Genomic DNA, 541237 nt, shown 5'->3' with positions numbered 1-541237 from the left:
GGGAGGGCATTTGTTTGTCATCCTTCTTTCCTCTCCAGTCCCCTCCATCATTCCCTTCTTGCTTCTCCTTCAACATTTACTGAATGCCTGATGTATACCAACCATCTTGGACAAAAAGATGATAAAAAGCCTGTTTCTTGGGCTGAGAAGCTATATACATAGTCTTTGGTTAAGCTAATTTTTGTTGCACTGTTAAAAATCATATTCTGAGTTCCAAACTCTGGTACTTTAAAAAAAAACAAGCAAAAATATCAAACACAAAGCTAGACTGTGCCACTTTCAATATAATACTGTTCTCTTGCTGAGGAACTAGTGAGGTTAGGAATGGTGGGGAGATAGGCTGGGAGATAGAGTCAGTCTTAAAAGAATTGAAAATTTTTCTCCTTTAGTGTATATTTCTTTTTTTGGGCTGCACCGTGGGGCATGTGGGACCTTAGTTCCCGGATCAAGGATCAAACCCATACCGCCTGCATTGGGAGCACGGAGTCTTAACCACTGGACTGCCAGGGAAGTCCCTTAGTGTATATTTCTTTTTATCCCTTAACCATTTTCTTTAAATGTTCATGTTTCCGCCTATAAAGCTCTACAATTATCTTTTGCATGCTTCCTCTGTGTTCTATAAAGTTCCACAGTCCTTTAAACATTTTTTTTAATTTGGTGAATAGGCAATAAGTTTACATGGCTTAAGATTCAAAACAGTTTAAAAGGATATACCCGGTGAAAAGTTTCCCTCTCCCCTCTTTCCCTCCCCGTGGGTGCCTCAGCCACCCAGCTCCCTGCCCTGGAGACAACCACTGTCACAGATGGCTTAGCTCAATGTCAAACAACATAGGATAGTCCAAATGTGAAGCCATCATTGCAACACACATGTGGAACATGGGAAGAACAAAGTGTGACCGACCCTTTCCAGTTGGGCCCCAACAAGCGTCTTCCTGCCCGGTGTCGTTTGAGCTAATAGAAAGAGACCGAGTTCGGTTCAGAAGCAAAGGACAGTTTTATTCTTTGATCAGAGACTGGAGAGGTGAGAGCTCGCGCTCTAGAGTCTACACCCTCCCTGACAGGCCGTGATCAGGGCTGCTTTAGAGGGTTCTACTGGCCGGGGGAGGGGCTGGAGCAGAGCTCTCACGGGTCAGGCCCTGGCGCAGGCGCCGCTGTGCTGCTGGGGCTCCGGGTCACGGGGCGGGGTCGGGGGATGGGGTGGGCGGGGTGGGCAGCGTCTCTGCACACGCCCGCCGCCATCTTGAATTGCGGTGTCGAGCGCAGCGCTTCTGCGCAAGGTCGCCGAATGAGGTGTCTGCAAAGCCTTTTGTCACCGGGACCTCTGGTCTGAAGGGCAGGGGCAAGGCCTCTGCACGCGGCACCCTGTGAGCAAGTGAAACTAGACCAAGCACAAAGGAAAAGGAAAAACAAAAGGTTAGACTTTATTACCTGGATTCTATTTTTATTTCCCAGGAATTGTTGATGGGCTTTGCCGGTAACAAAAGAACCAGAAGTGAGAGGGTCCCTCCCAGCACCATCAGGACAGCTCTGACTTAATCTGTGTCTACTTCTCACTGTTAACCTAAAAATAATAATAATGTTTCCTTAGCTATCTCCCTTGGAATGAGAGTCTATTGAGATGATGTGTATAAATGCGTTTTAAAAGATTGTTCTGTAAGGGAAGAGAAAACCCAGAGCCTAAAGCTAAACCCATCAGGCATATTTGTCATGGGAAAGAGTCAAATCCTCCAGGCTATCGTCCAAGAAAGTCTTTCACTTGATTTCAAAACTTCCAATGAGGAGACGTGTAGGGGCTATTGGGCTCAGTAGGGAAAGGTAAAGGATGGATTTATTTCCTGTCAATTTTCAGATTCTTTCTTGAGTCCTCCCATGACCTAGTGGAGGCAGTGCCCTTTCTTAGGTGCATAACTAACCAAAGAATGCGACTCCTTTTGTAGCTGCCTGATCGGCCACCTTTGGGATCAGCTGAGGCTTATTTCCTGGGCTGCTTAATTCCTTTCTGGTTCGTGGAGTGGTTTCCAATCGAGAAAAGATCTGGTCAGGGTTACTTTGAAAAACATGTGGGTTTGGGAGAAAAGATAGATTGCTGGAGGACTGTTTCTTCAGGGTGGATGTCACCATCCTCCCTGAGGCAAGGCGTGCCCTTTACTTGGGAGGAAGTTGTACTTCTGGAAGGAATGCGGACCCGGTGTGCCGTTGAATATGCATGTGTGAAGGGGACTTGGCCTGAGAGCCCGGGCTGGAGCCCTTGTTTATCTACAGAAGATAAGAAGCAGGGACGGAGATAAGGCAGGCTTTGATGTGTGTGTGCCTGCACCTGGCCCCGGAAAGGCTGTGTCTAGTGCAGATAGCAGCTCGGGTAGGCAGCCCACTGAGTCTTGTGTAGTGACAAATAGCCCTGCAGTTATGTGGACGAGACCGGTGTCCTCTGGTCAGTGAATTCTGGTGCCATTTTATCAAAGGATCCCTCAGCTTATGCCCTTCATAGACTTTTTTTTTTTAAAGAGAATTATTAATATGTACATACTCAATAAATGATAAACTTGTTTTGAGCATTAATTTTCCTTTACAAAGCAGCCTAAGCAAAACCCCTGGATGCCTGGGAGAGTGTCCGAGGTTGCAAGACTTTACTGCCCCCTATCTCCCTCTTTACCCTTCTCCGTCCCTCTGTGGCGGGAAATAAAGTTTATTCCACAGGTAACTGTCTGATGGTGTCTGTGGTTTATGTCTTGACTTTCGGGTGCTGGGAATTAAGTCTTATGTGTTAAGTTTTCTTTGAAGTTATTTATCTTCCATATATTAGGGAAAAGTCAGATACTTTTCAAGGAGAGTCTTTTGGTGAATCATATTGGGATATCTGGGTGGACAGACTGTTTCTATTCCTTGCTCTGTTAGGGGATCTCTGGAGAAGTTTAGAGTCCCCACTGATTGGAAGGGATTGGTGGCTTTTTTGGTCAGTGTTGAATATAAATCAGAGCTCTGAACACTGTAATTCTAGGAGAAATCATAGTGACCAGTGAACAAAACAAGCTTGGTTAAAGTTGCTTTAAATGCACAGACACCAGGAGTTTTGTAATGGGTTTGATGATAATTAAAATAGTTAAAATGCTTCTGTGCAGGGAGCAATTAGTCTTCAGGAAAAACACAGAGAATGTGTCATTTACACCACTGTCTTCAGGCAATCAAACCTGCCATCTGTATGTGAGATGGTTTTAGCTTTTTCACAGCAATGGAGCTCAAGGCACATAGGTCAAGCCCTAGTAGCCTAAGAGATTACCTCCTTATGGCCCTGGTTGTCTTCAAAGTCTTTCTACTAGAGCATCTTTGCTAAAGGGCAGGTGAGGATTGAGAGGCTTAGCTGGGCAGCTCCATCTCCCCAGTAGTATTTCAAAAGGATATGGCCAATGCAGATGATGGAGCTGGCTGGATTTTTGTTATCGTGCCTCAGATGGGTCTAGGAGCCTACCTTGGGTATTGAGGTTATTCCCTTCTATGCCTCTGGATGTATTGAGTCCTTGCATCTCTACTGTCTATCAGCACCACTCTATCTCCCTGTTGATGGCCAAAGATGTGGCAGGTAACAGCTCTACTATAAACAGGGTTAGCTACTAGATTTCTAAGTTTCTCTTCACTTTTAAGATTCTGGGCCCAGAAAGATCCCAGAGGTGGTACAAGCCAATCATACATCACACAATTCAGGGTGTTCCTCCCTATTCTCTCAATGTATTTTGGACCAGGGATTGTGTGGCTAAAATGAGTGTCTGTGACAGCTTTTATAAACAGACCAAAAACATGAGTAGTAGGAGAAACAGTTAGGGGATAGAAGGTAGAGGCCAAGCATGAGGAAATTCAGTGAGCTGCAATGCTAATGATAATAATTACTCGAATATACCAAATATTTAATAGGCTGACATTGTAATAAGTGCTTTTTATGGAATATTTCATCTTCATGGCCATTCTATGCCATTTTACAGATGAGGAAACTGAAATTCATGGAGACTAAATGAAGTAAGTGGTTTAACGGTGAATAATGTTAGATTTGAACCTGCATTTGACTGATGACGTCTGTACTTTTGACCATTATGGTCTACCAATAGCTATTAACTCTTTTCTCCTATGGACTGTAGGTTTCTCCAGGATAAGGCCTCTGGCCCATTTATTTTGGTGTTCTCAATACATAATTATATTGTCTGGTTGTATGGAATTAAATCCTGTTCTCAAGAAACTTTTCTCCATTGACATAGAACTGCACATTGTCATGTCCAGAGACAGCTCTGAGAATATATTCAGAAAATTTATCTGGAGGAAAGGAAGGAAAAAAATCATGGTCAATGGAAATGTGAGTGAGAACTGTTTCTGCTGGCCATGATGTTTTCACGAGCCCTCTGCTCACCAGCATTCTAGTGAGAATGAATGGACAAGGACCATCAAGACTCAGAGAAAAATTATATAAACCCTATGGATTTACTTCAAATGCATTGTCACTTTTTACTTTTTGTGAGCAGGTTGTTATTTTCTTCCTTTCTTCATGCTGTAGACCCAACCTAGACCTGGTTGCAAGATTTTTATCATATTTCTTAAATTCAAAACCTTAGGTCAAGAACTCAAATTTTAAAATTGAGGAATTGTTTTCCCCTTAGGGTTAGCTCCTCTGTTACCTACAAGCTCTAAAAATAATGCTTCGCCTCAGAACCTGACATCCGCTGTGTCTGTTTTACTTTTATCTTATCACTGGCTCTCCAGCTCAAGCTGTCCACTGAGGGAAGTGAAATGCCAGAGGGGGTATGTGTGGTGCCCTCACTCTCCTTCAGGCAAGTAAGGCCAAGTGTGCTACAAGAACACTGTTGACTCTGTCTCTACAGAGAGAATAGACCATTCACTCCATGTTCTGTCACTCAGTGCATCTGTGACAAGGTACAGATAAAAGCACCTCACAACATCCGGAGGGTCTGGGTTGGCCCTGCTCACAGGATGTGGCCAGTCACTGCCAGAGGTGAGGACAAGGCCTGGGCTCTGTCCAGCAAGCACACAATAGATTTGTTTCAAAGTTTCCCTTTTTTCTTTTGATCCAGAAATGAATCCCCCAACTCTGATGACAGACAATGCCCCATTTTAAGGGCTGATATAAGTCAGTATATTAGATTTCTGAGTTGAGCAGCATTTTGAGAATGCAACGTAAACCACTGTGGTCTGCTTTTAGATCAGAGGACAAATGGATTGTAGTTTCTGTGCTCAGGGAAAGGGAATCACTTGGTGTCTTAGTCTGTTTGGGCTCCTATAACAGGATAACATAGACTGGGTAGCTTATAAACAACAAATTTATTTCTCACAGTTCTGGAGGCTGAGAAGTTCAAGATCAAAGTGCCAGCAGATTCGGTGTCTGGTGAGAGCCCACTTCCTGTTCATAGATTGTTATATTCTCGCTGTGTCCTCACATGGCAGAAGGGGCAAGGGAGCTCTCTAGGGTCTCTTTCATAAGGGCACTAATCTCATTCGTGAGGCTCCATCCTCGTGACCTAAGCACCTCCCCAAAGCCCCACCTCCTAGTACCCTCACATTTAGGATTAGGATTTCAAAGAATGAATTTGGAAGGGACACAAACATTCAGTCCATTGCACTTATATAAATGAAAAACATAAGACTCACATTCATGGGTAGTTTCAATCTTCTTCCTCACCATATCTTTCTAAAAGTTGCCAAAAGGTAAGTAGCCTCTTGTTACTTGGAAGTGCTGGTGAGTAGCGCAGGGGCTTAATGAAGGACCGCATGATGTGAGATGAGAATCACGGCCACGGCCATGGGGGAGCCGCAAGGTAGGGGGAGGCTCAGCCCTCTGGTGCTTTGCTGTTATCACCCCAGAGCTTGTTAGAAATGCCTGATCACAGGCCCCACGCCAGACCTGCCAAATCAGAATCTGCATCTTAACAAAATCCCCAAGTGATTTATATGGACATTAAAATTTGATAAGCACTGCTCCAAACTCAAAACAAGTTTCCATTAATACCACATATGTAACAACTATTGTCTAATAGCAGAGAAGAAAGATGACTAAAGTCATTAACATAGTTCGTAAACTTTTGTTATCAAGGTTAATTATTTGTTTATTTAAACTAAAATGGCCTACTCTCTCCAAAACCATTTATTATACATCAGTAAATCACAGGCTTCTTTTCTTTTCCCTGCATGCTTCACAATCCTCAGAATGAACCAAGGATCAGTCAGTTCTTTCAGTTGCTGATGCCTGTAACCAGTTCAGTCTGATACTCGAATTTGTTGGTGTCCTTCTTTGCCACCAATAGCCAGTGTGTAGTCATTACACTGTTAGAAGATAATGGCTGTTGTGAACAGCTGTTGGTCTTGCCTGCCCAGAGGCCCATTTCCCTTTTATTTCATAATAACGTCTTCCTCATCAGAGGCCTCCAGATTGGTGGGGCTGTCAATCAAGGTCCTCTCCCCTCCAGTGACCAAGAGAGTTGGTGTGTGACCAAAGCAGGGCCAATCAGGCACTCTCTGATTGTGAGACTGAAGCTCATTTATTCTATCATAAGAGCTGAGAGGACCATTGCTGCCTAGATCCCGGAGTTTCTGGATTACCATCCTGTCTGAGGCTTGACTGTTCAACTTTTTCTTCTGTTGCTATTCCATGTTCTTACAATATAGTCCATTTTTATTTGCCTAAGATAGCCAGAGTTCCTTTCTGTTGATACAAACCAAAGAACTCTGGCTGAGCAAAGGAGTCTAAATATGTTTCATGTTGTGGAAAACCAATTTTGTTTTTAATGAGGAGGGATGGCGCTTATGAATCACCACAACTTTCCACTTTGTTTCATTGACTGGGTTGTGTTCTGTAGCCAGGTGTAAAAGATTTTAAGGTTGTTTAAATGTTATTTATAACTTTTATCCTGTACCTTGTTGTAGTTTTTTATATATATGTATGTCTTTGCAAAGGCTAATATTGATCAGTAATCACCAGGATACAGGTAGGTGATACTTCCATGGCAACTTCAACCTTAACCTCAGTATGTTTGTTAGTTTTTAAACTTATGACTTTGGTTTTCATGTGCTCTTAGTACATCCTAAGTGAGTTCAAAATTAACCCCAGGGAAAGAAAGAACACATGTATAGCTTATCAATCTATTGTACAGAAAACAATACTGTTAGTATAGGCCATCCACTTAACGACCGTCAAAGGATGTTACTTAGTGGACAGATTTTGGTTTTATCTATTCATAGAGCTGCATAAAAACTCACACACTTTTCCCACAGATGTATTTCTTAATTGTATTAGTGAACACAAAGGACTGAAGGTGATACAAATTAATCAAATGAATAAATGATACTGCTATATAAACATTCAATTGAATCAAGCCCAGAGGATAGCTAACATGTAGTTACTTATTTTTTAAATGCCTTTGGAAGAAAATAGAAATGGATCCTGGTGAAACATTGGTTGTTTTAATGTCCTAAATAAATAATCAATACTCTTCAGCCATTTAAAAAATATTGTAGATTAATATTTGTTGGACATGTGTTATCCATGATAGATAAATGAAAAAAGGGTATGTACCATGTGATTGCATTTTATCATCTGTTATTTGTAATGATGTTACATATACACAGAAATATTGCAGTCTCTTACAGTGGTTATCTCTGCATAGTTTTATTTTATCTTATTTTATTGATTTGTTTTATTTCCTTCCAATTATGTGGTTTTCTGATTTTTCTATAAAAACATGTTTTGCTTTTATAACATGAAAACAAGAAAAGCTTATTTTTAGTTAAAAATAAATGAGAGACTCAGTGAACTTTGTGTGTAAATTAATATGGGGAGATATGTCAAGGATTAGATATCTAGACTAAACCTTATTATACAATGTAGAAATTATATACAAAAATACTAAATTTTCCTGAGAATGTGGAAAGTCTTATTAGCTTTTATTTTTAATTAACCGCATTCAGTGGAACTTAAATTAAGAAAATATTTCTGCAACAGTTCTGATTTTGTAAAAACATCCTGCAATTGGGGATTAAAAAAAAGAATAAATTAAACTTGTGTTAGAACAGAGGTTTCTGTTTTCTAGACCAGAGCTTCTCAAATCCTAATGTGAATCCCCTAGGGATCTTGTGAAAATGCAGATGGTCTGTGGTGAGGCCTGAGATTCTGTATTTCCATCCTGCTTCCAGGTGGAGCCCGATGCTGCTGGTCTGTGGCCACACTTTGAGTGGCAAGGGTCTCTAGACCGAAGTTGTCATTCTTAATGACATTGGAAGTCATTCCAAGCCAAGGAAAAATAAACAATCACTGAGCAAAAGCTTTTAGAGTCCAGGCCAGAAAGCTGGGAGGATTTGAGCCTTCTGGGTCTGGGACTTGAAGGTTTCATCAGAGTGGAACTGAGGTCAGAGTTCTAGGAGTAGGAGTGAGGGATGAGATGGTGGATCAGAACATGGGGAGGTGGGTCGAGGGGGGACCGTGCAAGGAGGGAGACCATCCTACTGATGTTGCTGAACCCTAGTTTGTGTGCCGGATGCACAGTAAGGCCAAACAAACCAAAACATCGGGGTTTGGAGCAGATAAATTTTTATTTCAGGGCCAAAGAAGGAGAATGGTGATTTGTGCTCAAAAGGCCTGAACTCCCCACTGATTTTGAGGGAAGAGTTTTTATAGGCAAAATTTGGGAAGAGGAAGGCAGTGTGTGTGACCTTGCTCTGATTGGACGGTAGTGAGGTAACAGGGTGGTGTTGCAGGAACCAGACTTCTGGGTCCACGCGCTTATGCTCAGCCTGAAGGTATCATCCTCCACCTGGATAGGAGCCTTACTTCCTGTAGAAGAACTCAGAAATATCGCTCCCCTAATTAGTAATTATTTGAATCTGCCCTTTAGAACTCAGGGAGGGTTTAGGAGGCTGAAGCCTTTTCCCTACTAACAAGAAATGGGGGACATGGAAAGGCTTTTGTTCCCAGGAGAGCCCCACAGGGTCCTGCTTGGTTTCACTGACATGGCTCTTCCTGCAATATTATTTGATATAACATTCCTGAAGATGCCACTGATGGTCTCCTTCAGCCAGTGGATTAGAAAGAGCTAGAGGTTGGCCACATTTGGAGAGGATACTTTGGGAGAAGTGGCAGCTTGTAAGCATGGGAGGAGGGGAGGGAGGAGGTGATGGTGACGGCTGATGTTGGTGCTGACTCCTGAGCAAAGGTGGGCCTGCAGTGGAGGGACAGAGGGACCAGGCAACAATTTGGGACCCTTGACCTGTGGGGTATCTGAGGACAGCCCAAGGCACCTCTAAATGTCTGCCTATGTGCCAGCTGACAACCTGGGTTAAACCAGAGCTCTGCGGACCCCTTTTAAGAACATGGGAACGGTTCCAGAAGGATTAGTATCTTCTCTTCTCAGAATGGGAATTAGAGTACATTAACTACACTGCTGCCAGAGTCACCCAGAGCTGTGGGCTCCTGGATTGAGGTTGTGTAGGGGAAATAGAGGCAAGAGCTATTAGACTGCATTTCCCAATCAGCTTGCCTCCTGAAGCTGAAAGGCAGTGTTATAAGAAAAAATTAATTTGCCTCCACTATACAAAGAAAGTCACAAAGATTGGAGACAGTCTTTTAAAACTTTGTGTTTAATAAACTGTGACAATTTCTGACAAGATAATAATGGTCAGTAAACCATAAGGGGCAAATTCTATTTTGAGAGCAAACACCAGATCAAAAACATGGCTTCTGCAGGCCAAAGAATCATGTAAGTTAGGAGGCCCAGTGGTTTTCATTCTGTCTCTTAATTGTTTGTTTCAAAGCCTTGTTTTATGTTTGCTTACTACCTTTGATGCAGAGCAGGGATAGTTACAAAGGATAATTAACTTGATACTAGAACAGAACTTGCATTTACTTTGGAGGTGAAGACTGATCCCCTGGGCGGGGGTGGGGCCCCTGCTTTGAGTCTAGGAGCATCTAGATTCAGCTGAGACCCTCATCTGCGGATAAGTACAGAGTCACCACTTATACTCACTAGGGGACAGAGATGACAGAAGGAGAAAGTGAAAGGGTAGAAACTAGTTCCCAAAGCTAGAAACCACTGACCATAGTTCACTCACAAAAAGACGTGAACTATTTGCCTATGAAAAGGAGCTCTAAAAACCCAAATAATTGAATCTGAAGCTTCTTTTTTTTACTGTTAAGTAAATAGCTTGACAAGACCACCTACTATAAAGGGAATCTATTAACTAGAGTACTGTAAAGGAGAGATGATACTTGGTCCAGTCATCTGTTTCTTCTGTCATGATGTCCACTGAGCCTGGGCCTGGAGAAGCTACAGGGCTCCTGTAAGATGCAGGCAGGACTGAGCTGAATCCCACCAGCCTGAGTCCTCAAGTAGCCCTGCTACCCAGCAGTGTAAAGGATGCCCCCTTTGTGTTTTATCCACTGACAGTGACCTTCTCGTGGTACATTGGAAGACTCCAAACCAGAAAACAAAATAATCTCTCCTTTAATTCTGGACAACCACTGGCTAAATTGTGATTAAGTAGGCTTGGTTTAATTCCTGATGCCTCTGTTCACTACTATCAGCACCTTACTTAGTCCTCTCTGGGCTTCAGTGTTCTTAACTGTGAAATGGGAATAATCATAGTACCTATCTCATAGGGCTGTTGTGAGGATTATAAATTTAACACATGTAAAGTGCTTAGGAGAGTGCCCACACACAGTAAGTACTCAAAAGATAATACTTTATCATCAAAATTGTATTATTATTACTCTTTAGCTCTGCAATCAAAGGCAGATTGTCCTGTTTCTCTGAAGCTGTTCCTTATGTGTACAATGAGGATAGTAGTACCTATTTCATGAGCTTATTGTGGGTAAAAAAGGATGGATGCTGAGGCAGATGCTCAGACTATGGGCAGGTGGAACTCAGATGGTATTGGGCAGAGTTGCCTGCACATTTACGTTTACACAGGAGTGGAGATTCCTTAGAGAAATGGACTAGGATTCAGACCTCCTCCCTTATTGGATGGCTCCAGGGACCAAGATCAAGGCCAGACTGTAAAAGTAGGTGAGCAAGGAAGCCCTCTGGAAGAAACACATTTTGCAGGCCAGTATCAAGGCTGGCCTCTGCCGGCTGGCCAGGGTGAGCCAGGGGTGCCCTGGGGGCCAGAATTCATCCTCTCCTGCCTTGTAGTGAGTGAATCACAGGCCCATGCTGTTTGGCGTGACTCTCTGTGGACTGAATATACTCCTCAATCGGAATACTACATTCTCTTGCCTAGAGATGATGGAAACCCCGGGTGAATTGTCAGACCTACCCTGAGGGTGAGACAAAGGGCAAACTACATGGTGCAGTAGAGGTGAGGCTTGAAGTGCCCTCTACCTGAACAGCCAGAACATTGGCTCCACTAGCCAAGGTGAAAACAAGGTGCATTACTTAATGGCTGGAATGTTGGGGGGCCTGAGCAACTCCCTTCAAAACTTTATTTTTAAAATAATTGCTGTTTTGTAAAATATACATAGTAAAATGTGTACAACGTAAGTATATTGTTAAATAATTATCACAAAGTAAACGCACATGACTCATGTAACCATCACTTAAATCAAGAAATAGAATATTGCCCAAACAGGAAGCCATCCATGTGCCACTTTCCCAACACAGTTGCCCTGGTGCCTGTTAAATGGAATCAATACCCTGACTTTCAGGTAAGCGCTTCATTGCTTACCTTAGAGATTTACCACCTAAGAGTGCATCTTCAAACACCATGGTTTGGTAGCTTGTTTTGCTCAACACTTTTGTAAGATTCATGTATATTGTTGCATCTAACCAAAGTTTGTTCATGTTCTTTGCTGTGTGAATATACTATAGTTTACAGTATTTATCAATTCTAGCAATGATGGACATTTGGGTTATTTACAGATTTTGGCATTCATGAATAATGCGGCTGCCAACATTTTTTTATGTGTCTGCTGATAGACGCATACATTCGTTTAGTCGGGTTTATACCTTGGAGTTGACTTGCTAGGTTATACTGTATGCGTATTTTCAACTTTAACAGGTTATGCCAGATTATTTTCCAAAGTGGTTGTACCAATATACCTTCCCACCAGAAGTGATTAAGAACTTAATTGCCCCACATTCTCACCAATACAATCTTTTTAATTTTAGTCATTTTGGTAAGTGTGTGCTAAGTGTGCTGTGTTTCAACAATTTTTTTTAATAATAGTTTTATTGAAATAGAATTCACATACCACACAACTCACTCATTTCTTGAATGGACAGTTCAATGATTTTTAGTATATTCACAGAATTGTGTAACCATTACTTATTGTTTGTAATTTTTATTTTCCTGATTTCTAGTAGATGATCACCTCTTCACATGTTTATAGATCATTTGGATTTCATCTGTGATGTGTCTAAGTCTCTGCCTCATTTTTGGCGGTGTGTTGTCCATCTTTTTTTAATTGTTTCATGGGAGTTATTAAAAAATTCTGAGTCTGAACCTTTCTTCAATTTGTGGCTTTTTACTTGTTTAACATTACTATCTGATAAACAGCTGTTTTCATTTTTGTTACATATAAATTCAACAATTTTTTTCTTCATGGTGAGAACTTTATGTGTCCTGTTTTAGAAATACTGTATTTTCCTAAGTCAGGTCATGAAGTTAGCCTCCTATATTATCTTCTAGAAAATCTGTTGTTTTGCCTTTCACATTTAGAGCTCTGATTCACTCAGAAATAATTTTAGTGTATGGTGTGAGTTAAGGAGATCAAATTTTATTTTCTTTCTGTTAAAATATCCAGTTTTCCTAGCACTGTTTATTTAAAACATCATCCACTCCCCACTGCTCTGCAGGGCAACATTTGACATAAACCAAGTATCCATTTATGCACAGGTCTGTTTAAGGCTTTTTCTATTCCATAGATAGAATTGTGCATGTTTGGGCCAGTACCTCACTGTCTCAATCACTGTAACTTTAGAATATGATTTGATATTTGATATCTGGAAAAGCAGGTCATCTTCTCTTTTCTTTTTTGTTTTTATTCAAAACAGCATTTTGACTATTTCTAACTCTTTGCATTTTCCTATGAATTTAAAAATCATCTCATCAAGTCCCACAAAAGCGTCTGTTAGAATTTTGACTGAAAGACTTTCTTCATTCCCTCTTTTTTTCATTTTTGTGGGTTTTTTTTTCCAGTTTCACAAAGTGGATCCCAAAAGAATTGTTTCTTCTCACTTTGTGAGTGACCATATTCCAGGCACTACAGCTATGATGGTGGTGACTGCGGTCTGGCATTGGCTTTTGTAGGAACCAACCTCCAGACCAGCAGTTGTGGAGTTATCCAGAATTGAGGGCTGTTGGAGTTCCTGACCTATGGGAAGAGCCAGGACTCATTTAGGAGATGAGTCAGCATATCTGGGAATTCTTGGACACATGAGAAGAGGACCACAGGAAAAGGAGAGAGTCTGCCAGTTTGGGGAGGGAGAACCTGGAGTCACTGTAATTTAAGGTATCAAGGTGTGTGCCTGGAAGCTGGTGAAATCCAATCATTCTGATTCCTTGATAACTGAAAGAGTGAAGGGCCTCTGTCAGCACCAAACAATGCCAAGTCACAGAAGATGTTCAGTAAATGAGTTACCTTCCTCCCTTCTCTTGCTTTGCCCCAACTACCTGAAAGGCTGTGCTTGACTGAACACATAGCAGGACTAGGATGCAAATGTTAGGCAGCCGTAAACCAATGGCTTGGTAGTTTGTGATCAGATATAGGAAATTCCTTTGAGCAGATGTGTTGTCTGTGATGCCAAAGAGAGAAAGCTGTGAGCAACCACTAAAATGCCAAACTTTTACTGACTGTACCTTTACTGTTTCTGGGAGAATTCCAGGAGAATTGGAATTCTGGGAAAACATCCCTAAAGCAATAATTATTTGGGTTTCTCTGATTTCTACATAGTTTCTTTTTCTTAAAAGAAGCAAACTTCTTAAGAAACAATAAAACTTCAACATTGAATTGTACCTAAGCGATCTTGCTGTTTTAGTTGCTTTGGACCTGTCTGAGCCCTGCAATTGGAGACAGCTGGCAAGCTGCGAAGCTGCATGTTATCCCAGCTCCCCTTTGTTAACAGCTTCATGCTGGGAGCTCTCCATCTGCTGCTGCCAGCAGGGTGTCTCTGTTTCCGGAACCTGTCATCTAGGACCTGCCAGCATTCAAAGGCATCGTCTTCTCTGGTTATTGGAAACTTCTAAGGAACAGTTTTTCTTTTGTTTTTGAAGGCCGTAACTGTGGACATGAGGGAGAGATTGACAATAGTGATACCTTTGGTTTCTGTAAATGAAGCAGGTTTCTTCCTAGTTTCATTGAAACAGAAAAGGATCTGTCATAAATGCCCTGTTAAAGTTACCTCTGTTTTTGAAGAGTCAAATAGAGGAGTTAAGGTATGGCTACTTCCCAATGGATCGCTCTGGGAGGGCTTGGGGGCAATTAGGGAGTCCTACAAAAGTAGAACCACATGGATCAAAATACAAGCAAACACAACAGATGACACAATAAATAGTAGCCATGGGTCCCTTTCCTTTTCTGAATTCTGGATGGAAACTCAGTCAGGAGAGGGGGTCTAATCTCTGGAGACAGTGATGGAGATGTGCTGCCCATCAGAGAACGAAGGAACTTTCACTTCTCTTGCTTTCTGTCTAGGATTCCCATATCAGAATCAAGAGACATGTTGGCTTCCATAGCAGTTTCCAGTTTGCTGCTTGTGGTTAGGGTCCAGAGAACTTTGGAAGCTGCAAGGCTTATCCTTGCTGCACAGACACCCTCTTCCCTTGTTTTTTGGCCCAATATCACTTACCTGGTATTCTCACATGTTCTCTTTCTCCAAAATTTGAATAAAATTGACTTTCAGATCTTATATTCATCCTAAGGGAGAGATGTTTGCAAAACCAGATGGACTCGTGAGATCAAAAACCAAAAATAAAGGAATGAAGCTCTGAAGGTAGAATTCCAGGAATCATCCAATTGGTGGGAAAGTTTGTATGGTTTTTCTCTCCTTCCTCCCTTTCCCCCTTTCTTTTCCACGCCTCCCTTTTTTCCTACAGGAATCATAGACCTAGTGCTTTTCTTCCAGGAACTTAACTTTCTAGTTGGTTACATCATCACGCATAAACCAAATTTGAACAATAATGGCAATATAACAGCACCACTTATTCAGCATTTATATAAACAATGTGCTAAGCATCTTATATGTTTTACTACATTTAATTCTTACAACAGTTCTGTGATGTTAGTAGTATTATTTCCCACATTTTTACAGATGGGGAAGCTGAGGCCGAGAGAGGCTGAGCTTGCCTAATAACCATACACCTACTAAGTGGAGGATCCAAACTGGTCTGACTTCCAACTACTTTGATAATTCAGCCCTACACTCTGACTTATAGGCTACAATAATTCAGTCTGTAAAAGAAGGAAATAAAATGCCAGTGAGTGAAGCTTTGTGGAGTTGATGGGACTTGAGTTGGTGAAGAATATATGGAGGAAGTAGGCAAGTGAGTGTCATTTATGGCCTTATTATGCCCTCAATTCTGATCAGTTCTTTCCCTTCAGAAAAAATAGTCATTCTCATTGACAGACATGAGTGTTTGGAGTGTAGTAGTTTTCCACTTTAAGTAAAAACTGGTTATCATTAATCAATGCGTGCAGCCCTGTTTCCTCTGGGGGGCTTCCTTTGGATGCCCATAAATTTTTCTAATTAGCTGTAAAAATCATGTAAAGTAGATGTCATGGTTTTTTTTTTTTTTTTTTTGGTTGTGCTGGGTCTTAATTGCAGCAGGCAGGCTCTTTAGTTGCAGCTTGCCTGCTCCTTAGTTGTGGCATGTGTGCTCCTTAGTTATGGCTGGTGGGCCCTTAGTTGCGTCATGCAGGCTCCTTAGTTGCGGCAGATGGGCTCCTTAGTTGTGGCATGCAAACTCTCAGTTGTGGCATGCATGTGGGATCTAGTTCCCTGAACAGGGATCGAACCCAGGCCCCCTGCGTTGGGAGCTCGGAGTCTTAACCACTGCGCCACCAGGGAAGTCCCAATGTCATGTTTTAATCATAAGCCACTTGGGCCATTGGTATTCGTGTGATAACTTGAATTCTTATTTTCCTTTACCAAATTGCTTTGAATTTATGACATTTTTAGTAGATCTTCTGTAAGTCCACAGACCTCAGGATTGCAAAAGCTATGCATTGTTTTCAGTAACTCAATCACAGAAAAGCAAAGCAAAAAAAAAGCAAAAGAAAACATTGACACATTGTCAGTAGTTTATTTTCCCATATGTTGATGGGCTATTAAAGATCTTTGAAATCTCTGCAGATAATTCAATGCAGGCCTGGTTCTAAGAATAAAAGCTGGCATACTGATCAGTGAAGGAGAATTTTTTTTCTCAGAAGCTAAAATGAACTCTTCCAAGAGTTGGGGAGAAGAATATGGGATTAGAAGTCACATTACAATTGGCCTTTAGTGTTAAGATGTAACATCAGATCAGGTTCAGAACATAATGGCCACAGCTGGAAAAATCAAGTGTCAGCTAAAGTTTTCTCCACATCTTGGCATATCAGTGGTTCTCAAATTTCAGCATGTATCAGAATCATTTGGAGGGTTTGTCACAGCACAGATTGCTGGGCCCCAGGCCAGAGTTTCTGACTCAGTAGGTCTTTGATGGGGCCTGAGATTTGCACTGCTGATGTTCTCAGGTGATGCTGATGCTGCTGGGGCAGGTACCAAATTTCAAGGGTCTAATTTACAGTCCCAGCTCCGTGCTATCCAGCTGTGTGATCTGAACACTTCTTAGTGTCTTGTGTCTTTTTCCTTGAATCACTTGCACCTAGTCTAGTGCCGGTTTAGGAACCACTGTAAAAACCACTGTGATATATCTAATAGCATCTGCTGGGATCCCAGCTGATAAAAATATTTATTTCATTGTTCCTGGGGAGTTCTAAGGATTAACTAATGCTGTTCTTCAGTATAAGGTCATGTAGCAATGTTGAACTTAGTGCATGAAGCCTGATAATTACTTTCAGCACTTATATTCTGAAAAGAAAACACTATTATTTCTGAAAGTCACATACTTGTGTTCTTGTCTTTTTTTTTTTTTTTTTTTATTTATTTATTTTTGGCTGTGTTGGGTCTTCGTTTCTGTGCGAGGGCTTTCTCTAGTTGCGGCGAGCGGGGGCCACTTTTCATCGCGGTGCGTGGGCCTCTCACCATCGCGGCCTCTCTTGTTGCGGAGCACAGGCTCCAGACGCGCAGGCTCAGTAATCGTGGCTCACGGGCCCAGTTGCTCCGCGGCATGTGGGATCTTCCCAGACCAGGGCTCGAACCCGTGTCCCCTGCATTGGCGGGCAGATTCTCAACCACTGCGCCACCAGGGAAGCCCTGTGTTCTTGTCTTTGTGTATGCCACAGCACCTAATAGAATGTGTTAAGTTTAATAGGTGTTCAATAAATGCTATTAAGTTGAAACATTGGATTTTAAATTTAAACTAGGTGCCAAGAATTCATCTGTTAAATTATAGCCTTTGTGTAGATAGAAATAATCTGAATTTTGTACACTTTATATGTGAATTAGAATTTATACAGAATTGGGAGAAGAAATTATCTGTCTTCCTCAATCTTTATAAAAGTTGAATGTAATGATTGAGCATTTGGGGCTCAGATCATAGAGGATCCTATTTGAGGGGTATTAGTGTTCCCCTTACCAGGATTTCTAGGAGTAACCTTCTGGCTCTGTGCCTCTTTGGGAGGCTTTTCCCTGTAGCCATTGATGGCTGGATCCTGAACATTGTTGGAAATGCAGATTTGTGTCATAGTAGAAATGCTGTGTGCCCCAGTTGAGTACCACCTCAGAAGGATTTTTGCTCACTCTGAACCCAGGAGAATGAGCACTCTCCCTGAGTCTTCACTCGTGAGGACTCAACGAGAGATTACTGAAACCACTCTCTTATAAAATATAGTCTGAATCACTGCACCTTGCCACCAAATACACGTGGATAATTCCATTTTCTATTTTTAAATGTTAGGGCAAGTTCCTTCATTTCTCTAGTTAATAAATGAAGTCCTCTAATGAGACATTATGTGCGACCCACTCTTGTTATCCATTCTCAAATGGAAACATGAATTGCAAAGTTACAACATAAACCCACTTTGGAAATAGTTCCTTGCCTCATACTCAATTCATGTGACATGAATATAAAATAATTCCTATTCTATTATCCTGTATACAGTTAGTGAGTATCAAAAAGTTGACTGGTTAAGTAATAAACTGATACTTTTTAATTATGAGTATGTTATTATATTCTTTTTTAGTGTCTTAGGGAGATATTTTTCTTGGATATAAATATCAGGAATATCAGTGTTTTTCCTGAACAACTGGTTTCTTTTAAACAATGTGAAATTGTTGCTAACCAAGTTTCCATGCTCACAGTAGCTATTAGACAGTTTGGGCCCTATTTGTGACTAGTCAATCAGGTAACTTACAGGATATGTGCTTTTGCCTGTGTGTGTGTGTGTGTGTGTGTGTGTGTGTGTATGTGTGTGTGTGTGCGTGTGTTTCCTATTCCTTTCTCATGTACTTTATAAAAAAGACTATAATTGTAAAACTGTTCTTGTTTATCTTAGACTAATTGGAAAATATGGAAAAGCAAAAACAACAAATCCAGAATATTTTATAGTCTTTTTCTATACATATATACAAATTTCTATTCTAATAAATTGGCACATTAGTATGTAACTGTGTTATAAGCCACTTTTTTCTTTATACAGCACGTCTCTCATCGCTTACTCTTAATGTATGCTATCCTTCTGTGTTTATATATCTTTTAAACTACCTAAAATCCTTCCAGAACAAGGAAGGGTAAATGTGAATTAATCACACTTAAAAAAACAAACCTGTATCTGGTGACTAGATACAGATTGATAAGGAATGATCGTGATCAAACGAAAGGTGAAAAATACAATGAAATCCCCTGTAGTTTCCCTAAGCAATGATGTTTGTGATGGAGAAATGAATAAAATATATATCCTTCATATATAGGCCACCCTTCATATCAAAATACATTACCGACCTATCCACAAGAAAATATGGTCTCTAAGTGGTGTTTTCATGAGGGTGGCAGATCTGTACCACACTTAGGTCTTGACACAGCTGGGACAAAGGTCCACTCCACAGTCAGAGGTCCCACAGTTGGGGATCAGCAGAAAGCTCACTGGTCCGCACAGTGTTGAGGCCCAGTTTCATTCTTATTAGTTGCATGCTAACCCGTGGAGCCAATCAGCTTAGCCTGCGGAATTTCCACCTGCCCTCTGGCTAGCTCTCTTGGGGATCCTAACAGTCCTTGCAGGGGTAACAATGCCATATCTCAGCTTCCTGGGATCAATTTGTGCACAACGAGTTTTCAAACCAAGGATTCATGCAACATGCTGTGAATTGTCCTTCCAAGAGAAAAGGCACAACTTGTGCCTTAAAATCATCTTTTGTAAAGATGCCCATGGTTGCAAATGTATTCCTGAATATTCCAAGGCTGATTACATTAATAAGTAAAACCAGCCAATCCTTCTTCCTCTCTCTACTCCTCTGCCTGTGCTCTTTGCCTCAGTGCCCTAAATTTGCATTTTTACCAGGCTAGTCCCGAGGACAAGCTGAGGTATCTCTTCTGCCAGAAGGTCTTGTCTACGCTTCTGCTGCATGTACTCCTGTGCATATGGCTTACACAGCACTTAGTACTTATTACACCATAATTGCTCATAATCCTGTGCCCCACTGGCACAGACTACTTATTATAGCAGCACACTATTTGTTGAATGGATAAATGATGTGTAGGTTTTTCTCAGCAAAATGGACTTCTTGGGGGTGGGGATAAGTACATATAAGCTAAAATAGTTTGAATAGTACCTATAGCTAAAAGAAATTATCAGAAGGGCCATTGCAATGGAGAGAAAAGGCATTAGGGTCTAGCGGTTATCCCATTTTTTTTTTACTATTAGATCCCTGGAACAATGTCTGTTTTTCTACACTGTTTTCTACACTGCATCCAAAATAACAACTTCTTAATTTCTTATTTCAGTGAAACCCAGATAAATAGGAACTTAAATAGGCAGAATCCTTAATTAACTGGATCCTACCTGAACCAGAATTTGGGGAAAAATACAAAGAGCAAGTAATTAAAGAATTATTTTCAAGACAGGCTGCCAGAAAAAGTCTGAAGGTCAGTGCTCATTCAATCCATTTCTTCATTTATTGAAGTAAATACAAATAATCAATTTTCATGGTGATGTTATATCATCAAAATTTTCTTAATTTTTGGAAAATAATGGCTGATAAGAGGAATAATACATTTTAGAAAGGTTCTCAATAAAAACTCAAAAAATCATTTAAATGTAAACAGAACATCGTATTTTGGGAATCAAGTTTCCTAAGTTAAGTGCTAAATGCCAATTAAATGCTCTGTATAAAGAAAACACTGTCAATAAATTAATCATGGAGACATATGCAGGACACCTTAAAACAATTGCTTTTAACTCTCTTATTAAAGGAAACTTTCAAGTTTCCATTTTCAAGAAGTCAGAGAGTAAATGACTATGTGAGATCCATAAGTAAGGCTTTATTTAAATGGTACCTCTCATCTCTCTACTGCTAGGAAATAGTAATATATTAGGTAATTAACCCTAGGTGCTGCAACATGCAAATTTCCAAATCTCAGTAACTTAATGCGATAAAGTTTGTTTCTTGCTCACACGGAGTCCAGTTTGGGTCGGGGAGAGCTTCTCCATCTGGTCCCATCCCATCTGGACCACAGAGTCTCCAAGGTCACTCTTGCAAAGACGGAGGAAGATGGAGAAGACACATGAGTCTTAGTTGTCTCGGCCTAGATTTCATTCATCCCCTTTTTCTGCCTGCTTAATATGCTACTAAAGTTGATGAGGTAGGAGTAGGAGGTGGGGAAAAACTGAGGAAAAGAAGACACAGGTTGTAGATATTTATTATCTCATCTGGTAGCAGAACCCACATTTCCTTATGAGAACGAGCTGTCTTCCAATTTTGGTTCATATAGCTCTGGCTTGACCTTTCCTTTCCCTCCAGGGCTGAGCATGTGCCCTACACCTGACCAAGCAGAGACAGCGTGAGACAGGAGAGCCCTTCTTTCAGGCCTCCCTAGCTTTAAGTGCTCTATACGCCTATAATGCCAATAACTGTGCCAATACAGTGCCATCATTGGATGTGTCTGCTTGAAAATGAAGCCAAAGAAACTGTAGAGCAAGAGAAAAGAGACAGGATTTGGATGACATTGAACCCCTGGAACGAGCAGTGCCAATTCATGCCTTGGCTTTACCAGTTATGTAAGCCACGTATTCCCTTAGTTTGAGCTAGGATGAGTTGGGTTTCTGTAACTTGCAACTAAAAGAGAAGAGCTAGTTATTATCACTCTACAAAACTCCAAAATAGCATCCTTATACCCCTTTGTCTTTAAACCCAAATAACTAGCAGTTGCCTAAGAAAGTACTGATAATTATAACCCATACATTTATATCACAGAAGTGTTGCTTTTGTAATATAGATAACCATATAAATGAAGAGTGACTAATTGTCCTGTATGTGTTTCTTCTAATCCTAGTTCAACTATTAGTTGTTATAATTACTAGCTGGCTGATTACTATCTGAGTCAAAATGGATTTAATTCTGTTAGTTAATTATTTCCACTTGTGACAAGTCAAATATTTAAATCAGCTTTAAGAATATTAAGGGAGAAACTCCCCTCCATCCCTATCACCGCCACAAAAATCAGACTGTTAGTTAATAGAATGTTTTGCAAATATCTAAAGTAAATCTGAGTAATGTTTTCTCTGGCCATAATACCACAAAGGTATAGATCCCATAGCCAGAACCAAACTTTGCAGACTGTGTCGGGGGATTTGGCCCAGGTGTCTGTCCTATTTAACCCAACACTTCTGCAGAAAAGTCTGAAAGAAGATACGCAGTAACTTTCTGGTGACCCAAACTATTGTAACCTCAGTCTCTAAATCACATGACATTTGCTTACTTTCTTTCCAATAGGCTGATTAATTATTTATCTTTATTTAGTGTTCTCAGTCAGGAGCCAAAAGAAGTTGAAGCAGCTGGGGCCAATTTTTAAATTTAAAACTAACAGAGCAATTTGGCTGTCTGATGTGGAACCGAAGAGTGACTTTCCTTTAACATTGTCATCACCACAGTGTCCAACATACTCTGTTTCAGATGTGCAACATCTGGGCTTTGAAGAGTATGATTAGGAAATCAAACAAGACACGTGGACAACCAAAATGAGATAAGAGGCTCCAACAGATCACTTTCCTTTCTTATGTAGTTTCTTTCATCTGATCTGTTAAAGTTTGCTGGAAACCTCTACCTGGAAAACAGAATTCCTCCTCTTTTACAAGCAAGGCAGCAAATGTAAAGAAAGTTTTATTGTCCAAGATAGTTAAATGAACTGAATAAGAATCCACATGAAAAAATCCCCTAAATCCCTCCCCATAGATTTTCCTCAGGTAATAAGTTGAATTAAACCAAAATCCTCTTACTGGCTGGACAGAAAGTGTTACTGGCCCTAGAGGGGTGAGTGGGAGGAATCAAGTTTCCTCTTAGAAGACATTTCTTTTCTTCCCAGATTGGGGCTGTTTTTCCTTCAACGTATATAAAGTAAACATTATTTTCTTCCCTATGTTAGAGTGGAGACTTAACAACTCAGCTGAAAACTTCAAATGACAATACTTAATCTATAGCAACTTCAACTGGGAAAGGCTAATGTTAAACTTTAAGTGGGATTCTCTAGGGGTAGAGAGAGTGTTAATCATTTGACTATTAGCCTGTTCTTCATTACAACTCTGCTTCTTATGTGGTTAACATAATCTCCTCATGTCTAAAAAATCCTGAAGTTACATAAACCAAGTCTGGGTTGAATCTAGTCGTCTCAGTTGAGTATTAGCATATATATGGACATATGGGATGGAGCACACATCCTTTGAGTATTTGTTGAGGATACCCTTCATGCTCACATGGTACTAAGTGGATGGGGGCAGTGGATCAAGTCCCTACCTTATCGTAATCTAGTTGCTGAGATAATACTAGCACAGATTAATGGTTACTAGTAAAAGGCAGCATACCACTAAAACTGTGTTACGTGATACAGACTAAAACTCTTTAGGAGCTCAGAAAACAAACTATGGTCATGATATATTGACAGTGAGAGTGAGGGATTGTTCTGGGATTTAAGAAAGGTTTAATCACAGACCGTGCACCTCACCCCCTATGTGTGCCTGAACAATATACACCCTTAGTCACAAGGTAGACTGGTTTGGGAATATGGGAAGCCTCATGCTAATGTGTCATCCCCACCAAGGAAACAGCATTTGTATCCTACTTATTGTGGCTTCGTTGCGTACATTTTATGCTCATTGGAGAGAATATTTATGCATAGTCTATCCTATTCTTTCTTATTCTTATAAAAGAGATCTTGGAAAGGTAAGATAGTCACTTTCCTGAGGGAAGTATAGGACTCAGTGATGAAGGGCACTTTGGGATTGGGAGAATTGCCTGTGAAATCAAATTTAGGTAAAAAGATATCCCAGCAGCCATATGTAAATTGTTCCCTCATGTAGAAACAATAGTGTGCACCGGATAATTCAATAGAAAACATTAGTCATTTATCATCCTTAATTATCAGTCATCTCTAACTGCATCTGGTTTGCATTTTTTATTAGAAACTTTTTTTTTTTGAGTTGGATCCGGGCATTTTTTTCTTCCGTTCATGATTTCATTTTGTTATTCTTTTAAAAATTCCATCACTAATTCCCATGATGTGAGGAGGGTTCTATTTCATAAGGCACAATAAATCAAGCAGCTCCTCTGTCGTAATGTCGTCCTTACTGTGCATTTGTCATAGGCCCTGGATCGCTGAGTTTACTTAAGGTTAGAGAGTCAAGCTGCTTTGAGGACAAACTCGGCCAGCACTGAGGGGTATGCACGTAGCCCTGCCAGAGGAGCCAAAGGTATACAACTTCAGTCAGCTTGAGGGGGAACAGCTGCTTCAGAAAAGACAAGTGGCAAAAACTGACCCGGGGACATCTGGAAGTTTGCATGCTTTTGTCCTGCTACTCTGGACAGTGTATGGTGGCTGAGGTGCACTTTTGTGTGTAGAATTGATGCATAATATTCTTCTCTTATAGAGTAATGGTAATAGCTAATATTCCTCAAATTTTTTCTATATACTCTGCATCATGAAATGTATTACTTTTATACATTATCACATTTAATCCTTACAACTACCATTTGAGGGAGGTAAATATTATTTACATCTTTCAGATGAGCAAACTATGACCCTAAAAAGGTATAGTTGCTTGTTAATTTTTTGACTGGGGAGTTCCTGGACCATAAAGGTAGAATAAATCAGAATCTCAGACCTGCATGAGGTAGCCAAAGAGAGAATCATTTTTACTGTGAAAATCCCAGGACACGATAGGACAGTTCCTTCTTTTTTCTCCCCATGATATGGGGTTTCTTTTTACTGAAGGTGTAGGCAGCAGGGACATAGTAATCATCAGAGTGCATTGGACTGCAGAGATCTTTGGTGATGGCTAATTGATCATGGTGTCCCTAGGAATGAAATAGGAATGAGCAGTATACTAGAGTATTGCTTGATCTATATAATAGAAAAACTCTAGTTCGGGTAGCCAAAAGCCTGACTGAGTTGCCACAGTGGAGAGTAAAGGCCACTCACCAAGTTTTCTAACCTAATCCAGTTCACAGATTCAGAGTCCCTTGATTGAAGGAAAGGCCAGGCCCCCTTGAGCAAGGACACCTCATTATTGCTTCTAGTAAATACCATAGACTTCCTGCAAGTCTTTTCCCAAAGGGACCTGCAGCCATTTGATAGAATGAAGGTGCATTGTGGAAAAGGAAAAAGAAATACCTAGGTCTTTCAGGAATTACTAGATACTGGCTCTTAATTATGTTAATTCCTATGACCTAAACTACCCACCATAGCCCACCAGTTAAAATAGGGGTTTTCAGTGGTCAGGAGACAGATGAAATCTGAGCCCAAGCTTAACTCACTGTGAGCTCAGTTGTTCAATTGACCAATTTTGTGGTTATTTCCCCTGAATGTATAGTTGTAGAAATTGGAATGTATAATTGGCAGCAGTCAGAATCCCTGCTTAGGCTCTCTGACCCATGGAAAAAGGGTCATTACAATAGGAGGAGAAAAGTAGAAGCCCCTGGAATTTCCCACCCCTACAACTATAGTAAACCAAAAGCAATATCACATCCCTGGGGGAAATTGCAGAGATTAGTGCCACTATCAAAGGCTTGAAAGGTGCATAGTGCCCATTCTCGTGCCCATTTAACTCACCTGTTTAGCCTATGCAGACATTGACTGGATCTTGGAGGATGACTGTGAATCATAAATTTAAACAGGTGGTAACTCCAACTGCAGCTGCTGTCCCAAAATGTCTAGAACAAATAAACACAGGCCCTGGAGCTTGGAATATAGCTATTGACCTGAATAATACCTTTCCCTCCAAACTATTTTGCAAGGATCACCAGAGGCAGTTTGCTTTTATCTGGCACAGCCAGCAGTGGACCTTCACACTCTTGAGTCAGGGCTATGTCAATTCTGCTCTCTGCTGTAAGATAGTTTGCAGAGAAATAGATTGTCATGACATTGAACAAAACGTTACACTGGTGTTCTACATAATATCATGTTGATTGTATCTAAGGAGCAGAAAGTAGAAATCAGATGCCTTAGTAAAAAAAATGTGTAAACGAGAGAGTGGGACGTAAATCCCACAAAAATTCAGAGGCCCAACATTTCAGTGAAATTTCTGGGGGCTTAATGGTCTAGAGTAAGGTGAAAGATAAGTTGCTGCACCTTGCACCATCCGCCATGAAAAAAAGAGGTACAGTGCTTGGTGTGTGGTTTCTGAAAAAAAAAATTGAGGTCCCATATACCACATTTGAGCATGCTCCTAGCTATGTGCAGAGTTACGCCGTAAGGCTGCCAGTTTTGAATGTGAACCAGAGTACGAGAAGGCTCTGCAGCGATTCCAGCCTCAGGGCCTGCTCCACCACCTGAGCCTTGTGATCCAGGAGATCCAGTGACAATGTGTACATAGCACATAGGGATGCTGTATGGAGTTCTGGCAGGTAGGTCTCTAGGCTTTTGATGCAGATCTGTGCCTTCCTCTACAAGTAATTATTCTTTTGAAAAAGCTACTGATTTGCTACTGCACCATGTAAAGACTGAAAGTTCAACCACGGGACACCAAATGAGTATGTGGCTTGAGCTTCCCATCATGAACTGGATGTTGTCTGACCCACGAAGTTGGGTGTGTACAGCGCAGTCTATCATCATGTGAAAATGATATATAAGAAACCAAGCTCGGGCAGGTCTAGAAGGTACTGGTAAGTTGCTCTAGCATGTTGTTCAGACTCTCAAAATTGAGTCCTCATCCTCGATTCACGCCTGTGACCTCCAGTGGAGTTCTTTAAAGCCAGCTGAACAAAGAAGAAAAATCTTGAGCATAGTTTACAGACGGTTCTGCATGTTATGCCAATACCACCGAAGTTGGACAGCTGCATCATTATACCCCTACTTAGGGGTGACTCTGACATATAAATATGTCAGCAGGTTTCTGTTTCTCTGAAACCTGGATAATACAATAGATGATATTATTGTGATATATTATATTGTAATATATTGTCAATATGTTATTGGGTATTTATTGTATTTTCAATATTAGGAATTGTAACATCAATTGTATATTGTTAATATAAATGTAATAATGTAATATCAGTTAACCATTCGCTCTGTGTTCTTTTCTTTGAAGATTTGGTTACCACACTGTGGAATCTTGCACCAAATTATGATCATGTTTATTTTTTATAATTTGCTTTTCATTTTGAAACTTGGTCTTTAGGCATGTCCTGTATTCTCTGACATTCTTTAACTACTATCAATTTTGATCTACTTTATATCAGGTTTCCCAGTGTTCTAGAAATGAACCAAGAGACTCTTATTTCATTTTATTTTTTAACATTTTGGAATTTCATATCCTCATATTTAAATTATTCTCTAGGTTTCAATTCAGAGATCACTGTTTTCAATGCATAATGCAGAAGCAGGTGAAAGATTCACTCTCATCCACTGATCTTGTTTTTAACCATGATTTCTGCTGATCATTCTTTTTGGAAGCCTCAGCTTATTTAGAGAGCTTCACTTATCTGATATGCTTTCAGACCTTGACAAACTGATATCCCATCATCATCTCTCTCTATGAGGCTCTCCGAGGCACATTATTGAGTTTATCAGTGGTAGTTTCTAGCCCTTCCTTGTTCCTGGAGTACTCTTCCTTTTCCCTGATCCCAGTTTACCTGAGTCTGAGCATGAATATGCTCACAGAGATTTTGCTCTGAGAGATTTCTATGACCCTTTGCACTAGATTTGATCCCTTAAATGAGGTCCTCCACTGTTTACTTCCATTGTCCTCGGTACCATTTTCCAAATTTTCAGCAGATTTTCATCATTGGTTAAACGTCTGTCTTTTTCACTAGCCTATACTTTCCACTAGAGCAGGAATCTGACTTGGTTCCTGACACATAGTACTGATTAACATATGCCAGGAAGTGGTTTAGTTAGTCATTAGTTATTCATGCATTAGTGTATTAGTTATTCATGCAATAGGTAGTTACCCATTCTTATTTCATAGGAGACCAGGCCCATTTACCATTTTCCTTCAGTCTCTTGCCATTTCAATTTCCTTTATTTTCTAAGCATATCAAACATTAGAAAAATTTTGATATGTGAGGTAGCATAACATATTTAATATGAGGAAGGCTGCTCCTTGTGGCCCTGAATGTGTCTCCATGTCTTCTTTGTACTCATGAAGGCCTATAGCATCAGTAAGCTACAATAGGCCAATCCTTGACACAGTGGATTTCTTCAGTCAGTTGACATCCTGGCTGTGTTCAAGGTGATGCCTGCCTGTTGTCCCTTTTCTGGTCTCAGAGGTTAAACAAATGGTTTCAGAGGTCTATGGTTTTCACAATTGGAGGAAAATGTCCTTAGATTACTCACATGAGAAGGGTACATTTTCTAGTCTCTAATTCCTGTGCTGATTTATTGAAAAGTAATGGATTCAAATTAAGAAATACTCAATACAAATATCATCCAAATAGAATCACAAATGAAATTTTTCCCATTTTATTCATTGAATCATGAGTGAATTACTTAAATTCCCATTATTACTTAAACACATTTGCTTAGCTTAGTTCTGGGCAAAATTTCCTTAAGCCACAATGAGTGTAAGAGAGGAATGTTTAGTTGGTGCCACAGTGGGCAGTTGCTCAAGCTGGAAACCTAGACATCATCCTTGACTGCCTTTTTTCCATTCCCATATCTATCCTCATCGAATCATTCCATGTATTCTGTCAATTCTATCTTCTACTGCCTCTCAAATTCATCCCTTTTTCTACGTATGAATTTCTACTCTTTTGGTTCATAGTCTCTTTATTTCTCACTCAGATCACTGCATCTGTTTCATCTGTTCTTCTCCTTGTCCTCAGTCTGTTCTCCAAATCACAGACATATTAAGCCAGATCATGCATCTTCCTACTTAAACTTCTTCAGTGATTCCTCATTGTCTGTAGAGTTAAGTTCATGCTTTTTTGGTACCACATACTTCCATACTTGGTTCTTGTTCATCTCTTCAGTTTTATCTTGGGTTACTTCTTCCATGCTTTGAGCTTCATGATCTCTTGTGATGTTAGGCCGTTGTACAAACCGCTTCCTCTGCCTGAGGTGACTTTTCTCTCTTATTTGTGCAGCTAAAACCCTTTGCTTTTACTACAGTTGAGGCACCACTCAGGGATGGGATTATCCTCCCTCTGGGCTTCCCTGTGCTTACCTAAGCATAGCTCCCTGTGCTTACCTTTGTCATGCCATTATTCACATTGTGTTTGCACTCTCTATTTTTCTGTCTCCTCCCGACCACAAAAAGAATCATAAGTTTTCTGGAGGCAGGAGCTGAGCCTTATTTGTGCCTAACCTGGTGCCTGATGCAGAGAGGGTGTCTCAGTAAACATTTGTTGAGTAAATAAATTAATGAATAAAAGGAATAGAGTGTACATCCAAAAATTTCCTATTCTATATTAGTTCACAAACCTAGTTGTTAGTAGTTTTCCAATTATAAACCATCACAAGCTCAATGCAAGAACTCGCTTTTGTTCTAACTGAATACACTGTTCTTCAAAGACACAAATGACATTAAATATTTTGTAAACGGACCCACTGAAGTGCAAGAAGGAATATTATATTGGAAAATATTAAACAGATCATTTCCCAACCACAAATTGCAAATTAAAGAAGAAAAATCCTCAACCAATATTAAAACCTTTAAAGTAAATACTGCTAGCATTTTAAAGGCAGGACACAACCAAATCCAGTGAGCAAGACTGTAGACTGAAGACAAATGGTAAACTAAAGAACATTAGCCAAGAAAATAAAATGTCAGGAAACCCACTTGGGAGTGAGTGAAAATGGAATAAACTCAAGAGTGTTAAAAATGTCTTGATTTCTACAGGGTTGTTCCATTGTTTTTGGTTTTGCTTTTCCCTATGAACTGATCTCAGAGACTTTTTCTTTGCAGAAAGAGGCCATGGCTGTCATTTTATCATGGTGTGTGTCTGTTCATATCCTACACGGGCACCAAACTGTGAAGAAAGGAGAGCCTTGTTGGAGGCCAAGGGCAGGCTGGGTATGCCTTTAAACTAGACAATGATAAATAAGCCCAGCTAGAAAGATGACTTGAAAACTGGATTCTTCCCAATGTACATCCCCCAAAAGAAATGCTGAACAACTTCTCCTTTTCTCTCTGCTTTTACAATTCTTACCTTTTAAAGATCTATGTCAGTTTCCCCCAGTGTCCTTGAAGCGTTCCCTAGAAATTTAGCCACTTTGGTCATTTCTCCTGACCTTCCTGAGACTCTAGAATCAGACCATTCAATTACTCATATTATTATGTTATAGCTATCACTAATTATGTTTTTGTGTGTGAATGTTGTCTTCCCAATCAGATTATTTCCTCTGCCAAGAACAGTGTCACTGACTTTAAAAAAATATTCCTGACAGTTATTAGCACAATGTACAGTGCACATAGCAAGCACTCAGTAAACATTGCCATTAAACTGAATTAAATTAAACAAAAGACATTTTATGACATTATTTTTCCCTTGCAAAATTATTAACGGAACCAAAAATCAGAACATGACCATCTTCAAGTGTCCCTGTATATAACAAATAGTTTCTTTTCTCTCTTTCTTGTTTTCAGTATTATAAGAGGGCATTATGCCACACCAGTGGTTTTAAATCTTGGATGCACATTTGAATTGAGTGGGGAATTTTTGAGATGCAGACACCAAGGCTGCTATCTAGACCAATTCAACCAGAAGGCACAAGGGAGCATAAAGGGATCCCCAGGTGATTTTAATACAGCCAGATTAAAAAACACTGTGCAATTGCATCAGTTGAAGAGTCAGTCAATTGACAGTGCTAATTATTAAGGTGTTCTTGGAAACTGCTCTTGTGGGCTTCTACTGGTTGCCTTTTTTAAGTGTGCCATGCTGTTCATGAGTTTTTAGGCTTCTCAAATATCTCAATATCCCCTTCTTTGGTGTATAGGTACTTTTTCTTTCACTCATCTATTTATAATAAACAATACAAGCAACGTTTAACTAAAGAGTAATTTGGTACAACCAAAATTCAAAAGTTTAGGGAGTTTAGTGAGAACAGAAGTTTAGGTTGGTTCTATACACTTAGAAGAAAAAAGAGAATTGACTTACTTTGCTAGAAAAACCAAACCCCAAACCATTTTCATCTGAAACCCACATCCTTTTAAATATCTAAAATAGCTGTTTTCTCAAAAATGAGAATTAGTTCACAATTACTTGGATGCTTACATAAACTCCTAATCTTGCTTGCAGTTACAGACCAGTATTGTATTGTCTTGTTTTGTTCTTAGTTTTAAATCATTTATTGAAATCTTACTACATGCCAGACTCTCTGCAATGCTCTTTACATATAATCTCATTTAATTATCAGACTATCCATTTGAGGCGTGTGTTGGTATAACACAAGGAAACGGAGGCTCAAAAAGGTAAGAAACTTAGGGTCACATACTTACTGAGAAACAAAGGCAAGATTCAAACCCAGGTGGGAACAGGTCCAGAGTTCTTAATCTTTGCACTGTGCTTCAGGAATAACTTCTACCATATGGTGCTTCTGAGCAAAGAATTGAATTAAATGCTTAACCTGAAATCCAAGGGTGATGGAAAAGAAATAAATTGGAGGAGTTTCTTCCTATTGAAGTTCAATTGTAAGTCATTTGTGAATTTATATCTACTGTAATTGTGTTTGTAACTTTCCCCTAGAATGTGTTTTGGATGATCTTGTAAAATTTCAAAGAAAATTCATGGGATTTTTTTTCTCAGTATTAAAAGATGGGGAAAAACCACAATGTGGCTTTAATGTATGGTTTATTTATAAGGAAATTATAGAATATATTAACACAACTGTTCTGTATTTAAATCCAATGACAGTTCAACTACTGGTTCTTGAACATGCTGTGCTGTTTCTTGCCTCTGTGAATGTGCACATGCTGTTTGCACTACCAGGCCCTATGCCCTGCTATCCTTGGTCATGTCTACTTGTCAAATTCCAGCTAATCCTCCAAGATGCTCAAGCATCTTTCCCCTTGTTGAACTCTTTTCACTACTACCTGCCAGGGAACTAAATAACATTTTTTCTTTGTTTCCCTAATTCAGCCTAGACCTCATGACTTTCTCTGTTAGTTTCTACAGTTCTCATGACAGCCCTTTCTCACTTGTCTCTCCTGGGAAACTTCTTTGAGGCAGAACTGTTTCTTGATTGTCTATCCACAGTGCCTAGCACAGGGTATGTGCTCAGGAGATGGATGGTTGAATTTTTGAATGAATTGCGATTTAGACAAATTGGAATTGACCAAAAAGACCATGCTGTGCAAGGAGAGCAAAGCTTCCATCCATTTCTGATTAGAATTCTGTTCTGCTTGAAAACCTGTTGCCTCCCCAAAAAAATTTTTTAAGGGAAATATAGGTATACATATATAAATAAACACATTTACTGTTGATCAAAGATAAAGCCTTCTCTGAAAGCAATTAATTGATTTACAGTGCCATTGGTAGCAATGCTTATGTACGTGGGTGTGTATGAATGTAAGTCTTTATCTCATGTCATCTGTTTATCTCTTGATATTTAATTTAATTTAGTAAACCAAGACATCCTTATATCACTGTTTGCTCTAGTACATAAGACTGGTTCATCCTGACATTCATCTGTGCAATTTCTGTGACTAAAATAACAACTTTGAGAGAGACTCCATATATGTGGGGTGTGGGTGTTAGTTTGTTAATATGGGAAACAGCATCTGAATCCATCTTCTTCAAAGCTTTCCTTTGAAACAGATGTGCTCTCTCACACTGAGGAGAGATATTTGGGGCAATGTCTCTTGGGTACACTGGGTCAGGTCCCATCTGCCTGGCACTGTGAGGGTCCTCAACCTCAAAGGGCATGGTAATCTAGTGTGGCAACTTGATTGTTTACATAGAAGCCTAAGGAGCACTGGTTACCTTCTTTGGGGTTGAAATGTTAAAACTCAAACAGTTATCTCAGTCTACAGAATATTGTGCATTTTGATGACACATTAATTGCTTTCCATCAGTATATTCTGGCCTTAAAATGACTGTATGGAAATTCATTCAATATCTTGAGATTTTTTCAGTTTGCTCAAATTCTGGCTTCTTAACTTATTAATTCGTATTCCATGTTTTTAAATTACTCAGAAGAGAGAAGTTAAAAATAACTCATCACTGTGTTTACAAGTCCTAAGAAGCATTTAAGTTATATACAATCATATGATCTCAAAATTTAAGAAGCTGTGCAAGAAACAAATAGCCAGTTAAGGTAGTTATTCAGATGATTCAAGTTTAGTCTTATAAAAACTTTATTTGGTGTGATTAATCATAATTACTTGCTCATAGTGGTTGAATTCTCTGTGCAGATTTAGTTTTCATTTTCATTTAAGTACCACACCTGGTTTTCTAACTGTTAGAGGAAATGAAGCACACAGTGAATACAATCTGAGGCCTTTTGCTCTTTGCTGTGGCTGGTCCATATGTTTGTTTATTTCTTTATTTTTGTTATGAAATTTTTAAAATTTAATTTTTTTTATACAGCAGGTTCTTATTAGTCATCCATTTTATACACATCAGTGTATACATGTCAATCCCAATCTCCCAATTCATCACACCACCATCCCCCTTCCCGCCACTTTCCCCCCTTGGTGTCCATGCGTTTTTTCTCTACTTCTGTGTCTCAGTTTCTGCCCTGCAAACGGGTTCATCTGTACCATTTTGTTATGATATTTTGAGTCTGTGGTGACTGTGAAATTCTGCATTTGTCTTGGTGATTTCTAGAAGTTTCAGGGACTTTGACCAATTCAGTGTTTCTACTTCCAAAGATTTATTTGTTAGCTGATCAACTGGATACCGGAATTCTCACAAATAAGTAAAAATGACACATTCTTAATTTGTGACTCAAAGTATGTGAGCTCTGCCAATCTTGGTGGAGCCAAATGATACAGTTCTAGAAACTGTACAAGAGTTCTAAGTTTACCCCAATGTACTCTGGACCCCTCACTCAAATCTCATATGTGCTAGAGTTTGTTTGAAAAGGAATCTTACATTTTAATCTGCTCCATAAACTGTTTCTTACTTATGAAATACTTTCCACATTGCTTATTTAATTGAGGTGGAAAGAGGGAGATATGTTCCCAGAAAGGTGTTAAATTATCTTTTTAAAAGTCCAAGTATAATTTTGAGAGTTTTATGAGTTACCTCACATTTGTTTGATCACAAATCTGAGTTATGTGGGTAAGATAAAAACACATAACAAATTAGTGATTTTTCCTAACATGTCAACTCCATCACATTGCCTACTTTGAACTTCAGACACCTGAGAGGAAGATGTAAACGCCATTGGCTCTGGTTTTCTACACTATAAGATTTCTTTCCTTGTTGCACACTCTCTGTATGTTATATATTTGGAATGTCAAGATAAATTAACTATAAAGATAATTCCAATGTAAGTATGTAGGATGAGAAGTTTGGAGACCAGTAGAAAGGACTTATAACTCCTTTCTTCTGAGTGTAACTGGGTTCCAGACACACTAGGGGTAATGCTGCTTCAGGCTTCAGTACACTGGCCAAGATTGTTTCATTTGGTACCCTAGTACAGAAAATAGGACATATTTTTTTTTCCCCCTAGTACTGGATGATCAGTTGGGTGCTGCAACTTTCTCAAGAACTTAGAAACAGAAAATAAGAGGAACTCTGTTAGAGAGTTAAATTACAGAATTTACACAGGTTAGTGGGAGAGTACAGTTAATCAGGTACTTGAGTAGCTTGAGGCCTACAAAACATATATATCTCCTACAACTAAGTTAATTTAGCAAGTTCATAGGACATAAAGTCAATATATAAAAATAAATTACATTTCTAAATACTAGCAATGAATAATTGCAAATTTTCTGAGTTAGTAGACTTATCCAGGATGCTTCATCTAGCTCTAGAGTTTTTTCCAAAGTGTGATGTAAGCAGCAGGAGCACTGAATGCTTTCTGGAACTGTTTTTGAGCTGACTTTCGGGGTGGTATGTTCTTGAACAGTTTTTCCTTGATTCATGGTTATTTAAGTGGTGGAATGGAAAAAGTGATGGTATACATGGGACATCACTAAGCAAACTAGTAGAGCTGTCTGTTGAGTTTTCTTTGACTACTATGTTTTTGTGAAGTATGCCTGGGGAGGTGGTATTCTCATATTCATAGTCATTTAATTTTGTTTGTGCTTCTCAGAGTAATAAACTCTCATGTGTCATTTTGAGCATGGTTGTATCCTTTAATCCTGTGTGGAGGTAGAAACTCTGTCAAAGAAGAGCATACATCTAGTAGGATGGAAAGGGATGTTCCTTTAGAAGGGAAATTTTCTCATTTAAAATTATTGCAATGTTATATATTTTATATATTTATATGTCAGTGTTGACATAGTCTCAAGGAGCTTTAAAATTACTGCCCTGGTTGCCGGGATTCAATACTTGTGATTTTGTCATGGAGAAATAGAAAACCCTTGGTCTGTTGTGTCTTCCAAAGGCTTTATGCCCAAACCTTGGGACACAGTAGACATGTCATAGGAAAGGTTATTCCCTGGCTGATGGGCATGGAGAATGCCAGGGATCTCATAGGCCTGACCTGGGTTTGAATATAGAATGAAAAAAGACGATGGTTCTTTTTTGTGCCTTTTAATTACTATGTGTGAGCTGAATGTTCAAGAACAGGCTTGGGGTGAACACTGTAGGTCACATTAACTGTGGTCTATTTTCTACTTAATTAATAACAAGTACATTATGTAGAGTCTTTTCAAAGAACTCTCACATATGTTTATTCCACCAACACATTCTGCCTTATTTTACCCTCACAATGAATTTGTGAGGCAGGTGGAGATCTGCCTTTTGAGGTAGCTAAAGAAGCTTGGATTGAGAATCAGATCTAGATTCTAGTAATTAATTTTATGGCCTAAATCTCCTCATGTTTAAGATACTTCAAAAACTCTCATTATAATATTTCCACTCTCTAAAGATAAACTCATAAAACACAGAGTTAAGTTATTTCTTCAAGATCATGCTTTTCCATGCAGTTTGGGCTGTCTCTGAGCTTATAGCATTCACCTATAGAATTTAAAAACAGCATGCTAGGAATGTCGATACTAGCAGTGTTGGTAAACAGATACTAGTGGTAATCAATGTGTAATGGATGAGACTGGCCCTCCTATGTGATTATTTAAGCATGAAGCCTTCACTGAGTACAGACCTGGAAAGTAATCTCTTCAGTTGTATTGCCTACTGAAGACTGATGAAGAGTTGCGTTATTTGCAGTAATCTGTCAAGGTTTTAAACATACTGTAAGGGAGAGGAAGCTGTGGTCACCCTGGTCCTTGTGTGAGGTAATGGTCTAGAATGGAGTTGACTGCATAATGCTAGAATGGCTGGATGACCTCCTGTTCATTAAGAATATTTAATTCCCTTGCTTTTTTTCTTTGTTTGCCATATAACTTTTCAATGCCAACTTGGCTTTTCATGTAGAGTCACTTATTCAGTCAGCAAAAAATTTTTTGAGTCTGCCAAATGCTAGGTCCATATATTCAGAGTTGAGCAATGTGGTCTCTGTCCTTGTCCTTGTTCATGACCTATTTGAGGTGGGGGAGGGGGTGATAAATCAAACGTAAAAAATAATTATTTTAGCATGGGATACCTGCTATAACAGAGATATGAACAGATTGTAATGGGAGCAATTAACTCTTCTGGGCCCAGGTTTAAGTGGGAAAGAAGGAATAAGAAAAATTTTCACATGGGAGGTAATACTTAATCCAAGTCTTACAGTATGAGAAGGGGAGAAGAACTTTCTAAATATAACCATTTGTTAAGGGATGGAGGCATGAGAAAGCATGGCTTATTAAGGAAAGAATGACAGATTTCGTGTGATTGGAGCTTGGTTTTTGGGGGGTTATGGCCAGGTGTGGGAGAAAAGAAGAGATAAAACTGGAGTCAAGGTGACATCAGACATCGAGTGACTGATTCCCAGGCCAAGGTTTTTCTGCATCAAATGATGAGCCAACAAAGGGAGAAGAGTTTGCTATATTTAACCAGTAGGGGAATTCTGGTTGTCTTGGAAATTAACTCTTGACTACAGAGTAGAGTATTTTGGTTTTTAGTGTAGTTTTTCTCTTGGTTCAGTACACCCATAGAATTCCAGGTTCATTGGCAAGTAACCTGATCAGTGCAAATAGGTAAAGTAGTGTTCTAGTTTACAATTCAGTCTGTTCTAAGTCTTGATACTTTCAGTCTCCTTTGGGCCTGATCAGTTCTGGGTAATTCCACAAAACTGTATTTTTTGGATCTGCACAATGGAATACCCTCCTGGTGATCCCTTTGTGATGTTTCCTATGTCCTTAATCAGCTTATCTCCAACTCTCAATTGGTAGCAGATTGAGGTTAGACTCTAGAACCTCTTAATCCTAACTAATTATTTATAGACGTCATGCTGTCTCTAATTTCAAAAGCCCATGTGAATTAGATTTCAGTCTCTTTCTCATGAGAATCAAATACTTTAGCTAGCATGGTGATCATGACCATGAGGGCATTGTTGCTGTTTGTTGCCTTGTCTTTAAACCTCTGTAAATGGAAATGGGATTTATTAAACTTTGTATTTCCCCCCCCACCCCCCATCATGCCTAGTCTTGTGCATGTAGTAGGAGCTCAGTAACTATTCACCAAATGATGACTTCACAATCATATTTCTTCTATAAATAATTTTTGGGTTGCATCTGGAATCTGTCTCTTGCTATTTTGCATTACCTATTAATATGAAATTGATTTAAATTGATCCAACTCTCTTGGAGAATTTCCTTAAGAAGAGGCTTGTTATATCAGAGCTATGAAAGGCTAAAATTTGGAGAACAGAACACAAGGCAGTGAGTCACTGCTACAGATACAAGCTTGGGGTTTATAACCACAGTCAATGGCTGGAACCATTTGTAATTACAGGGAATGTTATTTGTTTCATCAGACTATTCCGACTTGCAGGCTTTTCTTCCTCTCAAACAGCTTAACTTTTATTTGACATTAATGTATCAAAACTAAAGATGACTAGATACATAAATGAGTGGGTTTATGTTTTCCCCAAACTGTGTGATTTGACGGTGATGGCTATGAAACAGAGGAACCTTCTGATGGTATTGTTAGAAGAAAAGTTATTAAATTCAGAGTTCTAATAGAGTATCTAGATTGGAAAATAACTTTCTCTCTTGGGAAGGTAATCTTCCTGACTCACCCTCTGTTTGTTAGCACTGACGGTGTCTCATTAGCTGCTAAAAAGCAGCAGCAATAAATAATGTTTACATCACGGGACCTCCATTCTGTATTAAAAAGACCATATAGTAATAAATGATAATTATTTTAAATACTACTCAAGGGAAAGCAAAATTCCAGAGAATACGTTTTTAATGTGCCAAGCTGATGAATAAAAGGAGCATTTTACATCATTTTAACTTTCCTTTCCTTAGGGCAATAGTATATTATGGTACTTGTCTGAGAAATATGACATAATCTTTATTTTATTGCATGCATATTGAGTGTGAAACATTCCCATATTTTTAATGGTTTCTGAAGCATGGTTCATGAATTTTTTTGTAATATCCTGGGTGTTCTCAAACTTTTTAATCAATTGAAATTTTAAAAAAATCTGAACTTGAGCCAAGATTTCTTCATCTCATCTTCTTTTGCCTCTAGAGATTTAGTTGGCTTATGAGGACTAAAATTTGTTTAAGCTCTTTATTTCTGAACACTTTAATTTCTTTACATTTCAATATGTGTGTGTTCTTGGGGCAAGGGCTGAGGAGTGTGGGCAGTAAGGAGAGGAAGTGGAGGGAAGCACTTAAAAATGCCTCTTATCCTTTTAAAGAAACATCTCCAAGCTCTCTTTGTTTATTCTTATGGTAAGTGGTTTTACAAAGTGCTGGGTAGGATAATTTCCCTGAAATTTTCCCTGGATTTTAATGACCTGAGAATTATTCAGAATTTCTTCCAGAACACTAAATGGAAGGGCATGTGGTCTAGTCTGGAGTTTCTGGACAGATCACACCTCTAGACTCAGCAGGCCACCCCAGAGGAGATGTCCTTCCTTCCTCTCATTGAAGAACCCTTCTGCCTCCCCTGCCCTCTAGGCTATTATTTGGGGTAATTACGTATTGCATTTGGTGTCCACTCACTCTTGTCTCTGCTCCCCTCCATGTCCTCTTTGCTGCTGCCCTCATTTCCCTAGTCAGGTGCAGCACAGCCTCTGCACAGGTGTTCCTTACTGCACTATGGAAACTTTCTCTATAAGGCCTCCTCTCAGTCTTGCCCACTCTGAACTTCCCATTACGTACGACTTGTCTTCTCTTTGTCTTGGGTGCTATTTAAATTTAAAAGAATTATTCAATTATTCATATATATTCCTCTTAGATATACTTGCCTTTTAATTAAGAGTACGCGTCAGATGCATTATTGGAATGCAAAGAAATGAATGGTGGTTACTTTGGGTTCCATAAAAGTCTGAGCTTTTTATAAGTGTGCCTGTATCACTCCATATAGGCCACAGGTGCCATACAACCCGTTTGCATTCCTGCCTCAACCTGCTTCTCTCTTCTGCAGCAATTCTATCTTTCCACCAACATAGTTGCAATCATCTCCTTTCTTTAGCCTTCCTGTAGAGATCTGAGAAACAAGATTGAGAGAGAGGAGGGGGCAGGGCAGGACAAGCTGGAGAACAGTATAGTTAGTAGAAGCCCAGTAAGGAATATTAATATGTACCAGTCCCTCACTTTAGTGATCAGTTTCCCTCTTGATCAAATGGGCCTACATAAACAGATGCCTACACTGTTTTGCTCTTTCATGTTTCAGCAGCTTAAGAAATGTCCAAAAAGGGGATTTTTTTTTTTAAAGGGATGGGTAAAAAATTTATGGGTTTAAACTACTAATTAATTTAGAAAGTGTAGGTGTTCAACATTCATTAACTCTACAAGTATGTATTGAGTACCAGTTATGTGCCAGACACAGCTGGCAGATAATTAAATTAGGCAGCTGCTCACGTAGCATTAAATCTACCGAGGAGTTGCTTCCCAAACTCCCTCTTCTGGGAGTTACTTCTCACTGCTAGGAACTTGGTAGCACCCTTAAATTATCTGTAGTCAATGCGCATCATTTTGTTGCCTTTTAAGAATATATTGCATTTGTGTATTCTGCTTCGAATGTGTTGTGTTTTGAATTCAGGAGGGCAAATTTCCCCATATTTCAGTAAAGCCCTACTCTTTGGTGTAATATTAATACCATACCTCTTAGCCTTTACTTTCACATTCTCTATATCCAGTCACACCACCTGTTCAGCAAAATTCTCTGTCTAGATGTCTTGTTCCACATATCTCTGTCAAAATGAAAATAAATTTTATTCATTACTCAAAATTTGTCCACATGCTTGTGAGTTGATATAAGAACTAATAGACTATACGTAATTGACTTTCTATGTGTTGCTAAACGAGACTTAATGCTGAGTGAGATCTGCCAGGTAATTCTGATCAACTTCGTGCATGGGAAGTTGGATCCCTGTACTTTTCCTGATAATAATAGCAGTTAAAATTTATTGACATCAACTAGGCTGGGCTTATGTGCAGTATCTCATTTAACCTATGCTAGTCCTGTGAGGATGGGTCCATTTTCTTCCCAATTTTACATTTGATGAACTGAAAACTTAGGTTAAGTCATAATGATAGCAAGTCAAATTTAGTGGATGTATTTGGGAGTGTTAGAAAAATCAGATTCTTCTTTAACATCTGAGACGTAATAAAGGTAAAGTAAGATAATTTTTTTCTCAATATATTTTGAGAAAGAAAAAGAAAACGAAATACTTTAAGGATTGTGAAATCCTTCCCACATCTTTGCAACACTGAGTGCAAAAACAAGGAGGGCAGGGTTTCGATCTTAGTTAAAAAAAATCTGTAGATATTATTAAATCTCTCTTCATTTTGATATATTGTATAAGTCTGATTATTACACAATGCCAAGTATTAGGCCATTTTTCATTTCTCCAATGAAAAGATAATAAAATCAGTTTTGTGGCCAATTTGAACACATAGCTCTTTTAGGGATAGATAAAATAGATAATTTGTGCCTATAATAATGATTGATTAATTAGTTGTTCATGCATATTTGAAATAAAATAATATATTGATTTTAGAGTCAATATGTTGATATGAAATAATACATGAACTAGTATATTGATTTAGAAATGATTTTTTCCACACTTACTTTTCATGAAACAATTTCACTTAAACGCTTCACATACATCTTCAACATCACTTTTTTATCACTAGAAGAACCTTTGAATCACCTATCAGAGTTTTCCCAACAACTTCATATTTACCTGCACCTAACTATTGAGTTATAACATTGTTCGATTTAGTATATGATGCCGATACTGGAAATTTTACGCTATTTGTAATTTCTGTATTATAATAACTTACTTTCAAAAAGCCTACTTACAATGTTAAATCTGTATTAAGTTTCTTTGCCTCCTACCTAATTTTTAAAAATCAGTTCTTTCAGGTGACCTCTATAAGCGTTGTCTGATACAATTTCAGCCAACATTACTTTTGTTCAAACTAAAACAATTGAGAAAGTGCCCTGCAGTATGAGAGATATTGTAAGGTCTTCAGTATATGATGATTCTCTCATTTCTGAAGTATAGTTTTTGAGGGAAAACAAAAGCTAGATTTATATTCATGAATATGTTGTTGTTCCAGAAATTTCACTTCTGAAGCACAACCATAGTAATTTATGGATGTAAAATGATGTGGAAACTGTGTATCAGGTCCAAAGGACTCTATAATGTCTATACGATCCAACCTTTTATTTTAAGCTCTTTGCTTACAGTGAAGACACCAAGACCAAAGATAAGATGTTTACAAAGTTTCTTGGGTAAGAGTAGAGGATAAAATAGTACATGGAGAGTCAAACTTGAATGCAAAATGTATTATCAAAAAGGAGGCACAGAAGCTGTCTTTTCTAATTCTGCTTGAAAATCATGATGAAAATAGGCATTGCCCTTCATGTGAGTACACCTTATACCCTCCATTTCATGCTTCTTTGTTCTCATCTGATGCCAAAAACAAAAATGCAAGGGGAGGCAGCATAACTTACCTCTCTGAGGTCAACAAGAAGACTGACCCCTGCCCATGAAGAGTGAGCCACACCTCGATATGATCGAGGAAGTAGCTGGAGGAGTATCAGGACAAACCAACTCTCTTTTTTGGTAAAGATCTTGCAGTTTCATATTAGGCACTTTTAAGAGCTGAGTATGTGCCTGGCACTTGGCTAGGTTTTGGTCGCTGGTGGTGGTGGGTATGGTTTGACCCAAAGAAAAATAAAAATGCTCTCCCAGTTTTCAAGGAGCTCATGGTCTTAGAAGGGGAACAAGCCTCAAGATCTGAGCTATGAGAGGAATTCCAAATTCCTGGTCTCCAGGAAGAGGGTAGGGAGGATAATTTGGTTAATGCTTAAAGTGGAGGTACTTCAACAAGGGAAGACAGACCAGGTAGCTACTCTGGGAAAGAGGTTTAATGAAGGAGGGTGGTACATGGGTAGCTCCAGAATCAAGGGAAGAAATGGCCTAAGACTTTTTTGTTGTTGTTGTTTTTAATTCCAGAGATTGAAAAGGAAATCAATCAGACTTCTGAGGTGATATTTGGGATTGGAAAGAAACATGTGGTTGTGGGTCTGGAAAAGATGGGCCTCTGTACCAGTCTGGGCATGGAGCCTTTAGAGCAGCAGGGACTTTGGAAGGGCCTAGCTGAGCATGTGCCTGGCAGGTCTGGCAGCCTGGGTGGAGTGCGGTGCCGAGAGGGTAGTGCTGCTGACAGTTTTCCCTTTTTTCCAGAGGCCATTGCAACCTATGGCACTTTTTGCATGCTTTGGATTGGAAGTTAGGTGACCCTCCTAATTGGTTTTTGTAAACCTGGGGTTCTCAGATAATGCAGGGGAAGGAGAAGAAGGTGAAGTAGAAGATGAAGCCAGTATAAGATTCTTGAGTTCGTTTTAATCCTATCTGGTGAAATAAGAGAAAGGATCTCATTTGTACCCAAAATTTTATAAGCATTTCAAACTAGTTCCATTTTATAGATTAGGATTAAAATTGTGATTAGCTCAATGTCACATAACTAGTAAGTCACAATGCTGAGATTTCAACAGCTGTAGCCAGATACTCTAGGCAGTCTCATTTCTTATCTGTTAACATTCCTTCTTTTTGATAGTCTTCCCATTTTGAAATTCTCCCCTTTTCTTTGTATCCTTATCTCATTATTGTCTCCCTTATGGTTTTAGAAACCTTTCTTGTTGCAGGTGACAGAAACCCAACTTAAACAAGCTTGAGCAAAACAAAATTTGCTAATGGAATCTACTGTATAGATGTGGGGGTGACTTAACATACTCTGAGGGTAAGAATGGGACTGAGCCTCAGGAACATTGTCCCAATCGTCTGTGGCCGGGAGGACTCATCCTATACCAACATGGTGGCTTCCACACTACAGATGAAGTCTGGGCTAGGGGAGGGGCAGGGGGGATCTGAGGCAGAAGTTCCCAGAAGAAGGTATTCTCTTTGACCGACAAATGTTTATTACAGTTAATAATAATTTTGTATTTATTATAATGTATTCCCCACTTACAAAATGATTCCATGAAGCTAATAATAATAATAATATTTTATGAGGCTATACAGATCTTCCTCAACTTCCAAAGAGATTTGTCCCAATAAATCCATCAGGAGTTGAAAATATATAAGTTGAAATGCGTTTAATGCACCTAAACTACTTAACGTCGTAGCCTGGCCTACCTTAAATGTGCTCAGAACGCTTACATTAGCCTACAGTTGGGCAAAATCATTGAACACAAAGCCTATTGTATAATAAAGTGTTGAATAGCTCACGTAATTTATTGAATATTTACTGAAAGTGAAAAACAGGATGGTTGTGTGGGAACAGAATGGTTGTAAGTCTATCAGTTGTTTACCCTCCTGATCATGTGGATGACTGGGAGCTTCAGCTCACTGCCACTGCCCAGCATCATGAGAGTATCATACTGCACATCACTAGTCCAGGAAAAGATCAAAATTCAAAATTTGAAGTACAGTTTCTACTGAGTGTGTATTGCTTTGGCACCATCATAAAATAAAAAAGGAGTCCAATCATCATAAGTCAGGAACCGTCTGTATACGTTACATGATCTAATTCCAAATCACAACTACTTGATGCAGTCAAGTGGCAGGTGTGCCTGTTCCCATTTTATAGATGAAGAAACCGACGTGCAGAGAGGTTACAGTTTGCCCAAGGACACACAGCTGGTACGTTACAGAGATGGAACTCATGCATTCACCACCACATCCTCCTCCTGGAGGCTTTAATTCTCAAAATAAATCAACTCTGTTGTTTAGGTCTTTTTCATTTATTTGAAGGAAACAACATTCTGGATTAATTTTAAGTAAAAGTACACCAGAGGTACACTGAATTTTCAGACGTGGACAGCTGATTATCTGATGGAGCTATAGTGTTTCCATTTCTCTTTTGGTTGGGAGAAAGGCCATTCTCCATGCTTCTCTTTTCATTTGATTTCCTATTGGCATCTCTATTTCCCTCTATACTCTTCAACAGTCAAGCCAGATGCCAATTGTCTGTGTGAAGACACACTGCTTCTCAAATACACCAGGATGCCAAATGTATGCGTAATATTTGACCATATGTAACTTTCCCAAGTAAACTCCTGGGTACTTATGTTCCAGTGTCAGCACCGAACAACAGGAAGACTGTAAATTCCATCACCTAACCAGAAGACTCACATATACCTCATATTTATAAATTTTCAATAGATGTAATGCAGTCTAAATTTGACTTTTTAGTATGATAGAGATGTTGTATGCTTTCTCCATGGAGGCAGTGAGAGCTTGCAAAAATACAAATCGTTGGGACCTCAACAGGTTATTGCTGTCATTATTGATTATAGCAATTGATTATTGTGGAGAAACTTGCAAGCAGGGAACATTTCTCAAGACGGATCCTGAAAGAAAAGAAGAGAAGAATGTGTAAGTGGTAGACAATAGATATGCTACAAAAAAATAAAAGGTTGAACTACATATACTAACTGGGCCAGGAAAATTCCTTGCGGCTGGACAGGGTAGGCTTAAATTCTGGAACTTCAAGCAAAGTATTTCAAAGGACCTAGGATAGAGGCTAGAATTTTAAGAAATGTCTTTACCACCTCCCACCCCCTCCCAACTCCTGAGATGCTGCCCTAATCATCATTGAAAAAACAAAAACACAAAACAAAACCCCTTTAGGAGAATTTACTACATGCACAGCTTTGTTTGGGACCTGGTGCGAGTTAAGATGAAATAGGCCTTTGTCCACAAGTCACTCGTGGTTTAGTACAGGGAAACTTCATTGCCATCAAAGTGCCTAACAACACAAGGCAGGAAGCCAGAGTGGAAAGCAACATTTATTTGAAATGGCCCCAGTATTGGGAGAGAGGCTGAGACTCTCAGCTTGCCTCTGAGCTGGCTAAAAGATCTGGTGAAAAGAGAGCTATCTGTTGAACTGCAGTCTCTTCTTCTAGCAGGTATTAACAGTCCTACTGGTAATAAAAGAGCAAGTATTTATCAGGCACTTACATGTGCTAAGCACTTTAATTCTTTTTTTTCATTTGACTTTCAAAACAACTTAATGGAGAGATACCATTCTTATACCTGAATTACAGTGAAGTGAACTGAGGTTTCGAGGATAAAATAACTTGTCAAGGTCATATAATTGTAGGATCATAAAATTGTTGATCCCATAGAAAATTGCATTTTCATTCTACAGAGATGGGGATGTGTTAACCATTCTCTAAAGGAGGTGTACTTCGAGTCACAAATGTGTTACTTTTCACCTCTGCCAAGGCAAACCCTATTCATCCTGCAAGAATTGTGGGACTGGCTCAATTTCCATCAGAAACTCTTCCTGGGACCCAGTGACCTGTCTTTCCAAATAACACCTAGAACACTTGTCCCTGCCTCATTTATATGGCAATTAATTATGAACTGCCCTAAGCTCTCACTTATCACACAATACTGTTTAACTTCATTTAATCTTTCCATCTGGCTTGTAAACGCCTCCAAAGTTGGAGGCTTTGTCTTAGGAATCATAAAAATAAGGCTTCTATAGCATCCACCACACTGTCATTGTAATCATTTTTAAAATTTATTTGAATTAAAGTTGTATTCATTATCTATTGGGGCTTAACAAATTACCACAAACATTGTGATCTAACAATTTCTGTGGGCCAGAAGTTGGCCACATCTTGACTACGTCCTTTGTAAAATTGCAACTGAGGTGTCAGCTGGGGCTCAGTTCTCATTTGGAGGCTTGCGTGGTGATGGTTATGCTGTCACGCTCACTCAGGTTGTTGGCAGAAGTCACTTCCTTGTGGATGTAAGACTGAGGTCTCCAGCTTCTTGTTGGCTATCAGATGGAGCCACTCTCAGCTCCTATAGGCTGCCCCCATTCCATGCTACATGGTTCTCATCCATAGATCCTCTTCCACAATTGCAGTTCCCTTCTTCAAAGCCAAGCAACCGAGAGCCTCTGGAGTGAGTCCGTTAGTAAGATGGAGTCTTTCATAATGTAACAATCCCATCATCTTTGCCATATTCTATTGGTTAGAAGCAAGTCACACGTCCTGCTCACTCTCAAGGGGATAGAATTATTCAAGAGCTTGAACAACACGAGTTGGGGATCATGAGAAGCCCACCTTTGAGTCTATCTACTGCAAAAGTGAGAGAAGCAGAAAATGCACAAATATTTGAGACTATCAAATTCATCTAGCAAATCAATAATAGTACTTGAAGTAGAATTCAGAAATCCAACTCTGATCTTGTTTTAGCTACTAAATCATCACCATCAATAGTGAAATGCCCTTGGCCTCATAGTCAGTTCTGGCTGGTGGAGACAGAGCCCAGGAATTAATCAACTAGGGGTGTGTGTTGAGGGAGATAACTTGCTGTGAATAATCACTGTCCAAAGTGGTGTGGTCAACTCAAACTTCACTCTTGCTGGAGCTGAGATACAATGTCATCTATCCAGGAGTGGGCAGCAAAGATCTGAGTGTATTAAGGTTGCGGTTCATTCAGTCTCTCAGAGAGAGAAGTTGGAAAGGTCCAACTAGTTTGTCAGGACCTTAGCCTGAAAGGACCGGGATATAACCTAGTGGAGGATTCAGCTGCTAACAGGAAGCTGAGATGGAGCCACAGCTATGAAGAATGGAGAAACACACATGTAGGGTGGAGGTTGGATTGTGGCTCATTGCGCCCATTCCTCGCTCACAGGACTAGCATTTGGCTGCATCTGTGGGCAGAGGGAAGGCTCCTAATGTACTCCCTGTGGAGGGCCTCACTGAAGGGAGAAGCTGAGAATTATCTCAAGAAATGTAGGCTCTGATTCCATATTGATCAAATTTGTCAGATCCAATACATATTTGCATTTTGTTTTTATCTGAATATAAGACACATTTTCTTAATTATTATTATTATTTTTTAATTATTTATTTATTTATTTATGGCTGTGTTGGGTCTTCGTTTCTGTGCGAGGGCCTTCTCCAGTTGCGGAGACCGGGTGCCACTCTTCATCGCGGTGCGTGGGCCTCTCACCACCGCGGCCTCTCTTGTTGCGGAGCACAGGCTCCGGACGCGCAGGCTCAGTAATTGTGGCTTGCGGGCCTAGTTGCTCCGCGGCATGTGGGATCTTCCCAGACCAGGGCTCGAACCCGTGTCCCCCGCATTGGCGGGCAGATTCTCAACCACTGCGCCACCAGGGAAGCCCTTAATTATTTTTAATGATTTCTTTTTCCATCTTCCTTTCTCTTCTCCTTTTCTTTAGACACTTTAACTTTTATTAAAATCCTTGGATTACTATCCACTTATTCTTTTTTCATTGAAAATCTAATGATAAGATATAATCCTATCGATTGAACAAATTGTATCAGATATGCTTTTTTGCATATTGCTTATTTATTACAACTTTCTATACATTTTAAAATAACACATGTTTTATAGGGTCTTTCTCCCATGACTCATTTTTGGAACTGGTCCGAGAAGGAGTTATTCTCCAGACATGGCACCATTGACCCTCATTTTGAATTACATTTTTAATTTATTTTTAAAAAGATATTTCATTCACAGAATCCCCACTGAGCTTTTTATTGTGGAAAATTAGGGCCTGTAAATCATCCCCCTCAGAAAACTATAAATTTTATACAATTGAAACATTCCATGGACTGGGCTTGGCACTTTGATGAAATCACTCCTTTGCTTCTCATAATTTATGAGCTTCCCCCATTCTCCTCCCTTCTGTGCCATCATCACCTTGCCCTCCCAGCAAGAGTGGGGGGTGGTATCGTGCCTTTAAATTGCTCACTGGGGTTTATTGAGTATAATTTTTGAGTGAATTCATATAAACCCACAGTATTACAACCTATCCAAAATTATGAGTAATAAAACTTTTCATTTTCTCCTGGCAGGCAGAAGGGACTTGGTTGATCACGAGGGAGGTAGCTCAGCGCGACGCACTGAGGAAGGACAAAGTCCCTGGAGCCAGATGACATGGGATCTGCGAGTGGCTTCCTGAGTCCCAGGCCTCAGTTTCCTCAGAAATTGGTAGGTACAGATGGGTGATTTTTAAGGTTCCTTTTAGCTGTCACTCATTTTGATTCTATGGCTTGAAGATGGTTCTTGGCATGTTGCTTCTTTTAAAGGGTAGTTAGGAAACCCAACAAGATATATCTCAAAGGTTTGATGTGCTATCTTGAATGTGGGTGGTTAACTCTCATTTTTTAGGGGAAAGCACAATAGTAGTAAAGAACAAAGCACTCCTGGTTCTTGTCTGTTGGTTTTGCACTGGATTGTGAGGTCTTGGAAACCAGGGGCTGCGTCTTATTTAACTTGGAAACCCTGGCTTTTAGTATAGAACCTGATACTAAATAATAATAAAAGCATTCAATAATAAAAGCATTGAATGAACACAGAGAATCCAAAGGTGTGTTTCCTCCATGAATTCAAGTGCCTGGAACAGTGCCAGACACACAGTAGGTATTTGATACATATTTGTTGAATTTCCAACAAATGGGCTACTTGCCATCATTGGGATGTTCGAATTTCCCTGTGTCCATTCCCAGTCCAATTGGAATCTTTATTTTTATATCTTAGTGTTCTTCCTCACTAGAACTCCAGATGGGTCTTTTAAGAAATTGCTAGCTTTACGGCATCACTAGTACTCACAGTCCTGGGAAGAGTTTTGCTGCTGGAGAAACAGGACAGAATTAGAAGATAGAAGTGGTATGGCAGAGTGCTGAACTTGAGCTTTGGAGTGAGACCTGGGCATACATCTTAAAATCACTGTGACCTTGGGTGGAATATTCCCTCTGCTAAGCTCACTCTCTCTATCTGTTGAATGGCGGGGGGGGTGTCATAATTGTATAGCATGGTGGGGGTCATAATTGTACTTATCTCTTAGGGTAGAAACGAGGATTCAAACAGATCATCTATGTCAAGTGCTTAGCCCAGTGCTCGTATATAGTAAATATTCAGTAAATGTGGGCTATGACTTATTTTTAATTATTATTAGTAGTATTGGTGTATACATCAGTACTTGCTATAGTTTTTACTTTTGTGTTGAAATTCAGATTCTTTTGTGGCAGTGTAACTACTGTCCTATGTAAAATTTGTTTCAGTTTTAATTTAACCATTTATTTAGCTTTTCAGGGCATATTTTGAGATCTTTGCATTAAAAGAAAAGAGTATCTCTGATACTCATTTAAAGAACCTCACCATTTTGGATGGAGAGTGTCACTTCGATTTCTTGTTATTCTGAAATACAGCTTTTGTGATTCCAAGCTTTTGAGAAAGAATGAGAATACAGTGCTCTATAGAAAGGGTCTGGTATCTCTTTTTTCCCATGGAAATTTTTATCCCAGTAGTTGTCAGTTATGACTTTGCCTACGTGCAATTATAATATAACACACTACTATTTAAGGAAGAATATTACTTAGGGTCAAGAATGCAAAACTGTCTGAAATACTACTTGAAAATCAAGGTGAAGCCAGTTGCCTTTTCTTTGACCTGCTTGCAGGATACCCTGACAAGGTATGAACTAGAATATGTGTCTTGGAAATATTTACCCCCTAAATATTAAAAACATAAATAAGCAGTAGAGTTTGGGGTGACAGTGGATCTAAAGTGATGGCCGCCCAGCCTTTGCTGGTCAAATATGGCTTACCTAATAACATTTCAGCCCTAAATCACTTCACTGCAGGCAGGTTTGCAGCTGAGGTAGTTGCACAAAAACATTCCTTCAAGACCATTTAAAAAGGCTGAATAAGCAAAGTATCCTGTGTGACAACACTCAGAATATCAAAGGGGCATTCAGGTACACATATTATTGCCCATGGCTCCATGCCCAATAACCTTTTCCTCATAGAGATATATTCCCTGGACAGAAAACAAATCTCTTTCCAAGTCAGAGAACTTTATCAGATTTATCTCTCATTGTCAGATCAGCATGTAGGAAACAAATGAAGTCTGCAGCATGATTCAGATTAGAAGCAGAGCAATTTACAGCGTTCACTGGCTTCTCGTAAACCTTATTAATGTTTGGCATGGGGTGCCAAGGAGCTATAAAGAATCGTCCAGCTGAACATTTATATCTGCTTAGTCTCTTATTATATATCCTCAAAACAGCTTAAATAATGGCAGCCAGAGCATCTCGTGAGCAGGAAATGAGAAAGTTACACGTTTTTGTCTCATAATCAAATATTCTTCCCTATCTTTTTAAAGTCTCCCCCTGGGAGGCAAAGTACTGTTTTTTTGGTTTTATTTTTCCTTAAGCTGTTGCCTGTAATTTCTACTTTGTTTTAGATTTGTCACAGCTCTATAATGGAATTAGTTTGCTTATTTATGCTCATGTCTTCTATTATTTTGGATTTGGGGCATTTCTTAATTCAGTCATGGCTATGTAGTTGCTTGAATTCATATTCCCTTTTGAGTTCTAGCCCATAGTGTCCTAACAATGTGAACACATTATGGATAGCACCAATTATTCATTTATTAGAGTCAAATTTTCTTTTTCTTTAAGGTCCTCAATATATTTAACCTAATAAGACAAATAGGTAACATTTGTAGAATACTTACTATATGGCAGGTATCTTACATTTTAATCTTACTTAATCATCATAAATAAGGTAAGAACTAGTATCATGAGGTAAGAACTAGTATCACCTTCATTTTAGAGATGAAAAAAAAAATCGTTTTCCTGGGACACACTGCTATAAACAGAAGAGCCAGAAATTGCATCCTGACATCCTGCTCTTACCCACTGCATTGCACTCCATCTCTGACACTGTAGTTCATTGAATGCAATGCCGTAGAAAGCATGAGTGTAACAGAGAAGATAGGAGGAAGATGCGAAGAAAGAATGTTAAATGTGGAAAGAGGAATAACATGGAGTTTTACCAAGAGTGGAACTGAGGGAATCTTAGTCACACAATTGGCTCTTGTTGAACTGAATTGTCTTCTCAGGTGCCTTGTTAATGGGCAGTGATGTGGGTGGGTCATTCACACATTCTGATTGCTAGAAGAGGACAAACTTATGCTATAGAGGATTACATATTTTTTAGTACTTTTTTATTTTGAAATAATTTTAGACTCAAAAAAGTTATAAATAAAGTACAGAGAACTTCATACTCCTTTACTCAGTCTCCCCCAGTTATTAATATTTTACATTTGTTTTTATCATTTTCTGTTTCTTTAGATACTTAATATTATTTTATGAACCATTTGGGAATAAGTTACATACACAATGGCGCTATACCCCAAATACTTCGGTGTACATTTTTTTAAGAATAAGTAAATTCTCTTACATAACCACATTATAATGGTTATCGTCTGAAAATTAACACTGATTCAATGCTAATGTCCAATCTATAGATTTTATTTATATTTCACCAGTTGTACCAATAAAAATATTTTGGGAGGGTGTGTTCCAGCACCAACCTAGGATCACATGATGCATTTAGTTGTCATGTCCCTTTAAGTCAGGAACAGTTTCTTTGTCTTTTTCCATTTTAACATTTTAAAAAGGAGTTCAGGTCAGCTGCTTTGTGAACTGTCTTTCAACTTGAGTTTGTCTGATGTTTCCTCATGATCGGATTGAAGTTATACACTTTGGGGGGGAATAACACTGAAGCAAAGTTGTGTTCTTCTCAGTGCATTGTGTCAGGAGGCACATGATACTAATTTGTCCCATTACTGCTGATATTAACAGGTTTCTTTAGTGTAAAGTTGCAATTTTTCAATGGATTAAAGTTAAAATTTGATTTAGATGCTGGTTTCTGGGAATTTATTTCAAAGAAGGTCCATTACCCGAGCAACTTTGAATATTCTGAAAAATCTAGTTTCCTGATCTCTAAATCTCAGGAACACATTGCGAAAAATGGTGATTCAGCTGAGATATTCCTTTAGGGAGAATTAACCTAAATCCCACCCCTGTCACCAGAATCTCAGGTTGTGCTTCTGTTGGTACTTAAGGAAGTGTCTTGGTATTTGGTGAATCTTTAATAGATACAGGAAATATCAAAATATTTCTATGTTAAAACAAAATATGATTTTTACCATAGATTCAGATTATGGATGAGCAGAGTAATTGCTAGAGCAATTGCTCTTGGGGTGGGAATAGGGGGGTGTGATCAATTAGCTCTGAGCTGTTGTTGGACAAGGAAATAGATGCCTTCCTATCTAGTCTGAAGGCCCAATTCATTGCAGCAAGATTAGGCTAAGTGGGAAGGGCTGACATCTGAAACGGCAACCTTCCTTGAAATGGAGGAAGCTCAGTTTGGCAGAACATCATCTCCTGGAAGGCAGTAAGGGATAGTGCTACTTGTGAACATTTGGGGATTATATTAAATGATGGAGGTGTCCAGACAGCAGACAGTTGGGTCTACCAGCAGCCCGTGTATGTGTGTGTGTGTGTGTGTGTGTGTGTGCGTGCTTGTATGTGTCATGGGGAAATGGGGAAGGTGTGTAAGTGGGGGTGGCACAGATAGAGAAGAAAATTAGAAAAGGAAAGGCAGATGAGGACCCAACTGTCAAGGGCTTGGGGCATTAAGCAGATGCACAGACTGGTACTCCAGCCCAGGGAAACAAATCAGAAGACTGTAGAACTGGACTACAAACCAAGTCTGGGCTGGTACTAAGTATCACTTGAAGGAGACTCCTGACAGAGAGGCTAAAGAACTAGTGAAATTTTTAGCCTAAAGTCTGGTCTGGTCTTAGAGATTGAGGAAAAGAAACAGAGAATTTCAGCTGGTGGAGAAGCAGGGCACAGGATCTGTGGACCAAGTGTGATGGCTTATGCTGTTACAGATCTGAGGCACATAATCAGCATTTAGGCAATCAGTGTGAGCAGTTGTATTCACCTCAACCAAGCTACACTCACCTTAGGGTTGCACTGTTATTGGGTGGGGTAGGGTTTTTTTGCATTTTATGAAAATTTCTCTCTTTCAAGGTTATCCTTCAATCACATATCATTTGCACAATGTGTTGGGGCTGAGAAACACATAGCATGATTTGGTCTGGTCTCCATACCCTTCCAAGAAATACCTTAAGACTGAGAAACATGGTTTTCTTTCCATACATTTGAGTTGGGTGACAGTAGAAGGAGAAAACCAGAATGCTCAATGAAATACGTATTGTTAAAGAACTGTCAGAATAAAATTATTTTAGAAAATAATTGCTTTAAAAAAAATTGGGTAAGATGTAGACATAGAGAATGGAGTTGAGGACACGGGTGGGGGGAGAAGGGGAAGCTGAGACAAAGTGAGAGAGTGGCATGGACATATATACACTACCAAGTGTAAAATAGATAGCTAGTGGGAAGCAGCCGCATAGCACAGGGAGATCAGCTCTGGGCTTTGTGACGACCTAGAGGGGTGGGGGATAGGGAGGGTGGGAGGGAGGCTCAAGAGGGAGGGCATATGGGGATATATGTATGCATATGGCTGATTCTCTGTGTTGTACAGCAGAAACTAACACAACATTATGAAACAATTATACTCCAATAAAGATGTATTTTAAAAAAAGAAAATGATTGCTTTTAAAAAAAATGCCCGTTCTTGCCTCTGTAATTCTGTTCCCTTTCAGCTTCCTTTTTTAAAATCCCTTTCTTCTCCCATGACATTTCCTATTCATTTAATTTAAGCAATGTTCCTAGAGAGTTGTATAAACATAAAATGGGGCAATGGAAACCCATAGAAACACATGCGTGTGTGTATATAAAGCATTTTTGGGGTCAAAGCTTTGCAGGGCTCATGCAATTGGGAAAAAGAAGTGTTTCATTGTGATCACACTGCTATTTGAATCTAGGGTTGTTGTCATCATGATTTAACATTTATTGCAAGTCTATAGTCCCCTGGACAAGACCCTGGAATTAAATGTCAACTCTGCTTAGTGAATTTATGCTTGAAACTAGATAGCAAAGCCACAAAATGGAAAAAGATAATACTTCCAAAACAGAAATATTGAATAATGCATTCCCAGAAAAGGTAGGTAAGGAGAAAATGAGTTTGATCCAGGCAGTTAAGAATGAAGCACGTGTGAGAAGACTTAAATATAGAGCTTAGGGATGGTTTGCAGCCATTTCCAAGAACGCTGGGAGGGACCATGGAGACTGCATGACCTAACACTTTAATCCTCCTCTGCCACAGCTCAGACCCCATGGGGAGGAGTCTTGATGAGGAGACTCCCTGTCTTGGATAATAATAACAAGCTGCCCTCTCTGTGGCAGATTTTCAGGTGGAAGTCTTACTCTGCTCTTTGCATAACCAATGCAGCAAATAATCCAGTCCTCAAACTGGGAGGGAAACCCTGAGGGTTTTTTTAAGGATGTAAATGTCATTCAAAAATAAAGATAAAATTTCTTAGAATAAGTTTTTTTTCCCTTTAACATGTGCGTCAGACCATCTCTTTCCTACCTCAGACACCCCCTACACTTTTGAATATTAAATGTCTCTTAATAGCAAAAGTAAACTGCATGTTATTTATGGAAACTGCACAATATTAACTTTGCTAATTACATGGTTGCTCACTTTCCCAGGACCCCGTCACCTCCTGTTTATTTCCAACTGCTGTGGCCACCATGTGTTTTAAGAGTAAGACAGAAATAATAAACTGCAAGTTTCACATGTTATTTCTGCAGCTCACACAGGGAATTTGCCATCTGGGTTTGCAGGGTGCATCATCTCAAGACTGAATGGAGTGAGTTGGGCTTCCCTTTTCACCTGCCTGTATAACTTCGGGGAAATTTCAAATGGAGTTTTGAGGCCAAAACAACCCAGGTTCAGAGACCTGGTATGGCAACTTACTTAGTATGTGAAATCTTCAGCAAGTAGCTTCTCTGCCTCTTGGCTCTCTGTATATAAATTAATGATAATGAGTCCTAATTTCTAGTGTGGCTCTGAATCTCAAATGGTGTGATACAAGATGGTGCCTGGGTGCTTGGCATAGGGTAAGTTGTCAATGAATGATGGTTCTTAGTTTCTTTCCATTCCATTTTATGTTCCTTCAAGCTTTTGAATGCTAAACTGAGAAGGCACAAAAGATGGCATATATACCAGCCTTGCTCTAAATCCAGAATTAAAAGCTCAAACTGGGCTACGTTCTGCAGGGGGATTTGCTGTGTCATGAGAACTACTATTTGCCTGGTGTTAACTATTCCTCCCATCCCCCCTTGGTTAGTGAACTGGTGCCATCACCTGCTTATTGGAGAACTGGGCTATTTGTAGAGGGATGTACATCTCTGGACCCCAGAACTGAGCTTGACTAAACTGATAAGTCAGTCAGCAACCCTTTACTGAAGTCTACTAAAAATGGCAGGAGTGGTTCAGCCTCTCCAGATCTGTGAAATAGTTCCTGTGGTTACATCAACTTGCGTCTTTGGATCTATAAATTCTTTCTGTCTTTTCTGTTTTTTCAAGGGCTTTCTACTTGAATACTGTTTCTCCTCAAACAGCCTGTTCCATTCTGACAGAGTGGAGATATGGAGTTTCCCTCAACTGACACAGCTTGGCTAAGTGCCAGCCAAGAGTTCCTCCAGGGTATTTTAGCTGTGGGATAAGTTACAGATAGCTTGGCCTTGCTATCTGCAACGATCATTTGTTGTAGTAATAACAATCACTGGGTACATAATTGGTTGTCTAAAAACGTGAACTTTATTAATTACCCTCAATTTCTGCTTGGCTGCTGGCAACTATGTCTAGACTCTATTGGCATTCTCTCATCTGCCATTTCTACCACAAATCCTTTACTGATTTTTAGCTGCCTACTTTCCTCTATTTCATTGTCTGTCTTTCACCCTCTGGCTTTTACTGTGATTTTTCACTAAACCGGAGATTTAATGTCCTCCTCCATTGTAAGGGAAAGAAACTGAGTCCCCTTGAATCAGTATCTCCTCATCTCTTCTGTTTTTCTATGTCTGCTAGAGCCCAATAACCTATTACTGAAGTAGGCTATGCATTTCTAGACTATCAAATCCATTCAATATACACTTATTGAACATATGGCCTCAACTAGTCAGGCAGTAGGCTTGCAGCTGGAAACAGAGGTGAAACCCCCTCTCTGTCCTTGAAGAACTCGCATTCCATTTGGGAAGTTAGGCATTTAAACAAACAACCACCATACAATGTGCTAAGTGCTATAACTAAAGTATAAACAAAGTGGCTTTTGGGGGTGTGATGTTGCCTCCATATGCATCTGAAGCAAGCTATAGTATTTTGACCTCCTCTAGAGGAACTATATATCTCTGTTTGCCCAGCAGTTCTGACTTATTAATAGGGTCCTCTTTCACTTTTGGTGTCTTTATTTCAAAGATAAATTGCATGGTTTTCCTATTTATAAATCAAAGACCAATATATGAGGCTAGTTTAGTTGAGGAACAGTTACATTGGTACTTATCAATCATTTTTGAGTTGCCTGGATTTACATAAGTGGTTGAGGCAATGGGGTAGGTTCCTGATCTGGTTCACCTTTCTCACCAGCAGTAATACTGTACTTTTTTCAGCTTACATCAAATGTAGGGAGACAATCCTTTGCCCCAGCCTCTTTGTGTTCTTTTAATAAATAGATTCAACAATAGTACGAGTTTCCAAAAGCATTTTTCCCTCACCCATTTGAGTTTTAAAATAACTCCCCAAGGAGCTGACTAAATATCTGGGGGAAAAAATAAAAAGACTAGTCCATTGAAAACTATTTTAAAATAGAATAGAAAAGAAAAAAATTGGAGTATCCTTCATGCCATGATGATGTGTTATTTTATGAAACTTGTCTCAGCTTTTAATATACACACACATATATATGTACTGTCTTGATGAAAATGTATTTCTTTTCTTTAAAATTTTTAAATTTAATTTAATTTATTTTTTATACAGCAGGTTCTTATTAGTTATCCAGTTTATACATATTAGTGTATACGTGTCAATCCCAATCTCCCAATTCATCCCACCACCACCACCACCCCCGCCCATCACTTTCCGCCCGTGGTGTCCATACGTTTGTTCTCTACATCTGTGTCTCTATTTCTGCCCTGCAAACCGGTTCATCTGTACCATTTTTCTAGGTTCCACATATATGCGTTAATATACAATATTTGTTTTTCTCTTTCTGACTTAATTCACTCTGTATGACAGCCTCTAGATCCATCCACGTCTCTACAAATGACCCAATTTTGTTCTTTTTTATGTCTGAGTAATATTCCATTGTATATATGTACCACATCTTCTTTATCCATTCATCTGTCGATGGGCATTTAGGTTGCTTCCATGACCTGGCTATTGTAAATAGTGCTGCAATGAACATTGGGGCACATGTGTCTTTTTGAATTATGGTTCTCTCTGGGTATATGCCCAGGAGTGGGATTGCTGGGTCATATGGTAATTCTATTTTTAGCTTTTTAAGGAACCTCCATACTGTTCTCCATAGTGGCTGTATCGATTTACATTCCCACCAACAGTGCAAGAGGGTTCCCTTTTCTCCACACCCTCTCCAGCATTTATTGTTTGTAGATTTTTTGATGATGGCCATTCTGACCAGTGTGAGGTTATACCTCATTGTAGTTTTCATTTGCATTTCTCTAATGATTAATGATGTTGAGCATCCTTTCATGTGTTTGTTGGTGATCTGTATATCTTTTTTGGAGAAATGTCTGTTTAGGTCTTCTGCCCATTTTTTGATTGGGCTGCTTGTTTTTTTAATATTGAGCTGCATGAACTGTTCATATATTTTGGAGATTAATCCTTTGTCCGTTGATTCATCTGCAAATATTTTCTCCCATTCTGAGGGTTGTCTTTTTGTCTTGTTTGTAGTTTCCTTTGCTTTGCAAAAGCTTTTAAGATTCATTAGGTCCCATTTGTTTATTATTTTTTTTAATTTTCATTACGCTAGGAGGTGGATCAAAAAAAATCTTGCTGTGATTTATGTCAAAGAGTGTTCTTCCTATGTTTTCCTCTAAGAGTTTTATAGTGTCTGGTCTTACATTTAGGTCTCTAATCCATTTGGAGTTTATTTTTGTGTATGATGTTAGAGAGTGTTCTAATTTCATTCTTTTACATGTGGCTGTCCAGTTTTCCCAGCACCACTTATTGAAGAGACTGTCTTTTCTCCATTGTATGTTCTTGTCTCCTTTGTCATAGATTAGTTGACCATAGGTGTGTGGGTTTAACTCTGGGCTTTCTATCCTGTTCCATTGATCTATATTTTTTTGTGCCAGTACCATATTGTCTTGATTACTGTAGCTTTGTAGTATAGTCTGAAGTCAGGGAATCGGATTCCTCCAGCTCCGTTTTTTTCCCTCAAGACTGCTTTGTCTATTCGGGGTCTTTTGTGTCTCCATACAAATTTTAAGATTTCTTGTTCTAGTTCTGTAAAAAATGCCACTGGTAATTTGACAGGGATTACATTGAATCTGTAGATTCCTTTGGGTAGTATAGGCATTTTCACAATATTGATTCTTCCAATCCAAGAACATGGTATATCTCTCCATCCGTTTGTGTCATCTTTGATTTCTTTCATCAGTGTCTTATAGTTTTCTGAGTACAGGTCTTTTACCTCCTTAGGTAGGTTTATACCTGGATATTTTATTCTTTTTCTTGTAATGGTGAAGGAGATTGTTTCCTTAATTTCTCTTTCTGATCTTTCGTTGTTAGTGTATAGGAATGCAAGAGATTTCTGTGCATTAATTTTGTATCTTGCGAATTTACCAAACTCATTGATTAGCTCTAGTAGTTTTCTGGTGGCCTCTTTAGGATTCTCTATATACAGTATCATGTCATCTGCAAACAGTGACCGTTTTACTTCTTCTTTTCCAATTTGTATTCCTTTTATTTCTTTTTCTTCTCTGATTGCCATGGCTAGGACTTCCAAAACTATGTTGAATAATAGGGGTGAGAGTGGACGTTCTCGTCTTGTTCCTGATCTTAGAAGAAATGCTTTCAGTTTTTCACCATTGAGAATAATGCTTGCTGTGGGTTTGTCATATATGGCCTTTATTATGTTGAGGTAGGTTCCCTCTATGCCCACTTTCTGGAGAGTTTTTATCATAAATGGGTGTTGAATTTTGTCAAAAGCTTTTTCTGCATCTATTGACATGATCATATGGTTTTTATTGTTCAATTTGTTAATATGGTATATCACATTGATTGATTTGCATATATTGAAGAATCCTTGCATCCCTGGGATAAATCCCACTTGATCATGGTGTATGATCCTTTTAATGTGTTGTTGGATTCTGTTTGCTAGTATTTTGTTGAGGATTTTTGCATCTATATTCATCAGTGATATTGGTCTGTAATTTTCTTATTTTGTAGTATCTTTGTCTGGTTTTGGTATCAGGGTGATGGTGGCCTCATAGAATGAGTTTAGGAGTGTTCCTTCCTCTGCAATTTTTTGGAAGAGTTTGAGAAGGATGGGTATTAACACTTCTCTAAATGTTGTTTAGAATTCACCTGTGAAGCCATCTGGTCCTGGACTTTTTTTTTGTTGGAAGATTTTTAATCACAGTTTCAGTTTCATTGCTTGTGATTGGTCTGTTCCTATTTTTTATTTCTTCCTGGTTCAGTCTTGGAAAGTTATACCTTTCTAAGAATTTGTCCATTTCTTCCAGATTGTCCATTTTATTGGCATAGAGTTGCTTGTAGTAGTCTCTTATGATGCTGTTTTGTATTTCTGCAGTGTCCATTGTAACTTCTCCTTTTTCATTTCTGATTTTATTGATTTGAGTCCTCTCCCTCTTTTTCTTGATGAGTCTTGCTAAAGGTTTATCAACGTTTGTTATCTTCTCAAAGAACCAGCTTTTAGTTTTACTGATCTTTGCTATTGTTTTCTTTGTTTCTATTTCATTTATTTCTGCTGTGATCTTTATGACTTCTTTCCTTCTTCTGACTTTGGGTTTTGTTTGTTCTTCTTTCTCTAGTTCCTTTAGGTGTAAGGTTAGATTGTTTATTTGTGATTTTCCTTGTTTCTTGAGGTAGGCTTGTATTGCTATAAACTTCCCTGTTAGAACTGCTTTTGCTGCATCCCATAGGTTTTGGATTGTCATGCTTTGTTGTAACTTGTCTCTCGGTATTTTTTGATTTCCTCTTTGATTTCTTCAGTGATCTCTTGGTTATTTAGTAACGTATTGTTTAGCCTCCGTGTGTTTGTGTTTTTAATGTTTTTTTCCCTGTAATTGATTTCTAATCTCATAGTGTTGTGGTCGGAAAAGATGCTTGGTACGATTTCAATTTTCTTAATTTTACCAAGGCTTGATCTGTGACCCAAGATGTGATCTATCCTGGAGAATGTTCCGTGTGCACTTGAGAAGAAAGTGTAATCTGCTGTTTGTGGATGGAATGTCCTATAAATATCAATTAAATCTATCTGGTCTAGTGTGTCATTTACAGCTTGTGTTTCCTTATTAATTTTCTCTCTGGATTATCTGTCCATTGGTGTAAGTGAGGTGTTACAAAGTCCCCCACTATTATTGTGTTACTGTTGATTTCCTCTTTTATAGCTGTTAGCATTTGCCTTATGTATTGAGGTGCTCCTATGTTGGGTGTATATATATTTATAATTGTTATATCTTCTTCTTGGATTGATCCCTTGATCATTATGTAGTGTCCTTCCTTGTCTCTTGTAACATTCTTTATTTTAAAGTAAATTTTATCTGATATTTGTATTGCTACTCCAGCTTTCTTTTGATTTCCATTTTCATGGAATATCTTTTTCCATCCCCTCACTTTCAGTCTGTATGTGTCCCTAGGTCTGAAGTGGGTCTCTTGTAGACAGCATACATATGGGTCTTGTTTTTGTATCCATTCAGCAAGCCTGTGTCTTTTGGTTGGAGCATTTAATCCATTCACGTTTAAAGTAATTATCGATATGTATGTTCCTATTAACATTTTCTTAACTGTTATGGGTTTGTTTTTGTATGTCCTTTTCTTCTCTTGTGTTTCCAGCCTAGAGAAGTTCCTTTAGCATTTGTTGTAGGGCTGATTTGGTGGTGCTGAATTCTCTTAGCTTTTGCTTGTCTGTAAAGCTTTTGATTTCTCCATGGAATCTGAATGAGATCCTTGCTGGGTAGAGTAATCTTGGTTTTAAGTTATTCCCTTTCATCACTTTAAATATATCGTGCCACTACCTTCTGGCTTGTAGAGTTTATGCTGAGAAATCAGCTGTTAACCTTATGGGAGTTCCCTTGTATGTTATTTGTCATTTTTCCCTTGTTGCTTTCAATAATTTTTCTTTGTCTTTAATTTTTGTCAATTTGATTACTATGTGTCTCGGCGTGTTTCTCCTTGGGTTTATCCTGCCTGGGATTCTCTGTGCTTCCTGGACTTGGGTGGCTATTTCCTTTCCCATGTTATGGAAGTTTTCGACTATAAACTCTTCAGATATTTTCTCGGGTCCTTTCTCTCTCTTTTCTCCTTCTGGGACCCCTATAATGCGAATGTTGTTGTGTTTAATGTTGTCCCAGAGGTCTCTTAGGCTATCTTCATTTCTTTTCATTCTTTTTTCTTTATTCTTTTCCGTGGCAGTAAATTCCACCATTATGTCTTCCAGATCACTTATCCGTTCTTCTGCCTCATTTATTCTGCTATTGATTCCTTCTAGTGTATTTTTCATTTCAGATATTGTTTTGTTCATCTGTGTTTGTTTGTTCTTTAATTCTTCTAGGTGTTTGTTCCTTAATTCTTCTAGGTCTTTGTGAAACATTTCTTGCATCTTCTCGATCTTTGCCTCCATTCTTTTTCCAGTGTCCTGGATCATCTTCAGTATCATTATTCTGAATTCTTTTTCTGGAAGGTTGCCTATCTCTACTTCATTTAGTTGTTTTTCTGGGGTTTTATCTTGTTCCTTCATCTGGTAGCTAGCCCTCTGCCTTTTCATTTTGTCTATCTTTCTGTGAATCGAAGATGTATTTCTTAATGTGGGTCTAAGCCAATAGAAGTTTGAATTAACCGCTCTAGACAAGCTTACCTAGGCACAGAATGAAGTGCTCAGAGCTGATTGCAGGCTAGAATATAGAGGTCACCCAAAAGGGATTCTGTTAACATCTGAACCATCCAGAATCCTAGTGGAATCTCCCAGGGAAAAGTAGGATATTGGTGCTAGGGACATTCTCTATCAGGGTACCAATTTGTGTGATGATTAGGTCATGAGATACCATGTGTAACTGTATGTGCCAGTTAACATTAGGTTTTCTTTTTAAATTAATTAATTAATTAATTTGGCTGCATTGGATCTTCGTTGCTGTGCACAGGCTTCTCTAGTTGCGGTAAGCGTGGGCTACTCTTCGTTGCAGTGCGCAGGCTTCTCATTGCAGTGGCTTCTCTTGTTGTGGAGCACGGGCTCTAGGCGCGCAGGCTTCAGTAGTTGTGGTGCATGGGCTTAGTTGCTCCATGGCGTGTGGGATCTTCCCAGACCACAGATTGAACCTGTGTCCCTTGCATTGGCAGGCAGATTCTTAACCACTGCGCCTCCAGGGAAGTCCCAACATTAGGGTTTTTTTGCATGACCAGATATTTTGGACTGTGAACTCTTTGAAGACAGGGCCTGTGTGTTATTGCTAGAGGCTAAAACAGTGCCTGTACCATAGCAGGAGTTTCCTGTGTACCCTGACTTTTGTTTCCTTCATACTACGCAACATACGTATGTTGCCATTAAAGTCCTTTCTGCCTCATCCACTGGGAACCATGTCTTATCATCTTTGTTTTTTTCTAATGCCTAATTCAACACCTAAAAGTAGGTATTCAGTAAATTCATTCATTCAATAAATGTTTTCTCTTATTCTGCAGAGTATTTGCTGTCAGCTGTGCAACAATAGTTCTAGAAGGCACACACGTGAACAGGTTTGATAAATAGCAACTCTGTGAAGAACAAAGTCTACTGTGGCCTAAATGGCATCATACTGCATAGCAACTCACATTTGGCACTGATTTTTACACTGTATTATTTTACTTTCCATTCCTTTTGCTTAAAGTTTTGGTTTTTCTCCAAAAGTTTTGTGTGTCAACCCTATCTCCTACCGTCAAGCATTTCTTACTTCGTGTGTGTTTTTTTCCATATACTTTGCCCCCTAGATCACTATGGAGCTGTAATAACACGGTCTAAACATCTATCTTCTGACCACTCTTACCGAGGGCATCAGCTTTTTCTATGCTGCAGCTGGGGAGCCTTCATGGCACAGAGCTTCCTCTCCCTACCAGTCCCACCACCAGATCTACCTCTCCAGCTTCAGTGATTGCTGCTGTTTCTAATCTCAGGTGATTCCAATGTGCAGTGAAATTAAGAACAACTGCTTAAGCAGAGAATGAAGCCACTTCATATTTAAAGTTCAAGAACTTTCTTCAGCACTCAAAATATGTTTATGTCTCTTCTAGCCTTGCCCAAATCTGACAGTATTCATATTGCTGTTTGAGGTAAAGCAGTTGGAATGTATGTTACCCAAGGGGGAAAAGGCATTAAATCATTACTTAACCTCTCACCTGTGCTGGTTATTAATCTATTTTCTTACCTTCCAGATACCATTTTATATTCCACTTGGTGATGCTGGGGCTGGGAATCTACAAATGACAATTTTTAGCCATCTGGCTCCTTGGGGGTGCTAGAGGAAGACCCTGTGGGAGGGAGGAGGAACTTGCTTCTTCCTGTCTGCTTTCTGTTCCTTCAGCATCACCCCAGCACTGACCTTTCGCCCTGGAGTGGCAGGAGGTATTAGTTTCCAGCTTCTTTGGGTGCTCCCAGAATCAGTCTCACTGCACCCTCTGAGAGGAACTGGCAGCAATCAGGTGTGGATCCCAGCCTGTGGGCATCTCCTCCAAGATTCTAGGTTACTGTAATCTCCTGTAGTTATTACCTGTGTTGCTTTAGTGTCTTAAGAAAAAAAATCTTTCAATACTTGTTTAACCAGTTTCCTATATTAAATTACTGTGTGCAATATCTGTTCTTTTCTTCTCTGACTGGATCTGACTCTTAAATTGCCTTACTTCAAATTAGTCTTCAGATTATCCAGTTTAACCAGTATGGCTCTACAATGAGGTGGGCTTTCAAGGGAGGCAAAAAACAAGAAGGCTCAGGTAGCTTGTCTCCATCTGGGGCAATGCTAGTGTGCTGGAAATCTTCCTAGGGGCCAAAACTGGGGGAGAGGATGCGAGAATGAAGAAGAGGTGGACAGACATGGGGGATGAAAGTACACTGGGTACAGTCCTTCATAATTTTGCTTGATCTGTTTTAGCTGAGAAACTCTGGGAGTATGAATCAGAGATAAATGGTAAGCAAGGAAGAATCCATAGTAATCCACAGTGACATTTGTTAGTAATACAAACCTTATGTCCTCCATCCCCTTTCCTTCCTATAGGCCCACAGTTCTTTTCTGTATTTGTGGTCTCATCCTTAATCACAGGGCAGTGCAAATTGCTAATCTTCTTTTGGATGTGCGATTCACTCCTCCTACTGCTAAGAGTAGACCATCCTATCTGTTCTTACATAACATGTAGTAAATCCATTTGGATATGTTTCATTAAGTCAAAAATTTAGGTTCTGCTTTCTCAGATTTGTTTATTTTGGTCAGCAGTATCTTAACTCTAAAAATAAGGTGGGTTCTATTTGGTCCAATTATCTCTACCGCATCTAATATATTTAACGTTAAAACCATTTTTATATAAGCAATGAGGTGACTCACATACTGTCATGAGTGAAGTTTGGGCATTAATGAGGGAGAGTTAAATTCACACACCACTTTCTTATACTGTTTCATTGTCTTGAGACTTTGCTATTATTAACTTTTTTTGGAGTTATTTTGTGCTAAAACTGAACAAATATAATCACCTCCTGAGTATATTTTTGCATATGCAACAATGTAAAGAAAAAGCAAATGTTACTAAGATGCAGAACCTAGGATCAACAGCTAGTCTAGAGGTTCAACCCTAGAAGGGTTCTGAATCACAGGCTCAAGCCTGTGATTCAGATTGTTACGCCAAAAAATTGCAGAGGTGAATTTTGGTGGGGTTACTTATCAATAACTGAAACCACAAATATTAACTTTAAGAATGTCTGGGTGCTACTTTGCCATAAGTGCACCAACTGTCAAGATTATATATTAAATTTTTATATTCATGCTAAAGAAATGGGATAACTATTCGCCAGTATATTTAGGGGAAATTTAATACAGCCTAGATCCTCTACCATGAATTCTGTATCTCCTGGCCTCTAAAAAGATCTTTATTTCTTGCTTCTGATGCTTATTACTAATTATAGAAAAATTTTTAGTCTTAATATCTGTTGAACTGGCTGAGCAATACTGCAGCTTTCTTTTCCTAATCCAAAGAACCTCCTCTGCCTGTTCTTTGATGAGTCTGTCTCTCTGTATGATCAGCACTCTCTAAGGTGTTGGAAGGGATGCTCTGTACCTTCTTTGAAAGGGAGAGTCAATTCCTGTTTGTCATCTGAAAATGGTTTCCCTATTGTATGATAACATCCAGGAAACAATCATCCTTTTTCTCTCACCTTGAATGGGTATGTTGAGCCACATTGTTAATATTGTCTAGTTTATTCTTACGTTGATTATGTTAGTTTCAGTGCATAGTGTAATGGAGACCTTCAAGACCTTCAACTGAACCTTTTATTCTGACCTGTGATTATTCTGCAGGACCATTCATTAACTTAAAAGGAATATGGATGACTAACTGTAACCCTACCATCTGACTGGGAAAACAAAAAAAAAAACAACAATGATAATAAACCCTTCAAAATATTTGCCACCAGGAAGCAGTGAATAGGAGAAAGATCACTGAAAATGGAGTCAATAGAGTTTCTAGTCAAAGTACTACTACTTATTAACTGTGTGACCATGGGCATTTCACTTAACCACTCTGAACCTTAGTTTCCTATTCTGTAATGCAAAATGTAAGTTATAATATGCATTTCTTCTACCTCACAGACGATGAACTCTTAAGAGCCTGGAAATTCCCCAACTCTTCTAGGCAGGTTGACTTTCTGGTAAAGGGCTTTATTTTCAGAGGATTTGATTATTGAGTTATCTTTATATTCCACTGCTGTCAGTAGATTTACCATAAATGCTCCCTAAGAGTCTCTCTCTTGAAGAGATTCAGGCCGCAGTTAAGTTCATCCCAATTAAAAATAGAACCCTGAGAAGCAGCAGCTGTAGCACCTCTTAAACCTCTTCAAATAACATTGAATGACTAAGTGCCTGCTACTGTGGAAATAGTGCCCACAAAAGCAGCAGCAGGCCCTCTCAGAAGACGATAACACTTTAAGTGGCTGTCAGTCCTTAGTAATTTCTAGTAGTTCAGGGGATGCTACCTTATCTTCTAAGAGTTCTAAAAGTTCCTGGGTTGGGGAGGGGGGAATCGCATGTTTGTTATTTAAAAACAAAAAAAAACAAAGAACTCCCTCCCCACAACAAAATCTTTCAAAACAATACTGAACAAATAGGCATACAAGTCATAACGAAGTTCTGTCATCTGAACGGAGTAGGTAGCTGTAGTTATGTTGATGTCTGGCAGGTTTTGGGTAAAGGGCTGATGAAACGATTGCATTTAGAAAATGAGCACTGATTTCTAGGAAGACGGAAAAATTTACTTCCTTTCTTCCTATTTCTTGAAGAAATTACTAGCTTTCAGAAACATGACTCAAGAATTGAATTCAGCTCTAATGGATTTTCTTTTGTTTCTTTAAGAAGAGTTTGAAAACAAACTTTCCTTATCTTCTCCATAATAGAAATTTTGACTATTAAGAAATTACCAAATGAAAAAGTATAGAAGGTACTGTGTTTGTAAGGCAAAGCTCAGAGGAAGATCTCTATTGTATTTCAACCAGTATTCACTGTGGAGACATTTCTTTTCCCTTTTCTTAAATCTAAATTGCATGTATTCATTAATAGAAAAATGACAACTATTTAGGCTGCCAAATCACTTTTATAAACATTTCCTCAGGTAGGTATGATTTTTATATACTTTCTGAAAGGACCAAGTTGACAGATGTGGACTTTTGCTTCATTACCACAGAGCTCTGAATCCAAATCCCTGAGTCAAAATGTATGCCATTCACTTCCTACATTTGGTTGTGTGATCCCTCTGAAGGTTGACCTAAGAGAGTCCTTTCTGATGAGACTTTCAGCACAAGCATTAGTCCCTAGATAAACATGGGAATGTAGTCATTTGCAAAGTAAAAGCTCCCGAAGCAAAGGTTTGTCCTTTACAGTAAGAACAGGTCCAGTTTTCCTTAAAAGCTATGTGGTGTGATTTGAGAAATCTTGAACGCTTTGTCCCAAGTACATTTCCCGTTGAGCTCTAAATTTTCACAAATAGTGTGTCACTAAGTGGGTTAAATCTGTTTTTTCCAGGCCATTCTCTTTAAAATATGGCAATAGCTCTGGAAAGGTTCTGACACCTTAGTGTGCTTGACATCTAAGATCCTTTCTCCTTTGACAAAAGAGAGAGGGTAGGATGAGAAAACTGGATGGCTGGCAGGGAAAACATGTTGGAAGAAGAAAAATGATGCACAGAATGGAAAATGAAGTGCCATTGTGCCGATGAGAGTCAGCCTGGTTCTCTATCAGATGTCCTGAATTTATGAATGAGGATTCAATATGCCTATGCCCTGTGTTAGCCTTTGGAATGTTCCCATGAGCATCTGGCTGAGTGTAAATTGAGAATATCTTTCTGGAAAAACAAGTTGGAAATATTTATCAAGGGGATAAATAATATTCATATATATAGAAACAATAATTTCAATTGCAGGACTCTATCCTAAAAAGTAAACAGCAGTGAGCAAATTTGGACCCAAAGATGTTCATTGGGACATTACTTATAATTGCAAAAATAATCGAACAAGTTAAATGTTTATTAATAGGAGAATGAATACTATGAGAATGAATTTATGTCATGGATATGACTAAAACAGTATAAAAAATATACTAATAATATGATCTCAAGCATATAAAATACATATGCATAGATAAAAGAATAGAATTTTAATTAGTGGTTGTCATTTTTCTTTATTCCTTTTGTAATTTCCAAATTTTCCACAATGGTCATTTATTACTTTAGAAACAGAAAAAAATATTATTAAGAAATTCATCCAAAAGCAAATATTTGTGTCAAGGTTATAAGCCTAAAATATAGTGTCCTCTGAGGAGGTTGTCTATTGCTGTATAGCAATTTCCCAGTGGATAATTAAAGATCTGTCAGACTTTCCCTTATGTATGGGTCCTTTATATTCAAGGGCTATAAGTCTACATAAAGATGTCTACATAGGATGAAATTTGGCACCGAATGTTTGACTTTGGATAGTATTATAGCTTGCTGTGGCCAAATTTGAGATTAAAAACAAATCGGATGGAGTTTAGTTTTCTAAGCCATTTTCTTACAACTGGACAATGGCAGATACATGTGAAAAGCAGAGGAAGCTTTGAGTTAGGTCTCAGCCCAAACATATATGTAATGGTTTCATTTATTCACTGGACATGGACTTGGGTCATCAAACTCTTTTTCCTAAGTTTGGTTTGCTTTCCATGTTTCAGGCACATTTGATATATCTGAAGAGGGGATCTGTACTCACTGTCTTGGTACCATTTTGGTGGTCTTTCCTCCACCTGGAATGCATCTCACACTTATCCCCTCTCATGTTCTTTAGGCCTAAGTTACATGAAAGCTCTTCCTTGAAGCCTCTCCTGCTGCCCCAACGAGTGTGATCGCCCTCCTCCTTTGAGCCTCCATGACACACATAGTGTGTTTTTACATTAACTTTCTATTAGATTGTCAATTTTTTAAGCACAAGGGCTACTATCTTTTATTCCCCATGCCTTGCCCATCTTGGCAGAATTAAACTTATCTATTTAATGAATCAGGTGTTAATTTGGCTGGCCCAATGTCTCCCTTCTCCCTTCCTCTCTTCATGCAATTTAGATACGATGCCCGTCTATCAGCTCAAAAAAGTCACTACAAGTAAAGGTAACAATGAAATTTTCAAAACTTCTCCATGAGGTATCTTTCTAGAGTAAACTATTTATAGATGAAAAACATGGAGTGCAGAGCTACAAACTTCTCATGATTTAAGTTACCAGGGCTCTCTACCATGTTTTATTTAACTTTATAATGTGGAAGAATGATGTGGGCTTTAGTGTTAGAAAGAACTGGTTGAACCTAACCTTGACGTTTATTGGCAGTGGGGTAAATAATTTATCCTCTCCATGCCTCAGTTTCTTGATTTGTAACATGTGAGGTTAATTAATGGCTGTCTCCCAGCCTTGTTGTGAGGACTGTGTGAAATTAGGCATGAAAGCACTTAACATAGTGTCTGGCACACAGATTTAAGTCTCTACGTTCATGAGGGCAGAGGATCCATCATGTACTGGACAATTTATGCCCTCCTGGAAAGCCAGGGCTAAGCTCCCTAGAATTTGTAGGGCAGTATTTACTTAATTTCTGGGTCTGTTGCTCTGAAATTACTGTTCACATAATACAGGCCCCCAAACAGTGGCCCCTTTTGAAAATTGTGAGGGAACACCAAGATGGAATATTGAATAGATTTCTGCAGTTAAAAGCCTATTTAGCTATAAGTATGTAATCTATGAATTTTTTATACTCAAAGCAGGAGAGTTTAGTGGGCTCCAGAGCTAAACTGCTTGGGTTAAACGTCCTGCTGCTGTGTTGACCCTCTCTGTTTCTGAGAGAGGTTCTTATCTTTAACAAGAACTAATGATAATAATAGTAGTAATAATAAAATACCTGCCACAAAGAGCTGCTCTGAGGATAAAATGAGTGTATGTCTGCCAAGCATTTAGAACAGCGCCTGGCACATGGTAAGCGGTCCACCAAAGCTAGCAACTCCTAATCAATTGATTTAAAAGATGGAGCTCTTCAAGGACCATGCTGAGCCAAGTATTCCAATATTGAAATGAAGCTTTTGTTGTAGCCCTGGTGTCCTCTTTGAGGGGAGGAAGGGAGCGTATACTTTGGAGACTTGTGCCTCACAGTGGTTTGGACTTGTTAACAGCACTAGTCAAGGAACACAGTGTGCTGAAAAGGTTGCCAGACCCCAAATGAGATAAGGAGCATCCTGTGAGCAGTGACAGACTTGAACACTCCCAACAAATAGACAAGGAAAGTGACGGCTCTGCCTAAGAAGTCTTGTCCTTCAATCTTGACATCACTGATTTTTTTTTTTCAGTTGCTGCTGACCATATAAATAAACACAGGAACTTCCTGATAATGGAACATCTTTACTTTCTAATGTAATTTCCACCTCTACTTACAACACGGGCATTTCATATATTGGAAATAAAGTGGTATGCCTGTGTGGATAACCAAGTAACTAGATTATCTGATCTTTTTTTTTTTTAATATCAATAACCTTTAATATATCAAACAAAGACCAACAGACCAAATGCTAATGTACAAAATGGTATTCCAATGATGACAAACAATGAAAGTTCCACAGATATAAATATCAGTGAAACAAATTCACCCTCACAAACTCCACAGTACTTATTCTTCAGTTGAGAAGACTAAAACTCAAAACATAATGGTCATAAAAAAATCTGTGTTTAGATTCTTAGTATAAATATACTTACTACTAGGGGTCTCAAACTACAGATCCTTGGTCTGAATGAGCCCAAAATGTCTTTAGTCAGGTGGTTTCTAATAGAATGTTGCACGTTAGGTATATTTTAATTGGATATAATTAATGTCTAATCAAATACACAGATATTAAGTATTTAGTGGATGAGATTTTTTTTTTTTTTTTTTTTACTTTCTGCTTTATAACAAAGTGAATCAGTTATACATATACATATGTTCCCATATCTCTTCCCTCTTGGATCTCCCTGATCTTAATAAATAAATAAAATGTGTAATTTGCTCTGATTACCAGATCTGTACATTATGGCTAAGTCATTTGATGTTTCAGGGACTGTCTTCCTGTAACTAGCCCTTAACTTTCAGATATTGAATCTCCTCTAATGATCTATCAGACTTTTTTCTTCTTTCTCTCCTAATGTTCTACCTCTTGTCTGTTGTCCTTCTTTTGAGTCTTTTTTAAACCTAATAATCTACTAAACTTTGATTGAATATCTATTTTAGCTATTATAGTTTTTAATTTATAATTTGACAGATTATTTAACAGGTTTTTAAGTTTTTTTCTTCTCCACACTGTCTCTTCTTCCTCTGCTTTTTTTCGGTTGTTGTTTGTTTGTTTCTGCCTTTTGTGTTAGGAGATTTCTTCAAATATCTGGTGAACCTAGGTTGTCCATTCATAATTGTGAGACAATAAAAAGGTATATTGACATTGTGATTCACAGAAGATTAAGGGAGTAAATCAGATTTCTCATGGGAGGGGGGAGTCCCCAAAATGTCCCAGTCTTAGTTCTTCTCTCTTTCAGTCTCTGAAGAAGAATGTTACACTGTTTGGGAGGTATAAGGTTGAATGCTAGCATTCTCAGAGCTGAATGTGGGCATGGAATGCGAGAGGCTCACTCCTCAGTATGCAGACTTCTACCTAATTGTCCTCACTTTTTAGTCAGGTGTGACAGATTGAATAACAGCACCAATTCTTTATACATCCCTATATTCATGCCCTTTGCTGTATGACTCTGCAGTTCCTCTCACCTCAGAGGTGGAGTCTCTTTCTCCATGAGTTAAATCTGAGCTGGCTTGTTACTTACTTTGGGCAATAGATTATGGCAGAATTGAAAGTGTGGCCTTTCCAAGCCTAGGACTCCAAAAACTTTGTGAATTTTGGCCTGTTCTCTCATACCTGTCATCAGTACGAGGACATTTTGAGCTTTCCTGCTGGAAGATGAGAGGCTTGTAGATCAGTATAGAGTCACTCTGGTCATCCTAGCCCAAGTGAGCCTAGATCAGGCAATCAATCTCCCAATGTGTTTGCATCTCCTGCTAACTCCATATTCATAAACAATGAATTGTTATTGTTGAATACCACTGTGGTTTTGTGGTTGTTTGTTACAAAGCATTATTGCCATTAACAGATAACTGCTGCTACAGGGTTTCACCCTCCTCCTCAGGGCTGCAAACCTCTTCAGAAATTAACCTCTTGCCTCTGCCCAGACTGGGGGTAAGTCACCATGTTATATACAGCAGAAAGGAACTGGGTTGATTAATTGCACCTTATTTGTACTAATCTTCAACCGATCCTCTTGAGTCACACCCTGGGCCTCATACTCAGGTGTCTCTGATGTGATGATTCCTGAGCTTTTCCAGGGCTCTGTGTCATAAGTGGAGTTGTTTCTTTTTGAATCTCCCTCCGTAGGCACCAGGTTTTGGCCTTTTCCTGTTGGCTAAGTCATCTGCCCATCCACTTCCCAGTGTCTGAGATTTTGCTGCTCATTCTTCTCTACCTTCAATCCTCCTTGGTTCATTTTGTCCTTTGGGGTTTAAACTCCTTTAATTCTTTTCCTCTCACATAGAAAGATTTTAGGAGGAAGTGTGGATAAATGCGTGTTTCAATTTCGTGTTTAGCCAGAAATATCTCCAGTTATTTATTTTTTCCTCCCTGATTCTATGTCTTGCTTTGTTGTTTGTTGTTTTCTTGTGATTGTTCATCTGCTAGGTGTGCTTTACTTCAGGGTGCTAAATGATATGATTATAAACATCTCTCTGGATAATTTAATAGTATAATGATAATTGACTCCTTTACTAATGCTTTCTCTTGTCTGTGTTGAATCTCATATATTAATTCATTCAGTGGCTACTTATCAAGGGTCTACTATGGACCAAGTATTGTGCTAGCACTGGTGAAACAGTGGAGAACAAAATAGACGTGGTTCCTCTTCTCAAGGAACCTACAACATAGAGATCTACCAGTTGTCTGCCGTGAACACTTCTTTCTGCATTGTCCTAGTAAATATTATTATTATTTTTTTAAATAAATTTGTTTTTATTTTTATTTATTTTTGGCTGTGTTGGGTCTTTGTGCTGCACGCGGGCTTTCTCTAGTTGCAGCAAGCGGAGGCTACTCTTCGTTGTGGTGCGCGGGCTTCTCTTTGTAGTGGCTTCTCTTGTTGCTGAGCACAGGCTCTAGGCACGCGGGCTTCAGTAGTTGTGGCACGCGGGCTCAGTAGTTGTGGCTCTCAGGCTCTAGAACGCAGGCTCAGTAGTTGCAGCTCACGGGCTTAGTTGCTCAGTGGCATGTGGGATCTTCCCGGACCAGGGCTTGAACCCATGTCCCCTGCATTGGCAGGTGGATTCTTAACCACTGTGCCACCAGGGAAGCCAACCTAGTAATTATTATTGAGGTCACCCAACAGCTACCTCCGTTGCTCACTGGGGTTTATAATGTGCTGAGCCAGTTTAAGAATGGAGTCACATAGTTGTCAGCTTAACTATTGTGCAGTAACTTACCCTCTTTAACTCTTGGGATCTTCAGTGTAGTGCAGAGTCCTAAAAATAAATTAGAATATCTGGTTAACGTTTAAAAACTAGGATTACTCTTCTCTTTCTCTCTAACACATATACACAAGCGTGCATAATCATGCATGCACACACGTACACATTCTGATTTCCAACTTCTTTAGAAAAATCAAAAGATGCTGCAATATCGGGCCACCTTCCTGCATGGCAATGTTAAGCAGAACTCATAGGGGCTGACCTCTTTATTTTTTATTTTTTAATTTTTAATTTTATTTTTGGCTGCACCACGCAGCTTGTGGGATTTTCATTCCCCGACCAGGGATCAAATCCTGGCCCTCCACAGTGAGAACGCGGAGTCCTAACCACTGGACCACCATGGAATTCCAGGGGCTTACCTCTTTAGATAGGGTATGATCTGTCTCATTTGCCAAGGTCCCCACAACCTCGCATTGTAATAGACCTGTCTGTTTTACACGTTTACAGTATTTGCCTGGCCTCTGTGGGCATTTGAGTTTTCTACATGCTCTGGAAATTAGGAAATTGGAGACCTGTATTTAAAATATTCCGGGGCTTCCCTGGTGGCACAGTGGTTGAGACTCTGCCTACCAATGCAGAGGACACGGGTTCGAGCCCTGGTCTGGGAAGATCCCACATGCCGCAGAGCAACTAGGCCCATGAGCCACAACTACTGAGCCTGCGCGTCTGGAGCCTGTGCTCTGCAACAAGAGAGGCCGTGATAGTGAGAGGCCTGCGCACGGCGATGAAGAGTGGTCCCCGCTCGCCACAACTAGAGAAAGCCCTCGCGCAGAAACGAAGACCCAACACAGCCAAAAATAAATAAATAAATAAATAAAATTTAAAATATTCCTAAGGAATATTTAGTTAATCCGTAACTTTCAAAGACATGAGACATACTATTACTTTTCCCAAATCATATTCTTTTTCTATTATTAGTTAGATATCCCTAAATATAAATGTATTTATTTGTATATATTTTTAAATGTATTTCAATATTTGTTCCACCAGTATTTGTTAATGACTAGGTTGTGGATTCTGAACAGGTTTTCAGCCTTCTTAGGTATCTGTGAAATCCCTAATCTACCTGATTTCCAGCTCTTTAGGCCAGATCACTGTCCACAATTGATCTGGTCTATAGCCCCCTCCAAACTGTTTCTGTGTTGTTTTCATTTTCATGTAGTCTCCACACAGTTCTGAACTCATGACTCCATTTGTGCAATTTCATGCTCTCCCTTCAGAACCAGTCTTCATATTTGCTCTCCATGATATGTTGGCTGTGAATATTCTTTAAAGACTTTAGCCTGGCTTATTCCTCCAGTCCCTATTGCCTCCTATTAACTTTGGTGGTTCAAAAGAACTGTTCACTCTGCCCCTGCATCTCTGCAGAATGTTAGCTGTTTCAGCCCTGCTGAGGCCCACCCCTCCCAAGATCAAAAAAGGGGGTTCAGACATCCTGTAACCCTAGGATTCTATGATAGTTACATTGAGCAAAGCACTCTTGAGATATTAAGATAGATTTGAACACTTGAAATAAACTTTATGGTTGGTTTCCACCTATGGAAACTCGTGAAGAGGGATTGATTCTCCTCACCTCCTTAGGAAAAATAAATAAATCTTTGTTCTTTAGATACTATATGGTGCCCTTATATTTTGCCTGATTCCTTCAAGAGATACGAGATTAATAAAAGCAAATATGATCCTAGGGTGTGGAAGTAGGAGGACAATATTACAAGAAAGAGGCTGGTCTCATTCTTCCCTGCAGTGTTCAGTCCACTTCTGGGCATTGTGTTTCCACCTGCACACCATCAAATAAGGGGGAGGTAGTTAAGCTAAAGGGTGTCACCACGAGAAACTTTAGGATAAATTGTGGGAACCCAAAGCCATATTATGTGAGGAAAGGTTGAGAAGAGAAGACTTGGGGATGGTTTGAGAGAGGACAAGGAATGTAGTTATCACCAGAACCATCAAATTGCCATGTGGAAGAGAGGGCAGATGACTCCACGGAATTGAAGATGGGTCAATGTGTAGGAACCTAGGGAGACATATTTGAGCTTTTTTTTTTTTTTAAGAAGAATAGTTTAAAGCTGAAATTTGCTGCCCAGGGAGAATATTCTGGACCTCTAAGCAACCAAGCATAAAGTGGATGACCACTTGGTGGGGATGTTGTAGAAGGGATTGACTCATTGATGGGATGGTTGGACCAGATGATTTTTAAAGTTTCCTTTTATCCTGAGATACTAGAGTGTTTGAAATTGTCATGGCAGGTGATTCCTGCACATTAAAAAAATTAAAATCACAGTATTGTGGCATGTTTTTACATAACCTAGGAATTTATTTACTTCTGCTTATTATAATGGGAATAATAAAATATTAATGTATGAATATGTTCTATTTACTCATATAGCAGATTAGACTTCTTTTTTTGTTTTTTGTTTTTTTTGGTCAAGAAGTGCCACAACACGTTGAAATAAATTTGGCTTTTTTCCCCCCACAAATTAATCACTTGGTCGATTAAGATAAGAACATAACAAATGTCAGCTTTGGCCACAATTTCTGGGTTAAAAATAACATTTATTCCTCTTCCTTTTTCCTTTTCTCCTTCCAAATTAGTAGAAAAAAGATATAAATACTCTTTTCATATTATTGCTGAGAGTTAAGAATATGGTAAATCTGGACAATCTAGTTAGGAGGACTTATAATTGAATAATTCATTCTCATCTCTATCATGTTGGATGAACCTCAGCCTTATTAACGTTTCTCCCCATAGCCTTACCTAACCTTCTCAATCTGAATTCTTTCCATTTTCTTCCATGTCCCTGGACCACTTCCTGTGTTTTGACTAGGGAGCGGCCATTTGTGAACATGTCTGTTGCCCCCTGTGGATGACAAAAAGGAATCTGTCTTGTACATTTTTGTAATCTCCACAACACCTATTGCCCTCTCCTGCATGAAGTGATTCTCAATAAATGTTTGTGGTTTTAAATGATTTTTATCATAAGCTCATTCCATTTATTCACCACAAGTCTGGTCTAGCAGTTAATATGCTAGCACTCATTAAATAGCTCCTGTGAGATTGTGATGAACTCACTTTGGAAGTTATAGATCACTACCATTATGTGAAAAGATGACAAACCTGATGGCTCTGGACATGTCGGAGCATGGCTGAAAAGGAAATGCATATGATTTTTTTTTTTTTTAAACAGTTTTAAAGAGGGGCCAGCCTTTTCCTGTGGTCTGGAGCCACTGTCTCCTGCGCTTATACAGAGTTGCGAAAGAACAGAGAACACTTGAATCTAGTCCCAGCTCTACTACCAATTAGCAATGTTGCATCGGGGCAAGCATTGAGTCTTTCTGGTCTTAGGTTCCTCATCCATAAGACAAAGGAGCTGAAATTCACTGGATTTCTAGTCCCTACCAGCTCTAATATTCCTTGAGAGTAAGTTGAGAGATTCCCCCTATGGCAGACATTGTTCCCTTTCTCTACCCTCTTTACAATGTGTGCGACTGCAGACGAGTGATTTAGCCTCGGTGTGGCTCAACTTCCTAACTTATAAGATGGGGAATACCTATTTCTTAGTGTTGTGATCAGAATTAAATGAGTTGATGCATGTGAAGTATTCAAACAGTGATGCAGAAGCAGCACCAACTTAATGTTAGCTCTTTTATTTTGCTACTTTGCTGAAAATATGTTAGCTCATCACCAACTGTTAAAATTACAAATGAATTCCTGACATGGTGCCTGGCACAGGGAGTACACCCAATATGGGTTTTAAATCTATTTTCTATCATTCCTCTTTCAAGAAGCATTATATAAAGTTGTATTTCCATCTGTTCTTAGAATATGTTGATCACTCACTCATTCTGGTTCACAATTTGCTATCTTCATCTCCTACTCTGTGATGCTCAGCATGTTTGCTTTTACACAACCAAACTTTGGCTCCTGGCTCATTGTCCTGTGTTCTGGGAGAGACTTTGGCCTTGCCATTTCCATGTTCATAGAACTCATCAGCAGCATGGATGGAGACATATGGCACAAGAGATGGTGTCTTTGGAATATCTGAGTCTAAGAGTCTAATGGAAGGTTCAGCATGAGAATGTACTGATCTTCCAGAACCTTTATTTTGGCTTGGGGCATGATGTTACATTGCCATAATGGAAGGTCAGTCATTTCAGTTCAATACATTAGAAGCTTAATTAAATCTATTGAGCATTTTGATCTGTGATGAGCTCTGTTCTAGTTTCGTGAATGTGAAGAAATATATTCCACTGAAGGTTGGAGAGAGAAAGCTATGAAGGAAACAACAGTGGGGCCTTTGGTCTTAAAGAGTTTGCAGTCTTATTTGATGTGGTGTTCTAGGTATTCTGAGAACAGTTTGCCTTAGAACATGATTACTGACACAAACTCATTGCATACAAAATCCTTTAATACATGTAATATCCTTTAATCCTTTATTACTATTATTTGATTTTTTAAATCAAAGGGTCAGTTGAACTTGAGAGTTTAAATAAGGTACCAGCAGGTAGCCAAGCCAGAATGTGAACTTGGGACTTCTGACTCTAGGGTGTGTTCTTCAAGGTGTTCAGAGAGGAGAATGTAATGACATTTCTGCCAAAGAAACCTTGGGTAAAATGTAGAGCTTCCTAGTACATTTTACTGGTTTTATTGTTAGTCTGCAGCACATCTCTGATTCTCTAAAGTGATCCACAGTTTTCCAACTATGAATTTTGACAGAGTCATGATTTAAAGCTTCAAACATATGATTATGAGATGGTGGTTCTCAACATTTACCACAGCCTTCCTGCTAACCACACAGCAGTCAACTCTCAAGACTTCCTCTAGAGGAGCAGAGGGATTTTTCTCCCCATAGGAGGTCCTGTTCCATGGGAAAAAATTAGCAGTGACAAATGACTCTGAATGAGTGCTCGAATCTGAGGTAAATTTGAACCTTAGCTCTTCCATAAGAGGAAGCCACCATCAGAGTATTTTCCATGAATAAGTTTGAAAGACATCATGTGAACAATTTTGGTGACTATCTATTAGCCTTTGGGAGAATTGCTGTAAATTACTCAGCATGCAGTGGGAAATGTTATTTCTTGGAGTCAAGTCTATTTACATGGATATTTATAGATATTTATATATATTTCCTTCAGCAGACGTGGACGAACACATTTTTGAAAAGCCCTTAAAACCTGTGGAAAAACAAAGCGGAATATACTTAAAAAAATCTACCACAGAAAGGATAATAATAGCTTCCATGTCTGAAGACAACAGACAGGCATAAAATATAAGGGAATTATTTCATCCTGGACAAGAGAATTGCTGTTACAGCAAATTTTGACCCTGTCACAGTCGGGATAACTCTTAGGTTTAAAACTTCCACTCCCACAGACCCCAGTCCACAGAGGAGATAACTGATCTGGGGCTTAGCAGTACTGGCAAGGTGGCGTATTATGGGATTTAGCTATAGAGTGTTTGCTCCCCAAGAGAAGAACTGCAGGAATTTTAAGAACTTACATCAATTCCCTTGGGTAGAAGCAGTATGTCTAAGTATATTTCAAGTAAATCCTCAACTCAACACATAAAGCTGCAGTTACACCACGCCTTTAAAAGGAAATTAGCACGGGAATGAGGCCAGACTGACCCTCCCAGAGACAAATCCACCATTTATCTCTTCAGTTGCCCTGTCAGTCTGTTTTAGTCACATGTTAGAGAGGCTATCATTTTCACTGAAAGCACATTCACCTCCCCTCCCACCCCCTCCACCACCACATGGGTTTCAGGTTCCTGAATTTTCTTTTAGGCCCCTAATAGCATACTGCAATTTGGATTGTTTCTTTAGACATTGTTTCTCTAGCAAATTGTTTCAGGTCACAACTCTTTGTTCTGACACATTTTTAAACATTGGTTATCATTTCTTTTTCTTAAAGGAAGTCCTCAATAATGGTCTTAGGAAGGTAGATTTGATTTACCTCAGTAGATCTGATACAACCTCAGTCTTCTACAAGAGAAAACAAAGACTGGTGAGGATGTGGAGAAAATGGAACCCTTGTGCACTGTTGGTGGGATTGTAAACTGGTATGGTCACTATGGAAAACAGTATGGAGGTTCCCCAAAAAATTAAAAGTAGAACTATCATATGATCCAGCAATTCTACTTCTGGGAATACATCTGAAGGAAATGAAAACATTATGTTGAAGAGATATCGGCACCCCCATGTTCATAATTGCATTATTTACAATACCCAAGACATGGAAACCACATAAGTGCTCATTGATGGGTGAATGGATAAAGGAATTGTGAGATAGATAAATATATATATATTTGCATATATATATAAGATTCAGCAACAAAAAAGAATAAATAAAATAAATGATAAATAAGTAAAATAATAATAAATAAATAAAAATAGAAAGGAATAAAGAAAGAAAAACGGAGGAAATTCTGCCATTTGTGACAACATGGATGGACCTTGAGGGCATTATGCTAAGTGAAGTAAGTCAGACAGGAAGACATAAACTGTATGATCTCACTTATATATAGACTCCAAAACAAAACAAACCAAAATAAAAACAAACTCATTCAAAAAGAGATCAGATTTGTGGCTACCAGAGGCTGGGGGCAGGTGAAGCCGGAATTGGTTGAAGGTGGTCACAAGGTACAAACTTGCAGTTATAAGATAGATAAGTACTAGGCATGTAATGTATAACATGATGACTATAGTTAACACTGCTGTATGGCATGTATGAAAGTTAAGAGAGTAAATCCTAAGAGTTTTCATCGCAAGGAAAAAAAATTTTCTCGTATTTTTTGTATTTGTATGAGATGAGGGATGTTAACAAAACTTATTATGGTAATTATTTGACAGTATATGTTAGTCAAATCATTATGCTGTACACCTTAAAATTTACGCAGTTGCTGTATGTTAATTATATACAATAAACTCAATAAAAGGTGGAAAATACAGAAAAAAATCCCTCAGTCTTTGAATAAATGCAATATACCTTAGTGGCATAACAACTAGATTGCTTAGATGAGGGTGCTTGCTAATTATGGCAACTTAGCATAATGACTAGGGTCCTTTATTCATGTTGCTGGTTGTTTTTCAAATGTAACCTGGGAGAGAGTGGCAATAAATAACCGTTCTAGCTTCTTCACTAGAGATGGTGAGATCCTATGGGTTTATGTGGAAAAAAATGGGATAACAACACAGATGACGTCACAAATTCATAAAGCTAATGGTTTGTCTATCTGATACCTAGCAATTTTTAATGGTTTTAGCCCCAACCACACATTAGAAGTAAATCTCATTGACTGCAGAGTTTAATGATAGCACTATCATCTGTGTGTGGGAAGTGGCACCTTTGAAGACAAATGTAAGACATGGGTGGCACAGGTTCTAGGACCTGTCACTTGATGGACCCACTTCTGGATTGGCCAGTTGCTTTTGCTTCTAGTCATCTGCATCAAATGAGTACATTTTGAACTATTCAAAATTATTTGACACGATTCAAGTTGTGGTGTGGTGTTTCTCCCATTGACCTTTTGCCTGTTACTTGACCTTGGTTAAGTACAGAGTCACAACATGGATATCCTGTCATTTCATATTCTGGCCAGGTCTTATATCTATCTCAATGTGTATCTACGATGTGGTCTTACTGTCTAATAGGGGTTAATATGGAATATATATTAGGAGTTTGAAACAAAAACAACTATTGTTATTTTTGTAGAGTGATGACCAATAAGCCATTCACTCTATATGACTGTAACTGATCACAGTAGTAGGTTATTGTCTCTTCAACACTCTAATGATACCATGACTGTTTTTAATGATTTCCAACATAGGAAGAAAAGCTAAGAACTCAGAACTCAGGGTGGGTGTGGTAGGGGAATTGTAGTATAAAATCCATATGTTTTAGACTTGGTTGTACTATAGGAGGTTAGAAGAGCTCAGGTATGTTTTGGGTTAGTCTAGTCCCTCAAACTATTTCTTTCAAATGTTTTCTCTCAACCAAATCTGAAACACATTTTGCCAAAACCTTTTTTCCCTTAATTTTTAAAGCCACGTGTATTTAAAGGGACATTTAATCCATATGTTTTGGCTCATTTACACTTAAGTCATCAAGATATTGTTTTTAAGAGCTATTTGAGCTCCACAAGACTCATTTTATAAGTCTTTTCTTCCGCAGTACTAGGAAGTTGTGTTTTGCTGGAAACAGAAATGGAACCCACAAAATAATTAAGTTTGGATGAAAAATGAGAATGTACAATATTTTTGAGAGCCACCAAACTTCACTTGGAAGAAGCATGTTATTTTCTTGCCCTTTTTTAGTTCTTCTAAGTACAAATATGCTTTGGCCAAGCTGCTAAATTTGATCATCTATTAAATCTTTATTTCCCAGTTAAATGTCTTAATACGTATTGCTCAAAATATCTTCTTTAGTGTAAAGGATAAAAGCAAGTTCAAAAAATAAGGAGAGCCCAAGATGCCAGCGCCCGAGGCCTGGTGCGCCCGGAGTTGCTGGTTCTGTGCGGTAGCGGCGGCAACGACCATGGAGACCACGTCCCGGGAGACGGCGCCAGCGAAGAGCTCGGCCTCGGGCCCCAGCGCTCCCCAGCGCTCCCCCCGCCTTGTTCGAGCTGTGTGGGCGGGCGGTGAGCGCCCATATGGGGGTTCTGGAAAGCGGGGTGGGGGCCCTCCCAGGCCCAATACTTCAAAGCATCTTACCTCTGCTCAATATATATTACTTGGAGAGGATTGAGGAAACTGCCCTCAAGAAAGGCCTCTCCACTCAGGCCGTTTGGCGCTGACTATGGGATGAGCTGATGAAGACAAGGCCTTCCAGTTGGGAAGTAAGTTAAGGCCCCAGGTAGAACTCTGGCCTGACTTCACACAGTGAAAGCAGGAATAATAGCACACAAACACAAGCTGGGTACTGGTAAAGTGCAGGGGCAGGCATGGAATGAATTTGGGAAGAGGTCTCTGATGGCTTGTCACAAAGTTCTTTTCATTTGACATTTGTCACTGACTTGCTTGTTCACCATGTTTGCAGGTGACACAAAACAGGGAAAGGTAGTGATCACAATGGATGGCAGAACCTGGATTCAGGTCTTGACAGGGCTGGAGCAATGGTCAAACCTAACAAGATGAAATTTAGCAGAATAAACCAACTCTCCACTTGAGTCTAAAAAATTCTAATTGCATGACCTCAGGGTAGTGGGTGGAGGGGTCTGGCTTAGCAGCAGCTAGTATAAAAAAGATTAAGGGGGTTTAGTCTACACTGTGCTAAAGCCACTCATATAATGACTGTATCCTGAGCTGTGTGAACTAATGTAACTATAATGTAGACTGAAAGACAAGGGGGATGATAGACCTGCTTGACTCTGCAGTGGTCAGGCTACCCCTGGAGTATGGAGAAAGAAGTCAAAGCCACATCATGTGAGTCACATTTGGAAGACTGGAGATGTTTTTCCTGAAAAAGAGAAGACTTGGGGAACATGAACTGTCTTGAAATATTTGAAAGAGGGATTAACAGACTTGTTCTGGGTGGAAGCTAAAGGAGGATAAATTTTTGCTAAACTGTAGAATTTTTAACCTCTGAGGTTATTGGTGATGAAACAAGCTAATTCCAGAGGTAATAAGCTTCCCATCACTAAGTGTTTAATAGAGTCTGGATAACCAGCTGACACAAGGGCACTGTATCAATAGAAGAAGTTCGGCATTGTTGGAGATATTGGACAAGGTGACTTTTAGGGGTCCTCTTAGCCCTTAGAATAATAAGATTCTATTATTCATTGGTTCAAATATAACTCACTGGAGCTCTCATTTAAACAGAATTCCTTTTGCTGCTCCATAATTAGGTGACAGGACAGATTGAGTTCAATAAACATTTACTCAAACTTAAAAAAAAAAATAAGGAGAATATACAAAGAGTGAGCTCTACACTCCTTCTGAAGTTGATGCAGAGCTATAAACTTGGACCTTCAGGCTGCCTTTTCTTTTCCCACCTGCATTTCCATAGAGTTTTCTGCCTGCTCTGTCTCTCAATGCTCCTTCTGCTGTGTTTCAGGGAGATGGGGAGCTACTGTTGTCTATATCTTCTGCAACTTGAGAATCCTCAGATTTTTCCTACTAGGTAGAGGGATGACTCTATGACACTTAATAAACATGTAGTAGGATTGCCCATCTGTCTAGTATTTCCCAGGAAGTTCAAGTCCTGATGATATTCCTGAAGAGATTTCAAGAAAGTCAGTATATGCCTTAAATTGGGCAGTGTCACTGAATAGTTATGAGGGTGATAAAGCCATTCAGATCAGTAATGACTTGATGTTAAAGTCTCATCATTTCAGGGAGGACTTGAGCAACTTTGAAACAAATTTTGTCCATTGAGCCTCAATATCCAGTGAAAATGAATGACTCTCAACAACAAAAAAATGTTCTACAATTCAATTCACATGCCTCAGAATTCTTTGATCAACATTTCTGGAGTGAGTTGAGTTGTCAACACTCTGCTTTTCTTCTCATGTTTGAGTGAACATATGAGTAAAAATCTATTTCAGTTGAGAAGTCAGTAAAAATTAATAAGATTTTATTTCATAGTAAAGTATAAAAATGTGTGTTATGTTTCTATATTGTTACAAGTATATGATACTTATACCAGTGAGTATCGATTGATATAAATAAAAATATTTAATTTGTAAAAATACATCTCTGAATCTTGTTTGCTAGTATTTTATTCAAGGTGTATATATCTTCATTTATAAGTGTTATTGGACCATAATTTCTTTTCTCACGTTTTGTCTTGTTTTGGTATCAGTGCTATATTTGCTCAGTAAAATGGATCAGATGACTTGTCATCTCTTTCTTTGCTCTGAAAAGTTTATATAACATAAGAAATATCTGTTTCTTAAGGGTGTGATAAAATTCCAAGTAAAAACTTAGGTTGGGTGCCTTTTGAACTACAATATTTTGGCTATTAGTTTAATTTCTTCAGTGGTTATTGATTTGTGAAATTTTTTAACACTTTTGTTTGAGTCAGGTTTGGTGATCCACATATCTTTTCTGGAAAATTGTCCATTTCAGCTAAGTGTTCATCTAAGCATGCAAAATTTGCCACCTGAAAATGAAAGATGCATTATTTCTTTCCCACATCACAAGCTAGAAGTAGGTAAATTGCTTTTCTTGCTGAGTTAAATTTAACTTTTTTAGCAACAAAACAACCAGTTTTTGTTCTGTTTACAATGAAGTAAGTTATTTTGCCATCAAATAACTGTAGGACATTTTGCTTTTTTTTTTTTTTTAAACCAGGTGGCAATGCATTTAAATAATGCCACCCCTAACTCCAGAGTCAAGAACCAGAGATTTCCAAAATGCTTCTAATTTTCTTAAACTCTGTACTTCCTCACCAATAAAATTGAAAATAATACCTTGCTATCTCATAGGGGTAGCTATGTTAAAGTATATAATGACTCTACTAGCCTCCATCCAAAGTTTGTGTGTGTTAAGTTACAGGGATAGGTTTTTATTAATATATCCCTCTGCTTTAGAGAAAATGTACTTAGTGAAAACTGTTATTTGCCTAAGAGAGTTTTCCTCTATGTATAAGCAATTAGAATTGAGTCTGGGGCTTTGGGCTGTTGTTTCATCATCTTAATTAACAGTGTAAAGTTAACTACTTTGTCTAATTTGAGTTATCAAACAAGTAGACTGGCCAGATTAATTAAAAGCAAAACAAACAAAAAGTGATTATACCTAGTTATAGTTCTAATCAATTCAATAAGTAAGTTAAATAGTCAAAAGTATTTGTGTTTTTACACACATCTTAGATCAGTGAGGATGATTTTGCTGACTTACTAGTGATTGTATGGAAGTAGCAGGTCTGAAGATATTGTTCAGCCATAAATCTATAGGTTTTCTGCTGCTGCAAAAGTTAAAATGCATTTGGCATGGAGAGAAACTTCTCTACCCTAAGCCTGGCAGAACAGTGAAGGTGATGTGAGAAGAAAAGTTCAGGAGATGAAGTCAAGAAGCTAAACTAGGTGTTCTGTTAAGTTTGGGACACACAGTTAACTAACTAAAATCATTCTTTTGGAAAAGGAGATTATATTCAGTATCAGCTCAACACCCTCTCTTTAGCAACACTTGATTGGTTTTGCCCTTTATCTTTAAGTTCTTAACAAGATAAGCGTCTTTTATATTGAGCATAAGTGAAATCCAGTCTAGTTAAGTAACTTTTTCTTTCTGGTAGCATTGCCTTAGACTTCATTTTTCCAAGACTCTTTCTGTCTCGATTTTCTTGTCAATTTGAGTATTCCTTTCTCTGTTAAACCCTACCAGGGAAAGAGCTTCCAATTTCTCCTAGCAGGACCATTTGTCTTACTGACTAAAACTTCAGATCAAAGATACAAGATTAGGAGATCAGAAGTTTGTGTCCTTTTTATACTTCCTTGCATTATTCTCCTCAAGAAAGTTAAACTGTATCACCTAGTAATAAATCTAAATTTTATCGGTGGGGATCTCTGACCTTTTTGTGACCAGCAGATTTGTATATCTCACCTAACTCTTCACCCCTGGAAAAGAATAATATGTGATAGTGTTAAAATGAGTGGAATTTTCTAAGCAATTAAATTTGAATTTTGTGCAACAAAGACTGTAACTTCCAATTTGTAGGTAGAATTGGCATCAAAAAATAATGGGGGCTTCCCTGGTGGCGCAGTGGTTGAGAATCTGCCTGCCAATGCAGGGGACACGGGTTCGAGCCCTGGTCTGGGAAGATCCCACATGCCGCGGAGCAACTGGGCCCGTGAGCCACAATTACTGAGCCTGCGCATCTGGAGCCCGTGCTCCTCAACAAGAGAGGCCGCGATAGTGAGAGGCCCGCGCATCGTGATGAAGAGTGGCCCCCGCTTGCCACAACTAGAGAAAGCCCTCGCACAGAAACGAAGACCCAACACAGCCATAAAATAAAAAATAAATAAATTAATTAATTAAAAAAAAGTTTGAAAAAAAAAAATAATGGAAAGAACATGGATTGTATAGTCAGAAATCCACACTGGAATTCTAGCTCTGCCATATTTTCAGCTGGGTAAATTTGATGAAGTCACTCAAAATTTCTGAATTTTGGTATACACATTCATAAGAATAATAATAATCCATCTCATGGAGTTATTATAAAGATAAAATGAAAATCCTTTTTAAAGCACCAGTAAGGTGTCTAACACATAGAAGACTCTCAGTATCTATTAATTCCTCTTTTTCTCAGTAGCTACATTAACAGGAGACTGTTCTGTTCCAGGCTCTATTTCTCACAAATGATATCACCTTGGTAGTTCCTATAAATGTTCCAAGCTCCAGTTTTCTTAACTGTAGAATGGGAAGAAGTATGCTCCCATATGAAAGATCTGTCTTGGAGAAATTGTGTGGCTATCAAATGAGAAACTAATATGCAGTAAACTTTGAAAATTATAGAGTACTAAGGAAATAGAAGCTATTCTCTTTTAAGTAGGTATTAATTCAGGCACTGATATTGTATATATTGTATTTTACCACAAAAACACACAATAGATAAACATTCAGGAAAGAGGGGTTCTTAGTATCCAAGATCATATTCCATTACATTTATCCTTGGTCATTTTCTAAGTTCATGTGCAAACAGAATTCTAAAAAATGATTTTTTTCTGACTATTGACATTTATTCTTTTACAAATATAATTGTGGGTCACTGAAATCCCCTTAGCTTCCCAAGAAACAACTAAGAGCACATTGAATCTTCTCCTAGGGAAAAACAGTGTGTGTGTGTGTGTGTATGTGGGCAAGAAAAAAATCAGTTTTATTTTGAAGGAAAATAAGTGGAAATTTTTAGGTTGAAAGGATATAGAATTATTTAGCAAGGTGAAATTAAAATGAATATTGTTAGAAGTTTTTTATTTTATTATTTTTTTAGGATACTAATTGTCTGGATAATGTCACTTGACAGAATAAATTTGCTTGAGTGGAATAAGATTTTCTTTTGTTTTATTTTTTGATAATTGCATCAGATTTGGAGAAGAAATAAGAATTGTCTCTGTTATTGTCATGTAGCCTCTTTTGAACAATAGAACTGATTTACCAACAAGCCAAGTCACTGACCAGAGCCATAGAAAAGAAGGGTTTGACTTTTGTTTTCAAAATTAGGTTATGTATAAAAGTTTGAGAAATTTCAGCATGTTCCTCATAATCCTTTTTTTTTTTTTTCTGGAAATTGGAATAACACATGACATCACTTTACATGATTAGGTGTCACTTGGTTGCATACATAAGCTTTGTGCTGATATGTGGAGAGTCTGTGATAATGCTTAGAAATACCTCAAATTAGTTTCTGGGCTTTAGGATGGGGCCCCTTGACTCCCTGTGATCTGAGTTGGAACACCCCGTTTTATTCCACAGCCATCTAGATGGAGAGTGTGGAAGAACAATCTACTAGCCAAGCAACAAAGCGATTGAGGTAGACAGAAAGTAATTAGTTTTTAATGATCTTTTGGAAATCCCATGAATAGATTGATTTCTGTTTTGATCTTGTTTGAATTAATAGATGCTTTTGAGTCTTCAGTCCCACTCCAGCACACATTGTTTCTCCATTTCACAGTCTGGCGCTCCCACTGTTTAGGGTTTACTTGGACCATTGTTCCGTTTTGTAAGGCTCAGCCCAGTGTTTTGTGTTCTTCAGCTTTAAACATTGTTGTGGTGTTTTCCTTTTATTTCTATAGCTGTTTCCTCTTGGGGATTTGATGGGGTTATTATCACTCACACGGGACTAACATCCAAATTGGAGGTTCTTAGTCAATTCGTTTCTCACTAAGAACCTCCGTGCTCCTTGCGAAGAGACATCTCAGCCCTGTCTTGGTTACAGCCCCAACTTTTCCTTTCCCCCTTTTTGGATTATGTGAGTTATTTAGAACCAACATTAATGAGGCTGCAAGGAAGCAGTTTGTATGGCTGGAGTGGCTGTTATGACGAAAGGCTTTTCTCTATAATACACAGTAATTTGCTTCTCCCCAAAGCTTTCCGGACAATGACAACATCCCCAGTTTTTACTTGAGTGTTGTCACCAGCTCCCTGTCTCACTGTCAGATGGATGTCTACATTCTTACACTCTGCTTCCCGCTTGTCCACCCAATTTTTAGACACTTTTCCTTGTCAGGAAGGTAGTAAAGGATTATAATTTTTTTCATTCTTTTTGTTTGATTGTTTCTTTTTGGTCAATCAAGCTATGCATGTATATTTCTTTAAAATTATTTTTCAAGAAAATGTGGAAAATGGGAGGAAAAATCGCCAATTTCCCACCAACCAGAGACTTTCAACACTTTAAAGCAGATCTTCTGGTTTTTATATAATTATATTCTTTGATATGTGACTATTTTATGTGAGTATGCTTTAAAATAATTTTTCACTTTAAAGTGATCATCTTTCCATGTCAAAAAAAATACAGATCTCCATGATAATGTTTAAAGACTGCCAACAAAAGTATTGTATCTTTATGGTCCTGGCTTTAGGAAGAAAACAGAAGTAATTTAAAGATAGTAGCAGAAGATCAAATAAATACCACTACTAAAGTCCTCTAGAAAGGAGAAATGAGAAGAAACAGGCTTGAAAAGTTCAAAAGAAATTACCTTCTGGTGTGAATCAACAGAACACTACCTAAACACTGCACTAACATTTAAGTGTGAATTAGCATTTTGGAAGTTGAATCCATGAGTGCTGGGATTTCAAGTCTCCTCAGTCTGTCCCTCACCTCCCCTAACTCCACAGGACAGAGGAGGGCAGTGGGCAAAGGAAGAGAGTGCAGGATAGAAGTAGAAGGTAATGTACAGGAGCCACATTGGAAAAGAGAGGAGAAGGCTGGGCTAGCAGGTTGGGAGAAGCTTTAAGAGAGGAAAAGGGAGAGGGGGCTTCAGGATATTTACAGCCAACATTCCACTTAGCACCAGGCACCCAGTGGAGAACAGGCAGTTTATCCTTGTCATAGACCTGGCAGCACTGCTTCTCCAGCCGCCAGGCATTTTGTTCCCAGAAGAAGGGGCTACCCAGGAGTAAAGGGAAGGTTGCCGGTGAGGGTAAGGAAAGGCTTTCAGGGCCAGTAGCACCTTTAGTCCTTTTCAGGTTAGATTACAGCCTTCTCACTTGGCCTTCTGTATTTGTTTATTATTCTCTTTTCGTTTCCGTTTTGTGTTTTGTATAGTTGGGTATCTCTAGCTCTCTATTTCCTTCTTTTAGCTAAGTGTGGTCCTTTTAAAAAAAAAAAATTAAGATCCTCTTCTAACTATGCTAACTATAAGTTCCTAACGGTTTTTTCCTTCAATTTTTTACCTCTGGGGGAACCTAACCTTCACCAAAATGACCAGTGGTTGCTTTCTTATGTACCAATGACTAAGTTTAGATACACATAATGGCAAGTATGCATTTGTTCATTGTGACCTTTGGGGTAATTTGGACTTTTAGAGTTTTTCCAAAATAAGGAAGGAATTATAACAGTTGCTTATTGTTCTTATGAATTCAACCTCATCCTTAATCCAGCATTTTGGGAATTTTCTACCTTTCCCGGTAGAAGTTGTCAAGCTCTAGTAAAGACACTTAGTATCCTAATCACGAGACATATTTTGTGTAATATGGCCTACTTGCTCTGGAGGGAAAGAAAGTGGCAGGATTAGGCAGTGGATTTAAATTCCAGCTCTGTTTTCTTCTAGCAAAATGGTCTTCTAACTATAATTTGGTTTCCTCACGTATTTAATGAGGAGATAATAGTATTTACCTTACAGGATTGTTGTGATAACTAAATGACACTTTATATGTGCCTGGCACTTAATAAGTTCTCTGTAAACAGTAACTGCTGGCTTTATTATGATTGTCTATGTTATTAATAACTATTAGCCATAACTTCAAGATGCTTATATTTTGTTTACAGGTTAAAATTATCAGATGCTAATCACCTAGAGCATACTTAAAGGATTTTTAAGTGTTAAACTGTATGATAATAACCATATTTTCAATTACAGGCACGCAGGTGAAGAAAAGATTTATGTGGACCAGCAGATGGGGAAAAGAAGACCTCCCTGAAGAGGTGAGGACTGAATTGGGCCTAGAAGAGTAGACAGAATTTAGAATACACAAAAGGGGATTTAAGGTTCAAGAGAAAGGAGGTCAGGGAGCAAAGTATGAGTAAGCATATAACCGCGGGGGCGGTGGGGGGAGTGTGGTGAGGACGCTACAAATGCAGCGAGTTAAAAACATAACCAGAATTTCTCTCTTTGCCAGCTGTAAAGGGAAGATTAAGGAGGCATTTTAAAAAAAAATCCTGAGATTGTATGATGCTTTGTATGATAAAATTTAGAGAGGTAACATTAAATTGTACCTAGTGATTTATTCATTTAGTTTGTACTCTACTGAAATATTGTTTGCTGCCACTCCTGGTGTTGCCCCGTGGGCCTCTCAGTTAGCCTGGTTCATGACCAGAGCCTGGCCAGCCAGCCCATGGTATCCTGACCAACACGGACTCATCAGGCAAAGCAACATGGTCTCCTTCAATGCCCAGCCTATCCACCCAAGTGTAGAATCGATAGAAAATATTACAAACGCATTTTTACCTTTAGCTCCTTAATTAAATGTAGGGGAGGTTTATGTGATCTATTTAATTACATAATTCTTTCCAAAAGTACTTTATTTTCCATGAAAGCCCCTGTAATGAAAGATTCTGCTGGCCACTGTATCTCAGCATCACTTGGAAGTATATTAGGAGAGGCAATATAGTTTAATGTGTTTGAAACTAAACAGATATGAGTTGAAGTTTTGTCTCCACAACTTATTAGCTGTAATATTTGGGGTAAGTTATTTAAGCTATCTAAGCTTGGTTTCTCCCTGGTAAAATAGGGATAATAACAGGATTTATTGCAAAGTTTTTTTAAAGATTAAAAGTTTAAGTCACCTAGTAGAAGGATTGATACATAGTGAATCACCATTAAATGAGATTGATAATAGATAATAATAGTGACTATTAATTTTGAATGTAAGTATTAATATATTTGCATTATTAATATATTGTTTAATAAATATAGTGATTAACATTAAAAATACGTAATGTTAGCTACTGCTACAATTATTATCATAATGCTTGATTCAGTTAATTTTTATTGGTTTCCTCATCTGTAACGTGAGGATAATATTACCTATAGATTGATGCTGTGAACTACACTGACATGTGCTGTGAGAATTAAATAAGAGACTGGGTGTGGCTGTGCTTTACAAACCGTAAAATAATTTTTTTTTTTTTTCACACACACACACTGTATTTTATTTTTACAAGAGATAAATAGACTGACACCAAGCATTGTACATGGATGACCACAACAAAAGCAACAATGATTGCAATTACCAAACATGAAACACACTCATACTATGTCATAATATTGACATTCAGTCCAGTAATCCTTCACCGTAACAGCTCCTTTACTTTGCAGTGAAAATTGATTTGTATATTCTTTGCCTCTGAGTCCTTGTGGGATTTTTTTTTTTTAATTCAGGCAGAAAGTCACACAAATTATACTCATCCTCATCAGTTCACTCAGTCCCATGTAATTAATTTTTTTTTCATCTTGATCTTTTGTTAGCACTTTTATGAGTTCATCAGTTTTTCATTAGAGTTCTGAAAATGCTTATTCATTCAGTTCAGCAGTACAGTCAGTTACCAGAAACCTGTACTTGTCAGAGTCTTTTCCATGAATTTCTTGAAGATGAAACCCTTTTATAGGAACATATTTGCAAAATCATCAGAGTACACCCAGAACTGTCTGTAAATGACAAAAGACTTAAAAATGACCACGGTTAAAGATTTGATGAAAGTTCATAATAATGCAGTTGACAAGAAAATTATTATGGCAGAGCTGAAAACAAGTAGAAGGTATCTGGTAGCACTTCTCACCTTTATATGACCAGAATCTGCAAAACAGAGTTTTGGTGAGTGCTCATCTCTTAAGAGTTCAGGCCAGTGTTTCTGGAGAGCCAAACGGATGGTTTGCAATGGAGCAGGATGTTGTGTCCAGAAAGGCTGGCGGAGCAGCTTCCAATTGTGCTTCCTTTGCCTGGCACAGTCACTGTTGTCACTCTAGCGTTGTTGTAGCTACCATGGAATTCCAGAATTAGTCAACTTCTAAACAAATTACTTTGCTAAGGAACATTCTTTCTTCTTTTTCTACTTTTGTAACTCTGTTGGGATAAACTCACTGGGCATCCACTTTAAGCTAGATACTTTTTGAGGCAGTTTTACCTGTGTTATTTAACAGTATCCTTATAACCATCCTCTAAAATGTGCTTTATCACCTATATTTACAGACAAGGAAACTGAGGCTCACTAACTTGCCTAATAGTAAATGGTAGAGCTGGGATTAAAACTCTTATCAAACTGAAGCTAAGTCTTTTTCCTTTCCACTACCTTAGTTCATTGGTGCTCATGTTGTTTAAGCACAAGTGTAGAAAAAGGGCAGCAAAGGGGAGTGGTTCTCAATAGAGACAGATGCTGTCTCCCTATGGAGTGTTTGAAAGTGGACTGGAGAACTTTTGATTGTTACAGTGACTGGGGTGATGGGGTGCTGCTGGATTTGGGGAGTAGGGACCATGGATATCAAATGTTCCACAGTGCTCTTGACAGGACAATGAAAAATTGTCCCACGTGAAATGCTAGTAGTGCCCTTATTGATAGACAAGGGACTAGGTGATTCAGAAACATCTCTCCCGACTTCTTCTGAAGTGATAAAAGGGGCCCTGGCTGTGTTAGTAGTTATATTTTATAATTTTCACTTGTATACTTCTTACAATGTAGGAAAACCCAACCCTTACTTTCCAAGCAAGACTACATTGTTTTTCTTTAGGTGTTTTGTTTATATGCCCCTTGTAACCCTTATCACAATATATTAATCACTGTATCCCATACCACAAAAACGTAAGCGTGGATACCATTTTATTCATTGCTGGTTTTGCAGTGCTCAGCGAAGAGTCTGGTTACTAGTAGGTGCTCAATAACACTTGTTAATATGAGGACATAGCAGTTTCTCTGTCATCTAGAAAGCCCAGGAAACAAGCTTGAAAGCATGAATCTGTGTTTACTGCACCTCCTCCCCATCTCTAGAAACCCTAGTTTGTCATAGAAAACATTAGTGTTTCAGTGGTCATTAAATACATCACACGTTTTCATTCTTGAATTCTTGCTCCTTTCCCGACTGAGGAATACTCTGATAACTTGGGGTTCTCATTTGGTCACCAGCAACCTTCTAAGAAGTAAAGTTCTGCTTTTTGAGTCTGGCCAAGCGACTGTTGGCTTACAAGGATTAGTTTTCACTTCAGCTCCGTTAAGTTGTAGCTCCATTTCCCCCCTGGGTACTTTGAGTGATAGCGCTATTACCAGACTCAGGATCTGTTTTCAGAATGTTTGGCCAGAGTAAAAGCACCACATCTGATTTTTCAAGCAGACCCTTTAATTCATCAGAATTGTTAGTTCTCATTTTCTACCTGTTCAACTTTGAAAGAGTATTTATTTTCCCTTGTGGCATTTGTATATACATCAGTATTATTTTCCTCTTTCTTATCATTCCAATAGGCTTTCATATATTTTAATGTATGGAGCACTTCAGGTTGGCACTGGCACTTTTTCTTACTAATTAAAACACCTCAAACCTGCTTTGAAAAAGAACTATCTAATTTTCCATCTTATTGATGAGGCTTCAGTTGTCATGTGACTTGCCTAAGATCCCTTAGCAAGTAAGTTGAGGGGTTAAAATAAGAACTAAACATCCTTGATTCCTAGTTATTTGACTTTAATGCTTTTTTCTTTCCACCTCTTCCTTTCTCCCTTCCTCCCCGCTTCCCATTCTCCCTCCCTCCCCTCTTCCCATTCTCCATTCCTCCCTCTCTCCTTTCCCCTTTCCTTTCTTTCTTTCTCTTCAGGAACTTCATTATTTACTTTCTTCTATATCTTACATGAAATTGCTAATTTTCTCACTATAATTATTGCCTTAGGCTTAGCAGTCAGGGTAGACCCAAGTAAAGATTATTAACTTAGGTTAGACAGTCAGCATTATGGAATCTGCTCACCCTCTCTCTCACCTTTCCTTATACTTCTCTCTCACCTTTCCTTATACTTCTCTCTCACCTTTCCTTATACTTCTCTCTCACCTTTCCTTATACTTCTCTCTCACCTTTCCTTATACTTCTCCCATATTCTTAATACCCTCTTTCATCAATTTCTTAGAAAAAAAAATGGCCACTTTTGTCTATTATCTCCCACGTTTTCCCATTCTTTTATTCACTATTATAACCTTTTCTCACTAAAGCTTTTCTTTCTTCCTTCCTCCCTCCCTCCCTCCCTTCCTCCCTCTCTCTGTCTCTCCCTCTTTCTTTCTTTCTTTTTTTCTATTGCAGGCAGCATATATTCAGGTTTTGTGTTCTCTCTCTCCTTTTTTGGGGATGAGGGCAGTATGGTGGTGGGGTATGTGTTTCCACAAAGAAAAGTTTAAAAGTGCTGAATGAAACTTTATGGCATTCTAAAATGTGGATTAGGTTGTGGTGTACTGGTTCTTTTTGAATTAATGTAGTTTCATCAAATGGCTGAAAAAAAATCAATCAGCATACTTAAGAAAATGTATAATGAATAAACAGACAGTGGACGTAAGTATACTTCAATCTCTATGTGGGTAAAGAGAATTATCTTTAACTTGATAATGTGTTTGAGAAAAGGACAAGACATTGACTTGGGAAGTCACTGCCCTCCTCCCTGGGAGAAATCCAAGGATTACTGGTATTATGAGGAGAGATTGCAGATTAAGGTTACTGAATGGAAGGATTACTGAGACACACTTGCCTCGGGCTCAAAGAAGACAATGGGAATTAAGAGACTACAATGAATAGAGAGTGGTATTTACTGTATTTCCAAGGTTGAATACTTTACAAAAGAAATAAGAACAACTATTCCTCAGGCCTAAGTTTGGAGTGGTGCTGGAGCTGAGGTTGCTTTTAAACATTCTTTCTACCTCTGACTCCAGGTCTTTAGGTTCTGCATATTAGTCTAAGGAGAAAGATGGCAGTCGTGGTGATTTGGATATTGTTTCAAAACTGTCTTAATTTGTTGTCTTAACGCATGCACGTTTTGCCCGTCCTCAGTCACTGCTGTTACAATTCAAATAGTGAAGAGTGATGTAAGAATCGTACCTGAGTCAGTTATGGAAGAGAGTGTAAGGTCTCTGGACTGGTTTTCACAGACGTGGAGTCTAAACCCATTTCTGACCCAAAGAATGCAACTGAATTTCTCAGACCTCAGATTCTTCATCTGCAAAATGGAGGGAATGATGCTAGATGATTTTCACAATTCCAGATATTGTTAAAAATATAGGAACCTCTCAAAGATCTACAAACATATTAATTGGAAGCATTGAAAATCTATTTAATTGTTCAATGATATTATATCTTGGAAATATCAGACAAAAGTTCATGAATGTCTTCCCTTTAAGAAGCCTCTAACATTTATGAGATTTATACAAACCCTGTTGGGACAACTGATTTCCTTTTAAAAGGTCTAAGAACTTTTTATTTAAGAATAATAAAATGAATTTAAATATAAAACATAAAACGCTTAAACATGTCCTTAAAGTGTGTTTTAGTCCAAACATTGCTAATTCGTAGGAATCAACAGGCAAAAACTCTTGCCGTTGAAGTAAACTAAAAATGAAGTTGTCTGATCTAGCTTTCGTCTTAGTTATTTCATTCAGTTCTGAAATTCCTGTAAGAGTAAAGCCACATTTTGATAATGTACTTACACTTGACATAAGATTAATATGTAAAGAACAAAACAATAAACAAAACAAAATGAGAACAGACTCATTCATAGATACAGAAAACAAACAGGTTATTGCCAGAGGGGAGGGGTGTGGAGGGGGGCAAAATAGGTAAAGGAGATTAAGAGGTACAAACCTCCAGTTACAAGATAAACAAGCCACGAAGATGTAGTATACAGCCTAAGGAGTATGGTCAGTTACATTGTAATAACTTTCTATGGGGACAGAAGGTTACTAGACTTATCGTGGTGATCATTTCATAATGGATGCAAATATCAAGTCACTAAGTAGGTATACCTGAAACTAGCATAATATTATATGTCAACTATATTTCAATTTAAAAAATGGGAAGTAAAGTTAACAAAATATATTGGTATATTTATTTTTGGCTAAAACCCCAAAATGAATAAATATTGATAACAGAAAAAAATTATAATATAAAAATTATAACTATGTAGCTAGAAGATACTACTGCTACTTTAAGTCTTTCTTTAAAAAATACTAGGAAACCGTTTAGTGGTTGTGCTTTCCTTATTTAGTTGGGTTAACCTCTTAGTTGCTAAGGGCAGACTGATTTGTTTATAAACTTGTTAAACCAAATCTGCACACAACCACATCACAGATGATAAAGTGGGAAAAAAACATTCAACTTGTCAGTCTTCACCCACTTAACCATCTCGTCTTATTAATGCCTAATTTAACTTTTTCAGCAATGTATTGCACATTGCATGTTTTGCACATTGTATTTTTAAATGATGTCCTGCTGCTGATTGTTATCTGTGTGTGTGAGTGTGGCTGCAAAGACCCGATGTGTGACCAGAATTCCTTTCCCAGTGACATACGCAGGCTGGGCTATTGTCAGTGAGTCATTCTCACTGCAATGACACTGGAGCTCCATGTGCAGTCTGATGTGTTTGAGACTGCCTGGCAGATGCCAAACATGTTTATTCCACATCAGGACCACTAGCGCTAGAGAGGAGTGTATGCCACGCTTAGGTTACTGGCAATTAAAACTTTCCCTTGATATCTGCCTCTTTTTAAAAGCTTCCTGATTTGGGAATAAATAAAACCAGATCTTTCTACTACCACTCATCTAATGAGCTTTCAACCTTTATAGTGTATTGTCATCTAACACATGGAATTATAAAGTTCGTGCGATTTTAAATTTCTTTGTGTCATATTTAGTTTTCTTAGCAATTTTTATGAGACTATTGTTGTCCTGATAGGTCAAATATCAGTGCTAAAAGGCAGCAAAGCTTGTGTGATTGTGTGTGTGTGTGTGTGTGTGTGTGTGTGTGTGTGTGTGTGTGTGTGTTTAGTGGAAATTTAAAGAGTAGGCGAAATGACTTTTTGACAGGTGATAGCATTAACCCAAGTATGGAAAAGTTTCTATCTATTGTAGCAGATTGAAGTTTATACACCGCAACTTAAGAAGGCAGAAATGTGATTTTCTTTTCTAGAATTAGAGTCTCAGTTTTACTTGTGAGGCCCTGCTCTACAATGACAAGATAATTTCTCCCAGCCCAGTATTCTCAGTTTCATCCAATGATTTTCAGCCAAAATTAAATATCTTAGGCACCGTTCATTTTGAAGCTGGGTTGCTTTTCAGCGAAGGGCAGCTGGAAGGATTTCTTTCCATTTCCTCAGTGGCGTCTGGGCGCAAGGGAGAAGTCGTCACCATCATGGCAGTGGCAGTGGACCAGCTGTCCTCCCAGTCCACGCTGGTCTCACCCTGCAGTGCCTGACTTGCCTGGTGCCAGCACGTGACTCATCTCTGAGCGTCCTGATCATTTCTGTAACTTACGCTTAGGCACCTTTGATACTGAGACTCTTGATCAATGTGGAGGGTCCTTTTTGGACTCAGGTCCTGAGCACCTCAATATTCCCCATTAGGACTTCTGGTTTCTTTCTCCACCCCTCACTGGAGTGTGTGAACCCCCTGGGGCTGGTCCTAAAATTCACATATAGGCACCTTCCTCAGCTGCAGAGACTGTATTTCACCACCCTCCTGTAGCCATTTTGAATGCTGTGTCATTTCAAATGTAGAGCTTTTAAGAAAGGTTTGTGTTGGGTCCAGTCTCTGCCCTGCAAAGCAGAGGCTCAGTAATGGCTCCTCAGGTGCCCCCAAACCTAAGTGGGTGCTACCCTCTGTCCCTGAGATTTGACCCCTGGGCACTCGGTTGGGAAGCGGACTTCTCACATCTGATTCCTTGTCCTTCTCTTTTTCTTGCTCTTGCTATTTCTTCTAGCACAGAAATGGTTTTTCCTTTACAATTTCTGTCTTCTAGAAATTGATTCTGGGTCATAGCCTCTTTCTTTTCTGCTCTAGACCATTTAACTCTTGATCTGAGTCCTTCAGGCTTGATATTTATATACAAGATGCTCAGCTTTGGGAAGTTTCAGTAAAATTATTTTCTTCTTCAAGAAAGCTTTTGCATTCAGGCAGTAGTCTTGCTATGAATGTAAAATCTCGTATTGTAAAATTGTAAGCTGATTGATGACTGCTGTTCTTGGCTGTATGTTGCCCTTTTCTTGAAGCAGTGAACTCCAATGAATTAAGGGGGTGTGGGGAATATGGGGAAAACTACAGGAACATGAGGATGTAAGGCTTACCGGGGATGAAACTACATTGGTTTAATAGTGCAAAAATATTGTACCCATTACAACAGCATCATCTCTAAGTCACCAGTTTACCATGGAGATGTTTTAGATGGGTCTGATGAAAAGGAATGAAACTCACATTTGGATTTCTATTAATGAACAGTATATTTTGTGAAAGAGTCACTATAGTCTTCTTTACCTTGCTGTTACTCAGCCATTTCTTTCTTTTATAATTTAGACTTTAAATTTTTAAATTATAAAATAAAATGCAGATACACACCCTCGCAAATGAATGTGTGTATACATTAATGAATTTCTTAATAAATTTTAAGGTGAACACCTTTGTAACCATCACTATGACAAGAAATAGAACTTTGCCAGCCACACAAAAGTTCCCTCTCTATGCTACACCCCTCCCTTCTGCTACATGTAACTATTATCCTGACTTTTACAGTAATCACTTCCTTGTGTGTATGTTTAGTTTTGACATTCAAATGTGCATCCTTAGACACTAGAGTTTAGTTTTTCCCATTATTTAAAATTTGATAAGTTTTTAAGACTGTTTTAATCTATGGTTCCTCCCTCTACCTCTTTCTTTTCCTTGTTTCTGTTGAAGACCTGGACTGTTGGATCTGTAAAGTTTCCCACAGTCTGGATTTTGCTGATTGCATACTCATGGTGCAGTTTAGTATGTTCCTTTGTCCTCTTGTATTTTCTGCAAATTGGCAGTTGGATCCAGAGGCAATATTAGACTCAAGTTCAATCTCTTCCGCAAGAATAGAGGTGGTGTTTGGGAAGACTACAGGAGGCACATAATGTCTGATTGTCTTTTTATGACATTGGAAATTGTTGATGTTTATAGTGCCTAAATCGATTATATACTATACTCTCTAGGGCCACTCTCATACCCGGATCATTAATATATATGCAAGATTCCGAAAACTGCAGGCAGATGGAAGATAAGGTTTCCCAAATGGTACAGCAATTAAAAAAATTTCTAGATGTGCTTTACTTACTTTTGTATTTGGTATAAACTATGTTGCCAAGGTTACATCGAGCTTGGAGCAAATACAGAGTGACAATCGCAGGGAAAAAGCAATTTCTCTGGGTCTATCCCCCACCTGCTATTGTGGCACTTCTCCTTCCTACAAAGGTCTCTTCCTCTCACCGGATACTACTGGAAGTCCCCAGGTGGTGTCTCCTGTATGCTCTGGAACACAGCATTCTCAGCTACCATGGGACATCTTTCTGCCTCTTCCCTTGTTGCCCAGCTTTGATTCCCTTTGGTGATGTCTTCTTTAAAGCTTCTGGAGTCCATGAAACCCCACATCGGTGGCCTCTCATGGCTGCTGCTACTGCATTGATGTGGGAGACATCTTCCACTGATGCCCAGGGGCAGAGTCTGCTAATTGTTCCCCAAATATCTGTTTTCTCTTCCTCCTGGATATACAGCTATATTACATTACTCAGTCATCCTAGCAGTTGCTGTGGCCACATAACTGATTTCTAGACAATGCTAGATACTTGGAAGGGATACGTGGCATTTCTGGGAAGCCTGCTGTGCCCCCTCCACGTTCGCTTTCCCTTTGTGATGGCTAGATGCAAATGACGATGATGCTCTGGGGCAAAGTTCTGTACATTTTTTCTGTGAAAAGCAAGCGTGTAAATATTTTAGAGTTTGAGGTCATATGGTCTCTGTTACAACTACTCAACTCAGCTGTTATTGTGCAAAAGCAGCCAAAGACAATGGGTAAATGTGTAAGTGTGACTGTGTTCCCATCAGACTTTATTTACAAAACAGTGGGTGGGCTGTAGTTTGCTGGCACCTGCCCTGGCAGAGCCACAAGATGTAAAGAGCTTGGATACTAAGTATGGAGGAAGGCTGCCTATTGACCAGGACCACCTACCTTCAACTGTCATGTGAGAGAGAAATCAGCTTTTGTTGTATTTGACTCATGTATTTGTTATCTAGGGCTGCCGTAACAAACAACTACAAAATGGATGCCTTAAAATAATGGAAATTTATTGTCTCACAACACTGAAGTATAGAAGTCTAAAATCAAGGTGTCTGCAAGGCTGTGCTTCCTCTGAAACCTGTAGGGAAGAAATCCTTCCCTGTCTTTTCCTAGCTTTAGGTTGCGGCCATCTGTCTTTGGTGTTCTTTGGCTTGCAGCTGCATCCCTCCAGTCTCTGCTTCTATTGGCTCATGACACTCTCCCTGTGTTTCTGTCTCTGTGTCTCTTCTCCTCTCTTATAAGGATAACAGTCATATTGGGTTAAGGACCTACCCTACTCCAGTATGATCTCATCTTAATTTTATATCTTTATTACATCTGCAAAGACCCTATTTTTAAATAACTACCAAGGGTTTGGACTTCAACCTATCTTTTGGGGCAACTCAATTCAATTTACAAAAAGCTATTATATATTTTGCGGGGGGGGGATTTATTTATTACTGATGCACACTTGACTATGACCATGTCAGTGGCATGCTGAACTTGACTGATTTGGGGAAAATTTATTTTTCATACCTTTGTACCTCACCCAATGTATCTCAGAATATTTTTTTTTTTTTTGGAAACAACTTATTCTCCTGAAAGAAGAGCCCCTATCTTTCTAGAACTCATGTCCCAGTCCATGGAGGGCTGGAAGGAAGCCAGAAATGGTAATGGAGAGGTAAACAATGACAGCCCTCTCAACCATGGACAGGCTTTGCGTCTGGGCATTGTTCTACCTGCTGTTCACCCGGCTGCTTAGCATAAACTGTTTCCAGGGGGCTCATTAGTCAACTGTTCTCTTGGCAGAACCGCTTCTTTCTCTCCTGATCCTCCTGCTAACACCCCCGCAGACACGACCAGATACGTTTAATCTTTTTTTTTTTTTTTTTATTCATTTATTTAATTTTTTTGGTTGCATTGGGTCTTTGCTGCTGCACACGGGCTTTCTCTAGTTGCAGTGAGCGGGGGCTACTCTTTGTTGTGGGGCGCAGGCTTCTCATTGCAGTGGCTTCTCTTGTTGCGGAGCACGGGCTCTAGGCGCACAGGCTTCAGTAGTTGTGGCACACGGGCTTCAGTAGTTGTGGCTCGCGGGCTCTAGAGCGCAGGCTCAGTAGTTGTGGCGCACGGGCTTAGTTGCTCTGCGGCATGTGGGATCTTCCCGGACCAGGGCTCGAACCCGTGTCCCCTGCACTGGCAGGCGGATTCTTAACCACTGCGCCACCAGGGAAGCCCGATACGTTTAATCTTAACCTGAACACAACGGACACTACTGTTTGTTACTGATACTTCTGCTGAGAGCTATAAAAGGTGTTAAAGACACATGATAATTAGAACTTCACCTCCATCTCCAACCGACAGCCTTCTTTTTGGTAAAGCTTAACAGAAGTAACTGGGAGACAGGACACTGTCAGGAAACTGATTTAGATGATTTCTTTCAAGCAAACTTTTGAAACAAAGGTACAAACCAAGGTGAATCAAAAGGTAAAAACATTGATAGCTACCACCTGGTAAACTTGTCATTTTAGTTCTTAAAACATTAATTTGCTATTCTGTGGACAGTCTAGATACAAAATAAACGTGGGAACCGGTGAATATTGAGAAGGTAATGTTCTTGTGTTTATGTCTGTGTTTAATCATTAATGTTTCTCAAATTTATGCAGATGATCAGCACAGAAGTGTGTTTCCTATTCTTTATACTCTTAGCAGGCCAGCCTTCTTTCTCACACCTCAGACATGTGTTTCCAGGCAGGTTTGCTGATGTCTAATCAGTCAGCTGAGATACTCAACTGTTACTTAGCTCTCCAGCCCTGTCTGGAGGAACTCCAGCGTGGGAGAATCTAAACATATCATTCAAAGGCCTCTGATGTTGCAAAGAAAGGAGGTTTTAGATGATTTTTGTTTTTCTTTGGACTTGGGTCAGTGCCTCCCATTTACACCTGGAATGTGCACTGGATGGTGTCAGATGTGTTTTGGAAGACTGATGTGGGCCTCCTGGAAATCAGCTACAGTGGGGCCCCAGGAGACTCTGGAGCAGGTTATCACGTTAAGAAACACATCTCTTTTTATCAGTGAATATGGATACTGAACAATGAGGCCATGGAAATTCTCCACCTCCACTGGCAACCTTGGGCCTCCCAGACAACCTGCATAGTCAGAATGAGTGCCAGGGTGAGCTCTTCTCTGTGGCTTCTCCATCAGGCTTTGACTCCAAATAAAAAGAGTTCACCCAGGGGATTTCAAGTCAAAATCCAAGAACCAAATTATTCCTATAACTGACATGAATGACCTATCGTTGGTAAGTGGAAAGAAAATGGTCCCAATGTATAGGAGAACTATAGGAACAAATGCTAGTAAGTAGGTTAATGTTTTGCCAACAGCGTCCCACCGATCCTACAGGCTATCACAGACAATTGCCATCTTACCACTTTCCTAGGATGAAAAGATGTCTTATAAAAGTATGACTCACTCTTGCTTTATTTTATGGGGGGGGGGATCTACCTGTGGTGAATACACTTGTCCCATACCATCATGTCTACCCCTTTATCTTTTGACCCCCCAGTACAACTTTCCACCTTCTTTAAAGAAAATGCAGAATCCAAAGGAGGATTGCAAACAGTTATTCCAGAACCAAACCAAACCAAACCAAACCAAAAACTAGTTATCAATATTTAGAAATCAGGAGATTACACCTAAGAATCTGCATTTCTTATAAAACGAGTCTGTGACAGCACCAGGCCTGCATTTCTGCATGGCAGCAACACACTGGAGCCACATTTAAGGCGGGCATGTGCTCTTATTAATACAGGCCAACTTTACTCATTAACACGACCAGCCCCGTCCTTGAAGGCATTCGAATTTGCATTGCCTGGTCCATAGGAAAGGAAAGCAAGCTTCAACAATTTTCATTTTCTTCCTTGGGATTCTAAAGTGTTTTTTTTCTTTTTAATTAAAAGAAAAATTTTTTTTAATTGGAAATGAGCCACAGCCAGTGAGTGGAAATGGCCAGTGAAAATGTATAAATAAGTGGGCTTCCCTAGAGCTACCATTAAGTACATTCAACAATAACTAGGTTCAGTGTTTCCCATGTCTGAAAGACTGACAGAACCACCAGAACTAGGTAGGCAGTACGTGTTTAGTCTGTAGATATATTGCAAGGGGAGATGTTTCCCAGAAGATGGTAGTGTTGGTATTTAGTGCCTGGAACTATGGCTTTAAAGGAGCCTGTATCCCGTTATGGTCACCTAGCGAGGGAAGAAAGTTTCTGGGTCTTGTAATATTACACAGGACAAGAAAAACGGGATGCTCTTGGATTTAGTTAATTTTTATTCTCTCTTCAACTCCTTCTCCATAGAGGATATGGTCACCTGAGAGGAGTTCTTGCTTCCTCTCCCAAGACGTCTTTCAGGTTCCAGAGAAATTATAATTTCTGGTTATGGAGAAATTATAATTTTCTTTTGCAAATATGATTAGAAAAAATATAAAAATCATGATATATGAAATGCAACCTCTTTTCTGGTTTTTAATACTAAATGAGACAACATTTTTTTTTATACATGTCCCTGTTTCTAACTCTCTTAAATGCTTCACCTTCCCATGCTTTCTATTCTCTTGCAATTCATTTTATATGGTCTTTTTCCAGGAATCTTTCCATCTCATTAGGTGTTCTGTTCTTTTTTTTTCTTTCTATGATGCTGCATTTTCCTTTTATTCTAAAATCTGTGTTTAATTTTCCAGTTCTCTACTTTTGTTCTTATTTTCCTTTTGGCAGCCCAGTCTCTTTTATTTTCTGTCTATTGTTTCATTTTCTCCCTCTTGGTGCCCTCATTCATGTGCTATTTTACATGGTCTGCTTATTTCTCTCTTCTTTTCAGTTTGTTTTCTTCTCGTACTGTTTATTTATGCCTCCTGCTTAAAACCAAACCAAAAAAAAAAAAACCACAATATGGATTCTTACTTGTGTTAATTACAGTTTTCTTCCTAACTTTTTACACTAACTCCACATTGTAAATCAGTTTTTTATACTCTAAATTGCCAAAATCCCATTATGAAATAAAAATTTCCCCCAGTTTTCTATAGAAAATTAGAAGTTTGTTTGTCTCTTAAGGAATGAATGTTCTTTCCACGTGGTGGCTGCTGTGTGATGACCCTGGGCTGCAAGTCATCACGTCAGCCCTGATCCTATTTTGTCCCTTTACTTGCTGTGTTACCTTCAAGAAGCCACCGTGTCTCTGGGTCTTTTCTTCATCTGTGAAAGCTAAGGGGGGAAGAACTTCCCTGCTACTCAAACTCTGGTCCTCTGACTAGCCACATCAGAGTCAGCTGGGAGCTTGTTAGCACTACAACAAGCTCAGGCCTCCCCAAAACTTCCTGACTCAGAATCTGCACTTTTACAAGATCCCCTGGTGATTTGTCTGTTCATGGAGGTTTGAGAAGCAAACTCGGTGATCTTCAAGGGTTTTGCCAGCTTTAACTTTGCTGAAAATAAGTGCAGACTTATTTTAATAAGTGACAGTAAGTGGGAAAATAAAGTGAAAACTACCTTGCTCGCAGGGCACAGTAAAAATCACCCAAGAATCTTTGATAAAAGGCCAATGCCTTGGGGTCCTTCCTCAGATCAACTAATTCAGAAACTCTGGGGATGGTATTTGTTCCTGCCCAGATGATTTTAATGAGCCTACTGAGAACCACTCAGGTGTACTACTGAAACTTTTACCTCCTGTTCTGATACCATTAGCACTGCTTTCCTCTGGATGGGAAGTAATTACTATGGGAAGAGAAGAACTCCAAACTATTTGTTTTTTACCTACTTAAACCCACCAAAAATTATTCTGGGGAGGATAAGGAGTTAAGGAGATAATTATTGAAGGTGACTATATACATTTTTATAGCTTTGTGGGAGCAAAAAGTAAGGTTCACTTTTTTTTTTTCCTCAAGCCTCGGTCAGACTTCTGCTGACAATGGGAGTGTTTGTGGTAACAAGAAGGAAGGAACCCCTGGCGAGTGATAGATATGACATTGTACCCTGAGTTGTGGGAATGGGGGTGGATATTTCAGTAGAATGGTTTCATTTCATCATAATTTGGTGTTGCCTGTGTCAGCACAATTAGCCACAGCTATGATTGGGTTACCAAACATTAAGTTCCCATTTACTTTTAATTACTTTAGGTTGTTGAACTATAGCTGATTTAAGAAAAATTGAAACCAACAGATTTTTTTTTTTCCTAAAATGTCCATTAAAATATTTTTAGTGTGAGAACTGGGGAAGTAATAGTCATCAAATAGTTTGTCACAAGAGTGGAAGTTATACCATTATGGGGAAATCTTTTATGTTATAGTTTTCCAAGTTAGATCTTGAGGAACTTTCTTTAAAGATTGTTTACTTTTCCTTAAGGTTATTTTTTTTCTCCAGTGCTTAATGAGAAACATGAGCAAATGATTACATTTTTGGAGTGATCAAATTTTTTGATCAGAGTAAAGAAAAAATGTATTTTCCTTAAACATTTTTCGCTTAGTAAGTACACCACCTTCTTTTCTCAGTTTTCATGTCCTGAATTATTTCTGCATCAAGTTTAGCTGAGGGGTCCAAATTCGGTCATTGTGGGGAATTTCTGAGGTGTCACATCAAAGAAGAGAGATAGCAGAATAAGATGTCATTTTGGTCTGTTACTTGAGTGTTACTCCAAGAAGTTATGTGAGCAGAGAAATGCTGATCTGGGTGGACATCTGTCTTTCCCACAGTGTGACAGAACCCCAAGCAGAATCTTTAGTCAAGGCTGGGCTGTGGCCTCATTATGTCAGGTCTTCAGAGAGTCTCTGGTAGTTATGGGGTTCTTACTTCATACATTGCTCAGAGTCTCGTGAAGACTCAATGAATATTTCCTCAAAGATTTATTATAGCCCTGGTCAAAATTGTGAAGTAGGAAAATTTTCTTCAGTTGTATCCTCTCTCTCATTGAAACATGTCTCCCTAATGTTGGCACTACTTTGTTTCCCTTCTGCTGCATCTTTGTCCTACTTAGAACTAATGTAGGGAATCACTGCAACAACTTCTTCAAGCCACTCTGTTACTATTCATTTTTTTCTCAATAGAGAAATCTCTAAATTGACATATTTTTCTTATGGACAGAAGATCTTTCTTTTACGTTGTTTGATACATCTCTTCAGTTTTTCAGTTCTTTTGTAAAGGGGAGGAAGTTGAAGAGCTTTCCATCAAAAACTTAATTGGGACATTCCAGTATGGCTGTTTTATTTGATTTTGGGAAAAAAGTTCTAAAATTAAAAAAAATTACCCCTCATTTAAAAAATAATCTATATTCCAAAGCTATATAAAAGTGTCAAGTTTCCCCATTTTCTTAGAACTTTCTAAATAGAAAATATCTTTCCCAGGTTTCTGTTGAGATAGGATGAGGAGGTGGTGGTATTGGGGGTACCTGAGTGGTAGGTGGTGCAGAAATATGGGTTAAGCTTGGAAATCAAACAAATCAGAACTATTCTTTTTCCTTACTTCAATTCTTAGGTTATTTTTTATCTTCTGAGTCTTTGAAATCATGATGTCAGATGGAGGTATGTTTTGTGATGTTAAAATTTAGCTACATGAAAAAAATAGCAGATAACTCCATCTTACATTTAATACAATACCTGTTGTATTATACGTAAGTATACATACATATATATGTCTATTTATGGGAAAGAAGTTGAAATGGGAGCTGCTTCATGTAAAATATACAATTTGTCTTGGCAAAACTCAAAACTATATATATTTATGTATATATATATAATATATCTTAACGATAAGACTGATTCTTGCAAACATCAGTTTCATGGGTCTGGAATCTTTCTGATTGTAAATTATTAATACCTTCTAAATTTATAATCATGGCTTTTGAGTCAATCTGTACATCAACAGATAGCAAAAGTAGTTAGCTTGAACCAGTGATCTGGACCAACAAACTCTGAAGCATTTAATAAGTTACTTCTAGTGCTTTTTTTCTTGAGGCTGCTGCTGAATTGTGGTGTAACCACTTCAGTTAGAACATACTTGAGGCTTATGAAAATTCTCATACCCTCATTAATGTTGTGGAAAATTTAGGGAACAACAGAAGTAGGCTTGGTGCTGGTTAGAATGTGATTTCTCCTGAGAACATTTGGAATTTGATGTGGGTTAATGAAAACTTCAGTTGCCATTCCATGTCACGTGGTTTCTCACTGGATGGTGGGATTTTTCCATTGTTTCCAGGCTGCAGAAGGAAGTATGAAATAATGGACTCAAAGTTTGAAACAGGGTGGCTGATTTTTTTGTCTAGTTGTCAGGTTCAAGTATTTGAGTTGCCTGACTTGTTAGCACAAGAGCTGGTGGAGAGGACGGTCAGCGTTCTGATTCACACGTCTCTGAACCAGAGTCCTGCTCAAAGAAGAAACCTAACAGGTGTGTCAGGAGGAGCCGTCCTTTGTTTGGGAGCCTCTTCCACTTGGGATAGAAAAAGTAATCCACCTGGCACTACCTAGTGCTATTTGAAGGTAGCGAAAACATCAGCAATAAAGCTCTCCCCTACATTTGTTTTGCAGGCTTAAAGGTCCCATCTTTAGAGCCTCTCCTTTTAGTTAGTGTCATTGGTAATGTGCAAATAGGTATCTGAGAAGACCAAATGCTTTTTTGTTCATGGATTAATAGGTTGGATTATTTTGCTCTTAGAAAGAGCTCTGAAAGGAGGGGACGCAGGAGAGGTATATTTTGCTTGTGGAGTCAAAGGGAGAGTCCAGAACATGGGATGCTGTAAAAAGATGTCAGATCTTGGTAGGTGGTGCAGGAAAAGGGGTACTGGGCAGCCCAGGGCTGCCCCAAGGAGATGAGTTTTTTTTTTTTTTTTTTAATGGGATCATAAGTACCATTTTGCACCTTGCTTCTTTTTCCCTTAAACGCATAGATGTATTTTTTTTTAATTTATTTATTATTTATTTATTATTTATTTTTGGCTGTGCTGGGTCTTCGTTTCTGTGCGAGGGCTTTCTCTAGTTGCGGCAAGCGGGGGCCACTCTTCATCGCGAAGAGATGAGTTTTTAAAGTGGATGATTCTCAGTTATTTCTTAGCTCTAATGTGCCATAAAAGTATTGTGTATTTCTTAGCCAGCTACCAACAGGTATTTACTGAGCACCTACTATGTGCCAGGCATTGTTCTGAGTGCTGGAGGTACAGCAGTGAATGAGCTGACAGAATTCCTGCCTTCAAGGAGCTAACATTCTAGTAAAAGGGTCCTTTTGCCCTTGTTAAGTTTGAAATGCCTGTTTATGGCAAAGAAGTTTAAATGGGAGATGTGTCATGTAAAATATATGCTTTGTCTTGGCAAAACATCCTTAAGGAGAGATTAAGACAGTGGGGAAAAAAGCATTGAGTAACATTCTCTCCGTTTCCACCTTTCTGTCCGGTCATAGATATAAATTACAATTCTGGCCCTCGTTCACCCTCACATTGCTCTCTGGCACCCTTCCCCATTCTCTGAACATGAGAGGAATGAGGAGGTTATTTGGAAGGTCATTGTTCTGGGGAGTTGTCCTGCTACAGTTACAGGAGAATCTTGAATTTCATCTGGAGAGACTGAAAGGCAGCAGGGGCAAACACACGATGAGGAGTCAATTGGTGAGGAGACCCCAGAGATGAGAAGCATATGGAAAGTCAACTTCATGATTTGCTTCTTTGAAAAGAATAGTCTGTGGAGGATTTTAAATCCTACTCTAAATACAAGCTAGCGTCAGCGGCTGTTTTCAGGAAAACCAAAGGAACTCAACATTCCCCAATGTGTTACAGAGGCCGTGTGGCCTCAAGCAGTAAAGTGAGGAACTTGGTTTGTCTTCTTTCTCAGACACCCATCCTGGAACGCAGCAGAATTTCTGGCCGTGCATCTGGTCGTTCGTGTGCTGCAGAAGTGATTAGTGTGTTACTGTGGGCTCTTTCTCTGGCCCAGGAAAATTTTCTCTTGTCTGAGAAAAATAGGAGCAAGCTCCTGCATGGGATTGGGTGGGTGGGGGAACTATTCCTTCTTAATAGGTAACGTGAGAAGCCCTGATCCAGGGTCCTCGTTACTCAAAATGTGGTCCTGGGAGCTTATGAGACATGCAGAATCTCACATCCCACCCCAGGATCAGGAGGTTAAATTTGGAGTACTGGCCTAGGCAATGCCTTTTCTTTTCTCACCTTTCTGTGCCTCTCACTCCCCACTGTCCCCCGTTCCCCAGAGGCTACTGTCAGGAATGGCGTTGGCAGGGTTCTGGGTTAGGCAATAGGCCACAAGCATTCAGTTCTTCTTTATTAAGCCGGTATTCCAAACCCAGAAGAGTGTAAGTCACAGAAAACAAAGGAATGGTCTCATTTCAGACACATCTAGAGTCTTTGTTGGTTAAACCTCAGGAAGCCCACAAAAAGCCCCCAGACATGTTAGGGTATGAATTTTGAATCTGTACTTCTTCACATCTGTTTGGCTGCCATGACCTTCAATTTACTAAAATATGGAAACTTCATTATGGCATTCTACCCATAAAATGAGGAAATCGCTGATGTTTGTCTCAACCTCAAGCCCCTTAAGGAATACTATCCCTAACCACACTTTCCTATATAACACTTTACACAAAAAAATGAATCAAGATATCAGTTCCCTGGAAGTTAATATAAGTGAATTTTCCCTTCTTGTAAAATAGAAACAGTATTGAGTTCTTTTGATTATCACAGACCTCTTGAGTAGAAGTCAAAACTCTTCAATTAAAGTTTTATCTAGATAAAGGGATTTCCTCCTTGGGGTATATCCCCACCTTGAATGGTCCTGCCCTTCTAGATCTTTGTGGGTGAAAGGTAAAGCCACCTTTGCAGTTTTATGCTATAATTGTGCTTTGGGGGTTTTTAGAAGAAACAGTTACAGTGCGAGAGCAAACTGAGAAGCAAGAGAGTGAGAAGCAAAGACAGTGAATGAGAGGAATGATGCACTGTGTTGAGCCCCAACAGAAGTAAAGATAAGTGATTTTTTGTAGAACACTCTATCAAAACAGTCTGTTTGCAAGGTTGAGGCAGCTTTCCCAGGTTGGCCTCAGATTATCCAATCATGATATTAATACATGATCTTCAGACAGTAGGACATATATTTTGGAATGTTTTATATTGTTAATTACTTTTCTTGTGTCCATCAACAGTCTCAAACTCATAGTATTGTGACAATAATGAACCCAGGTCTTCCTGTCAAGAGGCAGTTTTTCAGAAGTAGACCAAGGTATAGAAGAATGAGACCTTGCTCTAGCTTGGTCTATTTTGAGATTAAAGTGTCCAGGATCCTCTTCACTCCTACACACTTGGCTCTTTTTTTGACATAGGTTTAGTATGTTTTGTGTGCACGTGTGGACATTTTTTCATTCCTAGGCTTTTGGCTTCATTGAGAAGTCAGATGAGGAGCCAAAAATACCAGAGAGGCTGACCATTTTTGTAGTAGGAGTTAGTTTATCTTCTGTTTGGGGCTGAAAGAGAAAAAGCTTAGAAATACCCCTCTCCCCCAAAATCTGATTTAGCTGATTTCTAGGTTATCTAAATCAACCTGAAAATTTTGAATAAGCATTGTTTAGGCACTAAAGGCAACAAAAATCTATTCAACTGTGTCTGCTTTTATACCTGGCTCAAGGCTGACTGCTTTCATTCCTTTCAATCTTACTAGAAGCCTGAGGAGTGAACCTCCTAGAAAAGGAATTTCACTTAGTTACCATCCAAAGGCATGAACAGGGACAGCAAAGTTCATGTTTTTGAATGGTAACTACATGGTAACATCAACTCATGTATTTTCTTTCAAGTTAATACCCCACAGGCATTCTTGTTGGCATATTTTATTCTGGGGAATTGTTAGAACTGAAATTAGCCTAATGACTTAGAGCAGTGACTTTTGTAAGGGTCTCCTGAAATGAAGTTTTGGTACTAAATGCCCCGGAACTGATTTGACTACAGATATTAATGAGAATTTCATTCACTGTTGTTCATCAGAAAGACAGCCTCAGTCTCTGTTCTCGTTCCCTACCCCTCTCAGAGATTAACTGAGGAAACATTTTAAAAAGTATTCAGTTTGAGTTAGGAAATAACATTACTAAACAAGTTTTGGTGGGTGGTGGGTAATCACTGAAAGGCTGATTTGTTCAGGAAGCAGGAATTAACACCTCTAGTCCAGTGGAAAAAAAAAAAACTGGTACAAGACCTTAAGTAATGAGAAATGATGGAGTTTGGATTAAGCCCTTAAACAGAGGAGAGGGTTGGAGGGAGGGCAGCCCTGAGTTGGAGACCCCGTGAACAACTGCTAGCCCCTGGTTAAATATCTTTTTATCTTGACATAGAGAAGTTAAAAATACCAGCACAATTCAATGTAACCTTCCCCCTTTATCCCAAAGGCCAAAGAATTTATTAAAGAAAAAGAATCCATTTGGCCCAGCCATTATACATGACTCTACAGTTCTTGGAAATAAACCACAAGTCAGCTCTGGAAACAGAAAACTAATCCAACTGACCACTTGAGGGAGGTGGTGGGTTATCTTATTTGGAAAAAAGGAACCCAGTTCTTTTTTTTAATAATGTACAATTTTAAGAACTTTGAAAATCTCCTATGCCCTATGGGTGACAAAGAGATAACAGGAGCCCAGACGACGGCCTTTTTTCCACTTGGATCCATTCTCTAATTTTCCTATTAAAATACAGGAAATAAAATAGATTTACTGAACACTTGTGATGGTCTGTTTGATGGATCACTTTAAAAAGAGAGAAAGGGGCAAAGTATGGGTAGTTTATTTTCACAAATCAATTTTAGTTTTTTTTTTTATGAAATAAATGAACAAGAAGCCCATTAAAATGGTGGTTACAATTCTTCTTTTTAATTGTTTACTCTATTAAGGTGACAATACTCGACAGTTTGATATATGAACAGTGTTCCCTTGCCTGACATAAACATAAATTATAACATGAGAATGTGATGATCCTGCAGCCCTTCATTCACTCACCCAGGTTAAATGTAGAATTTGGAGAGAAATCAAAATTAAAGTTACATTTACCTAGATTCCAACAGCTGTTTCTTCTTGTTTAATGGTGGCTGAAGAAAAGTTAGATGAGATAAATGGTAAAATGGGTCAAGTCCAGCAAAATCATTGTATTTCATCAGAGCCAAGATGGGAAATCAAATCATTAAAGCCAACTTTACTGTGCAAACACCATCAGTTCACAGATTTCTTTTTTCCCAGATATCATAAAAAATACTTGAACTTGGGATCATTCCTCTTGGGTTGAATTGCAGCATTATAGATCAAAATTTTCAAAGGGATTATATGTAAAATTATTATAGAAACAGGAATTTTAATTAATATTTTATTCTGTATTTAATGCAGATATATAGTGTATAGAGTCAAATAATAGAAAATTTATGATGAAAAACAGCAGTATCCTTTTCCACCACTTTTTATGCCCAACTCTTGATGCACAGATAAAACCACTTTTGATTTATTTAGCTCTTTCTTCTGGCATATAACTCCACATGTCTAAATAACATGTTTATACAGTACTTTCTTGTATATGTGTGATTAAGTTTTAGATATTTTCTATTGCTTCCACTTATAGTAGGAAAGAATCCAGCCCTGTCAATTCTCTCCACAAGACTTGACGTATACTTCCTATTTCCTCATCCTTTAAATATAGTCAAATCATCATTTTTAGTTTAACCTATGTTCAGCGTCAACTTTATTATGACTATATAATAAACGCTGTACACAGCTAAGCTAAGCAGGGTGCTCTGACCTTTCAACTTTTTGTTTTCCTAAATGAAGCGTTGCATCATTTTTTCATTAACTTATTTTTATGTACTTAGTACTGATTCATCCTCTAAATCGCAGAGAGAAGTATACAGCCCCCCTCAGTAGAATCAAACCATGAGTTTCCTTTTTTGACCATCCCTACCTTTACCCCCCAAGCCCTCTGGCTGTCTCCTCAATTCCACAAGCCATTCCCTACGCCTACTGCTAAGCTCTTGTCCTGGGTTTTCCCTTCCCTATCAAACTGGGGATTCTCTTTATCCTTTTCTGTCTTTGCTCCTGTTTCCTGAATCACATGCTTTTCCTGGTTTATTCTTTCCTTTTTTTGGGGATTCATTCTCCAGCTACTTCCTAAGAAAAGTTGGATGAGAGGAAAATGTATTTTTTTCTACCTTCGTATTTTATTAAAGCTTGGCTACTTATGGTATTTTGGATGGAAATTATTTTCCCTCAGAATTTTAAAGATGTTGTTCCAATTACTTTCTATCTTCCACTTTGTTGTTATAAAGCCCAATGTTACGTTAATTAATAATACTGCACATGGGATTTACTTTTTCTCTCTGGAAGTTTTTAGAACCTTTTCTTTATTTCTGGAGTACAGAAATTTCACACAAAAAATATATCCTTTTTCCTCTCATTTATTGTTCCGGAGATTTAATGGGACTTTTCAATCTGGAAACACATGCCCTTTGTGATTTTGTGGTGTTATTTTTGTGTATTAGTTATTTGATAATTTCTTTGCTTCATTTTCTCTATTCTCTCTTTCTAGAACTTCCATTATTCAGATATTAGAACTGAATTGTTTCTCTAATTTTTCAGGTTCCTTTTATTCAAGCTATTTACTAAATCTTGTTTTATTTTATTTTTTGGGAATATTTTGTCTACTTTATCTTCTACCCTTTCTGTGGAGTTGTTTTAAAATTTCTGTCATTATATACTTTTTAAATTTTTAAATTTTTTTTTTTCCAAAAATTATTTTTCTTTTTTGGCCACGCCACGTGGCTTGCAGGATCTTAGTTCCCTGACCAGGTATCCAACCTGGGCCCCAGCAGTGAGAGTGCCGAGTTCTAACCACTCGACCACCAGGGAATTCCTGCCATTATTATATTTTTATATTTCAAGAGCTCTTTTGTGTTCTCAAACTACTCCGCATTAAAAACAAAAACAAAACCTCCATAGCATTCTTTTTTTGTGTTTCACTAGATGTAGAAATAACTTCTTTTAGACTAAAAATATTTATTACAATTTCTCTGATGTTTTTGTGGTGGCAAATGGGATGCGGCACCCAGGTCCCCCTCCAAGGAAGGACCCGTTGCCCCCACTTCTGGGAGTGGTGTGAGAGAATCTTCAGCTGTGGGCCCTTCAAGGATCATCTCAGCTGCAGAGAGATGCTTCATGAAAGATCACTCCCCTTTCTGGGATGGCCCACATCCAAAGAGTGTTCCATACTAGGTATGAATGCTTGGGCATCTTGGCCCAACTTGGGATAACCCTGAAAGGCTGTTGTAGCCCCTGAGACTGAAGCTGAGTCTGTCATGGGTCTGCCCTTGCAGCTTGATTTCTCTCTGCCCACTCTTGCTTTCGTCCCTTCCAAGGATACTCTGTAGTAAGCATCCTGCCCACTTAGCTCCATCTTAGAGTCTGCTTCCCAGGGAAACAAAGCTGCAACTGTTCTCTTCTCCATGCAGCATATCTCTTTCTCCTAAGTTATCTTTATTCTGCTTATTCATTTTGGACTTTGACTTTCGTGATACCTTCTGTCTGATCTTAATTGAAAGCTGAATTGATGGGAAGCTTAAGTATGCATGGCACTTGTGTCCTTAGGGTCACCAGGTAGAAACCAGGGAACCAGCTGTTTCTTTGGTGTCTGTAGGTCTTTTGGCCTGAGGTGGTTTCCTCCTTTCTCCTGCTCGGAGAGCATAAACCTTGGTAGCAGCTTTCTAGGACCTAATGGCAGAAAGAGCTGGGAGTCCCGCTGTTAGTATAAACATTGTAATGTAATATTCTAAGTTTTTAGTCTGGGATCTCAGCTCCAATTTCAGCTCTGCCTGGCAAATCTACTAAATTTCTCTGTTATGAACTCTCTAGAGAATTCTCTTTACTCTTTCCTCTTATTTTCTACTAGAGTGTGGGAGGGGCATTCTCAAGGTGTATGGGATTGGGAAGTTATTTGGGGCATCTGTCTTTTCCTTATACAAGTTTTCACCCAGTTACTTTGTCTTCAGCTCCCCGACCCTCCAGAGGAACTCCTCTAGTACCTGATCCTTTCTAAGTACTGCAGTAGGAATCATGTTGCTTCTTGTGGACTGTCTTCCCTCTGTAAACTTGGGGCTCTCTCTTCTCAGCTAAGTCAGTCACTGTTCATCCATCAACTTTCCATCTTCCAACGTTTTGTTGATATTGCTCACCTGCTGTGGTCTCTTCTTCCATTCTCTATGTTTTAGTGGCTTCAGTTCTCTTTTTATTTCTTTATTGTTATTTAAGTGGAGCTTGAAAGAGAATGGGTATACACATAGGCTTTGCTTAAACTAATTTGAATCAATCAGAATACTCTTACTATAGCGAATCAATGGCATGTTACAATGTGGATCATGTCTTCTTTTTAGAAACATGTTCTTGTTGGTGTCCAGGACAACACAACTGCCTGGTTTCTTCCTACTTTGCTGGCTATTCATTCTCACAGTATGCTTTTTAATCTCTCATTTTTCCAAAGACAAACTTAACATGAAAAAAAACCCCTCAAAACAGGACAGTTCTAGTAAACAATATTAACCAGGATAGGTATCTTTAGATGACACATCTGAAAGATTAAATGCCAGATTTCTAATTTAAGGTTTCTTTTTAAGACTAAACAAACAGCAAAGATTAACTAAGACAATTCACAAATAAAAACGAAGAACATAGTTCTCTTTTCAAAGGTATTCATTTAGCACTCAAACAAGTGAAAATGAATTTAAAATTTCTCGTTTCTGAAATATCATGAAATCTAAACATTTGAAAATATGAACACATTTTTATTTATTGATCTATAATAATTAAGGAAAAAACTTTAAAAATCACACAAATTAAGACTCATGCTTTTCTGAGTTTCTTTTCAGTTATAGGTAATTTTTGTAAATGATAGAATTTTGTCAAAACTGTTTTTGATACCAGAAAGAGCAACAGAATTTTTGTAAACTTTGTAAAAGTAAGAACCAACATGCTTGAATCAGTACTAAAAATTCAAACCTGCTTTGTTCAAATAGAATACACTATGTGATAAAGTGATTAAAGGTAGTTTGGAATGAAAGAAATAGGATAAAATACAACTTTATTAGAAAAAAAATCAGTGATTGTATTTCTTGATCTTTGACCTATGAAATCGTATTTTGAGAAATATTTGGTTATCTTAGATAATCTGCACAGATTACCTATTGTGAATATGTATTTAAAATTTTTAAATATATACCACTATATTTTATGCCTTTCAAAATGAAATGTGCACCTGAGAGCTAGATATTGTGTACCATTAGTACGTAACTTTTCCCTGAAACCCAAACCATAGTAATTGTTGCCATTAGCTAGGTAAACCTGATATTACCTTCACTCATTGGCTAGTTTATCATGTTTACAACAAAGAAACACTGGCATGGGAACTTTAGCGTTAGGTTTATAAACAAAATATTTCCTAAAATGTTAGTTCTTAAATTGATTAATTTAGAGAATGGAACAAGTTTAATGCAGAGCTATAACATGTAGAAGCAAGAAGGATACATATGCTTTCAAACAATTGTAAAATTAATGAGTAGTTGTTTATTTCTCTTCAACAATTGCATATGCATGTAGTGATATGAGTCTGAGACAGGTGCTGAATCTTCAGTCACTTGGCCACAGAGTTATATGGTTAATAAATTATGAAAATTGCTTGTCTTAATCTGACTGTTAAAGCTCTATCCCATTGTCTTTTCATGTAACAGAAACAAGGCTTGAATGACAAAACCCAACTACTTACAAAATTTAATTTAATAGTTTAAAGCGCAAAGGGCATTCCCTATGCAATAAAATCTTTTGTTTGGAAAATTTTAAACAAATTATATTTTACTTTATGTTCATTATTTACGTAATAAGAATTTACAAGAACACAATTTTCTCAAGATTTAAACTGCTCATTGTTCCATAAATAGGACACACATTTAGAAAGATGAGTTTTTTTAAAAGGAATATTTTACTGATTAGTTCTGGCTCAAGACATAAAACTCTTTTATTGCTTGATGTTACTGGAATTTTGCCGTAGATTATTTTTTGAATCTCTTCTGTAAGATTAACAATAGAAGTATTTTCATCCTCAATTACTTCTTTGAACTACTACTTTGAATTTAAGTTTTGTATATGGATGAAATTTCCTTCTGGCTTAATACCTGAGCTGGTAGAAATGTCTCACCTAAATCCTCTGTCTTCTTTTTGTTAGAAAGATTCATAATCCAGAGCCCTAATAGTTGGAAATGCATGTGATGACCTGTAGTCTCACTCCTGTCCCTGTTTTTTAATTCCCATGACAATTACTTCACTAAATATTATCACCCAAATTCTGTTTGATTACTTCCAGTGACGGGGAAATTTCTCTTCAATTTAGGCATCTTGGGTCATGCTCAGGTCATTACCAACTATTTTCACCTTAATACAGATTCCTACCTATCAAAGTGTTTTGTGGGTTGGACCATGGAGCAAGAAGACTTAATCTTAAAAGGTTCAGGAATGTAAATTGACCAAGGTGAACTCTGACCTATAAGAGAAGGGTACCATTGTTCCCATGAGATTGTGATTGTGGTAGCTAATAGAAAAGATTGTCAGCCATGCTGGCCCTGGGAGTGGGGCAGGGAGTATTTCCCAAGACTGGTTAATGTCAGTATCCAGTGAGTTGATAGTATTCTGTGATCTGGCCTGTTTTCAGGAGAACTGAGGCAACTGAGACAGCTTACTGAGCCAGGGTTCTCACTACTATTATTTTCTTTTCTTCACTGATTCCTTCATTTTAATGACTTTTTGTCAATACTTAGAGGTAAGAAATAAGATCCACCAAAAACACAGCAAGTCATCCTGGTGGACAACAGACACTTTAAGAGCAGACTCCTTGGGGTAAGGAGGGAAATTTAGAAGAAATTGTAGACAGTTTCTACTATCAATGAATTTACAAACTGATGGAGATAAGGAAGAGACAACCAACTCATAAATAAGGCATGTAAAACATGAAAGTTTTATAACTTTATAGACTGAAGTATTACATACTGACATAAACTCTAGAATGCACAGATTGATCAAAGCAGAATGGGGTTGAAAAAATTTCTACAAAAGAGAGGGAAAGAATATGATTTTACAGGATCGAGCGAAAGCTTTTGGGGAAGGAAGAGGTATTGTTTAGTAAGGCAAGGGTATCCTTAGATGATCTGCAAATCCCAACAGAGCAGAAGTGTTAAGGAAGTTAATCTATGCCCAGAGCCTTGCTGTTTGGGGCAACATTTCTTCTTTCCCCACTTTTTGGTGGTCTTTTTCTCCAGAGAATTTGGACTCCCCCTACCACTCAGGGGGATCTGGAACAGAATTGCTTTGCCTTGCACATGGGCTGATGGGACTTGATTGTTGATGTCTCCAGCAGTCTCTTTTGGGAGCACTCTGTGTCATTTTCCCCTGTGGTAGGTGCTTGAGACAGCATGCCTGCTTGAGCCCCTTGCCCTGTAATATGGCTCCTCTTCTGAGGATTTAAACTCCTTCCCTTGGGCACCTGTAATAGGGCAATACCCTTCCTCCTGATGTGAGATCTCTGCTTTCACTCCTGGTGCAGGTAGGTAGACAGCTTTATAAATTCACTCTTAGAGGAATCATTTTTATGACTCTTAGTGTTCAGGCCACATCCTGAGCTGAGCGTGCCTATTCAGGAAATGAATCGAATCATTGTCTGTGTCTTTTGACCCTCAGATCACCTTTATTATTTTACAGTCTCTGCCCAGTCACTGAGGATCAGCCTGGCTGCACACACTGAGAATGCCTTTATATATTCTGTAATTAAAAAGCCCAATTTCAAGCCCATTTTAAAACTGGGGATGTTGCACTTCACCTACCCCCCTGCAGGGTGATGAGGTTGGTGACACTGGGAAGACTTAACAACAAGAAAATTCACGCATCCCTCCCCCAACACCACTCACCCCCAAACTGCAGGCTTCTTGGACTGATTGATGGCATTTCCTAATATAGCAGGGGTGAGATGACTTATTTTGAAAATAGAATTAAAACTTTCCCTTTTTAGGAGCAAGCTCCACGTTGGCAACACCATCAGCCCCAAACACATTAGTTCTTGTGGTCAAAACATTAACAGGGTGCTTTGTTAACAGTATGTTCAGGTCATGATAAGGCCAACAAAGGAACTGTTAAGACTTTATGAGCTGAGTCTTTCCAAATAGTGCTCCAAATCAAAAGTACTGAGAGTAAAACTTTCTCCTGTAAACAAGGCCCGAAGGAGCCAGGGTGAGAGTTTTCATGAGTGGGCTGAGGTGTCAGGGTGTCGCATTGACCAAAATAAGCCACCTCATGAAAAGTAGGAAACGACTGATGGGTCCACAAAGTATGCAGTTCTCTGAAAGTTTCCAGCAAAGGAGCTGAGATGGGCTTACTAATTAGCCTTCTTGGACATAGTAGGAGAGCGGGGAGCCCTTTAAAGAGGTCCCAGGGAGTGCTAAGTGCTGGGGAAGTTTATTGCTGTGCTCATAAACAATGTCCATGGACAGGGGATTGAAAGGAGATCCTGTGAGCTGCAGGGGCACCTGCTGTGGGAACTCATCTTTATGAAACCTTCCCTGACTGTAAACTCTGATTACTGTCCTACTCAATCACCTTGGCATTTTAAACAAGAAATCTAGATTAATTTTTACTGTTTACTTGGTGCTTTGTCTGTTTAATGAGAGGGAGAGAGAGAGAGAGAGTTTGGGGGATGGTTGATGCCCACACCCTGGGAGATGCATCTTTAATCCTCAGTTCAAGTCCCAGCTCTCTGGGATTCTGTCTTGTCCTCTGTAAAATAAGGGAATTGGACAAGATATCACTTTGATTTTCAAAATCACTGCTGATTTCTTACGTTTTTGAGTGCCCCAACACACCTTATTTGGCATTATAATAATCCTTGAGGTAGGTGAAATAGAAAACATTGTCTCTGCCTTAAAGAGGAGTAATCTGAGACTCAGAGCAGTCAAATGACTAACTTATGAACCACAGCAAATACATAGTGCAAACTGGGTCAAGAACCAAGGAATTTTGATTTCTACCTCTTTCTACACCCCTCTAAACTACAACTGTAGTTCAGATAGTCTAGAGTTCTTCCTTCATCAGAGTACTTGAAGGCAAGGAGAACATTAAGTATCTACTGTGTAGCTGCTATGGATCTGGCTCTAATTCTCCACAGCTTAATGAATGTTGCTCACTGCAGCTTAGGAGACAATGTTCTTACTCTGAAGTCCAGAGTATAATAACGATAGTAATTATATATTTTTGAACTGCTACACTGTGCCAGAATCATTACATACATCATCTCATTTGTTATTCATTTTGAAGAGGAAGCACCTAAAGCTCAGTGGCAAGCCAACTGGGTGGAGATGGAATGTGGTCGAGGCTGACCTTCTCTCTCTCTCTCTGTGTATCTTTCTCTCAGTTCTCCCTCCGGCTCAGAATTCAGACCTTCTCTGGTTCTCTGAATTGAAGGAAGGTATCTAGGAAAGAGTATAGGCCCTGTGAGCGTTGCAGGAGGATTCAGTAGGATACGTGGGTTCTAGGAACTAGGGGAAACTGTACCTGGCTCTCCTATAGTGTTGCTATGGAGGAGAAGTTTTTCCCCAAGAGGAAAGGCTGCATAGTTAGTAGAGTGAAGCCAGACCATATGTAACCTCAGAAAAGAGTTTCTTGCCCCAAAGCATGGCACAGGGACGGTAGCTTGTTTAGGATCAAGCAGAAAGGAGTGACGGAGTTTCCAGTGGCAATCTGTGAGGACTGATGTTCCAGAGCTGGGTCCATCTCCCTACCTCCCTGATGCATTTGAACAACAAAACACCCAGTGGCACTATTCCAGGGGGTGATCTCCTGGAAGTCTGAGGTTTTATTTGTGCTGCTAGCCTGGTGGAATGGGCTTCTTACACTCAGAAAGTAATTTGAGATATAGAAATTAAAATTTTAATTTATTGTCTGTCTCAGATTATCGATTGTGATATGTATTTCCTATAGACGATTTCACAGTCCTTCATGTAGAGACTAGTGATGGAGAAATTGAGCCACCATTCAGTGCCCTATACTTCAGGCATGCTGGACTCAAAAGAACTGATGCCATAGGAATAAATGTATATCGATGTTTGACTAGCAACTAGTGTCCATCCCTTTAAATTAAACCCTTTAACCTTTAAATTAAGGTTGTAAATTTGATTTTCATTGGCTTATTATTTCATTTAACTTAATGTAAGTTGTATTTGGCGTCATAGTTTAAATTGACTTTATACTTTAAAGTTTAAGAGTTATAAATATAAAATATTTATATCTGGTTTTATGTTCACACATATTTAAAAAACACTAAGTATATCTAGTATCAACATTGGAATCCTTGAAATTATCTCTTTCTTCATGGCCCACTAAAGTTTGAGGAAAATTGTTCTAATTCAAGGGAATGATTCTAATTGTAGTTGTTGAAGGTCAAGAAGGAGGAGAAAACGTAGTAGGTCAGTAGGGGAAGTATCTTGGGACAGTCCCTGGAAATAAGTCACCTTTAATCAAAATGTTCTGCAGATAACTTAGATTTGCTTTGAAATATTTATTTGGTAATATCATTTATTTCTAAGTAAGGAGTAAAGTCAGTAGGACTGGCTTAGCTAAGCTGTTAAGGTCAGCAAAGTTTATCTTACTCTTTCAATCTTCCTCAGGATGCCATCCCAAATCTCCCCTTGGTGTTCTTTACTCTCCTTTTTGGAGACCCTTCACCTTCTGGAGTGGTGAGCAATGATCTGATGAGGAGCCAGCCCTCCTCTGCATGTCCTAGCCCCAGGCTGTCCTCAACATCCACCTAAAAATAAATATTGCAAGTCTTCTGAGCCTGTGTATTCTGAGAGTCACTTGTTTTCTCCTACTGATATGCTTTTCTAATTTAAAAAAGTTCTCCTGTTCATTAATACTTAATTTTCCTATCTAATGTTCTTCTATTCTCTTCCTTTCTGCTTCCCAGGGTAACACTTGCTGATTTAATAAATGAAACCATAATTTAAGGTAATAGCTTTAGGGTTTAGTTAGCCCTCCATATTGGCATGTGCATTTTTAAAAGAGTCTTCTGAAGGAGATGCTGTAATCCCAAAGATTAACTTCAATTGCGAGACTTTGGGTCCTGTGGTTTTTTTTCTTTGTTTTGTTTTGTTTTTTGTGAGGTAATGAGGCCTTCCATGGCTTGCCAGAAAACATGACACAGGCAGCTTACTGGTTTATAAGATAGAGGACAGAGCATCTCCATTTATTTTGGTTAGACACATGTATCCTGGGCCCAGGATAACTATATCTTTATTTCATTTCATCTAACTTAAGCATACAGCAGGATTTTCTTCATTAAATTGCAAAACTACATTTCTTTGGGATCTACAAGAATATCTAAATGAAACTTCAAAAACAACAGTTTTTTTTTTTTTTAAGATTCCATATAATGTGTTAGAATACGGTATTTGTTTTTCTCTTTCTGACTTACTTCACTCTGTATGACAGACTCTAGGTCCAACCACCTCACTACAAATAACTCAGTTTCATTTCTTTTTATGGCTGAATAATATTCCATTGTATATATGTACCACATCTTCTTTATCCATTCATCTGTCGATGGGCATGTAGGTTGTTTCCATGTCCTGGCTATTGTAAATAGTGCTGCAATGAACATTGTGGTACATGTCTCTTTTTGAATTATGGCTTTCTCAAGGGAAAAAAAAAAACAGTTTAACTGAATTCCTAGAATGTATTATGGTGCAAGAAGTAGGATATTAAATTAAAAAGCTATACCAAATAATGATTTTGGAAAAGAAAGCAATGTAATACTTTCATTGCGACTAGGAAGCATCTGTTATGTTGTGTGACTTCATCTGGCCACTTCCTCTCTCTAAGCCACAGTTTCTCATCTGCTCCTGACTGTCTCGCTGAGTGGATGTAAAATTCAAATAAAATCAATTAATTTGGGTGAAAGGGTTTGTTAACTTTCACAGCTGCTGGAATTGGGTTTAGAAGGTGAAGGGGACCGGGGTGGAGAGCCACTGGAAAGGACAGAGGAGCAATTGATAAGGGGAAAGGATGGAGGGGAATGCTTTGTGAAAGTGGCCACCCCCATGGAGGGCTAAAAGTGGGTGGGGTGGGGCAAGGAGAGATGTGGTCTGTCCTGCTCAGCCCTGGGGGCCCCTGGAGCCCTGGGGAGGGCTCTGCAGCTGGCTAGGTGCCAGGTGGTCACATCCTACCTTCATTACCCTCATAACTGAGAACCCAGATAAGGGACCCCAGCAAGAACCTCCTATTTCATTCTCTGTCAGGATGGCCACTGGATAGAATGTTCCTATGGGGGTTACAGGCATTGCTTCTTCTCTCCTCCTGCCCCAGGGTCTGCTAGCTGAGCAAATGCCTATTGCTTTATGTAGTTTATGTGGGGGGCAGATGGAGTGGGTGGTGGAGACCTTTGCTCTTTGACAGGTCAAGCTCCAGGACTGGGACTGTGTCCAGCTAATGTCAGGACAGGACTCCCACCTTCCATCCTCACAGGCTGAGAATAATAATAGTTAGTGGTGGATTAATAGCCATCCCCATTTGCTAGGCACTAGACTGGGTGTTTGTTACAGCAACCCTGTGAGATGGGATCATCATTCACATTTCACAGGGGAGGAAACTGAGGCTTCAGAGGTTAGGTAAAAAAAAAAATTTCATTGCATTTTTCAGGTGTCTGTAAAATGTAGACTTGAACATTGAAAAATTACAATTAAATATCACCTAGCATAATGGCTATTTTAATTATATTAACTTAGAAATCTTACCCTAGTATATAGCAAAATTATCTTCTTACTACCTAGGAGTCTTTCAAGTATGTTGTAGGAATTTTGTTAAATATCCCCCATAGACCTTCGTAATGTCTAATCACTTTTTTCCTTGATGTTATATTTGTTGAAACAGTTCCAAATTCTGCATTTGGCTCTTTGAATGAATCCCTCATGATCTTTAGTTTTCTGATCACAAGAACTCATAGACTGCTGGATAAAATTAAGGAAAAATAACCCTGAATTTTGAATTTCAGGGATAAAAGAAGAAATACACATCTAATAAGAAAGTCAATGCCCTTTTTAGATAAAAAATACTCTGCAAATTAAGACAAAAATGAAACTTTATTAGTTTGCTAAAGGCATCTATAAAAAAGCCTATAGTTAATATTTTATATAATGGTGAAATACTAAATAGTTTTGCCTAAAATTGAGATATAGGCAAGGATATCTATTTCTGTTACTTCTACTCAACTAAAGTCCTAACCAGTATAATAAGAAAAGAGAAAAAAAAGTATATACAGATTTGAAAGGAAGAATTAAGATTGTTTTTATTTGTAGATGATATAATCATGTATAAAGAAAATCTTATGGAATTTACACAAAGACTACAAGAACTAATAAGATAATTTAGCCAAATTGCAGGATATACGATTGATATAAAACCATCAGCTGACTTGTTATATACTAGCAGTTAACAATTAGAAAACAAAATTTGGAAAGCAGTACCACTTTCACTTGCAACAAACAAAACAAAACAAAACAAAGTACCTGAGAATAAGTCTAATGAAAAATGTGCAAGACCCTACCTTGAAAGTTATAAAGTGTTACTAAAAGAAATGAAAGAAAACCTAAAATAATAGAGAAATACCATTTTTGTGGATTGTTAGACTCAACATTAAGATGCCCATTTTCACCAAACTGATCTACAGGGTCAACTCAATCTCAATCACAGTCCAAATAAACTTTTTAAAAGAAATAATAAATTTTAAAACTTTTGAAAAAGTAGGCAAATTCTAAAACCTATATGGAAATGAAACGAATCTAGCATAGACAAAACCATCTTGAAGAACGAAGTACAAAGATTCATACTACCTGATTTCAAGACACATCATAAAGCTGCAATAATCAAGACACTGAAGCCTTGGTGGAAGAATAAATTAAATATATCAATAAAACAGAATAGAGCCCAGAAATAGACTCACACAAATACAGTCAATTGATTTTCCATTAAGGCACCCAGTCAGTGAGGAATTCATTGGGCAAAGGAAAATCTTTTCAACAAATGGGGATGGAACAACTGGGTATTCATGTGTAAAATTGTAAGCCTCAGCCTCTACCTCACACTATAAATAAGAATGAATTTGAGATGGATCATAGACTTACACATGTAAAAGCTAGAACTATCAAACGTCTAGAAGAAAACTCAGGAGAATATCTTTTTGACCTTGAGGTAAACAAAGATTTCTTAGGACACATAAAGCACACATTATGGAAGAAAAAAATTTATAAAATAAACTTCATCAAAATTAACAATCTGTTTATCAAGACACCAACCAAAAAAAAAATAAGTAAACCACAGACTGTAAAAAAAATATTCACAATCCATACGTTTGACAAATGACTCACATCCAGAATAGATAAGGATTTCCTACAAATTAAAGATTTCTTACAAATTGACAATAAATGGACAACTCAGTAAAAAAAATGGGCAAAAGTCTTGAACAAGCACTTCACAAAAGAAGATATAAGAATGGCCAATAGACATATTAAAATGGTTCAACACTGTTAGTAATGAGGAAATGCACTTTAAAACCACAATGTGATATCATTTTGTACCCACTAGAATGGCTAAAATAAAAGTTTTACAATTCCCAAATTGTAAGTTGGTAAGGATGTGGAGCAACTAGAATTAATTTGGTGCTATTGTGAAATAAGTTTAAATTTCTGTTCAAAACAATTCAATTTATGTGATTTTTTTTTTCTAGAAAACGTTTATTCATCATGCACTTACCAACAGCTATGTATTTAGAGTTCACGATGGGTAAAACAAAGTTCTTGCCTTTAAGGAGCATGTAGACAGTTTGCAAACAGAAGACTTGTTCAGTTAGCCACCAGATAGCTAGCGTTATTTACTATATTTTCTTGATTCCCAAACACGTGTGTTATCTTACAACCAATTTCAAAATAAATCTGACAACTGATTGAGCTTCTCACAAAGGCATTTTTATTGAATCAATGGTACATTTTACAGTTGAGCAAATGCTCTTAGTAAATCTAGCTGTTATATTCATATCAGCCAGCTGTTCTCCCTGGAGGAAATTAATTTGAAAGGTTAAAAAAAAAATAAAGGAAACAACTCTCTCCTTCTGATTAAAAACAAAAGTCATAGGAGTTGTAGGTTTTTACATTTAATCAATCAATCAATCAATCAATTAATTAATATTTAGGGATTGGTTCTTTCTGGTTTCTTTCACACAGAGACTGAAAGCAGAGCCTTTGAGTGCCAAAAGGTTGAAAAGGTGATTTGGTGAAGGGGTTAAGAGATGTACTGTGGGGTCAGATAGAGCAGAGTTCTGATTCTCTAATTACCAGTTAGTTGAATGCAGACTAGTTGCTTACCCTCTATGGGCTCAGTTACCTGATGTATAATGATGCAGGGTCCGATGGGCAGTGGTGGGGTTTAATGAGGTTTTATTTAGAAGATGCTCAGGATGGTGCTTCACATATTATAGGTGCTCACTAAATTGTCAATCTTATCATAAACTAAAATCTTCCTTCTGATTAATATCAGAGTCTTAGCCAAGGTGAACTGAGCATAAGACACTTATGGCTAAGGTAGTTTGTTCAGTACTTAGAGATTGGTAGCCTGTCAGAGGCACCTTCATTAGTGAAACAAGAATGAATTCCGAGGATAAAATTTTGCCTCTCAGTTGAGATTCAAGGCTGATTGATTAAGGAAAACTAAGAACCAGAAAGTCTCCAAATCTTACCAGGATGTCACGTTTGCTTCACTAATTCATTAAAAAAATATGTAATGATTTGAAAGTTAAATCAGTTTAGCAATTTTCAAAAATGACTTAAAAATAATAATAGATGGTAGGAAAAGTTTACAAACTTGACAGCTGAATCTGTCTGTAGCCTCTGTTCTTAAACCTCACAGCCATAGCATAGAGTTACTTGAAACTTGAGGGTCTGAGGATTTTTGTTCTTGTTTGAGAGATGAATAAAGCTTCTTGTGATGTTAAGTTCACATATGTAAATAGATACAGCCCCAGAGAACCAAATTACTCTTTTCAGAATATATTAATTTTATTTTTAATGATTATAATATATGATTGTTTAAACAACTTCCTGTCCTGGCATTTTCCAAACACCAGGCAGAGAAAATTGCACAGATTTGGCCAAGTCAGTCTTTTTCACCTGGGTATTTTTATTCTGTAATGCCACAGAAACACATTGAGGATTTCTGGAACAAAACCATAAATGTGCACCTGGAAACAAGCTATACTAGAAAGCAGTATGAGTGGCTTTGGATTTGTATACAAAAGAGTTCTGGTCCTATTAGTATATATTACTGGCTCTGTTGTGGCTTTTTGATCACACAAACAAATGGCTTAAGTTTTCTGAGCTTCAGCTTCATCTTTACAATTATATATATCCTACAGGGTTGCAGGGAGGAACATAGGGATGGGAGTTTCTCCTGAGATGTAAATTACTTTCTTGAAATGAGAGGTACTTGAAAAGAAGGACCTTACTGAGGAAAGACACTCCTTGGGAATGAAGAGGAAAGCTGGATGACATCTAAGAAATGATGTCAGGGATCCTGGGGGCTTCATGGTATTCCCATGTGTGTTGTTACTGGCATTTATTCTCTTACTCACTGAACAGCCAGAGTTGGGGCCTTTGCCAAGTTAAGGCACTTTGCTAGATACTGAACATACAAAGACAACTGAGACTCCTTTCTTTTAAAGATCGTATAATGTACTTGGGAAACAGCCCAGTACTTTTACAATACAATGTGATAAGTGCAATGGAAACATTAGGGCAGGATGAGTTCTTAATTTAACCTGGGTAGTAAAGATAGGCTCTTTATCCTTGAAAGAAAGGAGTTACTTAGTACAGAATGGGGAGGCCATTGCAGGGGAGGGAGCAAAATGTATCAATAAAAGAAAAAGATGTGTAAAGTTGCCTGGTGATGATGGATTTGGTGTGCCTAGTGGGTGGTAAAGCTGACCAGCAGGCAAACCCTGTGGCCACTCAGCTCACTCAATGTACAGCTCTGATGAGAACCAATGACTTTTCCGGAGTTTCCTCTGTGTGTGTGTGTGTGTGTGTGTGTGTGTGTTACTTTGTAGAAGGAGAAAATTGGAGAAATAACCATGGAAAATCCCTGTCAACATTTCCCATTCAGAGATTTTGGGAAACACATGAAATAGGCAATGAAGTTTTTCGAGAAAGATGTCCCTAATTCTGAATGTAATTTGCAAGTCAGTGATGATGACTTGATGAATGACTTAACAATGATGAATGTTAGTGTTTCCTGCTGTGAGATTTACCAGGACAAAAGGATCAGAAATCATTGGTCTTGAATTTAAGAAGCCTGAGTAGAGCTTAAGCAGAACATCCATCCCTACAATGGAACATTCATGATATAGCTTTTTCATTGTGTTTGACTTCATGTCTACAAATGCTCACAAAGATATATTTGTGTTTTCTTTTTTTTTTAGTATTTATTTATTTGTGTATTTATTTATTTTGGCTGCCCTGGGTCTTAGTTGCAGCACGTAGATCTTCGTTGTGGCATGTGAACTCTTAGCTGTGGCATGTATGCAGGATCTAATTCCCCGATCAGGGATCGAACATGGGCCCCCTGCACTGGGAGCACGGAGTCTTTCCCACTGGACCACCAGGGAAGTCCCTGTGTTTTCTTTTGAATTTTCTTTTATCAGTAAGTTTATGAGTGCCTCAAAACCTAAAGAAGATGATGGTGGTGCCACTTTATAATCTTTGTCAATTTGACAGGCAAAAATATCTTACAGTTCTTTAAAAAATAAATCTATGAACATCCTATTGCTTTATTTATTCAAATCGTCTTTTGTGCTTCCCAATAAAATTTTATAGAAAATGAGAAAATTTTTACTTAGTTATTTCCCTGAGGGCTAGGAAAATGAGGCCCCATGTACCTGCATCAGGTACTGAGGTTTCTGTTCCTTAAATGGCCAATAAATGTAAGAACAGATTTTACTTTGCCTGTAGTTCCTAACATTGATTCTCTGAGTTTTTTTGTGGTCGAGCAGGGTTGGGATAGTCCTGGTCTAGCAATATAATAACATATTATATAGATTTGCAAGATAAGTTCATGTATAATAATTTAACATTAATAATCCTCGGGGGTTCCCTGGCAGTCCAGTGGTTAAGACTCCGCGCTTCCACTGCAGGGAGTGCGGGTTTGATCCCTGGTCTGGGCACTAAAATCCCGCATGCTGCGAGGTGTGGCCAAAAATTTTTTAAAATATTTAACATTAATAATCCCAAATTCCTACTTGTCCCTCAAAACATTCATTGTTTGTTTATATATTTCTAATCTCTGGTGTTTATGTACATCTTTTACTCTTGTCATTAATGAGATGTAGATAACTGTATTATGTTTTTACAGATTGCACAGCACTTTATCTTTTAAATCACTTTTGTTAGAGGACCCTGGTATCTGGAAGAGCTTGTGTGATAGCTGGAACTCTTTTTAACCTCATCTGTATTTCTGTAGTACTCGTCAATTTAGGGCTATGTTGCAGCAAGTGCTTTTCTTGCAGAGTAGCTTATCAGTGTCTTCACTTGGCCAAGGTCTTGTGTTAGTTACTTGATGGACATAGCCTCTAAACCCTACAATGGCTTTCTTTAAGTAGTTTTTATTGCCCCATTTTATTGAGGACTAAAATTAGTTCCTTGGAGAGATTAAGAGAATAGCTCAAGATTATAAGTAATGTAGCCAGGATTCAAACCCTGGTCCACCTAGTCATCAAATCACTTTTCTCCTCAGTGTACCACACTGTCTCCATATATCTAATACCCTAGCATAGTTGAGGCAGTATGTTGTATGTAGCATTTAAAAGACATGAACACTGCCTGGCTTCAAATTTCAGTTCTGATGCGTACTTGCTCTGTGACCATGGATAGATCATTTAACATTTTCATTGCTTCAGTTTCATCACTTTAGGGTTTTGGGAGCATCAAATGAGTTGATGTACCTAAAAGCACAGTACTTGGCATAGAGTGTGCATAGCTGCTTTTTATTCTCTGTTTGCTTTGGTGCCTGATGTTAGGTCCTTCCTTTCCAAGCAGTGGAAATGTCGAGTGGTCACTCTTTCCTTTGTGCTACTTACCAATTTCACTGATGATACACGTCACTGATCATTTATATGACAATTCAATTATTTCTTCATAAAATTCGTTCCTCTTGCATACTCCCTGAAAGCTTATCTTATTCATCTCAACCCTGTGACGTTCACTGATTTACAGATACATTAACAAATGTAATTAATATGGGTTTTAGAACCTAGAGTGGACTACCAATCTGCTCTAGACAACTTTTTGGATTTATACCTTAGAAAAAAGTTTTATTGTAATTTGAATGGGATTTCAGGTTGAAACAAATATAAGTGAATTGTTCAGTCTGCCATGTTTTATGCAGAGGTTGACAAACTGTTTTCTAATTTATATTTTTCACTTAAGCATATAACAGGAACATTTCCCCATTTTGTTAAATGTCCTTGATCATCACACATTTTAAAGGCTACATAGTATTTCACATTATGGGAGATTATTAGTGCAATTTCTAATGACTGGTCCAATCCATAAAGATTTCTACATGTTCCTTAGATCATTTTATCCATTATTTTCACTGTCTCAAACAAAGCAGACCTGCTCCTTTTCCTTTCCTTCCACATAAATCAGCTTTATTATATCACCGACGAGATCATTTATGAATAGGAATGCAATAAGGACACAAATATGTAGATTTTCTTTTTTTGACTTCTTTCCTATGAGTGTCATATCCTATCACTTTTGTGTGGTTAGAGATATCACAATCCTGCTGCCCAGCTGCCCTCGGCTCTCCCAAGGTGCAAGCTTGTAAAATCCAGAAGGCAATGAAGGACTAAGGGAAAACATGAACACAAAGGACATACACCAGTCTAACAAAAGGGCCTCTCATAACAAGTAGACTATTTCTTATCCAGGTGAGAAGAAATAATAAAACTCCTTATCAGTCAACTTGATCTTGAGTGGAGAAGAATGAATGCAGTCTTTGAAGCAGCTTAATAAGACAGAATAGACTTGGTGGGAACATTTTAGACATAGCTTACATTCTACTCTTAACCTTTCAGGACACAGTCACTGCCCTCTGTCAATTACTGCCATCTCTTCATTGACAAGTCTGATGGGTTATAAGTACAAGAATCTTCCAGATGCATGGCAGAGGAAAAAAATAGACCTCTAACACTGGGGTGGTGCTTCTGGTTTCAGGAACTTAGGGCCAGAAAGGGAGGAAACCACTGTAGGGAAAGAACGAGCCTGAGAACTGCTCTCTATCAAAAAAAAAAAAAAAAATTGTCAGTGTGTCCATTCTTATAGTGAGCATATGTAAGGTTGTTGCTGTTTCTTTTTTCAGATAATTTAAAGTGGGTCTTTATGAAAGCTAAGAAGAAGTTTGATTTCTTCTACTTTTCTCTATTTCTATATCTTGTTTTCAGATAAATCTTCCAATGGATTCCTACCTGAACCTGATCCTAATTCCAGAAACACAAAGCCTGGTTTCTTTGTGTTTACCACGCTTATTCTGTCTTTCTATGAGCTAAGGCTGTAAATCCCACAGTGAAGCATGCATAAACACAAACTAGGCAGGATTAGACCACACTATTTAGTTAATCTCAGTTTACAAAACCCCTTCTTTCTTTGTGTGACAGGCTGCCACAGAAATTCAGCAAATGCAATTTGCAGACCAAATGTGAGAACTTTCTGCATTATGGGTAGAGAGACGGTAAAAAATAACTACTCGCTGTCATAAGCTCTCTCTCTCTGAGAAACCTTAGGGATGTTATTCAGGGTGAAGGATCTCTACAGTTAATTCTTCAAATCATCATCATGAAGGAGAAGAGCACACAGTGTTTCCTTCCAAAATTTAACCATAACCTCCAAGAATCTTGACATGTGTAACTAAGACTACCAAGAAAGAAGCCTCTTCCCGACGTCCACCCTCCAATTCACCCCCCCTCTCCCCATGTTTAAAGAATTTGTGTTTCTGGATCCAATGACACTAATACTGGGAGGACTTTAACCAAAGTACTTTGAGTTCTAGGAGGAGAAACAAAGGATGGTTTTCTATAGCATGTTCATGTAAGTGAACATCCATTAAATAATTGGTGTGCAGCTGGGAATAAAAATGGCTTAACAGAGAAAAGTTCCTATAACAGATGTGAGCACAAAGCCAATGAAGGACTTGACGGCTGAGCACTTCTAATATCCTGTCACAATCACCTGATGTCATGAGCACCTGCTTTATAGGAAAAGCACTGTGGTAGAAACATCCATATATATATGTTTGGTGACAAACATTCCGTTTCAGTTCTGTATTTAGATGAAAGATGCTCTGGGTGATTTATTTTCTGCAATCCTCAGGCCTGTGGCTCTACAGACTGCTCTTTGAACGTCCTCAAGGATCATGTTTGCTTTGGTCAAAGATCAGATACACATCCCAATGTTCACATTTTCTTCTCTCCCAAGTTGGAACGATTTGAAGTCGCTTTCAGAGTCCAAATGTGTTAGACTCATCCAGAGCTCTTAAAGTGTGTTCTAAATTACAGAATTTAGTTTGTCACAGAACAAAACTTTACTTCAGTGAAAACAGTGACTGTTATGGATATATATTATGGGTTGCTAATCTCCTATAAATCAAGGAGAAATTAAAACTAGCAAAAAGTCCTGATGGTGTTAGTGGTGGTAGTTGAAGGGGTATGTGTGTGGCTGATATAGTAGGAAAGAGAACCACATCGAGTGGTAGACTGTAATTATAATAATATTCTCTGGCCTTAGTGTTTACCTTCTTCTCCTCCAGAGAACAGCAGTATTATGTTATTTTAAAATACAAAAAGTCAGAAATTAAAAAGACCCACCACCATGTTTTAATCTCTGGAGTTTATACCTAGTTACGAGTTCACTGCTAAGCAACATATGTAGTGACAAAATATGACTCTTCAGGGTTTAAATCTCCATCCTGGTCTAATACACATTAATAAAGAAAGACTGACTCATCACTGGCTTGTCCTGATTTTTCTGACTGAGAGTAGTTCTCTCTATTGAGGCAGTGGTTTTTAGATAATGGTGCAAACACATATTCTTAAAGCATTGAGAATAGGGAGTGTTTAGACAGAGATTGTGGGGATTTGTCTGCTAACATGGTTTTGAATGAAAACTCAAGTAACTATCCAAAATGAGCTGCCTGCCAATATCATATTCCATAAGAAATCTTGGCATCTGTAACAAATGATATATTTATTGATTCAATCTCCTTGGTAACTACTTGGTCCATGGACAAATGCTTCTCTATATCTGGGACAGCTATGACAGTGCTCATCATAAAAATGTTGAACATTGGCCATTGATTTTAAATAATGAAGGTTATGTTTCAAATTTGCTTCTCTTAATAAAAAGAAAACCTTAATAGGAAAAATTTGACATAGATTTTATTCTAAATTATTCTTTGGGATTATTTTCCTTAGATAAAACAAAGGTGTAAAAAGTTGGCAGTTATAAGGAATGCAATCTTTAGATTGTACGTTCTGCATGCTGCCTGTTCTATGTGCTGTTATCCTACATACTCCATATGGGACCATCGCCTTCCAAGAACTAGAGAGCCTTTCCACAGATATCTTTCCCTGTAGATTGGTTCTAATTCTTTCAATTCCACAATGGACCCAGGAAATTATAGAATAAGCCTACTGTCCTGTTTTTTTTCAAATGATATTTCACAGACCTCCATTTTTCTCTGTTTCTCTCCTCCTTGAAGCATTTGACACCAGTCTTTTTGATTGTTCATGATAATTTATATCTTGGTCCTCTTCTCCTTATTCCTCTTCTTCTCTACACTTCTAGAAATTTTTTCTTCTATTCTCTCTTTACTTATCTTTTTTTCCTTAAATTATTTGTCCTCTTCTTCATTCTCTCATTTTCTTACTCACATGATTCTGTTATTTCTTTTTTTGCCTACTCTATTTTAGAGTTCTTTCATATTCTGCATTAAATTGTAAGGAGTATAACTGTGGACATGTATAGCCCATTCAATGGAGCCTTATCCTATAGCATTAAATTGTAATTATGAATGCTCTACCTTCTCCTCCACTGTTCCATTTTATACCCCATAAAAATAGTCTTTATTTGTTTTTATGTTTGTCTTTGTATTTTGCCCAAGTCCTCACAGAGACAATGCCCTATAAATGCTGGCTGAATGCTGAATAAGTTAACATTCTTTAACCTTTTTGCCAGCCACAGAAATGAACTAACCCAAACTCCACTGTAACCCTGGTGCATAACATGGTACCTGATATATAGTAGGCACCCCATAAAGGTCTGTTTAATAAATAAGTAATCAAAGTCCAAGATTACACCTAAAGCCTGTTTTAACATACTGTTGTTCACATAAATGTATATTCTGTCTTTTTTAGGTTGATATACCCATATTTAGAAACTGTTTTACTCTCAAAGAGTATTCGGAACTTGATGGGCCAGTCAGAATTTCATTCACTTTCTAAGACTTGCATGTGCCTCACCCATATTTCAAATCAACATTTCTTTTGACTATGTATCTACATGTATTCCTACTTTTTTTCCTGTAGTTAAGACCACAAAAAATCTTGGCTTGCAGCAAATATACATTTCCATGGAAACCAAGCCAAAAGCACTAGAAAAAGAAGGCATTAAATATAAAATGTCTCTTGGCTGCCAAACTTCAGACCACTGCCTGATTTTCTTTAGTTTTGTGTTGATTTCTTTAATTCATTGTGAATACACAGACCAGGACTTTTTAAATTAAAAACTATTTTTTGTTAAAGTATACTGTGTTTGTTGATTTAAAACATATACTTACAAACATACACATATTTGCAGGGTGTGGAAAAATAGCATTAGTGAATGAGGTTTGTGTTTCAGTGTTATTTTTATAGAAGCTTCATCTTTACTGGGTTAAGGGCATTTACTGTAAATTTAAACTGTTCACTGACAGATGAGGACATTATTCATTTATAGAATGAAGGCTTTTTTCCCCTATGTGAAGTGTAAGGAAAGTGTAGTCGCATATTATTAAGAAGTAACAAATGGTTACATCAGCAATTACATAAAGAATTCTGGGGGGCTTCCCTGGTGGCGCAGTGGTTGAGAATCTGCCTGCCAGTGCAGGGGACACGGGTTCGAGCCCTGGTCTGGGAAGATCCCACATGCCGCGGAGCAACTGGGCCCGTGAGCCACAATTACTGAGCCTGCGCATCTGGAGACTGTGCTCCGCAACAAGAGAGGCCGCGATGGTGAGAGGCCCGCGCACCGCGATGAAGAGTGGTCCCCACTTGCCGCAGCTAGAGAAAGCCCTCGCACAGAAACGAAGACTCAACACAGTCATAAATAAAAATAAATAAATAAATAAAAGAACGTGAATTAAAAAAAAAAAAAAAAATTCACCAACAACTTTGACTATGAGTATTAAAAAAAAAAAAAAAAAAAAAAAAGAATTCTGCCTGCTCTTCAGGCATGAATGTCTGAGGAATGAAACAGATGATCTGAAAACTGGTGGTGTATGACCGAGTAAGTGATCATGGCAGATAACTTCTGGGTGAGCACAAGCCTAGGGCCATTTTCTGCACCTGAGAGTTGTACACTTGCACAGGGCTGCCCTGGCCTTGGTTTAATGCTCTGTTGTTGCATCTTAGCATTGTCAATAATTTTTGAACAAAGGGTTCTACATTTTCATTTTGCAGTGAGTCTTGCAAATTATCTAGCTGGTTCTGCTAAGACTTACCCTTCACACCATCTTCAAAGTTAGGGAAGACTACTTGGATTTTCCATAACCGTTTTAAGAGTATAAGAAAGATTCCAAAAGGGTGAGTAGAAATATTAGTGAAAGTGTAGCCTTTTATCTGAGACCTTCCAGATGTACTAAGAGTCTGTTTTATTACCTCAGCCCACCCTGGTCACCACTGGTTGAGAGCAATCCATCTCTTTGGCAGTGAAAAGCAATTTATATGGTGTTAATGAAAGGCTTACCTCAAAACCAACTTATACTGTTGTATCTCAAAAACCTTGAAATATACATACCTATTAACTCAGTAATTCCACCACAGGATAAATGGTGCAAAGCTGTATGTACTTTACAATATTACTCATAATAATAGTAAATAATTGGAAATGATCTAAGTGTCTATCTGTGAATAATTAAATAAATTACATGCTACTTGATGGTATATGAAGTAGCCATTAAAATGATACTGTAGATGTATACTACTAAATATTAAAATTATATTACAATATACTATATACAGCATGATACATTTAAAAATCTCTGCATAGATAAAAAGTTTACAAAGTTGTCTAACACAAGGTAATTATCTCTGGGTGGTGAGATAAGTTTTTTTTTTAGCGTATTGATACATTCTAATTTTTCTAGATTAAGTTTGTAGAGCAAAAATATTAATAAAAAAGAATGAGATTCTGCCATTTGCAGCAACTTGGATGGACCTAGAGAGTATTATGTTCAATGAAATAAGATAGGGAAAGACAAATACTCTGTTATCACTTATATGTGGAATCTAAAAAATAAAACAAATGAATGTATATAACAATACAGAAACAGACTCACAGATATAGGTGAGTGATTACTAGTTGGGAGAGGGAAGAGAGAGGGGTGAGATAGGGGTATGGGATTAAGAGACACAAACTATGTATAAAATAAATAAGCAACTAAGGTATATCATACAGCACAGGGAATATAGCCATTATTTTGTAATAACTTTAAATGGAGTATAATCTATAAAAATGTTGAATCACTATATTGTACACCTGAAATGAATATAATATTGTAAACAACTATACTTCAATTAAAAAACACAAAATATACATACAGATAACAGCAAAAAATTCAGTCAAAACAACAGAGAAAAGCAAACCAAAAATAATCATCTATTGCTAAGCTTTGTTTCCATGCTCAAGGAAACTATGACTTTTTATTATTTTTCTTTATAAACTATAGGCACTGAAGAAACAACCATGTGTTAAAGAGAAAGTTTCAATAGGATATTATTTTCTTCCCATTGAAGATATCGTCTTCATGTACTTTTAGTTAGTCAGCTATAATTTACTGTTCTTTGGCCTTCCTCAGAAACTTCTCCAGAAGCTGTGGCAGGTGCAGAATGCATCAGCTCAGCTGCTACTGCATAAAGGTGTGAGAGAAGTGGCAAAGCCCCCATCTGTGAGGCACACTGCTTGCCAGCTTGATGAAAGGATTCCAGAACAGATCCTTATTTTCTGCTGTTAGACTATGCCTCTCTCTCACAACCACTGAGGAAGAGAAGTTACTGTATATACTAGAAGGCCTATGAGTATTATATTCTTTCCATTTTTCCTACCACCACAGGCTATCCTGATGGATACAGTCCATTTAGCTCTGAATTTTACCTTAGAGGGCAGTGACAAGGTTGAAAGCTTATAAAATCATCCTGTCTGTACTTAGATGTATGTGTTCCCTCCTAACAGATCTTGATTCCATAGGTCAATTACAGCTTAATATGATAGGCTGGCAAGAGCCCATCTTGTCTCGTGGTGGCCAAATTTCATTTCCTTGGGTGTTGATGGAGGTGAGTTATGGTTCACTGTTTCTGCCTGAAGCTTCTGCCAACATTATGTACTGTGTACACTATGTAGCAACTAATGACAATATCATATATTATAGCTTTGTCTCCAGCTATACCAAGACCTGTTTGAGCCAGGGATTAGTAAGCAAGTTGGGCAGGTCTAGTTGTCTAAACCTGTTGGCTTTTTGCTAGAATCTTTATGGTAACTGGATTTGTTAATGTTTATTGTAAAATATTAATAACTAGGGATATCATCTCTTTCCATTCAATCTAAACAAACATTTCTTTTTTAAGAAAAGGCATCTGAGGAAATTTGTAAATATATATATTAAATTTTATATAAATATATATTTATATATAAACAAAATATACATATTTTAATGAATGATGAAAATTCTACTTTTTTTTTCATAACCAAGTGAGTTTATTCCAGGATTGCAAGGTTGGCTTAACATTAGAAAATCAACGTAATTCACGTTAACATGTTAAAGGACAAAATTAATACAGTCATTCAATAGCTTTAGAAAAAGGGTTTGAAAAAATTTAATCTCTATTCATAATTTTAAAAATTAGCAAATTAGGTAACTGAAGGAGATTTCTTAATTTGATAAGAGGTATCTACAAAACCTACAGCAGAAATAATATTATTTAACTATACCTCCGTATCTCTTTTCCTGTTTGTCACTTATAATTAATATAGCTGATTTTATTCCTCCTCATTTCAGAGCTCTTCTCAGAACCATCCTATGCAAAAAAGACCACTCAAAGCGGTTAAAAGATAAATCCTCTCATTTTCCCTGCTAACGCAGACCTTCTCATAGTCCTTGAATTGGTGTGTATTTTAAATGCTGAAATGAAACAGAACATACTTGTTATATTCATTTGGACCAAAATGGCATAGATTACACAGCTCTCATAAGAATTCCAGTTCCCTGAGTCTGCCGAAGTGACATTGCCATGTTTTGGAAGCATCTTCCTCAGAATATGAGGTTTCTTGTTATATAGTTTAGTTGGGCTTATAGAACCTTCACATTTCCTCTCACCCACTCCTGGCCCTTAATTACTCCCTACTTACTTCACAGTTAATCCCAGTAGGCATACCCCCATCCCACTTGCTCTCACCCACCTGTATTCTGTCTTTTCTTTTGCTTCTTTGCTTTACCTTCCTGATATTCTTTCCCACGCTTTCCATCACTCATGTTCGCCTAATTCTCTGGCTCATCAACCCTACGTAACACTTCCCAAACAATTTTCATGGCACCCAGTCTTTCCCCAGCTTCCATTTGAAGCTGTTTTCAATGGAATAGGCTCTTCCCCATTTCCAGCTTTTTTTCCACTCTTCTCAATTCTTATCTTAAACTTTTATCAAACTTTATGTCAAGTTATACACCTATGTACCTCCCCTTTCTCTCTCTGTACTCACTACCACCTCCTACCCTGGAATTGATCTAAAGCTGCTTCTACCTGGCCCATGGGGCCCCCAGATCAAAGCAGGTCTCATAATGACAATTTAGAGTCACCACTCTGCAGTAATGTTGGGGATGTGGCAAAACCAGTTACAAATCAAGTAACAGGAGCTGTGCCTGTGCCCTGTGGCCTTCCTAGCCCAGCAGGCCTATCCACCCAGCTTGCAACTTCTGTCCTCCTCACTGTTTTGCATTTTTATTCTGTTTCTGATCAATAGAGATCCATAGAACGTTTCAACCTATATGTGTCTTTCCCCCTTTTTTATCAATATATTAATCGATCATTTCTATGTTTAGAGCAGTATAGATTAAATACTTATATACTCATTTACCAAGAAGCAATCTGCCAAGCTGGTCTTCAGCATTCATTCCCTAACTGATCTATTTAAACTTTTTTCTATTCTCTGGATCGTCTGTGTTTCTTCTGGGGGTCAGATCATTGTTACTCTTGCCCCTTTTCTTTCATGCTCTGCTTTTTCTAAATTGAAGTATAGTTGATTTACAATATTTTATTAGTTTCAGGTATACAACATAATGATTCAATATTTTTATAGATTATACTCCATTTAAAGTTATTATTATTATATTGGCTATATTCCCTGTGCTGTACAATATATCCTTTTAGCTTATTTATTTTATACATGGTAGTTTGCACCTCTTGATCCCCTATCCCTACCTTCCCCCTCCCTACTTCCTCTCCCCACTGCTAACCACTAGTCTGTTCTCTATATCTGTGAGTCTGTTTCTGTTTTATTATATTCATTTGTTTGTTTTATTTTTTAGATTCCACATATAAGTAATAACATACAGTATTTGTCTCTCTGTTTCTGACTTATTTCATTTAGCATAATACCCTCAAGTTCCATCCATGTTGTTGCAAATGGCAAAACTTCATTCTTTTCCTTGATGAGTAATATTTCATTTTATATGTATACCACATCTTCTTTATCCATTCATTTGTTGATGGACACTTAGGTTATTTCCATATCTTGGCAATAGTAAATAATGCTGCTGTGAACATTGGGGTGCATGTATCTTTTCGAATTAGTGTTTTCGTTTTCTTTAGATGTATACTCAGGAGTGAATTACAGGATTGCATAGTACTTCCATTTTTCATTTTTTTAGGAACTTCCATACTGTTTTCCATAGTGGCTGCACTAATTTACATTCCCACCAACAGTGTACGAGGATTCCCTTGAAAATTCTATTTTAATTTTGCAGTTATCAATTAGCAATAATTTAATAGGATTTTAGTGCTAGTGTACTCAGACACCAGTTTAGATTTGAACAGATACACAAGTTTGAAATAAGTGCATTTATAGTGAGGGGAGATAGAATAGGAAGACTCAGCCATTTTTCATTTTCATCTCCAAGGATGAAAAAAGGTAGAAAAAATTTATTTTAAAAAGTTAAGATAGGAGCACATTATATTTCAAAGATGGTTGTCCACTAGTCATTAAGGGAAATTTACTTTATCATAACATTGATTTGAATTATAGTCAATTAAACTGTGTTTTGATTTAGAAAATACATAGACTCTTTTTTAGGGGTATAAAGGATAAATTGAAGCAATATTATTTGGCCAGGTATCCTTTTGTCTATTTCTTCCTGGCACAAGTTGGAGGGAAAGTTGTGCTAGAAGACGGCAGTTATGGAGGACATCTAGGAGATGGGGATGGGAGAGGCAAAAGGAAGATGGCAGAAACCACAGACAGACACATAGATAACACACTCGAACATGTGTGTATGTGTGCACACGTGTATACACACACACACACACAGGAGTTGAGCTTCCCACTCAAAACACTGTTATTAACTGTGGTTCCCTGTGTCAGTGTGTAGATGTGTCCCCTTAAAATACTGTCTTAATAACAATGATCCCTGATATTCTTTTTGGGATTTGTTTCTGTTCAGAACTCTTCCTTTTAAAACCTGCAGTGTAACTTAGAAATTGTCATACTTCTGATTATTCTTTGTCAGGCTGGCAAAGTCCAGGTGAGTCTAGATTGCTTGACATAATAACCTAGCCTGCCTCTGAGCTGATGCCTGCATCCCTTAGGTTTACTCTGGATCAGTGCTTCTCAAACTTTAATGTCTCTGGGAATCTTGTCTTTGGGGCCCTAGATTCTGCATTTCTAACCAGCTCCCAAGTAATACAGATGTGGCCAGTCTGTGGACCACAGACTTTGAGTAGCCAAGATTGGATTGCTCTACTTTAATTCACAGCACAAGAGCTGTTCAGTTATCTTGTTCCTGGTATTCTCAATATCTTGTAGGGTTGGCATGTGAAAAGGATTATATGAAGCCTGGCTGTACCTAGTCATCTAACACTCAAAACATGTCATATTTTTGCTTACAGCCTTGGTGGAGAAGCTAATTTTAATCTGCGTTGAGTTATTTGCTGAGTGCTGCTGGTTCAGAACTCATAATACTTCTGGGATTCTTTAGGGCCCTCTTGGATTTGGTCTCTATGCCAAAGCAAGGCTTCCTACCAAAGCACACTGGTGTTTGTAAATAGGCTTCTGGGTACCTTGTCAATGAGAGAATATTTGACCACTAGTCATGTCTTTAAGGGAAATTCACCTTAAGTAAGCATAACTTTGAATTAAACTCTGTTTTGATTTGGAAACTTACCTACACTCTTTTTTTTTTTGAGTGTAACAAAGTAAGAATTATTTCATTGAGGAAAGAAAATGTATTGGTTTGGCCAAAAAGTTCATTCAGGTTTTTCCATAAGAGGTACAAAACCCCAAACGATCTTTTTGGCCGGCCCAATATATTCAAACAGTATCTTTTAGCCAAGTATCCTTGTCTCTATTCTTGACAGGAGAAGTTGAAGGTCTCATGCCATATAATTTAATGTTAACTTTCACATCTATGATGTTTAATATCTGTGATGGATATGATGTCTTTTGTCCAAGGTACTTCCCCCTTTCTCTGAGAATTTATTCTCTCCACTTGTAATCAAGTGATTCTGGTAGGGCTTCCTTTTGTGGTGCTCTGCCTTGTATCCACAACGGTGAACACATGACCAATTGCATTGCTGTATTCCCCAGTCTAAAATGATTTAGTCCAAAGAAGGGTAAGTGACCCACCTGAGCCAGTTAGAGGCCTCCTGGGAATTGTTCTGTCTGGAGCTGCATGTGTAGTGAATTGTATCTGGGCCGTGCAGCTGCTAGGAGGTGAAGCAGAAAGCAAGAAGCTACTGATTCTGTAGGGGAGAATAAAGCCACTCAGAGACAAACAGATGAGAGACAGGTAGATAGAGAAGGGACGGAGCAAGGGACATTGAGTTAGTAGTTCTAAGTCACTGAAGATCTCAGAGTCGTCTTGATTCCCTTTGGCTCTTCTTTCAAATCTCTGGGCTTCTCAGATCTCATGAGCCATTAATTTCCTATTAGTATAAAGGCAATTTGAGTTGGTGTTCGAGCTGTTAAAAAGAAGCCTATTAAATATCTAACACACATTTCTTTAAAACAGTAAACTGAAGAGGTATCTCAGTGAGGCTGCTGTACCTCATGGCCGTGCTGCCGTCAGTGTGTGTAAACTCGATTTGCAAATAAGAATCAGAATTAATGAAGAACAACTGAAACCTGTCTTTGTTTGCCAGCAAGTGCATTACATTAGTAAGTGATACCAAAGGGCTGAAAAATAAAAGGTAATAATCACTATTATTGTCACAACAAGTTTGAATGAAGATGAACATTTTGAATACAAAGTGCATAAAATGAACATTAACCTTAAACTAAAGACACTGATTAAAGAAATAGAAAAATAAATCTGCCTGGCTCAAAAAGTAAATGAGGTCAGGCCATTGTAAGATTGAATATAGAAAAAGAAAAGCAGCTTAGACCAATTTTAATGGAAACAAAGGATTGTTGGTGAGTGATGATTTGCCACAAAGAAGAAAAAGTACTCTGGAGTTTGTTTTACTCTCAATAATACATGCATCAGAACATTTACTAATAGTATCTAGGGACCTCAGTGAGGAAGAGGGAAAGAAGAATAAGCAGCACATACTTGGGGGTAGATGTTTGAATCACCCAGAGGGCTTCCAGACTACACATGCTGCTTTCCTCACTCCCCTTTTTCGAGCTTCTCATAGGCTTTTCTAGGGACTGTTTTTTCCCATGCCAAGTCCCACTCTCAGGTGAGAACTCAATAAGGGAACAATGGTTACTAATGGGAATGTATAATGTTTCTCAGATGTGTAAAACTTTATTAAAGACTGATAAATTCAGACTCAATAAGAAAGCTGGTTCTTATTTAATGAAAAATGGAGTAATTTATAAAGCATACATAATGCAAACAAGGACAGAATGGCTCCATTATTTACAAAAATGTCTACAAGTATGACAGAAGGCTATAGCTGCCCATGAAAGAACCAAGAAGCAATGGAAGGAATGTGGTCAACACACTGAGAATCTATGATGTACTCTATGGAGTACATAACATCTGTCATTAAGTTATCATAAAGTATTATAAGTTAGGCATTCTTTAAAAGACTGCTCAGTTTGTTTTTTTTTTAATTTATTTATTTATGGCTGTGTTGGGTCTTCGTTTCTGTGCGAGGGCTTTCTCTAGTTGTGGCAAGCAGGGGCCACTCTTCATCGCGGTGCTCGGGCCTCTCACTATCACGGCCTCTCCTGTTGCGGAGCACAGGCTCCAGAGCACAGGCTCAGCAGTTGTGGCTCACGGGCCCAGCTGCTCCGCAGCATGTGGGATCTTCCCAGACCAGGGCTCGAACCCGTGTCCCCTGCATTGGCAGGCAGATTCTCAACCACTGCACCACCAGGGAAGCCCCAAGTTAGGCATTCTTATACGTGTTTAACAGATAAAACAGATACAGAGAATCAACTTGCTCAAAAACCACAGAGTTGTTATATGCTGGACTCATATCTACTATTGTCTGTTTCCAAGTCAGTGAGCATTCTCGTCCTCCACAGATGAGCAACAAATAGCTACTGAGTGCCATATAAATAAAGGACTGGGAGGAGACTAATATAGATAATTTATAGCATAATTCAAATGTTTTAACCAGAAATAGATACAATATACTTGCAATAGAAAGGAATTTACAACATAGTTCAAGTGTTTGCAGGAGAAATGGGGACAACATTCTTGCCATAGAATAGAATAATATATAATCAACTAATGTTTATGGCTGCTTGGATGAGTTATATAAGGGAAATTATTGAGGAAAAGTTTGTGGAACAGTAAGGAAAAAGATTTTCAATCTTTTCAAATAATCAGTTTAGAGTATGTTAACAATATACTATAAAATGGTATATTTGTTTGACCCTTTGCATGCCATTTGAAAGTGTAATTGGTAAGATGAGAGAGGGAATTTTATGAGGATTGTCTCTAGAAAACAGAGAATCTTAGGGCTTCCATGCTGTATCCTAAGGTATGGATAAAATAAGGAATTGTATCTCTTAAATAACTTTAATTTTATTGACTATAATATTCTGCATAAAGCTTTATGACCAATCTTAATCTCATGGAACAGACTTAATAGTTAAAGAAAAAAATAAACAAACTGATTTCAGAGTCAGGAGATCTGTGGTTCAGCCCTTCACTGGCTGAATGACTTGGGCAAAATCATTATTATCCATATCCTTATTGGTAAAGGAAGGAGGTTTTATTATGTCATTTCTGACTTTTACTCTATTTATGAGTCTAAAATATTGATAACCTCAGTCATATCAAACTTCTTTATTAAGTTGCAAAATCTGAAATAGATCAGTTATTTCAGATATTTGGGTGTGTTATGGTTAAGCATGTTGGATGTTAAATTATAACAAAAATAATAGAGCTTCTACTTCTCTATCTCAATCTCAGATACTTCTATCTCATCATTAAATACAGGAAATCATAATTGTTGTTTTCCTAGGTGCTGTGCTCTTCTCACTCTATACTTTCTCTCTAGGATATCTCACCCTTGGACATGCGTGGTAAGCAGAAGTCTAAGGTGGCCCCCAAGATTCCCACCCCCTAGTATACACATGCTGTATATTCCTCACCCCTTAGTATAGGTGGGACTTGTGAACATGATGGAGGATTTCACTCCTATGATTAAGTTATGCTAAATGGCAAAGGTGAAAGAATTTTGCAAATATAATTGAGATCCCTAATAAGTTGGCTTTTGGTTAATCAAAAGGGATATTAGGTTGGTCAGCCCTGACCAAATCGAGTGAGCCCTTGAAAATTCAGAGATTCAAATTGTCTAGAGATTTGAATTGAGAGAGCTTTGAAATGAGAGAGATTGGAAGCTCTCTTGTTGACCTTGTAGAAGCAAACTGCCATGTTCTGGAGAGGGTCACATGGCAGGAAACATTAGGTGGCCTCTAAGAGCTGAGGGTCTCAGTCCCATGATCACAAAGAACTGAATTCTGCCAACAACCAGTGAGTTTGGAAGAGGACCCTGAACCTCAGATTAGATTGCAGTCCTGGCTGACACTTTGACTGCAGCCTTGTGAAACCCTGAGCAGAGGACCCAGTTTATCCCTGCCTGGACTCCTGACTCATGGAAACTGACATAATAGATGGATGTTATTTTAAGCTGCTAAATTGTAGTAATTTGTGATGAAGCAGGAGAAAATTAATTCAACATGATTTCAGTTATCACCAGATGACTTATAAATTTATATATCCAGCAAGACCTTCTCTTGCATATCCAACTGTCTATTTGACCTCTTCTCATGGCTGTCTCAAAGGTATTTCAGGTTCAGTGTGCCCGGTACCAGACTCATGTTCATTACTCTTGAGCCAAGTTCAGTGAATAGCATTTATTATCCCTCAAGTTGAGAAGCAAAAAACCTAGGAGTCATTTTTTTATACCTTTTTCAGATTTATACTTTATATCCAGTGCATCAAAAATTCCAATTTATTTCACTTCCTTGTGGAAAGTACTTTAGTCTGATTCATTCAACATCTACTCTATCCCCATCTAATATGCCTTCGTTATACTTTCAAGGATGACAAGCTAAAGATAACATTTATTTTTCTTTCTAGCTGAGAGTTCTCATGACACTTAGCTTCTGTGAGACAGATGAATTTATGTGAATTTGGTAAGATGAGCAGTGAGAAGTGGCAGCTGTGTATGAGAAGTACAGACCATCTAGCAAGCATGTTGAGGAGATGATTGGTTTTTCTGGGGCGGCTGTGTCAGGAGTTGTACTATCTGGTCCTTAGCACCTTGAGGGCTGTGACTAGAACAGTTCCACTAGAACAATCAGTCTTGTGTGGTTGGATGTTTCTCTTTGTTGCAATGTTTCTGGCAGTGGAGCATTACATCTTGGTGATTTGACCCTTTTAGAAATTCTGTAAGTTACCTAATACCTTGAGATATATCCCTTTTTTGCTTACAATAGATTAGGTGAAAGGATATATATTTTTAAAAGCCAGCTAATCTATCTTTTCTCTCCATCTCTACCACCACCATTGCCACCATATTATTACAAGTTTTCATTATTTATGGCATGAACTCTAGCAATAGCCTCTTAGCTGGTTAACCTCTGTATTCACCATGCCCTCTTATAACCTTTATAATCCAATCTCTACTCTTCAGCCTGAATGACCTTTCCGCATGTAATCCTCTCCCACGTAAAACATCTCCCCATTGTTTTCTGGATAAAGACCCAAATCTTCACTAGCCTATAAAGCCTGGCCCTTACCACCCTCTATCCTAATTTTGTACTTCTTTTTCCCTTAGTCACCACTCCAGCTGGAGACTTTTAGTCTCTTGTAGGTACCGTGCACCTCACCTGCACAGGTCTTTGCATACAAGTTGCTTCCTCAAGAAAGGCTCTTCCTTCCCAACTTTCCCTAATTAACATCACTCTGTGATTTCCAGATCTAAGCTAAATCCTCAAGGAAGCCTTTGCTGACTTCCCTACTTTGGTCAGTTATCTCATATGCTTTCTTGTGCCATCTGCTCCTTAGGGATTCCGATTTGCAAAGTTGCAGTTTTATATTTGTGTCATCATTCGACTAACAATTGCTTTTCCCAGTATATGGTCAATACCATGTGAACAGGTACTTTTTGTTTTTGCTTTCATCATATTCCCTCCACCTAGCATAGGATTTGGTACATGGTAGGGACTCAAATATTTGCTGAATAATGAATAAATGAAGCATTTATAATGTTCTAGGTGTTTTTCTAAGTGATTTATACTCAGTTTATCCTTAACAAAAATATTATGAACCAGGTAGGATTATTTTGTCAGTTAGGATAAGCTAGGCAATGCTGTGGTAACAGATAACCCCCAAATCCAGAGATAACATCACCTAATTCTTCATGCTTATGCTTCACGTATAATTATGGTTAGCAGGTAGAAGTCTTTATCATAGTTACTCAGGGAACCAGGTCAAATGCCCCATCTTGACACATGCTTCCACAATTATTGCATCAGGGAGGATAAATGATGGAGAATCATGTACCAGCTTTTAAATGCTTCTGTCCAGAAGTGTCACACCAGGGCAAAGCAAGTCACCTGGCCATGTCTAATGGGGGCAGAGATGTACAGTCGTTTCAGGTGCCTGGCAGGAAAAGAATCAGAAATACTGGTGGTTGGATAAAATATTGGTCTACCACATTTATTATTCCCATTTTATAAATGAGTAGACAGACATAGAGAGAAGCAACTTGCTTGAAAGTGAAGAAGCCAGGGTTTGAATCTGGGAAGTTTGACTTCCTCCTCCCCCACCTAGAGTTCTATGTTCTTCTTTGTCCACATTGGGACCTAAACATTCATGAGAATTCTAGGAACAAACGGTTAACCATGTTTCTATCATTGCTTTTGCTCCCAAAAGAGAAGAGTGAAGCCAATTGCTGCTCTAGCCAGAGTTTCACTCCCTGAAGATAACAAAAATGAAGACTTTTCTTTTCAGGAAGACCCTGGCCAGAAGCTGATACACCAGCAGTCTTTTTTTTTTTTTTTCCTCTGTTCTTTTGAAAGAGTCCACTTCTACCACCCTTATATAAAAACACTGTAGATAAAGAATGATTTTGTCAAGTCTATGTAGCCAAATGTTATCCTGAAACAGAAACTTTAAACAAAGCTGATCTTATTTAGGTCTTTTTCTGGTTGTTTTTACCTTTGGTTTGCAAGAGTCTGTTATGCTTTCTGTTTTTTCAATCAGAAAAACATTTCCTTGGGTAATGTTACTTTGGACTATTAAATGAGTTTGAGAAGATGATGAATAATTATCTCTGAATCTCTAAGTTCATTTGGGCTTTTATGAAAATAAAATCCAAAACTAGTATTTTACATAATGGAGTAAAGCAAAAAAGTTAGTTTTGTTTTTTGGTTTTTTTTAACCATGGGATAAGAGGAATAAGAGGGGGAGGCTTGAGTGTGTTTTTATTAGTGAGGTACTAGCCTTTGAATATTATATAAAATAAATTTGTGATTTTGACTCATGACTTATTAGAATTTATTTTGTCAATACAGAAAATACTTTTTTCAAAATACAGAATTTCAAGCAAAGAAATAAATAAACCTTACTAACTCCAATCTCAATTATTTAAGGATATGGTTTGTTATGTATTCAATGAACATTTGGTAAACATTAGTATTTTGCTGAAACGGTCATATTACCTGCTAACAATATCTTCTGTGCTCACATTAGAGTAATTTTTCTTACTTTTCTTCCCTTGGTAACAAAGAGAGATGAATTATAATTATTCCTACATGTAAATGTTTATCAAATGAAGTTTGCTGCCTATTATAGGAATACAAATATTACAGTAGTTGAATAACGTATCTGGGACATATTTTCACTAGGAATAGAAGAAGAATAAATAAAGCTCAATAACATGGTAATACTGAAGAAATTGTTTGCATTCATGTGTTCATTTGTTGCTAGCATACTTTTTTTTTAGTTTGAATTCCTAATTTACACAGGTACATTTTTAATGGACCAAAGTGTAAGACTATTTATTTATTTTAAAATATTTATCCTCAGGTAAATGCTAAAATAACTAGCAAAACCTCACAAAGGACTAAAATAGCTCTGCAATAAAGGCTTATAGTCCAGGCTTCAGTGTTTCCTTCATAGAAAAAGCAGGCAAATGTGCCATTTTTCCTCTCCATGGGGAGAGGAATATATCTGAGAGATCAGGTTGTCTTTTCTGAGTGACATTGTCAGTACCTGGTACTCCAGAATTCTAGGTGCCAGGACCAGTTTAAATCTCAGCTAAACATAGGAGACTCCCACTGAAATGAGCCAGAGAGATATATGAGCATCTTATCCAAGCAGAATGATCTTTCCTCTCTACCATAGAGCCTGATTTTGAGCATACTTACATACCTCTGTAGAACATTTGGCTATTTAACCATTTGAGAAAATTGCATAAAAATCCGATGGTGTGTTTTGAAGAGAAGTTTAATCTCACCTTCTCTAATATTAATAAAATTCCCTTCTTCCTTCTGAAATTAACTCCCCAGAAGATATTTACAGTGTGCTTCTGTTTTGTTACCTGACGCTGCTAGCCCCTCCTCTATTTTAGTTTAGCTAAGCCTTCCCACTTTAACACTATTCACAGGCCAGCGTATCTGTTTCTCATCTCTATTTGTCTCTGTCTCTATCTGTCTGTCTGCCTCTCTGTTATATCTCCTTTCACATGACACTAGACTCTGCAAAACCACCCCCCCCTTGGAAATGAGACTACTTCCTGTTAAGTGATCCTGGGGTCTGTGGCATGTAAAAACAACTGAGAACAATGTAGTGTGTTCTGTTGTAAAGATACATAAAAGCCATAAAACACCAGAGCAGGGGGTGGGGTATATGTGTATGAGTAGGAGAAGAGGATGCTGAGTTTTGAGATGTGCTGTTTCCCTCTAGATCTGTTTTTTAAAAGTCACTTCTGGCCCCTTGGCCAATCTGCACTTAATTACCTGTTCCTGCCCTATTCCCCAGGCAGTGTGGCCAGTCTATTCCCCATTCCCTCTGTGAGGCCCAGCTCTGGGGCTGAGCTGATGCATTACAAAAGCCTTGTGGACCGAAAAAATGTATATGTCTGATGGGATTTTCCCTAAGTGGTCAGGATGCCAGCCACAGTCCTGATCATTTTAAATGGCTTGCGATCTGAGGATGGGGAGATGCTCATTAGCGGCTGTAGGAGCCCGATATCAGGAACAGATTGAACCAAGATGCTCTGCCAACACAAGCATTAATAGAAAAGAGCGCGTCAATAAAAGTTCCCAAGATGAAGCCATAGAACGAGGCACTTATGGACGATTATAAACATTTTGCCCCGTGGTGACTCTCCTCTATCAAACCTATTCCAAGCCTGATAAGCGCTGCCTCTTTAGGGGTCATTAATTTCCCTGAAAATTTAAACAGCTGTCACTTGTGATCCTCCTCAGGTGCTCATGTGGGAGAGATTAGCCTGTGTTTATAAGCCAGTGTGTTCATTAAGCGCCTGCCCATGTGGAACCCCCTCCACAGGCCTGCAGATCGCCCACAGATAATTGGGGGCAGCAGCGAATTACACAGAGGCATTGCAGGCAGCAAGAATGGTGTGGCCTTATTAATATCAGCTGGGGAGAGTGCACCATTTTAATGATTTCCAATAAACCAAAGCAAGCCCTCAGAGTTTCACAAGCATTTGGGCATGACAGTTAAAAGGACTATACAGGTTTGGGTTTCCTGTAGCTACTATAACTTCTTTCTCATTAACACTGAAAATCTTGGTTTAACTCTTTGCAATGCAGTGATTCTTCCGTGGTCAGCTTCTAAGTTCAAGTTACTTCTGGTACTTTTAATGCCTACTGCATCTTCTGGCAGATTTAATGGCTGTTACAGTAAGAAATAGATACTTCATGAAGCTATGTGGCTCCAATGTAGCACATCTGGGCTGTGTTTCTAAATCAAGATACTCATGTTTTAAATAGCATTCTCCAATTATATAATCTTTTAATGAAATTTGGTATACCGTATTTCTGTATTCTCGGACATTAATAAGTTCTTGTAAACTAATAAAAAATGTTATAGTTTAACATTTTTAACGGGAGTTCAAAACTTGCTGAGAAGTCTTTGTTTGGAAGAACTTTAAATGTATTGGACATTTTCCAGCCCAATCAACATGTAAAGAAAAGATTTAGGGACATTTTACAAATAGATGACACTTTTTTTTTTTTTAGTAATAGAATTCTATAAGAGTAGAAATATTTCCAAATACCTTTTTCAAAATGCTGTCTCCATTGCAAGATTTGCTTTTGAAAAATAATCACTCATCCAACTTCAAATCCAACAGGCAGACTATATGTGTTTATATTTTTAAAAAATCTTCTTGGGAGGACACTATGGGCAGTCATTGTAATCACAGTAAAAAGTTTGGCAAATTTTACACATTTAAAGAAATATATTCTGTCTTTAAGTTCGACAGTTCTTTTAAGAACTTTGCTGTGAGCTAACAAGCAAAACTTTGAGAGCCAAAGACTTCCTTGATTTTTCCTACCTCATGCAGTATATTCTAAAAATTCCATTATTTTAAAAAGGCTTATTTCTACAGAACTTATCATACTTTTGACATCCTATGTCTTGAAGGGCATCTCTGGCTTTCATTTCTTTGCTATCACACTTGGCTTATGAATGAGGCAGGAAGCAGTCCCTTGTACAGGGCTATCTCTGTAAGCTTAACCTTGAAGTCTTATATTCTAGTAGATGCAGTGGCTTCAGCAATGGCAATGACTGTATTATATAGTTGTATAAAGCATTGTTTTATTAAAGAATTTTTGTACTATTGAGAATCTACCTTCTCTGTTTCATCTTTCCTTTGATAGCTTATAAAAAGAAGTAGTTCTTTGTGTATTTCATTTAAACAAAATCTGACAGATATTATAAGCTGTGCATGAGGGAATATTACTCTGCTCATCCAACTCATAGCAAACCTCTTATACTTCATAACGTGATCTGATGGTTGATTGGCCAGATCTTTAACAATGGTTTCTATGCACCTTCCAAATCTATTTGTTGATAAAGGAGTGCTTTGTAGCTTGTTCAGTATATTGATTTCTATAAATTGTATCATACATTTTTATTAGGAAGAGAAAGTGTTTCCCCAATTGTATGTGGCTTTCACTATTAACTAAGGAATCACAGAAGTGGCTCCTAAATACTGATCATTAAGTTTAGTAAAATGTTATAAACTGGTGGCTTGAGGATAGCATGGCTTTAAACATTGCTGAAAAAAATGATTATGCTATATTTTACATGCTTACATCATGAGTTAATATCTTAATGTACAATGTGCCTTAACGTGAGACATTGTGGCTCATTGTGTGATGAAAATTGTGGCTGTCCATTGTTAAAAATAATGAAAGAAAACCCATATTTCAAATAGTGTTCTTGATAATTTTGAAGTTTTCAGACAGATCTTCTTACACAGGACTAGACGGTTTTTTAAAAATATATAATGTGGCTGATTAAAAAATAATACTAGGAGCTGAAATACTGATTTTGCCATTTTCTGGTGGTTTGCTTGTATTTAAATTACTAGCATTTTTCAATCCATGGGTTATTTGCTGAAACTTTTTAACCTACTTGACATTTTGTGAGGATAGATTCATTCAAAACCCAATAATTTTTAAATTCATTTAACTGGATCCACAAAAATTATAACAATAGAATACACTGGAAACAAGCACATGAGGCAGTACAGTGCTGTCACCCCTGATGTGTTTTGAAACTAGTCCCTTTTTTATTTCTCGATATCTTGCTCATTGCATGTGGTAGAAGTCTCTGCATACCGACTGAATAAGGGGAATGGTGTTGATCCATGTAATAAAGTGTAGTTACTTGCTTATTGCTTAGATAAAAGATAAAGTTCTAATATTTTCCCCCACACTATAACAAATTATCTTCCTTAATGCCACTTTGGGGGCTACTCCTGGAGAGAAGAGTATCTTTGCCTCTCACTCCCTTACCAAGCTCTGGCTCTGGCCACCAGAGAGTCTTTGTGACAGGATGGGCAATGATAGACTTCGGTTAGAGGTTTTCTGTCTTTGTGGATCAGCTTTGATCTTAGGAGATAAAAATATATAATCACAATGTAAATCTTCTGGTGATACTCCTATTGCTATATCTAAAATGAAAAAAAAGTTGGAGGTTTGAAAATATTTATTATTGGAAATATAGTAAATATAGCTGAATGCTGCATATTCCATGTATATATATGTGAGGGAGAAACTCAGTTTTTTAAAAGACTTCTAAGATGATCTGGACTTGCCTAAATAAAGTAAGAGATTCCCCAGGGAGCAAGTGACATCTGTGTTCTTTCATTTTGTTTACACTAATGAACAGTGAATGGAAGAACCCCCCTGCCCATTTCAGACTCATTGAAAGAGTCTGAAATAGACTCTTAAATAGACTCATTAAATAGAATATGGCTTTTATACAATAGTAGAAAACTTTGTTCTCTTTCTGGCTGCTTTGAAAGAAAAGACCCAAGACTCAGGTGTATATATGAAATATCTTACTTTTTAAAAAGTGAAATTCAGTTAGTAACTAGACTGTTTCGTGTATTCAAAGAACAGAAGTAGTTGTTTGGGCAGGGGTCCTGTTCACCCTGATGGACACACTGATAAGGCAAAAAAGTACTCAGGAGGGATGAACCTATATCCTGAGGGTTAGAAGGAAACAACTGGATCTGTATTTGGAAATTTTTTATTTTTTAATTTTATTTTACTTATTTTTATACAGCAGGTTCTTATTAGTTATCTATTCTATACATATTAGTGTATATATGTCCATCCCAATCTCCCAATTCATCCCACCACCAACACCACCCCCCCCCACTTTCCCCCCTTGGTGTCCATATATTTGTTCACTACATCTGTGTCTCTATTTCTGCCTTGAAAACCGGTTCATCTGTACCATGTTTCTAGATTCCACATATATGCGTTAATATACGATATTTGTTTTCCTCTTTCTGACTTACTTCACTCTGTATGACAGTCTCTAGGTCCATCCAAGTCTCTACAAATGACCCTATTTCTTTCCTTTTTATGGCTCAGTAATACTCCATTGTATATATGTACCACATCTTCTTTATCCATTCATCTGTCAGTGGGCATTTAGGTTGCTTCCATGTCCTGGCTATTGCAAATAGTGCTGCAATGAACACTGGGGTGCGTGTGTCCTTTTGAATTACGGTTTTCTCTGGGTATATGCCCAGGAGTGGGATTGCTGGGTCATAGGGTAATTCTATTTTTAGTTTTTTAAGGAACCTCCATACCGTTCTCCATAGTGGGTGTATCAATTTACATTCCCACCAACAGTGCAAGAGGGTTCCCTTTTCTCCACACCCTCACCAGCATTTTTTGTTTGCACATTTTCTGATGATGCGCATTCTAACTGGTGTGAAGTGATACCTCATTGTAGTTTTGATTTGCATTTCTCTAATAATTAGTGATGTTGAGCAGCTTCTCATGTGCTTCTTGGCCATCTGTTTCTCTTCTTTGGAGAGATGTCTATCTAGGTCTACTGCCCATTTTTTGATTGGGTTGCTTGTTTTTTTAATATTGATCTGCATGAGCTGTTTATATATTTTGGAGATTACTCCTTTGTGCATTGATTCATTTGCAAATATTTTCTCTCATTCTGAGTGTTGTCTTTTCGTCTTGTTTATAGTTTCCTTTGCTGTGCAAAAGCTTTTAAGTTTCATTAGGTCCCATTTGTTTATTTTTGTTTTTATTTCCATTACTCTAGGAGGTGGGTCAAAAAGGATCTTGCTGTGATTTATGTCGAAGACTGTTCTTCCTATGGTTTCCTCTAAGAGTTTTATAGTGTCCGGTCTTACAGTTAGGTCTTTAATCCATGTTGAGTTTATTTTTGTGTATGGTGTTAGGGAGTGTTCTAATTTCATTCTTTTACATGTAGCTGTCCAGTTTTGCCAGCACCACTTATTGAAGAGACTGCCTTTTCTCCATTGTATATCCTTTCCTCCTTTGTCATAGATTAGTTGACCATAGGTGTGTGGGTTTATCTCTGAGCGCTCTATCCTGTTCCATTGATCTATATTTCTGTTTTTGTGCCAGTACCATATTGTCTTGATTACTGTAGCTTTGCAATATAGTGTGAAGTCAGGGAGTCTGATTCCTCCAGCTCTGATTTTTTCCCCTCAAGATTGGTTTGGCTATTTGGGGTCTTTTGTGTCTCCATACAAATTTTAAGATTTCTTGTTCTAGTTCTGTAAAAAATGCCATTGGTAATTTGATAGGGATTGCATTGAATCTGTAGATTCCTTTGGGTAGTATAGTCATTTTCACAATATTGATTCTTCCAATCCAAGAACATGGTATATCTCTCCATCCGTTTGTGTCATCTTTGATTTCTTTCATCAGTGTCTTACAGTTTTCTGCATACAGGTCTTTTACCTCCTTAGTTAGGTTTACTTCCTAGGTATTTTATTCTTTTTGTTGCAATGATGAAGGAGATTGTTTCCTTAATTTCTCTTTCTGATCTTTCATTGTGAGTGTATAGGAATGCAAGAGATTTCTGTGCATTAATTTTGTATCCTGCAACTTTACCAGATTCATTGATTAACTCTAGTAGTTTTCTGGTGGCATCTTTAGGATTCTTTATGTATAGTATCATGTCATCTGCAAACAGTGACAGTTTTACTTCTTTTTTTCCAATTTGTATTCCTTTTATTTCTTTTTCTTCTCTGATTGCCGTGGCTAGGACTTCCAAAACAATGTTGAATAATAGTAGTGAGAGTGGACACCCTTGTCTTGTTCTTGATTTTAGAGAAATGATTTCAGTTTTTCACCATTGAGAATGATGTTTGCTGTGGGTTTGTCATATATGGTCTTTATTATGTTGAGGTAGGTTCCCTCTGTGCCCACTTTCTGGAGAGTTTTTATTATAAATGGGTGTTGAATTTTGTCAAGAGCTTTTTCTGCATCTATTGAGATGATCATATGGTTTTTATTCTTCAGTTAGGTCACATGGTGTATCACATTGATGGATTTGCATATATTGAAGAATCCTTGCATCCCAGGGATAAATCCCACTTAAACATGGTGTATGATCCTTTTAATGTGTTGTTGGATTCTGTTTGCTAATATTTTCTTGAGGACTCTTGCATCTATATTCATCAGTAATATTGGTCTGTAATTTTCTTTTTTTGTAGTATCTTTGTCTGGTTTTGGTATCAGGGTGATCAGGGTGATAGTAGCCTCGTAGAATGAGTTTGGGAGTGTTCCTCTGAAATTTTTTGGAAGAGTTTGAGAAGGATGGGTGATAAATCTTCTCTAAATGCTTGATAGAATTCACCTGTGAAGCCATCTGGACCTGGACTTTTGTTTGTTGGAAGATTTTTAATCACAGTTTCAATTTCATTACTTGTGATTGGTCTGTTCCTATTTTCTATTTCTTCCTGGTTCAGTCTTGGAAGGTTATACCTTTCTAAGTGTTTGTCCATTTCTTCCAGGTTGTGTATTTTATTGGCATAGAGTTGCTTATAGTAGTCTCTTATGATGCTTTGTATTTCTGCGGTGTCCGTGTGACTTCTCCGTTTTCATTTCTGAATTTATTGATTTGAGTCCTCTCCCTCTTTTTCTTGATGAGTCTGTCTAAAGGTTTATCAACTTTGTTTATCTTCTCAAAGAACCAGGTTTTAGTTTTATTGATCTTTGCTGTTGTTTTCCTTGTTTCTATTTCATTTATTTCTGCTCTGATATTTATGGTTTCTTTCCTTCTACTAACTTTGGGTTTTGTTTGTTCTTATTTCCCTAGTTCCTTTAGGTGTAAGGTTAGATTATTTATTTGAAATTTTTCTTGTTTCTTGAAGTAAGATTGTATTGCTATCAACTTTGCTCTTAGAATTGCTTTTGCTGCATCCCATAGGTTTTGGATTGTTGTGTTTTCATTGTCATTTGTCTCTAGGGATTTTTTGATTTCCTCTTTGATTTCTTCAGTGATCTCTTGGTTATTTAGTAATGTATTGTTTAGCCTCCATGTGTTTGTGTTCTTTTATGTTTTTTCCCCTGTAATTCATTTCTAATCTCATAGCGTTGTGGTCGGAAAAGATGCTTGATATGATTTCAATTTTCTTAAATTTACCAAGGCTTGATTTGTGACCCCAGATGTGATCTATCCTGGAGAATGTTCCATGAGCCCTTGAGAAGAAAGTGTAATCTGCTGTTTTTGGATGGAATGTCCTATAAATATCAATTAAATCTGTCTGGTCTATTGTGTCATTTAAAGCTTGTGTTTCCCTATTAATTTTCTGTCTGGATGATCTATCCATTGGTATAGATGAGGTGTTAAAGTCCCCCACTAGTACTGTATTACTGTCAATTTCCTCTTTTATAGCTGTTAGCATTTGCCTTATGTATTGAGGTGCTCCTATGTTGGGTGTATATATATTTATAATTGTTATATCTTCTTCTTGGATTGATCTCTTGATCATTATGTAGTGTCCTTCCTTGTCTCTTGTAACAGTCTTTAGTTTAAAGTCTATCTTACCTGATATAAGTATTGCTACTCCAGCTTTCTTTTGATTTCCATTTGCATGGAACATCTTTTTCCATCCCCTCCTTTCAGTCTGTATTTGTCCCTAGGTCTGAAGTGGGTCTCTTGTAGACACCATACATATGGGTCTTTTTTTTGTATCCTTTCAGCAAGCCTGTGTCTTTTGGTTGGAGCATTTAATCCATTCCCACTTAAGGTAATTATCCATATGTATGTTCCTATCACCATTTTCTTAATTGTTTTGGGTTTCTTTTTGTAGGTCCTTTTCTTCTCTTGTGTTTCCCACTTAGAGAAGTTCCTTTAGCATTTGTTGTAGAGCTGGTTTGGTGGTGCTGAATTCTCTTAAAGGTTTTGATTTCTCTGTCGAATCTGAATGAGATCCTCGCTGTGTAGGGTAATCTTGGTTGTAGAGGTTTTGATTTCTCTGTTGAATGTGAATGAGATCCTCGCCGTGTAGAGTAATCTTGGTTGTAGGTTCTTCCCTTTCATCACTTTAAATATATTGTGCCACTCCCTTCTGGCTTATAGGGTTTTTGCTGAGAAATCAGCTGTTAACCTTATGGCAGTTCCCTTGTATGTTATTTGTTATTTTTCCCTTGTTGCTTTTAATGATTTTTCTTTGTCTTTAATTTTTGTCGATTTGATTACTATGTGTCTCGGTGTGTTTCTCCTTGGGTTTATCCTTCCTGGGACTCTCTGTACTTCCTGGACTTGGATGGCTATTTCCTTTCCCACATTAGGGAAGTTTTCAACTGTAATCTCTTCAAGTATTTTCTTGGGCCCTTTCTCTCTCCTCTCCTTCTGGGACTTCTATAATGAGAATGTTGGTACATTTAATGTTGTCCCAGAAGTCTCTTAGGCTGTCTTCATTTCTTTTCATTCTTTTTTCTTTATTCTGTTCCACAGCAGTGAATTCCACCGTTCTGTCTTCCAGGTCACTTATCCATTCTTCTGCCTTAATTATTCTGCTACTGATTCCTTCTAGTGTATTTTTCATTTCAGTTATTGTATTGTTCATCTCTGTTTGTTTGTTCTTTAATTCTTCTAGGTGCTTGTTCTTTAATTCTTCTAGGTCTTTGTTAAACATTTCTTGCATCTTCTCGATCTTTGCCTCCATTCTTTTTCCAATGTCCTGGATCATCTTCACTATCATTATTCTGAATTCTTTTTCTGGAAGGTTGCCTATCTCCACTTCATTTAGTTGTTTTTCTGAGGTTTTATCTTGTTCCTTCATCTGGTACATAGTCCTCTGCCTTTTCCTTTTGTCTATCTTTCTGTGAATGTGGTTTTCTTTCCACAGGCTGCAGGACTGTAGTTCCTCTTGCTTCTGCTGTCTGCCCTCTGGTGGATGAGGCTATCTAAGGGGCTTGTGCAAGCTTCCTGATGGGAGGGACTGGTGGTGGGTAGAGCTGGGTGTTGCTCTGGTGGGCAGAGCTCAGTAAAACTTTAATCTGCTTGTCTGCTGATGGGTGGGGCTGGGTTCCCTCCTTGTTGGTTGTTTGGCCTGAGGCAACCCAACACTCAAGCCTACCTGGCTCTTTGGTGGGGCTAATGGCAGACTTGGGGAGAAGACAATATGGGAAGGCAGTGAATAGAGCATAGGTTTTGAATATGGATAGGTCAGGATTGACCTTTGCTATGTTTTAGTTTGTACTAAATCACATTGAGAAAAATCACATCTGTGCCTCAGTTTCCTCAGTGTGAAAGGTGATTCTATTTGAATATAGGTTTGGCTGCATGTAACCAAGTCCCCAAATAGCCGGGACTTAAACTGAATAGAACTGAATAGAAATTTATTTCTCATTCATATAAACTCTGGGCTGGTATTGTGACTGCTCTGGGAGGTCATCAAGGCTCCATGAGACATCAGAGACCCAGGCTCTTGCTGTCTGATTGTTCCAGTGTCCCTAGAGTGTTGTCCCCATTTCCATAGCCTGAATGACTCACTCTTTTTTATTTTTAACTTTGGGTTTATTTATTTATTTATTTATTTATGGCTGTGCTGGGTCTTTGTTTCTGTGCGAGGGCTTTCTCTAGTTGTGGCAAGCGGGGGCCACTCTTCATCGCGGTGCGCGGGCCTCTCATTATCGCGGCCTCTCTTGTTGGGAGCACAGGCTCCAGATGCGCAGGCTCAGTAGTTGTGGCACATGGGCCTAGTTGCTCCACGGCATGTGGGATCTTCCCGGACCAGGGCTCGAACCCGTGTCCCCTGCATTGGCAGGCAGATTCTCAACCACTGTGCCACCAGGGAAGCCCACTCTTTTTTTTTTTTTTTTAAATTATTTATTTATTTATTTATTTATTTATCTATTTATTTATTTTTGGCTGCGTTGGGTCTTCGTTTCTGTGTGAGGGCTTTCTCTAGTTGTGGCAAGCGGGGGCCACTCCTCATCGCGGCGCGCGGGCCTCTCACTACCGCGGCCTCTCTCATTGCGGAGCACAGGCTCCAGACGCGCAGGCTCAGCAATGGTGGCTCACGGGCCCAGCTGCTCCGCGGCATGTGGGATCCTCCCAGACCAGGGCCCAAACCCGCGTCCCCCGCACTGGCAGGCAGACTCCCAACCACTGCGCCACCAGGGAAGCCCCACTCTTTTTTTTTAAGATTTTTTTTTTCCTTTTTGATGTGGACCATTTTTAAAATCTTTATTGAATTTGTTATTGAATTTGTTATTGCTTCTGTTTTTTGTTTTGGTTTTTTGGCCGCGAGGCATGTGGGATCTTAGTGCCCTGACCAGGGATTGAACCCGCACCCCCTGGATTGGAAGGCTAAGTCTTAACCACTGGACCACCAGGGAAGTCCCCTGATTGACTCACTCTAACCACAGCTGAATTCCAAATGCAGGGAAAAAGACCACGACCTGGAAGTTGTGACCATTGCTCGCATTCCATTGATGAAACTTGATATCTGGCTGCACATAGCTGCAAGGGAGGCTGGGAACTGTAGACTTTATCTTGGATGGCCATGTGCCTGGCTAAAAACTGGGGGTTTCATTATTCTAGAAGAAGAGGTGAATAGCTTTGGGGGATTAACTAGCATTATCTGCCATAGGCAGGGTTGACATATATTAGCCAGTAGGCACAGTAGTACCTCATGCCTACAATACTTTTAGGGGTCCACAAAAAGATTTAAATTTTAATTTCTTTTAAAATCAGGAGAAAAAATGAATATGATAATAATGGATATATAATAATGGAATCCAGCCTGTATTATATTTTCCTTTATTCCACTGCAGTCATAAAATATAATTTTTAATATTTTCTTAAAAAGGAAGAGGACCACAAAGGAAAAAGTACCTATGGACCACAGAGCCATGATGTAGACTGAGCCATAGGGATGATAATAAAACCTTCCATACGGTATTGAAAGGTAGAGATATAATAGAACAAAATAAGATAATTACTTTTCCTTCATTGTCATTTTTACTTTAATTCTTATATTATCATTGTTGTATGTGTTTACTCTGAAGATACTAACTTTTCTGAATTTATCACTGTCATCTTATTTTCCAGTGAACCTCTTCTCCCATATATAGTCCTATCTACATCCCTAATGGGGAGACAGGTTGCCTAATTTGAGGTCGACCAAAAGGCATGTTTGTCTCCAAATTTCTCATCGGCTGACTTGCCCTATTAGAGACATTCCTTGGCTTAAGACATTGACCCTGGGATGCCCTAGTTAAAAGTTCAACACACAATTTGAAAAAAATTTCAAAACAGAATGTGAAATTTTAGATCTTTATCTACCCGGAAAGATAAATGTCTACAAAATTTCCATGGCAAGGTGGGATTTTATTTACTGTTTTCATATTTATTTAATTAAATAATTTAAGTGACTTTTAAAACCAGAATCACACAATAATTATAATTTTTAAATTTAAATATATTAATCAATTAGCAGTTACAACTCATTAGAATTTGTTTTATTGAGTAAGATGGTTGTCTCTTGACTGAGAACAGGCCCCAGGGATAAGGAATCATGGAATAAATGCATGTACTTCTAAAAGGGAATTGAAAAAATACCAGATTTACAAGGATAGTCTGTATCACCCTTGTTCTTTGTATTTTCAGAAATTTTAACCAGTAATTGCAACTCATTTGTGCTACTGAAGAAACTGGGATATGTTTATTAATATGTAATATTCTGTAAATATCAGTATTTAAATCTTTAAAAATGAATATATATTTTTTTCAATCATATCAGTAGCAATTACAATGATAACCTATTTTATCCATGCTTTCTTCAAAGACTGTGATTAAACCTCTAATAATTTAAAATGACCCAAAAGCCTTGCTTTCCAAGCTAGTGTGTAGTCTTGATGTATTGATCAGTGCTTGAAATCACAGGCTCAACACAATACATCTTTCTGAGACAGAAATTTTACCCTCTATTATATTTACATTAAAGTATATTACAAAAATATTGTGGAATAGAGCAAGATATCCACATGAATTGTCAAAAACAAAAAACAAAAAATGGATTCAAAGAAATTCAACATGTGGATGAAAACTCTTGGGTCTGCCTATAGAGTTCTTACTTTCCTTGTCCTTAAAATTATTTCAGTAAGAAAGTTTGAGAAGTACCACTTTAAATATTTAAAGTACCACTGTAAATATTTTAATATCACGTTCCACCTGATCCAGCTTCAGAACATGAATACTGCATATAGTATGAATACCTAGGTGGGCCATTTGAAGCAAGAGACCCTCACACAATCAATTAGAAGATAGCCAGATGCCCGTTATGATGTAAGAGTCATGACTTACTGAGGAGGAGACTCTATCTCATGATTGTATCTAGAGATGAGCTCACCTAAGCCAGAGTTTCAGTAAAGCTCTTTACTTTGTAGTTGAGTACATTATCATAATTTTGCATCCTTAAGAACTTAGGTTATCTGTAACATGTTCCTATGTCCTTAGAAAAAGAGCAAGTGTCAAAATGCCTGAATACTACATTACTTTTTAAAGACTCTTTTTGGTGAGTGGATATTTTAAACAAAATTGAGTTCCTGCTTTCAAAGCTTAACAAATTCACTTTTTTTTCCCCTGGCAACCAAGTAGTACTTAGCAGTTTTACTGGCTCTAACCAATCTCTTCCAACTAGGCAAGGATAGCTGTTTTCTTTGGCCTGACTATTTGGAATCATCTGCAGGAATTTGGTTGGTCGAAAATATGCTTGACAGTTGAGTCCCCCTTCTCTCTGCCTTGGCTCTGTAGGCAGAGCTTGTTAAATTATTCTGTGTGAGTGTGTTGGTACCTGAAGTATGCGTATTTGCACATGCCACAGGGGTCTTATTCAATAATTTATTACTTTGATTCCTTAAGTAGACACTTGTGACCTGAGTAAAAATTCCTCTGAATGGACTTACCCAGTTATACTTGGGAAGTAAACTTTCTCTTGTTTGGAAGTTTAGGTTTAGAAAATGTTTGCATTAGCCCTTAAGTATTTAATATGGTATAGGATATAGAACGTAGTATAGAAAGGCAAGATTAAACAAACTACAGGCCCTTCTGTGATGGATTCTCCTTGAAACCTTTCATTGCCTGGTTTGGTCTAATGTTTATGTCCTTGAGTGATGTGGGCTCCACTTCATCATGAATATGATTTCACATTCTTGTAATCTATTGTTACCTTATTAGATTACTTGATTAATATATAAATTTAATTTTACTTCTTTGTATCTAACTTGTATTCAGTCTCTATAAGGTAAGAAATTATTCTACCATTAATTACTATGAACACCCATTCTTCCTAATCACTTCTTAGATTGTAAAAATAGATGTAGTCGGGATGAATCTCTGACTATAAAATTGAGTGTAACAATATAAGTTTAGGGCTTCCCTGATGGCACAGTGGTTAAGAATCCTCCTGCCAATGCAAGGGACACGGGTTCGAGCCCTGGTCCAGGAAGATCCCACATGCCGCGGAGCAACTAAGTCCGTGTGCCACAACTACTGAGCCTGTACTCTAGAGCCCACGAGCCACAACTACTGAGCCCGTGTGCCACAACTACTGAAGCCCACGTGCCTAGAGCCTGTGGTCCGCAACAAGAGAAGACACCACAATGAGAAACCTGTGTACCGCAACAAAAAATAGCTCCCGCTCGCCGCAACTAGAGAAAGCCCACGTGCAGCAACGAAGACACAACGCAGCCAAAAATAAATAAATAAATTTATTTAAAAAAATATATATATGTTTAAAATTTTTATATAATTCAGCTTACTCTCTATGTTGCACTCTCTTTCTCTTATAGTGGGGTAGAATATTTCCATTAATTTGGGATTTCCCCTCCTTCACATTTCTTTAGGATATATATTTAAGAATATATCTAAGAATTTGGAGAGGATAAAAGACATTGGGAGAGGGGATCCATGTGGTCTCTCTGTCATATTTTTTTTTTCTAGAAGAATAGCTTATGATCTCTTTGCGTTCTCCTAAGATTTTTTTTTAAAATACATGTGCCCTAGAATATCTTTTATTTTTATTTATTTATCTATTTATTTATTTTTAAAATATTTATTTTTATATTTTTTAATTTTTTGGCTGTGTTGGGTCTTCGTTTCTGTGCGAGGGCTTTCTCTAGTTGTGGCAAGTGGGGGCCACTCTTCATCGCGGTGCGCGGGCCTCTCACTATGGCGGCCTCTCGTTGCGGAGCACAGGCTCCAGATGCGCAGGCTCAGTAGTTGTGGCTCACGGGCCTAGTTGCTCTGTGGCATGTGGGATCTTCCCAGACCAGGGCTCGAACCTGTGTCCCCTGCATTGGCAGGCAGATTCTCAACCACTGCACCACCAGGGAAGCCCTCTCTGTCATATTTGCATGGAGATAGCAAATGAGATATCTACTCTCCTAATTTGTCCTAAGTTATCACTCCACTTGGTTTGCTGCCAAGATGTCCTCAGCTCCCTAGGCATACTTTCTTTGGTTGTGAGGGCTCTTTTTCCTGATTCTGTATCACTCATAGGAGCAAGGAATCTTTCTGCTTCTCTCAGCCATCTCTGTGAGGCTGTTCATGGTCTCTTCAACTGAAGGTGTCACAGAGCCTTTCCCTTTCTAGGTACTTGTCTACCTAGAGAAAGAAAGAGAGACAGACCGACAGACTGATTATTGACGTGTGTATCTATAAACAACTCTTAGAACAAGTATAGACAGTTTGTTGTTTCTGGAAGCTTTTCCTAGGAACCAGGTACCTTTTGTTTCAGTGCTCCATAAACACTCAGATCTTTCTGTCTCCCTTGGGCTTTCCTCTGAGAAGTGGGGTACAAGATCCTCTCTCTGGGATCCAGGGAGGTTTTTGCTCTCATTTGACCTCCGTTCCATCTTTCTCCATCTCCCCTGCTGGAAAAAAGATTTTCTAGTCTGGATAAAAGTCAGATTACCTTCAATTAAAAAAAAAATCTCTTTAACAACAACTAGGAAAACTTTCCTTAAATCAACCCTAAGTCAAGGAATGTGGAGCAGACGATCTGCTCAAATTAGGGAAAAGGAAAGCAAGAAATTCTGGAAGGAAAAAAGGAACATGGGTGAATATCACAGAAGTACTATCCCACCACATTTAGGTCTTAATTGTCTATACAAGTTACCCCTATCTGAGCCTTGTGAAAAGAAAATTAAAATCTCTATTTTTTGGGATATTTCCTTGGAATTGAACCAGTTGATTCAGTCATCCAAGGGATGGCTTTCTAAACATCTTGTCTCTTATCTTTCTCCCTTATGCTACTTCTTTCATTAAAAAACAAAACCAAAAAACTCCATAAGTGTGTGGGAGAAGGAAAATAAAGTAGAACAAAAATTCAAATCACTCTAGCTGCCATCTTGCGTCCCCGCGTGTGTGCGCCTTATCTGAGCTGGTCTGCCCGAGACCCCCTGATCACCTACCCTAGTCCCCTGCACGGCCCCATTTCTGCTCCAACAAGATGAAGCTATCATGAACCAAGAGAAACTCACCAAACTGCAGGCACAAGTGCGCATTGGTGGGAAAGGAACTGCTCGCAGAAAGAAGGTGGTTCATAGAACAGCCACAGAAGACGACAGAAAATGTCAGTTCTCTTTAAAGAAGTTAGGGGTGAACAATATCTCTGGTATTGAAGAGGTGACTATGTTCACAAACCAAGGAACAGTGATTCACTTTAACAACCCTAAAGTGCAGGCATCTCTGGCAGCAAACACTTTCACCATTACAGGCCATGCTGAGACAAAGCAGCTGACAGAAATGCTACCCAGCATCTTAAACTAGCTTGGCGCAGACAGTCTGACCAGTTTAAGGAGACTGGCTGAAGCTCTGCCCAAACAATCTGTGGATGGAAAAGCACCACTTGCTACTGGAGAGGATGATGATGATGAAGTTCCAGATCTTGTGGAGAATTTTGATGAGGCTTCCAAGAAAGAAGCAAACTGAATTGAGTCAACTTCTGAAGAAGATAAGTCTTGGAGAAGTTACTGGGAGCTGCTATTTTATATTATGACTGCTTTTTTAAAATTTTGTTTATGGATCTGATAAAAATCTAGATCTCTAATATTTTTAAGCCCAAGCCCCTGGACACTGCAGCTCTTTTCAGTTTTTGCTTAATACAAATTCATTCTTTGCAGCTAATTAAGCTGAAGAAGCCTGGGAATAAAGTTTGAAACAAAGGTTAATAAAGTTCCAAAAAAAGAAAATATTCAACTCACTAGTAGTTTTTTCTTATAAGCTAACGTAGAGAAAGACAAATTGTTGGCAGGGTTTGGTACAGTCTGTGACTTTCTCTAACCTAAATTATGCTTTTTCTGAGAGTTGTTTATAAATACACAGGTCAATAATCAGTCAGTCAATCTCTCTCTCTCTCTCTCTCTCTCTTTCACATATCCCAGGAGGGCAAGTACCTAGAAAAAGGTCCACAAATTTAATGTGCTCATAGTTGACATCTTTGCTCATTTTGGCACTCTGTCACCTGGAGTCTGGTGACCAAGTTTTTTCAACAGTTATTCCATGTAGTCACTATCAATCACAGTTGACATACAAGATGAAATCTGTTTGATATCCTTGCCTAGTGGTTAAAAAAGTGTGCTCTGTTACCAGACTGCCTGTGTTCAAGTCGCTGTTCTATCATTTATGAACTGGGGAAACGGTTTGGGCAAGACATTTAACTTTTCTAAGCCTCAATTCTTTATGGAGTAATAATAAGAACTACCCAAAAAGTTATTGCAAAAATTAAATGGAATAGTCTATGTAACGAGCTTAGAGTAGTGCCTAGCCCTCAAAATACTTTAGCTTTTATTAACATTACTACTATTATTCATATGAAGTGTTTTCTATTTAGAATATCCAGGGAAATGTTGACATATGATTCCAAATCTGTGAAAATTCTATCTGCCTACAGTTTCTCAAATGTAAGAAAGGTTTTATGATGTAATTGGGAGAATATGTGAGTAATCATTCTTGGAACCCTTGATTGTGGGGGCAGATTGGCTGCACCCATTAGTGATTAGAGCTGGAACAAGAGCTATCACTGTCTACACTACACCACTTTATTAGGGGTCAGTGTGGACAAAAAACCTTTTTTTGTTGTTTGTTTATTTGTTTGTTTTTCAGCACCTAAAGAATCCATAGTTGTGGGGAATCTTAGCTAATTTGAAGCTTTTCCTCATCCTGACAGATTGGATAGAATCTATGCCTAGTATCAAAAGTTATTATAGTTGAAATGCTCAGACTAGAAGAGTAAATGTTATTAGCTTTTCTTCCATGAGAAATCAGGCTTAAAAAGGGTAATTTAAACCCAAAACAAAGGGCAGACTTGCAGAGATACACATATCCACTTAGGGACAGATGGATTGAATCTACTCTTGTATTGGTAGCCAATTAGGTAAGTGAAAACTTCTGCTTTGAGTGTTTAGCTTTAAAAACTTGATATAACAGAAGTTTGATTATAATAACTGAAATTAGAAATAGAATTACAATGCTATATTGTAACTGGAAACTGAAAACAGGTGTGGTTCTTTGCTCCTCCCAAGCAAAGAACCAATTTTTGAGAGGGAGACATATATGAAGTTTGAATATATTGTATTACTGGAAAATAGATTATATAAAAATTTTTGTAAAGATAAGCCCCAGGGTTGGCCTCACACCAAGATGAGCAAATAATTCATCAATTATTGAACTTGTGAAAAGTAATTGGGAAATACTATGGTGTAGTAGAAAGATTATCTTAAAACCAGTTCTAGATCCTTTAAGCATTCACCAGTTAATTAATTAATTAATTACAATAGGATTGATTGTATGCCATTTCCTGATTGGATGAAAAAATTAAAATGGTATTAATGACAGTAGTGAGTAGAAAACACAAAACTGGAGTCCAGAAGAGAGATAAGAGCTGTCATGTATAACGGGTTCACTGGCTTAAAGTGGTAGTTAAATTCATGGGAGTGAGTGAAAATCATCCACAGAAAACAAATAGAAGAAAAAGAGGAGATAGACAAGGATGGAGCATCAACCTTCAGGGAGGAATCAAAGAAAAGAAGGCAGAACTAACTGGGACAAATAAATGTCAGAGAAGTGGCAGAGAGCAGGCTGGGGGGAGAGGACTTTGAAACTGAGGAAGTGAGGCATCTGGTTCAAGATGACAGGTTGCACATACGTATATCTCTTCTTCCAGAAATCCCATTAAAATAAAATTTAAAAGTACCAAGGGTAAGAAATTTATAACAGTTCTCCAATGAGGCAGAGACATACTCAAACCATTAACCTCAATGAGTTTCTGGAAGATGGAAAATATGTGATATATTAAGGAATACAGGAGCAGAAGCACAGCCAGATGTGCACACCCAGAGGCTGCTGTGGAGGCGGGAGCCAAGCTCCCTAATGGTGGTGCCTCCAGAATGCTTCCAACCTAGAGATAAAAGCTCCAGTTTCACGAGGGGGTGTGGCTCCGATATCAAGGTTGATGTTTGTCTCTAGACGGTTGTACAAGTTAGCACCTGTTCTGTAAGCACTGCTTGCCAAAGGAATTGGTTTGGGATTCCCAGAATAAAACCCAGGTGGTGTGGGCCTAGCTTGCTCCCTGCTGTCCACGCACACAGTTTAAAGGAAAGCTGTCTGTGGGCTCAGAGCTCACAGTCCATCGTCTCACTGAAGAGAGGCCTGGTGGGGAAGAGAACTGCATGCCAGCAGAGGGAAACCAGGTCAGCAACGTGTACCAAGTAAGTAGTCCTCAGTTCATGAGTTTAAATGGACACATATCATATTAGAGGAAAAATAATCATACACACATATGCACAGTGCCAATATGAACCAGGGAATCAACTTTGAAAGCAACTGATTATTCAGGACACAGAATATAATTTCATATATATCTTCATAAATACTAAGGAACAATAAAGAAATATTGGAAATTTTAAAATATGATGTCTGAAATTAAGAAAAATTAAAAAGAAGTGCTGGAATAAAAAACCTGAGGAAATCAAGAAATTAGGCTAAAAGAAAAATAGGAATGTATAGAAGAAAACTTTAAAGTCTTAAAGGATCTATCTAGGAGAACTACAATCTTGCAAAAAAAGTTTCAGAAAGAAAAGGGAATATTTTAAGGAAATTATCAGAGAAATAATGGATGAAAATATATTTCTGAGACATAAACACATGCATCCTCAGCTTGAAAGGGCACACAGAATGAGGAGGACATGAATGAAGAAGAAAAACCATACCTAGACAGAGATTCAGGAAAAGTAGAAAGATCCCAAAAGCCTCCACTTACTGCCTCTAATAAATGGAAATCCAGCTTCTCATCAGAGACACTATATGCTTGAAGACTGAGGTCTGAGAAAAATGCGATTTGTAATCTAGAAGTAAATGCTCAGCCAAACTATCAATTAAGAGTTCCAGTAAACTAAGGATGTTTTTAGCTATGCAAGACTTAGAAAATTTTACTGCCTGTCAACCATCCTCTTTGGAAGACTTACTCTCTATTTATCCAACAAAGCAACAAAGGAATGTGAGAAAGAGGGAAAAGAAAATGAGATCCATGAAACAGAATACCTAATCTATTGTATATTATGGTTGTGTAGTAGGATCCCTGTTTTGTAGGAAACATACACTACAGCATTCAGAAGTGATAGAAAATTGAGTCAGCAACTCACTCTCAAATGATTCAGAAAAACATATGCTTTGTGTTGTACCTTCAACTTGTCTGTAACTTTGTGATTATTTTGAAATTAAAAAATTAAAACAAACAAACAAAAAAAAAAACGAAGAAAAGAGACTGTACAAGGTTAAAAAACAAGCCCCCTCACCCAAGGCATGGCCTACCTAAAACTCCATCCCCATCCTCCATTCCCCAGCACTCTCTATCCCACCTCCCTAGCATCAATCAACAGTTGACGTACCTAAAAATGTATTCAATTATTTATATGTTTCTTATCTTTTGCCTCTGCCTCACCGCTGGAATAAAATTTGTGAGGAGCTCTCTTCATTGCTGTATCCCCCGAACATGGAAAACTGCCAAGAACGTACTGAGTTCTTGATAAATATTTGTTGAGTGAACTAATAATCTTGTTATTACAAACACTAGTAATAAGTAAAATGTCATTCTTTATAAAATATTAATGCTTTCCAAATACTAAAATTGCAACTACTCAATATTGCCTATTAACTGAGATTACAAATTTTCACTTCAATTTCTGTGTGAAAAGAAATCTACTCCAACACCACTTGTAAGATTATTGTCCCCTGAGATTTTCTTGAAAATGAGATGTCTTCTGCAAGTCAGTCCAAGGGAGGAAAATTTCAAATGCTAGATCGCAGTCTTAAGAGTATTGAGAAGATGGTTTGCTACATTATTTTTTTTCAGAACAAGATATCAATAAAAATATTAGGATTGGTAGCAGAAGATTTTAAAAAAGGAAAAATAATTCCAGGATGACAGTGACATAGTAGGTTTAGAGTGCAAATTAGAACAGGGAATAAGATGGCTCCAAAAATAATTTCCTGTAATAAAATGTGATTAAGAAGCTAAGTGACCTTAGTGATAAAAAGAAAGTATAGCATCATAAAAATAAACAAACATAAGCAATGTGCCTTGCCCCCTTCCCTGTTTGTTAGTTATGTGCCCCTTCCAGCTGAACAAAATTAATGGCCCCTGCAATCCCCGTCTCCACTCACTGTCCAGTCACTGTTTGATTTTGCAGGGAGCTATATCTAAATAATTATAATATTGTAAATGCTGGGGTTTTTTGATTAACCTACAGACAAAGCAGAGTTAGTTACTTTTAGTTCTAAGAAGAGAAGACGAATGATATAAAATCAGATGTTACAAAGTATGAGACAGTGCCTAAAATGGATGAGTCAAGAAATAGAAGGTTGTGTTTTATTTGAAGACACACATTAGCAAATTTTAAAAACTTAATAAATAAAAATAGACCTTTAGAGTTTAAGGTGTGAAATCCTTGTGGGAATAGGGAAGTGAGAAAGCAGTGTAAGTCAGCAAAACTCCTCATTCTTCATGGTATAGGTAGCAGTTAGATATAGTTTAAACTGATAAATAAATAAATAAATAAATATAAACATTATGGATATAACCACCAAAAGAAACATAAATTTGTATAAGTGGTTATCAAAAATGAGGAGTAGGATTGAGGGTGAAGGATAGTTTATTCTTTAGTCTCAAATCCTCTTTCAGTTTGGATTTGAAATTTTACATTATATACTAGATGTGCACAGAAAAATGTCTGGTCTGATGAGCCTCAGCTGTGAGCATTGGTTCCCCCAAGTGGGATGGAGGGGTAGTGAGGAGAGGACTTTTTATACTCTTCAGTATAGTTTTCAATTTTTTTTTTTTGCAATAAGTATACATTATTTTGTCATTGACTAAAAATTACATATCTAATGATATATATGTACTATTAGGTAATAAGGTGTATAGGTAACAGAGGTAAATGCTAGATCAGATAAGAACTAAGAGTTCATTGGATTTGCAGCTGGGGAGAGACCCAACGCGTGCAACTCCCATAGATGGCAGGAACACAAGTAATATTGCAAGGGAACCCCCTTCTCAGTAAGGAGTACAGAGGAGTAGGGGCGGCAGATACAAGTGTAAACTATTTTCAAGAAGTTGTGATGAGCAAGGGAAGGGAGAGACATTTAATAATCACTTAGACTGTAAAATAGACTGTGTCGTGTTGAATAGCTTTAACTTAAAATGAAAGGATCATGATATATAAAGAGCATTAAATGGTCACATAAAGATTTTTCCAAGAAAAGATTATATCTACATCTTTCCATTTTGGATGAGGCAAGCATCCAACACATTTTTATGGAGGCTTATTTTTACAGTTTTAAGGCTTTTCCTGTCTTCCTCCCTTTAGTCCACTCTTTCAGAAATGCCTTTTGTAGACACTCTCTACAGAGGCTTTTAAAGCTATTGAGAAGTAATTATGTCTCTATATTGTACATGATTGAGGAGTCTTTGACTATATCTGACTATTCACACATATTTGTGAAAAGTGAAATATCAGTGTTTTATTTCATTTCATAAAGTTATGCTACATTAAACTCCAGTCCTTAGTCATTATGACAAATGTGCTAAATTGATAAACCATCTATCTTTGTCATCCAGAAATAACTACTGAATGAAGCTTGATTGTCTTTAGTAACTAGGTCACTCTTTGGATGAAACCAAGGTACCTCTGCCATTTCAGGGTGGCTTTCTGGGCCAGATATCAATTTGCACAGTCAGATCGGGTCAGGGAAAAAAAATCTGAGATAATTTTTGGGTTTTCTGGGCCGCTATTCTCTCTTGTTCCCATTCTTCCTCTATCCTCTGTCCTTTGTGCTGCCCCTCAGCTTATTCATGCCTAGCATCCGGATATATTTAGCATCTTGCCCAGTGTCCAGTGCCTCCACAATACAACTTCCAGCAAAACCTGATCTCCAGAAGGAATCAGAGAAATTCATCCAACCTGAGATAAAGCTAGTACAATGTCTTGCCTCATTAGGCCCTTGATAAATGTTAAATGCATGAATAAGATGCCGGTGACTGAAAATGCTTCTTCTGGTTGGTGATTGTTATGTAACAAACTACCACAAAACCGAGTGGAGTAAAAGCCATTTTATTATGCTCATGGATTCTGAGGATCAAGAATTCAGAAAGGCACAGAAAGGGCTGCTCTTCTCTGCTCCATACGTTTGGGATCTCAGCTGGAAGGACTCAGATAGCTGGGGGTGACTCAGATGTCAGGGCTGGGGCAGCTGGGAGTGGGAGGCTCCCTCTGAAGATGGCTTCTTCACATGTCTGCTGTCTGACTGGGACAGCTGAGGGTCAGGCTCACCTGGGGTTGTCAGCAAGAGGGCCTACATGTGGCTTTTCCATCATGGTGGCGTCAGGGTAATTGGATTTCTTATAAGGCAGCTCAGTGCTCTAAGAGTGAGTGTTCCCTGAGTCCAAGGGGGAAGTTGCATGGTCTCTTATGCACTAGCCTTGGGACTCACATAGTATCATGTCCAGCATACTCTATTGATAAAAGAAGTCAAAAAACCCACCACAACTTGAGGAGAGGGGACCGAGGCAACCTCTCAATGGGAAGAGTGTCAGCAAACTCGTGGCTGTGGTTAACATAGTCACAATGCTTCATCAGTTGCTTGAGATGATTTTCGTCTTGTTACAGAGGATAAGAAGTGAAAAAAACCAAACAGTGAACAGAAGAAATACCAAGAATTTATGAGCAGGTGGAGAAAAGATTTTTAAGAAAGGGATCATTTTAGTGATGCATAAATGATTCAAGACAATTTCAAGAAGCCTGTCTTTAGGATTTTAGAATGACTTTATTTATTGAACGTTTTCAGACTACTGAACGTACTGTCATACCAACTTCTAAGTTTCTTTATGCATTTTCAAACATTTCTTCATGAAGTAAACGGGGAAAGGAGAAAGAAACTAACATTAATTGAATTCCTTCTGTGTTCCAAGATCCCAAAGACTGCACATTATTTGCAGACTGGAGAGTCTGCAAATCCTGCCTTTTAAAATATTTAACAGTCCTTCCTTTCGGTTCTCTCTTCCCTTATATTTTACTATGAGCAGAAGAAGCAGCCAGGGGGCACTTTCAACACTGCCTGGAAATCTCCTGGGCTCTATCACCCAGTTCATTAGTTACAATTTTTATATTTCCATCTAATCATAGTCAACAATGTTGCTAAATCCTTTGCCACAGTATAACCAAGATACTCTTTCTTTTTCCAACAGCGTTTTCTTTATTTCATTTTTGCCCTCACTAATAACCTTGTAGTAGACTCTCAGACTCCTTATCAGTTGTTCAAGACTCTTTAGGTTTTTCACAATCTCCTCAAAGTCCTTCCAGTTTTTGCTCATCATGCAGTTTCTAAGCCACTCCTGCAGTTTTAGGTTCTTGTTATGGCAGCAACCCTACTTCCAGATAACCAAAATGTATGTTAATCATCTATTGCTCTGTAACAAAACCCAAGAACTTAGTGGGTTAAAACAAAATAATCATGTATTATTTCTCACAGATTCTGTTGGTTAGGAATTCACAGCACAGAGGGGATGATTTTTCTCTGCTCCATGATGTCTGGGGTCTCAGCTAGGAGACTCAAAAGTTGGAAGCTAGAAGCATGTGAAGACCTGTTCATTTGCATATCTAGTAGTTGATGCTGAATGTTGGCTCTAGGTCTAGCTGGAGCTGTTTGTTATAACAGTCACATGTGGTATCTCCTTGTGGCCTGGACTTCTTTACAAAATCGTGGCTGGATTCCAAAAGGCAAGCATCTGGAGAGCTGGATGGCAACTGTATCCTTTTAATGACCTAGCCTTGGAAGTCACAAAGTATCACTTCTGATGTATTACATTGGTCTGGTCAGTCACAAGCTCCCAGGAAGATCTAAGGGGAGGAAGAGGAAACATAGATATCACCTTTTCGTGGAAGGAGTGTCAGCCTCATTGTAAAAAGAGCACGTGGATGGGATTTGTATAGGTGTTTCCATTTTTGGAAAAATATAATCTGCCATAGCCATTAAAGCTTTAAGTTATGTCAAGGATGAAAACATTCTCAGGCACATCAAGCCATACATAATATGCTTCCAATTTACTCACAATAGTGTGTGTATATATATATATATATATATATATATATATATATATATATATATATATATATATATATATACACACACACACACACACACACACACACACACACGTGCACTATTGTGAGTAAATTTATATATAAACTATTATATATAACTTTATTTTAAAAGTAGATTGTCAAATTTTACTAATTTTGTCGAAAAATTAAAGGAATCATGGATATAGCATTGACAAATAACTGAAGGTAATTTAATAAAAATATACATTTTTTACTATTATGATCAATGGTAAACATTTAATTTAATAGAATTCCAAAATATAAGAGCAAATGTTAAAGACTTGCCTTAAAAATATTGAATCTTTGAGAAGAATTTTACCAAATATTCAGAATAATACACATTTTTTAATCTTCCATTTAGAACATTATATAAAATTATACTAAAGTTGAATTTTTGTTTTATACTTATATTTGCACAGTATATAGTTAATCTAAATAGAGCGCAGTACTGAGTACAACTCCGTGTCGATGGACATATGCACGAAAAGGGAAATCTCAGCTATTTGTGCATGTTGATTCCACGATCCCAAATATATAGACCCATAGAGTATCTACAAGCCTCTGCATGGGAAAGACGTTATCATCCATAAACAACTTGGTGGGAAATAGGTACTCTTTGCATTTGACTTTCACTGGTTATTTGGCATAATACAGACCCTTACAATTCAAAATGTGGTTCGTGGACCAGCAGCGATAGCATTATTGTTAGAAATGAAGACTGTCAGATCCTCCTGGAACCACTGACCCATAATCTGCATTTTTTACAAGATCCCTTAGTGATCTGTGGGTATATTGAGAGCACTGTGACAGACAACATTCTATAACATGATTATGTTAAAATTTGAAGATGGGCATGCAAATTAATTTATGGACTGACCTTTACTATAGTTTGATGGGATTATTTTCCTGTGTTTCAAATATCACTGACTTTTGATTTGCCACTTAGCCACATGAAGCAAAAGTTTTCTAATTCCAAAGTATTTTTTGACCAAATCGTTTTTAACCAAATTAATTAACACATATACTGACTGCCTAGATTCAACAGTACATTTTTTTGCCATGTTTCCTTTAACTTTCTGTAAGTGTGTAAGACCTTTTTTTTTCTGAATTATTTAGAAGTAATTTAAGAACATGATAAAACTTCATCGATCACTATTTTCTCATACTTCTTCTAAGAATAAAGATGCTTTCTATTCTGATCTTAATACCATTAGTGTAACAGGGAAGAGCTAAACCAGACTCCACGTTTGATCTGTTTCTTTGACTTTAACCTTTGCTTTTTATTGCTTTTGTTATTGTAATCATACATAATGGCCTGCCTCAGGGAACCCTGCCCCTCTGCCTGAATGTTAAACTAAAGTGTCTCTGTTCAGCTCACAGGGAGACAATTTGACCCTGCCCACCTGTGGATGGCTGCAAGGAAGAAATTAACACATCCCCTCCCCGAGGCTGGCCGTTCCAGGGGATATTTGCAAAACTTACGGCCTTTTTACTTTACTCCCTCACCTCCTCCCCCTCTCTGTGCTATAAAAGAAACTGGCATCCAAACCCCGATAAGATGGTTTATCGGAGACACTAGTCTGCCTTATTCTCGGTCTGCCAGCTTTCCGAATAAAGTCATATTCCTTGCCTCAACACCTCATCTCTGATTCATCGGCCTGTCGGGTGGCGAGCAGAGTGAGCTTGGACTCAATAGCATTAGCACACCTGATACAATTAGCAGTAATTGCTTAATATCATTTAATATCAAGTCCATGGTCAAATCATCCCAAGTGTCTTTTATAATGTTTTTAAATCCAGGAGCAGAGATCATTTTTGTTTGTTTGTTTGTTTGTTTGGATTGGAAAAGAAGGACATAACATCAAGTTTAGTTTTAAAACCTTTTCTTTGAAAAATGGTTTCAACCTTTGGCATCCCAGTTTGGGTAGAAGTTATGGAAGGAAGAAATTTAGAGGCAAAGGTTTTGGAAATGATTCAGGTAGGGAAGACAAATGTGGACCAAATCTTTACAAATTAAGAAAATGGAGCATGAAAAGACATTGAATCTCAGCAAACATTTTTAACAAGAGTCCGTCAGATTTTCTTAAAGATAAATATTTGTATAGTGTTCCTGCACACAGGAGCCCTGTTGGCTCTTTCAAATACAAAAAGGGGAAAAAAGGAGGCATTACTATTCACTATCTACTATTCATTACTTTTTACATTCTTTTTATAGACGAGAGTCACAGAATATATATTCTTAATTGAGAATCTTCACTATGCATAATTTTTTAAAGGTTAGAAGTACTAGCTGAAGTGAACATGGCATCATACTAAAAGAGGCAGTGTGTTAGAGCAACAATTTTGAAGAGCAAACACTTGAGGTCCATAGAAGGCCACTTCTGTAGGCTCATCTCTTAAAGTAACTTTAAACCCTTTCTCCTCTAGCTTCACAGCTTGGGAGGTCATTAGGGAAGGAAGAAGGTGGTGAGGATTTGGGAAAAAAGGTGAGGATTTTATGGGATACTGATTTTATGTATAAAAAAGAGGGAAAATACCTGGGCCAACACTTATTCTGGCCACTCTCAAAGCACTGATTTCTCTAATGAGACTAACAGCTTTGAAAAATTGACTGAAAAAATTTGTAATTAAAATACAGTTTGATAAAATATTCACTAGGCTGATATGGTTTTATTTTTAAGACATTGACACAAATACAATATACTAGTTTATTCTTTTTTTTTTTTGATTGAATATTTTGGCATCACATGGATACAAACTATATGAGAACGTTTGCTAGAAATTGTAGGCCTTCTACTAAAAGGATAAAGGGAGTAATACAGTGGAAAGGCATTGGATTCTTGATTTAGGCAGTTTAGAATCTTTGCTCTGTTACTAGCTATAAACCTGGGTAAGTTATTCAGCTTCCCTAAGCCTCACTTATTAAATGGGGATAATAATACTTACCTCCAGGGTTCTTAGGAATGCATGAAAAAATACAGAGCACAGTTCTGGCAAAGGCAGGTACTCAAGAATGTGCATCAGCCTTGCTTTCATTATCCTTATCAATTTTGACAATTTAATATATCTGATCCTGGGACCACCAAACTGTACTCAGAGGGATAATCTGAAACACTAGGTCTTCAAAATCAGATAATTCCTGCCACTCTGAGAAAACTGGTAATTGGTCTATTGTCCAACATGCAAGTTAGATGATTCTAGTAGATTCTTCAGTTTTTACTAGTTCTCTGTTAAACTCTAATTCTACAAGACACTCTGTGACAGAAAACTCTATGGGCAAATGATGTTGGTACACTTTCTAGACCTTATTTTTGTTCAGGTGCATCTCAATTTGACATATTGCACTAAATGACATATTTCCTAATAAAATACCTTTTAAAAACTCCAAATCTGTCTCCTTTGTCTGCTCTACAAACACCCTAGTGTGTCACTATCTTCTCTCACCTGAGCACTGTTAGTACCTCCTACTTTGTCTTCAGGCTTCCTCTTCTGTCCCACAGAGCAGGCTGGGTCATTTTTTAAAAATGTAAACCAGATCCTACTATTTACTTGTTAAAAACCCAAAAATGCTTTCCATTACTCTTAAAATAAAACCTAAATGCCTTTCCCTGCCTTACAAAATCCTACATGATCTTTCCTCAACCCCACACTAGGAGCGTCCCATCTTCCTACTCATCCGCTACCCCAGGATCATTCCAGTCCCACTCTGTACATCTTAAAAGTACAACATTTGCTCACCTTGGGGCCTTTTCACTAACTCTTTTCTTTCTACATGAATTAATTCCTCCCTAATTTTTACATGGCCTGCTCCTTGCTATACTTTAGACTTGGCCATTCTTCAGAGACGCTTGCCCTGATTACCCTGTTTGAAATAGTCTTCTGGTCACTCTATTTTAATTCTTTGCATAGCATTTTCTTCTAATATTCTTCACATTTATACCTACCTACCTACCTTTCCATCTCCATTTATTATTTCTCCCACTACCATGTGTGATTTATTAAAACAGGGACCTTGCATTTCTTGTTCACCTGGACTAGTGCTTGGGATAATCAGCAGCTTAATAGATACACTTGAAGAACAAAAGGCATGACTCTCCTGCCCCCGTTCTATCTTTATTCTTGGATAGCAGAGAAGTAGTTTGATACAAAGAGGAGAGGCTAGGAAAAGCGCAATGGAGAAGAAAAGCAAAGATGCCATGACTATATCTAAGAAAGTTCTGTTGGTTAGAATTTAACTTGAAGACAATTTTATGCTACCAAAACAAACAAAAAAATTCTTGAAAGGAAGTTTTATTTTAATAAATAATTGTCTTACCACCAGCAGCCATATCTTGCAACTATTAATCTGATGAAGCTTGACTTTCTGAGTGATTGCAGATGTGCCGTGTTGTTTGCCTGTAATTTGATAATTAATTGTTGAGCTATCTGAGGTTTACAAGATACAGTCTTTTTCTTTTCTCCTTTTCCATTTCTTTTCCACCATGCACTATTACACAGTACATGGTGAGTTTTACCTATAGATGATAAATACCTGAGAATCAAACAGCATGTATTTTAATGACAATGCTCTACATCTGTGTTCTACTTCGTACACTGCAAAATGTTCTCACATTTATTACCCCATTTGTTCTTCTAAAATATTTTATTTATGAAATGTGTTTCTTTCCTTATTATCAAAGAAATACATATATTTCTGGAAATATTATGCATGTATTTTTCTTCTAAAAATTTAAAAAATTAAATTTTTTCCCATGTATGGAATTAACTCAGGTTTTCTAATGTGTTTTACCCTTTGGATCTTTTGCCAATGCTTTTTGAAAAGTGTATGGCAATTTTTCCATGTCTATTACAGAGATCTTTAAGTTCTAGTCCAGTGTTCCTTGTTTCATCTAATTCTCCCTCTTTTGTTTACCAAATCCCCATGAAAACCTTTTTGTAGCTTTTGCACTCTTTTCTGTCTGATGTTTGGAACTTCTACCTTCAAAGCCTCTTGCAGTGGCAGAGATCAGGCATGGTCTCTGACATGTTTTAAAAGATTTCTTGCAAGATTTTAAGTATTTTATATTGCTCATCCTTTAATTCTACAAGTTTTTACTTTATAAGTAGAAATTTTTTTGTATATATCTTGACAATGCAATCCTGGCTTTTAGTTTTTGGTCTTTTTAATTTAGTTTGTGTTTTCTTCAACAGACCTTTTTAGGTATTGCTATTTCTTATAATGAAATAGTTTGTCTTATTGGAAAACTCTCTCCTCATCTGATTTTTAACAGAGCAGGAAAATTTCATTTCTGACATCTCTCTCTCTCTGCCCCTTCATCTCTTCACATGACTGTGGTCTTCTTCCCTTGAAGAGTTTATGCATCAGAACATTACACTGTGTCTTAGTAAGTTCGAGCTGCTATAACAAAGAATTTTAGACTGAGTGGCTTATAAACAACAGAAATTTATTTCTTACAGTTCTGGAGGCTAGGAAGTCCAAGATCAAGGCACCAGCAGATTTGGTATCTGGTGAGGGCTTGCTTCCTGGTTCATAGATGGCCGTCTTCTCTTTGTGTCCTCACATGGTGGGAGGGTCAAGGGAGCTCTCTGGAGTCTCTTTTGTGAGGACACTAATGCCATTCATGAGGGCTCCACCCTCATGACCTAATCACCCCAAAGGCCCCCATCTCCAAATACTGAGTCAGGCTGGGACCTGGGACCCTTTGCTGCAAGTGCTGCAATGCTTGCACCTGGACAAACACCTCCAGCAACAAAACACAAAGAAACAATATGGGACTAAAAATACCTACATGCACCTGCAGTTGTGCCAAATTCTGGATAAAAGATACGAAAAGACAAAAAAGAGACCAACTGCCACTTCTGAAGAGCTGGGAGCAAAAGCAGTGTACTGAGCATGCCCCCTGCACTCAGCAACACCAGAGGGGTGGGCAAAACACCTAAGCCACCCCTTCGGCTGGACCCCTGGACACACCCCTACTCTCACCCCATATAAAGAACCAGCCGCCCCACCTTGGGAGCAAGCAAGGGAACCTGTTACTTGTTTTTGCTCCCCACCTGCTGCAGCAGAGGCCCCAATAAAGCCTTGCCTGAATTTCCTGTTTGGCCTCTAGTCAATTTCCATTGATTGGGGAAGGCCAAGAACCTCTGGTCACAGTATCAATACCATTACATTGAGGATTAAGTTTCAACATATGAATTTTGGGGGACACGAGCATTTAATCTGTAGTGTGTAGTAAGGCAATTTTAAATTGCTACAGGGTAACACTTCTCTGTAGTAAAGGTAAAGTAAATGTGGGTTGCTTAGTAAGTTTGTCTTTACTTTAATCCATGGAATGGGCCATTAAAATGTCCACCTATTCAACTGATGGTTGTCATACAGAGATAACATGCAAGAAATTGCTTAATCAGTCTTAACCATTTTTTCCAGCAGTCTTCCCTACTATTTGCTGAACTAACTCCTGTCTCACCTTCTACAACATTTTCTCTGGGAAGCCTTTCCTGACACTTTAAGCCTGGGTTAGATACTCTCCCTCTATGCTTCCACAGCACCCTACACTAACTCATCATGGCCTTGATCACATATCATCTGCTTCTTTTCTCTTTTTCTACATTTGTTGGTAGGCACCGGGAGGGTAGGGAAAATACCTTGTTTGCAGCTATATTCCTAGTCTTAACAAAATACTTGCACATACTTGGTACTTAATAAATATTATTAGATTAAATTCTTCGGTTGTAGTTGGTGAGACAGGTAGTTCTTTGGTTATTTATGCCTCTCAAGAATATCTGTTACCCTAAGCCCTCTTTTAGTCTTGACAGACTTTTGAGCAAGATTCATGAAAGAATCTTATAATCGTGCTCGATAACCTTCAACCTTATAATCATGCTCAATAGCCTTCAGTTTCTAATATCTTTTTTCTTTTCATTTATAAAATGTGTTGGTTATTTATCTTTTTCAGGATAATTGACTGTCAGAGCTCTAGAGAATTTAGAGGAAAATTCACCTACCAATCCCCTTTCCTCATTTTAAAGTTGAGGACACTCAGGCCCAGAGATATCTGTGTGAGTATTAATTAGTTAATTGACAGCTTCAGCACAAGAACCTAGCTCCTCTGTCTCTCACTGCCTCACACTGCTGTATGTCACTCAAAACAAGAGCCAATGACTTAGGGAATACTTATAAGTCACAAAAAAATAGTAAAGTTATCAGAAGCAGGACTGTTTCTCTTCTTCAACAGTCTGATAATGCTACTCATTTCTTAAACTGTGATATGTTCCCCTAGATGATTTACTTTTTGTAAATTTTTGCCTTGACCTTGGTCTACAGCATTCCCTTTTCTTCCTCCTACAACAGAGGCAGAGGTTTCCCTCGTGGGTAGAGAATCATACCTAGATGTTGAATAAGACCTACTAATTGGAAGATGGACTCGCACTGGGGTTCTTCAGGGTAGTGCTATGCTTTGAAAGAAATGAGATCATTGATAACGTAAGCAATGATTGTGGCAGATCAATCACAACACTAACATTGCCCACATTTTTGGCCTCCTTTCGCACTCTCACAACTGACTTAGCATCTGCTGATCCTGTGCCTCCAACCGTTTTGCATTTGGGTAGAAGATCAGCTTTCTTCTTACTGTAACCCCCTCCTGTATATTCTGGGCTGCCCCTTCCTTGCTCTGTTTTGACCACGTCAACACACTTCCATCTTATTTCTGATTTGCATCCATTTTTTACAGCCTCCTAACTGCTATTATCCCTTTCCTATTCTCTTCACTGTCAAAGGTTTATCCTTCACTATCATTTTATTGGGATCTCTAGTAGGAAAGGAAAGTTGTGTTCAGCTTAGTTTCCATCTTGAGCAATTATGCTTGTTTTTTTAAAATTTTAAATAAAAACAAATTAATGTTCTTCATTTTCCATCTGGATTCTGAAACATTACTCATGCTGGTTATGTTGGAAAAATAATGAATCATTGTTCTGTATCCTGTGCCCCCATCTGCCATAGAATTAGGTGATCCCCATTTCTAGATCTAAAACTTGTATGTCTTTAATAAAATAATATGTGTAATTGGCAAAAATAGAAATGAATCAGTTATCACTTCTTTATTTCCTCTTTTGACTGTAATTTAAATAATTAAAATATGACAAAACAAAAATCTCCACAAAAACATGCAAAATGTCAGATGTGTAATATCTTAATGTTGTGTGAGATCCAGATGTGCCTAAGAAATGAAGAGCTAATTAGAGGTAATATTTATCTCCAGTTAAAGGAGTTAATATCAGGCAAAACTTGGAAGGTTCAGTTCAGATAACCATCCAAGTGCTTGGCTGCTGATCTCAAACCTTATCTGAACTATCTGAACCTCTCAAGTCTTGAAAACTGGGCTGGACGTCTCTATGAGAACAGCCTCATCTGGGGTATTTGGGTATGTTTGATTCCAGCTGGAACCCAAAACTGCAGAGAGAGGCAAAAATGAAGAATAATTGAGGGGAAACACTGAACTTCCTCAAACCTCAGAAAGAGGCTTTGGTTAAATTTGTAGCAAAGGTAGGGATTATGAGCAGCTTCTATTTTATGTGGCTGCATTCATTGAGCCTTAAAAAATCCTATTTTAATCTTCCAAATGAAAGGTCATTAATATTTCTTTGTTTTTGACTGGGAAATATAATGAAACATCTTTAAAAGAGTGAAACTCTGCTGGTTTTACATGACACAGGTAAGAATTTGACAGCATATGATTGCTTCAAATGGTAAAGTGCATGTCACTGATCATTGACACATACCTAGGTTTGGTTTGGGGTATCACACCAAATGGAACCTTCAATCAAGCTGTAAGAACACCGTAAAATATAGTCCACTGTAAGCACAGAGAGTAAACAAGAATAAATTATTCTCTACTGTGTTGTTATTTATCAACTGTGAGGATTACACATATTCAAAACACACTTTTTTTTTCTTTCATTTTTACAGTTTCATTTCACTTTAAATACATCAGTTACAATTCAGGGATTTTGAACATATGAATATGTAGATGTAGCACACTAAAATTTGTTAATCGCCTACTATGTGTTAACTATATGTGCATAATCTCATAACAGCTCTAATAGGTAGATATTATTAACCTAATTTTACAGAGACAGGTTCAGAGAGGGCTGCTTATTTGCTCAAGACTACACAGCTAGTGTGATGGTTAATTTTATGTGTCAGCTTGGTTGGACCATGGTGCCCAGATAGTTGGTCAAACATTATTCTGGATGTTTCTGTGAGGGTGCTTTTGGATGAAATTCACATTTAAATTGGTGGATCTAGAGTAAACCAGATTGCTTTCCATAATGTGGGTACCTCATTCCATCAGTTGAAGACCTGAGTAGAACAAAAGACTTCCCTCCCCAAGCAAGAGGGACTTCAGTCAGTAGACCGCCTTTGGATTCATCTGTAACATCAGCTCTTCCTGGTCCAACAGCAGATTGCTTTTAGACTCTAACTGTAACTCTTTCCTGGTCTCTAGCCTGCAGGCCTTCCCATCCCCTGTTGGACTCTCCAAGTCTCCACAGTTGTGTGAGCCAACTCCTTAAAAATTAAATCTCTTTCTATATATATACACACATCCTATTGGTTCTGTTTCTCTGTAGAATCCTGACTAATACAGCTAGTAAGTGGGGAAGCCAAGGCTCAGACCTCATTCTGTTAACTTTCAGAGGCTTGCACCAAATCTCATTTTATATAAACACTTTTCTTTTTCTGCTGACTGAATTTATAGTTCAGTTTGTCAAAATGTGAATTATATGATCACATTTACATTCATATATACATGTACACCTGTATGCATGTCAATATATAGTTATTGAGTGTGTGCTATGTGGTCTTGTTTATATGTGTATGAGTTACAAAGTTTTGGCTTTTGCTGTGGAACTCCTTAATCAAGGAGAATGATGAATCTTGTCCTCAACATATAATTAATCTTGTGACGACAGACTCATTTCACCATACTTACTATTGCATAATGGTAATATTTTCCCCCTATGGCATTATTATTGGCTAAATTTATCCCTAAAATCTGAGGTTTATACCTGAATCCTAATAATTGGAAATATTTTCCTGAATTTCCCCCAAATTTTGGCTTCATGGAAAATATTCAAAATTTTTTTACTGTTAAAATAATCATAATTCTATCTGATTATTCAGTTCTCATGTACTCTTCTTTTTTTACTAGATCTTTATTGGAGTATAATTGCTTCACAATACCATGTTAGTTTCTGTTACACAACAAAGCGAATCAGCCATATGCATGCATATGTCCCCATATCCCTTCCCTCTTGAGCCTCCCTCCCATCCTCGCTATCCCACTGCTCTAGGTCATTGCAAAGCACTGAGCCGATCTCCCTGTGCTATGCTGCTGCTTCCCACCTGCCAACTGCTTTACATTTGGTAGTGTATATGTGTCGATGCTACTCTCACTTTGCCCCAGCTTTGCCCTCCTACACCATGACATCAAGTCCATTCTCTATGCCTACCTCTTTATTCCTGCCCTGCAACTAGGTTCATCAGTACCATCTTTTGTGTGTGGTTCCATATATATGCGTTAGCATACGGTATTTGTTTTTCTCTTTCTGACTTACTTCATTCTGTATGACAGACTCTAGGTCCATCCACCTCACTACAAATAACTCAATTTCATTTCTTTTTATGACTGAGTAATATTCAGTTGTATATATGTGCCACATCTTCTTTATCCATTTGTCTGTCGATGCACATTTAGGTTGCTTCCATGTCCTGGCTATTGTAAACAGAGCTGCAATGAACATTGTGGTACATGCCTCTTTTTGAATTATGGTTTTCTCAGGGTATATGCCCAGTAGTGGGATTGCTGGGTCACATGGTAGTTCTATTTTTAGTTTTTTAAGGAACCTCCATACTGTTCTCCATAGTGGCTGTATCAATTTACATTCCCACCAACAGTGCAAGAGGGTTCCCTTTTCTCCACACCCTCTCCAGCATTTATTGTTTCTAGATTTTTTGATGATGGCCATTCTGACTGGTGTGAGGTGATACCTCATTGTAGTTTTGATTTGCATTTCTCTAATGATTAGTGATGTTGCACATCCTTTCATGTGTTCGTTGGCAACCTGTATATCTTCTTTGGAGAAATGTCTATTTAGGTCTTCTGCCCATTTTTGGATTGGGTTGTTTGTTTTTTTGATACTGAGCTGCATGAGCTGCTTGTATATTTTGGAGATTAATCCTTTGTCAGTTGCTTCATTTGCAAATATTTTCTCCCATTCTGAGGGTTGTCTTTTCGTCTTGTTTATGGTTTCCTTTGCTGTGCAAAAGCTTTTAAGTTTCATTAGGTTCCATTTGTTTACTTTTGTTTTTATTTCCATTTCTCTAGGAGGTGGGTTAAAAAGGATCTTTCTGTGATTTATATCATAGAGTGTTCTGCCTATGTTTTCCTCTAAGAGTTTGATAGTGTCTGGCCTTACATTTAGGTCATTAATCCATTGTGAGTTTATTTTTGTGTATGGTGTTAGAGAGTGTTCTAATTTCATTCTTTTACATGTAGCTGTCCAGTTTTCCCAGCACCACTTATTGAAGCAGGTGTCTTTTCTCCATTGTATGTTCTTGCCTCCTCTGTCATAAATTAGGTGCCCATATGTGCATGGGTTTATCTCTGGGCATTCTATCCTGTACCATTGATCTATATTTCTGTTTTTGTGCCAGTACCATACTGTCTTGATTACTGTAGCTTTGTGGTATAGTTTCAATCGGGCAACCTGATTCCTTTGACTCCATTTTTCTTTCTGAAGATTGCTTTGGCTATTCAGGGTCTTTTGTGTTTCCATACGAATTGTTAGATTTTTTTGTTCTATTCTGTGAAGAATGCCATTGGTAGTTTGATAGGGATTGCATTGAATTTGTAGATTGCTTTGGGTAGTATAGTCATTTTCACAATATTGATTCTTCCAATCCAAGAACATGGTATATTTCTCCATTTCTTTATGTCATCTTTGATTTCTTTCATCAGTGTTTTACAGTTTTCCGAGTACAAGTCTTTTGCCCCCTTAGACAGGTTTATTCCTGGGTGTTTTATTCTTTTTGTTGCAATGGTAAATGGGAGTGTTTCCTTAATTTCTCTTTCTGATTTTTTGTTGTTGGCGTATAGGAATGCCAGAGATTTCTGTGCATTACTTTTGTATCCTGCAACCTTACCAAATTCATTGATTAGTTCTAGTAGTTTTCTGGTGGCATCTTTAGGATGTTCTATGTATAGTATCAAGTCATCGGCAAATAGTAACTGTTTTACTTCTTTTCCAATTTGTATTATTTTATTTCTTTCTCTTCTCTGATTGCTGTGGCTAGGACTTCCAAAACTATGTTGAATAAGAGTGGCAAGAGTGGAAATCCTTCTCTTGTTCCTGATCCTAGTGGAAATGGTTACAGTTTTTCACCATTGAGAATGATGTTGGCTGTGGGTTTGTCACATATGGCCTTTATTATGTTGAGGTAAGTTCCCTCTATGCCCACACTCTGGAGAGTTTTTATCATAAATGGGTGTTGAATTTTGTCAAAAGCTTTTTCTGCATCTATTGAGATGATTATGCGGTTTTTATTCTTCAATTTATTAACATGTTGTATCACATTGATTGATTTGCATATATTGAAGAATCCTTGTATCCCTGGGATAAATCCCACTTGATCATGCTGTATGATCCTTTTAATGTGCTGTTGATTCTGTTTGTTAGTATTTTGTTCAGGATTTTTGCATCTATGTTCATCAGTGATATTGGCCTGTAATTTTCTTTTTTTGTGATATCTTTTTCTGGTTTTGGTATCAGGGTTATGGTGGCTTCCTAGAATGAATTTCAGAGTGTTTCTCCCTCTGGAATTTTTTGGAGGAGTTTGAGAAGGATCGGTGTTAGCTCTCCTCTAAATGTTTGATAGAATTCGCCTGTGAAGCCATCTGGTCCTGGACGTTTGTTTGTTGGAAGATTTTTAATCACAGTTTCAATTTCATTACTTGTGATTGGTCTGTTTATATTTTCTATTTCTTCCTGGTTCAGTCTCGCAAGGTTGTGCTTTTCTAAGAATTTGTCCATTTCTTCCAGGTTGTCCATTTTATTTGCATAGAGTTGCTTGTAGTAGTCTCTTAGGATGCTTTGTATTTCTGCAGTGTCAGTTGTGATTTCTCCTCTTTCATTTCTAATTTTGTTGATTTGTGTCCTCTACCTTTTTTTCTTGATGAGTCTGGCTAAGGGTTTATCAATTTTGTTTGTCCTTTCAAAGAACCAGCTTTTAGTTTTATTGATCTTTGCTATTGTTTTCTTCTTTTCTTTTTCATTAATTTCTGCTCTGATCTTTATGATTTCTTTCCCTCTACTGACTTCGGGTTTTCTTTGTTCTTCTTTCTCTAGTTGTTTTAAGTGTAAAGTTAGATTGTTTATTTGAGATTTTTCTTGTTTCTTGAGGTGAGATTGAACTATAAACTTCCCTCTTAGAACTGCTTTTGCTGCATCCCATAGGTTTTGGATCATCGTGTTTTCATTGTCATTTGTTTCTATGTATTTTTTTGTTTCTTCTTTGATTTCTTCAGTGATCTCTTGGTTATTTAGTAGCACACTGTTTAGCCTACATGTATTTGTGTTTTTTACAGTTTTTTTCCTATAATTGATTTCCAATCTCATAGCATTGTGGTCAGAAAAGATGCTTGATATGATTTCAATTTTCTTAAATTTTCTGAGGCTTGATTTGTGACCCAAGATATGATCTGTCCTGGAGAATGTTCCATGAGCACTTGAGAAGAAAGTGTATTCTGTTGTTTTTGGATGGATTGTCCTATAAATATCAATTAAGTCCATCTTGTTTAATGTATCATTTAAAGCTTGTGTTTCCTTATTTTTTTTCATTTTGGATGATCTGTCCATTGGTGAAAGTGGGGTGTTAAAGTCCCCTAGTATGATTGTGGTACTGTCGATTTCCCTTTTTATGGCTGTTAGAATTTGCCTAATGTATTGAGGTGTTCCTATGTTGGGTGCCTAAATATTTACAATTGTTATATCTTCTTCTTGGATTGATCCCTTGGTCATTATGTAGTGTCCTTCTTTGTCTCTTGTAACAGTCTTCATTTTAAAGTCTATTTTGTCTGATACGAGAATTGCTACTCCAGCTTTCTTTTGATTTCCATTTGCATGGAATATCTTTTTCCATCCCCTCACTTTCAGTCTGCATGTGTCCCTAGGTCTGAAGTGGGTCTCTTGTAGACAGCATACATACGGGTCTTGTTTTTGTATCCATTCAGCCAGTCTGTGTCTTTTGCTTGGAACATTAACCCATTTACATTTAAGGTAATTTTCGATATGTGTGTTCCTATTACCATTTTCTTAATTGTTTTGTGTTTGTGTTTGTGTGTCTTTTTCTTCTCTTGTGTTTCCTGCTTAGAGAAGTTTCCTTAGCATTTGTTGTAAAGCTGGTTTGGTGGTGCTGAATTCTCTTAGCTTTTGTTTGTCTAAAAAGCTTTTCACTTCTCCATCGAATCTGAATGAGATCCTTGCTGGGTAGAGTAATCTTGGTTGTAGGTTTTTCTCTTTCATCACTTTAAGAGTATCCTGCCACTCCCTTCTTGCTTGCAGAGTTTCCACTGAAAAATCAGCTGATAACCTTATGGGGATTCCTTTGTATGTTATTTTTTGTTTTTCCCTTGCTGCTTTTAATATTTTTTCTTTGAATTTATTTTTTGTTAGTTTGATTAATATGTGTCTTGGTTTGTTTTTCCTAGGGTTTATCCTGTATGGGACTCTCTGTGCTTCCTGGACTTGGGTGACTATTTCCTTTCTCATGTTAGGCAGGTTTTCCACTATAATCTCTTCGAATAGTTTCTCAGTCCCTTTCTTTTTCTCTTCTTCTGGGACCCCTATGATTCAAATATTGGTGCATTTAGTGTTGTCCCAGAGGTCTCTGAGATTTTCTTCAATTCTTTTCATTCTTTTTTCTTTATTCTGCTTCTCAGCAGTTATTTCCACCATTTTGTCTTCCAGCTCACTTATTCTTTCTTCTGCCTCCCTTATTCTGTTATTGATTCCTTCTAGTGTATTGTTCATTTCAGTTATTGTATTGTTCATCTCTGTTTGTTTGTTCTTTAGTTCTTCTAGATCTTTGTTAAACATTTCTTGTATTTTCTCAATCCGTGCTTCCATTCTATTTCCGAGATTCTGGATCATCTTTACTATAATTACTCTGAATTCTTTTTCAGGTAGATTGACTATTTCCTCTTCATTTATTTGGTCTTGTAGGTTTTTACCTTGCTCCTTCATCTGTGACATATTTTCTTGCTGTCTCTTTTTTTTTGTTTTTTTTTTTTAATGAATAGGATTGTGATCCTGTTTTACTGGTTTTTGGCCTGAAGCTTCCAACACTGGTGTTTGTAGACTCTTGGGTAGAGCTGGGTCTTGGTGCTGAGATGAGGAACTCTGTGAGACCTCACTCTGATGAATATTCCTGGGGTCTGAGGTTCTCTGTTAGTCCAGTGGTTCGGACTCGGAGCTCCCACTGCAGGAGCTTCCTCCTAACCCTGGGCTCACAAATCAAGATCCCACAAGCCACATGGGGTGGGAAAGAAAAAGAAAAAGAACAATAACAAAGTAAAAAATAAAATTAGACTAGGATACTAACAGATATGTTAGAAAGAATGTAAAAGTAAAAATATAGATGAATCAACAAAGGGGAGGTACATCAGTACCACAAAGTAAAAAAGAGGAGGGAAAAGGAAAAAAAAGGATGGTGGGGGAAGGCCTTGGCTGTGGTGGGCGGGGCCTAAACAAGGGCAAGGTTTGGATGGTGGGCGGGGCCAGCGTTCAGGACCCACAGGGCTGGAAAACGTCCTGGGGGCTGTGGGGGGTGGGGCTTAGGCTCAAGGAACAATGAGGTGTAGGCGTGCCCCCCACCCCTGGTCTGAGAGGGCAGGAGACCTCACCTGGGAGCCCAGCAGGCTTCCTGGGCTTGAGTGGATGGGGCAAATGCCCTCCTCTCCTCTCCTCTCCTGCTCCTTCATTCTGGGGTATGGGAAGGCCCCACCCACCTGCCTCTCCTGATCTCCCCACCCTCCCTCCTATGCCCCTAGGACCAATGCGGGTGGGGGGGGAAGGGGGGGCCTTTGATGGCAGGGGGTCAGCCTGGGAGCTCAGCAGGCTCCCCGGGCCCCAGTGAGTGGGGCAATCACCCTCCAGTCCTCTCCCGCTCCTCCTGGATGGCCCCTCCCACCTGCCTCTCCTGATCTCCCCTGCCTCAGGGGCGCCAATCTTGTCTGGCCTCCACTTCTCCTCCCACCTTGGTCCCCCTGTGTCCTATCGGTTCACTCTGGGGTTCCTCCCATATCCTTGGGGGTCAGAGTCCCCCACCTGTAGCCGGCAGGCTCCCTAGAAGTGGAGAGACGCTCACTCTGTGTCTTCCCACACCGCCATCTTGACTCCTCCCCCTCTCATGTACTCTTATGACTATGAAACTGAAGCATCTAAACCAAAAAAAAGAAAAAATTAAGATACGAAACAACAGTGAAATACTATGGAAAACTCTAGAACACTATTTTCAAAGGTCCACTAAAAATTGCCTAAATAAGGAAAATTTAAAGTAATATTACCTGTAGCTACTAATCTATCTATCTTGCTAACTAGGTATGTAGTTGTTTTTCAATCTCTGTTTTTTTTTTTTTTTTTTTGGTATATCATGGCTGTTTCAATTCCAAATTGTTATATCAATTTCAGATTAGATTTATGCTTGACAAACAATACAATTTGGGTGAGACATAGTGGTCAAAACTAGGGTGTGTAACATAGCTAAAGAGTTTAGGTGTGTGTATGTTGGAGGGAAATGGTTGGTGTATATTTAGTATTTTTTCCTCATCTTTTATATGCCACATATGTTTATCCCCTTAATTACCTAGTATTGTGAGATGGAAATTACCATCCACATTTTACAGAAGAGAAACTTAAATTTTGTAGAGGTCTGTCCAACATCAAACATCTAGAATGTGGTGTAGGACAATATAAACCTGTGTCTGTTTAATTCTCAAATTCAGTTTTCCAATTCTACCATGGTAAGGACATGGATACTACTGAAGAATATGCCACGAAAAAATGCTTCTTGCTCATACCCTCCAAAATGGCCTTTGGAATAATCTGAATCTACCACCTTTGAAGTTGTCTTTTCCATTTTGGCCACAAGTACTGGTTCTCATCTTCAGCCTTGTTTATTTTTCACATCTAGACACTGAGAGACCTTTGAGTGAACATGCTGTTCCATCTCAAGATACCCTTCCGTGAGCCCTTCCCTCTCATGAATCTTCTCTCTCTCTTGTTCTCTATCTCTCTCATTCTCTCTCTCTATCTCTCTGCTAGATCCCTTTCACAGGCATTTAATATGCTCAGATCTTCTGCATCTATTTAAAAATAATTCTCCTTTGACACCACTTTACCTTTCAGCTACTTCCAATCTCTTTGCTCCTTTAGTTATCAAATTTCTGGGAAAAAGTTGCCATATCCATTTCCTCACATTCTCCACTAAAATGTTCCTGCTAAGGTCATCAATAACGTTGTCAATAAATCTAATAGAACTTTTAAAATCCCTAACCTTTCTTGAACTTTCAGCAGCACTCAATGTTATTCATAGAATCTCCTTCCTGAGAATTTTGCTATGTGTAAGAAGCTTAAGTTCCTGATTTTCCTTCTACCTCTCTGGAAACATCTTCTCAGCCACTCATTTCTTCCTTTCTTCAAATACAGGGGTTCCTCAAGCACCTCTCTAGATCCTTTTTTCATTTTCTACTCTCTTGTGAGATTATTTCATTTCTACTGATGACTTCAATTAACATTAGTACACTTATAATGGGAATAATATTCTTTTGTGATCATGTAGAATCCACAAAAATTGGCCATATATTATTCAAACACAGATAAATTTTTTAATAACAAATAATTAAAACTAGAAATTAAAATGAAAACCCCATTCACGATCACTTAAAAGGAAATTATATTATCTCTTTTAGGAAACAGAGTTCAAGTATATCAAATTAGAACTATTCCACCAATTATGTTACTAGGTCTTCTATATCTTTATTTAGTTTTTGTCCACTTGATCCAATAGGGACTGAAAGAGGTGAAGTTTACTTTTACTAATGTGTTTATATATATTTATCTTTGTATTGACTGTAGTTTTTTTCACTATGAATGTTGAAGCAGGTTATTTTGTTCTTATGTGTTCATACCTGCTTTATATATTCATTGTGAATATATATTCATTTCTGTAATAAGGTGTCTTTTTTGCTGTTGTTTACTATCTGATGGCCTAAATTCAATGTTAAATTGATATTAAAATAGCTTCCTCTATATTAGTTTTCTGTTGCTGCATAACAATTACTATAACCTTAGTGGCTTAAAATACCACCCATTTATTAGTTCACATTTCTGTATGTCAGAAATCTGGAACAGTGTTGCTGGGTTCTCAATGCTGAAATCAAAGTGTAGGTAGGGCTTAGTACTTGTCTGGAGACTGGAGAAAAATCTGCTTCCAAGTTTATTCTTGTTGGCATGATTCTGTTCTTTGTGTTTGTACAACTGAGGTCCTTGTTTCCTTTTGGGCTGTCAGCAGGGAGCTGCTCACATCTCTTAGAGGCTGCCAAGTGGCTCCTTTCATTTTCAAGCCAAAAAAGGTGCATTAAATCCTTCCAGTGCTTCAGGTCTCTGACTAAGTCTTCTTTCACCAGCTGGAGAAAACTGTGCTTTGAAAGGGGTTGTGTGATTAGATTAGGCCAGCCTAGATAATTTCTCTATTTAAGGCCAGTTGTGCCACAGAACATAATCATGGGGGTAAAATTGATCATAGGTGTAGGAAATCTTGGGAGCTATCTCAGGATTCTGGTTACCATACTCTGCTTTCTTTTTGTGTACATTTTAAAAATGTTGTGTCTAAAATTGTCCTTATTAAGCTTTCTGAATCAGTTTTTAAAATTTGTGTTTAATGTAAATAACATTTACTAGGGTTTTACTTTGTGATCCAAAATGAGAGCTTTTTCCCCTCTAAAATATTAGTTTAACCCGTATTGATTTATTGATTTATAGACATGTGGTCTTAATTCTTTCAGCATAATTTAGGTTATAACTTTCTATTTTTGCTGTTCCCATAAAGAATCTTCACAATTTTATCTGTAGGTATTCTTTTTCACATTGACTGGTATGTGTTTCTTCTAATAATTTATAAGCTTTGTATTTAAATTTTTCATGTAACCTTAACTACATATCACTTTATAGTTTTATAATTTATAGTTTTTACCTTTTATGTATAACTTTACCTGATAAATTTAATCTTCTTTTTCTTTTTAACAGCAGTTACTTACTAATTTGACAAAAATTTACCAGGTTAATTAATACAAATGCAATGATCCTTGCTCAGAGCCAGGAAATTTGACTTTACCATCAATAATATTCACCTTCGTATGCTAGTTGTGAAAAAAGAATTATGTTCTAGAGACATTATATGTTCTTTTTTAAGCCACATTGGCAGGATATAACTTTGTAAATATTAAGGTTAAAAGGAACATATGTCTGAATTTGTTGGAGTTGTCTCTAAAAGTGATCTCTTCTCCATAAACCTTTAGCCTGATTTCCTTTCAGGTAACAGAGTCTAAAGAACTCAGAATTATGAGTCACTCTTTTAAACAAAAATTCTTTATTGCCAAAATGTAGCTCACAATCAGAATTTTACCATTGCAAATGATCTTAGATGATCTCTAACCTAATTATTATTTAAATAATAATTATTACTTAATATAAACAATAATCTAGTGTTTTAAAAATTTTTTTTAATTAATTAATTTATTTTTGGTTGTGTTGGGTCTTCGTTTCTGTGCGAGGGCTTTCTCTAGTTGTGGCAAGTGGGGGCCACTCTTCATCGTGGTGCGTGGGCCTCTCTTGTTGCGGAGCACAGGCTCCAGACGCGCAGGCTCAGTAGTTGTGGCACACGGGCTTAGTTGCTCCGTGGCATGTGGGATCTTCCCAGACCAGGGCTCGAACCCGTGTCCCCTGCATCGGCAGGCAGATTCTCAACCACTGCGCCACCAGGGAAGCCCTAAAATATTTTATAGATAAAGAAACTATTGCCCAGGTAGGGTGATTTAGCTGGACTGAAACACAGTTTGTCTGACTTTTAGTGGATGTTATTTCTTCAAGAGAGTGTGTTGCCTTCCTGAGAAACTCCAAAATCAGAAATATTACTTGGTTGCTTAGAATGTGAATAATAAACTTTTAATCTATGACCTAAGTAGTTTCTTACCACGTTCCCATTCAGCGTCAGAGCTTTCTAACGTACCTGCCTGGGTGCGCTCCCTGTAAGGCTTTTGTACTTAACCGATAATTTAACAGCTAGTGGCAAGTTTTCTTGTGTTGTTTTAAGCATTTTAAGGTCTTATGAACTTAGACATCCCAGAAATTCTCTATTTCTGTGCTTGATGCAAAACCCTTATTTCAGTTCTTCTTATTTTAGGTATGAATTCTTTAATATAAGACTGTTCTCTGTGTGGGGTTTCCTTTTTATAAAAGCTATCCATCTTTTTATCTTGTAAGGAATAAAACAAATGAGGTCCAATGTCTCTTCCTCTCATGTTGTATTACTATTCTAAACTGCATGTTAATATTGTCTCAAACAGAATCCAATTTTATTTTCATTGCCTTAGTGATTGACTGCTTTTAGAGGTTTCACCAATTTTTCCTGGCTTCATCCTGTATCTAAAAGGGAATTGTTCTTTTACAATGACTTCCTTTCATGCCTAATCATAGTTTCTTTATAGTCTGAGTTAGAATCATGACAGCATAGGTAACGAGTTAAAGATTATAGACAATCTTCTTTTGCACTCCGCCTCCTTTACTTGTACAGATAAAACAGTATCATGAATGTGTTGGTGAAAATGTACTGGAAATAAGAGTGACATGTAAGTAGTTCATTATTATTATGATTAATTTTTACTGTGGTAAAATATTATTGCATATTTTGGTATTTCAAGTTTTAGGCCCGGTTTCCATAGCAGCCTGCCCATTGCTAGTTTGGAACTCCAGAGTGAGCATAGCCTTTGGGAATGAATTTTAACTTTGCCACATGCCAGCTGTGTAAGCTTGGGCAAGTCGCGTAAACAACTGGGGGTCACAGTTTTCTCATTTGTAAAAACATGAATAATAAACTTTTGTATCACAGTTGTAAGTGTGAAATGATTTAATGTATATATGATATAATGATATTATGAAGGGATTTACTGGAAAGCCTGACACATTGCAGGGCTCAGCAAGTATTAATTTCATTTTCTGATTAATCTCTACTGTTGCCTTTAATGTTAGGATTTTTCACTCGTGGTCCATTATGGCCCACCCACCTGAAGGCCTTGTAGTGTTTCTTACGGGTTTTTTTACACTTGCAGGTGGAAGATATTATAGCCAAATTATATGCTTGAAAATGAATGTGTGTGCATCTTGTCCCCAGTTAATTTCTCCTTCCATTAAATTATTATGATGTTTAGGATTAACTTAGTCACTGTGCTCAACCTACAGCGGTGAAAGAATCCAGTGAGAGACACAATAGGAAAACTCTGTACTGAGTTAGAAGATGGTTAGGCAGTTCTGTTTGTTTAAGGAAAATGAACAAGAAAATTTTGCATAATGCCTTTTGGAGCAGTCTTGTTCTTCATAATTGCTTGAGATATTTCAAGGTGCTTTGCTATAAATCTGAAGACTTAAGAACGTTGTTTTATAGTCTGGCCCACTAAGAATAATGACCTCTCCAGTTCCTTGTTTTTCTGGGTGATTAAGGGTTTCCTGGCTGGCTCCAGGCCATCTGCCCTGACTTTTTTTTCCCCAGGGATTTAGAACCATATTGTCAAAAATAATCTCTTACTCTGAGAGATTTTCTAGCCCCAGAAGATAGAAAGTGTTTGCTGTGTGTGCTCAAACCTTGCATGAAAAATATTGCAAGTGATGCTTCTTATTGATGGGACAAGGCAGTCCCATCATTTATGCTCCTTTAACTAAGTTAGGTGTAAACTATTTCAAGGAGGCCAAAGTTCTTCTCTGTGTCCCTGTGAGGATAATTTCACAAATACACAGCAGGTCCCTCCAACTACAGATTTTGGCCAGGGAGACGAAAACAAGAAAAAGAAGAGGGCTATGGCCTGGGGCCAGTGCACACCTCTCCACAGGGGGTTTCCAGCATGTGGGTGATTTTTAACCAAGCTGATATAAATCAGACTGTGCAGAGCAATGACATTCGGATCTCTGTGCTGGGAGATGCCTGGATAGTGTTACGCTTCCCTCATTAGGAGAGACTGGAGTTGAGCTTTTAGCTGTATCAAAATAACAGTGTGGGAGCAAAGAAGAGGCTGGGGTAAGGGGGTGTACAGACAGGTTATGTGAAATGTCCTGAACTCTCATCCTTTGAGATCATTTATTTGCAAACTGAGCTTGATGCAATCAAGAAGAATTTGGTCCATGAATGCCATGGTTTAAATTTGGGCAAGACTGTAGCCTCATTCTTTCTCAGCTGGGACATCCTGCCGCAGTAGCTGGCCTACACTCCCAAGTCCTGTTAAAACTAAGTTTGTAATCTGTTATAAAAGTGTCTGTTAGCGTTCAGAAACAATTTTAACCGAAGTACTCGTTGCTTATTGTCATTAACTTTCTGTGAAAATTGGGTGCTAAAACCCAAAATTTGGCATATAGGACAAAAATAAACTTCCTACACCAAATAAAAGTTTAAAATATAGCAAAGAGTCATACCACTAGGAGAAGGAAAAATGGTAAATACAACATTGTAAACCAAGTAATTATAACATAAAATAATATGATAGAGTTGGTACAAAACATATCAGTCATATAAAAAATGTGAATGGGTCTAAATCACCTATTAATGGAAAAAAGAATTTCAAATTTGTTGATAAAGCAACCGATGTTTATAGGAGACATACAGACAGTAAAAGGAATGGAAATAAAGGTATGGGAAAAAATGTACAAGGCACATAAAAACAAACAAAAAAAATCAGAAGGCTAGATCTTGATATGAGATAAAGCAGAATTGAACAAAACTATATATGCTCTTACCTTTTGGCCCAGCAATCCCATTTTTAGGAAGTTACTCTGAAGAGACACTTCCAACTCTACACAATTCTGAAACTACTTGTTGTTATTAAAGAATTAGGCAAATGGGTACATGTGTTGATGGTGGGAGCCAGGGTTCTCACTTTGGAGGAAGGGTGACAAAATATAGAACAGGAATGGCAAGGAGGAACCTTGTGAGGTTGGACTGTAGTTGGTGGTATCAGAATGACCCCATGGTTTCTAATATACATCTTTTCCAAAAATGTCAATGCCATGAATGACATAGAAAGGCAGAGATACCTTTCCAGATTAAAGGAGACTCAAGGAACATGACACCTCAGTGCAATACATGATCCTAGACTGGATCATGGACTAAAAGGAAAACATATTAAAGTCACATATAGCATTCTGAATTTATTCCCTCATATCTTGTTTGCTAAGAAAAATAATATGCATTTATGTATCATTATTTCACTTTGTTATTCTCTCACGTTTTTCAACCTTTATCCTTTCCGTGAGTTTGTAAATACTTGAAAAGCAAATCATGTGTTCTTACTTTTCAGAGCTTGTCATTTTCTGATTCTTTTGGTTGCATTTTTCATATATTTATTGATTTAATTTTGTATACACATAAAACAAGTATTCCTGAAGGATAGTCTCTTAATTGGCTCCAAACATGTTCTCCGCACACGTTTTTTTCAAGAATAAAGTCTTGTCCCATAGAAAGTAAATCACATGGTTTTGGTTTGGGACATAGATTTCAGGAATTTTACTAAAACGTGAGGGCAAGACTGACGTATTTTAATAATTTCTACTTCCAATCATTTTATTTCTTATTTTCCAAATGGTTTACATATAGATAACCCATGTTTGAAACTTCTTATAGAATGTTAATGGCCATTAAAGATATATACCAAGAGAAATCACAGGCAAAAATATATTTTTGATAAATATAGTAAAAATGTATCCTATTAAAATCTGCTGAAAAGAAAATTTATAGGCTATTTACCAAAATATTGGATTTAACATCTTACATATGTCATCCATATAACGTTGGGCATTTAGGGACCAACACTGTTGTCAAAGAGTGTAAAATGGATTGCACGTGAAGTGTCAAGGGGCTGAGTAAAAAGGGGATCCATTTTCAATTATGACTCTAGGAAGGTCATGATTTTATTTTACCTAGCAAGAGAGGATAAAAATTCTCCACCAAAGTTATGCAGCTTGAAAAACAAGACCTCAAGGAGGTCACAAGTAAAACAGCTGTAGGACGCTTAACTTTCAGAGAGAATGCAAACTCAGAGCAGTTGTCTGAGAGTCAAAGAAAAGTAGGACCAGTTTTCTGTGTACACTGCTTAGGGCCCAGAACCAAGAAGAAGAATCGTAAAGGCCAGACTGCACTAGACAAGAACAACACAGGACATTCAAAAGATGATCTGGAGGGGACAAGGACTATTTCCAGACCCACACTGGGTATAGATTATCACCAGTTCCTTAGGAGAAACTAGAGACAACTATCAGAATGCTGAATGTTATATAGTCAATTTATATAGAAGTACAAATTAGAGGAGTGCCGGGAGCAGCGCGTCTCCACGCACCCATGGAGCTGAGGTTCAGTGCAGCCATTTCACATTAGGAACTCTGGTCTGCAGCGCCCAGGGCAAGGCCTCTGCACGCTGCACTCAATGAGCAAGTGAAACTAGACGAAGCACAAAGGAAAAGAGAAAAAAGCCATGTGGCTGACAGGGTCTTGTTGCTCCGGCCGGCTGTCAGGCCTGAGCCTCTGAGGTGGGAGAGCCAAGTTCAGGACATTGCACCACCAGAGACCTCCTGGACCCATGTAATAAAAATCAGCAAGAGCTCTCCCAGAGATCTCTGTGTCAACGCTAAGACGCAGCTCCACTCAACGACCAGCAAGCTCCTGTGCTGGACACCCCATGCCAAACAACTAGCAAGACAGGAACACAACCCCACCCATTAGCAGAGAGGCTTTCTAAAATCATACTAAGTTTACAGACACACCAAAACACACCACCGGACGCGGTCTGCCAACCAGAAAGACAAGATCCAGTCTCATCCACCAGAACACAGGCACCAGTCCCCTCCACCAGGAAGCCTAGACAACCCACTGAACCAACCTTAGACACTGGGGGCAGACACCAAAAACAACGGGAACTATGAACCTGCAGGCTGCAAAAAGGAGACCCCAAACACAGTAAGTTAACCAAAATGAGAAGACATAGAAATATGCAGCAGATGAAGGAGCAAGGTAAAAACCCACCAGACCAAACTAATGAAGTGGAAATAGGCAGTCTACCTGAAAAAGAATTCAGAGTAGTGATAGTAAACATGATCCAAAATCTTGGAAATAGAATGGAGAAAATGAAAGAAATGTTTAACAAGGACCTAGAAGAACTAAAGAGCAAACGAACAATGATGAACAATACAGTAAATGAAATTAAAAATTCTCTAGAAGGAATCAATAGCAGAATAACTGAGACAGAAGAATGGATAAGTGACCTGAAAGATAAAATAGTGGAAATAACTACCACAGAGCAGAATACAGAAAAAAGAATGAAAAGAATTGAGGACAGTCCCAGAGACCTCAGGAACAACATTAAATGCACCAACATTCGAATTATATGGGTCCGAGAAGAAGAAGAGAAAAAGAAAGGGACTGAGAAAATATTTGAAGAGACTATAGTTGAAAACTTCCCTAATATGGGAAAGGAAATAGTTAATCAAGTCCAGGAAGCACAGAGAGTCCCATACAGGATAAATCCAAGGAGAAACATGCCAAGACACATATTAATCACACTATCAAAAATTAAATACAAAGAAAAAATATTAAAAGCAGCAAGGGAAAAGCAACAAATAACGTACAAGGGAATCCCCATAAGGTTAACAGCTGATCTTTCAGCAGAAACTCTGCAAGCCAGAAGGGAGTGGCAGGACATATTAAAAGTGATGAAAGGGAAAAACCTACAACCAAGATTACTCTACCCAAAAAGGATCTCATTCAGATTCAACGTAGAAATTAAAACCTTTACAGACAAGCAAAAGCTAAGAGAATTCAGCACCACCAAACCAGCTTTACAACAAATGCTAAAGGAACTTCTCTAGGCAGGAAACACAGGAGAAGGAAAAGACAAACACAAACACAACACAATTAAGAAAATGGTAATAGGAACATACATATTGATAATTACCTTAAATGTAAATGGATTAAATGCTCCAACCAAAAGACATAGACTGGCTGAATGGATGCTAAAACAAGACCCGTATGTATGCTGTCTACAAGAGACCCACTTCAGACCTAGGGGCACATACACACTGAAAGTGAGGGGATGGAAAAAGATATTTCATGCAAATGGAAATCAAAAGGAACCTGGAGTAGCAATTCTCATATCAGACAAAATTGACATTAAAATAAAGACTATTACAAGAGACAGAGACGGACACTACATAATGATCAAGGGATCAATCCAAGATGAAGATATAACAATTGTAAATATTTATGCACCCAACATTGGAGCACCTCAATACATAAGGCAAATGCTAACAGCCATATAAGGGGAAATCGACAGTAACACAACCATACTAGGGGACTTTAACACCCCACTTTCACCGATCAACCAAAATGAAAAAAATTAAGGAAACACAAGCTTTAAATGATACATTAAAAAAGATGGACTTAATTGATATTTATAGGACATTCCATCCAAAAACAGCAGATTACACTTTCTTCTCAAGTGCTCATGGAACACTCTCCAGGATAGATCATATCTTGGGTCACAAATCAAGCCTCGGTAAATTTAAGAAAACTGAAATCGTATCAAGTATCTTTTCTGACCACAACGCTATGAGATTAGATATCAATTACAGGAAAAAACTGTGAAAAATACAAACACATGGAGGCTAAACAATACACTACTAAATAACCAAGAGATCACTGAAGAAATCAAAAAATACCTAGAAACAAATGACAATGAAAACATGACGACCCAATAACTATGGGATGCAGCGAACGCAGTTCTAAGAGGGAAGTTTATAGCAATACAATCCTACCTCAAGAAACAAGAAATATCTCAAATAAACAACCTAACCTTACACCTAAAGAAAGCAATTAGAGAAAGAAGAACAAAGAAAACCCAAAGTCATTAGAGGGAAAGAAATCATAAAGATCACATCAGAAATAAATGAAAAAGAAAGGAAGAAACAATAGCAAAGATCAATAAAACTAAAAGCTGTTTTTTTTGAGAAGATAAACAAAACTGATAAAACATTAGCCAGGCTCATCAAGAAAAAAAGGGAGAAGACTCAAATCAATAAAATTAGAAATGAAAAAGGAGAATTAACAACTGACACTGCAGAAACACAAAGGATCATGAGAGATTACTACAAGCAACTATATGGAAATAAAATGGACAACCTGGAAGAAATGGACAAATTCTTAGAAAAGCACAACCTTCTGAAACTGAACCAGGAGAAATAGAAATATAAACAGAGCAATCACAAGCACTAAAATTGAGATTGTGATTAAAAATCTTCCAACAAACAAAAGCCCATGACCAGATGGATTCACAGGCGAATTCTATCAAACATTTAGAGAAGAGCTAACACCTGTCCTTCTCAAACTCTTCCAAAATATGGCAGAGGGAGGAACATTCCCCAACTCATTCTACAAGGCCACCATCACCCTGATACCAAAACCAGACAAAGATGTCACAAAGAAAACTACAGGCCAGTATCACTGATGAATATACATGTAAAAATCCTCAACAAAATACTAGCAAACAGAATCCAACAGCACATTAAAAAGGATCATACACCATGATCAAGTGGGATTTATCCCAGGAATCAAGGATTCTTCAATATACGCAAATTGATCAATGTGATAAAACATATTAACAAATTGAAGGATAAAAACCATATGATCATCTCAATAAACAGAAAAAGCTTTTGACAAAATTCAACACCCATTTATGATAAACACCCTCCAGAAAGTAGGCATAGAGGGAACTTACCTTAACATAATAAAAGCCATATATGACAAACCCACAGCCAACATCATTCTCAATGGTGAAAAACTGAAACCATTTCCTCTAAGGTCAGGAACAAGACAAGGCTGTCCACTCTTACCACTATTATTCAACTTCGTTTTGGAAGTTTTAGCCACAGCAATCAGAGAAGAAAAAGAAATAAAGGAATCCAAATCGGAAAAGAAGTAAAGCTGTCACTGTTTGCAGATGACATGATACTATACATAGAGAATCCTAAAGATGCTACCAGAAAACTACTAGAGCTAACCAATGAATTTGGCAAAGTAGCAGGATACAAAATTAATGCACAAAAATCTCTTGCATTCCTATACACTAACGATGAAAAATCTGAAATTAAGGAAACACTCCCATTTACCATTGCAACAAAAAATAATAAAATACCTAGGAATAAACCTACCTAAGGAGACAAAAGACCTGTATGCAGAAAACTATGAGACACTGATGAAGGAAATTAAAGATGATACAAACAGATGGAGAGATATGCCATGTTCTTGGATTGGATGAATCAACATTGTGAAAATGACTATACTATCCAAAGCAATCTACAGGTTCAATGCAATCCCTATCAAACTACCAATGGAATTTTTCACAAGACGAGAACAAAATATTTCACAATTTGTATGGAAACACAAAAGACCCCAAATAGCCAAAGCAATCTTAAGAAAGAAAAATGGAGCTGGAGGAATCAGGCTCCTGGACTTCAGACTATGCTACAAGGCTACAGTAATCAAGACAGTATGGTACTGGCACAAAAACAGAAATATAGATCAATGGAACAGGATAGAAAGTCCACAGATAAGCCCATGCACATATGGCCACCTTATTTTTGATAAAGGAGGCAAGAATATGCAATGGAGAAAAGACAGCCTCTTCAATAAGTGGTGCTTAGAAAACTGGACAGCTACATGTAAAAGAATGAAATTAGAACACTCCCTAACACCATACACAAAAATAAACTCAAAATGGATTAAAGACCTAAGTGTAAGGCCAGACACTATAAAACTCTTAGAGGAAAACATAGGCAGAACACTCTATGACATAAATCACAGCAAGATCCTTTTTGACTCACCTCCTAGAGAAATGGAAATAAAAACAAAAATAAACAAATGGGACCTAATGAAACTAAAATCTTTTGCACAGCAAAAGAAACCATAAACCAGACGAAAAGACAACCCTCAGAATGGGAGAAAGTGGTTGCAAATGAAGCAGCTGACAAAGGATTAATCTCCAAAATTTACAAGGAGCTCATGCAGCTCAAAATCAAAAAAACAAACAACCCAATCCAAAAACTGGACAGAAGACCTAAATAGACATTTCTCCAAAGAAGATATACAGATTGCCAACAACCACATGAAAGGATGCGCAACATCACTGATCATTAGAGAAATGCAAATCAAAAGTACAATGAGTTATCACCTCACACCAGTCAGAATGGCCATCATCAAAAAATCTACAAACAGGGGCTTCCCTGGTGGTGCAGTGGTTGAGAGTCGGCCTGCCAATGCAGAGGACAGGGGTTCGGGCCCTGGTCTGGGAGGATCCCACATGCCGCGGAGCGGCTGGGCCCGTGAGCCGCAATTGCTGAGCCTGCGCGTCTGGAGCCTGTGCTCCGCAGCGGGAGAGGCCGCGATAGTGAGAGGCCCACGCGCCGTGATGAAGAGTGGCCCCCGCTTGCCGCAACTGGGGAAGGCCCTCGCACAGAAACGAAGACCCAACACAGCCATAAATAAATAAATTTAAAAAAAAAATCTACAAACAATAAATGCTGGAGAGGGTGTGGAGAAAAGGGAACTGTCTTGCACTGTTGGTGGGAATGTAAATTGATACAGCCACTATGGAGAAAAGTATGGAGGTTCCTTAAAAAACTAAAAATAGAACTACCATGTGACCCCGCAATCCCACTACTGGGCACATACCCTGAGAAAACCATAATTCAAAAAGAGTCATGTACCACAATGTTCATTGCAGCTCTATTTACAATAGCCAGGACATGGAAGCAACCTAAACGTCCATCGACAGATGAATGGATAAAGAAAGTGTGGTACATACATACAATGGAATATTACTTAGCCATAAAAAGGAATGAAATTGAGTTATTTGTAGTGAGGTGGATGGATCTAGAATCTGTCATACAGAGTGAAGTAAGTCAGAAAGAGAAAAACAAATACCGAATGCTAACACATGTATATGAAATCTAAAAAAAAAAAAAAAGAAAGATTCTGAAGAACCTAGGGCCAGGACAGGAATAAAGATGCAGACGTTGAGAATGTGCTTGATCACACCAGGATGGGGAAGGGTAAGATGAGACAAAGCGAGAGAGTGGCATTGACATATATTCACTTCAAATATAAAATAAATAGCTAGTGGGAAGCAGCTGCATAGCACAGGGAGATCAGTTTGGTGCTTTGTGACCACCTAGAGTGGTGGGATAGGGACGGTGGGAGGGAGATGCAAGGGGGAGGGGATATGGGGATATATGTATACATATAGCTGATTCACTTTGTTATACAGTAGCAACTAACACAACAATGTAAAGCAAAAATACTCTAATGAAGTTAAAAAGTACAAATTAGAAACATAAATCACTACTGTTATAGAATATTGGTTTAGTCATTAATCCTTTAGTCATTCTTATAAAGTTCCTACTTAAAAGCATATGTAAATATTTTATATAGATGCTTGGACTGGGCAGAGCTTGCTTTATAGGCAAAATTCTGGGCCCAAAGTAAACTAGACCAAGTAAGTGACCCTCCTTCAGAATTGCATGTTCAAGTGGCTTCTTTTTAAAAAAATTTTCTATATATTATATCTTGTTCCTTGAATATAGGTGTTATAAGACTTGACTTACTTTAAAATAAATTTTTTGACTTTTTTGATATTGTCTTAAAGTTAACCCTTGACGATGGATTAGTGAGGTCTTTTTAATGTTACACACTTTATGAAAAAGGAATAAATGAAATAATACATATGTTGAAATGTGTATGTTGCCAGAATGTTAGCATGACTGGTTTTATGCCATATAATTTAAAACAGAGTAAAGGCATTCTAATAATCAGAATCTTTTGCATCACACAGGCATTTCTTTGCCTACTAACCTAGAAGGTTCCTGTATTATATAAATAAAAAACACCACCTGAGACCAGTGGTTTGTTCGGTAAAATGTTCTTTGATTGTTGATGAAGTATATTGTTTGCTTTCTCTTGCAAGTTTTTATTGGTTGTCAAGTAATACAGTGAGTGATAGAAAGCCCAGTGTATAAAAAAGGAAAAAAATAATTTGAGTAGGACAGCAAAAAATTCTTTTTGTCTTTTACATTACCCTCCACTGTCCTCTTTTTGTCTCCCCAATTTTTAGTTCTAATTTTCATGGCTTGTATACCTTCCTTTCCACCTCCTTTTTGTTATTACCTTACTCTAGCCAGATCGTTTGAACTGGTGTTCAGCAAAAATATGTTCTCAGGAATGGGGATGAGTGGGGAAAAAAACTAACATTTACTGTGTGCAGAACACTTTACATAGATTATTTCATTTACTCCACATGGGAACTCTATGAGTTGAAATTATTATCTCTGTATTACAAATGAGGAAACCAAGGATCAGAAATGTTAAGTGAATTGCCTAAAGCTAACAGTACCAATTGAGGGAGCAAAGATTCCATTGAGAAATGATCTGCACACAGACATTACACCCAAACTGGCTACTTTCCCAGCACCTTTAGAGTTGAATCAATCTTACAGCATTTTCACTTTTAATCGTTGACTTCTGCACAGTCTCCAAGGGGTCAAAGTCTAAATCAGAATCAGAGAACCAAAGCAGTCCATGTAGACTGTGTGTGGTTGGGACAGCTTTGAACACTATTTTGAAGGTAATATTAAATGTTGATTCCACAAAAAGGCCTATTTACTGAATCATTGCATGTAGTCACACCTTGGATTTTCTTTGGTGGTCTTCCTTCCAAGTAATGACAAAGTAAGACCTGATTTATTTTATGAGGACTGAGAAAGTCAGAGCACAGGGTGGCCTTAAGTTTCAGAAAAGTTTAGCTTTTGTTAACATAGATTTTTTCCAATCCTTAAAGTTACACTTCTATGCATAAACAGAAGTTTTAAGAGTCATATGTTTTCAGTGGGCAATGAACTCTTCAGTAAGCACTCCTAGACATTTGCATTTCAGTCATGGTAACTGAATAGGCTAGACCTGTGATGAAACTCACCATATTTGAAAATCAGTTGCTCTCTGCCAACTTTTCCTTAGACATAAATTTTATGGATTTTTAAAGTTACCAATAGATGTATTACTTAGTTCCACAAACTTGCTGCTTTCTGATTAATTTTTCACTTCAAACACAAGAGAACTGACTTTCTACATTCCAATATGTATTTCCCTAGGCATAACTGGCTGAAAGGAATTAAATTCCACTAATATTTTTTATTTCTTTTTGGCTTGAAACACTCCCAAGGCTTTGCGAAATGTGGGCTCAGGCTATATTTATGGTCAAAATAAAAAAGACATTCAAATACATATTAAGTTGCAGAGTCAGATAATGATTACAGCATACATCTATTAAATTTGGTATATTTGGGTTTATTTGAATAAATTTAAATAATTATTAACCTAAATGCTTTATAATATTTAGTCATAATCAGTATGCCAGGTATTTCCCTTATTTACCTCCCATTAAATATTGTAATAAATAAGAAACAAAGTAATAGGCAAAAGACTTCTTTTTTATAAGATAAAAATATTACAGATTTCAACTTGATTGATGATTATTCCATTTAACATTTCAGGTAAATTAATAATTATAAATAAAATAATTACACATTTATTTGTAAACAATATTTTATTGTGTGTATTTCCTATTAAGTATTTTTTTTAATTTAATAAAATACATGTAGTTAATCACTCGTCACAAGAGTACTTTCAATAAGATTTCTCATTTGGGATAAGTATCTCTTTCTGTCAGAACCTCATTAGGAGAGAAAAACCACACAGTAATTTGAATAGAGAAAGTTTAAAGTAACAGATTATTAACTATATCAGGGATTGGTGTAGTGTGGGATTGGCTAAGTAAGAAGTGGAGAGAACTCTAAAGAATATATGAATAGCAGATGTAAGAAGCAAGCACTCTACTCCTAAGCCTGAGAGATACTCAATGAAAAATCCCCGTTCTCTTAAGTTTGAAATACACGTCTTGTTGGAGAGTGCAGAGACATGGCTTACTGGATGGCCAAGAAGTCACTATGATGCCACACTCGTGGAAGGTGCTAGAAATCCACCCTTTTGTGTGCTGGGGAAAGCTTTTCACGGGGAGGTGTCTCATCAGAAACCTGAGGGCTGTGCTGTGGAAAGCTGATGACGACTGGAAGCTGCCGCACTGTAGGAGCCTGGTGCTGTGGTGCTGTGGGTTCCTGCCTAGTGAGAATATGGAAACTAAGAAAGGAAACGCTTTTCCTCCTGCCATGCCTCTCCAGCACCCTCTACTGAGAGAGCTTCAGTGCCAGCTGGCAAAGAACAAAGTATTTAAAGGATCCAGGCCCGTTTTCACAGAGCATGCCAAAAAGGGTGAATTTGGAGCAGAGAGGTAATGAATCAATAACTGGCATAGTATTAGATTTTTTTTTTTTTTTTTTTTTTTTTTAAACATCTTTATTGAAGTATAATTGCCTTACAATAGTGTGTTAGCTTCTGCTTTATAACAAAGTGAATCAGTTATACATATACAATATGTTCCCATTTCTCTTCCCTCTTGCATCTCCCTCCCTCCCACCCTCCCCATCCCACCCCTCTAGGTGGTCACAAAGCACCGAGCTGATCTCCCTGTGCTATGCGGCTGCTTCCCACTAGCTATCTATTTTACATTTGGTAGTGTATATATGTCCATGACAATCTCTTACCCTGTCACATCTCACCCCACCCCCTCCCCATATCCTCAAGTCCATTCTCTAGTAGGTCTGTGTCTTTATTCCCGTCTTGCCACTAGGTTCTTCATGGCCTTTTTTTTTTTTTTTTTTTTCCTTAGATTCCGTATATATGTGTTAGCATACTGTATTTGTTTTTCTCTTTCTGACTTACTTCACTCTGTATGACAGACTCTACCTCCATCCACCTCATTACAAATACCTCCATTTCATTTCTTTTTATGGCTGAGTAATATTCCATTGTATATATGTGCCACATCTTCTTTATCCATTCATCTGTCGATGGACATTTAGGTTGCTTCCAGGTCCTGGCTATTGTAAATAGAGCTGCAATGAACATTGTGGTACATGACACTTTTTGACCTATGGTTTTCTCAGGGTATATGCCCAGTAGTGGGATTGCTGGGTCGTATGGTAGTTCTATTTGTAGTTTTTTAAGGAACCTCCATACTGTTCTCCATAGTGGCTGTATCAATTTACATTCCCACCAACAGTGCAAGAGTGTTCCCTTTCCTCCACATCCTCTCCAGCATTTATTGTTTGTAGATTTTTTGATGATGGCCATTCTGACCGGTGTGAGATGATATCTCATTGTAGTTTTGATTTGCATTTCTCTAATGATTAATGATGTTGAGCATTCTTTCATGTGTCTGTAGGCCATCTGTATATCTTCTTTGGAGAAATGTCTATTTAGGTCTTCTGCCCATTTTTGGATTGGGTTGTTCGTTTTTTTGTTATTGAGCTGCATGAGCTGCTTGTAAATCTTGGAGATTAATCCTTTGTCAGTTGCTTCATTTGCAAATATTTTCTCCCATTCTAAGGGTTGTCTTTTGGTCTTGTTTATGGTTTCCTTTGCTGTGCAAAAGCTTTTAAGTTTCATTAGGTCCCATTTGTTTATTTGTGTTCTTATTTCCATTTCTCTGGGAGCTGGGTCAAAAAGAATCTTGCTGTGATGTATGTCATAGAGTGTTCTGCCTATGTTTTCCTCTAAGAGTTTGATAGTGTCTGGCCTTACACTTAGGTCTTTAATCCATTTGGAGTTTATTTTTGTGCATGGTGTCAGGGAGTGTTCTAATTTCATACTTTTACATGTACCTGTCCAGTTTTCCCAGCACCACTTATTGAAGAGGCTGTCTTTTCTCCACTGTATATGCTTGCCTCCTTTATCAAAGATAAGGTGACCATATGTGTGTGGGTTTATCTCTGGGCTTTCTATCCTGTTCCATTGATCAATATTTCTGTTTTTGTGCCAGTACCAAACTGTCTTGATTACTGAAGCTTTGTAGTATAGTCTGAAGTCAGGGAGCCTGATTCCCCCAGCTCCATTTTTCGTTCTCAAGATTGCTTTGGCTATTCGGGGTCTTTTGTGTTTCCATACAAATTGTGAAATTTTTTGTTCTAGTTCTGTGAAAAATGCCAGTGGTAGTTTGATAGGGATTGCATTGAATCTGTAGATTGCTTTGGGTAGTAGAGTCATTTTCACAATGTTGATTCTTCCAATCCAGGAACATGGTATATCTCTCCATCTATTTGTATCATCTTTAATTTCTTTCATCAGTGTCTTATAATTTTCTGCATACAGGTCTTTTGTCTCCTTAGGTAGGTTTATTCCTAGATATCTTATTCTTTTTGTTGCAATGGTAAACGGGAGTGTTTTCTTAATTTCACTTTCAGATTTTTCGTCATTAGTGTATAGAAATGCAAGCGATTTCTGTGCATTAATTTTGTATCCTGCTACTTTACCAAATTCATTGATTAGCTCTAGGAGTTTTCTGGTAGCCTCTTTAGGATTCTCTATGTATAGTATCATGTCATCTGCAAATAGTGACAGCTTTACTTCTTCTTTTCCGATTTGGATTCCTTTTATTTCTTTGTCTTCTCTGATTGCTGTGGCTAACACTTCCAAAACTATGTTGAATAATAGTGGTGAGAGTGGGCAACCTTGTCTTGTTCCTGATCTTAGTGGAAATGGTTTCAGTTTTTCACCATTGAGGACAATGTTGGCTGTGGGTTTGTCATATATGGCCTTTATTATGTTGAGGAAAGTTCCCTCTATGCCTACTTTCTGCAGGGCTTTTATCATAAATGGGTGTTGAATTTTGTCGAAAGCTTTCTCTGCATCTATTGAGATGATCATATGGTTTTTCTCCTTCAATTTGTTAATATGGTGTATCACATTGATTGATTTGCGTATATTGAAGAATCCTTGCATTCCTGGGATAAACCCCACTTGATCATGATGTATGATCCTTTTAATGTGCTGTTGGATTCTGTTTGCGAGTATTTTGTTGAGGATTTTTGCATCTATGTTCATCAGTGATATTGGCCTGTAGTTTTCTTTCTTTGTGACATCTTTGTCTGGTTTTGGTATCAGGGTGATGGTGGCCTCGTAGAATGAGTTTGGGAGTGTTCCTCCCTCTGCAATATTTTGGAAGAGTTTGAGAAGGATAGGTGTTAGCTCTTCTCTAAATGTTTGATAGAATTCACCTGTGAAGCCATCTGGTCCTGGGCTTTTGTTTGTTGGAAGGTTTTTAATCACAGTTTCAATTTCAGTGCTTGTGATTGGTCTGTTCATATTTTCTATTTCTTCCTGGTTCAGTCTCGGCAGTTTGTGCATTTCTAAGAATCTGTCCATTTCTTCCAGGTTGTCCATTTTATTGGCATAGAGTTGCTTGTAGTAATCTCTCATGATCTTTTGTATTTCTGCAGTGTCAGTGGTTATTTCTCCTTTTTCATTTCTAATTCTATTGATCTGAGTCTTCTCCCTTTTTCTCTTGATGAGTCTGGCTAATGGTTTATCAATTTTGTTTATCTTCTCAAAGAACCAGCTTTTAGTTTCATTGATTTTTGCTATTGTTTCCTTCATTTCTTTTTCATTTATTTCTGACCTGATCTTTATAATTTCTTTCCTTCTGCTGGCTTTGGGGTTTTTTTGTTCTTCTTTCTCTAATTGCTTTAGGTGCAAGGTTAGGTTGTTTATTCGAGATGTTTCCTGTTTCTTGAGGTAGGCTTGTATTGCTATAAACTTCCCTCTTAGCACTGCTTTTGCTGCGTCCCATAGGTTTTGGGTCGTCGTATCTCCATTGTCATTTATTTCTAGGTATTTTTTGATTTCCCCTTTGATTTCTTCAGTAATCACTTCATTATTAAGTAATGTATTGTGTAGCCTCCATGTGTTTGTATTTTTTACAGATCTTTTCCTGTAATTGATATCTAGTCTCATAGCGTTGTGGTCGGAAAAGATACTTGATACGATTTCAATTTTCTTAAATTTACCAAGGTTTGATTTGTGACCCAAGATATGATCTATCCTGGAGAATGTTCCATGAGCACTTGAGAAAAATGTGTATTCTGTTGTTTTTGGGTGGAATGTCCTATAAATATCAATTAAGTCCATCTTGTTTAATGTATCATTTAAAGCTTGTGTTTCCTTATTTATTTTCATTTTGGATGATCTGTCCATTGGTGAAAGTGGGGTGTTAAAGTCCCCTACTATGATTGTGTTGCTGTCGATTTCCCCTTTTATGGCTGTTAGTACTTGCCTTATGTATTGAGGTGCTCCTATGTTGGGTGCATAAATATTTACAATTGTTATACCTTCCTCTTGGATCGATCCCTTGATCATTATATAGTGTCCTTCTTTGTCTCTTGTAATAGTCTTTATTTTAAAGTCTATTTTGTCTGATATGAGACTTGCTACTCCAGCTTTCTTTTGATTTCCATTTGCATGGAATATCTTTTTCCATCCCCTCACTTTCAGTCTGTATGTGTCTCTAGGTCTGAAGTGGGTCTCTTGTAGACAGCATATATATGGGTCTTGTTTTTGTATCCATTCAGCCACCCTGTGTCTTTTGGTGGGAGCATTTAATCCATTTACATTCAAGGTAATTATCGATATGTATGTTCCTATTCCCATTTTCTTAAATGTTTTGGGTTTGTTATTGTAGGTGTTTTCCTTCTCTTGTGTTTCTTGCCTAGAGAAGTTCCTTTAGCATTTGTTGTAAAGCTGGTTTGGTAGTGCTGAACTCTCTCAGCTTTTGCTTGTCTGTAAAGGTTTTAATTTCTCCATCACATTTGAATGAGATCCTTGCTGGGTAGAGTAGTCTTGGTTGTAGGTTCTTCTCCTTCATGACTTTAAGTATATCCTGCCACTCCCTTCTGGCTTGCAGAGTTTCTGCTGAAAGATCAGATGTTAACCTTATGGGAATTCCCTTGTGTGTTATTTGTTTTTTTTCCCTTGCTGCCTTTAATATGTTTTCCTTATATTTAATTTTTGACAGTTTGATTAATATGTGTCTTGGCGTGTTTCTCCTTGGGTTTATCCTGTATGGGACTCTCTGTGCTTCCAGGACTTGATTAACTATTTCCTTTCCCATATTAGGGAAGTTTTCAACTATAATCTCTTCAAATATTTTCTCAGTCCCTTTCTTTTTCTCATCTTCTTCTGGGACCCCTATAATTCGAATGTTGGTGCGTTTAATGCTGTCCCAGAGGTCTCTGAGACTGTCCTCAGTTCTTTTCATTCTTTTTTCTTTATCCTGCTCTGCAGTAGTTATTTCCACCATTTTATCTTCCAGGTCACTTATCCTTTCTTCTGCCTCAGTTATTCTGCTATTGATCCCATCTAGAGTATTTTTAATTTCATTTATTGTGTTTTTCATCATTGCTTGATTCCTCTTTAGTTCTTCTACGTCCTTGTTAAATGCTTCTTGCATTTTGTCTATTCTATTTCCAAGATTTTGGATCATCCTTACTATCATTATTCTGAATTCTTTTTCAGGTAGACTACCTATTTCCTCTTCATTTGTTAAGTCTAGTGTGTTTTGACCCTGCTCCTTCATCTGCTGTGTGTTTTTCTGTCGTCTCATTTTGCTTATCTTACTGTGTTTGGGGTCTCCTTATCACAGGTTGCAGGTTTGTAGTTCCCGTTGTTTTTGGTATCTGTCCCCAGTGGCTAAGGTTGGTTCAGTGGGTTGTGTAGGCTTCCTGGTGGAGGGAACTAGTGCCTGAGCTCTGGTGGATGAGGCTGGATCTTGTCTTTCTGGTGGGCAAGTCCACGTATGGTGGTGTATTTTGGGGTGTCTGTGGCCTTATTATGATTTTAGGCAGCCTCTCTGCTAATGGATGAGGCTGTGTTCCTGTCTTGCTAGTTGTTTGGCATAGGATGTTCAGCCCTGTAGCTTGCTGGTCATTGAGTGATGCTGGGTCTTGATGTTGAGATGGAGATCTCTAAGAGATTTTTGCCGTTTGGTATTACGTGGAGCTGGGAGGTCTCTTGTGGATCAGTGTCCTGAAGTTGGCTCTCCCACCTCCGAGGTACGGCCCTGATGCCTGGCTGAAGCACCAAGAGCCTTTCGTCCACACGGCTCAGAGTAAAAGGGAGAAAAAATAGAAAGAAAGAAAGAAAGGAAGGAAGGAAGGAAGGAAGGAAGGAAGGAAGGAGGAAGGAAGGAAGGAAGGAAGGAAAGAAAGAAAGAAAGAAAGAAAGAAAAGAAAGAAAGAAGCTATAATATAGTGAAGTAAAATAAAGCTATTGTAAAGCAAAGCTATACAGACAAAATCTCCCCCAGAAGCATATACATATACACTCACAAAAAAAAAGGAAAAGGGGAAAAATTAATATATCCTGCTCCCAAAGTCCACCTCCTGAATTTGGGATGATTCGTTGTCTATTCAGGTATTCAACAGATGCAGGCACATCAAGTTGTTTGTGGAGTTTTAATCCGCTTCTTCTGAGGCTGCTGGGACAGATTTCCCCTCCTCTTCTCTGTTCGCACAGCTCCTGGGGATCAGCTTTGGATTTGGACCCGCCTCTGCGTGTAGGTCGCCTGAGGGCGTCTGTTCCCCGCCCAGACAGGACGGGGTTAAAGGAGCAGCTGCTTCGGGGGCTCTGGCTCACCCAGGCCGCGGGGAGGGAGGGGTACAGAGGAGGCGGGGCGAGCCTGCGGCGTCAGAGGCCGGCGTGACGTTGCAGCAGCCTGAGGCGCGCAGTGCGTTCTCCCGGGGGATGTTGTCCCTGGATCACGGGACCCCGGCAGTGGCGGGCTGCACGGGCTCCCGGGAGGGGCGGTGTGGAGAGTGACCTGTGCTCGCACACAGGCTTCTTGGAGGCAGCAGCCGCAGCCCCAGCGTCTCACGCCCGTCTCTGGGGTCCGCGCTGATAGCCGCGGCTCGCGCCAGTTTCTGGAGTTCGTTTAGGCGGCGCTCTGAATCCCCTCTCCTTGCGCGCCGCGAAACAAAGAGGCAAGAAAAAGTCTCTTGCCTCTTCGGCAGCTGCAGACTTTTTCCCGGACTCCCTCCCGGCTAGCTGTGGTGCGCTAACCCCTTCAGGCTGTGTTCACGCCGCCAACCCCAGTCCTCTCCCTGCGACCGAAGCCCGAGCCTCAGCTCCCAGCCCCGCCCGCCCCGGCGGCTGAGCAGACAAGCCTCTCGGGCTGGTGAGTGCTGGTCAGCGCCGAGCCTCCGTGCGGGAAGTGCGGGAATCTCTCCGCTTTGCCCTCCGCACCCCTGTGGCTGCGCTCTCCTCCGTGGCTCCGAAGCTTCCCCCCTCTGCCACCCGCAGTCTCTGCCCGCAAAGGGGCTCCTAGTGCGTGGAAATCTTTCCTCCTTCACAGCTTCCTCCCACTGGTGCAGGTGCCGTCCCTATTCTTTTGTCTCTGTTATTTCTTTTTTCTTTTGCCCTACCCAAGTACGGGGGGAGTTTCTTGCCTTTTGGGAGGTCTGACGTTTTCTGCCAGCGTTCAGTGGGTGTTCTGTAGGAGCAGTTCCACGTGTAGATGTATTTCTACTGTATCTGTGGGAAGGAAGGTGATCTCCGCGTCTTACTCTTCCGCCATCTTCTCTCCCCCTAGATTTTTTTTAAATGACTAAATACGTTATATTTTAATAGTTGTACCCATATCAAATATTGGTTTTGACATGGGTAGTATTATATATTACCATAGATACATCTATGGGACCAGAAATTATTTTAAACAATTCTTAGAAGTCAACATTCATAAGGTAATAGTTAAGTGTTCTGGGTCGGCAGTCAGTTAAACTGCTTTAGTTACTGGCTCTGTTCCTTTCCAACTGTGACCTTGGGTGAGCTTTTTCACCTCTGTGTGCCCATTTCCTCATCTGTAAAATAGAGTCAAAATGGAATCTACCTCAGCTGGGTTGTTGAAAGGGTTAAAGAAGATAATGTAGGTACAGCACTTAGATCTGTGGCTGACACAGGGTAAGGTCTCAAATCTTTTATTAAGATTTTATATTTATCAAGCTGGGAGTTTAATTTTTTAATAATTTACATCAACATAATTTATTTTCCAAGCAAAATCCTTTAGGAGCCTGAAATGTTTAGAAACTCATGAGGCCATGGTCTGTTCTTTAGTTTATGTACACAATTGACCGCCATTATGAAGGCAAGCAGGGCAGACTGTGATTCCAAATGAGAGTTGTATTTTTTAATTTCTTAATTTTAATGCTGCTTAATCAGAATTCAGAATAAATATGCTATAAATATATACAACTTTTAGTTAAGGATGGGATGTAGTCATATTGCTATGTGCTGTTAAAATACTTCCTAAATAACCATAACTAATATATGGAAAAATTTTTTAAGTATGATTTATAGAAAAGCACTCCCCCACCTTCTAAAGTAGAATAACTTACATCATCCCTATATTTTAGTACTTTTTGTACCAATAATGATGATGTTGGACTTGAGTTTTCAGAACACATTAATCCAAATGGCTAATACAAGAAACGCTAAAATTGGATAACAGTATTTGGCCAAGCTCTCAGGCTCTCTCACAAAACTGGAAGAAAAATGGTTTGTCTTAGGCCAGTATTAGCACAGTGTCTAAAAGAAATACTAATTTAACTACACGAAACTTTAAAAATAGGTGGATATTTATTGCAGATCTCCTGAGGAAGTGGCAAAGGGGAAATTACATTGCGTCACACATAGCAAAACTTAAAAATCCTCTAATCACTTTACCCTAATCACTTCTCATTTCTCACAGGAGCTGATCACTTTCTCTCTTCATATGTTTTAGTTTGATAGCTAATATACCACTTAGTTCCTACCTCATTCTGTAGACTCAACCTAAATAGCTTGGTCTTGCTGCTCTTGGGTGAGGAAGGGGCAAGGAAGATAGGGGAGACGAAAATGAATGAGAGAGCCTACATCAGTTCCAAGAGCAGAGTGGACTGGGGCACCAGTGCTTCCTGTTTTACAAAGCTACGTGGGAGAATAGGATGCACTCAAAAAGCCCACATTTAAGGAAGCTCTACATTTTATCCCCTTTAACACTCTACCCAATGCAAATGTAACTAATGTAAGGTCTGGGAATTTGACCAGTTATACCAATCCTGCTCTTCCTTGAGAGAGAAGTGGAGATAAAAGATGGGTGGGTTTGGAGATAAAGAGAAATCTTGATTTACCCCTAAAATCCAACAGTTATGAAAATACAGTATCAACTAAAATGAAATACTCAGGCTGTAGAAATACTTCCGTCCTCTACTTAAGCATTTTAATGTACGACTTTTGTGGATCATGATGTAAAGGAGGACTTTATGTTCTGAGGAATATGGTTTCCATTCACAAATTGAAAACAGGATTATAAAACTTAAGGGAAGGACAGTGTGCATAGATTCTATTTTCATTCCAAAAGGATAGCAGGGAAGGTTAATTGCTATTCTTTTCTAGTGTGTGTGCCGTTGAGCTATATCCTTGGAAATTTGTGAATCACGTTGACCATTCATGATTCTATTAATACAGGGCTGAAGCCATTTCTAAAGCTTTTACATAAATTGTGCCATAAAATAAACTGTACATGACATAACAAACATTATTATTTTGTAATATTAACTTTAACCTTATTTGACAATAGTGACTTTAAATGAGAATTTCTCTTTTATAACGCATGTCGAGAGTGGGTGAGAGCAATGGTGAAATGTATCGTACAGCAGGTAAAAGTGGGTCACAATTGCTCAACAATGGCCTTCTGACCTTCTGCAGAGGCAGCCACATTGACCTTCATGGAAGAAGCAGGTGGCAGAGAATAGGAGGGATAAAATGGTAAAACACTTTATGGAAGGATACCAGAAGGGAAGCGGCTTGTGAAATGCTAGGTTATTAAGGAATATTATGAATGGCAGTACCATTTTGCTCTTGGCGATTATTTTTGCATTTCCTGGAAAGTAGCTAACATATTGTTTATTAATTATGACATACATTTATGTGTTAGTAGCTTTGCATCTGCATATTGAAGGGCCTTAGCATACTTTCAAAAATCCAGAATAGCTTGCTCTAATTCTTTAATGTTGTAGTTGTTGCCACTTTGAAACCAGATTGCCTGGTTTTCTGCACCTTTAACCAGCTCTTCTTCGTGACCTACAATGTTGCCCACAAAATCTTCACCATTCACTTCCTATACAACTCATAATGGGCATCACACTATCATCTGTGGATGGAACCCTGCCCTCAACCACTTGGCTTTCTAAAAAATTCACTTTTCAGATTTCATCTCACCCACTAAAGACTTAATGTTCATCAATCATTTAGCAATGTGGTAAGAGAAGAATGTTCTCATTCTTCCAAATATTGGCATAAGTGCTTAGATTTTTTTTCCATAGTGTTTATGTCATCATGCCTTGGTCTGGAAAACTGGGAGAGAGTCATGATATTAGGGGAAAGGAACACCATATTAACTGACACTCAGCAGTAAAAATGAAAGAGCTTATGCATATTTGGTATATTATTAGCAGAACCTTAAATTCACAGTTATAGGAAGTAATATATTTTTATACTTTTAGCTAAAATATTTATTAAACCAGTCTCAAAAGAGATCTACCATGATCCACACTTTCATATACATCTGCCAAGGAAATCTGGCCTCTTGGTGCCCTGCATTTTGCAGAATGGTAAATAAGCCTGGCTTAATTACCCTATCAACTGCACTGCCCTAAATTCAAGGGCAGTTTGACTTTGGCACCTGAAAACTTGTACTGTCTCTCCCTTGGGTATTCTCACCAACGCAGTTTCTTCCAACCAGTTTAGTTTTGGGCTGAATGTTATTTTAGCCTTCTTCATGTGTTTCTTTAGCTTAGGAGGATAACATATGTAAGGGGTTATGGTCTAAAGATTCTGCCTTTCCAGTTTACTTCACGTTATGCAAAGTTATATGGTCCTCCAAATTAAAAAAAATCTTGCTGCATGATAAAAAAAATTATTCCTGTGCCTTAACTAGTAATATGCCACCTGCAGTTTTAGAGACATGTTTCTACAGGCTCCTGACTTCTTCCCAAATAAATTTATGTTGAGATCCATACGTTTTCTGAATACGTTTTTATAAACTAACATCTTTACAATATTTACTTTTTTTCTACTTATAATTTTGCCAGGCTAAAACACCTATTGAAGTAATTTCACAAATTACTTTTTCTTATTTCCAAAAGAAAATACGGTAGAATCATTCACACAATAGAGCCATCAGCAAATTTGCTATTTGCTCTCATAATTTATCTAAAACTTATATTTCATCCCTGATCACTATCAGTATACAGCAGGAAAAAAGAATTTTGTGAAATGTGGATGTGGAGAGGAAAAAAACTCACTAGCACTATCCTGAACCCCTGTCTCACTAGGATATGTTTTCTTATACCCACATGCTCCACTCAATACCATGCTTAGACTTCACTCCCATCGTGACAACTAGGGGTTGATTTCATTTTCAGAGATATTTTCCCAAGAAATAAATTTCATGATTTCAGAAGTTTCACTATTTCTGTTAAAATGAGAGAATAATTAATTACATCAAAAAGTGGATGCTTGCTAGTAGGTTAGGCTCTATCTAGTGAACCAAGCCCATGGTATGTTAGTTGTAATTTGTTCCTAAGCCAAAATCAAATTATCAATAAGTCAAGTCCTTTCATAGTTGCTGGCATACTGTGAAAACCAAAAAATATTAGTTCCAAGAGCTTAAAAGACTAATATATAAGGAAATGTAAGACAAGATGTACTACTCCCCTAGCTCTAATAGGCAAATTTTTTAGGCATATATTTGCTATTCAACATTTGATAAACTTTAGTTCTTGAGTATCTATTATATGTCCAGAATTGTCATGGGCTTTTTGGGGTTTGAAATAAGGTAGAAAAGTTTATTTTGTCCCTCACAGTCTTTACAATAAAATGTCTTCCAGGAAGTTCCACAAATATTTGTAATTTTTTTCCTAATTTAAGTATGAGTCTAAGAAAGTTCAAATAAAGCAAAAATTTATTAAGTTTCCACCACGGAGAAAGTACTGCATGTGCAACTTTAGTGACATACTTTAAGTTCTCTGTGTAGAGGATTATCCTTGTCATTATTATCGTTTTCAACATCATCATCACCTCTGTGGTCATTATTCTTATGCTTCTTATATATTCACTTACATATGCATGTGCTAGGCTCATAGTAGAATTGATTATTTAGCATGAGGAGAGTTTACAGTATCAGTACATTATCACAGCTGACTATTGGCTTTACATACTGACTCTATTACCAATAGCTTTAACTGTTCCACTATACTTTCCCCACTTATTACTCTAAATGAATATTAAATTCTAAAATTATACCATCCAGAATAAACATTCAACACATATTCTAGACAAATGTTTTAAGCTATTAGGCTTTTCAGAACTGCTTAGGGCAGATGAGGATAACTAGTGGGATTACACTGTAACCTTCATGTAACTAGTAGAGTAAGACTGAGTATATGATGACAATCTTGTAATAGCCTCATCTTTGGGAAAATGAAGAGTCTTGTGACATTTCAGGGAAATTAGGAGATGACAGCTTTGGGAGATCCAAGAGAAGAATCAGAAAGCTTTAGAGTTAGAATTAGAGAAACTCACACTAAGGTCTGGAGATAATTTTAGGCTTTACATTTCTGTCTTGTGGGAACATTGTGATGAACAAGACTACCTTAGTCATTGTCATTGTTAAGAAGAATTGAAGCAAAATCAAAGACATTGGCCTCTGTTATGAACTGAATGTTTGTGGCCCCTCAAAATGCTTATGATGAAATCTAATCCTCAGTGTGATACTATTTACAGGTGAGACCTTTGGGAGGTAATTAGGTCATGAGAGTGGAGCTCATGAATGGGATTAATGCCCTTATTAAAAAAAAAAAGAAAAAAAAGAAAAAAGCCAGAGTGGTAGCTCACTCTCTTTTTACTCTGTGAGGATACAAGGAGAGGTTGGCAGTCTGTAACCCAGAAGAGAGGTCTCACCAGAACCCAACCAGCTAGCACCTGATCTTGGGCTTCTAGCCTCTAGAACTCTGAGAAATAAATTTCTGTTGTTTAAGAGAAACACAGTCTATGGTATATTTTTTATAGTAACTTGAGCTAAGACAGTCTCTAAATTTGCATATTCTTTGTGTCATTGAAGAACTAATACATAATTTGAGGAAATTTTAGATTGTTAACACATTGTAGAAAATTTAAAGCTAAAATCGGTTGAAGTTCTTTTCTGTGTCTTTTGGTATCTAATTTTAGATAGAGTTAAAGCAGGGAGAGGAAAATACTTATACTCCTGACAAAATTGTATCATTAGGAAGTGATGATGTGATTTCAGGTATGTACTATCTGTTTATATCTCAAATTACTCATTAATTATAGCTAAATAATAAAAGGTGTCAGGACTGTTCTTTTGTTCAAGTTGTTCATTTAAGCATTTATTCAATATTTGCTTATCAAACATTGGTTGAGTTCCTCTGTAGACCAGGCACTGGCCTAAGTGATAGACACACAAAGATGAGTAAGTCGTTTGTTCTTGTTTCCAAGGAATTCAGTCTAGTAAGAGAGAAAAAAAAAAAAAGTCAAAGATGAGAAATATTCAAATTGTTGTGGGTGAAAAAAAAAGAAAGAAACTGCCTTGGAGAATCAGGGAGATCTTCAGAGAAGAGGTGAGATCCACCTTGAATCTTGAACAGCAGAGAGAAGGAACAGAATCCTAGATAAAAAGAACTGTGGGTCTGGAACAAAAAAATGAGTGTTTTTGAGGAGCAAAAAGAAACTTAGTACAGCCCCAGGAAACGAAAAATTAGGAAAGGGGTAGTATGAGAGGGAAGAAGATGGAAAAAGTACATGGTGAAAGATTTTATTTGCCAGGTCAGAAAGTCTGGACTTGATCCTGCAGATAATGGGGAACCATTAAAGGTATTTCATCACTAATGATAATTTTTTTAAAAACTCAGTGTGTTTAAAAAGGAATATATGGTATATAATCTCTTCCATATCCTTCCATAGTTTTGTTTAAATGGCCTGCTTATGGGCTTCCTCAGAGTATCATTATTTTTATACTCTTCAGGACCTCATTGACCCTCTCTTTGACTCTGAATTACTTTCATTATAAACTGCCTTTAAGTCCATGCCAATTGTGCCAAAGTGAAAGATATGTTAAATATAATCCCTGAGGGTAACTCAATCATGAAATGTAACATGGATTCCCGAATCATTCGGTTGGACAGTCCGTGCATTTACATTAACTGTCTAATTGCCACACCTCTTTGGTCACTTTAGCTAGTTCTACACAGCTGAACATGGCTGATGTAACATGTGAAACATGGGGATGTCTAGAGGGATAAAAACTTAAAATTAATACATGTGGACAGGTCCAACTATGTTGGCCAAACCAAGTTTCTGTGGGCATAATGAGTTTTGAAAATTACTTGTAAGCAGACTTAAGAAATATTTGTAGAACACTATGATGTTTTTTGATAAAAGTCTCTGGATAAGGCATAGTATTGTTTCACTGAATGTCCAAAACTTTGAAATAATCTTAACATTCTTTGTATTGTAAAATACTCAGCTTGATATTTTGAAATGTACCTTCCCTGGGACTTGAAAAAGGTTTACTTGGTGCTCTAGTTTGAGAGAAAATATTTCATGTTTTCTTTCTTACTCCACTGTCCTTTTTATAAACTTTTTAAGAATATGTATAATTTTAAATACAGCTATTTGTTGTTGATTAGAATAACTAAATTTAATTAGGATGAAAGATTTATCTTTTTAAAATAAACAGGTGGTAAAATATCTCCACAGTTTGTTCAAAGTTTGGGCTGGGAATTGGAAAAGAAGGTAATTAACACATATGAATATACATCTATAATATACACCTTACATATTTAATATAATACATAAAATATTATACAATTTTGAATTTCTCTAGTAATGAAACACCAATCCCCTGAGGTGTTAAAAGTTGCTTCATGAAAAGAGTTCTTAATCAAATAAGTTTGACAATGCTTAACTATAATTTTACTCCGCCTTTCTTAAGAAAACTTAACACATATTAGCCCTTTAAAGTCTTTTAGAAGTCCTGCCATAAAGAAACCCATTTAACTTTGTTTAACCTAATGTTTCCATAAGTTATTTGTGTTTGGAAACTCTCTTCTCCCCAGAACATTTATTAATATCTCATGGGACTCTAATATTCTAAGGAACATTTTTTGGGGAAAGTTGACATAGAATGTAAGTAAATATAATTTATTATACACACAGAGGTGTAAACAATAAACACATTGCCCCTGATTAGGTAGAGCAGGTTGTTTTGACATAAGCTGTATACTTTGAAGTTTTAAAACTGAATACAATGCCTGAAACACAGTAGGTACTAAATAAATATCTACTGAAGTGAACTGATTTTATTATGTAGACACTTCACTCTCCCCACCCCACCTCCTCCAGTGTCCAGTTTCCTGTAGCATTCCCTTGAACTACTTTTCCCTGTGGTCAGACAAGCTAAGTAAGCTATTGTGATCCCTTGTAATTAAAATCCTGTGCTCAGCGTATTTTAACTTGCTGTATTATATCAAGGAGCTTCTTTTGGTGGTTGTAAAACGCTCCTTAGCCCTGAAACTACAGCATGCTGAAACATCGTGTAGCCGTTAACCATCAGAGGATTGTTTTCTCAAAGTTACATTACCCCTGCCCATGTTGACGAAGGCATTAGTCTTCAAGGATCACTGCTCTTCCTGGGCCTCATACTTTTTCAGTGTTCTCTGCCCTGATGATATTTCTTCTTTTAAAATTTGATCATTTCAGGTTCTCCATGGAAACAGGTGCTTCAGTCCACCTTCTATCTTGTGGAATTTGAAGTAATCTAATGTCTTTTTCTAGATCGATCTATCTCCCAAGGTTTTTCTATGAACTCCTTCAGCAAACATTTTAGTGCCTATTGATTTTTGAAACTGTGAAGGTGAAATACAGACTATTCAAAATAATCTCATGGTCTAATAACAAAGCATGTACATAACATACAATCACAGTTCTGGGTAATAGCAAGTATGTTGAAAGTATGCACAAGAGGTAATGTCATCTCAGAGGAGAGTCATCTCCTCAGTATAGTCGTGAAATACCCTCAGATTCTTTGCCTTTCTCTCTCCACCACATGCCTGAAAAAAAATCCATCCTTTTTTATCTCTTCAGGACTCAAACCACTACTGGAGAAAAATCACACAACTAGGCTAGTGGATTCATTTTAAATTTGTGATTACGTACTCCAAATAAGGTCTCAACGATACTCAGTAATTCTATTATGTCTTTCTTTAGACTCAATTTGGAACTCTGTTAGACAACTCTTACCAGTTTCTCTTCTCTTTAATCCTCCCTCTTCTCCCACCTTTTAAATACACACTGTCCGTTGGTAATCATTCCTCATTTGTTAAAAAAAAATAGAAGACCCTCTAATAACTCCCTCATTTTCCCACCACCAAACTTAAAGGCTACCTACATCTGCACCATCTTTGTCTTCCTCCTTCCTATTATCTTGGAAGAAGTGTCCCTCTGTCAGTCAAAGGCAAGTGCCTGCACTTTTGCCTTGTACAGAAATTTATCTCCACTATTGCTTCTCTTGTCTACTTAATAATCTCTCTTTCTCTGCTGGAGCATTCCCACCAGCTTAAACATCTTCCAGCATCTCCCATGTCGAAAAACCAAAAGATGGAGGAGGTGGGGGAGGAGGAAGAAAGAAAGGAAACTTATCCTTTAAGCACCCTCCCTAACTACCAACCCATTTCTTTGAGCCATATTATATCCAAATTTACTGAAAAAACTGTCTACACACTCTGCCTCCACCTCCTCATCTTTCCTTTACTTTTCAATCTCCTCCATCCTGGCTCCATCCCCATATCTTCACTGATGCTGATCTTTATGTCATTGAAGCCAATAAAATCTGTTCTGTCCTCATCTTATTAGACAACTCAGCAAAATACAACATGACATCCAGGTCCTTCTCAGATCCCTCTTTGGCTGTGGCTTCTGTATCTGTTCTCCTGGTTGTTTTCCTACCACACTGGTCACTCCTTTCATTCTTCTTTGGTGCTCTCTCTAACGATTGTTGTGCTTCAGGACTTGGGTCTTACCTTTTCTTTGGCCGAACTCTCTTATTATGTGATCTCATCCATTTCCATGACTTTATATTTTTCTGTTGTGTCATGACTCCCTTGAGCTTCAGATTCATGCCTAACAACTTATTTGAATGTATTTCACCACCGACTCAGTTTAGGAAGCATCACAAGGTGGCCTCGTTTTGCATTCCACTCCACTCACTACAGGTGTGGGAAGTCTTCCCTTCCACATCACCATCTCCCCACTCAGTATCTAGGGCTTTCTCAAGTATTGTGAGTCACTAGAATATTTCAAAATGATTTGTCTGTTTGTCCATATGGGGTAAATCAGAGAAGGATCGAACAAAATCTGAAGCACTAACAGGCATCTCTCCTGCTGAGCAGTGGCTGGGAGCAGTACCAGGGACTATTGAAGAGATACCTTTACTAGACATTGATGAAAAGAACAGTATGCATAATCTATGGGCACAAGGGATGGACAGTGATTGCAGAAAAGTAGGCCAGGGCACTCATCAGATGATGACTTTCACATGGTTCCTACAAGACTTACAATGCTCCTCACTGTGGCCCTTTGATGAGCTAATCCCCATTTCTGTCCATGTGGCCCATCTAGGTCTAGTCCTCTTGACCCATACCACAACCTTTCTACTCTCATCACTTCCATCTCTTTGTTCCTTTTTTTTTTTTTTTAAAGATTTATTTATTTTATTGATTGATTGCTATGTTGGGTCCTCGTTTCTGTGCTAGGGCTTTCTCTAGTTGCAGCAAGTGGGGGCCACTCTTCATCACAGTGCGCGGGCCTCTCACTATCGTGGCCTCTCTTGTTGCGGAGCACAGGCTCCAGACGCGCAGGCTCAGTAGTTGTGGCTCATGGGCCCAGTTGCTCCACGGCATGTGGGATCCTCCCAGACCAGGGCTCGAACCCATGTCCCCTGCATTAGCAGGCAGATTCTCAACCACTGTGCCACCAGGGAAGCACCTCTTTGTTCCTTTTTATCTCCAGGGATCTCTTCTTTTCTGGCTACTGGGTAAGGCATGGTGCAGCAAAGGCCTGATCTGCCTAATTATATCTCTCACATTTTATCTATGCTAGGAATCCTCTATGTTCTAAAAAGACCCAAAGCCAGGAAGTCTCCTTCTTTTCTCTGGATTTTACAATCAGAGCCTTACCTTATTCAATTGCATACAGAATGGTATGGCTGTTTGAATAAGGGTTGGAGAAAGGATAAAAGTAAGCATCAGGTAATAAATTAAACTATTATCCTACTAAGATGTCTGTATTAGCTCAGGTTGCTATAACAAAATACCATAAGCCCAGTGGCTTAAACAGCAGAAATTTATTTTCTCTTAGTTTGAATTTGTTCACTTCTCCATCTCTGCAATCCATACATTAGTGCATGCCTGGACTAATTACCTGGACCCTATCACCTGGACTGCTAGCCTCCTTAAATAATGTCCCTACTTCCAATCTTTCCACCTTATTATTCACTCCCCACAGCATGAATGATTTCATTAAAATGTCAATCAGATTATTACATGCACCTGAATAAAACTTTTCAGTGATTCTTACTGCACTTAAAATAGGATCTAATTGCCTTACTTTAGCCTGTAAGATTCTGGTACAATTTTTGGATGTTATAAGAAAGATGTTTGGGTGTTATAGGATTTCAAATGGGGGAAGAAATGCTTAGACCTACTTTGTGAGACATGGCAATTTGGAAGCAGTAGAGACAATAGATAGAAAGATTAAGCTGGTGACAAGAAGAGATATATACAATCTACTGATATAATCAAGGGTGAAATTATAAAAGTTGAAAGTAAGATAGTAAGTATTGACAAGAGGAAATATATTAAGGAGTATTTATGAGATATAGAAAAAAAGAAGCCATGCTGAACTGACATAAGGGTAGAAGAGAGACAATAAGGGAAAAAGCTCCTCCCAGGCTTCTGAATCTGGTGCCTGAGTGGAAGGCAGTATCATTCACTTATCATTAGTAATTTAGGAGAAAAAGAGACCTGTGGAAGAGTTAACCAAAAAGTTATTATAGAAGCCCCTTTCAGGGTAGGTTATCATATTTCATTGCTTGGAGAGCACATACTATATGCCTTGCACAGTTGACATTGCTGAATGCCTGTTGTATGAAAAAATCAGTAAAAGAAATCATGGCACTGACACTTTTTAATGCTACAGTAATTCAGCAAATTAAAAATTGAGGACTCCCTCTTGCAAGAGCACCAGAATCACAAATAACTGCTGAACAATCATCGACAGGGAGACACTGGAACACACCAAAAAAGATACCCCACATCAAAAGAGAGGGGAAGCGGCAATGAGATGGTAGGAGGGGCGCAATCACAATAAAATCAAATCCTATAACTGCTGGGTGGGTGACTCACAAACTGGAGAACAGTTATACCACAGAAGTCCCCCCACTGGAGTGAAGGTTCTGAGCCCCACATCAGGCTTCCCAACCTAGGGGTCCGGCAATGGGAGGAGGAATTCCCAGAGAATCAGACTTTGAAGCCTACTGGGATTTGATTGCAGGACTTCAACAGAACTGGGGGAAACAGAGACTCCACAAAATCTAGAATGAACCCAAACAGAATATTTACTCTTAAAGAGTTTGAAGATATTTATGAATTAATCAATAAGGGGAACTAAAAATGCAAATCAGAACTTCTCTATATAATATGCAAAGTTTGTAGCATATATTTCTGTGGTGGTTAAATCTAGAGTAAAATAAATTTCTTGGTTGTATGCTTTTGTTTATCTACTGCTGTGGAACCAATGATACCCAAACTTAGTGTCTTAAAACAACAACCATGTTATTATCTTTAATCATTCTGTGGATTGACTGGGCTCAGTTGGGTTGTTCTTCTGTTCTACGTGATGTCTCCTGATGCTGCACTTATCTTGGAGTTCAACTGAGCTAGAACATACAAGATGCTCACTCACATGGCTAGTTATGGAGGCTGGCTGGAAACTCAGTGGGGACTGTCAACTTGAGTGACTCCATTCTCTGCAATATGGCTTTTCCTTCTGCCTTTGGCTTCTCATAGCAAGTCCGTTGGGCCCATGGTGGTAGTGGGAGGGTTTCCCAAGAGCAAGAATTCCAAGAGGAAGGAAACAGAAGCTGCCAGTCTTAAAGTCTAAGGTCAGAAGTCCCAGATTATCACTTCTACTGCATTCTGTCTGTCACATCAGTACATGGTCAGCCCAGAATCAAATGAAGGAGAAATAAACTTCACCTCTCCATAGGGGAGTGGCATGTACAGATAGAGAAGGAAAGAATTGATAGCAGCCATCTTGGGAGAACAGAAACTACAGAGTGCAATTATTCTCAGAATCCTTCTTTGTTTTCATAAAGTTGTACCCTAGAGCCCCACAGGGTCCTGCTCAGTTCCAATCTCATTGACCATATTTCTGGATCTATAACATTTAATTTAAAAACTTGTCTTCTTTACTGGAAGTTAAAATTCACATGTCTAACATTTGACAAACAACCAGGTAAAGTACATGTTGACCAAATTGTCGAGGCTGGCCAGAATCAAAATCCAGATGGAAAAAAATGGCCTAAAGTTACTTTATGCAGGCCTGTTTATGGACCAAGCATCATAAAAATAAAATCTGAGACAGTGTGTAAAATCTTCTTTGCAGGCACTGGCCCTTCCTTGTTTTCTCCTTCCCTGGATTCTGCCTTTATGTATTAGTCATGGTTCTCCAGAGGAATAGAACCGTAAGACACATATGTGTATGTGTATTCATTCATTCATTCATTATAAGGAATTGGTTCATTTGATTATGGAGCCTGAGAAGTCCACAATCTTCTGTCTGTAAGCTGAAGATTCAGGAAAGCCAGTGGTATAATTCAGTCCATGTCAAAAGGCCTCAGAATCAGAGGAGCCAGTGGTTTACATCCCAGTCTGTGGGCCAGAGAAGATGAGATGTCCTAACTCAAGCAGGTAGGCAGGAAGCAAAAAAAGGTGACTTCTTCCTTCCTCTGCTTTTCGTTCTATTCAGGTCCTCAGTGGATTGGATGTTGCCCATCCACACTGGGGAGGGCAGTATATTTTACTGAGTCCACCAGTTCAAACGCTAATGACATCCAGAAACACCCTCATAGACACACCTGGAAATAACCTAGGCACACCATGGCCAGTCAAGTCGGCACATAAAAATTACCATCACACTCTATGCTCCCGCTGGCTGCTATTTGAGTTCTAACTTCTCTGATTTTCTTCCCTGGACCTTTGACACTTGCTTGAGATCAGTTTTAAACATGATTTTCCACTTGGTGATTGAATCCTTATATATAACATTTGATAATTTCCCTCTGGTTTCACACAACAGAACATGGCTAACAGGCACTCAATTTTTCCTCCATTTTGTTCTTCCTCCTTTTCTTCCTTCCTTCCTTTTCCCACTCCTTCCATTTCTCTCTTTTCTCCCTTCCCCTTTTCTTATTTTCTTTCTCCGCCACTCTTTATCCCTCTCTCCCTCCTTCTCTACCTACTTTCCTTCCCTCTCAAATAATTTTTCATGCACTTAAGTATTCAGAGCACTACTTTTGGTACTTAGGACCCAATGACCAACAAGACAGATATCAGGCTTTAAGAAACCTACACTCAAACAATAAATAAATAATTTCAAAATTAATGATTTGGCTCTAAACGTAAGTACTATAAAGAAGCAAAGAACGTAATGAAAGAACATGAAAGGATTCTTGAGACAATCTTGATGGGGGGTCGTCTTCATGGAGTGAGTGACATAGAAATTAAAATCTGAACAATGCATGCATGCAAATTAGCCGGGTGAACTCTAATGGAAATGGTTGTTCAGGCAGAGAGAGTAACGTGCTAATATCCTAAGAAGACAGACTACGGGAGCATTTGGAACTGAGATTCAGTGTGGCCGGGGCTCATTAGAGAAAGGAGAGTGCTGAGAGTTGAGGCTTCAAAGGGTGGTAGGAGCTAAACAATGCAGTGCCTTGTAGGTGATGATAAAGCATCTGAAGGGAATTAAGTGGAGAGGGATTAAGAAGTACTTTGGCTGCGTAGGACTGAATGACCAGGCCTGACCATTAGTGGAAGGAGGAAAAGAAATGGAAGGATGAAACACCCAATTTAAATGAAACTTTGAGATAATCTATAATCTGTGCTTACTCATTTCATACCCATTAGTGAGTAATAGTTTTAAATCTTTCAAATTGAACACAACTGTGTTTTGTTTGTTTTTACTCTTACCTAGCGTATGCTCTGCCTCTATTCTTGACATATGAATCCCTGTCTGTGTTCTGAATTGAATTCAGAAGCCTCCTTTAACTGATGCATTTTTGGACTTCACATAAAAGAAAAGGAGGATCAAGAGAATGCTGCAGTACTGTTTGTAGTTCTCTGTTTATAAGAACATATAGCAATCAATGTTTGTACCCCATGGAAGTATGGTTTCAATTTTGTCCTTGAAATAGGAGAAGAGATGTGTTGCCAGCACATATTTATTCCTGCAAAGCATCTTCCTATTTCTAGCATGTACAGACGTACTATGAAGTTTTGCTTTCGATTTTTTCAAGTTTAGTTTCATTTTGATGTGATGAACACCTGATAAATGACAGCATTTGTTATGATGAGAATATCAGCTGGAATGCTGTGCCAACAGAGATGGTGGATAGATACCACTTGTGATGAGTCTACTACGAATATCAGCTGCTGAGTTATTTATTGAGATTTTATTTGAACATAGTGGCTGACTTTCAAAACTGAACTTTCCACTGATTAGAGTCAAAGCAAGGGGCCAAGATTTTGAGGCTGAGTGTTTAGAACTTGTTGCGTTTTGAACTGTGTAGCTTATCACCAGCTTACTGAATTATACAGCAGAAAAAGATGATTAATAATTATAACTTTGAAAATTCCTTATAAACGTGACACACTCATTTACCGAAAGTTTAAAGTCTTGAAGTTTACTTATGACCAACAATGTAGCCTATAGTCCTTTGTTGGAATTCGTGTTCATACTTTTATTTTTTTTATCGAGCATTTGTGGAGAAACAATAGTATACAATCCAGCATTGCTACAAAGAACACTAAAATTTGAAATATATTATTTTGGTGAATTCACTCTAGGATACAAATGTTCTATCATGATAAATGGGTTAAGGTCATCAAAGTTGGCCTTGATATTTGGGTTTCTTCTAACTACTATTGTATTCAATCCTACTGTTTCTCTTATATCAACATCACATTTTATTATTGTTCCACTTTATTCAACTACAGTACCCATACATTTGGAAGTCCCAGAAAAAAATTCCTGTATGGCAATTTGATATCAAAAACTCAAGTTCTCGATATCAAATTCACTGTGTGGAAAACATTTAGAAAAGCTTAGAATCTGAGTGGAAATGAAGGCTTTGTTAAGCTTATCCACCACAGTATTTCTTACTATTTCTCCAAAGGTTATGATGTTCATATTGCTGCACAACTGAGGATTGATCTTCAGTTAAGGTTAAAGAAATGTCTCCTCAAATCTGAATTCTGTTCTCATTACTCCACTGAAGTTGTTTTCATAAAGTTCATCAATAATAGTCTATTTGTAAAATCCATTGAATTTCATAATTTTTAGTGACGTTTGTCAGTGTTGACCGCTTTCCTGTCCATTCCTTACCTTTTTCCTGCTTCTGTTCTCTCATATAGAAAATGGGGTTGTTAGATTTAAATAAGTTAATATACATAGAAATCTTAAAGTAGTATCTAGCACATAGTAAGCACATAATACCTTTTAGCTATTATCGTTGTTTTATTATTACTTGACTTCCTATCATGCCTGTGTTTCCCTGGAAGCAGAGCTGGTATGAAGGCAGTTTATTGTGAAATGATCCCAGGGAAGGAGTGAGGAACCAGAGGAATAAAACAAAAAATGAGGAAAAGCTAACACAAAGATATATTATCAGGTTGGCCATCTCTATGGGAGCTTAGGTAATACATTTTGAAACTGACTACATTTGTTCATTGTCTGTCATACCTTAATGGTCAAGATATCTCCATGAACATTAACTTCCTTACACTTTTGGGTAGAGAAATTGTTAGTGCCAATGTGGTTTAGTGTGCCAGAGTGAGCAAGAAATTATAGGACCAGAGCACCGGCTGAAGTGACGAGCTTTCAGGTTGCAACTTGAAAAGCTGGTCAAAGACTGCACAGAGCTGGTCACTGCTGCAGTGGCTGTAGTAAGAGGTGTGGCCAAGAGTATTTTAGGTGATGTTCAAGAGGTGTCCAATACACACATTCTCCTGGGTTTTCTCTTATCTCCTTGGTTACCCTTCCTCCCCCTCTTCACATTATAGATTCCTTATTTTGTAATTTTTTTTAAAAACCAAATTTTGCAATACAATTCACAAAAAATCAAATATACCTATTTGAAGCATACAGTTGGTTGGTTTTGACAAATGCTTACACATCTATGTAACCACCATTCTAATTGAAGTCATAAAACACATCAGTTCTCCCCCAAATTCTCTCTTGCCCCTTTGTAATCAATATCCCAGCCCTACCTCCAGGCTATCACTGATGAATAAAGATGTTGAGCATTGTTTTGTGTGCATATTGGTGATTATTTTCTTTTGTGAAATGTTTGTGTAAATATTGTGTCCACTTTCACTTCAGTTATTTGTTTTCTTATTACTGAGTTGTAAGGGGTCTTTATGTATTCTGGATATAAGTCCTTTGAATTTTTCCTATTGTGGCTTGCCTTTTTATTTATTTTTAGCAACATTTTTGAAAGAGCAGAAGTTTAAAATTTCAATAAAGTCTGATTTATCAATCTTTTATCTTACGGTTCTCCTTTTTGTGTACAATCTAAGAAGTCTTTGCCTAGCCCAATAGAGCAAATGTTTCTCCTCTTTTCTCCTAAGAGTTATATAGTTTTAGCTCTTATAATAGGCCTATGAAGTATTGCCAGTTAATTTTATATATGGTGTGAGGTAAGAGTCAAGACTCCCTTATTTACTGTTTTTTTAAATATGGCTATTCCATTGTTGCAGTACTGTATTTTGAAAAGATTACCCTTTCTGCATTAAATTGCCTTGGAATCTTTGCAAAAAAATCAATTGACCATAAAATGTGGATTTATTTCTAGATTCTTTATTCTGTTTCATTGGTCTATATGTCTAATCATACATCAATACCACACTGTCTATATTACTGGAGTTTTATAGTAAGTGTAGAAGTCAGGTAGAATAAATCTTTTAACTTTGTTGATCCTTTAAAAAATTGTTTTGGCTCCACTAGTTTAGTTCCTTTATGTTGTCAGAAGAATTTTAGAATTAGTTTGTTGATTTTTACAAAAAGCTGGCTAGTATTTTCGTTGAGATTGCATTGAATCTATAGACCAATTTGGGCAGATTTGACATTTTAACAGTAGTAAGTCTTCCTGTCAATAAATATGGCATGCCAATCCATTTACTTCATATTTCTTTAATTTCTCTCAGCAGTGTTTTATAATTTTCAGGTACAGGTCTTTTATATATTTTGCTAACCTTTTCCTAGCTATCTTATGGTTATGCTACTATTATAAATGATATTTTATAATTTTGAATTTCCATTTTTTTGATAGCATATACTCATACAATTGATTTTATATATTCTGATTTTGTTTCATAGGACTCATATCCTATAGCCTTACTAAATTCACTTATTCTCATAGTTTTCTTTGTTGATTCCTTCTAAATTTCTACATACTCAATTATTTCATTTGTGAATAAAGACAATTTTGCCTCTTCCTTTTATATTTGTATTCTTTAAATTCCTTTTTCTTGCCTTATTTCCCTAAGACTTTTAGTACAGTATTTATTAGAAGGAGTAAGACTGGTCACCCTTGGTTTGTTCCTGACCTTGGGGTGGGGGAGAATTTAGTTTTTCACCGTTAAGTTTATATTAACTATAAGATTTTTTTAGACTGTCTTTATCTGGTGAAGGAATTTTCCTTTTAGTTCTAGCTTATTGAGAGTTGTATCGTTAATGGGTGTTGAATTTTGTCACAAATTCAACTGCAATTTATAGGCAATGCCCAATTTCAATACTGGCTTTCCCTTTTGTTTTTAAATAAAATAGTTACTTAATAGTTATATTATTTAGATATTAAAAAGTACTAAGTACTCCAGTTCTTTATCTTCTCAGTTCCCACTCTTTCTCCATAGATAGATACTTTTATTAGTTTCCAGTATAAGCTTTCTGAGCTTCTAAAATGTATATTCTCATTTTGCTCAACCTTTTAAACACATAGCAGTCTATAAAGTGGTTTTGCACATTGCTTTTTTTCACTTAATAGATCTTGGAAAGCTTTCCTTATCTAGTCCTGCTAGGGACTGAATGTTGTGCCCCCTGTTTCATATGTTGAAGCTCTACCTGCAATGTGATGATATTTGGAGGTGGAGCCTTTGGGGGTAATTAGGTTTAGATGAGGTTATGAGGGTGGAGCTTCCATAATGGATAGTGTCCTAGTAAGAAGCGGAAAGACCAGAGGTCACTCTCTTTCTCCACCTTGTGAGGATACAGCTAAAAGATGGCTGTCTACAGGCCAGGAAAAGGGCTCTCACCAAGAACCGAATCTACTGGCACCTTGATCTTGGACTTCGCAGCTTCCAAAACTGTGAGAAACAAATGTCTATTGTTTAAGCCATCCAGTCTGTGGCATTTTGTTATAGCAGCCCAAGTTGACTAAGACAGTGCATAGAGAGATTCCTTACTATTTCTTATAGCTACTAGTATTCTACTGTATGCATACAGAAAATGAGTGCCCTTTGATGGAAATGTGGTTTGTTTCCAATCTTTTGTTGTTTCAGGAATACCACAGTGGATAACCATGTATATATGTCAACTCCTATAATTAGTAGCCCCGTTCAAAGGGTACAAACACTTGTAATTTTGATAGTACAAATTTGTATTAACTTTTAATTTTTCATTCCCATGAAATGATGAGACTTTTGTTTGGATGTGTTATGAGAAAGCTCTGTCCTACTCTTGTCTAGATTCCACCCTTCATTTATCATACTGCCTCCAAGTCATGTACTCTTTCTCTTTTAGTTTCAACAATGTGTCTCAGGCTAGACAATGTCAGAATGATTATATTATTTTATCATGATTTTATAGTTACTGTAAAGAATTCATAATCCCTTGATCTGCTATTGCTTGGAGTTCAATATCAGTCACATTTAATTGCATTTTTATGACTGAAGCTACTATTGTTCCCAGATTGCTACAGAAAATATATGTGCAAAATTACAACATAAAAATATTTTTACTCTTCTCCAACACTCAAGTTGGAAAATATCTGCTATGAAATTTAACCTTCTTTCTTTGCACTGCTCTCTCTCTTTGCATGATTTCTCTCTGTCCTTGAGAAAAGGGTTATATAGATTCACTTGGAGTAGAGGAAGAAAGAAGAAGACTTACAAGTTCAGTACTATTTAGCTGATTTCCCACATTTTGAAAAAGGAATTGACTCTATCTTACTCTGTCAAAAACAATCTCATTGGCTGTAGAATCAAAGTATGTTTTATTGACCTGTTTATGTATGCTGGGTGAAGATCACACCTACTTTTGTTGTCTAATAAAAAGGAATGATGATGGGAACTTTAACAAGTCCAGTAGATTGGAGCTTCAAATATTACTTGCCTATGTGAAGGGCTGACTCTGGATTTACTTATATTAAAATAAATGCTGGCTTCATTTTCTTTTACTCCCTCTGGAAAAGAACTAGAAATGGTTATGCTGGAAACAACACTACAGATGACCAGTAAATCCAAACAAATAACAAACTTTGATAATATTTTATTCTGCTTCCTCTGAAGTTTATGGTAATCGGCCCTTTTCATTCCATTCCTATCTTCTCTATCTTTGGATGCACCTCTGAAGAGAGTACAAAAGGCAAAAGGGGAAATATATGACAGAAGAATAGAACTCACTGTACAGAAATTAAATGTGTGATGCAATCTCTTGAAGGAACAGTATGCAAAGCATTCTTGGGTGACTTTAACTTGAGCAAATAACAATGCCATAGAAATTTAAATAATTAATAATATTTAAAGAAATGCTATAGGAATGTAAAGCATCAAAGTAGCTCAGACCCTATGATAGATTTAAATTTCTCTCAAATGTTTTTGAATGTTGGTGTGAGGGAACAGGAAGACATTTAGGGCTGGAGACTCAGTAGAGCAATACATTCCCTCCTACTGCATTTAGTTAAAATGAATGTGTTCTATTCATTTATTACAATCTTTTAATGAAACATACTTAATTGGAATCCTTTTTATATCCCTTTTGTGCTAATATATTGAGTTAGTTGATTGGTTAGCTGACTTGAAAGAAATACTGGTTAAGAGCAATGGCTTTGGAACTAGAGCCTGAATTTGAATTTTGGCTTCCCTGCTTATTAACTAATCAGTTGTCTCACATATTCTCCAGTTTCTCAGGTGCACAATTTCCTCATTGGTGAAACAGATGTAAAAATACCACCTTCATAAGGTTATTGTAATGATTAAGTGAGATAATATATGTTAAACATTCAACACACTTTCCTGGCAAATAATAAGCACTTAATGAATGTTAATGAAAATGAAAAGAACAAAAATTATTTTTGATCCCAGTGTAGGTACGCTAATTGAATATGAGGAAATATGCTTAGAGATAATTACTTTAACTAAAACAGTAGAATACATGGCAAAACTTTGTATATATACACACAGAAACATGTATACAATTATGCATATATACAAAGTAGTGGAGAAAAAATGCTTTTGGTAGCATGAAATGAATACACTTAATCCATTTATATATGTTTTACAATTACTGATTCTAATATTTGTATCTGTCTCTATATTAGCACCTCAGGAGGATAAGCAATATTTCTAGCTATGCATAATCAGAAAAACACATCTGCATGTACTGTAAGAATCTATTGGGGTGCCTGTTTCCCTGTGGTATAATGCTGTGTGTATAGCTTAGGCTAGAAATCTTTCAGGGATAGCATCATAACACATCCCATGATTTAATTCATTTTCTGGCTGGCATCGTTCCCAGTGGAGCAGGATAGACACACACACTAACATGGCTATTGAAACAGGTTAAGATGAATCATCTGAAAATATATTAAGGCTAGGATTAGTGAGGACAGCCTACTAATTTTCATTTAAGTGTTTTGTAACATCATGATATTAGACTGTCTGTTCAGGAACATGCCACCTGCAAATTCTATTTCTTTTTTAAATCCAAAAAGTTTAACTTTGGAGTAGATGATAGAGAGCTAAAAGGAAGCAAGGAAAACTAAAAACTTATAAAGAAGAAGTTTTAAATGAGATGACTGAAATTATCCAGAGAATAATTTTTATCATCAGTAAATATACTTTTCACCCTTTCCTCTTGATTCACATAAATTTAATAAAGAAAGTTAAAAAAATGTGTGCTGGCCTGCATTTTATTATGTAATATCGTTTGCATGGTACCGCTTTTCTGTTTCTCACTTCATCAGAACTGTTTTTCATTTGGTTGGACCTCCTCAGCTGTGACAGTGTTGGAAAAAAGCATCTGTAGTTGTGCAATCATCTACTGAAAGCTGTTCTGTTTCCATGTAGCTATACATCTCTTTGAGACCAAATGGGAGATGCTTAATGTTAATAAATAGGCTGTTTCTGCATAAATAAACACCAGGCCCTGCAATCCACAGACTTAATTATTTTTTTTTCTGTGCCAAGCCAAATGGACTCATAAAACAAGTGATAAAGCTGTAAATTGTGTACTTAGTTACAAATGTATTCAGAATAAATATGGTTTCTATTTGTAAATACAAATATCATAGTGCTATGGGATTCAAACTTAATCCATTACAATAGAGAAAAATACGAATATATGACCCTTGTGCATAAAGTACATTCCTAGCAAAGTACTGCAGCAATGGATAATACGTTTGTCTTTGTTTTAGGTGCCAAAAATGTGGTTCAGAGTTCTGGGAGATATGACCAACTCACCTCCTTTCTTGCCTCTCGCTGTCCCCCCACAAACTTCAATATTTAATCTTATCAAATGGGAACATTACATGGTGATTTTCATACAAGTTGCATATATTTGCACGTATTTAAGAATATGGTCTTTAAAAAAGTGATGGTGCTAATTTTTAAAAAGAGGATGTTTTATACTTCTATGAATGTAGAAACTGAGGACTATAATAAAGAAGCAACCATGTTAGCTATTATTTTCTTTTGCTATGAGAATAATTTTTTACTACTGTTAGAACAATTTGTACAAATACTCTCTTTTGTGCATTTTTTCCCTTATTTCTTACAGTGAGATCATAAAATCGTGATTGACCACAATAATAAATGGTTGCCCTAGATCGGGTTTTGATGTCACAAATTCACCATTTCACTTTAGGATCAAATAGATGGAAAACTTAAACTAGGAGGAAGCAAAACCCTGTTTAAATATAAATAGCTTTGACAATTGTCTCGGATAGTTAAAAGGATTATGAGAAACATATGAAAGGTAATAGATACATGTTTGTTTGACAATAGAGTTTGAAGTTTCTTCTGTTCTGAATGTTCTGCTTTACAAAGAGAAAATGTAAATTTAAAAGATAAATTATTATATTTGATTTAAGGACTTTTTTTCTATTTAACAACAAAAGCTACTTTATAATGATAAGATTCTGGCAAACTATTGTCTTCTTTCCAAAAATAAACTACTTTAAAATAAATGTCTAATAAAAATACTTTTTAATTTTAGCAGTATATTTGGACAAATTAGCACTTCAAGAATATCCATTTATAATTAACATAATTAACATAAAATATAATTTAAAAAATTAAACAATGCATTAAGAAATGTAAGGTCCCCATTAAGAAGCCCCACATGTTTTATGAAGTCCTGGTAGACTTCAAGTGGCTCAGCTGGCAACCACCTTCCACTCAGCCTATACTGAATACTTACTATTTACATTGAACTATCCCCCTCCAACCGGAATCCAGCATCCTTCCTGCTAACTATGTAAATATAACTGTAGCGACTCCTAAAAAGTAGTTTGGTCACTAAAACCACTTCTGCACAAGCCATAAGCTTTTCATGCCTAAACTGAAAATTGAATTCATTTCTCAAATCAAATGTTACTTCTTCTGTGTAGCTTTCTTCAATTTTCTAATCCCACCTCAACCGAGTTAAATTTAGGTCTCCCTCCTCTGCAATCCTGTTACATTTTCCCTGGACACACACACACACACTTGCACTAGAGCCATGCCCACATTTAATGTATATCCTGAGTTTGCCTGGTCATTTTCTGTATGTGATCATGGAACGACATGGAAAATTTCTTGTTGTACACTCATTAAATAAAAAAATCCAATTAATATTTGATGAGTAAGTGAGTGAGTAAATGAACTGATGAAAAGTAGTTAGGAGAAAATTAATTTGGCACCCTAAATCACAGATAAGTTACTCATCCTATGAACTCTTTTTTTTGAATTTTATTTTATTTTTTTAATACAGCAGCTTATTAGTTATCTATTTTATACATATTAGTGTATATATGTCAATCTCAATCTCCCAATTCATCCCACCACCACCCCCCTCCCCGCTTTCCCCCCCTTGGTGTCCATACGTTTGTTCTCTACATCTGTGTCTCTATTTCTGCCTTGCAAACCGGTTCATCTGTACCATTTTTCTGGATTCCACATATATACGTTAATATACAATATTTGTTCTTCTCTTTCTGACTTACTTCACATATAGGTCCATCCACATCTCTACAAATGACCCAATTTCGTTCCTTTTTATGGCTGAGTAATATTCCATTTTATATATGTACCACATCTTCTTTATCCATTCGTCTGTTGATGGGCATTTAGGTTGCTTCCATGTCCTGGCTATCATAAATAGTGCTGCAGTGAACATTGGGGTGCATGTGTCTTTTTGAATTATGGTTTTCTCTGGGTGTGTGCCCAGGAGTGGGATTGCTGGGTCATATGGTAATTCTATTTTTAGTTTTTTACAAAACCTCCATACTGTTCTCCATAGTGGCTGTATCGATTTACATTCCCACCAACAGTGCAAGAGGGTTCCCTTTTCTCCACACCCACTCCAGCATTTGTTGTTTGTAGATTTTCTGATGATGCCCATTCTAACTGGTGTGAAGTGATACCTCATTGTGGTTTTGATTTGCATTTCTCTAATAATTAGTGATGTTGAGCATCTTTTCATATGCCTCTTGGCCATCTGTATGTCTTCTTTGGAGAACTGTCTATTTAGGTCTTCTGCCCATTTTTTGATTGGGTTGCTTGTTTTTTTTTAATATTGAGCTGCATGAGCTGTTTATATATTTTGGAGATTAATCCTTTGTCCGTTGATTCGTTTGCAAATATTTTCTCCCATTCTGAGGGTTGTCTTTTTGTCTTGCTTATAGTTTCCTTTGCTGTGCAAAAGGTTTTAAGTTTCATCAGGTCCCATTTGTTTATTTTTGTTTTTATTTCCACTACTCTAGGAGGTTCATCCTGTGAACTCTTGATCTTCACTCTACGTGAACCTGTTTCTAGGCTCACAATCTAAAATTCATTTAATAGCAAAATGAGAAATATAATTCAGTTCCGCTTGCTATTTAAATATGAAACTATATTGCTTATGTGATAATGTTTCTAAATTCTGAGAGAATTAAATGGACTTCACCTTTTACTCTTTCTATGAAAAGTATCTGAATCCAGAAGCAAGTAATAATGGAGAAATTATTCATAAGATGATTCCATGAACACAGTGTGTCTTAAGTATTTTTGAGGCTCTTTGAAAAGAGTGTTCAAATTGTTGGAAGTTTGGAAAACAAGTGCTTGCTCCTTTGCAACTTCAAGTCTTTTTTTGAATGAGAAGAGTAACAAACAGGTAATAGCAGATATATATATTTTAAATATTTGGATTTAGGTAATTAATGCTCTTTATGTCCTCTTATGTTTTTGTTTTTGTTGAGAAGACATTTACATATTTTTCTTCCTACTATATATATTTTATAATTGAAAACAATGCTCTCATTAACTATTAATTAGTTTATCTGAGTTTGCTACATTGACCTTTAATCCCCCCAAAGACCTAAAAGAAACAGGAGCATCAGTCACTTAGATATAACAAAAATCAAGAAATTGAAAAAATATGCTTATTGTTTTTCATTGCTACTGTCATTTTCATTCCTTTGAATGTTTAATAGTGGAATGTCTAGTTTTATTCTTTGTCTATGCCTTTAGAATAATTGTAGCTACTTTTAGTATTAATGGTAGTCTATGCCTTTAAAATTGAGCTTAATCCTATTTATTTGGGTTTAAACACTTTAAGATCCCAGATACCATATACACTTTGTGAAATTAATAATCAAGAATCTATTGTGTTTGATTAAAAGTGATAGAAACAGCTCTCAAACTAGCTTAAGTGAAAAAGGAAATTTATAGGAAAGATGCTGGGATAGACCACATAAAGGAAGATATCAGGAGCTAGGATAGCCTGAGGGATGTCAGAAACTCTCTCCCTCTAATCTGTGCTTCTTTCTGGGTTTTAGGGACATGGCTGTGGGAAGTTCTGGGGTCTCAGACTTTGAGCTTCACAATCAGGGAGGAAAGAAAGATTCTTATCATCTCTAGCAAAAAAATCCTTGGGAAGAACTCTGACTGGCTCACCTCGCTGCATATACCCATCCCTGGACCAATCCCTGTGGCCACAACTAAAACAAATTGTAAGTGATCCAGCCTGGGTCACATGATAACCTCTGTGGTCAAGATATGGGGACTGTTTTTCAAAGGATGATGACAGGGATACCAGGCCATCAGTGGCAATAGCCACTCCAAAAGGAAACCAATCACTTTTATTTTATTAACCTTTTATTCCTCATTCTGTAACATCTAATAGAGATTATAGAAAAAATGATGATTTGTATCAGGTGTCAAATATTTGTAACGGTGCTATTAATTTAAAGGTGGAAATATTGTGTCTGTACAACATTTAAATATTTGCTCTGGCAAGGGATTATTATGAAAAAAAAAAAAAGAAAAAAGAAACCACCACTATTGAGGCCAGATGTTAAAGAGAAAATTTAATTGAAACATTAGAATGTAATGGGTTATGAGATTTTAAAGTGAGATGCCAGGCCAAGATGAAATTTTTCAAAGGAAGTGTCTGTAAAAGGATGTCTTGACTCTGAAAACCGCTTACTCTCATTGGAAATATAGATAGTAAAGAAAGCAGAAAGGGAGAGGAGATTAGTGAAAAGGATTTTTTTGAACAAAATTATGATTCCCTCTTCATCTTGAGAGAGAGGATTTCTAACAGGATTACTCAAAAAGGCTAAGCTATGGCCCCGCAGTTAGGGAGTCACAGGGAAATAAAGAGGGTAAGGGAGTGGTTGGCTGCAATAAAAGTCACATTATATTAGGTATGTGGGGTTAAGGATGCCTGAGTGTTTTCCGCACATTGTATGAGGTTAAGAGAGAGAGAGAGCTGAGCAGGTGCTTTATTAGATACTGTACAAGGAACATCCATGAGAGGCCAAACAAGCCTCAAAAGGAGAAGTTAGAGGTGAATCACCAGACTCATTATGGCAGAGAAGTAAGCAACCACTGAAATGGAGCGCATTTGCCCCAGTCAGGGGAACTGCAGATCAGAGACCACCTGGAATGGGGAGAGGGTAGGCTAGGGCATTTCAAACAAATATAGAATTTCCCCAGAGGAGAAAGTGTTGACTTTGAACATCTGCCAGCCCTTGAGAAAGAGAAGGCAAGTTAAGACAGTGGCAGTCAAGTAAGAATTTTCCTGCCCCCAGCTCATCCCCTGTCCTTCCTCTCACATTGCCTCTGGAGGGAAGATTCAAAAATCATGGTTAGCAAGATGGAGGTGTAGGAGAGACCTAAAGGGAAGAATCAGAGATAAAAAGATACAAAATTAGTATCCCTCCCTGCTTTACTGGCTTCTTGCTTGTAACAGGCCTACAGGCACCATCTGGGGGACTGGAAGTAGCTCTAATTTTAAATGTGGTCGGATACTTTGACTGTAGCATGAGACTGGATGTTCTAAGTACCAAATCCAGGCTTTGATTATAGAACCAAACCCGGAGTGGTCATAGTTCTTTTTATTATCTGAAAGTGAGAAGAAGAGTCATGGGCTACTTGTGCTTTATTCCAGAGGCAAAGTGAAGAGCTCATATCACTGAATAAATTTTAAGGGAGAGTGGGTGGGGAAAAAAATGTATATTTCTGATTACAATCTTTGAGTTCTGTTTTTTCCCTCTTTCTTTCTTTCTTCCTTTTCTTCTTTCCTTCCTCCCTCCCCCTCCCTCTCTTTCTTTCTTCCTTCTTCTCTTCCTTCCTCCCTCCCCCTCCCTCTTCCTTCCTCTCTTTCTTTCTTCCTTCCTCCCTTCCTCCCTCCCTTCCTCCCTTCCTCTCTTCCTTCCTCACTTCCTTCCTCTCTCTCTCCCTTCCTTTCTTCCTTTCTTCCTTTCCTTTCTTTCTTTCACAGAGATAGTCCCTTAACTGAATTTTCAGGTTCTTAGTCTATACCTAACCAATCAGTTCTTGTGAAGTGGTATCTGTTGTTCTATTTTATCAGGTCTGATACAGATAAATTCTGTGTATTACATTATTTGTGTCTATGTGTATCAATGCATTTATATTTTATATTCTTTATCATTTAGCTTACCAGGTGTCCCAATAAAATAATTATAGAAACAGCTTTGTTGAACTTAAAAGTTATTTGAGAGTCAGCTTCATATTATAAAAGTAATAGAGAAATATCAACCACTTATTAGAACTTGCAAAATATATTTTTACAGATTAAAATGAAAAACAAAATGCCATTTAAGTGTTTTAATTGGTTTCAGTTTTACAACTGCAAGCCAGATGGTTTCTTTTCAAGTAGTTTATAATGTCTTTGCCAAATAACTGAATTACCAAACCAGCTGTGATTATTAACATTTACCTAAATAGAAAAACATGTCTGCTATTTGTTTGCTAAGAGAGTACCTGCTTTGCAAAAGTTTGGCAAGCAAATCATGACTCTACTCTGGATAGCATAGTATTTTAATAAAATAGAGAGCAGAGGTAAAAGTGATGCACATATTAACTCATATCCTAAAATGAATGCTGATTTAAAATTTGAACTTATTTATCATGTGTCAAAACCAATCTCTTGTGGATTCTTCCAATTTTATGATTCTACAATTGTAAATTTTATTTACATTTTTAATGTGAAGAAGCTGCTTTAGGCTTTTTAAAACTCTGTTAATAATTCTCTTTAACTGCTTGTTAAAATGTTATATTCTGGAAGCAACTGGTCCTTACAGAAATATGTTTCTGATGTAAGCTGAGGTTTTCTAACTCTAAACTTTTAGCAAATGTAAATTTCTAGATACTAATTGTAACTGGAGTGCTGAATGCACATTCAATTCTGTAAAAAAAAAAAAAAAGATAAACAGAAACCTCAATTAAATAGAGATGGGAGACCAGAACGGGAAGCTCTCATGCCCTTTGACAAAAACAGAGCCCAACAGGAAAAAGAAAGAATCCTCTTCTTTCCTGGCAAGGACTCAGCCAATGAAAAGCCATGGACTCTGTGTTTTCTACAGCTCTCCCAACTTCCTTTTTCCCCCTCTATAAAAGTGTTCTCCTTCCCTTGCCCTGAGGGGATTTGCATGTAGTTCATCATGATTGCAGACCCCAAGTTGCAACTCTCTGCTCATTCCAAAGAAATCCATCTTTGCTGGAGAAATATCTGGCAGTCTGTTTGTTTCAGGTCAAAACAATTCTCTTTAGAGCCAATTAAGGAAGGAGACATTTAAGGGGAAGTAATGGTGAGAATTGTTTCAGTTCTTTTATCAAAAAGATACATTATCAGGAAAAATTCTGATTAGAAAATGACATTGTAAATATTCCATGACAGTCCTTTTCCAACCAGAATTTTCCTTGGTAATTTACTGTTTATTTTTGTAAATAAACAGTAAGTTGTAAACAACTTATTTTGTCTCACAAGTCTATGGTCGGCTAGGCATTTTTACTGACCTGGGTTTAGTTTGGCTGATCACAGTGGGATTCTCTCAGACATCTATCTGTAGTCAGCTGGAGGCTCTGAGGGGCCTGGTTGGTATAGGATGGTCAGCATAGTGATGACTCAACTCTCCTCCAGGTGTTCCTCACATTAGCAAGCTAGCCCAGGGATGAGCAGCAAGAGAGCGAGTCCCAATGCACAAGAACTTTTCTCATCTCTGGTTGTGTTCTGTCTGATAACATTTCAGTGGCCAGTGTGAGTACTGTGTCTAGCTCAGAGTCAAAGAGTGGGGCAGAATGCCCTGCCTTTGATGGGAAGAGTAAAGAATTGGGGCGATCAATGCAATCAATCAAACACACGTTCATATAGGTTTATACTTTGATAGCTCTCCTGGGTATGATGTATTCAATACTATAATTTGCTTAATAATTTCTCTACTTATGGATGTTCAGATTGATTCTACTTTTTTTGCAATTACAGCCAATGCTGCCATAAAAATCTATGTACATACAACTTTATACACATGTATGAATTTAAAAATTTAATTATCAAATTTTAAACATACAAGAATATGTCCTCACCACTGAGATTAAATGGCTTTTCATATTTTGTCCTACTTGTTTCAATCTTTGCAAGTACCTTGTTTGTTTCTTTTAAGAAATAGAAATAGCTAAAACCCCATCACTTATCCTTCCCTCCATTTCTAGAGGCAATGACTTACCCTGAAGTTGGTATGTCATTCCAGTGTGTGCTATATATGCCTTTTTATTTATGTAAAACTATAGTGCCATTTTATATTTGAACATTTTTATATCAGTGTTATCATGCTACGTGTAAGTTTTTGCAGCTTCCATTTTTATACATTATATTTTAAAATTTATCCTTATTAATACATGTAAATTTATTTCAGTAATTTTAATAGCTATATTGCATTATTCCACTGCATGAGTAAACCAGTTATTGAGATGTAGTTGTGTTTTCCCAAAGTCTTGTTGTTGCAAAGAGTGCTCAGTGGCCATCCTTGTGCATATTTCTTTGTGCATGTATGTGAAAGTTTATCAAGGGCAGAAACCCAGAATAATTTTGGCTTAGCAGAGTATATGCATCTTGTTTTGCTTTTTACCATCTCTCCAGGAATGTATTCCTTGCATCTCACAAGAATTTGATATTTCCCAACCTAGTAGTTTATGCCAATCTGATGATTCTGAAATTGTATCTCATCGTTACTTAAATTTATATTCCCAAGATTTTAGGCATATTTTCCTATGTTTATTTTCTATTTCAGTTTCTATTCCTGACTCTTTACTTTTCCATTTAAATTTTGGGTCTGCTTGTTAGGTCCCACAAAAATCTCGTGGATTGAAATTGCATTAATTTTATGGATTAATTTTGGGGAAAACTCATTTTTATTATTCATGATTGCTATTCATAAACATGTTATAGCATTTATTTATTTAAGACTTTTATATGCCTTAAATAATGTTTAGCTATATTCTCCATGAAAGTAATTGTGTCTCATTTATTAGATTTATTCTCAGGAAATGTACGGTTTTTGTTACCATTGTAGACGATAACTTTTTAAAAGTATATTTTTCTATTTGTTGTTCAGGTACATTGACACTCCTGATTTTATATACTAAGCTCATATCAAACAAACTTGCTATCCTCTTTTATTCACGGATGTTACCTGCATTCTCACAATATTTTCTACAAATAGTGACAGTTTTCAAAATTTTTCTTTCTTCTACAACCTATTTTTTATAACTCTTTCACCTTATTTCACTGGAAAGATCATCTAATGTAATGTTGACTAGAAGCAGTGATTGTCTATATCACCATCTTTGCTTCTGAATTATAAAGGAATTATTTATAATGTTTCAAAGTTGCTGTGAGTTTTGATAGATAACCTTCCTCAGGGAGGGAAGTTTCCTTCTACTCCTAGTTTGCTAGTAGTTTTATTAAGTTATGAATGTGATTAACTTTATCAAAGTTGTTTTACTTCTATGGAAATGTTCATATGATATTTTCTCCCCTTTAATGTGTCATTGTGATAAATTTTTATTAGTAGCTATTCCAAAGTTAATAATCCTTATATTACTGGGTTAAATGTATTTTTCAATCTATTGCTGATTTTTTGGGTAAGATTTTTATTTAGAATTTTCTGTCTAGTTCATAAGTAAGATCTTCCTATATATTTTTTCTTTTATTGTCCTTATCTAGTTTTATATTAAAATTACACTATCTTCCTTTAAAAAGTTAAGAAACGTTCCCTTTCATCTTTCTCCTCTTAATATCTTCCTATCTCTGAGGTTTTCTGCAGTTTTCCTGTGGTGCATTTGCTGTATATTAATTTATTTTTTCCTGCTTCTACTTTAGGAATCTGAGATTTCATATCTTTTGTCAACTCTGGAAAATTCTAAGCCATTTAAAAAGTATTGCCTCTCCTTTATTCTCTCTAGTCCCTCAATCTAAAACTCATTTTTAATTTATGTTGGACATTTTCATTCTAACCTCACCATCTCTTAACTTCCCTTGAGTAATTTCCACAATTTTACATACAGTGTATCTCTGTTCCACATTCTAGGTAATTTCCTTAAATCTATTTTCCAGTTAAATAACTCTCTTTAGCTTTTATTCTATCTTTAATTGTTTTAAGACTGATATTTTGATTCTCCTTCAAATTTTTGCTCTATTGTCTCATATACTTGTGGATATAATGCTGCTGTTTGTACTTTCTGACTTTGGCTAATTCTGCTTTCTTTGGATTGTGTGTGTGTGTGTGTGTATGTGTGTAAGTTATATTTCCTATTCCTCTTCTTTTAAAAACATTGCTTTAATATTTTAATATACATATTTAATAAAATATAAAGTTGTCCAATATTTATACTTTCCTTCCCCCAATAGAACATTAAAATATTTTCATTCTGGACTTCCCTGGTGGTGCAGTGGTTAAGAATCCACCTGCCAATGCAGGGGACATGGGTTCGAGCCCTGGTCTGGGAAGATCCCACATGCCGCAGAACAACTAAACCCCTGCACCACAACTACTGAGCCTGTGCTCTAGAGCCCGTGAGCCACAACTACTGAGCCCGTGTGCCACAGCTACAGAAGCCTGCACACCTAGAGCCTGTGCTCTGCAACAAGAGAAGCCACCGCAATGAGAAACCCACACACCGCAACAAAGAGTAGCCTCTGCTTGCCTCAACTAGAGAAATCCCCCATGCAGCAATGAAGACCCAACGCAGCCAAAAATAAAAAAAACTAAAAAATAAAAATATTTTCATTCTGATTATCCTTCCTTCTATCTCACATGTCAATGTTGTCCAAGATTTAATTTCCACTAAATTCTCCCAAATTGAGTATTATTATTACTTTATAGAATCAATGTTTGTTTAGATTTATCCACTTGTGTATTACTGTTTATATACAATTTCTTCTTTCTGGTTTTAATTTCTTTTTTCCTGAAGAACATCCTCTAGGCATTCTTTCTGTAAAAGTTATTGATGGTAATGATCACTTTCTTGTTTGTCTGAAAATGTCTTTTTTATTGCCCTCATTTCTGAATGATGGTTTAGTTATAAAATCCTACATTGAGTGTTATTAGCTTTAAATAGTTTGAAGTTGTTTTTTCACTATCTTTTGGCTTCCATGCTTACTATCAAGAATTATATTCTTAGCTTAATTTTCTTCTTTTGTAGGCTGTGATTAATCTCTAGATGCATTTACCATATTTCCTTTGCCAATGGTAATACTAAGCAGTTTTTCTAACATGTTTCTAGGTGTAGATTTTGTTTTATTTATCCTGCCTGAGATGCATGTTTCTTGAAGGTGAAAATTCAGTTCTGGAAAATTCTAGCCATTATCTTTTGACTATTTCTTCTCTTCAGTTTTGTCAATTCTCTCCTCCTGGAACTCCTATAATTTTTCTCCATATTTTAAAAATTCTCTTTCATCTTTTCCATCACTTTATAATTTCCTCAATTTACAAGTTACTACTTTTCTATTTTGCTGTTTCTAATGTCCTATTTAATTATTTAATTTAAAATAATATTCTTTTAAAATGTATTGTTATTTTAATTTTTAAAAATATGGCTGGCTTCAGTTTTTGGTAATGACTTGTTAATTTTAATTTAAAAATTTTAAACATTTATATCTTTATTCAGTCATTTCTTCATCTGATGTTCTTCAGGATCTACTTCAGGTGACTGTTACTTCTCTTGTTTTTGCTGCTCTTGGTTAGTTTCTTTACATGTTCTCTAATTTTGCATTATAAATTTATGTACAGAGGTAAATGGGTAGAGAGGATAGAAACTTGGAGGATAATACAAGGATACTGCTGTCATCATCTGCTGTGCAGTCAAATACAAGCGTTTTTCTTTTAAAGCACATCTTTATGTTTGGTGTATGATTATGATACTTGAACTAATCATATAACTTAATATTTAATTAATTTTTGGTAGGAAAATATCTTAGAGAACATAATGACAAACCATTATGGGAGCACTTGATATAAACAGAAAATTGTCCATGTGAGGACAGCTTTACAAGAGTCACACAATAATTATTTCCTACAAAAACAGTAAGGTAGCCAAAATCTGGGAAATGTACCCTATAGTGATAGTATTAGGTATTTCCCCCTTTTAAGATAATATAATTCATGTTAAGAGAGATTAAGCCACTTGCCCAAGTTCTCAAAGCTAATAAGTGGCAGATGTGTACTCTGATTCCAGTTTATTTGACTTCAAAATCCATTTTAATCTCTACTCATACTGACTTCCAGGAAAACCTCCAGTGTCAGAGGCTGCTTGTTATTACACATTCTTTGGTTTTTAGCTAGGTACATTGTAGCCCAAATACAAATAGCATTTTCTACCCCAACGTACATCTTGGTGTGGTCATGTATCAGAGTTCTCTCCAGAGGAATAGAAATGATATGGTATGGTTGTCCCTCAGTTGAGGGGGTGGAGTTGGTTCCAGGACCCTCCCCTCCCCGCAGATACCAAACTCCCCATGCTCAAGTCCGTTATATAAAATGGCACAGTACAGTGGGCTGGTTCCACGTCTGCTGATCTGGAGGGCCAACTGTATATGTGACTTTCACATACCCTAAAGAAAGGGGCATGTGCTTCATTTCCACTTAATCCTTTGTTCTTGCTGGAGCACTGATGTGCTTACAGAAGATCAAGTTTAAGGATGTGTCCATGTTAAAAAATCAGTTTTCCGTAACGAGTAAGACATTTTTGTTACTGCCTTTGCTAGTCTCATAATATAGTTAACCCTTGAACAATGCAGTGGTTAAGAGCACTGACACCCACCATAGTCGAAAATCCTGGTCACTACAGTAGGTAAATTATCCTTATCGGATGTTTCACATCCATGGATTCAATCTGATTGTGTAGTACGTATTTACTGGAAAAAAATCCACGTATAAGTGGACCCCAGTAGTTCAACCCATGTTGTTCAAGGGTCAGCTGTACGAAAAACCTCATTTAAATCAATTTTTAAAATATAAATCACTTTGACTAGATTTGATCAAAATTTTAAAAAGTGGATTCCTCTCCCCATTTTATTATAAATGTATTTTCCTATAGAGAAGTAATGTCACCACATTAAATAAGTAAGAAATTACAGAGAAAAAAATGACCCATAAATTGATACCCTTTATTCACATTTTGTGATTTTTCTTCTAGCCATTTTTAATAAGCTTTTTTTAAACAAAAGATATAAAGCAAATTACATATTTCTACCTGGTGATTAAAATCATTATTTTAAGTGAGTGCATGGCACTCCATGGAAACACTACATTCATTTAACTGGGCATTTTATGTTGTTTCCAGTTTTTTGGGTGATAAATTTCATTTCCACCATATACTGAATGTGTAAGTTTTAGAAAGTTACCTCTGGGTCTCTCTTTCCTTCCATGTAAATGAAGATAATGATGGTACTTACCTCTAAAGGCCTAGAGAAGATTAAATTCACTCTTGCTTGTTAGGTGTTCAGAGCAATTCCTGACACGTGGTAAATACAAAGAATAAAACTTCTTTTTTATATATTTTAAGGCTGAACTGACTGAAAAAGACAGACTTGATGAAGTGTAAGCAGAAACTAACTTTATCCCTTCTCTCGTTCTCCCTCCAAACGTGTTTTTTTTCTTTCTTAGATGGAAATCTCAGGATTTTACTGTCTCTCTTAGGTAATAAACTAAAAGCCCCTCTGTTTTGATGATAAAAAGTCTAGTCTAGTCTCATAATCATCCCATCATTGCAATTCAATCCAGAGAAAAAATAAAAGCTTTGAACTCTTACCCAGTTTAAAGCTTCTCTCTCCCTTATGCCTGATCCAGACTGGGAAGCCTGGAGTGGGAGAGGAAAGTGTATTACTTTCTTCATTATAGCCTTGGTCTCTTTCTCCTCTAACTTTCCAATAAAAGTTGCTAAATAATAAGTAATTTGAAATTTTCCTCATTTTCTTAAAAATTCTTGTGTGGTTTTTTTTCCCCCAGATAAATGTCATGGCTTTTTTAGGGATTTAAGACAAAAAGTATTACCTGGCAATAAATGGTTAGTTTATTCTTGTTTTCTTGACAATTAACCAATTGATGTCATTTAGCTTTCTTACAGAATTCTTATTAATTTATTCATGGAAAGCATTGCCAGTTTGAAAACTCTCTGGAGTCATGAAATTGAAAAAAAAAAATACTGATGATTAGATATGGGCCTATTACCAGCTGAGTAAAATTGTTAGATTGCAGTATTTCTCTTGCCCTATCCTGTTCCAAATAATGTTCTAGTAGCAGTTATTCTTCATAGTGTATAAACTGATAATAAAATGTTACAGAAAAATTATTGTTAGCAATGTAGATTTTACTCTAAGTTACGATTTTTATTTCCACTTAGTATTTCCTAATATCCATTTCTTATGGATTACTATGTCCTACTTTGAAGGCATCTTTTATCATGGAAAATACATCAAGAAGTCTAAATTTTCTGGCATTCATAACAAGAATTCGTTTCAAAGCCAATATCTTTCATCAATACTGGAAAATAGATTTGTATCCCTGTAACCACTCCATATGCAATCTAAAAAATGAGGTAATCAGTGAGGGGAAGAAGAGATGTACTTAGCTGAGCTAAACATTTGAAATATGAATATTAATTAAGAGACCATACAAGTTAGGTGAAAATTTCCAAAGTTCCTGGAGTAATTTGTCTTACAAACTACTGGACTGATAAAAAACTGAAACAGTGCACGTTCCAAAATTTTGTGAAATTCTGTATCTCGCAAATGATGAATGAAGCCATGACAAAGGTGTTTTAAAATTACAGAAATTTTTGGCAACTGTGCTTCATCTAGCTGATTGAAATTTTTATTTTAATCATTATTATAATCAACATGATATTTTAAGGACCAAACAACACAGTGTGTCAAAACCTTTTGCAAACTATGATTCAATCTAAATAGTGTTAGTTACTGTCAACACTTTTTGTAACGTTTTGCTGATAAGCACAAAAGTACAAGTCAGAAATAATCTTCTAAATCATTCATTTCATTTAAAATGATCCAAAAATGTTGATTCAGAGTAATACATTACCTAGTAACATATTCCATATGTATGCATTAGTACAATTTATGAAAAGTAAAATCAAATTGTTTTCCAAGATTATGTCAAACAACAGAAAGTATTGTCAATTAAGTTTTTAGGTTTTCTAATGTAAATAATTTTCTTTATTTTAATGTATTTTAAATGAAGTACTTTAATGAAATTTTTAATGTATTTTAATGAAATTCATTCAGTAAACACTTAAACCATATACAACATCAATTACCTAAAATATGAAACATCTTATTATTTCTTGTTTTAAGTATGTTTATTACAGAATGTTGGATAACATTTAAAATAATGAAACAAAATTATCCATATTCCCAATACCTAAAAACTGTTCATATTTTGGTATGTTTCCTCTCAGTGTTGTGTGTGTGTGCATTCATTCAATATTCTTGGGATCATATTATATTTAATTTGGTATGTAGGTATTTTTTTCCCACTTGGCCCTAACATGGACCTTCTTCTAGGCTATTAACAACTTTCATAAATGTCATTTTTAATATGGCCATAATAATACTTAACTGAATGTATGCACCCAAATTTACACATTAGACATGTTTAAAAAAATTTTTTTAAAACTCTGTGCATAAAATGTACCTTATATTTAGGGGTAATTTCCTTAGGACAGATTCTGAAAAACAAGTGCATCATTGTTTTAAAAAGAATCTTAATAGACACCAACAAATGTCATCAACAAAGGACAAAAATTCTCGATAGCTTAATATAATTGTTTCTCATGTACAGCAAGTCCTTAGAATAGCATGAGAGGGGGGAAATCCTTCAATAATTTTCCTTGAATACATTTTATTTTTGTCTTCCCAAAGTAAACAGCAGTATCAAAGAGGCCTTGCCCTTTTCAGATGAGGGCAAAATTTACATTAGAAGAAGAACAAGTTGGGATAAAGAAAGGGATGTATTTATCCTTCTGGTGTCAAGATCCTGTCCAGATCTTGTCCTTCCTATCTAGACTCCCTTTTACTTTCCCTGGATGTGGAGTCAAGTGCTGTCATCACTCAAGGCACTTCCAGTTTTGGGGGAAGATTCTAGTTGTGTGGGATAGGGTTAGCTGCCTCATGATTTTTAACCCGTTGAATCAAAGGAACTTAAATTACCGAAAAACTGTAAAAGAAAAGGAGGCCATTTTGAAAATTTAGGTTATGATGAAATTTTCCAATGTTTTCCTCTGTGATTCTTTAGTAAATGAAGGTGAAAGTCTATAAAAAAATAAATAAAAAACTTTATTTTAGGAAAGCAACTAAGCAGAATTTAGATGCTTCTCTTACACTTAAAGACAGTATGACATATCAGAAAATTAAAACACTGAGGTTAATGCCTTAAATTTTCCATATAAATTCTTCTACTTTGAGCTACTCAAACTCTATGACCATTTAATTTAATGTAAAACAGAAATAATAACATCCATACCATCCTTACTAATGTCATAGTTTTGTTAAGATCAAATAAGATAATGTACAAGGACATGCTTCATTACAGGGATAAATACAGTTATTACCCTCATATTCTATTCAACTATTCTTTTAAACATGTAAAAAATTTAAAAACGGTATTTTCATTGTAAAAGTTATGAAAAATGCAGATAAATTGAAAATTCTCTTTGATTCCTGTTCCTTGGCTTCTACCAACCTACAAAACTATTGCAGAGAATGACTTGTTAGAGTTACCTATTAGTTTGCTCTAACAGCACTGCCCACTATGGTAGCCACTAGTGACACATGGCTATTAAATGTAAATTAATCACATTTAAATGAGATTAATATTGTTAGTCACACTAGCCATATTTCAAATGCTCAACAGCCACGTGTTACTATATTGGACAGAGAAGGTAAACACATCCATCACTGAAGAAATTTCTACTGAAATTCAGCCCTACTCTAGAATTAAGTCCAGGAAGAGAGCCTGTGGTAGGCAGAATAATGCCCTTCTCCCCCAAGATGTCAGTGCCCTAATCTCTAGCATCTGTAAATGTTAACTAGAGGATAAGAGAATGTGAAGATTTGATTAAATTAAGAATCTTCAAATGGGAAGATTATCCTGGATTATCTGGGTAGGCCCAATGTAATAACAAGGGTTCTTAGAAGAAGTCAGGAGGATCAGAGTCAGAAAAAGATGTGCTGATAGAAACAGAGGGTACAGTGATGTGCTTTGAAGATAAAGGAAGGGGCCTTGAGTCAAAGAATGGAAGTGGCCCCTAGAAGGTGGAAAAGGCGAGGAAACAGATTCTCCCTTAGAGCCTCTAGGAGGAAGGCTGACACCTTGATTTTAGGATTTCTGATCTGCAGAACTGTAAGATGATACATTTGCTTTGTTTTAAGCTATTAAGTTTGTGATAATAGCAATAGGAAACATACATATGACAATATGTGTTTCCATTCCCCCCTTTATTAACGTTGTCTCCAATTATTTCTATTATATAGATAGAGCTACAATAACATTTTTCCATATGCAGAAGCTAATATTAGATAGTGAAAAGTGCTACAGAGAAAAATAACCCACTGAAAGTGTTAGGATGTTCAGGTTGGCAGGGATATGTGCAGTGTTATGTTGGTAAATGTTTAACCACTTGCTTTCCAGAAAAAAACAAAATTTGCCAGTTCCCGTGATGTAAATACTTCTACCATGACCAATTTCTAGCTACTGATGTAACGTCACTGAACACAAGAGCTGGGAACATATGTCAGTTTCTGCACACTACTGGATCCGGGTATGTGTGTGCACATGTGTGTTTCTAAGTACATATGTGTGGAGTTCCTATTTTAAATAGAAGGTCTTTGTGATACTGACAGAGACCTGAAAAAGATGATGGAGACACTTACGAAGATGAATGGGGAAAAATATTCTTGGCAGAGGGAATAGTAAGTGTAAACACCTGATGGGGGGGTGGCTGGCATATCTGCTGGATTTCAGGTATGTCTGAGAGCAATCAAGGAGTCTAATATAGCTGGAAGAGAGTGAGCTGCTGAATTGTGGGAGATCAGGTCAAGAGTTAACTGTATATTCATAGGTTTCTTTGCATTTAGGGGACAGATAACGCTTCATAAGTCATTGTAGGGACTTTTATTCTGAGGGAAATGGAAGGGGATTGGGGAGAAGAGTGACATAATCTGAGTTAAATTTGGCTCTTCTGTTGAGGATAAATAGAAACAGGCTGAGAGACAGGAGGGTTTTGCACAATAATCCAAGTGAGAGATGATGGTGGCTTGGCCAAAAGTGATAAGATACTGCAAGTAGAGGGGACAGAATTTGCTGAAAAATTGAATATGGGGGGAAAGAAAGTGAGGAGCCAAGGTTGACTCCAAGATTTTGGCTTGAGTAATTGAAAAGATGAAAGTGTTATCAGCTGTGACTGGGAAGATGGTGGGAGAATCAGTTTGGGGGTACAGGGATGTATCAAGAGCTAATTTTGAAAGTGTTAAATTTAAGATGACTTTAAAAAATTCCAGTTCAATGAAGAATTGAATATACATATCTGATTAGGGAAGAGAATCAACTGGAGATGTACATTTGGTACTTAAAGCCATGGTACTGGATGGAGGTCATAGAGTGAATGTAGATAGAGAAGAGACGAAATCTGAGGACTAAGTCTTGGGATACTCCAGGATTTAGAGATAAAAAACACAAAGAAACCAGAAAAGGAGACTAAAAGGCCATCAGGTAGGAGGAAAACCAAAAGAGAATAGCATCCAATTAAAGAAAATGTTTCTTGGAGGAAACAATCATAAAACCCAACAAATATTCCTGGTTAGTCAAATAAACTGAAGCCTGAGAAATGACCACTGGATTTAAAAGTGTTATTGATCATGTTAACCAAAATAATTTTGGTGGAGAGATAGGTACTAAAGTCTGATTGCAGTGGCTTCAAGAGAGAATGGGAGGAAAGGAATTGGAGACATAAAATTTAGCCAATCCTGTCTAGTTTTTCTGTGAAAAAAATGAAAAGGAAGTTGCTAAATATAAGATCCAGAAAGAGTTTTCAAAAGGTTGGAGATATTATAGCATGTGTTTGTGCAGATGAAAAGAAAATTCAGCAAAGAAGGAAAATTCATGAAGCAAAATAGGGGAGACTTGCTAGAGGATGTCCTTAAGAAAGGGAGTGAACTGGGATCTAGGGCACAAGTGGATTAGTTAGCCTTAGACAGATGGTTCATCCATGGGAGCAGATGGAGATTGATGGGTAGATGTGGTGGTGGGAGCATGTGGAAAGTCTCTATGGGGTGCTTCTATTTTGTTATTAAAACAATGTCATCAACTGAGGGTTAGGATGGGGTAGGGAGTGTAGGGAGACTTGAAGAAGAGAATGGGTGAATGAATGGACTTCAGAAACAGCAAAAGACTGCAGGCAGTACTTAGAGGCTCAATAAAATGGTCATGTATTTACATTGAGACCAGACACAAACTTGCATGTTTTTCTTAAGACAACATCAATGTACAGATGCAAATACAGAATGAATTGAGATTTTAACATAAGCAGGGTTGGGTTTTTGTCAATTGAGTATGAGGGAAAAAAAGAGCCTGACTAGAGAGTTAAGGATAAATGCAAGAGGATATTATGGTGATGTACAATAGACCACAGGAAGGAGAATAAAAAATAGATTAAGGTTAGGGACATGGTAGAGACAGAGAGGACAGTGATCCAGTAGCATGTAAGAATTGTTGAAGTGGGGATACTGGAGGAAGTGAGTTCCAGAGATAAGGTTGAAGAGTAAGACAACTGAATTGAGAATATGGAAGGGTATTAGTAATGACAAGGCCTAGTGTATGACCACAGATGTAAATGGCTCATAGGATGAAAGATAAGATTATTGGCAGAGAGGAGATCTTGAAAGTGGGAGGCCAGATAGAAGGATCTATGTGGATATTGAAAGCACAACACAACAACTCCTACAGCATTAGTATTAGAGGTAATTACAAATAACATCACAGTGATATCAGAGTGGTCAGACTAACAGTGTTCCAACATGTCTTGAGTACTTGTTAGAAATGCAAATTCTCAAGTCCCATTGAGACCTACTGAACCAAGAAACCAAGGGGTGATGCTTCAGGTGATGCACGATGACGTCTGAGAACCACTTACAGGGGTAGCACAGAAGATGGAAGAGTTAATTGCTTGGAAAAGAAGGATTCAATGAGGTAGCATTTAAACTACAACAGAAGTTATTGCAAGGTTAAGTGTAGGGGCCTTAAAATTAAAGGGAGCAGCATTTGTAAAGAAAAGCTTGAATCATGAAAAGACCTCAGATAAGATAACATAAAATTACGTAAAAGTGAAAAACGTTAGCTGTTAATATCAGAAAAGCATGCCTTGCTAGGAAGCCACTGGTTCTTCAAGAATCCTGATGAAACATCATAGACTTCTTTCTATTCATCTACTTTTTCTTTCATTGGTATTAGGCTCAGTAGAGAATGAAAGCTGGGACAGTAAGTGTGGCTGCTTTGGCATACCAACATTTTCCACAATTTCCCAACGTCTCTATCGAACACTGGAGAAATTGTTTCAAAGAGCTAGTGCTAAAGGATAAAGCCGCACTCCTCTCCCGTCTATGACGTCACGGGGCGCTCACCGAGGGTGTGTTCCATCAACAGCCAGGCGCCGCGGGGGGCGGGGCTTGAGCGTGCTGACGTCACTACCGGGCGCCAGGCGCGCTCAATTGGCGGCGGATTCAAACGTTGCGGCCTGGTCTCAGGGCCTGTAGAAGCGTCGGAGTCGGGGTTCTCGGTGTCCCCGCGGGCGTGAGCTGCAGTACGCCGCAGGGAGGACCTAGGAAGCTCAGGCGGGTGGTGCCCGAGCTGGAGGGAGAGGATGGCGCTCTCGACAACAGTCTCGCAGAGGAAGCTGATAAAGCGGAAGGCTCCCCGCGGTTTTCTAAAGCGCGTCTTCAAGCAACGGAAGCCTCACCTCCGTCTGGAGACAAATAGCGACCTACTGGTGAGATTTTGTCCCTTCTAGGACTGGAAGTGGGGCGGAGACAGGGGAAATAACCCCCAGTCTTTATTTCGCCGCCCCCAGCCAGTCTAGCTTTCAGGCCTATGTTTGAGGTGTTCGCAGCAAACTGGGCGGGTTTGCCCCAGCCTGGCATATCAGTTAGTATTCCTGATGCTAAGTTGTTTTGGGGTCCTCTGAAATGTAGATATCCTGACCTTTTTTTACAGGAGGCTGTTAGCCACATCAATTTAAGGAGAAAACTAACGTTAAGTTCCTGCTTATAGTTTTTCAATATCGCTATTCAGGAGCACAGTCTGGTACTGTGCTTAGTGTAATTTACAAAGGTTCAAAGGATACATTTAAAAAAAAATAGATTTTGGAATTCAGGCTGGGTTATTTTCATTTAAATATTGTAAAAGGCATTACTGACATGCCTTTCAAAAGTGCCTTTCTCCTTGCCTTCTTTTCTTCCCCTTCTTTTTACATTGTTAAACAAATATATTGCCGTTTCCTCTACTTTAGCTTATTTACTAAAGAACCCTGACCCAAAAGTTTATTTGTAAGTAGTATGCTCCCAAATGTGAATTCGTTTTCCTAGACAAATAGAACACCTGTTAGTTTAGTTTTCAAGCCCAACCATTAAAAGTTTCTCTGACTCATAGTAACTGCAGCATAATGCTCACATGATAAATAACCACAACCAAACCACTGTGTAATATTTCTGTTCTGAAATAAATTAAGAGTTTTTATATTGAATGCCTGGAATATATATCCCTCTAGCAGAATGAACACTGTTTCCCTAGGTTTAAACCATAGGAGGCACCTCCTGTGGTTTGTTACAAGAGCTCTTTGAGTAAGGAGCCACTACAGGTGGGCACCTAATTTCCCCGAGATCAAGGATGAAGAATTGTGGATAATAGGGATATATGGCATGGAGGGTGGCTTCACAATACATCATTCCATCTCTTCTTAAGCTACATTGTACCCACCCCCCCCCCGCCCCACCTCTTTTCTCTACAGCCTCTGCCACTCTCTACTGCCTCCCCTAATTTTAGGGTTTCTATTTTTGCTAAATTACTATAGAATTGTCTTCACTTTTCCTTTCTCTGAGGCAAAACAACTTTTTTTTTTCCTTGGAAAAGTAGCCCTTCTAATATCTCCTGTCCTTTTTTGTTCCTTTTTTTAGACCCTGTAAGAAAAGACAATATATACTGTTTTATTACCCTCCTTCCCCCAAGGTGGTGATTAAGGTGGCACACGTGAGCTGTATTAAAGTGAAATTGATTTTCAAAAGAATTTTAGGTAATTTATTCTGAAGTTTTCACTGGTGCTGGGGTTCTCTCAATAAATGGAGGGGGGAGGAAATGTACCTGCTCTAGAATCTGGGATACTACCAGTTGGTGTAGATTGTTGGGCAGAAATTTCTCAAGTAGTCAGATTCCTCCCACATCCACACTTGCCTGCCCCAAGTGACCCCTGGACAGGAGGACTCTATTGTGGAGTGGGATCCAGGTGGTACAGGAAAGAAGGGGAGGTGAAATTCTAAGCATTTGCAGTGGTAGGGGAATGGACGTTCTTTTTGCTACCATCTATTACTAGATTGTATGCTTGTCTTTGGCTTTGATTATTTCTCCTTCACCGTCTTGTATATGCCATGCATCACTCTAGTTTCTTTACTTATGGTTTTCTGCTTGCCATTGGTACTTAATTATCTTACCCAGCAGGTGTCCCACATCATCCATAAACTTCTCTACAATTAAGGTAGTCTGTTTTTTTTTTCCTGAACTTTGATAGCCGTAAGAGTGTACATCATACAGTTTAGCTACTGGGACCCTGACACTGTTCTCTAAGTTTTATATGTCAGTGTTGTCTCCCAGTGCGGTATGCAGCTTCTTGAGGGGAAGGAACCATACATATCTCCTTTTGTGTCTTCCATTATCTTTAACACAGAACTAATCTACTTTTATGATGTCTTTGCATAAGATATTTCTTCTGTTTGAAGATGTCCTCACTCCACTCTGCTTCTCAAACTTCAGTTATTTCAAAATTCAGTTCAAATGCCTGTTATTCGGTGACGCCTTCCTTCATGGTCTTTGAAAGGATCAATCTTACCTTCCAATATCATCTACTGTCACACATTTGTCTTTAATTAGGTTTCATTCTCCCATTGGACTGGGAACTTTGAATTGGGAACTTACTGTATTCCTGGTGTTTAGCATAATACCTTGAACATTCTGAGTGTACAATTAAAGTTGGGAGTGATGATGACTATATGTGGATTGATATTTCTAACATTTTACTTATAACTTCCTTGTGTTACTTCATATTCTTCTGCACTGGCTTTTTATTGTTGTTTTATTTTATGACTTATTTGATTGTATATCACCAGGGCCAATACTGGTGAGTGTATGTTAATCTCAAATTGTTCGGCTTTCTTGTGACTCAGTTTTTAGATTTATCACTAAGGAATATTGTGCAAATATCTGGGTACTTACAGTTTATGTAAAACTCAGAAGTGCTGTGAGGAAGTGGGGAGGAAGTCAGGCTGGCCCAGTCTTTTGGTCACCTGAGACTGTCAAAGGGATACCTCTTTGTAAATTATCTTTTGGTTTACCTTTCAAGCAAGCTGATTTTTTATTTTTCCAAAGTGTAAGTTCTTGATGGAATGGCTTTCAGGATTGAATGTCTAGCTGAAACCATAAAATTTGCTTTTGTTCTGACCATTTTAATTTAAACCTTAGTGCACTTGAGTGACACCACTCAATTAACTGTTTTATTACAGAGAAATAGGTTGTTTAAAAAAAAAATTCTGACATTAAAAAAAAGTAATATTAATTCAGTATCTATGGTTCATGCCCATGAAGAGTAAAGGACTCAAGCCTCAAAACAGAGTGTGGTTTATTTGGGATTGGCTAAAAAATTTTTTTGCCTAATTTGGGGAGATATGGATGGATCTTTTTCTCATGCAATAATAATTGACAACCTACTGCATATTGGGCCATGGGCTAAAGGTCACTGGGGGTATAATGTCTGGGAAGATAGACATGGTTTTGCCCTTATAGTACATTGAAGAAGACAGGTGAGAAATTGCTGCCTAATGTATGTAGTACGTACAGTGATAAGAAGTTCAGGGTGCCATGGATCTATATAACCTTACATATTGGGAGGAATTGGGCTTTTTAGAGAAGTCTATAAACCAGTAGCATGGCTGTAGGCAAACTTGTATTTGAATACTGAAAGAAGTTCAAAAGACCTAGTATAGAACTGAAAGTTGGGAAAGGTGAGAGATGAAATTAGAAAAGCCTAGTCAAGTGGGATTTAGTATTAAGGAATTTAGAATTTTTCATGAGGCATCTGGAAGATATTTAGCTTTAGAAGTAGAAAATACAGATTAACGGAGGAAATTGAGCCATGTTATGAAGTACTTTTGTTGCAGAAGGAAATGGTATATCATTGGAAGTTTAAAAAAATTTTAAATGACATGGTATAATGTAAAGAATCAGGATTGGGTGATTTAGCTCAGAGTTCTTGTGAGAATTAAACAAGACAGTGCATCAAAAAAGTACCAAAAGAATATCTCCTTCCATAGGTTCTTTATCATGTTAAATTTAAATTCCCAAACTCCTCTGCTTTCCCCAAATATCACTAAAACATTCTTAAGCATCTATAACAATCCACTAAAGATTTCCGCATAATAATTTAAAGCACCACATTACCTAGTTATTTAACATTTAGTGAACTGTTGGGGAGAGTTAAGTATTGTGTGTTTTTCTTTAATTTTATTTTTTTATACAGCAAGTTCTTATTAGCTATCAGTTTTATACATATTAGTGTATATATGTCAATCCCAATCTCCCAATTCATCCCCACCCCCGCTTTCCCCCCTTGGTGTCCATACATTTGTTCTCTACATCTGTGTCTCTGTTTCTGCCTTGCAAACTGGTTCATCTGTACTATTTTTCTAAATTCCAAATATATGCATTAATATACTATATTTGTTCTTCTCTTTCTGACTTACCTCACTCTGTATGACAGTCTCTAGGTCCATCCACGTCTCTACAGATGACCCAGTTTCGTTCCCTTTGATGGCTGGGTAATATTCCATTGTATATATGTACCACATCTTATTTATCCATTCGTCTGTTGGTGGGCATTTAGGTTGTTTCCATGACCTGGCTATTTTAAACAGTGCTGCAATGAACATTGGGGCACATGTGTCTTTTTGAATTATGGTTTTCTCTGGATATATGCCCAGTAGTGAGATTGCTGGGTCATATCGTAATTCTATTTTTAGTTTTTTAAGGAACCTCCATACTGTTCTCCATAGTGGCTGTATCAATTTCCATTCCCACCAACAATGCAAGAGGGTTCCCTTTTCTTTACACCCTCTCCAACATTTGTTGTTTGTAGATTTTCTGATGATGCCCATTCTAACTGGTGTGAGGTGATACCTCATTGTGGTTTTGATTTGCATTTCTCTAATAATTAGTGATGTTGAGCGTCTTTTCATGTGCCTCTTGGCCATCTGTTTCTCTTCTTTGGAGAGATGTCTATTTAGGTCTACTGCCCATTTTTGGATTGGGTTGCTTGTTTTTTTAATATTGATCTGCATGAGCTGTTTATATATTTTGGAGATTAATCCTTTGTCCACTGATTGGTTTGCAAATATTTTCTCCCATTCTGAGGGTTGTCTTTTCATCTTATTTATAGTTCCCTTTGCTGTGCAAAAGCTTTTAAGTTTCATTAGGTCCCATTTGTTTATTTTTGTTTTGATTTCCATTACTCTAGGAGGTGGGTCAAAAAAGATCTTGCTTTGATTTATGTCAAAGAGTGTTCTTCCTGTGGTTTCCTCTAAGAGTTTTATAGTGTCTGGTCTGGTCTTACATTTAGGTCTTTAATCCATTTTGAGTTTACTTTTGTGTATGATGTTAGGGAGTGTTCTAATTTCATTCTTTTACATGTAGCTGTCCAGTTTTCCCAGCACCACTTATTGCAGAGGCTGTCTTTTCTCCATTGTATCTCCTTGCCTCCTTTGTCATAGATTAGTTGACCATAGGTGTGTGGGTTGATCTCTGGGCTTTCTATCCTGTTCCCTTGATCTGTATTTCTCTTTTTGTGTCAGTACCATATTGTCTTGATTACTGTAGCTTTGTAGTGTAGTGTGAAGTCAGGGAGTCTAATTCCTCCACCTCTGTTTTTTTCCCTCAAGATTGCTGTGGCTATCCGGGCTCTTTTGTGTCTCCATACAAATTTTAAGATTCTTTGTTCTAGTTCTGTAAAAAAAAAAAAAAAATGCCATTGGTAATTTGATAAGGATTGCATCAAATCTGTAGATTGCTTTGGGTAGTCATAGTCATAGAAAATAGTCATTTTCACAATATTGACTCTTCCAATCTAAGAACATGGTATATATCCCCATCTGTTTGTGTCATCTTTGATTTCTTTCATCAGTGTCTTATAGTTTTCTGAGAACAGGTTTTTTACCTCCTTAGGTAGCTTTATTCCTAGGTATTTTATTCTTTTTGTTGCAATGGTGAAGGGGATTGTTTCCTTAATTTCTCTTTCTGATCTTTCGTTGTTAGTGTATAGGAATGCAAGAGATTTCTGTTCATTAATTTTGTATCCTGCAACTTTACCAAATGCATTGCTTAGCTCTAGTAGTTTTCTGGTAGCATCTTTAGGATTCTCTATGTATAGTATCATGTCATCTGCAAACAGTGATAGCTTTACTTCTTCTTTTCCGATTTGGGTTCCTTTTATTTCCTTTTCTTCTCTGATTTCTGTGGTTAAAACTTCCAAAACTATGTTGAATAATAGTGGTGAGAGTGGGCAACCTTGTCTTGTTACTGATCTTAGAGGAAATGGTTTCAGTTTTTCACTGTTGAGAATGATGTTTGCTGTGGGTTTGTCGTATATAGCCCTTATGATGTTGAGGTAGGTTCCCTCTATGCCCACTTTCTGGAGTGCTTTTATTATAAATGGAAGTGGAATTTTGTCAAGCTTTTTCTGCATCTTTTGAGATGATCATATGGTTTTTATTCTTCAATTTGTTAATATGGTGTATCACATTGATTTTTTATTGAAGAATCCTTGCATCCCTGGGATAAATCCCACTTGATCATGGTGTATGATCCTTTTAATGTGTTGCTGGATTCTGTTTGCTAGGATTTTGTTGAAGATTTTTACATCTATATTCATCAGTGATATTGGTCCATAATTTTCCTTTTTTGTAGTATCTTTGTCTGGTTTTGGTATCAGGGTGATGGTGGCCTCGTAGAATGAGTCTGGGAGTGTTCCTTCCTCTGCAATTTTTTGGAAGAGTTTGAGAAGGATGGGTGTTAGCTCTTCTCTAAATGTTTGATAGAATTCACCTGTGAAGCCATCTGGTCCTGGACTTTTGTTTGTTGGAAGATATTTAATCACAGTTTCAATTTCATTACTTGTGATGGGTCTGTTTATATTTTCTGTTTCCTCCTGGTTCAGTCTTGGAAGGTTATACCTTTCTAAGAATTTGTCCATTTCTTCCAGGTTGTCCATTTTATTGGCATAGAGTTGCTTGCAGTAGTCTCTTAGGATGCTTTGTATTTCCATGGTGTCCGTTGTAACTTCTCCTTGTTCATTTCTAATTTTACTGATTTGAGTGCTCTCCCTCTTTTTCTTGATGAGTCTGGCTAAAGGTTTATCAATTTTGTTTATCTTCTCAAAGAACCAGCTTTTAGTTTTATTGATCTTTGCTATTGTTTTCTTTGTTTCTACTTCATTTATTTCTGCTCTGATCTTTATGATTTCTTTCCTTCTGCTAACTTTGGGTTTTGTTTGTTCTTCTTTCTCTAGGTCCTTTAGGTGTAAGGTTAGATTGTTTATTTGAGAATTTTCTTTTTTCTTGAGGTAGGATTGTATTGCTATAAACTTCCCTCTTTGAACTGCTTTTGCTGCATCCCATGGGTTTTGGATTGTCATGTTTTTGTTGTCATTTGTCTCTAAGTATTTTTTGATTTCCTCTTTGATTTATTCAGTGACCTGTTGGTTATTTAGTAACATATTATTTAGCCTCCATGTGTTTGTGTATTTTATGTTTTTTCCCTGTAATTGATTTCTAATCTCATAGCGTTGTGGTCGGAAAGGATGCTTGATATGATTTCAATTTTCTTAAATTTACTGAGGCTTGATTTGTGACCCAAGATGTGATCTATCCTGGAGAATGTTCCGTGTGCACTTGAGAAGAAAGTGGAATGTGCTGTTTTTGGATGGAATAAATATCCATTTATTATAAATATGATAAATATTCTTATAAATATCAATTTAATCTGGTTGGTCTGTTGTGTCATTTAAAACTTGTGTTTCCTTATTAATTTTCTGTCTGGATGATGTGTCCATTGGTGTAGGTGAGGTGTTAAAATCCCCCACTATTATTGTGTTACTGTCGATTTCCTCTTTTATAGCTGTTAGCAGTTGCTTTATGTATTGAGGTGCTCCTATGTTGGGTGCATATATATTTATAATTGTTATATCTTCTTCTTGGATTGATCTCTTGATCATTATGTAGTGTTCTTCCTTGTCTCTTGCAACATTCTTTATTTTAAAGTCTGTTTTATCTGGTATGAGTATTGCTACTCCAGCTTTCTTTTGATTTCCATTTGCATGTAATACCTTTTTCCATCCGCTCACTTTCAGTCTGTTTGTGTCTCTAGGTCTGAAGTGGGTCCCTTGTAGACAGCATATCTATGGGTCTTGTTTTTGTATCCATTCAGTGAGCCTGTGTCTTTTGGTTGGAGCATTTAATCCATTTACATTTAAGGTAATTATTGATATGTATGTTCCTATTACCATTTTCTTAATTGTTTTGGGTTTGTTTTTGTTGGTCCTTTTCTTCTCTTGTGTTTTCCACTTAAAGAAGTTCCTTTAGCATTTGTTGTAGAGCTGGTTTGGTGGTGCTGAATTCTCTTAGCTTTTGCTTTTCTATAAAGCTTTTGACTTCTCCGTCAAATCTGAATGAGATCCTTGCTGGGTAGAGTAATCTTGGTTGTAGCTTTTTCTTTTTCCCTTTCATCACTTTAAATATATTGTGGCCTCTCTTCTGGCTTGTAGAGTTTCTGCTGAGAAATCAACTGTTAACCTTATGGGAGTTCCCTTGCATGTTATTTGTTGTTTTTCCCTTGTTGCCTTTAATAATTTTTCTTTGTCTTTAATTTGTGTCAGTTTGATTACTGTGTGTCTCAGTGTGTTTCTCCTTGGGTTTATCCTGCCTGGGAGTCTCTGTGCTTCCTGGATTTGGGTGGCTATTTCCTTTCCCATGTTAGGGAAGTTTTCCACTATAATCTCTTCAAATATTTTCTTGGGTCCTTCCTCTCTCTCTTCTCCTTCTGGAACCCCTATAATGTGAATGTTGTTACGTTTAATGTTTTCCCAGAGATCTCTTAGGGTGTCTTCATTTCTTTTCATTCTTTTTTCTTTAGTCTGTTCCATGGCAGTGAATTCCACCATTCTTTTTCCAGGTCACTTATCTGTTCTTTTGCCTCAATTATTCTGGTATTTATTCCTTCTAGTGTATTTTTCATTTCAGTTATTGTATTGTTCATCTCTGTTTGTTTGTTCTTTAATTCTTCTAGGTGTTTGTTCTTTAATTCTTCTAAACCTTTGTTAAACATTTCTTGCATCTTCTCAATCTTTTCCTCCATTCTTTTTCCGAGGTCCTGGCTCATCTTCACTATCATTATTCTGAATTCTTTTTTTGGAAGGTTGCCTATCTCCACTTCATTTAATTGTTTTTCTGGGGTTTTATCTTGTTCCTTCATCTGGTACATAGTCCTCTGCCTTTTCATTTTGTCTCTGTTTCTGTGAATGTGGTTTTCATTCCATAGTCTGCAGGATTTTAGTTTCTTGCTTCTGCCAAGTGTTAAGTATTAATTAATTGTTCTCAGTGCAAAGAGTGTGTACTATTATATAAATGATCAAATAAATTATATGTTAAAGAGACTATCTAATTGGACCTAGGTTGGTAGTGACTTCAGGCACATGGCAGAAGCAATGGATAGAGATGTTACCAGTAATTTAAATAAAAGAGCACTAGATGTGATACTAGAGGGAGAAATGAGATAGGACTGCAACTCACTTTACATTCTCTCTTGCTTGGGTTTGAGCTCTACTTCAGCTGTTTTCAAGCTATATATATATGCATATAGAATGAGTAGCCCTTTTTGGTTAGGGTAGTGAATTTTGAGTAGAATATTTAGCAAAATGTACATATTGAAATAGTGAGGTTAAATAATGATATATGTACACATATATTATGGTACATGTATATGTTTTGCTAATAATGTAGAAGTTGTTTCTATAAGAATATGCAAGAAGCTGGCAACCATAGTTGACTGGGGGATGATGTGGAAGAGAGACTTACTTTTGTCAGTCTATCCTTTTGCAGACTTTTTGCTTTGTATTTTGAAATACCTATTGGTTCACAAGAAGTGGCAAAAATAGTAGAGAATTCCCCTTACCTTTTATGCAGCTTCCCACAATGCTAATATCTTATATAATTACAGTTCTTTGTGGACTTTGGAATTTTGTATTATCTGCTTATTTTATGTAGTTTAAGGCTACTTTTTAAGAAATTTTAAGATTATTAATAGTAGATATGATTATTTTGATGTTGTTGGAAGACAAGTAACTTGACCTTTGTATATAAATGCGATAAACTTTTAAAATTTCAATTATTAACATGTTTTTGATTAGATATTTCACATTAAATATCTGGTTACAAAATCTTTATACCTTGGATTGTAGAATGAGAGATGACTAGCCTTAAGTACAATATTTGATATGTTTTTTTAATTTGGGGGAAATTTTAAATTACGTTGGAAACTTAAATTTAGTTGGAATGGGAAACAGGAATATTTTTTCTTAATAGAGACCTACCTAAGTTTTGATATAATGATTCTTTAGAGTAATGTTATTGTCTATAGCCTTTGGTCAGCTTTACATAGACTTGTGTCATGTATTGTAATAACTAAGTCTCTTTTTTATGGAATCTTAAGATGGACATATATTAAACTGAATTCTGTTACTTTAAATAAGGGTTAATTGATGTAATCACAGTAGTAAATAGTACAGCATTAAAATTGGGGATATTCTTTTTATTTTTATTTTTTAATTTTTAAAATTTTTTGTAAATTTATTTTTACTTATTTATTATTTTTGGCTGTGTTGGGTCTTCATAGCTGCGCGCGGCTTTCTCTAGTTGCCGCAAGCGGGGGCTACTCTTCGTTGTGGTACGTGGGCTTCTCATTGTGGTGGCTTCTCTTGTTGTGGAGCATGGGCTCTAGAGTGCGCGGGCTTCAGTAGATGCAGCGCTTGGGCTCAGTAGTTGTGGCTTGTGGGCTGTAGAGTGCAGGCTCAGTAGTTGTGGCTCACGGGCTTCGTTGCTCCACGGCATGTGGGATCTTCCCAGACCAGGGCTCGAACCCGTGTCCCCTGCATTGGCAGGTGGATTCTTAACCACTGCACCACCAGGGAAGCCCGGGGGTATTCTTTTTAAAAGTCATTATTTCCAAACATCAGTATTTGAGCTTAAAAATCCTTTTGCATTTTCTCTTTTAAAGGTGCATCTGAACTGTTTACTCCTTGTTCATCGATTAGCAGAAGAGGCTCGGACAAATGCTTGTGAGAATAAGTGTGGAGTCATTAAAAAGGAGCATGTACTGGCTGCAGCAAAGGTAAGATCTGAATTTCTTTTCTTGAGCACAGTTGCCTTAAAACACCACCTAGTTCGTCACCTCTGCCTGGTTTAGATTCCTTATTCAGTTTTGTTGACTGAGTTGATGCTTGGCTTTTCACGGGTTTTAATTACAGAGTTAGATTTTTTTTTATTATGTATATTATGGATTTCTGATGGAAAGATTCATGGCCATTGCTTTATTGCCATTTAAGGGAAAATGAATGTTTGACTGCTAATCTGTGAGATATGCAGTAGCCTATATATAGCTAAGAAGGTTTATTACCTTGAAATTTATCAAAACTTTCTTCTTGATCATTTTAAGTTCAGCTAATGATTTTTCTACATTTGTTTTGAGATTAGAGTGACTTCTTAATCATATTGCTTATATAAGCAGAGAAGATTGCTTCTTACTGATATTTCTGTATAATGTAATAGTATGATGCCTAGGGCAGAGTTTTTTCCATATATGTTCCCAAGATTATTTTCACTTGATGTTAATAGATGCCCCAATAGGAAAGGCTTCTGGGGTCAGATAAGTTTATATAACCTAACATACTATACCTCCTTGAATAGTCACAATGTTATGTATAGAGAGCTTGTTTCTGTAAGAATATGCAAGAAATTGGCACATGGTTGACTGGAGGATGATGTGAGAGAGAGACTTATTTTTGACAGTTTACCTCTTTATAGGCTTTTTTGTTTAACATTTAATATTTTTGAAATAATTATAGACTCACAGAAGGTGCAAAAATAGTATAGAGAGTTCCACTGTACCTTATCCAACTTCCCACAACGGTAATGTCTTTATATAACTATAGTTATGTAAAGTTATGAAAGGTTATGAGAAATATACCAGTAATTTGTTGAACTCTGTTTAATTTAGCATTTTGTAAATTTGGGTGTATAATATACTTAGAATTTTGTAAATTCATTTGAGTACATAGTATTCTTTTGCAGTCCGTATACTAACTTCTTGTAGAACAGAGAAGTACTGGCCTAGGGTATAAACCTATTTGGTGACCTCTGTGGAAGCCTAGAAATGGGCATGCCTTGGCATTTTTTAAGGGGCTTTAAATTCTCTTACAACTATAAACATTTCAACAAGTTTCTGTACTATTAAAGTTGATATAAGTGCTTTCTGCAGGTAAAGCAAGGCTTAAGAACTTGAAGAGTGTATGTGTGTGTCTTAAATTTAGGGTTGGTTTGTTTTTATTAATGAATTATAAGTGTACTTACCTAAAAGTAGGTAAGTTCTTTAAAATATTTTTGGATATATTCTGGTCTCTAATGTTCCTTGTCTTTTACAACTTAAGATCTCATTTTGTTTAATTTCTCTTATGGGCTTCATGTCTTAAAATTTATCTACCTAACAAGCTTTTCAACTTGAGATGACTAGCCTTGGTCTCTGATATAATTCCAGCCTAAATACAAGAAATTTGGTGTTGCAGTGGATTTGTATTGCTTTATAGTTGTTAAATGCCTGATTCATAATAGGATTTTCAAGTTTTGGAACATTCCTTAACTCTCCGAATTACTAAATTGTCTATAAACCTCAAGTTGGGAGCCATTAATCTGGACACTTTTGGCACAATTGAAGAAATTAACATCTAGAAGTGACTATTATAAAACCAGATTTTGAGAATCTAGGCATGTTTCACATTCTTTGAGAGAATTATACTATTTTAGAGAAGTCTAAAACCATTTATAAGGCAAAAGATTCCCTAATCACATTCCAAATTGGGTTTTATAAATTCAGAGACTTGCATACTATACACATAGGACTTTTAAACTTTTTGTTGAGGAATTGTGTTTTATTTGGCATAGGTATAATATGAATCTTCATTTTCTCCCCCTCACAGGTAATTCTAAAGAAGAGCAGAGGTTAGAAGTCAAAGAACACATTTTTGAAAATTATATGATGTATTATTTTAGGTGATAACAGATCGTAAAAGCACTTTTTATATAGCAGTTAATATTGTGTATTAAAATATTGGCTAGCTGAAGGATGTGTGTGTTTGTATGTTTTTTGCTGGTATTGAAATATCTCAAGTATACACATAGAGCTATATAAGCTTTGTTTTTGAGGAATTGTTTCATTTTAAGTGGCCTTTAGTTCACGCTGCTTCTCTTTTTGTTGGTATTGCAGATGTTTTACATATCAAAAATGAAATCTTAGTGTGTGAAGTAGCTTGAAGAGATATATTTCTTAGAATTAAGTTTATAAGTATTTAGATTTAGCCACAGTTAACTATGGAATCAATTTAATCTCTGAAGGAAGACAATATGCAGTCAAATCTAGGTGTATTTTAAATATTTTAACTGTTTAATGCCTTTGCATAAGCAATGCAGTCTACTTTTATTTAGACCAATACTGTAATAATATAATTTCTCAACTGTAAACACCAGCAGGGTGTTTTCAAAAACCTATTTCCCTCCAAAACCAAAAAAAAAAAATTACAGAGCAAATTGACTTATTTTCTTCAACTCACACAGATTTAATAGATGGGTATTTCTTCCCCCCCAAGAAATTTTTTAGAAGTTTATCGCATATCATCTAATAGTTGTGTTTTTAACTTTTTATTTTGAAATAATTATAGATTGCAACTTGAAGTTGCAAAAATAGTACAGAGAGGTCCACATGTACTCTATCTCCAGTTTTCTCCCAGTGCCTACATCTTAAATAATTACAGTATAATATCAAAACCAGGAATTTGACTTGGTACAGTGTGTGTATAATTCTGTACCATTTTAGTACATTTGGAGATCTGTGTAACCACCACTACAGTCAAGATACAGAATTATTTCATCATCACAGACTTCTCCATCTTTCTGTTCTTTTATAAATTACACCCAGCTCCCCATGTCCACTGCACACACAACACTCCCCTTCCCCACCATCCCTAAGCCGTGGCAACCACTAAACTGTTCTCCATGTCTATAATTTTGCCATTGTGATGCAATCATACAGGTTATGACTTTTGGGAATTTGCTTTTTTCACTTAGCATAACTCTCTTGATCCTCCAAGTTGTTGCATGTAGCAATTTGTTCCTTTTTATTACTGAGTCGTCATATTCCATGGTATTTATATACCACAGTTTGTACAGCTTTACTCACTGAGGGATATTTTGATTATTTCTAGTTTTTGGCTATCACAAATAAAGCTGTTGTGAACAGTTGTGTACCAGTTTTTATACAGTTTTCATTTCTCTGGGAAAAATGCCCAGGAATGTGATTGCTGGGTTTAATGGTAAGTATGTGTTTAGTTTTTCAAAAAGAAATGGCCAGAGTATTTTCCAGAGTGGCTGTACCATTTTGTATTCCCATTAGCAGTTTATGAGAGAGTCATTTTTTTCTCCTTCTCATGAACATTTGGTATTGTTTTTTATTTTAGCTGTTCTGCTACGAATGTCTCATCATGGTTTTTAATTTACATTTCCCTAATGGCTAATGATGTTGCACATATCTTCATGTTTGTCATCCATTTTTTCTCTTTAGTAAAATGTTTCTTCATTTCTTTTGCCCATTTTCTATTTGTTTTTCTAATGTTGAATTTTGAGAGTTCTCTAGGTATAGGTCTTTGGTCAGACATGTGGTTTGCAAATATTTTCTTCTGTTCTGTAGCTTGCCTTTTATCCTTTAACAGTATCTTTCGAAGGTCAATGATTTTCACTTTTGATGAGGTCCAATTTATTTTTTATTTATTTATTTTCATGCTGTTGGTGTCATGTTTAAGAACTCTTCATCAAGCCCTACATCTTATAGATTTTCTCCTGTATTATTTTTTAAATTTACCCTTTTTTGTTGTTATTGCAGTTTTTTTTTAAAACATCTTTATTGGAGTATAATTGCTTACAATGTTGTGTTAGTTACTTCTGTGTAACAAAGTGAATCAGCTATATGTATACATATATCCCCATATCCCCTCCCTCTTGTGTCTCCCTCCCAACCTCCCTATCCCACCCCTCTAGGTGGTCACAAAGCACCGAGCTGATGTCCCTGTGCTATGTGGCTGCTTCCCATTAGCTATCTGTTTTACATTTGGTAGTGTATATATGTCAATGCCACTCTCTCACTTGGTCTCAGCTTACCATTCCCTGTCCTCGTGTCATCAAGTCCATTCTCTACGTCTGCATCTTTATTGCTGTCCTGCCCCTAGGTTCTTCAGAACCTTTTTTTTTTTTTTTTAGATTCCATATATATGTGTTAGCATACGGTATTTGTTTTTCTTTTCTGACTTCACTCTGTATGACAGACTCTAGATCCATCCACCTCACTACAAATAACTCAATTTCGTTTCTTTTATGGCTGAGTAATATTCCATTGTATATATGTGCCACGTCTTCTTTATCCATTCATCTGTCAGTGGACACTTAGGTTGCTTCCGTGTCCTGGCTATTGTAAATAGGGCTGCAGTGAACATTGTGGTACGTGACTCTTTTTGAATTATGGTTTTCTCAGGTATATGCCCAGTGGTGGGATTGCTGGGTCATATGGTAGTTCTATTTTTAGTTTTTTAAGGAACCTCCATACTGTTCTCCATAGTGGCTGTACCAGTTTACATTCCCACCAACAGTGCAAGAGGGTTCCTTTTTCTCCACACCCTCTCCAGCATTTATTGTTTGTAGATTTTTTTGATGATGGCCATTCTGATCATTGTGAGGTCATTGTGGTTTTGATTTGCATTTCTCTAATGATTAGTGATGTTGCGCATCCTTTCATGTGTTTGTTGGCAATCTGTATATTTTCTTTGGAGAAATGTCTATTTAGGTCTTCTGCCTATTTTTGGATGGAGTTGTTTGTTTTTTTGATATTGAGCTGCATGAGCTGCTTGTATATTTTGGAGATTAATCCTTTGTCAGTTGCTTCATTTGCAAATATTTTCTCCCATTCTTAGGGTTGTCTGTTCATCTTGTTTATGGTTTCCTTCGCTGTGCAAAAGCTTTTAAGTTTCATTAGGTCCCATTTGTTTATTTTTGTCTTTATTTCCATTTCTCTGGGAGGTGGGTCAAAAAGGATCTTGCTGTGATTTATGTCATAGAGTGTTCTGCCTATGTTTTCCTCTAAGAGTTTGATAGTGTCTGACCTTACATTTAGGTCTTTAATCCATTTTGAGTTTATTTTTGTGTGTGGTGTTAGGGAGTGTTCTAATTTCATTTTTTTTACATGTAGCTGTCCAGTTTTCCCAGCACCACTTATTGAAGAGGCTGTCTTTTCTCCGTTGTATATTCTTCCCTCCTTTATGAAAGATAAAGTGACCATTTGTGTGTGGGTTTATCTCTGGGCTTTCTATCCTGTTCCATTGATCTATATTTCTGTTTTTATGCCAGTACCATACTGTCTTGATTACTGTAGCTTTGTAGTATAGCCTGAAGTTCGGGAGCCTGATTCCTCCAGCTCCAGTTTTCTTTCTTAAGATTGCTTTTGCTATTCGGGGTCTTCTGTGTTTCCATACAAATTGTGAAATTTTTTGTTCTAGTTCTGTGAAAAATGCCATTGGTAGTTTGATAGGGATTGCATTGAACCTGTAGATTGCTTTGGGTAGTAGAGTCATTTTCACAATGTTGATTCTTCCAATCCAAGAACATGGTATATCTCTCCATCTGTTTGTATCATCTTTAATTTCTTTCATCAGTGTGTTATAGTTTTCTGCATACAGGTCTCTTGTCTCCTTAGGTAGGTTTATTCCTAGGTATTTTATTCCTTTTGTTGCAGTGGTAAATGGGAGTGTTTCCTTAATTTCTCTTTCAGATTTTTCATCATTAATGTATAGGAATGCAAGAGATTTCTGTGAAGTCATTTTGTATCTTGCTACTTTACGAAATTCATTGATTAGCTCTAGTAGTTTTCTGGTAGCATCTTTAGGATTCTCTATGTATAGTATCATGTCATCTGCAAACAGTGACCGTTTTACTTCTTCTTTTCCGATTTCGATTCCTTTTATTTCTTTTTCATCTCTGATTGCTGTAGCTAAAACTTCCAAAACTATGTTGAATAATAGTGGAGGAAGTGGGCAACCTTGTCTTGTTCCTGATCTTAGTGGAAATGGTTTCAGTTTTTCACCATTGAGAATGATGTTGGCTGTGGGTTTGTCATATATGGCCTTTATTAAGTTGAGGTTACTTCCGTCTGTGCCCACTTTCTGGAGAGTTTTTTTTATAAATGGGTTTTGAATTTTGTCAAAAGCTTTTTCTGCATCTATTGAGATGATCATATGGTTTTTATTCTTCACTTTGTTAATATGGTGTATCACATTGATTGATTTGCGTATATTGAAGAATCCTTGCATTCCTCAGTAAAGTGGGATAAAACCACTTGATCATGGTGTATGATCCTTTTAATGTGCTGTTGGATTCTGTTTGCTAGTATTTTGTTCAGGATTTTTGCATCTATGTTCATCAGTGATATTGGACTGTAGGTTTTTTTTTTTTTTTTTTTTTTTGGTGACATCTTTGTCTGGTATTGGTATCAGGGTGATTGCGGCCTCATAGAATGAGTTTGGGAGTGTTTCTCCCTCTGCTATATTTTGGAAGAGTTTGAGAAGGATTGGGTGTTAGCTCTTCTCTAAATGTTTGATAGAATTCACCTGTGAAGCCATCTGGTCCTGGACTTTTGTTTGTTGGAAGATTTTTAATCACAGTTTCAATTTCAGTGCTTTTGATGGGTCTCTTTATATTTTCTGTTTATTCCTGGTTCAATCTTGGAAGGTTATACCTTTCTAAGAATTTGTCCATTTCTTCCAGGTTGTCCATTTTATTGGCATAGAGTTGCTTGTAGTAATCTCTCATGATCCTTTGTATTTCTGCAGTATCAGTTGTTACTTCTCGTTTTTCATTTCTAATTCTGTTGATTTGAGTCTTCCTTTTTTTTCTTGATGAGTCTGTCTAATGGTTTATCAATTTTGTTTATCTTGTCAAAGAACTAGCTTTTAGTTTTATTGATCTTTGCTATTGTTTCCTTCATTTCTTTTTCATTTGTTTCTGATGTGATATTTATGATTTCTTTCTTCTGCTAACTTTGGATTTTTTTTAAAGGAATTCCTTTATTTTTATTATTTATTTATTTATTTATTTTTAGCTGTGTTGGGTCTTCGTTTCTGTGCAAGGGCTTTCTCTAGTTGTGGCAAGCGGGGGCCACTCTTCATCGCGGTGTGCAGGCCTCTCACTATCGCGGCCTCTGTCATTGCGGAGCGTGGGCTCCAGACGCTCAGGCTCAGTAGTTGTGGCTCACGGGCCCAGTTGCTCTGCGGCATGTGGGATCTTCCCAGACCAGGGCTCGAACTCACGTCCCCTGCATTGGCAAGCGGACTCTCAACCATTACGCCACCAGGGAAGCCCTGGGATTTTTTTTTTGTTCTTCTCTAATTGCTTTAGGTGTAAGGTTAGGTTGTTTATTTGAGATTTTTCTCGTTTCTTGAGGTAGGATTGTATTGCTATAAACTTCCCTCTTAGAACTGCTTTTGCTGCATCCATAGTTTTTGGGTCGTCATGTTTTCATTGTCATTTGTTTCTAGGTATTTTTTGATTTCCCCTTTGATTTCTTCAGTGATCACTTGGTTATTTCATAGCATATTGTTTAGCCTCCATGTGTTTGTATCTTTTACATTTTTTCCTGTAATTGATATCTAGTCTCATAGCGTTGTGGTCGGAAAAGATACTTGATATGATTTCAATTTCCTTAAATTTACCAAGGCTTGATTTGTGACCCAAGATATGATCTGTCTTGGAGAATGTTCTATGAGCACTTGAGAAGAAAGTGTATTCTGTTGTTTTTGGATCGAATGTTCTATAAATATCAATTAAGTCCATCTTGTTTAATGTATCATTTAAAGCTTGTGTTTCTTTGTTTATTTTCATTTTGGTTGATCTGTCCATTGGTGAAAGTGGGGTGTTAAAGTCGTAACTACTATTATTGTGTTACTGTCAATTTCCCTTCTTATGGCTGTTAGCATTTGCCTTATGTATTGAGGTACACCTATGTTGGGTGCCTAAATATTTACAATTGTTATATCTTCTTCTTGGTTTGATCCCTTGATCATTATGTAGTGTCCTTCTTTGTCTCTTGTAACATTCTTTATTTTAAAGTCTATTTTGTCTGATTTGAGAATTGCTACTCCAGCTTTCTTTTGATTTCAATTTGCATGGAATATCTTTTTCCATCCCCTCACTTTCAGTCCGTATGTGTCCCTAGGTCTGAAGTGGTTCTGTTGTAGGCAGCATACATACGGGTCTTGTTTTGTATCCATTCAGCCAGTCTGTGTCTTTTGGTGGGAGCATTTAATCCATTTACATTCAAGGTAATTATCAATATGTATGTTCCTATTACCATTTTCTTAATTGTTTTGGGTTTGTTATTGTAGGTCTTTTCCTTCTCTTGTTTCCTACGAAGAGAAGTTCCTTTAGCATTTGTTGTAAAGCTGGTTTGGTGGTGCTGAATTCTCTTAGCTTTTGCTTGTCTGTAAAGGTTTTAATTTCTCTTTTGAATCTGAATAAGACCCTTGCTGGGTAGAGTAATCTTGGTTGTACGTTTTTCCGTTTCATCACTTTAAATATGTCCTGCCACTCCCTTGTGGCTTGTAGAGTTTCTGCTGAAAAATCAGCTGTTAACCTTATGGGGATTCCCTTATATGTTATTTGTTGTTTTGCCCTTTCTGCTTTTAATATTTTTTGTTTGTATTTAATTTTTGATAGTTTGATTAATATGTGTCTTTATGTGTTTCTTCTTGGATTTATTCTGTATGGGACTCTCTGAGCTTCCTGGACTTGATTGACTCTTTCCTTTCCCATATTAGGGTAGTTTTCGACTATAATCTCTTCATATATTTTCTCAGTCCCTTTCTTTTTCTCTTCTTCTTCTGTGACCCCTATCATTCAAACGTTGGTGTGTTTAGTGTTGTTCCAGCGGTCTCTGAGACTGTCCTCATTTCTTTTTTCTTTCTTCTCCTCTGCGGTAGTTATTTTCATTATTTTATCTTTCAGGTCGTTTATCCGTTCTTGTGCCTCAGTTATTCTGCTATTGATCCCTTCTAGAGAATGTTTAATTTCATTTCTTGTGTTGTTCATCGTTATTTGTTTGCTCTTTAGTTCTTCTAGGTCCTTGTTAAACGTTTCTTGTATTTTCTCCATTCTATTTCCAAGATTTTGGATCATATTTACTACCATTACGCTGAATTCTTTTTTAGGTAGACTGCCTATTTCCTCTACCTTTGTTTGGTCTGGTGGGTTTTTACCTTGGTCCTTCATCTGCTGTGTATTTCTCTGTCTTCTCATTTTGCTTAACTTACTGTGTTTGGGGTCTCCTTTTCGCAGCCTGCAGGTTCATAGTTCCCGTTGTTTTTGGTTTCTGCCCCCAGTGGGTAAAGTTGGTTCATGGGTTGTGTAGGTTTCCTGGTGGAGGGGACTGGTGCCTGTGTTCTGGTGGATGAAGCTGGATCTTGTCTTTCTGGTGGGCAGGACCACGTCCGGTGGTGTGTTTTGGTGTGTCTGTGAACTTAGTATGATTTTTGACAGCCTCTCTGCTAATGGGTGGGGTTGTGTTCCTGTCTTGCTAGTTTGGCATGGGGCGTCCAGCACTGTAGCTTGCTGATTGTTGCGTGGAGCTGGGTCTTAGCGTTGAGGTGAGATCTCTGGGAGAGGTCTTGCCAATTGATACTATGTAGGGCTGGGGGGTCTCTGGTGGTCCAGTGTCCTGAACTTGGCTCTCCCACCTCAGAGGCTCAGGCTTGACATCTGGCTGGAGCACCAAGGCCCTGTCAGCCACATGGCTGCTGGTCTTGGAGAGTCACCCTGGAGAGACTAGGGGTGGCTGTGGCTTACTCTGGGGACACAAACACTAGCCTAGTGGCAGCCACAGTCAGAAGCTCCTTCTACCCTCCTGTATTATATTTTTACAGGTTTCATAGTTTGTTTTACATTTAAATCCCTCATTATTCAGCTGTTCCAGCACCATGTTGAAAAGAGTATCTTTCCTCTTTTGAATTTTTTCTGTACTTCTTTTACAAATATGTCAGTCATAGTTGTGTGGGTTATTCCTAGGTTCTCTGTTCCTCTGATTTGTTTCAGTCGCTCCACCAATGACACGTAGTCTTTATTACTGTGGCTATACAATCAGTCCTGAAATTCGGTAAGAATAATTCCTCTCACTTGTTTCTTTTTCAGAATCGTTTTGGCTCTTCTAGTTTCTTTGCCTTTTGCATACATTTTAGAATAATCTTGTTTGTATTTACCAAAGAACCTTGCTGGAATTTTGATAGGAGTTGCATTAAACCTGTATATCAATTTGGGGAGAATTAGCATCTTTATGCTATGTTGAGTCTTTCAATCAATGAATAAAATAAGAAAAAATGAAAAAGGAAGTTCACTATGTCATTATTTTAGGGTAGGTCTGCTGGTGACAGATTTTTGTTTCTTCCTCTGAGAATGTCTTGATTTCTCTTCATTCTGAAGCATATTTTCACTGGATAAAGGATTCTGCTTTATAACTTCTTTTAGCACTTAAAAAATGTATCACTTCCTTCTGGCTTTCATGCTTTTTGATGAAAAATCTGTTGTAATTTAAAATGTTTTTCTTGTGTAGTTAATGCATTGTTTCTCTGGCTACTTTCAAGATTTTTTTTTTTTTTTTCTGTCTTTAGCAGTTAGAAGTTTGGCTACGATGTGTTTTGGCATAGATCTTCTTTGGGTATATCCTATTTGGAGGTGACTCTGAATCTTTGTGTTTGTTTTTTGCCAAATTTGGGGAATTCTCAGGCATTGCTTTTTTTTGGAGTACCTTTAGCCCATCATCTTTTTCCTCTCCTTCTGGGTCTCTGATGACACAAATGTAAGATTTTTTTTTTTTTTAATCCACAAAGTCCTGGAGCCTGGGTTTTTTTGTTTTGGTCTATTTTCTGTTGTTCTGATTGGATAATTTGTATGTTCTATTTTCTAATTCACTGATTATTTCTTCTGTCTTCCATATTATGCCTTTGATTTATTGAGGGTTTTTTTTCAGTTATTATAATTTTTAGTTCTCAAAGTTCCATTTGTTATACCTTTTATATCTTTGCTGTGCTATCACAGATTTTCTTACACCATTCTGGTGGATGAAACCACTGCCTTGTTACTGCTGTTGGGAGTAGAAGTCCATGTTCTCCACTGAGCCTCTGACAACCAGCAGTGAGGATGGAGGGGGCTCTCTCTCCTTGTTGCTGCTGGGCAGAAGTGGGAGTTCAGGCTCTCCACTAGACCTTTGCTGGTACCATCCTGGTTGGGCCACTTTGTTTGGAATACCTGTATTCCACTGATGTTGTGGGGGAGGTGGCCATGTTACCCCTGAGCAATGGTGAAAAGTCCCCACTCCACTAGTTTCTGATACCACCCAATCGGGAGGGGAATGGGCAACTCCTTGTTTTACCACATCATGAGAGCAGAATACCGGACTTCATGTTGTCTTTGCTGAAACTGTGAGGGTATGTGCTTGTTACTGCTGAGTGGTGAAAATGCTGCCTCTCTGGTAGGTCTCTGATACTTCCGAACAAGGGAAGGATGGGGTGCCTTTTTACTGCTGGGTGTGGATGAAATTCCTAGTTTCCCATTTGGCTGCTCTTACACCACCCTGGTAGGGGGGTTGAGAGTTCATCATTATGGCCTGGCAAGAGTAAAAATCTAAGCTGTCTTCTTGACCATTGCTGATGGGGGTGTGGAGTAGGGGCTGCAGTTTTTATCTGGTGTTTGGTGGGAATAAAGTGGTTATTGTCTGAAAATGTTTTGTCTTGTTAGGATGCCCCTTGTTCTTTGGTTAGAGTAGATTTGGGGGGGTGCTTTTGTTTTCCCCCTCTTGTCTGTGGCCTTTGGCGTTTCTAAGTTGCCAGCTTTTCTAGTATCCAGTCTGATATAGGAAAAAAAACAACAAGAAAACCCAGGGAGCTCAGCACTGTATTTTATCTTTGGTCCTAAGTTTGTAGCTAGTCCTCTGTCTTGACTTATATTACATACATATATATGTTTACTCTATCTTCTTGAAAAATAGGAGTCCTAATAGTTATTTAAGTAAAGACTTCAATGAAGTTACCAATAGCTAAGTAAAATATTTTATTCTTAATATTATGAATGGAAAAAAATTCATCTGCTTGAAAATTGTCACATAAAATGATCTCATTAACCCCAGTGCCAGTTTGGAATTTGTCAGAGTTTTATAGTATACCTTTGGCCCTGATGAATGCCAGAATACCCAAAAGTACTGCTTTTGTGGTTGGTAGATAGGCTTGAGAATGCTAATTAATGATTCACAAATCCATTTAGATTTATTTTGGATATAATCCCACCCAGAATTTTACTATTAGAATAGATAATTCTTAATATCATTAATATTTAAATCATTGCTTGCTAGGTAAATCAGAATTTTGTCCTGCTTAACTCGTAATTTGTGTTCTGGTTTCCTCAGAGTTTTGAAGTATTCTGAAAAGTGCCCAACGTGGAGTTCGCTCTTGATTTTATTTAATGATGATATGTTGAATAAAATCATTTTTTTTGGAATTACATAATTATAATTGTTTAGCACAATTTGGAAATATAAAATGAAAGTTCTAGGATATCCTATTATAAGGAGATTGAGATTTTTGAAATGTACTTACAAAATAATTTCCCTTTGAGATTAACTGAAACTTTTTTCTTTTGAAAATTGGGTCCTCCAACTGTTAAGCAGCTTTGGCTTGCTCATTTTGATATTCTTTATGTTGGAAAATGCCTCAACCCTTCCCAGCATTATTTATTTTCCTCTGTTGTACTGTCTGGTGTGCATTGGCAGATGTAGAAACCTACCACCAGTTTGAAGTAGGAATTTATCTTATACATTTTTTTAAAAATGTGCCTAGCATCCAGTACATAGTTGACTAGCATTTCTCTTCCTCTATTGTCCAGCACATGGCTTGGAACACATAAGTTCTTTGAAGGAACGTATCACATTTTATAATATAAATTAGTGGGAAATTGTATTTATCCTCCTATCCATTTGGGGGGGAACATATCTCTTTCAGGTACAATTATAATTCTTTGAATACCTCCCACTTCACATGTTTAAGTTCCTTAAAACCCAACTTACCACCTCCTTATGTAAGCCTTCTCAAATCTATCCATTGAATTCCTATAGCGCTCCTTTATTTAAGGCATGCATCATTTTTGTTGTACTAGTAAACTAGTGTGTACAGGACATACAGAAACAAAGCTGTAGGCAAGATAAGGTGAACCTTAACTCCGGTTATTTTATTAATGTGTGCAAATCTGAACTCAACCTCTCCCTCAAACCCTTTATTTCCCGTTGCACTGCATGATGTTGTCATTCTTGCAGTTATCTAAACTAAAAACCTGAGATTTATCCTTGACTCATTCTCCTTCAAAGTCATCTGTCTCCTTCCCTTATTCAACCAAATAGGTCACCAAGATCTGACTTTGAATCTTAAGTCTGTTCCTACCTCTTTCCATCCCCACCACTTCATTTCAGACTCTTCATTCAATATCTAATACAGGAAATATGTACCTAACACCTGCATTATTACATCATCCTATGTGGTATCCTTGACTCTAGTTTCCTACCCTACCTTCATCCAGTCTCTAGTCCATCTCCACAGTATTGGAATTGTCTTTCAATAAAATGTAAACCCAATCATGTCATGTTTCTATTGAAAATCTTTCAGTGGTTTATCATCTTAGATTAAAATGAAACTTCTGAGTCTGATATATAACACTATTTGTGATCTGGTACAGACTTAAGAGATAATGTGTATATAGGCAGGGATTATTTTCTGTCAAGATTTCTTTGGAGGTAAGTGGGTTAGTGAGCAGAGAACCAGGTATTATGCCAGGGAACTCCAAAAATTCAGAACATGGAGAACTTTGTCACGAACTATCCACACCCATCCTAGTGGCCTACCTCTCTGTAATTTATGTAATTTCATTAGAGAAGAATTCCCCCACCCCTTGCCCGCCCTGGGATAAATTTTCTGAGAAAAAACTGTCCCACATTTAGATCTTCAATTAATCATTTTGTTATTGCCCCGTCTCACTCATCCTCCTTTGTATATGGCAATCTGGACTCAGGAGAGGCCCCAGAGTTCTGCTTGCGTAGGTCAGCTGCCTCTGCTGCAGCATCTTCTACTCCTCTTGTTGTTTGTAGCTTCTTTCTTGACTCTGCCTCAGCACTCATTATGTCCTCTTTGCATCTAGAAGTTTCTTGAACTCTCTTGAAGTCTACATCTTAGCTCTTCAATTTTGGTTTATACCTTTTTATACTTTATTATTTTAATAAAGTCTAAGGAGGGAAAGAATATATGTGTGTAGTACATCTTGGACAGAAAGCCTCGTGGATTCTTAGTTTGACATAAAAGTTAATAATTCTTTTAAAGCATTGTTGTGCCAAGATTTCAATGTCTTACTTGTGATATAAATACACATTTTTGATATGAAATTATTTAATGTAAAGATAATTATAGGTAAATATTAGGATTTCTTATGAGTGTAAATTTGAACCAAAAAATGCAACTAGAATCTGTAATACTCAAGCGTTCTGTAAACGTATGTAATATCAATCTTATTTTTCATTTGACTTTATTTTAAAATAATAGCTGAACTAAGGAATTTTGTTTCTAGGACAATTAGAACTAATGTATTTAGAGTTAGTATCTTCCTTATTTTATTATTGTTCTGATTGAAGTATAGCTGATTTACAGTGTTTTAGTTTCAGGTGTACAACATAGTAATTCAACATTTTTATAGATTATACTCTATATCTTTATAAATTATTCTCCATTGTATATAACATTATAAAATAATGGCTGTATTCCTTGAGCCGTGTAATATATCCTTGTAGTTTATTTTATACATAATAGTTTGCACCACTCTATTCTTAAACTGCTTTTAGGCCTTGGTTGCTGAGCATGAGGGTAGGTATGGGACCTAAGGATGGGTGTTTGGTTTCTCCATTTCTTTGGTATTTAAATCTTCACATTCAGTCCAGGAGGAGACTGGATTTGAGTTTCATGACAGCATGCTCCCTAATCAGTGGTTTTCAAGTTTAATCAAGCTTCAGAATCGCCTAGAGGACTTGCAAAGTATAGATTGTTGGGTCCAGTTCCCTTCAGTTTCTGATTTAATAGATCTGGGGTGGAGCTGAGAATCTGTATTTCTAACAAGTTCCCAGCTGATGTTAATGCTGCTCATCCAGGGACCACACTTTTGAGAACTGCTCTAGATCAAAATTTTTATAAATAAAGCTTTTTTGGAATATAGGCACACAGGTGCCTATTATCTGTGACTGCTTTCGTGCTACAAATCATGGCAGAGTTGAGTAGTTGCAATAAATACTGCATGTCCCGCAAGCCTAAAATATTTACTGTTTGGCCCTTTAGAGAAAATTTGCTATGCCTGTTTTAGATAATTCTCCTAATCTGACTATATTGCGTAAATTCAAGTTGCCAAAATTTCAGATAAAAGAAGAGGAATTGCTACTCCAGAGGCCGCTTTCCTTGCTAGTTGTGCTTCCATGGTTGCCCAAATACGTGTAAGTTTGTAGCTACCTAGCTCTTTCATTTAACAAACACATGGCAGTAGGCTAGCCACTGGGTATTTAAACAAAATATAATAAGAAATGGTTACTAGAGTTTCCATCAAGTAGATAAATGAATTGCCCCTCTCTACTCTACGGATAGATATTCATTAATTTGTCATTAAAATCATTTATCTTATATGAGGCATATAGTCAAATCTTGTTATCCAATGGATATTTCTAAATATTATCAATAAAACGTAATGGACCCATTGACATGCTGCAGTTTCCTCCTTACTTATATCAGCTACATTGAAGTGCAGTACTATCCTGATTCCATGTGGTGAGGGATACAGTTTTGAGATACTCTTATTATCACATGTAAAACTTATTTGCCTTGTTTTCTTGAGATATTGTCACCTCTGACTATGTGCAATTTCCTTTTCTGAGTCTCAGAGTTCCCTGTGTCTGACTAGCTATGAGTTTTCTTTGGTTAGTATTTGTATGATAAATATTTTCCATCATGATACTTTGAAACATTCTATATTCTTTAAAGTGTATCTCTCATAATTGGCATATACTTGGGTTTTGTTCTTTTTATCCAATATGATAATATTAGTAATTGGGGTATATAGTCCAGTTACATTTAATGTGAATACATTTGGGCTTATATTTACCATTTTACGATTTGTTTTCTGTGACCCAGCTGCTTTCAGTGCCTTTTTCTTTTTTGTCTTCTTTTGAATTAACTTTTATGATTCATTTTACCTTCAGTTACCTTAGTTATATATTCTTATAGGAGGGATTATAATATGCATCATTGACTTGTTATATATCCTTTGTTAATCAGCTATTTGTGCAGTCTTTTACTACAGGCTATAACATGAACCTTTGACTATCTGTAGAACCTTAGAACACTTTAACTCCATTTATCTACTTCTGCCTTTTAATTTTACATATGTTAAACTACATAAGACATTAGAATTATTATTAGTATTACTTGATACTACCAGTATCTAGTAAGTATTTATATCTACCTTCATATTTACCATTTTCTTTGCTTATCATTTCTTCAATTTCATTTTTTTCAACCACCTGGAGAACTTCCTTTAATATTTTCTTTAGTGTATGTTTCTTGATAATAAATTCTCTCAGTTTTTGTCTGAAAAAATATTTTACCTTTAAATTTGATATTTTCATTATGTATAGAATTCTAGGTTGGCTTATTATAACACAAATATCAATATTATTCCATATCTTCAGGCATCCATATTTTTTTGAGAAGTTTGCAAGTCTTAAAGCAATATATCTTTTTTCTGTTAGTTAAGATTTTTCTTTCTGGTTTTCAGTAATCTTACTATGACTAATTTTCCTAGGTTTTGCTTTGTTTGTTTTATTCTGCTTGAGGTTCTTGAGCTTTCTGAAACTGTGGGATAATGTCTTCCATCAGTTTTGGAAGATTCTTGGCTGTTTTCAAATATTAGTTCTGCCCCATTTTCTCCTCTTCTGGGAATCCAATTATGTATTATTAATGGACTTTTGACTATGCCTCGCATCTCTTACACTCTTCTATTTTTTACATTACACTTTTTCTCCTTCAGTTTGACTATTTCTGTTCCATTGTCTTTGAGTTCACTAATTTTGTCTGCTCTGTTTGATCTGCTCTCAGACCCATCAAAGGTGTTCTAAATTTCAGATTTTTTCCCCCTTGCATGCTTTATCTGATGACATTCTTAATATTTTTTAAATCTATTTTGCTTATCCTTTATTCTGATATGGTAATTATATTTAAGGTGGTGTCAGTTAATGCCAACATTGGATTATCTCCTTTGTTACTTGTTTTTTCACTTGGTTTTTGTTCATGAGGTCCTGTCTCATGACATGCCTAATAAATTTTGCTCAATTGGATATTTTGTTAAAAAAAAAAATTCTCCTTGGGGTCATTCTTTCCTCCACTATGCCAACAGTGATGGCAGATCACCTTAATCTAATCAGTGGCTATGTTGATTCAAGGTTATTCACCTCTTGATTACCCTTGGCCCTCCAGGTCTTTTAACTGGGAGCTTGATGTTTGTGTGTGTGTGTGTGTGTGTGTGTGTGTGTGTGTGTGTGTGTTCGTGTGTTCCCTCTCCTGGCATGTACTGAATGCTAATCTTTGACACATGAGAATGCCAAAAACTCTGCTTTACTTTTCAGAGTCTTTTCCACGTAGGACAAGAGTTCTGTAAATGTCCTGAAGAGAAAACTCCCCTTGTAATTGAAAGTCCTAGATTGCTGTCAAAAACTCTGCTACAGCAGTCTGGAGTCTCAACCTCCTTCCTTTACTTAGAATTGGTAAATGCCTCCAAGGTAAAATCAGCTGCAAATCCTAGCTCACCTTTTGTAAGGTTTTCAAGTTTGGAGTTGTAGTATCTCCCTTTTTTGTTACCTTAGCAGATCTCATCTGTCTTCACATAAATGGTTTCTTTATATTATCTAGTTTTGTTTTGCTCTCAGAGGGAACACTGTTTGGCCATAAATGTATTCTAACTAGGGTGACCACCTGTTCCAGTTTGTCCAACTGTTCCACTTTAACACTGATGATCCTGCATCCCAGGAAACTTCTTTCCCAGGCGAACTGGGACAGTTGGTTACCTAATTCCAAGCCATCCAGAAACAGAAGTTAGTAAATCTAATTTAGCATGAAACTAATATGTAGAAAGGTGTTTTTAATAAAACTCAAGTGAAAAAGACTAATTTTCACACTGACATTGTATGTTAAATTATTAAATTGTTTTAGCCAATATTTTCATGAATAAGATAGTGTTCCAGGAAAATGCAAATAATTGCCATTTATAAATTATACCTACAAAAGATTTTTAAAAGCCATCTAATCATTACCTTAATTGTTCCTAAGCAAAAAGTTGGTAATATCATTGGTTTTGTTTTAGAAATAGTTTTCTTTTTCTCTCTAGAGTTGGAGTTGTTTTATAAAACTAGTTTTATTTTCTCCCCTTTTTATTTATTTATTTATTTTTACTTCAAAATCTTTGTCTATTGATCAGAAATGTCTGTGTGCAAATAAAAGTTCAATCTGGCCAGTATATCCTGTGTTAAGGCAATCTTAAGTCTATGAACCACATGTGATTATAATACTCCTGAGCTCTCTAATATCTTTAATTGTGTTTGTATAAGAGGCCAAAAGAGAGAAGCTGTTTTACTGATAACTTTTGTTAAATCTGTTGCATTCAATTTTTCTGTGTTCTTCTGTCTTCACCTCTGATTTTTCCCCTATGATTTTCTTTAGAAATTGTACTGAAAACAAGCTTTTTGGAGTTAAGATTCATACTAGAATCACTGTTCTTATCTAAAGGTAAATATAATAAGGAGAGAAAAACTGCTGGGAGATGTTGTTTCAAGGATATATCTTGGTGAAGTTGGGACAGTTTTGGCTTGTATAGTCAAATTTTATTTTAAAAAACAAAACATAGAAATATATTTTAAAAGAAAAATGGCCTGCATCTATTAAGTCTCATCTTGAAGATTCTTTGTTGGACTCACAGCTGGCCATCTATAATGGAATAACCAGAGACCGTGTCCCAGGTACCGTATTTGGCCTACAGAGAAGTTTTGTTTGACCCATGTAGTTTTTAAGCATTGAATTAGTTGATTACATTTTAATAATTAAATTCCACATGCAAATTTAATTTCTGGTTTCTTTTGAAAAATTGCACAATATGGCAATAAAACAGCCACAGTCAGTTGGACCTAAATAACTTCTTTCAGATGAAGACATTCTTTGGTTCACTCCACTTAGTCAGGCCTGCCTTACTTATGTTAAACTGCTGCATTTCTGTAGTTATTTGAGTTCACAGTCCATTTGAACACTTAAAAATTGGCACTTCTTTTGACATTCCTGGCCAATTTTAGTGCATGCTCTAGCTATGACTCAGTTATGTTCTCTTTCTCCACATGGTATTTTCCAAAATTTTCTCAAGTTTCTGGTAGCACTTAGCTTTGTATCATTGGTTACAAAGCTTGCTCAATTACAAGTTCAATAGTAGCAGCCAGGTTCTTAAAGAATCTGGTCTTGGGCAATAGAAGTAGGGCAAAGTATTTGAGCCCGTTCAAGCATATCTCCCATCAACCTCACCTCTCCCATCCAAAAGGAACTCAAATATCTTAAGATTTCCTGTATCCATGTAAGTTGGATCAAAACTCATGTCCAATTTGCAACTCTAAGGGAGTTTCTTAGACTTCCTTCATATGGTGCACAGATAATAGTGCTATATAGGATTTGCTTTTCTGTATATTCAGCACCAAAAAGGACCTTCTCAGATTGTACTTACCTCAGTAATGTCTCTTTTTCCTTTATAATGCTGTACCAGGAACCATAATAGTGCACACTATTTGTCTTACATTCAGTCCATTGCATCCTGAGTCTACGAGTTTGACAGGCATGGTGAAATGCACTCTAGACTTAGTTCTAGGCTGCCTCCTAGAGGCATCTGGTACTAAATCTGAGGTCTAGAATTCTGCATGGTAGCCCTGCAGAGTGCACTACCGTGTCTGCATCAATTAAGCACTCAATTATATATATACTTGTTGAATGGATGAGTGATAGACAACATCGCTTAACACCTTAAAACCCAGACTCTTTTGGTCTCATCTTTACTGTGTCACATTTAAAGGAATAGAAACCTGTCTTAAAAGTTTACCTAAAGGTGACTTTAGGCTTTCTTAAAGGCACAGTATTCAGTTTTCTGTAGCATTTTACCCAGAAAGCTTCTAAAGTTTTTCTTCAGATTTCACTTTTTCTATTTATGAATTCTGAAAATTTCTGCTTCTTTCACTCTCACCACAGGACTGTCACACCATTTTTTCCTCAGTGTTTAATAGCTCTTCCTCTTCCCCTCCTGCCCTGAGCTTCCAGGCATCCCAATTCTGGTGACCACATGACCCTTTATGTCTGGTGCTATCCCCACCCACTAACCATTCTAAATGTAACTTTCCTATCAAGGTTGCTTTTCTCATGAGAATCAGCTCTCTTGTGAATGGGTGAATAAAATTTTACACATTATTACATGTCAAAGAAAACTTGGATCAAGGAAATTTAGTGTCCTTCTTATCTCATTCCCTTCCAAACTTCTTTCACCCACTTGACCAGGATTGAGAGGCATGAAGAAGAATTACTGAAATACTGTGGGATATATAAAGTAAATTTAGTATCCAGGCAATTGTGACTGAGTTAAAGCAGCTCAGAAGACAACCTGTTGGCATGATGGTTGAGGTGTTTTGTTTTTACTGGAAGCCTGGAAGATAGATATTATTTACAATTATGTGCTTAAACGTAAATCAGGAAACTAAGATTCAGAGAGAAGTAATTTGGTGCTCATAATCACTCTCAAAATTGCCTGTGCTGGACAATTTTCAAACAGACAAAAAGGCTGAAGAAAAAGATCCTGGTGGGTCTTGAGATCTGAGTGATGTGAAATGGCTAGAATTTCTTTTTTTTTTTTTTTAAAGATTTTTTGGTTATTTAAATGTTCTTCTTTTATTTTTTAAATTTATTTATTTATGGCTGTATTGGGTCTTCGTTTCTGTGCGAGGGCTTTCTCTAGTTGTGGCAAGCGGGGGCCACTCTGCATCGCGGTGCGCGGGCCTCTCACTATCGCGGCCTCTCTTGTTGCGGAGCACAGGCTCCAGATGCGCAGGCTCAGTAATTGTGGCTCACGGGCCCAGTTGCTCCGTGGCATGTGGGATCTTCCCAGACCAGGGCTCGAACCCCTGCCCCCTGCATTGGCAGGTGGATTCTCAACCACTGTGCCACCAGGGAAGCCCCTAGAATTTCTTAATTTTCAGGTAGAGGCACAGATTATTGGGGGTGGTAGCATTATAATGAATTTAGATCACCTAGCCTAATCTTTAAATATTGTAAACTTGGGGTTCAGGGATAATTAAAATGGAATTGTGACTTAATTATACATTTTCAGAGATATATGTGAGTTGGGATCAAACCACAACTAGGATAGCACAGTGTAAAGAAACAATGTTATCTGTGTGTGTTTATGATGAAAAGAGGCTATTCAAAGCTACTGTTTAGGGATTTCAGTAATTGGTTAAGCAAGAAAAACATGTCTCTTTTTCTTCTCCCTAACTCTGATCCACAAAGCATTAAATGAAAATGAGCATTTTTATGTTTTGTGGCCATATGTGTTTCTTTTCCCTGTATTTTGTGAATGGTGAAATACCTTAATTTTGAAGTCCAGATTTCTGATTAAGCAATTTGTTCTTAGTGGGCTTTTAAATCAAATTTTATATCTGAGTTTTGAGAGTTAAGGCTGCCAAGATTTAAATGAGGAGCAAAAACGCTCATTTTCATCCCTACTGACATTAAATTTTAAGACTTTGCAGTTGTAAAGTATAAATACTAAAAATAATTCAAATTTGAAAATAAAGTTGCTATTTTAAGAAATATTTTCTATGCAGAGAAAAACAATGCAATCTGATGTATGTATAGTATAGTTACATTTGATTTGTATTATAAGTTCAAGTTAGATCCTTAAAGATAATTTTTTCTCTTATAAAATTTTACTCTATAGTTATTTTTAAGAAATTACCTTAGTCTTTATATTATGAAGCCCAAAATATAAAAAGAATACATGTCTTTCATTAGTTTCCTTACATAGTTTGGTTAATATCAATAAAATAATGGCAATTTTCAACACTATATAAAATTTTTAATTATTTTAGAAAACTTAACTGAGGTTTTAGTTGTAAGTTAAACTGTTAAAATTTCTATTTTTAAAATTGTCATATAGTATTTAAATATACCATACTTATTCTTAGCTACAAATCCCAGTATAGAGCACTTGAGGAGTGGGAGGGGGAGTATTGGTGAGACAGATTGGTACGTTGATTAAATGCTCCTAACCCTGAAATTCGTGCATGGAGCACCCTGTACTGTGAAAACAGCTGTTCTTAGATTTTTCTTGTAACTGGACCATTCAGGTTGCCCAGAGGGAAAGAACATTCCTATTCTAATAAAATGAACTCATTTATTTTCTGTGATCTTTGTATATTTTTGATCAATTCAGATTTTAAGTGGATTAAATTAGGTATTAATAAACCATACTTGCATGGTATCTTTGAGATCTAATAACATCTTTGAGTGTCGCGTTGTGAATAGTTTCTGAATTTGTTAATGTATACCATACACTCAAATAATCATGTTGGACATGTTCATTTATTTAGTACTTGCTGTATGCTGAGCACTCAGAGTGAAAGAGAGACAGTATCCCTGCATTCAAGAAGTTTATTTAATTGGGAGTATTTACTATATAGAATTTACTTAAATATTTGCAAATAAAATTTTAGAAATCAAGGTCATAGTAATCACAGAGATCACCAAATTCAGACTTGGTGGAAAAGGATAATGGAGGGTTGAAAGTTGGCAGAAAATACATAGGAAATGGCACAGACAAGGAGGAAGGAATAAACCATAAGATGAACCCAAGTTTAGAGTGTAGGGGCATGTATGATGAGATTGAAGAGATTGTCTGGACGATTTCCAAATGGTGGAAAACTTGAGCCAAAAATTTTAGAGTCGGTGCAGGGGATAGTGGATTGTCAGTGAGGTTCTTTGAATGGGGTTGTAAGGAAAGAAAATGGTTTTTTGGAGATTATTCTAGTAATTGTGAGTGGGTTAAGTGATAATAGACAGTGAAACTACTTTGAAATGGATCAGATGTGAAGTGATTCCACAAAAGGCTCGAAGCTCTGAAACGAAGAGGAGATACTAGATCTGGAAGAACTCACAAAGGAAAAAAATTATATAAAGTCTTTTGTTTAGTGTCTAAAAGTCATTTCAACATTTAGTTAGGAGTAGACATTGGTAAATTATAACTGATTTAAACCATGATCTAAAGGACTTTTGGGCATGTTAAGATATAGGCTATAGAAATCCCAAATATAGCAGCTTAGACAAAAAGGGGGAAGAGAGCAGTTTAGGAAACTGCAATGGCTTAAATATTTCATCAAAGTCCTGGGATTTTTTTGTCTTTCCTCTCAGTCTTGGGGTGAAGGCCTTTCTTCATATTCATGCATACTCCAGTAGTTTCAAGGTAGCTGCTGTATCTCTGGATATCACCTTTGTGTTCCATACTAGAAGAAAAATGGAGAAACGGGAAAGGATGGTGCCTGCATCAGGAGAGAAAAAGCTTTTCATTTTATTGACTTGAACTTGTCATATGACTACCTCTGGTTGAAGTAGAGTCTGGAAAAAATTATTTTTTTAACTTTACTGAGGAATAATTGACCAATATAATTTTATATATTTAAAGTGTACAACATGATGATTTGATATACATTATGGAATGCTTACCAATAGCAAGATACTTAACATCCATCACTGTACATAGTTATTTTTATTTATTTATTTATTTATTTGGTGAGAATTCTTGAATGCTTAATATCTACTTTCAGCAACTTTCAAGTATACGGTACTGTATTACCAAGTATAGTCACCACGCTGTACATTAGATCCTAAGCACTTATAACGGAAAATTCATACCCTTTGATCTATGTCACCCCATTTCTCCCTTCAGCCCTGACAGCTACCATTATATTCTCTGCTTCTATGAAATCAGCTTTTTAAAAAAAAATTTATATTCCACATATAAGTGATAATACAGTATTTGTCTTTATCTGGCTTATTTCACTTAACATAATGCCCTCTAGTTTCATCCATGTTTTCTCAAATGGCAAGATTTCATTCTCTTTATGGCTGAATTATATTAAATATATAAAATTATCTTTATCCATTCATCCATTGAAGGACATTTAGGTTGATTCCATATTTTGGCTGTTGTGAATCATGCTACAATGAGCATGGTGTGCAGATATCTTTTTGAGATGCTGATTTAAATTCCTTCAAATATATGCCTAGAAGTGGAATTGCTGGATCATATGGTAGTTCGATTTTTAACTTTTTTGAGGAACTGCCATACTGGTTTTCATAATGGCTACATCAATTTACATTCCCACCAACAGTGTTAAAGGTTCCCTTTTTTCCACATCTTTGCCAACATTTGTTATCTTCTTGCTGATAATAGCCATCCTAACAGGTGTGCCGTGAGATCTCATTTTGGTTTTGTTTTCTCTTTCCCTGGTGGTTAGTGATGTTGAGCACTTTTTATATTGGCCATTTATATGTCTTCGGAAAAATGCCCATTCAGGTCCTGCCCATTTTTTCATTGGGTTATTTGTTTTTTTTTGCTATTAAGTTGCATGAGTTCTTTATATATTTTGGATAGTAACCCCTTATTAGATATGTGGTTTGTGAATATTTTCTCATGTTCTGTAAGTTGCCTTTTCAGCTTATTGATGGTTTTCTTTGCTGTGCAGAAGCTCTTTAGTTTGATGTAGCCCTACTTGTTTTAGCTTTTTTTGCATGTGCTTTTGGTGTCTTATCCAAGAAATCATTGCCAAGACCAATGTCATGGATCTTTTTCCCTGTGTTTTCTTCTAGGAGTTTTATGGTTTCAGATCTTACATTTAAGTCTTTGATCCATTTTGAGTTAATTTTTGTGTGTGGTATAAGAAAGGGGTTCAGTTTCCTTCTCTTGCATGTGGATATCCAGTTTTTCCAACACCATTTATTGAAGAGTCTATTCTTTCCCCATTGTGTGTTCTTGGTGCCCTTGTCAAAAATGAGTTGGCCATATATGCATGGGTTTATATCTGGGCTCTCTCTTCTGTTCCACTGGTCTATGTGTCTGTTTTTATGCTGATACCATACTGTTTTGATTACTATAGATTTGTAATATAGCTCGAAATCAGGAAGTGTCATGCCTCCTGCTTTGTTCTTCTTTCTTAGGATTGCTTTGGCTTTTTGGGGTCTTTTGCAGTTCCATACAAATTTTAGGATAGTTTATTTTTTTGTGAAAAATGCCATTGGGCTTTTGATAAGGCTTGCACTGAATCTGTCGATTAATTTGGGTAGTATGAACATTTTGACAAAATTACTTCTTCCAATCCAAGAACACGATATCTCTTTTCATTTGTTTACATCTCCAGTTTATTTCCTCAATATCTCATAGTTTTCAGTGTTCAGGTCTTTCACATCCTTGGTTAAATTTTATTCCCAAGTATTAGTGTTTTTGGCACTTTGTTTCTCTGAACACAATCAAGGTTTTGTCATTAAAGGAAGAAGAGGCATGTATTAGGTATGTGTCTCCGGCAGAAGAGCTATTTTGTAGAACCCACTGATTCTACAAAAAAATGTATGAAATCATTAAGTTAAAAACCTTTACATATTAGGCTGGCATTCTTTTAGCTGTTTGAATACAGAGTCAGGACACTTGTTACTGTTTTTGATCCTATTGCTTTCTCAAACTGTGTGGCCAGAGGAAACCCAGATTTTACCAGTGAGAAAGTGTAGGAAATACATGTAATCTGAGGACCAACTTATAAATATGAAAACTAATACATAAATATGTGGTTTCAAACATCTTTAAATTAAAAAAATTATATTTCATGTTTATAGTTTTAACATTTAACATCTTAAATTATATTTTCAAAATTGTGTGTCATTTTATTCTCTTGCTTTCTAATACCACCTGTTATACCAGGTGAAGTACCTTTCAAACTAAATGACCAGTATACTTAAAACAATTCAATAATAGGAAATAAACATAGCCAAGTAGATTATCAGTGTACCTAGTGCACTTTTACCCCCAAATGATATGTGATGTAGGTGCAGAATTGTATAGCTAAGGATATTTAGCCAGTGAGATCATTGAATTGGTGAAATATTCCTAAAAATTTTAAGAATGATGCTCTGAAGGTATGTGGTTATTTGAAATATATTTTGGATAAGCATCCAGTGATGCAGAAGTTAAAATGTCTAGCCAAAAGGTTGAATCACTGAAGAAGTGCAGAAAGAACCAGCAATAAACTTGCTAAGTGTCTTTCTGGAAATGCAATCATTTCATTTTTACTCACATAAGTCTTCTAAAGTGCTTTGGGATATTACCAGTAATATAGATTCTATGCTCTTGAGTAATAAAATGTTACTCTGAGTCATTTGGAATTTTAAATGTTACTTTATTTCTAGATGTAGCTGAGTCAGTTTTCTTTTTGGTTTCTAGGGAAGGCTTCAAAGTAATTATATTTTTCTGTACTATTATAGTTGAATAATAGTTTAATAGTTGTAAACAATGCTTCTTCACATATGAAAAATAAAGGTACAAGATATAAATGATATTAAAATAATGTTTTTGGATTCTGAAATCTTGTGAATAATGTAGTCCACAAAGATTTTTCTGTATGTAAGGAAATGATTTTATAACAAAATTAGCTTTATTCTAAAACTTGAGAGCCAAAATAAATTCGCTGGGTCTCTAAGGTACTTAGTCTGTGGACAAGATAATAAATATTATTTCAGCACCCAGTATTTTTAGGGCACTATGCTAGAGAGTGAGGGACATAAAAACCATTAAAACACATTCTTTGCCCTTAAGAAGTTTATAGTTTGAGCAAATAACCCAGAGAATAACTCATGACACAGGACACTTCACTAATATTTAAAGCCGTTCCAGCCATAAAAGTCTATGCTGCTAACATATTGCCTGTTTTGGTTTTTGCTGTATAACAAATCACCCTAAAACGTAATGGCTTAAGTAAGACAGTGATACTTTTATTGTTCCTCATGATTCTTTGGGTTGGCTGGGGCTCAGCTGGGCTGTTCTTCTGCTGGTTTCACTTGAAATCTCATACCGTTGCAGTCAGATGATAGCTGGACTAGGGTGTCCAAGATGGCTTCTTCACTCATGTATCTGGGCCTCAGGTCTCTTCCAAGTTGATTCCTTCTTCCCATAATGTCTCATCCCCTAGAACATCTTCATGTGGCCCCCTTATCCAATAGGGCAGCTTTACATCGTGGATTAAGACTCCAAGAGTCAGGAAGTAGACACTTTGAGTACTCTTAAGTCCTTGGATCAAAAGTACCAGAATATCCATTTTAACCCCCTGTTGGTCAAGGCAGTCACAAGACCAGCCGTGCTGGTGGGTTGGGGTGGGGGAATAAGCTCTTGATGTGAGGAACAGCAGATAGGTAATGAGGTAATTTTGGAGGCCATCTTTGGAGATTAGCTAGCACACTGCCTAATTAGTGGTCTAGGCCTTGCTCTGGGAGTTCTAAGAAATGGAGGATTCTCTGAATTTGTGTGACTAAGGAAGTCCCCAAAGATTAGCTAAAGCTTTTTCCTGAGTCGAAAAGGGGCATAGAGGAGATGTCAGGGAAGGCGGGGGCGAGGGAAGGAATTATGGGATCCTCAAGAAGCATAGCATTTGCGAAAGTACATAGGTGGAAAAACAAAGTCATTAGATTAATAAGAGCTATAATAAAAATAAAAAATTTGGCCCAAAGTAATAGTCATCAGAGCTAACATTGCCTATTTCAGTTAATATAGAAAGGACTGGTGAAGATGCACAGGAAGTAGATGTTTTTAAAAGCCTGATGCAATTCTAAATATGGAACATATTCTTTAAAAACAGAATCAGTGACTTTTAAAAATTGGATCATTTTGAACTTAGAAATAAGATGGCAAAATTTGATTTGGAAGAATTTTCTGTTGGTTTTTATCAGATTTGAGATTTTATTCAGGCAGCTGGACAATGCCAGCCTAATGCAGCATGCCACTTGAATGCAGGACAAGTAAGAAAAGACAGGTATAGACATGGCTTGGAAATTTTGCCTCCTGGATGATTAAGTTTGGTAGAGCACAGGTTCATGGCAACTGAGCTTACATTCATCAGCACTGAAGTGAGAGCTGATAGCTCAGAGAGCCAACAGTACAGATCTCCTGAGAACAAATAAGTCTTGACCTTAGGATAGTTATGTATGCTGTGAAATAAGAGTCTTGTATGAATTCTTAATAAAGCAAATCATTAGCACTGCCACCACTTTGGAATTTAAATAACAAAATTAACTTCAGGTATATAATAAATAATTCCATTCATTCATTTTTAAAATACTTTTGTTGATTATTTGCTATATGAATTGTTCAGTACTGAGGAAATACAATGAAGTATAAACTGTTCTAATTTTTAGGAAGTTCTTTATTAGGCTGGAATGTTCCTGTTATTTGCATACATTGACCCTATTTCTGTGATCTAGATGAATATAAATTAATCTCTTCTACAAGATATTCCTAAATCACCTGGAGAAGCAAACATTCCCACTGACCAAGTCTTCTTTTTTCCCCAGATTCTTCAATTGTTAATGCTATGCTGAAGCTTTCATAATTCACATTTGTTCAGGCATTTATTGAGTTCCATCTATGAGTTAGACACAGTCAAAATGGCTTTTGAGCTGTGATCTATATTATGAGAAGGATTCAGCCTTAAGATCTGGTTGGAGCACAAAAGCCTTGAAGAAGAAAATAAACCTAATGTATTCAAGGAAGAGAAAGTCAGCCTGCCTGTAACATGCTGAAGAAAAGACGAGTTAGGACAGATAATGGGTGGCAGCTGAAGCCATAATAGGGACTTTGAAATTTATTCTGAGTGGGGAGGGAAGATGTTGGAATGTTTTGAGCAGGGAAGTGACATGACTATAATTTACCTTTTATAAGGTTCATTTCTGATTCTTAATAGAAAGTATAGAGGAGCAAGGGCCAGGAGGATGTCAGGAAGCTATTACAATAGTCCACAGTGATGATAGCAACCTGGATTAGGTGGAAGTAGAGAATTGGTGAGAAGTTGGATGCTCTCTACCCCTCATCCCTTTGTCCATCCCATTTTTGCTCTCCACATATTTCCCCTTTCCTGTCAATGAGTTGGTGAGTGCCTGTTTTGGGTCTCACAGCTCTTCACTTCTTTTCTAGCCTTCTTTTCTCTCCTACTGTACTTCCTCCACTGTTGTTTCTTGCCCATTTTCCTCTCCTGTTTTTTCCCCATACCATTCATTTCTGATTTTTCCCTTTTCTCTCTCACTCATCATTACTTTAGCTCTATGCAAGCCTTACAAAGGCTACCTTATTCCCATTCACTGATGAGTCTAATTTTTTACCTCTTTGAGGAGGCAAATGAAGGGTCCAGTCTTTTCTAATTTACTCAGTCTAGGAAATTTAAAATATTCTGATCTGGTTTTTCTGTTCTATACAGGGGCCTGTAGAACTAGTTCTCACTGTGGCCTTGATTAGCACTGAAAAGGTCTCAAATTGTAGTGGCTTATAATAGGAAGCTATCAGTAAACACAGCATGCATGTCCTGAAGCTGGAACTGGCTGAGATACTAACCCAGTTCTGATATGGCTGTGCTTAAGAGTCTTGCTTGGTGCTGGGAGTGACTGAATAAATGAGTGAATGAATAAATGGAAATAAGAACTTGGTGCAGAATAGGAAGGATTTTCTCGTCTACACAAGCTGATAACCATGTATCCTTGTATATATCCTTGTATCCTTGTATAGCTGAAAAAATTTATACCTTAGTGGCTTTCACATCCCTGACCAGTTCTTGGGACCTAGGCATACAAGTATGCCAGGCAGCACACCTTCCTTCTGAGACAGAATGGGCATCTTTCAAGGTCAACAGACTCCTGACTTGAGATTCCACCTACCTTATAACACTACGTACTACATTAGTAATAGCTTCTTTTGTCATTCCTGTCACTAATGTTGGGAGGTAGCAATTCAGCCAGTTAGATATCCTATGAACAGTAATAGAGTTAGCAGGGCAGGGGCTGGGACAGCTAAGAGAGCAGAACCCGAGTAGATACTACAACTGAGGTTCTGGAACTGGACATTTCTTAGGAATGGCCACTGTCAGAATTTCTGTGGCTAATTCTGCCATACAAATCATGTTTCTAGCTGTATTATTAAAACACTTAAATATTCCCTAAAGGCAAACTGAAGGGCATGTAATACTTTTCCTTAATGTAGGAATTGACAGCAGAAAAGTGTTCCACATGATAAGTAAAGTGCCATTAATTAATAAAAGGAGAGAGGAGTCAAGAACACAGAGGCGCCTTGTGCTGATGGGAGCACCCTGGTGCTTCTGTGTGTCTGGGATGGGGCTGTGTTTGGTGCATTGGTTCTCATTTTGACAAAACCGCCACAAGATTAATTTATCCTATGTGTGTACTTCAGCCTGTGTGCACACATCTTTAGGTAAGGGTGATGCTCTATTTTTGCTGGTGAAGGAGCTCAGCAGTATATCAATTAAATACATTCTTTAATTAAATTTTATTTTTAAATTTCAGAATATGGGGAGAGAGGATAAAAGAATGCAGGGTCTTTCCCCCTAGTTGTGTGCAGAAAGGGGGGAGCGTGAACTGGGGAGAGCAGGAGAGCCCTCTGACCTAGACCTTTATTCACAAAGAGTATCACATTTAAACTGTTATTCTTCAACTAAAGTTATACAGATGGTTACAGAGATAACTCACAATTTAAGATAAAGGGTGTGTCCTTTTATGGAAACATGCATCCCCAATTAACTGTTCACTGCTTTACATATTCATCAGTTTATTTACTCCCTAGCCTCGCATTATAAAGGAAACAGTCCGGAATTATTTGCTACAGAATAGAGCTAGGTTTGAGTCTCTGCTATTGAAAATCTATATTTTAATCCTCGGTAAATGTAGTAGCAGGCAAGTGCTATCACTGTCTACTTAATTTTCAAAATGTGGTTCTTAAATAAACTATCCTTTTTTAATAAGTGGAGAGGGGGAGGAAGGGAGAAACAAACTTAGTAACAGTGTTTGCAGCATTGCTAAACTCAGGTTGCAGAACGTGATAGTTAAGTACCTTGCCAGGTTTTTTATAGCCAGTGTGAGTCTGTTGTACCACAAAATTGGGACTGTTGGGAACTCTTCTCAAAAACACTCCTACTTTAAGAAATGTACTTTAAATCCATCTTTTGACTTGTTTTGCATAAGTAAACCACATGCTAACACACCACTCAGTTTAAAAGCACTGTCCAAACAACACTAAGTCAGTTCCAAACTACAGACAATTTCCAGTTCCTCTGTCAGAAAGCAAATAACAACAAAAGACTTATTCCAAACATAAGTCAACCAGAACCTTGGAGAACCTTCACACACAGTAACTTGCTTTGCACAACTTCAGGAAATTTTGTGAATAACCCACAGTGGGGAGCACATAACCCCATAATATTCAGAACATATTGCCCAAGTTACACATGACGACAAGGTAAACATTTGTTTAAGAACTCCTTCAAAGGGGGAAGTGGTATGAAATAACCAGGGGATGCTCTTCCATCTCTGAAACCCCAAATTAGCTACAGCCTTGGCTGTACCCAGCACCCTTAAGGTCTGAGTGCTACAAATTATCTCTTCCTTTGTTTCAAAGAAAACAAACTTTTCCACCAAAATACTTCTAATTGTTAACCTGCTGGAATGAAACTAGGAGTGGGTATGTGAATGATACGTGCCGTTTTTTCTTTCTTTCTTTTTTTAAAAATAGATCTTTATTGGAGTATAATTGCTTCACAATACTGTGTTACTTTTTGTTGTACAACAAAGTGAATCAGCCATATGCATACATATGTCCCCATATCCCCTCCCTCTAGAGCCTCCCTCCCGTCCTCCCTATCCCACCCCTCTAGGTCACTGCAAAGAACCGAGCTGATCTCCCTGTGCTATGCTGCTGCTTCCCACTAGCTATTTTACATTCGATAGTGTATATATGTCGATGCTACTGTCACTTCGCCCCAGCTTCCCCCTCCCACCCCGTGTCCTCAAGTCCATTCTCTATGTCTACATCTTTATTCCTGCCCTGGAACTAGGTTCATCAGTACTATTTTTTTTTTTTTTTTTTTTAGATTCCATATATATGCGTTAGCATACGGTTATTGGTTTTTCTCTTTCTGACTTACTTCACTCTGTATGGCAGACTCTAGGTCCATGCACCTCACTACAAATAACTCAGTTTCGTTTCTTTTTATGGCTAATACTCCACTGTATATACGTGCCACATCTTCTTTATCCATTCATCTGTCGATGGACATTTAGGTTGGTTCCATGTCCTGGCTATTGTAAATAGTGCTGCAATGAGCATTGTGGTACATGACTCTTTTTTTTTTTTAATTTTTAAATTTTATTTATTTTCTTATACAGCAGGTTCTTATTAGTCATCAGTTTTATACACATCAGTGTATACATGTCAATCCCAATCTCCCAATTCATCACACCACCATCCCCACCCGCCGCCGCTTTCCCCGCTTGGTGTCCATACATTCTCTACATCTGTGTCTTGATTTCTGCCCTGCAAACTGGTTCATCTGAACCATTTTTCTAGGTTCCACATATATGCGTTAATATATGATATTTGTTTTTCTCTTTCTGACTACTTCACTCTGTATGACAGTCTCTAGATCCATCCACGTCTCAACAAATGACCCAATTTCGTTCCTTTTTATGGCTGAGTAATATTCCATTCTATATATGTACCACATCTTCTTTATCCATTCATCTGTTGATGGGCATTTAGGTTGCTTCCATGTCCTGGCTATTGTAAATAGTGCTGCAATGAACATTGGGGTGCATGTGTCTTTTTGAATTATGGTTTTCTCTAGGTATATGCCCAGTAGTGGGATTGCTGGATCATATGGTAATTCTATTTTTAGTTTTTTAAGGAACCTCCATACTGTTCTCCATAGTGGCTGTATCAATTTACATTCCCACCAACAGTGCAAGAGGGTTTCCTTTTCTCCACACCCTCTCCAGCATTTATTGTTTGTAGATTTTCTGATGATGCCCATTCTAACTGGTGTGAGGTGATACCTCATTGTAGTTTTGATTTGCATTTTGCTAGTGATTAGTGATGTTGAGCATTCTTTCATGTGTTTGTTGGCAATCTGTATATCTTCTTTGGAGAAATGTCTATTGAGGTCTTCTGCCCATTTTTGGATTGGGTTGTTTGGTTTTTTGATATTGAGCTGCATGAGCTGCTGGTATATTTTGGAGATTAATCCTTTGTCAGTTGCTTCATTTGCAAATATTTTCTCCCATTCTGAGGGTTGTCTTCTTGTCTTGTTTATGGTTTCCTTTGCTGTGCAGAAGCTTTTAAGTTTCATTAGGTCCCATTTGTTTATTTTTGTTTTTATTTCCATTTCTCTAGGAGGTGGGTCAAAAAGGATCTTGCTGTGATCTACATCATGGAGTGCTCAGCCTCTGTTATCCTCTAAGAGTTTTATAGTGTCCGGCCTTACATTTAGGTCTTTAATCCATTTTGAGTTTGTTTTTGTGTATGCTGTTAGGGAGCATTCTGATTTCATTCTTTTACATGTAGCTCTCCAGTTTTCCCAGCACCACTTATTGAAGAGACTGTCTTTTCTCCATTGTATATTCTTGCCTCCTTTATGAAAGACAAGGTGACCATTTGTGTGTGGGTTTATCTCTGGGCTTTCTATCCTGTTCCATTGATCTATATTTCTGTTTTTGTGCCAGTACCATACTGTCTTGATTACTGTAGCTTTGTCCTATAGTCTGAAGTCTGGGAGGCTGATTCCTCCAGCTCCATTTTTCTTTCTCAAGATTGCCTTGGCTATTTGGGGTCTTTCGTGTTTCCATACAAATTGTGAAATTTTTTTGTTCTAGTTCTGTGAAAAATGCCATTGGTAGTTTGATAGGGAGTGCACTGAATCTGTAGATTGCTGTGGGTAGTATAGTCATTTTCAAAATGTTGATTCTTCCAATCCAAGAACATGGTATATCTCTCCATCTGTTGGTATCATCTTTAATTTCTTTCATCAGTGGCTTATAGTTTTCTGCATACAGGTCTTTTGTCTCCTTAGGTAGGTTTATTCCTAGGTATTTTATTCTTTTTGTTGCAGTGGTAAATGGGAGTGTTTCCTTAATTTCTCTTTCAGATTTTTGATCATTAGTGTATAGGAATGCAAGAGATTTCTGTGCATTAATTTTGTATCCTGCTACTTTACGAAATTCATTGATTAGCTCTAGGACTTTTCTGGTGGCCTCTTTAGGATTCTCTATGTATAGTATCATGTCATCTGCAAACAGTGACAGTTTTACTTCTTCTTTTCCAATTTGTATTCCTTTTATTTCTTTTTCTTCTCTGATTGCCGTGGCTAGGACTTCCAAAACTATGTTGAATAATAGGGGTGAGAGTGGACATCCTTGTCTTCTTCCTGATCTTAGAGGAAATGCTTTTAGTTTTTCACTATTGAGAATGATGTTTGCTATGGGTTGGTCATATATGGCCTTTATTATGTTGAGGTAGTTTCCCTCTATGCCCACTTTCTGGAGAGTTTTTATCATAAATGGGTGTTGAATTTTGTCAAAAGCTTTTTCTGCATCTATTGAGATGATCATATGGTTTTTATTCTTCAGTTTGTTAATGTGATGTATCACATTGATTGATTTGCATATATTGAAGAATCATTGCATTCCTGGGATAAATCCCACTTGGTCATGGTGTATGATCGTTTTAATGTGTTGTTGGATTCTGTTTGCTAGGATTTTGTTGAGGATTTTTGCATCTATATTCATCAGTGATATTGATCTGTAAATTTCTTTTTTTGTAGTATCTTTGGTTTTGGTATCAGGGTGATGGTGACCTCATAGAATGAGTTTGGGAGTGTTCCTTCCTCCGTAATTTTTTGGAAGAGTTTGAGAAGGATGGGTGTTAGCTCTTCTCTAAATGTTTGATAGAATTCACCTGTGAAGCCATCTGGTCCTGGACTTTGGTTGTCGGAAGATTTTTAAACACAGTTTCAATTTCAGTGCTTGTGATTGGTCTGTTCATATTTTCTATTTCTTCCTGGTTCAGTCTTGGAGGGTTAAACCTTTCTAAGAATTTGTCCATTTTTCCAGGTTGTCCATTTTATTGGTATAGAGTTGCTTGCAGTCATCTCTTAGGATGCTTTGTATTTCCGTGGTGTCCATTGTAACTTCTCATGTTTCATTTCTAATTTTATTGATTTGAGTCCTCTCCCTCTTTTCCTTGATGAGTCTGGCTAAAGGTTTATCAATTTTGTTCATCTTCTCAAAGAACAAGCTTTTAGTTTTATTGATCTTTGCTATTGTTTTCTTTGTTTCTATTTCATTTATTTCTGCTCTGATATTTATGATTTCTTTCCTTCTACTAACTTTGGGTTTTGTTTGTTCTTCTTTCTCTAGTTCCTTTAGGTGTAAGGTTAGATTGTTTATTTGAGAATTTTCTTGTTTCTTGGCGTAGGATTGTATTGCTATAAACATCCCTCTTAGAACTGCTTTTGCTGCATCCCATAGGTTTTGGATCGTCGTGTTTTTGTTGTAATTTGTCTCCAGGTATTTTTTGATTTCCTCTTTGATTTTTTCAGTGATCTCTTGGTTATATAGTAACGTATTGTTTAGCTTCCATGTGTTTGTGTTTTTTACGTTTTTTTCCCTGTAATTGATTTCTAATCTCATAGCGTTGTGGTCAGAAAAGATGCTTGATATGATTTCAATTTTCTTAATTTTACTGAGGCTTGATTTGTGACCCAAGATGTGCTCTATCCCTGAGAATGTTCTGTGTGCACTTGAGAAGAAAGTGTAATCTGCTGTTTGTGGATGGAATGTCCTATAAATATAAATTAAATCTATCTGGCCTATTGTGTCATTTAAAGCTTCTGTTTCCTTATTTATTTTGATTTTGGATGATCTGTCCATTGGTGTAAGTGAGGTGTTACAAAGTCCCCCACTATTATTGTGTTACTGTCGATTTCCTCTTTTATAGCTGTTAGCAGTTGCCTTATGTATTGAGGTGCTCCTGTATTTATAATTGTTATATCTTCTTTTTGGATTGAACCCTTGATCATTATGTAGTGTCCTTCCTTGTCTCTTATAGCATTCTTCATTTTAAAGTCTGTTTTATCTGAATGAGTATGTCTTCTCCAGCTTTCTTTTGATTTCCATTTGCATGGAATATGTTTTTCCATCCCCTCAGTTTCAGTCTGAATGTGTCCCTAGGTCTGAAGTGGGTCTCTTGTAGACAGCATATATATGGGTCTTGTTCTTGTATCCATTCAACAAGCCTGTGTCTTTTGGTTGGAGCATTTATTCCATTCACGTTTAAGGTAGTTATCGATATGTAAGTTCCTATGACCATTTTCTTAATTGTTTCGGGTTTGTTTTTGTAGGTCCCTTTCTTCTCTTGTGTTTCGCACTTAGAGAAGTTCCTTTAGCATTTGTTGTAGAGCTGGTTTGGTGGTGCTGGATTCTCTTAGCTTTTGCTTGTCTGTAAAGTTTTTGATTTCTCCATCGAAACTGAATGATATCCTTGCCGGGTAGAGTAATCTTGGTTGTAGGTTCTTCCGTTTCACCACTTTAAGTATATCATGCCACTCCCTTCTGGCTTGTAGAGTTTCTGCTGAGAAATCAGCTGTTAACCTTATGGGAGTTCCTTTGTATGTTATTTGTCATTTTTCCCTTGCTGCTTTCAATAAGTTTTCTTTGTCTTTAATTTTTGCCAATTTGATTACTGTGTGTGTTGGCGTGTTTCTCCTTGGGTTTATCCTGTGTGGGACTCTCTGCGCTTCCTGGACTTGGGTGGCTGTTTCCTTTCCCATGTTAGGGAAGTTTTTGAGTATAATCTCTTCAAATATTTTCTCTGGTCCATTCTCTCTCTCTTCTCCTGGAACCCCTATAATGCGAATGTTGTTGCATTTCATGTTGTCCCAGAGGTCTCTTAGGCTGTCTTCATTTCTTTTCATTCTTTTTTCTTTATTCTGTTCCCCAGCAGTGAATTCCACCATTCTGTCTTCCAGGTCACTTATCCGTTCTTCTGCCTCAGTTATTCTGCTATTGATTCCTTCTAATGTAGTTTTCAGTTCAGTTATTGTATTATTCATCTCTGTTTGTTCTTTAATTTTTCTAGGTCTTTGTTAATCATTTCTTGCATCTTCTCAATCTTTGCCTCCATTCTTATTCCGAGGTCCTGGATCATCTTCACTATCATTATTCTGAATTCTTTTTCTGGAAGGTTGTGGATCTCCACTTCATTTTGTTGCTTTTCTGGGGTTTTATCTTGTTCCTTCATCTGGTATATAGCCCTCTGCCTTTTCATCTTGTCTGTCTTTCTGTGAATGTGGTTTTTGTTTCACAGGCTGCAGGATTGTAGTTTTTCTTGCTTCTGCTGTCTGCCCTCTGGTGGATGAGGCTATCTAAGAGGCTCGTGCAAGTTTCCTGATGGGAGGGACTGGTGGTGGGTAGAGCTGACTGTTGCTCTGGTGGGCAGAGCTCAGTAAAACTTTAATGGGCTTGACTGCTGATGGGTGGGGCTGGGTTCCCTCCCTGTTGCTTGTTTGGCCTGAGACAATCCAACACTGGATCCTACCTGGGCTCCTTGGTGGGGCTAATGTCAGACTCTGGGAGGGCTCATGCCAAGGAGTACTTCCCAGAACTTCTGCTGCCAGTGTCCTTTTCCTCATGGTGAGCCATAGCCACCCCCCGCCTCTGCAGGAGACCCTCCAACACTAGCAGGTAGGTCTGGTTTAGTCTTCCCTTGGGTCACTGCTCCTTCCCCTGGGTCCCGATGCACACAGTACTTTGTGTGTGCCCTCCAATAGTGGAGTCTCTGTTTCCCCCAGTTCTTTTGAAGTCCTGCAATCAAATCCCAGTAGCCTTCAAAGTCTGATTCGCTAGGAATTCCTCCTCCTGTTGCCAGACCCCCAGGTTGGGAAGCCTGACATGGGGCTCAGGTCCTTCACTCCAGTGGGTGGACTTCTGTGGTATAAGTGTTCTCCAGTCTGTGAGTCTCCCACCCAGCAGTTATGGGATTTGATTTTACTGTGATTGCACCCCTCTTACCATCTCATTGTGGCTTCTCCTTTGTCTCTGGATGTGGGGTATCTTTTTTGGTGAGTTCCAGTGTCTTCCTGTCGATGATTACCCAGCAGCTAGTTGTGATTCTGGTGTTCTCGCAAAAGGGAGTGAGAGCACATCCTTCTACTCTGCCATCTTGGTTGCCATCCCTCGGAATCCAGCCGCTGCCGCCTCCCGGGTCCCGCTCCAGCTGCAGCCAGCAGAGCCCGCCATGTCTCTTTTTGAATTATGGTTTTCTCAGGGTATATGCCCAGTAGTGGGATTGCTGGGTCATTTGGTAGTTCTATTTTTAGTTTTTTAAGGAACCTCCATACTGTTTTCCATAGTGGTTGTATCAGTTTACATTCTCACCAACAGTGCAGGAGGGTACCCTTTTCACCACACCCTTTCCAGCATTAATTGTTTTTAGATTTTTTGATAATGGGCATTCTGTTTGGCGTGAGGTGATACGTCACTGTAGTTTTGATTTGCATTTCTCTAATAATTTGTGACGTTGAGCATCTTTTCATGTGCCTCTTGGCCATCTATATGCCTTCCTTGGTGAAATGTCTATTTAGGTCTTCTGCCCATTTTTTAACTGGATTGTTTGTTTTTTTGATACTGAGCTCCATGAGCTGTTTGTATATTTTGGAGATTAATCCTTTGTCTGTTGTGTTATTTGCAAATATTTTCTCCCATTCTGAGGGTTGTCTTTTTGTCTTGTTTATGGTTTCCTTTGCTGTGGAAAAGCTTTTAAGTTTAATTAAGTCCCATTTCTTTATTTTTGTTTTTATTTCTGTTATTCTGGGAGATGGGTCAAAAAAGATCTTGCTGTGGTTTATGTCAGAGTGTTTTTCCTATTTTTTCCTCTAAAGGTTTTATAGTGTCTGGTCTTACATTTAAGTCTTTAATCCATTTGGAGTTTATTTTTGTGTATGGTGTTAGGTAGTATTCTAATTTCATTACATGTAGCTGTACAGTTTTCTCTGCACCACTTATTGAAGAGGCTGTATTTTCTCCATTGTATGTTCTTGCCTCCCTTGTTGTAAATTAGATGCTCATATTTGTGTGGGTTTATCTCTGGGCATTCTATCCTGTACCATTGCTTTATATTTCTGTTTTTGTGACAGTACCATACTAGCTTGATTACTGTAGCTTTGTGGTATAGTTTGTGCTCGGGGAGACTGATTCCTCCAACTCCACTTTTCTTTCTCAAGATTGCTTTGCCTATTCGGGGTCTTTTGTGTTTCCATATGAATTGTAAGATTTTTTGTTGTAATTCCGTGAAGAATGCCATTGGTATTTTGATAGGGATTGCATTGAATCTGTACATTGCTTTAGGTAGTATAGTCATTTTCACAATATTGATTCTTCCAATCCAAGAACATGGTATATTTCTCCATCTCTTTATGTCATCTTTGATTTGTTTCATCAGTGTTTTATAGTTTTTTTGTTTTTTTGTTTTTTGTTTTGGCTGTGTTGGGTCTTCGTTTCTGTGCGAGGGCTTTCTCTAGTTGCGACGAGCGGGGGCCACTCTTCATCGCGGTGCGCGGGCCTCTCACTATCGCGGCCTCTCTTGTTGCGGAGCACAGGCTCCAGACACGCAGGCTCAGTAGTTGTGGCTCACGGGCCCAGTTGCTCCACGGCATGTGGGATCTTCCCAGACCGGGGCTTGAACCCGTGTTCCCTGCATTGGCAGGCAGATTCTCAACCACTGCGCCACCAGGGAAGCCCTATAGTTTTTTGAGTACAAGTATTTCGCCTCCTTAGGCAGGTTTATTCCTAGGTATTTTATTTTTTTTGCAGTGGTAAATGTAAGTGTTCCCTTAATTTCTCTTTCTGATCTTTCGTATTAGTGTATAGGAATGCCAGAGGTTTCTGTGCATTAATTTTGTATCCTGCAACCTTACCAAATTCATTGAATAGTTCTAGTAGTTTTCTGGTGGCATCTTTAGGATTTTCTATGTATAGTATCATGTCATCGGCAAATAGTGACTGTTTTACTTCTTTTCCAATTTGTATTCTTTTATTTCATTTTCTTCTCTGATTGCTGTGGCTAGGACTTCCAAAACAATGTTGAATAAGAGTGGCGAGAGTGGACATCCTTGTCTTGTTCCTGATGTTAGTGGAAATGCTTTCAGTTTTTCACCACTGAGTATGATTCTTGGTGTGGGTTTGTATATATGGTGTTTATTTGTTGAGGTAGGTTCCCTCTATACCAATTTTCTGGAGAGTTTTGTCATAAATGGTTGTTAAGTTTTGTCAAAAACTTGGTGTGCATCTATTGAGATGATCATATCGCTTTTATTCCTTAATTTGTTTATATGATGTATCACATTGATTGATTTGCATATATTGAAGTATCTTTGCATCCCTGGGATAAAGCCCACTTGATCATGGTGTATGATCCTTTTAATGTGCTGTTGGATTCTGTTTGCTAGTATTTTGTTCTGGGTTTTTGCATCTTTGTTCATCAGTGATATTAGTCTATAATTTTCTTGTGATATCTTTTTCTGGTTTTGGTATCAGGGTGATGGTGGCTTTGCAGAATGAATTTGGGGGTGTAGCTCCCTCTGCAATATTTTGTAAGAGTTTGAGAAGGATGGGTGTTAGCTCTTCCCTAAATGTTTGATGGAATTCTCCTGTGAAGCCATCTGGTCCTGGACTTCTGTTTTTTGGAGGATTTTTAATTATGGTTTTGATTTCATTACTTATGATAGGTCTGTTTATATTTTCTAATTCTTCATGGTTCATTCTTGGAAAATTGTACTTTCCAAGAATTTGTCCATTTCTTTGTAGTTGTCCATTTTATTGGCATATAGTTGTTTGTAGTAGTCTCTTATGATCCTTTGTATTTCTGCAATGTCAGTTGTGATTTCTCCTTTTTCATTTCTAATTTTACTGATTTGCATCCTCTCCCTTTTTTTCTTGATGAGTCTGGCTAAAGGTTTATCAATTTTGTTTATCTTCTCAAAGAACCAGCTTCTAGTTTTATTGATCTTTGCGACTGTTTTCTTTGTTTGTATTTCATTTATTTCTGCCCTGATCTTTATGATTTCTTTCCTTCTACTGACTTTGGGTTTTCTTTGTTCTTCTTTCTCTAGTTGTTTTAAGTGTAGGGTTAGATTGAGAAATTTCTTGTTTCTTGAGGTGAGATTCAATTGCTATAAACTTCCCTCTTAGAAATGCTTTTGCATGTCCCATAGGTTTTGGGTCGTCGTGTTTTTGTTGTCATTTGTTTCTATGTATTGTATTTCTTCTTTGATTTCTTCAGTGATCTCTTGGTTATTTAGTAGTGCACTGTTTACCCTCCATGTTTGTGTTTTTTACAGTTTTTTTTCCTATAATTCATTTCCAATCTCATAGTTGTGGTCAGAAAAGATGCTTGATACGATTTCAATTTTCTTAAATTTTCTGAGGCTTGATTTGTGACCCAAGATATGATCTATCCTGGAGAATGTTCCATGAGCTCTTGAGAAGAAAGTGTATTCTGTTGTTTTTGGATAGATTGTCCTATAAATATCAATTAAGTCCATCTTGTTTAATGTATCATTTAAAGCTTGTGTTTCCTTATTTATTTTCTGTTTGGATGATCTGTCCATTGGTGTTAGTGGGGTGTTAAAGTCCCCTACTAGTATTGTGTTACTGTTGATTTCTCCTTTCATGGCTGTTAGCATTTGCTTTATGTGTTGAGGTGCTCCCATGTTGGGTACCTAAACATTTATAATTGTTATAGCTTCTTTTTTTTTTAATCTTTTTAAAAAATTATTTGTTTTATTTTTTGGCTGTGTTAGGTCTTCGTTGCTGTGCCTGGGCTTTCTCTAGTTGCGGTGAGTGGGCTCTACTCTTTGTTCCAGTACACAGGCTTCTCATTGCGGTGTTTCCCTTGTTGTGGAGCACAGGCTCTAGGCGCACGGGCTTCAGTAGCTGTGGCATGCGGGCTCAGTTGTGGCTCGCGGGCTCTAGAGCGCAGGCTCAGTAGTTGTGGAGCACAGGCTTGGTTGCTCCACGGCATGTGGGATCTTTCTGGAACAGGGCTTGAACCCCTGTCCCCTGCATTGGCAGGCAGATTCTTAACCACTGTGCCACCAGGGAAGTCCTATATCTTCTTCCTTGATTGATCCTTTGATCATTATGTAGTTTCCCTCCTTTTCTGTTATAACAGTCTTTATTCTAAAGTCTATTTTATCTGATACGAGTATTGCTACTCCGGCTTTCTGTTGATTTCTATTTGCATGGAATATCTTTTTCCATTCCTTCACTTTCAGTCTGTACGTGTCCCTAGGTCTGAAGTGGGTCTCTTGTAGACAGCATATATATGGGTCTTGTTTTTGTAACCATTTTGCCAGTCTGTGACTTTTGGTTGGGGCATTTAATCCATTTACATTCAAGGTTATTATCGATATGTATGTTCCTATTACCATTTTCTTAATTGTTTTAGGTTTGCTTTTGTGGGTCCTTTTCTTGTCTGTGTTTACTGCCTAGAGACGTTTCTTCAGCATTTGTTGTAAAGCTGGTTTGGTGGTGCTGAATTCTCTTAGCTTTTGATTTGTCTGTCGAATCTGAAAGAGATCCTTGCAGGGTAGAGTAATCTTGGAGGTAGGTTTTTCTCTTTCATCACTTTAAGTATATCCTGCCACTCCCTTCTGGCCTGCAGAGCTTCTGCTGAAAAATCAGCTGATAACCTTATGAGGATTCCTCTGTATGTCATTTTTTGTTTTTCCCTTGCTGCTTTTAATATTTTTTCTTTGAATTTAATTTTTGTTAGTTTGATTAATATGTGTCTTGGTGTGTTTCTCCTAGGGTTTATCCTGTATCGGCCTCTCTGAGCTTCCTGGACTTGGGTGGCTATTTCCTTTCCCATGTTAGGGAAGTTTTCCACTATAATCTTTTCAAATATTTTCTCAGACCTGTTCTTTTTCTCTTCTTCTTCTGGGACCCCTGTAATTCGAATGTTGTTGCATTTAATGTTGTCCCAGAAGTTTCTGAGATCGTCTTCAATTCTTTTCATTCTTTCTTCTTTATTCTGCTCCTCAGCAGTTATTTCCACCATTTTGTCTTCCAGCTCACTTATTCGTTCTTCTGCCTCAGTTATTCTGTTACTGATTCCTTCTAGTGTATTTTTCATTTCAGTTATTGTGTTGTTCATCTCTGTTTGTTCTTTAGTTCTTGTAGATCTTTGTTAAACATTTCTTGTATTTTCTCAACCCATGCCTCCTATCTATGTCCAAGATTCCGCGTCATCTTTACTATCATTATTCAGAATTCTTTTTCAGGTAGATTGCCTTTTTCCTCTTCATTTATTTGGTTGTGTAGGTTTTCATCTTTCTCCTTCATCTGTGACATGTTTTTTTACTGTCTCTTTTTCTTTCTTTTCTTTCTTTCTTTCTTTCTTTCCTCTTCTTTTCTTTTCTTTTCTTTCTCTTTCCTTTCTTTTTTATGCGTGGGATTGTGTTCCTGTCTTACTGGTTGTTTGGCATGAAGCTTCCAACACTAGAGTTTGTAGGCTGTTGGGTAGAGCTTGGTCTTGGTGCTGAGATGAGGACCTCCATGAGACCTCACTCTGATGAATATTCCCTGGAGTCTGAGGTTCTCTGTTAGTCCAGTGGTTCAGACTTGGAGCTCCCACCGCAGGAGCTTTGGCCCGACCCCTGGCTCGTGAACCAAGATCTGGTTCACTTTGGGGTTCCTCCTGTCTCCTTGGGCATCAGGATTCCCAACTAGCAGCCGGCAGGCACCCTACTAGTGGGGAGATGCTAACTCTGCGTCTTCCCACACTGCCGTCTTGACTCTGCCCCCCATCGTTGTTTCTGATTCTTTTGTATTTCTTGCCATGTAAGCATTTTTTAGCTGACTTTTAGTGATTCCATACATCGATACACTTTTTAAATATATTTATTTAGTGCTTTTCTGCTGAAGAGCCCAGGATGATTGATCACTTGTGGAGTTTCCCAGCGTGGATGCAATTCCCAAGTAATTGTTATAGTACCTTAAAACCATGGTACACCAACTTCATTTTAGTAGTTTTACACTTAGCTATATAACTCCACATACAAGGGCCATGAAAGTTGAGAAGTCCCTCGAGCTTCTTTCTAACATTAAGTTTATTTCAACCAGTACAGATGGAAACAAAACAAATAATAAGGTACTGGCCTTAAACACTCTATCCCTGAATAAAGTAAAGCTATGATGGTGAGATATTTTATTATAGTGCTTCAGGACTCATTTCTTGCTGTGATAGATTGCCCAGTGCACACCGGGTGCATAAAACAGGGAGGAGTTATTTATCTTATGTTGAAGGTATGAACTGAAGTCCAAAAGAGGATCAGAGCTGTGTGAACACAACAAGATCCATAGAATGCAGAATGTCAGGCATATTTCTGTGAGAATTTGAAAATATTATTACTGATTCCCATAGCTATACTCCTCGGAGGAAAAGGAAATCCATCTCATATTCTTGATGGGAAAAGTTCATGTATAAGTATCAATAAGTGAATAAAGAAGAAGCAGGAGAGGTTAACTACTAGTGTTGTAAATGGAAATACATTTTATTTAGAAACTTAAAGAGTTTTGACCTTATATTAAATGTAGAAGAAATAAACATGTTATTTTACTACATTGTTATGTCTCAGGGAGCATTTTCTTTTTGGTAGGTAAATAATTGGCACTTCAGTATCTGGCCTTTTTATGCTGATTGCTAATCCTGTGTTAACTCTTATTATTGAGATTGAAAAATAAAAAACTTAGTGCTGAAAAAAGAATTAGTTATAGTAACTAATAAATCCACTCACTAAGCATAGGCAGAGCACCAGCATTCTACAAAGTCCTCTCTGGCAGGATGTGGATTATACAGGTAAGAGACTGTCTCCAAGGAGTGCCAAATGATGAAACTTGAGGTGGAGGTGCCCATAATCCCAGGAAACAATTCTTTTGTTGAAAAATTTTAAGATTAAATCTTAAATTCTGAGGTGGAAACTTTACCTTTTTCTCCTTATAAGATGTTCCTTCATGGAAAATGGGTAAGTTTATCAGAAGAATGCTGGAGGAGATTTTACTGATTCTTGAGCCTGACATCTACATTATATGTGCCTTGGGAATAAAGAAAAGATACTGGCCTCCAGTGCTGTCAGCTTGGCCATGTAGGTGAATTTAATGCTCTTGATTTTTATTATGCTATTCTGCTTCCCCCGAAACCTACACTGATTTATTCCAACCAATGTGGTCTGAATTCCGTCCAACATTTTACTAATATTTATCAGTGCTAAACTCGGTATTGCTTGATAAGTCAAATTTGTTGCAAATCACTTCCAGTTGTACTAATACATTATTTACTCATAACTGGTAAAAGCTCCATGCTGTCATTAAATGAGTCGACATACTCATGTAATTACCTGGGCTGGCAGTCTGGGTACGTGTGATTATTCTGGAGAAAGAAAAATCAAAACAATTATAATTCCATGAAAACTATAATCTTTGACAGTTATAAAAGTAGGCATTTTCCAAAAATGTGTTTCATTTTATTGTAACAATCTTTATTTTTCTATTTCTTTTTTTGAAGTCCCTATAAATTGTCTGAAACTTGGATGGATGGATTTAAATATTTCAGTCAAAGCTTGGAAGCTCATGAACTGAAACTAGTTTCATTACCAGTTTCAAATGACCCATCCTCCAGATTGAGTTCATGGGTTGTGCCACCAACCCCTAAAGTCATGGGTGAAGTGACTCATTGCCAGGGGAAATGCTTATGGCACAACTCCAATTTGGAACAGAAACTGGCAGTTGATTTAAGCTTGAGAGCAGAGGGAGAGAGAGAAGGAGCCAAAGTCCATGCTGATGCTAGAATAACGCTGTTATAGTACTGAAACACATTCTCCTAGATTCACTGGACTACTCTCAAATTGTGTATTGAATTGAAATAATGAGACCTCAGATCTGGTACTGATTTAATACAGAAACCCACCTATGAGCTTAGTGTTGAGCAATGGCCCTGCTGTTGTCTCTAACACTGGTCATGGCAGAAGGGGTTCTCTCTGCTTTAGTTTGAGCTGTCACAGAAGTCATTCAAAGGACTGAAGAGGTTGATAAATTCTCTGGCGTGTGAATCTTGTCATGGGCAGGTGTCTCCATGAGGTCATGGGCAGGGGGCACCGCCTGTCTTAATGCTAGCTCATCACATAATGTATAGTAGGCACAAAATATTTCATTAATTTATTTCGTAAGTATTTATTAAGCTTCTATTATGCACCAAGTATGGTGCATCTAGTGTCCAGGGTAAACTAGTAGTGGCCTCCACAGGCCACTGTTGAATTTATTAATTTCATAAACTTTATTTAATTTTGTTTATTTAATTTGTCCTGACATAATGATAACAATAACATAGGAACGTTTAAGAGTTACTCTTAGCAGTGATATTAGCTCTATATGTTGTCTTAGGACCTTCACTGGCATCTGAGTCACTTCTGTTGCTGGCAGTACCACCTTTAGAACTAGGCAAGAGGGGCCTCAGCCCTCGCCCTCACACTGCTTTAGAGATCTAGTTGATTACTGACCAAACATACAAACTCACACAATTTATTTAAGTACATATGGGCACCTCTGTTACACATAATCTGGTGTCCAGCCCTGATATAGCAACCAGGAACCTTAAACATCCTGAACATCTACTCTCAAGACTAACATTTTTCAGGTCCCAGGGAAATGGTTTTCCACTTTTTTTTTGCTCTGTGTTCTTGAAACAAAAGGTAACTATATCTGAATGTGGTGAGTTTGTGGATTGTGCTGCTGTTCTTAGGAGATTGGTATGGCTTCAGGGTGTAGGAAAGACTTTCCCCCCCAGCTTTATTGAGATATAATTGACATATAACATGTGTAAGGTGTACAACGTGTTTATTTGATACACTTCCCTATTGCGCTATGATTACCACCATAGGGTTAGCTATCACCTCCATTATGCATTTGACTGGAAGAAGCACTTAGGTAATTAGATAAATTAACTTGTCAAATCTTTTAGATAACTTAAATGAAGTCAATTCTTGTTAACAAAGTTTCATTTACCAGTAGTGCCTAACATCTATTTTTGTTTTTTGTTTTTTTGCTGCTTTTGTGTTCCAATTTGATTCTGAAAGTACTCACAAATTAGCATCATATTTACAACACTTGTATGAGGGAGTTGAAGAATATTGTGCAATATTTAATCATATTTCACTTAAATTTCTATGTATGCAGGTATACATGTAATATGCCTAAAGCAAGATATAAGTTCTAACTACATTGTTACTGAGTGTTAGAATTGCTAATAGTTTCATTTTTATTAAAATATTTAATACATTTAATTACACTTTCAAAAATAAAATTTCCTCATTATTCAAATATTTCATGTATATAATTTTAATATGAATTACAATTTGTATCTTGCCCTTCACTTCCAATAGATAATTTTGAATACTTTAGAAGAAAATGTTTTTGAAAATATGCATGTAGGATAATTTTGATATTTTGATTTTTGAAATTACCTTAATTTACATTTTTATAAGAATACATTTATATTTTGATAATGTTTTATTTTTAACTGTTAAATGATTACTTTAGAAATAGCACAGACTGTAAAAATCTTGACTGTACCACTGTAACAGTGATTTTGTTGAAATGAAGGTGAGAAAAATGATTTAAAAAAAAATAATTTATGGATTTTTTCTTTATTTTATTACTCAGTCCATCCACAGACCACTTACACAGCTATAATACTTATTAAATTTAATTCTCTGTTATTTTGCTGAGTTTCAGTCATATATAAAAAAGATTAGCTTTGTACATTTTCTTTCTGTTATGAAATTATATTTGTCAAAGTAAGCAGATAGATTATATCTTACTTAAAAGTTGCCTTGATTTATAACTTTTAAATATATAGAATATATATAGTATGTTGGCTTCCATTTATATTCTTGCCCCAGGTCTCCCAAATGTTAAGTTTCACCAGGATAGCTGGTTATCTGGTAATAGACTTTACAGTGTTTCCAACATATTTTTCATAAATTATTTCAAAATTGAAGTGATCTAAGAAAAAAATCTTTCAAGGGTTTACTGTAGTTTTTTCTGCTGGTTTTCTAATGTCCAGTTCTGCTCTCTGTAGGAGTTGCCAGGGGTTATTGTGGGTGCAGAGACTGCATCTCTCTCAGTCCACACCCCTCCCTTCCCACCACCTCCCCCACCCCCAGTTTTGCTTCTCATCTTTTCTCTTGACTGGGCTTCCCAGGCTCTATTCTGTTGATTTTGCTCCAGGATCTTTCCCTCTGATTTGCTCTTTGTGTTGATGATGTCTCTGGGAAGTTGGCCCAGTTTTTAGTTTGGCATCTCCTCAAAATGCTGCATTTGGTACCATCTACTACATACTCCTCCATCATACACTTTCCCACCCCATCTTCCGTACCTGCCCCCCCATGATCATTCTGTCCACTTACCACATTGGGAAGAAGGAGAAGAGATAGTTTTGTAAATAAGCTAATAAATTTTCATACAACCAAAATTCAATTAATAATACATAAACTTCATAAATCAAGAAACTTCAGTATAAACACATTCTTTTGAAATATGTGATTTTATTAAAGGTAAAAGTGATTTTACCTAAGGAGTGAGATTTTTCTGTACAATTTGGTTTTTGTTTTTTTGTTTTTCTACCATGCACATGATCTACATTAAATTTAATTAATTTCTGTTTGGGCATCTACCCTTTAATAATAAGAGCTCAAATCCTGTCTAGGTAGTCAGATAAGAAACAAAAACTTTCTTCTTTCTTACCTGTGAAATCTGCTTCAGTCATACTGTTTCACTGCCTCCCAGTTACAGAACAAATTTCCAGTGTATAGCAAATGGAGAGAGAAAATTCCTATGAGGGGAATGTTGTCAATGTTGTCAGTCTACTGCAGCGCCCCATTCTTTTCTCAAACCAGCAGTGGCTGTTTGAGTTGAAGAAGCAAAGTGCCTTATTCAGTATGCCCTGTACTGACCGTATTAGACTCTCCACTTAGAACGTAATGGTCATCAGTTCCATTAATCAGTTTTCACTGTTATTTGGATCCATTCCTCTATACTGGGTCAGTGAGTGTACACATATTCCTCTATACTGTGTTCTGCCATTTTGATGGGCCTATGCTTCAGGAGGGCAAGAACCTTAAACAGATTAGTGTTTATATTTTTAAATAGGTTAAATAGCTGGACAGTGTACATCAAACAGTCTCCAAACTGACTGGCTTTTCCTTTTGTTTTCAAATAATTTATTCTTTCATTCAATGCCTTTTTTTCCCCCCAGTCAATACTAGGGGCACAAAGATGAATAAGACATGGCCTTGACACTAGACACTAGAAGAATCAATAGTCTATTAATAGTCATTAACGTTCATCTTGATAAGTACTATGGTTAGTATATAAATGAAGTGTGTGGAAGCATAAAGGTGGGAAGCAACAAGATTAGAAATGACATTCTCCACTTGAATGAAGCAAACTTTTTGGATTTTAGCCCATGTAGTAACACTATTAAACATTACCACTAATTTAAAAACAATTACTTATAATTTACTACAGATAAATTACATCTTTTTAAATGACTGATTTATTTAGATATAACTGAGGTAAGGAACTTGGTGTCTAGTTAAAGAATAAGTCCAGAGTATGAGTAGTTAATTTTAGTTATGAATTAACTAAACTAATAAAATGATTTTCTAGTTTTTCTCCTTACAAGTAAATTCTGAACCTTTCTACTTTCTACTAAAAACCTATCCTAATTCCTTTTTTTTTTTTTTTTTTTGTATTAGCTCCCAATGAACTCTACCAAAATCTTTTTTGGATATGAAATCTATGTAGCCCCAGACCAGGCCACATCCTGGCTACTCTCCCAAATAAATCACAGTGAAAAAAGAAATCTGAAGTATGAAAAAGTGGTTGGAGGAATCAAATAAATTTAAATGTGGTGTTCCTTGATTTTGTATACCTCAGTATCCAGTGTACTTTGATTTTCGAAATTACAGACAAATTCTACAGAAGAGAGTTTCTATTTTTTAACCTTGGTTTTCTAACTAAAATTATAAACCTGTCATAATAACTTTAACATCTTCAGCATATGAAACAACATATTAAATGTTTTCAAAGGCAATTAGTATACTTATCCTTTTTACGAATGAGCATCCAAAGTGAGAAAGCTAACATGTCCCTGCCTTAGAATTTTAAAGCTAACAGCATTACTGTATGGACAGATGCAGAGAAGAAGTGAATTAGTCAATGTCATTAATTTGTTCTAACAAGGGGCTGTGTCTTCCTAAACCAGTAACTAAGAGGCTTACAACTCCTCCAAGGTTTACATAAACTGCTTTGGGGCTGCCAATTATTAACAGGTATACTTCTCAGAATACTTAAATGAGTTTTCAAATAAGAGGGTAGACTGGATCTAGAATGATAGTTCATGTATCATTCAGAAGGGCCAACAACCTTGCCCATGTCCATTTTCCCAAGTGCCAACCACCTGTGTTTCTCCCTTACTACTCCAGTATACGCCTGAATTCTGGACATTATGAAACATATTAGCTAGACTCATACTGACTTTTAGTAAACAGAATTGAGTGTGAATAATATTTATTATCATGTAGACTACTTGGCTGAAGCTACCTTAAAAGACAGTTTCATTCTGCTTATACAACAATGCTTCACCTTCTACAGTAGCACACACACACACACACACACACACACACACATATATAAAAGTACACTTGGACCAAGCCAAAATGAGAGACAAAAGTGTGATTCACCAAGGAAAGAAATATATAAAGGAAGGTGACTAAACTGAGACTTTATACAACTGTTTATTTGTCATAAAACCATCCATGAGCTGAGATATAAGCACAAGCATTAAGTGAATGACAGTTGTTTTATTGTGTTTTCAACGTTTTTAGTTGTATCTTAAAAAATACCAGATGCTGTCCACATGATGCCAAACATATGGCTTTTGGCTGTGCTCTTATGATCTATAGTAGATTGCTATAATGTACAAGGCAGGGAAAAAAGCGATTTACAGATAGCTGTGGCCTGAGTGGCTTGCAGCTGGATCTAATTTCACTGAACTGATGGCCTCTTCCCTCCAGCACCTTCTATTTTATCAAATGCAACATATTGTTTTCTGAAGTGGTTCTTGTTGTCGTAGTGAGTACCCCAGATGGATAGCACACAGGACATTTGGTTGTCTGTTTTCTGACTAAGGTCAGGACCTACTGTTGTTCATGTTTGGGTGGAGGGCATATTTCATGGGACTGTCCAAGACAGCTAATGAGTTTCAGCTGTCTAAGAGATAATGTATAAGACATTGCTCACTTGGCTGACATACTTAGAGGCTATTATAGCCACTTGAGTTCTTAGGCACTAATACGGTGCCTCTTAGTTGGAAAATGCCTTTATCATTTACTAAACTGACATGTCACCTGGAAAAAAGGATGAAAAAGGTAAGAGAATGAATAAAAGTTAATTACTCAATTGCATTGTGATTGACTATATACTTCTCTGCATCTGCTACTAGATTTTAAGCTTCTTGAAGGTATACAATATGTCTTATTCAATGCTGAATAGTCTGCACATAGGCTGGGGGCTGGTACATAGTAGGGTCTTAAATATCTACTTAATGAATAGATGGAAAAGCAAGCATTCAAAGAGTTTCCGTAGACTTGATAATTATGGAGGGGAGTGGATGAGTAGTATATGAATGGTAAAGTTGTAGATCTCATTCTGTTTCCTGTTTTCCCTAAACCCTATTGTTTTAAGATCCTTCTTTGTAGCTCTTTGTTTATATGATCTATTTCTTTCAACTGTAGCATAATATTTGTGCGTGCATTTGCTAAATTTTACCTGTCAGTCTGTAACTGATGGATGCCAAGACTGCTTCCAACTCCCTTCCAGCACAGGATAATTTCCAGCCATCTCTGCTGCTGCCGTGACATTTCGATGTGGGACTGTATGGGAGACACTTGCAGATGGGGCTGTTTAAGTTTTTAAATGTTACTGAAGCCATACCTTTTTCCTTTATTTAATGGAAGACTTTTCCATGAGGTTTGTACCTCCTTAGTCTTCATTTAGGAAACCAGGCACAGATTTCCCCAAACCATTTCTAGGGATTTGTTGTCCACCACTTCTCCTTCCAGTTATGTCCCTAGAGAGGAGGGTACATTTCTCTTTCTTTTCTGAAACTCAGCTTCATCCAATCTACTCAAACTAGATTACATTGTGAGGGCAATGAAGTTTGTATATGTAAATTTATACCAATTGTCTTCATGGCTTAATCTTTTGAGTTCCATAATACTCAGCTCTAGCAAATAAAAATTGGTTTCCCGTATCTGTTTTTCCTTCTTATGATCCATTATCCACAATGCCGCCAGATTGTTCTCTCTTATTTTTAGACATTAGTTTTTGCAGTTTCTTTTTTATTGTGGTAAAATACACATAACAGAATTTACCATCTTAATAAGTTTTGAGTGTATAGTTCAGTGGTATTAAATACATTAATAATGTTATGAAACCATCACCACCATCCATCTTCATAACTGTTTTCATCTTGTAAAACTGAAACTCTGCACCCATTAAACAATGTTTTCATCCCCCTCCCCCCAGCCCCAGCAACCACCATTCTACTTTTTGACTCTGTGATTTTAACTATTCTAAATACCTCATATAAATGGAATTATACCAAATTTGTCTTTTTTCTTATTCCACACATAAGTATACCATACAGTATTTGTCTTTCTCTGTCTGATTTCTTTCACTTAGCATAATGTCCTCAAGTTTCATCCATGTTGTAGCATATGGCAGAATTTTCTTTTTTTTAAGGCTGAATAATATTCTATTATATGTTTATACTATACAATACATTTCACTTCTCTCTTCACCGGTCAATGGACACTTGGGTTGCTTCCACGTTTTAGCTGAATAATGCTGGTATGAACGTTGGTGTACAAATATTTCTTTGAGACCTTGCCTTCAATTCTTTTGGGTATATAACCAAAAGTGGAACTGCTTGACCATATGGTAATTTTATTTTTAAGTGTTTGAGGAACTACCATCCTTTTTTCGACAGCTATATCATTTTACAGTCCTACCAAAAATACACAAGTGTTTTAATTTCTCCACATTCTCGCCAATACTTTTTATTTTCTGATTTTTTGGTAGTAGTCATTCTAATGGGTGTGAGGTGTTGTCTTATTGTAGTTTTGATTTGCATTTCCCTAATTATTACTGATGTTGCACATCTTTTCATGTGCTTATTCACCATTTGTATACCTTATTTAGAGAAATGTTTATTCAAGTCTTTTGCTCATTTTTTAAAATAGATTGTTGTTTTTTTAATTATATATTTTGGATATGAATTCCTTGTCAAGTATGTGACTTGCAGATATTTTCTCCCATTCTTTGTGTTTCCCTTTCACTCTGTTGATATTGTCTTTTAATGCACACTTTTTAAAAATTTTCATGAAGTCCAATTTGTCAATTTTTTTTCTTGTTGATGAGCTTTTGGTGACATATCTAAGAAATCATTGCCAAATCCAATTTTGTGAAGTTTTGCTCTATGTTTTCTTTTAAGAGTTTTATAGTTTATGTCTTACATTTAGCTATTTGATCCATTTTGAGTTAATTTTGTACACGATGTTAGGTAAAGTCCAACTTCATTCTTTGCAGGTGAATATCCAGTTTTCCTAGCACCATTTGTTGAAAAGATTGTCCTTTCTCTGTTGATGGTCTTGGTACCATGGTCAAAAATTATTTGACCATATATGAGGAAGTTTATTTTGGGGTTCTCTGTTCTATTCCATTGTTCTACATGTCTGTCTGTATGCTAGTACCACACTGTTTTGATTACTGTAGCTTTATATTAAGTTTTGAAATCAGGAAGTGTGAGTCTTCCAGGTTTGTTTTCCTTTTTAAAGATTGTTTTGGGTATTTGGGGCCCCTTAATATTCCATATGGATTTTAAGATAGGTTTTCTATTCTTGCATAAAACATCATTGGGATTTTGACATGGATTGCATTGAATCTATAGATTGCATTGGGTAGTACTGGCATCTTAACAATATTAAATCTTTCAATTCAGGAACATGGTATGTGTTTCCATTTATTTATGTTTTCTTTCATTTCCTTCAGCAATGCTTTGTAGTATTTATTGCACAAGTCTTTCACATCCTTGGTTAGGTTCATTTCTAAGTATTTTATTTTTTCTGATGCTATTGTAGATGAAATTGTTTTTTATAATTTCCTTTTCAGATTGTTCATTGTTAGTGTAGAGAAATGCAGATGATCTTTGTATCCTGGTATTTTTCTGAATTCACTTATTTAACTCTAACAGGTTTTTGGTAGGATACTTAGGGTTTTCTACATATAAGATCATATCATCTGCAAACAGAGATAATTTTACTTCTTGCTTTCCAATTTCTATGATTTTTATTTCATTTTCTTGCTAACTTCTCTGGCTAGAACTTCTAGTACTATGTTGAACAGAAGTGGCAAAAGCAGGCATCTTTGCCTTGTTCCTGATTCTAGAGGAAAACATTTAAGTCTTTGACTACTGAGTATTATGTTTCTTGTGGGTTTTTCATTTATGGGTTTTATTATATTGAGGTAGTTAGTTTGTTGAGTGAGTTTGTTATGACAAGGTGTTGAATTTTGTCAAATGCTTTTTCAGTGTGAATTAGGAAGATCATGTTGTTTTTCTCCTTCATTCTGTTAATGTGGTGTATTACATTGATTTTTGTGGAACCATCCTTGCATTCCAAGAATAAATCTCATTTGGTCATAGTGAATAATGCTTTTTAATATATTGCTGAATTTATTTGCTCATATTTTGTTGAGAATTTTGCATCAATGTTTATAAGAGATATTGATCTGTAGTTTTCTTGTGCTGTCTTTGTCTGGCTTTGGTATCAGGATAATGCTGGTCTCATAGAATTAGTTAGAAAGTGTTCCCTCCTCTTCAATATTTTGGAAAATTTTGAGAATAATTGGTGTTAGAACTTCTTTAAATGTTTGGTAGCATTTACTAGCGGAGCCATCAGGTCCAGGGCTTTTCTTTGTTGAGAGATTTTTGATTACTAATTCAATCTACTTACTAGCTATAGGTCCATTTATATTTTCTATTTCTTTGTGATTTAGTCTTGGCAGGTTTTATATTTCTAGGAATTTGTCCATTTCCTCTGGGTTATCCAATTTTTTGCTGTACAACTGTTCATAGTACTCTGTTATAATCTTTTTATTTCTGTAGAATTGGGAACAATGTTCCAACTTTCATTTCTGATTTTAGTAATTTGAATCTTCTTTTTTGTTTTGTCCATCTAGTTAAAGGTTTGTCAGTTCTGTTGATTTTTTTTCAAAAAAATAACTTTTTGTTTCAATTGATTTTCTTTATTATTTTTCTACTCTGTTTTATTTCCTTCCTTGTGCTGTCTTTGCTCCTTGGGTTCAGTTTGCTCTTTTTTTTTTCTTAGTTCCTCAAGTTGCAAAGTTGGGTTGTTGACTTGAGATCTTTCTTGATTTTCAACATAGGCATTTACAGCTAGAAATTTTACACTGAGCACTGCTTTTACTACATCCCATAAGCTTTAGTATGTTGTGTTTTTGTTTTTATTTATTTCTGTTTTCTAATTTCTCTTTTGATTTATTCTTTGACCAATTGTTTAAGTGTATGTTCCTTAATTTCCACATGTTTGTGAATTTTCCAGTTTTCTGTTACTGATTTCTAACTTTACCCCTTCTTTGGGCAGAGAAGATACTTTGTATGATATCTATCTTTTTTTTTGGATATCTATCTTTAAAATCTATTGAGACTTGTTTTTTAGCTTAACATATAGTCTATCCAGGAGAATGTACCATATGCACTTGAATAATGTGTATACTGTGGTTGTCGGGTAGAGTGTTCTGTATGTGTATGTTTGGTCTAGTTGGCTTACTGTGTTTTTTAAGCCCTCTATTTCCTTACTTATTTTTTGTCTTATTGATCTATCCATTGTTGAAAATGGGATATTGAAGTCTTCAACTATTAGTGTAGAATGATCCTCCCTTTAATTCTGTCAGTTTTTACTTTATGTATTTTGAGGGTCTATTAATAGGTGTATAAATGTTTATAATTGTTTTATCTTCTTAAATTTTTATTAATATACAATGTTCTTTGGGTCTTGAAACCTTTTTTGGATTGAAAGTCTATTTTGTCTGAAAATTGTATAGCCAGACCAGCTCTCTTTTGGTTACTATTTGCATGGAATATCTTTTCCAACCTTTTGCTTTCAACCTCTTTGTGCCTTTGAATCTGAAGTGATTTCTTTTAGACAGCTCATAATTGAATCACGCTTTTTAAAAAATCCGTTCGTCCAGTCTCTGTATTTTGATGAAGAATTTGATTAATTTACATTTAAAGTAATTACTAATATAAAGGAACTTACTTCTGCTAGTTTATTACTTGTTTTTTATACGGCTTATAGCTGTTTTTGTCTCTCATTTCCTCAATTACTGACTTCATTTGTGTTTACTTGATTTTTTTGTATTGAAATCTTTTTATTCCCTTTTTATTTCCTTTTGTATATATTCTACAGATATTTTCTTTTTGGTTATCATGAGGATTACATTTAACAGCCTGAAGTTATAACAGTCTAATTTGAATTTATATCAACTTCAATGGCATATAAAAACTCTGCTCCTATACAGTTCCATGTTTCTCCTTTCTGTTATTAATGGCACAGATTACATCTTTATATATTGTATACCCTCAAACATAGATTCATAACTGTTTTTTAAATGAATTTATCTTTTAACTTCTGTAGAAAATTAAAAACAGTTACAAAACAAAATTACCATTAGACTAGCTTTTATAATTGCCCATATATTTACCTTTACTGGAAGTCTTTATTTCTTTATACAGCTTTGAGTTATTGACTACTTTCATTTCAGTCTGACATACTCTCTTTAGCATTTGTTTGTAGGGCAGGCCCAGTGTTAAAAAACAACTCCTTTAACTTTTGTTTATCTGAGAATGTCTTAATTTCTTCTCATTTTTTTTAAAGATTTTTTTTTTTTTAATGTGGACCATTTTTAAAGTCTTTATTGAATTTGTTTCAATATTGCTTCTGTTTTATGTTCTGGTTTTTTGGCCACGAGGCATGTGGGATCTTAGCTCCCCCACCAGGGATCGAACCTGCCCCCCTGCATTGGAAGGCAAAGTCTTAACGTCGGGACCACCAGGGAACTCCCTCTCCCTCATTTTTAAGGAGAGTCTTGCTGGATATAGGCTCCTTATTTGATCTTTTTTTTTTTCTTTCTGCACTTTGACTATATCAACCCACTGCCTCATGGCCTCCAAGGTTTCTAATGAGAAATAGGCTGATAATCTTATTGAGGATTCCTGGTGTGTAGTGAGTCACTTCTCTTTTGCCATTTTTAAGATATTCTCTTTGTTTTTTGCTTTTGACAGTTTGATTAAAATGTGTCCATGTGAGTAAATTATCTGGTCCATGATTTAGCTTATTCTCATGAAGTTATCACTTTCCTCTTAATTGCTTATCACCAAAACCTCCATTGTCTTTGAGAGTACTATTAGGCTTAAACTTCTCCACATTGTGTTTCAAATGAAGTTAGTTCCTCTGGGCAGAACTTTAGAGCTCTCCATTCTTTTTTTTTTTTTTCCCATTAATAATTTTATTTTATTTTTTATTTATTTATTTATTTTTTAAACATCTTTATTGGAGTATAATTGCTTTACAATGGTGTGTTAGTTTCTGCTTTATAACAAAGTGAATTAGTTATACATATACATATGATCCCATATCTCTTCCCTCTTGCATCTCCCTCCCTCCCACCCTCCCTATCCCACCCCTATGACCTGCCTTTCTCTCTGGACAATATTTCTGCACCTCTGCTCTGCAGCTGGTACCTTAGAGTAATACCCCAGTTTTAAGAGCAGGGTGCTGGATATGAGTGGTAGCTTCTGGTTTTCTGAGCTTGTCTCTGCTAGCATGGAACCATCACCCAATGAGTGATCTGGATAAAAGCTATTGAAGGTCAAGGACTCTTAGCCTGCAATACCTGGAGTGAACTCCACCCTACAAATTAGAGTTGAGTGAAGGAAGGGAGTCTTTGTCCTTTCAGCTGCATTTGCTTGGCATTTAGTCACTGAAACATGGAGGCGGGAGACTGAGAAATGTGGGTGGCCTACCTTTCCCAGGGAGATAACATGGAATGGGAAAGAGGAAAGGGAGCCCTATTATCTTGGCTGTACCTGCCTGAAGTGGAGGTTCCATCACACTGAGGTGGAGATTGGTGAAAAAGGAGTGGATTATGATTCAAGTACCACAGATTCTCACTCTTTTTACTGAGTTTAGTAGAGTTTTTTTGAATAAATATTTCTTCCTTTCCTCTATTCCCTTAAGACAGTTTCCAGAAACTTTAAATAATTGTTTTAAAATAAATTTCACCAGTTGTGGTTGTTTTCTGGGGAGAAGTCTGCAGAATTCTTCATGTCTTCATTCCAGAAGTAATAACACCTAGATGTCTCTTAGTAGGAATAATTATAATAACTATTGCTAGTATTTGTTGACTATTGATTATGTTCCAGGTACTGGGCTGATTGTTTCACATGATTATATTCTTGGATCTTCATTTGCCTTGTGTATATTTTTTAGTTTATTGCTTATTGCCTGTATACACTCATTAGAATAAAACCTAATAGAGTCTGGATTTTAGCTGCTTTATTTGTCCTCATTTTCCTGAAAGTGTTACAGTGCTTGGCACATTGTGTGTGCTGCATACATATTGGTTGGATAAATTAATGAAAGACTAAATATGTCATTAACTGAAGTAGGGTCTATTATTAGTCCCATTTTTAGAGGAGAAAATTAAGACTTATGGAAGTTAAGTAACATGCCCAAATTTACAGAGCCCATAAGTGAAATGCTTGGGATTGAAAAATAGGTTTATCTAACACCAAATCTTGAACTTTTAACCACCATTATATTTGGTCAGTGCAAATAAAAGAGACAATCTCTATGCTTAATACTTTATGTTTTTGCTATCCAAAGTGAGAAGAATTTTTTTTTCATTGTTACTTTATAGAACACTTTATTGTTCTATTGTTTATTTGGCACTAATAAAACAATATAGAGATCATACCAATATAATAAGATGGAAGGAGGAAAGAGCACAATAAGTGGATAAATGGCCCTCAGATATATGTACTGTCATCTACCTTCCACTCTCGCCTTTTGTTTTTACCCTATAAAGTACTGGATAATATCTCTTTATGTTAGTTTATGGCAACCTCTTTTAGCATGGTGAATTGGAGATAATTATATAATTGTAGAGGAAAGGAGAAGTTTATTGTATGCTCTACTGGAATATTTTGTTTTAGGGCTATAGAGAATTAGTGAAAGCCTTATTATGCAGCTTTCATGGTGTCCCTGACTATTGGGAATTTCTTAGATGTTGCACTACAAGTTTTCACTTCCATTATTTATATTCCACGAGGTCCTGAGTCTGTTACAATATTACTGGAAAAAAGTAATCGTAAATAAAAGGTTTCATCATTTTTTTAAGGGATGATGAAAGACAAGCAGAAATCACGTTAATGTTATTGAAATGAGAGTGAGATATATAAGAACGTTCAGCTAATTTATCTACAGAGAAAAATATTGTCTTGCATTAATTACCTAAGTGTTTCAGTTAAAATATTTTGCATTTGAATTTTTAATTTAATTGAATTCATCTGAACATCATGCAAATTAAGACAGGTTATAGCTTTGTCCAATAACAATCATCTAAATACTAAATTGGACATTAAATTTGCTAATGAAATTGCTAATAACCAAAATAAGACTCAGTGGCTGTAGACCTGTGTGTTTTTACTTTGGATAATTATGCAGCCCAAATAATCATCTATTATTAGTATCAGATAACACAGATTGTTCATCTTCTTCTGGGTAAAACAGTAATGCTATGAAGTCATGCTCTAGAGAAGTGATTTTTCTGGTGTTTAGCTCCAAATGCTATGTTCAGCTCCAAGTGCTATGGTAGGAAATTAGATTCTTGGCTGTTCTTTGATTCTAAAATTAAAATGTGCTGAATCTGCAAAATCTAACACTTTTTGAGGTTTTTCCATGGCTACTGTAACTAAACACATGAGACACAGGAAGAATTGCTGTATTAAAATATTTTTGGAATCCTAACAAATATATTATAAAAAAAATTATTCTTTCCTACTTTCCAATAAGGACTATTTTTATAGCTAAATGGATTACAGAATGTGGAAATAAAGTGCCCTGTATATAGGCTTTTGTGTGTGTGATTGCTTTCTTTTTTACTTAGTAATAACTCTGATAATGAATTTGGGGTTAGTATTACACTTTAAAAATATAACCACTATTTGAAAGCTAACCGAGTATAATGCAGATGAATTGGGGTACCTTAGTGATAGAAGAAGGTGCCAGAGCCATCTTGCTTGAAACTTACCACCACTGCCTAAGCCACTCATGAAGACAACTGATATCCATTTACTGTGTTATCATAGTCCTCACTAGAAAACATTTAAAAACTTTTATATCATTTATTTTCAGTTTCTAATCATTTTAAAGTCAATGTATCCTTTATACCTAAAATAACTTCTTTTTCCTGAAATATAATTTTCTTGTTGCCATTTTCTCTCCCAATGAAGAGGAAACCCACAGGTAATTACACTTTGTTTAATATATAAAGACAATTATATAATCAACTGAATCTTTTCAAGGCTAAAAATTCATAATTTCTTTAGTATTTCCCCTTAGATGAACTTTACTATCTAAACTGTCTCCTACTCCTCCCTTCCATTGAATATACTGTACTTGCTTCTGTTTAGTTCCTCTCTTTCCTTTTTCTGTTATAAAAAAGATCAAATGATTCTTTAAATCAATATGAGACTAATGTCAAGTAAATGGAAAGGTATTGGGTTTGGAAATCTCACTCTTATTACTTCATCCCAGCAGATCCTAATTTTTTTAAATGAGAGTTTGCCAATGCTCAAATGATTTCAACTTAGCTTCAAATAGAATATTTTACTGTCATTTGTATGTGCCGTCATTTATTTCCCATTTTGTACTGGATAAAGCAGAGAATACTTGGGAAGTTGCACAAAAGTATTTTGTCCAATTCTTAATTATCTGGGGGTATATGAGCTCATTTAATGAGTAATTAGTTAAAAGAAAAGAGTATATTTTTAAAGGAAAAGATATAAAACTTTTATAAATTAGTATGAATATTTCCTTATTGGAAAGCATTATTGTTTGGGATTACACACCAAGAGACATAGCAAATTATTCATCCATTCATGGAAGTACTCTTCCCCACTGACAAGGTGAATAATGGACCTACTGAGCATGGGGGAGTGAAGATATAAGTTGTGCAAGGGACCCAAAAGGAGGGAGCATAACAGAGAATGAATTATTATAATGTGTGAAGAAAGAAAATAAATAATTACATTATTAACAAATTAACAAAGGATTGTAAAACAGACTCTGAAAACTACATAGTATTGTTGAAAGAAACGGAAGACCTAAAGAAATTGAAAGACTACAGTAACATCAAGATGGTGGAGTAGGAGGGTGTGGAATGCACTTCCCCCCATGAACACATAAAAATACATCTACATGTGGAACAGTTCTCACTGAAAACTAACTGGAGACTGGCAGAGAGACTCCTGTACAGCCAAGGCTGTTAAAGATACATACATAATTAGGTTAGAAGGGAAGAGACATGATCAGGTTAGGACCTGAGCCCTTGGGAGGGGACTCAGAAGAGAAGGGACATTACATGGGCAGAGATCCTTCCTGGGGAGTGAGCAGTTAAAGCCACATATTGGGCCCCCCAGCCCTGGGTTCTGACACTGGGAAGACAAGTCCTGTTGGCTGGTTGGAGGGCTTGTGGGACTAACAGGAGGGCTGTGGGAAGCCTGGACTCCACTTGTAAAGAGCACACACAAGCTTGCTTACTCTCCGAACAGGGTGGAGAGCGTGGATTAAAACTGTACGGGTAGCTGGCCAGTTTCCCACAACTGCTGCACGACTGCCTCCCAGCCTAAGCCGAGCAACTGCTCCAGGCTCACTTGCTTCATGACACAGCTTGACACTGGGGTGAGGGCTGCTGCAGCTGAGGAGAGACCTTGGCTGTGAGACACAAATGTGGCTCAGACTCGAGGGACATCTGAGCATGGTAGGAGCAGCATTATTGGTGCTAACACAGGCATTGCATCAGAAGCAGTCCCAATCTCTCTCTGTGGCCCAATGCCACAGCCTGTTCCCTGACCCATGCTGAGCACCCACACCAGCCAATCTTGCTCCAGCACTGCTATCCTCAGGTAAGGGTGCCAGTGCTGGGAGCGGGGAGAGCACACACTTAAAGGGAACAGAGCCAGCTCAGACCTGACCCTAAGCACTTCTGCCCCAGCAACTTGGTACCTGCCCCTGATAGGGCAGTGACAGCCACTGAAAAGAGGAGAAGCCCCTGCTCACACCTGGCTCTGGCCCCAGCCACTCCATCTCCATCTCCACTTCCTACCAAGGTGACAGCTACCAACACACCCTGAGGAAAGACATAACTTGTGTTCATGTCAATCCAGCTCTCCCACCAAAGTCACTGGGCATTTGCAGACTCTATAGGGATGCTCACCCCTTCAAGACCAAAATAGGTAACTGTTTCACCTAATTTCATAAAGACAAGAGAAAGGTAAGCAAAATGAGAAGACAGAGGAATTTGTTTCAATTGAAAGAGCAAGAGAAAACCCCTGAAAAAAATTAATGAACATAAACAATTTACCAGATAAAGAGTTCAAAGCACTAGTAATAAGAATGCTAATTGAACTAAGGAAAAGAATAGATAAATAAGTGAGAAATTTAACAAGGAACTAGAAAATATAAAAATTAACAGTCAGAATTGAAGAATACAATAACTGCAATGGAAAACACACCAGAAGGAATTACAGCAGACTAGATGATACAGAAGAATACATAAGTGATCTGGAAGACAGAATAATGGAAATCACCCAATCAGAAGAGCAAAAAAGAAAAACAAAAGAATGAGAACAGTTTAAGGGATCTCTGGGACAACATAAGTATAATAACATTTGCATGATAGGAGTCCTAGAAGGAGAAAGAGAAAGGGGTGTTAAAAACGTATTTGATGAAATTATGGCTGAAAACGTCCCAAACCTGAAGAAGGAAGCAGGTAAGCAGGTACAGGAAGTTCAGAGGGTCCCTGACGAGATAAACCCAAACAGACCCACACCAAGGCATTATCATAATTAAAATGCCAAAAGCTAAAGAGAGAATTCTAAAGGCAGCAAGAGAATAACAAAGAGTTATATACAAGGCTATTAGCTGACTTTTCTAAACAAACATTGCAGGCCAAAAGAGAGGCATGATATATTCAAAGTGCTGATAGGAAAAAAACCCCTGCAAGCTAGGGTACTCTACCCAGCAAGATTATCATTTAAAATGAAAGAAGAGATAAAAACTTCTCAGATAAGTGAAAACTAAGAGAGTTCATCAATTCTAAGTCTACCCTAAAAGAAATGTTAAAGGGTCTTCTCTAAGTGGAAAAGAAAAGGCTATAGCAAGAAGTAAGAATCTATAGGAAAAGGAAAATCCCACTAGTAAAGGCAAATATGTAGTAAAGGTCAAGGAGCAACCACTTAAATAAGCTAGTACAAAGATTAAAAGACAAAAAAATGTAAAATTAAGTATAACTGCAATAATCAGTAAATTATCAGGAATAAACATGAAGTTATAAAATATGACATCAAAATGTCAGGGAGGAGATTAAAAAATGTGGATCTTTTAGAAAGTGTTTGAACTTAAAAGACTATCTGTTTAAAAGAAGTAGATATAATTATAGGTCAATATATGTGAACCCCTTGGTAACCGTAAATCAAAAAACTACAATAGATACACAAAAACTAGAGAAACAGGAACACAAGCATACCACTAAAGGAAGTCATCAAATCATAAGGGAAGAAAAAAAAGAAGGAAAAACAGAGAACTACAAAAAAACCCAGGTCCATCAACAGATGAATGGATAAAGAAGATGTGATATATATATATCCACATATATATATCCATCCATATATATAATCCATCCATATATATGATGTGATATATATATAATGGAATATTGTATTTATAATGTGATATATATATAAAATGGAATATTATATATATAATGGAATATTACTCAGCTATTAAAAAGAATGAAATTTGCAGCAACATGGATGGACCTAGAGATTATCATACTAAGTGAAGTAAGTCAGAAAGAGAAAGACAAATACTATATGATACCACTTATATGTGGAATCTAAAATACAACACAAATGAACATATCTGCCAAACAAAAACAGACTCACAAAACAGACTCACAGATATAGAGAACAGACTTGTGGTTACCAAGGGGGAGGGGAGTGGGGGAGGGAAGAATTGGGAGTTTGGGATTAGCAGATGCAAACTATTATATATAGGATGGATAAACAACAAGGTCCTACTGTATAGCACAGGGAACTATATTCAATATCTTGTGATAAACCCTAATGGAAAAGAATATGAAAAAGAATATATATATATGTATGTATAACTGAGTCACTTTGCTGTACAGCAGAAATTAACACAACATTGTAAATCAACTATACTTCACTAAAATTAAAAAAAAATAAGAAAAGACAAAAGCCTGGAAAACAAGTAACAAAATGGGAATAAGTACGTACCTATCAATAATTAAATGTCAGTGGACTCAATGAGCCAATCAAAACATATAGGGTGGCTGATTGGATAAAAAAAATAGGACCCATCAATATGCTCCTTACAAGAGACCCTCTTCAGAGTGAAAGAAACATGCAGACTGAAAGTGAAGGGTGGAAAAAGATATTTCATGGAAATGGAAATGACAAGAAAGCAGGGTTAGCAATACTCATATCAGACAAAATAGACTTTAAAACAAACTCCATAACAAAAGAAAACGAAGGGCATTATATAGTGATAAAAGCATCAATACAAGAAGAAAATATTACACACACGAACATATTTGCAGCTAACAGAGGAGCACTTAAATATGTAGAGCAAATATTAACAGACATAAGGGAGAAATTGACAATAATACAATTGTAGTAGGGGACTTTAACACCACATATACCTCAATGGACAAATCATCCAGACAGAAAATCAGTAAGGAAACAGTGGTCTTAAATGACACAATGGACCAGTTGGACTTAATAGATATCTATAGGCATTCCATCTAAAAACAGCACAATACACATTCTTTTCAAGCGCATATGGAATGTTTTTCAGGATAGATCCCATGCTAGGCCACAAAACAAGTTTTGACACATTTGAGAGGATAGAAATTACATCAACCATTTTCCTGACCACAATGGTATGAAACTAGAAATCAATTACAGCAGGAAAAACGAGAAAAACACAAACATGTGAAAACTAAACATGCTACTAAAAAACTAATGGGTCAATGAAAAAATCAAAGAGGAAATGAAAAATACCTCAAGACAAAGGAAAATGGAAATGCAACTTTCCAAAATCTATAGGATCCCAAAAAAACAGTTCTAAGAGGTTTATATTGCTACAGGCCTGCCTCAAGAAACAAAACTCTCAAATAAACAACCTAACTTACTTACTATCTAAAGGAACTGTAAGAAGAAGTACAGACAAAGCCCAAAGAAAGCAGAAGGAAGGAATTAATAAAGATCAGAGAAAATAAAGAGACCAAAAAAAAAAAAAAGAAAAAAAAGAATAAAAACAGTGAAACCAAGAGCTGGTTTTCAAAAATATAAACAAGGCTCATGAAGAAGAAAAGAGACAAGACCCAAATAAACAAGAAATGAAAGAAGAGAAATAACAATATCACATGGATGCAAAAAATCATAAGAACATACTACAGACAGTTATACAGTTATATACCAACCAACTGAACAACCTAGAAGAAATGGACAAATTTCTAAAAACATTCAACCTTCCAAGACTGAATCAAGAAGAGATAGATATACTGATCACCAATAGTGAAATTGAATTTATAATTAAAAAAATACTCCCAGTAAACAAAAGTCCAGGACCAGATGGCTTCACAGGGGAATTCCACCAAACATATAAAGAAGAGCTAATACCGATCCTTCTCAAACTGTAACAAAAAATTGAAGAGGAAGGGACACTCCCAAATTCATTCTATGAGGCAACTGTTATCCTGATACCAAAACCACACAAAGACACTACAAAAAAAGAAAATTACAAGCTAATATCTCTGATGAATATAGATGTAAAGATCCTAAGCAAAATATTAGCAAACTGAATTCAACAACATATAAAAAGGATTGTACACCACGTTCAAGTGGGATTTATTCCAGGGATACAAGGATGGTTCAATATTTGCAAATCAATCAAGCTGATACACCTCATTAACAAAAGGAAGGATAAAAAGCACATGATCATCTCAAAAGACACAGAAAAAGCATTTGACGAAGTCAACATCCATTCATGTTAAAAACTCTCATTAAAGTTGGTATAGAGGGAACATGTCTCAACATAATAAAGGCTATTTATGACAAACCTACAGCCAACATCACAGTCAATGGTGAAAATCTGAAAACCTTTCCTCTAAGATCAGGAACAAGACAAGGATTCCCACTCTCACCACTTTTATTTAACATAGTATTGGAAGCCATAGCCACAGTGATCAAATAAGAAAAAGAAATAAAAGGCATCCAAATTGGAAAGGAAGAAGTAAAACTGTCACTGTTTGCAGGTATGTCATACATGTACTTGTACATAACTATACAAAGCAGCCATGATATAGAATCATAAATATTCATACATCAACTGATGAATTGATTAGTAAAATGCAGTATATCATACCATTGGAAAATACCTGTCTTACAGTGGAATATTTTCAGCAAAGTATTATATTTTGCTGGAAAAGGCATAACTATGGAAACAGTAAAAAGATCAGTGGTTGTCAGGGGTTTGGAAGAGAGAGGGAGGGAGGTGTGAATGAGTGTAACACAGAGAATTTTTAGGGCAATGAAACCATTCTATATGGGACTGTAATGGTGCATATACATCATACATTTGTCAAAACCTGTAGAATGTATGACACAAAGAGTAAACCCTAGTGTAAATTATAAACTTTTGTTGTTAAAAATGTATCAATATTGACTCATCAGTTTTAACAAAAGTACCTCACTAATGCAAGATATTAATAATAGAGAAAACTGTGTATGAGGAATGAGAGAGGTAGTATATGGGAACTCTCTGTACTTTCCACTTAATTTTTCAATAAAACTAAAATTGCTTTAACAATACAAAGTCTATTAATTGTAAGAAAAGGAATGAAGTACTAATACATGCCATAGCATGAACGGAGCCTTGAAAATTTTATGCTTAATGAAAAGAGCCAGTCTTAAAGGGCACTACACATTGTGTGAATTTCATTTGTATGAAATGTCTAGAATAAGCATCATTCTATAGAGGGACAGACACTAGATTGGTGGTTGCCAAGGCTGGGAATAGGGGAGGGTTGTTGGAAGGAAATAGGAAATGACTGCTAATGGGCATGAGGTTTCTTTCTGGGGTGATGAAAATCTTCTAAAACTGCTTATGGTGATGATTTAAGTGAGTGAATTTTATGATATATCAATTATATCTCAATAAATCCATTCCAAAGCAGTAGCAGCAATTAAGTAGTTAACTGCCTGCAGTAATTCTTTTGTCCATATTGCATATAGCAAAGCTAATGACTTCTGCCAGGCACTAGTCCTTTCCATTGTCTGTGAAAATCCAGAATGAATTCCAGCAAAGCCTATGTATGCATCACCCTTTCCCCCTCTTTACTTTCTTTTTAAACCAATCCGCTTAATTACCAGAGTGAAAAATCCCACTAAGTGACTTGAAAGTATTTAGAATATAAAGATTATCAAATGATGTGCCAGGAAGTTTCTGAACCATAAGAGAGTGAATATGATGGTTTAAGTCACTAGTTGACCATTCTTTAAAAGAAATGGGCCAACTTCACAGTAAAAATAGACTAGGAGACTTGAAGAGGAACATCTTTTGGGGTTATCTACATGAATCAGCTGCAAGTTTATCCTGCTGAATTCTTTTTTTTTTTTTTTAATTAATTTATTTATTTATGGCTGTGTTGGGTCTTCGTTTCTGTGCAAGGGCTTTCTCTAGTTGCGGTGAGCGGGGGCCACTCTTCATCGCTGTGCGTGGGCCTCTCACTGTCGCGGCCTCTCTTGTTGTGGAGCACAGGCTCCAGATGCGCAGGCTCAGTAGTTGTGGCTCATGGGCCTAGTTGCTCCGTGGCATGTGGGATCTTCCCAGACCAGGGCTCGAACCCGTGTCCCCTGCATTGGCAGGCAGATTCTCAACCACTGCGCCACCAGGGAAGCCCCTGCTGAATTCTTGAGACTGGAATCCTGAAAAGAAAACAACCATCTGTGCGCTAGTGCTGTTGTTTTTGTTTGTTGATTTGTTTGTTTTTGGTAACAGCTTTATTGTTTAATTTTTAGTATTAATTTAATAAAAGGAGAAAGGGGGAGAGAGAGAGAGAGAAAAAAAAAAAGAATATGAATGAGAGAGAGAGAGAAAGGGAAACCAGCCAGAATTCATAAGTTCAAAATGGATAGAATGAGGGGAAAAATTCTAGTATGAAGCCAAAGTGATGAATATTGGAGAGATCATGAGAGTAAAAGGTTATGAGAGGGTGGATGGCAGGTGGAGTTTGAAGTACCTAATCTGAGTCAACAAGAGTCAAGAAGGTTGCTACATGGAAATTTTGTAGGATGCTTATGGCCCTGGGCTTAAGGGGAGTAATTATATTGGAGTTCTTGAATTGGAATAGATTCTGAGCAAATCTGGTGCAAAAAGCTTCTCTTTGTGTTTTATTTAATATTCTTATTCAGATAAACTATGAAAGGAGAAATAACTGATCTAGCCGTAGAAGAATTTAACAAATTTTAAATAATAAACTGAAATTATACATCTGAGAGAATTAGTGTTCACAGTCATTGATTGAAACTTGTGTTCTGCAATCCTCTTTTTAAAAAAATACAACTATAACATGGGTGGTTTATATCTCCCAAATGTGTCTCTTGTTATTGATTCTCATGGTTAAGCCCAAAGTCTACCAAAAGTATTGCCTAAACTTAGGCTTTTGGAGACAAAATAAAGTTTCTAATATTTAAGTTTAATGTTTCCAAATAGCCTTTTTAATGTTCTGTTTTGAATTTCTCATTGACAATCTAATTAAGGTTAGAGTTTTTTTTTGTTTTTGTTGCTGCTGTTGTTTGTTTCTCTCTCAATACACCTTACTTGACCAGGATATAAACATTGGATTATAAACATTGGATATAGACAAGACTGAGATCAATCACTGACAATAAGATTTTGATTAGAAGTAAGTGTAATCTATGAGAACAGAACTCATGAGAATCTTCTAGTCAACAAAAGATAACTTTTAAGCTGAAAGCCCTTCACTCCCTCTCAGTCTTCTCAACTCTGTATCCCACCAGCCCAGCTCTGGATATATATGGGCCCAGGGGAAATTATGTCAGTGGTTAAGGAAACTTGGAATTGTTGTTTTTGATATGGGCTACTGAATCCGTCTCATGAAAGTTCATAAATGGTGTCTACTAGACTAAAAATAGAAGCAAAATTGTCCCTATATTTACATGCTAAAACCTACAAATATTGAAATGTATTTTAAAATTAGTATTTCCAGGAATTTTTCACATATCCCTAGAAAAATAACCAATGATGAAATAATTTTTCAATTCCAAATAAACTCCAATAAGTTGATGGCAGCTCCACCACCATTTATAGCTCTAAAAATAATGATGTCAGCTCTCCAGTTAATACACTACATGGAGATCTAAAGACTCAAATTAAAATCTAACAGCATGTGCCTTGGAAAAGGATTGTAAATATCGAGGCAGATATGTCCTTTTTATAAGGGAGCTGAATCAGAATGAGAAGGAACATATTGTTAGTATAGCAAACGCTAAGCATGACAATCCTCTGATATTGAGGTTAAAATGGCCAATGCACTTTTATCTCTGCCAAACATTTCCTTTTCCTTTTCCAGTTAGAAAGCATAAAGTTTTGAAGTCTACGGAAAGAATAAAATTCTTTGGCAGACAAAATGCAATTTTGTGTTATTCACTCAATTCAATTTTATTGAGTGCTTACTGTGTTCTAGGCACAGCTCTAAGAACTGGAATGATATAATAAACAAAGCTCTTGCCCTTGTAGAGTTTACATTCTAGTAAGGGGAGACACATGATATATAAATGAATAAAATAAGAAAAATGTCCGATAGAGTATTAGTTTTCTATTGCCACTAAATTATCGCAAACCTAGTGACTTAAAACAACTCAAATTTATTGTCTTGTAGTTATGGAGGTCACAGTCTGATATGGATTTCACTGAGCCAAAATCAAGGTGTCAGCTGAGCTATGCATTCTCTGGGAAATCTAAACAAAGCCTCATAAGGATACACAAAATGCACACATGTGGACACTTCAGACATCTAACTAACTCAGTTTACTCTGTGTATTATGAGCCACATCCATCTAAACCTATATTAAAACTCGCAGTCCAATTCCAGATAAACTTTATTCCAGTGGCTCATAATAACTCACAAGGTTTAGCCTTTCAGATACCCACTTGCACAAGAAAACTTCAAGTCTTTTTTCAAAGTAAAGTACCGTATTTATTGTAATACTATATACTTTTTAGCCATTTAACAAATGCTACCATTTTAAAATTAGGTTTCTATATTCTTTTTAAAGACCTTATTTTTTAGAGCAGTTTTATGTACAATAAAACTGAGAGGATGGTCCAGAGATTTCCCATATACCCCCTGTTCCCACACATGAAGAACCTCCTGCATTATCGACATCACTCACCAGAATAGTACATTTTTTTCCAAGGATGAACCTACATTGACACATCATAATCACCCAAAGTCCATAATTTACCTAAGGGTTCACTCTTGGTGTTGTACATTCAATGGATTTGGACAAATGTATAGTGATGTATATCCTTTATTATAATACATTACTATTTTCAATGCCCTAAAACCCTCTGTGCTCTGCCTGTTCATCTCTCCCTCCTGCCTTGCCCCTTGCCCTGCCCCCACAAACATTGATCTTTTTATTGTATCCATAGTTTTGCCTTTTCCAGAATGTCATATAGGTGGAATCATACAAGATGTAGCCTTCTCAGATTGGCTTCTTTCACTTAGTAACATGCATTTAAGTTTCCTCCATGTCTTTTCATGGCTAGATAGCTCTTATCTTTTTAGTGCTGAGTAATATTTTATTGTCTGATATACCACAGTTTATTTATTCTCTCATCTCCTGAAGGGCATCTTGGTTGCTTCCAAGTTTTGGCAATTATGAATAAAGCTGCTCTAAATATCCATGTTCAGGTTTTTGTGTGGACATAATTTTTCAAAATTTTGTGTAAATATCAAGAAGTGCAATTACTGGATTATATGACAAGTATGTTTAATTTTGCAAAAACCACCAAACTGTCTTCCAACGTGGCTGTACCATTTTGCATTCCCACTAGCAATGAATGAGAGTTCCATTCATATCCTCAACAACATTTGGTGTTGTTAGTATTCTGGATTTTGGTTATGCCAATAAGTTTATATTTTTTTAATTTGAATTTCCCTAATGACATATGATGTGGAACATCTTTTCATATATTTATTTGTCATTTATATATCTTCCTTGGTGAAGTGTCTGTTAAAGTCTTTGGCCCATTTTTTAATTAGGTTATTTATTTTCTTATTGTTGAGTTTTAAGAGTTCTTTGAATATTTTGGATAATGGCCCTTTATTAGACATGTCTTTTGTCAATATGTTCCCCCAGTGTGTGGCTTGTCTTTTCATTCTCTTGTTATTGTCTTTCACATACTAGAAGTTTTTAATTATTAGGAAGTACAGCTTATCAATTAGTTCTTCCATGGATTGTCTTTGATTTTGTATCTAAAAAGGCATCACTATATCCAAGGCCATCTAGGTTTCCTCCTATAGTATCTTCTAGGAATTTTATAGTTTTGCATTTTACATTTAAATCTATGATTCATTTGATTTAGTTTTGTGAAGGGTTTGAAGTTCTGTCTAGATTCATTTTTTTGCTTGTGGATGTCCAGTTGTTCTCACACCGTTTGTTGAGGTCTTGGCTCCACTGCATTGCCTTTGCTTCTTTGTCAAAAATCAGTTGACCATATTTATGGGGGTCTATTTCTGGGCTCTCTGTTCTGTCCCATTGATCTATTTGTATATTCTTTCACCAATACCACACTATCTTGATTACTGTAGCTTTATAGTAAGTTTTGAAGCTGGGTAGCATCAGCCCTTTAACTTCGTTCTTCTTCACTGTTGTGTTGGCTCTTATGAGTCTTTTGCCTCTACGTATAAACTAGAGAATCAGGTTTTCGATGTCCACAAAAAATTTACTGGGATTTTGACTGGGATTGCATAAAATCCATATGAATGGTCTCTATCTCTTTAAAATGTATAACTAGGAAAGTTTTTTGTTGTTTTATTTTGTTTTTGCCTTTTCAGTTCCAACTTTATTTTTTATTTTTTTATGAAGTATAGTTGATTCACGTTGTGTTAGATTCTGATGTACAGCAAAGTGATTCAGTTATACATATATATATTCTTTTTCATTATAAGTTACTATAAGATATTGAGTATAATTCCCTGTGCTATACAGTAGGACCTTGTTGTTTATCTATTTTATATATAGTAGTTTGTGTCTGCTAATCCCAAACTCCTAATTTACCCCTCCCCTCCTTTCCCCTTTGGTAACCATAAGTTTGTCTTCTATGCTAACAAAGTTTTTTGAGTAATGTGCCACTCACCCCATTTTCCTCATAAGTCCTGTGTTTTTGTTGAACAATTTTGCCTAATGAAGATTTTTAGGAATACATATGTATGTTGTAGCAGAACTCACTGTACAGTGATGGATGGAGTTTGTTGAAATCAACAGGCTTGTTTTTATGAAACTATCTTTACTTTTTCACTATTGAATGTCAAAAATAAAACTGTGCTTTTTAATTTATATTCTCCTATCATTTTAAGGGGAGGAAGAGCATAGATCTTTTAAAACCAAACCATACTGGTATTATCTTACCTTTGTCCTATCTAAGTTACCAAATGCTCTGAACTAGCAAAATGAGTGTCTCACCCCAAGAGAAAAGCTTACTTTTTGGCAACATTAAGATTCTTTAGGAAAATCATATTTTTCCTAAACTATAAAACTTGGCATTATTTCTATGTTATTTGCCACAAGGCCCTGATTATCAGGGTTACACTCACTTTCTCACATACCTGCATAATGACACATACACACATATGTTGTCTTGACCTTTATTTCTTTTTTTAAAATAAATTTATTTATTTATTTTTGGATGCGTTGGGTCTTCGTTGCTGCAAGTGGGCTTTCTCTAGTTGCGGCGAGCGGGGGCTACTCTTCGTGTGGTGCGTGAGCTTCTCACTGCAGTGGCTTCTCTTGTTGTGGAGCATGGGCTCTAGGCGCACAGGCATCAGTAGTTGTGGCTCACGGGCTCCGTAGTTGTGGCTCATGGGCTCTAGAGCTCAGGCTCAGTAGTTGTGACACATGGGCTTAGTTGCTCTGAGGCATGTGGGATCTTCCTGGACCAGGGCTTGAACCCGTGTTCCCTGCATTGGCAGGTGGATTCTTAACCACTGTGCCACCAGGGAAGTCCTGACCTTTATTTCTTAGTCACGTGCTAAACCCACTGCAAGAGATCATACTTCCTCTGTAATCAATAAACTACAGGGCTTGTTAAATGTTGAGGAAAAATGCAGAGAGTTTGACTATATTTAAAAGTACGTTAAAAGAATAATGTCATAGAATTGAACATTTCCCCCTACTTGGTTGAACGTCTGTTTTATGCCATGGTATAGGTATAGACATACTCTAGCAACTTCAAAGAATTAATGTGTTCCCTTAGGTCCTTAACAAAATGATCAAATGGAAGGCAATTTTGGAGAAAAGAGAACTCCCCGGAAGTTGTCTATTCATTTGTGGGTGTGGGGCAGATTCTGTGGGTGGCCACACAATCACATGGGAGCACTCAGCCTTGCTACATGGAGTGACTAGGAAAATGAGAGAGGTCAATAACTTCACACTATAATAAGTGATTTTTACTCATGAGGAGAGTCTAAAGGCCTCTTTCTCTTCCAAATGTTTCCTTTCACTGGTAGAAGGAAGACTGTGCTCACGACAATTAAGTACCCAGCTCTTGTCCTAATATAAGAATCAATAACTGTGCCTCTGCTTTTTGTAAAGTTGGATACATAATATTTCTTGATATAAAATCACTGTATACTCATTTTATAAATTTTAGAAAATGTGGATGAGCAGAAAAAGAAAACAAAAACTATCGTTATATCTACCACTGATATAATTTATGCCACTATTTTTGTGTGTATTCTCATAGCTCTCTGTCTCTATATATACATAGACATGATTTTATTCAGTTAACATAAAGGGTAAACATAAATCCATCTCATTAACTATTCTCTAGTATGTTTAATGACTGCACAATATTTTATTATAGGTTTGTACACTAATTTTTTAACCTGTTTCTTATTGTTGGACGTTTAGTTTTTTTCCAAGTTTTTTTTTTTTTAACTAAATAATTTCCCCATGATTGTCTTTGTTATTATATCTTCTTGAAGATTAATGATTATTTCCTTAGGACATAGCCAAAGAAATATACAAAAATGTCCATTTTCTGCACACTCTTGCCAAATCAGAGTATTATTATCTTTTATTTTCTAATTCAGTAAGTGAAAAATAAATATCTTATTTTAATTTGTGTTTCTTTGCTATCCAGTTAGGTTGAATTTGTTAAATTTTTATTTATTTATTTATTTATTTTTGGCTGTGTTGGGTCTTCGTTTCTGTGCGAGGGCTTTCTCTAGTTGCGGCGAGCGGGGGCCATGCCTCATCGCGGTGCACGGGCCTCTCACCATTGCGGCCTCTCTTGTTGCAGAGCACAGGCTCCAGACGCGCAGGCTCAGCAGTTGTGGCTCACGGGCCCAGCTGCTCCGCGGCATGTGGAATCCTCCCAGACCAGGGCTCGAACCCGTGTCCCCTGCACTGGCAGGCAGATTCTCAACCACTGCGCCACCAAGGAATCCCCTAGGTTGAATTTTTAAAATATATTTATTAGTGATTTGTATTTCTTCCTTTGCAGGTTAAATATGTGTCAGACAATTTCTACAGGGATCTAAGCATTCCCCAGAGTAAACAGAGAACAAACAATCCTGAAAATGCCCCTCTACTCATCCCCCAAATTTGTTTCCTCTCTTGCCAAAGAGAAAAAGAAGTATTTAAATTTTGGTACATTTTCTTTATGCCTCCATACCTTTGACCATGCTTGTTCTGCCTGCAATATCCTTCCTCACTTAGGGAAGACTTGTACTCAAATTCCAAGGTCTGCTCATGTATCTGTTCTCCCACAGTATTCTGTGGCCCCTGTTATCTCACTTATCATGGAATGCTGGCTTTAGGGTTAGTGACCTGTGTCTGTATCTGGAATAGATTGTGGGCTGTTTCATGCAGGGACCACATCTTATTTCTCTCCTGCTTCCTCCCACACTTGATTTATTAGCACAGTGTCTTGAACATATCAGGTATGCAGTAAATATTAAATTTTAACTTACAAATAAGTCATTAAGGGAAATATAAGTAAAACTCAATTTCGCATTTTATAACTCTCTTAAGTCAGATGAGCCAGTGCTCAATATAGAAAAAAATTATTTTCCTAGAATATATTTAAACTTTAATTCAGTATTATAAGATTGCTTATATATGAATATATATATATACACATATATATTCAAATAAAACGTAAAAGACATGTCAGTGTAATTTACATATTTACACTATTCATTGCCGGTATCTTTGCTAGGCATTGAACACATGGCTTGCACTGACTAAGATTTCCTTACTGTAGGTCTTGGTGAGGACCAAATCTTCCCACTGATTTGGAAAGGATTTGAACTCTCTTCAGAGCAATGGGTGCTGGAAGAGGCCAAATGTTGACATCTGTATAGTTGATGTCTTCAGTTCTTCTAGTGAATGTTTTGCAAAATAAGAAAGACCATATTTTCACTTTATCTTCCTCTCCACTATTCTACACACATGCACACAGACCTGGTCAACCAACTGAAATCATTGCCTCTGGGAAAAGAGAGTTTTTCCTCCTATTTTATCCTAAGTATCTTAAGGGCAGCCAAGGAGGTTGTTAAAAGTATAATATTTGGATTTTATGAGATAAACACCTGTTGATTTAAAGTACATAATCTTCTAACCCATTGGATGATTAGAAGGAGGACCTTCCTCTGGGGCCTGAGTTTGGCATATTAAACACTGACTTTCTCTTTTACCTCCCAAGTGTTCTGACCCCAGTGTTTTTTTCTGAATCTGCTAATGTTGGATCATATTTTTTAAAAATGTGCAATTGAACCAGTGAAATAAAACAGAACAATGGCTGAGATTCCCTCATCCTTCAAGGATTTTTCCTGGCTAAACAAAATGTATGAGATTTGGGGATTGTTTCTCCAAACACACACTGGGCCTGATTATACTGGTGAAAAGAATACAAATGCCTCTCCTTGGTTAAGAATGTTAACGCTTTCATGTAAATTGTCTTTTGAACAGCCCAGTTATCTAAAAGGTATTGTAGACACCATGGTATAAGCACACTTTTTCTTTTCTTTTTTTTTTTTAACCTACCTGAAATTTCTCCTACTTTTACTTCTACTCACCAGTTTCCCAATCCTCACTTTTCCCCTGACATTTGAAAACTTGTTTAATGATTGTTTCTTAACTATCTTAACTATGTAAGAAAATCGTCAGCACATACGTTGTTAAGTTAAACTTTACTCTCCCAGGGAAAATGTACAGAGAAAGATCTGAGGACAAAAGATGGAACTTTGGAGCATATGGTCACTTAAGGCTGAAGAAAGAGAAATTGAGAAGTCTAAGATGGAAGGGCCAGAAAGTTAGGATAAAAATCAGGTTTATAGAAATCAAGGAAAGAATTTTAATAAGGAAGTAGTGATTAATGCTAAGAGCATTTGATATTTTAGTCAATTTTCTGATTTAGCCCCCTGCTCCAAAATGAAGTTAGTGAGTTTATCAAGTAATAAATTTTTATGAGCTTCTAACAAACTGCTTGCTCTACTTGGAAATGGCAAAGAATCAGATTTTTCCTGAGTTCTTGTAACCTAAACTACTTCTAAGCCCTAGCTAATATGTATGATAAATATACAGCCCATGTTGTTCCAGGTCAGAGCAACCTGGAGGAGGGTGTATAGAGATGGATTATTAGAAATGAACAGTATTTCCTTGGCTCTCATTTTCATCTGCTGTTTTGAGACTTGACTGTATTCAAAGTTTTTCTTGTTTATATCTGAGAATTATGCTGGCTAACATACATATGCTAACAAGTTCTCAGCCTCCGCAGGTAGTCATGGTCTACCCTCTCCATCCCCAATATCATTGCTTTTGGGAACTGCCACTGCAGGCATGTTAGCTGTGTGCTGCATCTCGTTCCCCACAGAGCTAGGGTATAGCTGATATCCTGTACCCCACAATGCTGCAAGGCCATTGAGGAGTATATCTTTCTGTTGTCTTAGTACTATTTTTTTCGCAATGGGTATATACTCAAGGATTGGCTTGAATGTCAACATCTTACAAACTTGTTTTTTTTTTTTTTTAACAGCTCTTTTTTTCCAGTTTGTAGTCTCTATCTCCCTAAAACTCATATATCACGATGAGTCAGAAGGCAAATCTGATTAGTAGTGGACTCTTTATTGTACTCACTATCACACTTAGTATCAGCTTCATTGACCAACTCAGTTGTTTTTATTGTCCAAGTCTATGAACTTGGTTCTCTCATCCATTAAAATGGACTCTGTCCAAGGAGGTCCTTTGCCTCTCATTCAAATAAATATTTTTCTGGCTTACCCAAAGTCTGCCAGCCTTGGACACATCTATTTGAATCTGAGCTGTGCACACTTCCTAGGCTCTACCTGGGACCTTTCGCATGTTGACAGTCTCTCTCTCCATCCATTACATAGCCATTGCCATAAATGTGGTTCAAATCGATCTAAAATAACAGTTTGCTCTATTACTTCAGATCATGGGGCATTTTACCAAGTGGTCATTTTGTGAGTAAAACACATTTAAAAAAAAAAAAAAACAACTTTGGGGGTAGAAGTGGTAAGAGAAAACAGTGACTTTGTACCAACTGTAAATTTGCCTAGCTTGCTCATCAGAGGCCTGTCAGTCCTAATTCTTTCCTTTGAGGCGCATCTCTATCAATGTCAATTCTATGTACTGGTCTGTTATCTTCAAAAATTCACTTATGTTTTTTAGATTATGCATGACAAATTTCATTTAGGAAAATATATGCTCCTATTTTTAAATAATTTTTATTCTGAGGAGAGGTATCATTTCTACTATATTTAGCAGTTCCTCAGATTCTAGAAAAGTTATTTCCATATTTAACTCCCTCTGTCCTTCCCTGTTTTTACTATGTATTAGGTGCTGTACCAGGATTTGTCTTAATTAAAGAAGCCGAGGATTACCTGAGAGGCTCCGAGTGTAAAACACTCAGCATCCATCAGAGACTCATTGTTTACCTGTGGAAAGCAGATTAAGCATTTCTCAAGTTAACTTGACTTTCTCAGACTATTGGTTTGACACATTAGAAAGTGCCTGGGTTGTCCCCTTGACTTTGTGGTGCTTGAAATCTAAAGAGTAGAGAACATGTTCAGGTAAGAAACAAGAGAATTTCTTTAGAAGTAAGAGGTGGCAGGTGGTGGGAAATGAATAAGTAAAAAGTTTTTTAAATGTTTGGAAACCAATGTTTTAGTCAGGTAGTTTAAGAAAATGCAACGTAAAACAGCCTTTAGCAAAAACCTCTAATTGGACAAAAGGAGAAAATAGCAAATTTGAGTCTTAAGAGTCAACCTTTTCCTAATTATAGGAAGCAAAAAGGCTGAGTTTAAGGAAATTTGCATAGAGGATAATGATGATTGTGATTCTGTTAATGTCACTCTACTCTTTTGCTATATCGGAAGTATGCCTTCGTATATACGTAATAAACATTTTATATTCACCCAGCTTTATATGAGAGTCAGGATATAAAACTTTGAAGCTGACTAGCTAGCGAAGTGGCCATTTTAGTTGCAGTATTTTCTCTCTGAATCCATTGGAAAAGATTTTAATAGATTTTCTTCCAAGATAGGCAAGCACTTGTAGAGGCAAAGCAAAGTGCTGGTATGCAGTTTCAGAAATCTGTTGACTACATGTTCCCATATGTGTTCCAGGAAATTCACATTTGGATTTCAGTACAACTCAGAGTTATGGTAGTGCTATCCAACACTTTTTTGGAAGAGAGTTTGCTTGATACCAACATAAGGCTTGCCAAAACTCAGCAGGCCAAATTCTAGTTCTGGAATCTGTGGGAACCAAGAGATCAGCAGTTAGATGACGAGGGCTATATCACTTTCAGCTCTCCAAGGAAACAAATTTTACCTAATGGTCTAGAAAGTCATTTTGAACATAACCAATAATATTTTAAAAATGAAATGTCTCTTTTGTGGCATTTTATAGGGTATGTAACATTTAATAATGGACACGTACTATTACATTTCTTTCTCTGAATACTGGCTAAAATGTTTCAGCTTTTCAGACTTAATTATATCTGGCCAGACATGTGCAGTTATGCTTACCTTTAGAAATGAAAACCCACTAGTATTTATTGTGTGTATTAAACTAAGTTAGAAATTCAATCATTTTATAGCTAATCTGTGTCAAAACTGCCCTGCTAAAAGTGATTAGTTGGCATTAAGCTCATTATTGAGTACAGAGCTTCTCATCTTCCTCTAAAATATTGCTATTAACTTGGCAGAAAATGGTGTGTTAGAAGTACAATAAGTGTAATAAAATAAGAAATTGTAAATCACAGTCAATCTAAGAATGTCCGTTTCTTTTCCTAAGAATAAACTATAAATTGCAAGTACCGGAAGTGATTTCAAATGTCAATGGCCAAGTACCCAAGTTTTAACAAAGGTAAGGCCAAACCATTCAAGATGAATTGTTACCTTTTCTTTTCTTAAAGATCCTGGTTACATGCCTTGTCTTAGTCTGTTTCAATGCTTATCCACGTAATGAAACATTATACAATAATCCCAATTGTGGCCTATTGTGCTAAATTTTACAAGTATTTCTGCCAATGTTTTAAAATACTTTCATCTTACGGTGTAGACAGATCAGTTATATGCTCTTCAGAATGGCCTTTTACATTAAGAGAGTAGGTTAAAGCATACTCTTCTTCATTTTAAACTATCCCACATTTAACTATGTGTAATAAGGATTGCTTCCTGTCTTTTCAATAGTTTTCTCTTGGCCTTTGGAAATTTTGTTTTCAATGCCTCTTTCAGAAGGGGGAAACCTAAAATTTGATAAAGCTTTTTAAATGAAAGTGTAAAAAAATGACAAGTACACTATCTTTCTTGTCTTTATGAAATTCTATATATTTATTTTCATATTAAACTTGCTTTTTATACCAATAGAGTGTTTAACCTCTCAGCCATTATGGTTACAATATCTTTTGTTTTTCTGACTCTCTGATGTTCTGCTAGACTCCATTTATCTTACATCTGTTTATTTGGAGGGAGAAATTCTAGATGCTTTGGTAAAATTTTGTGACTTCTCAGAATACCATATCTATTGTGGAAATTAGGTAGTTAATTTAAGACCATATCCTGCTATTGAGTAGAAAGGTGGATTTAACATCTTTATGAATTCTGTAGTTTGTATTACTTATGTAATTAATTTTCTCAGATAACCATTATTATTCCAATTTCACTGTTTAAACATAGTAAGTGAGAGGCCAAGTCACTTGCCTAAAGTGTTATGACTTATTAGTCAGAGTCATCTGGAAATCTTTGGACCACTGCTCTTCCCACAAGGCCACGTTGCTAATATTTCACTTTATTTATGTAGATTAATCTTTATACTCTAACTGTTTCATCTTTCTGTTCTTAAAAAAATATACTGACAAATTCAGTGGAAATTTTGGGGAAATAAATAATACTTTTTTTTCCTGACATAAAAATAATGTTTCAGTGCTTTTGTGTTAACATTAAAAACTTGGCCTATAAATGACTCAGTACAATCAGTTGAAACGATTCATCCTAGGACCAACCCTATTGTCCAGAGTTTAGTGTTCTGGAGTTAGTGTGGATAAGAAGGCTCACAATGACGCATGCGAAGTATTTCCTAACAATGAAATTTGTGGGGCTAGAAATGATCATAACTCATTCGAAGTATTTTCTCTATTTTTTTTTCCCCACGAACTACATTCAATAGATAATCTATGTGTAATCCTGTCTGGAATCAGGTAGGCATACTAATCACCTTAGAAAGACTTTTTTTTTGCTCTATGGTTCTATAAAACTGAGCAAACAAGGAAATGGTAATTTTTAATACGATACTTTCAATCTGCCAAAATTAATATTTATTTTTAGATTGTTAGTGCTCCATAAAGATAGTGAACAATCGTGATCCTGTGAGTTGAAACATAATTTCTATGACGTCTATATTAATAATTAGTGTCTTTTAGGGGCTCCATCATTAGGGAGGACTGTGAACCCAAGCTTTCCTTACTAGCCTCCACCAGATATGCTATTTCTTCCTAAATTGTAGACATAGATTTGGCATTGTAAGGAAATCTAATACTGCAAATACTTCCATATTCTTGGGATGCAGATTGAGGTTCAAGCTCCTGAAATGTGAAGCATAATACCAAAGATGGCCATTTTTGGAAATATTTTAAAAGATCTATAACCTCATAAAGATTTTACTTTACTTTAAAATATTTAAAACCCTGCTCATATTTTGTAATATCTAATCATAACTCCCCCCCGTTTTTTCACCATATGCCATTAGGCTAAATGAAAAACAAAAACCAAAAAACAAACAGATATTCCCACTAATTTTTTATTCCTGTTAAATATATCAGTTTACTAATAGGAAAATAGAACTTTTAGATATACCATCTCATTTCTTTTAGGCACATGGCCTGCTATCTTTCTAGTCCCAGATTAATGGATTAATTCACGTGATTGTTATTTGTTAAGATATAAGAAGTGGTAGTTTACAGTTGGAAATTTAGTGTTCTAATGTTAACCTGATGCAAAAGTCTATAATGCATGTTAAACCTTTTTCGTTCATAGTGTTTGTCTTGTTAATTAGTAAAACACATGCAGTTAACCTGTATATGAGTAAGTCTGCAGATAATGACTTTATTTTAATGCCAAAAGTTTTCCCTGAGTGACTGAATGGCTCATTTCCTTTAAGCAAAGTTTCATGAACAAATATGTTGAAAATTGCCTGGCATGGCAGAATCAAGTTAAATTTGTTAGAAAATTCAAAAATAATGTGAAGCCAGTTTACCTTTAAATATCTCTCAAAATAAAATCTTTCCATGTCATAAATTCTTACGTAAAACAATCAGAAGTATCAGTATTATGCTCAAATTTTGAATCTGACCCAGTTGAAATTGGTTTCCCACCAACTCTGCTGAAGGCCAACACAATGGCTCCCATTACTTGAGCCAAATCAGACAATGAACAGCCTTTTTGGCTCCTTGGTTGGTGGGAAGATTTGCAATGTTATAACTTTAGTTTGAGCAGAAATACAGTTTGAAATTATGATGTCTCCTGGACTTCTTCACCCAGTTTTGTCTACAAATGGAAAGAAATTTATGTATCTACTGAGTAGCTGAGACTTACTTTAATAAAGTATTTTTCAATGTTTCCAAGAATCAAAAAAAAAAAATTGTAGCAGTTATCATAACAGTTTTAAGCTCATTGACTTTTTACAATTGTCAGTTTACAATAGGAGGTTAGCCTTAGAAAACATTGTGGTAACTGCCTCTATTTAAACAGCTATATTGCTCTGAAGTATAGACTCAATAAATAAATTTTGAGTTAAACTATAAAAACATTTTTATAAAGTGATCATGTATTGATCCATTGGCAAGCCTTGTGAGATTGACTGTTTTTTTTGTTTTGTTTTGTTTTGTTTTTTTCTTCCAGCAGAGAGACTTAAAAACTCTCTATAATTAATTTAGGGTTTGTTTTGCTCTTCTATTATTAATAACCACTCTGGAAGAAAACATGTGATGTTAACATCTAGCAAAACATAGTCTTTATTTTTTTTCTCTACAGACATTCACTTTGTGCTTAGTTTCAACATTTTATTTTATAAATTGCAAATAAAATATCTTTCTTAAAAGGTTCTTTTCCTATGGAAACCTAGATTAGATTTTTCTGAACAAAATAAGAAATATAAATGAAGTTATTTCATTTGGACATAAGATTTATATAGAGTGTAGGTGAATGATAAGTGACTGATAGAAAACTAAATAAAGTAAGGGCTCCAAATGACCAAGGTAAATTATAGGAAGAGTCTTATCTGATCTCAACATGACACAGAAAGAAATCTATTTGCTGATAGAAAAAATGATCACACATTAACATCTGGACTTCATGTGGATATTTCCTCAGTAATTAGCAGCAGCCCTTGTTCAGCTACATTCCTACATCTGGGAACAAAACATCATAAGGACTAAAAATAAAGACAAGGAGAAAAGTAAAAAAGGATGCCTGCTGTAAAATACCATGGTTGCTCTACATTGTAAATTAAAGGGATCTTCTCACCCTCTTTGGGTGCCCAAATATACTTTCTTCAGTATACTACATAGACTTACCTTGTAAACTGTCTTTTTTTTATATTCAGAGGAAAATATTATGATTTAAAACCGTGCTTGTGATTTAGGACTTAAAGAATAATTGAAAATATTATTAAAGGCATTTGCATACTGATAGACTTTTAAATAAGCAGAATATTTCAACATCAATTGATAGAATCACTATCTCATAGGTTTCTTCAGAGCAAAATAGACAAAAACTGTTTAAACTATTTCATGCTGTGAAGAAGGTGGCTTACATAGGTACAAAAGGGTGTACATTGTGTATTATATTATGGCTAGCAAAAGAATATATTTCTCTAGTCTTCAAAGGAGAAAAAAATGCAGTATACCAACTATACTGGATGGTCTGCAGTTTTTCTCCTGTTAAGAAGGGCGAAATAAATATATCTACTTGTACCTAAGAACAATCTGATGCTGGCAAGTTTCGTGCAACTATACCTTAGATTTTTATTCTCTGTTAAATTGTAGATTCTATGGAAGATATATTGCATAATTTCTCTAAATTATTGTGGAATATGTACCATATGTTTTCTGAGGCTGCTTATCTTTTCATTAACTGAAGACTAAACCCATATGGTAAACACAAACAGAGCCTGTAGTTCATCATAAGGATGGAAATATTCTCCAAAGATTTGAACTTTGCTTTCCAGACCCCTCTGGGACAATTTGAAAGAGATTGGTCATTGTCTCTGACATTGGCCCAATAATCTTAGAGCATGAAGGAAGCCTGAAAAGTGCCAATCTTTTTCTGGCCTATTGAACATTGTTACCTTCTATGAGGGTGGCTCTGGGAGTTCTTAGGGGCAAAGACTACACTTTATAATTCTGCAGTTTTCTTCCCTCCCTTGATTTTAATGTTTATTTCTTTATCATGTTGGTTAGTTTCAGTCCATCAACTGATTGCCACTATTTTGAACAACTGTCTACTAATATTTGTACATGAATATTTGTACAAAATTGGTTATTTGGCCACTTAAAAACAGCCTATATTTATCAAAACTGGAAAACTTTGAAACATACCTGTTTTAGGGCAATGGAGCCAAATATTTTCTAACCACTTCTTATACTCCAGGACACTTCAGAATTTTATAACCAAGATCATGTTGTTCTCCTGGCATCATTAAATCATTTGCTCTTCATTATCTTCTGTATCCTATTCAAACCATTCATCCTTGACTTCAAGCAGTTCCTTCACTCCTACCATCATCTCTTTCCACATTTTTCTATCCTTCAATTCATGGTCCTCAACAGATTTTATTTATCTATTCTCCTATCTAAGAGAAGCCCGGCGGCTTCTCTTGTTGCGGAGCACGGGCTCCAAGCGCATGGGCTTCAGTAGTTGTGGCTCGCGGGCTCTAGAGCTCAGGCTCAGTAGTTGTGGCACACGGGCTTAGCTGCTCTGTGGCATGTGGGACCTTCTTGGACCAGGGCTCGAACCTGTGTCCCCTGCATTGGCAGGCAGATTCTTAACCACTGTGCCACCAGAGAAGTCCCAGACCTTTCATTTTAAAGAATATGAATTTTGGAACTTGGCCCTGTTTTATAGCAAAATTGTCATTTGGGGGTTGTTATTTTTGAAAAAATAATTTGGTGATACATATGCTGTTTTATACTTTTTAAAAGTAACATTTAACATACCTTAAGTACTTTTAAAAAGATAATTATCTATCTTAATGACCTTAAAAAAAATCTAAAACCAAACCATATATCTAATTAAAGAAATATATGCTACTATATATGCACTATGTTATAGATGGCTACATAAGAAAAATACCAAACAAGTCAAACATGTATTTGCAAAGTCAATTTATTTTCATAAAGGTCAGAATACAGTGGGATATTTTAGCAGATGTATGCCGTCTTAAAAAGTCATCCTTCTCCTCTATTTGGCATTAGTTAGACACATTAGAATACAGGGACAAGCTTAATAACATTTAAAGAGAGGATTTAGAAAGACTGAAGAAGCCTAGTAAAGATAAAGATATTCAGAAAGAATGGTCCCTTTAAGGAAGTTTAGAGGAGTCAGCAGAGCTTGAATTAAAGAAGGAACACATAGACTGAATTTAAGTATTTTAGAAAACAATGGAAGACACTTATTTTAGTTCACCTAGTAAGCTGTTGACTCCCTTTTAGCATAACTTTTGTACAGCAGAATCTAGAAGGCTAAAGCTGTATTTCTCAAAATCCTTTGCAGCAAGTGTTCTACTTGTGACCTAGGTAGATACACTCAGCTGAGACAGAAGTGAGCAGTAATGCTTTTGTTGAAGAGATCAGATCAGTTGCCAATCCTGATAATGGCATTTGGCTCTTAAGACACACTGAAGTCTAAGTTTCTGGAGTTTCTTGCAACAGGTCCGTGGTGTCTTAGGTGTTAAGCAACAAGGTGATATCTGGCTAGCTGTCGTGGGTACACTAGAATAACTCATGGAGGTTTGGACATTTTTCTTTGATGCTCTCTGTTCCTGGCTCTGCAGTATTGCAACTCAGTTTTTGATTCTCCCAGAGATTCTGTAAACTGCCTAACTTAACCCCCTTCTTCTAAAACTAGTATAGTGAATTACTTTTTCTGTGAGTTAGGATCCTGCAGGATACAGCTATTAATACAATTTTATGGTTTTTTTTTTTTTTTTTTGGCCGTGCTGCACAGCTTGTGGGATCTTAGTTCCCAGACCAGGGATTGAATCCAGCCCTAGCAGTGAAAGCGCCAAGTCCTAACCACTGGACCGCCAGGGAATTCCCCACATGCCAGCATTTTAAATACTATCTGATTTAAACTTTACATCTACTCCTTGAAGCCCTTTCTCAAATCCATCTAGTGGTCACTGACAAAAAAGTAGTCAATTCCAAGTCTGTCTTGATATGACCATTTTTAAGAAAGCCAAGTAAAGGAAATGGATTCAAATGTAAGCCAAAGAGGGCTCATTTTAGACACACACAAAAAATAGTTTAATAGAAGACTAATTATTTCTATGGAATAGATTAATTAGTGAAGTTAAAAGCTTCATCATTGAACATCCTTAAAGTGACATGTTTGGGGCCAGGCAATCATTTATTAGATCAGATCTCATCTGACAAACTTTACATTTCAGTTTTTTATTTTAACTACAGGACTTCTAAGTTTCTTTTTGATCAATGTAATATGTTAATGGCTCCATGGTGCTCTACTGTAATTTTATGTTAGCATATTGGTAGGTTAAATAATATGACTATGTGATAGATAAGGAAGAAATTTTTATAGTCAGTTGTTTATTATTTTCTAAGAAACAGAACTGCAACATATTTAAAATTCCCCATTAACTTTTAAATATCATTATATATCCAAAGAGTGTTCATATTTCCTCAGTTGCTTTGTAATTATTCTTTAAGATTGTTCAAATCAGGATTCAACAGAGTTTCTACATCGCAATTGTTTGACAGGTATCTTAAGTCCCTTTTGATCTATAAACCCACTTTAATTTGTCTTGGGGAATTTTCCACAGTCTGGGTTTTTCTCAATGTACCCTTGTGGGGTTATTTAACATGTTTTTGTTTCTTCTTCTTCTTTATTTTCTATCAACTAACGGGATTTAAGACTTTCAAATTCAGGTTTGATTTTTTCTTTTTGTTTTTGGATAACAAAAATATGTCATTGATGGTCATGTGTACTTTTATCAGGAGGCGCATGTTGTCTGGCTTTTTTTTTTCTGGTTTTTCTCTTTATGGTTTTAACTGCCATTAATATTTATTGTCTACATGCATTATTTCATGAAGGTTTAATGATATTCTAACTCTGTGATACCTTCATTTATAGCAGCTATTTAAGGTAATTAGCAAGTTTATTTTATTTTCAATATTCTTTCTTCCTTCTCCCTGCATTTAATAATTGTGCTGTGTGTACATCATGAGAACATATAGCCATTATGTACTACAATGTTTTCCTTGTATCCATCATTTAATTTCAGTTTTACAGGTAAATATGTATTGAATTCTCACCAACCAGTCCTTATGCCATGGACTCTCTAGTCATTTTAGTTGTCTGAAGTTTGTTCTCTAGTAGATTACTCAGGAAGGGCTCCATACGGCAGTATTTCCTGAATTCCTGTATGTTCATAGAAAGTTCAGCAGTTTTATTTGAAGGTTACTTTGCATATAAAAGACTTAGCTCACACATTCTTTCCTTGAGTATCTCAAATATGTTAAGATATTTCATTGTCTTCTGTCATAAAGTGTTCCTGTTAAAAAGCATGACAACAATCAGGTTTTCTTTTCCTTATAAGTGACTTTGTCTTTTTGTTTAGATACGCAAAGGGCTTTTTTTAAAGTTAGTTTTACTAAAATAATATGTGGTCTCTTTCAGTTAAACTTTTCTAGGTATGTGCTGGGCCTTTTCAATATGTTTACAGATTAAAGATTTTGTTTTATTTCAGAAAAGTTTTCCTGAATTTTACATTTCAGTATTGAGTCTATTCTCTTGCTTATATGTCTTCTTTGGGGACTTCTACTACATAAAGGGTGGATTTTATTTGCCTTTTTCCCTCTATCACTTTCTTTTAATTTGTTTTATTGCTTTTTTTTTTCACTTTTATATCTTCTTTTACTCTCCTCTTTCCTATATTCTGTTTTTCAAATGTATCCAAGGGCATTACCCATTATCCAAATCCATTTATTTGTTCCTATGTTCCTTCTAGTTTAGTCATCATTTCTGAAACGATTTTTACTTTTATTTTTAAGTCTTTCTTGAGTTCTTTCCTCTTTCTTTTCAAATATTCTTTTTCTCTCCATCAGCTCATTTCTGAGTGTTTCTAATTCTTCTGGCATTCTTTCACAGTTTCTATTATTTTCTGAAATTCTTTTAGCTTGTTTTGAAATATTAGGGAATATTTTATCAGTTTTGTGGGATGTTTTCTGGCATGCCTTTATTGTCAACATGAATATTATTCTGCTCATTATTCCTTTTCCTTACAAAAACTTTACATGGGTTCTGTCCACAGTTCATTCCTCTTGCTGGTTTTAAGTGATAATTGTTTCATTGTACTCAAAGAACAGAATGGTCCAGAAAGCTTTCCTAGCTTCATGCCTCAAGCCTTCTCCCCCATACATTTTTCTGGAGCTTCTTTTTCCTTTGCCTTAGTGTTTCTACCCAGCTCTGTTTAGTTTCTCCTCTCAGGTGTTCTCCTTAGGTTGGGCATTTTTTTTGAAAGGGGCCTTAGGTTGGTCAATTTGGAAAGTTCTTGGTATGGAGACTTCCCTGTACAATCAGTCCATTCTGTGGTCCCTTGAACTCACCCATCAATCATAGCCTCTGAAGGCCCTTCCCAGGCATGTCTGCTGTTTTTGAATTGGCTCACTGAGCTTTTGACACAAAAATGAGGACATCTTATTTTGGGGGCATATACCTATTAGGAATTTGTTTTCTAAATTTCACACTCATCAGAAGTACTTCTTTCTTCCTTCCACTTTCTCCCATACAGTTGCTGATACCACGTGTGCCTGATGGCAGATCCGAGTTTAGGGGGTGCAGGAATACCCTTTCTTCAAATTTTGCTGTAGGTGTTGGTCATAAAATTTTATTTTGTTATTCTAACTTCTCTATTTTTTTTTTAAACTTTTTTTAAAAAAATTAATTAATTAATTAATTTGTTTTTGGCTGTGTTGGGTCTTCGTTTCTGTGCCAGGGCTTTCTCTAGTTGCGGCGAGCGGGGGCCACTCTTCATCGCAGTGCGCGGGCCTCTCACTATCACAGCCTCTCTTGTTGCAGAGCACAGGCTTCAGACGCGCAGGCTCAGTAATTGTGGCTCACGGGCCCAGTTGTTCTGCGGCATGTGGGATCCTCCCAGACCAGGGCTCGAACCCGTGTCCCCTGCATTGGCAGGTGGACTCCCAACCACTGCACTACCAGGGAAGCCCTAACTTCTCTATTTTTATTGGAGGTTTGGAAAGATTAAAAAACTAAGTTTATTCTTAATCTTATCTCATGACTGCAAGAGGATTTGAACTCTTTTCTTGAAGAGTTTTAAAAGCAGGTTAATTAGCAATCATTTTGTATATTTGGGGCACTGACCTGCTAGGAGTCTATGAATTCAACCATATGCTCTTTTGAGATCCTTTGCCTTTGTTATATCCTACATAATACAATTTAGTCACTTTACAAAAGCAGTAGATAAATAAATTCTTAACTAATAGAAACTTTATTAATATATTTATAACTTTATAAATGTATGTGTGTTTTGTATACATATATAAATTTACTATATGTACTATGTGTTTATGTAGTATATAGTAAAAAGCATATCAGAAATTACTAGGTTTACAAATTTTTTAAAAGAAATGTGGTTTTTTTTAAGTAGAAAAAGAATGTGTGGATTTATTTTTGTTTATAAAAGACTAAAGCAATGCATTCCCACTTTAATAATTTTGCTTTTACCCTAAATGCTTTCTTCTCACCTAATAAAGAAGAGAAAGAATGTTTTGCCTAACTCAAAACCCATTTCAATCTGTGGTTTCTAAATGTCAAGCCCAAATCGGACACTCTGGAGTTTAACCTTGTTTGCTTTTGGCCAAAGTGACTTCCTGTTTCTAAGAAAGGAAAAAAAAATTGTTCTAAACGTCTATTAAAAAGATCACAAGGCTTTTCCAAAATCCAGTGGCGCACACAACAAAACGCTTTGATGAATTAAGTACAAATGAATCCTAAAGTGTAAATTAAATTTACCTGTAAAATATAGTTGGCTTTATAAATTCAGAAAGAAAGTAGTAGATTGAGACAAAATGTCCTTGGGAAAAAGGCTGCTAGAGTTTGGCCAAACCCAAGTGTTTGAAAAACATTGTTGCTGGAGATGCATGATGAACCCAAAAATTTTTGCAGTTTCTGTGTTTTTCCTTTTTATAATTTTGTTGTACTTATCCCCACAGTCAACTTCAAGTGACCCTCCACCTCAGCCCCACCCCCTACCAGGGGAAAAAACAGGGCCGCTGAAAATTTTGCTTAAACTTCTTAATACTTTTAATCCTTACTTGTTATAATTTGATTACTGAGACAGATTTTCTCTGTGGGCCTCCTATTAAATCACTTTCAAGTTGAAACAAACCAGAAATCCTTTTAAATAACAGAACTAGTATTCATTTTAAGCTGCTCAGAATTTATACAGAAACTGTAGAATGTCTCTTCTAAAATGCTGTAAATGTGCCCAGAGGCTACTGTGATGGGCTTATCCTTCCAACCTAACCAAAAATAAATAAATAAATGACTGAACATGATGTTCTGGGTTACAAAGTAGAGGACAATGTTACCCAGCTTTATATCTGCTTTTATTTATTTTTTGTGTTCTTAGATATCAGTGTTGATAGTTACCGCAAATTAACATTGGAGGTAGTTTTTCCCTTTATGTATCCAATAATATAATTCTATTTGGTCTGATACTATGAAGATCTGGTCTGAAACAATATTTACATTGTATATTTTAACACAGAAAAAATTGTTCATTGTGTTTAAGTGTTTTTTAATGTTTTCTCCCCCTATTTTTGAGTAGTTTTAGGATATCCAGGAATGATATAGATCTTGTGTCTTTAAGAATCTATTTTTGAATTATTCACCTGAAAGGAATAACTGAGGTTACTAAATTTATAACAGCTGAGGCCCACCCAGAGGAGAGAAAGAGTGGAAAGAGCAATAATAACTAACTCCCAACCTTCTGTGTGCATAGAAATTTCAAGGGGAACCCCTTAAAAATGCATGTTCAGGACTTGAGGACACAGGGAGGGAAGGGCAAGCTGGGATGAAGTGAGAGAGTAGCACTGACATATATACAATACCAAATGTAAAATGGATGGCTAGTGGGAAGCTGCTGCATAGCACAGGGAGATCAGCTTAATGCTTTGTGACAGCCTAGAGGGGTGGGACAGGGAGGGTGGGAGGGAGGCTCAAGATGGAGGGGATATGCAGATATATGTACACATATAGCTGATTCACTTTGTTGTATAGCAGAAACTAACACAACATTGTAATTATACTCAAAGATGTGAAAAAAAAAAGCATGTTCAAGGGGATCTGCCCCAGGAGATTCAGGTTGATAGGTGATACCCAAGAATCTGCATTTTAAACATGCGATGCTGTAGGTTGTCTTAGACTTTAGTCTGGGAAATAATTAGAAGTTTAGCCACGTAAAATATCTAAGAACAATTTGGGAACTTTAGTGTCCAGGGTAGAATTATTTTTTGAAAAATATTATTAGCAATTGTGCTCTAAACATCAGCAGAAAAAAAGTTGGGACAAATACGAACAAAAATGATGAAAATGACAGGCACCTTGATGGGTGAAGAAGGAAGAATGATTAAATAGAGAATGGAAGTATGTTTTGTAAACTATAAGGATTTTCAAGTTAAAACAGAAAGAAGGGTGTGTAGGCATTAGTGTCTAAAGAAATAGACACAGTGTTTTGAAAGTCCACATCAACTTGTCTCAGCTCTTCCAGATAAGGTGTCAGGCCAGCCAGTATAACTTACAACTGGGTGTCGGTCCCGAGCAGCTGGCTCCAAACTACTTTATACTTTTATGTTCCAGATTCCCTAGCTTGTCACCCTATGACTCATTTCTCTGCTAAGTCCTCAGATCTGGCTTTGTCCTTTGGCTTCCCATCCCACTACCTACCACTACTGAGCCTTGAAGTGCTAGGACTTTGGAAGTGGAGTCAAGGTCAGCCTGGCTCCTTTGTGTTCACACTCACCTGTTATCTTCACTCACTGTTCCACTTCTTGTATTGTGCCTTTTGACATTGCCTGAAGTAACACCTGGCTTTTGGGGGTATGTATGTTTGCTGCCTAATCCAGGGTCAGTCTCTATTGGCTTTATGGTTCTCAAATTTTTATGTTCACTCTAAGTACCAGGGGAGTATGTTAAAAACAAGAATACTCAGACCCCGATAGTTCTGGAGAGCAATCAAGATCAGTGTTATTCAAAGTGTGAGCCTCAGACAAGTAGCATCAGCCACTGACTGGGAGCTTGTTAAGAATGTAAATTCTTGGGTTCCATCCCATATCTACTGAACCAGGCTCTCTGTCTTGGAGCCCAGCAATCTGTGTTTTAACAAGTAAGGTCCCACTCTGACTTCCTGGTTTTGAGTGATGCTAGTGCTGGCTTTTCGTGCTTAAAGTATTGTCTGATCCAGACCTACTGAAACAGAATCTGTATATTAAAAAAATACCCAGGTTTTAGAAGTTCTGGTCTGATAACTGTGCTTTTAACAAATCGCCTCAATGATTTTTAGGCAAAACAAATGTGGAGAACATTGGCACTAACACATGCCCTGCTCACAGGAGAGACGGTCCTGTTCAGTCTCAGCTTGATGGTTCCCCAAGGACTTTCTGTTTAAATATATTTCTCCTAGTGCCCCTCTGGTTCATAACATCAACCCTGTGTAATATCCATGCTTCAGAGCTGATTTTAGGCTTGACTACTTAATGCCTATAAAACCTGTTGAGATCCTCTGGTTAAATCCCAGGGTCAAAGAAGCATCCATATATTGTAGGCTTTGCTGTCACTGGTACTGTAAAAGATTTTAACATGACAGTCATATAACTCCCTACAAATGATGGCTCCACTCTCAAAGCAGGTGCTAAGACAAAAAGAAATAAGCCAAATAATAGAAATAAAACGACCCTAAGTCTACACGCATCCCTTTCCCCCAAAAGTAGGATAATTAGAGGAACAGAGTATCAATAGGTATTCTTTTATTATTGATTCAAATTGAATATTCAAACTGAATATTCAATTAAAACTATCTTGCTGGTAACCAAAAGCTCTGCTGAGAAAGTGTGTGATGTCTTATTTGTCATTACTATAAATTCCCAAGCATGAACTACAATTTCTGAATAATGAGTCAAACTAATGCAATGTTATCTTTAGAGATTTAAATTGCAAATATTTACCTCATAATCTGTGTAAGAAGCAAACCCGCTTTGATCACTTTTAAAGATATCACAACTTTTTATTGGGTTTTATTAAAAAGAAAAGTAAGAACAAATATACTGTAACTCCACTGGATGCTGCTTGAATGAGTAGACATATTTATTTCATTAGAAATGCTACTAAAATTATAACCCTTATCACACAATCTACCTTGTAATGTATTACTTGTACATGTGTCTGTTTTCCCACTAAATCGTTAGCCTCTAGAGAACAAAGACTGGATCTTATTTATATTTGAAATCCTCACAGTGCCTAGTGGTGCCGTGCAAAACCTCAATAAATATTTATAGAATGAAAAAATAGATGATCTCCTTGCTCCTTCCAAATACTGTGACCTTGTTCATCCTGTCTCCCTTTAGACTATTGCTAAGCAAACTTCTGGCTAACCAGTAAGATAACTCAGAGTTCAAACCCTTAAGAAAATACTTGACTGATATAGCAGGGCCCAATTAAACCCTTCAGATTTATTCATTTTTTTCTGCTCTGTCAGAAGAGACTGTGGATTAGGTGAAACTAGCAAACAACTTCACAAAGAAAATAACTAAACTTGATCTTAACCCCACTACAAACATACCCTTCTCAACTCTTAAAAGTAATGACCTTAAAACCTCAGAATAATTTCCTATCCATCAAGCCTTCTTATAAATAGTCTTGCTCACTAATCTAGGAAAAAGGATAGAAATACTGAAAGAAATTATGCCTACTAAATTATGGGAAGTGGCAAACTAAAGGAAAATGATCCAAGTTGAATAATAGGAAATTGTTATTTTTGTAGATGAAAAATGATTGAATATAAACAAATCCCTATGGTTCAACCTAATAACTTTTTGCAATTCCCAAGCATATTATGTTTGAAATCCTCACAATGCCTAGTGGTGCCTTTCAAGTAAAAGTCTTTAAAACACATGACAATTTCTATCAACTTCAAAAATTGAGTCAGGAGATTCATTAGTTTTGTGACCAAGTTCCAAGGACACTGAAACTATGTGTAATTTAAAAAAAAATTTAGCCCTGCTTTTGTTTGTTTTCTAAGAAAAAGTCTCAAGATAAAACCAGAAGGAAATTGGAATATTTGACTACATTTTTAAAATAGTAGTTGCTAAGGAACATGCATTAGATCACTTTGGGTGTTTGTTAAAATGCAATTTTGTAGGCCTGACTTATTGAATCAAAATCTTATGGTAAAGCCCCTGAAGTCAGCATTTTTACTAAGTATTCAAGATGAATCTTGTCATTCCAAATCTGAAACCCTTTTTCTATGGACAAGATGACTGAAGTCTAAAGACAGTTATGTAATGTGACCTGATATCATACATCTAGTAAGTAGCAGAGTTGGTTCTCTAATCCAAGAAAGTGGGATAAACTCCCTTTCCACTGACCACACTCCCCCATCATTTTTTGCCCCCTTTCTGTCCTCTTAGCACTTCGCTCTAGATGTCAGTGCAATCACAGAAGTGTGTGGAAGGGTGGAGTAACTAAAATTCCAGCTTTCTAGTGAGAAGTGTGAATGGGGAAGCCCAAGAGAATTGGCAAGTAGTGACAAAACCATGGAAAGGGAGGTGCTTTGGAAAATGATTCCATAAGTTGATTATTAACTCCTGGGCTCACCCTGGAGCTGTGCATGTTTGGATCTGAGCCTAATCACTATACTAAAGACTTTGAGAAGTGAACTTACCAACAGACCACCATCCAGATCACAGAATGGCCACTAGCTGGTGCATATGTGTGAAAGATACAAACAAAACATCAAAGGCTTTGAAAACTGAACTGAAATTGGAAGTATAGGGCACAGAAGGTGAGTTAGAACTTACAGTCTGAATTTAGCCAGATCAATTGCCTACTAAAACAAGAATATCAGCACTCTCAATAAGATTTAAACTGGAACTGCTGTCTCATAATATAATATTCAAAGCATCCAGGAATCAATCCAAAATTACTTGACATATGAAGAACTAAGAACATTTCAATTTGCATCAATAAGACAAGCAACAGAGGTTAAAAGCAACATAACAAAGGTGTTGGAATCATCTGATGAAAACTTTAAACATCTTATTATAAAAATGCTGCAGCAAACGACTGTAAACATTTTTGCAATGAAAGGCAAAGTAGAAAGTTTCAGCAAAGAAATGGAAGGTATGTAGAAAAACCAATTGGAAATCTTAGAAATGAAAAATAGAGTAACCAATAATGAGAAATAATGAGAAAAGCTCTTATTATCAACAGAGGAAAGAGTCAGTGAAATTGAAGATAGATCAATAGAAATTATGTAATCAGAAGAACAGAGAGAAAAAAGATTTTTTTTTAAATGAAAGGAGGCTCAGGGACCTATAGAACAGTGATAAAATGTTGACTATTCATGCCATGAGAGTCCCCAAAAGAGAAAGAGTGCAGTGTTGAAAAAAGTTTGCAGAACAATGAAAAATTCTCAAGTTTGGCAAATGACATAAATCTATAGATTCAAGCATTTCAGTGAACCTCAAGCATGATAAGCCCAAAGAAATCCATGCCCAGAAACATAATCAAGCTGATGAAAGCCAAAGACAAAGAAAAAATTATTGAAATCAGCCAGAGAAAAAAATGATGCATTACCTATAGGGTAATAATGATTTGAACATCTGTGAATTTCTTATCAGAAGGTTAGGAGGTCAAAAGGAAGTGGGACAACATTTGAAAAGTGCTAAAAGAAAATAACTCTCAACCCAGAATTCTACACTCAGCAAAAAATTCCTTCAGAAACGAAGGTAAAATAAAGACATTCTCAGATGAAGGAAAACTAAGACAAGAGCCACCAGCAGACCTGCTTTAAAAGAACAGTGAAAATAAATTCTTCAGACAGAGGGGAAATGATACAGAATGGAACTTCGAATAGCAGGAATGAGGAAGGAACAACAGACATAAAAGTCACAGTCTTTTATAACCTAATCTATGACATTCCATCTTTTGCCATATTCTATTTTTTAGAATAAAATACTATGTCTCACCCACACACAAATGGAGGAAATTACAAAAGGGAATAAATATCATGTGGTAGGATCATTGAGAGCCACTTTAGAAGCTGACTTCCACACCAATAGTAATATGAGAAAGCTGGTGTGTTTTTATTGATATCAGAAAAGCAGACTTCAGAGAAAAGAAAATTACCAGGAATAAGAAGGGATATTACATAATAATAGAAATTTTAATATACCAAGAAGGCATAATGATTCTAAATGTGTATATAGCCCAAAACAGAGCAAAAATGGACAGAACTGAAAGGAAAAATAGACAAATCCATAATTATAGTTAGAGACTTCAATGTTCCTCCCAATAATTGATAGAAACAGAAAATCAACAAGGATATAGAAGAACTAAACAATACCAGCAACCAGTTGGATCTAATCGATATTTTAGGATACTCCATCCAACAACAGCACAATACACATTTTTTTCTCAAGTACACATGGGACATTCACCAAGATACCCCATATTATGGGTCACAAAACCTTAACAAGTTAAAAAAAAAATTAAAGCACACAAAGTATGTTCTCAGATTATAGTGGAATTAAAGTAGCAATCAACGGCAGAAAGATTATAGGAAAGTCTCCAAAAACTTATAAACAACACACTTCGAAATAATCACAGGACAAAGAAGAAATCTAAAGGTGTATTACAGGGACTTCCCTGGCAGTCCAGGGGTTAAGACGCTGTGCTCCCAATGCAGGGGACATGGGTTACAATATTTTGAATAGAATTGAATATGAAAATGCAACATGTAAAATTTTGGAACACAGCTAAGTAATGCTTAGCGGAAAATTTATAGCACTGAATGCTTTCATTAGAAAAGAAGTAAGGTCTCAAATCAATAATTCAAGCTTTCATGTTAAGAAACTAGAATAAGAAGAACAAAATAAGCCTAAAACAAACATAGATAAGAAAAAAAAGAGCAGAAATCAAAGAAATAAAAAACAAAAAAGAATAAAGCAGTGAAACCAGCATGTGTAATTTGAAAGGATCGATAAACTTCTAGCTAGATTGACAAAGAATAAAAGAGGGAAAACATAATACCAAGGAACATATAAAGATATGTTTAGCATGATTTGTAGTCTAGAAACCATGAAATAAAAGGAGATACTGTTTTGCTTTCTCATCAGATTATAATTTTTAAAAAATATGTGACATTTAGTACTGAGTAGGCTGTTAAGAGCAGAGTCTACATGGTTAGGACTGTAAATTACTGCAGTTTTTTTGGCAAATAACTTGCTAATGTTAAATTTTTGAATATGCAGTTTTGACCTGCTATCCCATTTGTGGGATAAAAAATAAGAGTATGAATATACATGTATAAAAATGTTTACTGTATTAGTGTTTCCAAATATAAAAAAAAAAACAAGAGTCAGTTTGAGTGCCTGGGGAACGACTGAATATATATATATACTCGGAAAGATGTTCATGTTATTTTGTTAAGTAATAAAGCTAATGTATAGATTTTAAAACAAGGCCCTCAAATTCTTTGATGCTCTTTCCATTAAGAGGTGGGATCTATGTTCCCTTCCCTTGATTCTGCACTCTGTGACTACTTGACCAATAGAATGTGAAGCAAGTGACAGTGTGCCATTTTTTGTGATTAGCTTTTTTGAATCTGACAGCTTCCATTTCCTGTCCCTTGAGATGTTCAACCTCGGAGCTCGACCACTGTACCATCCTTGACAGAGAGGGTTGGGCAGTTAACCACCTGTTAGGAGGTTACATTGGACCTTTTCCTTACAGAGTAGGCAGATATTTGTCCTCACTGGAATAAAGACATATTCTGGATATGGATCTACCTTCCCTTTCTGTAATGTTTCTGCCAGGATTACCATTTGTGCACTCAGAGAAGGCCTTATCATCTGTCATGACATTCTCCATACCATTCTGAAATGAACTCATTTCACAGCAAAGGAAGTACATTGATGGGCTAATGCCCATGAAATTAACTGGTCTTCTCACCTATATCTGTGTTAGCATACAGTATTTGTTTTTCTCCTTCTGACATTTTTCACTCTGTATGACAGTCTCTAGGTCCATCCACCTCACTACAAATAACTCAATTTCGTTTCTTTTTATGGCTGAGTAATATTCCATTGTATATATGTGCCACATCTTCTTATCCATTCATCTGTCGATGGACACTTAGGTTGCTTCCATGTCCTGGCTATTGTAAATAGAGCTGCAATGAACATTGTGGTACATGACTCTTTTTGAATTATGGTTTTCTCAGGGTATGTGCCCAGTAGTGGGATTGCTGGGTCACATGGTAGTTCTATTTTTAGTTTTTTAAGGAACCTCCATATTGTTCTCCATAGTGGCTGTATCAATTTACATTCCCACCAACAGTGCAAGAGGGTTCCCTTTTCTCCACACCCTCTCCAGCATTTATTGTTTCTAGATTTTTTGATGATAGCCATTCTGACCGGTGTGAGATGATACCTCATTGTAGTTTTGATTTGCATTTCTCTAATGATTAATGATGTTGAGCATTCTTTCATGTGTCTGTTGGCCATCTGTATATCTTCTTTGGAGAAATGTCTATTTAGGTCTTCTGCCCATTTTTGGGTTGGGTTGTTTGTTTTTTTGTTATTGAGCTGCATGAGCTGCTTATAAATCTTGGAGATTAATCCTTTGTCAGTTGCTTCATTTGCAAATATTTTCTCCCACTCTGAGGGTTGTCTTTTGGTCTTGTTTATGGTTTCCTTTGCTGTGCAAAAGCTTTTAAGTTTCATTAGGTCCCATTTGTTTATTTGTGTTTTTATTTCCATTTCTCTAGGAGCTGGGTCAAAAAGGATCTTGCTGTGATTTATGTCATAGAGTGTTCTGCCTATGTTTTCCTCTAAGAGTTTGATAGTGTCTGGCTTTACACTTAGGTCTTTAATCCATTTTGAGTTTATTTTTGTGTATGGTGTCAGGGAGTGTTCTAATTTCATACTTTTACATGTACCTGTCCAATTTTCCCAGCACCACTTATTGAAGAGGCTGTCTTTTCTCCACTGTATATGCTTGCCTCCTTTACCAAAGATAAGGTGACCATACGTGCGTGGGTTTATCTCTGGGCTTTCTATCCTGTTCCATTGATCTATATTTCTGTTTTTGTGCCAGTACCATACTGTCTTGATTACTGTAGCTTTGTAGTATAGTCTGAAGTCTGGGAGGCTGATTCCTCCAGCTCCGTTTTTCTTTGTCAAGATTGCTTTGGCTATTCAGGGTCTTTTGTGTTTCCATACACATTGTGAAATTTTTTGTTCTAGTTCTGTGAAAAATGCCAGTGGTAGTTTGATAGGGATTGCATTGAATCTGTAGATTGCTTTGGGTAGTATAGTCATTTTCACAATATTGATTCTTCCAATCAAAGAACATGGTATATCTCTCCATCTATTTGTATCGTCTTTAATTTCTTTCATCAGTGTCTTATAATTTTCTGCATACAGGTCTTTTGTCTCCTTAGGTAGTTTTATTCCTAGGCGTTTTATTCTTTTTGTTGCAATGGTAAATGGGAGTGTTTTCTTAATTTCACTTTCAGGTTGTTCATCATTAGTGTATAGGAATGCAAGAGATTTCTGTGCATTAATTTTGTATCCTGCTACTTTACCAAATTCATTGATTAGCTCTAGTAGTTTTCTGGTGGCATCTTTAGGATTCTCTATGTGTAGTATCATGTCACCTGCAAACAGTGACATCTTTACTTTTCTTTTCCGATTTGGATTCCTTTTATTTCTTTTTCTTCTCTGATTGCTGTGGGTAAAACTTCCAAAACTATGTTGAATAATAATGGTGAGAGTGGGCAACCTTGTCTTGTTCCTGATCTTAGTAGAAATGGTTTCAGTTTTTCATCATTGAGGATGATGTTGGCTGTGGGTTTGTCACATATGGCCTTTATTATGTTGAGGAAAGTTCCCTCTATGCCTACCTTCTGGAGGGTTTTTAACATAAATGGGTGTTGAATTTTGTCAAAAGTTTTCTCTGCATCTATTGAGATGATCATATGGTTTTTCTCCTTCAGTTTGTTAATATGGTGTATCACATTGATTGATTTGCGTATATTGAAAATTCCTTGCGTTCCTGGGATAAACCCCATTTGATCGTGGTGTATGATCCTTTTAATGTGCTGTTGGATTCTGTTTGCCAGTATTTTGTTGAGGATTTTTGCATCTATGTTCATCAGTGATATTGGCCTGTAGTTTTCTTTCTTTGTGACATCTTTGTCTGGTTTTGGTATCAGAGTGATGGTGACTTCATAGAATGAGTTTGGGAGTGTTCCTCCCTCTGTTATATTTTGGAAGAGTTTGAGAAGGATAGGTATTAGCTCTTCTCTAAATGTTTGATAGAATTCGCCTGTGAAGCCATCTGGTCCTGGGCTTTTGTTTTTTGGAAGATTTTTAATGACAATTTCAATTTCAGTGCTTGTGATTGGTCTGTTCATATTTTCTATTTCTTCCTGGTTCAGTCTCAGAAGGTTGTGCGTTTCTAAGAATTTGTCCATTTCTTCCAGGTTGTCCATTTTATTGGCATATAGTTGCTTGTAGCAATCTCTCATGATCCTTTGTATTTCTGCAGTGTCAGTTGTTACTTCCCCTTTTTCATTTCTAATTCTATTGATTTGAGTCTTCTCCCTTTTTTTTTTGATGAGTCTGGCTAATGGTTTATCAATTTTGTTTATCTTCTCAAAGAACCAGCTTTTAGTTTTATTGATCTTTGTTATCGTTTCCTTCATTTCTTTTTCATTTATTTCTGATCTTATCTTTATGATTTCTTTGCTTTTGCTAACTTTGTGGGTTTTTTGTTCTTCTTTCTCTAATTGCTTTAGGTGTAAGGTTAGGTTGTTTATTTGAGATGCTTCTTGCTTCTTAAGGTAGGATTGTATTGCTATAAACTTCCCTCTTAGAACTGCTTTGCTGCATCGCATAGGTTTTGGGTCGTCGTGTTTTCATTGTCATTTGTTTCTAGGTATTTTTTGATTTCCTCTTTGATTTCTTCAGTGATCTCTTGGTTATTAAGTAGTGTATTGTTTAGCCTCCATGTGTTTGTATTTTTTCCAGATTTTTTCCTGTAGTTGATATCTAGTCTCATAGCCTTGTGGTCAGAAAAGATACTTGATACGATTTCAACTTTCTTAAATTTACCAAAGCTTTATTTGTGACCCAAGATATGATCTATCCTGGAGAATGTTCCATGAGCACTTGAGAAGAAAGTGTATTCTGTTGTTTTTGGATGGAATGCCCTTAAATATCAATTAAGTCCATCTTGTTTAATGTATCATTTAAAGCTTGTGTTTCCTTATTTATTTCATTTTGGATGATCTGTCCATTGGTGAAAGTAGGGTGTTAAAAGTCCCCTACTATGATAGTGTTACTGTCGACTTCCCCCTTTTATGGCTGTTAGTATTTGCCTTATGTATTGAGGTGCTCCTATGTTGCGTGCATAAATATTTACAATTGTTATATCTAATTCTTGGATTGATCCCTTGATCATTATGTAGTGTCCTTCTTTGTCCCTTGTAATAGTCTTTGTTTTGAAGTCTATTTTGTCTGATATGAGAATTGCTACTCCAGCTTTCTTTTGATTTCCATTTACATGGAGTATCTTTTTCCATCCCCTTTCAGTCTGTATGTGTCCCTAGGTCTGAAGTGGGTCTCTTTTAGACAGCATATATACGGGTTTTGTTTTTGTATCCATTCAGCCAGTCTATTTATTTTGCTTGGAGCATTTAATCCATTTACATTTAAGGTAATTATCGATATGTATGTTCCTATTACCATTTTCTTAATGTTTTTGGGTTTGTTATTGTAGGTCTTTTCCTTCTTTTGTGTTTCCTGCCTAGAGAAGTTCCTCTAGCATTTGTTTTAAAGCTGGTTTGGTTGTGCTGAATTCTCTTAGCTTGTGCTTGTCTGTAAATGCTTTAATTTCTCTGTCAAATCTGAATGAGATCCTTTTTGGGTAGAGTAATCTTGGTTGTAGGTTTTTCCCTTTCATCACTTTAAATATATCCTGCCACTCCCTTCTGGCTTGCAGAGTTTCTGCTGAAAGATCAGCTGTTAACCTTATGGGGATTCCCTTATATGTTATTTGTTGTTTTTCCCTTGCTGCTTTAAATATTTTTTCTTTGTATTTAATTTTTGATAGTTTGATTACTATGTGTCTTGGAGTGTTTCTCTTTGCATTTATCCTATATGGGACTCTGTGCTTCCTGGACTGATTAACTATTTCCTTACCCATATTAGGGAAGTTTTCAACTATAATCTCTTCAAATATTTTCTCAGTCCCTTTCTTTTTCTCTTCTTCTTCTGGGACCCCTATAATTCGAATATTGGTGCGTTTGATATTGTCCCAGAGGTCTCTGAGACTGTCCTCAATTCTTTTCATTCTTCTTTCTTTATTCTGCTCTGCAGTAGTTATTTCCACTATTTTATCTTCCAGGTCACTTATCTGTTCTTCTGCTTTAGTTACTCTGCTACTGATCCCTTCTAGAGAATTTTTAATTTCATTTATTGTGTTGTTCATCATTGTTTCTTTGCTGTTTAGTTCTTCTAGATCCTTGTTAAACGTTTCTTGTATTTTCTCCATTCTATTTCCAAGATTTTGGATCATCTTTACTATTATTATTCTGAATTCTTTTTCAGGTAGACTGCCTATTTCCTCTTCATTTGTTTGGTTTGGTTGGTTTTTACCTTGCTCCTTCATCTGCTGTGTGTTTCTTTGTCTTCTCATTTTGCTTAACTTACTATGTTTGGGGTCTCCTTTTCGCAGGCTGCAGGTTCGTAGTTCCCGTTGTTTTTGGTGTCTGCCCCCAGTGTCTAAGGTTGCTTCAGTGGGTTGTCTAGGCTTCCAGGTGGAGGGAACTAGTGCCTGTGTTCTGGTAGATGAGGCTGGATGTTTTCTTTCTGGTCAGCAGGTCCACGTCTGATGGTGTGTTTTGGGGTGTCTGTGACCTTATTATGATTTTAGGTAGCCTCTCTGCTAATGGGTGGGGTTGTGTTCCTGTTTTGCTAGTTGTTTGGCGTAGGGTGTCCAGCACTGTAGCTTGCTGGTCGTTGAGTGGAGCTGGATCTTGGCATTGAGATGGAGATCTCAGGGAGATTTTCACGGTTTGATATTACGTGGAGCTGGGAGATGTCTGGTGGACCAATGTCCTGAACTTGGCTCTCCCACCTCAGAGGCACAGCCCTGACACCTGGCTGGAGCACCAAGAGCCTGTCATCCACACAGCTCAGAATAAAAGGGAGAAAAAAAATAAAGAAAAAGATAAAATAAAATAAAATAAAGTAAAATAAGATGAAATAAAAAAGTTATTAAAATAAAAAACAAAAAACAATTATTAAAAAAAATTTTTTAAGTAATTAAAAGAAAGAAAGAAAGAAGAGAACAACCAAACCAAAAAATAATCCACCAATGATAACAAGCACTGAAAACTGTACTAAAAAAACAAAAAACAACAACAAAAAAACGGACAGACTGAACCTTAGGACAAATGGTGAAAACAAAGCTATACAGACAAAATCACATACAGAAGCATTCGCATACACACTCACAAAAAGAGAAGAAGGGAAAAAATATATATATATATATTGTTGCTCCCAAAGTCCACCTCCTCAATTTGGGATGATTCGTTGTCTATTCAGTTATTCCACAGTTGCAGTGTACATCACATTGATTGTGGAGATTCAGTCTGCTGCTCCTGAGGCTGCTGGGAGAGATTTCCCTTTCTCTTCTTTGTTCACACAGCTCCCGGGGTTCAGCTTTGGATTTGGCCCCGCCTCTGCATCTAGGTCACCTGAGGGCGTCTTTTCTTTGCTCAGACAGGACGGTGTTAAAGGAGCAGCTGATTAGGGGGCTCTGGCTCACTCAGGCCGGGGGCAGGGAGGGGTACAGAGTGCGGGGCAAGCCTGCAGCGGAACAGGCCAGCGTGACTTTACACCAGCCTGAGGTGTGCTGTGTGTTCTCCTGGGGAAGTTGTCCCTGGATCATGGGACCCTGGCAGTGGCAGGCTGACCGGGCTCCCTGGAGGGGAGGTGTGGATAGTGACCTGTGCTTGTACACAGGCTTCTTGGTGGCTGCAGCATCAGCCTTAGCATCTCACGCCCATCTCTGGGGTCCACGCTGATAGCCGCAGCCCCCGTCCATCTCTGGAGCTCCTTTAAGCTGTGCTCTTAATCCCCTCTCCTCATACACCAGGAAACAAAGAGGCAAGAAAAAGTCTCTTTCGTCTTCAGCAGTTCCAGCCCTTTTCCTGGATTCCCTCCAGGGTAGCTGTGGCGCACTAGCCCCCTTCAAGCTGTGTTCACGCAGCCAACCCCAGTCCTCTCCCTGGGATCTGACCTCCGAAGCCCGAGCTTCAGCTCCCAGCCCCCACCCACCCCGGCGGGTGAGCAGACAAGCCTCTCGGGTTGGTGAGTGCTGGTCGGCACCGATCCTCTGTGCAGAAATCTCTCCGCTTTGCCCTCCGCACCCCTGTTGCTACGCTCTCCTCCATGGCTCCACAGCTTCCCCCCTCTGCCACCCGCAGTCTCCGCCCACGAAGGGCCTTCCTAGTGTGTGGAAATGTTTCCTCCTTCACAGTTCCCTCCTGGTGCTGTGCAGGTCCCATCCCTATTCTTTTTTCTCTGTTTTTTCTTTTTTCTTTTGCCCTACCCAGGTACATGGGGAGTTTCTTGCCTTTTGGGAGGTCTGAGGTCTTCTGCCAGCATTCAGTAGGTGTTCTGTAGGAGTTGTTCCACATGTAGATGTATTTCTGATGTGTTTGTGGGGAGGAAGGTGATCTCCACGTCTTACTCTTCCGCCATCTTGAAACTCCTCTCCCTTATTCTTAATCTGGAATCTTTATCTCAACTTTCCTTGACCCCACTGGGAATACCAGTATATACCTGCAGCTCACTTACCTTTTCTTCCCTTTACAGAGCTTACATTTTCTGGTCAGTGTTAATCATTTCCTTGCCCATTGACTTTATTGCCCTTTTGTTATATTCTTCTGGCAAAATTACACTCCTGTTTAAACCTAACTCTCCACACATTTCCCACTTGCATCTGTGCAGCTGAATGTGGCTTGACACCCTGACTGGTATCACTTTAAATTCATGGCCATGATCCTCAAGGGGGTGCTTAATGCTTTTGTGCAATCATACTATATGTCCCTAGTCCAATTTCTCTCCCTTTTCTAAAAATATTTCATATCTTCTGTCTCTGCAAACTACCAGAGCTCTTTCTTCTGTCCTCCCTCAATTTCCGAGTTCGATGAGACCCCTTTTTGATGTAAGCAGGAAGTGATGAATGATGTAGTCTCCTTATTTGTGTGAATACCTACCTGGGATTCCTTCACTGACCAGTGAAACTACATTCTCTAAGATGTTTTCTCTAATTATTCTGTTACACGGTGATCTCCATTATGTCCAAATTTCTATAACATGTATTTTCTGTACCATGATTTTTGTCATTTATTTCTAAATCATTTTTATTGCAGTTTAATTACCTTATATCTCACACTCAAACTCTTTCTGTTCTGATTTTCACTGACTCATCCAGTATCAATGGATTCCTTAGCTTCTCTGTGCTTGCTGTTTTACACCCAGATTTCTAATCCTAATATGAAGAAACTTTACTATAATGTCTACATTTTAGGTGACTAGTAGCAATGTAAAGCAAAATGATATAGAATCAATAAACTCCAAGATGGTGAGAGTTTTAACCTTAAAAGGTGGGTAATGATTTGTGAATGCAGGTATGATTTACTTTAAAAGCTGAACTAAAAAATAAGAATTAGAAAATACCCATCATATTTAATGTATTAGAAGCAGGGCTGAGCAATTATTTACCTTACAAAAGGATTTTTAAATATAGAATTCACACAGCAATTTGTGAATTGACTTATCAAGAAGAAAATTAACAAAAATTATAATTATTTTTGAGGAACACACGAGTTGGGTCAAATAAAGTATGGTGTATTCAAAATATCTTGTCTATTTCCAGCTAATTTGCAACATTCTTTTTTTTGAGGAATTAAATTTATCTTAATAATTTCAAGAACAAGTCAGTGAGTTAGCCCTGTTGTAAGCAAATTCAGATCATGTAACAACCAAAGTATGAAATGAGATTACTCAACAGGTCATTAAGCAGTTTCTGTTTCTCCCTAACTTTATGCTTCTCACTAATTCCCTTAAAATATTGGAACTTTAGGATGATTATCTCTTCAGACCAAAACACTAATTGTAAGCATTAACAACTATTAGGTGCCTGAAAATAATGTCCTGTCAATGTCAATATGTCCTGTTTTCCAATCATTTTTTTAAAGGAAAGCTTTATTCTTTAGTGGTTGAACTTTAAGTTTTTGTTTTTGAATAAATAAATCTTATTTTTGTGGGTAATTGTTGTGTTTTCAACAAAGATGCAAGATTGCTGTTCACATTCAAACTGGAGGAAAAACATACAAGTGATGACAATTCTGAGTTTAAAAATTTAAACCAAATTTTCTGTAATTTAATTTGTTATTTATATCTATCATGAGAGTCTCTAAACTTGCAACCACATGTGCTAATGTGGAAACAACTTGGTTCAGGAGGTGGGGACTTGTTTTAAATTTGCTTAAGTAAGGGATCCTGAATTACACTTGACACCCTTAATATAAGATTTTATTTTAAAGTCTTTCTTGTTGAGTACCAATGTACCCAATATTGTTTTCTAAGGCTTTTTAATACTCAAATTGATGTTTCAAAGAATTTGGTCTGAAAATCATGGGAATTTGAATTTATTATCTATGTTTGCACAATTACTTTCTTGTGTAATGCAAGTATGTTAAGGAAGGGAAGTCTTCTCCATCTTTCCAGCCTGGGCTGTAAATGTTCTCCCTAACATCTCACCCCCTTATGTGTGCTTGAAAGTGTCATTGCAGTGTGCTTAAAAGTGTCATTCTTCCCACTCAGCATTTAAATTATTATATCATTATAGCTTATTTCTATGTTTACCTCCTTACTTGTGTTAAAGAAATCCAGAGTTGGATAATATTTAAAGCAGGAAAAATAGATTTTTATTCAGAAACTGTTGCAATAGGAGAAAAGTGACCTCAGTATAGAACCAGTCTCGATTCCTAATTGAGCATGGTCAAGTGGGGATTTATAGTCAAGGTGTAGGATGGGAGTCAGTGGATAGAAAATTACTAAGAGGAAATATCAGGAGTAAATGGGAATTCTAGTCAAACCAACTGAACAGAATTCATGCTGAAGGCAGGCCAAGATGATCAGATATCGTGGGTGGGGGATGAGCAATTTGATCGGATATGGAAAGTGATCAGATATTAAGGATGGGGGATTCTCTCTGAACTGACTTAGCAAAGATCTTGCTACAACTAGGCAATACAAGCCTGACAAGGACAAGGATGGACACCAAGGTCAAGGCTTAGAGGACTTACAAGAAACTGACTAAAGTTTTGTCAAAGAGAGAGTCTTTGTCACTAGAAAGAGGATTCCCTAAAGGCTCAGAGTATATCTATTGTCTGTTTTCTCATTTCTTAACCGCCATCTTAGTGGATGGCACATAGTGGGTATTCAGTGATTGTTTTTGAAGTAATACGTTAGGGATAGGGTAGTGGCATTTGCTGGGTACTAAGTATGTTAGAATACTAACTTCTTTCAAAAAAATAATCCTGGCTTTGGGGCTGGACAGACTTGGATTTGAATCTTGAATCTAACACTAATTGTGTGACCATGTAACATCTATGTAGTTTTTGAGGATTAGTTTCCCATCTTTAAAATGGGACAATAATACTTAGCTAAAAATTTCTATGTGAGAATTAAATGTAAACAGTATCTTCAAGTAGCTGTATTGTAGCCACATTGTTACATTTTTACCTTTTAGAACATTTTCCACTGGGTCAGGCTGCTTCCCACATAAAGAATGATGGCTGTCATACAGCTTTAACCTGTATTTTAAATAACTGCTATAGAGAGTTGTAATGTAATAAAAAATTTCCACTAACTATGTGACTTTAAGACAGTCTCAGTTATAAAATTAGAAGGCCCAACTCAATGATCTGTAAGATTTCTAGTGGTGACATTCTTGAGTTATACTCCCTACGAATCATAACCCAGAAGCAGGTTCATTTCAAAAACTTTATAAGGTAGCTAAATTGACCAGTAGATTCTTTCTTACTAAAATATTAGGAACTTAGCATGCTATCCCTCCTAGGAGAGTTTTTCATTAAAGAAAAAAAAGAAGAAGAGAGATGGGATGTTGAAAACCTTAATAAAGAGAGGACTGTTAATATACATTCAGATATCAGTAAGGGAAATGATTTTGAGCAGGAGGGACATCTTTCTAGTGTCCCTGTCATAAAATATTACTTATGTAACTTACTATAACTAAGTTTCACTTGATAAAAAATACAACCCAAAGGTTTTTAGCTTCTCTGAAGACGCATTTTATTGATTTGGTTTAGATTCTTTAGAACATTTCAGAACATCATTCAACATTTTTTTAAGTTCATGTTGAAAGTAAATAAAAACTGTCTCTTATTTCCTCACTCTTTCCCTCCACCCCTTTCTCTCTCTCTCAATTTCTCTCTCCCTCTCCCTCTATCATCTCTATCTCTATCCATCTCTATCTTCATTCCTTTAAATTAAACAGCTAGTAGTTTTCTTTAAACATTATCAGACATAAAATAAAACTGATATATAAAATATTCTCCATCAAAATTGTTTTTAAAAAAAAGAACAGTAATGGAACTTCCCTGGAAGTCAGTGGTTAAGACTTTTCCTTCCAATGCAGGGAGTGTGGGTTCGATCCCTGGTTGTGGAGCTAAGATCCCACTTGCCTTGTGGCCAAAAAACCAAAACATAAAACAGAAGCAATATTGTGACAAATTCAATAACGACATTAAAAAATAAAAAGCAGTGGTGTGTGTTAAAAAAAAAAAAAAAGAACAGTAACAACCCTTCCATTGTAATATGTAAAAGTTTTGATTGCTTTGCCTGTAACTGATGTAATGAGATCAGCTATGTGGCAGTCTTGAAAGGACAAATGCTTATAAAATCAACTGCTGGATTAGTTGATTGACATGTGTTTAAGTGGAGGCCATACACACTGAAGGTATGAAGTTTAATTTTAAAAAAAGATAATTTGAATTTGTGTTATTTTACAAATTAGAATATTATTTTATCTAAAATGTTTCATTTTGAGAGGGCAGACAGTAGAAGCAAAATGAAATACAATCCTGCAGCCTGTGGAACAAAAACCACATTCACAGAAAGACAGACAAAATGAAAAGGCATAGGACTATGTACCAGATGAAGGAACAATATAAAACCCCAGAAAAACAACTAAATGAACTGGAGATAAGCAACCTTCCAGAAAAAGAATTCAGAATAATGAGAGTGAAGATGATCCAGGACCTCAAAAAAAGAATGGAAGAAAAGCTTGAGAAGATGCAAGAAATGTTTAACAAAGGTCTAGAAGAATTCAAGAACAAACAGAGATGAACAATACAATAACCAAAATGAAAAATACACTAGAAGGAATCAATAGCAGAATAACTGAGGCAGAAGAACGGATAAGTGACCAGGAAGACAGAATGGTAGAATTCACTGCTGCGGAACAGAATAAAGAAAAAAGAATGAAAAGAAATGAAGATAGCCTAAGAGACCTCTGGGACAACATTAAACACACCAACATTCACAGTATAGGGGTCCCAGAAGGAGAAGAGAGAGAGAAAGGACCTGAGAAAATATTTGAAGAGATTATAGTTGAAAACTTCCCTAACATGGGGAAAGAAATAGCCACCCAAATCCAGGAAGCACAAAGAGTGCCAGCAGGATAAACCCAAGGAGAAACATGCTGAGACACATAGTAATCAAATTGACAAAAGTTAAAGACAAAGAAAAATTATTAAAAGCAACAAGGGAAAACGACAAATAACATACAAGGGAACTCGTGTAAGGTTAACTGCTGATTTCTCAGCAGAAACTCTACAAGCCAGAAGGGAGTGGCATGATATATTTAAGTGATGAAAGGGAAAAACCTACCACCAGTATTACTCTACCTGGCAAGGATCTCATTCAAATTCGACAGAGAAATCAAAAGCTTTACAGATAAGCAAAAGCTAAGAGAATTCAGCACCACCAAACCAGCTCTACAACAAATGCTAAAGGAAATTCTCTAAGTGGGAAACACAAGAGAAGAAAAGGACCTACAAAAACAAACCCAAAGCAATTAAGAAAATGGTATAAGGAACATACATATTGATAATTACCTTAAATGTGAATGGATTAAATGCTCCAACCAAAAGACACAGGCTCACTGAATGGATACAAAAACAAGACCCATGTATATGCTGTCTACAAGAAACCCACTTCAGACCTAGAGACACAAACAGACTGAAAGTGAGGGGATGGAAAAATGTATTCCATCAAAATGTAAATCAAAAGAAAGCTGGAGTAGTAATACTCATATCAGATAAAATAGACTTTAAAATAAAGAATGTTACAAGACGCAAGGAAGGACACTACATAATGATCAAGGGATCAATCCAAGAAGATATAGCAATTCTAAATATATATGCACCCAACATAGGAGCACCACAATACATAAGGCAAATGCTAACAGCTATAAAAGAGGAAATCAACAGTAACACACTAATAGTGGGGGACTTTAACACCTCACTTACACCAATGGACAGATCATCCAGACAGAAACTTAATAAGGAAACACAAGCTTTAAATGACACACACACACACAATAGACCAGACAGATTTAATTGATACTTAAAAGACATTCCATCCAAAAACAGCAGGTTACACTCAAGGGCACATAGAACATTCTCCAGGACAGATCATATCTTGGGTCACAAATCAAGCCTCAGTAAATTTAAGAAAATTGAAATCATATCAAGCATCTTTTCTGACCACAACGCTATAAGATTAGAAATCAATAACATAAAAAACACAAACACATGGGGGCTAAACAATACGTTACTAAATAACCAAGAGATCACTGAAGAAATCAAAGAGGAAATAAAAAAATACCTAGACACAAATGACAATGAAAACACTACAATCCCAAACCTAAGGGATACAGCAAAAGCAGTTCTAAGAGGGAAGTTTATAGCAATACAATCCTACGTCAAGAAACAAGAAAATTCTCAAATAAACAATCTAACCTTACACCTAAAGGAACTAGAGAAAGAAGAACAAACAAAACCCAAGGTTAGTAGAAGGAAAGAAATCATAAATATCAGAGCAGAAATAAATGAAAGAGAAACAAAGAAAACAATAGCAAAGATCAATAAAACTAAAAGCTGGTTCTTTGAGAAGATAAACAAAATTGATAAACCTTTAGCCAGACTCATCAAGAAAAAGAGGGAATGGACTCAAATCAATAAAATTAGAAATGAAAAAGGAGAAGTTACAATGGACACCGCAGAAATACACAGCATCCTAAGAGACGACTGCAAGCAACTCTATGCCAATAAGATGGACAACCTGAAAAAAATGGACAAATTCTTAGAAAGGTGTAACCTTCCAAGACTGAACCAGGAACTCATAGAAAATATGAACAGACCAATCACAAGTAATGAAATTGAAACTGTGATTAAAAATCTTCCAACAAACAGAAGTCCAGGACCAGATGGCTTCACAGGTGAATTCTATCAAACATTTAGAGAAGAGCTAACACCCATCCTTCTCAAACTCTTCCAAAACGTTGCAGAGGAAGGAACACTCCCAGACTCATTCTACAAGGCCACCATCACCCTGATATCAAAACCAGACAAAGATACTACAAACAAAGAAAATTACAGATCAATATCACTGATGAACATAGATGCAAAAATCCTCAAAAAAAATCTTAGCAAACAAAATCCAGCAACACATTAAAAGGATCATACACCATGATCAAGTGGGATTTATCCCAGGGATGCAAGGATTCTTCAGTATTCGCAAATCAATTAATGTGATACACCATGTTAACAAATTGAAGAATAAAAGCCATATGATCATCTCAATAGATGCAGAAAAAGCTTTTGAAAAAATTCAACACCGATTTATGATAAAAGCTTTCTGGAAAGTAGGCACAGAGGGACCTTACCTCAGCATAATAAAGACCATATATGACAAACCCAAGGCAAACATCATTGTCAATGGTGAAAAACTGAAAGCATTTCCTCTAAGATCAGGAATAAGACAAGAATGTCCACTCTCGCCAGTATTATTCAACATGGTTTTGGAAGTCCTGACCTTGGCAATCAGAGAAGAAAAAGAAATAAAAGGAATCCAAATCGGAAAAGAAGAAATAGTGCTGTCACTGTTTGCAGATGACATGGTACTATACGTAGAAAATCCTAAAGATGCCACCAGAAAACCACTAGCACTAATCAATGAATTTGGTAAAGTTGCAGGATACAAAATTAATGCACAGAAATCTCTTGAATTCCTATACACTAACAACAAAAGATCAGAAATAGAAATTAAGGAAACAATCCCATTCACCATTGCAAGAAAGAGAATAAGATACCTAGGACTAAACCTACCTAAGGAGGTAAAAGACCTGTACTCAGAAAACTATAAGACACTGATGAAAGAAATCAAAGATGACGCAAACAGATGGAGAGATATACCATGTTCTTGGATTGGAAGAATCAATATTGTGAAAATGACTATACTACCCAAAGCAATCTACAGATTCAATGCAATCCCTATCAAATTACCAATGGCATTTTTTACAGAACTAGAACAAAATATCTTAAAATTTTTATGGAGCCGAAAAAGACCCCAAATAGCCAAAACAATCTTGAGGGAAAAAAACAGAGCTGGAGAAATCAGGTTCCCTGACTTCAGAGCATACTACAAAGCTTCAGTAATCAAGACAATATGGCACTGGCACAAAAACAGAAATATAGATCAATGGAACAGGATAGAAAGCCAAGAGATAAACCCACGCACCTATGGTCAACTAATCTATGACAAAGGAGGCAAAGATATACAATGGAGAAAAGGCGGTCTCTTCAATAAGTGGTGCTGAGATAACTGGACAGGTACATGTAAAAGAATGAAATTAGAACACTCCCTAACACCATACACAGAAATAAACTCAAAATGGATTAATGACCTAAATGTAAGACTGGACACTATAAAACTCTTAGAGGGAAACATAGTAAGAACACTTGACATACATCACAGCAAGACCTTTTTTGACCCACCTCCTAGAGTAATGGAAATAAAAACAAAAATAAACAAATGGGATCTAATGAAACTTCAAAGCTTTTGCACAGCAAAGGAAACTATAAACAAGATGAAAAGACAACCCTCAGAATGGGGGAAAATATTTGCAAACGAATCAACAGACATAAGATTAATCTCCGAAATATACAAACAGCTCATGCAGCTTGGTATTAAAAAAACAAGCAACCCAATCCAAAAATGGTCAGAAGACCTAAATAGACATTTCTGCAAAGAAGACATACAGATGGCCAAGAGGCACATGAAAAGCTGCTTAACATCACTAATTATTAGAGAAATGGAAATCAAAACTACAATGAGGTATCACCTCATACTGGTCAGAATGGCCATCATCAAAAAATCTACAAACAATAAATGCTGGAGAGGGTGTGGAGAAAAGGGAACCCTCTTGCACTGTTGGTGGAATGTAAGTTGATACAGCCACTATGGAGAACAGTATGGAGGTTCCTTAAAAAACTAAAAATAGAGTTACCATATGACCTAGCAATCCCACTACTGAGCCTATACCCAGAGAAAACAATAATTCAAAAAGACAGATGCACCCCAATGTTCATTGCAGCACTATTTACAATAGCTAGGTCATGGAATCAACCTAAATGCCCATAGACAGACAAATGGATAAGAAGATGTGGTTCAGGGCTTCCCTGGTGGTGCAGTGGTTGAGAATCTGCCTGCCAATGTAGGGGACACAGGTTCGAGCCCTGGTCTGGGAAGATCCCACATGCCGTGAAGCAACTAGGCCCGTGAGCCACAACTACTGAGCCTGCGCGTCTGGAGCCTGTGCTCTGCAACAAGAGAGGCCCGCGCACCGCGATGAAGAGTGGCCCCCGCTTGCCACAACTAGAGAAAGCCCTCGCGCAGCAACAAAGACCCAACACAGCCAAAATTTAAAAAATATAAATAAATTAATTAATTAAATAAAAAAAAAAAAGAAGATATGGTTCATATATACAATGGAATATTACTCAGCCATTGTAAGGAATGAAATTGGGTCATTTGTAGAGACGTTGTTGGACCGAGAGACTGTCATGCAAAGTGAAGTAAGTCAGAAAGAGAAAAACAAGTATCGTATATTAACGCATATATGTGGAATCTAGAAATGTGTTTCAGATGAACCAGTTTGCAAGGCAGAAATAGAGACACAGATGTAGAGGATAAATGTATGGACACCAAGGGGAGAAAGCTTGTAGGTGGGTGGTGGTGGGATGAATTGGGAGATTAGGATTGACATATATACAGTAATATGTATAAGATAGATAACTAATAAAAAAAAGAAGGAAAGAAAGAAAGAAAATAAAATCACCAGGTCTCTGTGATTTAATCAAGTTATCAGTAATCAAAACTCTTCCTTGGGAACCTAAACATGAGCTGGCATTTTGTGATTTAAAATTAGCTTTTCAGATGCAAACTATTATGTACAGAATTTATAAACAAGGTCCTACTGTATAACACAGGGAACTATATAAAAAAATAAAGTAAAAAAATAAAATGTTTCATTTTGTAGTAGGATATTAAATTTGGGTAACACTATGACAGTTTAATGTAAAAAGGTTAGTAAATAGCATATTATAGTGGAAAGAAGTTAAGTATAAAGTCTGGAGTCATTATTTTTAGCTGTGGCTCTGTTCGCAGTTTACTGTGTGACATTATGTGTACAGACACATTCCTCTCTTGTTAAATCACATAATCTTTATGCTCCCTTCTACACTGTCATTATTCTACTTGGGTTGAACTCACAAGACCAAAACCCTAGATGTTAGTAGAATACTTTAGTTCTAAAAATCTGGGCTGTACGTGGCGGCAAGTAGCTTATCTATGAGTGTGACTTACATATAAGTATCTTCTCATTGACACATGTATAAAATCTGGCTTTTAGGTTATGGTTTAGGAAATAACAAAGACAAGCATTGTCTTCTTTAAAAGGTGACTGCAATTCTACAGATATTAATAAAATAATAGGTAAACAACTTCATACCAATAAATTAGACAACTTAGGTAAAATGGATAACTTCTGTGAAAAACACAAATTATCAAAGGTCACTCAAGAAGAAAAAGATCATCTGAATAGCCCTGTATCTATTATAGAAGTTGAAATTGTAGTTAATTTTTTTTCCATGAAGAAACTTCAGGTACAGATGGCTTCACTGGTGAATTCTACTGAACATTTGAGGAAGAAATATACCAGTTCTTCAGAAATATTTCCAAAAATCTAAGAGGAGGGAATACTTTTGAACTTTTTCTATAAGACCAGAATTACCATGATACCAAAACCCTGGATGTCTTATGACGGTGAATATGAGATCTTGCCAATTTCTGTTAAACATTTGACACTATTCAGAAGAACATTTGCTCTGAAAAAAATGAAGAATCAAGCAATCTAACTTAGTAAAACAGAAATGCAGTAGTGCATTCTATAATGTTCCATCTGTTATAGGAAGTTTTATTAGGAACTGGCTCTTGAGCAAGTCACTACATGCTACTAGAGATGGAGGCAATTGATAGATGCTTTACTGCATGGCTTTTATTCCATTTTAGTCAATCCATTATAAACATTCTTGAAGGAAGAGAACTTAGTCCTTAGTTACCAAACCTCTTCAATTTTTTTCCTATCAGTATTCATAGCGTAAATTCATATTTTCTTGTGTAAGTATATAAGTTATTTAAGTTGTGTAAGTATTTCCAAAACAATGTTAAATATTTACCATGATCATGAACATGTTTGACTTGTTCCTGATTCTAACAGAAATGTTTCTAGGATTACTATCCATAAACACGATGTTGGCTCTTGGTTTGAAATTATGTATATAAAATATATAATATTTATCTTTTGTAAGTCAAAGATCTATTCTTGACACCTATTCCTTTAATTGTTTATTCACTTATTCATTCATTCATTCATTCATTCATTGTGGTAAGAACATTTAACATACGTGAGATCTACCCTTTTAACAAAATTTTAAGTGTACAATACAGTAATGATAACTTTAGGCATGACGTTGTACAGAAGATCTCTAGAACTTATTCATCTTGCTTAAATGAAAATTCATATAACTGGTTAAATAGCAATTCCATATTTCCCCACTCCCAGCCCCTGGCAATTCCACTATTCTGCTCTTTGCTTCTGTGAGTTTGATTCTTTTAGATAACTCATATGAGTGGAATAATACAGTATTTGTCCTTATGTGACTGATTTATTTCACCTAGCATAATGTACTCCTGATTTATATATGTTGTTACATATTGCAGGATTTCCTTCTTTTTTAAGGCTGAATAATATTGCATTATATGTATGTTCCACATTTTATTTATGTATCCAGGACCAGATGACTTTACTTGTGAGTTCTACTAAATATTTTAAAAAGTATTAATTCCAATCCTTCCCAAATTCTTCCCAAAAATACTGAAGAGGAGGAAATACTTCCAAACTCATTTTATGAGGTCAGCATTGCTTTGATACCAAAGCCAGATAAAGGCACTACAAAAAAACTACCTGCCAATATCCCCAGTGACCATAGGTGCAAAAACTCTCAATAAAATACTAGCAAACTCAATTCAATAACACATTAAAAGGCTCACACATCATGATTTATCCTTGGGATATGAGGATGGGTCCACATGTGCAAATCAATTAATATGATATACCATATTTACAGAATGAAGTATAAGAACCACATGATCATCTCAATAGATGCAGAAAAGCATTTGACAAAATTCAACACACTTACATGACAAAAACCCTCAACAAGCTAAGAATGGAAAGATATTACCTCAGCATAGTAAAGGCCTTATATAAAAAGCCCACAATTAACATCTTCTTAACACTAAAAAACTAAAAGCTTTTCCTCTAAGATAAGGAATAAGGCAAGGGTGTCCTCTCTGACCACTTTTATTCATCACAGTGCTGGGAGTCCTACCAGAGCAATTAGGCTCTTAAATGTTTTTACACTCCTGTTAAGGATCCAGAATACTGTAATTTTCCACAAGAAAATCTTGTGGGTTTAAAAGCTCAGAAATTCTGGAGAGGGTTTGAACCAATTACTGAGAGACCACACTGTGACTCAGCTTTCATATATCTTTCTCACTAAGGGCATAGGGTCTTCTTGTATGTGTCCCAGAGTGAAAAATTTTTACAATATTTTCATAACAGGTGGTTCCTAAAAGAGTTTTTAGGGCCAGTGGAAAGAGTTCTCATCTTTTATCTCCTATGACAATCATCTCTCCAAGGTTCTAGTGTCTAAGATAGTAAATTACTATCATTCTTACACTGGCCAGAATATCGTATCATCTTCTGAAGCAAATACTTTATAATTTAAATCATATGCAAAAAGTTTCACTACCTTTCAACACAACAGGCATCTATTTCCTCTGATTCACTTGTTTTACTGTTTATTCACCTGTGATCTCTAACTAGGGAGGCATGTAAAGATTTCTAAAAGTAAATGTGGAATCCATTGAATATTTTATTAGTCCTCGCTAGTAAAAATAAAGCAGTTTGAAATAAAATGGCTACATTATCCGGTTCCATAAATTTTATTTTCCTACATACAAAAGCAAATTTTAGGTGCATGCTGTTAAGGGAAAGGTTGTATTGCACCAGCCTGCATATCGTACAAGGCTCATAATCACATTATACATGGCAGGTGGAAGGTGAATACTTTGCAGCAGCAACCAGTTCTTTTGAACATCTGTTTCTGGAAAAAAAAAATAACAAAAAGTTCTGAAATTAAATATTTCTAGAATTACTTATTTTTATTTTTAACCTGATTTTATTTTAACAATAATATTTGCTTTTAAAATTCAAAACTTGAGAATGTCTCCTCAGTAATACAAGTGATGAGTGACACCCAACTCTGTACTAGTTGTAATTACCAGGAAATATTATATTAAGAAATGAAAGGTCTTACGAATCTATGAATTGCAGTCCAATTTCATTTTCTCAATGTATAAAGTCTAGAATACAGAGTCATTTTTAATCAGGCCTTGTCAACTATCTCCTTAAGCTGGGCAAAATATTTGATATGTTGGGAAGAACAATGGCTCTATATCTAGCACTTTGAAGTTTGAAGCCTTGTTTTGTTGCTTATCAGCAATTTCTGGTAAATCACTTAACCTCTCTCATGCTTAACTTCTCTCATTTGTATGTGGATTACTACCCTGCAAGATAGTTTAAAAAATTATAATAGTATATAAATATCCTTTGACATAGGCCTTTTATGGCCTTGAGAAAAGCTATTATTATTTATGTGGCTATAGTATCTGAGGTTGCTTATTCATTCTTTGGTTTATACCACTCTTGATAGTTTTGGCCCCTTTCTACATGAAATGCCAAAGCCAAAAATGACCTTGGAGATTATCTAGTTGCCACTAACTCCCTAACTTTTTTTTAAACATATTTATTGGAGTATAATTGCTTTACAATGGTGTGTTAGTTTCTGCTTTATAACAAAGTGAATCAGCTATACATATACATATATCCCCATATCTCTTCCCTCTTGTGTCTCCCTCCCACCCTCCCTATCCCACCCCTCTAGGTGGTCACAAAGCACCGAGCTGATCTCCCTGTGCTATGTGGCTGCTTCCCACTAGCTATCGGTTTTACATTTGGTAGTATATATAAGTCCATGTCACTCTCTCACTTTGTCCCATCTTACCCTTCCCCCTCCCCGTGTCCTCAAGTCCATTCTCTATGTCTGCATCTCTATCCCTGTCCTCCTCTACCAATTTTTTTTTTTTTTTAGATTCCATATATATGTGTTAGCACACGGTATTTGTTTTTCTCTTTCTGACTTACTTCACTCTGTATGACAGACTCTAGGTCCATCCACCTCACTACAAATAACTCAATTTCGTTTCTTTTTGTGGCTGAGTAATATTTCATTGTATATATGTGCCACATCTTCTTTATCCATTCATCTGTTGATGGACACTTAGATTGCTTCCATGTCCTGGCTATTGTAAATAGAGCTGCAATGAACATTGTGGTACATGACTCTTTTTGAATTATGGTTTTCTCAGGGTATATGCCCAGTAGTGGAATTGCTGGGTCACATGGTAGTTCTATTTTTAGTTTTTTAAGGAACCTCCATATTGTTCTCCATAGTGGCTGTATCAATTTACATTCCCACCAACAGTGCAAGAGGGTTCCCTTTTCTCCACACCCTCTCTAGCATTTATTGTTTGTAGATTTTTTGATGATGGCCGTTCTGACTGGTGTGAGGTGATACCTCGTGTAGTTTTGATTTGCATTTCTCTAATGATGTTGAGCATTCTTTCATGTGTTTGTTGGCAATCTATATCTTCTTTGGAGAAATGTCTATTTAGATCTTACTGAGCTGCATGAGCTGCTTGTAAATTTTGGAGATTAATCCTTTGTCAGTTGCTTCATTTGAAGATATTTTCTCCATTCTGAGGGTTGTCTTTTCATCTTGTTTATGGTTTCCTTTGCTGTGCAAAAGCTTTTAAGTTTCATTAGGTCCCATTTGTTTATTTTTGTCTTTATTTCCATTTCTCTAGGAGGTGGGTCAAAAAGGATCTTGCTATGATTTATGTCATAGAGTGTTCTGCCTATGTTTTCCTCTGAAAGTTTGATAGTGTCTGGTCTTACAATTAGGTCTTTAATCCATTTTGAGTTTATTTTTGTGTACGGTGTTAGGGAGTGTTCTAATTTCATTCTTATACATGTAGCTGTCCAGTTTTCCCAGCACCACTTATTGAAGAGGCTGTCTTTTCTCCATTGTATATTCTTGCCTCCTTCATCAAAAATAAGGTGACCATATGTGCGTGGGTTTATCTCTGGGCTTTCTATCCTGTTTCATTGATCTATATTTCTGTTTTTGTGCCAGTACCATATTGTCTTGATTACTGTAGCTTTGTCCTATAGTCTGAAGTCAGGGAGCCTGATTCCTCCAGCTCCATTTTTCTTTCTCAAGATTGCTTTGGCTATTCGGTGTCTTTTGTTTCCATACAAACTGTGAAGTCTTTTGTTCTAGTTCTGTGAAAAATGCCATTGGTAATTTGATAGGGATGGCATTGAATCTGTAGATCGCTTTGGGTAGTATAGTCATTGTCAAAATATTGATTCTTCCAATCCAAGAATATGGTATATCTCTCTCTCTGTTTGTATCACCTTTAATTTCTTTCATCAGTGTCTTATAGTTTTCTGCATACAGGTCTTTTGTCTCCTTAGGGAGGTTTATTCCTAGGTATTTTATTCTTTTTGTTGCAATGGTAAATGGGAGTGTTTCCTTAATTTCAGATTTTTCATCATTAGTGTATAGGAATGCAAGAGATTTCTGTGCATTAATTTTGTATCCTGCTACTTTACCAAATTCATTGATTAGCTCTAGTAGTTTTCTGGTGGCAGTTTTAGGATTCTCTATGTATAGTATCATGTCATCTGCAGTGACAGCTTTACTTCTTCTTTTCCAATTTGGATTCATTTATTTCTTTTTCTTCTCTGATTGCTGTGGTGAAAACTTCCAAAACTATGTTAAACAATAGTGGTAAGAGTGGACAACCTTGTCTTGCTCCTGATCTAGTGGAAATGGTTTCAGTTTTTCACCATTGAAAATGATGCTGGCTGTGGGTTTGTCATATATGGCCTTTGTTATGTTGAGGTAACGTCCCTCTATGCCTACTTTCTGGAGGGTTTTTATCATAAATGGGTGTTGAATTTTCTCGAAAGCTTTTTCTGCATCTATTGAGATGATCATATGGTTTTTCTCCTTCAATTTGTTAATATGATGTATCACATTGATTGATTTGCGTATATTGAAGAATCCTTGCATTCCTGGGATAAACCCCATTTGATCATGGTGTATGATCCTTTTAATGTGCTGTTGGATTCTGTTTGCTAGTATTTTTGCTGAGGATTTTTGCATCTGTGTTCATCAGTGATATTGGCCTGTAGTTTTCTTTTTTTGTGACATCTCTGTCTGGTTTTGGTATCAGGGTGATGGTGGCCTCATAGAATGAGTTTGGGAGTGTTCCTCCCTCTGCTATATTTTGGAAGAGTTTGAGAAGGATAGGTGTTAGCTCTCTAAAGGTTTGACAGAATTCGCCTGTGAAGCCATCTGGTCCTGGGCTTTTGTTTGTTGGAAGATTTTTAATCACAGTCTCAATTTTAGTGCTTGTGATTGGTCTTTTTATATTTTCTATTTCTTCCTGGTTCAGTCTCAGACGGTTGTGCTTTTCTAAGAATTTGTCCATTTCTTCTGGGTTGTCCATTTTATTGGCATATTGTTGCTTGTAGTAATCTCTCATGATCCTTTGTATTTCTGCAGTGTCAGTTGTTACTTCTCCTTTTTCATTTCTAATTCTGCTGATTTGAGTCTTCTCCCCTTTTTTCTTAATGAGTCTGGCTAATGGTTTATCAATTTTGTTTATCTTCTCAAAGAACCAGCTTTTAGTTTTATTGATCTTTGCTATTGTTTCCTTCATTCTTTTTCATTTATTTCTGATCTGATATTTATGATTTCTTTCCTTCTGCTAACTTTGCAGGTTTTTTTCTTCTTTCTCTAATTGCTTTCTTTAGGTATAAGGTTAGGTTGTTTATTTGAGATGTTTCTTGTTTCTTGAGGTAGGATTGTATTGCTATAAACTTCTCTCTTAGAACTGCTTTTGCTGAATCCCATAGGTTTTGAGTCGTCGTGTTTTCATTGTCATTTGTTTCTAGGTATTTTGTGATTTCCTCTTTGATTTCTTCAGTGATCTCTTGGTTATTTAGTAATGTATTGTTTAGCCTCCATGTGTTTTTATTTTTTACAGATTTTTTTTCCTGTAATTGATACCTAGTCTTATAGCCTTGTGGTCAGAATAGATACTTGATACGATTTCAATTTCTTAAATTTACCAAGGCTTTATTTGTGACCCAAGACATGATCTATCCTGGAGAATGTTCCATGAGCCCTTGAGAAAAAAGTGTATTCTGTTGTTTTTGGATGGAATGTCCTATAAATATCAATAAGTCCATCTTGTTTAATGTATCATTTAAAGCTTGTGTTTCCTTATTTTCTGTCTGGATGATCTGTCCATTGGTGAAAATGGGGTGTTAAAGTCACCTACTATTATTGTTTTACTGTCGATTTCCCCTTTTATGGCTGTTAGCATTTGCCTTAAGTATTGAAGTGCTCCTATGCTGGGTGCATAAATATTTACAATTGTTATATCGTCTTCTTGGATTGATCCCTTGATCATTGTTTTGTGTCCTTCTTTTTCTCTTGTAGTAGTCTTTATTTTAAAGTCTATTTTGTGTGATATGAGAATTGCTACTCCAGCTTTCTTTTGATTTCCATTCCCATGGAATATCTTTTTCTATCCCCTCACTTTCAGTCTATATGTTTCCCTAGGTCTGAAGTGGGTCTCTTGTAGACAGCATAAATACAGGTCTTGTGTTTGTATCCATTCAGTCAGTCTATGTCTTTTGGTTGGAGCATTTAATCCATTTACATTTAAGGTAGTTATCGATATGTATATTCCTATTACCATTTTCTTTATTGTTTGGAGTTTGTTATTGTAGGTCTTTTGCTTCTCTTGTGTTTCCTGCCTAGAGAAATTCCTCTAGCATTTGTTGTAAAGCTGGTTTGGTGGTGCTGAATTCTCTTAGCTTTTGCTTGTCTGTAAAGGTTTTAATTTCTCCATCGAATCTGAATGAGATCCTTGCTGGCTAGACTAATCTTGGTGTAGATTTTTCCCCTTTCATCACTTTCAATATGTCCTGCCACTCCCTTCTGGCTTGCAGAATTTCTGCTAAAAGATCAGCTATAAACCTTATGGGGATTCCCTTGTATGTTATTTGTTGTGTTTCCCTTGCTGCTTTTAATATTTTTTCTTTGTATTTAATTTTTGATAGTTTGATTAATATGTGTGTTGGCATTTTGGCCTTGGATTTTTCCTGTATGGGACTCTGCGCTTTCTGGACTTGATTAACTATTTCCTTTCCCATATTAGGGAAGTTTTCAACTATAATCTCTTCAAATATTTTCTCAGTCCCTTTCTTTTTCTCTTCTTCTTCTGGGACCCCTATAATTCGAATGTTGGTGTGTTAAATGTTGTCCCAGAGGTCTCTGAGACTGTCCTCAGTTCTTTTCATTCTTTTTTCTTTATTCTGCTCTGTGGTAGTTACTTCCACTATTTTATCTTCCAGGTCACTTATCCATTCTTCTGCCTCCGTTATTCTGCTATTGATTCCTTCTAGAGAATTTTTAATTTCATTTCCTGTGTTGTTCATCATTGTTTGCTCTTTAGTTCTTGTAGGTCCTTGTTAAACGTTTCTTATATTTTCTCCATTCTATTTCCAAGATTTTGGATGAGCTTTACTATCATTACTCTGAATTCTTTTTCATGTAGACTGCTTATTTTCTCTTCATTTGTTTGGTCTGGTTGGTTTTTACCTTGCTCCTTCATCTGCTGTGTGTTTCTCTGTCTTCTCATTTTGCTTAACTTATTGTGTTTGGGCTCTCCTTTATGCAGGCTGCTGGTTTGTAGTTCCTGTTGTTTTTGGTGTCTGCCCCCAGTGGCTAAGGTTGGTTCAGTGGTTTTTGTAGGCTTCCTGGTGGAGGGAACTAATGCCTTTGTTCTGCTGGATGAGGCTGGATCTTGTCTTTCTGGTGGGCAGGTCTGCATCGGTGGTGGGTTTTGTGGTGTCTGTGACCTTAGTATGATTTTAGGCAGCCTCTCTGCTAATGGTTGGGATATGTTCCTGTCTTGCTAGTTGTTTGGCATAGGGGGTCCAGCAGTGTAGCTTGCTGGTCGTTGAGTGGAGCTGGGTCTTAACGTTGAGATGGAGATCTTTGGGAGAGCTTTCACTCTTTGATATTACATGGAGCTGGGAGGTCTCTGGTGGACCGATGTCCTGAACTCCACTCTCCCACCTCAGAGGCACAGGCCTGACACCCGGCTGGAGCACCAAAACACTGTCAGCCCCATGGCTCAGAAGAAAATGGAGAAAAAATGAATGAAAGAAAGGAAGAATAAAATAAAATAAAGTTATTAAAATAAAAAATAATTATTAAAAATTAAAAAAAAAAGGTAATGAAAAAATGAAAGAAGGAAGAAGAACAGAAAGAAGGAAAGAAGAGGGCAACCAAACCAAAACACACATCCACCAATGATAACAAGTGCTAAAAACTATACAAAAACAAAAACAAAAACAAAACAAAACAACACAAACAAAAAAATGGACAAACAGAACCCTAGGACAGATAGTAAAAGCAAAGCTATACAGACAATATCACACAAAGAAACATACACTTACACACTCACAAAAAGAGAATAAGGGGAAAAAATATATATATCATTGCTCCCAAAGTCCACTGCCTCAATTTTGAGATGATTCATTGTCTATTCTGGTATTCTACAGATGCAGGGTACATCAAGTTGATTGTGGAGATTTAATCCACTGCTCCTGAGGCTGCTGGGAGAGATTTCCCTTTCTCTTCTTTGTTCACACAGCTCCTGGGGTTCAGCTTTGGATTTGACCCCGCCTCTGCATGTAAGTCGCCCTAGGGCATATGTTCTTTGCTCAGACAGGACGCGGTTAAATTAACAGCTGATTGGGGGCTCTGGCTCACTGAGGCTGGGGGGAGGGCGGGGTACAGGTTGCGGGGCGAGCTGGCAGAGGTAGAGGTTGGCATGATATTGCAACACCCTGAGGCATGCCATGTGATCTCCTGGGGAAGTTGTCCCTGGATCACGTGACCCTGGCAGTGGGGGTCTGCACAGGCTCCCGGGAGGGGAGGTGTGGATAGTGACCTGTGTTTGCACACAGGCTTCTTGGTGGCTGCAGCAGCAGCCTTAGTGTTTCATGCCCGTCTCTGGTGTGTGCGCTGATAACCGCGGCTTGTGCCCATCTCTGGAGCTTGTCTAGGCAGTGCTGTGAATTCCCTCTCCTTGCACACCCCGAAACAATTGTCTCTTGCCTCTTAGGCAGTTCCAAACTTTTTCCCGGACTCCCTCCCGTCTAGGGGTGGCGCACTAGTCCCCTTCAGGCTGTGTTCATGCAGCCAACCCCAGTCCTCTCCCTGGGATCTGACCTCTGAAGCCCAAGCCTCAGCTCCCAGCCCCCACCCACCCCGGCGGGTGAGCAGACAAGCCTGTCAGGCTGGTGAGTGCTGGTCGGCACTGATCCTCTGTGCGGGAATCTCTTCGCTTTGCCCTCTGCACCCCTGTTGCTGCGCTCTCCTCCGTGGCTCCGAAGCTTCCCCTCTGCCACCCCTCAGTCTCCGCCAGTGAAAGGGCTTCCTAGTGTGTGGAAACGTTTCCTCCTTCACAGCTCCCTCCCAGAGGTGCAGGTCCTGTCCCTATTCTTTTGTCTCTGTTTTTTCTTTTATCTTTTGCCCTACCCAGGTACATAGGTAGTTTCTTGCCTTTTGGGAAGTCTGAGGTCTTCTGCCAGTGTTCAGTAGGTGTTCTGTAGGAGTTTTTCCACATGTAGGTGTATTTCTGATGTATTTGTGGGGACGAAGGTGATCTCCACGACTTACTCTTCCACCATCTTGAAGGCCTCCTAACTCCCTAATTTTATAGATAAAAGGAAATTGTCATCATGATGTTAAGAGCTATCCAAAGTCACATAGTGAATTAGCAGTACAGCTAGTACCAGAACTCAAATCCCTTGCTCTAATTTCTGTTTTTTCTACATTACTGCCAGTAAAATGTTCTACTTTACCTATAGAAGTAAAACACAAACAAAGAAACAAAAAGACACACACACACACACACACAAAACAACAAAACATGTGATTAACTTTTTCCCATCAGAACTTATACTTTTCCTATCTGGTAAAATCTTGTTCAGGTCACCCAGTAGGGACAGTTGGCTCTTAACTGGAGGATAGTTTGACATTTGTTTATTTGTTTGTCTTGTGCTTTGTAGTCAATTGCAGCTTTGTGATGATTCCCCAGTGTTATTTTTTCTTAAAATATTAAGTTGGAAGAATTTAAACTGCCATGCAATATGAAGGTCAGCATGTCCTTCAGCTTTCTACTGAGAGGTTCTAAAAGTTTTCCTATTAATGTTAGGGATGATCTATTTTTTTATAACTCCATTTTGACTCAAAATTATGAGAAAATCAGTGCTTTTGTCCAAAATGTTTAGCATGGCTCATCTGGAGGCAATATTTCTATCACTGTGTATTTGATTTCATGAAATTCATTCTGCATTGACAATACAGTTTGAATGCCTTTTTACTAGAGAAATCACATTATATGTTACTTTGAGGATTGAAAAATGGCTTTCATTAGAACCCTATTTCTGATTTCCAAAGACCTTGCAATTCTGATTTGGGATTGTGTGTAAGACTTCCCATCTGTGTTTTCTTATACTGCAGCACTGACAGTATCTCAGTTTGAGAAAAGATCAGTGCACTTGAACCTCTTCTGAAGGAGACATTTCATAAGTTAGATAATCTTTTCTCATTCTTAAAGACAGCTGCGTTGAGAGATTGATTGTAACTGTTCTTATATATCTATCTGTGTGATCAGTAGAACCAGAGTTCTGGAAGTATCTAAAGCCATATGGGTAAAAGAGGGTAAGCGAAACCTTACCAGTTTAAATGGGTGGCTCTTCTAAATCAGTTCTCTATATATGGGAAGCAAGAAAAGGAACTATACTGAATTAAAAACCAAAGAAGTTTACTAGAGAAATAAAAGCTAAAAATATAGTATTACCAGATTCCAAACATGAGGACAACTGGGACTTAAAGAACATTCAAGCCTATCTTCAATAGTCTGGGTCACATTTTGCCCACTAACCTTGATTTTGCCAACATTCTGTGTCTCCAATGCATTATTGAACAAACACTAGTTGTCCCTTAAGTTGTGCACAATGTCAATATAAAATTTGCTTACTTCCCTAAAAGAATCACTGATAGAATTAAAAACTATCTTTCTTGGTAACTATTAAGAGCATTAATAAATGGCAAAATTGTATATTATCACATCCAAAATAGGTTTCCATGGCAACAAATAGAAAAGGAGTTTGATAAAATGAAAAAAATTATTAATGGTTTTTCTTTAATGCTCAACTTTTAGTCCCTGAGCTGATGACATTACGTTTATATGAGCAAATTTATGATAGATTATTGAACCATTTTTAAGAATTCTCTGCTGGCAAATAATACATTAATCTTATTTAATTCTCATACACAACTCAGTGTTAAATACTATTATTCCATTTTACAAATAAAGAAACAGGCTCGAAGAGGTTAAATGACTTGCTCAATTTTGCATTTACAATTTGAGCAAAGTCTAATGGAATCTACAGCCTGAAGTGTAAAGGTTTGAATTGTATGTGTGAAGAAAATAATTGTGATAGTAGCACAGTTGACCCTTGAAAAACATGAAGATTAGGAGCACCAACCCCCCAACTCCCACATTCAAAAATCCATCTATTACTTTTGATTCTCCGGAAACTTAACATTAATAGCTTTCTATTGACCAGAAGCCTTACAGATAACATAAACAGTCAATTAACACATATTTTGTATGTCATATGTATTATATACTGTATTTTCACATTGAAGTAAGCTAGGGAAAAGGAAATGTTATTAAGAAAATCATAAGGAAGAGAAAATACTTTTATAGTGCTGTGCTGTACTTATCAATACTGTAAGTTTACATTATCTGTTTACAAGATGAATTGTCTGTCAGTACCTACATCAACATTGTTTTATATGATACAAAACACTTAGATGTTATATGTATTACTGACACTAGACATCAAAAATGAAAAAATAAGATGAAAATTTATAATGACATGCATTGATAATGCAGAAGCAGCAATACGATTGCTTCATGGTAGTCCAGCCTATATACTAATAAATGAATCGCTATAAACTTTTTATGGCATACATTATTACAGTCATGTTCATAATACAGTATTGGAAACATTGTTACATTAAAAAAACCCAACTTACCTGTGATGATAGGCTGATATGCACTTTCTCCAAATATGAGAGAGAGAGGCATAGGGTTTGGTAATGTAATTTTTTGAAAGCAAAGTTATAAAAGAGTGAGAAAACCAACACATTATTGAATTTAAATTAAACACCATTCAACTTATCCCTATGTAAGGATAGGTTATCCACTTCAATACGTCTTGCACACGATGTTCTACACATGAATACTTAAGTGAGGAGGAGGAGGAGGAGGAGGAGGATGGTACAAAAACATCTCAGCCAGTTCTTGCCATACAGTTATTAGACTTTCACATAAAGACGCTCACACACATACACAACAGATAAGTTTATTAACTATGGCATGATGATTACTTACTATTCATTAAGTGGAAGTGGATCATCATAGAGGTCTTCATCCTCATTGTCTTCATGTTAAGTAAGCTGAGGAGGAGGAGGCACAGGAGTGGTTGGTCTTGCTGTCCCAAGGATGGCAGAGGTGTAAGAGAAGGAGGAAGGGGAGGCAGGAGGGACAGGCACACTCTGTGTGACTTGATGGAGATACCGCTGATGTTTTTGTTTTTTCATTTCTCTAAAAATGTTTTCATGCAGTTCCAATTCTTCTTCCACTTTTTGCTTTAGTTTCAGCACCCATATCGTAGAAAGGCCCATGTTGTAAAAGAAGGCTCTGAAGAATTAGAAACTTTTTGCCAGATTGTCTAATGTCAGTTTGTTTTCTGGCATTGCTTCTTCGTCATCTTCCTCACTCATTGTCTGGCACTTGTTGGGAAGCACTCATCTCCATCAACCTGTCATTTTGTGTTTTTTGTTATTTTTTTTGTTTTTGTTTTTGGCCATGCCATGCTGCTTTCAAGATCTTAGTTCCCCGACTAGGGACTGAACCCAGGCCATGGCAGTGAAAGCACTGAGTCCTAACCACTGGACCACCAGGGAAGTCCCTCAAGCTGTCTTCTGTTACATCTTCTGGTGTGGTGTCTATTAGCTCTTGAATTTCTCCAAAATCCATATCCTGAAACCCTTCAACCCCACCTTTTTTTTGCCATATCCACAATCTCTTTCATGATTTCTTTGATTGGCTCTGTCATAAATCCTGTGAAGTCATGCATAACATCTGGACACAGTTTTCTCCAGCAGGAATTTATTGTTTTGAGCTTGGTAGCTTTCACAGCTTTTTCTGTAACAACGATGGCAACTTCAATAGTGTAATCCTTCCAGGCTGGCATGATGGTCTCTCTATTAGGGTTCTCTTCCACAGCATTGACAATCCTTTCTATAGAGTACTGGGTGTAATGAGCCTTAAAGGTCCTTATGACCCCCCAGACTAGAGGCTGAATTAGAGACATTGTGTTTGGAGGGGAGGTAGACAACTTTGATGCCTTCAGTATTGAACTCAATTGAACTCGTAGGATTCTGGGTGGCCAGGGGCATTGTCCAATATCAAAAGTACTTTAAAAAGCAGTTTCCTACTGGCAAAGTACTTCCTGGCTTCAGTGACAAAGCATTGATGGAACCAATCCAGAAAAAGGGTTCTCATTGTCCAGGTCTTGTACAACCAAAAGACTGGCAGCTGGTATTTATTCTTTCCCTTCAAGGCTCAGTGTTAGCAGCTTTATAGATAAGGGCTGTCCTGATCATAAACCTGACTGTATTTGCACAAAACTGTAGAGTCAGCCTAGAATCACCCTTCCTGCTTTAAATCCTGGTGCTCACTTCTCTTTCTTACTAATAAATGTCCTTTGTAGCCTTTTTTCCCCCCAGAATAGGGCATTTTTGTCTGCATTAAAAAGCTGTACTCATCTGCTGCCTCTTGGTCAGTAGCACCTACTTTTATTGTTATCTTGACATTTTTTAAGCCAAACTTCTTTCTAAAATTATCAAATCATTTTTGCTGGCATTAAATTCTCCAGTTTTAGATCCTTCACCTTCCTTTTGCTTTAAGTTTTCATATAATATCTTTGCTTTTTCTCAAATCATATTAGAGACTATAGGTATGCCTTTCCTATAGCAATCCTGCTCCCACATAAAATCTGCATTTTCAATACAAGGTAAAAAAGTATTTTGCAAAAAGTACAAGGTTTTGGCACTTGTTGGCATAGCTACGGGGACAGCTTCACAAACTTCCTTTTCTTTTTTTGCAATGGTCCCTATGCTGGATTCATTTATCTTGAAATGGCAGGCAACCAAAGTTGTAGACCTCGATCTATGGTACATATCAAGCAATCCAGCTTATGTCATGACTGCTTCTTGGGAGCACTTCCAGCATCACTAGTGGCACTTCATTTGGGTCCCATGGTGTTATTTAAGGCTTACAGTGTTTCACTAAACACAATGAAAATTATGCAAGAACTGCAAGAGATCAGTTTTTACTGTGATACACAATTTACTGGAGAGACGAACTGCTCATGCTGAGATGACTATCATCACACAGCATTTTAAGTGAATACTCGCAACACTTAGCTCACTGCAATAGCGACAGGAGGTGGCTACAAAATTATTATAGTAGTACCGTGTGTACTACAGTTAACTTTATGCAGTTTTGATTTAATATTACATCTTTACACTTTTTTTACATTTCTCTTAACTGTAAATGGCACCATGTATGGTCTGTAAGTGTTTGTGTAAGTTTTGATAAATCTTAACTTTTTATAATAGATTTGTGTATATTTTATGGTAAAAAATGATAAAATAGACTAGTTTCTACATATAATTTTATGCACTCACGACATACCTATTTTTTTCTTATTTTTTTCAATATGTCTAGGCTATGCAGTTCATCTGTGAGTTTTTTCAAATCGTCGCAAATCTCCAAAAATTTTTTTCAATATGTTTATTGAAAAAATTCAGTGTATAAGTGGACCCGCATAGTTCAAACCCATGTTGTTCAAGGGTCAACTGTAGTTTTAGGAAACTTTTAAATGATAACATTTAAAAGATGTTTCAAAATTAATTCCCCCAAATCGTCTTTTGATTCTGCATGTCCCTTTTGCTTTCTTTCATAGCTAAGTTTCTAGATTCTAGAAAGAGTCCTTTCTGGTGGTGTTTATACTTCCTCACCTCCTCATTACTCCTCAGATCACTGCCATCTGGCTTTTGCTTTAACCATTGCTTGAAGCTGCTTAGTCTACAGATGAACAATGACCATTAATTGTTTAATTCTACAGGTCCTTTTCGATTCTTGCCTTACTTGACCCAGCCAGAACTTAACCCTCTTAATACAAGCTTCCCCTGGCTTCACCAGGCTGTGGATGCCAATTGGTCATGTTTCCAGGAATAACCTATATTTCATTTTTCTACATCCAGCTCTTCCATTGCGGGGACAGCTTCTCCCTAACTCCCTTGACTTGGGGAGGGGAGTTTACTCAGTCAAACTGTCGGACAAGTATTTAGTAGAAGTGGCCAATCTGAGTGAATTGGTGATTTCCCTGGGATTACTAAATAATAAAGTAGGAAGAGAAATACCCATATTTTGTCTAGGTCATTAAACTGGAAGAAGAACCTAGGTCTGCCAGAAGCCATCTGTCTCCACCCCCTTCCAAATAGAATGCACACACACAAACACACAAATCCGTGCACATAATTGTAGTACATGGAGGAAACCATTTGAAGATAAAGAAATGAAGCCCTATAGAGACAGCTGAAACTAGGGTTGGAGAAAAAGAAATGTGCTCTGAAAGCAGTATGTGAGTCCCCGAATCTTTTCCTAGTTTGTGAGCCACAGAGGCCATGTTGCTTAAGCTTGCTGCAGTTGGGTTTCTGTCATTTGCATTTTTAAGAGACTTGACTTCCCTACCTACTGCTCACTGCTACTGGTGTCCTCCTTGGACCCTTGATGTCTGTGTGAAGATGATATCATCAAATGTCCCACAGCCATGCTATAATTTGTGAAGTCGGAGCATCTTCTTGGCTCTTTCTCACTTTGTTATCTGGGCATGAAAAGCAGCCCAGCTGGTCTTCCATGTTTCAGAGTTCCTAATGAAAACTCCTTTGGCTTCTGCAGCTGCCTCTCTCTTGACAGGGTGCATATGTGAAGAAAGCCCTCTCTTCTTTAGCCAAAATCTCTTGGATAAACCTTCTCATGTCCCTTTCTACCAGCTCTTCAGACAATCCTGCATACATTTGAGTCCTGGCCCTGCTGCAGGCAGTGTACTTTTTCCTCCTTGGAACAACTGTCGCTTGGTTTATGTGTCACACTTCTTTAGTTTTATCTCTTTGCTCTCTGGTTCTCCTTGCCAGTCTTCACTGTAAGCTGTTCTTCCTCTACTTTCCCTTTAAAGGTGGTTGTCCTAGGGCTCTGAGTCTTTAATCCATTTCTATTCCTACTTGACCTCCTATCCAGGCAACCCCATTCTACCCTATGTCATCAGATAGTAACTCTAAACAAATAACTTTACAGTTTTTATCTACAACACCAATCTCTGTCCTGGGCTCCAGACCCTCACATGTACCAACTTGCTACATACATATCATACCTGGGTAGTCCATGAGTATCTTGATTCTACCTCATTAAAAGCGACCTCATCATCTTCATCTTCTTTCCCCTCAAATTCTCTCTCCACTAGTAGTCATTATCATTCATCTGTTTGCCCTGCCCCAGAAACATTAGGGGACACATCTGTGTTTCCTTTTCCCCTCTAGATTGTACTCTAGCAGTCTCTAAAATGTGTCCTTTTATTTCCCAAATATTCTTCAGCATATTAAAAAAGGCAAGTGGTATGGGAGAAAGGGAACACAGACCTCTTTCCCTTACATTTTCAAATCCCATTTTCTGGATTGGTTTTCTTTTTAGCAAGCAAGGGTTTATATTTGGATCTTAATTCCTCTCAGGTTTTTGCTATAATACATAATCTTCCACTTGTTACATGAGAACACTATAATTTTAAGAAGTATCTTCCAGATTCCATCATTTTATTTTATTTTTTACCCTTTTTTTTCTTAACATCCTGAGAAAACTTTCCTAACGCTTTTCCTAACTGCTTACACAACCACTTAATATATAGCTTTCAATGTCTTAAAAATAAGTACTCTTCTGACCAAACTGACCTCCCACCATGCACTGATGACACGGGTGTGAACCAGAGGCCCATCCCGAGCGTACATGTAAGGGTTAGTGGTGGTTAGAGTTCTCTTCCTATCCTCCTACCTCACCCCACTCCCCCTCCTTACCACCGTTTTTATAAGACAAAAAGATAGGGCAAAGAAAACCCAGTTTATTATTTAACTTTATTATTTAAAAAAAAGTTTTTTATCTACACAGACATACAGAGAAAAGGAATTCCAGGGTAACAAGGAAAAGGTTAGAGGAAATAAAAATATTCTTTTCATTTATGATACTTAATTTCACCATTTTGGTTTATGAGGTATGGTCTTGTGGTCTTATGAACAGCGGGTAGGGAATCGTAAAGCTTTCTTAACTTATACTGGTCAGGACAACTAACTATGTGGGTGGCCATGGACAAATTGCTTGATACCCCCATTTCACTTACCTCATGACTTCCAGTAGACATAGGGATTGTTAATTTGAGTGAGAGTTCAGCTAAATAAATAATACACTAAAGTTTAGTTGGGAATCTAAGAAATGCTGATTTCTTTAGAATCATAATATATTTAATTTGTTATTGATAGGTCACCTCAAATACCACAAAATGAATGGGAAGATGAACACTCTGCAAGTACTCATTAAAAACATCCCCAAATGTTGGGGGCAAACTCCCTAGCATTAAATGCCTTTTCTGTTGTAGAAAACTTTTATTTCAGAGAATGTACGTTGACTTGCATGTTTCTTAAATTTACTGGATGCCATAGTTTTCTTGGGCTATTTGACAAAGCTTGATTTTTCTCAGTCCAGCATTTCTGAGGGCAAAATATGATCTGCTCAATAAAATAAGCATATCTTCTAAAGCCAGATGAGTGCCTTCCAGCAAGTACATTAACATTCAATGTGTTATATTTTACCAGAGGTGAAACATTTATACTCTAAATTTCTTTACCCCAGGGAACAAGAGAATACCAAAAGTTTCAACCACCATACATAGCTTGGTAATAAGATCATTGGGTCAAATAGAGCCAGCCTCAGTTTGCACTACTGTTGCATACATGTATTACAAGTATGTCTAATGGACTTCTCCTTTGTGATTACGACTACTTTTTTTATTTCATTACTTCAGCATTGTATTTGTTTTCTCTCTACCGCACCCTATATTTTTCTCATATTTATTGGGATATACTTCATTGAAGTCTCTGATTTCAGATTATTTGAACTCAAATATGGAATTCTGGATTTTTGAATATTTTGAATTGTGTAGTTGATATAAGTAAGCACTATTTTTATTTGGTGAATATATAGAAATGGAATTATTGGGTCTTACATTAGGCACATTTTGCTGTAAAGCTGCCAAACAGTTTTCCAAGTGGATGAACCAATTTGAAATTTCCATCAGAAACATTTGAGGGTTCAAATTACTCCAGATCGTCACTACAATTGGTATAGTCATTTTAATTTTAGCACTATGATGAATATGTAATGGTATTAAATTTTGGTATTAACCTGCATTTCCTAGGTGACTAACAATATTGAACATATTTTCATATCCTTGTTGGTTATTTGGATATACTACTTTGTGAAGTTCCTATTGAAGTCTCCTTGCCACTTTTTATTGTATTGTCTGTTTTTACTTATATATTTACATTCATTCTATATGTATATGTGTATATATATATGATTATTTTGTCAGATATATATTGCAAATATTTTCTCCCAGTATATGGCTTGTGGTTTTACTATGTCATTGGTGACTTTTAATAAATAGAAGATTTTAATTGATATAAGTTTACTATCGAATCTTTTCTTTTATGGTGAGTGCAATTTATATCCTGTTTAAGAAGTGGTTGCACACCTTAACGTCATAACAATAGTCTTCTATGTTTTCTCCTAGAAGCCTTATTGTTTTACCTTTCACATTCAGATTTTGATGGTTCTTGATTAAATTTTTATATATGATATTACTTAGGGATTAAGGTTAATTTCTTTTCCTATGGACCCAGAACCACTTATTGAAAAGATAATCCTTTACACTGAATTGCAATAGGGTTTTATCCAAACCAGGTTAGTATTTTTGAGTGGGTCTGTTTCTGGACTCTCTAATTTGTTTCATTGGTTTACTTAGCTATTATTGTGCTAATTCATTACTGTCATTATTTTTAGCTTTACAATAACTTTTGATATTTAGTAGTATAATTTTTGCAGTTTAGTTTTTCTTCTTCAGTATTGCCTTGGCTATATTAAGTCTTTACATTTCCATTTCCATTTTAGAATAAAGGGTCAATTTGCACAAAATAACCTGCTGGGATTTTGAAAGGGATTACTTAATTTGGGAGAGAATTGGCATCTTATCAATACGGAGTCTTCCAACCAATGTATATAGTATTTCCCTTCAGTTATTTTTGTCTTTATTTTCTCTCACCAATATTTTGTAGTTCTCAAGTAGAAGGTCTTGCAATGTTTTTATATGTGTGTTCCTAAGTAGTGGATGTTTTAGATATTATTGTAAATGGTATTGTTTTTCTATTAAATTATATCTTCCAATTATTTCTAGTATAGAGAAATATAGTCAATTGTCATATTTTGGCCTTGTTTCTAGTGACCTTGCTTTTAATAGTTTGTAGATTCTTCTGGATTTTCTACAGACATAATCAAATCATCTCTGAGTAATGACTTCCATTTCTATATCTTCTTTCCTGCCTTATTGAATCGGTTAGGGCTTCCAGTAAAATGTTGAATAGAAGCACTGATAATTGATATTGTTTCCTTACCCCTGTTCTGTTGCCTTCAAATTTTAATATTTACTGTATTTTTTCTGGATCCCTCATCAGATTAGTAAAGTACACTTCTATTTCTAATTACTGAAGTTTTTAAAAAAATCACAAATAGGTATAGAACTTTATCAAATGCTTTTTACTGAATCTATTGAGATCATATGTTTCTTTCATTAACAAGTATAGAATTTAATTATTTTTCCACATCTATTAAGATTGTCATAAGGTTTTTTCTGTTTTACCCTTTAATATGGTGAATAACTGATTTTTTAAATTAAAACTTTATTTTCTTAGAGCAGTGTTAGGTTTACAACAAAATTTAGAGGAAGGTACAGAGATTTCCCTTATATCCCGTGGTACCCCACATACATAGCCTTCTGCATTGTCAACATTACCCACCAAAATGGTACATATTTTACCAAGGATGAACCTACATTGACACATCATAATCACCCAAATTCCATAGTTTGCCTTAGGGTTCACTTTTGGTGTTGCACATTTTATGGGATTGGACAAATGTATGATGACATATATCTATCATTATAATACCATATAGAGTATTTTCACAGTCCTAAAAATGCTCTGTCTTCTGCTGTTCATCTCTCCCACCCCACCTCCCCTTGACCCCTGGCAACCACTGATCTTTTTATTGTCTCCATAGTTTTGCCTTTTCCAAAATGTCATATAGTTGGAATTATACAGTATATAGCCCTTGCAGATTGGCTTCTTTCACTTATTAATATGCATTTATGGATCCTTCATGTTTTTTCATGACTTGATAGCACATCTCTTTTTGTCCCTTTAGTTGTAACATTTTTTATTGAGTTACAATTTACATACCATAAAATTCACCCATTACAAGTGTACAGTTTGATAATTTTTAGTAAACTTATGCAGTTGTTCAACCATTCCCACAATCCAGTTTCAGAGCACATTTATTGCTTGAAAAAAATTCCCTTGATCCCATTTGCTGAGTATTGCTATTTTATTTTATTTTTTTCTTCCAGTTTTGAGATATAATTGATATACAGCACTGTGTAAGTTTAAGGAGTGCAGCACAAAGATTTGACTTACATATATTGTGAAATGATTACCATAATAAATGATTAAACAATAAGTTTAGTGAACATCCATAATCTCATATAGATACAAAAGAAAAGAAAGGAAAAAAATAGTTTTTCACTGTGAAGAGAACTCTTAGGGTTTACTCTTTCAAGAACTTTCCTATATAATGTACAACAGTGTTAATTATATTTATCATCTTGTAATTACATTTTTGGTGTTCATTTTTCTTATAACTAGAAATTTGTACCTTCTTGACCACTTTCATCCAATTTCCCCTACCTGTACCCACTGCCTCTGGTAATCACAAATCTAATCTCTTTTTCTATGATTTCATTTGTTTGTTCATTTAAAGTATAATTGACCTACCACACTATGTTAGTTCCTGGTGCACAACATAGTGATTCTATAGATCTGTCAAAAATCATCATATTGGGAATGTTGAAGCCTTACCAAGAGTTCTAGGCAAAAGCAAGAGTAGGATGCCTGCTATCATTGCTCTATTAAATATTTCAATGTAGGTCCCTAGCCCAAATAATAAGAAAAGAAAAACAAAAACAAAAAAATAGGAAAGTTTATTGGAAAATAAGAGAAAAAAGTTATTATTTGGTGATGATGATGTAAAGAACTTACAGACAAATGTTGAGAACTAATAAGAGAATTCAATGAGATTGCTGTACATATACAGAAGACCAACATTTAATAAAATCATCAGAATTCCTAAACACTAGTAATGACTAATTTGAAAATGTTATAGATATAGTACTCACATAGCAACAAAACCTCTAAGTACTTTCTAGAAAAAATGTAATTATTGAGTACATTAAAGAAAATCTGAGCAATTGGAGAGCCATATCGTGTTCACAAATTGGAAGACTCAATCTTCTAAAGATGTGAGTTCCTTCCATATTAATTATAAATTAAATGTAATTTCACTCAGATCACAAAAGTATTTTTGTGGGGGAAGGAGAGGATTTGATAAGCTCCTCTTAAAAATTTATAAAATAGAGCTAAAGATGAAGAATAACTAAGGCAATTTTTTAAAAGAAGAAATAGATCAGGATAATTTGTGAGAAACATCAAGGGTTTTTGTAAGGTTTTCATAATTAAGAAAGTGAGCTATTGGTACAGGAGTAAACATTAAAACCAATGGAAAAGGAAAGAGAAACAAACAAATACTTCATGGTAAGTTAATTTATGACTGAAGAGAAACTACAAATAAGTGGTAAAAGGATGAAATATTCAATCAATGATGCTGGGAAAACTAATTTTTCAAAAGTAAAAAAAAATAAAATTACACATCTATCTTAACAATACACAAAGTATCAATTCCACATTATTTAAAAGTAAATTTGAAAATCAAAGTATTAAAATTTAAGATGAACTCAAGGATAATACCTTTATAGTACTGGGTTTGGACCTATAGGTCCATAATTAAACATCTATTTTCCTGTAATTGAATACTATACATCAGTTAAAAAACACAAAAAGCATGAAGAGGGTCAGGCTCATAGGCTAGGAGATGCAAGTAGCTCTGTATGACTGCTATATCCCTCCATTTATTAAGAATCACTTCTATGCCATTTCAAAGATTTTAAAAATTTTCTCCATGAGGATTTTTGCTGTATTAATTTGTAGATGGTTTATTGTTTTGTTGCATTTGATAGTGGCATCTTAGTTTTTATTATATTTTCTAGGTGGTTACTGAGAGTGGAGGACAATATTTATATTTGTGGGTTGATTAATATTTGTGAGTTTTCTTTTACCCAGAAAGCTGGTTAAGTGATCTGCACTGAGTCTCTGTTTATTCCTTTGGATTTCACAAAACCAATTTTGGCTTATATTTGTGTCATAATGTTTATTATTATTTTAATTGCTGTGTTTGTGGATATTTTCTAGTTTTTCATTTTGTATTTTGTTAATTTGAATTCTCTCTTTTATTCTCTCTTTACTCCTGAAGTGCATTCTTTAGCAGTTTTTGGTGATCATAATTAATAACAAGCATAGTCTTTACTGAAAACATCTTAATTTTATCTTCAATAGTAAATGACAATTATTATATGGTTGTAGAATTCAAGGTTGACAGGTATTTTCCACCAGTGTTATAAAGCTATTTTTCTGTTGTCTTTGACTCTCTACTGTTGTTGTAAAAAATTGGTTATGAATTTAAATATCATTATTTTATATATAATCTTTATTTTATCTCAGTATTGTTTTAACATCTATTTTTGGTTTTCAGTAGTTTCATTACAATGTGTCTAGAAAGGAACTCAGTTTTATTTATGCAATATAGGACTTGTGCTCCTTCTTGAAACTGTGCTATTATCTCATTACATATTTTCTCTCCTATCATTTATCTCTTTTCTCCTTCTGTAAATTCTATTAGAAGTAAGCTGATCCTTTCATCTTATGTTCCATACCTCTTAAATTCTTCTTTGTGTTTACTGTCTCTTAATCTTTCTGTACTTGTTCTGTGTAATTTCCTCAGAACTGTTTTTTCCAGTTTATTAATCCTCTTTCCAACTATGTCTACTCTGCTATTTATTTTTAAATTTCAGTGGCCATATCTTTCTTTTGTAGGGCTTTCTTTGTCCTTTTCACATCTCTTTTTTCCTATTTCTGAGTTCTGTGCATGTGTGTACATGTGCTTTCTTTCACAATTCCTTTATTTATGTCTTTGTTCAAAACACATTTTAAATAGGTGAGGCAGATTAATAGATAAAAATTTTCAGTCACAAATGGGTCATAAGTATGAAATGTACAGTGTGGGGAATATAGTCAATAATTATGTAATGTCTTTGTATGGCGACAGATGATGACTGGACCTATTGTGGTGACCATTTTGAAATGTACAGAAATTCAAATCACTATGTTGTGTACCAACTAACAGTGTTGTAGGTCAATTATACTTCAAAAACAAGCAAACAAACAAACAAATAAACTCATAGAAAAAGAGATCAGATTTGTGGTTAACAGAGACCGGGTGGGGGAAAGGGGAATTAGATAAAGGCAGTCAAAAGGTACAAACTTCCAGTTATAAGATAAAGAAGTAGTAAGGATATAATGTGCAACATAATAAATATAATTAACACTGCTGTACATTATAAATGAAAGCTGTTAAGAGTAAGTCTTAAGAATTCTTATCATAAGGAAAAATATTTTTCTATTTCTTTAACTTTGTACATATATATGAGATGATGGATGTTTACGAAGCCTATTGTGATAATCATTCCATGATATATGTAAGTCAAATCATTATGTTGTAGACCATAAACTTATCAGGGCTGTATGCCAATTGTATCTCAATAAAACTGGAAAAACAAAACACGTTTTATAATATCTAACTGATTATTTTGCCATCTCAAGTTCTTGAATTTTTAATCCTCTTGGTTGCTTTTTTGTTTTTTCTGTTACTCTAGCTCATTATCATGTGTTTGTTTTCTTATGCATTTTGTGATTTTTAATTGTGGACTTATGTTCACTGTGACTTTATCAATGGGAATTGTGTGTGACCTGAATTAATGGTTTATCACTCTGAAGTGGCTTCACATTCTCCACGTGCCTCAGTGTTATTATGAGCCCAAAATAAATTTAAAAATTCATTTCTTGACTTAAGGTTTTCCAGATCATAAAGAGATTATAATTTAAACTTCAAGTTAACATGGGGCACATGTACAGAATTCTCAGAGAAGCTTTTATTTTTATTACTTTTTAATTTTATTTTGGTCATCCGAAGTCATGACAGAAACACCTACCTCAATATCTCCCAATGGTGGTGGGCACAATTTCTCTGGTCCATCCTTATACCAAGGACATGTCCCTTTGAGGGTCCTGCCTTTATTCATGTGTTCCAACTCCTCCCTCAGGGGGGTACAATGTCTCTTCTCCTCTTCACGTGTAAACTTTACAACCAAAAGCTCTGGGTTAGAAATACTGACTACCACCCCCATGTTAACCCTCTCACCTACATTTCACCACCTTGTATTATAGAAATCACAGATGTAGCTGACTGCTATTGTGTTCAGTTCCTCCTTTTCTGTTTTTCCTTTTAGCCTAGGTATTCCCCTTTATTTCTTGAAAACTCAGCAAAATAATTATAATACTTTTATATTATTATTTTTTGCACTTCTATATATTTTTAGCAGGAGAACTTGAGGCATACCTCTGTCTTGCCATAACTGGAGGTTAGGGATTTCTGTCATACTTTTTCTCTAATATTGTTTAACCTCAGTTGCTTTTATATCTGTCATAGTGTCACATTTCTTCACTCTCAAACTTTTTGACTTTGATTATTCTTTCTGCTACTTCTGAATTTTTTCTCTTTGGCTTCTGTCTTGGTTTATTTTTTCCTTTGTGTTTTAGAATGATTTGTTCCCTCAAAGACAAAGATTAGGGAGATATTTTCCAAATTCTTGTACCATCTTCAAAAATACAGATTTTTTTTAACTTAACACATGGTTGTCTGGAATCTTGTACAGGAATTAAAACAGTATATATCTGCAGTGCATAGAACCAGTACTTTGATTTCAATACTTTCATGACTCTATAAGGGATTATAGATCTTTGTGATTCTTTCTGGAAACACCCCCTGACAATCTGTGGTGGCTGAATGGTTAACTTATTTGGCTTCTGCAGCTGGGCATTTAGTTTGTCAAGGATTCCTAGTGATACTAGCTTTAAGTTAACTGGTCTATTTCCTTCTTGATTCTTGATATTATCTGTGAATATTTTTTAGGTATATAAGTATTTAAGGCATTTACCTTAGTTTCCTTTGTGAGGAGTCATCTTCAAAATTAGACCATCATAATCACAAAATTTGATTTTTTATTGTGGACCACTTTTTTAAAAGTCTTTACTGAATTTGTTACAATATTACTTCTGTTTTATGTTTTTGGCTTTTTGGCCTGAGGCATGTGGGACCTTAGCTCCCCAAGCAGGGATCAAACATGCACCCCCTGCCCTGGAAGGCAAAGTCTTAACCACTGGACCACCAGGGAAGTTCCCCAAAATGTGATTTTTTTAAAAGATGTGAACAGGAATGCCAACAAACAAACAAGCCCCCCCAAAACTGTCTCCTGTTTACCTTTAATGCCTCTCATAGGCTATCCAGTTCTGTGGTCTGGTTGGACTATTCATAATAATTCAGTACTTTAGAATGACTCAACGTAACTGAGCTTTAATAGTTCTTTAAAATGGCTGTACAAAAGTGCTTCACTAAGAGGCAAAGACTTTTGATTTTGTGGACTTACGGTTAAATTCAATATCACATGCTTTTGAGTTGCCTATAAAGGCGATTCAATAATAGTAACCAAATGATATAAAATTGAGTGCAAATATGATTTTCATATGAAGTACTCACTTTCATAATGGCACAAGGTAAAGCTGCTTATACTGATGAAAGGGCAGTATAAGAATAAAAAACATTTATTTCAAAGGTGGAAAAAATGATTTTATCTTGAATGTCTACACTTGACATAAAAGAAACATGCAATGAGAATGTTAAAAGGCAACACAATATGTGTTCTGGAGCTTGTGTTAAAAAGTGCTGTAACTAGTCTCATGTCCCTGGTAAAACCCTCCCTGATGATTGCTATAAAATCTCCCCAAAGTTGTTCTGATTGAAAGTGTTACTTTATCTCATGTTTTCTTTTTATAGACAAAACAATATGAGCTTAATTCAGTATATGGTGAACATTAATTATAGAGTAGTACATTATTTTAAGTTTCTGTAACATCCTAAATTTGTTTTTGTTTTCGTTATTGTTGCTGTTTTAAAGTGTGTGAGTGATCATGATTATGATGCTGCCTCAATCAACCTCGGGCCTTTGGTAAAGGATATAAAACTGGCTTATTGTTTTATTGGGAAAATTAGATTCAATATATACAGTTTGTATTTAGAAAGACTTTACAAGGGACATGACTGATTATATATGAACGCTCTCTAGTTCTTATTCAAGTTAATTTCAAAAGATTTAATTTTTCAGATGGAGGTTTAAGAAAAATGTTGATCAAAACCGGTTTTTTAAAAAAGTTTGGCTTTAACAGGGGTAAGCTTCAATGATATAGAAAACTCATCTAGATGTTAAATACTTATTTCTCTGGAATACTTAGATGAGTGAAGAAGTACTTTAATTCTGCAGGGAATAAAACCAAAAAACAAGAAACTATTTCTTAAAATGAATTCCTGTATATAAGGATGAGGAGAAAACAGGTCATAGAAAATGCAGCCTTCAGTGGTCCCATTCTTAGTTATTACGCTGCTTTTGAGGCTGTGCAGCAGTGAGAAACTATGTCAAACAAACACATTTAATTTTTCTTCACATGAACAAACAGAATACTAAATAATTAAACCTCTGTGGTGAGCCTAGCATACTGATCAAATTCCACATCAACTTTTCAAGTTAAAGCCTTTCCCAAACAATTTCTATTGAGTGGAATAGTCAAGGTAAGGAAAATTTCCTCGCCAGCTTGCCTGAAGCATATTGAAGCAGCAGTAACAGACAGGATCGTACCAGCCCTTTCACTGTGTAAATCCAAGCTGGAGTGCAGAGAACATCAAAGGGGTCAAAGGGATAGTCGAGGTTTTGTGTCCCAACTTGTCTCTGTTCTCTCAGTGGTAGCTGATCCCATCTGTCTCCAAGAGCTGAGTATAGCTTGTTCTATTATAAGTATTGTTCACAAGTCACCTAAGTAAAGATTAAACTTGTGGCTCTTTTCCCACATGTTCAGTCTGGTGTTAAAATGGAAAAACAGACATGTACTTGTACTAGCAAAGAGTCATAAGTAATGTTACTCTGTAATGCAGAATAAGAAATTCTTTAAAGGTATCAATATTTGAAACATTTTATTATATTTTCTCACCTTTTGAAGATTTTAGAGATTTAGATACCTGAATTGGGTTAATAATAGCTACTCTGAGGGGTGGTTGTGATGCTAGAGATTTCATAAACCTACAGAAAATATTTAGTTCAGTGACTGATGAGGGATAAGTAATAGTTGTGAATCATCATCATTATCTTCCAGCCACAATGAAATTCATTATTTGAAGAAAGGTGCTCTCAATGGAAGAGGATGTATTCTCACCGCTTTATCTATTTTCTAATTCTTTTTTGAGCATAAAGATGACCGCTTCCGTATTCTGAGCCTAGTGCCACATGTCAAGATTTGTTGTAATCATTTACATTGATGATGTTGCGTCAGGTGTCTTACGATATAATTTCTCAAACCTGAGGAGTTAGAGGTTTAACAAGAAAACAGTAATATTTAAAATTAAGCAACAACTGGTTCTTAATTCTTAGGCTTAGTTTTAGGGGAAGCCAGAGTTAAGGCACTTTAATGTCTTCCTGAGGTATATGCTATTCTAAGCGAGCTCTAGATGATTGACTTAAAGAATACAGGCGGTGTCTAGTGTGAATTAAACTATGTCTATATACATCATTTTTCCTTCTGACTTATTTATAATTATTGAGTATACTTTACTGTTTTGACCACAACCCAAGAGTTGATTGACATGGGCATTTAAAATATTTTTCAAAATTAAACAGAACGGTTGAGTTAAGTGGCTTTTATGCTCTGTGAGCACTTCAGCTTTGTTCATTATAGTAAATGGGGGAAGTACAAGTCATTTGATTGCTCTTTAACCTTTCATTATATTGACAATCTGTTATTGCCTAGCATCAATTCCATTCTTCTCAGAAGGTGGCTTGGCATTTTTGTGGTATTTTCAATCTAGGGAGATAAATCTGCATCTCCATCTGGGATGACCAGATGAGGCTCCCTTCAGAGCCAATTAACACTTTACCAATGGGGTCACCTCAGCACAGTATGAGGTGCTTTGCACCTCCAGGGCTACCATAAACTGTCTCCACAATGCCTCCAGATGCTCCAGGACTGGAAACCAATCAATCTTTTACATAAGTGGTTAGCACACCTACCCCAGGGTCCTAGGAAGACACACAGCAACGACACTGAAAGATGTATATGGCTCTCCAAGCCAGAGCCTTTTGAATTTTCTTTTGTTAGCCTCTTCCTGTACTTACATAGACTGAGAAGGATGTTCATGACCCACGGAAAGCAAACTAGGCCTGGTAGGCAAGGCACAAGCCCCACTCCTGTTCAATTTTATAGTCACGCATATTGTTATAACTTCTTTACAAGCTTGACTAGAAAATTCTCAGTTGTGACCATTGAAAAGCCATAAATCAATGTAAAAAGCCTTCCAGTGTTCAGGTCGGGATAAGAGTTACAGGTCGCACTTGTTAAGATGCTTATGGCGTGGCCGTGCTAGCTCTGATACCACTCGAGGCAGCTGAGGGCATCTCTTTGTGGTATCCTGGCTGTATCTGAGATATGTGGTTATTTCCGTAGGAATCCAGACTTAATGCAAAGATTGCTGAGGCTTTTCTGCACAGGCGTCTCATTTATTGAAGCAATTCCCTTTAACTCTGCGTTAGCTGGGAAAGAATGCAAATTAAATATTCTTTAGTAGGGAGGCTGGGAGGGGTGAAAAGTGAAGGGGGAAGAAAAGGCATGGGTGAGCGCAGTGGAGGTACAGAGTTCCCTCAGGTGGCTGGCTAACTAGCTCGGCCTTTGTACAGATACTGCCTGCCTGTGGGATGGAGCAAAGAGACAGAAGAATGACAGTCTGGAGGAAGAAAGAAAGACAGTAATTACAAGATGCGTGCGATTAGCGCGGTAGCCAGAGAAATTAAGCCACAGGTCCTAGGAATCTTCCCTTCTGTATGGTACCTGCAGAGGGGGAGAAAAGCCCTGGCTACAGAGTTCAGTGGGAATCCACTCCCTGCCAGCTCAGCTTGATTGCTTTCTGGGTTACCTACTGTGGAAGTTCAGCAGCTCGACCTTCCTTTCAGCAAAGCTATATTGTCCTGCCCCGAAAAAAAAGCAGATTAAGAATTTACAGGGATCCCTCCATCACTGGCCTCTGACAGGAACATTCAGGGAGCTGATTTTTCATGCTTCAATTTGCCTGGGGCCAAGATTCTTATCGAAGTGTATTCTGGTAATGTAAAGTGCCATTTCAGATTTCAGAAATATCTAACTTCCCATTAAACTTTCTCATTTCTTTCCCCATCATCCTTTTGTTTTAGTAGGTGGCATTCTTCCTGAACTACTTTATTATTATTGTATCTCTTTGAAGAATATGTACATTTGAGTTCAGGTTTCTGGTGAGCAGTAAATCATGTCAGTTAAGAAGTTTATAATTATTTTGTAGAGAGGTAAATTGTATTCTAACTGTCTTGAGTCTGAGATAGTCCCAGCTATTATTCAGATCATACTTCAGTTGTTTAATTTGATTTAAATGCTTGAATTAAAAGCTATAGGTTGGCAGAATAATTGAACAACACTTTTTTGTTTAAAGCTATTTAATTTTCTCAAACAAGGAAGAAATAAAAGCTACTCAATGTCTTCTTAGTTTAAAGCATTTTTGAGGGCTGTTTCAGATGGGAGATGGGAGATGTTAGATTTTGTGCCAGGGATTATGTTAGGCCTCTGTATATATATTATCTGAGATAGTTCTGGTTAGGTCACAGTACTGCTATCCTTTCTTATTTGCATCTTTTGATTATCAGTGACTTGATATCAACCACTTTAGCATCTCTAATTTTATCAATATTTATGCTGAAATTTTGAGGTTATGCTGGTAAATGACATGATTGTACTATAGTTGTTCTTAGTACTCCCAAGACAGAAGAGATTCTTCAATGCTGTAAGATTTGCTAACAGGGCAAGTAAGAATCTGGAAATCATGTTTACTAGAGACGAGAAAGCTTAGCAGATGGGCTGTAATGATTTTCCAGGAGGAGGAAATGAAACATCTTTGTCTCCTATTCATATTGGTGCCACCTGGCATAGTTAGATCCAGAGCAGAGGCCCTCATTAGCTGGCTCAGCAACAATGCTTCTGACTATGATTTTTGATATAATAATTTTGATACGTTGTATTTTGTTATGTGTTTTGCATCCTCAAAACAAGTAGTTTGAGATTTACTCATTGGAGCCCATTCTTTAAAAACATTCAATATAAAACACATATATGATCTTGTTCTACATAAGCTTACCTCATTCCAGAGGGATTTACAGCATGGTCTGACCTATTACAAGATCTTTAAACGTAGACCTTGATCCTTTTAATAATGAGATTCTGGTGATGTTGAGTCTAGGAAATGTACTTCAGAAAAGCAGAGTTATGGTTCCATTGACCATCTCTCATAGCACCTTATCTATTTCACTTTCACTTTCCTTCTCATAATCTGTAGAAGTATGTACAGGGGAGGAAGATTGATGTACTGTTCAGTATCTCTGAATGAATTTATTTTAGATTTATTTATTAATGGTTTAGGGTGATTTCAAATGAAAGGTATGCATTCTTCATTTGAATTATTTTGCAATATTCATTGATAATATATCTGAAGAATCCAATGTGTAGTCTCAATAAGTGACTCTCATGATTTTTTGGTAACAAAGATCTGTCAATAGGTCAGGCTACCCTTCCTCACATTACACTCTAGCAGGTAAAGTTTCCATGACATTACTCTTGAAAGTAATTAAAAATTTTTAGTTTTCCTTTCTTGATATTATTAAGAGAGAATTTTAGTTTAAAGCACCGAAACAACCAGCTGTAGCATTCTTCTAGTAAAGAATGCTTAAATGTGTGGGTGCGTTGGGGAGTCTAGAAAATAAAAGGACAGAAGGAGATTTGAAAGTGAAAGTCAGTTAGGTGGTGATACATCTCATTAAGAAGACAAAATAAATAGGGTGATGAAAAAGACTAAAGTGACTTGTTCATTTTTATATCTGATGCTAACGAATCATGTTGAGAAAATTGTACCAAAAAATCATGCTAGAAAAAGTTATAAAACATGATCATTTAGCCAGAACAACAACGAAAAAAAGGTTACTGAAATGCTGCCAAGGCCGAAGGATGGATGAATATCAGCTATGTTGAGCTGCAGAATAATGTCCAAGTAATTGCTGAGTGTGTTGTGAGGTTACCAGTGTACAGCAGAGTGTGCTAGCATTATTAGAACAGAACTACCCAGTAAGCTCAAGTCTGTTTTAATGTAATAGTCAAGAGAAGAAAAAGAGCCAAGGGAGAAAAGGACAAATAAGGAAACCGGCTGTTGATAGCTTGCACGCACTTGTAAGCCATAAAGGACTTTTTGAAGTTCTAACAGAAACAGTCCCTGTGGAACAATGATAACAGGAGAAACAGACATTGATGTGTAAATGACATCATCACCCGAAGCCACTTTCACTCAAACCAGAGTCTCGGATCATACTGGGGTTCAAAGGGACTCTAATCTTACCCTGTTCATTTTTTTTCCTCCTAAGTTCTTGCCAGAAATGAAGGAAACACGGAGAGGCTTGTTCATGTCAGCTTTTCTGACTTGACCTGGAAACTGAGAGCCATGTAACTGGGCAAAGGCTGCCTAGAGTTCACAGATTTTAGGATCAAGTTTGTGAAGACATTGGCTTAGATTTAGATAAGAACAATAGTTGAAATTAGCGTTATATAAGCTTGAACAACTATCTTAAGAGATGTCTGATACTTTGAGAGAAATATGAAGTATCAACAATTTATAAATAAATGTGAATTTATCATAATGTTGCTAGAATTTTCTGTGAAAGGAAAAAAGCTGCTTCTCCTGCCCTGGAAAATCTATCTTTTCTCTTTCTGAATAATTTAGTGCTATACCATTTGGTAATTTATAGGGTACACTAATCAACATTTTCCCACTTGTAACTGGAAGATGAACTTGATTAGCAACAAGAGGAGGGTACCTCTACTTTCTGAGTCATTGATTGGAATTCCTAGGGATCATCATCTTTTGAAGAACTGGATATTAATGATCGTTTCATCTAACTTTACATGTAGTATAAATAACCTGGTTACTCACTGAGAGTGGTGCATAAATCAAGAGTTAAGAAGCCCAGCACAGGAGAATTAACATTGAAAGGACAAATCAAACAATGGTGTTTGTCAAAAGTTATCTCCTTTAGTAAGAGCCATAGATTTGAAATGTCCCTAAATTCAAATGACAAAGCCCTTTCTCAGTATAAAGTGTTTATATAGCACAAACTAATTAGTATTAGAAATATCTGCTTTATTTCCTTTTCTCTGCAGCTTAGACATCTATCTGGGAGGGGGCTGAGTACATCAAGTGTTCCTTTCAATGTAAGCAATAAGTAGTTCACTTCCTGTACTCTCCATGAACTTTGTAATGGTTAAACGGAGCTATATTCAACATGAACTTGTGAATACCTCTCTTTCAATTTTCTTTGGCTATGACTGAAACAATATAAAATATAAAATAGAAACGATTTAACTTTCTGTTCTACCACCATAACAGGTTCTTAAGTAGAATGGTACTGTTAATCAGATGTGATAATTCATTATCATAAGTTACATGAGAACTTTGTCACTGTAGAATGTTGCATTAGGTTTGTGTTATTACATATTCCTCAGCTGTTAAAATATTATATGATAGTTGTGGAAGTCTTTAGTAAAACTTTTTACAGTAATTATTCAAATATCAGGCTGGCTTTAGTTTATCCAGTGAGAGCCTCTGGGGGGCTGTCTTCGGTTATATTTCGAAGAAGAGGTTGCCCTGTAAGTGAATGTGTTTGTATATGCTAATTTGAAATGGGTATATGTTTGGCCAGGATTCAAGCTGGCAATTAGACAATAAGTCAAATGCAAGGCTCAAGGCTTGTATGTAACAACTGGAGGAAAAAGGAAGTTAGACGTTAGTATGTAGTTATTGGAGTTAGCTAGCTTTGATAAGTCACAAAGAAGTGACGCCTGTAAACGTGCTCTCTCCCTTCTACCACTGAAGCCTTCACCCTCTACTCTGTGCTCTCTTAGCTGTTGTATAACTTTTTGCATTCTTTGTCTTAATAAACCTGTCCAAGATAACTCTACTTCTGTCTTCCCACTGGGTCTCCTTTGCTCACCCTTCTTCATCCACATTCTGCCAAATTTAACCTGTAAAATATTCCTTGAATCCCCATTCAATCTGCATTTCTTCTTTCATTGCCTTAATTCAGGTCTCAATCACATGTTCCTCCTCGGTTTAGGCAAAGTAAATTGAGCCTGGTCTCCCTGCCTTCAGTTTGTTTACTATACAACTGACAAAATGTTCTCTCTCAGCTGTTCATATCACTTTCCTTCCTAAGGTGGTTCTGCATTGCCTAGAAGATAAAATCTAGCCACTATTATGATGTTTCTAGACCCTCTTTCAGGGCCTAGACAGTTAACTTCAATAAGTGAAGTGGACTGAGTATAAGAAGTAGGGATGCTGGGAACTATGGCAATCTGCAGTATACAAGTCCCCCATGAAGCATTTGAATATATTTGTGTTAGAGCAGTACGTCTTCAGGGCAAGGTTGGCTCAAGATTATCAATTTGTGACCTGTGCTAGTAACACCAAATTGCTTGTGATTGCCTGCTTCCACCATGGTGTTTTTTCCTACCGTGATGCATTTGCTCATGCTATCTCCCTTGTGAATAATGCTCATACACAGTATGTTCCCCCTCGCTCACTGCACCTTCTCAGGTTAACCATTTGTCATTATTTAAGAGTTAGATCAAGTAGTCATCTCCTTCAAAACTCCGTACGTGGTCCCTGTTTATTTCCTACAGGTTTCCATATAATTTTCTATCGCACTTACTGTATTTATTTTAATTAAGTGCCTGCCTCTCTCACTGTACCATAATTTCAGTATTCTTCGTGAATAGCGGAGGGCCAGGTATGTAGTAAGTACTCAACAAAGGCTTCATGATTGTGCTGAGTTGAATAGAGCTATGGTTCAATGCCTTGGCTTAGCCTTTGAGTCTATGGCTGTGGAAGTCCATGGAAATCTCAGGGAGTCATTTGACACCAGTCAGGGAGAGAAAATGGCAAATCCTGTCTTATTAATCTTCCTATCCCTGGAATCTAGAATCACATCCATCATGCTGCAGAAGGAAGAAGGATGAAAGGGAGAAAGAAAAAAAAGAAGGAAGAAAAAGATTTATTTTCTTAATCAAGAAATGCTGTGGAGGAAGGGGAAGAAAGGAGGGAGGCAGGGATATAACTTGAACTGAAGTAAAGAATAGAAACAAAGCCTGTTTTAGAAGAATGAGGTCTTTTGAGATAGCCACCCAAGAAGAGGGCTGGGCTGAGAACAGGCTAAGGACTGAGAATTCAGAAAGTATTGAGCTGCTCTGAATGACATTTTATTCCCCATCAAGACATAAATGGATGGTTTCTGACTAACTTCTTTAACACAATCTCTCCTAGAGTAGAATGTGTACTCAGATATGTTTTCTTCATGGAATAACTCATTTTGATTTTCTCCCACCTTTACTTTAAAGGATGATATGTGAGAGAAGAAAGGGGATATTGTCAAAACACACAAAGTTTATGAAGGGGTTCATAGCATTTGGTAAAGGAGTGACAGTGAAGAGAGGTCACCTAAATGTGGCATTTCACCCCAGGAGCACTGCTTGTTTGCCTGGTCATCCCGTGCCATCAACCAGGATCACACTTAAAATGTCCCTGAGAGATATGCTGTACAGTCACCCTTGATAAATGCAAAGTTCTTAGCAACATACCACTGTTTAAGAATGTAACTTAAAAATTTGAAGGCCCTATATCTGTTTACTCAATGTAAGAGCAGGAGGAGACTTAATATGTGATATGATATTTCTGGCTTGAGCAGAGTGATTAAACCAGTCTGTCTGTAAGACCACAACAAACAGTGTGTGTTCACTGTTATGGCAAACGCTATGAGAATGAACAAGACAGAAAGCACCTAAAAGGCCTTGGAAGAAAAGTAAATATGAAAGATAAGCATCTTCCAGTTTTCTTATAACCCATTTTCACAGGGCTGCCAAATGACTCTACTGTTTGCCTCACACCAGGGGTGTGTCAATGATGTATTTTCACAAGTGCTTAAGTACTGAGATAAAAAGTGCAGTGTGAGTGTCAAAGGTGGACTAAAACACAAAGTTCCACTACTTGCCAGTTTTCACAGAAGATAAATAGTTTTTCTTTGTAATGACAAAGGATATCCTTGTCTCCAAGTCAGCTACCTTACAAATCAGGAAGCTGTTCTAAAGGAGGCCCCAGATTAGAGCTGACATGGCCCGGTGGTGGGTGAGGGATGTTATTCTGGTACAGATGATAACATACTGTATAATCCTGAGGTTTTCAATCAGCCCTTGCAGCATGGCTACCTTTGCCAATCTAGAGCTGGAACACATTCTTAAGTGAACTCTTCAGCATATAAACGTGATTTTCCTTTCCACCTCCAACTACACCCAAGGCCTTAGATTTGAATAACTAAGAGAACCCTAAGCTAGCCAAATTCACTTTGATAGCTAGAATAGACAAGTCTGGCAGTTCTATTTTTACTTTAGCAAACAATAAGCCAGTTAAATATAGTCAGAAAGTGCAATAAACAGAAAACATTACTGTTACGAGTTAAAACTCACAGTAAAATGTGTCCACTATTTTAATGCTCAGAATTTCTGTAGAATTATAAGTTACGGATACCTTAAAAATTGTAACTTGAGGTCAATAAGGGGATAAAAAACATAAGGAAAACTCTCAGAATTCAGAAGCATACAAGAACAACTAATCCACTGACTGTGGATTATCTAAAGGGGTTAAAAGAAATCAGACTTCCCTGTGGGTTGTGCATGGGTTATACATTATGTGCTGTCATTAAAGTATTTTTTTCTCTGGTAAGCAAGCATTCCCTGCTGGGACATCTCTTTGGTTTGGTGGGAGTCTGGAGTTATACATGAAGTGTGTGTTATCAGCTAGAAATTAGTCCACATAAAAATTTAATGGTATTGTCCTAGCTATTTTTCAATTAGTGCATGTGTTTCATTCACATGACTTGGATTATTGACGACATGAATTATAACTCTGTGGTAAAACATGATCAGAGGTTTTTTTTTTTTCCTCTGTGCTATAATCTTATGACTGATGAGAAACTCTGAACAACAACAGAAAATGAATATAATTAAAATAAGTTAAGCCTTACTTTTGGCAATAACCATGAGATTCTGAATTATCTCATGTTGGCTGGTTTAAGGCTTTTACTTGGATTACCTTGGAAACTGTGTATAGTGTTCAATCACTACACCTTCCTTTTTTTTTGCCACCAGTCCCCTGTGTTTAAATCCATCAGTGTCATGGAGCAGTGGGGTTTTAAAAAGTATTTGGAAGGGCACCAAACCTGAATGTTTTGAGAGCACTAACCAAGATACACACACGGGACTGAACGTATTTTCACAGAAATTGAAACAGATTTTTTTTTCTGAGAACATTATTAACGAAAACCCGGGATACTTACAGAGGATGGTGGAACCAGTCAATGTGCAGAGCTGTGTTTGCTTAATTATATCCATATCTTTCTTCAAGGCTTCTGAAATACAGTAATCACTGAAAGGCCCTAGCGATCTCTTCTGTGGTGTGAGATATTTATTTTCTCTTTTTGTAAGACAAACTATTATCGTTTCTTTTGTTGGATATGTATTTTTAAAGAGAACTAAACATGTGAATTTTGAAAATATAATTGGGTAATCCGTCTGTCTAAAGTTATGCTGGAATCAGACTCAAAACTTAGTTACATTTGTGTCACTCTGTTCTATTCTAATTCATACTTTTTTTCAGCGTTTTTGTATCAGATATCTCTACATGCAATATAAATTTTATAACAGATCTTTCATTTGTTTTACATTTCTCTGAGTGCTTTAAGACTACTGAATGTTCTCCAACAACTTCAATTTTATCTAAAAATAACTTTAGGCAAATTCATGTTTCTTAGTTTTCCACAAATCAAATGAATAATGTCTGGATATATGGATTTTTTTTTTCTCTTTCAGGATTCCTTCTGTGAAGAGTCTGATTAATTAAAAGGGAATCCTCCAGAGGTGTATAATTCCAATAGCTCTCTCAGCACCGCATATATTGATCTATTTAACATCTTCCTTCTGTATAACCCAGAACAAAGATTTTTAATTTCTCTGGTAGAATAGCATCAATCAATGCCACAGTTAGAACCTTATCAAATGAATTCACAGACAGATGCAGATCTGATATGGTTTATGGTGAAGTATTTTTAAATTGATCAAATCAAACCTATCATCTCTGAATCTTTGCGTAGACATACGCTCTTTTTCTTTTTGAATTATTTTCAGTGACGAGAAAGTGTGTGTGCATATGTTTTGTGTTAGACATATTTAGATATTGGGAGGGCAATGTATTACTCTTCCTTTTTTTTTTTTCTTTCTATTTCCTTTGAGAAATTAATTTCATAAAAGTGCAAAAAATAATGTAAAAAACACGCTACACTTACTGCCCCAAGTTATCAGTTATGTGTTGTTTTTTTGGTTCAGATGAAAAGTTTCAATTTCCTAAAATATGGATTTTATAAGCATTAATTAACAATAAATGGATTTTTACTTTTTCATCTTTCATTTCCTTAATTTTCGATATTGGAATTTACTGAGAGATCTAGTTGAGTCTACAATGGAAATCCTGCTAGTTTTCTGCAAAGAAAATTCAATTAAGTTGATAATGTTGGTAGATCTGGGAGCACTCAGTTGGAAAGTACCCCAGAGGGCCTTTAATTTGGAAAGTTTAGCACATTGGCATAGAAGGAAATGTAAATCAGTTTGCATGCTGCCACATTTCCTCGCCATAGTTTTATTTCTCTTTCACATATTTTGTTATTCTTCTTGGAAGTAAAATTTCCTTAGATTGCTTCATTTTACTTTTTCTAGGGAGTCCATGTCTATCTCTTTAAAATATTGTAAAAAGTGCTGGAATAAAAATGCTACACTTTAATCCTTAGTAAAATGAATAATTCTCAGAGTAAGGTGGTGGGAAACTAGTTTGAATTAGTCACAAAGTAAGAATGTATGAGACTACTGGTCCAAGTCAAATTTCATTGTTCTCTGTTTGGAAGAGGAGTGAAGTTATTTTGCCAACTTTCAAATACAGTTCACTCAAAAATTGTCTGCTCTAAGTTTGGAGCACATCTCAGAATTAGTTTGGCTCAACTTAGCTATGGGACTTTGGTTTGCTTTTATTTTCAATTCTCTTGGTAGTTCTGAAGGCACGAATAAATTTCACAGAGGAATCTTGTTTGCACATTGTAAACCACCTTTTCAACCAAAAAAAAAAAAAAAATGTAATTGTGTGATTTATGTTTTCCTGGAAAGGAGTAAACTAAAGATAACTGAAATTCAAAAAAAGTTATAGAAATACATTTTCTCTTTAATGTGAAAGCTTTCATAAAGAAGTGTTTATTTCCTTTTTGCAATTTAACAGTGGTTTTTATCTTATATAGAATGACAAAGATGACTCAAACTCTATTTCATCTTCACTAATTTAAGCATTTAGATGCATATTATTATCACTTATATTCACAAATGGCTGTACTGCTGCTTCTGCTATTGCTGCAGCTGGCATTTACATTGAAGTGAGTTGAAATGGATAGGAGAACATTCTTTCCAGTTTGGATACACAGGAATGAAAGTGCCCTTTGGGTCCTGCTCTTTAATTTTGTAGTCTGTCACAGGGCTTCTTTGCATGATTAGATCTCCCCCATCCTTTTTTCAAGGCAGGTGGTTTCCTATTATTCAACAAAACTGAAGGAAAACCTAATCTTGTTGTCAGCTGGTAGATCATTAAAAATGATTTTTGTTGATAGATCACCATGTGAATTTTAGCATGAAGCACTGATAGAGTTCAAAGAAGTTTGTGACATTGCTATGAAAACAACTTTTCCATTCCCATCTCCTTATTTTATGAACCTTTCCTATGCTACCTTTCTAAAGGTGAAAAATAGGATAGAATTGATGGGTGCCTGGTTTCATTCTAGTAAAAATGATATTTACTTTTTAATAATGAACCAATTGAAGAAAACCTGTGTCACTGAGGGAGTAATTTCAAAAAGAAATTGCTTTTATGTTTAATAATTATTTATCAACATTTGTAATCTAGGTATGCTGTTTTGACAAATTGTTTACTACTACTAGTATTAATAACTCAATATAGAACACTAAATTTTAACCCTAGAGGCTTCAAATACAAGGGAAATAGATTCCATTGCTTTCTATTTATATTCATGTTTTTTTGTCAGAGAAGGGTTATGGTGCTGGAATAACAATGCTACCTTCAAGCATATAGCTGTATTAGGTAAAGTTATGTTGTAGAGGGGAATTGACATAAGTTCGAGACAAAATATGAACAATGTAAAATTTAAAGAAGAGATGGTCCATGTTTATTTAAATGGATGATAGTTGTATATGTCTAAGTGTCACTCAGGTTTTATTGGATATGTTTAAGAGAGTGATGTGACATTATTTTAAAAGCCAACATATATAATTATCTGGAAATTTTATCCTCTTCAACTATTTCAATTTGTAATGACTACTTTAGATGTTAACTTAAAAAATATGTGAGGGGGTATCTAATTTTCAAAATTCTTTTGTAGTTTGCGAACAAAAAAGTTTAAACAACACTATCCTATGCTAAATCCCAACCTATTTACCTGGGGTTTTGCCATTTATGTCACTCTTGTCTGACATTTTTATTTTATTACCATAGATCAGGAAGCAAGCCTGAGTCGGTGTAGATTAACCACCCTTCTTTGGGCACTTAAATTGGCAATTTCTCAACTCTTTTCTCTGGTTCACACCTATCTCTCAGCTATTATGAAGTCCTCTGTTAAAAGTCTAGCCCTCCTTTAAGGCTGAACCAAAAGTCTGCCTCTCCTTTGCTATTGCCCATAATTATCCCAGCCAGAGAAATTTCTCTGTCCTCTGTACCTTTATAAGAACTAGCTCATACCACTTTATAGCACTTATCTGACACTACCTTTTAGATAGATTCTGAGCATTTTTCTTGCCGACATAATTATAATTGTGCTGATGTGGAGAAACCATGTCTTCCATGAGTTTATATGCCTTACAGTGCCAAATACAGAAAGCTCATTTATTAACTAGATGCACGAATGAATTATATATATTAAAAGGGAAATGTTTTCAATTATATCAAAGCTCCTTTGATGTGGCTTTCTTGTAACTTCTGTTTTGAGAATCACAGGGGATATTGAAATCAGCTGAGTGTATATAGGCCAGTGAGGGAGATAGAGTGAGTCAATGCTGAAGAAGCCATACTGGGAAAAAATATTTGATATAGCTAAATATTTTAGATAGCTAAATATAATGAGATTGCGAAGAAATGACATCAGGAAGAGTTGAGACTAGAAAAAAAAAACCAACCCAGAAGCATTTTCAATTTGGTATGCTACAAAATCAGGTAGGGGTGATTTTGAATGGGATGGGAGGGAAAATGAGGAGCTGAGCCAATAGGTAAACAGCATCAAAGGGGTTGGAAGGAAGCAAGGGGCCTGGTCAACAGAATTTTTACTTTTTCTGATCCAGCTTGTAGGAATCCCATCTAAGAAGTGTATGGCTAGAACAGCTGTACCTTTAATTGTTTTATTACTTCTTTTTCACAACATGAGTTCCAAAGTAATCAAATTACTTAGACAAATAGAAAGGGTTTTTTCCATTCCATTTTCTCATAGATTTTTGTTTTGTTTAGTTCTTACTGGGGGATAAAATATTTCCCAACTTTTCTAAATTTTAAAATAGTGTTCCAAAGGACAGCTATCTATAATCTAGAACCTATGAGTTGTTTCATTCCTCAAATAGTGATTTTAATGGTCTCATAACACTTGAGCCAATGTGGCTCCCAGAAGCAGAAGTCCAGTGTCTTTTCAGCATTGTCTTCTGGGGAATCTATTAATGTCAGAGTTTGTGTTTTAACATGCAGAGCCCAGGTTTCTGACATGGAGAGTATATTTTGGGAGCTAATCTGCCATGTATTCTTCATTTTTCTGTTTTGGGAAGGGGGCAGTGATTATCTTACAGCTAATTTTGTTTGCTTGCTGATATTGCATTCTTGAAATGCGCTATATTTGGCAATTGATAGCAAAAATCCAAGAATTTCAACAGAAAATTTAATTACAGGAGTAACTAAATTAGGCAAAATCTGGTGAGGAGTTTCCAGTAATTATATGACACAAAGAAGCAATAACAATTAAGTACCAAATTCTGAGAGAAAAAATTACTTTCAAAAATATATGTTAATGACAAAACTGAGTTATTTGTAGTGAGGTAGATGGACCTAGAGACTGTCATACAGAGTGAAGTAAGTCAGAAAGAGAAAAACAAATACCGTATGCTAACGCATATATATGGAACCACACACAAAAAATGGTACAGATGAACCTAGTTGCAGGGCAGGAATAAAGAGTTAGGCATAGAGAATGGACTTGATGTCATGGTGTAGGAGGGCGAAGCTGGGGCAAAGTGAGAGTAGCATCGACACATATACACTACCAAATGTAAAATAGTTGGTAGGTGGGAAGCAGCCGCATAGCACAGGGAGATCAGCTCGGTGCTTTGTGACCACCTAGAGGGGTGGGATGGGGAGGGTGGGAGGGAGGGAGATGCAAGAGGGAAGAGATATGGGAACATATGTATACGTATAACTGATTCACTTTGTTATAAAGCAGAAACTAACACACCATTGTAAAGCAATTATACTTCAATAAAGATGTTTTAAAAAATTATATAAAAATTAAAAAAAATAATAAAATAAAAATATCTCTGCAGAATCCAGGGGTGGGGGGGTACTCAGGGGGGAGTGCGCAAGGGGGGATCATTCTCTTATAATTTAGAATACATGCTTTATTAAACAGAACAGTGTGAATAGGAATTGATATTCTCAAAGACCAATTATTTATTTAAAAGTTACTTATTGAGCATGTGCTATGTGTTGGGTACTATTCTAGTGACTGAACAAAACTGACAAAAATCTCTTTTTTGTAGCTTATATTCTTGGTGGAAGTTAGAAATAGGCAATAAACAAATAAATACAACACATGTGCAATGGGGATAAATTCTATATGTAATATAAACCAGGATAAGGAGATAGATAGTGAATGGTAGTTCCAAACAAATGTTCCTTTCTATGGGTCTGGTCAGGGAAGGCCTCCTTTTGTTTCTGGGCAGAGTGAGAGAGAAAGCCCTGTGAATATCTGGGAGCCAAGATTTCAAAAGGAAGCAGCAGTGAGGCCACACCTGAGCCAGTGTTCTAGAAAAAAACCAAGAGGCCGAATTGGAGTAGAGTGAGCAAAGGGGGAGGACCGAAGGAGATAAGGCCAGAGAGGGAGCCAGGGGGAAGATCACAGGTGTCTTGATGGACATGGGTAGGACTTCAGAGTTTATTTGGCATGATCTGGAATCACTGAAGGGTTCTGAGCAGAAGAGTCTAATTCCTTGTTATGCAGAGAATGGACTATAGAGCAAAATGAAAGCAAGACACCTAAACGGGGGCCATTGTGACAATTCATGGGAATGATGAGAAGGCTCAGGGCCAGGATGAGAGCAGTAAAGGTGGTAAAAAATGTTAGGATTCTGGATAGATTTTGTGAAAGGATGAAGAGAATATATTATTTATCCACCACTTCTGAGGAAAATAAGTCTCTTTTGAGGAATACTCATGATGAACTCTGACAAACAGTGAATGAAATCAGTATGGCTACCCTGAGGACAGTGGCCATAAGAGAGAAATGAAGCAGGGAGATTAGTTAGGAGGTCGCTGAAACTAACCTGTGAAAAATAATGGGTATTTAAATGAGGATTTTTGTGATAAAAGTGGTAAGAAGTATCCAGATACTAGTATATTTTGACATGGGTGCTGGCAGAAATTCTAATGGAATGACTGTGAGATAAGAAAGAGTGAAATAAATTCATGCCAAGAATTTTGGTTAGAGAAAGAAGATCTTAAAATCTGGACAGATTTATAATCTCTTACCCTGAATTAGATATCTCTCCGTTTCTCAAAGCTGGATGGCCTACAGGTTATTCATCACTGGTTCTTAACACACCTGAATGTTCAATGATTTTCTACATATAATATCACTTTTGACCCTTGAAGCAAATGTATAAAGTAAGAAGGAGAGATATTACTTTTTCAGTTTTAGAGATTGGGGAGGCTGCATGTCTTGCCCAAGGATACAGTTCTGTTAATAAGCAGAGTATGGATAAGAATGGGCAGACTGGGGCTGACCCCAATCTTAAAGACATACTGCCTCGAAAATTAACACTGTGTTTACAGGATTCATGCTATCTGTAAAATATTAAACATCCTGCTAGGTATAAGCTTCACAAGGGCAGGGACCTTTGATTTGTTCCCTGATGAATCTCAAGAGCCTAACCTCTTTTTAAAAGGGAAATTGTTTTCCTAGAGAAATTAAAAATCTTTTGTTTCTGGCTACAGGTTAGAAAGACTCAATACGTTGAGCTGTGTTCTAATATCCTATATCCTGCTCTTGTATTATGATCAGTTATTCTATAATAATAATATTAGTGCTATTAATTAATTATTTATGAAACCAAAAGCTAGCTAATCAACAAAAATTCATGCTCTCCCTTTGGTAGATAGTCTGGTAGATCGCTGCCCAGCCAGGGACTATAATTCACATTTACTATTGCATCCAGGTATAGCTATATGGTTCATTCTTATCACTGGAATATGAGAAGCAATGGTCTGTGTCACACTCAGGCCTTGGCTCTAAGAAGCTGACAGGGCATCTCTATATAGTTTTTCCCATCTGCTAGCAGAACCACTTGATTGATAAGACTGGGACACATTTATCATTTAATAAGAATTGGAATGTTTCTGGGAAATGAACATCTACTGTTAACAAAATTGTTTTTAGTTATAGCCGCTAGTATTACCTAACCAAATTGGTACTGGAAATGGGGTTGCTGCTTTCAAAAAGCATAAATATGTAGGATTGACGTCAAGATTGGGTGGTGATAAAAGAGTTATTAGAGGCTGGGGAAATGGAGATGCATGTTTTGCAGTGGCAGAACTTGTGATAAAATGTTGCCTGTGATGACTTTGAAGGTAGGCCATATGCCTTCCAAGCCTGTGGCTCTAGGGCCAGAAGTTGGAAAACAGAATAGTATAGTTTGTATTTGCTGTTACTTGCTGCATTTTATAAGATAAGATAAGAAGGAGATGAATTCAGGCAAAACTTGACTGGGTTTTGAGAGCATAAATAAAAGGGAATAGATAAAATCCTGAAATCTCAGACCTCACAAGGGTTGGAAAAGCTTAAGGCTCTGGACCCCAATTGGATGAGATAAGATTGAGAAAGTCTCATTAAGACTTCAACTAAACAGTTGGGTTCAGCTCTGTAGTGAAGATAAAAGAACTTTGGCTGCCGTTATTGACACGTGGAATTCACTAGAAGCAAACAGATCAGAAGCCTACTAACTTTGAAAGAATTGTATTGACAAGGGAATTTTGATCCAGAGACTAATCAGAGAACTTCGATCATTGCCAGGGTAGAGGTCTTCACAATGCCTGCCTGGCAGGATTTCATGATTGCCATGGACCAGGGATACCATGTGTTTCCATCATTCCCTTTTGCCAGTGGGAGTTTTTATGGTGATTATCCTGTTCTTGCTGCAACATTGTGTATTGGATATCAGGGGTGTGGAAGGAAGACAACTTGCTTTTTGATTCATAGGTTACCAGACCATGAGTTGCCACATATGGATCTGATGGAGATGGCTGTGTATTTCTCAGAACTCCTAGATTTTGAGCTGGATGCTGTGACTGGATGGAACTTGGAATTACATGTCCTGGGGCAGGGGTGACTGTGTTCTGGTGGGAAAGAAAAGTGCACAACGATATTTAATAGCCAAAGGTGTTGACTGTGGCAGAGGTGGCTAGTGGTCCACATGGAATTTGTGTTTCCTCTTCTATACTGTTGAGTTACCACTAGAAGCAAGCTATTCCACCTTGAACTACATTGTCCAATCCTGTTTGCACCCAGGTGGATCATATGATTAGTTTTAGCTGATGAAATATCTATGGAAGTAATATTTGTCACTATAAGACTGGGCTTTTAAAATAGTGGCTGAAACTTTTCCAGCCTATTTCCCTTATTGCTTAATTGGAACAAAGGATTCCAATCCTAGGGAATGAGTGGCCCACAGAATGGAAACAGCCTGGGTTCCTAAGTTACCATAGTGAAAAAACTCCTCCTCCAGTGAGGGACATCTGAATTGGATAATATGCAATAAGCTTCTATTATGTTAACCCATGGAATCTGGGGACTTATTTGTTACTACAGCTAGTATTAGCATAATTAATTATTGATAATATGAGAACTACTTTTTATTAGGTGCCTACTATGTGCTGGATATACTAACAATAGTGTCACATATGCTAATTCTCGAACAACTCTTCAATTTAGGAATTATTCTTTTAATTTTCAACTGAACCTGAAACTCAAGAAAGATTTAGTTACTTGCCCAAGGTCCTAAGTTGGTAGGTGGCAGAAGGGGGATTCACACCTCTGTATGGCAGCTTCCACTCTTGGTTTTAACTATAGTAACAGTATATTGCCATTTTTAGAAAGAAATGATTGACACAAATTACTGTGATTGAGGAATAATTTAAGGAGAGGTTGGTTATTGTATTTTCTGAGAAAATTTGAATGAAAAGTACCTGCTAAATCTTATATATTTACATGATTTGTTAATACAGAATAAGGACTACTTAGGAACGTACATGCTAGGACTTCCCTGGTGGCGCAGTGGTTAAGAATCAGCCTGCCAATGCGGGGGACATGGGTTCGAGCCCTGGTCCGGGATGATCCCACATGCTGCGGAGCAACTAAGCCCGTGTGCCACAACTACTGAGCCTGCGCTCTAGAGCCCACGAGCCACAAGTACTGAGCCCGTGTGTCACAACTACTGAAGCCTGCGAGCTTAGAGCCCATGCTCTGCAACGAGAAGGCAGCGCTATGAGAAGCCCGTGCACTGCAACAAAGAGAAGCCCCTGCTCACCACAACTAGTGAAAGCCCGCGCACAGCAACGAAGACCCAACGCAGTCAAAAATAAATAAATAAATTAATTAAAAAAAAAAAAAGAATGTACATGCTATTACTATTCTGTTTAGACTATTTAGTGATGTTAAGGTATTCCTCTTTACTCATGAATTCCCCTGCTTAATTTTTGTATGAATCTCATTCCAGGAGTCCTTAAATGGCTTCTCCTGAGATTTAATCTCCCCAGCAGTAAATGGGTCTGATTTTTAGGAATAAATCCTTACTGAAGAATAGACGTCCATGCGGAAAGATTTTTTTTTCCTGCAGTGCTGTCATAATAGGTGCCTATTTTCATTCTTACTTTTCAAGGCTGGCCAAATTTCCTAAATTTTTTTTTTTCTCCTGTAGGTCTTGAAAAGTTGACTCATTCCCATAGGCTTGATCTGGGCAACTGACCATCCTACTTCAGGTTTTTTTTTTTGTTTTTTTAAATAAATTTATTTATTTATTTATTTATTTGTGGATGTGTTGGGTCTTAGTTTCTGTGCAAGGGCTTTCTCCAGTTGCGGCGAGCGGGGCCCACTCTTCATCGCGGTGCGCAGGCCTCTCACTATCGCGGCCTCCCTTGTTGCGGAGCACAGGCTCCAAACGCGCAGGCTCAGTAGTTGTGGCTCACGGGCCTAGCCGCTCCGCGGCATGTGGTATCTTCCCGGACCGCGGCACGAACCCGTGTCCCCTGAATTGGCAGGCGGATTTCTAACCCCTGCGCCACCAGGGAAGCCCTCTACTTCAGGTTTTAAGGGTGGAGGCCAACCTGAGAGTCTCTGGAGCTCCCTGAAATGGGCTTCAGGCCTGAGTAACAGCATGCCTCTTCCTCCCAGAACTGAAGATCTACACAAATCATGCCAAGGGTGCTTCGGGGGCTTGTACAGATAAATTCTATTCACACTCTTCTCTTCTCAGTCATCCCTGGCTGTATTCTGTGACTCACGCTGCAGATAGCCTCACCAGTGTAAACAAACTGGCTCTTAAACCTAGGCTTCTTGGTTCCTTACTCTGAGCGCTCCAGTGTTTCCAAAACGTATTGACAAGCAAGTAAAATCTCCTGCTGTTGTCTCTCTCTGCGAGTACTCTACTTGATATTTGATAGGCTAACATTAGTAACTGAAAGTACAGAAATAACATTCATGTTTTAAATGATTGTACTTGCTCGTTTAAAAAAATTAGTAAAGAAGCTTGTCTTGGGACTTTTCTCACTTGGAAAATTCAAGTACATTTTTGGATTGAGTATAACATAGTTACGTTGCCTGATGTTACAATACTCCTATTTCTTCTTCAAAGAGCTCTTTTTTGGCTTTCTGTCGAGTGTAAAGCTTTAAGTTTACCATCCACGTCTGAAGCTCTAGGTGGATTTGGAAAATCTGAATGTCTGCCCTAGACAAAGCAATGTCTAGTTGCTTTGGAAATCAACAACAACAAAAAAGAGCATACCTGTCATTGAGGAACTCATACTAACGGGGACTACAAGCTATACTATTATATGAACAATCATATATGAATATGAATAGTATTATATACTATTATATGAACAATCATATAATAAAGCCTTGAAAGAAAAAGAAAAGAACAGAACACATAGATGACCTACAGTAAACACTGGTTAAATGACTGAGCTATGATACTTGCACAGAGGAGGAGATGTCAGTTAAACTGGGAATGTGATGGAGGTGATAAGACAATGACCAGGAAGATCTCTTAGAGCAGGATTTCACCAAGTAAAGAGTGAGGAAAGTAGAAGATCCCAGGCAGAGGGAGCTGTTAAAAACTTGACTGTAGACTTGCAGATGTTAAAATTCAGAAGCTATTTGTGTAGGAGGTAGGCTAGAGCACAGGGTGTATGTATCTGTTGAAGAGTAGCAGGAAATGAGATTAGAAAAGTAGATTAAAGCCATATCATAAGTTGTATGAAAAATAAAGGAGAGTATAGATGACAGCATAATGAAATGGAGAGCACAGAGTTCTGGACAGAACAGCTTTTCTTTTTATTCTACTCTTCCATTAATATGTTAATAACAGATTATAACTTGATGTTATAATAATCACAGTAATAACTGCACCACTATTTATTATATTTATTTACCACTTTTTGGGGGACCTAACGGTCATATGCAGACTTTAATGAAATAGTTATGTTCCTCAATTGTTCATCCTGAGATTTAATCTCCCCAGCAGTAAATGGGTCTGATTTTTAGACCCTACAGAAATGAATATAGCCTATCCTTGCAACAAACCAATGGGAACACTTCAGAGAACAGGTGAAATATCATCTCACTGTCTTGTGTTTACTCAGATGAGCTTCCCTCCTGCCTGTTTCTTCTTGATGGTCCTTGATATTCCTACAGCTGACTGTCTGATCTCATATGGAGCTTTAGAACCCCATCATAAACCCTACTTGCTCAAGTTTCTTTGACTCTGACTCTTTGGGACTTATCTGGTCAGAATTTAGAATCCCTTTTGAGTTTTTTGTACTATAGGTATGCGTGGGTGATGTTTGCAGCCCCCTCTCCCATCATGATGGGCTTGTATTTGTATGTGCAAAAATCATCCAAGGCACCTATATTAGTTTCCTGTGGCTGCCATAACATTACCATCAATCTGATGGCTTAAAACAAGAAAAAATTATTCTCTCATAATTCTGGAGCCCAGAAGCCTGGAATCAAGCTTTTGGCAGGGTCATGCTTACTCTGAAGGCCCTAGAGGAGATTCCGTTCCTTGCTCTTCCCGCTTCTGGTGGCTTCAGACATTGTTTGGCTTTTGACTGCATCACTCTAATCTCTGCTGCCATCTTCACACTGCTCCCTCCTCTTTGTTTATCTTCTTCTCTGTGTGGAATTTCCCTGTGACTCTGTCTTATAAGCACACTTGTGATGGTATTTAAGGTCTACCTGGATAATCAGGTTAATCTTTTAATTTTATGATTCTTAATTACATATAAAAAGATTATTTTTTCAAATGAGGTAACATTTACATGCTCCAGGGACTACAACTTGATATCTTTGGGTGGTCATTATTCAACCTAAACCAGTAAGTTTGATTATTTTCATTATACAGATGAGTAAACTGAGATTCAGAGGGATAAAAGTAATTTGCCAGTGGTTCAATAACTAATAATTTTCTTTCTTCTATAATATGTATTTTCCTTCATAAGTAACATGTATTAAGCTCTTACTATGGACCTGGTGTGTTCTTTCATTTCAACCCTTACAACATCCTATAAAATATTTTTAACCCCATTTTATTTTTAAAAGCTCAGAATGATTAATTAAATTGCAAATGTAATAATTTACCCAGAGTCGTAGTCCTGCAGAGCTGAGATTTGCACAGAGGCCCATCCATTATGCCTCTTAGTGTTTCTCAGTGTTTTTACTCGACTCTAAAATGAGAACCTGAAGTCACCTATTTCTAAAGTTCTATCTAGCTTAAAAAAATTATATTTATTTTGTGGGTTTAAAACATATTTTCTCCTTATGTACATTCTTCATAAAATATATCTATAAGTATTTTCATATAAATTGGATGAAGGCAACTGCTTTCCTTTTTGCTTTTTTTTTTCCTAAGTGGAATAGCATATTATGATCCAGATTAACGTTTAAATAAAATCACCAAATCATAAGGTCTCTTCTGTTATAAAATAGATATTATAAAAGCCCAGATATATCTTTTGGAAGTCATCTATTTTTCATTGGATTATGACATTTTTTTCCATTTTGCTACAGATGTTTGGGTGATAGACATATTTTTTCCCCCCATGTAGATCTTTTATACTTACATTCTGAGCTCAATAACTATTGAATCTGTATTAGACCACAAACCTTGGGGATACAAGACAAATTAAGACATAGTTGTATACTTTAAGAAGCTCATAATCTAGCTGAGCAACCAGGTACATCATTAAGTAAATCATTAGATAATCTGGTAAATGCAGTGATAGAGATGTGTACAGCATGCTGCAGGGCTCAGAGGGAGGGTTTAACCCAGCCAGAGGAAAGATCACCACAAATATTTTGTTTGTTTATGGCTGAAAGTGACTTCAAAATACTTTCTTAAATTCCTTTGTTGTGAATGCTTGTAAATACTTATAAATTAGATCATCTTAATTTATGTGAAATAATACTGAACACCAAGCCAGATATGATTTGACCTATAAATTTTGATCAAATGTGAAAGAATAGCAACGCATATTAACATTCAATGGTTTCATGATGTTTACTACTAGGACATTTTTTCTTGTGTCTAACTGAAATCTCTCATGTCAATTTTCAAGTCAATTTCCTTTTCTTCAGGCCTTTGTGGATAGAGCTCACCAGGATGAAAAACTCATCATGTCTTCTTCCTTTCTAAGCATGCTCCCTGAGACTCCACTGTGACTCAGTAGTTTTAAAAATATTCTTTTTATTTGTGTAAGATAGTTTAGTAAACCATTTCATACTTGTTCCTCCACTAAATCTTGAATTCACTGTAGCTTCAAATTAAGGCTGATACTTTCTGTGATTAAGTAATATAGTTTAACATATAAATCAAATATTTGAAATGTATCATGAGAAATATTTGATTGGTAAAATATACATGGTTTTATGGATGCTTTATTTAATTGATTTAGAATGAGCCATTGATTTTTAGGTAACAGAGGAAGGATTTATATTAGAAGGGCATCCTACTAGAATTATGATGTTGTTATTCAAAACCTAACTTTGATTTTTTTCGCAGACTAAATTGTCTCATATGACAGGTGCAAAAGATGTACTCAGATAAAACACAAAGTGACATGGAATAAGGTAATACTTGATAAGCCTTGTATGTACTGTTTAAAGCCTCAGTTTCTGAAATAAAAGAAACTATTAAAAAAAATTATTATTCTGCTCTTCTAAAATTCTTTGGAAATTGTTGCTCCTCCAGAATTCCATTGACTTTTCCCTGAAACTTACATTTAAAGTTAATGAAGGACCCTAGAGTTAGATATAGATTTTAATACCAGCAGTGAACTTGAGACTGTGTATGCTTTTTCTTGCTATATTGTTTTCACTCTCAAAATCACTTGTGAAGCCCTCATGTTGTTTTATACATGTGGGGACTCTGGGAATTAAATTATTTCATTAGACCTAGGAGTTTAGAAACTCAGACCAACATGTTAAAAATAAGTTACACATTGACACAGTTACCATAGACACTGTACGTGGTTATTATTTTCTTTGTTGGGAGAAACAATTGAGGATCTCTCTGTTTTATGTGCTACCTAATATTAAAAGATCCTTGATTTTTCTTTTAAAACTAAGAAAAAGATTCAGCTTAAATATATGTCATTTTAAGTAGTATATTCAGGGGAATAACACTATCATTTATTAAATTCCTATTATATAAATTCTTGATATATATAACTATGTATTTTATACGTACAATATCAGTTAATACTTAAAACAACAATGCCTTACAGAAAATGGTACTTTTAAAAATCCTTTGCTTTTTTCTGCTGGGTAGAAAGATCCTTTCAGCTTTCCCAGGACTTGCCTACTACGTCAAAGTTCTCCATTCTTGTGTGGTGTTTGTGAGAAGAAAATTATTACTATGGAAGTTTCAGCAACTGAACATGGCTCACACTGTGTACTTTTCCTGAGAGTCTGTGTTTACTTTTTACCATTTGAGAATTATTATTTTTATTTTGATTTGAAGTAGCCATCACAATGGAACCTTTAGCAGGGTGGTCACACAGGGTTTCCCCTGCTTTTCTCAGCTCTTATTAGTAAGTGCCGTGTTTCACAGGATCAACACAACATATGTATTCCGAGAATGTTATATTGCTGATTAAAAAACTCCCGGTTCTCCTAGGAAATGTACTGTCTTTGTCTTTGGAAATTTTCCTGATGTCCTGTTAAATATGGTTTTAAAAAATGAGGCTGGTCTGGGCTGAGTTTGGTTTAAGACCAATGACATAACGTGTGTGTGTGGGGAATTCCTTTCTTTGTCATTGTTATATATTATACCACTGGAGTTATCCTGTTTTTTAGCAAACTTGTATTTTGTTAGATGCATGTTGAGAGAACAGCAGGAGAAAAATGTTTCCAAAATGAATGGGTTTTGGCAAGCACATGACATGAATATTGTTACTTGAGAAGGAAAAACTGACTCTGATATTATTCTGCTTTTATGAGAGTCTCATTCTTCCTAGTCATCCTTTGTACGTGTTGAAGTAGCCTTGTCTGAGACATTGAGTGGAAACTTTGGGTCATAAAAAAACAAAAATTCCTTCCTCCACTTGTTAGATATGTTTATGAAGTAAAATTATTTGGTGGGCTGCTAGTTTTCATTACGTATAGCATAAGTTAATTAAATGGAGACATGAATTTAAATAACACTTGGGTGATTGCCCAGGTGTGAGGAATCCTTTGGGATTAAGGGTAGATGATACTGAATTCACAATAAACTTTGTCAACTAAAAGGAGCCTTTAATTGTTCGGGATGCATTCCTAAGTCTGGTTAGTAACTAGTTTGTCCTGTTAATAAACAAATGTCAATAGATTCAGAGGTTAGCCTTGGAAAACAACTCCCAAAATTTAGCACTCTTTAACACTGATTGAATCTTATAAAGATTTGTCTGAAGCAGTAATTTCTGCTTCTTCCTCATTCCACGAAGTATTAAAGTTCCTTACGATGGAGGCATAATTATAGTTTTCTTGTCAATTCTGTCCTTGCCAAAGAATCAGTGAGATTTAAATGACAGTGGGGACAGAATCCATCTTTGAGGCATGACCTTACTGAGTTTCTCAACATATGTGATTCTCTTTAATTTATGTCATTATATGCCCTCCGTATCTTGTTTCTTATAGGCAGAAAAAAAAATCTGTGTTCTTTTTAAGGCAGCTAATTTGTTTTCCTCTGATTTCTTTCGGCTATTTTTTTTCTTGGAACAAAAAATAATAGCATACTAAAGAACTGTGTTTTGTTGAACCCAATATTTCTTGGTTTCTGCAATATCTATAGGAAGACCAGTCTGCTGGGTCCATAGTTCCTTTTTGGTAAAACATCTGTACTAAAAAATTTTTTTTAGTGGTGGTAGTCAGGTGGTCTATGTATGTGTCTAGGTTTAGGGGCAATTCAGATTTCAGTGTGAAGAGAAGAAATGCTGCTCTCTGGCATCAGTAAGCAACTTTTAGTAGATGTTACAGTAGCTGCCACAGGGCAGCAGTACAGACTCAGCTGACAACGTAGCAGTGAAATAGATGCAGTTGAGGCCAATGTCAAAAAAAGATAGAACATAGTAGGGTTTGAACAGACAGTGGTAGGGGTATTTGAAGATACTATAGCAATGGTGGTAGCTAAAAATCTTCAGATAATGACTTATAGGAAAGCAATGCTTCTTGTGAAGCCTCCTATGCTTCTAATATTTCTTTTAAATAAATCTATCAATGACTTGGGTCACTGTTGAAGTGTATTGCTGGAAGCCAATCATAGAAATAATCTTAAGAAACTCAGAGTAATAATTCCCACTTGTCCTCAAGGAAATTCCTAGTTTATTGTGCAGAGGTAAATCTTCCTCTCTGGGGAGACCTGAGGAATGCCTGGTCCATACAAAACATTCCTTCTGTCTTTAATAGGCCAACTTTCTTTAAAACCAGAGGAGACTACATGGGCTGAGTTGAACAAGTGAAGCCTTGAGCTGCTGTAACAGGATTAGGCAGGAGGGTCTGATATACAGCTCTCTTCTCTGGGAACTAACCCTGGCGATTCAGGCCAAGCCCTGTGCTTTTGAGTGGGTGTCTGAGGACTGCTCTTTCTTACTCCCTTCTGCTTCCATTTGTATCTCCAGGGTTTTGTTTTGTTTTGTTTCCAACATTTGCACATCAGATCATTCCTTAGCTTAGCTCACCACTTCTGGTTATTTCTGGTTACTCACTGCTGATATTTCTTACCAAATCATTGTTTAGTCAGTGAAGGTAGACTGAAACATCTTTCATTTTATAGAAATTCTAAAAAAGGTTGCTGACTTTCTTATTGTACCAATGATTATAATTAAAGATTTCAAATTGTTTCTAAAGAAAAATACAGCAAATGAATTTTGAATCTAGATATCTTTTGAATATTTTATTTTGATCATAGTACAGTTAATATAGCTATGTGGATATCATCATTATTTGAATATCAGAGTAATTTGAGGATATTATTAACGTGATCATTAAAGACTCATGGAGTCTCAGAAATAGAAGCTAGTCATGAGGTTTTAAGACAGACCACTGCATTTTTGAAAAAGCTCTATCTTTAAAAGGTCCTTATTTCCTTTGAATCCAAACCTCTCTTTAAAACTTGATACATTTATTCTAATTCAGTCTTCTGGAATACACAGAATTTATTAATCACATGATTATTTTTCAGATCTCTGAAATTTTCCTGTTCCCCCAGCATAACATTTTTTTAAAGCTAAACTACCTTATTTATTTCAACCATTCATCTTATGACATGTTTTTCAGAAACTTCATCTGTAGTTACTCCTAGAATCATTCTAATCTGTTATTTTCTTGAGATGTGTGTTATTCTTTGTGTGTCACAGAACTGAATGCCATACTTTAGTCAGTGTAATATCATGTCACTTGTTCTGGATATTCCACTTCTATTAATGCATCCTAACATTGCATTCATTTTGTTTGTTTGCTTTGGTTTTGGTTTTCAGGAGTGATATTAATATCGACTCATGTTGAACTGAATTTTGTCTTTTACACAGAACATTTTTTGTTCAGTTGGATTTTCTTCGTCTTGAAGAGATGTTATTCTATTTTTTAAATATAAGTTCAGAACTGGGTTTTTAATAATTTATTTACTCATTCATTTATTTATTCATTCAACAGCACAAGACATAAAAATTTAAACCAGAAAGACAGTGCATTCTTTACCTCATGAAGTATTTATATTAGGCAAGTTTCATTCTGTTAGATTCATTTCATTACTCTAGCCCAGTAGTACTCAGTTCAGGGTGGCTTCTTTCTCAGGGGACATTTGGCAATGTCTGTAGACATTTCTGGTTGTCAAAACTGGGATGCAGGGGAGAAGTTGCTATTAGGATCTAGTCTGTAGAGGACAGGAATCCTACTAAACATCTGCAAATTGCCACCAATGATTCTGAATGCTTCCTGATATTCACACCCTTGTGCTGCCTCTTCCCACATGATATATGGCTGTCTTATGTAACTAAAAGTATACTGAAGAAATGAGGGATTTGTGATTTTTGAGGCTGGTCACGAAAGACACTGTGGCTTATGTTTTGCTCCTTTTGGATCATTTGCTTTGAGAAAAGTCAAATGCCATGTCACGAGGACACTTAAGAAACCCTATGAAGAGGTTTATGTCCTGAGGCCTCTTGCCAACAACCAGCACTAACTTGCCAGGCATGTGAGTGACTGCTTGGAAGTGGATTTCTTTCCTCAGTCAAACCTTCAGATGACTGTAGTCCCTGCAGACTCCTGAATGCAAGCTCATGAGAATAAGAGACTCTGAGCCAGAGGCACACCCAGGTAATCTGCTCCCGGATACCTGACGCACAGAAACTGAGCCAATAAGTGTTTCTTATTTTTAAGCTGCTAAGTTTTAGGGTAATTTGTTATGCAGCAATAAATAACTAATACAACTGGCCTAACTATTCAGGTTAGAATCTGGCACAGAAGTATTCACTTTCTATTCAAATGGTTTAGTCATATTAAATTAAATTTGGTCACTGCCTCCACGTTTACATTTTACGTAGAAAATGTTTCAGGTCAACCAACAGTCTCCTAACTGCTTCAATCTGTTTCTCAATAACGATAATCATGCCATTTACTAAGGTGTTATTATTGCTTAAAATTTCATTATGTTTTATGTGATGATGGATTTAAAGCAAAAATCCTACTCTTACGTTTAGAAAAATATGGTCGCAGTTTCCATGTTATTCTAACCATTATATCATGGTTATTTCAATACAAGTCTTATAAACAGACACTGAATGCCTTCTTCACTCTTATGAGTCCTTCTTGACTTATAAATTATTTCACCTTTCTTTTTCTTGGGATAGACCCAGGCCACAGTATGTACTATATATTAGAAATATGGGATGCTTTTCTTTGTACTATAGCCAGTGGAACATATGTAATGCTTCTGAAATGGCTCATTACTTTAGAATTGTTCTAAGAACAAAACAAAACACATACCAAAAAAAAAAAAAGCCCCAAAAAACCCCATATATAGCACCACAGCATAGATTTTTAGTCTTAGAAATAATCATCCCTTGACTCTATATTGTTATTTCTAAGAAGGCGTATGTTAACTCCAGAAAATGCTAAGAAACTAACTGATATATAACATGGGTATATATATATATATATACTGATATATAACATGGGTAGCATTCTGACATTTCTTTCAAGGAGCTAGTCTTAATAATAATGATTAATACATTAGTTTGAGTGAAAGAAACTATTTGGTATGTTCTAAAATAAAAATTTCAATTTCTTTGCAGTCTTTGATTGCCATTTTGGCTGAGAGTGGTGTGGGAGGGATGGATTGGGCTAAGCCAGGTATTTCATCCAGCCATCATGATTACTGGTACCAAAGCATTCACAATGTGCAGTATGGGAAAAGCTGAAGAGCTGAAAAGCTGCAAATGTGTACATCTCCCACCTCAGAAAATGTGTCCCAGCATTGATTCCTGGAGCATTCTACTTACGATGCTGCAGTGGCTTTGCCCCAGTCTGCATGATTGGAAGTAGATCCATAATGCAGCATCAGCACTCTTTCTTTAGTTACTACTAGTAATACAACACCAAGAAAATAGAAAGAACAATAAATGGCAGGACAGCTGTCTAATGAGGTGAAGGTTAAGGAGTGTTAAACTGTGCTAGACATTTCTATTTGCTGGCATTAAATTATGCTGTCTGTTCTAAGAGCTCTCCCCATGAAATGCCGACGTGCTGTGTTGTTCTTGGGCAATTTATGAAATCTAAGAATGGACTGCATGCCTATCTTTCTGGGAAGTGAGCTGCTTGTGCCCTGTCAATAGCCGCTGAATAGTAAATCACGATTAACAGCAGTCCAAACAATCTACCTTCCCCACTTGCCCCTTTCACAGACCCCACAGTCGTTTTCTTTCCACTCAGCCATGACTTGTAGTATTGGTGGTTCACATATCCCTAAGACAACATAGAGTCTTGTACAGGTGTAGAAACAGATTTCTCCTACCACATTCTTACTTCTTCACCATGGACCTGAGTAAAAGGGAGAATAGCTTGGCATGTCTTTATTTTCTACTGTATCATGAGCAGGAGATGAGAGAAACACTCATCATTCCAATGAGCAACTTAGTGCCAAGTGAGTGGAGGTTATCCTGTCACTCAATGTATATGTGTTGAACCTCCATACGATGTCAGGTACTGTGGATATAGTGGTTAAAAAGATACGCATGGCCACTTCTTTTTTAAAAGTTTCAAGATGGTGGAAGAAACATATTACAAGTCTAATAGGTATCAATACTATGAATGGAAGAATTTAGGATGCTATGGGAGTAGTTGTCAAGGGGCAAAACATAGGCCAGGAGATCCCAGCTTATTGATATTATGAAATCAAGTGCTACCTCTTTTTTTGTTATTGTTTGTGTTCTTTTGGTTTTACATGTACATGAGAATCACAGTGACATAGTAATATGATGAACAGGAATATGCTAATTGACATGGTTTACATGAGACTTTGTAATGACAAAGAATACTGTCATCTGTTTGGAAATGTTTACCTGAAGCAAGAGGCAGTGCAGCGTGCTTCCAGTAACAGTTTTAGTAGTGATTCTCAATCTTGGCTGCACATTAGAATTACCTGGGGAGCTTTTAAAAATCCTAATGCCTAGGCCACCCCCAAAACCAATCAAATAAAAATCTCTGAGGGTGAGACCCAGACACCGCTGCTCTTTAAAACTCCCCAGGTGATTCTGAAGTGCAGCCAATTTAAGAACCACTGAGTTATAGTTTCCTAGGCTTTCCAAAATTCCCCACAAGGACACACAGCTGCCAATTTTACCACTTTTGGAGAAAAAAAATAACCAGGTGCAAGAAGCTCTTCTTTGCTATCCTAGAGTTCTAACTTCATGTAAAAAAGTTAAGTATAACTATACAGTAAATGCACAGATCTTAAGCGCAGAGTTCTGTGAATTTTGACAAAGTATATACTCATGTAACCCACACACCAATTGAATATAGAGCATTGCCATCAACTAGAATGTTCCTAATGTCCCTTTTCGTTCTTTGCCCTTCCCAACTACAGACAAGAAGTGTTTTAATTTCCATTCCATAGATTAGTTTTGGCCATTCTTGGACTTCATAAAAATGGAATCACACAGTATGTACTCTTTTGTTCTGGCTTGTTTCCCTCAGCATAATGTTTCTGAGATTCACCTGTGCATCAGTAGTTTTCTCCTCTTTATTGCTAAGTGGTATTCCATTGTATGGGTATACAGTATAACCCACACTTGTGTATCCATTCTCCTGTTGGCTTGGCTTTTCTCCAATTTTTGTTAATATGAATAAACCTCCAATAACATTCTAGTACAGGTGTCCGTGGACATGTTTTTTTATTTTATTTTCACTCTTCATAGCTAAGAGTGAAATTTTTGGGTCATGGAGTAGTTGTATACTTAACTTGAAGAAAGTACCAATTTTCCATAGTGGTTGTACCATTTTATACTCCTGCCAACAGTGAATGAGAGATCCAGCTGCTCTGTATCTTCTCCAGTATTTGGTGTTGCAAATTTTTTTAAATTATTGTTTTAATTTTAGCCATTCTCTTGAGCATGTAGTGGTAACTAGCTATGGCTTTATTTGTAGTTCTCTGATGACTAACAATGTTGGACATCTTTATGTGTGTTTATTGGCTGTTTGTTTATACTTTGTGTGTGTGTGTGTGAAGTGTCTGTCCAAAACTTTTTCCCATCTTGGTATTTGATGGCTTGTCTTTTTTTTATTTTTTATGAGCTCTTTATATAATCATGATATGAGTCATTTTTCAGAACACATGTCACGAATATTTTCTTCCAGCCTCATACTTGCTTTTTCACTTTCTTCATGGTGTGTTTTATTGAACAACATTTTTTATTTTGATGAAGTCTAGTTTATAATTTTTTTCATTTCTGGTTATTGATGTTTTTGTGTGTGTAGGAAATCTTTTCTTATCTCCAGGATATAAAAATATTTTCCCATGTTTTCGTTTAGAAGCTTGATATTTTTAGCTTTTACAGTTAGGTCTGTAAGCCATCCCAAATTTGGGCTATGGTATTAAGTATGAATCAAGTTTCTGTTTTTTCTTTATCTAGTTTCCAGTGGTCCAGTGCCACTCATTTTAAAAATTCTTTTTTTCTACTGAATTACATAGGAAGTTTTGTAAAAAAATTATTTGACTATATATGTATGCTTCTATTTCATCTTTGTTTTGTTCTACTGCTATATTTACCTATCTATCCTTATGCCACATTGTATTGATTGCTATAACTTTATAACATCTTGAAATCAGGTAGTACAAGTTTTTCAACTTTGTTCTTCATTTTCAAGATTGTTTTGACTACTTGAGATCATTAGATTTTCATATAAATTTTAGAATAAACTTGTCAGTATCTACAAATAAGCCTGTTGAGATTTTGATCAGAGTTGCACTGTGAATAGTTTAGGAAGAATTGACATCTTTATAATATTGAATTTTCCAACAATATTGAATCTTCTAAACAATTCTTTTGTATCTTTTGCTAAAATAAAGTAAATTTTATTTATTTATTTTTAATGTTATTCTAGATGGAATTAATTTTTTAATTATGTTTTGTTTGTTGTTTGTATATAGAAATACTCAGATCTTTGTATTTGACTATATATTCTGAGACCTTGATGAATTCATTTACTGCATTTAGTAGGAATTTTGTTTGTCATGAAGATTCCTTTGGATTTTGTATACATATAATTGTATCATCTATAAATATAGTTTTACTTATTTTTTCTGATATTTATGTCTTTTGTTTCTTTTTCTTGCCTTATTTCTTTGAGTAGACCCTCACATGCAACACTGAATAGAAATGATGTGAGTGTTTTTCTTTCATTGTTCCCAATTTAGAGTAAATATTTTACCATTTCACCACTAAGTATCATGGTAGCTGCAGGGTTTGCAGATTCAGTTCCTTTTATTCCTAGTTTGCTGAGAGTATTTTAAAACTCATGAATATATGTGAGATATATACTTGTTTGTATCTATTGAGATAGTCATATGATTTTTCCTCTTTAATCTTATAAAGGTTTGTTTTATTAGTTTTATTTTTTCACAACTTTAAGCTCCCTGCTTATAGCCCTGGGTTTTGCTTGTTTTCTCACAAAAAGAATTAAGTAGTTAAAAATAAAAACAAAACCTGTGTGACTGCATGAGTTGAACTTCAACTTCCCAGATAGTAAGCTTCCCAGCAGGACCAGTCTAAGGTCCTTCCCATACATATTAGACTTCCCATACAGTCTAATAAGAATGTATGAAACTTTTATTGTTTCTAGACTTTTTGATAATGGCCATTCTGACCAGTGTGAGGTGATACCTCATTGTAGTTTTGATTTGCATTTCTCTAATAATTAGTGATGTTGAGCATCTTTTCATGTGCCTCTTGGCCATCTGTATGTCTTCTTTGGTGAAATGTCTATTTAGGTCTTCTGCCCATTTTTAAATTGGATTGTTTGTTTTTTTTGATATTGAGCTCAAATGATGGAAAGTGTGTGGTGAAAAGGGAACCCTCCTGCACTGTTGGTAGGAATGTAAATTGATACAATTACTATGGAGAACAGTATGGAGGTTCCTTACAAAACTAAAAATAGAACTACCATATGACCCAGCAATCACACTACTGGGCATATACCCTGAGAAAACCATAATTCAGAAAGAGTCATGTACCACAATGTTCATTGCAGCACTATTTACAGTAGCCAGGACATGGAAGCAACCTAAGTGTCCATCAACAGGTGAATGGATAAAGAAGATGTGGCACATATATACAATGGAATATTACTCAGCCATAGAAAGAAATGAAATTAAGTTATTTGTAGTGAGGTGGATGGATCTAGAGTCTGTCATACAGAGTGAAGTAAGTCAGAAAGAGAAAAACAAATACCGTATGCTAACTCATATATATGGAATCTAAAAAAAAAAAAAAAAAAAAAAAAAAATGGTACTGATGAACCTAGCAGCAGGGCAGGAATAAAGACGTAGACATAAAGAATGGACTTGAGCACACGAAGGGGAGAGGGAAGCTGGGGTGAAGTGAGAGTAGCATAGACCTATATGCACTACCAAATGTAAAATAGTTAGCTAATGGGAAGCAGCAGCATAGCACAGGGAGATCAGCTCAGTGCTTTGCGATGACTTAGAGGGGTGGGATAGGGAGGGTGGGAGGGAGGCTCAAGAGTCAGGGGGTGTGGGGATATATGTATGCATATGGCTGATTCACTTTGTTGTACAACAGAAACTAACACAGTATTGTGAAGCAATTATACTCCAATAAAGATTATTTAAAAAAAATAAAAGAATGTATGAGACTTATGAATGGGCTATCCATTTTATGGAGAATCTATTTGGACAAACTATGACTTGTGCTAGAAAATATACCATATCTGAGAAGAAAGTTATATTCAAAGATTCATAAATAAAATATCAAAGATATTTAAATGAACCATTTGTCTCCTTTCTATTTCTAGCTCTCCTTAATCCACAGTCTGTGCATCATGGTCTTCGGGAATCTAGAAATGCTACTGAAATGTTCAGTAGTTAATTTTTAGGACATTTGCATTCAAGACATATAGATTTCATCAGATTATCAAAGATATCTATGACCCCAAACAGGCATAGAGCACTTTCCTAGAAGATTCAAATCTAGTCTAGGAGACATTGATCTTTTTTTAAAAAATAAATTTATTTATTTTTGGCTGTGTTGGGTCTTTGTTGCTGCGTGCGAGCTTTCTCTAGTTGCGGCAAGTGGGGACTACTCTTTGTTGCGGTGCATGGGCTTATTGCTGTGGCTTCTCTTGTTGCGGAGCACAGGCTCTAGGTGCGCGTGCTTCAGTAGTTGTAGCACGTGAGCTCAGTAGTTGTGGCTGGTGGGCTCTAGAGCTCAGGCTCAGTAGTTGTGGTGCATGGGCTTACTTGCTGTGCGGCATGTGGGATCTTCCCCGACTGGGGCTCAAACCCGCGTCCCCTGCATTGGCAGCTGGATTCTTAATCACTGTGCCACCAGGGAAGCCTGGAGACAGTGATCTTGATTAATGCAAATCAAGTGTCTGCATGTGCCCTAGCTTATCACTCCACTCTTTGGAATTATTTTAGGTAATAGTAACATAATAGGGGGAAAAGTAGGCTTGATTTAGACTTAAAGTTGTTTTAGTTCTCTGTTATGCATTCTTACTATAGACAGAGAGAAACATCTATCACTGAATATAAAGTCCCCAAGAGGGTCCCCTTGGCAAGAGGGTAGCAGAAGTAGAAACCTTCATACTGATTCTTGTGGAGGAGTTATGAAATTAAGCTCAGTGCTCATCTGCTGCCTTCTTGATCTGATGCTCTGCCCTTCATCATTTGGCCTTATCAGAGCCTCATCATTATTGGTTCCTATTTGCAGCGTTTGATATGAAGTTTTAAAAACCATTTCCTGGGAGCATTTAAAAATTTCTAAGTAAATCACTGATAAAATGTTTTGAAAGTATACAATATTTATTGTCTTACTTTGACTAGTATGATAATTTTATTTATTATATTTTAGATATAAGTTTATTTAAATCTTAGAAATACTGTAAAGATGTCATCCAAAGAACCTTACCAAATTCTTAGGAAGATTGATTTACCAATTTGAGCCTCCCTGCCCCCCGCCTTTTTTTTGTTTTTATCTAGTTTCAGAATCTAAAGCTTACTCCATCTCCAAAGGTGTCTTATAATATCTTTTGTTTTGTATCAAGAGAGAGAAAGACATTAGGTGATTCTTCCGTTTTTTAATCTGATCCTGAATCTGAAGGATAGAGAATAGAATATGAAAGAGTTTAAAAATAAGACCTATTAAGGAAAAATAAAAGAGGTAATGAATGGCTTTTAGGGAAATAATACAGATGAAATGTCAATAAATAGCATTTTCAAATAGGTGAAAGCAGTTAAGATGACAAGTCGAAAAACAGGACCTAATAAACTATTTTATATTGCAACTTCTTCTAAGTAATAATTTTAAACATTAGCAATTGGCATTACAGTACCTTTTTCTGCATCAGAAATCAAAGGTTCCTATTAAAATAACAAAAACCAGAGACAAGTAGATAACAAGGTGAGACCACTGACTGCCCAGGATATTAGGCATTTCTTTTATCTTTTTCTGCTATTTACTAATTATAATTTTATTTACTATTGGTCTAAGACAGTGATTCTCCTTTGAAGAAACAAAAGCAGATAGATATCAATGTTCATAATGTGAGAATAGATCATAGTAACTGACCTCCTTTTAACCTTTGGCTCCTGCCTTTAATGTGTAAATAAAACTGGAGAGAAACAGGATCTTTGGTATTTTGGTAACAGAGGGTAGGTTTGGACAATAGGAGATTCCTTTTTCCAACTGATTTGCCTAATGTTTCACTAATGGGTGGGTGAAATGCCATTAGTGTGAGAGGAAACAATAACAGGCTTTCCTAGCTTTTGTAAATCTACAGTAAATGTCTAGGATAAATAAGGAAATGGATGAAAAACTGATGTGGGGACATGTAAACACAAATGTAAGGTATTATTATTATTTCAAGGCTTAAAATTATGGATTATAATTGTAGAGACAACCTGTAGTAAAAGATGTATACTTTCAAAGTAAATACTTTAGTTTCTGTGTGGCCTATTTGGTCACATTTTAAAGAAGGCATTGTTAACCTGGCCACAAAAATGAGAAAAATAAGGCTTCCCCCAAATTTAACAGAACCAGGAGTAAATAAATTATATGCTGGTATCAATGCAGGTATTCATAATCAGTTGGCATTAATTTGTATTCAAGAATTAGAAGCCATCATCAAATGTAGAGCAAAAACTTACATATTGCTAAAGACATTCAGGACAGTCTTTCTTTACTTGCATAACTTGCTGAAATTATAAAAGAAATTGAATTCTATGAACTTTAATCAAGTCACATGTAGAGTCCATACAATATCCATCTCCACCAACTACTTTTGCTGTCTGTTTCTGCCAAATAATAAATTCTACGTCATCTACTGAAGTGTGAGAGAATTTATGTTCTCATGACCACCAAGAGAGAGTCTTGATAGTGTCAGAGGTCAAATACTTATGTCAGAAAGACTTTATTCAGTAGCAATAAAAAACTGACTAGGCATCAATAAAGCCCTATGGGGCCATATAAGAAATGTGGGTTTTTGAGTTGACATATATGTAGATTAAGCATTTATGTTTCACATAGGCATTGAGATATTATAGTCAGCAGTTTTCTTTCCCAGCATGTTTCTCATGACTTCTTCTCCAAGAAAAAACCTCCATTTGATAACTTACATATAATCCAGAAAGTATCAAAACACAGGTTTTTTTTTTCTTTCTTTAAGGAGAAAAAATTCTGAGCAAGCAAGTTAGAAATGTATGTACATCATCAAGTTGAGTGGGCTAGGAAATATCATTACATGGTTATCCAGGGACACTGTACTCATTAAAAGACTATAGTAAGTCAGCTGGAGTGGTATGTCTCAATTATATAAGATTTTTATGTTAGGTGTAGTATTTTTACTTAATTAAAACCAACAAATATTAATTGACAGCTACTATATTGATAGTTTAAGTCAGAAAAATCTTCACATGAAATCATCTGGGAGCTTGTTAGAAATGAAAAAAAATAAATGAGACATTATCCCAGATCTATTGAATCAGAATCCACATATTAACTGGATCCCTAGTTGATTTGTATGCACTAAAGTTTGAAAATCAAGGCTTTCAACTTTATTTGCATTGGAGGAGATAGTCAAGCTTCCTACTCAATTCTCAAACCTTCCTTATCAAGTTAGTTTGTGGCAAAATTTGGAGAGCTGGTACAACTTATTTACTTTTTTTTCAGCTTGCCCTTTTTCAAAAGGGAAATGAGACCTTAGGGAGTAATGAGCTTTTATTTTGTAGAAAAACAAGGGTTCACCAGCAGAGCAGAAGAAGGTAGAGACCCAAAGGTCAGAGAAAATTTGTGCTTACTTCCTAGACCAGTTCTTAGCCACACGATTCATCATTTGGATTAAGAGCATATTTCTGCACACTCTGGTAGCTCAGGCAATCCACAGTTTAAGAACTGATTGTGGACTAAACTATCATTTGTAAATTGGTGATTTGAAACTTTGAATGTATTTTCCTATAGAAACAGTGTTACACTCAGTGGGTAGGTTTCCAGGCAGTCTGCAGAAAACTGTTTAATTTGTACCAAGAAGTAAAATACTGGGAGGCCCTGGGGAAAAGCAAACATATTAGAATGATACATACCCAGGTTCAAATTTGACTCAACTCTCCAACTCTTCAATGTGAGCAAGTTATATAACGTATTTATCATCTGTAAAATAAATGTAATAATAAGTTCCTCACAGCATATTTGTAAGAGCTGAAATGTGTATTAAGTTACTTGCTGCTGAATTAAATAACCTGCATGACTGGCCACATAATAAAATCTGAAAAGACATTTTGCTGTACAATTCTGGTGAATACAGATTAAGACACTTGTTCCATGGAGAAAGAGGGTAAGGATCTCAGGGAAGACAAAATGATGCCTTGAAAACTGAGGGAGTCTGTATGTGGAGTTAGATAGAAATTGGGGAGGATGTGCTATGTGGCATGTGTGTGAAATATGATGGGGGTACAGAGGAAAGACGAGGGAGTTCAATGGATTTGGGCTAGAGACTAAGAAAAGAAAAATATTGCTTGCATTTACCTTTCTTTTCCTTTCTCCCTTGTCTCCATCTACTTTGCTATTGCCAGCCTACACCAAGCATACCAAAAGATCAATAAGGAGCAAGAGCTAGAGTTGGCTGGGAAGCATCACAGTCTCCATTATGGTCCCCAGGAGCAAGGAAGAAAGTGGGGAGAGGGAAAGTAACTGTAAGGGTAGAGCAGGGAGGGGGGGGCCAATGTTTGTGGCCTCTCCACTACCAGCAATGAATATCCTTATGTTGAATACTACAGTACTTTAGATGACAAAGCCTTAAGATTGACAGAGGTAATATATGTGCTACTTTCTTAATATCAGATATCACTTTGTAGTGAAGAGTCAATCTAACGTTCTACTTCAGTATGAACTATAGGTGAACATGGACCAGGCATTATATTTGGTTTCATCTTGATTTTTGATAGTCACATTTTATTTTCTGTTAGCATTTTTGTGGCTATTTTTTGTTGATGTTGTCATTTTAGCAAACCCAAATTGAGTCTTCACTCACAAAACCAAGTGGAAAATTGAGGCAATTATCTTAATACTGACAGTCTTGCAGTCAGGATTTTGGCCAAAATAGAATGTATTTCTCTGATTGTTACTTGATATTTTTATTTTCTCTTAGGTGTTGTCAACTCATAATTTTTTACCTCAGGTTGTTCTTCAATAAATGATGGTATTTTTGTTGTCTTCTCATAGAAACACTGAAAGTGTGATACATTATTTTGTGACACCAAAACATATTCATGATAATAATTAGAGATTGCACTCAGATAGTGTATTAACATTGATGAAGCACTTCAACATACATTTCTATTATTTGGTGTGTATTATTACTCTGTGAGGTAGGCTGGACAGGTATCATTTTCTTCTTTTTGTCGACAAGGAGAACTCAGAAAGGTTTAGTGACTCACCTAAGGCCACACTGCTGCTCAGTGGTGGGTTGAAAACCCAGTTTTTCTGTTTCTGGGTCCAGTACTCTTTCCACATTCCTTTTCAGTGTTTCCACCCTGTTTTCTGTGGACCCCTGCAGTGTGATCCACAGATACCTCACTATCTGCAATCATCATGTTGCATGTTACATTCCTAGTACTTATTTACCATATAACTGGAAATTTGTATTTTTTGACCATCTTCCTCCAGTCTCCCCTCCCCACCACCCTCTGCCTCTGGTAACCACAAGTCTGATCACTTTTTCTATGAGTTTGTTTGTTTTTGTTCTTTTTTAGATTTCATATATAAATGAGATCATACAATATTTGTCTTTCTCTGTCTGAGTTATTTCATTTAGCATAATGCCTTTGAAGTCTCTCCATGTTGTTGCAAATGGTAGGATTTCCTCGTTGTTGGGGTTTGCTTGTTTTTTTAATGGATGACTAATATTCATTGTGTATATGTGTCGCAACTTCTGTATCCATTGATGGACACTTAAATTGTTTCTATGTCCTGGCTATTGTAAATAATACTGCTATGAACATGAGGGTGCAGCTATCTTTTCGAGTTAGTGTTTTTCTTTCTTTTGAATATATTCCCAGAAATGAAATTGCTGGATCATATGGTAGTTCTATTTTTAATTTTTTGAGGATCCTCCATACTGTTTTCCACAGTGACCGTACCAATTTACAATCCCACCAACAGTGCACAAGGATTTCCTTTTCTCCATATCCTTGCCAGCATTTGTTATCTCTTGTCTTTTTTATGGTGATCACTCTAACAGGTGTAAGGTGGTAACTCACTGTAGTTTTAATCTGCATTTCCCTAATGACTGGTGATATTAAGCATCTTTTCAGGTACCTGTTGGCCTTTTGTATATCTTCTTTGAAGAAATGTCTGTTAAGGTCCTTTGCCCATTTTTTAATTAACATGATTTGTTTTGTTTTGTTTTGCTATTGAGTTGTATAAGTTCTTTATATATTTTGGATATTTACCCCTTATCAAATATATGGTTTAGAGATATTTTCTCTCATTCTATAGGTTGCCTTTGACTCTGTTATTTCCTCTGCTGTGCAGAAGCATTTTAGTTTGATGTAGTCTCATTTGTCTAATTTTGCTTTTACTGTCTGTGCTTTTGGTGTCATATCCAAGAAATCATTGCTAAGGCCAAAACCATGTCATTGTCACAAAGCTTTTCCTTATATTTTCTTTAAGGAGTTTTACAGTTTCATGTCTTATGTTTAAGTCTTTAATCCATTGAGCTAATTTTTGTGTATGGTATAAGATAAAGGTTGAATTTCATTCTTCTCTACGTGGTTATCCAGTTTTGCCAACACAATTTGTTGAAGATACTGTTCTTTCCCTATTGTGTATTATTGGCACCCATGTTACAGATCAGTTAATTACATATTCATGAGTTTATTTTTGGGTTTTTTATTCTGTTCCATTGGTCTATACATCTATCTTTAGGCCAGTACCATACTGTTTTGATTACTATAGCTTTGTAGTATATTTTGAAATTGGGACTTAAGATGTCTCCAGCTTTTTTTCCTTCCTCAAATTTGTTTTGGGTATTCAGTCATTTGTAGTTCTTGAACTTTGGGATTGTTTTTCTATTTCTGTAAAAAATGCCTTTAGATTTTGATAGAGATTGCATTGAATTTGTAGATCACTTTTTGTAGTATGAACATTTTAACAATATTTATCCTTCCAATCCATGAACACAGGATACATTTTCACTTATTTGTCTCGTCTTTAATTTCTTTCATCAATGTTTTGTGGTTTTCAGCATACAAATCTTTCACCTTCTTAGTTACATTTATTCCTAAATATGTTATTATCTTTGATGCTATTGAAAATGGCATTGTTTCCCTAATTTCCGCTTTAGATAATTCACTTTTAGTGTATAGAAGTGTAACTGATTTTTGTATGTTGATTTTTTATTCAGCAACTTTACTGAATTTGTTTATTTGTTCTAAAAGTTTTTTGAGGCAATATTTTGGGTTTTCTACATATAAGATCATGTCATCTGAAAACATGGCTCTTCCTTTCCTTTTCCTGAACTTAAAGGAAAAGCTTTCAGTTTCACCATTGAGTATGATGCTAACTGTGGGTGTTTCATAGATGGCTTTATTATGTTGATGTGATTTCCTTCTATGTATAGTTTGTTGAGAGTTTTTATGAAAGGGTGTTGAATTTTGTCAATGCTTTTTTTCATCTTTTGAGATGATCCTATGATTTTTATCCTTCATTCTGTTAATGTGGTGTATCACATTTACTGATTTGCATATGTTGGACTATCCTTGCATCCCAACAATATATCTCACTTGGTCATGATGTATGAACCTTCTAATGTGTTGTTGAATTTGGTTTGCTAGTATTTTGTAGTGGATTTTTGCATCTATATTCATCAGGGATAATGGCATGTAGCTTTTTTTTTTTCTTGTGGTGTCTTTGGCTTTAGTATCAGGGTAATGTTGGCATCATAAAATGAATTAGGAAGTGTTCCTTCCTCTTTAATTTTTTGGAAGAGTTTGCGACAGACTGACATGAATTCTTCTTTAAATATTTGGTAGAATTCTCCAGCAAAACCATCTGGTCCTGCAGTTTTCTTTCTGGGGAGGTTTTGATTACTGATTAGATCTCCTTATCTGCTATTGGTCATTTAAATTTTTCTATTTCTTCTTGATTCAGTTTTAGTTGGTTGTATGTTTCTAGGAGTTTATCCATTTATTCTAGCTTATTAAATTTGTTGATGTATAATTGTTCATAGTTTCTTATGAACATTTTTTTTATTTCTGTGGCATTAGTTGGAATGCCTCTTTTAATTTCTGATTTTTTTTTCTTAGTCTAGCTGAAGGTTTGTCAATTTTGTTGATCTTTTCAAAAAGCCAATAATTAGTTTTTTTGATTTTGTACTATTGTTGTTCTATTCCCTATTTTTTTAATTTCTGCTCTAATATTTATTATATCTTTTCTTCTAAACTTAGGCTTAGTTTGTTCTTTTTCTATTTCCTCAGGGTGTGAAATTAGGTTGTTTATTTGAGATCTTTCTTCTTTTTTTTTTTTTAATTTTATTTATTTATTTATTTATTTTTAGCTGTGTTGGGTCTTCGTTGCTATGCATGGGTTTTCTCTAGCTGCGGTGAGTGGTGGCTACTCTTCATTGTGGTACGCCGGCTTCTCACTGCAGTGGCTTCTCTTGTTGCAGAGCATGGGCTCTAGGCACGTGGGTTCAGTAGTTGTGGCTCGCAGGCTCTAAAGCTCAGGCTCAGTAGTTGTCGCTCATGGGCTTAGTTGCTCTGCGACATGTGGGATCTTCCTGGACCAGGACTCGAACCCGCATCCCCTGCATTGGCAGGTGGATTCTTAACCACTGTGCCACCAGGCAAGTCCAGAGATCTTTCTTCTTTTTTAATGTAGGAATTTTATTAGTATCAACTTCCCTCTTAGTATTGCTTTTGCTACATCCCATATGTTTTGGTGTGCATGTTTTCATTTTCATTTGTCTCAAGATATTTTCTGATTTCCCTTTCAATTTCTTCTTTGACCCATTAGTTCAGGACTGTGCTGTTTAATTTAAACATTTTTGTGAATTTTCCAGGATTTTTTCTGCTATTGATTTCAATTTCATTCTGTTTTCATTGGAAAAGATACTTGGTATGATTTGAATCTTCTTAAATTTATTAAGACTTGTTTTATGACCTAATATGTTATCTATCTTGAAGAATGTTTCATATGTCCTTAAGAACAATGTTTATTCTCTTGCTGTTGGGTGAAATGTTCTGCATATGTCTTTTAATCTTGCTCTATAATGTTCAGGTTCACTGTTTTCTTTCTGATTTTCTGTCTGGATGTTCTATCCAATATTTAAAGTGGAATGTTGAAGTCTCCTACTGTTATTGTATTGCTGTCTTTTTGCCCCTTCAGTTATGTCAATGTTTGTTTATATATTTAGATGTTCTGAAGTTGGGTGGGTATATATTTTATAATTGGTATATCTTCCTGATGAATTGATACTTTTATCAATATTTAATGTCCTCTTTGTCTCTTGTGACATTTTTTTGACTTAAAGTCTATTTTGTTTGATATTAGTAAAGCCACCCCTGCTCTCTTTTGGTTACCATTTGCATGGAATATCTTTTTCCCTCTCTTCACTTTCATCCTGTGTGTATCCTTAAATATGAGGTGATAGTCTTGTAGGCAGCATGTAGTTGGATCTTGATTTTTAATCCATTTAGCCACTGTATGTCTTTTGATTGGAAAGTTTAATCCATTTATACTTAAAGTAATTATCCATTTCATTGAATGTTTTCTTCCTCTCTAGGAGTTCTTTTCTCCCATTTTTTTCTCTCTTGCAGTCTTCCTTTTTGTTTTCTTGTCACCTAGGGTGACTAATTGAGACTCTCAACTAGTTTCTAGATTTCTCACAAAGAGAATTTGTCTATATATTGTCATTGAATTGGTATATCCATGGGGGAAAGGAGAGTCCAGGGCTTCCTACTCTGTTATCATGCTCTGTAAATTCCTCTCTGTGTTTTATATGTTGAAATTTTATCATTTGGTAAAAGTGTAAATATTATTTATTAGTGCAAAGAAAAACTGGTACAGATGGTTACTGATGATTGTTAAAGCTATTAAATGTATCTATAAAAGCAATTATTAAAAACTGATAAAAAGTTAAATAAATGTGAAAATCAGTTGATAGGACAAAGAATAAGACAGGGAGTATTAGCCATATAGTTTAAGGAAGAACATAGTATCATATTTATGCCAAAAATATTAAACTTAAATTATGAGACAGAATAATAGATATTGGATTATGGTATAATTTTATTCTTATAAAAGTTGTTTGTGTAGTCCTATGTATAACATTAAAGTAATCATTAAGAAGTGGTTTTAATTTTTAATTGTTTAATTCCTTTTTTTGGCTATGAGTCAACCAAAAAAAGTTTTATTTGAGTTTGCTTTGTATCATGTGCAGATGAATTAAAAGCTGAATGTTAACATTTCTACCTCAAAATTTCATTAAAAAGAATAACTCAAAATCAAATACAATAATATTCATAATAAATTGTCTTCTTTCCAGGTAAAGAATAGAGTATAAGGAATATGACAAGAAGAAAAAGGAAAAAAAGAGTTACTCAAAATACTTTTTGTCCCCACTAATCAAAACTCAAGACAAAACTCAAGATACTAGAGGAATTCTTTAAGATAATTAATAGTATTAAATCTATAGTGGATACATTTTTAAACAAAAACCTAGTTAAAATGATTGGTATAGAATGACAACCAGGAATCTATTAAGCAGGAACTAATAATGGAACGAGATCCCTTACCTTTAAGGATATTCAGTCTACTAAAAACATAAGTAAGGAAACAATCACATAAAAATGCTAAGTACTATAATAAGGGGAGAAAGAGAATTTTATGCTTCATGGAGGAGATGCTAAGTTACCTGAGCCTACAAAATGTTTTTATAAACTATAAAATTAATTTGATTCACAGTACAAAATTTGGATAAAAAATTATAAAGAAGAAAAGTGTTAATTATTTTCACTTCTACGATTCCTGCACTGATTCTTAAAGACCAAAAACCAATTGGGAGAGAGAGTTTTAAGGAGGGGACATAGTACATGCAGAGGTAAGCAGGAAGGAAAGAGTGTGATAATGTTAGGAAACTGTAAGTGTGTTGTGAAGACCAGAGCAATGAATACCTGTTATATAAATTGGTAGACAGGGTTAGAAAGGTAGACATGGATCAGATTTTAAAAGAATCTATAGGTGATGCCAAGAAATTTGAACCTAAACCTTTAGTTAATTAGCAGTCATTGATTTTAGTTAAAGGAGGAGCAAACTATGCTTTGTGGTTTAGAATTATTCTTATTTCTAAAACATGACGTCTAGAGTCCAGGTCTTATAAGTTTTAGTGCAATGCTTTGCTAAAGCGTGTGTTCATGAGAAAGATTTAGATAGAGAGTATAAATTTGGAATTTAAATACTATGATATTTAAAGCTATGAGACTGGATGAGATGACCAATGGAGAGAAAAGTAATGAAGCCTGAAGAATAAGTCCTGGGCACTCCAATACAGTATCATAAAGTAAAGGAGAAAAAGAAGCAGCAAAGGAGATTAAGAGTCTAGGAAATTCTGGCTATTTTCCTTCTATATGTGCATGATGGGATATTAAATATGATTATAGATGTAATTTTATATTATAATAAGATTTAACATGAGATCTACCCATTTAACAAATCTTTAAGTGTATAATATAGTGTTGTTAACTATAGGCATGGTGCTATACAACAGATCTCTAGAACTTATCTTGTATGATGGAAGCTTTGCTTTTCAATATATGTAATGATTTTATCCAGCTATTGCTCAGGGTCTTCTTGAGCAAAGTTAGTGCTCATTTGCATCTCCTCAATAATAATGTCCACATTTTACACTAGCATCTACAAACATAGTCTATTTCAAAGACTGAGGGCTGCTGCTTTCTCCTAACTCCCTAGCTGTGGCTGGGATAGTGATGTCATCCTTGCTACAGTCAAGTATACAGTGGGTAGCCTCAGGACCAACCATGCTTTTGTCACAATACTTGGTGATCTCAGATTGTTCTGAATTGCCCTCATTATCATGTTTACTTTTCCTCATTTTGAACTTATGCTTCAGGCTTTCTGTTTTTAACCACAAATCCATGTTCCTTGGTTGCAAATGTTACATAAATATAAATTACATATAAATATATATATATACACATATATACATGTGTATAAGTATGTATATATACACAATATACATATACATGTATATATAAAACTGGAGAGTGTCTGTAAATTATGAAAAAAACTGAATTTTTGTTATTTGGTGTTATTCTGGAACTTACTGTGTTGGGAAACAAAATTGAGTGTATTATCATACCTGTAAATAAAACATGGAGAGCAGGAAGTTGTAGTAATCTGTGGGAGCCAATTTTTTTTCTCTAATGAAAAATTAAAGAAATAAATAGCATCCACTTGTTCCTTAAAGTAGTTTTCTCTTCCTTCCTTCCCTCCTCTGTTTAACTGTGTAGGAATCATAACAGAGAAACCACAATGTACAGTCTTCTGGTTTAGGGATGTTAATAGTAATCCTGCAACGTAGTGAGGTGTTAGTCTAATCTGACTTTTCTTAAGGAGTAAGTGCTATTCCTATTTATTGGGCTCTCCTACTAAGAACACTGGGTTGATTTATAACTCAATGTACCAAGTACTCCAATTATATTCTGCATAGGAAGTTCTCTGGTCTTTCACATGGAAACACAAAGTTAAACAACATAGAAAATAGGAAACCGTCGTCTTTGCCTGAATCAAATAGCTTTGGGTGCTTTTTGTTTAAATCCTGAATGTGCCATTTTAACTGTGGATCCTTCAAAAGTTACTTATTGTGTCTATTTTTCAATGAATTTATTTGTAAAATATGGAGTATATAACAAATTTCATAAAGTTGTTGTGTTGATTAATTAAAATTTTGTTGCCCAGTACATTTTTTTTTTTGCCTAGTACATTTAATAGGTATGGCACATACTTAACATTTAACATTTACTTGACACAGTAACAGATACTTAATTAACATTTAATAGATATTGCACAAACTTAATAAATGGTATTTCAGATTTCTTGAGTCTAAACTTTCCTTTTGACTTGAATTGCTCTTTTTCCCTTCTTTTTTTTTTTTTGTGCACTGGCTCTTTCAGTCCAAGGCTACAGTTCTCTTATTTTATTCCCTTTTGATTCATGGTTTTTAGTCAGAGATGCTTGAAAATTTTATTTTTCTTTCTTGAATGCATGTATTGGGTTTTCCCCCCTAGCTTTTATAATGAAGCCTAAATATTTTAACTCACTGGAAATTGCCCCCATTATTCAGGCTATTGGTAACAGCGTTAGATAAAATCACATAAAACAGACACACGCTATGTTTGGATTTAACTGGAAAAAAAAGTTAGCTGGTAAAGTGCTTTTTTATTTACCTTAGAATAATATCCAAAGAGAAATACTATATTGTTTCCTCATAATTTTTCTGTTTTAAATTCATTACTTTTAAATATAGGGTTTTGGGATTTAAACTAATTCATTATAAGTTTTAGTACTTTCCCAAGTGTGTGGTTAAGGACATCTGACTGTTTTAGGATTCCTCCTTCCTCATCGTTGGCTCTTTCTCATTGTTCTTTGCTGATTCCTCTTTCTGACCTCTTCATTTTGCAGTGTCCTAGTCTCAGTCCTTTTGACTTCTCTGTCTTCTTTCATTATCTTTGTAAACTCATCTAGTCCCTTGGTTATAAATACCATCTATATACTGACAAATCCCAATAGTTTATCTCCAGCATGGTCTCTGTCCCAAACTCTGGATTTCATATCCAACTGACCATTTATAATCTCCAGTGGATTTTAACAGACATTTCAAACCTAGCACTGAGCTTCTGATCTTCCCCTAAATCTGCTCCACTCAGTCTTTCCTTTCTTAGTAAGTGGTGACTCAATCCTTCCAGGTGCAGGCCAAATGCCTTGGGATTCATTCTTGCTTCCTTACTCTCAGACTTCACATTAGCAAACACCTTTAGCTCTACATTCTGAATACAATCTAGTGATTTCTCATCGCATTCACTATGTTCATCCTGGTCCAAATCACCTCTTACCTGGATCACTGCCATAACCTCTAAGCAGGTCTCCCTGCTTTTGCTCTTGTCCTTCTACTATCTATCATCAACACAGGAGTTTTAAACAAGTGAATCTTTTAAAATTGAAGTCATATAATGTCATTCCTCTGCTCAAAATTGTGAAATGGCTCCCCCTTTCAATAAAGTCTTTCCAATGACCTATGAAGCCCTTAGCTGTATCAATTCATCTCTTAACCATCCTCCTGTTAACTCTGCTTCAATTCCACCGGGCTTCTACCTTCAACGAGTTAGTCCTTCTCCTGCATCAGGACTTTTGCCCTAGCTGTTCCTTCAGCCTAGAATCCTCTTTCCACCAGATATCTTCTTCACTGACTCCCTTACCTTCTTTGAATTATACCTACTTAGTAAGGCCTAACTTCACCATGCTATTGAATAGTGCTACCTGCCTTCTCCCACTTGCCACACTCCTGACTCCCATGCCTGGCTTCAGCACCATCTAACATACTGTATCATTTACGTATTTTGTAGCTAAATTACTTATTGTCAGACTCCTTTTATTAGAATGTAAGTCTTATGAGGGCAGGGATCTTTGTCTATTTTTTCCCCTCTGATATATCAAGCCCTCAAATATCAACTTGTATCTAGTAGGCACTCAATGAATATTTGTTGGCTGATTGAATGAATGTTGTAAATGTTCTTTTTTTAAATAGAAAAATCCTGATATTCTATATGTCAAAAATACCAATGAAAACTTAGGATCCATATCTTTGCAATAAAACTCTTTTATTATGTAGTATTTACATAATCTTTTTTCTATGTTCTGAGATACTGTTTCCCATATATATGCTCATACTATGACTTCAATTAAAATGGCCATTTGTTTCACAAACACCTGATTTTTACAAATTTGATCAATGAATTAGTCAACAAACACAGCGTATCTAGAAGCAAAAACTATCTTCAAAATTGGACGTTATTTAAAAAAATTGGACATGTTCCATTGATCATTAGTGGCAGTCACCTATACCTATCTATATCTATATCCATATCTATATCTATAGCTTCTATATCTGTACCTGTGTTTGTAGTTCTATCTTTGTCTATCTCTTTACCTATCTACCTTGTCTATAGACCTCTCTATCTGAGGGTAGACCCAGTCCAGGGAATTTAGAAAACTAAAGAAACAATAATTCTCTTTCTCATTACCGAAAAATGTCAATCAGAACCAAGCTGCTCTGAGCAGAACTCGTGTCCAGAATTGTTTCTGGGGCATTCTTATCTCACTTCCTTTGAACCGATCAATACAATTTTGGTATCATATGGTTTTACTTTGCTACATTATCTTAGGACACTTTTCTGGATAAAGGATTGTTAATAGCAAGCTACATTATGTAACAGCTGACTAGTTTCAGACAATAGATCGAACTTTATATAGTTTTATAAAACCTTCCCAATCTGTAAAAATTTAGTTGAAAATCATATGAGATGCCCCTTTATCTAATTTCAATTAATTTTTAAAGTAAAAATGGAAATTGTGAAGTTTTTAATAATTACTCATTAATAAAATACTTATATTACACAATGCATTGAACTTTAGTTAAGCCTTTTCTTCTTCCTAAACTACTACAATTTCTTTTATGAACCCTCAAAAATACACTCAATTTAAAAATAATTTTTAATTCGAATTACATAAGTGTATTATACTTGTTCCTCTTTTATGTAAGCACATTTTGATAAAATGACTCAAAATAAAAACATTAATAAGAACAATAAACAAATTCCATGGAATTTTTTAAAAGCATTAATGCAAATATATGTGATCTATCATCGAAAAACCAGTATGAGAAAGTCAATGACCAAGGGACCAATTTCATGTGGAATAATATGAAATACAAACGGAATCAGGACCTGGAGTTTTATTTCACTGATTTTTGTTATTAGGGCTTCTCTTATTAAATGTTTTAAGAGAAGCAAAAAAACCTTAGTCAGCAATCTAATATATAAACTTTAATTTAGAAGAGCAAATTTTTTGGAGTATAATTAAATTTGACTACTCAACTAAAGTAACCATTTTATTGAACAGTCTAAACTTGTGGGTGCAAACATGAAGCAGGATTCTTTTCCCTCCAATTTTTACCTTTGACCATAGGAGGACAAATCTCCTTTTCCCATCTCTCAATGATATCTTGAGTGGATCCCATAGGTTTCTGGTCATTTTACAATATAAAAAAAAATCTAGTGCAGTCTAATTAATCCAGTTTAGAACTTCAAATTCATATCCTTTTCTCCCTAAATTAATACTAGACCCTGGGCCAAGGACCAGTGGCGGTACCAGTAAGGGCTGTTTTTTTACTTCATCCTTCTCTCCCTCTTTTGGGTCCATTTTTATCCAGACATAGAGAGGAATAGTTTAGGGAGAAAAGCACACTCCCCTCTTTGTTGATTGTCCTGCTCCTCCTTTGAAGCCCTCTTTGTGGCAGGCATTTAAATGATGGTCTCTTAAGTGTCTCATGAGTTGGTTCTTTGGAGGTACCTTTGGGAAATCCTTCATTTCATCATTCAGAGATGAGGAAGATTATTTTCTGGCTTGATCTCTTCTGTACAATTTCTTAGATCATCTCACTTCTGGCTACTTATCCCTAAACTCTTGCGAGGATCTCTTGGTGGAACACCAAAGTAAATTTCAGTTACCTTCCATATTGTTCATCTGATCATTGAAGCACATATTTACTGCCACCCAAAGAAAGGAGAGTGCAGGATGCCTCATTGCATTTTTCTTTCTATATACTGCCTTGTCTCTCTACTCTGCCATATACTCAAATTCTCTACCCTTCCTGAATTTCTCCCCAACTTCACATGGACAGATGCAGACTAGCAACTTTGTTGCAAAAGTAGATTTTCAGCTGAAAAATTAGATGATTTTTTTTTTATTGTAGCTCAATTATGTATGTGTATACATACATAAGGAATCTCTTCAAATATCTCTAGTCTTTTGTTTATGTGAAGTGGTGGGGAGTAGAGGGTAGTAGGGATTTCTGTCACTGTTTAATAGATCTTATACAAATGTTATCTGATGGCTTTTCTTAATCTGACCCAAATCCATAGTACTTTTTGGTGGTTACAAAATTTGGGAATGAATTTATTTTTTATAATATCCCATTCCTGAACACATACCTTTCAGTTACCAAAAGAGTGTGGCCAAATTGTCGTCATATTTGTCTCTTGCCTGAAGAAGAGAAATGTCCAAAAGTTTATTTAACTTTGAACTTTTTCACCTGATTGATGAGGTAAGAATTTCATTCAATTATTCAATTAACTTTTACTTTTTTATTAGGAGCAGGATGGATTCTGAAGGATTTTTTGGTTTGTTTATTGTTTTCTTTGCCCTAATGCACAGGCAACACCTCTCTTTCAAGATTGGCTGCTTTTCCTATTTAACACCTCTTACTCTGTCTAAACAACTTGTTTCCACAGTACTCTCAAAACAAACTTGGAACATTCCTTGTTTTTCCTCCTCAGATGACAGCCTGTGATGGATGGAAGATGTTACTTATGATCAATACTTTGGAAAATAAGGAGAGTTTGAAGGGAGATCTAGCAAATTAACAGAGAAGAAAACATTTCTATTGCTTCTAAAATCATTTCAAATCTTTTGAAAAAGTTAGTACTTAAAAACTGTCTCAAAAAAGAAAAAAATTTGTGAAGATTTTTGATTTTTTCTTCTTAAAATGATATGCCCTTTATTTAAATAAGTATGTCATTTATATCATATTTGGTACAAACTTTTAGTTAAGCATCTGATTAAGAAAGTAGAAATGATTCCCTAATTACTCATATATTTTGTATAAGAGTTAGTGAAAAATCTTATATTTTGTACAAGGCTGGGAAGCCAGGAAGCCTTCAGAGATTGAAATTGCAGTATCTGTTTGGATTCAAAGTTTGAGGAGTAAATAATTTAGACATGATGATTCAAAATGTATTGAGCTCAAAGTATTAGTCTCTATTACACTTTTGAATGATAAGTGCAACTACTTACCTGAAGATTATTTTTAAAAAACATGGGAAATCTGAATAGGGGCATTTTGGGCAAAAAAAAAAATATGAGTCTATTTTTGGGGAGCAAGATGGAGTTGAACTCCAGTTTCTGTTACTAAACATGAATTTATTCTTTGTAAGACATACATAGGGATTTCTTGTTAACAAATTTGACATAATTATTTTATGAATAAAGAAACAGCTTACATTTTAGTAGAGTACTTTATAAAATGGATTTTGAAATCTGTCATGGTCTAAAGATGCAAAGTAAAAACCGTAAGAAAAATCAGGCAAGTACTGGTTGCTTTCTATATGCTATCCCATTTAACCCATTAATCATCTATCTGACTCCAAAGAGAAAATTTAGGCAACTTCTCCAAAATCATAAAGCTATTAAATGGCAAGACCAGGATTAAAACCAGAATCTGTGTGTTTTTCAAGACAGTGCTCTTCCCAATAGGCCACATGGCCTCCCAGGAGGTTAAGAGGATATTGGTTACAGAGTGGGACAGAAGGGAATTCTGAAAGAGAACTTGCTCTGGGTGACATGCAGACAGTGCCTCAGAACCTCACAGAACAGATCCTTAGGAGGCAGAGGCCAACAAATGATCACTGGAAAAACAGTTCAGGATTGATGTGTTTGATGCCTGTTGTCAAGTTATTTCCTTATAATTCTTTGATGGAGTCTAAAAAATGATTGGAAATGAGCCATTTTAAGAGAATCTAGAATAAAATATTCAGGAAGATAAACCAGAAACAGCAGCAAAAGTTCAACATAGTGTTGGCCTCACTTGTACTACAGAGTCAATTGAGTGATATATTATTTCCTGTGAATTCTGTAAATCTTCATCTAATATACATAAAGAGTTTCTGACCTCAGATTTGATAGATTTGAAGAAGGAAAAAATAATTGTGTGTGTGTCTAAACTTCATTTATATGTAAATGTTGATGTCGTAAAAGAGTATTTCTTTTAAAGTATTTTACTGTGTTGAGCATCTTTCTCCATTCTCCTTACTATTCATGTGACCTAAGAGGGTGATGCATCTCCTTTAGTAATTTATCACTTCTCAAATAGAATATATTAAAAATGATGCATACTATGACTTGTATCTCTTCCTAAATAGAAATTGCTCTCTCAGGGGTAATTTTGCCATTGGAAAATTTATGAGTTGATATTTTAAAATTTCATGCTAGTTTGTAAAATGTCTTCCCATACACCCATCTGACAAAATAAAAATTACATATATTGACTCTGATGGCTGTGTTGAAACTGTGTACCTCAGATTGGGACTCAAACCCACACGATCAGGACTCGAACCCAGCCAAAACTCAGATTGGGACTTGAACCCACGGTCTTTTAATTAGAATCACTCACCTGGTGTCTGGACTTGCTGAGGCTCAGGTTCTTTGTGTCTCAGCACAGAAGGAATTCAGCGAGAGACAAAGTGATAGGCAAGAAGTAGATTTATTAATATAGGACACTTGTGAGAGATGCAAGCGGGCAGGTGAGGAGGCTCTGCCCCAAGGATTAAGTGGGCTACAATTTTATAATCAAAGGAAAGTGGGGAAGGGGGAAAAGACCGCCTTGTTCGATTGGACGTCAGGCTTACATCACTAAGTCCTTCTTATGGGGCGGATGAGTGTCTGACCCTATGAGGTCAAACTAGGACTGTCATAGCACTTATTAAAATCAGTAGAAGAGTGGTAACATTTTTCTTTCACCTAATGACCTGGGGCATATCTCATGCTTTTATTTATGGCTTTATAGTTAAGCAAGACTGCTTCATTCCACGACGTTGCGATAGCTTTCTTGAGCGATCATTATCTTACAGTGGTCTCCCAAAGTTTCCTAGGTTTCCCTCTCTATCTATAATCCCCTACTGAGACTTCTACAACTATCTGTATCCTATTCTATCCCTATCAGTGTTAGTATAGTCGTATAGTATTAGGGGGAACAGCTCAAACATCTATATTTAAAAGTAGGAAGGGTGGGAAAATGAACCCTATTGTAATAGTAAATTGAATTATAACTCAATGAGGATAAATTACACTTTAAGGAAATACAAGTAATAAATGTAGAAGGATTCAGTGCAAGAGATGAAAAGTGGAGACTTTACAATCTCTATATCTTTTTAGTCTTAAAATATTTCCATTGTTTCACAAACAAGTCTCCTGTAATTTTGGAAAATAAGTTACTGTTTGTTATATTTCAAATTCAAATTTATGCAACTAAATTCATTCTCCCACAAATCTGCTGTTTTTTCAATTTTCGTCTAATCACCTATCATTTAGAGTCCCAGGGATTTTTTCTTTTCCAAATACAGCCTTTATTTTTCTTCCCTGCCTCTGTCATTATGTGTATGTCAACATGCTTCCAAAACAACCACTTCATTCAGTCAATTCAGTGAAAAAAGAAATCAGTCAAGTCAGTTGCTAGGTTCCCTGTAGACAAAACATCCAGCTGATTGACTAGATATTTCTCTTATCAACTATTTGTTTTGGCATTATTTAGACATAGCCTTTGTCTCCTTTTTTTCTCCTTTTATTGAATCTGCTCTAATTGCTTTTGTATTATCTTTTTTGTCATTCTTCTAGCTTCTTCCTTCCAATTTTCATTGTTTAAACAGTTCTATTTATAAATGCATTCTTCAATTGATCTGTATGATCTGTGTTCTAAATGGTTTAGCACAAAGTATATAGGCTATTTATCTTGATATTCAAAGCCTGTGCTCAAATAACTTGAGGCAAAGTTTGAATTGGAATAAGATTTAAGGCCACGTGTACTAACTTGCTTATTTTTCAACGTCTGAGCCAGCTTTCTAGTATTTTTAGAAAATACATGTGTGACAGCAGAGAGAAAATAAAGTCAATTATCAAATATTCAGGTATGGATACTTTGCCTCTTTATGATCTCACCTTTATCCTCCTACTCTTAGATTCCATGGTCATCATACACATCTGACAAAACCTGGAGCTGATGAAACACATTTTCTGTTTACTTTCTAAGTACACTTGAACAGCAAAACTTGGCTAAAGAAAAGCACAGAAGTGCTCAAACTGGACTTAATCTAAATCTTGAAGGGATGCTACAACACTTACAGAATACCACTATACTCTCCTCGTAAGTTCACCTTCCAGGTTTTTTTCCTTCAAATCTTTAATAAGCTCTTCCCTTTTAACATTCATATGATGACTTCTCAGAACGTTCACAGAGAAAACAAATGTAAGCTGATGAAAATAATATCTCATGTTTCCACCACCAGTTCTGAAAATGTGCCTTCACCTGCACTTACTTACTCAGCTCTCTATCCTGTTATGAAAGAGAAAGTGTCTCTGCTCCCCAGGCCATCTCCCCCCCTTAGACCCTGGACCTCATCCCCTTTCTCCTCAAGGGCTTTGCTCCTGCAATTATATCACCCACCCCCCTTTCACCTACATCACCAGTTTCTCTCCCGATACAGAATTAGCTCACACACATCTTGATATCACTCATCTTTAAAAAACAGAAACAAAAACCAAGCTCATCTCTGGACCCCACATTCTCCCCCAGCTACTGCTCTGGGAGTCTCTTCTTAACAGTAAAACTCCTGAAAAAGTGAACTTATTCTTGCCCTCTCCACTGTCTTCCTTTCCATTCTCTCTTCAACCCATTCCAATAAAATCTTTTCTTTTCCTGCTTGTTTGTTGGTTTGTTTTTCCAAAGATGTATTGAAGGAGAAACAAGTTCGTTGAATACTTGATGGGAAAAAAAAGAAGTTTCAATGGTATTCAAAGTATTTTTTAAGAGATAGTGTAGCACCAGATTTCTTTGTAAACTAGATTATGTTGTAAACGTTTTTTTCTAAATTCTTTGAGAGTGTTGGTTCTTAAGAACTAGGGCTTATTTTTCTTCCAAATCTATCTTGTGCTACTGAAAAATGGCATAAGGGCATTAGAAAGCTATTTCTGTAAGATATGGATTTCTCTTTTTATTCTTGCTGGAAATATATTGTTGCCTTGAGTATGTGCGATTTTCATCAGTATCACCGTGATGCTGTGAAGTTTCGTTGAAAACCTATCTCTAGTTTTAACCTTCTTAATCAGAATTGTCCATTTTGAGTGGCTGTCAACCAGAAGAAGTGAATCCAGAATGGTTTCTCTCATGTTCAGAGAAGAAAAGCTTGGGAGAGTTAGAGAAACTCTGTTCTCCTTGCCTTCCAGCAGTTTCCTGTTCGGTGATGATCTGAAAATCAAAGTTGTGTTAACATCTTGCAGGTCCTGATATTCTCAGAGGTGGCAAGGAATATTTTCTTTCCTGTTCTGAAGAACAGGAAAAACAGGCCAAGAGTGTCTCGGTAGTTAACACCTTCCACAGCAAAGTTCTCTTCCATTTCATGCATGTGGAGCTCCAGAGGCCTATTAGTTCTTTTAAATCATGCACTTTTTTTTTAAAATTGAAGTATAGTTGATTTACAATGTTGTGTTAATTTCTGCTATATAGCAAAATGATTCAGTTATACATATATATACATTTTTAAAATATTCTTTTCTGTTATGGTTTATCATAGGATATTAAATGTAGTTAGTTCCCTGTGCTATACAGTAGGACCTTGTTGATTATCCATACTCTATATAATAGTTTACATCTGCTAATCCCAACCTCCCACTCCATCCCTCCCCCAGCCTCCTCTCCCTTGGCATCCACAAGTCTGTCTCTATGTCCGTGAGTCTGTTTCTGTTTCGTAGATAGGTTCATTTGTGTCATATTTAGATTCCACGTATAAGTGATATCGTATGGTATTTGTCTTTCTCTTTCTGAGTTATTTCACTTAGTATACTCTCTAGTTGCATTGTACCACATCTTCTTTATACATTTATCTGTCTGTGGACATTTAGATTGCTTCCATGTCTTGGATATTGTAAATAGTGCTGCTGTGAACATAGGGGTGCATGTATCTTTTTGAATTATAGTTTTGTGTGGATATATGCCCAGGAGTGGGATTGCTGGATCATATGGGTAATTCTACTTTTAGTTTTCTGAGGAAACTCCATACTGTTTTCCATAGTGGCCGCACCAACTTACATTCCCACCAAGAGTGTAGCAGGGTTCCCTTTTCTCCACACCGTCTCCAGCATTTGTTATTTGTGGACTTTTTAATGATGGCCATTCTGACTAGTGTGAAGTGTTACCTCATTGTAGTTTTGATTTGCATTTCTCTAATAATTAGTGATGTTGAGCATCTTTTCATGTGCCTATTGGCCATCTGTATTTATTCTTTGGAGAAATGTCTATTTAGATTTTCTGCCCATTTTTCAGTTGAGTTGTTTGTATTTTTGTTGTTGAGTTGTATGAACTGTTTGTATATTTTGGAAATTAAGCTCTTGTCGGTCACATCATGTGCAAATATTTTCTCCCATTCTGTAGGTTGTCTTTTCATTTTCTTTTATGGTTTCCTTTGCTGTTCAAAAGCTTGTAAGTTTGATTAGGTCCCATTTGTTTATTTTTGTTTTTATTTCTATTACCTTGGGAGAATGACCTAAGAAAACATTGGTAATATTTATGTCAGAGAATGTTTTGCCTATGATCTCTTCTAGGAGTTTTATGCTGTTATGTCTTATGTTTAAGTCTTTAAGCCATTTTGAGTTTATTTTTGTGTATGGTGTGAGGGTGTGTTCTAACTTCTTTGATTTACATGAGGCTGTCCAACTTTCCCAACACCACTTGCTGAAGAGACTTTTTTCCATTTTATATGCTTGCCTCCTTTGTCAAAAGTTAATTGACTATAGGTGGGTGGATTTATTTCTGGGCTCTGTATTCTGTTCCATTGTTCCAGATGTCTGTTTTTGTGCCAGTACCATGCTGTTTTGATTACTGTAACTTTGTAGTATTGTCTGAAGTCTGGGAGGGTTATGCCTCCTGCTATGTTCTTTTTCTTTAGGATTGCTTTGGCAATTCTGGGTCTTTTATGGTTCCATATAAATGTTAGGGTTATTTGTTCTATTGTTAAATGTCATGGGTAATTTGATAGAGATCACATTAAATCTGTAGATTGCTTTGGGTAGTATAAGCCATGCACTTGCCAGGTAAGAGACTGAACCTGGCTTTGGTACCCTTTTGGCCCCTGCTGCACCTGCCACAGGACATAATTGCTTTAGTTCAATCAGCAGCCTCACAGAGATAGCAAACTTGGACTTGTACCATTCTACAACCTCCCAAAGGTTCTTGGCAGCCACACTTTCATTCTCCTGCCACATATCACACAGAGCAGCCATGAGTTCTGGCTTGGAAACACGCACCCCAGTTTGCCCATGCTACCCTAAATCTGGGCCTGCAGCTCACAGCTTTCATCATTGCACAGTTTTCTTAAAAAGTCAATCTCTTCTTGCAAGGAATCCACTTTATGTTCGAGGTCAAGGAGTGCCAAAGAAGTATTGTCAACCTCCTGTCTGAAAGTTTACAGAGTGCTCCGAGTTTCTTCCCTCTGAGGTCCTCTCTGAAGGATCTCCTCTTGCAACTTCTTCCAGAGCTGCATGACCTCCTTGGCCAGGTTGCCATGCTGTGCCTACCTGTCGTTGGTAAACAGGTTCACCTCTGGCTCAACTCCTGCATCTCCTTTCTATAGAGGTCCCTAGGCATGATGTCCCTAGCCCTTGAGCTGGGCCTGCATTCTGTTGTGCCGTGAAGTGCACCTTGGCGACGTAGGTTAGGAGATGCAGTCATTCAGCTCCTGCGGCTCCACCTTCTCCTTGGTGCCAGTGTTCTTGAACTCATTGTTGAGGTAAAGGCCGGGGAGGGTGTGGTGTACACGCTGCTCCAGGGGCAAGGTGTGGGGCTGCGGCTGGCACTGGGGCTGGCGCTGGGGCGCAGTGTGCTGGCCAGGTAGAATGCAGTCATTGCGCTCTGGCTGGACCCAAATCAGCTCAGGGTGCTGGGGTCGCCTAGCTCCTGAAATCGGAAGACTAGGGCCTCGATATGATGGAGTTGGCTGCGGAGGGTGACAGTGCCTACTGGCTCTGGGAAGAGAAGCGTGGACAGTGGTATCCCTAGTACATCTCTGGCGCAGGGACCCCGAAGTGAAAGTGTCAGAGTTCCAATAAAGCTTTTATTCTCTCTGCTGCCCTGAAATAGCTCTCATCAAGGTGACTATTTATATTTTGCCAGAGCCAGCAATTTTTTTATCCTCAACTTCCTTCACTTCCCAGAAGCACCTGTGAAGGCTGACTCTGCCTCTTTGATAAAACGCATACCTCTCCAGGCTTCTGACAGTCTTGGTTTCCCTCCCTCACTACTACTGCTCAGAAATCTTTACTAGTTCCTCCTCTGTCTATCCTGGCTCCAGATATTGGAGAACGGGTAAGCTTCATCCTGTACCTTCTCTGCCTATGTAATCTCATTCTTTCCTGTGCCTTCAAATAATTTCCATATATTGATTCAAAATTTTTTATCTAGAGTCTAGGTCTCTTCTTTGAGCCTTAGAATCGTCCATTAAATTGCCTCTCTTCAGTCTTTCCTGGGTTTCCAGTTTGCTGACTCACCCTGCAGGTCATGGGATTTACCCACATCCATAATTGTATTGCTCAATTCCTTATAATAAATCTCTCCCTTACATATTTCCTATTGCTTCTTTTTCTCTGAAGAACCCTGACTAATACATACCCCAAGAAATTTCTGTGAATTCATATAGAAATTGCATCATATTCCATAGAGTGTGTGTGTGTGTGTGTGTGTGTGTGTGTGTGTGTTTTAAGAGAAAGCAGTATTTTAAAATAATTACCAACAGGTCATTTTTTTTTTTTTACTATACTTCTTGGCTAATGAATAGGATTCTTTCTTCATTGGATCTGTCAACTTCAGACATTTGGGTTGAATTGGAGAGAACTGACACTCACTTCAGGTTCAACATTGAACAACTTCTACTTGCTTTTTGGTCTAGGTGTCATAATCTGTTGAGAACACAGTGTTTCATATAAATATACACATTCAGATGGCAACTTACTTTTTCTCTTCTCGATACCGTGCAGAGACAGTCAGTGAAACAATGCACTGAGACTAGTACTGCAAATGTGCTGTAGAACATTTTTCACCTATTTAGATAGAAGTATTGATAACCTTGTCTTCTTCCTGAGAGGTTCAGCAGTTGCATGATACTGTAGATTGACAGGGACTCAGGGAAAGGACAATTTGCTGGTGGTTAGTGATAGGCTTTATTTTACCCATAATGCTGTCACTTCCATCTCATATAAATTAAAATAAATTTCAAACCACTCATTCTCATAATCAACTCTCTTCATCCAATGTTCAAATTCAATTTCACTTAACATATTTGTAATGGAAGGAGAAAAGCAAAACATTTAAAATTTTACCATGTATTTTTAAATTATCTTTGTCTTGTCTCAGTATAATATCTACTAAATAAACCAACTATTTAAGTATTTTTTTAAAATTATTGTGGTGAAAAAGGAATTCAAACTTCTTTAATCAAAGAACAATTAAATGTCCAAATTATTGGTTCCCCATGATTTTCTCTAACTCTAAGGTAAAAGAACTAAGTAATGGAATAGTATATAAGTATATTAAAATGTTTGACACAACCAATAAGTATACCTTTTTGAGCATGAAGTTTTCTTTTAGACTGAAAGCTGATTCCATCCTCTGGGTCATCAATCTTCATCGTGTTGTGGAAATTTTACTTTCCTATTTTGAAACTGGTTTTTATGGAAGCCTCAAGCAATTGGAAAACAAGTACTGATTTGAGTATCCTTTTTATAGAATTGCCTTTAACAAAGACTTTTCTCTTTAGTTGTAAAAAATAATTTAAAATGTCTGTGACTGGATTTTTAAATGTGGTTGTCAGAGTGATGATTTCTTAAAGGCGTTACTCAGCTTTATTCAGTTAAGATTAGTTAATATTGTAAATAAGCATCTATATATTATGCCACTTATATTGGCTGCTTACCAAAGACTCCCTGATTGGGTTAGGGGGTTGCTGTCATCTTCACTATCATATTCCTTGTTAGGAGTCTCAATAATAACTCTCTACTGCAAAAATCAAGGATTTTAAGGTTTTTAAAAAATCTTTTGTATATTTTGTACTTATTTCAAGCTTATACATCAAACTTTGTTTTTAGCCAACATACACATGTTCTATTCTAAATATGGTCTTAAAATTATTACCCCACAAAAAAGTATTACAATGACAGCAAAAATATATTTATTTATTATTATTATTATTTTTTACTTTTGTATTATTGGGAAACTTGTTTTTGTTGCAAGTGGAAGTATGTTCAGTGGTATCAAAGTTATAATTGGATCAGGAAATTAAGTTGATTTGTAGGAGCCAGTTGTTTTTTAGATATTTAAAATAATAAGTTTAGACCCTGTTTCATCGGGTGAAACATTCGTCTAAAGATATGGTAGTATGGACCTGTGGTGACTCATGGATAAAGCAGATGGTTTAGCAATAGCCATGTGGGCAAAATACTTTAGCGTTATCTTCCTTACTATTCTCTTTTCGTATTGACGTGACTATAGCTGTAATAAAAACAAGCTTCACCATAACAAAAAATATCAAGTAAGTGTTCTTTCATAGTATGCTATACATTTTTCTTTTTTTAAATGAATATTCTCTAGAAAATCATTGTTATTTAAAGCAAGACCAACCTGAACATTACACTGTAAGTAAAAACAAAAATGGAAATGTGTATTAGTAACAAAAGTTCTCCCAGGATGGTTTGGTTGAATATCACTTTGTTATTTTAACTTTACAAATACCACCAATGGTTTTAACTATGAATCTTAATTAATGGCACTTCGTAAAATCCTATCAGTGTAAAGCAAAATAGCTACCAGAGCAAAATGCTTTAGATGTGCCATTTCAAATCCATCTTTCATTTTGCTGCTTATGATTACCTAAATTACATTAACATACAAATGCTGAGCCCATTTAAGTAATCTAGTTTCGGTAAATGAAAAATGGCCACTGTGACATAATCTTCTAGGCAAAACCACTATTTCTGTTGGATTTATTATTTGGTCCTATGTGATGTGTTTATGAGTGACATGATAGTAATTCGAAAGGTCAAAATAGAATATTAACATTTCTGTATGAACTTCCCAGAGAGTTACTCTTCCAACAAAACAAGTGGAATGCCACCCTCCCCATTTCTACATCCTGGTGGAGAACAGAGAAGGAATGCTAATGTCCCTGGTTATACAGAGAAAAACTGGTATTTTTCAGAGCCTAAAGGAGAAAGCTAGATGGCTTGAAAATCAAGTGATAAAGCTGTACTTAAGGTGAACTTTGAACAAGTTCATAAAGCAGTAATGAAACTGAAGGCTTAATATAAAACAGGAACTGTCCTGCTACAGTTTCATGCAGTATATCGATGAGTATTAGCCAAATCTTAGAAAAAAGAAATACAAACTGGACCAGAAGAGAGATTATTCACTTAGCCACATTGTGTAAAAATTTTTCTCCAGATTTGTAGTGAAGAAGGAACTTTATGTCAGAACTCTACTGTATAGCTTTCAGGCATTGTTTGGTATATTTATTCTGAAATAGTACAGTAAAATGTTTATTTTCTTGATCTTGTAATTTGGATTTGTCATTCTCAATGATTTATTTGATTTTATTCATAAGGTCTTAAGGTAAGAGTCACCATCATTTATAGAATTCTGGACTAAGTACATTCTACCTGTTCATTTCAGTCAGGTTTTTAGTATACAGAGTGGACAAACCCAGATGAGAATTGGTCCTTAAGCAATATTTATTTTCCTCATTTGTGCATGTGCACACACACACAGAGACACTGGCTTATAGCAGAGTAGGTTACCATTAAATTCAGCCTGGGTCATCTTACTTCGTAATAGAGATCCAATCAATATCATCAACTTTATCATTATTTTAGATTTTGGGACCATATCTAATGCTAAAGCCTTAAACTGGGAGCAGAAAACAGCAAGAGTACTATTAATCACATGAAATTTCAGTTTAGATTGTCCAAAATTTCTGGACAATTTTTTTCTTTTAATAAGCCCTTTGGGTAACATATATATTAAGTGAAGTTCTTAAAACAGTCCAGCCTCTGGGATGAAATTGGCCCATGCACAGGGACTTTCGGGAACCCCATTCGTGGCAGCACTACTTTGCACACTCTCTTCTGGGCTGCTCCAAGCTAGCAGCTACCTCTTTGAAAGTGGTATATCTGTGAGCAACACGGAGAATTCTTTCTAGTGGAGGAGAGGTCAGATGCAGGGCAGTACACACCATTAGAAATAAATAAACAAACACAATTCCACCCTGAGATAAATTCTGCTACCATGTACTAAACGTTAGAAAAATATCTTTCTTATAAACTTTGTGTCACGGTTGTTTTAAAGAAAGCAGCTTTCCTGCTGTACACAGTTTAGCTTTCAAGAAGGTGAAACTTCTACTTTCCTTCTCAAACAAATAAACAGTGAGGTGTTATGTGAGAGTCTGTGGCTAAGAATGTCTGTCAGTTCACAGTAAAATTTGCTTTAATAAAACGAGTCGTTTAATTTCAAAATGCTTTTGCTTGCTGCCTTCTAAGGGTCCTTGTGATCTACATCTGAGAAAGAAAAGGACAAAACAATTTCAAATTCCATTTCCCCTATATGGTAGTTTTGCAGGAGGGTACAAACCAATCTCTGGGGTGTTTGGTAATGGGATTTTTATTTTGTAGTATAAGGTTTTCTAAAGAAAGGATCAAAGGCTGTTTAAACAAAACATCATTCTGGTTTTGCTCTTGAATGTAGAATATTTGTCTTTTGATTTCAGAAGTCAGCACCAAAATGGCTCCTATCCAGTAAAGAGAAGAGCAGTGAAACCACATTTAAAACATTTCCAAAGTTGTATTAACTTTAAGTGTTATGCAGCTTACGATATTTGCAATATTAATGATTCTATAAATATTTTTGATCTCCATGCTGGTATGAAGTTATGCTGAGATTATTTTTCATGTTTAAATTGAATCTTTGCTTAGGTGTGTAAATTAGAAAGTGAATGAGGGGTACTTCAAGTTTTCAATTACAGGTGCTTATATTTTTTGAACTAGCTATAATTAATGATGAGTTAGAAACAAGGGATATTGGTGTTTATTTTTACGGTCTTACCTTAGAGAAGTTTAGGCTAGCAAAGCTTTTGTAATTCTAAGATGTCCTAGCATATAAATGAACCAAATTTATGTACCATGTTTGACAGTCATAATCTTCCCATGAGGCTCCCCAGGTTACTTGTTTAGCAATAACCCTTTTAGCCTAATCCACTCCCTACCCACTGCCACTTCTTCTACCCCCTGCTTGTCCTCACTCCCACAACCATCACCCAAACACACACCAAAGGACTCCTAGAAACTGCTGCTGCAAAGTGTAGCTTGCTAGCATTGCTGGCTAGCACTGGTACTGGTCTTGGTAATCAAGTTCAATTTCTTGAGAAAGAACATAATGTAATATGTAGAATGAACATTAAATCTGAGAATACTAAAATTCTGCTAAAACGTTCGTTTCTTACTAGTTGTACACTAAGCATATATATATATATAATTCACTGGCATTGGCAAGAAAACCAAACTGAATGGGGATATGAGAGGAGTGGAGGTTGCTGCTTGCCATCCTAGAATCTGGAAGGTCGGTGCAGAGTCCTCCCTTATCTGCAGTTTTGCTTTCCAAGGTTTCAGTTACCCACATTCAACTGTGGTCTGAAAATAGTAAATGGAAAATCTCAGAAATAAACCATTCATAAGTTTTAAATTGATCACAGTTCTGAGTAGTGTGATGAAATCTAACCCATCCTGCTCTGTCCCATCTGGGACATGAATCGTTCCTTTGTCCGGCATATCCTGCCTGTTAGTCACTACTTAGTAGCCACCTCAGTTATCAGATAGACTGTTGCAGTATCTCAGTGCTTTTTTTCAAGTCACCCGTATATTACTTAATAATGACACCAAAGCACAAGAGTAGTGATGCTGGCAATTTGGATAGGCCAAAGAGAAGCCGTGAAGTTCTTTCTTTAAGTGAAAAGGTGAAACTTCTCAATTCAATATGGAAAGAAAAAAAAATGTATGCTGAGGTTGCTAAGATCTATAGTAAGAATGAATCTTCTATCCATGAAATTTGTGAGGAAGGAAAAAGAAATTTGTGCTAGTTTTCCTGTCACACCTCAAACTGGGAAAGTTAAGGCTACACTGTGTGAAAAGTGCTTAGTTAAGATGGAAAAGGCATTAGATTTGTACAATAAGATATTCTGAGAGAGAAAAAGAAAGAGAGAGCACGTTCACATAACTTTTATTATAGTATGTTGTTATAATCATTCTATTTTATTATGTTATTGCTGTTAATCTCTTACTGTGCCTAGAGTTTAATTTATAAATTACACTTTATCATAGGTGTGTATGTATAAGAAAAAACATAGCATACATAGGGTTTGGTACTATCCACAGTTTCAGGTGTCCATTGGGGGTCTTGGAACATATCCCCCGAGGATAAGGGGGGACGGTTGTATTCTTGATTACAGGGCTATTCTCTGCTTCATGACCAATGTCCACTCCCAGGGGCTAAGCCCTGTATTAACCATCTAACTTATTGACATACTTTCTGATTACAGTGGTTCTTCTACCAAAACCACCACCCCAGTTCTAAGAGTCTCTGATATTTTTCCTTCTTCCTCTGCAAAGATTTCTCTGTGTGCCTTCATTTTAGGGAAGGGGATGGTGACAGGTTAGGAAGAGTGACTTGGGTTCTTTGAGGACTGTCAGCATCAATTTGTATTCCTCATTATGGAGTTCTCCCTACTGCCCCACCCTCGTTCCCTACCGGGCTCCATTCCCAGTGCTACGCCATTCCCACTTCACTTGAGTTTGCATGTTGTGCATTAAGCTTCGTACACCTTTAGTGTCTTTTTGTTGACACTTTTATAGTCATTACACAAGTGAGGTTCCTCAGGTTACTTGTTTAGCAAATACCCATTTTTGCCTATGCCTTTTATGGCATTATACAAATTTGGGTAGTTTTGAAAGTGACTACCATGATTCATATATTCTGCAGCAGTGAGGAGGATTTTCCACTGAACGCCCTAAATTGCGGCATTGTATTATGTTAACCTTTATTTGTTTAGCTATTCCTACCCTAATGCAAGTAACAGAATTAAGAAAATAATATGGCATAATCTGGGGCAATGTACAAACAAATTTTAGTGAAATGTATTTGTGATAGGTCAAACATTACGTTTCACATATCATAATAACAACACTGCCACAATACAGTTACTTGAACTGGTTTGGTTTCTTTTAAGGTCAGGTTTAAAAATTCTTTTGGTGAGTACCTATTGTATGATCTCATTTCCATTAAATTCAAGAATCAGCATGTCTAATATATGGTAATGGAAATCAGAAGAGTTGTGTTTATGAGGAATGGAGATTAAGTACAAGGGGCCAGGAGGAAACTTTCTGAGGTGATAGCAATGTTCCGTGTCTTGATTGGTTACACAGATGTATACATTTGTTCAAACTTATTGAATTGTACACCTAACATATATGCATTTCACTCTGGTAATTTTAGCCTATTAAAATGTGAAAAATTGCTTTGTATAACTATAATATTAATTTGTAAAAGTATCAGCTGAGTATCTTCACCATGCTAGGTCTTTTTAATTGCTTTAGGCATTTTCAAAACTTTGGAACATTTTCTTGAATTTCTGCTCTTTATGTGGATTTGAAACAATTTTATTGGATGTGATATTTTCTCACTAATTCTTAATTTTATTTAAAATAGCAAATTAATGTAATTGTATATATTACTTAATAGATATTCCAAGTATAATTCTTTGCTTTTCAAATAGTACATTTTTCTACCTCTTACTTTTTGGACAAGCAGATTCATTTTTTACTGTTTTGGCAGTGCTTTAAATTCACTCCTATTCCTTCAACCTTCCTCCCACACATAGAAAATGTGTTCTGTGAATTAGACAACCTAATACTCAGTCCCAACAACTCACATTGCAATCCCAGGCAAACACTAGACCTTCTGGGTAAGTGACTTGACATTTTTTCTAGGCTATGGTACGTTTAACTAAGACCTTCCTACAATTCTTTTGGAGAGACATCTGGGAAAATTACATTTGGAGTCTATTCTTAGAAAACATAATTATATAAGAGGAACATAGAAGACACTAAGTATAGATAATACTGTTTTAAAAACCATTTCACAGCAAAGACAGAGCGGTGGCTATTTTATGATTTTGTGATGGCGATAATGATGATGATAGTCTCGGTGGTAATAGTGCTAACTCTGGGCCATTTACTCTGCTGAATTCTTTTAAATATTGTTATTGCATTAATCTTCCTGACAGCTAAGGAAGATAGGTATTATTATTATTATTATTATTTCAAAGTATAGGAAACTGAATATTAGAGAGGTTAATCAATGTGGCATGTTCTTGCATAGCTCTTCTAGTGAACGCCCTCTAAGGGATCCTCCTGAAAAATGCATCCACATTCATAGAAAGTAAAATGCAGACATCTGAGAAGTCCTACCCACCCTATCCTGCTGACTACCTCTTACAGCCTTTCTATCTGATCAGATGAAAGCAAATAGCAAAGCAACTGCCAAGAAGAAGCTAGAGGTCAATTTTTGCAAAGAAAAGAGGGAGAGGCACTGAGACGCCAGAAAGAGACAAGAAAGTTACTTTTGAAAAAAATGGAAGTTTCCACATAGAATTTTCTTAGCAGAACCTGAATGTTTAGCAATGTTGTGGGAGAATGTAGTGGGAGAAACAATGAAGAACCTAACAGAGTCTTACTTGCAGGAACTTATAATCAAGTTGAAGAGGGAAAAGTAATATTAAAACAATAATATCATAATAGAACTTAATTCTGGATTAGTATTATAAAAATCATAGTTTTTCAGGAATGCAGAGGAGAGAAAATCTTTTTTGGATGGGCAGTCTACAGAAGGCTGGATTTTAAAGGACGAGGTAAGACAGATATAAGGACAAGATTATGGTTATAAAGTTGATTGAGAACGGGGAAGAGAACATGAAGGGAAGTGGAAAGGAAGATATGAGATTAAAATACCTGTTTTCTTAGAAACTTTATGAGTCACCACTGGGTAGCAGTACTAGAAAAACTTTCCTTTTCCTAAGATCTGGGAATGTGATTGTTGCTTTAATTCTGCACAGGGGAATTAACATGCATTTGTAAAGCTTATTAGAGGTGCATGTGTGTGGGGAAAACAAAATGAAACACTGTGTTGACAAGAGCTGTCTGTAAATGTCTATCTTTGGACTGGCTCCATTGCTTTTGGCTTCAGATTTCTGGCATATACAACTCAGGTCAAAAAATGTTACGGAGAGGTTTAAAGTGATAGTTTTTAATTGGCTACAAATATATTTCATTAAGTAAAACACTAAAAATTTTACTGTAGAATATGGGGATAACGTTCTTTTTTTTTCTTTTTGTATTTTCTTTTTACTCTTTGACAGTTCTTTTAGAGAGGACTTGTACTATTTTCATATTAAAAATGTTTAGGTTTTCATTTGAAATGCAGTGTGGAAACAGTAGAAAAACAGGAAAAAACAATCAGCCACAGCACTGGTTTTCAAACATGATTCTGTTAAGGTTTTCTTGAATTTCTTTCCACTCTTTTTTTCCCAAGAAGAGAAATTTGGAGTGGCAAGAGGAGAATACAATTATTTTTGGAATCTATATGTTTGTCTAATAGAGAAACCTGTGCATGAGGAAAGCATAGAAACTGTTTGAAATTTTTCATAATTCTGCTACATGGGAGCTATTAAGATACCTATGTCTTTGTGCATAGAAAATTGTTTGGAAATGGTCATACCAAACTATTAATGGTGATTCCCCAAAGAAAGAAAGAGTTTGGAATAGGGAGAAGGGAAATATGTACACACACACACACACACACACACCTCTTGTTGGAAGCAGCACATGCTACTTCTGAAGTTAAAAAAAAAATCTTTTTTAAGCCATCCCAGCACGTGAGACCTTGACTGTGAATTCTTTTTTTTTTTTTTGATCTAATAGTTTAATGTGAGAATAAAATTAATAACTAAATATTTTTATAGTCTCTAAATATATCTTAAAAATCATGTCTATCCGAATATCATAACTAAGTGCTAGTTAAGGTACACGGAAAATATTTTTTAGCAGAGTTATACTCATCTTCACATCATTGCCTCTCTGCATTGAAGGATTAACCTCTATAAACACAGGCAAGGTCTTTAATTAAAACAAATTGAGTACAAGATCAGTTTGGATTAGTAGGAGTATGCAATGTGGCTAAAAAAATGAAAGCTTTTTAAATATTGTCAAATAGATGTATAACCTTACTAATTAAATTCTTTCAAATAAATGTGTTATAAATTGTAACTTTTGTTTAGATAGAGAGATGATAAGGATAAAATGATTCTTAACCAGGGATGACTTTGCCCCCCAGAGGACATGGGCAATGTCAGGAGACATTTTTGGTCGCCACAACTCAAGGAGGGTGCTACTGGCGTCTAGTGGGTAGACATCAGGGATGCTGCTAAACATGTTATGATACACAGGACAGCCCCCTGCAACAAACAATTATCTGGTCATGAAGAATTATCTTCTCCTAGTTTAATCTCCAATTTAATTGTACTTTATTTTCTTGGTTTTTAAATGATCTTGTACTTTCCTTTTAATTTTAATTTAGTTTTAGTTTGTGGCTATTTTTAAAATTTCAGGCTTTTAAATGTGTATTTTAAATTAGTAATACCCAGGATATGGGCATGTGTGTGACAAATTGGAACTCATCTACACTATAATTTAAGCTGTAAATTGGCACAACTGTGGAAATATGTATAGATAGCTTTAAAATATACGTGCCTTTGAGTCAGATTTCATCCATTTTTTAATTTTAGAACTTCATTATATCATATAATCTGTTAAGTAGCCTTGTATTCCAAGACTTTTTCCCAGATACATCCGTCGACGTGCTCCAGTCTGAACCAATTACTATCAAGGACTGATGCAGTTGTCATCCTGTGATTTCTTTTGATGGCTTTTTTAGGCTGAATTCATTGTTTCATGAATCTTATGTCATTCTCTTTTTTCTGCAACCGTCTCATTTTGATGGTATGTATTTTCAAGCACCTTCTTATGCAATGATGATTTTCTGGCTCCTTACTTGTCCCGAAAGTCTTTACAGTAACTTACTAATTGGCTGATACCTTTAAAAAAAATTCCTCATTAACCATTCTTGCAAGATTTTAGCATCTTTTCTTTGTCTTTAATAGTCTGAAATGTCATGATTTTTAAAAAATCTTTTATTTATGTATTTATTTATTTTTAGAAAGTTTTATTTTTGTAAATGCTTTAAATTTTTAAAAGTCCTTCTTAATATTTTCATATCCTGCTATTTATGTCATTCCTTTCTATGAATGCAATATTATCCTAATCAGAGGAATTTTGTCTTCCAGGATCCTCTTCTATGCTTTTTATTCTAGGTTTTCTCAGATTTTTTATTATACGTTTTTGTCTTTTCATTTTTGCAAGAGTAAGATTTTAAAAGCTGATTATGGGTTCCATATATGTTGTTAGACATTTTAGTTGGTGGGCTTTGCTTTGGCATGATTGAGTGGGGTGCTGGCTATGTGGGGGATTCCTGCATGACATAGTAAAGAGATCTATTCTCTTAGGTTATTTGCTAGAAGTAAAAATATAGCTGCTGTGGTCTTCATATAAAAGAGTAGACAATGAGTGTATTTATTTTCCTCTCCTTTTTTGGGAGTTGCCCCTAAAAAAGGCCAAGACAAGCATTCTACAGTTAGTTTAAAAAAACAAAAAAAGCAAAAAAATGTCTTGTTACCTAAAGCAATGGCTTCAACCCTCTTTGGGGACCAATTCACTGTCATTATTAAGTGAAAGACCCAAATTTCTAGAGGTGCCATAAGTCTTCTTAGCTATTTAATATGTGAAATACACTCACAACTGTTTCAACCCATGGGTTCACAACACTTCATATGCTCCTCCTTCTATCCAGTTTTCAGAAGAAGACTAATATTTAAGGAGACTTTTGAAATGCTGATATAATACAATGAATATTTCTTAAAAGAGCCAGAGAAGGCAAGCTTGAAGGCAGTAAGGAAATATGTTGGATAAAAAGGAAGGGAACATAATATCAATAATTGAAGTCATGGGGAAATAATTTGCTGATGGTGAAATAGGAAAAAAGAAGACCCATGTGGCAATGGGAGTTTTTCTGGTCTTTGCAAACTTGCTCAGACTTCTCAAGTTTTCCTGACAAGTAGATGTGAACAATGGCTAGATGAAGGTTTCCATTGAAAATGGCAGTCACTACTAAAGTGCTTGTTTCAGATACTCAGCTAGGGAATCAGGCTGTCTATTTGGGGACATAAATGACAGGTTATAGGAACAAGTAGTAGGCAAGTAAACAAAACAATTAGGCAAAATCTCCTTAAACACGATTCAGAAAATCAGTTGGTTGATTTTTTTAACTTACTTGTGTACAGAATGTCTGTGGTTTTGGAGTGGTAGTTGGAATTTGGGAAGTCAAGATGGAACTACAACAGAGATTATAATCATAGAAACCCAGAGCTCTGCTCCTTTAGGTCAGACAGAACTTCAGTCCAGTACCCTGGATAGCTCCCAGAGATGGCAGTAGCCCTGAAGTCTACGTCTTATGGAGGTCGCCATTGGTTCCTCCTAGTTGATGAAATTCTCTGCACATGCTCTACTTAGTCACTAAGGAGTAAATTATCATTCCCATTTAACGTATTATTTCTCATCAAGTTTGTTTTTCTCATCAAAATTGCAGAGACAGATCTTCAGAACTGATCTTGACAGAGTGTCTTGCCTCCAAAGAATTTAGCAGATTTATATGGAGAGATAAAGAGTATATTCTCCAAATAACAGGATGGGTTATCTTCTGGGGTTTTCTATTATTTTAGGTTATAATTTTTTATTTTGAAAAATGTACTCAGCCTTACTTCAAATTAAAGAAATGTAAATTAAAGCTAGATTTATTTTTGGTTCCTCTCTATGGGAGACATGCAGGCAATATCTAGTGATTGAGACAGTTTGAAGAAAAAAAAACCCTTATATGCAATGAAGTTAGAAATCTAATTGCTAGAAGGTAATTTGGAAATTCATATTTAAAAAACCTATTTAAGCCAGTAATCACTGTATTCCATGTTAAGGAAATTTTCAAAGAATTATAAAAGGAAAGACAGATATGAATATTGATTACAAATTTATTGATTATATCTAAAAATTCAAATTCTTCCCAAACGAAGTATTGGTAAAATTATATGGTACATTCAAAAGACATGAAATTGAAAGGGCAGACAGCAGAAGCAAGAAGAACTACAATCCTGCAGCCTGTGAAACAAAAACCACATTCACAGAAAGACAAACAAGATGAAAAGACAGAGGGCTATGTACCAGATGAAGGAACAAGATAAAACCCCAGAAAAACAACTAAATGAAGTGGAGATAGGAAACCTTCCAGAAAAGAATTCAGAATGATAGTCAAGATGATCCAGGACCTCGAAAAAAGAATGGAGGCAATGATCAAGAAGATGCAAAAAATGTTTAAAAAAGACCTAGAAGAATTAAAGAACAAACAGAGAAGAACAATACAATAACTGAAATGAAAAATACACTAGAAGGAATCAATAGCAGAATAACTGAGGCAGAAGAATGGATAAGTGACCTGGAAGACAGAATGGTGGAATTCACAGCTGCAGAACAGAGTAAAGAAAAAAGAATGAAAAGAAATGAAGACAGCCTAAGAGACCTCTGGGACAACATTAAACGCAACAACATTCACATTATAGGGGTCCCAGAAGGAGAAGAGAGAGAGAAAGGACCCGAAAAAATATTTGAAGAGATTATAGTCAAAAACTTCCCTAACATGGGAAAGGAAATAGCCACCCAAGTCCAGGAAGCGCAGAGATTCCCACACAGGATAAACCCAAGGAGAAACACGCCAAGACACACAGTAATCAAATTGGCAAAAATTAAAGACAAAGAAAACTTATTGAAAGCAGCAAGGGAAAAAGGACAAATAACATACAAAGGAACTCCTATAAGGTTAACAGCTGATCTCTCAGCAGAAATGCTACAAGCCAGAAAGGAGTGGCATGATATACTTAAAGTGATGAAAGGGAAGAACCTACAACCAAGATTACTCTACCTGGCAAGGATCTCATTCAGATTCAATGGAGAAATCAAAAGCTTTACAGACAAGCAAAAGCTAAGAGAATTCAGCACCACCAAACCAGCTCTACAACAAATGCTAAAGGAACTTCTCTAAGTGAGAAACACAAGAGAAGAAAAGGACCTACAAAAACAAACCCAAAACAATTAAGAAAATGGTCTTAGGAACATACATATCAATAATTACCTTAAACGTGAATGGATTAAATGCTCCAACCAAAAGACACAGACTTGCTGAATGGATACAAAAACAAGACCCATCTATATACTGTCTACAAGAGACCCACTTCAGATCTAGGGACACATACAGACTGAAAGTGAGGGGATGGAAAAAAAGATATTCCATGCAAAGGGAAATCAAAAGAAAGCTGGAGTAGCAATACTCATATCAGATAAAATAGAAATTAAAATAAAGAATGTGACAAGAGACAAGGAAGGACACTACATAATGATCAAGGGATCAATCCAAGAAGAAGATATAACAATTATAAATATATATGCACCCAACATAGGAGCACCTCAATACATAATGCAACTGCTAACAGCTATAAAAGAGGAAATCGACAGTAACACAATAATAGTGGGGGACTTTAACACCTCACTTACACCAATGGACAGATCATCCAAAATGAAAATAAATAAGGAAACAGAAGCTTAAATGACACAACAGACCAGATAGATTTAATTGATATTTATAGGACATTCCATCCAAAAACAGCAGATTACACTTTCTTCTCAGGTGCGCATGGAACATTCTCCAGGATAGATCACATCTTGGGTCACAAATCAAGCCTCAGTAAATTTAAGAAAATTGAAATCATATCAAGCATCTTTTCTGACCACAACGCTATGAGATTAGAAATCAATTACAGGGGAAAAAACGTAAAAAACACAAACACATGGAAGCTAAATGATACGTTACTAAATAACCAAAAGATCACTGCAGAAATCAAAGAGGAAATCAAAAAAATACCTAGAGACAAATGACAATGAAAACACAATGATCCAATACCTATGGGATGCAGCAAAAGCAGTTCTAAGAGGGAAGTTTATAGCTATATAAGCCTACCTGAAGAAACAAGAAAAATCTCAAACAATCTAACCTTACACTTAAAGGAACTAGAGAAAGAAGAACAAACAAAACCTAAAGTTAGCAGAAGGAAAGAAATCATAAAGATCAGAGCAGAAATAAATGAAATAGAAACAAAGAAAACAATAGCACAGAGCAGTAAAACTAAAAGCTGGTTCTTTGAGAAGATAAACAAAATTGATAAACCATTAGCCAGATTCATCAAGAAAAAGAGGGAGAAGACTCAAATCAATAAAATTAGAAATGAAAAAGGAGAAGTTACAACAGACTCTGCAGAAATACAAAGGATTATAAGAGACTACTGCAAGCAACTCTATGCCAATAAAATGGACAACCTGGAAGAAATGGACAAATTCTTAGAAAGGTATAACCTTCCAAGACTGAACCAGGAAGAAATAGAAAATATGAACTGACAAATCACAAGTAATGAAATTGAAATTGTGATTAAAAATCTTCCAACAAACAAAAGTCCAGGACCAGATGGCTTCACAGGTGAATTCTATCAAACATTTAGAGAAGAGCTAACACCCACCCTTCTCAAACTCTTCCAAAAAATTGCAGAGGAAGGAACACTCCCAAACTCATTCTTTGAGGCCACCATCACCCTGATACCAAAACCAGACAAAGATACTACCAAAAAAGAAAATTATAGGCCAATATCACTGATGAATATAGATGCAAAAATCCTCAACAAAATACTAGCAAACAGAATCCAACAACACATTAAAAGGATCATACACCATGATCAAGTGGGATTTATCCCAGGGATGCAAGGATTCTTCAATATATGCAAATCAATCAATGTGGTAAACCATATTAACAAATTGAAGAATAAAAACCGTATGATCATGTCAATAGATGCAGAAAAAGCTTTTGACAAAATTCAACACCCATTTATGATAAAAACTCTCCAGAAAGTGGGCATAGAGAGAACCTACCTCAACATAATAAAGGCCATATACGACAAACCCACAGCAAACACCATTCTCAATGGTGAAAAACTGAAAGCATTTCCTCTAAGATCAGGAACAAGACAAGGATGTCCACTCTCACCACTGTTATTCAACATAGTTTTGGAAATCCTAACCATGGCAATCAAAGAAGAAAAAGAAATAAAAGGAATCCAAATTGGAAAAGAAGAAGTAAAACGGTCACTGTTTGCAGATGATGTGATACTATACATAGAAAATCCTAAAGATGCCACCAGAAAACTACTAGAGCTAATCAATGAATTTGGTAAAGTTGCAGGATACAAAATTAATGCACAGAAATCTCTTGCATTCCTATACACTAATGATGAAAAATCTGAAAGAGAAATTAAGGAAACACTCCCTTTTACCATTGCAACAAAAATAATAAAATACCTAGGAATAAACCTACCTAGGGAGACAAAAGACTTGTATGCAGAAAACTATAAGACACTGATGAAAGAAATTAAAGATGATACCAACAGATGGAGAGATATACAATGTTCTTGGATTGGAAGAATCAATATTGTGAAAATGCCTATACTACCCAAAGCAATCTACAGGTTCAATGAAATCCCTATCAAATTACCAATGGCATTTTTTATGGAACTAGAACAAAAAATCTTAAAATTTGCATGGAGACACAAAAGACCCCGAATAGACAAAGCAGTCTTGAGGGGAAAAAATGGAGCTGGAGGAATCAGACTCCCTGACTTCAGACTATAATACAAAGCTACAGTAATCAAGACAATATGGTACTAGCACAAAAACAGAACTATAGATCAATGGAACAAGATAGAAAGCCCAGAGATAAACCCATGCACCTCTGGTCAACTAATCTATGACAAAGGAGGCAAGGATATACAATGGAGAAAAGACAGTGTGTTTAATAAGTGGTGCTGGGAAAACTGGACAGCTACATGTAAAAGAATGAAATTAGAAGACTCCCTAACACCATACACAAAAATAAACTCAAAATGGATTAGAGACCTAAATGTAAGACCGGACACCATAAAACTCTTAGAGGAAAACATAGGAAGAACACTCTTTTACATAAATCACAGCAAGATCTTTTTTGATCCACCTCCTAGAGTAATGGAAATAAAAAGAAAAGTATACAAATGGGACCTAATGAAACTTAAAAGCTTTTGCACAGCAAAGGAAACCATAAACAAGATGAAAAGACAACCCTGAGAATGGGAGAAAATATTTGCAAACAAATCAATGGACAAAGGATTAATCTCCAAAATATGCAAACAGCTCATGCAGCTCAATATTAAAAAAACAAACAACCCAATCCCAAAATGGGCAGAAGACCTAAATAGACATTTCACCAAAGAAGACATACAGATGGCCAAGAAGCACATGAAAAGCTGCTTAACATCACTAATTGTTAGAGAAATGCAAATCAAAACTGCAATGAGGTATCACCTCACACCAGTTAGAATGGGCATCATTAGATAGTCTACAAACAACAAATGCTGGAGAGGGTGTGGAGAAAAGGGAACCCTCTTGCACTGTTGGTGGGGATGTAAATTGATACACCCACTATGGAGAACAGTATGGAGGTTCCCTAAAAAACTCAAAATAGAATTACCATATGACCCAGCAATCCCAGTACTGGGAATATACCCAGAGAAAACCATAATTCAAAAAGACACATGTACCTCAATGTTCATTGCAGCACTATTTACAATAGCCAGGTCACGGAAGCAACCTAAATGCCCATCGACAGACGAATGGATAAAGAAGATGTGGTACCTATATACAATGGAATATTACTCAGCCATAAAAAGGAACAAAATTGGGCCATTTGTTAAGATATGGATGGATCTAGAGACTGACATACAGAGTGAAGTAAGTCAGAAAGAGAAAAACAAGTATCATATATTAACACATGTATGTGGAACCTAGAAAAATGGTACAGATGAACTGGCTTGCAGGGCAGAAGTTGAGCCACAGATGTAGAGAACAAACGTATGGACACCAAGGGGGGAAAGCCGTGGGGGGTTGGGGATGGTGGTGTGATGAATTGGGAGATTGTGATTGACATGTATACACTGATATGTATAAAATTGATGACTAATAAGAACCTGCTGTATAAAAAAATAAATAAAATTAAAAAAAAAAACAAAAAACAAAACCCAAAAGACATTAAATTGGTAATGTAAATATATATATACACATAGATAAACAGGTGATAGATAAACATAGAAAGATATTCACAACACATAGAACCATTCATAATGTATTTTAAAACATAATAATTTGTGTAAAAAATCATAAAATACACACATATATCCATACTGTATATTTGTAAATAAGAAAAAGTCTTAAATGATGTTCACCAAAATCTAAACAGTGATTGCTTCTGTGGTAGGCTCTGCATTTTTTTTACTTTATTTGCTATATGTGGTATTTTCCAATATTTTTACAATAATAAGTTATTAATTTTGGAATAAATACTTTATAAGTATTTTATATAAATAGTGCCTTGTCTTTTATTAAACACTTATTGACCATATACTATTTTCTAGGCACTGGCTTGGAATTAGCAGTAAGGGATAAGGTCTGTGATATTGTGAAATTTACCATCTAAGGAGAAGCCAGAAAAAATATTCAACAAAGATCACACAATAAAATATATAATAATGAATAATTAAAAGCTCTTTTGTGAATATGTAATAGGAACAATAAGACCAGTGGAGAAGGAGGGAGGCAGGGAAGAAGCTTTAATTTGTAACATTTTCCAATTTATGTGATTTAAATACTTCCACATTGGCCAGTTTCAAGCTGCCAATGTGTGGTTACTGAACATGAAATTGAGAATAAATGTTCACAATTGAGTCTGGCGAACTAGAATGATTTGGCTCCAACACACCAGTGAATGAAAGATAGGCTAAAATCGAGGACAAGTGCTGTAGAGCGGAGGAGTGAGAGGGAAGATCAGGAAAACTTAAAGGAGATAATATTTAAGTTGAATCCTGAAGGGTGAGTGATGTATCAGGGAGAGAAAAATGACAGTGGAAAGGTGCTGAGAGGAGGGAGCAATTGACTTGCAGGATGGCAAGAGAGAATAGTCCATGTGAGAGTTAATGGTGGCCCATACTGGAATGCTGCGAATAGATTTTGAGAGAATTCAAGGCATATTCAAGTTAAACGGGAAGACCAACTATGTTTCAAAACATACTTGACCTTTAAGTTTCCTTCCAACTTCATAATGTTATGAATACCAAAATTATTTTCAAACTCAGGTAATCTAGATGCATGCATGTCTTTTGTGTGCTACCTTAGTTACACTTAAAATATTCCAAATCTGAGCATTTCATTAAAATATTACGTGGACACAAAAAGGCAAAATGAATGGCAGTTATTGTCCAAATGTGCTCTTTTCCTGAACCACCTAAAGGAACAGTAGTTAAAACAGCAAAAGAAAAAGGTTAAGGTTAATTGCTTAATTTGTTTGTTCATTTACAGCAACTATGAAAGAAGTCAGTAATATATTGTTAGCAGCAGCAATAACAACATCAAAAAGAGACCAAAATATTAAATCTAAACAACTTGCTGAGGATTTCTCTCTCCCTGCCCTCTCTCTCCTTCTCCCTCCATCCCTCCCTCTCTCCCTCCCTCCCTCCCTCACTCCCTTTGCCTTCAGGCAGATGTGAACAATTACCTTGTTCAAGAATTCAGGTGCTGATATTATAACTCCTTAGATTCTTCACCGATTTAGAATGTAGTCTTCTTGAGGATGTTAAATAAGGTTTTCTTTATCTAGTTTGGTGGCAGAAGACACAATTCTTGCAGAATTGACATATTTCTCTCCTTCTGTATTCATGTAATCTTCTTTCAGTGTTCTAATATCCATATTTGTCCCAGGATTAGCTTCAGGATAGTTCGGGAAGCAGATCTTCCATGAGGTATGATGCTTTGTTTGATGTTCTTACCATTATCTATTTCATCAACACTATTCAGAAAGTGACAGGGAATTCTAGAGACATAGTAGCTGTTCATGCTGAGTTTCTTGAACTCTCATCTCCATAGTGTTGAAAGGAGGAGAGCTATTGGTAATTATTGTTCTCAGCTCCTAAGCAACTCCAGGCTAAGATATGAGATTTTTAGTGCTACCATCTTGCTTCATTATTAGTGGCTGTATCCAAAAAGCAAATTCTCAATATTTGGAGAATTTGCTGAACTTAGATTAATATTACAAAATGCTTACAGAGGTACTTTTTTGGTGCTTCCTTTACAGCTTTTCCCACTCTATCTTCTATCATTACAGACTTATCTTCTGCTCTTTGTGGGAGTTGCTCCACTCTACTGGGGAGCAAATAGGGTGGTTGTTTCAGGAGCGCACTCCATCTGATGCTCTGGTTAGTAACCCAGGCTAAGTTTACTGCATTTACTTAACCCAGGCTAAGTTTAGTGCACCGTTTTGCTGCGTGGTGCACTGACAGTGATTGTAATATTCCTCCAAGAAAGCATGGCCCATCTGAAGTCCTGTGGCATTGTTTTCTAATGGATTGGATTAAAATTACCTCTGGGCAGCAGGGCTTCTGCAGTCACTTGTGGAGCTTGTTCTCTGCCCAAGGGCACTGGGCTGAGGATGACAATGGGGGCTGAATACAGTCTGTCCTCCCTTAGCCATGTCTCTAAGGAGGGTCTGCATCTGCCTGGAGGTAGGCCCTCCGTGGATCAGTGGGTGGTCTTGCAGGCCAGAAGGTATCTTGGCCATCTCCCAGCTTGTTGGCAGAGGTCCTTAATTAGGGATCTCAAATGAAGATTGATGAAGATACAGAGCAGTTGGTACAGCTGCCTCGTTGGAGACTACTTCAGTGAAAAGGTATTCCAGAAGAAATAACGCTGAGCTTTAATCAAGTGGAGAGGAAAGAGCTGAGACATCTTGCGAAGCCTGCTGTAGTACTGGCTTACTAGAAACGTGGTGTGGCCTTCATGGCTTAGACAAGGATTCTGGAGGCTTATGTAGTTCCAAAGGGGGCCCATTTGGAAGCTCACTATTGCCTTTAATTATTCCTCTACATTAGTCTCAAAAATTCTGCATGTTGAACCAGAAAGGAGGTGGAAGTGAGAACCCTTGGCTGTGTCAGCTGCTGCTGATTCAGATACATAACTTTTTTCCTTCTTTAGTTCCACATCCCTTAACTGAGAGGAGCACTTCTCCAAAGTACCCCAGGCTGACAGAAGGAGATGAATGGCACTACCCATTACTTTTATTTATTTATCTATCTATCTATTTATTTATTTATTTATTTATGGCTGTGTTGGGTCTTCGTTTCTGTGCTAGGGCTTTCTCTAGTTGTGGCAAGCAGGGGCCACTCTTCATCGCGGTGCGCGGGCCTCTCACTATCGTGGCCTCTCTTGTTGCGGAGCACAGGCTCCAGATGCGCAGGCTCAGTAATTGTGGCTCACGGGCCCAGTTGCTCTGCGGCATGTGGGATCTTCCCAGACCAGGGCTCGAACCCATGTCCCCTGCATTGGCAGGCAGATTCTCAACCACTGCGCCACCAGGGAAGCCCCCCATTACTTTTTAATAATGTTCTAAACGCCAACAAGAATCTTAGTTAAAATAGCAAATCTATAAAATTGTCCAGACTTGGGTTTGATGGGGACTTTGGTGGATTAATTCAAGTGAAAAAGAAGACAGTGATACTGATTATTCATAATATTATTTTGATCTGGATCAGATGCTTAGTTATTACCACCATCAAAGTACTGACAGAGCCCTTTTGTTGTAGGGTGGTAAATTTGAGAAAATTCAGCTTAATTTTTATTTAATGATTTTAATTCCTATACTGTAACTCAATTACTTCTTTCTTTTCCTCAACTATTCCTTAGCTGTTGAGCTATGATGGCGACAGAATATAGAATTCACATAAAATGCTGTAGCATGAAATGAGAAAATCATAGGAAGACCCAAACTCAGAGTACTCTGAGACACTAACTAGATTGAAATTGGAAACAGGCCTTGGTTTTATCCTTCATTTTGTGCCAAACTTAAATAGGGTAAACTATGTTATAAACATAAAAATCATACATGAATGATTAGTACTCAGATGGTTAAAACCAGAGTTTGTATGATTCAAAACTATACTATAAATAAAAGGAATCTTCATGTTATATGCAAGAACATTGTGATTGCTGGACCCTCATTTGTAGAGGTTATAAGGTCACAAGATATGTATCTTACCTCTAGTATTCTAGCTGCCATATGATATGTTCGTGTGTTGGGAGGGTGGTGGGAGAGTATTATAAAAGAAGGCATGAAAAGTTCAATGTAAGTAGTTTTAACTTGAGTTTTCTGGAAGTTGCTGAAGAAAATTCAACTTGAATAAAAAATGTAAACCTCTGAAATTTAAGTTTGTTCATTGTTATTGCTCGAGGGTGTCCTTATTATATCTGGCTAAGCTTAAAATAACTATGAGAGGAAAGGAAGTAGGAGTGTACTTTTGATCTTAATATACAAAGGAAAAAAAAGAAGAAGAAAAAAAATCTATGTTCCTAAACTGCCCATAATAGGCAAAATATCATTAGTGTTTTCTGGAAGATAATCTTACTAAGTTATTTGTCTGATTTTTCCTGGTTGATTTTTAGCTGCTATTTCTTATTTTATATTTCATGTGATACCTCTGTTCTGACAATAAATTACCCTAGAACAGATTCCTCAAACCATACAGATATGAGTGTGGCCATGATTAGTATGGCTATGTTACATAAGAACAGTTGATTTAATCATGTCATGATGTAGCATTTACTATCTGATCTTTTGCTAAAAATATGTCCTTATGGACATCCATGATATATGATAATCACTATTAAGTATAGCGTAAGAATTTATATTTTGACAAGTGTGGATTTTAAAAGGAACTTGTCAGTTCTATAGCATGGGAAATTCTCAAGCCATATGTTAGGGATGAGATTTGATGTTAAGTTGAGGGACATTTTCATCCAGCAGAGCACCGCAAGTGATCTCTTATTCAAGGCTTGATTAAATAATGCTTTCATACATTAAACATTAAATGTGTTATGAGAGATGTAGAAATAAGTAAGATATTTTATTTACAGTCAAGGAGTTCACAGTCTTGTGGGTGTGATGAGTGCTACAGTGAAAATTGATGGTAGGGATGATGATGATGATAATGAAAAGGAAGAGGAAGAGGAAAAGATAGAAAGAGAAGAAGATACAGCAGGCAATAACTATATACCAAACACTGAACTAAATATTTCACATGCATTATTTAACTTTTTCCTTCTAATTCTCAGATGAGAGAGACTCTATCTAATCATTTTCTTTTTAGAGTTGAGGAAACTGAGGTTCCAAAGATTAAATACATTGCTTAGGGTTATAAAATTGGCGATATGATTTCATAGTTTAGATTTAAATTCATGCTATATAATGCTTCTGTCTTTCTCATTATGATATAGATTAAGAGAACAGAGACCATGGGGTTGGACCCCTTAAGCAGTTATGCCTGATTGTCAACAGATTTGAGTGGTCTAGTTTCTATTTTTAAATTCTCTCACTGTCTTACCTAATATGTGCTTGTTGGTCCATTACAAAATCTTTCCATACCCTTTACATAATAATGATTTTTTTAAAATTTCATTCAGTATACATAGAGCATTGGAGAAAATTGAGTTAAAATTAGAAAAGAAAAAAAATTGATGCATATTTTTGGCAGTTGTCCTATTTGCTTCAGTTTGATAAGGTAAAAGTTGTTACTCGTGCATTGGCCCTTAACTGAAAGCCTTTATTCAGTTACTGTGCTCTCTAAATTTTCATAAGAGCTGTAGTTTTGGACCCACCATGTGCTAAAATTTATTAAGCAAAAAACATGACTCTTGGTGTTGAAAGCTGTATTGGGACAGCCAAGCAGGTCCTTGTACGTCCTAGTCATGCCAATAAATCCAGCCAGAAAATTCTTTTTAATAGTTGCATGAGTAACTGGTATTTTAAGAAGACACCCACACAGAGAGGAGAGGTACAGGGGAAAAATCAGATTTTCAAGGGCTCAGTAGGGGAATTTGCTTTTTCTGTTAAGTTCCACCTGCAGTCTAAGCAAGAGGGCCGGTGCCGAGTCTGCAATAGCACGGCGTGCTTCCTTTATGTATTGTGTGGGATCTGATAAATTTTTCAGGATCCAGTCCAGCTGTGCTCTCATCACATTGATTTAATGGCCCTTAAGAGAAACCATAAAAGTGCTTTCTGGTTAGTGGGGCCCAGCTGTTTCTCGTGGTATTGCATAAGACAGCAAGCTGAGTTAGCTATAGATTAATGATATTAAAAAGTCAACTTTTTCCATATCATTTTCTTTTCATTAAAAAAAGACTTAAGCAAGTATGTGATTTGTTAAGTTAGCTTATTGAACTCAAAGGCAAAGGACCCAAAGAAATGATCTGATTTGATCTGAAAAGTTAATCAAGGCCCCCAAATAAACAGTCATATGAACATATCTAGTATGTGTATGAACATGTGTGTGTGTCTGTGTGTGTGTGTGTGTGTGTGTGTGTGTGTTCCCAAAGGGTGATGTGAACGCTGATGGCTGGAACGAGGGCTCTGTTTTCATTACCAGGCAACAGTGCAAAAAGGCAACAAAATTATTTGAGGATTATCAGGCTCTCTGATGAGGTTAAGAGCACTGAAAGTCAGTATGAAATGAATAGCTGTGTAGATTTACAGTGTCATTCATGTCATTGGAACCTTTTGGTTTTCTGCAAGCAGAAGGGTGATTGCACTACCAGGCAATCTGTTAAGTATTAAGCCTGGGTATGAAACAGACTGTACTGAAAATGTTTCTGCTCCGAAGCAGACATGAGGCACTTAGAGCTTTTGCACTTCAGATACTTTCAGGCAACAGAGTACTCAGAAGTAGAGTAAAATGTTTTTTCATCCCTCTTTAAACAATAAGATATATGGGGTTTGGGAGAGCTAGAAAAGTATTCATTCTAAAATCATGAGTTTTAATATTTTACTAGATTACAGTTCCTAAATTCAGGGAGTATAGCATGGATTCACTGAAATTAGAAGTCATCACAGAAACAAATGGCTGGAGAATTACAATTATTATTTGACTAATATTTGGTGATTATCTGTGATCTCAGTAACCTCTTTTTAAATAAGGACACATGGAAGAGATTCACTGCGATTGTAGAATTAGAACATGAAAGACCCTGCAAGGAAAACTGTTGCAAATTTGAAATACCTGTAATTTAGATAGGAAAAAATTACCTTTACATTATCAGTTAAAAAAAAAAAAGGTTTTGCTAGGCAAAAGAAAATATTTTCAGAAAGAGCTCTTCAAACAATTTAGAAGCATCCATTTAAATATAGAGTTTGATAAGATGCAAACTATTATATATAGAATGGAAAAACAACAAGGTCCTACTGTATAGCATAGGGAACTATATTCAATATCCTGTATAAACCATAATGGAAAAGAATATATACATATATATGTCAAGCTCTATATTTTATATACATATCATATATATATATATATATATATAACTGAATCACTGTTTTACAGCAGACACTAACATAACATTGTAAAACAACTATACTTCAATAAAATAAATTAAAAAATAAATATAGAGCTTGATATATATTCTTATCTACCCATTAATGTGGTTCCCTGTAATAACACTTTAATAGTTTATTTCAAAGTCCAATTAATTTTAAAACAACTAAAAGTTATATATTTCAAATGTAAGGATTTTTTGCTCCACAAATATAAACACCAAAGACAGTTCTGTGTTTTTTAAAGGTTGTGCAGGGATTAAGTTAGTTGTTTCAAAACATACCTGCTCTATGTCGATGGAATATCTAATTATAAGGAAATCTATGGAACTGTTCTCCAGATGGAGAGGAAGTAGCATATTTGTATAAAACTAGGTATGATTTAAGGTCATATATATCTATCAATGATTCTCCTCTGGAGCAATTGAACAAGAGTTCTTAACAGTCACCTACACACAGAACTAGAGCAAGAGAGATGCTATTACTAGGGGTGTTTTAAGGTCAGTATTTCAGTAGCTGCTGTTTTTGATTAAGTATCATGTAGACCAGTTCCTCTCTACTGAATAACATTAGCTCGAAAAATCAAAGGCTTGGTGGCCTAAATAGACAACAATAACCAATATTTTAACTCTGCCAGATACTTCTGTGGGAAGCACTAAGCCATGTCAATATTTGCCATTGTTACAATTCCAGCCAATACTCTAAATGCAGAGTCGCGTTGCTTGGTCATGATGTGGGAGTGGTGAGAATGTGACATCCCTCTGTTCTATTAATTGCCAACAGTCAAGTTTTTCTTTTGCCACCAGGAGCAGTGCAGCTTGGGGTCTCTGTAGTTCTCTGTGGTTTGCATTTGGTCCTGAATTCAGAGCCCAGGATAAGAAAGTTGTTGGCAACCACCAGAATGCAGTCAGAAAATTGCCAGGCTGTTGTAATACAAGCTTCTATTTTACTTCAGAGTGAAAATTTAATGTTCCTTGAGAGTCTGTTACAGAGGAATTCATTATGGTTATCTTATGAATGATGGGTTCTGAAAAATAATGTTTGTGTTACATATTTTTGTGACTATTTCAGAAAATGCATTATAAGAGGCAAACAGCCAGCAGCACGGATCATGCTTAAGACTAAGTTAAAAGTAAAACTGGTTCAGCACAAACTTAGTTTTTGTTTATTCCTTTAGGTCAAAGGTAAAAGGCTGCATAGTGTAGAGCATTCACTTTTGGGAAGGGTGCCTGGTCAGGCACCATTCTATAAGGGTTTTTCCTTTCTCTCTTTTGCCCACTTTGGGCAATGGGATCATTTTGAAATTTTTCTAAGGAGTATTGCTTTATGTGCTGATTTTAAAAACCTGGAATAATAAAGAAAATCAAAAGAAGGAAGAAAAGTGTCAATTTGACCACACACATGCAAGTATTGTTACCATGTTGATGTTGCCTCCTTCTAATAAAGTCCTTTTGTATATAGGCTTTAAAAACATGATCATGATGATATCAGATCAATACAAAAACATATGATCATTATTAGTATCAGATTAATTTTTCATTTAGGACTAAGTTGCAAGCATTTTTCATGTGTAAAAGAGAGGTTTCCAGATTCTAACATTAATACCCAAGTATTAATAGCCCAGAATCTCACATTTTTCAATTAGCAGGAAGTCTTTGAGCAGGCTCCGTTCCCCAGGTAGTTCTGGGGTCCAGGAGGAATGCTCATATGTTCTCACATGCATCCTGGTTGTCGTTTGTCACATTAATGCTCTATCCACTCTAGGCTGCTACCCAACTTTTGCTTCCTCTTGTCACCTTATACTCAGCATTTCCAGCCTGCATTAATTCTGTCCTAACTGCCGCACCTCAAGAATGAACACATGCTAAATTTCTCAAATAAGAAATACCAGGCAATTAACAGGTAATAAAAATTGTCAGAATTTAAGGGTTAAACGAAAATGCAATGTAAGAAGGAAAGAAAAATTTGCAATATTTAAAAGGCTACTTAACATTTTATTGAGGAATAGAATCCAGAATTTCTTAATTATATGCTTGTTGTTGAGCATTTAGGTTGTTTTCAATATTTTGCTTTTAAGAATAATTCTGTTTGTGTGGTGTAAAACTTTTATAATTCTATTTTACGTATCATCTCTGTGCAGAAAATATTCTTAGCTCTTGAGATCTATCAGAACACTTTGTGGGAATGAAGTCCTAGAGGAAGAATTTCTAGTTTCACTTACTTTAATTGTTAGCAATACTTTGTGTTTTCTATTTCCACTTGTGTCAATTTGATAAATTATATTTTTCTAGGAACTTGATCCTTTTATACATGTTTTAAAATTTACTGCCATAATCTGTTTGTAGTATTCTATTACCTGTTTCTTACCTGTAGTTATTAATTCTCACTTTTTATGTTCAATATTGTGTGTGTATGTACCTTTTTAAATTTTAAATCAGTTTTCCCAGAGTTTTATTAATTTTTCTATGAAAATTTATGGTTTTATTTTTATATTTTATTAATTTCTTCTCTTATCTTCATTATTTCCTTCTACTACTTTAATTTTTTTTCAATTTTAAACTTCCATATTTAAATGCTTAGCTAATTTTCAGCCCCCATCCTTTTCTAAAAGAAACAAGGCCATACACTTGTCCTGAGCACTGCTTTAGCTGCACCCAAATGTTTTCATTTGTAGTGTTTTTTTAAACATTTTATTTATTAAATAAAATATTATGTAGCTCCAAATATTTTTAATTTTTTACTGAAATGCAGATGTGCTAACTGTAGCTACAGCAGCTATCTTATAACCAAAAGAATAGTAGAGACATGGTTAGCCTTAGAACAGTACTTAGTAGCTGCCTACCTCTTGTTTTCTTGTTATGTGAGAAAAATAATCTATTTTAAGTTACTGTACATGGGTTATAAATGGAGCCAAATACAACAAAATTGATATCTTTTTTTCCCTCCTATCCTAATTTCTATTAGGTGGTAACCTCACCTACTTTTCTCCCTCTATTGTTTTTGAAACTGTACATTTATTTTTGATTCTTCATTTGTTATTCTTAAAGTTTTAGGAAACAATTGGTTTAAATACAGGTTAAAAATATTGCTATCTCCACATTTCTATGTATATAATAAACTTGGGATGTTTTAGTGTCTGTTACCCTCATTATTCTTTCTCATCTCCCAAATATGTGATTTTTTTTTTTTAAACAATTGGCTTTTTGGTTTTTTTTGGCTGCATTGGGCCTTCGTTGCTGTGCGTGGGCTTTCTCTAGTTGTGGCGAGTGGGGGCTACTTTTCATTGTGGTACGTGGGCTTCTAGCAGTGGCATAGGTGGTTCAGTGGTAGAATTCTCGCCTGCCATCTTATTTTTAATCTATCTATAGTGACTGTTATTGTTGCATTTATTGGTCAAATCATGGTTAGATTTGCCAATATTTTTACAAATGTCTTTTTGTGATCTTTCTTCTGGTTTTAATTTCTTCTTACTAGAATTCATCCTACAGTACAGCGAGGTCTGCAAAACTTAATTCTCTTTTAGCCTTTGTTTTCCTGATAATATATTGATTTAAGTTTCACATTTGAATGAGTTTAGCTTTATGTAGAATTCTAAGTTAATACTTATATTTCCTCAGCCCTTTAAAGATGTTATTGCATTGTCTCTGGCTTCCATTGTGGTTCTCAGCAGTCTGCTCTCATCTAAGTGTTCCTTTGTGTGCCTTTTCTCTCTGACTGCTTTTATATCCTCTTTGTCTTTGATTTTCATTCTTCTGTTTCTTGTCCTGGCCGTGTTTGCAGCAGCACTCTGACGAACTCAGTACCTCAGGCTTCTGGTTCCAACAATGGCAGCGTCTGCTGTCCAGCACCCTCAGGAGCCAATCTCTGGCAGTAAGAGCAGCAGGCAACAATTGTAGCATGGATTTGGCAGCACCAACAGTAGGAATGTGGGCTCCCAGATATTTCACTGTCCTTAGGAGTGTGAGCTGTTGGATTCTTGCAATATGGTTGTATCTTAGTGGTACCAGCAGAAACAGAAACAGAAACACCTAGATAACACTACCTTCCCTTTTGCTCCTCTAGCTTTCAAACACATTGTAAACAATTTTCTATATTATATACTTCTGTTTGCAATAGTTTTGTTTCTGTTTTCCAATAGATACTAATTAATACACTCTAGATGAGAACACAGTAGATTATATTAATGTGGGAAGATTATACATCCCTGTCCCATTGAAATCAGTATTAGCCATGTGACTTGCTTCAGCCAGTGAAATGGGAGCAGAAGTGACATGTGCAATAGCTTAGTGGAAACTTTGAGTCATTATATGCTTTTACACTATTTTCTTTTCCCTTTGTGACAAGACCAACAATGCCCCAGGGAAGAAATGCCCAACAATTTAGATTTTGGAGTGCACACATGAACCTAAGGCACAGTAAACCCATAATGGACATGTTACATGAACAAGAAATATACCTTTGTTGTTGTAAGATACTAAGATGTTTTTAGTCATTTGTTACTACAGTATAATTTAGCTTAAGATGACTGATACAGTTTGGGTTTATTTTTATTTATTATGTTGAGAATCATTTTATTAATTAATCATTTATTTATTCTGAGGAATTGTGTTGAAATTTTGAAAAATTCTGTCACTAACTCTTTGGATATTGCCTTCCTCTACTCTCAAGCCTCTCTTTCTAGAACTGAAATTTAAAATTTGTTGACTTTTCAGTAGTGTTAATTTCCACATATTTGTCAATTTTCTAATTTGTCTTCTACTGTTGATTTCTAGTTTTATTCCACTGTGCTTGGAAAAGATATTTGGTATAATATCAATCTTTAATTTGTTAAGCCTTCTTTTGTGACCTAATATGTGATCTATCCTGGAAAATATTCCATGTGTGCTTGAGAAGAATGTTTATTCTGTTTGTGGAATGTTCTATATATGTCTATTAGGTACATTTGATATATAGTGCTGTTCAAGTTCTCTGATTCCTTATTGATTTTCTGCCTGTATGTTCTATCCACTATTGAAAGTGGAGTATTAAAAAGTTGCTACTGCTATTGTATTGCTGTTTATTTCTCCCTTTAGTTCCGTAAATGTTTGCTTTGTATTTTAGGTGCTCTGATGTAGGGTGCATATATATGTATAATTGTTACATCTTTCTGATGAATTGATCAGTTTATCACTATATAATGTCCTACTGTGTCCCTAGTCACAGTTTTTCACTTAAATCATTTTTTTTTTGATATAAGTATAGCCAGCCCTGCTCTTTATTAGTTACCATTTTCATGGAATATCCTTTTCTATCCCTTCACTTTCAGCCTTTTTGTGTCTTTAAATCTAAAGTGAATCCCTTATAGACAGGATATGTTTGAGTTTTGTCCTTTTGTCCATCCAGCCACTCTATGTTTTTTGATTTTAAGGGAAGTTTAATCTATTTGTGTTTAAAGTAATTATTGATAGAAGAGTGCTTACTTTTGCCATCTTGTTAAATTTTTTCTGTCTGTCTTGTAGTTCTTTTATTCCCCTTTTCTTTTCTCTCTATATTTTCATTTATTCATTGATTTTTTTATTTTTTGTAATGATATGCTTTGATTCCTTTCCCTTTTTCTTTTGTGTATCTTCTAAAGGTATTTTCCTTGTGGTTACCATGGGATTTACATAAAACATGTTATAGTTATAACAGCCTATTTTAAGCAGATAACTATTTAACTTGCATACAAAAACTCTTGACTTTTATACCCCCTCACATACTTTATGTTATTAATATCACAATTTACATCTTTTATATTCATTAACAAATATTTGTAGTTATAGTTATATTAATCTTTTGGTTTAATTTTTACACTAAAAATAAATTGATTTACATACCACCATTACAGGATTACAGTATTCTTTGTCTATATATTTACTTTTATATGTGCTTTATACTTTCATTTTTTTTCATATTGCTCATTAGTGCCCTTTAATTTCAACATGGAGAACTACCTTTAGCATTTCTTGTAAGGCAAGTCTAGTGGTCTAGTTGTGATGAACTTCCTCAGATTTGTTTGTCTGGAAAAGTATTTATCTCTCCATTTTTGAAGGATGGTTTTGTTGGATATAATATTCTTGGTTGGAATTTTTTTTTTTTTTTTGGCTTTCAACACTTTGAATATATCATCCCATTTTCTTCTGTGAAGTTTCTTCTGTAAAATCCACTGAAGATCTCAATGGGAGTTCCCTTGTATGTGAAGAGTCACTTTTTTCTTGCTGCTTTCAAGATTCTCTCTTTGCCTTTGACTTTTGACAATTTGATTGTGTCCTAATGTCAGTTTCTTTGAGTTCATCCTATTTGAGAAGTTTTTAGCCATTATTTATTTAAATAATCTTTCTGTCCCATTTTCTCTCTCTCTCTCCCTCTCTCTCTCTCTCTCTCTCTCTCTCTCTCCCTCTTCTCCTTCTGGGACTCCCATAATGAGGTCATTATTTTACTTGATGGCTTCCATAAGTTCCATAGGCTTTCTTCACTCTTTTTCATTCTTTTTTCTTTTTGTTCTCTGTCTGAATAATTTCAAATGAACAGTATTTGAGGTAGCTGATTTTTTTTCTTCTGCTTAAACTAACCTACTGTTGAAATTATTGAATTTTACAGTTCAGTTATTGCATTCGTTAGCTCCAGAATGTCTGTTTGGTTCTGTTGATATTCTCATTTTGTTCATATTCTCATTTCCTGATTTCATTTAGTTGTCTATGTTCTCTTGTATCTCACTGAGCTTCTTTAAGACAATTATTTTGAATTCTCTGTTTGGTCATTCATAGTTCCCATTGCTTTAGAGTCAATTAATGAAGATTTATTTTGTTATTTTGCTTTGTTATTATGTTTTTTGGTTGTATCATATTTCCCAGATTCTTCATGTTCCTTTTAACTTTGCATTGGAGTCTGCACATATAAGGAAACAGCCACCTTTCCCTCATCTTTAAGGGCTGGCTTCGATAGATAAAGACCTTCACCACTCAGCCTAGCTAGACATTCTGGGAGCCTCTCAAACCTTATCTATGGATGCTCACACTTCACTCCTTTCCTTCACTCACAGGGGAAATATTTAGAGTTGTGCATCTTCTTGCAATCTCACAGAGCTCTGCTGGCAGGCGTAAGCTGTCCTCCCCTTTTCTTTGCTCTTAGCTCCTCCAGACATCTGGACTTGCCAGTTCTGTCAGTGCTCTGTGTGAAGTAAGACAGAAACCGGTCCTTAGCCAGTTGACTAAAAAGCCTAGGATACTGAATGCACACTTCATTCTCTCTTTCCCTCCAGGGCAAAACTGTGGGCCAAATTGATCTCTCTTGGTGTGAGCTGTACAGGCTTGTGGGAGAGGTTGGCACAGGTAAAGTGAAATTGTTTTTTTTTACCCATTTCAATTCAGCTGTTCTTGGTTTTGTACTTATCTGGGGAACAGCAACTTCTTAACTGGAGTCTGTTTCTCACATAAAGGTATTTGATCCATATACTGTTGTTAAATCAGTGTTTCTGTGAGGTATGTAGACTGAGACATCCTATTCTGCCATTTTGCTGATGTCACCTCTCACATTCCTCTTGATGAGAGACCTTCTAACCCTGTGAATTTGGTCTTTATCCAGGCATTTTTACCTGGAATCAGTAATTTTTCAAAATAAACATTGGCTCAATTATCTAGTTTTATTTAGTTGCTCTACTTTGGTAGAAGTTACTCACATGTTAAAACCATATTTTAAGCAGTCCCTCAAAATGCTAAATATACAGTTTTATCATTGAAATTATTAACTTTTAAATACTGGCTGAGCACATTGTTGGTATTATGGTAAAAGATTAAATATGAATTATTCTTTAAGGAATGCAACTTTAAGAAATTTCATATATATCAGAACTGTTCACTAATTGATTTAAATAAGTGGTTCTCAAACTCGAGGACTCATGAGTGCTAAGAATGTAGTTATATTTCCCTGAAGAATCCACAGACCCCAGTTTGAGGAACACTGGGCTTATTTGTTGATTTCCATTAAAGTCTTCTCATTAAAATATTTCATAAAATGTTATACATCTGGACTTGGCTAAATTTTCCTATTTTAGCACTTTAAGACAGCTATTGTTAGGGATAATTATGTTTTTGTTCAACTTAATGGTAATTGTATGCAAATTTTAGAATTTGCCACAGGCTTACTATTTGCGGTAAACTTGTGGGAATAGTTACTTTTCCTTTTTTTTTTTTTTGTGGAAAACTGTCAGTATCAGGAATCACTGTCTGCCTCAAAATTGCAGCTGTGGTTGTCTTCTCAGATTACTAGCAAATTAAAACAGAGTTTGTAGCAAACTTGAAAATTATTATACAGCAAAGACTTGTTACTAAGAAACACAGTTAATGAATAAAGACAGAGGAAAAAGAGGAAAACAAAAAAAAAAAGAAGAATGATCAGGAAATTTTTAAATTAAGTAGTCTTATCCTTTAAAAACAGAAAAAAGAAATGCTATCTTTGAAGGTTCTTTTCAAGGATGGAATTTTGTTCACTCTCTCCTCTTCTTTTTAAAAATTTAATCTCTTTGTAGATAATTGTTTATTTCTACATATGGATAAAGTTAGAAGAAAAATTTTAAGCCAAATACAAGTGTATCTATAATATGTCTCTAATATATCAGTTTACAATGAACAGATATTAATAGCTCATAAAATTGAAATGCAGTCTAAAGTACTATTCTAATATACTGTAATAGAAGCCATCACTCTACTTCAATTAAGTGAGATGATACATAAGAAAATAAATCAATATAGATGAATAATAGCAAATTTTATAATATTGATTCTCACAACATTCTCAAATATGAATGTGTATGTGTTCTTATCAAGAGCTGGATTTCACATTGTGAAATTTATTTAAGGTTTGAATGATATCTACTGTCTTTCTTTGTATTCCTTTTTTATATATGGACAATTAACTACTCTAGAAAGCTGATTTTAATTCTTATAAAAATTTTAAATGTGGGGTGAAGAGTCTATGACATGTTACAAAGCTTTCTAAAATAAAATTAAAGACAAAATAAAAGCATGTTAATATTCTGAGATTATTCATCATTAAATTAAAGTGGTTTTCATTTTATGTTCAGACTTAACAGTTAATTTAATTATTTAAAGAAGCTACTTTTGCTAGTGCTTATCAAAAAATAAGCATTTCTCTCTTCAGTATTGCATGCTGAGTCTTCTCAATCTTTGTCCCTTGACCATGCTCTCTCACGATTTGGCTTGGTTAATTTTAATCAGTCTCCTTCCCACTGTCAATACTTCCAACACAAAAATTGTCCTCATCATGTCAAACTGACTTTTTTTTTTTTCTGCTTTCCCAAACTGTGACTCCAGGCTTTTATTTTTCTTATTTTTAAACTTTTTTTATTGGAGTAAAATTGCTTTACAATGTTGTGTTAGTTTCTGCTGTACAATGAAGTGAATCAGCTATATGTATACCTATATTCCCTCCCTCTTTGACCTCTCTCCCACTCCACCCCCCATCCTGCCCATCTAGGTCATCACAGAGCACTGAGCTCAACTCCCTGTGTATACAGCAGGTTCCCACTAGCTATCTAGTTTACACATGGTAGTATATTTATGTCAAACCTAATCTTCTAATTTGTCCCAACCTCTCCGTCCCCCACTGTGTCCACATGTCTGTTCTCTATGTTTACATCTCTATTCCTGCCCTACAAATAGGTTCATCTGTACCATTCTTCTAGATTTCACATATATGCATTAATATACGATATTTGTTTTTCTATTTCTGACTTACTTCACTCTGTATGACAGACCCTAGGTCCATCCACGTCTCTACAAATGACCCAATTTCATTCCTTTTTATGGCTGAATAATATTCCATTGTGTATATGTATCACTTCTTCTTTATCCTATTATCTATCGTTGGACATTTAGGTTGTTTCCATGTCCTGGCTATTGTAAATAGTGCTGCAATGAATATTGTGGTACATGTGTCCTTATGAATTATGGTTTTCTCAGGGTATATGCCCAGTGATGGGATTGCTGGGTCATATGGTAGTTCTATTTTTCGTTTTTTAAGGAACTTCCATACTGTTCTCCATAGTGGTGGTATCAATTTACATTCCCACCCACAGTGCAGAAGGGCTCCGTTTTCTCCACACTCTCTCCAGCATTTATTGTTTGTAGATTTTTTGATGATGGCATTCTGACCGGTGTGAGGTGATACCTCACTGTAGTTTTGATTTGCATTTCTCTAATAATTAGTGATGTTGAGCATCTTTTCATGTGTCTCTTGGCCATCTGTATGTCCTCTTTGGTGAAATGTCTATTTAGGTCTTCTGCCCACTTTTCAATTGGGTTGTTTGTTTTTTTGATATTGAGCTCCATGAGCTGTTTATATATTTTGGAGATTAATCCTTTGTCTATTGCTTTATTTGCAAATATTTTCTCCCATTCTGAGGGTTGTCTTTTTGTCTTGTTTATGGTTTCCTTTGCTGTGAAAAAGCTTTGAAGTTTCATAAGGTCCCATTTGTTTATTTTTGTTTTTATTTCCATTACTCTAGGAGGTGGGTCAAAAAGATCTTGCTGTGGTTTATGTCAAAAAGTATTCTCCCCATGTTTTCCTCTAAGAGTTTTATAGTGTTCAGTCTTACATTTAGGTCTTTAATCCATTTTGAGTTTATTTTTATGTATGGTGTTAGGGAGTGTTCTAATTTCGTTCTTTTACATGTAACTGTCCAGTTTTCCCAGCACCACTTACAGAAGAGGCTGTCTTTTCTCCATTGTATGTTCTTACCTCCTTTGTCATAAATTAGGTGACCATATGTGCGTGGGTTTATCTCTGGGCTTTCTATCCTGTTCCATTGATCTATATTTCTGCTTTTGTGCCAGTACCATACTGTCTTGATTACTGTAGCTTTGTAGTATAGTTTGAAGTTGGGGAGACTGTTATCTGCAGCTCCATTTTTCTTTCTCAAGATTGCTTTGGCTATTCGGGGTCTTTTGTGTTTCCATATAAATTGTGAAATTTTTTGTTCTAATTCTGTGAAGAATGCTGTTGGTAGTTTGATAGGGATTGCACTGAATCTGTAGATTGCTTAGAGTAGTATAGTCATTTTCACAATATTGATTCTTGCAATCCAAGAACATGGTATATTTCTCCATCTGTTTATGTCATCTCTGGTTTCCTTCATCAGTGATTTATAGTTTACTGAGTACAAGTCTTTTGCCTCCTTAGGTAGGTTCATTCCTAAGTATTTTATTCCTTTTGCGATAGCAAAAAGTAAATAGTTGCGATAGTAAATGGGATTGTTTCCTTAATTTCTCTTTCTGATTTTTCATTGTTAGTGTATAGGAATGCCAGAGATTTCTGTGCATTACTTTTGTATCCTGCAACCTTACCAAATTCATTGATTAGTTCTAGTAGTTTTCTGGTGGCATCTTTAGGATTTTCTATGTATAGTGTCATGTCATCTACAAACAGTGACAGTTTTACCTCTTCTTTTCCATTTTGTATTCCTTTTATTTCTTTTTCTTCCCTGATTACCATGGCTAGAACTTCCAAAACTATGTTGAATAAGAGTGGTGAGAGTGGACATCCTTGTCTTGTTCCTGATCTTAGTAGAAATGCTTTCAGTTTTTCACCATTGCATATGATGTTTGCTGTGGGTTTGTCATATATGGCCTTTACTATGTTGAGGTAGGTTCCCTCTACGCCCATTTTCTGGAGAGTTTTTATCACAAATTGGTGCTGAATTTTGTCAAAAGCTTTTCCTGCACCTATTGAGATGATCATATGGTTTTTATTCCTTAATTTGTTAATATGTTGTATCACATTGATTGATTTGTGTATATTGAAGAATCCTTGCATCCCTGGGATAAATCCCACTTGATCATGGTGTATGATCCTTTTGATGTGTTGTTGGATTCTGTTTGCTAATATTTTGTTCAGGATTTTTGCATCTATGTTCATCAGTGATATTGGTCTGTAATTTTCTTTTTTTTGTGATATCTTTGTCTGGTTTTGGTATCAGGGTGATGGTGGCTTCATAGAACGAATTTGGGAGTGTTCCTCCCTCTGCAATTTTTTGGAAGAGTTTGAGAAGGATGGGTGTTAGCTCTTCTCTAAATGTTTGATAGAATTCACCTGTGAAACCATCTGGTTCTGGACTTTTGTTTGTTGGAAGATTTTAAATTACAGTTTCAATTTCATTACTTGTGATAAATCTGTTTATATTTTCTAATTCTTCCTGGTTCAGTCTTGGAAAATTGTACCTCTCCAGGAATTTTCCATTTCTTAGTTGTTGTCCATTTTATTGGCATATAGTTGTTTGTAGTAGTCTCTTATAATCCTTTGTATTTCTGCAGTGTCGGTTGTGATTTCTCCTTTTTCATTTCTAATTTTATTGATTTGCATCCTCTCCCTTTTTTTCTTGATGAGTCTGGCTAAAGGTTTATCAATTTTTTTTATCTTCTTAAAGAACCACCTTTTAGTTTCACTGATGTTTGCTATTGTTTTCTTCATTTCTATTTCATTTATTTCTGCTTTGATCTTTATGATTTCTTTCGTTCTACTGACTTTGGGTTTTCTTTGTTCTTCTTTCTCTAGTTGCTTTAAGTGTAAGGTTAGATGGTTTATTTGAGATTTTTCTTGTTTCTTGAGGTAAGATTGAATTGCTATAAACCTCCCTCTTAGAACTGCTTTTGCTGCATCCCATAGGTTTTGGGTTGTCATGTTTTCGTTGTCATTTGTTTCTATGTATTTTTTTACTTCTTCTTTGACTTCTTCAGTGACCTTTTGTTTATTTAGTAGTGCACTGTTTAGCCTCCATATATTTGTGTTTTTTACAGGTTCTTTTTCCTGTAATTGATTTCCAATCTCATAGTGTTGTGGTCAGAAAAGATGCTTGATATGATTTCAATTTTCTTAAATTTACCGAGGCTTGATTTGTGACCCAAGATGTGATCTATCCTGGAGAATGTTCCGTGTGCACTTGAGGAGAAATCGTTTTCTGCCACTTTCGAGTGGAATGTTCTATAACGATCAATTAAATCTATCTGGTATGTTGTGTCATTTAAAGCTTGTGTTTCCTTATTTATTTTCTGTTTGGATGATCTGTCCATTGGTGAAAGTGGGATGTTAAAGTCCCCTACTATTATTCTGTTACTGTCGATTTCTCCTTTTATCGTTGTTAGCATTTGCCTTATGTATGAGGTGCTCCTATGTTGGGTGCATACGTATTTATAATTGTTATATCTTCTTCTTAGATTGATCCCTTGATCATTATGCAGTGTCCTTCCTTATCTCTTGTAACAGTCTTTATTTTAAAGTCTATTTTATCTGATACAAGTATTGCTAATACAGCTTTCTTTTGATTTCCATTTGCATGGAATATCTTTTTCCATCCCTTCACTTTCAGTCTGTATGTTTCCCTAGGTCTGAAGTGGGTCTCTTGTAGATAGCATATATATGGGTCTTGTTTTTGTAACCATTCAGCCAGTCTGTGTTTTTTGGTTGGAGCATTTAATCCATTTACATTCAAGGTTATTATCAATATGTATGTTCCTATTACCATTTTCTTAATTGTTTTGGGTTTGTTTTTGTGGGTCTTTTTCTTCTCTTGTGTTTCCCGCCTAGAGAAGTTCCTTTAGCATTTGTTGTAAAGCTGCTTTGGTGGTGCTGAATTCTCTTAGCTTTTGCTTGTCTGAAAAGCTTTTGATTTCTCCTTCAAATCTGAATGAGATCCTTGCTGGGTAGAGTAATCTTGGTTGTAGGTTTTACTCTTTCATCACTTAAATTATATCCTGTCACTCCATTCTGGCTTGCAGATTTTCTGCTGAAAAATCAGCTGATAACATTATGGGGATTCCTTTGTTTGTTATTTTTTGCTTTTCTCTTGCTGCTGTTAATATTTTTTCTTTGAATTTAATTTTTGTTAGTTTGATTAATATTTGTCTTTGTGTGTTTCTCCTAAGGTTTATCCTATATGGGAACTCTTTGTGCTTCCTGGACTTGGGTGACTCTTTCCTTTCCCATGTTAGGGAAGTTTTCCACTATAATCTCTTCAAATATTTTCTCAGACCCTTTCTTTTTCTCTTCTTTTTCTGGGACCCCTATAATTCGAATGTTGGTGCATTTAGTGTTGTCCCAGAAGTCTCTAAGGTCGTCTTTGATTCTTTTCATTCTTTTTTCTTTATTCTGCTCCTCAGCAGTTATTTCCACCATTCTGTCTTGCAGCTCACTTATTCGTTCTTCTGCCTCAGTTATTCTGTTGATTCTTTCTAGTGTATTATTTTTTTTCACAAACCAAATTTTCCTAGATCTTCTGGTCACTTAAGATCACTGAAAAGTCATGGTGAGTTTTTGGAAAATAAATGGAAATCTGGTTTCTTCCTGGTGAATTGTCAATTATGATTGGCCTTCATATTTTTTTAAGATAAAATAGACAATTTGTTTTAGACATAGTCAGTTCTTAAAAGACCAGAAGTTTGGGTTGGTTATGCACAAAAAATAGTTAATTTTCCAAATGTGTAAAATGCACACAGTTTCTAAAATTCAGCAAATGATTTTCCAGGAATTCATGAAAAAATTTTTTTCTTATAAATCCTGCTTATGATAAATGTTCAAAGGTATATTAAGTTTGCTAACATTGGACTAATATGGGAGTGACAAAATACATTTAGAAAAAAACTTCTCTGAGTAAATTTTGACACCCCAAATTTTGTTGTATACTGCTTTTTAAAATAATAATTACATGAATTAATTTATCATATATATATTTTAAGATTAATAATAATAACTTATACTTACATAATATGAAATGTACAAAGTAATCTAGCTTTTTAAATTGTCTAAATATGTTAGTATATTATAGAATAAATAAGTAACATAATTTAAGAAGCCTCCTAGAACTCTGACCCAAACTCACACAACCGAAATTTACCCCCTGATTTCTTTAAGGTTAATTTTAATGTTATGATTCTTTCTGCTAAATTTTTCAATTAAAACCTTAATAAAAACTTGCATGATGGGAAATTTTAACCTATGAGAATTTTAATAAATCTATCATTACTCGGTTAAAAAGTCTGAAAATAATAGTAGTATCATAATAATTTGACATATCATGATGTTATTTAATTTAACATTTGTGAGGTTTGCATTGAAAAAGAAATATAGAACTTATCTGAGAAATACTCTCTCAAACGTACTGTAAATGCTGAAAAAACACTATGGAAAAATATTTCACTTGGATTTGAAAGTATTAAATTAATTTGCCTGTCAGCAAATTTAAGCTATTTTTTCATGGTTGGTGGAATGGACTGAGAGGATATTCTCTATTTTGATATTAAACATGTAGACAGTCTAATAACTTATGATAAAGAGATTCATAATAGATAACAACATGATTCCTCACCTTGACTCAGTATGCAAATCATATTAATAAAAAATGGTTTGTATTAATTATACAAAAAGGTAATATTCATGGTATTATCCTAGAGGACTGGATATCAAAATTTGATTTGGTTCAGAGAATAAATGTGGTGCCATTGAAAGTAAGCTAAGTGTGAGCTGATGTGTTGAGCTAGCAGATGTCATAAATTTTGAGTTCCATTGTAGACTGCACATTAATATATTCAAATGGAAAGTGAAAACCCACACTTAATGTTGCCCTGATGGTTGATTGATGAAACTGAAAATTTTTAAATGCTGAAATAAAATAGAGGAATAGGGGAGAGAGAGAAGAGAAAGGAAATGTGAAAGAAATTGAGAGTATGTGAAAGAGTCATAGACTTGATGCAACTAGTTTTCTTCTATTAAAATTTGTCAGACTTCAGGCATTATGAAAAGAGAAAGAAAACCTTTGGGTTGAACTATATAATTTATCTGCTGATAATTTACCATTTTTTGACCTACAAATATAACATTTTCACATGTTTCAACATAATATAAAACACCTAACTTGATCTGACTTTTAATGAGAGTTCAGTAGTAGACGCTTGCTTTTCCTCATGTAATGCAATACTCAGTTATTTTTGCTCCTCTCGTATTAGCATTCTACAATCCTGTAGAGATTCTAGGGTTTCAGAGTCCTGTTGAAAAAAGAATGGGAAAAGAACTTTCTGCAGACAAGGACAAGAGAGTAAAAGAATCCCAGGATTCCACAAATTTTTATTGAACCTTTACAAATGGCAAAGAGAAATAGAATAGTCATCCTCAGGCAATGTGGCCAGAAGTGTCCATTAAGTAGAATGAAATGTCTTCGAAACCCCAGTTTTGTCTTTAAATATCACGTGATAGTTGCAGTCTACAATATATCCAATAGTTTTTTTCTATTGTTTCTCTGCCCTCAAAGTCTTAGAGAAAAAATAATTTCCATGAAAGTATATAAGTATATTCTGTGGTTTCTAAGATCTCTAGATTGCCAGTTGGTTATCTACATGGTCAAGTTTGAAAGGCATGGGATAACTCAGAAAATATGAGTGGAAAAAGAGCCTCTGAGAAGCACAGACATTGTGAGTTAGAGTAATTGGAAGATTCATGGAAGAAATAAAACTTAAGTTGTCTTTTTAAGGATGGGTAGAATTTAGCTACAGAAGGTAGAAAGGGAAGTTCAAATCAGAATAAGAAATCTTATTCAGATTCAGTAGGAATCTGTTTGGCATGTAAGGCAAAGTCAGCTGAAGAGAAAAGAAGAATACGCACTAATAAATGGAAAGATATCCAATGTTCCTGGATTGGAAGAACTAATATTGTGAAAATATCCATACTACTTAAAGCTATTTACAGACTCAATGTAATTTCTATCAAAATTCCAATGACATTTTTTCACAGAAATAGAAAAAAGCTATCCTATAGTTTTTATGGAATCACAAAAGACCCTGAATAGCCAAAGCAATCTTAAGATAGGAGGAAATGGTGGAGGCACCACACTTCCTAACTTCAAACTATATTAAAAAACTGTAGTAATCAAAAGAGCTGGTACTGGCATAAAAACAGGCATATGGACCAGTAGAACAGAATAGAGATCCCAGAAATAAACCCACATATATACAGTTGATTAATTTTTGACAAGGAACCAAGAACACACAATTGGGAAAGGATAGTCTCTTCAATAAATTTTGTTGGAAAAACTGGATATCCACATGCCAAAGAATCAAACTGGACCCTTATTTTTCACCACTCATAAAAATTAACTCAAAATGGATTAAAGACCTAATCTTTAAATACAACTCCTAGAAGAAAACACAGAGGATAAGCTCCTTGACATTGGTCTTCTCAATAATTTTTTTGAATTTGACACCAAAAGCCCAGGAAACAAAAGTAAAAATAGACAAGTGGGATTACATCAAACTAAATACTTTTTTACAGCAATGAAAACAATCAACAGAGTAAAAAGCTAACTTACAGAATGAGAGAAAATACTTGCAAACCATATATCTGAATCCAAAATATAGAAAGAACTAATACAACTCAATAGCAAAAAAAGCAAATAATTCAATTAAAAATGGAGAAATAATTCAATTTAAAAATGGGGGAAAATAGACATTTTTTCCAAAGAAGACATCCAAATGGCTTATATGTATGTGAAAAGATGCTCAATATCACTAATCATCAGGGTTATGAAATCAGAACAAGAAGATATCATCTCATACCTTTTAGGATGGCTATTATCAAAAAGAAAAGAGATAAATGTTGGTGAGAATTTGGAGAAAAGAGGACCTTTATACTCGATTGGTGGGAATATAAAATTGTGTTAGCCATTATGGAAAATATATGGTGGTTCCTCAAAAAAATAAAAATACAACTACCATATGATCCAGCAATCTGAATCTCAGGTATATATCTGAAAGAAAAGAAATCAGTGTCTCAAAGAGATATCTGGGAAATCCTGTCATTTGGACAACATGGATGAAACTGGAGGGCATTATGCTAAGTGAAATATGCCAGACAGAAAAAGACAAATGCTGTATTTATGGCATTTATAAGTGGAATGTAAAAAAAAAATAGTTGATTGCATAGAAACAGAATAGAATGGTTGTTGTCAGGCTTAGGGGAAGGAGAAATGGGGAGATGTACATTAAAGGGTACAAACTTTCAGTTTTAAGAAGTTCTGAGGATCTAATGTACAGCATGATGATTTTAGTAATATGGTATTTTTATACTTGAAAGTTGCAGAAAGTAGATCTTAAGCATTCTCAACCCTCCCATCCCAAACGCACACAAGAGTTAACTATGTGAGATATTAGGCAACGGATGTGTTAATTTTCTTGACCTTGGTAATTATTCCACAATTTATATATATATATCAAATGAACATGTTGTACACTTTAGATATATACAATTATATTCATCAATTACTCCTCAATAAAGTTGGGGAAAAAAAGAAGATAACAATGCACAATGTTGGTTTTTTCCTCAAGAGTATATGGTCTACCTATCAATTAAAGAATTCTGGGTTTACAGCCTGGATCAAATCATGAAGCAGGGTTAAGAGGATGTAACTATCCATTATGAGGACTGAAGACAGGCTTTACATTTATTCCTAGAGTCCCAGTAATCAATTAGCTACTGCCAAATATCCCTGTAGTTAAAACCTTTCTGTTTAGTGATCCAGCCATGAAGAGTAGTATGATAACCACACTTACTTTATTTTTGATTCTTAAAAGCTGCTTCTAGGTATTTGCCACTCTTGAATCCCATTACCTCTATTAAAACCTATTTAAATTTCATTTGTAACAGTTCATTCTCAGCCTTTATCCACAGAGGGTAGCAAATAAAATGCTTTTAGTAATGGCCAGGCTTCCCTCACTATGGGTTTTGCAATGCCTTGATAATGACACAGTCCCCTGGGGGTGAGAGTAAAATTTTAAAATTCCTTAAAGAGGTATGATGATAAAATACTAGTTAATACATAAACCCATATAACTATTTTCTTTATAATTATCCAGGACTTGCCTTGATGCCAAAATTATATTCTTATGCATATATATATGTTTATATGTAAGCTTCTATTAAAAAGGGTCGTGAAAAGAGGTGCCTATACTTATATAGATTGTACAGTGTTTGAGAGCAGGTGTCATATTTTCTCTTTTGATGGTCATATTCCAGATTTCAATACTATTAAAATGGAAATGATACAAATAGGTGAAATTTGAAATATAGCATCATGCTCAAAAGCATGTTTTTAATCAGATGTATTTTAGTTTATTTTGGAATCTTTGTCTGATCCGCAGCCTATTATTAAACAGGGCTACTCTGATTGTCAATCCTTTTGGATTTGTTTGAGTAGCCTGAAGTTGCCAATAACTTTAGAATACCTTTCTCATCCTTGCATTCTTTACTCATGGAGTCTGCAGTATAGACTACAAACTGAGAACAAAAATTGGAATTGAAAGGAATATGGACAGTTAATGGGCACAGGAGCACTTATACTACAGCCTAAGCACTAATAATGGCCATAAATAGTAGCCATGGAAGCTTTTGTGAGACCTAGTAGGTAGGAAAGGAAGAAAAAGAGAGAGAGAGAGAGAAACTGCATCAAGAAAGGAGGAGAAGCAAATGGAATAGTAGGATAAAAAGGAGAAGAATAAAGATTTAGTAATAAGGGAAGGCAAGGCAGTTGGCTTCTGAATCAATTGTCCATTCCTGCTCATGTCATTGGGTCCTTCTGAGGGAGGATTAGGCTGAGATTTAGGTATTAAAATATGTACCCGACTATAATTTCCTAATTGTCTTTGCCATCTCCTCAATCCCTGTGTGCCTTTAGCTCCCTCTGTTGGATTGGTATTGTTTACACACAAGTGATACTCGCTTTTTGAAGATTTAGCCAAACAAAACTCCCTTCCAATATTTTACATTCAAAAGACGAGGAAAATGATCTCTTCTTAGTGTTTCTACATTTGTATAAAGCTTCTAAGCACCAACCAAGACAAATTGTTTGCACAACTCAAGACTCTTCCTCCAGGTCTTTATTCTAGTAAAGAAATCTAAGTATTTTGTATCTTTACCACACTGACTCTCTCACATCAAATATTCAAAATTGCAACCACATTAAGGGAGAACTTTGGAAATTTTCCTATTACAAGGCAATCACAATAATTTTCAGTAACCACTAGACCTCTTGTGATTCTATGACTTTAATACAACAACAAAGCCTTCATTCCCAAATGGGTGAAAGGTAAACAGTTTTCTAATAGCGTAAGTCATGTTTGGAGATAAAACATGAGGACTAGAAACTCCAAAGTTTGGAAGATTTTGGAGCCATAATACAGGATATAAAATATGTTCATCTGTGAATGCTTCATAACGTGCAATGTGTGATGCTGGAGTTGTATGCCTTGTTTATTACTTTATGGAATCTCTCTCAATCATTCTTTTCTTTAGTTTATTAATTTTAGAAAAAAAATTCTGGAAAAAAGTGGACTTGTAATTTCATTTTCATTAGATTTACAAACTTTACTCACTTTGTGTTTCTCCCACACAGCACAATTGATTTCTTAAACTAGAGTGAGGGTTAGAGAGATCCCAGAGATTGGAACTGACGCAGTCATAGATTTCTGGGATGTCCCAAAGTTTGAATGCACATTGGACCCTCTTGTGTTGTCTAGAGTGGAATAAATTGATGGATGAAATCTGCTGTTTCTCCCAAGGCTCCAGTGTTTATTTTATTGGGAATGACAATGGCCTACTATATTGACTTTTCCATGACTCTCATGACAGGACCACCTAGTTTCAATTTCCCTGAATTCCCTAGAATCTAGGTGTGTGTGTATATATGTGTATGTGTCTGTGTGTAGGAATCAGGGGGCTGGTGAGGGGATGAGACAGAGGAGGAGAACTGATGAAAAGCAATGCTTAGGACATTATGTAAAATTTTGACCTTTATGTTAATTTTATAATTTTTCCCTATGTAACATTATTTTGCACCATACTGTAGCATATTAAAAATGGAAGATCTATGAGGCACTCATTGCCTTTATGTTACTCAGGTATCATATAACTGTAAGAAAAAAAATCTCTCAAGCTACATTTGGTAAATGAGATATATTGTAGGAAACCAAGAAAACATCATGGAATCCAAATGGAAGGAGGGTGAGCTGAGCCAAAAATGATTCTGTAATGAGGGACTGATGTGTTGTTCAAGAACCAAGGATGCTAATCTCTTGACTTCTTTCTAGCTGGGGCCATATGACTCTTTATATATGTGGGCATCTATTTCATGCTTCTCTGTTCACAGAACTGGTTTTACTGTGTTCACATGATCCTTTATAGCTGCCCAGAAATATGACCTGAGGCTCCATAACCTTCTATGACTGGCACCTACCACTAACTTAATGTGGTTTCTACGTACTACTTTTACATTCCCAGGGGAAAGAACATGGTTATCTCAGCTTATGTCATGTACACCCTGCAGGTTTAATCAAGGAACTGGACTTTCAGCCTAGAATAGGGATGTTTTAATATCCACTTTGTGGAAGGTTGGTATCAGACTCTCCACAAGAGGTGTGGAAAAAAAATTCAATGGCAGATTTAATATTTCTACTTTAATATGCAAACATTTATTTTAAGACAAGAGACAGATCAGCCTAATTCTACCACTAAAAGTTAAGTTGAAAGTCAAAATATTTCTTTCAATAATATTCAATATAAATTCACTTGAGTAGATACCAGGGAAGATATCAATTAGTAAAATTAACCTACCAGTTTATTTTTTTCCAGGGTACTCTATGATTTCTAAAATATTGGAGTTGTTGATAACAGCTTTCTTTCCTATAATATAGATAGTCAGTTTTCTATTAATGAAATTCTGATACTATTTCCACTCCTAGCTGAACAAAAGTATAACAATAGAAAGGTATGCTATAACAAAGACAGTGTGAAAGTTCTGAAATATATTTTGAGTTCTCTTGACACCATTTGTATGGACAAAAGGAGTTGCTAGAGGATTTGGACCATTTTACAGTCTGTATTAGGTTTCAGAACTTGCATACATACAAATTTTCATTCATTTGCATAGAGAGAATTTAGAGCCAACAATAACTTTGGTATTTATTAAAAGCAGGTCACCCTTTTAATGGTGAAATGTTTTGTGCTAAAAGCAAGAATAGTTCTCTTTACTAGATTTGTTAAGGCTCAAAGAATACAGAAATGGTTCTTGGCAAGGATAATTTATAGCACTCAAATATTCCTAAAACCAAACATTGTTATTATGTTTTCTAAAAGGACAAAGATACCAATCAGATAAATGACAAGGACACCATTCACATAAATGAACTATCTGTTAAGGTTGAAATGAGCAGGAACTTTTTTGTGTTGTTATAATCAAGTTCTGTCTTAGAGACAATGATAAATTATTAACAATGTCCATTATGCAATGAAGTGTAGCCCCCTCTCACCGCAACTAGAGAAAGCCCGCGTGCAGCAAAGAAGACCCAAAACAGACAAAAATAAATAAGTAAATGTATTTAAAAAAAAAGTCCATTAACCAATAGGCATATTAAAATACTGACCTTTTCTATACTTTTATCTACTGATTATTTCTATTAAATTCAATTTCTAGCAGTCTTCACTAACTAAGTAATTGTCTTAATATTCCACTTTCTAAAACACTCTGTTAAAGGAAGGAGGAAAGGAAGGATGAACTAATAATCATTGTGTACCTATTAAAATAAGCCATGTGCTTTGCATAAGTAAGCATATTTAATCCTTACAACAGCACACTATAGATGACAGTGGACCCTTGAACAACACAGGTTTGAACCACCCGGGTCCACTTATATGCAGATTTATTTTCACTAAATACATATTATAGTACTACCTGAGCCACAGTTGGTTGAATCTGAAAATGCAGAACCTTGGATACAGAGGGCACGCTATAAAGTTATCCTGGGATTTTCCACTTCTCAGAGGGTCAGTGCCCCAAACTCTGGAGTTGTTTGAGGGTCAACTGTATTATGCTATTTACAGAAGAAAAAAATTGAGTATCAGAGAGATTAGATAATTTGTTCAAAATCAAATAGGTAAGGTCTGTATATCTATAAAGTCCTTTAAAAAAAAAATTTCCTATATGCTGTGTCAATGATTTCTCATTTCTTATTATATCAAGTTGAATCTGCTCAGCCTGGCTTTCACTATCACCCATCATCTGGCGTCTTCCTAGTTAGTCAGCCTTCTTTTTCACTGCTCTCCAACATGAAACTTCTTTTTCAGTCATCAGTCTGCTTCCACTTCCAGGCCTTATTTTATCCATTCTGGAGCTAGAAGGCTCAATCCCTCTTTTATAGCAATCCAAATCCTAAACACTCCAGGACGACCCCTACCCTTATTATAAATAACATTCTCTGCTCCTTTTTGTTTTTTCCTTATTGTCTGCCTGCTGTTTTCCTATGTCTCTCTTCTTTTACTGTGGTCTAACAAACACCACTTCAGGTTTATCAGCCTGTCTTCTTCTATAGTATCTCCTCTAGAATATACATGTTACTCTGTCTCACACTACTGATTTAAAAATGGACTGCTTTTCTTCCAGACCATTTATATACTACATAATTAGTGACCGTATAGCCATACTGTAGTGTACAAGGCTGGGTGTAGAATTGCATATAATCTAATACAGCAGTCCCCAACCTTTTTGGCACCAGGGACGGGTTTCGTGGAAGACAATTTTTCCACAGACAGGTTGGGAGAGATGGTTCAGGCGGTAATGCGAACGATAGGGAGCAATGGGGAGCGGCAGTTGAAGCTTCACTCACTCGCTGGCCACTCACCTCCCACTGTACAGTCCAGTTCCTAACAGGCCGCGGGCCAGTAACTGTCGTGGCCCAAGGGTTGGGGACCCCTGATCTAATAGGACTGATTTAGCACCTGCTTTTATGAATGTTTTAATTATCTGAAGAAACAAATCCAACATGAAAGCAGATTTTTATCTAAATGTGAAAATACAAGGGAGAACGTTTTTGTTTTCCTTGTTATACACACACACACACACACACACACACACACACACACAATTATGCTACTTTATACCATAATGGATAATAGAAAAGAAAGAAGGAGAAGAGAGAAGATTTTGCACCTGGCAGAGTACATATCCTTCAATAACTTTCTTTTTCCCGCCACTTCTGGTATTGTTATCTATTTTCTTGCTATATGTGACTGAAATTAATTCAAGGTTCTGAAAATGATATAGTCAATTAAACCAAATTAAGTGTAAGAAAAATTTTGCATGTTAACTTGAGGGAACTAATGACTTTTAACCCTCATGTCAGTAATAGCGATCCTCCAAAAAGATCAGGGCCTAGGGTCTCATGGTTCTGCTGCCAAATTTAAGAATCATCAACTGCTTTTTGGTTTCAGACACAGTTTTTTTCCCCCAGTGAATTACTACTTACATGGAGCAGTGTAATTCATGTTTTCCTATATTTAGCTGCATTCCAAAGAATTTCATAAGCGTTTCCCTGAGCTTGTTTTCCCATCCTCAGTCTGATGGCATGAAGCAAGAGGGGATTTTTGATGAATGTAACAATTTTTGTCTCTTGGAATGTAGATTAGGGGTATTTTCATAGAGAGGTGAAAAGGGATTGGGAATGGTGGGAATGAAAGTGATTTCTTCTGGGAATCCTCACTATGGCTGTTCATGTTTTTGCACTGAATTTGTGATTTGTGCACAGCAAGAGGGACTTCTATATTGACATGCTTCTCCCCTCCCATCTTTTATTTTATCTGAATCTATACACACAAATATATCATATTTTACCTTCCCATTCATGAGAGGCTGCTTTCCCAACCTGCCTGCAAGAACTGCACTGTGAAAGTAGATAAAGGCCAGTAAAAGAAAGAAGGAGAAAAGAGGAAGAATCAATTGTTATTCTTTCATGATTAATCTCATTTCCCCCCCACGGTTAGGGTAGAAAATATTCATTAGCTACTCAACCCCAAAACCATTAAACTTGGGGTCAGGTCCACAACCTCAAAGAAGGAATGTGCTAGCTTTCCTTGGGTCTAACTTCCACCTCTTTGAGGCTGTGCATAATTGTGTGCCTTCTTCACTAACAGACTGGAGGGAGAGATGGGCAGTGGGGCTCACCAGCTTCAGATCAATGAAGGTGCTCAACTATTGAAAACTGGTGCCTCGCCATCTCTATCTTTTGTGAGGAATCCTTAGCTCTTGTAGTCGTACATATCCAATTTTTATTTTTTCTTTCTCTCTTCAGGTTTTTGTTACATTTGTAATTCAAAATTAACCCCTAATGCTCCACATGAAATCATCTCATTGAAATCAGGCCAAAAGCAGATTTAATCAACTCCAATTGGAAATTAATTCCAAACATCAATATTTTACAACTTGTGGTTGGTATGCACTTATAGTTCCAATATCATTTAGATGTAAGAAATTTGTGACTACCTTCTGCTACTTATCTTTTCCAGTAGAATTTTTTTGATAAATCACAAGGCTTTACAGTATTTATATGATTTCTATTTTACCCAAATAATCACCTTTTAACCGACTTAAAAACTGTGTAGAGTGAGGCTATGTCTTATCTTCTTTAAACTGCCATTCTCTAAATTAATACTCATTTTAAAATTTTGTTTTGTTTTTACATCAGAAGATGTTAATACATTTTTGTTGAATGAATGAATGATGAACTAGCTCTGGGTAGGATTGCTCAAGTAATAAGCAAATTTTCTTACCCTTTAAAAAAACTCTGGTTATAATCGTTTATCAATAAATTTCTCATATATGGCTCATATTTCATGAGTAACTAACATACTAAACATTTTGAGTAACATAAGACTATATTAGACTCAGCCCTTGTCTTCCATCAGCTTTCAATCTAGTTGTGAGTTCCTGGGAAATACTTCAATTTTGACACTAAAGAAATCTCATGCCAGAAATTTCTGCCAGTACCAATTAAAGATATTTTTCCTCAAGTTCCCTGAGGCCAAAGTACACAAGGTGTGCAAATTACCTGACTACAGAAATGAGATTGAGTGTAAGCATTGCAAAGAAATCCCAAAATTACCAACCAAAACATTTTTAAAAATCAAACATCCCTCCCCAGTGGCCCCGGGAGAAATACAAAAGTCAGAGGATAAAAAAGCAGCATTCTTCACCTGTCTCCATATATTTCCTTGTCTGAGCTGCTTAACTTTAGCTTTCCAGGCAGCCAATGTGCTGGGACTAGAAAAGCAGAAATGATGTCAAAGATCTCAAAGTCCAAGAAGCTTTTGCTTTCGACGTGCAGGAGCTTCAGTATAGCTGAAGATACACAGATATGCGTTTTATAATTTAAAAAATACGACTTTGTTCCTAATGCTAACCAGTAAGAAGTTACTGACAGTGTCAGAAGCCTGGAACTTACTGTATCAATGAGAAGGGACTTCTGGCTTCTCAGGCAGATGAGGATGAGAAGAAGCTGAGCCATGGAAGCCCACCAAAACCACGAAACATTAACACTGCTGCTCTACTTCCATCCCTGCTACAGAAGCCATGTGAAATATTTTTTATACAGTTCTCAACTTGTGGTAAGGAATTAAACCCAAATATTCTAGTAAACCATGATTTTGATTTACTAAACATTCAAGAATGCACTTTCTTTTCTTCCTTCCATAGATTTGTGTCATGATTTTAGTTTAAAAAATGCATGACTTTGTCTCTACTTACTCATTCCCAGAAATGGTTACATGTGTATAATACATTCACAGTTCTTTCTTTAGTTCTCTGAGGATTGCAGCACACTGAAGGGGGAAGAAAGTGGTGTGAACACCAAATGAAACCAAGCAATTGCCGGCATCTAACAAGCTTTGCTGCTGGGGCCTCGTAAAGATAAATACTCATCCATCCAGTTCCTTCATTTCTGTAATGTCTCACTGTCCAACTTAATAAATGCTTTCTTGCTGTTTTTTTGGCATCTCTTTGAATGAGGAATGTAAACTGAAAAGGCCTAGGAGACAAAAACTGGCACAAAACTCTGTGATGAATAATATCAGGAGACACACAGACTAGCTCAGTAGTCCCATAAGCAGTGCCACAGTCTCTACCAGAGGACAGAAGGATTTGCTGCCTGGGATGGGGCTGTTATATAATTTCCAGATACATGAAAAAAATAAGAGAAAAAATAAGGACAAAACCAGGTCCAATTTTGTGTAAATGGAAGATAAGTATAAAACAAGAGATTTATGGAAAGGATATTAAAGGTAATATAAAGCTTAATAAACAGAACCATCAACATATATTTAATCTTTAGATATTGAAAAAGGAAAACATAATGTGGGTTTTTCTAAGAACACTTCAAAAATTTTGGGGGAAACTTTCAGCAAAATTAGACAAAATTATTATTTAGTTATCTCTGTATTTACACTATGTCATAAACTATTACTGTTTAAAAGCCTTAAAAAGCCCCTGGAAAATTATGTTCATCTTTCTCAAGTTGAATACCACGAAAAAAAAAAAAAAACTTCCATCTTCATGCTGAGAAGTTTGATTACACTTTAGTTCAAATGTTATTACCCAAACAAGCCCTCCATTTTATATATTTAAAGTTTCTTTTTTCTTTTCACATATTAGGGAGTTTTTCCCAAGTTATTCTGCTATCCTGTTCAAATCTTTGATTAGAATATTGACCTCATGTGCCCAGGTAAACTGAAATGAGTATCTACTAATTCAGACCCACCCAGTAAGTGGGTAATTTGGTTACTTACTATCTTTCAGGCCTTTAGGAAAGCAATTTTGGAGTGTGGCGCAGCAGCAGATAGACACGGGGGATTAGAGGCAGAGTTCCCATGGACACGCTTCCCCAAGGCTCACTGGAGGGAGGTTAGTTAGTGTTGGATGTGGTGGCAATGAAGGATATGTTACTTACATGTCCAGGGTTCTACGAAATCAGTACCAAAGATCCTAATAACTAAAACGTTTCCCTCATGTTTCAAGATGATTCTTGAAACTTCACCCTTTCTATCCATCAGAAGCGAGGAGAAAGAGGTGAACACTCCCTAATTGTTTGAACTTTCTCTTTACAAACCATTGGCCAAAACTGAGGGTTGCACCATGTTGCAAGAAAGGCTAAGAAATGTTTCCGTTTCTCCAAATAACCATGGGCCCAGTAAACGATTGAGATTCCAAGGAATAAAGAGACTATGGATATTGGGGGACAAATAGCAGTATGTGACCCAATAAGGAAAGGCTAGAACTGTTTGTTTAAATGGAGAACATGTTTGTTTATAATGCTCATCATTGTTCTTCGAAGATAAAAATAACTGTTCTAAATTTTGCTGGTATATTGGAATTATGTTAGCTTTACATTCCCTGGGAGGAAGTTATTCTCGGTCAAAGCTTTCTGAGTTTTTAGGCATGTTTAATAGTCATTCATAATTTGTTAACAGCTTATCTCATACATTACAGTGAAGTTTTCTAAATAATGAGATTTCAACTAACACACGCATTTTCCGACTCAAAATATTTACCTCTGTAGTTAATTATTACATCTTAAGTTTTTATCAAATTCTAAATTTAGCCTGTTTTTAATTTGCTTCTCTTTTGTTTATTCTTCATAAGAAGAGTTGTAAGTACTATGTGAAAACTCTGTATTAGTACATGAAATTTGGGAGGGGACCTCCGTTTGGTGGAGGCAAGGGCACATGAATACTTATGACAAGTCTTTTGGCCAAACTGAATGTGTCAATTTCTTGCAGCATTGCTTCCGAGAAGAAAGAACAGGAAAAGTACAATTGGATTGTGGTTCATATTTATTAATTTTAATCCTAAACACAATTAAGTTGTCAGTAAGATAGTGTTCTATGTAAATATTCATAGGTGTTTACCATGTGAGCTGGACTGGAAATACATTGGTGAATGAAAACCATGACAACAGCCTTCAAAATGCTTGTGATCCAAGCATTTTTTCTCCTATAAAACAGGCATCGAAAAATCCATAGTCACTGAGACGATACATTTACATTTTAACAGCCATATTTGTAAACGATAGCAATGAGAGGGTATGAGAAGTTTATCCTTGGTATCAGGTTTAAGAAAAAAAAAGTTTTAGAACCAGCACAACTTAATGCATATATAGAGTGGGCCTCAACTCCATTGGGAATGTAGTTAGAGCAGCTATGAAAGAAGCACAAAGTTGGGACAATGTTTAGAGCATACTCCATGGCTGGTGGGTGAAAGACAGGTGTCAGTGATTTCATGCAATTCTGCTTCTTTCCCACTGACTCTCTTTGCTTTAGTATGGTATCTTAGTTACCTATTGCTGTGTAACAAATCACCCCCAAACTTAGTAGCTTAAAACAACAAACGTTTATTATCTCATAATTCCAATGAGTCCAGAATCAAGCCATGGCTTTGTTGGAGATCTCTGGCTCAGCCCCTTTCACAGGCTACAGTCAAAGTGTTGGCTGGGACCACACTCATTTCAAAGGTTCCCTGAGAGAGAATCTGCTTTCAAGCTCATTCACATGGCTGCTGGCTGGCCTCAAGTCCTTACTGGCTCTTCATTGAGACATCAGCTCCTTGCCACATGGGCCTTTCCACAGGGCTGCTCACAATAGGGCAGTTAGCTTTCCTCAGAGTGTGTGATTGAATGAGCAAGAGCAGGAGTACCCCAGATGGAAGACACTGTCTCTTTATTACTTAATTTTGGAACTAACTTTCCATCACTTTTGCCATTTTCTATTCATTTCAAGGGCCAGCCCATACCCAAAAGGAGGAAATTCAACACAAATACAAATATCAGGAGGCAGAAAATCATTGGAGAGCATCTTAGAGAATACGCACCACATCTTGTGAAGTAACCTGACGTGTAGGAAAACACATGGATTCAAGGGACAGTCCCTCAGACTTAAGGTGGCAACTGGGCTCTACACCTTACTAGCTGCACGAATTTGGGCAAATCTCCAATTTCTATTCTGAGGATAAATAAATGAATGCTAAGATACTCTACCATCCCTCAGTTCGACATACATAAAATGGGCACAATCATCCATAACTCTTAGGACTGTGTTTAGGATTAAATAGCATAACTTGTGCTTAACCTATAGGAGGCATGCAGCAGGTATTTCCCTGTCCCTAGTAGAAGTAACAGGTTTATTTGTAAATTCAAGAAAAACAGCTCTCCATAGTGACTGTCCCATGAACTTCCTGGGTTCAACATTGGTGCCTTCTTGCAGAATAACCAACATATTTATATCTTCAGAATTCAGTAAAAGTGGTGGTTATTTTGGACCATTTTCTGTCAGAAGCAGAATATTATGACCCAACTGAAAGGAGATATTTTTTCTAAGTTTTTTTTTTCTCTTCCTGGTACTTGAGTTCAGCCAAGATACAGCAATTCCTCATCATCCCCAGTTAATAGTTAGACCTCTAAATGGTCTACTTTGTACTCAGTACTGACAACATAACTGGACTGTTTTGATAATTTCTAGATGTTACATTTTAGAAGGAGGCATGGACAATTGGGAACATGTCCAGAAGGAATGATCAGATTGATGAGTGGACTCTAAAATCAGCCACATGTCATATTAAAGGTGCACTACCAGAAAGAGAATATTAATTTAGAGAAGGAAAAACTATTGTGATATATGGTAACCACCTTCAAATATTTTAAACTGTTATGTTAAAGAGAGATTATACATATTTTTAGTGTTTTGAAAGCTATAGCTGGGACAAATGTGTTGAAGAAGATTCCAGGTCATTATAGAAAAAATTTTCAGAGAGAGGTAGAGTGGACAGAGCTGTATTTGAATCTTAGTTCTGCCTCGTACTAATTGACCTTAAGAAGTTCACTTATCATCTCTGAGACTTGGTTTCTGAATCTGTAAACTTACACTAACAGTTATATATAACGGATCTATCATTTGCCACACACTAAACAGGTCGCTTTGTATATGGCATTAATAATGCTAAGGATGGTTATTATTATTTTTTCTTTTACACATAAGTGGGGAGCTTTGTGGCAGTAAGTTTCAGCCCTTTGCTGAAGAGTTTCTCTTCAATATTTGTGTTGGCACCTGAAGCAAGCTGGTGAAGAATATCTGTTTCTAAGTGAAGTTCCTGCCTATGCTAGTGATCAAACCTGTTAACATCTCACTTTTATTTGGTTCATAGTCTATTCAAAGTAGAAACTGAAAATGAGTACCTGCACTGGGCTTTTAAAGCCCCAAGACAATGAGATGATACGATTTATAGACTTCATCTCTTTATCTTCACAAATACTTTTAGCTAATTAAAAGGTCAGAGGAAAAATACAAGTCATAGTAGGGATGTTGAAACAACATCAGGTGTTGTTTTTTTATGGCCAGTATTAGAAAACTATGAGAAAAGACAGAGTATTTTTTAAAAGACTTTTAGATTGGTTCACAAAGCAAAACCTAACTCTGTGCTATGTATATGAGACACACCTAAAAGCTAAAAGAAATGTAAATAAAATGTGTGCAAGTAGGCAATATATATCAGGCAAATGCAAACAAACAAAAGCAAGGATTTCATGCTATCAGAAATGGCAATGTAGCTTGTGACAGAACAATCTTTGCTTTGAGCATAAATGTAAGAGCAAGAATTACATACACACACATGCACACACATGTATCCAACCTGTTTTGAGATACTGGGGAGCTAAACATAAAGATCTCAGGGAGGGTCAAAGATACTAGAGACAAGGGTGGTAAAGACAGAAAAAAATATTTTTCAAGGGTGGTATAACAGAAAAAAACACTACTTTTCCTCTTGACATTTGTCAGTTTGTGAGCTGCAGCTGAGAGGCTGCAGCTGAGCAGTCTCCAGCAGTCCTTTCAGAATGTGGAAACAAAAATTGGACTTTAGGACCTTCCAAAGAGAAGGATCTGACATATAATCCAAGCTGCCAGATGAGACTCCTACTGGGCTGTACTCTAAAAGTAAGGGAGAAACAGACAAGACCAACCCTCCTAAAGAATGAGGCCCAATTTAGAAAAGATTTAATTCCTTATTAAAGTTATCTGCCTTCAGCCTGTTTGCCTAAAACAAAATGAATCCTCTCTTGGAGAAGACAACATCATCTAGAACTTCCAATTATCCCTACAATTTTTTATTTAAAATGTCTGTCATTTAGTCAAAATATTACTAAGCAGAAATAAAGACAGAAAACAAAAGAACAAAGAGGAAAAACAGCCAATAGAAACAGAACCACAGGAGATGCAGATATTGGAGTTATCAGATGCAAGTAAGAATTGATTGTTCTTGGACTTCTAAGTAGGATTTAAAGGTTATGTCAAGCCTATACTCACACAGTTCATAACAAGGAAAAAGGATAAATTACAAAAAATACTTTTGAAAATGCATCATGGAACTGTGGAAGCTATGAGGACTAAATGGTCCTAAATTATATAGAGAGGAAAAACATTCAGAGGTGAGTAGATAAATAGCAGCTGATTTTTTATATGGGGGAATTTGCCAGTTCTTGGTGTGAGCTGAAGTTTGTGGTTTGGCTCAGACAGAGAGCAACCGTTAAAAGAAGGAGAAACCACTGTAGCCTTTAGAAGTCACTTGGGGATAGAGAGACAAAATTGAAGGTTTGAAGTCCACAGATACATAACCATTTTCCACAAAAGACATTTGCTATATTCTAAGACTATGTAAGAGGCTGAAATCTAAACTAAAATCTTTTGAAATTCAGTGTGAAATCTATTGCAGTCTCAAGGGACTTAGGAAACAGACTTGAAGACAGAAAAGGCAAGAAACAAAAGCCCTAGAGAGTATGGTGTATTGGCACGGAGGATTTACAGCCACTTTTTGCTAACCAGTTCTGAGTATGGCCAAAAGTTGAGAAACCAGGTCTCTGGCAGATCATTCATCATTAGATGAATATATTTGAGGAGTAGTCTCAAAAAAAAAATCCCCCCTTATATTGTTTAGTAGGTACAAAGGGAAAAGGATATTTATACAGTGAAAAAAATGTGACAGGCTCCGTCTTAACAAAGTGACTAAAATTAACATCGACGACAGGGCAAATGAATAGTGTGTGCCTCTTGAAATGCTATGTTAAGAAGGACACAGCATCACTTATATAGTATTCCTGCCAGGATAGTCATAATCTGAATCTAATCATGAAAAAACTATCAGACAATTCAAATTGAGGAACTTTCTACAAAATATCTGGCATGTATTCTTTAAAAAAGTCATTTTATGAAAGACATAGTGTTGTGTCATTCCTAGTCTGTTGATAGTGATGTTCTTGGCTAGGAATCCTGAGTCTCTCACCCGGGCCTTGTATTTACTCTAGCAAGTCCCACAAACATTACCCGCCCCCCACCACCAAGGCCAATGTTGTGGCTGGACTAGCCCTTGTGGTTCTTATTATGACCACAGGACACATCTCAGCAAAGCTACCAGGGAACTTTAAATAACAAGATTTATTACTCTCAGGTCCTGGAGGGTACATGGCATGCCTGAGGGCACACAGAGAGGTCACAGGCAGAGAGAGAGGGAGGGAGCACGGACCTGGGGCTCTGTCTGTGTTAGGGTCGCAAGGATGGAGTGGCTAGGGTTTCATGGGTTCACTCTTTATTGTTGAATTTAAAGCATAAGAGTGGAAATTAGGACACAGGAAGGGAAAAGTGGGATGGCTTTAAGCTGTCAATGATCTATCTTTCTCAGGACTTTATAGAGGGGGAAGTTCATTGATAGGATCAACCTCGTTCCTTATATAGATGTGTTTGCTAGTAGCTGCATCATAGAGCTGGCAATAGTTTATTCAAGATGGATGGCTTTGAAATGAACGCCTCAGCAATCAAAAGCTTAATGTCAGACATTTGCACTACACAAAGAAAGACTGAGGACTTGTAGATTAAAGGAGATTAAAGACATATAACAAGTAAACACATGCATGATTCTGCACTGGGATACTTGATCAGAAAAAAAAAATATGCTATGAAGGACAACATTGAGACAATAGGTAAAATAATTTTGTATTAATGTTTAATTTTCTGAACTTAATAGTGCCATGATTTGTGTAAGAAAATGTCCCATTTTTTTAGAACACAAATATTTTGGGGTGAAAAGTTATGATATGTGACGCTTTCAAATGTTTCAGCTGATACTTAACGTGTGTGTGTGTCTGTGTGTAGAGAGAAGAAGGTGTGGCAAAATAATATTAATGATGGTCACTGTAGGTGAGTGTACATGAGAGTTCATTGTATTATTCTTAAACTTTCTTTGCAGGTTTAAATATTTTTAATAAAAGTTTTTAAAAATGGTGTGCAAAAACTTTGGAGAGCTATGATATAAGAGGTATATAAAAGCAAACAGAGGTAGCCTTAGCCGTGTTATTTAGGTGAGACTGTGCTCATTTTGGTAACCCAGCTCATCACTGGACGGTAGTGATCTTCTACTAGACCTACACTATAAGAACTCTTAAAAGAAATCTTCAGACAGAAGGAATATGATAATCAAAATTGGATCTACACAAATAAATAAAGAATGCTGTAAAGGTGAGAAAGGAGGGTAAAAATAATTTTTTTCTTACTTTTAATTGCTCTAAAACTTAACTGATTCTCTGAAATAGGGGTTGGCAAACTTTTTCTGTAAAGGATCAGATAGCAAACACTTTTCAGCTTTGTGGGCCAAATGGACTTGGTTGCAATTAATCAAGTTTGCCTTTATAGTGTTAAAGCAGCCATAAACAACACATAACAAATAGGTATGGCTGGGTTCCAATGAAACTTCACCCTTTTGTCAACACAGTCTATATTTTTGTCATATTGATCTCTTTGTGGCTTCCCTAAGTTGCCATATTCTACATGTTGGCTCTTGCTGTTCTCTTTTTCTGGCACACATTATCTTCCCAATCTTTATTTATTCTTTATTTATTTTATTATTTTATTCAACCTTTATTTTCAGGACTCAGTTCAGGTATCACCTTTTTTAAGGACTCGTTTTCAAAACGTTTATATTCCTAACAGGCAGAATAGGTTTTCTTTCCAGTCTGTATGATTCCACAGGAATTTGTATCTCCTGGCTATACCTCTGACTTACTCTGTAACCTTTGGAAGATACTTAATATCCCTAAATCTCAGTTTTCTCATCTATAAAATAGGGACAGGACTTACATTACAGCGCTATTGTGAGAATGCTTATGAATTACTTAACATAGAGAAAGAAATTTCTTAACTGGTCCATAGAAAGCATTTAAACCATGAAAAATGTTGTATAATAATATTGTGATGATGATAATTATTCCTTTATCATGCTACTTAGTGATGAATAATATTGGCCAAAAGTAAACTATATTTTGTTTTGCAATACTTTTATAAAATATGCTTGGTTAGAGATTGTGTGAAGGAAAGTTATAATAATGTGATTAGGTATATTTGGAATTTTTTTTGTTATTTTAATAGCAATAAGATGTACTAAATCAGAAGAACATGTCTTAGTCAGTAAGATATATGAAGATTCAGGTAAGATAAGAAAAGATAAATGTCATGGTCCCTGTAATTTCTCAACCACCAAAGTAAAGTAAGCCAAGAACATAGCTGGAAGGGGACCAAGTGAAGCAGAGTCCAAATGAGCTCTTTAGCTACAAGACCTGATTGCACTGGACACAGAGCCCTGTTCACACCGAAGAGTGCAGCAACTAGTAATGGAATGGCTTGACTAATACAATCTCAAGAGAGCAACCAGGAAATTTGGAAGGGATATTGAGTAGAGGTGATGAGAGTTGGGTGGTGAATAAAAGTGAACAACAAAATACATGCTTGAAAATATCTTGGGTGTGGCTTGTGTCTATACTTTCTTTAGTTGGTATTTTAAGAGCACCATAAATAAAATGAATATGGAGACACGTTGTCTCATCTCTTAGTAGCTCTGCTAAAAACAAAAAATAAATCCCTGAACAAAAAATGACAAACAAGGAATTGTACATGAATTGGCTTGGCTAAAATCTCCAGAGAGGATTAAGTCTGCCCCAAAGACACAGGATACAGAGTCAATATTTTTTAATATTTTATTGAAATTATGTATGTCTTAATTTTTATTCAAAGTAATTCATGCACATAATTAGTACCAGAGAAATTTTTTGAAATCAGTGTCCTCAGGATTGCCCTCCCATAGACTACCTACAAGGGGTAATAATTCTTTTAGTTATATCTTTTGATATTAGCCTTTATTTCTCCATTTTTCAAAACCTAAATAACATGACTGTACTTCTTTTCCTTGATGTATCAATTTTAACATCCGAAATAAACTTCTCATTATTTTGAAAAAGAATGTAAATCTCTTTCATGCTGATTCTCACCTCCCAATATAGCATATCATAATTATTAGTTAATAATGTAGTTTCATTACTGTGAATATGTAAACTCATAGTATACTATGATTGAATTTTCTCTCTTGCGACCTCTTTTCTCTGAAGTTAATAATTGTCTCATTTTTTAACTTATATAACTTTCTTCTATTCATAAATGTTTAACTTATATAACTTTTTCTATTCATAAATGTTTCCAAATACTCCCTTAGATTCTTCATTATCCTATAGTACCAAGTTTTGCTCTGGAAAAATGTCATTCTGATATGTCCTTCATATGAAACACATTATTCTCTCCAGAAGTTATTGGATCTTCTCTTTATCACTGGTGTTGTGATATTGCATAAAAATGTGCATTAGTTTGGTACTTTTTCTGCATTTACTGAGCCAAGTCATTAGAAATTGGGTAATCGCTTCCCTCATATATGAATTTTTTTCTGTATGTTTGAAATTATCTTCCTTATATTTTCTCTTTTTCCTTTCTGGGATGCCTACTATCCTGATAGTGGATATCCTGGATTGATTTTTCTAAATATTTTACCATTTTCATCCAATTTCCTATCTCTTCATTTGCTTTGTTTTCTAGAAAATGTAGTTTATTTTATTTTTTTAAATTTATTTTTATTTATATTATTTATTTTTGGCTGTGTTAGGTCTTCGTTGCTGTGGGTGGGCTTTCTCTAGTTGCGGTGGGTGGAGGCTACTCTTCATTGTGGTGTGCAGGCTTCTCATTGCGGTGGCTTCTCTTGTTGCAGAGCACGGGCTCTAGGCGTGTGGATTTCAGTAGTTGCAGCACGCGGTCTCAGTAGTTGGGCCTCACAGGCTCTAGAGCTCAGGCTCAGTAGTTGTGGTGCACAGGCTTAGTTGTTCTGCAGCATGTGGCATCTTCCCGGACCAGGGCTCAAACATGTGTCCCCTGCACTGGCAGGTGGATTCTTAACCACTGTGCCACCAGCGAAGTCCCTGATTTTATTTTTTAACTCTTGTACTAAAGTTTAAAAAAAATTAGCATGTTTTAAATTAGATCATTTTAGCTTTTTCTCAGATATTTTATAGATGCATTACATTCCCTTATTATTCTAAGGATATTGATTTATACTTTTTTTTCTGAAGTTTTTCACCCTGCATTAATTCTGCTTACTCCTATGTCTTTATTTTTTGTTCTCTTTGTATTTTTCTTTCGTGTTATAGACTTTCTTTAGATGTCTGCAAATTCATACTTTTCCATGTATATTTAAGAATGAGATACTTAAGAGATTTCTATTTCTGGCCATAATAGAATAATTGGAACCAGATTTATCTTCCCAACTCAGTGGTATTATAATCATTCAATGGAATATCGTAATGACTAAAATGAAGCAACAAAAATCAATGTGGTTGAATCTATCAAACAAAATATTAAGATACAAATCTGCTTGTGAAAGCATACATACAGTATAATACTATTATTAAAATGTTTAAAAAAGGAGTGGCATACATGACAGCATGAGGAGTTTGGCAGCACACTCCCCAGTGACACTGATGAGAATTATTAGAAAACAAAACAGCCATTTACAGCTTCTGAAAATGTTCCTAAGAGCTTACAGCAAATGAAGAAACATCTATTCAAGGCAATCTACAAACATTTGTTAAGAAAATCTAGAGTCTGTGGTATTTGAACTGAGACTGATCCCTTCCTCCTCTATTTCAACTCAGAGAGGTAGAAACTCCACTCCAGACAGGTGCAGCCAAGAACACAGGGCTCCCTCTTCCACCAGCTTCCAATTGGAGGACTTTTTCCCAGGAGGGGAAGGACATCAGCATGTGTCATCCTATTGCTAAGGCTAAATTCCAGGTCAGTGTGGTTAAGAGGGGAGGGCTCCCTTCTTCTACCCAGCCCCCAGTCATGAAACAGAGTGGGCCAAATAACACTGAGAATACTGCAGCCCCAGTCAACCTTCCCTTGGTCCATAAGGTGATGGTTCCACGTTGGAAGAGGCAAGCCAAGGCAGGCTGCTACAACACCCACCATCTCCAAGTTCTCAGTTCTTAAAAGAGAGATGTCATTCAGAGAGAAGTGTGCTACTGTCCCTACCTCCAGAGGCCCGGCTCAGAGATTTTACCTGGAGGGAGGGGGAGAATCAGGAGGTAGCTCATAATCTCTTCCCAAAAAACTGACTTCATTTGCAATAGAGCATGGAGAAGTTCAAGCCTTAGGGTGCTCTGAAAAACAGTGGCAGTTGTGGTGAAAGTCAACTGGGAGGAGATTCATAGATTCAATGAAGATGCAGGCTAAACTATAGCCTGGCCAATTTTCTGGAAAAAAACCTGGAGAAAGAGAACTGAGAGGAAACTTTCTGGAGTCAGAACAAATCTTCACACTGACTGACCTTGGAAACTGCTGCTTCAGAGGAGAAAAAATTTGACTGGAATCATGTATAGAGAAATTTATGCCTCAGGGCATTGTTGAAAACTATACAGCAGTCAGCCAACAATTACTAGAGCTAAACATCTGGATGTGGCCAGGGAAAAAGAGAAAATGAACTCTGAAAAAATCACTGTCATGTGAGGATTGCTGTGGACATATCCAAAGCTGTGCTTTCCTCAGGAGCAACAACAGAGACTTGACACAATGAAGGAAGAAATAGACTTCATTATAATAATCCAGCCAGTCACTAAACAGATAAAAAACCAAATATTAATAACCAGGAGGTGGAGTGACAGTATCCAGAGTTGCTACAATGTATTATCTTAAATGTCCAGTTTCCAACCAAAAAAAAAAGACACAAGCCCCGAGAAATTTTTGACAAAGCAAATATAACAGGAAAAGACTTCAAAGTAGACATTACAAATATACTCAAATAACTAAAAAAAAAAAAAAAAAATCACAATCAAAGACGTAAAGAAAGGTATGTTTACAATGTTGCATCAAATAGAAAATATAAGAACCAAATGGAAACAAGAACCAAAGAGAAATTCTAGGGTTGAAAAATAAAAGAACTAGACTGAATAATTCACTGGAAGAGCTTAAAAATAGATTTGAATTGGCAGAATAAAGAATTTGTGAACTTGAGTATACATTGATAGAACAGAACAGAAAAAGAACAGAAAGGAAAAAAGAATGAAGAAAAATAAACAGAGCCTCAGAAAAATGTGGGTTACCGGTAACCACACTGACATATGTATAATGGGAGGACCTGAAGGAGAGGAAAGATGAAAAGAAGCAGAAAAATATATTTGAAGAAATACAGCTGAAATCTTCCCAAATTTATAAAAAAAAAAAAAAAATACTAACCTACATATCCTGGAACTCACTGAAGTCCAAATAGACTGAATTCAAAGAGATCCACACATGTTCACATGTGTTGTGAACAAACACATCGTAGTAAAAGTGCTGAATGTCAAACACAAGGAGAAAATCTTGAAAGCAGCAAATGAAAAATTGCACCCTACTTAAAAGGGAACCCTGATAAGATTAATACTGACTTCTCAGCAGAAACAATGGAGGATAGAAGGCAGTAGGGTAACATATTCAAAACACTCAAAGAAAAACTGTCAACCAAGAATTCTATATCCAGCAAAGCTATCTTTCAAAAATAAAAGTCAAAGACATTCCCAGATATGTAA

At 36.7% G+C, this 541237-nt stretch overlaps 1 protein-coding gene, 1 long non-coding RNA gene and 1 pseudogene across 4 annotated transcripts; all 3 read left to right on the top strand.

Annotated features, from left to right (window-relative positions):
- Positions 1-102097: 102097 nt before the first annotated feature.
- On the top strand, positions 102098-346214 carry LOC309635305. The gene is made up of 2 exons (XR_014248749.1): positions 102098-102300; positions 344849-346214. It is a non-coding gene; the product is annotated as an uncharacterized lncRNA (long non-coding RNA).
- LOC309635269 (transcription factor BTF3 pseudogene) lies at positions 166837-173001 on the top strand (annotated as a pseudogene). The gene has a single exon. The product of its transcript is annotated as a transcription factor BTF3 pseudogene (transcript).
- On the top strand, positions 259803-272825 carry CENPW (centromere protein W; the record flags this gene model as incomplete). Of its 2 annotated transcripts, XM_082406298.1 has the most annotated exons (3): positions 259811-260114; positions 270707-270820; positions 272682-272825. In XM_082406298.1, the coding sequence occupies exons 1-3, from the start codon at positions 259989-259991 to the stop codon at positions 272706-272708; spliced, it is 267 nt and encodes an 88-aa protein (XP_082262424.1). In that variant the 5' UTR covers positions 259811-259988. The 2 variants fall into 2 exon arrangements, with proteins under 2 accessions (XP_082262425.1, XP_082262424.1); XM_082406299.1 differs by lacking the exon at positions 272682-272825 and having other exon boundaries at positions 259803-260114; positions 270747-270824.
- Positions 346215-541237: the final 195023 nt, after the last annotated feature.

Source organism: Balaenoptera borealis, assembly GCF_965194805.1.
Source record: "Balaenoptera borealis genome assembly, chromosome: 9".
In the NCBI taxonomy this organism is placed as follows: domain Eukaryota; kingdom Metazoa; phylum Chordata; class Mammalia; order Artiodactyla; family Balaenopteridae; genus Balaenoptera; species Balaenoptera borealis.
Note: the sequence above shows the minus strand (reverse complement) of the source record. Positions and strands in the feature narration are given on the sequence as shown.